This window comes from Lutra lutra, chromosome 9 (genome assembly GCF_902655055.1).
Source record: "Lutra lutra chromosome 9, mLutLut1.2, whole genome shotgun sequence".
In the NCBI taxonomy this organism is placed as follows: Eukaryota; Metazoa; Chordata; class Mammalia; order Carnivora; family Mustelidae; genus Lutra; species Lutra lutra.
In genome coordinates this window covers 117,826,388-118,397,497 of record NC_062286.1, presented here as the reverse complement: position 1 = coordinate 118,397,497, position 571,110 = coordinate 117,826,388, and the positions used below count along the sequence as shown (strand labels likewise).

The window sequence follows — 571,110 nt, the reverse complement described above, 5'->3', positions numbered from 1 at the left end:
AATCTTTTTTAAAAAACTGCCCCAATAATGTCCTTTTTAAAAAATTGTGGTTAAAGAGGCGCCTCAGTGGCTCAGTGGGTTAAAGCCTCTGCCTTTGGCTCAGGTCATGATCTCAGGGTCCTGGAATCAAGACCCGCATCGGGCTCTCTGCTCAGCAGGGAGTCTGCTTCCTCCTCTCTTGTCTGCCTGCCTCTCTGCCTACTTGTGATCTCTGTCTGTCAAATAAATAAATAAAATCTTTTAAAAAAATTGTGGTTAAAAAAAAATAAAACCCACATAACCTAACATTTACTGTCTTAACCATTTCCAAGCATAGAGTTCAGTAGTGTTAAGCATATTCACGTTGTTGTGCCAGTAATATATTCTATGGCAATTGTTTCCCTCCATCCAAGACCACACACTGCATTTAGTTATCTTGTCTTAGTTTCTTTTAATCTGGAACAATTCCCCAGCCTTCTTTTGTTGATGACTTTTATGACATAGGTATTTTGAAAAGTGTAGGCCAAGTGTAATTTTGCCTTTGTCTGTGTGCTTTTATACCAAAGGAGCTAGTATTGAAGGTATGATGAGGGTAATAATGGAAACAGGAGAATATCCATAGTATTATCCACCCCCCCCACCCCGTGTTTGGTGGGAGGAGGATCTGGAATCCATTCCTTCTGTTATAATGCCCCGGGGCAACACACCGGATCCTGGGCGGGGGGTGATGGAAACATTCTGCATCTCATCTCAATCTCAGTATATCATCTATGTCAGTATCTCGCTTTGCAAGATGAGATCTGTATATTGAGGTATCTATTATTTCTTACTACTGTACACAAATCTACAATTATCTCAAAAATAAACACTGAATTTTTTTAAATGCTTTTTGGCATTTCAGAGCATGAAGGGTCAACCTTTCTCCGGGGAAGAACCTGGCCCCTCGTGAAATTCCCAGCGGGAATCCTCGTGCTTGAGAAAGGACTTCTTAATGAGCTCCTTTCACTTGCAGGGGTGGGGGAAGGTGGGCCTCCTTTGCCCTCCACAGGGACATTTTAAAGTGAATGAAGGGAGCAAGGTCTCTCATTAAGGCTGAAATGGGAGCTGCTGGGAGTGGGGGTTCTCTAGAAAGGAGGCCTGGCCCCAGGTCTGCATTTCCTGCGACAAAGTTATCGCATTAAGAGTAATCACCGCTCCTTCCTTCATCGTAGAATGGACTGTGAAGAAAAACATTGGGAAGACCGTTTTTTTACCTATTGTTTTTGTTAACTGCTAAGTTCTTAATAAAATTGAAAAACTGTAGAGACTTCAATAGGCAACCATGGGGATGAGTTACGGGCATTATACTTTCACTCAGTAGAACAGTATGCAGGGTCTTAGAAAAATGTTTGCATAGCATTGATAGTTGAAGCCAAGAATGGTGTTTCCTGAAATTTTGAGGTTTCTTTTAGAGGACTTGGGATTGTCCTCAAGGTTGGGAGGAGAGCAGGGTTGTTCTTAAGAGCCTCATCTGGGGAAATTAACCTGCCACCAGACCCCCTCTTCAGGGTGAAATGCTAATTTCTGGTTGTTCTCTGAGAGATCAGTCATGGTCCCTACCTAGGAAGGTTGGCCATTCTATTGCAATTTATAAGCCAAATAGTCTGAACATAACATTCCTTAACCCTTCTAGGAATTTCTCATAAAGAAATAATCAGATGGGGGGGGGAATGTGTACAGGGATGCTTATTGCCATATTCTTTCTACAAGAATGAAAAATTGGAATAATAATAAGCATTTATTGAGCACTAACCATGGGCCAGTTGCTGTGTTAAGTGGTTTATGAGCATTGTCTCATTTCATCCTTTCAAGTGGGTTCTATTATTGTCTCCGTTTTTACAAATGAAAAAAGAAATGGAGGCACAAAAAGCTAAGTAATTTGCCCAAGACAACATTATTAGTAAGTGAGAGAGACAGATGTGCAAATGACAGCAATAACACAATGTGATAAACATTAAAACAGAAATAATAGAAGCGACAATAGGTGGACGGTGCCAAGTATTATCATTATACCTGTTGTCTGTTCGGAAGCTTCAGATAAAGCCTAGCACGTGGTGAGCATCTAAAAATGGTTGTTATTATACACTTCAAACTCGAATGTGCCCGGGAGTCACCTTGTTAAAAATGCAGATCCTGAATCAGCAGGTCTGGGTGGGTGGGTGGTACGCGTAGTCTACATTTCTAACTAATTCCCAGATGGTGTCCATGTCCTTCAAGGACCACACTCTATCAGAGATTAAATAGGTTGGGGAAGGAGGAAAGCCCTGAATATGCCAAAACAAATCACAGAAGCCCCAAGGACCTGTGACATGGAAGAAAACTAGAAGGCTAGATAGTCGCTGTGTTACTACCGTGTTGGACAGCAGCTTCTAGTCAATTTCTTTCTCTTACCCTCTTTTCTGTCACATGGACTAATTCAGTTCCACAAATATTTATTGTGTGCCTCAGCACCAGTCACTATGGGAGCAAAAATGAAGGGAAATCCAGTGGTTTCCTCAAGGATTTTTTTTTTTAACAGAAAAGTTGTTCTTTCTTTTCTCTCTCTCTCTCTCTCTCTCTCTCTCCTTTTTAAAGATTTTATTTATTTGACAGAGAGATCACAAGTTGGCAGGCAGAGAGAGAGGGGGAAGCAGACTCCCCGCTGAGCAGAGAGCCCCAATTTCAGGATCTTGGGATCATGATCTCAGCCAAAGGCAGAGGCTTAACCCACTGAGCCACCCAGGTGCCCCAAGAAATTTTTTTTAAAGGAGTTTTTTTTTTTTTAAGTTAAAAATAATTTAAAGGGGCGCCTGGGTGGCTCAGTGGGTTAAAGCCTCTGCCTTCGGCTTGGGTCATGATCCCAGGGTCCTGGAATTGAACACCAAGCGCGCGGGTCGGGCTCTCTGCTCAGCAGGGAGCCTGCTTCCTCCCCTCTCTCTCTGCCTGCCTCTCTGCCTACTTGTGATCTCTCTCTGTCAAATAAATAAATAAAATCTTTTAAAAAATCTTAAAATAAAGAAACACACTTAAAAGGAGTGCATCTCATTTAAGTTATACCTCAACAAAGTTAATTTAACATTTAAAGATATAGATAAAGAAACACAACACCCCAGCAGGAATCTTTCTTAAAAGGTTGAAAATATTTTAAAATAAAAATTCCTGGATGGTGTGTCAAGGGGCCTGAATTCAGTCACTGTCAGTAACTTGAAGGTTTACTCTCTTCCAGATACCTTGGACTTGGAGAAGTGTGCTGCATACATTTTCAAAGCACTTTGTACTTCTTGACATCAGTTAATAATTTCACACACACGTGTGAATTTCACAAGTCTCTTTCACACATCTGCTATCCTGACTAAACTCGGATTTCTCCGGGGCCAGGCACTGCATCAGTTGTCACTGTGGTGTCCAATGCCTGTCCTGGTATCCACTCTCTGGTAGATACTTGATATTATCTGTTGAATGAGTGCATGAATGAAAGAATCACTAAAGGGAAGGCACTTGGCCTCTAGGTGGAAGACATTTTGTTCATACCCTTCCAGATGGATTTTTAGTGAAGGATGGAGAAGAAAGCCCACACACCATGTTTCTACCCTTCCCCTCCCAACTTTCAAGGCTGAGTGCAGGGGTCAGTGAAGAAGCTCTTGGATTTGGGGGTCATGTCCTAGATTCCAGGGAGCACCTCTCAGTTTTCTCATCTGTTCATTGGGGATCAGGGTAATAGTTACCCCTGGCTGTGAAAGGTCCTTGGGAAGAGACAACATAGGGGTTCAAGTGTTTCAGGTTGAAGAGATTAACACTATTTTAGTCATCTCCCTTCGTGGACCTGAGCACCACCCTCCCTGGCACTATCAGTCCTTGCACTTCTTGGGGTCACTTTACTCCACTCCAGAGGTTCTCAAAGTGTGGTCCCTAGGATCTTGTTGGAAATGTAAATTCTCAGGCTTTACCCTATACCCTTCTGGATCAGATACTCTGGGGGTGGGGTCCAGCCATCTGCATTACAGCAAGTCCTCCAGAAGATTCTGACGCAAGCCCAAGTTTGAGTAGTTACCGCTCTGCTCTGATGTAAGCTGTCCTGGGGCGGGACACTGGGCCTGCATCGTTCACTTCTCTATCTCCTGGGCCTGGCAGAGTAGGCGTGCAACAAGTATCTGCTGAATGCATCAGAACTATGTTAATACCTGGTAGCCACTGAAGGAGGACCTCCTGTGGGTCAGGCCACACTCTAAACGTTTTGGGAGGATTACTCAGTTAAGCAGCTATCCCTGGGTTCATTTTACAGAGAGTGAAACCGAGGTTCAGGAAGGCCAAGATCTGTGTTGTGGGGTCTCGCAGAGGGAATCCCACATTTGGCAGCTCGGCTCCTCGCGGGGCGCGCGTCTGTGGCGCGGCGAGTGCATCCCGTCCCGCCCCGCCCCGCGGTCCGTGCCTGTCCCGCATCGGCGCGTGTCCGCGAGGCCGTCCCGCCCCACCGGGGCCCGCGCGTGTCCGCGGCTCCGCAAGGGCGCTCCGCGAGGGCGCCCCGCCCCGCCCGGGGGAGGAGCGCGGCGGCGGCGGTGGCCACCGTGGCGAAAGTGCGGCTGCGGAAGCGCGGCGAGGCAGGCGGCCGCGACGAGGAAGCTGAGAGGCGGCGGGCCCTGCGGGGCCGGGCGGACGCCATGGGCCGGCTGCACTGCACGCAGGACCCCGTGCCCGAGGCCGTGGGCGGCGACATGCAGCAGCTGAATCAGCTGGGCGCGCAGGTGGGTCGGGCGGCCGGGGCGCGGGCCGGCGTGGGTCCCGAGGGCTGAGGGAGGGGAGGGGTATGGGCCGAGGGCAGCCTGGGGGCGAGGAGAGTGGGACGGGCTAGGCAGGGGAGCGTCCGGTGTGCCGAGTGGCCAGAGGGAGATTCAGGGACAGGCTAAGGGGGAATCCGGGGTCTGAGGCGCGTTTGGGAGGCCGAGGAATCTCTAGAGGCCTACGGGGCAAGCTGAGGGGGCCCGGGGCAGGGGTGGGGGGGAGGCGCTCAGAGGTGGGACTTCCGGGAGTCCTGGGACCGAGGAGAATATGTGGGGTTTTAGCGGAGGAACTTAGGTGCGTCTTGATAAAGCTGAAGGGAGTTTGGGGAACTGAGGAATTTGGTGGGCCAGGAAGGGACTGAGATGTTCAGTAGGGAGGCCGGTGAGGGAGACTGAGGGGGGTCTTGGCATCCAGCGGGGGTCAGGGGAGCCTGGAGTGGAGGGGCAGTTAATCTGTGGTCACATACGGGGTTGGGTAATGGCCTGAGGCTCCGATTAGGGGGACTGTCTGGCAGTCCTCAAAGAAAAAAGCCATATTACTCTACACTGTGGAGGACCCCCCCCCCCCGCCCCCAACACACAGCCCTTGGTAATAGTGGAGCTGGAAAAGCTGTTTTTGCTTGTTGAGGCAGCAATTGCCAGCCAGCCAACTTCCTGCTCCTCTGCCCGTTGACGTGCCCTGTTCAAAGCACCAAGGCAGCCAAACTAAATAGGTTAAAATGACACTTCTCACCACCATTGCAAAGGTACATCTATTTCCCCCACTGGGTTGTAACTTCCAAGGAGGTGGGGGGTCTCTCTCCTTCATCTCAACATCCCTCACAACTTACTGTTTTCTCATAAAGTAACACAAATTACAATGCCAGACATACTCTGAAAGCCCTTTGTCCAACATAAATTGTAAGCCACATGTCTAATTTTACATTTCTGGTAGTCACACTTAAAAATTAAAAAGAGGGGCGCCTGGGTGGCTCAGTGGCTTAAAGCCTCTGCCTTCGGCTCAGGTCATGGTCCCAGGGTCCTGGGATCGAGCCCCGCATCAGGCTCTCTGCTCAGTGGGGAGCCTGCTTCCTCCTCTCTCTCTCTGCCTGCCTCTCAGCCTACTTGTGATCTCTGTCTGTCAAATAAATAAATAAAATCTAAATAAATAAATAAATAAATAAAAATTAAAATTAAAAAGAGAGTTGAAGGGCTGTGACCCTTGATTTCGGGATTGTGAGTTCAAATCCCACCTTGGGTGTAGAGATTACTTACTTGAAAATAACATCTTTAAAAAGTAAAAAAAAAAATAGGGTGCCTGGGTGGCTCAGTCAGTTAAGGATCTGCCTTCCACTCAGGTCAGGATCTCAGGGTCCTGGGATTGAGTCCTGTGTTGAGCTCCCTGGAAGGGGGAGTCTGTTTCTCTCTTTCCCTCTCCCACTCCCACCCCTGCTTGTGTGTGCTTTCTCTTTCTCAAATAGATAAAATTAAAAATAAATAAGTAAAAATGAAAAGTCAATAAATAAAGGGGGTGCTGGAGTGGCTCAGTCTGTTGAGCGTCTGATCTCAGAGTCCTGGGATTGAGTCCCCAAGTTGTCAGACTCCCTAGGGAGCTAGAATAGGGAGTCCGCTTCCCCCCTCTGCCTCTCCCCCCATTCGTGCTCTCTCTCTAATAAATAAAAATCTTTTTAAACAAAGTAGAAATGAAACAAAAATTTTTTTAGGGGCGCCTGGGTGGCTGAGTCGTTAAGCATCTGCCTTCAGCTCAGGTCCTGATCCCAGGGTCCTGGGATCGAGCCCCGCATCTGGCTTCCTGCCCAGGAGGCCTGCTTCTCCCTCTGCCACTCCCCCTGCTTGTTTCCCTCTCTCGTTGTGTCTCTCTCTGTCAAATAAATAAATCTTTTTAAAAATGTTTTTTAATCCACTATATCAAAATATTACTATTTCAACATGTAATCCATATAAAAATAGCAACGAGATACTTTACCTTTTGATACTAATTTTTTTTTAAGATTTTATTTATTTATTTGACAGAGAGGCACAGTGAGAGAGGGTACATAAGCAGCAGGAGTGTGAGAGGGAGAAGCAGGCTCCCCACCAAGCAGAGAGCCTGATGCGGGGCTTGATCCCAGGACCCTGGGATCATGACCTGAGACGAAGGCAGACGCTTAACTACTGAGCCACCCAGGTGTCCCTAATTTTTTTTTTTTTAAGATTTTATTTATTTGTTTGACAGATCACAAGTAGGCAGAGAGGCAGGCAGGCAGAGAGGGGAAAGCAGGTTCCCCGCTGAGCAGAGAGCCCGATGCAGGGTCCCAGGACCCTGTGATCAGGACCTGAGGGGAAGGCAGAGGCTTTAACCCACTGAGCCACCCAGGTGCTTTGATACTCATTTTTCTGATTCTGGTTTGCACTTTACATCTCAAATTAGACTAGCCTTTTTCAGGTATTTAATAGCTGCATGTGGCTAGTGGCCACTGTTTATCATACAGCACTTCTAAGTGCCCCCCCCTTTTAAGATTTTATTTACTTATTTGAAACAGAGAACGAATGGGGGAAGGGAAAGGGAGGAGCAGGCTCCCCGAAGAGCAGGGATCCCAGGACCCTAGAATCATGACCTGAGCTGAAGGCAGACACTTAACTGACTGAGCCACCCAGGCGCCCCTAAGTGCTTTTATGTATATTACTAAGCCATTGAGTCCTTAGAACCACCATAGGAGGTAGGTACTGTCATTATCCCCATTTTACAGATTAAGGGGACTGAATCACAGAGCAGTCAAAAAAGAGCCATCAATTTATTGAGCATGTACCATGTGGCAGGCACTGTTTTCAGTGCTTTATGTGTAGCACCCCTACAAGGTAGGTGCTGTTATTATTCTCATTTTACAGGTAAGAAAAATGGTTCCAGGAAAGAAATTTACCTGTTTAAGGTCAGGCAGCCAGGAAGTTGCAGAGCCAGGAATTCAGGACCAGATGCTTGACTTTAGATTCTGGGGAATGAAACAAACAGAACAGAGCTTTGTAGATGATCTCCCCAACTAGGTAGCTTAGCTTTCACTTGTTATGTGGCAGAATTTTCTGGAAGGTTTCCATTTGGAGAATAAAAAAGATTCTGCTGCTAAAAACCTTTTTTGAAGCTGCAGGATGGTAGGTTTCCTAAGTTTACCTCCAACTTGGTATTTATAGAAAAAACATAAACCACATTCTTTAAAATCAGAGCTTGCCCTCATATTCTAACTTTTTTTTTTTTTTTTTAGATTTTATTAATTTATTTGACAGACAGATCACAAGTAGGTAGAGAAGGTAGAGAGGCAGGCAGAGAGAGAGGGGGAAGCAGGCTCCCTGCTGAGCAGAGAGCCAGATGCAGGGCTTGATTCCAGGACCCTGAGACCATAACCTGAGCCAAGGGCAGAGGCTTAACCCACTGAGACACCCAGGCGGCCCCCATATTCTAACTTTAAAACACACTCTAGGGGTGCCTGGGTGACTCAGTAGGTTGGGTGTCTGACTCTTGATGTTAGGTCAGGTCTTGATCTCAGGGTTATGAGTTAGGGCTGTATGGGGCTCCACATTGGACACAAAACCCGTTTAAAAACAAAACCAAAAAAACCCCACTCCGGAGCCTTACCTTTTTTTTTTTTTTTTTTTTTTTTTTTAAGTTTTTTTGTGGCCGGGGGGCGGGGTGTGTGTGTGTGTGTGTGTGTGTGTGTGTGTGTGTGTGATTTGTTTGTTTTTTTGTTTTTTCTTTGTGTTTCTCCACACCCAGTGTTGGGGGCGGGGAGCTCAGACTCAAAACCCTGGTATCAGGAGTTGCATGCTCTTAAGGCTGAGCCAGCCAGCTGCCCCTTTACCTTTGTTTTTAACACACAAAGCTTTTTCCTGATGAGCGGGAGTCTTTCCCCTGCCTTTTTGGATGATCAGATTTTTCCAAGTACCCACTCTATTGGCTGAGTTTATTGTGAAGTTTGAGGCCTAGGCATCTGGGAGGAAAAGAATCATTGTATCAGTGTGGGTATCCAACATTTATTGCTCACTCAGTGGATATTTTTCAGAATGCCTACTCTACACCAGATAGCCACTGAACCCAGTGAGATTTGCAAAGGCATGATGGACACAGCCTTTTATGCTGGGGAAGTTGTGATCTGCTAGGTCAGGTCAGAAACAGAGATCCAACACAGTACTAAGTGCACCTAGATGTGTTCTCTGATGCCTGTGGCCAGTTCTACGTAATGAGCATCTTTGAGAATAGGATTAAAAAAATAATTTTTAGAATGGTTATGAGAGAGGAAATTCAGAAAAATAGGAAGAAGAAAACAAATGGTCTATGGTCTTCTCACCTAGCTGTAAATGAAAGCAACACATACAGCTAGAAAATTCAAGCAGTATTCAAAGGTATAAGATTTTTTTTAAAGATTCTATTTATTTATTTGAGATAGAGAGTGAGAGCGAGCGAGCACAAGCCTGGGGTCAGAGGGAAAGGGAGAAACAGGCTTCCCACTGAGCATGGAGGCTGAAGTGGCGCTCCATCCCAGTACTCTGGAATCATGACCTGAGCCACGCAGGCGCCCCCAAAGGTATAAGATTAAAATAGAATACCTATTTCTCTTGTCTGCAGAAAGTCATTTTAATAGTTTCTTTTGTATCTTTGTAGAAAAAAACCCTCCATCTGCCTTATATATATATGGGTATCTGTTAAAATCTTCTTTTACACAAAAGGGATTGTGTGATATTCCTTGAAATGGATCTACCATAATTTATTTTACCTGCCATATATATATATATATATATATATTTTTTTTTTTTTTTTAAAGATTTTGTTTGTTTATTTGAGAGGGAGAATGAGAGAGAGAGTATGAGAAGAGGGAGTGTCAGAGGGAGAAGCAGACTCCCTGCCAAGCAGGGAGCCTGATGCGGAACTCGATCCCGGGACTCCAGGATCATGACCTGAGCTAAAGGCAGTCGCTCAACCAACTGAGCCACCCAGGAGCCCTTACGCACCCTATATTAATAGACACTTAAGTTGCTTTCAGTTTTTTGTTTTTATAAGCAATGCTGTCAGTGAATTGCTTTGTGTAAATGTGTCTGGGTTTACTTTTTGGAACATATCTGAAGGGTATACTTCCTGCAATGGAATTACTAGGTCAAGAGATACGAGCATTTAAAAATTAGATAGGACGGGACGCCTGGGTGGCTCAGTTGGTTGGACGACTGCCTTCGGCTCAGGTCGTGATCCCGGGGTCCCGGGATCAAGTCCCACATCGGGCTTCCAGCTCCATGGGGAGTCTGCTTCTCCCTCTGACCTTCTCCTCGCTCATGCTCTCTCTCACTATCTCTCTCTCAAATGAATAAATAAAAATCTTAAAAAAAAAATTAGATAGGACTATCAAATTGCCCTCTGGAAAAGTCCCAGTTTAATCCTCTCATCGACAGTGCAAGCATGTCTGTTTCCTGTTACTTTCACCAGCACGGGTCTTATCAAACTTAATATTTTTGAAGATCTGATAAGTTAAAAGGGGGTATTTCCTTATTTTGCTGATTTGCATTTCTCATCTGGAATGATCTTGAACATCTTTCCATATATTTACTGGTAAGAATAGTTAAGATTTGATTTCATGGATGATGATGAGCAGGTGAGCATTCCAGAAGGAGACAGCTATGCAGATACAAAGGCAAAGAATGGGAAAGGTGTTTAGGGAAGATTTATTCAACAAATGCTTAACTGTGCACTCTGATAACTAAGGCTCTGTGAGCATTCTAAGGCAGGTACATAGAGCTTCTCTGCGAAGACAAGTCTGTGTTTCTTATCAAGATTTAGAATTCTAAGTGCCCTCAGGCAAGGTTCCAAGAGGGAGCCTCAGAAGTTAAGAATCTGGGTAGGTCACTTTCTTGTTGGGAGGGTGGTGGTGTCTTGACAGCAGGACACTGAAGGATAAAGGGGTTCTGGAAAAGTGGAGATAGGGATGGGGCTTGGCAGGTCCTGCAGACCAGATTAGGTTGAGGCTTCACAGGGAGGGAGATTGAGCCTGAATGCTAGGCTGAGATCTGGAAATGGAAAAGCCACTGGAAGGCTTCTCAGCTGCTCCATTTTTCTTTTTTTTAAGATTTTATTTATTTATTTGAGAGAGACAGAATGTACACAAGCAGGGGGAAGGGCAGAGGGAGAGGCAGGCTCCCCACTGAGCAGAGAGCCTGAGCAGGACTCGATCCCTGGACCCTGAGATCATGACCTGAGCCGAAGGCAGACCTTTAACGACTGAGCCACTCAGGCATCCCAACTGCTCCATTTCTTAAAAGGCCCAGGATGACACAGAAAATACAATTAGCCAAAGATTTAACAGTCAACAGATTGCAGGGGGAAATAAAGGAAAACTCATAGTCTGAAGACACAGTGTGTAACTAGTCCCTGACTTTTCTTGTTTTTACTATATAGAATCAGCAGCTATGCAAGGCTAATACCCAGTATCATAAGTACTGCAGAAAGACAACCCCTGGTTCAGCCTTGGTTAAAGTTTTTCCAGGGAATATCCATGAAGTTTTGAGGGAGTAGACACTTCTGTGCCATTGGCAGGTGTGAGTATAAATCCATGCAACTTCTTTGCAGGACAGTTTGGCAACATTTTCTCAGATTTTAAAATGCATATATCATCTCACCTAAGATACATTTTGAAAATGTATTTTAGGGCACCTGGGTGGCTCGGTTGGTTAAGCAACTGCCTTCAGCTCAGGTCACGAACCTGGAATCTTTGGGATTGAGTCCTGCATCAGCCTCTCTGCTTGAAGGGGATCCTGCTTCTGTCCCTCTGACCTCTCCCCTCTAATGCTCTCTCTCTCCCATTCTTGCGCTCTCTCTCAAATAAATTAAAAAAATCTTAAAAAAAATGTATAGACACATGTCACAAAGAAATATGTGGGAGGATATTCATTGCAGTATTTAGAATAACAACAAAGTAGGCACACACGCTAAGTATATAGTTGAACGCTGTGCAGTTGTTAAAAGAATTGGCTGGAGAGGTACCTGGTTGGCTGGGTTGGAGGAGCATGCCACTCTTAATCTCAGGGCTGTTAGTTCGAGCCCCAAGTTGGGTGTAGAAATTACTTAAAAAAAAAAAAAACCAACAACAACAAAACAAAACTGCGTAGAGGGATGCCTGGATGACTCAGTTGGTTAAGTGCCTGCCTTTGGCTTAGGTCATGATCCCAGGATCATGATACCAGGGTCCTGGGATTGAGTCCTGCATCAGGCTCCTTGCTTCGCCCACTCCTCGGGCGTGCTCTTTCTCTGACAAATAAATAAAATCTTTTTTTTTAGGATTTTATTTATTTATTTGGCAGACAGAGATCACAAGTAGGCAGAGAGAGGGGAAGGGAAGCAGCCTCCCTGCTGAGCAGAGATCCTGATGTGGGGCTGGATCCCAGTGGAAGGCAGAGGCTTTAACCCACTGAGCCACCCAGGGGCCCCAAATAAGTAAAATCTTAAAAACAACAACAACAACAACAAAAAAAAAAAAAACAAAAAAAAAAAAACTGGGTAGAATTGTATCTACTGACCAGATGAATATCTAAGATAAAATTGGATGAAAAAAGTCAAGGTGCAGGGTACAGGTTCACTATCATCATCTCATTTCTATTTAAAAGAAATTAAATTCAAATGCAATTCTGGGAAGGCCAGAGGTGTTAGCAATAACTACCTAGGGCAGTGGGACTGAGTTGGGGGGGGTGTCAGGGAGAGTAATTTTATTACTAAGAAAATGAAAACAAACTTAAAAATAATAAAATCTTAAAAGAATAAACTGTTCTAGGATAGTAAATAATAAAGTATAACTTTACTGTTTTGTCATATACATAATAAGATGTTTGTTGGGGAAGAAACCCAGAAAATATGGATAGAAGAAAATAAATCACCTAAAATCTCACTACATAGAAATAACTGCTTTAAAAGACAAGATAGAGGGGCACCTGGGTGGCTCAGTGGGTTAAGCCCCTGCCTTCAGCTCAGGTCATGATCTCAGGGTCCTGGGATCGAGCCCCACATCAGGCTCTCTGCTCAGTGGGGAGCCTGCTTCTCTCTCTCTCTCTGCCTGCCTCTCCTCTCTCTCTACTTGTGATCTCTGTGTCAAATAAAGAAATAAAGTCTTTAAAAAAAAAAAAAAAAAGGCCAGATAGAGAAAAAGCTTGTATAGTATGTTAATATTTGTGTGGGGTGGAAAAAGAAGAAATCATATTATTTGGATTGGCTTGTGTTTGAATAATAAATATGTGGAAATATAAACAAAAAGAAAAAAGCAACTGCTATTAATCTTCCAGTGATCTCTCTTTCAGGTCGTGTGTGTGTGTGTGTGTGTGTGTGTGTGTGTACACACACACGTGTACTTGGACCCTTGAGATGTATATATGCATGTGTGTGCATATACTCACAGTCTCAGTGTATATCTCCCAAGTGTTCCAATAAAATACACAAGTTTTTCAGACAGTATAGTAGCACTGATATATTGACACTGGATAGTGGGTGTCGTGAATATTCGAACTTGAAAATGATCAAACAGGTATCAATACCTATGTGTTCTCTCTTAAGGGTCTGTAGTTGGATGCGATGTGGGAACATTGACCCAGGAGTAGAATGTTACTGATGTTCTGTCATTCTCTTCACAGCAGTTCTCGGCCTTGACAGAAGTGCTTTTCCACTTCCTAACTGCACCAAAAGAGGTAAAGTACCTTATGATAGGGAGAGTTCTGAGTGTGGGTCTGTAGCCCTGAGATGCTAAGCAAGTGAAGGCCCGGTTTGTTTCCTTTCTTCAGGTGGAAAGGTTTCTGTCTCAGCTCTCTGAGTTTGCCACCACCAATCAGATCAGTCTTGGCCCTCTCAGAAGCATCGTGAAAAGCCTCCTTCTAGTTCCAAACGGTGAGTAGCCTCTCTGGCAGCTGAGGCTGGAGATGTTAACTTGAATTCTTCAGTCCACAGGGTCTGCAAGCTGCTCTGGCACTGAGCCAGCGCACTCAGTAGAGAACCAGACAGGGGCGGGACTCGAAGTCTAGGAAGGGAAGAAGCCGGGTATACAGAACTGCAGTAAACTCTAATAGAGATACAGCTCAGAGTGCAGTCTGCATCCCAGCTTCTGTCCCCAGACTGCTGTCTGGTCCTCTGCACTGTAAGTACAGAAATCAAGAGTAAGCATTTAGAAGCTTTTATAGCAATTTGGCCGAAATCTTTTGAATATACTGATTTTTTCAAATGGGGCTTTTATTTTTTTAAAAGATTTTATTTTGGGGGCACCTGGGTGGCTCAGTATTATACATCTGACTTTGGCTCAGGTCATGATTCCGGGTTGGCGGGGGGGGGGGGGGTCTTGGGATAGAGCTGCATCTGGCTTCCAGCTGAGCGGGAAGCCTACTTCTCCCTCTCCCACTTTCCCTGCTTGTGTTCCCTCTCTTGCTGTGTCTCTGTCAAATAAATAAATAAAATCTTATAAAAAAAAAAAAGATTTTATTTTTAAGTAGTCTCTACACCCAATGTGGGACTCAAACTCATAACCCTGAAATCAGGAGTCACATGTTCTACTGACTAAACCAGCCAGGCACCTCACGGGCGCGCATCTGCACGCGTGTGTTTCATGTGGTAAGATACACATAATGTAGGGGCGCCTGGGTGGCTCAGTGGGTTAAAGCCTCTGCCTTCGGCTCAGGTCATGATCCCAGGGTCCTGAGATCGAGCCCCTATTGGGCTATCTGCTCGACAGGGAGCCTGCTTCTTCCTTTCTCTCTGCCTGCCTCTCTGCCTACTTGTGATCTCTGTCTGTTAAATAAATAAATAAAAGTCTAAAAAAAAGAGAAGGATACAAAATATTTTAAAAAAAGATATGCATAATGTAAAATTGACCACTTTAACCATCTGGGACTTATATTTTATATGCATTTTTCTAAATTTTCATTGTACTTCACAAAAATATCAGTCCACGATGGATTGAAAATAAAAAAGGTCTTTCACTGCAGACGGTTTCGGAGGTAATTAGCTTAGAGCAATCAGGAAAATCTCTAGTCAGGAGGGAAGTGATCACGAAGGTTTAGCTGTAGGGATATCCATCATAGCACTGTTTTGATGATATAGAAAAATTATAAATAAATTGCCCAGAAATTAGAGATTAGTATAATGCATGGAGGTCTGTTTTTACAGGGGAACATCATGGTGGTCAAAATTCATGGTTCTGAGTTAGGTAGATGTGGTTCTGTCACTTAGGTACCCAGTCTCTCCCAGTCCTTGGCAACAACCCCTCCTAACATTTTCCTGCCAATCTGAGCATTTTCATGGTAAATGGAGGGGGTTCATTTTCAAGATTGAGATAATGTAAATTATATGCATAACATAGTACCTCAGTAAAAGGTTGCTCTTTTCAAATTCTGTAATTTAAAAAGTGCTAATGAGGAAAATGTAATGATACAGAAAATTGTTCACAATATACTGTTTAATAAAAATAATAGTTTACGGGCTCCTGGATGGCTCAGTGGGTTAAAGCCTCTGCTTTCAACTCAGGTCATGATTCCAGGGTCCTGGGATAGAGCCCCGCATAGGTCTCTCTGCTCAGCAGGGAGCCTGCTTCCTGCCTCTCTGCCTACTTGTGATCTCTGTCTATCCAATAAATAAATAAAATCTTTTAAAAAATAGTTTATAAAACTATGTACCACAGTCCTATTTTTGTAAAAAAAAAAAAAATGTTAACTGTGGTTATATCTGGGTGGAGGGACTGTGGGTGGTCTTATTTGCTTGTTTTTTACTGTTTTACTGTATATTATCTACAGAGTTGATAGATTTCACAGTTTAATCAAAAGTTAATTTTATGTAAAGAGAGAAGCGACATTTGAGGCCAGTCTCAAAGAATGAATCAATGTTGACCGGGTTGAGAGGAGGTAAAACAGCGCTTTGCACATTTTACAAATTAACAATGGACTGATCTTCCCAAGCTCGCAGCTCAGTGATGTAGTGAAAGTTGGGTGTTTATTTGTTCCTGTTGTGCTCCTTCCCATATCTTAGTGCAGGTCTTTTCCTTTTGGCTTGTCCTTTGCTCCTGAGGTTCTGTGGGTTCAAATCAGAGCATCCTGAGGTTTCCAACTCTGAAGTTTCTCATCATCTGTTCATAGGGCTTTTGTATTTGTTGCCTTTGTGGTGGGTTAAAGGCATGTGAACCAAAGGCTGGATGAGAATGTACAGTCTTTCCTAACATGGGGATACATTCTCATTGCAATACATTTTCAGTTGCAAATTGATTCAGTACATTTTCATTGCAAACCTGTAACAGCGCAGAATCAGAAGTGAAAAATCCCCTTCTACTCTCACGCAACTCTTTTTTTTTTTTTTAAGATTTTATTTATTTATTTGACAGAGAGAGATTACATGCAGGCAGAGAGGCAGAGAGAGAGGGAAAAGCAGGCTCAGAGAGCCCGACGTGGGGCTCAATCCCAGGACTCTGAGATCATGGCCTGAGCCAAAGGCAGAGGCTTAACCCACTGAGCCACCCAAGCACCCCCTCATGCTACTCTTGTCTCCAGACACCATCACAGTTTAATTTTGGTATATATCTTTTTTTTTTTTAAAGATTTTATTTATTTATTTGACAGAGATACAGCAAGACAGAGAACACAAGCTGGGGGGATTTGGGAGAGGGAGAAGCAGGCTTCCTGCTGAGCAGGGAGGCCAATGCAGGGCTCCATTTCTGGACCCTGGGATCAGGACCTGAGCCGAACGAAGGCAGGTGCTTAACCGACTGAGCCACCCAGGCGCCCCTGTATCCTTTTATATTTTCTTGTCCACTGGCGGACATGCACATATGCACACGTGTAGTCTTGTTTTTCATGAATGGTAGGAAACCATGAAAGTGCTCTTGAGCTTGTATTTTTTCCTACGTGGTATGTCGCAGAGATTTCTCCACGTCAACTTCATTCTTCTGAGGGCTGTAACGTGCCAGGCACTGGATGTCTCTTCAGCTAGTCCTCTTTCGTCCTGTTGCTGCACATCTTTGTGACCTTTCACTCTCAAACAGTGCGGCAGTGACTGCCCTCGGGACATTGAGCACGCCCCAGTGTGAGCGTTTCTGTAGGGTAGGGCCTGGGAGTGTGGTACCAGAGTAGTCTCATTCTGGCCTGTGGGGATAGGTTTGTCTGTGAGTGGAAACCTGTCTACTGGGGTACCTGGGTGGCTCAGTGGGTTAAGCCTCTTCCTTCAGCTCAGGTCATGATCTCCGGGTCCTGGAATTAAGCCCCACACCGGACTCTCTGCTCAGTGGGGAGCCTGCTTCCCCCTCTCCCTCTGCCTGCCTCTCTGCCTACTTGTGATCTCTCCCTCTCTCTCTCTCTCTCTCTGTCAAATAAATAAATAAATAAATAAATAAATAAATCTATCTTTAAAAAAGGAAAAGAAACCTCTCTACCGAACAGTTGTGTGGACACTGATTTTTTCAAAGAGATTTCTGTCTTCTGGTGTCCCTGCCTCCCTGCTTTCCCATCTTCGTTAGATCCGCTCCCCACCCCCTCAGTCCTGTCAAACTGCCTTCAGTCCTCCCCAACCTGGGAGCTTCTGCCCATGTTGCCTCAGAAAGCCTTCCTGACTTCATTCCACGGTGACCTCCCTTCCTGTCAGCTCCTGAGAGATGGTTTTTATCCACAGTTCTCATTTTGGACTGTAATTGTTCACAGCTTTCTATTGTTCATGCTGTTTTACATGTGACTATTTTGTGACTTTAACAGAGAGCTTTTCCTCTGAAGTCACAGGAGGATCTTGTACTTCTTTCCTGAGCCAAGGTTTCAAGTAAAGTGATGACATAAAGCAGATGCTTAGTACATGCTGCATGAGTTGAGCTGAACTTAGGAGATCCTGTGCCCCTCCCAGGGGATGTTGGGTGTATATTTTTCAGGCAAGATTGATTGTCATTGTTTATAGCAGGTATTTACTGTTGGTGCAGAGAACCCTGAAGAACTAGCATACCATTCAAGAGGTGGGCTTTGCAGCATGTTAGTCACATTATCTATATAGCTTTTAAACCTTGGTCAGATCAGCCTCAGTTTTTCTTTCTTTCTTTCTTTCTTTTTTTTTTTAAGATTTATTTACTTATTTATTTGACAGAGAGAGATCACAAGTAGGCAGAGGCAGGCCGGGGGTGGAGGGGGAACAGGCTCCCTGCTGAGCAGAGAGCCCTATGCGGGGCTCCATCCCAGGACCCCGATATCATGACCTGAGCCGAAGGCAGAGGTTTAACCCACTGAGCCACCCAGGCGCCCTCAGCCTCAGTTTCTTATCTGAAAAACAGTAATAAGAGCAGTATGGTTGTGGCATTAGGAATGCATGAGTTAATATATGCAAAGTACTTAATACATTTGGCTAGACTTTAGCTTTATATATATATATATATATATATCTTTTTTTTTATTTTTCTTAAAGATTTATTTATTTATTGGGATAGCTTTATATATTGATAGTTCAGTTAGTTTCAGTCCTGTGCCTTCTCGGATTATGAGAACTAAGCATCTGAGGGCGTAGCTTATAAATCATTTATTCTCTTCTTCCACCCAAAACAAGTTCTTAGTTCTTCCTGCCATATTGTGGCAGTAACATCTCCCTGTCGGCTCCCCTGGTTCCTGCCTGGCCTGGAGTACCCCCTGCAGCACATCCGGGATCTTGTTGCATCTCACAGCTGCTCACTTCGCATGGTGGGGTCCTAATCCTCAGCGTGGCATTCAAGGCTTTCCCAGTCTCATCTGAAGTGTAAGGGCTTCCAGGTCCTCATCCTCTTCCTTGTCCCTCGTCCTGGGCCTGCCTTGTAGGACGGCCTCCCCGGGGAAGTACAGCTTGTTAGTGCTGGGGGAGCCACAGCCCTCCAGATCAGTTTTCCCCAAATTAGTATTTATTTTTTTTCTTTTTTCTTTTTTTTTAAGATTTTATTTATTTTTTTGAGAGAGGGAGCAAGTAAGAGAGAGCATGAGAGGGGAGAAGATCAGAGGGAGAAGCAGACTCCCCGAGGGGTCCCCGAGGGGCTGGGAGCCTGATGTGGGACTTGATCGCCTGACCCAGGATTATGACCTGAGCCGAAGGCAGTCCAGTAACCAACTGAGCCACCCAGGCGCCCGCCCCCCCAAATTGGTATTTTCATCCAGAAAAGGCTTCTGTGGTCAGCCAGAAGCCAGAAATACTGCCCCCCACCCCCAGCCTTGGAATCTTGGAGAGACATACACATTAACATATCTCAGGCTCTGAAAAGTCCCACAGTAAAGAAACTTGCTTACCCAGTATCTGAGAAACAGTTAACCATGGAACCTGTCCTCTCTTCCCATCCCCTTTCCCCTCCCCCTCTTTCTTTTTGCAGGGAGAGGGTCAGGTAAATTTTTGTAGTGTTGCTCTAGTTTAATCTTTATCTTACAGATAAAGAGAGCCCTAGAGAAGGGAAGTGGCTTGTTTAGGATCTTACAGTGGGGAAGCTGGGGCCAGTACCTCCCATGGTTGGCATAAAGCCCAGTGGCTTTTGTTTTTGTTTTTTAATGTTATTCTTTTACTATTTAGTATGTAATTCTTAAAAACACCTGACTTCAGTGGTTACCAGCCCATAGCCAGATTGTTGTTTCATCTACACCCCACCCGCTTCCCACTGCTCTCCAAACTGGATTATTTTAAAGCGCATCTCGGAAGTCACATCTCAGGAGGTCATACCATTTTATTTCTGAATACCTAGTCATTATCTCCAAAAGATAAAGGGCTCCTTTTCCCCCTTATCAAGCTACAATGCCATTATCATATCTGAAATTAAAATATGCAGTGTTCAGATGTCCCCATTGTCTCATGCATTTTGTTTGTCTGTAGTGGGTTGCTGTCATCGGGATCCAAGGAGGGCCCCCACATTGCACTTGGTTCCTGGATGGCCCTTGTGTGCTTACTTGTCACCATGGCTACTTAACAGCTTTGAGATCTTGAGCCAAGTTACTGAACCTCTCTGAGAATCAGTGTCCTCAGAAAACAGCTTATAATAGAAGTTCTTACATCACTGTAAGAATAAAGGACGATACTCAATGTGAAATGCTTCAGGGAGTGCCAGTGCACTGCTGCTAATACTATGATTGTCTTCTAGATACAGATAACTCCTGGATTATTGATAACTCGGCTTTAGGGCTACTGTTTAAGCCTGGCTTTATTTTATTACTTAGCAAGATCTCTAGCCCTTGTGGGTAACTGTTATTTAAGAAAAGGTGATGGGGCGCCTGGGTGGCTCAGTGGGTTAAGCCGCTGCCTTCGGCTCAGGTCATGATCTCAGGGTCCTGGGATCGAGTCCCACATCGGGCTCTCTGCTCAGCGGGAAGCCTGCTTCCCTCTCTCTCTCTCTCTCTGCCTTCCTCTCCGTCTACTTGTGATCTCTCTCTGTCAAATAAATAAATAAAAATCTTAAAAAAAAAAAAAGAAAAGAAAAGAAAAGAAAAGGTGATAATGCCCCTTCTCCTCTCTGAAGGGAGTTCTTTCTGACTGGGCAAAAACAGGGTAATCAGCAATGAACAGTAGTCACAAATGGTATTTAATCAACTGTTGAGCAGAGCTCTCTAGCACTCCAACCTCACCCCACTCTGCTGCTTTTCTCTGTGGCACTTTTCAGCCATGCTCTGTATGGCTTCCTTACTTGTTACATCATTGTTGTAGTCTTTCGCTTCCCAATAGAAGGTGAGCCTCACGAGGGCAGACATTGTGTGTCCATGGATGTTTCCCAGCAGTAGCATAGTTCTGGCACTGGCAGGTCCTCAGTAAATGCTCGTGCAGTGACTGTGACTTCTGTCTTTCCACGAGCCTTTCCATGAGCCCAGAGAAGTGGATTCAGCTGGTCAGCCTTCAGCTATGTTCCTGATATTTTATCTTTACTACTGACGTTGCTAAAGAGCTCCGCAGGTATATTTGAGCGTGCTCTCAAGAGCGCATCTGGTGGGGGACTTCTTGGCAGTGTAGTTGGTGACTGTGGCTTTGCCACATTTTCTCCCCAAAAGCTTAATCTTTCTTAACCTTTGGTTTCCTGGTAAATTAAAGGTTTTGTTAGTAATCCCCACTTCAGAGTACTTTGGGATCATCAAGTAAAATACTGGATTTGAGCTAGATACACACTAAGGAGTATACATGAATTAATTGAATTGGCTAGGAAGTGGCTGTCTTGGAGGGCCTTTATGGCCAAGGTTTCCTGGTGTCTTGCCTTTTTCATTTTGCTATGGCTTCCTTGCTCAGTCTGATTTTGGCGATAAAAGATTTCCTCCCTTTGTTTACATGGTTTATTTTGCAGGGGACAAACAGCCTTTAGGATTGTTTTTCAGGAGTGAGCTGGGGGTGGGGAGTTGGGCTCAGGGTATTACGCTAGGGCCCTCCCTGGATGGTGGTGGATGTCTCCTTATTCTTTAATTAGTCAGCTTCTGGAAGACTAAGAAGTGGAAAATTTTAAGGCGGTTGCCCAATTGTGACTCTAGGCTGTAGCCCGAGGTTAAACATTGAGAAGCCCAGATTGCTGGCAACACTTTGTTTTCAGGAATTGGACCTCGCAAGCAGAACAAAGCAGCCCCCACAGGGGAGTGCTCTTAGGGCTTGTGAAGGGAAGCTTTGCCTGCCCCTCTGGAAGTGACTTGGGAATTGTAGAAACCAGCTGTTACTCCATCTTCGTTTACCTCCTGAAAGCTGATTTTCTTTGGCAGCTCTGTCCAGTAGAACTAACTAAATAGGTGGAAATGGTTTCTAGTCCACATTGCCCAGTACCATGGCCACCAGACCCGTGTGGCCATTGAGGACGTGAAACAGTGCGTCTGAGGAGCAGAATTTTAAATTTTGTTTAATTTTAATTAATTAAAATTTAAGGGGGTGGTGCTAGGAGAAAATAAAATTTAAATGACCCCCCCATCTTTAGTGGTTCTGGATGCCACAGCACAGCACTAGGCTGTTGCCCTTATTGCCCAGCCTGACATTGAGCTCCCCGGCTTGGCTCCAGGACTCTGTGGCCTTTTCCTTGCTCACATTGGGTATCCTAAGCCCCAAGCCCATAAAGTCCTTCTTGCTTTCTAAGTTCTTTCATGCTTTCGGAGGGGTAAACATTTGCCTTGTACAAGAAACAAAGCATGCTGTCCCATTCTCCAGTTGCTTCCTCTGTGCCTTTTTTTCCCAGCCGGATTGAGATTTTCCTTGAGCTAGCCCCGTCTTTTGTGTATCCCCTCTGTCCTCTCTGTCGTATCGGTTGTTCTATTAATACTTACTGCCAGTTGATTAACTGATACGTCCTTTTTAATTGATTTCTCCCATTTCCCAGGTGCGTTGAAGAAGAGTCTCACGGCGGATCAGGTCCGGGCTGATCTCATAACTCTTGGTAGGTCATTGCCAAGGTTGCTCAGGGCGACAGGCCTGGCAGCTCTTCATTTTGTTAAAGTCTCTCTCTGTTCTCTTATAGGTCTTAGTGAGGAGAAAGCCACTTACTTTTCTGAAAAGGTATCATAATTCCTCTTAATCAGAGTTAATTAAGATTGTTTGCTCTTATTTCATGAAAAGAAACAAGTGAGAAATGCCAACTAAGGAAAAGCTATCAATCAATTCTGTGTCATTTTCCCAGCTTAATGGGTTTCATGCAAATGACATACATACAGTGTTTAAACGGCGGCACTGTTCAGTGCATCTCTGATGTTTTGCCTCTGATTTGACTGACTAGCTGTCGTGCAGTTTTTGTCCCAAATTGGGACTCCATCTTGGAATGAAAGAAAACATTTATGTGGTCTTCTGCCGGTCTTTACTGCCCCTGTCTCCCAGATCTGTGCATATAGGCTGAGCCCTTGGTTCTGCATTCTTCCCCTTGTCTGTATAAATACTAAACATGGCTGTTTTGGGGTACAGAGTGAAGAGGGGGCATTTCCCCCATTGTTACGACTTCGGCTTTTTGCTTTTGTTCTAGTGGAAGCAGAGTGCCCCCACCCTTGCTCGATGGGCCATAGGACAGACTCTGATGATTAACCAGCTTGTAGATATGGAGTGGAAATTTGGAGGTAACTAGTTAGAGCTAGTTCCCGGTCATTTGGGGGGTGTAGGGTGGGATTGCAGAGGCTTTCACATAGTTTCCATGGGTTGCACGCGTCCTCCGTCCTCACAGACTGAGGGCTCACAGTTGGGGCTAGCAACTGCTTCTCTGTATTGCTGCTGGCATTTGGCAGCTGGTTTTGTATCCATGGCTCTTGGTAAGTTGACTTCCTGAAGAGCACATCTTGCTGTCCTCATGTTCGTCCCTTCATGGCTTCTGCTGGACGGCCTGTGAGATTGAGGTGTTCAGAGTATGTCTGTTGTCAACCCATCACTTAACGAATTTTCTCTTTTGTGTCACAGTGACATCTGGGAGCAGTGAACTGGAGAAAGTGGGAAGTATTTTTTTACAAGTAAGTCTTCTGATCTGTGAAAATGGGTAGATTTTTGACTTGGTTAAGAATTATTAAATTGTCATTGGATTTTTTTAAAGACCCAATTAAGTGGCTGTTCACTGAAGTGCCATGTACTTCAGAGCCGTATGGTCAGCCAAAAACGTGGTCGCTAACGTCCCGACTCTCAGATTAATAGGATCTTCATATTTTTCTTAAAAGCTTGATTGTTTTATAGTCATGAGAATTGTTAGAAGTTTTGGTGATCATGGATCCAGATTGCTTCTCTTTGATGCTCAAGTCAGAAGCTGGATGCTTTGATGTTTAAGTGAAAGGATTTCAAGAATTTCTTTGCCCTGTTTCATCATTTTAATTTAAATTTTTATTGCCTCTTTTTTTAAATCAGTTAAAGTTGGTGGTTAAGAAAGGAAATCAAACTGAAAATTTGTACATAGGTGAGTCTGAATTCCTGCTTGAGCCTTTTCACTTTTTCCATGTTCTCTGCAATCAGTGGGCTTGTAAAACACCACAAATCATTTCTTCCAGGAAAAAAGTCATACCCGAGCTGTGGAGTAGCCATTCCACTGCCTCTTCTCTCATAAATAATAAGCCATCAGCAGGTTGGAGACCCCACAGTTGAAGAGCCTCTTTGAAAAAGGGAAAGCGCAGGGAGAAGGGACAGTGAAGATTGAAGAGCAAGCAGCTCTTGCTGCAAAAGTCGTGCTGAACATCCTGAATAATGCCCTTTCATCTCTTTGTGCTGTGAAGTTATGCCATTTTTAAATTCTCCACTTTTGTAGGGAGCTGAGAACCTTTCTGTGTTCAAGGTTCTCAGTTCTTTATTGTGGTCAATTACCCATCAAGCGCTGCTTAGATGTACTAAGTCGAAAAAGAAAAAAAAAATCTCTAGGTGGAAATTCATTTTCTTGGATGATTCTGTGGAGTTGGAAACATTTACCTGAAGCTGAATTTTCTCTCCCCAGAATTAACCTTGCCTCAGTTCTACAGCTTCCTGCACGAGATGGAGCGAGTCAGAAGCAGCATGGAGTGTTTGAGCTGATTTCTGGCCCCTTCCCTCTTCTCTTCCGTGGGTGGCTGCTCTGAGAGGCACCTCACTACAGGCCTGTGGGGTGCTGATAAAGGCCCTGCTTGCTTCTTGGGAGCGCATGTGCAAAGTTTTCTGGAAAACGACAAGATTAAGTACTGAAGAGCCCTATACGATTACTCTGAATTCGCTGTTAAGGGAACAGCAACTGTCCAGCACCTCTCCAGCACCTGTCTCCCAGGACACTTTTTAGGTATTCATACAGGCTATTATTGCATCTCAAATTCAGGGGAGGAAATAAATGGTTACCTCCCCATCAGAATTCCAGAGTAAACAGATGGTGCCATCACTCAAGATGCGCGCTGGTCACCCTTTCCTCAAAAAAGCAAGGGCTTATTTATGGCTGACACATGTGGGGAGCCCCCAGCGATCTCTCTACGCACTCTGCATTTGTGGGGTGGTGGTGCATTGCTAATCAGTTTTTAATGGGGCACCTGTGTATAACTACTTGCTTGGTCTGCTCTGAAAAGAACTGAGGCCAACCTCTGTCCTCATTTTGGGTTGTGCCCTGTTGTGTTGTAATGAGGCTATTTTAGCTTGTTTTGGTTCAAGCTGACCTTCTCTGTTGGTTAGACAATGAATAAAAAAAAAGCTTCTAAAGAAAAGGTCTGAATCCAGTTGTCTCTATGAATGGATGAAAGAGTCATCTGCCTTGCAGAGCGCTAGTGCTCTAATCTTCAGCAGTTATCCTGGTTTTGGTGAAGGCCGTGCGTCTTCAGTGAAATTAGCTGTGGTCCAAAGGTAGAATTTGTAAGAGCAGTTCAGGGCAGACTCAGGTTAAAAACATCAAGAAAAGCATGAGCGCTTTGTGTTCCGATGACTTTAGGGCCCCAACTAGCATGTGATTTCTCTTCCTCAGGAATTTTTTTAAAAATTCTGAATAGATAATACATCCCCATGGTTTAGAAGGTACATTGTGAAGTAGTTCCTTCTCATCCCCGTTCCCCAGTTACCTAATTCCTTTCCCCTAGTAACCACTGTTACAGTTTATTCTGTGTTCTTCCAGACATATTTCTTGCATTTGCAAATTCATAGGCATAGAGTTTAACTTACTTCCCGCACAAGTGCTAGCATAGTGTACACACAGCATCCTGTGTCTTGCTTTTTTCTGCTTCACTTGGAAATCATTCCACTTCTGAACAGAGAAAGGGAAAAACAAAAACAACAGAGCAACCTCCTCCTTTGTAACAGATGCACCACGTTTCTCCAAATGGATGATTTTTTTTTTTTTAACTGGTTTCCTCCTGGTAGGTGTTTAGGTTGGTTCCATTCTTCTTCTCCTATAAATGATGCTGCATCTGAGTATTTTTGTATGTATGTCATTTTTGCATGAGTAGAAGTATAAATCTATGGGTGTGGAATTGCCAGGTCAAAGAATATATGCACGTAGAATATAAGAAGGAATAAAGTAAAAAGATCCTTCTCTCATTTACTCAGTTTCCTCCAAGAGATAACCTCTGCTGTTTCTTAAACGTCCTTCCTGGGGTGCCTGGGTGGCTCAGTCGGTAAGGTGTCCAACTCTTTTAAAGATTTGTTTGTTTGTTTAATTTGACAGAAACAAGTCAGAGAGGGAACACAGGGTGGGGGAGTGGGAGAGGGAGAAGCAGGCTTCCCACTGAGCAGGGAGTGGGACGTGGGGCTCCATCCCAGGACCCTAGGATCGTGACCTGAGTGGAAGGCAGGCGCATAATGACTGAGCCACCCACGTGCCCCAAGTGTCCAACTCCTGTTTTCAGCTCAGGTCATGTTCTCAGAGTCGTGAAATCTAACAGGCTCTGCAGTCAACAGGGAATCTGCTTAAGGATTCTCTCCCTCTCCTTCTGCCCCTCCCCCTGCTTGCACACATGTGCTTTCTCTTTCAAATTAATAAAATCTTTTTTTTCTCTAAAGATTTTATTTACGTATTTGACAGAGAGAGAGAGACAGTGAGAGAAGGAACACAAGTGGGGGGTGGGACTAGGAGAGGGAAAGCAGGCTTCCTGCTGAGCAGGGAGCTTGATGTGGGGCTCCATCCCAGGACACTGGGATCATGACCTGAGCCCAAGTCGCCCCAATAAATAAATTTTTTTAAAAGGATTTTATTTATTTTTTTGCCAGAGAGATCACAAGTAGGCAGAGAGAGAGGAGGAAGCACCCCTCCAATAAATAAAATATTTAAAAAAAACCAAAAACCCTAGGATGGGTGCCTGGCTGGCTTAGTCAGAAGAGCATGCAATTCTTGATCGCCAGGTCATGAGTTCAAGCCCCACAGTGGGTGTAGAGATTACTAAAAAAAAAATAATAATGGGGTGCCTGGGTGACTCAGTGGGATAAAGCCTCTGCCTTTGGCTCAGGTCGTGATCCCAGGGTCCTGGGATCCAGCCCCGCATCCGGCTCTCTGCTCAGCAGGGAGCCTGCTTCCCCCTCTGTGTCTGCTTGCCTCTCTGCCTACTTGTGATCTCTGTCTGTCAAATAAATAAAATCTTTAAAAATAATAATAATAATAAATTAATAAAATCTGCAGGGATGGCTGTCAGGCTAGAGACCCAGGAAGGAGTTGGGTCCAAAGACAGTCCACTAGAAGAATTTCTTCTTGCTGGGGGAGGTAGGGGAGTCAGTCTTTGTTAAGACCTTCAACTAATTGGATGAGGCACACCCACATTATGGAAGGGAATCTGTTCTGATATAAAGGTCCACCGTGGGGCATCTGGGTGGTCAGTGGGTTAAGCCTCTGCCTTTGGCTCAGGTCATGATCTCAGGGTCCTGGGATCGAGCCCCACATCGGGCTCTCTGCTCAGCGGGGAGCCTGCTTCCTCCTCTCTCTCTGCCTGCCTCTCTGCCTACTTGTGGTCTCTGTCTGTCAAATAAATAAATAAATCTTTAAAAAAATAATAAAGGTCCACCAGTTTAGGGGCGCCTAGGTGGTTCAGTCTGTTAAGCCTCTGCCTTGGGCTCAGGTCATGAACTCCAGGTCTTGGGATTCAGCCCCACATCAGGCTCCCTGCTCCGTGGGGAGTCTGCTGCCCTCCCTCTCACTTTGTGTGTTTGCCCATTCTCACTCTCACTCAAGCCAAGATTAAATAAATAAAATCTTAAAAAAAAACAACAACAGCAACAACATTGGCCATCGATCTGGTAATGTTAAGGACGCGTATACTTTAAAAAATAAAGATCTGCCAGTTTAAATGTTGTTTTTTTTTTTTTAAGATTTTATTTGTCAGAAAGCAAGTGGGGAGTAGGGGGGGCAGAGGAAGAGGAAGAAACAGGCTCCCCTCTGAGCAGGGAGCCCACTGCTGATGCCAGACTCTATCCCAGGACCCCAAGTCCCCAGGACCACAACCTGAGCCAAAGGCAGCCACTCAGCTGACTGAGCCACCCAGGTGTCCCCACCAATTTAAATATTAATCTTATCCCCCCAAAATACCACTTTCACAGAAACATGCAGAATAATGTTTGACCAAATATTCGGACGTAGCAGGCCAGTCAAGTTAATACACAAAATTAACTATCACAGTGCCCGACTGACTTAGAGATTATTCCAATTTATGAAGGATTACCAGATTAATTTTACAAACACCAAAGAAGAGCAAACTGATGCTTTTGGACAGTGTCCAAATGTGTGAGGTTTCTGAGGGCCTCATGTGCCTACCAGGAAATCTAAGATGAATTCACAGAATGTGAATTTTAGGAAGACACCTAAAATACAGTCTAGTTAAATCCACTCATATTTACATATAGGGAAATGGAGTCCTCAGTCCTAGAGACTGAAACTGGTCACTGGCCAGAGGTCAGTGCTACCCTGTGAGTCATGGGTATCCTGCTTTAGTTCATTCAGGAGGGATCCTGAGAGACCAGAAATGGATTCAGCCTGGCAAGCAATCCAGCCCTGGTCTTAGGATAAACCGTAAGAATTGTACCCACCTGGCCACTGGACAGATTCTGACCAAGGAGCTCTGTGCCCTGCCCAGTTCAGGCGTTCCTGTCCCACCCGGATCACAACAGTGGCTTCCTGATGGTCCCACCCGTTTCCAACCTCCTAGCTTCCACAATCTGAACTGTTCCTGTGTGAGCATTCTTAACGGGCAAGTCTCATGTCAGCAGACAGATCCCGATACTCATGACTCTGCCTGGTATCTAGGGTAAAGCCCAACCTCTTAGCATACCAAACACCCACAGTCTGGCCCTGCCTATACCTTCTACCCCTCCCTCTCCCTTGTGTCTTGGCATGTATCCTCTCCAGGAGTGTCCGGTCCTACCAGACTGATGACAGCTGCCAAGCCATGAAGCCATCTGCCTCTTCTTGGGCCTACAGTGCTTGTCCATGCTTCGAGATGCAGCATCCAGGGCACTTCTGAGGGCCTCTCCTGACATGTCCAGGCCATAATGAGAACTCTGGTCTCCAGTAATGTATCCACTACAAAAGCCAGGGGTGTAGGCTCTGGAGTCAGAATGCTTGGTTCCAGTCCTGGCTCCTCTGCTTTCCAATTGTGTGACCTCAGGCAAGCTCCCGACTTCTCAACTTGAGGTAGCTCCTTTGTCAAATGGGTGTAGTTCTTCCCTCACTGGACTATTGAGCTGGTCACAATGCCTGCTCAACTAATGGTGAGCTATTCATTATCAAGTAATTGTCATCATTTGTTTTCAGGATTCTCTTCCACACCAGCCCGTGAGTTTCTTGATAAGACTTGTTTTTCAGCTCAGTAACCCTAACATGAGTCAACTCCACACCCCCACCTGGTCACAGGTCCTGTTGTCAGTTGAAATGAAATGAGGCTGTGTGTAGATCCTCACTGGCAGGACTGTTAACAAACCTACCTAGCTTTAGGGAAGTTAGTTTGATCATTGCTTAGTTTCAACAGAGATCATAGATAGAAGGCAGCCAGTGAGGCTGGGAACCCATCTTGCAAGGGCCGTCTTCCACCAGACCCTGAGCTTCTTGCCGCGTGATTCCAAGAATGCTCTTGGAGCGCCTCCTGTGGGCCAGAGCTCCGCTGGTTCCTGTGGGAGTGGGAGGCTAAGCTGTGTGCACAGGTAACTGACAATTTTGTATTTTCAGCACCTCTTTTTCTATGCAGGAGGAGAGTATATCCTCACTCCCATTTGCTCTAGTTCAGATTTCATTATGAACTCTAGGAACCCCTCCAGTCACTTTGTTGTATTGGGGTCTTGTCACAAGTATTACCTATTGAATCAGGAGCATTGATCAGAGCCTGTAGACTGTTAGGGATTTTGCTGCAATGCTGGGGGATTTGAGCAGGGCCTTCCTTACTGTATTTCATCTTTGCATCGATTCACTCTTGTTACTATCCTGCTTAGAAATCTGCTCTCTGTTAACCTAGTTTTTGGCTGCAGGTTATTCTTATTTTGTATTTTATTTGCTATTGGAGCATAGTATTCGTTGAGATGGCAGTAGTCAAGCCCGGAGAAGATCAACCAGAAAGATCTGTATTCTTCCCTGGAGGAAAAAGAACGGTCCTGGTTGGAGTGGGCAAACATTCACTGTTTGGTTCTGACACAGAGTTTCTTTTTACTCGGGTGATATAAGAAAGAAAAAAACAAACAAAAGAAACAAGCTGGTGATGACAAGGAAAATCCCCGAACAGTCCCAAGTGGTCAGCTGCTCCACAGTGGGACCCGCTGCCTCACACACGAGCATTTGCTGGCGTGTAGAAATGGCCTTTCCAAAAGCCAGATAACCCAACCACAAATATCTTCCTGAAGATATTTGGTCTTTTCTGGGTTGCATTTTTTTTTTTTTTTTGCATTATATTTCACAAAAGTATTTCAGAATTTCTGTGAAAATTATTATAGGTAATGTCTGATGGAGGATACCTTGTATTTGGATGGCACTGTAGTTGTGTGTTTGAGTGTGTGTGTGTGTGTGTGTGTGTGTGGAGGGGAGTCAAATTTATTAAGACATAACTTACATGCAATAAAACTCTTTTGGGGGGCACCTGGGTGGCTCAGTCGCCCCACTTGTGCTCTCACTCTCACACTCTATCAAATAGATAAAATCTTTAAAAATTCACTCTTTAGGGGCACCTGGGTGGCTCAGTGGGTTAAAGCCTCTGCCCTCCGCTTAGGTCGTGATCCCAGGGTCCTGGGATCGAGTCCCACATCCATCGGGCTCTCTGCTCAGCAGGGAGCCTGCTTCCTCCTCTCTCTCTGCCTGCCTCTCTGCCTACTTGTGATTTCCATCTGCCAAATAAATAAACTCTTTAAAAAAAATTCACTCTTTATAAGTGTGCAGCTGCGTTTTGATAAATGTATGTAGTCCTGTAACCATTACCACACTCAGGGTATAGAATATTTCCATCACCTCCAAAAGATCCCCCATGTTCTTTATAGGCAGTCCTTTCCTCTTACCCCTAATTCAGGTGACCACTGACCTGATACCTGTCTTCATAGTTTCGCCTTTTCCAGAATGTAAATAGAATCATTCAGTGTGAACCTTTTGTGCCCAGCTTTTTCCACTTAGCATAATGTTTTTTCAGATTCTTCTATATTATTGACACATCAGGAGTTTTTTCCTCTTTATACCTAGCTTGTATTTCATAGTATGGGGGCCTCGATCCCAGGACCCTGAGATTATGACCTGAACCAAAGGCAGAGGCTTTAACCCACTGAGTCTGTTTTATTTTTGTCCATTTACTGCTGACCAGTGGAGTGGGTTGTTTCTTGCATTGATGATTTTAGAATCAAGAACACTAGTATAGTTTCCAGCATTCATTCCTTCACATCTATCATCTCCTCTGAAGCTCAGGACACTCTCAGAGTTGGGAGATGTTTTTACCAGTCTGGGAAAAAGGACACACCAAGGGTTACACTTGCATGGGGTCACAGGGTGATATTTGGAGCCTTGGTCATCTAACTCCCAACTAGAAAGGGCTTTTGTGGGGCGCCTGGGTGGCTCAGTGGGTTAAGCCGCTGCCTTCGGCTCAGGTCATGATCCCAGGTCCTGGGTTCAAGCCCCACATCGGGCTTTCTGCTCAGCAGGGAGCCTGCTTCCTCCTCTCTCTCTGCCTGCCTCTCTGCCTACTTGTGATTTCTCTCTGTCAAATAAATAAATAAAATCTTTTAAAAAAAAAGGGGGCTTTTGTTTGTTTAAGAGATAAACACATTCCATAAAATTCCATAAAATTGGAAAGGTTTTAACAGAATTTAAATAAACTAGGAAGTATTTATTACACAAGCTACCCCCCACTGAAACATCTCCAATAATATTTTCTTTTTTTTTTTAAGATTTTATTTATGTGAGAGAGAGTGAGCGAGAGAGAAAGAGAGAGAGCACTAGAGCATAAGCTGGGGGAAAGGGAGAGGGAGAAGCAGATTCCCTGCTGAGCAGGGAACCCAGGAACCCTAGGGGCTCCATTCTAGGACCTGAGATCATGACCTGAGCTGAAGTCAGACGCTTAACCAACTAAGCCACCCAGGCACCCCAATAATACTTTATTTCTTCTTCTGTGTTAAAGTAGGAAGAATCTTTAGACACTTCTTTTTTTTTTAAAAGATTTTATTTATTTATTTGACAGAGAGATAGAGACAGTAAGAGAGGGAACACAAGCAGAGGGAGTAGGAGAGGGAGAAGCAGGCTTTCCGCCAAGCAGGGAGCCCAATGTGGGACTCGATCCCAGGACCTTGGGATCATGGCCTGAGCCAAAGGCAGATGCTTATCCAGATGCCTCTGGATCACTGAGCCACCCAGGCACCCCTTTAGACACTTTTTTTCCCCCAAATTGGGCTTTTCTTGAACAGTGGGTGATCCTGTGATGACTAAAAGGTAATAGTCCAAAAATAAACCAAAATTCATACTAGCAACTAATTGAGAATAGTCTAGAATTAGGCAATAGGAGATCAGTTATATACGTTATGGTATGGGTATAGAATGGGATAACATGCAGCCACTGAAGCTGACACTGAAGACGACAGTATTATGAAAGGGATCATGGTCATGATGTAGAGGCAAACAAATCAGGTTACAAGACAAATCAACGTGAACCTACTCTTGGAAAAAATGTTTACATAGAATTACAGGTTTTTAATTTTTTCTTTCGCTTATTTGTAGTTTCTAAATTTTTCAATATGCACATAAATTAGTGTGCTCTATTTATAAAGATAATATGTGAAAGGTGCACAATCAAAAGTTTAAACAGAACTGAAAATGGTGAAAATTAAAAACCAGCCTCTTCCCTGCCCCCAAGATTGCAAAGAACATCTATTATTTTTGTAAAAAATGTTTGAACCAAAACAATTAACTTCCTCCACACCAACTACCTGAATTAATTCTGGATGCGTTGTCCCTAACAAGGCCCTGATGATTTCCTAGGGCTGGCCTGACCCATAACCTGGGAGTGTTCCTTTCTTCCAGCTGGTAGTCCCACTTTTCTCCCATGGACTCTCTGGAACCAGCTCCTTACCATTCCTTTTCATTGTCAGTCCCCTAGATTCAACCCTGTACTTTTTTTTTCTTTTTAAAAATTTTTATTTATTTATTTTAGAGCACAAGTCGGGGATGGGGAGGGACAAGCAGACTCTGGGCTGAGTGTGAAGCCCAGTGTAGTGCTCTATCTCATGACCCTGAGATTGTGACCTGAGCGAAAACCAAGAGTCAACATGTAACTGACTGAGCCACCCAGGTGCCCCTGACCCTGAACATCTTGACAGTACATTTGATTCAGAAAAGCTTTAGTGTAACACTACTATTATAAAATCAAGAAGGAAAGGCAGGAAGGGAAAAAAAAATGGCAGGGAGGGAGTGTAAGACAGACAGACAGAGAAGCTTTAGTCCTTTGCCTCCCAGAGCTTGCATGGCCTTTAATGCTTCCTGCTGATGGGATAGAATGAGTCTGAGCTATGGAGTCAGAGTTGGGTTCAAATCTACCTTTTTTTTTTTTTAAGATTTTATTTATTTGACAGACAGCCAGAGAAGGAACATAAGTAGGAGGAGAGGGATAAGCAGGCTCCCCACTGAACAGCGAGCCAGATGCAGGGCTCCATCCCAGGACTCTGGGATCATGACCTGAGCTGAAGGCAGATGCTTAACGACTGAGCCACCCAGGCGCCCCCCCACCTTTTTAACATTTTATTTCTTTATTTGAGAGAGAGGGAGAGAGATCACAGAGGGAGGGAAAGAGGGAGAAGCAGACTCACTGCTGAGCAGGAAGCCTGATGTGGGGCTCTATCCCAGGAGGGAGCCACCCAGGCATCAGATCTGCCTCTTGTCATCTGTGTTCATAGATACACTTGTTCTGTGAGAATATGTTGGCCACCTGCTGTGCATCTGCTCAGGTGTTAAGCTGTGTGTGACCTTGAGGTTTGCTTCACCTATGTGCACCTTTGGGTTCATCTATAAAATTGAGAGTGTCTACCTTACAGGGTAATTGTTAAGGACTGAATGAGGTGGTCTCTGTAGGTCTCTAAGCCCAGTGCCTGCTTCAGAGAGGTTGGTGTATTGTCAGCACTCTCACCCATCTTTGGGTTGTTAGTATTCAGAGAAAAAAGGAAGTAAAATCATCGGCACTGGGTAGCTACACCCCTCCCCTAAAATTTCCATCCCAGGCCTGAAGGACTGGCTAGACCAGTGGTTCTCAAAGTGTGGTCCCTAGACCAACAGCATTAGCATTACCTGGGAACTTGCTAGATGTACAATCTAGGGGCACCTGGGTGGCTCAGTTGGTTAAGCGTCTGCCTTTGGCTCAGGTCATGATCCCAGGGTCTGGGATGAAGTCCTACATCAGTTGGGCTCCCTGCTCCACGGGAGTCTGCTTCTCCCTCTGCTCCTTCCCCCACTCATTTTCCCTCTCAAATAACTAAATAGAATCTTAAAAAAAGAAAAAAAGACTGTGCTCTAGTCCTACTGAGTCAGGAACTCTGGGGTGGGACCCAGTGATCTGTGTTTTAACCAGCCTTTGGAGTGTGATTGTGATAAATGCTCCAATTTGAGAACCACAGGATTACATACACCAACCCCTCCCTTTCAGAGACCCTGAATACATCTCTAACAAACACAGAAGATTACCAGCCTAGTAGGGACCCTGCCAACAGTCTACCTCTGATAGAGATGCCTCTGGATCATCGGTTGTGGAGCCTTGAAATTTAGGGACATCCCTTAAAACAGCTTGCTTGGATTCCTCCAGGAATATCTTATGACTCAGTCACCCTTGAATTTAGTGAAGAGTTTCCTCTATTGGATTAGGGGCTTCTTCGATTTTTTTTCATCCTGCTGTATGAAACAGGGTGGATTTGAGACTTGTGGTGTGCTTTGTCTGGATGTCAGAGGGAGGGAGAGGCAGACTCTTCCCTTTATACCTTTCTATGTGTAGTTAATCAATGGTTCTTTTAGCTGCTTGCTGTGTATAGGGCAGCCCCAGTTTCAAAATTCTGCCCCCTTGTCCCTTTGGGAGCCCTTAAAGTTTGTGAGATCTTTTCCATGCGTTCTTGGTTTAGAAGTAATGGCCCTTGTAACTGTGTACAAGGGATGGCAGGGGCACAGTGAATGAGGAGACCTGGCCTCTCATCTTCGAGGAACTTGAAATCAAGTTCAAGAAACCCAGGCAACACACAGGAAATCGTAAATCCACGTGGACAGGCTATGCAAGGTGAACAAGGGGGAGCACTGGCCCCAGAGGAGAGGCGGTGGGTGGTTGGGGAGGCCTCCTTGCAGGCTGGGCCAGAGTCAGGAGCCCAAGGAGGAGGAGTCCCAGGGCCACACTTACCCTTCTCCTGGCCCGCTTGTTGAGGGAGATCAAGAAGCTGCCTCTGGCTTCTTTGGAGAGAGAGAGACCGTTTACCTACTGTTGACTAAATAAAGGCTTACAGAGGCTTATGGGATAAGGCGGCTTTCACATCAAAGGGCTCTTACAAAACAGCTTGGTGATGAGTTAAGTACAAATGAATCAGAAACAGATGGACTCAATTTCCTAGAAAATACCCCTGGGCTTCAACAAGAAGAGGAAAAGTGCTCAGCCAAAGGCATTGTGGGTTTTTGCTGATCCTAAAATACGCTCAACGATTTTGCTGGAAACAGAGCCAAGATGTTGGGACGCTGACGGGCTCCAAGTCATTGGAAAGTCTGGGCTGGGATCCTGCCTGCCCATCAGGTGATTCCCGGCAGCCCCCACCAGCTCTCACCACTCTTCCAGTGGTCTGGGTCGTGCTCTGGGTTTGGGAGGGCTGGACACAGCTCCAGTGGGACCTTCCTCCTTCCTGCCTTAGTTCCAACTATAAAATGTAGGAGTTCATTTAGATCTCTAAAGGCCTTTTCTACACGGGTGTTCCATGAGTAATAATAATAATTGCCCACATTTACTGGGTGGTTCTTTACGCCAGGCACTGCCTTAAGTGCCTTATATATGTAGGCTTCTTTTACAGCTTTTAAGCAACCCTGACTTAGAGCTATAATGATCTCCATTGGTTCAGAGAGGTTAAATAGCTTGTCCAATGGCCCACGGCTGGTACAGAGTCAAGATTTTAACCAAGTGGTAAAGTAATTGGTAATTCCTAGCCTGTCAATTTACAGATTTCCATTCTTGTGGCAACCTTCTAGTTTTGGGTTGGTACAGAGTCGTCTCTTCTCTGACTGCCTGCCTGAGGCTTTCTGTTCTCTAAGAACCTGGCCAAAGTAGCCTGAAACCGCATCTTGCCCCTGTTTACCCTCTGCTCTCCCAGGGCCCTGTGTGCCTGGGTGGGTTGCTGGGAATGCCCAGCTTTGCTTTTACAGACAGTGACCCCAGGGCTGTGTCACAGATGCTCGCCTGAGGAAGCATGTGGGGCACGCCCTAGAAGCCCCAAAGGGGCAGGTCTGACTCAGACTGGGGAGAGGCACCATCGGGGCCAGGCAGGCCAGCAAGATGGGGTGATGGTACTGCTGAGGGCAACAGTGTAGGGAGGTGAGAAGGGGCCTGACCCTTGTGGACAAATAGCCACAGTTTAAGATGACAGAGACCCAGGTTAATGTTGGGCTGGGAAGAGATCCTACCAGGCCTGCCTTAGAACTTGGTCCTGAAGGGAGTCACAGCCAGGTGTTGGCAGGAGAGTGACAGGAGCGTCTGTGCCCTGCCCTCTGGTCTGGCCCTTATCCCAGCTGTCTCCTAGCTCATGTGGGCGTGAAGGCCTCAGGGCAGGGGATGTGTCCAGCACAACCCGTAGGAAATGTTCAGTGTTACCAAAAGTGCTGGGCATAGCAGTTGGGTGACGTTGACCCTGGACATCCATCTCCCATGAGATGATCCAGGTCCTTTGACTTGGGTCAGCTGGAATAATCTAGAAAACAAGCATCTAGGCAGTGGTTCTTAACCTGGCTGCATCGCAGAATCCCCCGAGGAATGTTTGAGAACACGCATGGCAGGTCCCCAGCCCTGAAGTCAGATCTCCGGTGGCAGACGGGCTGGCAGCAGTGTTTTCAGAAGCCCCTCAGGTGGTTCCAGGGCACCGCCAGGGTTTGAAACACCGAGAGCCTCCCTCGTGCATCAGAATCCCCTTGGGCATTTGCCTCGCCCCAGCGCGGACTTGTGAAATTGGCGTGGGATGGGATGGAGAGGGATTGGGGTATCTGCATGGTTTTTTTTTTAAGATTTTATTTATTTGTTTGTTTGTTTGTTTGTTTGTTTGACAGAGAGAAACATGGCAAGAGGGAACACAAGCAGGGAGAGAGAGGGAGAAGCAGGCTTTGCGCTAAGCAGGGAGCCCAATGTAGGGCTTGATTCCAGGACCCTGGGATCAAGACCAGAGCCAAAAGCTTAATGACTTAATGACCAAGCTTAATGACTGAGCCACCCAGGTGCCCCTGCATTTTTTTAAAGAAGATTTTTTTTTTTTTTTTGAGAGAGATAGAGATCACGAGTAAAGGGGAGGGTCAGAGGGAAAAGCAGACTCCCTGCTGAGCATGGAGCTGGATGCAGGACTCCATCTGAAGATCCCGGGATCATGACCTGAGAGGAAGGCAGATGCTTAACCAACTGAGCCACCCAGGCCGCCCCCATCCCCGGGAAATCTGCATTTCTTTTAAGTTTTTTTTTTTTAAAGATTTTATTTACTTATTTTTTATTTGACAGAGAGAGATAACAAGTAGGCAGAAAGGCAGACAGGGGGAAGCAGGCTCCCCACTGAGCAGAGCCTGATGTGGGGCTCCATCCCAGGACCCTGAGATCATGACCTGAGCCAAAGGCAGAGGCTTAACCCACTTAGCCACCCAGACGCCCTGCATTTTTTTTTTAAAAGATTTAATTTATTTGACAGAGACATAGCCAGAGAGGGAACACAAGCAGGAGGAGTGGGAGAGGGAGAAGCAGGCTCCCAACTGAGAAGGGAGCCGGATGAGGGGCTTGATCCCAGGACCCTGGGATCATGATCCAAGCCGAAGGCAGACGCCTAACAACTGAGCCACCTAGGCACCCCGGCATCTGCATTTTTAACAGGCTCCCTGGGTGATTCTCCTGTACATATAATGTTCAGAACCCTTGATCCTATCATTTGAATGTATTTGCTTTGGCTTCTAACGTAGGTCTGAGTCCTGATTAGAGGTTGATCAGAAGGATGATGCAGACACAGCTCAAACCTTCTCATGAAGCTGTGGGTGTTTCATGACTCTCTGCCACTCTTGGGGCCACAGAGACTAGAATAACGGCAGTTCACAGAGTGGCTTACAGAACACACTAACATACCATCGTTCACAGGCTCTGCTGTCCAGTGCTTGCCTGAGCGGGTGGGGCAGAGCAGCCCTGGACCTGGGCTCCAAACTCCTGGCTCCTCCCCCACCCTCCAGTGCTCTTTTGAGCCTCTCTCCGGAATGTTAAATAATAACAATGGGGGTAAGGGGTGCCTGGCTCAGTTGGAAGAGTGTGTGGCTCTTTTTTTTTTTTTTTTTTAGAGATTTTATTTATGTATTTATTTATTTGACAGAGAGAGACACCAAGAGAAGGAACTCAAGCAGAGGGAGTAAGAGAGGGAGAAGCAGGCTCCCCTGAGAGCAGGGAGCCTGATTCAGGGCTCGATCCCAGAACCTGAGCCAAGGCACACACTTAACGACTGAGCCCCCGCAAGGCACCCCAGAGTGTGTGACTCTTGATCTTTGGGTTGTGAGTTGGAGCCCCATGTTGGGTATAGAGAGTACTTAAATAAATAAACTAAAAAAAAAAAAAAAAGTTTAAAAAAATAACAGTGAATGAAATGGACATATTCATTTGACTGGTCAACTTGGTGACATGGTCAGATGGATAGAGGGACTTGAGTGTCAGCCTGAGGGATTCTGACCATATACAGTAAGTCATTTAGTTGTTCATACAACAATATTTTCCAAGGGTCTGCTTTGCATCAGGCATAGGGACACCATGGTGAGCAAAACCAACCCTATAGGCTGACTCTGCATGTGGAGACAGACAGTAAATAGGTAAAGAAAATGTAATCATAAAATGGGTTAGGAACTATGTTCATGCAAGGATAGGGAATAATGTCTGTGTGTATGTTGGGGGGAGGTTTCTTATGGTGGTCAGGGAAGGTCCCTTTGAGGAGGTGACAAGGAACCTAGTACTGGAGGATGTTAGGAAGCCTGGCAAGTAACTTACGGTAGACAGAAGGGGTGGCCTGTGCAAAGGCCCTGAGGCATGGTTGGTGTCGTTTGAAAAATGAGGAGGCCAGGGTGGCTGGAGAAGGAGAGCAAGAAGGAGTGTAATGAGGGCAGAAGTTAGCAGGGACCAGGCACACGGGTCTGTGATAAGGAATTCAGTTCTTCAGAAAAGCAACCTGCGTTTTCTGTCCCAAGTAAGGGTACGTTAGGATTTGAGTGATGGGAAGTAAGAAGAACAATATGAATATCATCTCCATTTGAAAGACATGGGCCTAACGTCTGAGCACATGTGTGACCTGGGGCAAGTCCCCACTCTGGACCTCAGTTTTCCTTTGTGGGAGGATTGGCTCAGGATCTGTGCCTGTCGAGGTATCCTGACAGCCTCTAGCTATCCATACATAAACTGAAGATAAAGAAGTGTCCACCGGGGCGCCTGGGTGGCTCAGTGGGTTAAGCCTCTGCCTTCGGCTCAGGTCATGATCTCAGGGTCCTGGGATCGAGCCCCACATTGGGCTTTCTGCTCGGCGGGGAGCCTGCTTCCCCCTCTCTCTGCCTGCCTCTCTGCCTACTTGTGATCTCTCTCTCTCTCTCTCTGTCAAATAAATAAATAAAATCTTTAAAAAAAAAAAAAAAAAGAAGTGTCCACCACTGGCGTGGCTGTGACAGTGAAAATCTTTTGGAAGCCATGTCACTGATGTTTGTTCATAATTGAGTGAAGTTGTTGCTGTTCTTGACTCTGCTGTTGTTCCCAGGGCAAGCAACCGGTAAATACCGATTTACCAAGGCTGAGCTGGCCTTATTTCATGCTGGTCTCATTCGTCTTTAACCCAGGAGGAAAGTGTAAAGTGGGTGGGAGGGAGGCAGGAGGGAGGAGGCTGGAGGCAATGTCGTTGTGTAGCTGGCTCCGGGACAGAGGTTGGGGTGAGGCCAGGAGCTGGGCGCTGGGAAGGTGTCATTTTTTATGAATGATTTCCTGACAGGTAGAGAGGCTGACTCAGCGGGCAGCCTCCCGCAGGCTGGTGTGTGGGGCCTGCTTTTCCGGAGCCCAATACTAATCTGCCTGGGGCAGCTGGCTCCTGGGAAGGAAGGGCCCTCCCGCTCGGTGGGGAGGGCAACTGTGCATCTTTGGCCGTTTTTCTATCCCAGAGCTTTTCTTAGCCCGTCCACTGTGGGCCGTGGGGGAAGCAGCAGGACCCACCAGTCCTCTCTCCTCCTCCTCCTTTCTTTTTCTTTTCCTTCCCCCGCTCCTCCCCATCGTGCTCCTCCTCAGAGGCCTGCCGTCAGCAGCTTTCAGCTCCAGTGCCCGCCTCGCTCCCTTGCCGCTCTCAGCAGCCTTGTGTCTGTGGGCGGTGGGGCGGGGGTGGAAGGGGTAGGGGGTTGGGGAAAGGAGGGCTGCTCCCCGAGAGCCCCTCTGCCCAGCAGGCCTCTACAGCCAGGAGGTTCTTGGGGGTACAGGAGAGAGGGGGCTGAGCTCTCAGGAAGCCAAAGAGACAGAGTGAGGAGGGATTCTGCCTTCACATTCACGCGCCAGCCCTTGGGAGCTTTCTCCTTAGAGAATTCCCTGACAGACTCTGTCATCTCCCCGAGGTCAGAGAAACCATTCCAGAGAGAAGCCCTGTGCTCATGGCCAGCGTGGGAGGATTTTCAAGCCTGCCTCAGAGCCTGGGCAGAAGATGTGTGTCTCTGAGCTTGGGAAAATGAGGGAGAGGGGGAAGGGAATCTGTGGAATGTCTGACCACCTACTAGGCACCAGGAAGGACTGCCAGGGGCCCAGGTAGAACATTCCATCCTGTAGACATTAAGAAGCAGTTGTTATTCCCCACCCCACCCCCCCATTTTACAGATGAGGAAACAGGCTCAGAGAGGGGAATTCATTTGCCGAAAGACACACAGTAATTGAGTGGGGAAGTGAGGCTTTAAACCTGTCTGCCTAGCCCTAAAGCCATTCCTTACACCTCACTCCCTCTGGGAGGGAAGGCCTGTGAAGGTGAATTTGGAGGAAGAGCCCCTCCTGCTGGGTGCCACAGAGGATGGGATGGGGGGAATCGGGGATTTGTACCTAACTTACTGTATGATCTTGGGCAAACTACGCCTTCTTTCTGTGCCTCGTTACCCCATCTGTACCAGAAAGGGTTTAAACTAGGTGTTGTTGAGATCCCTGCTAGTGCCAGCATTTTCTTTTTGAAATTACCCGGCCAAGGCCCAGAGCTTTGCAGAGGGCCAGACACTAGCTACTAGAGTCCCTTCTCGTGGGTCTTCTGCTCTTCCTTCAAGGCTTGTTCAGCTCAGGAAGGGAAAGGCACTGCTGGTAAGTGGAAGCAGAGTTCTAACCACCCCGTTTGCCTGAAATGTCTGCATGACGTGGGCAAGTCACGAAGCCCCAGCCTCAGAGAACAGGGTCCATGACCCACATCCAGCCTCCGTCCTAAAGGCTCAGGGGAGGTAAGATGCCAAGTGCTCTGGGACCCTCTGGAAGGAGGAGCCCCCGGTTCCTCCCTCTCAGGTGTTGATTAGATCGGGCCTGCTGTAATTATCAACATTTGGAAGCAATTTGCAGCCGGCTGCAGGCAGTGGGGGTGGAGGGGAGGGGGCAGCCTCTGGAGGGCCTAGAAAATCTAGTTGCTGAGGAGCATCTGGGTCAAGGTCTTCTCCTCCCAGGCTTGTCTGCAGGCTGAGTCAGGCCTGCCCCCTCCTCCTGGTCTTGGTGGCACACCCCTGAAAAGAGGCGCCGCCTTGCCAGCTGAGAGGGGCTGGAAGTAGCAAGGGCGGCTAGTGATGCTGGAAACAAAATGGAACAAGCTCGCAAGTTTAAACACTTCAGTTTCCTGGAAGTCCTGGTCAGTGGGGCTGTGCTTGGGGGAAGCATCTCTGGAACCCGCGTGCCAGGTTCCTCCTTCCAGACCTGCCCTCACTGCCTGGGGCCCCATGGGCAAGTTGCTTCTTTCTATGTGCCTCAATTTTCCCATCTCTAAAATGGAAGCAATTCCGGGGCCCTTGGCTGGCTCAGTCAGTGGAGTACGTGACTCTTGATCTCAGGGTCACGAATTCAAGCCCCACCTTGGGCATAAAGCTTACTTAAAATAAATAAATAAATAAATAAATTTTTAAATAAATAAATAAATAGGAGCAATTCCTACTCTGGGGCTGTTGGAGACATACATGAAGCCAGGTGTGTGTGCTTGGTACCCACAGTGAGCCAGCCAGGGCTCAGCTCGCTGCTGAGGGTGGCTGTTCTTGTTGGCGTCACACCCGTCCCATTACGCTGGACTCTGTCCCTGGATAGAGGCGGCTGTCTCCTTTGCCCCCACCCGCAGCACCTTGATGGGACTTCATCTGATCAGCCGCACTGCACTCACGGCTGTAAGCGTCTGTCTCCCAGCTAGACCCTGAGTTCCTGTAATCACAGCGCCAGGCACCCCACAGCTGACACCCATTTTTGTTGGATGGATGCTTTGACAGTCTCTGCAAGGGGAGGTGGGGAGGCAGGGCTCTTCCCCCTGCTTCTGAGCCTCAGAGGGCCTCGGGAAGGAGCCAGGCTGCAGATCGTGCACTTCCTCTTCATTCACACCTGCCACATCCTGAGCTGGTGGTTTCTGTCCCTCTGTGGGAGCTGATAAACTGGGGCTGTGGGGTGCCCAGAGCCACTCCCTATCACACTCCTCCCCAGCGTCCTAGAAGGCCCCAAACCTACAAAGAGCTTGGTATGTGGTTGCTGGATCTGTGGTCACGGGTGAGGTTTTCTTGCTCAGGCATGGACTGATAAGGTAGATAGGAGAATATGTAAGTAACATCCTTCAAATTGGAAAGCCCGGGGTGGACACAGGACCCACATCAGGTGACTCAGACCTGTTTGAACAGAGGGTTGGGTGGGTTGGGTATCTAACTAGCTTCAGGTCCATGTGCAACTCACCTAGTTCTGTGCCTTGGTTTCTCTATCTGCCTGGCAATCCTGCACAATCCAGCTTCCGCTTCCGCTTCTCCTCTTGCTTCCGGTCCTGCCAGCCTCTCCATCACTCCGTCGGCTGCCCTGGTGTCCTGTGGCCACCCAGGCTACCTCCTCCTCCTTAGACAGGCCTCAGCTCTAGTGTTCCTTTCCCCCAGGAGGCCTCCGCATCTCCTCATTCCCCATGGCTCTTTATGTCACTTGACATCAGGTGCAACAATACACTTATGTGTTCCCCCTTTCGCTGTCTTTCTTCCCAGCCCAGGATTTGGTGCTGGATACAGTTTGGTGAATGAATGAATGAATGAATGAATGAGCAGGTGTGCTAGATCCCCTGGGGCCTTGCTCACTACACCAAGTACTGCACCTGGAAGATGGAAAGGCTGGAAGGATTTTTTTTTTTTTTGTCATAAGACCTTCCTGTCATGCCTCTATGAGGGGTGAGGAGAGAGGGAGGCAGAAGACCAGAATAGAGGCTGTCACTGCCTCTTTCCTCTCTGCCTCCCTCTCCTCTAGGTCTCACCCCTTCCAAAATGGAGTGTTTTCAGCTCTGAGCCCAATTCCTCATGAACTGTTATTATAAACAGCCTAGAGGTCAGGAATAAAAATGATTCTTTATTCTTTCTTCCTTCTTTTTTTTATTTTTTTAAGATTTTATTTATTTATTTGACAGACAGAGATTACAAGTAGGCAGAGAAGCAGGCGGAGAGAGAGGAGGAAGCAGGCTCCCTGCTAAGCAGAGAGCCCGATGCAGGGGGTCGATCCCAGGACCCTGGGATCATGACCTGAGCCGAAAGCAGAGGCTTTAACCCACTGAGCCACCCAGGCGCCCCTCTTTTTTCCTTCTTAAAAGGAATGTAGCATGGGGAAAATGCTGCTGAATAGAGGGCAGGAAGGAATGGAACATGCCTGAGCTAAGAGGGGCATGGGGTTCTCAAGACTGGGGGCCAAGGCCCACAGAGAGACACCACCAGAGCCCAAGAACCTTGATACCCAGTGCAGCCGAAAAAGCGAATGTAGTGGATGTCCTCTTTCCAAGCAGTCTGGCCCAAACTGGAGGGGAAGGCACTGCAGGAAGCACATGGAGCCTTTGCAGGGGGGAGAGGGAGCGGTGGGAGGAAAACCCAGAGCCTCTCTAGACACTCAGAAGGAGCATCTTGTGGGAGATTGGGTCCTCTGAGGAGGCATCCCTACTCCTGTCACTGGTGGGGATTCGGCTGATTCCCGGTGCAAGCAGCTGGCGCCACTGTCAGCTAACTCATCTCTGAGCCCAGGGCACTAGGGCTCTGTGGGGGGCGGGGTGGGCAACGGGGGTGGGGGGGTCTGCTGCAGAGGGTGCAGGGTTGGGAAGACACCTGTTATCTCGGTGCTTCTGAGGGAAGGGAGGAATCCTTGCCTCGCACTCCCTGGGGTAGAGACAGAATGATGTATGCCCTTAGGGGCTGGGTGATGGGAACTGTAGCCGGCGGGGAGGGCCCCCTCACCCGAGGCAGACAGAAAATGCACAGATGCTCTCCCCACCAGGGAGAAGGATAGAAGGCAAGTTCACACAGGACTGGAAAGAAAGATTGCACTTACAGACGTGGAAATGGGCGAAAGAGCAGGGCGCAGGGAGGCAGCAGAAGAGGTTCGAGGGTTGAGGATGCTCCTGCAGTCTGAGGTCAATGCTTTATTTAGGCTACTCTGGGCACCAGGTTCTCTTCTCCCCTCGGCCGTCGCGCAGGGCCATGGTTTCGCCACCTGTTCGTAGAAATCAGGTTTATAGCATCCGTTTGCCACAATATCCCATGAAAGACCTTGTGCAAGTCAAGTTCCAAATTCTTATGGAGCGAATTCTGACCGAGGAGTTTTTGGTTTTGTTTTGTTTCCTTTTGAAGTAAACTCTCTGCCCAGTGTGGGGCTTGAACTCACAGCCCTGAGATCAAGAGTCGTGTGTTCTACCGACTGAGCTAGCCAGTCGTCCCCTGACCAAGGAGTTTTGAGAGACAGACTTGGACAGAATTCATCCCCGCAGAACAATATACTATACGGGTAGAAGAGTAAGAATTTCTTTCTGTTTGTTTCTTTGGGGTCAGGGGCATTGTTTGTGAGGAAGGACAGAGAGGACTCGTAGATATTGTCATGTAGATACTGTCAGTAACAAAAGCTTCAGGGCTAAGATGAAGCAAGGCTGGCCTGTCTTTTGAGAAGGTCTGGGAATTGTCATGGGTGTTTATCACTGAAGTCCCGGCACTGTGGGCTAATCCGACGGAGCCCCTGACCCAAAGGTGCCTCCTGGTGGTTGGTTCTAAAAATACTCCCATGTGTTCTGCTTGCTCTTTCTTATTGTAACAACATACCAAACAAATAAAACTGAGTTTTTTTTCCTGAGTCCCAAACAAATAAACTCACTTACAACGTAGTTTCTATAGGATAAATTTCTAGAAGCACACAGTGCAGGATTGGTGGACACAAGCATTTTAGATGTAGGCAAGTTACATCTAAGCCTTTTTCCAAAAAAAGTTTGCACCAGTTTGCACTCCCTTTTTGGCTTATTTAAACTTAAATGAGACTGGGTAGATCACTTGCCTGAAGTGTCCTGTTCCTAAAATGAAAAGGCCGGATTTAAAAAAAAAGAAGTGTAAAGGAATTAGTCTTATTGGACAGCATGGCTCCTGCTCGACACTGAAGAGGTGGGTATCTTAGACCCATCTACGCTGAGCCAAGCTGGCAAATACTGGCAGGCAGTGACCCGCCCAAGGTCACACAGCTAGTGCGTCTCGGCTACCTTTGCTTCCCAGCCTGTCTGATCTCCAAACCCTTTGCTGCCTCCACACCCTCCCTCCCCCAATACTTCATTCATTCCACCAACAAACAGCCCTACGTGACTAAGGTGACCAGGCTCTCTGTTTCCTGTTGGGGGTGCCACAGTGAGCAAAAGCAGATGCACCCCTGCAAATATGAAAAATTTCACAAAGAAATGTATTCCCGCAAATGGAGCCAAATGGCCAGGGGAAGAGGCACAGATGGGAGCAGAGTGAGGAGGGGAGCCTGCAGACGGCCCAGCACGCCTCTGTCTTTATCTTATAAGCACAAGGTGACCCTGAGGGTTTTTAAGCAGGGGTGGGTGACTGAGGGAAAGAGTGAGCGGAAAGATCACAGTGTGTTTTTGAAGTAGCTGTCTGAGTCTCCCTGGCCTTCCCATGTCCCCTGGAGCCCCATCTGGGCCTCTGGGCCCTTGGGACCTTTTGTGGCCGGGGCTCCCCCGGTGTGGGGGCGCATTGCCATTGAGCCCTTCTCCGGCAGCTAGGTCTGAAGCCCAGGCCACTTCCGCCCTTTGCTCTCCCTGTGGTTGGCTGGTGGAGCTGAGGCATCTCCGGCCAGTGTTGAGGGGAGCAGGAGGGGCAACTGGACCGTCCCAGGAGGGGCTGTGGGCCTCCCACCTCCCACAGTTTGTCTGTGGTTCTGAGGGCCCACTTCAGCCTCTTCCTACCCTTTGTCCTAGCCCTGGGTCCAGTCAGGAGGATCTCTCTCCAGGGCTCCTTCCCACCTCCGCCCCACTTCCCTTCCCCACTTCCTTTCCCCACCTTCCTCCTAGGCTGTGAGGTGGGACTCTTTGCTACAGAGGGGTGTTGGGGCGACCAACTTCTTTTCTGGACACTCCCTTTCAGCCCCTTATCCCTGCTGCCTTCCACTCTTCCCCTTCTCTGATCCTTTCGTGGTCTCCCAGGGCTGACGCCAGCTTCACCTCTCAATGTCAGTTAGAATCCATTTCCCACCAACAGGATTTATGGGCTCCTCCCCGGTGCCGGTTCTGGGTAGATGAGGGGTACAGAGAGCAGGATGCACCCTCCCCTCCAGAGCTCACAGCCCAGTGAGCAGACACAGCAGAGCCAGGCCTGCGTGAGCAGAAGCAGCTTTCCGCACCTGTGTGTGCAAAGTGCTGTGGACCTGGGAGAAAAGGGGGAGGGAAAGGTAGTGGTCAGAGTCCCTGGTGTCCTCTCTGGGGTTTCCAACTAGAAGGCCTAGTGTGATGAGAAATTGTTGACAGGTCAGTTTGAGGAGAAAGAGAGAAGAGATCAAGACACACACACATAGATCCTGGTTATTTAAAAGCTATTTAATTTGAAGGACTATTTATTCTGAGACGATGACCTTCCTGTTCTTTGGGGTTTTGGTGTCCTTTCCGGGAGATACTTTGTTGTTTCTTTGTTTTTTTACTGTGGTAAAAAGCATGTAACATGAGCCCTTTCTTCTTAACACATTTTTAAGTGTGTGGTACAGTATTGCTAACTACATGCACGACGCTGTACAGCATATCTCTAATACTTACTAATCTTGTGTAACTGAAACTCTTACCCATTGACCAACAGCTCCCATTCCTCTTGTCCCCCGTCCCTGAGAATCTCCAGTAAGTGGGATGGTGCAGTATGTGTCCTTCTGTGACTGGCTAAATTCACTCAGCATTATGTCCTTGAGATTCATCTGTGTTGTAGCATGTGTTAGGATTTCCTTCTTTTTTGATGGCTGAATTATGTTCCCTTGTATGGGTGGACCCCATTTTCATTATCTGTTCATGCATTGATGGACATGTAGGCTGTTTCCGTCTCTTGGCTGTTGTGAATAATGCTGCAATGAACACGGGAGGGAAGATACCTCTTTGAGATCCTGATTACAGTTCTTTTGAATACATACCAAAAGTGGAATAGCCGGATCATATGGTAGTTCTAGTTTTAATTTTTTTCTTTTCTTTCATTCTTCTTTTTTTTTTTTTTCCCAGAGAGGGAGATGGCTTGGTGGGGAGTGCAGAAGAAGAGAGAGAGAATCAGTATAGAGCCTGATGTGGGGCTCAATCTCACAACCCTGAGATCATGACCTGAGCTGGAATCAAGAGTCAGATATTTAATGCACTGAGCCACCCAGGCGCCCCATTTTTAATTTTTTTTTGAAGATCCCCCATACTGTTTTCGCTAGCAGCTGCACCACCAACAGTGCACAAGGGTTTTTTTTCTTCACGTCCTCCAGTGTTTGTCTCTTGTCTTCTTGATTATAGCCATCTAACACGTGTGAGGTGATACCTCACTGTGGTTTGATAGCCATTTTCCTGATGATTAGAGACGTTGAACATTTTTCATGTGCCATTTTTATGTCTTCTTTGGAGAAATGTCTATCCAGATCCTTTGCCTATTTATTATTATTTTTTAAGATTATTTACTTATTTATTTGACAGAGAGAGAGAGAGAGAGATCACAAGTAGGCAGAGAGGCAGGCAGAGAGAGAGGGGGAAGCAGGCTCCCTGCTGAGCAGAGAGCCCGATGCAGGGATCAATTCCAAGACCCTGAGATCATGACCTGAGCTGAAGGCAGAAGTTCAACACACTGAGCCACCCAGGAGCCCCATTTTTTGCCCATTTTTTTTTTTAAGATTTTATTTATTTATTTGACAGAGAGAGATCACAAGTAGACGGAGAGGAAGGCAGAGAGAGAGAGAGAGAGAGAGGGAAGCAGGCCTCCCGCCGAGCAGAGAGCCCGATGCGGGACTCGATCCCAGGACCCCGAGATCATGACCTGAGCCGAAGGCAGCGGCTTAACCCACTGAGCCACCCAGGCGCCCCTGCCCATTTTTTTTTTAAGTTTTGTTAATTTTCAAAGAATCCTGCTTTAGTTTTTTTTGTTTTTTTTTTTAATAAAGATTTTAATATTTATTTGTCAGAGAGAGAGGGAGAGAGAGCGAGCACAGGCAGACAGAATGGCAGGCAGAGGCAGAGGGAGAAGCAGGCTCCCTGCTGAGCAAGGAGCCCGATGTGGGACTTGATCCCAGGACGCTGGGATCATGACCTGAGCCGAAGTCAGCTGCTTAACCAACTGAGCCACCCAGGCTTCCCTCTTTGCCCCTTTTTAAAAAAGATTTTATTTACTTATTTGGGAGAGAGAGCATGCATGCACAAGTAGAGGGAGGAGCAGAGGGAGAGGGACAAACAGAGTCTGTGCTGAGCCTGAAACATGATGTGGGACTTGATTTCATGACCCTGAGATCATGACCTGAACTGAAGTCAAGAGTCAGACCCTGGGGCGCCTGGGTGGCTCAGTGGGTTGGGCCGCTGCCTTCGGCTCAGGTCATGATCTCGGAGTCCTGGGATCGAGTCCCGCATCGGGCTCTCTGCTCAGCAGGGAGCCTGCTTCCTCCTATCTCTCTGCCTGCCTCTCTGCCTGCTTGTGATCTCTCTCTGTCAAATAAATAAATAAAATCTTTAAAAAAAAAAAAAAGAGTCAGACCCTTAACTGACCGAGTCGCTCAGGCACCCCTTTGCCCATTTTTTTAATAAAAGATTTTATTTATTTATTTGATAGAGAGCAAGAGAGCACAAGCAGGGGGAGTGGCAGAGGGAGAGAGAGAAACAGGCTCTTCACTGAGCAGGGAGCCTGAAGCAGGGCTCCATCGCAGGACCCTGGGATCATGACCTGAGCCAAAGGCAGACACTTAACCAACTGAGCCACCTAGGAGCCCCTGCATTTGCCCATTTTTTAATCAGGTTTTTTGTTTGTTTGTTTTGCTATTGAGTTGTTAGGAGTTCCTTTTGTATTTTAGATATTGATGGTTTGCAAATATTTTCTCTCATTCTGTAAGTCATCTTTAATTTTGTTGATTCTTTCTTTTTTAAAACAATTTTTAAATTTTTTTATTTATTAAAGATTTTATTTATTTATTTGACAGAGAGAGATCACAAGTAGGCAGAGAGAGAGAGAGAGAGAGGAGGAAGCAGGCTCCCTGCTGAGCAGAGAGCCCGATGCAGGACTCGATCCCAGGACCCTGAGATCATGACCTGAGCATAAGGCAGAGGCTTAACCCACTGAGCCACCCAGGTGCCCCTTAAAAAAAATTTTTTTAAAGTAAGCTTTATATCCAGCATGGGGTTTGAACTCATGACCCTGAGATCAAGAGTCATATACTTTACCAACTAAACCAGCCAGGTGCCCCCAGTTGACTGTTTCTTTTGTCTGGCAGAAACTTTTTAGTTCGATTCAGTCCCACTTGTCTATTTTTGCTTTTGTTGTCTGTACTTTTGGTGTCATATCCAGAAATCATTGCCAACACCAGTGTTATGAAGCTTTTCTCTTATGTGTTCTTCTAGGAGTTTATAGTTTCAGGGGCTACATTTAAGTCTTCAACCCATGTTGAGTTGGATTTATCTTTATTTTTATTTTAGAGAGAAAGCAGGCAGAGGGAGGGGCAGAAGGAGAGGGGGAGAGAGGATCTTAAGCGGGCTCCATGCTCAGTGGGGAGCCTGATGCAGGGTTCAGCCGCAGAACCCTGAGATCATGACCTGAGCTGAAATCAAGGGTTGGACACTACGCAGACTGAACCACTCAGGTCCCCCATGTTGAGTTGATTTTTGTGTGTAGTAACATAAGGGCCCAGTTTCATTCTTTTGTATAGGAATATCTGGTTTTCCCAGCACCATTTGTTATTCGGGTTTAGGGCCTTCCTTGGCAGAATAACAAATGTTCAATTCTTTGCAGGTTCCCAGTGTTTCTTTCTTTTTTTTTTTAAAGATTTTATTTATTTATTTGACAGAGAGAGATCACAAGTAGACAGAAAGGCAGGCAGAGAGAGAGAGAGAGAGAGGGAAGCAGGCTCCCCGCTGAGCAGAGAGCCCGATGCGGGACTCGATCCCAGGACCCTGAGATCATGATCTGAGCCGAAGGCAGCGGCTTAACCCACTGAGCCACCCAGGCGCCCCCCCAGTGTTTCTTTAGAAATGTTACTGGTCTGTGAAATCTTGTGAACCAGACTTTCATAATTTGTTATAATGTCCAATTATAGTTTACAAGTTAGGATGTGTGATCCAGTGTGCTATAGCTCTTATGAGATGAATGGGTCAGTCTAGAATATTCCAGAAAACCTGGGCTGTAGGGCCCATGTCCTTGGAGGCCACATCCCAGTCTGACTGACAGTTGTTTCTTTTCCTCACCTTGAAGTTGGTTTTACAGAGTAGGTGCTCAGTTAACATTTGTTCTCTTCTGTGCACAGCCAGGGGTGCTGAGATCAAAGAAGTAAAGCCCTCTGCTCACATCACAGAGCAAGGCGGGCAGGGCAGGGAGAGGCTCCCCCAGTTCTCAGGCCAGCACTGTTTTGACTCTGCTATAGTTGACCTGTGGCTTTGCCTATATTGAATAACGTTTTCTTCCCCCGTGGGCCAGAGTGGTTGAGAAAGAGCTTTTTCCGAATGGGAAAGACTCAATTTTGTAGAGATGAGGCTTGTACCATCTCAGTGTTCCCCCACCCCCCCGCCCCCCAAGCTGTTAGCATGGCATCTGCCATGTGGAGAGGACATGGCAAGTGTCTGAAGGAAGGGATCACCGGCGATTTCAATTGTGGGTCAGCCCGAAGAACCAGAGAGTAGAACATTTAGATTCTGCTTCCTGCCCTGCCTTAGGTTAGATGTGATGTTGAACAGGTCCCCTCCTGTCCCTGTGCCTTAGTTGTCTCATCTGTTCACGACAAGAATAATAACAGGATGACATGTAATGAGTGCTTCCTATGTGTCGGGCACTGCTCAAAGCTCTGTTGTAGGGTGTAGACCCATTATCCCCTCCCGGTCACCCCTGGGGATGGAGATATTTACACAGCCAGTGTGTGATGAGGAAACAGAAGCCGAGAGGGGTCAAGTATCTAAACCAAGGTCACACAGCTAATTGGAGGGCAGCAGGGATTCGAACCCAAGCTGGCCAGCCCCAGAGACCGCCTAATTACTGTATGATATTGAGCATCTAGGAGCTTTATCTTTTCTTGAGCAATTCTACAAGATGAAGAAAGCGGCAGCCATTGGGAGTCTGGGCGGCCGGCAGAAGGTTTCTGGTTGAGCTTCTTCAGGCTTGTGTCAAGCAGCAACCATGCATATCTCTTCCTGGAAGGAGGCAACTGTCGAGACAAGGTTACTGGGGAAGAATTTTGGCAGAGAGAAAAAAAAGCAGATGGCAAGGCCTATCTCCCTGTCTCGCGGCCTCTCCGTGGCCTCTTCTGCGCTCCCTGAAGCTCCCTGTGGCTGCCCGCACCAAGGCACAGGCCACCTGTGGCCCTGACCTGCGCATCTTTCTGGGCACCTGTCTCATCCACTCTGGAGCCTTCTACGTGGCCAGAGTCAGCCTCTAAAGGCAGCAACGGATCACATGGCACCCCTGCTTCAAGCCCTCCCGTGGCTTCTCAGAGCTCTCAGAATTAAACCCAGCGTGACCCCTGTCCACCTCTCTGACTTCATCTCCCACTTCCCCTCTACCCAGCACCCTGTAGCCCAGCTGTGCTGTCCCTGCCAGTGGCCACTGGCCACATGGGGCTGCTGAGCTCTTGAAATGTGGCCAGTCCAAATTGAGATGTTGCTTGTCCATATAAAATATGCACTGGCAGGGCGCCTGGGTGGCTCAGTCAGTTGAGCACTTGACTTCAGCTCAGGTCATGATCTCAGGGTCCTGGGATCAAGCCCCACTGTCAAGCTCTATGTCAACATCTGGCTCTGCACTGAGCCCCTCCCTCTCCCTGCCCATCCTTCTGCTTGTGCTCTCTCTCTCTCTCAAATAAGTAAATAAAATCTTTTTAAAAAATGAAATAAAATACACACTGGCTCTCAAAGCACTAGTCCAAATAATTTTATATGGATTATATGTAGAAATGATAATATTTTTTATAATTTGGAGTAACTAAAATACATTATTAACATTAATTTCACTTTTTTAAAAAAGAGCTTATTTATTTATTTGACACAGAGCGAGAGATGCAAGTAGGCAGAGGGGCAGGCGGAGAGAGAATGAAGCAGGCTCCCTGCAGAGCAGAGAGCCCCATGTGGGCTCGATCCCAGGACACTGAGACCATGCATGACCTGAGATGAAGACAGAGGCCTTAACCCTCTGAGCCATCCAGGCACCTCTCACTTCTATCTTTTCACTTTTTTATTGTGACTACTTGAAAATTGTCAATTCCATGCACGGCTTGCGTGTTATTCCTGCTGCGGCCCCCCGCCGGCCTCCAGCCCTTCCCAGCCTCAGGCAGGCAGGGCCCATGTATCCTGCTGCTCTCCGTGGCCCCCTACAACTGCAGTCTTCCTCATGTTTGCTGTCTTTCTTCCCCAGGTTCCCCAGGGCTCTTGGTCTGGCACCTGACTCTGGGCTGGCCAGGAAGAGCCTGCGGTGGGTCACATGCCTCGGGGGAGGGATGGATGGGAACTGGCCCCCCCATGTTCCTCAGCCTGGAGCCGTGGGAGGGGGCGAGCTGGAGCATGTAGCTGGAGCAGGCGTTCAGCATCCTCAGTGGCTGAGTAGAGCACACGTGGGCTGTAATAGAGGGGTTTTGGGCTTTGGGTCTTGTGTGGGGTTTTGGGAACCTGCTGTATCAGTAGGACCAGGGGCATGGAGCCTCCCCAGGCTTCATCACAAGAACTCAGTTGGCACAGGGCACCTGGGTGGCTCAGATGGTTGAGCGGCTGCCTTTGGCTCAGGTCATGATCTCTGGGTTCTTTGATGGGGCCCCACATGGGGCTCCTGGCTCAGCGGGGAGCCTACTTCTCCCTCTCCCTCTGCCTCTCCCCCTGCTCATGCTCTCTCTCTTACTCTCTCAAATGAATTAAAAAAAAAAAAACTTAAAAAAAAAAAAGAACTCATTTGGCAGCCTGGGTCAGTGGCCATGTGCCAGGCCCTCGGGAAGTGCCAGAGCAGCCGACGTGGATTTGGGCTTTGCTGGGGCACCCCAGAGTCCCTCACAGCCTGGCTGCTAACCACACGATGACCTTCGGAGGTCACGCAGTTCCCCTCTAAGTGGGGACTGGCTCCCTGCCCAGAGCCTATGAGGACCAGAGGAAGGGCTCTCTGTCCAGCATCAGCGGGGTACAGCACAGGCCATGTAGGTATTCGGGTCATCCGAAGGTCCTTATGACCAACTCTCAGTCATCTTTGCAAGACCCTGGCCACAGTGGGGATGGAAACAATGCATGGCTTCAGCTCCTGAGCCAGGGCCCCCTGCTCCGGGAGGATCACCAAGCCATCACCTCACACTGTTTTCACCCTGAGGACCCTGACTTGAGCAGCATCTGGAAGAGGAAGAGATACCACCATTTCTGTGAAAAGGGCCTGTGGGTTTTAATTGACCGCAGGCTCAGAGTGAGCCAACGGGTGACCTGATTGCTAAAATAGCCCAGGAGAAGGGTGGAAGCTTCCAGAACAGGGAGGGAGAGGCTAGGATCTCAGCTGGAAGGAAGTGAGGGCACCATTCTTGGAACTTGCCCAAATCCACAGCCCCAGTGAGCAGGGAGGCCCCTCTCTGGAAACTCTGCTTTAGTCCAGCTCCTTTGGGTGAGAATGGGGTGAGGCGGGAGGGGGCACCAGAGGAGGTAGTTCCTAGAGCACAGTCGCCCGGGAGGGTGAATGCAGGCCAGCACCCCCGGGCTTCACCCCACAGGTTAGAAGAAACCCCAAGCCTGGAGGTCAGAAGCCCAGGGAGACTCGTTGGGTCTGGTGCTCCAGTCCCACTTGGGGAAGCCGAGAGCCCACCTAAGGCCACGGTGGGAGGGTGACACAGGTCAGCGCTCCTCCAGCCTTCCTGCTGCACTCAGCAGCTCTGAAAGAAATGTAAAGAACAAAAAAGATGACTTCTCTCATGCAGCAGATAATGAATGTTCTGATTCTCAGCCCCTGAGAGCATCAAATCCCAGTGTCCCTGGCCAGGAAATTTACAGCCTGCCATTGACCCTTCTGAAGGGCCCCGGGCAGGGCAGTGTCCCCTTGCTGGTTCCTCCACAGGCAGAGATGGCCAGTGAATCCCACGACCTCTGTGCCGGCTGTCCTCAGTTCCGGTGGCCTAGCCAGGGTCCCTCAGCTCTGGTCAGTGCTGGACTGGTCAGTGAGGACAGAGCCCAGAGGCTACCCAGCTCTGTGTGGAGGGTGGGCGGAGGTGGAGAGTATGAGCCTGGGCAAGGGCAACCCCTCCCCTGCCTTTCTCTTTTATGTCTAATGATAAAAGCAATTCATACTCACGGTAAAATTTGGAAACTACAAAAAGGTGCAAAGGAGAAAATGAAAGTTATCTGTCATCTCACTGCCCAGAGATAACTGTCATTGCTATTTTGTTGTATTTCTCTCCAGTAATGTTCTTCTATGTGGGTCATACATATGCATATAAGTGTATATTTTAATTGTAATATTCTCTAGAGCCAGCTCCCCCCTCCCCCGACATTATATGGTGAATATTTTCTCACAGTGTTAACATTTCCTTTAAAGTTACTTAATGGCTTTATAATATTGTCTTAATAATTTATTTAGCTATTCTCCTATTTTTCTTTCATTCTCCTACCTAGTTTGACTTTTTTTTTTTTTTTTTTTTTTACCAAGGGGATTTGGCAGTTTTTAAAATTCCACTTAGTGGCGACTGGGTGGCTCGGTTGGTTGAGTGTCTGACTCTTGGTTTCTGCTCAGGCTGTGATCTCAGGGTCTGCACTGGGCTCCACGCTAGGTGTGGAACCTGCTTAAGATTTTCTCTCTCCCTCTGCTCCCCCTCCCCCCCATCCCACCACCCCACATGTGCACACTCTCTCATGCTTTCGCTCTCTGTCTCAGAAAACACCCCAACCATTTAAAATTCCACTTAAAAATATAAATCCAGCTTTTTGGCTGCTGAGATGGAGCAGTTCCGAGGTACCCTCTCTGCCACTCACACTGAGAGGGGCCCGTCAGTTTCACAGCTCAGGTGACAGCAAAAGTCTAGCATTTGGAAACACAAACGCAAAAACAAAACCAAGTTGGAGGTTGCTTAGGAAAGGAGCTTCCCTCTGTGGGCTGTAAACCTACCTCTCCTTATGCGTGTGAGCCTGGCGTGTGAGCTGGTGGAGAGGACCAACCATTCCTGGTTCCCATTTTGCCTGTGCGTGAGCTGGGGTGATCTTGGGCCATCCTTCCACTGCCCCATTTCTCCCTTTCCCAGGCTGCGAAATGGACCTAATGTCGGAGGCGCTGGACCCAATCGCCAAAATGCTACCTCTGAGCTGGGACCGTCGGTAGGGAGCAGAGGGACAAAGGTGTGGTGAGGCCTGGGTCTCCTTGGGCAAGTGGCCTCCACTCGGTGAGAGTTGTTGTGCCCCCACCCCTGGGAGTTGCTACACCCTGAAGGGATGGACCCTGTTGGCTTTCCAGTTGTCCAGACCTCTCCGAACAGCTCTGGCCTGCCCAGGGCCTTGATTTAGTTCGTAGGGAAGGCACTAGTTGGGTTTCCCTGCCCTTTCTGGATCCCTGCTCAGCAGCCCAGAACCAGGCCTAAGTAGGACCCTGAAGAACCCCTGGAGAAATTTCCCATTGTGTTCAGGGCTGAAGGGGGAAGCAGGCCGGGTTCCTGGAGGTCTGGGGCTGGAAACCACTAGAACCTAGGCTCCAGGAGGGCAGGAGCCTTGTGCTTCTCATTACGTGCTGCCCTCAGCTCCCAGCCCTGGGTCTGGGCCACAGTGTGCCCTTAGCAAATACGAGTACACCCCGGCAAGTGGTGGCCTATTCCTGCCTCAGCTTCCCTTTCTGTTCTGCTAGGCCAAGAGCTCTGTGAGAGCACAAATGGGCCTGGTTTGCCTGAGTCCTCAGTGCCTAGCAAGACACTGGCATGTGGAGAGGGTCCATGAATGCATAAGCAGATCATAAATGATTGATGAATAAGTTATGCCGGAAGACAGTCAGAGCTCAGGAGGCAAGCCCTCCCTTCTTTCCACCTCCTCTCCATAGTAGGTCCATACCCTCCCTCTGAAGGGTCCCAGATGACCCCTTCCTCTGTCCTTCCTTGGTTGAAGTTGGCCACCAGGAATCTCTGGCTGTGTGACTTTGGGCAAGTCACTCCACCTCTCTGAGCCCCAATGCCTCTTTGGTAAAATGAGGCAGCTGTGATGTATTGAAAGGGCTTTGTGAGGGTCGTGCCAGATTGCATAGCCTAACTGATGCCCTGGCAGGTGGTGGGTACCCAAGAAGCAGCCACTTACATTGCCAGTGGTGCGGCCCTGTATCTGTGATGAGCTCCCCGACATGGCGACCACCTGACTATTGGAGGGGCCTTGGCTAATCTTGGACTGGGGCTAACTGAGGAGACCCGGAGTGTTACAGATCCCCTGAGACCCCAGCAGCTGTCCCTGGCATTTTGCCCTTGGCTTTGTCATTCACTGTCCTTTTCCCGGCTGGGAAGATACACGCTGTAGCTGGCGGGCAGGGGGCGTGGGCGGGGGTGGGGGGCTCTGCTGGGAGGCAGGCCCGCTGCTCTCCTGACGCCCCTGGGATGGGAAGGGAAGCTGACTGTGCTGCCAGGAGAGCTTTCCCACCTGGCTGCCCTGGCCCGTGCAGGGCAGGCCCCCAGGGTCTTCTTGGCCTGCCACTCAGCTCTCTAGATCTCCAGTCTCCAGGCTTTAAAAGGGGGAGAAGACTTACAGGTTTGATGAGAGGCACAAGTGAAACGGCGCACTTTCACTGCTGCTGTGCACGCTCCCAAGGTTGCAGTCCAGTAACTACTAACTTGACTAGGAGCCAGTCCGTGGCCTTGGGGGCGGGAGAAATGTCGGGGGTGGGGCGCATGCCTGTGGCCTCTTGCAGCTGGGAGGGGCCACCAGCTCTTGCTGAGCCTCTCTGGCTCTACATCTGGCTCTGCCACATAGTCGCTGTGGGACACAGACAGGTGACTTCCCTGTCTCAGCCTCAGAGTCCTCTCCCACAGAATGCGGGCAGCCACCCTCCTGGATTCCTGGGAGAACCCCTGCGGCTACGCATGCCAAGTCTAGCCTCAGCTGCTGTGACGGCCCCAGGCACCTGGGCTTCCCAGCACCTGGAAGCAGTCACCTGGGCTCCCCGGACCTCAGTTGGCCCATCTGTGCTATGAAGATGATCACACCCATGGCTTCAGATCATTGGGATGGTTTTGTAAGCCAACCACGGAACCCATCTAGCACAAGTGGTCAGCCTACAGAAAGCACTCATTAGCTCGTTATCATGGGGTTCTATGCTGCTAGTAGCAAAGCCAGCCAAAGGGGACCCTGCTCCTTGCCCAGGGCTTTTCCCTCTGGCCTGCCATAGGGGGCTGGTGTGGATGGGAGCACAGTGACCTGCCTCAGGTTTGCCAGGTCAAAACTGCAATCCCAGTGTCTAGAGCACAGAGTGGTGGTGGTGGTGGTGCGGGGGATGGCTGAGTCTCCAGGAAGCTGTGGTGGAGGCTGGGCCTTGGGGATTCGGCTAAAACCTGGGGAGGCCAAGCAGACGATGACTCTTGGGCTTGTCCTGAACATGCCTCTGTGTCATCTCCCCGTGCCACAGGTCCACCGTCCTGCCCACACAATGGCAGAACTCCAAGGGGTTGCCCCAAAACAGACACACAGCTTTATTGTGTTTTTCTGGCTATGAAAGTATTTCTTGTTCACTGCAGAAAAAAAAATTGCAAAAATTCAGAAATATGTAAATTAAGAGCACCCCAAATCCCAAACTTCCAGAGGTTTTTGTGCATATATACATATGGATATCGATTGTTTTTACAAGAATTGAATTTTATGATGCTTGCTTTAAAACTTGAAATGAGTATACTTGATTTTTAACTATTTTGTTACAAAATATGACACAGAAAGACCATATAAAATAATCATTCAGTTGGAACCACTGCTCAGTGAAGAACTCTGCCAGCCACCCTAGCCCGCGGTATGCCCCCTTCCCCAACCTCCCCACAAAAAGTTACTGTGCTCCTGACTTTTTTCTTTTTTAAATAATCTCTTCTCCCAACATGGGGCTTGAACTCATGACCCTGAGATCAAGAGTCACATACTCTACTGACTGAGCCAGCCAGGTGCCCTCCTCCTTTTTTTTCCTTTTTTCAAGTAAGCTCTATGCCCAACATGGGGTTTGAGCTCACGACTCAGAGATCAAGACTCACAGTCCACCAACTGAGCCCAGCTAGACACCCCACTGTTATCATGATTTTTAAGGTCATCACTTATCACCCAGTGTGAAACCCTAGATACTATAATTTTGTCAAAAAAATCTGTCTTTTTAAGTCCCTTTTAATCTATAGATTTTTAAAAAATTTCATTGATTTTTTAAAAAAGATTTTTTATTTATTTGACAGAGAAAGAGAGAGCACAAGCCCGGGGGAGCAGCAGTTTGAGGGAGAGGGAAAGCAGGCTCCCTGCTGAGCAAGGACCCTGGGATCATGACCTGAGCCGAAGGCAGCCACCAGGTGCCCCTATAGATTTATTTAAAAAAAAAATTTTTTTAACTGGAAAGTATATCATAGACCTTGTTCATATTAGTAAATGTGACTCTTGTTTTTAGTCTTTTTTTTTTTAATGATTCCATGGTTCCATCCCAAGGTTGAACGTAATTGACTGGTTCCCCTACAGATGGACACTTGGGGGTTACTCTCACACTTTTGCTGTTATGAACAATACTGTGATGGAAATCTTGATACATAAGTTTTTAATGCACTTGAGTAATTCCTAGAAGAAATTTCTAGAATTAGAGTCATGGGTCCAAAGAACAGTGTTTTTTTATTTAAAATTTTTTTTATTATTTTTTAAAAGATTTTATTTATTTATTTGACAGAAATCACAAGTAGGCAGAGAGGCAGGCAAAGAGAAAAGAGGAAGCAGGCTCCCCACTGAGCAGAGAACCCCATGCAGGACTCAATCCCAGGACTCTGGGATCATGATCTGAGCCGAAGGCAGAGGCTTTAACCCACTGAGCCACCCAGGTGCCCCAAGAATAGTGTTTTTTGAAATTAATTAATTAATTAATTATTTTAGATTTTTATTTATTTATTTGACAGACAGAGATCAGAAATAGGCAGAGAGGCAGGCAGAAAGAGAGGAGGAAGCAGGCTCCCTGCTGAGCAGAGAGCCCGATGATGATGCTCCGGGGGCTCAATCCCAGGACCCTGAGATCATGACCTGAGCTGAAGGCAGAGGCTTAACCCACTGAGCCACCCAGGTGCTCCTATTTATTTACTCTTAAAGATCTTATTTATTTGAGAGAGAGAAAGAATGTGAGGAGGGGAATAGTGGGGAGTGGCAGAGGGAGAGGAGAAGCAGACTTCCCACTGAGCAGGGAGGTGGGTGGTGGTGGTCCTTAATCCTAGGAACCCTGAGATCAGGCCCTGAGCCACAGGCAGACACTTAACCAATTGAGCCCCCCAGGCACCCCATTTTTTAAAAACACAATTTTATTGAGATTTGACTCGCTTGCCATACAATTCACTCATTTAAAGCACACAATTCATTAGTTTCTAGTATAGTCAGCATTGTGCGATCATCACCACATCCAATAGCATCCTATAAAGAACTCCGCACCCCCATCTCTCCCTAGTCGCCTCCTCCTAGCTCTAGGCAGAGTCTGCTTTCTGTTTGTAGAGGTTTGCCCATTATGGACTTTTCATATCAATGAAATCATATAGTGTGTGGTCTTTTCTGAATGACTTCTCTCACTTAGGGTATATTATCCATGTCATAGATTGTATCAGTATTTAATTCTGGGTTGTTATTTTATTTTATTTTATTTTATTTTATTTTATTTTATTTTATTTTATTTATTTGAGAGAGAGAGAGATCGTGAGAGAAAGCACGAGCCCCTGTGGGGGGCGAGGGAGAAGCAGACTCTACGCTGAGCAAGGAGCCAGAGGATTTGGGACTCAATCCCAGGACCCTGAGATCATGACCTGAGCTGAAGACAGATGCTTAAATGACTGAGCCACCGAGGCACCCCAGTATTTAATTCCTTTTTGTTGCTGAATAATATTTCTGTGTGTGGATAGACCACATTTTATTTATCCATTCATCAGTTGATGGGCACTTGGGTTGTTTCTACTTTCTTAGCTATTACAAACTATGCGTCTGTGAACATTCATATAAATTTTGGGGTAAACGTATATTTTAATTTGTCTTGGATCTCTACCTCCCAGGTATGGAACTGCTGGGTCACATGGTAATTCTATTTAATCTTTTGAGAAACTCCCAGACTGTTTTTCAAGGCAGATCCAGCCTTTACCTTCCTACCAGTAGTGTGGGACGGTTCTGACTTCTCCACATCCTTGCCAACACTGTCTTTTTGAGGATAGCAAACCTAGTGTGTGCAAAGTAGCATCTCCTGGTTTTGCTACATTTCCCTGATGGCTAGTGATCTTTGGCATCTTTTCATGAGCTTATGGACCATTTGTATTATTTTCTTTGGATCAATGTTTATTCCGATTTGCCCATTTTAAGTTGGGTAATTTTCTTTAATCATTGATAGAATTTTTTTTTAAAGATTATTTATTTATTTATTTATTTAATTTATTTATTTGACAGAGAGAGAGACACAGCAAGAGAGGGAACAAAAGCAAGGGGGGTGGGAGAGGGAGGAGCAGGCTTCCCGCTGAGCAGGGAGCAGGACCCTGGGATCATGACCTGAGCTGAAGACAGATGCTTAACTGGGCCACCCAGGCACCCCGAAAGAATTATTTATGTATTTTGGTTACAGTTCCTTATCAGATACATGGTTTGCAAATATTTTCTCCCATTCTGTGTTCTTTCACTTTCTTTCTTTCTTCCTTCCTTCCTCCTTCCCTCCCTCCCTCCCTCACTTCCTTCCTTTCTTTCTTTCTTTCCTAAAAAGATCTTATTTTAAGTACTCTCTATACCCAACATGGGACTCAAACTGACAACGCTGAGATTAAGAGTCACAGGCTCTACCAACTGAGTCAGCCAGGCACACTGTCTTTTCACTTCCTTAACAACGTCCTTTGTAGCCCAGAAGTTTGTTATTTTGATGACGTCCAATTTACCTGTTTTTTTTTTCTTTTCTATGCTTTTGTGTCTTCTTATTGGCTGATCCTAGGTCATGAAGATTTAGGCCTATGCTTTGTTTTAAGGGTTTTATAGTTTTAATGCTTATATTTGAGTCAAAGATCAGTTTCGAGTTAATTTTTGTGTGGGGTGTAAGGAAGATGCCCAGACTCTTTTTTGCATGTGGGTATCTAATTACCCCAGCACCGTTTGTTGGAAAGCCTGTCTTTTCCCCACTGAATTGTCTGGGCACTCTTGTTGAAGATCAATTATCTGTAAGTGTGAAGGTTTATTTTTGGACTCTGATTCCATTCCATTAATCTATGCATCTATCTCTGTGCCAGTACCACACTGTTTTAATTACTGTAACTTTGTAGAAAACTTCCTCAGAGTCCTCCAAGAATGTTCTTCTTTTTCTCAGTATTGTTTTGGGTATTTGGGGTCACTTGAATTTCCGTAAGAATTTTAAGATCAGCTTGTCAATTTCTGCAAAGAAGCAAGTTGGAATTTTGAGGGGGATGGGGTTGAATCTGAAGATTGATTTTGGGAGTCTTGCTATCTTAACAGTTCTGGGTCTTCAGATCCATGAACGTGAGATGTTTTTTCATGTATTTAGGTCTTCTTTAATTTCTTTCAACAGTATTTTGTAATTTTTAGAGTATAAATTTTATACTTCTTTTGTTTTTTTAATGTGTTTTTTTTTTTAACATTTTATTTATTTATTTGAGAGAAGAGAGAGACAGTGAGAGAGAGCATGAGCGAGGAGAAGGTCAGAGGGAGAAGCAGACGTCCCGTGGAGCTGGGAGCCTGATGCGGGACTCGATCCCGGGACTCCAGGATCATGACCTGAGCTGAAGGCAGTCGCTTAACCAACTGAGCCACCCAGGCGCCCTACTTCTTTTGTTAAATTATTTGTAAGTGTTTTATCCTCTTTGCGGTGTAAATGAAATTAGTTTCTTAATTACATTTTTGAAGTGTTCATTGCCAAGTGCACAGAGACACAATTGACTTTTGTATATTCATCTTGTATCCTGCATCCTTGCTGAACTCATTTATTAGTTCTAACTTTTTATGTGTAGTTCTTTAGGATTTTCTATTTACAAGATCATGCCATGTGAAACTATAGTTTTGCTTCTTCCTTTGCAATCTGGATGCTTTTATTTCCCCTTGTCTGAGTGCCCTGGCTGGAACTTCCAGTACAATGTTGAATAGAAATGGCAAGAGTGGGGGCGCCTGGTGGCTCAGTCCTTGGGTATCTGCCTTCGGCTCAGGTCATGATCCCAGAGTCCTGGGATCGGGTCCCCGCATCGGGCTTCCCGCTCGGCAAGAAGCCTTCTTTCCCTCTCCTAGTCCCCCTGCTTGTGTTCCCTCTCTCGCCGTGTTAATAAATAACGTATTAAAAAAAAAAAGAAGTGGCAAGAGTGGACATCATTTTCTGGTTCCTGATCTCAGGAAAACACCCAGTCTTTCACAGTTAGTATGATACCCAATACTCACTGTAAGGCTCATTTTAGGATTTCCTGAAAAGTTGGCTGCTTATAGCTTCACTATTAGCAGTGTATGAGAGGGCCCCCCAGTCCCCATGGCCCTTGCCAGTAGCTCCAGGTTTTGGAGGTGAAGAGCCCAAAGCCAGATAGGGGAAGTGCTGTGTACCCTATCATAGGCTCAGCTGCCTACCATCCAGTTGTCCATGGTCACTGAGTAGTGAGCCTCCTGAACCCTCAGTCTTCCCTCCCCTGATGGGAAGGGGAGACCCAGCAAGAGCAGCCACTAGTGAAGCAGCCACTGGTGAAGGAGGTCTGGGTTCTGTTCTGGGCTTGGCTACTGACTTGGGCAAGTTACTCGCATGACCTTGGGCAAGTTACTCCCTCCCCCACAGCCCCCAGGCCTTGGTTTTCCTATCTGTGCAGTGGTTGAGGTGGTCCACTCTGACCTGTCCAAGTCTGACCACCCACCCTTAAACCTGAGGCTGCGTCTGCCACTGCCCCCATGTGGCCACCAGAGGGCGCAGCAGACCAGCATTTGGCCCAGCTAGGGCGCAGGGAGCCCTGGGGAGGCTGAGGCTGGTTGTGTTTTTAAGGAACTGCTAGCTTTGCTTGCTGGGGTTTCCTTGTGGCTAGACCTGCCTGGGGCCCTTTGCCCCGTTCCTCTGGCTGAGTCCTGATCTCTGAGGAGGGAAAATGGAGACATCACCCCCAAGGCCAGTGACCTTGCGCTCATTCTTGCCTGCTTTGTGTTGGCTGCCTAAGGTCCAGGTGTCCAACATCAGGGCCAATGGCCTTGAGTTTCTCAGCCTGGAAAGGTTTCTATTGTCCCTGGGCCCCTTATAGGCACTGCATCCTTTCCCTACTGCATTGCATGGCGGTAGAGAGGCCCTCTTTAGGACATGGATGGATTCTTGCTGTGGGTCCTGGACAGTGTAGTATCTGAAACCACATCATCTGGGACTCCCAGATACTTCAAGTGACAGACCCCAAACCTCAGAAGCAGGTAACATAGGCACTTCCCAGAGCTGAGTATCTATGCCTTTGTGAAGGCTTCTCCTGGGAGCACCAGAGGGGCCCTATCAGCCCTCTCCAGGCTCCCCCAATGCTGACGTTACCTTCCCAACAGAAAGCAACCTTAGCTTTCAAATGGAGCTCCCCGTCAAAGCAGCGGCTCTCAGGCCCTTGCTTGGATGCCTGCCACCTTTGCCTTGCATTCCCCTTATTGGTGTGTTTTCCCTCCTTCCAGACTGGGTCCTCTTGAAGGCAAGAGTGAGTGTCCAGTTCTCCTAGGTCCCTGTGGCTGGTTCAGGACTTGGCATCCACTAGAAGCTCAACAGATGTTGCCATGGGAACCCTGAGCCCATCTTCTCCTCCCACTCAAGGGACCAGGGCTGTCTCTGGCCCTCGCTGAGCTGTTTGACTTGGGGGGCGGGTCACTTAGCTTTCTGAGCACCCATTGTTTTTGCTTCTCGACCCTTCTACTTTCCTCAGAAGGTTATAGGGGTCAGAGAGGACATGAGAGCCCTGGTGGGAAGGGTGACATGCTCTTGCTGTGTCCGATAGAATTGTTCTGAGAGGACTCAGCTGTGCTGTCAATAAGGAGGTCACCTGGAAGAGGTGGGCACTGGGCCACACCTACCGGAGTCCCCCGAGTTTTTATATAATAACGGCTGGCATTTCGGGGCCTGTTCTGTGGACCAGACATTGTGCTAAGTGCCTCACCTGGATTCTCTCTCTTGGTCCCCTCAGCGACCCTTTGAGTAGCAGCATCGCCCATGCTCAGCTTTGCAGACAGGGAGCCCAAGGCTCCAGAGCAATTAGCTACTGTGCCCAAGGCCACACAGCTGGCAAGTGGTGGGGCTGGGACTGGGAGCTCTGGCCCCAGGGCGGGGGTACTCTTAGCCATGGATCCATGCCCTGCCCTGACCAGATGCCCGGCAGGGGCAGGCAGTCAGGGCTCTTATTGTCTACTATCTAGGAACTCTGAGGACCAGACATCCTTGCTTCCCGTCTTCCTTTTCTAGATTTGTGTGCTAAGACCAGAAAGGAACATAGTCTCTCCACCTCTGTCTTTCTCTCTCTCACACACCGGCGGGGCATGGGGGTTAGAGCAGGACCCCAGCTAACGTCAGGTGTGTTACAACAGGGAAACTGGGTGAGGCCCAGAATCTGTCATTCCAGAAGTCATCGTGGGGCCTCGTTCACACCAGCCCACCTCCCATCTTGATGGAGTTCATTCGCCCAACTCAGGGTTCTTGGGAGTGGGGAGAAAGGAAGTGAACCTCAGAGGTTCAGAAGGATGCTCTCTCACCAGCCCAGACCTTGGGCACCAGCAGGCTCCTCCTCCCCAACGCCTGGGCCCTTATCAGGAGCACAATTTGGGTTGGTGGGGAGGGGGAAGTCTGAGGCCCCAGGCTCCGCAAGGTGGGTAGGAGAGATAGGGAAGTGGGGAGGGGGCCATGGGGCCCTGCTGGGAGGGCCCGAGGATGGAAGGGATGCCCAGAGCCGGTGCTGTCCTTGCCGGCCTGGCCTCTTGACATGGTTCCAGAGCTGCTCCTGCCTTCCCCCCTTGCCAGGCAAGCCGCCCGCACCTTTAATTAGCAAGCAGCAGCCTCTCCCCGATTCATCACAGTCACTGTTTAATTAGCCGCGCACAAGGCGCCCCTACCCCCAGCTCTGGGTGGAGCAGCCTGCCTCTCTCACGGAGGCTGCCACCACCTCATGGTGTCCCCTGTCACACGCCCCCCCCCATACTTATGCTGCTCCCCAGAAGGGGGGATGGGGCGGGCACGCCTGGCTGAAACCTCAAGGAGATTCTGGGCACTGACGCTTGTATTCAAAGCATCCAGCAAACATTATTAGGGCTTCGAGTCTGCGCCAGGCTGGCGCTGGGCGGAACCCAGGCTGGATGGGGGTGGCCAGCCTTGGTCCCGTCCAAGGGCTCCAGAGCGGCTTTTCCCTTTGGGAGGTGCCCAGACCCCTCTCCGACTGGTCCCAGGGTGTTGGGAAAAGCCCAATAACCCTCCCTGTTGCTCCACTCCTCCCCACACCCCCATTCAGGCAGGGATGACCATTTCTTCCTTTCCCTCCCTGCCCCAGAGCCCAGCTAACCCCCTGAGAAGGCGGGCTCCTCTAGGATGGAGAGGGCCCGTCCTCCACCCCCGCCTCTCCAGGGGTCAGATCCTGGAGGCCGTGGCTAAGGCTATGGGCAAAGGGAGGTGATGGGGGATCTCAGTGCCCCTCTGGGAAGTCGGGGGGTGCAGGAGAGAGCCCACGAACCAGAACCAGCCGCCTGTTTACCTGCAGCAGGGTGGAGCCCGTCGATGGTGGCCCTGGGAGTGGAGCTGGGGGAGTCACAGCTCCAGGGCAGCCAGCTGGAGGCAGCAGGCTCAGGTTCCATGCCTGCCCTGTGCCCCAGTCCATCCTGGGGCTTCAGGCAAATCAGCTGCCCTGGGGCCTCAGTGTCCTGCCCACAGAAGGGCGTTGGCCCCCTGCTCTGATGCGGACTGAAGACACAGAAGGACTTGCGTTCATTCTGGCACAGAGGGTAGCCCCAGAGTCCATCCTCTCAGGTGCTAACGACCTGTGCGGCCTCGGCCTGCCACCAAACTGTGCCGTGCCTCAGTTTCCCCATAATTAGTAGCTACTTCATGGGCTTTCCTGAGGATTAAATGATTACAACGTTTAGTACACTCGGAACAGTGCGTGGCAGAGGGAGTCCTCAGTAACCATCGGCCCTCCCTTTACCGATCACTGTTTATTGCCAGGTCTGAGGGACTTGGTGGTGAGTTATGTACAGCCACCTCCCTGCTTCTCAGAGTTTTCCTTCCGGGGCGGGGGTGGCAGTTGAAAACTAGTAAATAAATAAAGGAGAAGTACAATTTCATTGGAACGAAGTCTGCAGTTTAGTTAATGGTGATGTTTTGGGTTAGTGTCTTAGTTCTGACAGCTGTACAGTGGTCAGGTTAGGTGACGTGGTGACATGAGAAAGACTGGGTGATGTGTAGACGGGAACCCTCTGTACTGTCTTTGCAATTTTTCTGTGAATCTAAAATTCCCTCTAAAAGAGTTCACTTAAAAAAACACAATTTCAGGGCCACTTGGGTGGCTCGGTCATTAAGCATCTTCCTTCGGCTCAGGTCATGATCACAGGGTCCTGGGATTGAGCCCTGCATCAGGCTCCCTGCTCAGCTGGGGAGCCTGCTTCTCCCTCTCCCTCTGCTGCTCCCCTGCTTGTGTTTTTTCTCTCTCTCTCTGTCAAATAAATAAATGAAATCTTTAAAATTTCAGGTAATGGTAAGTACCATGCAGAAAACAAACAGGGATAAGTTAGAGGGGGATGTGGGGACCACTTTAGACAGGTGGTCTAGGAGGGCATCTGTGAAGAGGCAACACTTGGGAGAAAGTGAGTGATGTGAAGGAGCCAGCCTCCCGGAGATGAGGGAGGGGTCTGCCCAGAGAGGACTGGCAAATGCCAAGGCCTAGAGGCCCATTGCCTTGGGAGGTTTGCCGTCTACCTGCAGGGGTGGGAGAGGCTCTGTGGGGAGATGAGCTCAGAGGAAGAGGTGGCTTCCCTTCAACATCATTTTGCCCTTTCAGAGGACAGGTAGTAAGGCTTTGTACCTAGCAGTCTAATACCTCATTTTTTAAAAAATATTTTTTAATTTATTTGACAGAGAGAAACCACAACCAGGCAGAGAGGCAGGCAGAGAGAGAGGAGGAAGCAGGCTCCCCCCGGAGCAGAGAGCCCGACGCGGGGCTCGATCCCAGGACCCCGGGATCATGACCCGAGCCGAAGGCAGAGGCCTTTAACCCACTGAGCCACCCAGGCGCCCCATACCTGATTTTTTTAGGTAAGCTCTATGTCCAACATGGACTTGAACTCATGACCCTGGGATCAAAAGTCCCATGCTCCAATGACTGAGCCAGCCAGGCGCCCCTCTTGTACCTCGTGTTAGTCCTACAGCTGGGGAGGCAGTGTGGGGCAGTGTGGTCACTTCACTTATAGGTGAGCCAGGGGACAGGTGGAGGGGTGGAGACTCGGCTGGCCCGGGTGACACGCCTGCGCTCGGAAGGAGACGCCTCTGGCTCTTAAGGTTGTGCTGGGGCCTTGCTGGGAGACACAGAGTGGGCTGAAAGACAGGGCCTGCACCAGGCCCAGGTGTGGCGCTGGAGGGGTGGGAAACCCAGGACCAGCAGATGGGGTCTCTGGTAGCATGAGACCATGCATCATGGCAAGGGAGCACCTTTGTATGGCTGTTATGCAACCTGCTTCGGAAATAGTAATAACACGTGTATGTAATACAAAATTCTGTAAGTATAAAACGACATGTAGGAACAAGTTAGGGCTCCCCAGCACCCACTCCTTGCCCTCTGAGACCCTTTCTTGTGTGTCCTTCCAGAGCTGGTCTGGATGATAGCGCCTTGACCATAACACCCCCAAACAATCAGCAGGCCCCGTGGCACCACCTGCCGGAAAGCTCTAGATGCACGGTTGTCTTTTCTTAATCCTCATACCAGCTCGTGCTGGATGTGTATCAAGGTCTCCGTTTTAAGTCGAGGTAAACTGAGGCACCAGCAGGTTGTTGCTCACCCAAGGCCGTGCAACTCACCCAGGGCTCAGACTACGGGATTCCCTGACAACACTGTTTAGATGAGGATACTGAGGCACAGAGAGTTTGGGTAACTAGCCCCAGGTGACCCCTGAGCAGGTGGAGGTGCCAGAACCTGAGTCCAGTGGTCTCACTCCAGAATCCACACCTTGACCACCGCACTGTACTTGGAGAAACGACCCCAGCTCTGGAGTCTGCCAGGCCCTGGAGTGATGCCCACCCCTGCCTGGCCACGTGGCCTCGGGCAAGTCCCTCTTGCAAGAGAGCAGGGGGCCTGCCTCTCAGATGGTTTGAGGAAGGGTGTGAGCAGAAGGGTAGCTCTGGTGCAGGGCAGGCTCTGGATGCTGCTCCTGCCCCTCGCCAGGGGCCCCTCCCGTGATGGGCCGAAGGAAGGCCACAGCCAGGTGGCTGTTTCGGGGCACTGGGAACTCAGGTGGGGCCTTCCTTCCCTGCAGCTGTGCAGACGGAGCAGGGGGCCTGCCCATGAGAGGTATGGCTGAGACTCTCCCCTACCTCCCAGCGCGCAGCCATGTTGCTGACCCAGGAATTCTGGGGAATCTGGAGAGGGGAGGGGAAGAGGTTTCCAAAAGGTTTGTGTGATGTCTCCCCCCGCCCCCACCACCTGGCTGAGTGCCAGCACCCTGCAAGTGAGTGGGGGGCTGGGGGAGGTTGGGAGGAGGCTATAGCCAGGAGTGGGCAACAATGACCCAAAGATAAGGGGCTTAGCCCAGGTGCCAGCTTAGGCTGGGTTCCTAGGGGTCTTCTTGAGGGCAGGGTCACCTCAGGCTGGTGGCTGGCTTTCAGCTTGGCAGGCTCGGAAAACTGATTTATCGGGGCGCCTGGGTGGCTCAGTCGTTAAGCGCGTCTGCTTTTAGCTCAGGTCATGATCTCAGGGTCCTGGGATGGAGCCCCGCCTCAGGCTCCCTGCTCAGCAGGAAGCCTGCTTCTCCCTCTCCTACTCCCCCTGCTTGTATTCCTTCTCTTGCTGTCTCTTTCTGTCAAATAAATAAATAAAATAATAAACCAACCAGCAAATAAATAAATAGGTAGATAAATAAATAAACAAAATCTTACCCCCCAAAAAGACAGAAAACTGGTTTATCAACCTACTTGCCCCCCAGCTATGATCAGATTGATGGGGGCTAAAATAACGATTCCACAATGTGGACCAGACCCTTAGAGGCCAGACTACATTAGTCTCCACTCCTGTTCCCTTCCCCACACCCCTGGCCCTGAGAACCTGGGTTAGTATCGAGAAGGGGCCCCTGGGATTGAGGCAAGGACCAAGGTCTCGGAGGGATGTTAGCCAGGGAGACATCCCAGCAGAACAGCACAGTGGAGTGGGGACTGCTAGGATTGTGGAGGCAAAACGAGGCGGGGGTTTGACTCCCAGCTCTGTTGTGTCCCTGGGTATGTTACCTCCGCACTGTGAGCTTCAGTTTCTCCATCTGTAAAATGGGGTTGTTATCAGAACTGAGATCTCATGGTACAGATAGAACGTCTGACACAACACGTGCTCTGTCATAGGTGCCTAATGAATGTCACTCTCCTCCACTGACTCGCTGAGTCATCCTGTTTTCCAAACCCTACGGGGCCTCAAGACAAATGCTGGCACTTGTCCTAGGTTCACACGGCCGTCTGGGATACGTACTTTGGTTGCCAAATGTTAGACTTGCCGGAACGTTTACAGAGAGATGGAGGGGATGATTTGCAAGCGGTGCTACCCTGCTGATCGGGCCCGGTACTCCCAGGGCCTCCTCTGCAGGTGCCAGGGGACTCCGGAGCCTGAGACACCTCTCCCTGCCCGAGGCGAGGCTTGCCCCACCCCTAGAGGCTTCCTTTCAGCAACTCCTTTTTCTAGAAGGCTCTGGAAGGTGCCATCTTCTGTCATGACAATGTCTGGGCGTTGCGTGTGGTCTGTGAGAGCCAAGGCTGCTGCGGTGGGTGGAAGGGAGCTGGGCCCATCCTTGCTGGGTGTCCCAGAGGGGCCTTCACACTCCAACCCGCCCGCCCTGAAGAGCAGGACTGAGAGCACATGGCAGGGCGCCGCTCTCCTCTGTGCCAGCGTGACCACACTAGAGAACCTGGGCTTCTCAAATGCAGGGATAGTGATCTTTAGAAAACCTTCTGTCTTTTCTATAAGGTGGAAACTGTGAGCTAAAAATGACCTTGACATCAGTGTTTTTCCAGGAAGATGCTAAATTGATATTGGGCAGAAAAGGGCATTTGTGGTCAAATAAATTTGGGAAAACACCAGCATGAGCATCCGCTGGGTTTCCTCACTGCAGGGCTTCTCAGATCCGTCCCTGTGCATGGCTGAAGGGCGGTGGCTCTGGCTACCCAGCAGCCAGGCGTGTCTGATGGAGATGTACTTTTCAGGGATCTTTTCAAAGAGCATCTCATGAGTTTAGAGGGCTCAGGAACTCACTTTGGGAAGTGCCAGTATGGCTGGAAATCTCACCCTCCTCCTGCACATAAGAAAGCTGGAGGAACCTTGGGGACCCTGGAGGACACGAGGGGAATATGCGGGCCAGACAAGTTGAAAGGATGTGGAGGATTCTCTAAACTTGATCTTATTATTTATCTATCCATCCATTTAATTTATTGTAGGCTCCATGCCCAGCATGGAGCCTAATGTGGGGCTCAACGCAGGGCTTGAACTCACGACCCTGAGACCAAGACCTGAGCTGAGGTCAAGAGTCAAACGCTTAACTGACAGGTGCCCCTCTATTTTTAAATTTAATTTTATTATTATTATTTTTAAAGATTTTATTTATTTATTTGTAAGAAAGAGAGAACCCATAAGCATGGAGAGCAGCAGGCAGAGGGAGAATCAGGGAGCTGGATGCGGAACCCAATCCCAGGACCCTGGTATCATGATCTGAGCTGAAGGCAGACGTTTAATCAACCAAGCCACCCAGGTGGCCCTCTAACTTTTATTTTAAAGCTGAGACTTTGGGGCCCCTGGCTGGCTCAGTTAGTAGGATCATCTGACTCTTGATCTTGGGGTCATGAGTTCAAGCCCCATATGGGGTGTAGAGATGACTAAAAAGAAACTAATTAAGAAAGAATAAAGCTGGGGCACCTGGGTGGCTCAGTGGGTCAAAGCCTCTGCCTTTGGCTCAGGTCATGATCCCAGGGTCCTGGGATCGAGCCCCACATAGGGCTGTCTGCTCTGCAGGGAGCCTGCTTCCTCTTCTCTCTCTCTCTGCCTGCCTCTCTGCCTACTTGTGATCTCTGTCAAATAAATAAATAAAATCTTAAAAAAAAAAAGAAAGAATAAAGCTAAAAAAAAGAAAGAATAAAGCTAAAAAAAAAGAATGAAAGAATAAATCTGAGACTTTAATCCATATTTTACTGCATCAGCCCATTTAATCTTCCCAGCCATCCTATAGAGTAAACACAGTTGTCATCTTCATTTTCTAGCAGGTAAACAGAGGCACAGAGAGGTAGGCCCTTCCCCGAAGCTCACAGCTTGTGAGTGGGATTTGAACTCAGGCTGGAGTGAGGGGCGACCCACATGACCCCGCACTGCCTACCTTCCCCGTGAGGCTGTGTCGGTGAGGCGGAGGGTCTGTCCGGGGGAAGCTTCCTGCCAGTGGCTGCTCTGCGGTGTTGGTGGGAGAGTCACCATGTCACAGGACGGCAGTCTTCCAGCTCGGAGTCCGGGGCCTGGGGGCGCCCAGCGGAAGAGCCTGCCGTCCCCAGCTTCCCCACAGCAGCCTCGCCCCACCAAAAGGTTGTGTTATGGTCTCATTTCATCCCACCCTGGTTATCTTCATTCTTCCAGGGGACACTCAGCGGGGAACTGAGACTCAGAGAAGGATAGTAATTGCCCCGGTCACCATCAAGCAGATGGTGAGGCCAGGATTCAAACCCAAGTAGGTGGATTCCAGAGCTGGGTGTGGAGGGTTCCAGTGCTCTTCGTGAGGAAGCAGTGGGTTTCTGGGGCTGGGGCTGGGGCAGGGGTCTGGCAGCAGGGCCCCACCCCACCGGGGCCCCATTCTCCTCTGACCAGCCATGGCCCCTAGGATCTGCTGCCATCCCCCCTCCAGCAGATATGCTCTCCAGTTCCCTGCTAATCTCGCTGGGCCTCCCTGTCCCAGCCTCATGCAGCTGCATAAAAGCAGGCAGATAGGTCACGGCCACCAAGAAGGAGTTGCCATGGAGGGCTTCTGGGCCACGGGGCTTATCTCCAACTTCTAGAGCAGGACTCGACCATTTCCTCCTTCTGCGGTGTGGACTTTCTGTTCTGGGGGGTTTTTCTTCCCCTTTAGTTCACCGATTCCTGGAGAGGGACTCATGTGTCCCTCTGTATCCATCCACAGACACTCACTGGACACCTGTTGTGGGCCTGGCCCCAGCTGGGCTGGCTTCTGCAGCAGCTGTGCGGGCCCTAGCTTGCCCAGAGGGTAGGCAGGACTCTGGGGGATGCTTCCAGATCTCCTGACAGGCAGGCAGGGAGGCATGACTGTGGGCGCAGGATCTATCACTTGGCAGTAGAGCAGGACCCGGGTTCAAATCCCACTTCAATAATTTAATAATAAAGGCACAAATGACCCAATTTTTAAAAAATATTTTATTTATTTGACAGAAAGAAATCACAACTAGGCAGAGAGGCAGGCAGAGAGAGAGGAGGAAGCAGGCTTCCTGTGGAGCAGAGAGCCTGATGCAGGGCTCGATCTCAGGACCCTGGGATCATGACCTGAGCCAAAGGCAGAGGCTTTAACCCACTGAGCCACCCAGGTGCCCCCAAATGACCCAATTTTTTAAATGGGCAAAGGATGTGAGTAGACATTTCTCCAAAGAAGATATGCAAAGAGCCAACAGGCACATGAATGATGTTAAACATTATTAGTCATCAGGGAAATGCAAATCAAAATCCCATGAGATATTACTTCATACCCACTAGGATGGTTTTCATCAAAAAGACAGATAATAATAAGGTTGGTGAGGATGTAGAGAAATTGTGGCCCTTGTGCCCTGTGGTGGCATGTAAAATGTTCTAGCAAACAGACTGTCAGTTCCTCAAAAGGTTAAACACAGCATTGCCATATGACCCAGCAATTCTACTCCTAGCTGTTTATCCAAGAGACTTGGAAACGCATGTCCAGGGGCGCCTGGGTGGCTCAGTCAGTTAAGCATCCGACTTTGACTCGGATCATGATCCCAGAGTCCTGGATCGAGCCCTGCCTCGGGCTGCTTGCTCAATGAGGAGTCTGCTTCTCCCTCTCCTTCTTCCCCTCCCCACCACTTGTGCTTGCGTCCTCCCTCTCTCTCTCTCTCTCTCAGATAAATAAATAAAATCTCAAAAAAAACCCCACACGTCCTTGGGGCGCCTGGGTGGCTCAGTGGGTTAAGCCGCTGCCTTCGGCTCAGGTCATGATCCCAGGTCCTGGGTTCGAGCCCCACATCGGGCTTTCTGCTCAGCAGGGAGCCTGCTTCCTCCTCTCTCTCTGCCTGCCTCTCTGCTTACTTGTGATTTCTCTCTGTCAAATAAATAAATAAAATCTTTAAAAAAACAAAACAAAACACGTCCACACACAAATATTACACAGATGTTAATAGGAGCATTATTCACAGCAGCCAAAAGGTAGAAATAACCTGAATGTCAACTGATGAATTGAGAAATACAACATGAGATGTTACTTAGCCATGAAAAGGAATGAGGTCACACCTGCTGTTACACGGAGGCACCCCAAAGACAAGCTTGGTGGGAGAAGCCAGACACAGAGAGGACCAGTGTTGTAGAAATCCACTTGTACAAAGTGTCCAGAACAGACACATCTGTAGAGACAAGAAACGGTTGCTTAGGGCTAGGAATGAGGGTTTGGGGAAATGGGGAGTGAGCACTAATGAGTGGGGTTTTGTGGGGGGAATGATGACAGTATTAGCAAGAGTGGTGAGGGTCGCCCAATTCCGTGAATATGCTAGAAACTATCGAATCAGACACTAAATGAGTGAGTTGTATGCTATGCGAATTCCATCTCCGTAAAGCGGCCATAAAAAGTTAGGCAATACAGACAAGGAAAAGAATGACAGTGGGAAGGTTCATTGTCCCATCACCTAGAGACAACCCCTGTTTCATTTTAGTGACACTCTTCCAACTTAGACTCTGTTGCCGTCCATGCTGCTTTCTCTTTAATAACACATGGTTAACATCTCTCCATGTCAGCAAACCTACCTGGACAGAAAGCCACACCCTGCTTCCACCGCTCACTGGCTGTGCCGGTCAGCCCCCTTGGCTCTCAGACCCTTGGGCTCTTCCTCTGGGAGGTGGGCTAACCCAAGGACCCACCTCCAGAGGAAGCAGTGAGGACAAAAGGAGGGAGGCGGCACCCCTAGGGCATGCAGTAGAGACACGGGCTCTGAAGGTGGAGGAGGACATTCGTGCCTGCCTCGGGCACGCCCACCAGGCTCCGCTCATTCCCGAGGTTCTGTGTGTTTCCGACACATCATGGTTGAAGATATCCACGGTTTAAAAGTAGGGAGGGAGTTCAGGGACAGACCCTGGAGAGTGTTGTGACCCTCAGTGGAAAGAAACTACCCTCCCAGGCACCGACTGTGTGTCTGGCAAAGGCTCCTATTGTCTCTTCTCAGTGATATCACCAGCCCCTATGACAGATGGGGACACTGAGGCTCAGGGAGGTGCCATCACCTCCCCTTTGCAAACAGCTGGGGGTGGGGCTAGGTGTCATCACCAGCTTTGTCTGTTTGAAAGTCAGTGTCCTTGCCACTTTTCTGCCTTCCAAGGAGGGGAAAGCTTTGAAAAGGCTTGAATCCTGTCCAAATGAGGGATTGGATTATTATCTCCCAGACCTGGAGGGCGGAAGTCAAAGGGAGAAGTCACTGCCCCTAGATTTCTTTCTTTTTTTTTTTTTAGATTTTATTTATTTATGTGAGAGAAAGAGAAACAGAATGTGGGTGGGAAGGGGGAGGAGCAGAGGGAGAGGGATAAGCAGATGCGGGCCTCGATCCCACGACCCTGAGATCATGACCTGAACCAAAATCAAGAATTGGGTGCTTAACTGACTGAGCCACCCAGACACCCCATCACTGCTCCTAGATGTCAAATAATAAGGGTGTGTTCATGTGTGCCTCCTTGCTCTGAGTCCTCTGCTGGGCTGTGGGGCAGTGGCAGGGGCTTAAATGCCCAGGCTGGCAGGGAGCCAGGGCTGTACCTCCTGGGTAGGAGTGAGGGACGCAGGCTCTGGACCCAGATAGTCAGAGTTGGAACCCCCGCTCTGCTGGTGACGTGGGCAGTTACCCCACTGTCTGAACTTGATTTCCCTGTAATAGGTGGGTGTGAGCATTGAATAAGATAGTTACATGGAGTCACTCAGCATAGCTCCTGACCTGGGCTGAGCTTTGGTATCACAGGGGTAAGTCAGGCAGGCAGCTTCATGGGGCCCAGGAGGAGTGGCCCAGGATGGGGGCCGCTGCCCACGCTGGGCTTTGCACGTTCCTCTCTGGACCCAGCTGATGGGTGGCCAGACATGGGAAGGGCTGGAGACAGTTGCCCACAGCTTCCCTACCCATTTGTTAGGAGAGAAGAGGAAGGGGACACTGCTGCCCACAAGCCTGCCCCCATCTCCCCACCCAGGCTGGGACCCCCGCCCTCGACACCCCCCCCCCCTCCCATCCCAGGTAGTTTTGTACCTTTTGAGCATGGATCCCAACCGGAGTACAGAGACTCCTCCCCTGCTTCCTGTCCATCTCCCTTTGGTCCCCTTCACCACCAACTCCAGGACAGCCACCAACTCGGACCCAGGCTGCCTTTGGAGTCCTGGGGACAGGCTGTGAAGCCCAGCCCTGCGTCTGAGCAGCAACTTGACTTCAGTCAGAGCCTCCTTCCTTCCCTATAGCACCGGAGTTAGCCGCTGGCTCCAGAGTCTGATTCTGACTCCCTCCTTACTGCCGTGTCGCCCTGACAAGGTAACTCAGCCTCCCTCACCTCTGGTTCCTCATCTGCAAAACGGGGACGAAGAACTACAGCTGGGTGATTGGAGAATTCACTGAGAAAATATACGTGAAGGGCTCAAAACAGTGGGTGGGACATAGCGAGTGTTCAAGATATGTTGGGCATGGTTAGTGCGATCCTGGCCTTTTTAGGGCTGCTACAGTGCCCAAGGTCCTGCCCATGGACCCCATCTCCCAAATGCCAGGTCCGTGGCATCATAACCAGCCTGATCTCTGTCCCCCGCTCCCCACCCCACCGCCACCAGCAGCCCATTAGACTGGGCACTCCGCTTTGCAGGCCTCCCGATCCCCCCAGCACGGACATGGTGGGCGCTGATGTCTGTTGAATGAACTAAACGAAAGACGAGATGCAGACAAAGAAAGCCAAGAGGCTCCACCTTGGGCGGGGAAATGCAGGGTCCCCTCTTTTAGTCATCGTTCATTCATTTCTTCAACTGATTACGGGCTGAGCACCTGCTGTCCCAGGCTGTGGGGACAGAGCAGGGAACACAACTGGCAAAAGCGCTGTCTTGGTAGAGCTGACCTGCTCGTGGGGGAGACAGACCCCAAAGGAAATGAAGAGTGACACGTGGAGAAGGCAGGTCTGTGAAAATCCCACAAAAACCCCAGGGAGGGTGCCAGAGATGTTGTCCTTGGAGCCCGGGCAGCCAGGGAAGGCCGATGGAGAAGGTGACATCCGAGCAAAGATTTAAAGGAGGTGAAGTTATTCGTTCATTCATTCGTTCCTTCCGTCCTTCCGTCGTTTATCCATTCCCCAGGCAGTCAGCCAGCATCAGCAAACATTTCCCTGGGCCTGTTCCGTGGCCCTGGCAGGGCAGGTTGGGGGCAGGCAGGCTTGTCCCGAGAGGCTATCAGGTAGGGGTTCTCCCAGCAGTGGGTGGGAGCACACTCACCCACCCTGGAAGAGTCCCCAGAGGCTAGGGTGACCGTCATGGGGTCATCCCAGAACGGAGGTACTCTCGAGACTCGGGACTCTCAGTGCCGAACAGGGAGGCTTGTGCAAACCAGGACGAGTGGTTCCCCTCACTGAGATCGAACTCTGTACCAGGGATCCGGGGAAAGGTCAGCAGAGGCATCCTTTTACTTCTCCGAGGATGGGACACTTGGGAGGGACAGGGAAGGGAGAGGCTGGGTGCTCTTGCCAGGCAAGTGAGGATTGCAGAAGCTCCAAAGTGCGAGTGCCGAAGCATGTGGGGGCTGAGGGTTTGGGGACAACACTGCCTTCCGGGGGTCAGTGGGTGATGGGGCGGGAAGGGATGACGGGGTCTTGGGTGTCGCTGAGGGGCCTGCGTTGGCTGTGGGTGGCAGGCCTCCAAGCAGGTGGGTAACTGGGTCTGCATTTTATTTTATTTTTAAAAATATTTTATTTATTTGTCAGATAGAAAGTGAGAGTGAGCGAGCAGAAGCAGGGGAGTGGCAGGCAGCGGGACAAGTAGGCTCCCTGCCAAGCAGGGACCCCAATGTGGGACTCGATCCCAGGATCCCGGGACCATGACCGGAGCCAAAGCAGAGGCCCCAACCCACTGAGCCACCCAGCGCCCCCCGGGTCTGCATTTTATTTTATTTTATTTTTTAAAGATTTTATTTATTTATTTGACAAAGATCACAAGTAGGCAGAAAGGCAGGCAGAGAGAGAGGAGGAAGAAGGCTCCCTGAGGAGCAGAGAGTCCGATGTGGGGCTTGATCCCAGGACCCTGGGATCATGACCTGAGCCGAAGGCAGAGGCTTTAACCCACTGAGCCACCCAGGCGCCCCCAGGTCTGCATTTTAGAAAGAGCCCTGCTTTGCAGAGAAAGGGTTTTCCCTGAGGCAGACAATAGAGAGAGGGCAATAATACCGTGTCCTCTTTCCTTCTTTCCTTTATTCTGGCAAGTGCTGAGCTCCTTCCAGACCCCCAGTCCTGGCCAAGATGTCTGTACTGGGTCAGCAAGACAGGGAGAGGATTACACAGCAAGTAGTGGAGAATCTATGGGAAGGGTATATGGGTGTTCGTTGCATGATTTTCTGTAGGTTCAGACATTTTCAAAAAATGTTGGTGAGGAATAAATAAAAAATTCTCGGCCGCATAGAAGGCGTCTGGGGAGGGCATAGATGAGGCAGTGTCCTTCCCCCAGCAGTTCAGGCCCTGGTGCGGGGTCCAGGGCCATAAACCCACCGTTCAGTGGTGTGGGAGCTCTGTGTGTGTGAGGTCCTCAGAGGAAGGACCCTGGGGCAGGCCTGGGAGGCCAGGGAAGTCGCACAGGCTGGAGGGGGAAAGGGAAGGGCACTCAGATGGAGGAACAGCAGAGAGGAAAGCCTGGAGGCTGGAGGTGCAGGGATGTTGAGGCAACAGGTCATTCTGTGTGGCTCAGAGGGTTGGAAAGAGGCTGGAAGGGGAAGTTGTGGCCTCACGGACCTTGTTTCCTTGAGTCGGTCTCTGAAAATAAAAGTGAGACTGACCCACTGTTGCAAAATCAGAGAACACAGGAAATTATTTTTAAAAAGGAAATATAACCCCTAGGTTAGCCCATCACCAGAGATAACTACTCCAAAGTATCTGATGCATTTCTTCCTAATATCTTCATGTATTTATGTATGCGTATCTCTTAACTTGGAATAATAAAATAGTTTGCGTCTTGCTGGGTTTTTTTTGTGTGTGTGTATGGGGTGGGGGCTTTAAAAGAAATGATTTTATTTATTTATTTATTCATTTGAGAGAGAGAGTGAGGGAGAGAACACAAGCAGGGAGAGCAGCAGAGGGAGAGGCAGAAGTAGGCTTCTCGCTGAGCAGGGAGCCCGATCCCAGGTTCGGTCCCAGGACTCTGGGATCATGACCCAAACTGAAGGCAGATGCTTAACCAACTGAGCCACCCAGATGCCCCTGTTTTTTTGTTTTGTTTTTTAAGATTTTATTTATTTATTTGTCAGAGAGAGAGAGCGCAACGGGGAGAGTGGCAGGCAGAGGCAGAGAGAGAAGCAGGCTCCCAGCTGGACAAGGAGCCCCATGCAGGACACGATCCCAGCACCCTGGGATCATGATCTGAGCCGAAGGCAGCAGCTTAACCGACTGAGCCACCCAGGCATCCCTTTTTGTGGTTTTTAAATGATTTTTTAAAAAAGATTATTTATTCATTTGACAGAGATCACAAGTAGGCAGAGAGGCAGGCAGAGACAGAAAGGGGGGAAGCAGGCTCCCTGCTGAGCAGAAAGCCCCATGCAGTGCTCGATTCCAGGACCCTGGGACCATGACCCAGGCTGAAGGCAGAGGTCTTAACCCACTGAGCCATCCAGGCGCCCCTAAATGATTTTATTTTTAAGTATGCTCTACACCCAGCATGGGGGTCAAACTCACAGACCTGAGATCTCCATGCTCCACTGCCTGAGCCAGCCAGGTGCCCCTACATCTTGCTGGTTTTTACTTAACACTAGGTCAGGTGCATTTTTCTAGTGCTGCGGTACAGTCTCTGCTAACCTGGTTTCTCAGCCGTTCGGACGACTCCAGCGGGTGGTGGATTCTGGGCTGTTGTGGTGATTTTTCATGGCTGGCCACTGAGGCTGTTTGCACTTGTTTGCTGAAACAAAGAACATGGTAAACAGCCTCCATCCATACGTAATTCCGTGTCCACATCGCTGATTATTTGGGGGGCTTTTTTTCTGATCAATTCCTAGACAAGAGATTCTTGGAAGCCCTGCCTGGTGCAGAGCTGTTGGGTAAGCGGGGGAGGGGGTGGGGCTTCTCAGGCCCACATGTCCCCACCTGAGGACAGCCCGGCCCCCAGCTGTAAGGAACAACTTGCACTTTCTGAACGCCTCATGCTCTCTCCTAATTCCAGGCCAGTTTGTCCGGGTGTTACCGACTTCTGCCCCCAGCTTTCTGTCTTCCTCCTTCTCTCTGTCTTGCTAACTCTTCCTCATCTTTCCAGATGCTGGCATAAGCTGTTCTCCAGGGAGCTTTCCCGGAGCCCCCACGGCTGGGAGCCCCCAGTGTCATCCCCTCTGCGGCTGTGCCCGGGGCCACCTCCATCCGAGTGCTTTCTCACTAGGTTCCAAGTCCCGTTTCTTTGTTTGGTTTTCCTTGTCCCCCGAGGACAAGGCCCAGGCAGGATTCATCTCTGAATTTCCAGTACTGGGGGGGGTGGTGTTGAGCTGGCTCATTTCAGTTTCAGTAAATGTTTGTTGAGCAAAGGAATGGAGAGTTGGACAAATGAATTGAACAAATGAAGCAAAGTCCGTGGGGGAGGCTGAAGTGAAGACATTGGACTTCAGACGAGCGTCCAGTCCAGGGGGATGTAGTGGGGTGCAGAGCAAGGCCCCTGAGCCAGGAGCAAGGAACAGGGAAGGCAGGGCTCTTGTGAAAGGGATCTGGAAGTAGGGGTCCAGGCAGTGCGGTGCAGGGTAATGCAGACAAGACCATTCCAGAAGAGGGAAAAATTTCATGGGCTCTAGAGCCCCCACTTCTGGATTCAAACCCTGACCCTGCTGCTTCAGAGCTGTGTGGCCTTGAGCCAGTGACTTAGCTTCTCTGTGCTTCAATTTTTCCATCTGCAAAATGTGGATGACAAATGTTAGTACTTCATTCATTCATTCATTCATTCATTTTCTTTCTCGCTTAACACTTGCTGAGTGTCTGTTCTGGGCCCAGGACCAGAAGCTGAGAGGGAGCTGACCAGCACAGGCAAGCCCTGCTGCTGAGAGGGAACCCAGGTTTGGTGGCTGCAGCTTCTACTCGTGGAGCCTCTCAGTTGACCTCCCAGGCTGCTGAGGGACCACAGCAGGTGCTGGCACAGAGGGAACACAGTCACTGGCCTCCTCCAGCATCATCACCGTCAGGAGTCTGTGCTGACCCACCACAAGGTCTTGGAGAACTCCCCCAGCCTCTCTGAGCCTCTGTTTCCTTTAGAGTGAGCAACCATCTTAGTTTGCCTGGGAAGAAGGGTCTTCCCAGGGTGGGGAACTCTTGATGTTAAGACTGGTTCTGTCCTAGGCAAACAGGGGTGGTTGGTCCCCTGAGTTTCCTCATCTGTAACATGGCGAACCGCCTGCCCCCTGGGGCTGCCGTGCAGAACTGAAGCATGCACACGGGAGAGTCCAAGAAGAATTCTAGATCGAGTACATGAATATTGAAGAATTCTGAGTGCCGTGAAAGTCCAGTCATGGAAAAGAAGGAGCCCGCTCGCAGGTTCTGCTATGGAAGCAGCTCTAAGATACATATTCTTAGTGGAAAAAGCAAGGTGTGTGGACTGCTTCCCCCAGAGTCACAGGAGGGGTGTAGCTAGATTCCCATGTGCTCATATGTGCTGGAACCTCTGGGGAGGGAACCTCGTGGCTGGGGAGAAGAGGCGTGGAAAAGATCTGCTGTTCACTATATATCCTTTGGCGTCATTGGAATTATTTTAACTTCTGTTGTCATTATCAGGGTGAAAAACCTTCTCAACTCCTGTGCGTCCAGAATTAAAGCAACAAAAAACTATTCTAAACCGTTAAAAGGCCAGAGATACAGAGTAGAAAACATGCCTCACTCAGGCCCAGCAGCCAAGAAGTTCACGAATGGCCTTCTCCACTCTCCTGCCCATAGCCTCGCTGACCACCGGTCTGCGTATGTGAGGGACATCAAGGTCATCAGGCTCGGGGGCAGGAGTGGCATGGGAAGACACCTGTGGGCTCCACGGGATGGCCTGCCTGCAGACCTGGGGCTCACGGGACCTCACCCACTTTGGTGGCTACATGTCCAAGGTGGCCATCTGCCACGTTCCAGGGGCCTTCTCTGCCTAGAGGGGTCAAGGCAGGCCCATCCTGCAGGCTAAATGGCTCAGGTTTCACATCCTTCCAGACTAGGCAACCTGCATCTGCTGCTGTGGCCACCAAAGCCAGCTCCCTCTGCCTCTGGCCTCCGGGAGAAAGAGCCACAGCTGGTTTAGGAAAAAGTTCCAGAGTCAGCCCTCCAGGCCTGCCCCTCACCAACCAACCTCGACTGAGAGCCCAGCCCAGCCCTGCCTTGAGCTTCCAGACACGTGGCCGGATTCTTTTCTTTTAAATTTTAGCATCATGCACGTATTTCAGGAACATGGTCTCATTGTACTCTCTCAAACATTAATAAAATGTAACGAATAAAAACCAAAGTAATTCCCCTGCGTTTCCCCAGCTGCATTCCCCTCAAACATTACTGGCTGTTAGTGGGTGTTCCTTTGAACCTTCTACTCTCATGTGTATGTGTGTATCTGTAGCTCTTCTGTCTGCACACTTCTGTCTCTATCTGTAACCACACCTTTGTCTGTATCTGGGCCAGCTGTGTACGCACAGGTGCATGCGCTCCTCACATAAATGGTAACATTCTGTGTATTTTGTTCTGCAAGGTGCCTTACTTTTCACTGAGTGCATCTTGCTTTGGGTCTGTACATATAAAACCCCCTCCTTTTTAACAGCTGAGCAGTAGTCCATCACATGAGCTGGCCCATCATTTCTTGGTCCAGTCCCTTACTGAACATCTAGATGGTTTCTATCGTTTTGCTTCCACAAACAGCCCTGGGCAGGCCTCATTGTACACTGAGCGATTTCTCCAGGACAGGCTCACCTCCTGGCACTGCTGGAGGGGCTGGGTACCACATTCGCGATACCTACTAACAGAGGGGCCGGGTGCTGGGGCTGGGTACCGCATTTGCCGTAAGTACAAAGGAAGTACAACCTGGGGAAGCCAGAACTAGCCCCGCTCCCACCCAGGACACAGACTGCCTGTTTCTGCGCACATAACCAGCGCTGAGCTGCCCAGTGTGTCACATTTTCCTATCAGACCGTCTCTCCCCAGAATAATCCTTACCTCCCAAGCCACCAATCGTTCCACTGGGATGGCTTCGAAACCTGGATTCCAGGGAACTTTCCAGCCATCTTTGTTTGTCCGACTACTGAGTGGCTTTGTGCCTGGGTGATTTCAGGGAGAAGGGGAGATCCTCCAGTCCCCATATTTCTCCCCCATCTAGAGGAAAAAGCAGTTTGGGGAAGGCCCTGCCCCCTTTGCAAGCTCTTTTCCTAAGGCTTCCTGCCACAGGGGCAGCATGGGACAAAGGAGGGCGGCTTGGAGGTGGAAAGCACAGGGGGAATCAAAAGATATAGAACCGGGGCACCTGGGTGGCTCAGTGGGTTAAAGCCTCTGCCTTCGGCTCAGGTCATGATCCCAGTGTCCTGGGATCGAGCCCCACATCGGGCTCTCTGCTCTGCAGGGAGCCTGCTTCCACCTCTCTCTCTCTGTCTATCTCTCTGCCTACTTGTGATCTCTGTCTGTCAAATAAATAAATAAAATCTTAAAAAAAAAAGATATAGAACCACAATAATGGCCTATTCCTTACAAAGTGCCTCCCGGGCCCTCAGCACCACACGAGCCTAAGACCCACCCCGCGCTGCACACTACAGTTGCCCCCACCTTGCAAGTGAAGGAGCTCAAGGCACAGAAGGAGGGGGAGCAGGATTGAACTCGGACCTGTACAGCCCCAGAGCCCAGGTCCTGTCATCAGGTGGGGGTAACACGTGTGCCAGAAGCTAGTACTGACTGACTCCCTGGGGGAGCCCAGGATAAATGAAGTCTGGAGAAGGTGTGTGTGTGTGTCTTGGTGAGGAAGGGGATCTGGAGGGTTGAGTGGGACTTGGGAGGGAAGGGAAGGGCCTTCCAGGTAGGCAGAACTGCCTGAACAAAAGCCCAGGGGGGGAGTACAGCTGGCATGTTGAGGGTAGAAAGGCCTGGGGTGGGTCGTGTTGTGAGGTGCGTGCAAGCTGCAAGACGGGGGAGCCCTGAATGCCGGGCCGGGAGTTGGCTTGCCACTATGGCCACTGTGCTTACTATCTCTGGTCAGTGCCCTCTCCAGCACTAACCCAGCTGCTGTCCCACTGGCTGTCCATGCGTGTCGTCTGACTCTTCCAACAACTCCAGGACGTGAACACCTCGATGCCCATTTTGCGGAGGAGGAAATTGACTAGGAAGCCCCAAGGGGGCTGGATCCGGGCTGCTGACTCCCTTGGGACGCCCTGCCCGCAGCATGGGAACTGCCCTTCAGGAGGAGAGGGAGGGGGGGAGGGAGGAAAGCAGACGGAGGGATGAAGGATGAGGGACATAGTCATCACCACTTTTACCATCTAGATTTCTGAAATGGCTGGTGCCGGCTCTGCTGTGCTCTCCTCAGCCCTCCTGACCCGAGCCGCTTTAACCCGCTGACCTGCAGATCCCCAGGGCTGATATTAGCTGCAAGGCTGGCCTGGAACCCTCTCTCCTGAATTTGCATCCAGGGTTCTTCCTCCCATATTCCAAGCGCAAGAGCTGCTGGACGGCTGGACCCGCAGGGCCCCGGCAATCCATGGGACTTACCCACCCAGTTCCAGCAACTCAAGGATTTGAGAAACCGTAGGCTCTTGGGGCCTGATCCTAGCCAGGACCTCAGTTTCCCCATGTGTAAGTTAGACGTGCTCACTCTCAGACTGGAAAATGGCTATGGGTGTTTCTGCTTGTCTTGGGCCCCTGCTCCTCGGGCTTCTAGTCTCAGAAAACAGCCTGGCCCTGGCCCACACCTTTGCTAAGCCTCTGTCTCAGGAGGACAGAGTAGCCCTGGACCAAGGAGTCAGCCTCGAGTTTAAGCTCTGCTCCTGATGCTTTCTCATTGTAGCCCTAGTGAGTGTGCCGCGTACCCACCACGTAGGGGCCCTTGACATCACCCCTCCTTTCCCTGCCTGGGCAGATCAGGTCGCTTCTCCAGACCTCAGGCTCTGGGGGGCTACAAGGGCTGCTCCTCCCTGCCCAGCCTCACACCAGGGCTGTTTGAAGGCAGAGTAAGATGCCGGATGGGAAAGGGCTTTGCAGATGGAAAACTTGGCCCATTGGGAAGGCTTATTGCTGTGACTGTAAGTGTGAGGTCCAAAGGCCATCAGGGCCTGACGGCCCCTACCCAGAAAGCTGTGCTGAAGCCCAGGCATCTTTCCCTCCATCAGTGATGAAGGAGCAGATGACCTTCTCCGCAGGCGCCGGACATCTGGTGTCATGCCAGCCAGGTCCGGGCTCCCTTTCAACCAATACTTTGCCTCTTATTTAGGCATGTCCATCCCCTGGGCAGGGCCCTGGTCAGTACCTCAATGACCCAGGTTTGGGGAGGAGACACAGGCAGCCGAAACCCCTGGATAAACCTGGAGAGGCAGGCCAAGCCCTCCCTCCCTCTCAGCCCCCAAGTCCTGTCCAGTCTTCCTTTCCTCCTCTAACCTGCTATCCCACGGGAGCCTTGCCCTGCCTGTGGCTCCTACCAGCTTCCCCACCTCCCTCACGTCTCCTGCATGCCTCCCCTTGCCACCAGAAACCTTTGGAAATCAAAGATTCAGGCAGATCTCTCCTGTTGGGTGTTTTCTGCCAAGTGTCCCAGCCCGTGTAGAGTCCCAAGGGGCAACAGATGACAAAGGAGAAAAGTGTCCCTGGGCTCTGTAGCCTACCAGCCCCTGACCCGGTAGAGTGTCCTGCCACTGCTCCTGGGCCCTGGGTCCTGACTGAGAGGCATCCCACCCTCACGCCCACAAGAGGCTGTCCCACGTGCTCCCTTCCCCCTACCTGGACCCCACCCTTTCCCTCACACCTGATGTCTCCTCACCTCGTCAAGCCTCACTCAGGGCCCCCTTCCCATGCTGCCTCCAGTCCGTGTCAGGGGATCCTGTGTGTGTCCCCTCAGCAGAGTGAGCTCCTTATGTCAGAGCAGCAAGTCTAAGGGGTCCATGAGCCCAGAGGCAAAGGCACAGCTGCCTCATGGCTGGGGCTCAGAGCCCAGCACCGTGCCTGGCTCCTGAAATGCTTGCCTGATCCCCAGACGGATGGACGTCTCTCGCCATCCTGCGCGTGGCCACCCCCGGCGGTTGGGAGTGTGTGTGACCTCAGGCTCAGCCAGCCTGAGCTATATTTAGACACCGAGTCCAGGGCAAGCTTCTGGGCCGGGGAAGGCGGCGGAGCCCACAGTGGGGCCCCAGGGGGACCTCCTCATCTAAGGGGACAGTCCCGTGTAAGAGGCCATCACCCAGGCCGGGCACTGTTGGCTCCCACTGCCCCCAAAAAAGGCCAAGGGAAGATTCTGTTTGAACAAAGGAGGCTCTCTGGCTGGTTTTGTGTGTGGTGTGTGTTTATAGTTAGAAAAAAGAAGTTCCGGGCTGGTTGGTCAGCTCCAAGGGTGGGCCAGAGGTAGGGGGGCAGGGGCGAAAGTTGGGGGGGTCTCCCGGCCGGCCGGCGCGGACCCCTGCTGTCCGTGCGCCTTTCCTCCCCTGCATACCTCGGGTGGCGTCATGCCAGGCCAGGGTGCGGCCACCCGGCAGGCGAGGAGGGGCTGCCCTGGCCCCACTGCCTGCTCCCCTGCTCTCCCGGGCGGGCAGGAGGCAGGATGGATGTTCGCAATAATTACCCAGCTGCAGTCTCCCCAGAGCTGCCGCCATAGCAACGGCGCCGGGCGCCCCAGCAGAGCGGCCAAGTGGCAGGAGGGGGTGTGGGCGCTCTGGGCAGGTCGGGGAGGGGGTGGCACGAGCCCCAGGCGCAGCCCCACTGGCTGCCTTTGTTGGCTCCCTCTCCTGCCTGCCCCCTCCCCAGAGGCCAGGGGGAGGGGGCTTTGTCTGGGCACAGGGAGGTTGGCACAGCCCAGGGGAGCCTCCAGCAGACGCTCCGTTCCTGCTGCCAGGACCCGTGGGGCCGAGGAAGCAGGTGTCAGGACTGGGGGTGCCCGGGGGTCCCCGTGGCTCAGCGCTAGACTGGTCGCACAGCCAGGGCCCTTGAGTGCATGCACCCCCTGTGTTGTCTCCCCTCCGCCAAGGGGAGTGAGTGGTCCCTGGGCGCAGCCTGGGTGGGGTGTTCCTGGCGCAGCCCTGTGGGGCCCTCCTGGAACCAGGCATGGAGCTGCCCTGGACAGGGCTGGCTTTGTGCGTGCGGTGGCTTTCAGGGCAGGTCCTGGGCTCAGAAGCAGTGTTTGGGGACCCCTAGAATCCTGTCCCCAGGGCACCCAGCCCCCTCCACTCAATAGTAAAGACTCTATAGGCCTCCCTCCTGAGAACGTTTGATCTGAGGAAAGGGACAGCATGTACTTCTGCTTTACAGATGGGGAAATTGAGGCCAGAGAGGTGATACAGTGTGGCTAAGGTCGCACAGCTAAAAATATGGAATCTCAACCCAGTCCAGTCTTGTCACTGCCCTGGCATTGCTGTGGCATTTGCTGTGGCTGTATGGGCCAGTGGTTAGCTAAGAGTGCAGCCTCTGTGGCCTGAGCAGGGAAGGGGAGGGGATGTGAGTCAACCTCTCCCAGCCTCAGCTTTCTCCTCTGCGCAGTGGGGATATAGTGAACCTTCCACTATGGGCTGCTCGCATGGATTAAAGGAAACAGTGCATGGACAGAGCAGCGCCTGGCACGTGGGAAGTGTTAGCTGTTGTTATTGTTGGAATTATGACTATTTTTATTATTGTTACAGCACGAGGAGGTGGACCTAGACTCTCACCTAAGCCCCTTTTGGCTCTGGCCTCCTGGGGCTCTTCAGGCAGCTTTCTGAATGCGAGGCCTCTCTGGCAGGCAGCGGAGAGGACAAGCGGGCTGGGAAGTGGGGAGTTCACAGCACAGTGAGGAGGCGGGTGCTAATCGCCTAATCCCACAAGAGTGTCTGGGGTGTGGGCTGCGAGTGTGAGGAAGGAGACAAACATGGGGCCAAGATGGGGCGTGGCGAGCAGGGCTGAGACCCCATTTACACAGAGTGAGCAGGGAGGGCCTCTCCAGGGGGTCAGGCTAGAGAGGCCAGGAAGGGGACATTCAAAGATACGGCCTTGCTTGAGGAGCTGACGTGGGGAGGACAGAGTTCTGGAGCAGAGCGGGACAGGGAGACCGAGGTGAACGAGGTCACACAGGGGTGGGTCTCCAGGGCTTCATGGGCCATGGGGGAAAGTTTCTGGATGTGATTCTGGAAGCTGTAGAAAGTTAGCAAGTGGTTTTAATCAGAGAAGGAGGTCAGTATATGTTTGTTAAATGAATGCATGATTGAATGAATGCAAGTTTTATTTTGCACTGGCCACCACAGAGACACCCCCCCCCCAACACCCATTACTTTAGCTCTTCCTTGCTGGTTCTGTTCAGTCATGTGTTGGGAGCCCAGAGTCACAAGGTGGAGGACCAACAAGTAAATGGAAACATTCCAGATCATTTGTTCCGTCAGTATGGAGGAGTATTCTAAGAAAGGAGAGCTGACCCTGGGCAGGGCACTGTCTGAGAGGGGTGCTGAAGGATCAATAGGACTTCTCTCTGTTGCCAAGACAGAGGACACAGCATCTGCACAGATTCAGAAGTAGGAAACAGCTCAGCATGGCGGGGGAGTTTGCTAGCATTTTCATAGGATCAGTGATAAATAAGGACGACTACCTTCAGGGAGCACTGCTGTATGTCCAGTCCCCGGGCCACAGGCATGAGCTCATGGGAATGACACAATGTAAACCCTGCTCCCATTGTGGCAGAGGCCCATTGCTCCTTTCAGAAAGAAGAGTCAAGGTTCAGATAGGTCTAGTCTCTTGCTCAAGGTCACACAGCCACCGCAGAGCCCATGCCTTCCAAAGCTAGGGGGTGGGGTTGGGCTGACCCTCCCAGCTGGGCCAATAAAGGCCCTGAAGGCCAAGCTAACATCGGGACCCAGTTCTGCGGCTCGTGGGGAGCCACAGGGGGGCTTGGAGATGGGGAGACAGAGGCTCAGAGCTGTGTTTGAGAGAGAAGACATTAGGGCCTCTGTGGAGGGCAGACGGAGCCTCCACGCCCAACTGAGGGGGGGGCTACTGCAGGGCTCGTGAGGGATGGTGAGGGCTCCAGCCACGGGGGCCTGGGCCAGGACAGCAGGAGGCCTTTGAGGGCGGCTGAAGGGCAGAGGTGAGGCCAGGGGAGCAGAGAGAGGCCGCAGGCATGGAGGCATGGCTCACCGCTAGAGACCAAGTCTGACGAGCCGAACCGGAAGTTGGTGCTCTTGCCTCCCCTCTGCCTGGTTCTTATTTCACTGGTAAGTGCGAGAGTCGGCATTTGCTGCCTCGTGAGATTACGGGCGGCTTTTTTCTTTTAAGGTGGCTGGGACGAGGCCTTGCTTAACCCAAAGTGTTGCTGGCTGATAGTGGCATTTCAGGCACAGCGCTCCCACTGTGGGTTTTCCCCAGAGTCTCCAAGGCCAGTGGCACAGGGCACCATTCTCCATGGTCGTGACCCTTGAGGGTGCTTATGGGAACCAGCATTTGGGAGAGGGTCTGGACAGGGGTCAGACTGCCCCCGGGTCCATTCCAGAAGTTGCTGCAGCTCTAGAAATTGGAGAAGCTTCTGGAAGCCCTGCCACGGCATTCCTGACTTCCCTCTTTGGGCTTCCTGAGGCTGGGCCAGTGAACTGAAGCCCTTGGCCCGCCTGCCCGCTGCTCTGGGGATACTGCCGCCAGTAGGCCAAGCTGGTGGCTCGAGCTGCAGGTGCTATGTCACCTGAGCCCAGGTCATGGCTGCTCCACAGGGAGGACGGAGCCTGTTCCCACACAGCTTGCTGCCTGGCGCGCTTCCTCATAACTCAGAGAAGCCATGGCCCGGGGCCTTCCCTGGCCCGGAGCCTGGGGTGAAAGCACCGCTTTGTCAACCCCCCACCCACACCCCAAGCCCCTTCCAGGTGGCTGCTGCCAGCAGGGCATTGGGACTCGGTGGAAAGTGCTGGTCTGCAATCCAGTCGTCCGAGGTTGAAATCCTGGCTTTGCTCTTAGCACTTAGGGGGCCTTGGGCAAGCCACCATCTTGTCTGAGCCTCAGTGTCCACACCTGTGTAGGGGGTTGGTGGAGGACAGAAGGAGATGATGACTGTCTAGGCCAGAGGGTCCCCGCGGGGAGCAGACAGTAAGTGTGAGCCCTCGTGTCCCCTCCCATTCCCCAGCAGTACAACCTGGAGGGGAGATGGGCCAAAACACGGGGCCACACCAATTCACTGGAAACCTGACGGAGCTCGGAATGGTCGCTCGTAAGAGGCCCCACTTGGGCCGGAAGTGCTGCAATCTTGGTGTCCAGATGGGCACCCCAGAGCAGGGCACGCCTGGCCAGCCGTGGTGCACAGATGGCAACAGTACAGGAGACCAGATTCAGGTCTCCAGAGCCAGAGCCAGGACTGGGGCGGGATGGACTGTGGAGGTGGCCGGGGCGCCATCAGCCTCCAGACCCTCTTTTCCTCCCAGCAGAGCCTCAGCTGCCCAGGTCAGTGGTGGTGGTCACGCTGCTGATCTTGGCGCTAAGTGTCACCAGCCTTCAGGGGCCCTTCTTCATCTGTAACCTTGTCCCCCTGTGACTAAGCAGACAGCTGAGTCCCCAGGAATGGTCACTGGCTTCCATCTACATGACCGGGTCCTCTCCAGCACATCCCAGAATCCTCAAAGAATGGGACAATCCCTTCTGACCTCACCGCTCTGGGATTTTCTTCTCCCAGAATCTCTTATAAGGTGGGCCGTGCTGCTGAGACCCCGTACCATCCCCATCCCATGAACAGTTCCGGAGCGGGGAGGAGGGGTTGTGGGCAGCTGCATTCATGACAAAACTCATTTAGAGCATGTCAGGTCCCCACTCAGCAACCTCCAGATTGACTCTGTTTTTCTGGAATATTCCAGCTCCCGCAAGCTCTGCATGGTGGCCCTTCCCTCTGACCTGCTCTGCTCCACGCTCCTTGCTGGGCCTCAGACACCCCAAGCGGGACCCCTCTCAGGCCTTTGCACTTAGTGTTCCCTCCGCCTCCAGGGCTCCTCCCCCAGATCCCTACACACTCTTGCATGTCCTCAAAGCCTCTGCTCCAATGCCCCCTCCTCAGAGGAGCCCTTGATGACCACCTAGGGCACTCCCCTCCCCCTTGGTACCTTCACCAGTTTTCTGTCGAGCCCTTATATTATACGGAGTTCCTTTACTCCAATCACCTGCCTCCCCATACCCTACCCCCCAAGAATGCCAGGGCCACCAAGGCGAGGGCCCGTCTTGCTCAGGGCTGAATCCCAGGGCCTAGTGCAGGGCCTGGCATGGAGAAGGCACGTGATACGATTGTCGAGTGAATGAATGAGCGAATGAACGAGAGAAGGAATTCATCCCTCAGCAAATATTTATGGGCCGGTACTTGGGGCAAGGTCTTACCATGGCTATAGGGCCTGGAAACCAAACCCCTCACACCGGGCCTTGGGAAGGACATCACAGGTCCGATGGTCCAGAAGCAGAGAACAGAAGGCAGAGAGGAATCCCAGGGAACCCAGGCATGGGTTCTCGTCTGGGGCCATCTTCCATGTCCTAGCTGTGGGCTTTGGGCTCAGCACTTGCCCCGTCTCTGCCCACAGTCCTCACTGTGAAGTGGGACAAACAGTTCTCACCAAGGGGCCCCACCTGGCCTCCTCCTCAGCTCCCAGCCGCCACCATCCGGGCACATCGAAAATCCATTATCCATGTGGCAGCCAGAGGGACCTTTCTTTCTCTTCTTCCTTTCACTTCTAAAAAGAACTTATTTATTTTTTGAATAGGTGACAAATTTGCATGGCTCAAAATTCGAAAGGTGCAAAAAAAAATGTAGAAAGAAGAAAGTGTCCCTCCCACCCAGTCCCAGCCAGCCAGAACTCCTCCCCAGAGGCAGGCACTGTTTCCTCCTATTTTCATCTATCATGCCACGGATAATTTTATGCATATACAGGCCAGTGCATACCTTGATCTCCGCTTTTGTATTTTTGGTTTTTGTTTTTTTAAGCACACATGCGCATGGTTCTGCCCCGTGCTTTTTTCACTTGACAATCAATCCGGAGAATTTTCAGGGGTCTTTTAAAAACAGTTTAACTGGTCTCTCCCCTGCAGACCAGCCCTCTGATGGATTCCCTAGCATTCTCAGAATAAAATCCAGACTGCCACAGGGTTCTCTGTGATCTGGCCCCTGCCAGCATCTCCGACCTTGCCTCTCTCTCTCTCCCACTGGCTCACACTCGCTGCCCCAGCTACTGTGGCCTCCTCACTGCTTCTCCAATACGGCAGGCACAGTCCCACCCCAGGGCCTTTGCACTTGCTGTTCTGTCTGCCCTCTGTCTCCACAAACTCTCCCAGCTCCCTGTTTTTTCAGGTCTCTACTCAGTTAGCACCTGCCCAGAGAGCTCTTTCCAATTATCCTAACGAAAGCATCCAATCTCCCCCACCCCCTGTCCCTTGATTCCCCTTTCTTCATCTTGATAGCACTGATTACCATTTGTGGTGGGATGTAATTCTTCATCATCTGACTCTTCCACCTGACTGAGCTCCGTGGAGGTGAGCACTGGGTCCGTCTTGGTCCAACCCACTCTAACCCTTGGACTTTAACAAGTGTTCCATGATGAGTGGATGAGTGGCAAAGAAACACATCCCCATTTTACAGAGGAGGAGACCACAGCAACAGAGGAGGGAAATCCCTTGTGCAAAGCCAGCAGGGAGTCACTGCAATCATTCACTCCAAACTGGGTTCTTCTCTGAGCCCCTCCTCCCTCTCCTAGCTGTGTGGTGGGGGTTGGCCTCTTGCCCTCTCTGAGCCCCAGCTCACCTTCCCTCCTGTGAGGGACTGGGAGAAAATGAGATGGGTGTCCCTGGTGCCTTCCCGGAGAGTGCCTGGGTCCCTGTCCCATGGGTTCACACACCGCAGTGGGTCCCCTGCCCTTTGTCCACCGGGAAGGCCCCCCGGGCTGGTCCACGGTGGCCGTTGACTGCGAGAAGAAGGTTCCCAGCCATTAACAGTATTTTTAAACAACGATCCCAAGGAAATATTTTTAAAATCCTGCGTCGTGCTGGGGAACAGCTCTGAATTATTAACTATCAGGCAGCCCTGCTATATTTCTTGACAGAGTTTATTCTGACATATACAATTTTCCTCCTGGTAATTTATGAAAAGTGCATTCCCTTCTTCAGGAAATCACACCCCATCTGAGCACCGCCTCCCCCCACCCCAAACTGGAATGTTTACTGGGTAAACGCAACAAACTTTTATCTTAAAGTGCGTCTGCTTTCTTGCTTGATATTGGAGGTCATTTCCCAGGGAGTCGCTGCAACTGTATCTTCCAAAATGTCCAGCCTGGGGCCTTTTTGGACTTCAATAAAGCCCTGTCAGTTAGGATGAATTAATCCTCCACCCCCAGCAAAGCCCCTTTCCTTTAGCCCCGCACTGGGATGCCTGGTGGGGAGATCACTTATGGGCTTCATAGACAGGTGGTTGTGGGTTCAAGCCTCAAGGAGTCCTGTTTCCTGGGTCTCAGCTACTTCGGCCCTCCTCTGCATTGCCTACCTTGTCCTAGGTCTCCAAGGCACACACAGAGGGAAATGAACCCAGATTTAGTGGCAGAGGCCCTGGGTGGTCTTGTCGCTGCAGACTTAGCTGAGTGACCTCAGGTAAATCACCAAACCTCTCTGATCCAGTTTATTATTTTCTTCTTGAAGCAGTTTTCTCAGCCCTAAACCAGGAGCTGGTGGTCTGAATTCTGACATCCATTCAACAAATACATAGAACACCTCATGCTGAGCACTGGGGACCCAAGCCAGCTCCCACTGTCATGGAGCTCCATCCAGGTGGCAGGTCAGACCAGCTAAGCACACGAGTGAGCTAGAGAAATGTTGAATGCTAGTGAGAGCTATGGAGAAGATAAGGCTGGGGTAGGGATGGGGAGTGCTAGACGTGTTATTTTCAGAGGGAGGTCCAGGACAGTGTGGGATGGGTGGACAAGGTAGACCCCCAACCCCAGCACAGAAGACTTTGACCCTTCTCCCCTGGAAACAGACAGGTGACAGTGTCTGGAGACTTAGGGCTGTCACCCTGGGGGTGTGGTGCTGCTGACATCCTAGGGCGCAGAGGGAAGCCCTGAAACAGAGATTGACCAGCCCTGAACATCGTCAGTGCCAAGTAGAGAAGCCCCTGGGGGCCATTGCAATGCCTTTGACTTTGACTCCAAGTGATCTGGAAGCCCCCAGCTGCTGCGTACATAGCAGCAAGAGAGGCAGACCAGGGCCAGCCCTCAGTGAGTCTATGTTCCACTCAGGGTTGCGGGGTGGGGCAGGGGGAACAAATGGACGAAGCCACTGCTCTGTTCAGAGCACAAAAGTCTCCTCCCATCTCCCTGGGACAAGCTCCAGGGTCTGCGGCTCTGTCCGGCCCCTCATCACACTTTCTGGCCCTGTGCTCCTTCTCACTCTCTCTCATGGCCTTCAGACACAGCAGGGTTGGGGGGAGTGCTGGCTTTTCTTAGGTGGGGGGTGGCAATCCTCTTCTCTCCGCTCAGATGCTCCCCCGCTTTTGTAACCCTTCCCAAACCTCACCACCTTACCAAGGCTCCCCTGGCCCCCAACCACGCTGTCTAAACAGCTGTGGCTTCATCCTTTATGTTCTGTTTCGCTCACTCTACTTCTGTCCGTCCCCCCGCCATCCTCCCATCCGTCCTTCCTTCCATCTATTTATCTGTTCATTCATTTTCATTCATTCAATGCAGGGGCCCCAGGAAGGAGTGAGACAGACAGGGCCCCACCCACGCACGTCCGCGGGGGACAGATGTTATTAGTCACAGCGGCACACACCTGCGGCTGTAAGGAGAGCTGTAAACTCAAGGTCTGGGTGCCGTGGTAGTGCACATGGGAGTGCCCGGCACTGGCTGGGGTTGAGGGGGGCTTCCTTGAGGAAGTGGCTGCTGAGCTGAGTTCTGGAAGGGAGTAGGAGGTAAGTGGGTGACGTGTGGGTGCGTTGGTTAGGGGGCTGGGTGGTGGACAGGAGCATGGTGCGTGTGGGGAAATTAGAGGCCAGTCAGTGTGGAAGAGCTTGGAGAGGTTGGGAGGTGCATGGGGGGGAGCAGGTGAGGAGGTCCAGAGGTGACTGGGGACTCTGTCCCATGAGGCCTGTGGACCAGGGTAAGGAGAGCTGGCAGGGGGGGGATTTGAGGCAGGGGTAAATGGGAGCAAATGTATATCTTGGCTCCTCTTGCTCTTGGAGAATGATCTGAAAGGAGTAGAGGGGGTGAAGGAGGCCGGAGGGAGCCCAGTGAGAAGGGTGCTAGGGTTGTCCAGGCTAGAGAGGATAGTGGCCTTAGCCAAGAGGTAGCAGGGAAGATGAAGAGAAAGTTAGAGGTCAAATGGATGGCCCTGAGGGTTGGGTGGATGGAAAGCTAAGAGCAAGGGAGGAGTCAAGCATTCATTCACCCATTGAGTTGTCCCTTCTTGGGCACTGAGGAGTCCACTTGCCCAGGGGTCCCTTTCCCCATCCATCCATCCATCCATCCATGCATCCATCCATCAGTCCACCTATCCATCCATTCATCCATCCATCCATCCATCTGCCCATCCATCCATCCATCCATCCAACTATCCATCCATCCATCCATCTGCCCACCCATCCATCCACTTGCCCATCCATCCATCCATCCATCCATCCACCCATCCATGCATCCATCATCCATCCATCTTTCTACTCTGTCCTTCTCAGCACCTACTGTGTATCAGACTGAGTGTTGAGACCCAGGGGCCAGAAAGCCCAGCATTCATCCAACTTTCACTAAGAATCCGGAAGTCTGGTTTCAGTTAGAGAATCTTAGCAAGGCTGGAAGGGGCCAGAGAGGTCAGAGGCCAGATGCCGTTGCTCCAGGGGCACTGGGGCCAGGAGAAGCTCAGGTCCCGATCCATGGTTACATGGCCAGGAAGCAGGAGGATGGGGCTTGGAACCTGAGAGCTCCCATGCCCCCAACTACAGCCCTTTTGCAGGCCTCCCAGAGGTCCTGTCTGGGACCTGTCAATCCCCAGGGAGGCCCCACTCCTGGGAGGGGAACAACCTTCCTGGGCCCACAGGCCCCTCCTTGCAGACCTCCTTGTCCCCCCCACCCCACCCCAATGGCTGCAGGAGGGGCCTGACTGGGAAAGTGCTTCTGTGGCCTGCTGGAGGGCCCCTGGGATGCTGATTCAGGGCTCACGGGAGCTGCCCGTTAAATATGCAGAGCTTGGCTATGGCCTGCGCCTGTCTCTTTAAGGAGGGCTTGGGCCTCCCTACCCAAACAGCATTCCCTGAGGACTAGGAACAGGGCAGGCCTGGTGTCTCGGGGATAGAGACCTAGTGACTCCAACCTGTTAAGGCAGCCTGGGGCAGGACCACAGGTCCCTGGGTGGGACAGGGAGGCACCCCCAGCTCAGAAGGGCTGTCCTTTTCCCAGGATCACACCCCCAGGAAGGAAGGGAGCCTGGATCCCAGATGAGGCAATGAAAATCCAAAGCTTGACTCTGGGGCACCCAGGAGATCCTGAGCCAGGGTAACTTACTGTCCGGCTGGCCTGAGGCCAAGGGGGTAAACCATGGCTAGGTGGTCTCTCTCTTACGGGCACTCCGTCAAGGCCAGAACAATCCCCAGGCTGATGGCTCTGTGGGCAACAAAATTCCTGGGTCCCAAGGGTGGCCCGAAATGGGTCAACTGTGTCCTCGGGCAGATCCTCTGATCTCCGAACTTCCACCTCCTCAGCTGTGAGGCCGTGGCCACTGCTCAGCCTCCCTCCGGCTGGGGGGAGCTTCCAGGCTGCCCAGACTGATCCTTCATTTCAAGCCGTTTCTGTGCACTGGGATCAGATGTCCTTGGGGACCTCTGGACGGGCCAGGGTGAGGAAGGGGGTCCATCGATTCACCTAGCACAGGGCTTGGCACCTAAGAGGTGCTCAGTGCCTACTGAATGAATGAACACAGGCCTGCATAAATGAATGGACAGATAGTTTAACGTCTGCCTATGCCTCCTCCGTGCCCAGAGCTGGTAACACAGGAGCACCCGACGCATCTCTTACATCATGAGGTCCTCCTCGGGGAAAGGGGAGACAGAAGAAGAGGCGGTGCTCTGAGTGGCCCCGTTTTGACCTCCTGGGTTATAGTAGTGCTGGCTAGGGGAACTTGGGAAGATGGCTTTACTGCTCTGCTCTGTGTCTCGGTGTTCCCCATCTGAACCCAGCATTCAAAGCATCCTCCTTACAAGGGTTGGAAGAAGTAATGAAGCAAATGCACGTGGAGCCCAGCACCTGCACCATGGCTGTCTTCTTACTGCAAATGTGTGTGAGGGAAGCAGAGGGGGACAGGGGAAAAGTTGCCAGGAGGAGGGGTCAGGGGCAAGGGGAGAGCCAGGAACCTACAAGGGCGACCTTGGGGAAGGCGCCTCTCCCTGGCTCCAGAGGAAGTCAGAAGCAGTAGCTCTCAGGCCTCTGGGAGCTGCGGGCCTGCGTCTATGCTGAATCTTCAGGAAGCTGAGATCCCCACCTTGGGGGCCTGGGGAGAGGGTCGGGGGGCCCTTCCTGGCAAAAGCCCTTCTGCCCTGACCACAGCTCATCAGGGTTGGGGTTAGATCCAAGGACAAATCACACAGCAGGGCCACTGCCAAGCAGCCTCCTGCCTTCCCGTGAGAACACACCGCAGGTGATGAAGCCACAACGGCTAAGGTCACCAGCTACCTGATGGGCCAGGGCAGGGCAGCCAGTTCCTGTTCCTGAGGCACCTCTGCGGCCACCCCATCCCACACGGAGCTCCTTCAGCTCTACCAGAGAGGCACTCCTCTCCTCCGTAGGCAGATGGGCAACTGAAGCTCAGGGAAGCCAGTGGGTCACCTGTGGTGCCCAGTGAACAGGGAGAGCAGAGAGGCCTCCAGCTGCTGCTTCCTGGGCTCCAGGGGACCCCTGGGGACAGGGACAGATGACAGGGCTTCTCCCCAGGACGCAGAGGCATCAGGTGGTATCCAGGCCGGCACTCACGCTAGCTGGCCCACTGCCCTCAGGCTCCCGTTCTCAAGGCTACGAGTGCCTGTGCTGTCGCAGGGCTCCTGGAAGCCCCGTGGCCTAGCCCATGCATCGTGCAAAGGCCAATGTGGCTGTAGCTGACTCCCCTCCACCTGGCCCAGGGGCTGAAACCCGGGGACAGCGCTGATGCTGAACTGGCCAGGCGAGGGGCCTGCGGCCAGCCCTGGTGCTGGGCGGGCAGGGGTCCTGAGCCACTTCTGGGCACCTGCTCCCTCACTCGGCCTCATTTGCCATAATTATCCAGCCATCCCCTTCAAATGTACGGCAACCATAGCAACAGACAGATGTTCTGTCCCAGCCACAGTCCACAGTGAGCCAGGAGGCAGCACAAAATTTAACTCCTTCCAGCTCAGGCAGGCAAGGGCAGGAGTGGACTGTGGGCCCAGAGGCCCTAGCCAGACCCTATCCTGTGGGACTCAGGGACTCCTGAGGACCCATTCATCTTAGACACTCACTTCCCCGTTGCCCCTCCTCCCAACCTTTCTACTCACTTCTGCCTTCTCCTTGGAACTGAAAGACAGTGAGGAAGGATAGAGGTCCTCTATGAAAGGCCGGGACAGGCCTGGCTGAGCCTTGGGTGGCTAGCTGTAGTGCAGGCTCAAGGGCACTGGACACAAGGTCAGGCGAGCTGAGCTGTGTTCCTGCCTTAGTTCTGCCTCTGGTTTGCTGTGTGACCTTGGGCAAGGGACTCACCTTCTCTGAACCTCAGCTGAGGTGAGGTGGAGGGTAGACTCTCATTCCGCAAACATTTATTGATCATCTGTTGTGCACCAAGCCCTATGGCAGGCCCTGAGAAGACATCAGGGAACAAGACACGTGGGGAGTTCACACCCCAGGGTCGGGACGGGGACACTGATAATAGATGGGAACAACACATAGGCTGACTCACATTTTTGTCAAGTGCCATGAAAGACAGAGAGTACGAGGTGGAGAGGGCTGACCTGCTTTAGACAGGTGGTCAGGGAAGGACTCTGCGCGGGGTGGGGGGACCCTTGAGCTGAGGCCCGAGGCTGAGCAGGATCCCTCCACACGGCACCAGGGGACGAGAATCCCTGGCAGAGGGACCAAGCCTGTGTGGGGGAGCATGGCCTCCACTGTCGGGGAGCAGCAAGGAAGACTGAGTAGCCATCAGGGCATAAGTGCAGAGGCAAGAGGGGGGAAAAGTTGAGGTCCCAGTGGGAGATGGTCCTATAACGCCTGGTGGGCCCACCTGCCCTGGGAATGTTCTGAGCTGGGAGCCACTGGCCTGACTTCTGCACAGTCTCGAGGCCCTGGCTGTGATGTCTCCTGTCCCAGCCAGTCACCCTCAACTCTAGCAAATCGGGCCTCTCAAGGGGGCAGGGGACAATGGCTCCAGCTGCACCTCCCCCCACCCTGGCTGGCCCCTTGTTCCATCACTCACTCATTGGGCTTGGCCCCAGAGGCTGCTATGCTGAGCCAACCCTTCTTGGCTCCTGACCCGACAGGGCCCCACCTGGGTTAGCTATTAATGAGCAGAGCACAGGTGAGCCCCAAGAGTGACCGGGCAAGCCCCACCTAAGGAGGGGGCCCCACATTCCAGCAGGCCTGAGTCCAGGGCCACCTCTGCCATTTCCTTGTTTTGTGGCCTTGGATAAGTCACTTAGCTTCCCTGAGTCTCTGCTGACCCTCCTGGAAAAGAGGGTAGGAAGGCTTATCCCCTGGCCCCCACCCAGCCCACTCACCCCTAGCTCACTCAGCTCTGGCCTCACTTGCTGTTTCGTGACACCCCGAGCTCAGCCCGTCTCAGGGCCTTTGCAACTGACTGCTTCCTCCACCTGGAACATTCTTCCTCGGGCTCAGTCTTCACGTCCTGAGTCTCTGCTCTCCCTGCCCCCTCAGAGAGGCCTCTGGGACCACCCAGCCGAAACAGAACACCCCATCCCTCTGTATCTCTGTGGCGCTTGGTGTTCTCCTGGTCCTTCTGGATGGAACGCCTTCATTCAACACGTATTTCCTCTGCTTGGCACTGTCCTAGGTGCTGGGGAGAGACAGGCGACAGTCCCTGCCTGCCCTTCCCAGAGGGTACGTTCTAGTGCGGGGCATAGACAAAGACAAAGAAAGTGGTGAGAGGGTGCATCGGGGGGAGGTGGTTGGGGGCCTCACAGAGACAGCAGCCGTGGAGCAGGAACACAGGGTTCACAGATCTGTGGGAAACGTGTCAAGGCGGAGGCCCTGAGGAGGGGTGTCTTCCTTATTGCTTCCCTCCCGGCGCCCCGCACACAGTAGGGGCTTCACGGGAGCCTGGCACCGTTGCTGCAGCGGGCAGCTGGGGGAACACGGGCTGCTGCAGAGCCTCTTGCTGGCGGGGGGCTGCGCACCGGTCCTCAGGGAGCATGCCCCATGGCCCAGGGTCTGCGGCCAGGATGTGGGGGAGTTGGCCTGAGAGCCCTCCCGTGGGCACAGGGAGGTGGTGAGAGCCAGCAGGGAAGGAAGAGGCAGGCTGGTGGCTGGGGCTGGTCTCCAGGGCTCTCCCGTGCCAGGCAGGGAAGGGGGATATTACCCTGAGGGCCATGGGCAACCCTCGAAGCCTCGGTTGGGGGGAGGACAGGATTAGATCCGGGCTTTGCAAAGCCCTTCTGGCACCCCCTGAAGAGAATGGAGGGTCTGAGAGGGGCCAGGGGATGGCTGGAGGCAGGGAGACAGTGGGGAGCACAGGCAGGGCTCTGGGGGAGCAGGAAGGCCTCCAGTGGGCCCGGTGCGGTTGCACAACTGGGCCGCATTTACCACCAGTGGACTCGGGCTCTCACACAGCGCTCCTCCCGCTTGACCCTTCCACAGGCTCATCAGAGCCCCTGATGGCACGGCCAGGCCCAGTCTGAGGCCTGGGGGAGGCCGCAGGAGCGCCTGAGCCCAGGACCAATCCCTGCCCTCCTGGGAGGGACTAGCTTGAAACACAGTAAGTAAAATACACGGTGGGTGAGACTGTGCTAAGTGCTAAGGGGAAGGAGAGAAAATGGGGAGGAGACAGGGAGTGTCAGGTGGCAGGTCGAAATTGTGGCTGGGGCCCCGGAAGGAGACTTCTTTCTGCCTGCATGAATGCTGCTGGGGGAAGAACGTTCCAGGAAGCAAACACCCGTGCAGCAGGAGCTGGGAGGGTGGCCCTGCGCAGGAGGAGGGAGACAGGCCGAGGGCTGCAGAGCTCCTGGGGCCTGAAGGTCTTTGTAAGGACCCGGACTTCCCTGAGAGGCCGCTACTAACGGCCTGTGAGGCTCTGTGGGACTCTCCTTGGAGTGGGGTCCCTCTGGCTGCCACAGGAAGAATAGTCTGCAGGCAGCGGGGCAGGAGGGGCCAGCAGGAGGCGGCTAGCTGGGGAGAGGGGAGATACGGATGCAGGCTGATCCAGGGGGACGTGAGGGGCTGGCCAGGGCTGCTGGAAGCGGAGATGAATCGAGAAGTTGGAGCCAGCAGGATCTGCTGGTGCTGCCCATCTGGGATCTCTCTCTCTCTCTCTCTCTCTCTCTCTCTCTCTCTCACACACACACACACACACACACACACACGCAGAGCCGGAGCCGGAGCCGGAGTCAGGGAGGAAGGGGTTCAGGATGTTAGCGGGTGTTTCGGCATGGGCCGTGGGAAGGCTGGAGTTGCCATTCACTGGGATGAAGAAGGCTGTGGGTGGAACAGGTCAATGCGCAAATATCAGGAGATCAGATGGGACCAAAATCAGCTGGGGAGGCCGGGAGGGGCTGCGGGGCTCCAGGGCGATGTCCAGGTTGGCGGTCTTAGTTGGGGGGGGGGGTTGCCAGCAGAGGAGCCGTCTTTTAAATCAGCCAGGGAGGAAGGTAGATGGAAGAAACAGTCCCGGGCCCCCCACCCTGAACAGTGGGGGTTAGATGATGGCAGAAGCTGCAGAAAAGGGCTGAGGCAGGACAGCCAAGGAAGTAGAGGCAAACAGAACATTCCGACAGCCAGCAAGGAAAGAGGCTGCTGGGGGGGTCCAGGGCAGTGAGGGCAGAGAGACGGCCCTGGCTTAGCCACGCCCAGATCCTTGGTCTCTTGGGAGAGGAGGTGAAAAGCTGAGGGTTCAAGGGAGGAGAGGGGGCCATGAGGAAAGACACACTTTCAAGGAGCTCCTGTGCAAGGTGGAAGAGAAACTGGACAGCAGGGGAGGGGATGTGGACCCCAAGAGAAAACCCAGCAGTCTGTATGCTGCTTGGGTTGAGTGGATAGAGAGGGAAATGCTGATGAGTTCTAAGCGGGGAGAGTTGCCGGAGCAATGTCTCAGGGAACACAGAGGGACCGCGTCCCTGAATCACCCCACAGACCCTGGGAGGTGAGCGATGCTACCGTTGCCACTTGACAGAGGTGGAAACTGCAGCCCAGAGAGGTTGGTTCTTCCGGCCCAGGTCACACAGCCAGGAGTGACGGCACAGCTCCACAACTCTGCCATATGTCCTTCATAGGCGGGGCTGTTGTCCTAGTTGACAGGAAGGCCCAGAGCGGTTCAGTCATCCGTCAGTTCAGAGCAGGCAAGGGGCCAGGTTAGGACGTAGATTTGACAAGATGTAGAGGGAGGGATCGAGGGAGGGGGTCAGGAGTGACTCTGGTACCCAGCGCAGGTGACTGGGGGCTTCTCCTTTGGCTGGGAACTGGGAGAGGAGCAGGTTTTCAGAAGATGTTGAGCTCAGTCCAGGATGTGCGTGAGTTTTCCCATGTAGAACATGGGGCATGGTGCTGACCTCACCAAGTCAATGAGACTCAGAGGAGTAGATGTAGGTAAAGCCCTTAGGACAGGGCCCAGCGCCCAACACATCACATGTAGTGGGTCTGTTCTCGTTATTCTGAGCTGTGTGGCTAGAGGAAAGGGGGACTTCCACCCACAAATGTACACCAGCAGCTGGATCCTGGGGGAGCCCGGCAGCATGAGATGGCTGATGGGAAACTCAGGGCTGCACAGACCCTTTGGGTCCTTCCTAGAGAAGCCTCAGCTTCCTGGATTAGAAGGCCCAGCCTCCAGGGAACCTAGAGAGCCCTTGAGAAAGACCTTTTGCTTCTAGAAGCCTGAGGTCTTTGTCCATAGGGTGAGTGGCCCGACACTTTGTGGAGATGCTGTGATTGTAAAACGTGCTGACTGAGCCCTGGGACCTGACGAAACTCCTGTGATCTTGGACAAGTAGCCGAGCCTCTCTGGGCTTCATCTGTAAGACCTGGATGGTGGGCGTGTCCCTGCAGACTGATGATTCCATCATTTCTTTATTTTTAATTGATTTATTCTTATTAACATATAATGTAGTATTTGCTTCAGGGGGACAGGTCTGTGATTTGTCAGTCTTACAAAATTCACAGCACTCACCATAGCACATGCCCTCCCCAATGTCCATCCCCCAGCTACCCTATCCTTCCTGCCCCCACCCCTCAATAACCCTCAGTTTGTTTCCTGAGATTAACAGACTTTTATGGTTTGTCTCCCTCTATGGTTTCATCTCGATTCATTTTTTCCTCTTTTCCCCTATGATCCTCTGCCTTGTTTCTTAAATTCCACAGATCAGTGAGATCATATGAAATTGTCTTTCTCTGATTGACTTATTTCACCTAGCATAATACCCTCTAGTTCCATCCATGTCATTGCAAATGGCAGGATTTCATTTTTGATGGCTGCATAATATTCCATGGTACATATATACCACATCTTCTTTTTTTTTTTTTTAAAGATTTTATTTATTTATTTATTTATTTGACAGACAGAGATCACAGGTAGGCAGAGAGGCAGGCAGAGAGAGAGGAGGAAGCAGGCTCCCTGATGAGCAGAGAGCCAGATGTGGGGCTCGATCTCAGGACTCTGGGATCGTAACCTGAGCTGAAGGCAGAGGCTTTAACCCACTGAGCCATCCAGGTGCCCCTATGCCACATCTTCTTTAGCCATTCATCCATCGATGGACATCTGGGCTCTTTGACTCCATCATTCTTTAGAGCTTAGTGATTTCAGTAGGTGGCAAGTCCCCAGCTATGCCTGGGGAGTTTTTCAGCTTTGAAGGCCAGCTTCTCATCAGAGCAGGACAGGGGCTGGAACCAGGAGAATTCAAGGCCACCTGGGTCTGAAGCATCCCACTTTGGGGCAGCCCTGCCCCAGGCACACTCTGAGGTGTCTAGGGTAGCATGTTGGTTGGCCTGTGTTTCACTGATCCAGGACAGAGGAGGTGTGGTGCCCATTTTCCAAGTGTCCCCATTTTATGGTGAGTAAACTGAGCCTCAGAGGAAACATAACCCACTTACCCTCAGAGCCCTCCTCTTGCCGCAACTCCAGGCCTCCCTGAGGTGTTGGCTCTCAGCGTGCAGATATCAGACCCTCAAGGGCCTGCATAAGCCTCCGCCCTAGTATGTCCATTCAGTCCCAGGCTGTGGTATCTCCCACATTTCGGGCCCTGTACTGGGCACTGGGGACACTGAGAGGACTAAGATTGGGTCCTAGCCTCCTCTGGTGGAAAAGACACATGTGAACAGAAACACAGAAGTTAAAGAGAAGGAGAGATTTGTTCTGATCTAAGGATCTGGGGAGGCTTCCTGGAGGAGGAGGCACTGAGATGGATCTGGAATACCAATGGTAACTATTACCGTCTTTTGAGCAACAGCTTCGGGCTTCAGGACACAGTCTTACGGTATCTTTCCAGTCCCCATTACCTTAGTCCCATTTTAGAGATGAGAAGAGTGAGGACCAGAGAGCTGATGTGACAGGTCCAGGGTCACATGCTTATGAGAGGGGCCTGATCCCATCCCCACGAACCAACGTTCCCGGACTGAAGAGGCAGGGGAAGACTCCCTACCCCGACAGCCTCAACCCAGGAGGCCCAGGTCTTCCCCTGGCCATGTCCCCAGCACCCAGTTTCACTTCCCAAAACACAGACCTATTTTGGATCCTGCTGACTTCCTTTCTCACTCATGGCTGTTCAGGCTCTGAGGACTGGGCAACCGTAGAATGGACCTGGTGCCCCTGGGCCTTTCCCAATGCCCCTCTTACACCACCGCCCTGGAGCCCTCTCCGTGCTGGGCGCTGGGGCTCCTCGGGGAGGGCTGACCACAGGGGGCTGGCCAGAGCCCTTCCCCACCCCGCCGCCTGTCTCAGCCTCTGCTCCCAGCCTGCTCCCAGGCCCAGCTGCCGGGGTCCAGGTCCCAGCCCCACAGTGTCCTGGCCCCGTGACCTCAGGCGGATCCTCACCCACGCTGAGCCTTTGCCATAGGATAAGTCAAGTAAATAGTGTCTTATAAAGTCAGGTGAAGTATGGAGAAAACGAAGCTGAGAAAAGGATGTGTGTGTGGTGGGAGAAGGGGTTGTCATTTTTAACTAGGGTGGTGCTCACAGGAGCCTGAGAAGGTGACATCGGATGACCCGGAGGAGGTGATGGGGCCAGCCTTGAAGAGCCCCGGGAAGGGTGCGGCATGTGCACATGTTGGGAGGCAAGAACACCGACTAGGCCAAGAGGAGAGCGGGGGATGCCCTAGGGGCCATGGGGCCAGTCAGGCACAGGGAGGCCGGGGCACGAAGGCCTCGAGGGCCAAGGTCAGGACTTTACTAGGAGAGAGGCAGGGAGCCGCAAGAGGCCTCAGAACAGGGGAGGGACAGTCTCCCTCCAGCTGTCTTACAGAGGGTACACTGTGTGCCAGGGTGGGGGCAGGGATAGGTGGGTACCGCCATCCTGGGGGTGGGCAGCAAGGCAGGGAGAAGGGGTCAGATTCTGGTTATATTTCGAAGGTGGAGCCGATGGGGTTTGTTGACTCATCAGGCGGCAGGGTAAGAGACAGGAGGCTTTCCAGGCTGAGCAATGGGAAGAATGGGGTTGGTGTTTGCTGAGAGAGGGAGGCAGTGGGAGGGAGCGATTGGCGAGTGAAAATAGGGAACTCAGGCTTGGAGTAGTGACGTGGAGTTGGCAGGTGGGCAAGCAGGTCTGGAGGTCCTGGGACAGGAGCAGCCTCCGTGCCTCCTCCCTGGCCTCCCTCTGCCGCTCCCGCCCTCCTGAGGGCCCGGTGCTGGATAGACCTTTCCAGTCCAATCACTTCCCATTGCTGTGGCCTATAGCCCAAACTCCTTGCCTGGCCTGACCCCAGCCCCCTTCTCCAGCTTCATCTCCCTTCAGCCTATTGGCCTTAGTTCATATTTTGTGCCACCCTCAGGGCCTTTGTACTTGCCCTGCTGGATTCTGGTCTGTGCCTTACTTGCTTGGTAGCCCTGGATGTGGCTCATCCTTTTTCTGGGCCTCAGTTTCTCCATCTGTAAAAGGGGAAGCTTGGAGTCCTCGAACCCTAATGAGGGTCCTTAAGTTTCCACATTTCTCAGCTTTGGGTGCCACCAAGAAACTACCCTTCTTTGTTCTGTTTCTGCCTGGTGAGACCCTGGACAAGATGCTTCATATTCCCCACTCCCCTCCGTCTCACCTGCCTTCCAGCGTCTGTGGCCAGTGCTGGCTGCTGGAGGAAGGACACATGGTCCCTGGGATCCCATCCTGGAGGAGAGGAACGTTTCAGAGACACCTGTGTGGCTCGGGTAAGACCTTCTGCACTCAGAGCCCCACCAGCAGAGTGGTGCACCTGATTGCTGAGAGGTCCAGTGATGGCAGAGTGCCTGGCACACTACCCATCATACAGGGGAGCCAGTCCAGCCCTCACAGAGCTTGCTCAACTGGCACTAGGTAAATGGTGTGCTTACCAAGTTGGGGACACCCAGAATCCCGGCCCAGGGGAGATGGGGGCTCTAACTGCACCTTCCCCTGACACCCACTGCCCAGGTTCATTCTCCTTAGCCTGCGAAGCCCACGGGGCCCAGGGCCTCCCTCTGGGGCTCCACCCAGGCTAGCAGCTCTAAGGATGGGTTGGAATCGATCGGGTGAATTCATGGCAAGAGGGGAAGGGTTTGGGCAAAAGCCCTGGAGTAGGAGGAAGTGACATGCCCAGGGTCACATGGCCTGTGAGAGGGGCCTGAGCCCATTCCCAAGGCCCTGGCAAATTCAAGAAAACAAAGGAAGATCCGTGTATCTGGAACTTCCAGCGATGGCTGGTGGGGAAGATGGGGGAGCAGGGGTCAGACCTTCCTGGGTCAGTCATGGGTTTCCCAGTTTCAGGAGAGAAGTGATCTTGGAAACCATCCAAAGTCCTCATGATATAGATGGGAAAAGAGATTAACCTGGGTAAGGGACATGGCCAAGGTCAAAACAAGTTGGGGTTAGACCCAGGGTTAGAATCCAGACTTTCTAACATCTGCCCATGGCTCTTTCTGCATCTGGTGAGTAGCCCAAGAGAGTGGGGAGAAAATAAATTGTTAATTCCTACTATGTCTCTCTCTCTCTCTCACACACACACACACACACACACACACACACACACACACACTTCACCTTGGGGTTCTCGCCCGTAAGTCAGGGCCATAGCCCTGGGAATCCCTTCCAAACGGAAAGGATTTGGAGGAAATGGAACCTTGGGGGTCATTTGATCCAGCCTCCTGCCACTGGCCTCAAGGCTTCATCCTACTGTCTCATCTGAAATCCTCTGCAGTGAGTAGACATTATAATCCCCATCTTATAGATGAGAAAACCAAGAGGAGAAAATGAGACACTGACCTCAGGTCCCACAGTAATCATCAGCCACAGCTGCTTGACTCCCACTTGAGTATTCTTTCCAAGGTCATACACAGCTCAGGTTTGAGCTATCTGGCAGGAGGAAGTCCTTCCTATTGTCTAACTGAAATCTCTCTTGTTTTACTGTGTCAGCTTTCCGTTGTCTGGATGCCTGAAGATGTGGAGAAGCACTACGATCCATCTCACAGTTCTTGACTATTATTGTGGAGGGCACAGAGCTGGAGGTAGGAGACTCAGAGGCACCCCACCCCCACCCCTAGGGCTGAGCCCATGAAGATGCTTTGCTTGGTGGGGTGGGGGAAGTAGCCAGGACATTTGCCATTAGGGCCTTCCCTCTACAGGGAGGTTCTGGGAAACCTCTAGAAAGAATTCCCTGGGGAAGAAGTCCTTCTGGATCACCCCAAGGACACAGACAGGCTCTCCCCAGGATGTAGCTGCCAGGGGACTAGCTCACGGCCAGCAAGTGGCGGAACCCAAGGCCTCGGATCCACCCCCGTGGCCAGAGGCGGCCTTGCGTTTCCTCCACACACATGCCGGTTCGACTTGCTTGTCAGAAACCACTCAACAAAATCCAATTTATGGAACCAATATGAAGTGGGGGAAAATGCTTCTAAACAAAAAATGTTGTTTTCAGATCAAGGAGGACAAAGGCCCAAGAGCTGGACATCTGGATGAGCAGGCCCAGTGCTAATACCCAGATTCAAACCCTGCGGAGGGCAGCCTGGGCTGGACCTGGCATCTGGTTGGCCCCTTTCTCCAGAGAGACCCACAGCTCCCCCAAGATGTCAGCGCTCAGTGTGCCCAGTACTGAGAGAGCTGAGGTCGCAGAGACGGTGGCAACGTCCTGAGGGCCTACAGTGTGCCAGCTACTGTGCTAAGTGCTTCCAGACGGACCACTTCACTGGACCCCTCCCAGCTACCCCATGAGGTAGGTGCTCCTAGGGTCAACGCTGTACCCATGAGGAAATCCAAACTCAGAGAGGCTAAGTCACTTGGCCAAGGTCATACCTAGTCAGTGAGAGGGGGTAGAACACTCAAGTGCAACAGTCTGGCTCCAGAGACCCTTAACACTGACATTTTGCTACAGAGGTGACTGGTCCCCAGCAGGGGCCTGTGGTGCCCAGGAACAGAGGTGTGGAGGGGAGAGCTCTGGTTGAGGCACCTGGAGGCTGGACCCCAGGTCCTGTTCTGCTGTCAAATGCCTAGGAGTCCTTGCCATTCTCTTGTCCCTCGTCATTCCTGAAATGGGGCAGTTGGGTGAGATGATTCGAAGTTGGGACAGAGTTTCATGGTGCCCACGAGCACATTAAAAGTTCTGAGAAGTCCTGAAGTAAAGAAAACCCAGTGAGGGGTTAACTGGAAGCGTTGACCAGCGGAAAGGGTTACCCAATGATTCACAACCTTGAGCTGAACTCGTATCAGTAAGTCAGTAAGTTGACAGTTGTTAACGGGCCGTTTGGGAGATCAATGGGCAAGACCTGATCCTGCCTTTGAGGAGCGCCTTCTCTGGAGAAAAGGTAGCCAAGTCGACGATAATGACCACCCCGTATGGTCACTGCTCTGAAGGAGACCAGCCCGGGATCTTGAGGTGCCGGGGGAAGAGGCACCTCACCCTGCCTGAGGGCCAAGGGAAGCATGGCAGAGAAGTTAACAGTCAAATAGGGTTTTAAAGAATGAGTAGGAGTTCTCCAGAAGAGAATTAGAGAGGAAGGGCAGCCCCAGTGGTGGGAACAGCATATATGAGTCAGTCATTGTTAGGGTTTGTGTTTGCAGGGGATGTTGGCAGAGTGGGGGATGGGGTGGGGGAGGGCTGGAACAGGACGGTGAAAGGCCTTGAATGCTAAGCCAAGGAGTTCAGACTGTATTGTGGGGCATACTAGAGGTCATAATTGAGAGAAGAGACCCTTTGAGTTGGGGTGGAAGGGAAAATCTATAGGCCGGGAGTCCACTGAGGGGGCTGGTACTGCTGTCTGGGCCAGACCAGAGGAGGCCCAGACTGCACTGAACAGATGGTCCATCTGACAAGGATTTTTGGTTTGCAAGAAATCCAGCACAAAGAGACCTCGATGAAAATGAAAAGGGCCTTCAAGCCTGACTGAATCCAGGGGCTCCAGTAGTGCTGTCGGAAATCTGGCCACAGTCACACCGGCCTAGGGGTTGCTGTGTCTTCCATGGCTAGTGTTCAGGTCAGTCATGCTCCAGCTACGTGCTCCGAATATGGGGAAGGGGTATTTTCTCAGAGGAACTTCAGATGACCCTGAGAAGGATGTCGCTCAGCCTGGGAAAGCGACAGCTGACCACGGTGGGTGGTGTCACTGGAGGATGGGCCCTGACTTCACCCTGGCCCTGACACCTGAGGGCCAGAGAGGGTGGGGCGGGGGCGGTCAGGGTGGGCTTCACAGAGGAAAGGAGCCCGGAAGGGAGACTGGCACAATGAGTAGGACTGTAGTGGGTCGAGTGGGCTTTCCAGGAGGAAGGATCTGTGAGAACAAAGACACGGAGGTGAGAGAGAGCAGGAGGTGTTCTGGAGCCAGTGAACACAAGGAGCCCTGAGGGCTGATGAAAGGGGGCGGGGCGGGGGGGGGTGAGGCTGGGTCTGACGTCAGAGGTGCTCCTAATGCCAGGCCCTCTGGCCCAACCGGCCAGCCTCTTTGAACACCCAGGTCAGGGGGAAGCAGCGCACCCAGGTCAGGGGGAAGCAGCGGCTTCATCGCTCGATAACCTCCCATGGCTCCCTATGTCCCTCCCATGAGGTCAAAAGGCTGGCCAGGCATTCAAGCCCCCAGCATGCCCACTGCCACCTTACAGGGAGCCTAGGCTCCCCCGGGGGCCATGCCCACCCCACTGCAAACATACCCTTCCCTTTCTACCTTCAAGCCTTTGCTTGGGGTGTTTCCCTGCCCTGAATCACACTCCCTGTTTGCTATTCCACCCATCCTCTATAAGCCAACTAGAGGCCTCTGCCTCCAGGAGGCCTTCAGGGGAATGGGCCTCCACTCACTTCTCACACTGGAACTCCCAGAGCCCTTTATTTAGTTAGTTAGTTGGGTTTTTTTACACGCGCCCTTCGCCCAGCCTGTCGGGTGGGTGCATGGTGGCCATCTCATGTGCCTGGGCCTTGGAACTGGTCAGATCTGGGTTCAAACTCTCCCTGTGCCCCTCACTATCCATGCGACCTTGAGCACATCATTTGACCTCTCCTTGAGGACAAACAGAAAATATAAATAAGGCCTCATAGGAGGCTTCAGTGTGGTTATATGGAAAAGGTTCCCGGCATGCAGGCTCTCACACAGCTCTCGCCACTCTTTTTGCGGTTGTTCAAATTAGGAATTATGTCCATCTCACCCTCTTTGAGCTCAGGCCAGGTAGGGACCACACCTGGATTTTTTTCGTAGTCCCTCAGTGCCTGGAACATAGTAGGGCATTTGTAAGGGCTGACCTATCTGTTTTCCTGGGCCATGTGGATCCATTGTCCCCATTCTGCTCTGCCAGCATGAGGCTGGGGGTAGGCCCCCCTGGCCCCACACCTGCTCCCCGAGGCTGACCCGGCGAGCTGCTAGGTGCCAGCATCCAGCATCAATAAATTACTGGCAAGTTCAAGTGACGGGACAGATCCAGTGTCAGCTTCCTCTGTGTCATGCAGGAAGGCTCAGGTCCAGGGACTCCCCTCCCAGAGCCTCTCCCACCAAGGGCACCATCAGAATAATAGAATTGCACCTACTATGGACCAGGCCCCCTCTGGGCACTTTGCATCACGTTTGACTGATGCCTCACAGTGATTTTACACGTGGGGAAGCTGAGGCTTGATGAAGGGAAGTGACTAGCAATAGACAAAATTAATAACAGAAAGACAAGCCTCCTTCCTTTCTAATTCGACATAAATGTGCTTGGATCTCATTGCATTTCTAGTTATAATACACACTTGGGGTTTCTTCATTCATTTATTCAACAGCAATGTATGAAACACCTACTATGTGCCAGGCCATTCTGGACTCGGAGATACTGCCCCTGAGAGAGAATCTCTACCCTTTTGGAACATGCATCCCACTGCACCAGATGAATAGAAACAAGGAAACGAATAAATCCATACATTGCAAGGTGCTCCTGGGTCTGTGGAGGTGAACGAAGCCCGGCAAGGGGAGAGAATCACTGGGGGGGCTACTTTGAAAAGGGCAGTCAAGGAGGGCTCCTCTGAGGAGGTGACATTTGAATGAAATTTCTTGTCTCTTTATGTGTTCATTTCTGGAGAAGATAGATGCTGGATTCAAAAGATTTGCAAACTCTGTGAGGTGGGCAGAATGCCTTCCTGGTGGACTGTGGTTCCCCGGGCACCATGGCACGGGCCATTGTAGGTGCGGAGACATCATTCTCCTTCCTCTGCCCTTTGTCCTGAGTGCCTCTGTCCTAGGAGCCCTTGGGTGGGGCTTTGCAGAGATGCTCGTCTGAGTCTCCCTGCCCTGTGTTCCCGTGGCACCATTTTGTTTTCAAATTCTCAACCCATCTGTCCTCATCTTTGAAAAGATGGCTATTCCCTGAGCTTCTGGAGGGCTGGGTCCAGGTCCGTCTCATTAGTGCTGTGTTCCCAACACTGGGCATGACGTCCGGCGCACGGGGGACACTCACAATGGAAAGTCCAAATACGTGGTAGACAGACATCGTCACCATGAGAGCTGCCGCTCGCTGGGTGCTTAGTCTCACAATAGCCCCGTGAGTTAGGGTTACTTATTACCCCCACTTCACCAGTGTTGCAAACCAAGGCTTGGAGCAGGGAACCCGTGTCAGGCCACGTGACAGAGGGCTGAGACTGGTCGGTAAGGTCGCGGCAAGGAGGACGGTGAAAAACGCCGTCGACCTCCATCTGAGCTGTGCATTTTTAGAACCAGTCCGTTTATTCTTTCATTCATTCCCTCACTTTTAAAAAATGTAATCATTTTTTCAATAATTGCTAGACCTCAGCTCGTGTGCTAGGCCCTGGTAGGTACAGATAACCAGGCAAATGTGAGGTTGCAGTGGCTCTCAGCGGTTCTCAGAGCCCAGGTGTCTGTGAGCAGCCATGGGAGCCCCTGAGCCAAACCAAGGGATCAGGAAGGCTTTCTGGGTGAGGTGGGCCTGGAGCAGCAGGGCTGGGAGGGGGGTGCGCAGGCCGGCTGCAGGGGGAGGTGCTTTGGAGTGGAAGGTGACAATGACTGCACGAGCTCTTGGCAGAAGGGGCTACACCTCCCAGTGATGGAAACCACCTCTACCTGAGGCTCCGAGGCCTTCCTGCTCCCCCCAGCTTTTGGTGGCTTGGCCAGGCTGGGGTAGGGCTACCTTGCCTCTGAAATGTAGGCATTCCCGCTCACCTGGGCCCAGAGTCAGGGCTCAGTGAAAGATGGGTGATCTGTGCCAAATTAGCTACAGGCTCTGCCTGTGGCCCTGAGTCTCTTCCCTGCTGCAGGACTCAGTTTACCCACCTGTAAAAGGCAGAATTTGTGTTGGATACTCTCTGCAGACCCTGCATGGGTAACCTCTTGTGACCCAGGACATTCCTGTCAGCATCCCAAGTGGCCACGAGCCGTGGGGGCCTGAGTTCCCTGTGCTTCAATCCCAGCCTCCCTTGGACATCTAGACTGAGGGCAAAGAAAAAATCCGAGGGATCTACTGACCTTGATTAATGGGACAGTCTACTTTGTCCTTTCAGCAGGTGGCTGGAATGGGAAGAAAGGAGGAGCAGTTGCCCCCTAGGACCACGACTACCCCCCCTCCCCAAGCTGGACATTGTGAGAAACTCACCTCCCACCCAGCATGCTCTGGGGCAGGACCCCGACTAAAGGACCACTGACAATGAATAGGCTAGAGGTCTGGGGATGTTTTGGCAGAAGTGGGTTTGGGCTGCTGTAGGCCTCTCTCATTCTGCTCGGCCACCTCCACTTTTTCCCGATACTTTTTGGGGCACGAGGCTGAGATGTGCCTAGTATAGAGTAAGCTGACATACAAGAGGAGAAAGCAAGGTCTCTGACCTCCAGGGCCCTTGACCACAGACCCCAGGCCCTCCACACCTCACTTCTCTACTACTTAGTCTCTCCCCTCTTTACGATTCACCAGTGGCTTCGCATCACACTTAGAATGCAATTCGAAGTTTTTCCTATGGTCTCCTGCATTCCAACCCCTCCTCACTCACTTCACTCTTGGCCACACTGGCCTTTCAGCTTCTGGAAAATGCCAATCTCTTTCCCACCTCAGGGCCTTTGCACGTACTGTTCCCTTTGCCAGAATGCTCTTCCCTCAGAATGTAGCATAGATGGCTCCTTGACATTGAACTCAAATATGTTCAAATATGCCGCCTCAGAGGGGTCTTCCCTGAGTCCCCTAAGAAAAGCAGTCGCTTGTGTTCATTTGCTCTCGCAGCTCCCTATTTCCAACAAGGCCCTTTCCCCAAGATGTAATTATTATTTCTTTAATGATTTCATTTTCTATTTTTTAATTATTTTATTTTAAAGATTTTATTCATTTATTTATTTGACAGAGAGAGACACACAAAAAGAGAAGGAACAGAAACAGGGGGAATGGGAGAGGGAGACGCAGGATTCCCACTGAGCAGGGAGCCCGAAGAGGGGCTCGATCCCAGGAGCCTGGGATTATGACCTGAGCCAAAGTCAGACACTTAACAACTGAGCCACCCAGACGCCCCTGATGGGTTTATTCTGATGGGGAGCAGCCAACTGGGACCGGTGGTCGTGAAGAATACCCATAGCAAATAGCGGTCAGGATTCCAGCCCAAATCTGTTTGACTCTACCGGAAGCCTATGTTCTTTTCACTGTGCTAACACCTTCTGCCACACTAGAACTCAGCCCAAGACGGGTAACCAGGTTTCTAGATTCTGAAAGGCAGGCAAAGACCCAGATCACCCGGATGGATGGCCTGGCTTAGTGTTTACTGAAGTGGGTCTCGGAACTGAAGAGAGAGACCCAGGCTCAAGTAGGTAACACAGTACCTTTGCTGAGAATGACCATTAGCGTTCCTGGGCCAGGGCACTCTTCCTCTCAGGAAGGAAGTCAGTGGGCTTACGTGTCAAGGGGTATATTGGAAAAGTCAAGGCACAGGCTTCTGAATCATGCAGGAGCCCCTGCACCTCCGGGGCTGGGTGACCTTTAGGCAGTGCCTTCCCTTCTCTGAGCCCCAGTGGTCATCTCTAAAAAATGGGCATGCCAGCCCGGAACCAAAAAGAGCTCTTGGGAAGATGAAGAGGAAAAACGACTATGGAGTTGTTGGTGTATATAAAGTAACATGGAAATGTAAATTATCTAAAAATAAATCTTCTATGTGAAATGCAGAGCGAGGTTGGGACTTGAAAGACCTCTTTGGTTCTTTCAGCATTTATTGGCACCTACTATGTGCTTGGTGCTGTGCTAGGGCCTGGGCACGTAGGGATGAGTCAGACATGGGCCCTGAGCATCTGGAACTGTCTGTCTACTGGGAGAAGTGAGGCAGGCACATCCAGTATCGGGATTCCTCCCAGGGCGATGGCAAAGGAGAGACATCCTGTGTGATGTGGTAGCAGGAGACAGACAGCCCAAGGCTGAAACCCTCCCCTCCTCCCTGCATGACCTTGAGCAGGTCAGGCTACCTCTTCAGGCCCCAGGCCTTCATCTGCAAAATGGGCCAATACCCTCTGCCTCTGAGATGCCAGGACATGGCATACTGTAGGTTTGGAGTGGGGGACCTTGGGAGGGGTAGCCACTGGTTCCTAGACAGGAAATGGCCCTGCCCTGGTCAAAATCTGGGACTGCGCTCTGAGTGGGGACTTGCCGGCAGGAGTGGCCTGGGAACATAGGGGTGGGCCTCAGGGAACACTAAGGAGAGAAGCCAAGTAATTCCTCAGGCCCAGTTAGGAAAGGAGGGCAGAAATTCCAGGGAATCGGCCTGTGCCTTTATTTATGTTCCTGATTGCATTCAGGGAGAGGGGGCCAGCTCTACCCAAGGTCAGCCCTGCCCAGAGAGGAAGGGGGTAGGGGGCCACCTCAGTTTACTCAGCAAGAGATTCTGGGGCTCGTGCACCCATGAAGGCAGGGTGTCTTGGGATGAACTTGTGGGTGTGTTGAGTGTGGCCTGAAGCCTTGGTGGGGTTGGCCTGAATGAGGCTAACGGCTAATGTTGACAACTTCCCTGGGGCCTGGGGCTGTCCCAGAGCAGTGGGTCTGGCAGAAGTAAGGCCGGTAAAACTTCGGGGAATTCGGGGTGAGGGGAGAGGGAAGGAAGTTTGGGCCCCCAAAGGGCGGCGGTTTGGGGTTTCCCAGGGGAACACTGCTCTTCTGGCGCTGGGCTCGCACCGGAGAAAGGAGGCCAGTTGCGGGAAGGAGGGAAGGGCGCCTGCCCTGTACCGCCCGCGCGGGACTAAAATCGGGCGGGGCCGCCGGGGGAGGCCGGAACGCCTGTGGCCGGGCGGGGTCTGCGCCCTACTCCCTGCGAGACCGCGGGGTCCGGGCGCAGCACGGCCTGCGAGGCTCGGGGCCAGGCCCGACCAGAGGGAACTCAGTCCCTGGGCTGGGCACTGCGCGCCTGCGACTCCTGCCCTCTCGGCGGCTGCGGGCGCGGCAGCCCCTGCGCCCCCGGGGGCCGGCTCGGGGCGGGGTCTGGGTCCCGCGGGCGGGCGCGGGAGCGGTGGGGGGGACGGCGGCGAAGGCTGCGACGCTCTAACAGGTGGGATCCCGCGGCGTGGTGGAGGCGGGCGCGGGAGGAGGAGGAGGAGGAAGAGCAGCGGCAGCGGGAGCCTGAGCAGGAGCAGGATGAGCCGCGCGAGCTGACAGCCACCGCCGCCGCCGCCCGCGCCCAGGCTCGGTCTCGCTCCCCGCGCCGGGAGCCGCTCCCCGCCTCCCGCCTCCCCCGGCCGCCCGCGGGGCGGCCCGCCCCCTCTGCACCTCCGGGCCCGGAGCTGCCTCCATCGCTCCCGCATCCCGGCCGGGGGGGAGGAGGAGGCGGAGCAGGAGGCGAGCCGGAGCCGCCGCCGCCAACGCCGCCGCTGCCGCCGCCCGAGCAGGACAGAGCGCGCCGCAGCCCCGCGCGTCCGGCCGCCGCCCGTGCCCATCAAGCAGCCGCGCCGGAGCCACACCGCGGGACAGCTCGGGCCGCGGCGCGCCCCGGCCCAGCCCAGCCCAGTCCCGGCACCGGGCGGCCCGGCGGCCGGCCCGCCCCCGAGGGCGCCGGGCGCGGCGGGAGGATGCCGAAGCCAACGCTGCTGCTGCGCGGGGGCTGGGAGCGCGAGCGCAGCCCCGGGGACTCGGAGCTGGGCCGCCAGTTCCGGGACTGGTGCCTGCGCACCTACGGCGACTCGGCCAAAACCAAGACGGTGACACGCAGCAAATACCAGCGGATCGCCGAGGTCCTGCAGGGCGGCGGCGGGACCGGCGCGGGCAGCGGCCCGGCGGCGGGCGAGAAAGGCAAGTTCCAGTTCTGGGTGCGCTCCAAGGGCTTCCGCCTGGGCAGCGGCCGGGAACCCAAGATGGGCCAAGTGGTGTATGTGCCGGTCAAGACGGGCTCGGTGAGTGCGCGCGCGGCGGCCGCGGGCCGGTCCCGCCGCGGGGCTCGGGGCGGGCGGGGGCGGGGTGTGGGGGTGTGGATGTATGTCCGAACGTGTGTCCCTGAGGTTGTCCGTGGGTCTGGCCCGCCCGAGGCGCACGCGTCTCTGCTCACCCGCCCGCCCCGGCCCGCCCAGGCAGCGCTCCGGGTTCGGGGCGTCCCTGCCCCCCTCTGCGCCGCTGCCCGGGCCGTGGCCGTGCCGAGCGGGCTGTCCCGGGTAGCTCACCCCAGCATGTTCCGTCCTCCCGTCCCCTCCCCCAGCCAGCAGGCGGCTGCTCCGAAGCCTGAGCCTCCCCCCCGCCCGCCCCGGGGCTGCCTGTCCCGGGCGCCTCGCGCTCCCGCCCCCGGGCCGGCTGGGCGGTGTGTGTGTGTGTCTGTGTGTCTTGTGTGTCTGTGTGTGTCCGTGTGTGTGTGTGTGTGTGTGTGTGTGTGTGTGGAGGGTGGTGCCGCGGGAGGGGGGGCAGGGGCCGCTACGGGACGGGGAGTCCACTCGGCTCCCCAGCGCCAGGGGAGGGGGCCCGCCCCGGCACTGTCTCCCCGACCCCACCCGGGGCTGGCCCGGGGAGGGGCGGCCCGAGCCGCAGCCTGGCGCAGGAGCAGCCTCGCGCGGGTGGGTGGGGCGCCCCCTCCGCCCCCCGGGCCCCTAGCTCCCCCCTCCCCGGGACGGGGGCGGCCTGACCTATCCATCCCCTCCCCTCCCCCGTCCCCGGGGCCTGCCCGGTCCGGGCGGGGTGGCGTGGGGGAGGGGGCGGGGAACCGCAGCCGCCGCGAGGGAGGAGGCGGGCGGCCGGGCGGGGGCGTCCCCTCCGGCCCGGGGCGCCCTGGAGAGGGCGTGCGGCGCGGGCCCCGCGGCTCCCCCGCCGGGACCTCATTGTTCTGCAGCGGGTGGGGGCTGGGGGGGGCGGCTGCTCCCGGGGCGCTGCTGAGCTTTGAACTTTCCGTCGCGGAGACCCTCCATTAGTGCGTTCAGCCCCCGGCCCGACCCGGCCCGGCCGGCCTCCCTCCCTGCCCCCCTCGCTCCCTCCCCGGCCTCGCCCGGCCCGAGCGAGCGAGCCGGGCCGCCCCGCGCCGGCCTCCCTCCCTCCCTCGCTCCCCCGCTCCCCCCTCCGTGCTCCTCCCCCGTCCGGCCCGCCCGCCCCGCGCTCAGCCCCGTCCCCGGCCGGAGCGGGCTCTTCACACACAATTGATTCGGTCGTTACGAAAAGTGCACTTGTCCCCTCCCCCTCCCCCTCCGGCGGCCGCCCGGGCCCGGGCCCGCGGGGTGAGGGGGCCGCGAGGGAGGGAGGCGGGAGCCAGGGAGCGGATCCGGAGGCGCCTCCCCCCCGCGCCTAGGGGACAGGGCTACAGGCCGCGGGGAGTGGGGCGCCGTGAGCGCGGAGGGCGGGCGGCCCATCTGCGAGGAGCGCTGATAACCGCGCCGCGGCCGCTGCGGCCGCCAGCAGCCCATCTGCGCCGCTGCCGCCTCCGGCCGGACCCGGAGCATGGGGCCGGGCCAAGGGGTGCGCCGGGGCCGGATTCCCGGAGGGCGAGGCTGGAGCAGTGGCCCACCCCGCGCGAGTCAGGGACCCCCCCCTCCCCAGCCCCAATCAGTACTCTCCCCCCAACCCGGGAAGTGTGGGTCATTGTCCCCTCCCTTGATTGAGTCAGGGACCCCTCCCCCAGCCCAAATCAGTGCCCGCTTGCCCATACGGGGACTAAGGGCCATTGCCTCTTCCCAGCTTAGGTCAGTCTTCCCCACCCTCCCAGTTCCATACCCCCTTGGGTTCCCCCCATCTTGGGCTAGTGTCCCCAGTCTAAGTGTGGGTTTTGTTTTTTGTGGGGTTTTTTTGAGGTCAGTGACCCACCAGGTGGTTGACTGGGTCCGTGCCCCCTCCCCTGGGTCAGTGCCCTCAGCCATCCAAGCCAGCTAGCACCTCCTACCCCAGCCTGGTTATCCCTCCCCAGGGAGCTGAGAGTCTTGGTTCACCTTCCCCATAGCAGGAAGCAGGATCCCCCACCGTACCCTGTACTGAAGTTGAGAGGCAGGTGACCCTCAGTTTTGTCAGCTGGCTCACCGGTTCTGTGTGGGTCCATCTGTCCCCTAGGGAGTAGGCATCATGGGCCGTCCCTTTACCCTCTTAGCAACGCTGCTGTCAAGGCAGAGCAAGCATGAGCATTCACACACACACACACACACACACACACACACACCCATCCAGGCCACATGCAGAAATTGGGTGCTAGGCCTGGGCTCCAGCTCCTCCCAGCCCAGCCAGTCCCTTCAGATCCTTCCTGAGGCTCCTCCTGACCTGCCTCACCTGTTCCTGACATCAGGGCCCCCACCAGCCTCCACCCTGGCTCCCAGACCAATAATAAGCCTTCCCCAAGGGACCACCTGCCTGGGAGGCAGAGAAAGGGGACCCAGGTCTCCCTGCCCAGGCTGCCAGGAGGACGACAAACACAACAGAGCAGATGTGCCCTCCTTTGACAGCCTGCTCCTCCGGCTCCCCATGCCTTCCTGCCTGGCCTGCTGGTCCCCAGAGAGTCCGTTAGTTACCTGCCACTCGCCCGCCCAGCCGACTGGAGCCAGCCGCAGGAGCTGCCCGGAGTCCTGCCACCCCCATCTCCGAGCACCTTCCTGGAGCTCAGTAATTATTTTTATATTTCCATTTTTCTTTCCACTGATCTAAGAGGAACAAATCCTGCTGGGAATTCTGGGCCAGCCATGGCCTCTTCCTGGGAGGGGCTGAATGGGACCATCTTTGAAAGGTGCAAAGGACATCCCCCTGCCTTCATGGGCCTGCGCTCTCGCGCACGCGCACACACACACACACACATAAAGTTGCCATTGCCTCTGGTGGCAGTTGGGAGACATCCTGTAGTTTTGTCCTGGGTGGGTTTCTGTGAAGGTCATCAGGCTGTAAATCTTTGTCCCAGGCACTTGCTCGGCCCCCATAGGCCTTGTGTTGGGTGTGGGGCACTGTGGCCGTGGGACTCTGCCTGCTCCCGGGCACCCAGCTGGTGGGGGAGGCGTGCCTAGCTAAGGATGTGATAAAGCCCTCAGAGCCCCCAAGGGAGTGCAAACAGCAAAAAAAAAAAAAAAAAAAGAAAAAAAAAAGAAAATTCAGGGAAGAGGGGCTGTGGGTGTTGGGTCATATCCAGTGGCTGAACCAAGGTCCCCGCTCGGTGTGCTGTCCCAAGGGTGGCCATGGTGTGTCATCTCTCTTCCATGTTGTTCTCTGGCTGCCCCCTCCCCGGGCCCCCTTGCCTCCTCCCACAGCCATATGCGGTGCTGTGGTTGGGCCCTTCCCTAGTCCCGGCCGGCGGCCGCGGGTCGATGATCTGACACCACTTGTCCCGTCCCATCTGGCCCTGTGCTTTTCTGGGTGTGTGTGACAAAGGCTTAATCTGTCCGGACGGGCCCAGGGCGGAGAGGAGGGCTTGGGGAATTACACTCTGCCAGGGCCTCCTGCAGCTGGGGCCTGGGCGGGGGCGGGGCGGGGGTCGAGCTGAGCCGAGCCTGGGCGTGGGGGAGAGGCAAGTTGGTCTCCAGTCTGCAGGTTGTCACAGGAAATAGAAGTGGAGGCGGAGGGCTGAGGGCTGAGGGCTGAGGGGAGGAGGGCGGAGTCCTCCACCCGCGGCATGGGGTGCTCATGGGGATAAGATCTTTTTATGACAAGAGCCAGCCGGGGCCTCCTGACTGGGCAAAGCCTGGTTAGGATTTATTATTTCTTGTGTTTGGCCTGCTCTGGCCTCCGTGCAATGCCGCGCAGGGGAAGCAAACGGCTTGGAGGCAAGACCCTCGGATTCCACTCCAGCGTCGGCCACAAAGTGAACCAACCTCTTTCCTTTTCCTCTGGTCTCTTCGAGTGGGGCTGTCCCCTCTGGGGCCTTCAAGGGCCACAGGTTATGGCTGGGGCGGGGCCCCGGGCCATCTGTCAAGTCCCAGGACCTCCTTGGAGATAGATGTTCTCGGCTCAAATCGACCATCTTCCGGGTGGGAAGACCGAGGCCTCGAGAGAGGTGCTTTCCATTGGCAGGAAGCCGGGACTGGAATACAGATTTCTGTGCTCCACTGTGGGCATCGTGGGCCCATCACAGGCTGTGAATCCCCCCATTAGAGCCCCATTCCCCGAGGGGAAACGCCAGCTTGCCAAACCCCACTGTCAACATTAGGCTTTTGCGAGCCGGACCCCAGGTGTTCCGCTGGCCAAATTGACTAATGGTGGTCTTTTCCCAGTTTGCAGACAACGTTCATTTAGCGGAGAGCATTTTCTCAGTCTTCGCTCTTTCTCCCCAGAGCTTTTGTGTAAAACCTTTGGCACCTGCGGCCACTGGTCTGGGCGGGAAATGGCCTCTGACTTAGCCCGGTGTAATGTATGCTGTGACCTTCGCTTGAATTCCTCAATGTTTCCTGCTTTTCTCCAAGTTATCACCACAGTGACAGCTTCTGAGTCACCTATCGTGTGCCTGTCCCGGTACCGAGGGACTGATACACATCGACTCGTCAGATTCTCGCCATCCCCCAGAGGTCAATGCTGCTATTCACCTGCTCTCCTCCAGATGAGTAAACTGAGGCTTAGCAAGGTGCGGTACTAAGCCTCACTGCTGACAGGGGCAGGCCGTGAGCTTGGCTACTGCTTGTACACGTCTCCGTTCTGACGCCATCTGAGGGGTCTCGTGGCCTGATCCCTTGGAAAGCATAGGTCCTTCGTGACAAGCTTTCAGTCTGTTACACCTTAGTCTGAATTAGTTTATAAGAATCCCTCTGCTCAGGATGTCTGGGATCACAGTCCGGTGCTGGAAGCAGGACTGGCTCCACATGAGGCATCTGGGGACTTAACTGGGACTCTCAAGGATGGGTAAGGGGTGAGAAGAAGGGAGACCTCCATTGTCCCCGGGGGACTTTTGAGGAGAAGCCTGACAGTGACATCTGGCAGGGGCCCCATTTGGATTTCTCCTGAGTGGCAGAAGTGGGCTCTTTTGCAATTAAGCCTCAGTGATTTGGGTGAATGCAGTCTTGGGCACTCTAGGGGCTGTGTTTCAGAGCCTGGGTGATGCTGGATGATTAGGCTCTGCCTTCCCGGGACCTCCCCTCCAGATCCTAGGTCACTCTCCGCTGGGCGTGGGGACAGCATATCTTCTTCCTTGGGTAAAACCTGGCACAGCCCCCAAGACTGCCTTCTTGTCCTGGGGTGTCTGAAAGACAGGAGGCCCATCCAGGACCCTAAAAATGCTGTGGGGAAGACTAAGGGGGGTGGTGGGCAGTTTGTGGCTGCCCACAAGGGACAAAGATCCAGAGCCTGACCCAGCCTCAGGCAAGCTTGGGCTTCTCCAACCTTAGAGATTGTGGGGTTGATGGAGTATCATGCACGAGCGCGTGTGCCCATGGGCTAGAGCATGTGTGTGCACGAGGAGGCTCTGTGTGTGTGTGTGTGCAGCAGTGTGACTGTGTGGGTGTGAGTGTGCATGTCTTGTCCATGTGCGGGCTGGGGATGCTCGTGTGCCTGGGGCGGTGCGTGTGTGCACGCGCGTGTGTACAGGTGAAAGGGAGACTACAGGCCGGTGGACGTGTGTGACTGCGGGCGTCTGCGCTGACAGATGTGCAAGCACCTGGGGCGTGGGCATTGGCAAGACCACGAGCGTGAGTGTGTGCAGGCACACATGTTCCAGATCCTCTTGAAGAAACCCCAGCAGTCTGGCAGTGCAGGGCTGTCAGGGGTGTCCTTCGTCATCACAGAGGCGGCCCAAGCTGCCACCCCAGCCCGAGCTGCCCCCCAGAGCCTCCACCACTGCAGGAAGGACATGGCAGGGAGGGAGTGGGTGTGAGAAGTGGTGATGTGTCTATCCCTGTCCCCATCCCCATTACAATGTCCGAGGCACCTCCTTGTTTCCAGCCTTCCTCCTCTTCCTCCTCCTCCACTCCCTGCCCTCTGAGGCACTTACCGAGCCCCTGAAGCCAAGCACCAAGGCGGCGGGGGGGGGGGGGGGCGGCGTGCCCTTCTGGAAGAGAGGGCTCTGAACTTGAAGTGAGGGGGTCCTGACCGACAGAGCCCAACGCCACCACTTCCTTGCCATGTGACCTCGGGCAAGTATCCTGCCTGACCTTTCGGGGTCTTACTTTCCTCATCTGGAAAATGGGCTTGAAGCGCCATCACCAGGAGGCTTGGCAAGCTGGAAGAGCTCCACTGTCACTTCCTGAATGTTTCCTGCTTTTCTCCAACTATCACCACAGTGACCGCTTCTGAGTCACCTACCGTGTGCCTGTGCCTGTAAAAAGATCTTATCCCCATGAAGTGGGGTTCTGTCTCCTGACTTGTATCAAAGCCAGGTCTGGACCCCGGGCCCCTAAACAGGACAGGGAGCAGAAGAGAGCTGGATGAGGGCCTGTCACAGTGGGCAACTTGTCAGAATGAGGACTCCTGAGTCCACTCCCTGCCCCTGGCCTGCCCTGACACACAGGGGAGGGCAAGGGCTTGGGGTCTCTAGCTGCGGGGCCCTGGGCTCAAATACCAGCTCTGCCCTTTCACCAGTTTGACCTTAGTTGGCTCATCTGTAAAATGTAGCTGATCATTCTGTCTCCCTCATAGCATTGGTGTGAAGATTAAGGCGTTAAGCAATGTAGAGCCTGAAGAACGTGCAAGTCCTAGGAAATGCTAGCTGCTCTGTGTTCTCACTGAGCCTCAGTCTCCTGATCCAGAGAATGGGGATGGCGATGAGAGCCATGGTGGATATTAAATGGGCCCATGGAAAGAAAGCATGCAGCCAAGTCCCTGTCACGTAGCTAGTGGGCAGGAACTACTGGTTCCCTAGAGATTGTGTCAGAGTCATTTGTGTGTCCCCGGTGCCATTAGGGGCTGGGTGGTGTTGCACTGAATTGCGCAGAACACCAGAAGGGGCTCAGTGAGGGCATGGGTGTGGCACGAGCCTCCAGAGCTGGGGACTCTCTGCCCTGCTTGGCTTCTGTCCTGCTCTGAGCCTCAGTTTCCCTGCTTATTACACAGGAATGCCCTTTGTGTCCCTCCTGCCTCTGAATCCCTTCCTGGTGCTGTGTCAGGTCCTGGAGGTCTGGGAGGGGCGCTAGAGGGTCGAAGCTAGGGACTCTGCCAAGGCCTGTAGGAGTCCAGCAGGTAGAAAGGTAGTAGGATGGGCATCCTGGAGGCCTTCTCCCTTCTAACCCCCCATCCCCACCCCTGCTCCAGTCTCTGGCCAGGAACTCGAGTTCTGGGCTCCAGGACCTTGGAATACAGTTAGGCCACTGTAATGACAGCCTTCCCTGGTCAGGGACCTGAGCCCGTCTCTTGTGTTTTCTAGCCCCTGCCACGCACCAGACTTTATTTCATTTAATCGCCCTGGATTCTGTGTGGTGGATGAGGACTTGGCATCAGGGAGGCCAGGAAACCCGCCCGAGTCCCACAGTGAGGAAGTGGCCAGGCTTGGGTTCCGTGGCTGGCTGACCCTCTCAGCCGCAGGGTGTGGAGGTGGGACCCATGGGTGCCTTAGCTCTCTGCACCTCCCCACCCCAGGCCTAGGGGGTCCCCTCATTTGGGACACCCCACAAAAGCTTCTCAGAGCTCAAGGCAGCCCTTTACCTGCCTAAGACTCAGCCTGGTGGGAGACAGATGCCCCAACCCCCCGCCCCCCTGCCCCCCCACCCCGTCTTTCCCCCTCACTTCACCTGCAGCTCCAGACCCCAACCCGACCTGGGCAGGCTGCAGGGGTGCGGAGACAGAGCAGCTGGGAGGTGGGGCCTGTTCTCTCCCACAAAGTCATCCACTCCCTCAGCATCCGGTCCTCTAGGCAAGCCAGGAAGGGGGGAAACTAAGGGTGAGAATGGCGGGGACTCGCTCAAGATCCCAGAGAGCACCAGAGCTGGGTGTGAACAGGCAGGTGACTCGCCCCTCATTTGCTCTCCCCCATCCCCGTCCCGGCAGCCCCGTCCTGCCCCTTCTCGGCCACACCTGGGAGTCATGTTAATGGTTCTCTTATAGCTCCTTGTCCCCAACAGTGTGCAGATACTGTTGTTTTGACCTTGAAAATACATCTCAGATTTCACCTTCTCACCACCTCCACCCCCTCCAGCCACCCCACTGTGCCCACTCTGGCTCCCCTGTAATCCCTTCCAACCCACACTCCAGAGGAAACTGCAGAAGACAAACCAGATTCTCCCCTGCCTCTGCTCAGAACCCTCCAAGACTCCTGTCTCACTCAAGGCAAGAGCTGGTCTTTTTTGAAGCCTCCACAGCCAGGCACGATCTGCCCCAGCTGCCTGCTGCCTTCACCTCACTCCACTCTCCCCTTGCCCACTTGGTCTCAGCCACACTGACCTCTTTGCTATTCTAAAAACTACCAATCACAACTCTGCCCCAGGGCCCTTGCACTGGCTGTTTCCCTAGGCTGTTTCCCTAGATCTCTACATGGCTGGTTCTTCTCCTCTTTTGGGTCTTTGCTCAAATGTCACCATCTCAGAGAAGTCCTCCTGGATCACCCAGTCAGGACCATTTTAAGTCCCTTGGACTCTTCTCACCACTCCCCTTGTATTTAATTTTTTTTCTCTAGCTCTTACTAACCCCTGACATTATGGATGGTTTTTAGTTTATAAGTTTGGTACCTGTTTCCCCATAAGATGGTGGGCTCTGCCAAGGCAAACCAGTCTGTTTTGTTCATTGCTGTGTCCACAGGACAGAGACTAGCTGCTGCCCTGAAGGGACTCCCCACTGTGGGGGGCAGCAGATGCCTCAGAGTTAGAGTCTGAGAACTGCCCATCCACTTCTGTACTCAGAGGGCTTCGGGAGTCCCAGGGTGTGGGACTGGACCATTCCTCCTGCCCAACTGTGTCCAGGGAGTCCTCAGGAAGACGACATTTGAGCTGGACCTTGAGGGCCCAGCCAAATTTTTCAGCAAGAGCAAAGCATGGGGAAGCTCATTCCAGGGGGTGCGAATGTGAGCAGGAGCTCGGAGGTGGGACAGGTTTTCACAGGTTAGCGCAGACTCTGTGTGATGGTGACTGGGGCCACTTTCTCGAGGAAGCATGTTCTGCAGAACATTTCAGATGGGGTGGGGACGGGTAAATCAGCTTGAAAACCACTGTGCAGTCCTGAGAGGATGAGCTGGTAAAATCGCTTGGGGCCAGATGGAAGAGAAGGATCTGGAAAGCCAGGCAAAGGAACTAGTGTGTCCTTATCTCCTTGTGTCATCATAAGGGAAAGCAAGGAGTCCGCAGGAGGGTTTTTAATGGAGGGAGAGAAGGTCAGATTTGGGTTCTAGAATGAACCCTAGAGTACTGGGCAAGAGAAAGACGTAGTCCATAAAGGTGAGACAAAAGGTAAAGGAATTACGAGGTGCGGAGAGATAAGGCTAGCCTGGGAGGAAGAAGATGGGCTGCTTCCCTCATAGGACAAGGGACTGGGTGTAGGTGACGGGAGGAGGGGGGAGAATGGTGTTCGAGGGTCAGGGTTGGCCCAGTTTTCTTGGGTGGAAGGAGGGGAGGTTAGGACACCAGGAACGTGGACAACTGTACAGATCTGGGGGACAGGGGCAGGGGCCTGTGGGCGGAGTCTAAGAGCTGGCCTTAAGGCCGGTAGCATGTGGCAGTAGGGGCCTGTGGTGACTCTGGGCTCCGTGGGGCCAGCTTGGGAGTCATCGTGCCCACGGGGCCCCCTCCCTAGCTTGGAACCTTCCACGCCCCGGCTGGGACCCGACTGCAGGCTCCTGGGAGGCCTATGCTTGGGTGGATGACTCATCGTTTTCTCGGCATCCCGGCATCCCCAGGCTGAGGAAATGTTCAAGGAGACATGGGGCCCTTCCTTTGGCAGGCCAGGCCCTGACTGGATGCCGGCGGGTGGAGAAAAGTGCACTCAGGCCTGATCTCCGAGTGTCCTGAGGGCGTGTCTCCACGAGCCCCTGGCTTCCATGATCCTGTGCAGCCCTCAGCCACCCTGGGAGGAGGCTGTTATGACCCCATTCTACAGGTTAGCAAACCAAGGTACAGCCTACACAAGCGCCTAGCTAAGTCAGCACTTCATGGCGCAGTTTCTTCATCTGAAAAATGGGTCTGCTGATTATTCCTCCCCAGCGGGTTTGATGGGAAAACCAAGAGAGAGAATCCTGTGAAATGCTTCAATAGTGGCTTGTCACTTTTGGTAGAGCAAAACTAGGGAAGACAGGAGAGTAACATGGCGAACAACAGGCCTGCATTTGGACCCCAGGTCTGCCACCAGCTTCTGGTTCTGGGCAAATGGCTTGCCTGCTCTGATCCCTGAACCCCTTGTGTGTCAGTGGTGGTAACCCACACCCTGTGGGGTAGCTGGGAAGATGCCCTGAAATCAAGCCTGACAGGTAGGCCTCAGAGTAGAGGCTGCTGACCCCTCTCTCCACTGCAAAGATCCCCAAACCAGATAGCCGTTGTCCTCCCAAGGGTGGCTAAGAAGCACTTTGTGGGGTGACAGGAAAGCCTGGGCCGAGGGGGAAAGAAAGGGGGTCCAGCTCAGAGAGTTCCTCCTGGGAAGCACCATGGGGGATGGGGCTTCTCTGGGAGATCTGGAGCAGGGACAGAACGGGCTGGGGACAAAAGGGTTTATGTTGAATGGGGGGTGTCAGAGGAGGAATGGGGAATGTGGAGGCAGAGGCTGAGTCCAGGCTCTGCCATTTATTGCTGTGCAGTCTTGGGCAAGTCAGTTCCCCTCTCTGAGCCTCAGTTGTCTCATCCGTAAAATGGGGGCAATGCCAGCTGTGGCTTCACGGACATCTGACTTCTAAACTACATGGTATGGTATGGTGGCAGCCGTAGCAGGGTGTGGGCTTTGCAAAGCCTTCCACGAAAGGGGGCTATAATGACAATTCTGGTTGGGATTGAACCAGTAATCCTCGAGTCTGTGATGAGGCCATGTGGAGCAGTGCCACCGGGCTGGGCTCCGGAGCACAGACCAGCCCCAGGTTCGAGCGGAGCACTGTGACTCACTAGCCCGATGACCTTAAAACAAGTCGCTTCCCCTCTTGGAGCCTCAGTTTCCTCCTCTGTAAAATGGGGCCAGTGGTATCACGCATCTCACAGGGCTGCCATGGGAAGGTGAAGAGAGGTTCCACATCAGGTGGTTGGCCCAGGAACCAGGAGCTTTTGTCTCTTGTGCCCCTAGCATGGCAAATGGCAGTTAGACCTCAGATCTGGGGCCTGGGAAGGGGCCAGGGGATGTGGAGAGGGGCAGGAGTGGCAGTGGCCAGAGCTGGAACGGGGTGAGGGCAGCAGGAGCATGTGCAGGGAAACTGGAAGGGGAGACTTCCAGCAGGAGGGGTGGTCAGCTGGCTTGCCCCCGGGGATGGGCAGACCCCCAGCCCCAGGTCTGGATGAGAGAAGACCCTGATAGAAGCTGGGGCAGAGGGAAGGCACCTCGAGCTGAAGCAGGTGGGAAGTAGAGGAGAGAAATCCCACTGCTCCAGTCAGAAGTTGGTGCTCGGCGGGGGTGGGGGCGCAGTGGGCTGCCCAGGGCCAGGCTGCCCATTTTGGGGCTAAGGGTGGGCATGCTTCCTGGGCCAGAGAGCCCTGCATTTAAATCCTGCCTGACCGTCCAGCTGTGGGATCTCGGATACCTCTCCACCTCCTCTCTGAGCCTCCACTTCCACATCTGTAAAATGGGGAGAGTCCTCTCTGCACCCTTTTAGGGTTGTGGGATAATCTGAAGTCCATAAAGTAAGCAGCGACTGCCTGCTACTGAGCAAAACCAGTGACAGTCATGACCCAGCCACTATTTGGGCGTTACTTATGAAAACCTGGACACCGCCAAGCACTTTATGTCCGTGACTCCGTGCGATGGTCCGAACTCAGCTATCTTTGCAATCCTCATCTTGCTGACAAGGATGTTGAGGCTCGGAGAGGTTGGTTAACATGCCCGAGGCCACACAGCTGATAAGAGGCAGAACAGGGACTTGGGCTTGTGCAGTGGGAAGTGTCATGTCCTTGGCTCCCTCTAGCCCCCATCCTCCCAACAGCAAATGTCAGATCCCGGGGTCCCCTGTGGTACCACGCACCCTTGGCCCATACGTTCTTCTTCCCAGCACGGAGAGACGGACATGAGTCTCTCCTGCAGAGCATGCGGACCCTGGGACGCACTACTAAGGTGCAGACGGGATCTATGGGGAGAGTTGGCTGACCCTCGGGGTCACCAAGGGATTCTTTGGTTCAGGGAGGGCCACGTGGCGGTGTGGGGCCTCCTAGCGAGCGGGGACAACCAGCATACTGCACTCCAGATGAGGCAGGGGGAGCCCCGCGCCCACCGGCACGAGGCAGGGCAGAGCTCACCGCCAAGGTCACAGCCAGCTGCTGGCCGCCAGCAGCCCCAGGAGGAAGCAGGTGGCCGGTGCCTAATCCGGGTGGCACTGAGGGGCGTCAAGACAAGGAGAGGGTACCATGAGGACTGGGGAGGACCTGACCAGGGGAGGGGGGCGGCTCTTATAAGGAAATGAGCCAAGAAGTGGGAGATGAGGGGCTGGGAGCTCCCTGGAAGGGGGAAAGGGTGGACAAAGGAGCCCAAGAGAAGTTTGTTTTTTAAGGTAATGCACACACAAGACTTCAAGCAACAGCAACAAAACAGCAGCCAGCAAGGGGGTGAACAGTGACCAGCCCACCCTGTCCCCCTCCACCTAGGGGAGGTCCAGTCCCTTAGGTGTCAGGCCGGATACCCTTGGCTCTGAGCTGGGCTGCCTGGCTTTGAATCCTGAATGCCCTGTGTACTCACAGACTTGGACAGCTTACTCCACGTCTCCGTGTCTGAGTTTCTACATCTAAACTGGGGGTGGTATTAGGGCCTGTTTCTCTGGACTGTGGCCTCGCTCCCTGCAGAAGCGAGCCTGGGGCCGAGTGCTCCACAGGCAGGGATGGTCGCTGTGAGGGTCGCCGCCATGGCTGCCGCTTTGCTGGGCTTTCTGCTGCGTGTGCATGCCCATGCACCCCGTCCATGAGATTTAAACACCCAGCGGGGTGTTTAAGTCCCTTGCGGGGCCTGAAGCTTGGTTTTCCGGGCTTCTGTCGGTTGAGGCAAGAGGCAGAAGTGAGAGTTCAGCCCAGCGGCCCTGGATCTTCAGACCAGGCCCCCGATGTGGGGGGATTTCTGATGTCAACTGGCCCTCAAGGATTAGCCACTGCCTTGTCCAGGGCTGGAGGTACGGGGACTCGATCCCCCACTCCTGTGCTGGGGACGTGAAGTGGCCACGGGGACAGGAGGGGTGAGGCGAGCTGTGGAGACAGCTCTTGTCCAGGCTGTGAAGGGGGGGCCTCGAAGCCCTCCTCTGCTACTTCTGAACCTTCTCAGCCCTGCCGTTACTGAAAAAGTTCCCTGCTCCTCGCCTTGGTTTCCTTATCAGGATGGCGGCCCAGGCGGTGGTGAGGGGCCAAGATGACACCGCAGGAGTGACAGAGCATTGGGGTTATTTGTGGGGGACCCCACGTGTGGGTCCCTGCCCTCAGGGGATCTTACAGCTAAGAGGCTGCTGCCATTTATAAGATCCCAGCTTAGGAGGTACACAGCCCTGGGTTCAAATCCTAGCTCTGCTGCTTAGTAGCTAAGTGATCTTGGGGGAAGTTAATTAACCTCCCTGGGCCTCAGTTTCCTCTTCTATAAAATGGGCATAGCAGTAGAACCTGCTGTGGGGGCTTGTAGGATGCGGCTTAAGAGGCTGAGCCGGGGGCCTGGCTCAGGGTGAAGCCGTGATCTGCAGCAGCCGCGATTATTTTAAGACCCCCAGACTAATCTGAGAATGCCCGGCAAACTACGCAGGGCTGCGGGCCATCTATGCATTCACGGACTCATTCAGCCAACGCGTTGGCACCTGCTTTGTATCAGGTCCTGTGCAGGCACACCACTGAGATTTACTAAGCACCTACTACGTGCTGGGAGCGGTGAACAGGATGGACTTGATCTTTGCCCTCCCAGAGCTGGGAACCTCAGGTAGCCGCATGGCCCCGGGGGGCTGGGGACAGCCTGGGGCCCGACGTGCCATCCAGCTGGTGGGCTCTGGTAGCCAGGCCCCTGTCCCTGTTGTACCAGGTTTACTGAGATTAACAGGGTTGCTTCTGCCTGGCGTGCCCAAGCTGGCCCTGCCGACCCCCATGTCTGGCTCCCCTGGGTCCCCCTTTCCCAGGGGAGTAAGCTCTGAGAGGTGTGGGGAGCGCTGGGCCTTTTCTACCCGCCACCCCAGTTTTCATCACCTCCTCCCCCAGGGAAAGCTAATTGTCCTTCCTCCTACTTCCTCCCTCTTTACACAGCAGCCAAACTGCTGTATTAAAAAGGCAAACCTGACCGTGTTCTCTCTCTGCCCTAAACCTCGTTGTGGGTCCCCATCAGCCTCTGAGTGAAAAGCACCAAGGCCCACAAGGCTCCCCTCTGGCCCCTGTCTCCACCTTCCAGACTCCTGCTCACTACCTTCAGCCGCACTGTCCTCCAGGCTGCTTCCTCGCCCTCACTGGGCTCTGCTACAATGTCACCTCCTCAGGGAGGCCCTTCCTGACTGCCTTTTCTTTCTTTCTTTTTCTTTTTTAAGGATTTTATTTATTTATTTGAGAGAGACAACAGAGGGAGAGTAACAGGGAAAAGCACACTCTCCGCTGAGCAGAAAGACCCATGGGGCTCAATCCCAGGACCCCAAGATCATGACCCGAGCTGAAGGCAGTTGTTTAACCAACTGAGCCACAAAGGTGCCCCTTTCTTTCTTTTTTTTTTTTAAAGATTTTATTTATTTATTTATTTGTTTGAGAGGGAGAGAGAGAAGCAGATTCCCTGCTGAGCAGGGAGTCCCACGCACGGCTCCATCCCAGGACCCCAAGATCATGGCCTGAGCCAAAGGCAGACACTTAACCAACTGAGCCACCCAGGTGCCCCCGAATGCCTTTTCAAAGTGTTTTTTTTTTTTTTTAAAGATTTTATTTATTTATTTGTCAGAGAGAGAGGGAGAGAGAGCAAGCACAGGCAGATAGAATGGCAGGCAGAGGCAGAGGGAGAAGCAGGCTCCCTGATGAGCAAGGAGCCCGATGTGGGACTCGATCCCAGGACGCTGGGATCATGACCTGAGCTGAAGGCAGCTGCTTAACCAACTGAGCCACCTAGGCGTCCCTCAAAGTGGTTTTTGACCCCGTGTTCTTAGCCCTTTCCCCTAACTTTGGAGCCTTTTAATTAATTAATTTATTTATTCACTCATTTGTTTGTTTTTTAAGCTTTTATTTATTTATTTGACGGAGAGAGCACAAGCAGGGGGAGTGGCAGGGAGAGGCAGACACCCCATGAGCAGGGAGCCTGATGCGAGACTCCATCCCGGGACCCCGGGATCATGACCTGAGCCTAAGGACCTGAGCTTAATGGACTGAGCCACCCAGGCACCCCTGGAGACTGTTTTGGTTTTTTTTTTTTTAAGATTTATTTACTTATTTATTAGAAAGAGAGTACGAGGGAGGAGGGGCAGCGGGGGAGCTAGTCCAGCAGACTCCCTGCTGAGCGTGGAGCCCAGTGCAGATGGATCTCACCACCCTGAGATCAGGACCTGAGCTGAAATGAGGAGTCAGCGCTCAACCGACTGAGCCACCCAGAGCCTTTGTTACCGTCCTACCCGTGCTGTATCTGTGTGCATGTTCCTCTTGGTCTCCACGAGGACGGGGACGGTGGCTGTCTTGCTCCCTGTTGTGTTTTTAGCACCTAGTGCCCCATCAGCACTCCGTAAATGTTCTTTAAACAAGCTCTCAAACGTTTTAATTCTCCTTCTTGTGCCTCCGTTTCCTCCTCTGCAGAATGGAAGGACAGGGCTGTTGGGGGGCTGACCTGAGGGCCGGCTCAACGGTCAGGGTCCCGTCCAGGACTGTCCCAGTCCCAGGGCCGAGGGAGCCGGAGGGTCGGCAGGTGGTCACAGAGATATTTGGGCTCACTCCTGGCCATGCTGAGAAGCCCAGGTGAGGCAGAGACACAGCTGTGGGAAGAGGGGAAGAGATGATCGTCTGTACGGAGGTCTGGGGCAGGGAGATGTAGCTCGGTGGCCAGTCCCTTAATGGGGCCCCGGAAGGCCAGATGTCAGGCAGTGGGAGCTATTGAGTATGGCAGAGCAGGGGACCATGGGGAGGGAGGTGTTTAGGGAACCGAATCTGGTCTGGTGTGTGCCGAGTGGAGACTGGGGGCTCAGGCCCAGGGGTGGACAGTAGCCCACATGGGAGCAGAAGCTGCAGAAAGAAGGCGGGGGCCCCGGAGAGGGGCTGAAGGACTGGGTCTTCTCCTCCTTCTGTGTCAGCTGCTTCGTTCTCTGCAAAAGTCAGTTCACTGTCCATGCACTCGCTCGCTCACGTATTCATTCACCAACCTGGGGAGAGCCTTCTGGGGTACAGCGGCAAGCCCCCACCGACCTGGCTTCTGTCCTGCCAGAGCTCTGGCTGCATCCTGGGGCCTGGATGCTGTAGGACCGAGGGACGATGGCAGCACTGGTCATGCTGGGGACGGTGAAGTTGTGGTGACAGTGGGGAGAATTGTGATGAGGATGAGAAGGGGACCGTGTGCTTGCAGGTGTGTTGGCGCGTCTGTATGGAGTGTCCCCAGGTGCCGGCCTGCTCCCAGGGCTTCCTGTGTGTTCGCACACTGGGCTCCTGAAACAGCCCCGTGAGGCACAGGGCTTATGCAACTCGCGTGGGGCCCACTGAGATCCAAGGGCGACGACACCCAGATGCAAGACCAGGCAGGCTGGCTGACCAGCAGGTGCCCCCAGCTGCGGCCACCTGCCACTTCCAGCAGGCAGCTCCCTCCCTTAGCCGCAGCCAGCTCCCTGGACCTGGACCCAGCCCCCAGCACCCAGCTCCTAGCACCGGGCCCAGTCCAGGTGAAGGTGCCTGAGCCTGACGTTCCTGAGTGGGGCTTAAGATTTGGCTTGGCTCCAGCAAGTTTAAGCAAATGGTGCCCTCGTTCCTCTGCCCCTAGCACCTCATCTGGGACAAGGGAGAACTGTTCCCCAGAGAGGCCACCGGAGAGGCAAGGAATCGGACCTTCACCGTAAAAGTTGAAGTTTCCAGGTGGAGACTCCATTCCACAAATCAGGAGACGAGAAGGAAACGAAGGTTCTATTCTGGGTTCTGCACCTGGGACCCGAGATGGGGAAGGGGCAGGGAGGGAGCCTGGGGCTCTTGGATGGACACACTGTACATACCCCCCTTGCTACTTCCGCTACATAAGCCCCGGGGAGGGGCCTTTCTTCTGCCACTCCGGGCCGACTCCCATGCCTCTGTACCCCAGTGCGAGCAAATCTGAGCCAATCCCATGTCAAAAGTGAGGAGACAGAAGATGAGCACTGGGAGAAGAAGGCCTGGGCACAAGTACCACTTCTGTGCTCCCTGTGTGGCCTGGGCCCAGTGCTGTCCCTCTCTGAGCCTCAGTGTTACTCTGTTGTCCAAATATCTCTGGAGCGGCCGCTCTGCCAGGCGCTGTGCTGTGCTCTGGAGACACAGATGGAAATCTCTGCTCTCAGAGAGCCTACATTGGGGTGGGGGCTGACACTACATAATAAACGAGGAGAGTGCCCCAGCTTGTCAGATGCTGCTAAGTGCTCTAGAGAAAAATCAAGCAGTTAGGGGAATCAGAGGTGCTGGGGAGGGAGGTATTGGAATTTTAATCAGGGTGTCAGAAAGGGCCTCACTGAGTAGGTGACATTTAAGCAAAGCCTTGAAGGAGGTATGGGAACAAGTTATGCAGGTATCTGGGGGAAAAGCATTCCAGGTAGAGGAAACACTAAGTGCAAAGGCCCTGAGGCAGGAGTATGCCCAGTGGGTTTAAGGAACAGCAAGGAGACCAGTGTCCCCGGCTTCCCCCACACCTTGTATTTGGGAACCAAAAGACCACAGTTTATCCCTCGGGACCTTAGGACCCAGAAAAAATTACTCTGAGCCCTCACAGCCAATCCCAGTGAGAGTTAGTGATGCCTGAAGGGGCCCTGATACCTATTTGTTCAACCTGGAGGGTGGATTTTAAGGCCCATGGGGGCTTGGAACAGAGTACACCATTGTCTTCACTCCTTACTCCATGTGGCTGACTCTCAGGTGGTCCTGGGTTCAAATCCTGGCCCCAGCACTTTCTGGTTACAGGACCTTAGGCAAGTGTCCTCATCTGCAGAATGGAGATACAATGCTTGTCTGATAGGGGTGATGGGGTGGGATTCAGGTAACATGCCAGAAAGCATTGTTTAAATGCCCAGCTCTGTGCCTGCCTGTAGGAGGAGCTCAGTAAGTGTTTAAAACCAGCACTTAACATTTATATGACTTTGAACTATTTTCACAGTTGTTGGAATCTGTCACATCACTTGAATCTTCTAAGAACTCCATGAGGAAGGGGGGGCAGAAATAATAGCCCCAACTTACAAAGGGGTAAACTGAGGCCTGGAGAGAGTGAGTGACTTGACCAGGGTCACCGTGCGGCAGAGCCACTAGAAGGCTAAGATGTGGGCCTCCTAGCTTGGGGTACCCTGGGGATCTGGGGGAGTGGAGATTGTCCAGAACCTGCCGCCCCTGCCCTCCATGAGCGCACACAGACATGTGAATGCCTATCACTGACACCGTGAAATACTAGTAACTTTGAGATTTGTGGTCCCGGAGCAGGTTTTGTAAGGCCTGGCTTGGTGGGTCAGGAGGTCTGTTGTAAGGATGTTGAAAGGCCCAAAGTGTGGGGAAGCTCAGGCCACAGGCAGGCGGAGTCTGGGGTCCTCAAGAAGAGGAAGAGGTCTGAGTTCATGTGATTGTCCACTCGGCCTGTTTGTCCATCCGGTGTCTGGCCTTGCTGGGCAGGGAGGGCTGGGTCCCCAGACTGGTGTCCCCGGAGCCCACCCTGGCGCCTTACCCGTCCCGATCAGCCTCTGAGCCTCAGGACAGCTCTGGTTGGGGCTGGGGAGCATCATGAATGAGGAAGTTGAGCCGAGGAGAGTGCATGCCCTGCTGGCACGGGAGAGCCAGGGTTGGGACCGGGTCTGCCTGACCTAGCTCCAGCCCCAGCGGTCCTCCTAGGGGAGCGGGTCACAGCCCAGCAGGGCACCGGCAGGCAGGCTCTGTGGAGGGGCCCCCTTCTTTCCCCCGCCCACCTTCCTGGCCGCAGGCTGGCCGCCTAGCCCTTGACAGCAGACCCAACCCATCAGGCTCTGGTCCTCAGTTGCTGTGGCCTCTTCCCTTGTCACCTGGGGCCCAGGACGCGGGTTCGAGCCCCACCCTGCCCCAGCGCCTAGCACACCGCGTGACCCTGGGAAGGCGCGGTCAGGGAGCCCAGCTATGGTGCGCACCTCTAAGGCCCCAGTGCCTTTCCTTAGTGCCCACACAACTCAGGGGTTTCTAGGCCCATTTTCTAGACAAAGAAACTGAGGCCTGTCCTGAGGTGATATCCTGAAGCTCACAGGCCTTGAGGGCAGAGCTGAGACTCCAAAGCCCGTACTCTTGATGTAAAATAGCCTCTAGCCCTCGGGTTCTTTGGCAAAATGTGAGATGGGGACGGGAAAGTCTCAGCCTGGAGCGCAGAGCAGTGCGGGTCCTGGCTGCCTCGGGCTCGAGCCTAGGGCATTGGTTTTCTCGCCTGGAAATGGGGCTGAGCGCAGTATCCCCTCAAGCTGCTGGAAGGCTTGGTGGGCAGCAGGGCAGGGGGCCCAGAGAGTGACAGAACCCCTACAGGGGTCACTCTTTCTGAAATCACTGAGCTCGAAAAGAGGCCAGGGGTGGGGGGGAGGCACGTACATGCTCTCTTCTGCTCTTCCTGGGGCTTGGCCCCATGACCCGGACTGGCCGGGGGCTGTCTGGATGTGTTCTGTGGACAGACGCATCCGGAGAGCCTGTCATGGTGGGTGGTGAGTGGTGGTCGGTGGGTAGCCCCAGGTCATGAATGTGAGACCAGCTCAGGCTATGCGGGGCAGCCACGGGTGCCTTTGTCCCCTTTGTCTCCTCTGGTGCAAATTAGCAATTACCTTTCCTGCTCCTGCAAGCTCGGCCTTTCCTAGGAGAATTATGCACAGCAGCCACTGAGCAAGCAGAAGCCGCCTGGCTAATTAGCGGGTGGCCACTAGGGACGGGCTTGGGGCCTGGTGGCCAGAATTGGGGCTGCAGCTGCCTGCCGCTGGTGCCGGCTCAGCTGGGAGACCCCGCCATGTCCTGGGCTCTGGGACATCATGGGCCTTTCAGTCACGAGGTTCAGAGCGTTTTTAGCTGTGTGACCTTGGGTAAGTTGCTCTGCTTCTCTGTGCCGCAGGCTCCTTGTCTTTAACTGAAGGACCTGTGGGTTTGAAGCCCAACACCTGAACGGTGTCTATTATCAGCGGGTAGTGTTACCGCTGCTCTTGTCACCACTGCCATTGCCTGGGGTACGTGCTGGCTTCAGTGGGAGAATGCAAGGAATGTCAGCCCGGTGGCGACCCCTGGGGACCTTGTAGTGCCACCTTAGTGTCCTGGACAGCAGGAGAAGCCCAGCTAGGCCTTGGGCCCTTAGTGATCAAGAAGCTTAATCTCGGGGCACCTGGGTGGCTCAGTGGGTTAAAGCCTCTGCCTTCGGCTCAGGTCATGATCCCAGGTTCCTGGGATCGAACCCCACGTCGTCGGGCTCTCTGCTCAGTGGGGAGCCTGCTTCCCTTCCTCTCTCTCTGTCTGCCTCTCTGCCTACTTGTGATCTCTGTCTATCAAATAAATAAAATCTTTAAAAAAAAAAAAAGAAGCTTAATCTCCCTGAGCCCCAAGCTTCCTTTTGCTCACCTCTAAGTGAAGGAATGAAATAATTGAGATACTGCGTGGTCCTGTGCCCAGTCTCGGGCTCGTAGGCCTGATACTAAAGGTAGAGCTCCTTCCTCTCTCTCTGCTTCCCCCTTTTCTTCCTTCCTCCCCCTGCCTCCTTTCCCTCCCTCCCTCCCTCCCGCCTCAGGAACACACAGAAGGGAGGCAAGAAAAGCCGAAGAAGGGCTGCCTGCGGTTTGGGGGAGTCAGGAAAAGGCTCCTGAGGGGCGCGGGTCTGAACTGGACCCCGTGGGATAGGGAAAGGTGGCGTGGTGGGGTGGGAGTGAGCGCGGGAGCAGAGCACCAAGGAGTCCTCTGCTCAGGGGGCAAGACCATGAGGTGTGCGGCCCAGGACAAAGGCAGTGACCAGGGAGCTGTGGCAGGTTGAGGTGGGGCAGGGCTTGGGAGATGGCACCTGCCTGTAGAATCTCGGATGCCAGGCCAGGTACAGCCCCCCAAACCTCCCCCCCCCAGGCCTGGGACTCCAGAGAGGAGATCTCCTGCGACTATGGGGTAGGGGGCGGGTTTGTTGGTGAACAGAGTGTCTCAGAGCACGGGAGAAGGTGCCCCTGGCTTGGTGTCGGAAATGCCGGGCTGGTACGGCTTTCTGGAAGAGTCAGTCTTGGAGCCAAGGCTCGGCTCATCTTGGAGCTAAGCAGAGGGTGGGCATCCCAGGCAGAGGGGTTGGGCTGGCAAAGGCACAAAGCATTGCTCAGCGCTGGGGCAAGGGGGGCTGCACTGCTGAGGCCTCTAAGACCCGGCAGAGAAGCCTGGATTCTATCTGGGCAATGGAGAGCCAAGGAAGTTTTGGGGCAGCCACTGTAGATCTGATTTTCCCAAAGTCTGGCTGCAGCCCCATTACCTGAGGCCTGGGGTGGTTGAGACAGCGGTTCTGCCTTCTGGAAACCTGACGGTGTCAGCTTGGTGTCTGACCCTCCTGGGGGTCCCCCCTGGGCAAACCCCATCCCCTCTTGGAGCCCCAGCACCTGTGTGTGTCCAGTGAGAAGGCCGTAGACCACCTGCTTCCTGGAGCACTTGGGGGACACCGAGATCGTCCCTGTGACACACTGGGGGCTGGGCACCCCAAGGCGACTCACTCAAGGTGCATGGGATCTTTCTTTGGGCACTCACTCAATGCCGGTGTTTGGTACGCATGCTTTATACATCTTATTCTCATGGCCGCCCTAGTAGGCAGCCCCCCCACCCCATGGAGGAGGACACTGAGGCACAGAGAAATGACCCGCCAAAGGGACAGGGCTGGGACTTGAGCCCTGCCTGGCCTGGCCCCACAGGACTTTCTTTTAGTCCCTCCACACCCCGTTCCCAAGCAGGGCCTTGGCTGGGTGTGGCTCGGTCCCCAGCCAGTTCCCTGGGGCCCCGTTAATCCCCTCTCAGGGCCCACCAGCATAAGGGCCAATTAGCACGAGCTCTTTGGGGGGCACTACACCTGTCCCCCTGCCCTGGCCCCCCCTCCCCCCAGAGGCCCGGCTCTGCCCAGGTCTCTTTGGGCCCCTCCCTCAGCTCCAGAAGCTGAGGTTTCCAGTACTGCGCCATAAGAAAAAGGACGAAGGCTCATTTTTTGTCAGAAAAGCTGGGAGAAATAAAGCCGGTGAGAGAAACATCCTGGCGTCAGGATTGTTCCAAGCCCCGGCTGGGCCGCCCGCGGAGCGCCATCTCCCCCGCCACGGGCTTCCCGCCGTCTCTCCCCTCCCGCATCTGCCTCCCTCTCCCCAACCTGAGGCCACGGCCACCCCCCCACCATCCCCCCACCCCGCCCGCCACGGATCCCCTGTGCCTGGGGCTGCGGGTGGCGTTGGCTGCAGCTTCTCACCTGTGTGCCTGGTCTGGCTCCAGCGAGAAAGGAGGAAGAATAAAAGGTCCTTGAGATGGTGACAAAGGTCTGAGTGTGGGCCGCCAGAGCAGCCTGTTTCCAGGCAACTGCTCTACCCTGGGCTCCCCGCGGCGGCGGGCACATCCGTCATGCAGCAGCTCGGCTCGGCGAGGGAGCTCGGCCGCCCCAGCAGCCCGGGCACAGGGCCCGCGGCCCTGAGCTCAGCCCTGCTGGGGACACGAGGCCCCTTCCACAGGGGCTGCAGGAGAAAGGCCGAGGTTGTCATGGCGACTGCAAGCCAAGCGCCTACTAGGTGCCCGGCTGTGGGCCCGGTGCACACAGAGCAGAGCTCACCTCTACGAGCCACTCTGTCCGTCCATCTGTCTGTCCATCCATTCGGGATGGAACAGTAGTTTAGTGTGCAGGCTCTGGATGGCAAGACTGAAACCCCACTCTACCATGCACTTGCTACTTGACCTTGGTCACATTACTCTACCTTGCTGGGCCTCATTTTCTTCATCTTTAAAATGGGCATAACAATAGCTCTTACCTCCTAGAGTTGTTCTGAGGATGAAATGACTTAATGTAGGTAATATCCTAGCCACAGTGCCTGGTCCATATTAGATGCTCAATGAGTGTTCACTGTTGTTTCTATTTTTGTTATCAGTTGTTTGCCAAGAGACCATAGGGGCAGTGGGAAGCGTGTGGCCTGTTGCAATCGCATTTACTGGGGTGGGGTTCATGTTTGCCCCACCTGCAACTCTATGACCTCAGGCAAGTGGCTTTGTCTCTCCGACCCTGTTTCCTCTGAGCTAAATCAGGGTGAGAAGTCATAGTTTAATACCTGCTCTCTGTGGTGGAAGTCTGAAGCCCCGTCTCTGGCTGGAAGGATGGACAATGCCCCCCCCCACGACTGTCCCCAGTACCCAGAGAGGTCATTATTTAGCAAACCACGGTTGGCACCTGCTGGGTGCCCGTGGGGAGGTGCCAGCTCCCCAGCCACCTGATTTCTGGGCTGCTTAGGCCTGCAGGCCTGCCCTGTTCCTTGCCCGTCGTTCTAACTGTTCCAGCCTCTGCCCTCAGGGCTGCCCAGTCCTGTCCCTCATCCTTCCTTCCACCTCCTTTTTGAAAACAACCTCTGCCAGTGCCCCCAGCCCGGGCCCTGGAGAGAGGAGGAGGAGGCGGCGGCAGCGGACTGAGTGCCAGGGGATTGGGCACGCTGCCGGCCTTTGTCTGGGCTGCCCGGCCGCCGGGGCTCGGTCCCCCGGGGCAGGCCACGTTGCCGGCCTGCTGGCAGCTCAGGGAAGGCCGCGTGGGCGGCGGGGCCTGGACAGGCCCGGGCTGGCAGCAGCCCCCAGAGATGGCCTGGCCCACTTGGGTGGGAGGGAGACCCAGGCCTGGGCGGAGAGCTGGATCGTGCTGCAGCGTTCAGTAGCAGTGGGTCTGGGTACGACTGTGGCCTTCTGAGTCCCGCTGCACACGTGTGTCGGCACCCGCCGCGTGCCAGGGACAGTGTAGTACTTGGCCTTCAGAACGAGACCACACAGCTCGGTCCTGGAGCCTGACAGCCCGGGTTCAAATCCCTGCTCTGCTGTCTGACAGCCTGTGCAGCCCGAGTAAATGCCCACACCCTTCTAGGCCTCCATTAGCCAATCCGCAAAATAAACATCACTGTCCTAGCCCGAGTGCTTAGGGCAGTCGTGGACTGAGAAGGCACTCAGGAAGCATTACTGCTGGTGTTGTCGACTCTGCCCTTGAGAGGAAGGGGCTAGACCTTTACTGAACTCCTACTGTGTGCTACACCTGCTGGAGAGACGATCCTTTTCAAGAATCATTTACTGAGGGGCGCCTGGCTGGCTCAGTTGGTGGAATGTCTGACTCTTGATCTCAAGGTTGTAGGTTCAAGCCTTGCCTGGGGTGTGGAGGTGACTTAAAATCTTTTTAAAAAATTATTTTTAAAAAGAAAACTCTTTACTGAGCACCCACAGTATGCCGGCATCTGGGCTGGGCATTGGGGGTACCCAGATGAAAGACCTGGCAGAGGAGGTGTAGGGGAGAGAAGGAAAAGAAAGGGAGGGGAAGTGATATATGAAGTTCTGTTGTATGCCAGCCTCTTTGCTGAGGACTGGGAATCCAGAGAGGAGGAAAGTAGCCCCTGCTCTCTTGGTTTTAGAAGGACATAGAAATCTGGAAACCAGTGATTATAACCCAGGATAATTAGTGCTGTGACATGGGATGCTCTGGAGTTGCTAACCGAGCCTTGGAAGTCAGGGAAGGCTTCCTGGAGGAGTTGACCTGGAATCTTGGCATTGTGTTCCAATTTATCAAGTCCCTGCTGTAATAGCTCTGTCATGGTGTGGCCTGGGCTCAGTATAAACATGTCCAGGGATAGGGGACTTACTCCCCAAGGAGGAATATACTTTTGCCATCCCCAATCAGCTCACCTTCCTTGGACCTGTTCACGGCTCTCCCACTTCACATCTGGTCCAGGCTGCGTCAGCTTCTGCATCAGTCTCCTGCTCCCTTCCTTGCCCCTCCAGTGCATTCTCCACCCAGCAGCCAGAACAATCTTCTGAAACATAAATCAGACAACATCAGTTCCTAGCCTAAAACCTTTCAGTGGCTCCCCAGGGGCTCTTAGGACAAAGACCAGACTCTACCGCAGCCTGCAAGGCCTGACCAGGCCTGGTGCAGCTGGCCCTCTAGCTTCCCTGGGCTGCGGAAAGGGCCGTGTCCAGGCCAGACCCTCCACTTGCCCACACAGCCTCTTGAGGGTGCAGGGGCGAATTTAGTACAGATGAGGCCCCCCAGATGCGTCTGTCTGGAGACAAGTGGTTCTGGGCTATGGGCAGGTGACATGCGTTTGGTGGTATCATTTAGGCATCATGCCTTGCCAGCTCTGTGCCTCAGTTTCCCCCTCTGTAAAGTTAGGGGGCTGCCTGGGTGATGTTCTTGAGAGTCTCATTCACAGGGCTGGACCATTGGGCTTTTAGGAGCTCACCCCCTCAGCCTGTGGCTCCCATGAGAGACTCTTTCGTGCCCCCTCCTGGAGCTGATCCCAAGAGACTAGCAAATGGGGGTTAGATGATGACATGGGTTTCAACAGCTGTCTTGATCCCGAGGAGACACTGAGGCCCATAAGGTGAAATGACAGCTCTCTGGCCCCATTGTCAGTTATCCCCAGGGAAGACAGAAGGGTCGTATCAACTTGGGATGCTGGGGGTTTTAATCCTTCCACCCAGAACCCTAGGTTCTGTTGTATTTGTAATTTTGTCTAAATACACAATGCATTCACATGATGAGAAGTTTGACAGTTTCAAAAGGCACGGTAACAATTCCCTGCCGGCCCCTTTTCTTTCCCTTCTCCAAAGTCACTGCTGCTACCAGCTTGTCTGTCTTTCCAGCAGTTTCTGATGCACACAAAGGCATCGGATGTACAGAACCTGTTTCTAGAGCTACAGAGAACTGGTCCGTGTCAAGAATGACCCCTGTCCATCATTCAGGCCTTGCCAGAGGTCCCAGTGCTTCCTGGTCGCCAGGGGAGGGGGTAAGAGCCTCCCACCATTCCTCCCACTAGTCCAAGCACTGGGCCTGCCCTAGTGGGAAGATTTGGGAAGCTGGCTGGGTTGCTCCAAAATTTCCTGCAGAAGAGGCCAAGGATCCTGGTTTCGAAGTCAGCCTCTGTAGAAGTAGTAAGTAGACACCAAGGAGATGTTGAGAATGTTCTAATTGGCTATGTTGACTCCCTTTCGCACCATCCACAAGCCAAGTGACAGAGGGTTTTGGTGCTGTGACTCAGCAGATGGGGCCACAGGGCAGCTCAGCCAGTGGGGGCGGGATATGGGGGGTGAGGGTGGACTTCGCTTTACGGCCTGGGCTGAGTGGGTGGACCCCACCTCAAGCAGTAGTAGGCTCTGTGCTAACGGCTTCACCCTAATGGCATGCACAAATGAATGTTAATCTTAACATGGATTCACTTAACCTTCATCATATCCCCCCCACCCCGGGTAGATGCCATTAACCCTATGTTACCATTGAGGGGAACATCTGGGAGCCAAGGAGTCCCTTGCCCAAGATCGCATGGCTAGATTTGAACTCGGGGCTGCCCGAGTCCTAAGATGCCCCACTCTGGCCTGCAGGAAGAGCTGGATCAGTATTCCATACTCCAGTTCGTGCAGTCTGCACGCCAGGGCAGGATGGCCGTGGGGTCCGCAGCCTGGGCTCTGGGACTCCCAGCTCTGGCCCTACTCTTCCCTGACCGGGTGGCCTTGGGCAGGCCACGTTCTCTCCGTGCACCAGGACATCTGCTGTGCCTGAGGTTGGCTCTGGCCAGTCCCTTCTCAGTCCCGGCAGACTTGCTGGGTGGGGCAAATGGAGGGGGTAGGGGAATTTCCCCGGGGCTGAGGACACTTCTGTCCCATGAGATGGAACTGGGCCCTGAGCCAAAGTTCACAGAGGTACCAGTCCCTGCCTGGCTGTGTGACTTCAGGCCACTGTCTTTCCCTTTCTGAGTCTCCAGTTTGTGTCTCCAGGTTCTCCGAGGGTGAGCTTTTTGGGGAGAGAAGTTTTGGGGTGTACCCAAGGGAACTGGCAGGATTTAGGCATGAACTGGAACTGGGGAGCAGGAAGAACAGAATTCAAGGAGACACAGGGACAGGTGGCCAAGGGTGAGGCACCTTTTGCTGACTCTGGGAATTAATTTTACATTTTTCAGCAAGGATTTGATTTAAAGCTGTGGGCAAAACCAAGCCTGGCAGAGCAGAGGGGCCCCAGGGAAGGCCCCCTGACTCCATAAATTAATATTTGCTTCAGAAAGTTCCAGAAGCCTTGGACTTGCTGTTTCATGATCAGGGAAATAGGCACAAAGAGAGGCAAGAAAATTCCCCAGGACTACGGAGCTTTGCTTGTCCTTTACTCCCTCAGCACCTGCTTCTGGAGCACCTACCGTGGGCCTTGCTAGGCTCCGGCAGAGACTATGGCTGGCCCCGTCTGTGCCCTCGCGATGGTCACCATCTACCAGGAGAGAGGGTCACTGACTGTACTGTCACACACATCAACAGTGTTGCCACTGTGAGGGGTGCCATGAAGGGGACAGTGCTCACAAGGGCCCGAGCTGAGCCTTGGCGTGGCGGGGGGTCTGGGAGGCCTTCTCTGAGGCAGTCTGGATTCATTTGCTACGGCTACCATCCAAAAGTACCGCAGCCTGGGGGCTCCCAGTTCTGGAGGCTGTAAATCCAAGGCCAAGTTGTTGGAGGCTGGTTTCTTGCAACGCTTCCTTCCTTGGCTTACAGGTGTCTGTCTTTCCTGTGTCTTCACCTGGGCCTTCCTCCTGCTGTCTCTGTGTCCTAACCTCCTCTTCTTAAAAGGACACGAGTCAGATTGGATGAGCCCCCACCCTAATAACCTCATTTAACTTAATTCCTTCTCTAAAAACCTTATTTCTGTATAGTCACACTCTGAGGTATAGGGTAGGATTTCGACATAGAAATTTGAAGTCGGGAGGAGTGGGGGTTGGGGGACACAGCTCAGCCCATAACAGGCAGTACACACTTGAGCCAAATCCTCAAAGTCCAGTAAAATTTAGCTTGGTAATAGGAGGGGAAAGAGTGTTTGAGGTAGAGGGTACAACGTGGGCCAAGGCCGGGTGGCAGGTGGGAGTATTTGGTGGGCCTGGGTAGAGTGCAGGGACGGGGTAGAGAGAGGTTCAGGATGAAGCCCAGGAGATGGAGTCCCCATGCATGCACTCCATGGCACACTGACTGCATCCTTTTCTAGTCATTGGTTTCCTCCCTGGTGAAACAGGAGTAACCAAATCAGCCTTGCAGGGCCGGGAGTCTGGAGTGAGGTCACATAGGCTTAAAAGGTCTTGTCCCATGGCAGCTCCTAGTAGGCGCTCAAGATGGCGCTTTTCTCTTCCCTGCCTAGACCACTCTTGGTCTTAGTCTTCTCCTTGTCCCCTACCCTGATTTATATGACCCAGCTTGAGATCCTGATCTACAGACCCAAGAAAGGCCTTAGCAAACATTATCATGATTCAGAAAAGCTGTTTGGGCCTCCTGGGAACCCAGGAGAAAAGGACAATTTTCTGGGGAGATGGCTGTTTGAGTGTGCCTGACTTCTGAGCTCTCTAGGGCCAGCCATGGATTCTCCATAAAATGTCTGAGCCTCCTGTGAGATTTGGAGAGAAAAAACACCCTCCCTCAATATAACGTTGCCCTTTGTTGCAAAATAAATGGATCTCCAATGCTAGGAGCCTCCTTCTCTTGGGGCCTGTTTGCTGGGTCTCTCTGCCCACAGGTCACTGGTTTTCATTGGCTGGGTGGCTGTGACAAGGCTGTGTCTGCCTGTTTGAGCCTCAGTTTGTACATTTGTGCTTTCATTTGACATATTTGAAAAATTTTATATAAACCGTTTATTTTCGAACAATTTTAGATTTATGGAAAAGATGCAAAGATAGTCCAGAGGGTTCCTGTTAGTAAAGCCCTCACCCAGTTTCCCATCTTGTTAGCATTTGACATTATTCTGACATTTGTCACAGCTGAGGAACCGATCCAGGTACATCACCAGGAACCAAGCTCATCCTTTTTTCAGATTTCACTAGTCTTTCCTTAATGTCTGTTTTCTGTTCCAGGATCCCAACCAAGATACCACATTACATTCAGTCTGCACGTGTCCTTAACCACTGATCTATGACAGTTTCTTAGGACCCAGTTTTATTTTGACAAATATTTTTGAGCACCTACAATGTGCATTGTTCTTGGTGCTGGGGAAAGAAAGAATTCTTCCTTCCATGGAGCCTACGTTTGGGGGTTGGGAGACAGGTCACAAACAAGCAAACGTAAATATTAAATATGTCAGGTACTATATAGAAAAATAGGGAAAAGGGATTGGCTAGGAGCTGCTGTTCAAGATAGTGAGGTCTGGGAAGGCCTTCTTATGAGGAGACATTAGAGCAGAGACATGTTGGAGGTGAGGGAGCCTCCACGTGGGTATCTGGTGGCAGATTATCTACACAGAGAGCAGAGCAAGTGCAAAGGCCCTGAGGCAGGTAGTGTCTGAGGAGTGTGAGCAACAGTGAGGAGGTCAGTGGGCTGGTGCCCAGGGTGTGGGGGCAAGTGGCAAGGACAGATCTGTGTGGAGGTGGAAGGGTGGAAGCTGGGAGTAGGCTGGTACCATGATCCAAGTGAGCCAGGAGAGAGGCGATGGCAGCCTGGGCCTGAATGGTGCCCATGGAGGGTGATAAGTGGGCAAATTCTAGGCTTGGTTGAAGGAGGAGCCACAGGATTTGCTGGTGGAAACAGGGCTGGTGCTGAAACCTTCTGGCAGGGCTTGTATGAGGAATAAGAGAGGTGATGTTAGCAAGGCTTGGAAAACTGTCAAGTTGGGTTTCCCTCTCCATCTCCCGTGTTCAGAGATGTCTGGCCCAGCCCATCCTCTGGCTGAGGGCCAGTAATAAACCTCTGGGTGTTTGTTTGTTTGTTTGTTGTTTTAAAATATAACATTTTGCAAAAGTAGTAGAATCTCATTCCTTAAAAAAGAAAAAAAAAAAAAAAGGGGGGCGCCTGGGTGGCTCAGTGGGTTGGGCCGCTGCCTTCGGCTCAGGTCATGATCCCAGGTCCTGGGTTCGAGCCCCGCGTCGGGCTTTCTGCTCGGCGGGGAGCCTGCTTCCTCCTCTCTCTCTGCCTGCCTCTCTGCCTACTTGTGATCTCTCTCTGTCAAATAAATAAATAAAATCTTTAAAAAAAAAAAAAAGAAAAAAGAAAAAAAAATTCATCAGGTACAAATGTATAATGAAAAACAGTCTCCTTCCTAGCTCTGTCTCCTTCTCAGCTCTCCTCCCCAGGGGCAACCATTATTATTTCTTGGGTATCCTTCCAGAGACATTTTATACATATATATATAAACATATGCACATATATTTGTGGGTTTTCTTTCTATTTTTACACAAAATATGTTGTGCAAATATGTAGGTTGCTTTTTTCTTATAATGGCTTTATTGAGATATGATTCACATACCACACAACTCACCCACTTAAAATACAATTCAGGGGCACCTGGGTGGCTCAGTTGGTTAAGCATCTGCCCTCAGCAGGCTCCTTGCTCAGTGGGGAGCCTGCTTCTCCCTCTGCCTGCCACACCCCCTGCTTGCTCTTCTCCCTCTGTCAGATACATAAATTAAATCTTAAAAAAAAATGCAATTCAATGGATTTTGGTATATTCAGGCTTGTGTAACCATCATCACCACAATAAATTTTAGAATATTTTTATCACCCCAGAAAGAAACTCCATACTCATTAGCAGTCACTCCTCACCTCTCCCTGATCCCCTTCCCCCACCCCACCCCAGTCCTGGGCAACCACTAATCTGCTTCTTCCTCTGTAGATTTGCCTTCTCTGGATGTTTCCTGAACATGGAGTCATACAATATGGGGCTTTTTGTGTCTAACTGCTCTTAGTATAGTTTTTTCGAGATTTGTCCACGTTATAGCGTGTATCTTGTTCGTTATGTTACCAAATAATATTCCATGTATTGGACATACCACATTTTATTTATCCATTCAACAGTTGATGGACATTCGGGTTGTTTCCACATTTGGGCTGTTATGAGCAACGCTGTTCCAAGTACTCAAGTTCTCGGGGATATGCTTTCAATTTTCTATCATCTAGGCGTGGAACAGCTGGGTCATATGGTAATTCTATGTTTAAACTTTTGAGGAGGTGCCAGACTGTTTCCCAGAGTGCTCACACCATTTTATAGTCCTACCCGTAGGGGACGAGGCTTCTGATTTTTCCACATCCTCGCCAACACTATCTTTTTTTTTTTTTTGTACAATCTTTTTTTTTTTTTAAGATTTTATTTATTTATTTATTTGACAGAGATCACAAGTAGGCAGAGAGGCAGGCAGAGAGAGAGGGGGAAGCAGACTCCCTGCTGAGCAGAGAGCCCGATGGACCCTGGCTCGATCCCAGGACCCTGAGATCATGACCTGAGCCAAAGTCAAAGGCTTTAACCCACTGAGCCACCCAGGTGGCCCAACACTGACTATCTTTTTGATGAAGGCCATCCTCGGCGTGTGTGAAGTGGTATCTCATTGCGGTTTGGATTTACATGTCCCTGATGATTAATGACGTTGAGCTTCTTTTTATGTGTTCATTGGCCATTTGTGTATCTTCTTCAGAGGAATATCTGTTTAAATCAATTGACCATTTTTAATCATATTATTTGTTGTTTTGTTACTGACTTATAAGTCTTCTTTATATATTGTAGATAAAAGTCCCTCATCAGATATATGATTCACAAGTATTTTCTTCCAGTCTGTGATTCTCTTTTCATTTTCTTCCTTTTTTTTTTTTTTTTTTTTTTGGAGTGAGCCTTATGCACAACGTGGGGCTTGAACTCACAAACCCCCAGATCAAGAGTCATGTGCTCCTCGGACTAAGCCAGCCAGGCGTCCCTCTTTTCATTTTCTTCATGGTGTCTTAGGCTTGGTGCAAAACTTTTTAATTTTCATGAACTCCAACTTGCCTACTTTTTCTTTTGTAGCTTGCACTTTTGGTGTCATACTTAAGAAACCATTGCTTAACCCAAGGACATGAAGATTTAGCCCTATGGTTTCTTCTCAGAGTTTCATGGTTTTAGCGCTTAATGTTCTTCAGGTGGTTTTCCCATTAAACAGAAAATCTCTGTATGTTGTGTCAGTGCGTAAGTAGGTCACAACATAAAGAACTTCCATTTTCTTTTTTACAGCTGCATAGTATTCGCTTTCATGGGTGGACCCTAGTTTATTTACCTGCCCTCTGCTAATGGACATTTAGGTTGCTTCCAATATTTTGCTCTCACGAAAATACTTCAGGGAACAGCCTTGACTATAGATGGCCATTCCTCACACATGTAGGTTTATATCAAGGAATAGAATTGCAGGTCCGAGGGCGATATGTTTTTTGGTCCGTAGCGCCCTCCACTCCTGGCAGCAATGTCTAGAATAGGACCCATTAATGAATAACGATGGTTACTGTAACTTGAGTGCTCACTATATACGGACACTGGCATCCCCTCACAGTGACCCTCACGGTCAGATTTGAAGCCCCCCTTTTCAGTGACCTAAGGTCCTATGATCTGTCCACCTCCTGCACCTCTGACTTCCCACCATCCGCTCCTCCCTGTGCCTTCAGAGTGCCTCGCACCCCTCCCAGAGGGACTCCTGGAGGAATGCAGACTCTGCATGTGGGGCCTGGCACATCTCTTTCTAAGACCACACTCACTTGTGCAGGAGGCAGAGGCTGGCCGGTCACTAGGGAGTCTTGAAGGAGCAACTAAGGTATGCTTGGCACAGTCCCCAGAGGTGAGAAGTAGCCTTTGCTCTCCGGCTGCGTCCCTCCGCATAAGCAAGGCAGCCAAGTCTCAAAGACAGACTTCAGGAGATGTGGTCTGACTCAGGGGCTCAGGGGTGTAGCTGTGGGTCAGGCAAATGTGGGTTCAGGCCTGATTCCTCCCCATGTAGCTTTGGGCAAGTTATGGCCCTTCTCAGTGCCTCTGTTTCATCATCTGTAAAATGGCATTGTGGGTAGTACCTCCTGGCGTCAGACCCCACTGACTCTATTGTCCTGGTTGATAAAGTGCTGTAGGAAATCAGAGGCAAGAAATGTGGTGAAGGATCAGGGAAGTCTTCATGGGGGAGTGGGTAGAAGGGCATTGGAATGGAACCCGAAAGAGGGATGGCTCAGAAGCCAGGTGATGGCATTTCAGGCAGAGGATACCATGGGTGACCAGGCTACCTCCTTGGAGCAGGACTCCCCAAACCTCATTTCTTCTTGAAAGCAGCCTGGAACAGTGTTTAAGAATGAGAGTTCTGGGGCTGGGCTGCCAGGGTTGGTCTCTGGTCCAGCCACTGATGAGCTGTGTGACCTTGGTCATGCCCCTTAACCTCTCTGAGCTTTAGTTTCTACAACCATGGAAAGGAGTTGTTCATATTTCCTAGGGTCACAGTAGGGAGTAAATGGGTGGATGCCTGGAAGCCTCAGTCAGTAGAGCATGTGACTCCTGATCTGGGGGTTGTAAGTTTGAGCCCCACACTGGGTGTAGAGATTACTTCAAAAATATTTAAAAAAATTTTTTTAAAAAGTAAATGAGTTATTATATGTAAAGCACCTAGACCAGTGATGGCACACAGTAAGTGCTCATTGAATGTTAATTTTTACAAGGAGGAAGGCAAGGCATTAGATTACTCTGTTTCTCAGATGGGAAAAATTAAGGCCCTCTGCAAGTGTGAATGCTCAGGGTCACTTTGGAGTGACTCAGGGGTTCATTCATTCTTTTATCCGTTCAGTAAATGTTTCCTGAGCACCTACTTTGTGCCAGGCTCTGGGAGATACTAGGGATCCAGACAGTGGTAAACAAGATAGCCTCCACCCCAGAGAATTTCTGACCTGCCCACAGGGTGCCCTTCTGAGGCCAGAAAGGATTCAGGATTTTAACATGAAGTGTCCAAAACCTGGACAAAAGGATAACAAGAGTCAAAATGACCCCCTTTACCTCACCCTTCCTACAGATGAAGCAACTGAGACCCAGAATAGGGAAGCAGGAGCCAGGCCTCGGCCCCTGAGTGCCGGTGTGGGCCTCTCCCCAGTGCCCTGCAGGCGCTGGGACAGGAGGTCAGGAGCAGGGGAGCTGGTAGAAAGCAGCTGGATTCTGCTATAGCTTAAAGGTAGAGTGAACAGGATTTGCTGGTGGGTGGGAAGGGCGTGGGGGGCACATGAGAGAAAGCAGGAATCCAGGAGGACTCTAGGGTTTGGCCTGAGCAAGTGGGGATAGAGGTGGTTTCTGCTGTGGGAGAGCTGGGGGCTGGCTGGGCAATGGAGATGGTGGGGGTGGTCCAAACACTTGTTGGGTGGGTGGTTGGATGGGTGGATGGACAGATGGACAGACGCTTTTCCCTGGCCCTCCAGAGGGGCCCTACTCACTTGCTTTCAGGCTTGTCCAGCTAGCCAAATGGAGGCAGAGGAGAGCCCAGGCTGGAGGTGTGACCTCCCTGCCGGAGGCTACAAATGGACGAGGCTCAAGGATCGGGTCCTGAGGCCGCCAACATCAGGAGGTTCCATCCAAAGTTCAGGGTTTCTCCTTCCATGAAATGTCCCAATTTTTAAGTATCGTGATAAATTTCAAATTTTAATAAATCTCTGCATACCCCCCCCAAATTTGTCCATAGGCCCCATTTGGCCTATGGCCTGGTTAGGACATCTGGTCTGTGGGTCTGGACTCCAAGTGCCAGGGTCTGAGTCTGGCTCTCCCTTCCCAGCTTGGGTGCCCTTGGGCAAGTGACTTAGCTTCTCAGAGCCTTGGCTTCTCAACTGTAAAATGGGAACAATAACAGTACTCACTGCCTGGGCTCATAGTAAGGGCTTTCTAGCTGACAGCGAGGATGAAGTGCTATTTGTGATGGATTTTATTGGCGAGCGAAGCGGACAATGCTGAAAAAGAGCACTGGGATCTGGAGTGGTATCCCGCCTCTCTTGTGACAAGCTCTGTGACATAGCACCAGGTTTTAGACCTCTTTGAGGAAGAAGTGTGTTGTTTCTGGAGTTGGGCAATGGCCAGCAGGCCTGCTGAGGCCTCTGAGTCCTCACCCACCACTCTCGATCCCTGCCTTCTTCCCTCCAGCCTCACCCACCCACCACCTCCCACCCTTCCACCCTGCAGCCAGAATGGTCTTTCAAAAGCACAAATCTCAGCATGGTCTTTCCCTGCCTGGAGAAAAATCATGTGTTGGCTCCCTGCTGCCTTTAGGAAAAAGCCCAAGAACCTCAGCCTGGCGTGAGAGGTGGGCGACCACCCTCACCTCTCTTATCTCCTTCCACCAACCCTGCTTCCATACGGGCGGCACACAGCCCCTCACCCAGCTCTGCCCGCCACGATCCACCCACCAGTTCCTGAGCGCTGCCCCTTCCTGGATCCAGCCACGTGCCTCCTGCAGTGACCGATGGCTTCTCCACGGTCTCCCCACATTCCCTCTTACCCTTTCCTTTCTGCAGCCCATTTTCCACAAGCAGCCAGAGGGATCCTGAGAAAAATGCAATTTGGATGGTGTCACCTGCCTGCTTAAGACCTCTCCCTCCATGGCTGCCCGTTTCTCTGTGAGGGAAGCCGCGAGACCTGGCCCATCTCTCCAGCCACGCTGTACGGTTTCCCCACTGTCCGCTCTCCATGGCCTCAGGCGCCCACTGTGGGCCTTTGCACATGCTGCTCCCCTTCCTAGAGGCTTTCCATGCGGCCCCTTCAGGAGGGCCTCCCTGACCACCAACCCCCACCTCCCGGCCCACATCTCGCCCACCTCAGCTCCCCCCTCAGGTGCGAATTACCTGTTCGGGAGGCAGGGCCTGGCACTGGTACCCGCCCCTTCTGTTGGCAAAAACGCCACCCACCTTTCAAGGCCCAGCCCGATGTCATCCTCCCGGGTGAAGCCTTCCTTCTTTAACACAGCCCCATGCCCCAGCCTGTTCTGGATCATTCCCTCCTGGCATCCCCGGCTGGCGGCGGAGACGGCTCCATCCTGGCTTCCTGTGAGCTTTCTTTTCTCTCTTTCTGTCTCCCACACCCAACATTATAATTATCACTGGATGGTGAGCTCCTCAAGGCCCAGGAGCCTCACGGTGAAGGGAGCTCACGGTTATCGAACCAGCGCGGGCCCTGTGCTCAGCACTCTCCTGCATTTTCTGCTTGAATCCTCATGACCCTGTGGGGTCAGAGCCCCTGAAAGCCCCACTTTGAAGAGAAGCCAGTGGAGCTTGGAAGGGGGTTAAGTCACGTGCCCACTGTCACCCAACAAGTCTGACGCCAAGCTGGAGCCTTTAAGGAGCAAGGGCAGTACCGTACGTCCAGCGTCTCCCACTGGCCAGGCGCGGCTGAGGTCTCCCCAGGTGTTTCCACCTCACAGTGCCTTTGCTCCCGACTCCACTGTGTGGCTGGGGGAACAGAAGCAAGGGGAGGGTAAGTAACTCCGTGAAGCTCCAGAGCAGGGCTTGGAGCTCCAGCTCAGTGCTGTCTGACACTGAGTTGTGGTCACAGATCTCATGCTGCACTTGCCATCAGACCCTCCTCCCTCTGACCTGCCTGGAGGCTTCTCTGTATCTTGGCACCCCGGACACCTGGAACAGCAGGCAGCCCCCAGGCGCCACTAGTTAGTGAGTGCGTAACGAAGGAGGAAGTAGGTAAGTGGTGGACACGGGACCCTGCCCCAGCCATCCCAGAGCTGTGTCTGGAAGTTCAAAGATGCGGCAGCCCCTCTCCCAGGCTCGGAGCTCCCCCCACCCAGTTGTCCAGACAGCCCCGGGGAAGGACCAGATCCATAAACATGAGGCTCCACTTGGGCACAGGAGGGGCTCTGGGCACTGTACAAGTCCTCAATATTATTGCCTTATTGTCATTTAAATGGAGCCTGCCTTAAACAGGCCACCCAGTTCTAGCCACCAGCGCTGGACAAAACCCCCATTGAAAAGCCAATTACAATCACTCCATCTAAATTGTCATGGATTTGTATAGAAAATTACATCTCCATTTAGTCCTCAAGCAACGTCCTGGGCATGGACAGAGGGGAGGCTGGCCCATTTACCCCGCCGGCTCAGCGCGGGTGCCGCAGGCAGAGAGAGAGCCCAAGCTGCCGGGGCTCGGCCGGCCTGGGGAACAAAGGCCAGTTTGTGGGGGCCTGGAGAGAAGCTGGGCCTCTCAGGGCAGCTCAGATTCCAGGCCTGGGCCGATGGACCCTGCCCCGCCAGCTGGTCTCCCCTGCTGGCGGCTGTGGCCAGACAAGCTCCTGACAGCCGGCTTGGGGCGGCCCGTCAGCCCTACCACCATCCAGGGCGGCTGGAGCTTGGCTCCTGTCCACACGGCCATGAAATGAAGAAGGTTTCACCCAGGGAGCACTGGACCGGGATCCCAAGAGCTCAGATTCATTCATTCTTTCATTCATTCACAAGTTATTAAGAGCCTGCTGGTGGTGTGAGCCGCACAGTAGCGTAGAAATGAGCACCGGCTTCGGAGTATTCTGGGTTTGATTCCAGGCTCTGCCCTCAGTAGCTGTGGGGAGAAGGCTACTTCGATGACTCCTTGAGTTCTGAAGTTGTGGGGCACCCACTATGTGCCAGAGGATGGGATAACACGGTCCTTGGTCGTGCCCTTAATGTCCAGCAAGGGTTTACTGTTTCCCAAATGATAAGTGTTCTGAGGGGCGCGAACAGGGCCGACATGGGATTTGGGGACCTGCTGTGTACATAGGCAGTTCAGAAGGAGCTGGTCCTGCCAAGACCAATGGCAAGGGCACTCCAGGCAGACGCAACAGTATGTGTGGGTAGGGGCGCAGGCGGGTCGTGGGGCAGGCTGGAGCAGTGAAGGGAGAGTGTGGCAGGGGACAAGGTCAATGGGGGCACCCTGAGGACTCTGGGGGTGCTCCCCTGAGCCTCCGTTTCCTCATCTGCAAAAACAGGAACAATGACCTTAGCTGCCAGAGCCCGCCAGGGCTCGGGCTAGGACGCAGGAGATTATGTATATGGGCTCTTAGCCTGGCGCTGGGCACAGGATGCCCCGGGCTAACTGAGATAGCCTGACTTGGATGGCGCTCCCTAAGTCTGAGGGCACAGCCCACTCCTCCTGGTCCTTTGGGGGTGACGGCTCAGGGGCTTTGCATGCATTAGCTCCCAACAGCCCTGTGAGGTGGGGCTTTCATAGATAAGGAAACTGAGGCAGCGCCACTGGTCAGCTAATTGTTTGTTACTATTTCCCTTATTCCTACTATCGGTTACCCAAGGCCTGGCACAGAGCAGATCCCCATGGAGCGTTTGTTGAATCAGTGAACACATCTGGAAAGGGGGTGCTGGGCAAGAGCAGGGAGCTCCAGGGGAGCTTCCTATCTGTGAGCATGTGTGTGAGCCTCTCCACCACTGCCTGTGGTGGTGGGATTCCGAATGTGACTCCATCGACTCTCTCCGATGACTGAGCTCGAGGGACTGTGTCTGACAGTGTCACACACTGGTCTCCTGGAGTCCTTGCCCAAATGTCCGGTGGCTGTGGGGGCTCTGTCAGAGTGACTATGTGTGTGACTGTGTCAGACTGTATGTCACTGCCTACATATGTCTGTCTGGGCCCTCAGGGACACTTGGCACCCTTTCAGGGACGGGTGGACTGGCAGGTCTGGAGGCGACTGTGGGGCGGGGCAGGACAGGCAGGTTCAGAGGTGAAGAGGGCAGAGCCCCATCCTCCCCCACCCAGCCCTGCCAGGCAGACAGGCAGATGGAAAAAACGTTCACACCCGGGGCAGGCAGGCGGGTGGCTGCCCCACCAAGGACTGCTCTGTGCACGGAAAACAAGTTCTTCTGGTATCAGCTCGAGTTTGGCAGGAAGTGGCTTTTGGGTGGCAGGAAGCTGGATTCAGCGCATATCAGCCCCGGCCGAGGGGCAGGAGAGCAGTTATCTGGGGTTAAACAGAGTCACCGAGAAGCGGGGCCCCAACGCCCTGTACCCGATAGAGCAGAGGGCACAGCCCACCCCTCCTGGTCATTTGGGATGATGGGTAGGGAGAGGGAGGCCTTGTAAAGAAGACCTGCTGCCTCTCACGTGCTACTAGGCCCTGGATCCCAGACGGAGCTCCTCCTCCACCCCTGTGACCCCCATTTAGCAGATGTGCAGACTGAGACTCCGATAGGCAGTGGCTGGCCTGAGGTCACCAAGACAAGCAGGGAGAAGGGGAGAAGGAAGACTGCAAGAAACGTGTAACTACCTAGAGACAAGAGAAAAACCAGGACAGAGGGCAAAGAGGAGAGGGGAGATGGGAACAGGACAGGGCAAGTAGTTGAAGGAATGCAGAGAATAATGAGACTAGGCCAGTAGGAAGATTTCTGGGGTGCCCACTGTGTGCCAGGCCCCCCCCAGGAACATCACAGCTGACCTTCGGATCCTGATCCTGAACCCATTTCCTCGATAAGGGCAGTGAGACCCCCAGAGCCTTGCCAGCTTAGCCATACCTGGAATCTAGGTGTGATTCCAAAGCCCATGTTCCTTCAGCCCATGCCCCTGTGCTCGACTTCCAGGGAAGGGAAGCAACTATACTAAAAGGGGTGCCCAATCTGTTTTCCTGGGTATCCTGTTGCAGAATTCACCCAGGTGGCCCATGGAGAGTCAGGGTTCAAACCTGCGCAAAGTGGCTGCAGAATCCACGTGCTTAACCATGTGATGGGGTGTGTGGAGCACTATGCCAGAGCAGGCAGAGAAAGCCAGGGTTCTGCCCTCAGGCTGGGACCCAGAAGGTCCAGTCGCTGATCTGAAGCCCCAGAGCTATACCTGGAGAGAAACCGAATCTCCCAACTCCCGGCCCTGGACACTCTCGTGCCCCTCCACTCAGCCCCCACTGGAGCCCCTAGGGAGTGGGCCACTGGTCCTTCTGTTCTCATCCCAAAAGCAGCACCCAAGCTGTTCCCTGGCTAGGATGCTGATTTGAAGCTCAGTTTGTATGTCGTTTGCACATTACTCAGTGCATGTCAGAAGGTACGAACATCTCCCTTCCCCAGAGAGAGCTGCTGGGCCCCCCTGCCCTCCTCCAGACAGCAAAAATGCCAGCCGGCTAGACAGGGAGCTGCGCCCTGGCCTCTGACAGCACCCGCCTGCTGCCGCCTCCCCCATTCCCTCCTGGAGCCAAATTTAGGCAGCTCTGCTACTGAGAAATGGGGAGAGCAGAGGCAGGAAACGGTGAGGTTGGAGGCAGCCCTGCCTTGGCCTGCACAGAGTGGGGTGGCCCCAGGGGTACCCCTGTCCCTAAAGCCCTTGGCCCAGCCTCCCCCTGTCCCTCCTCCCACAGGAATGCAGGCCAGGTTGGGGAACGCAGGGTTCTCAGCTGCAGCCCAGGGTGCTGGCTACTCTGGCCATGAGGGAGGAGGGAGAGATGGAGGGAGGGAGGAGGTCATGGCCAGGGCAGTGGGGAAGGGATCAGATAGCCTCCTCCAGCCCCAGACACCGGCTGCCACTGGGGACAGGAGCCTGTTCTGCTTCTCAGCACTTCCTGCCCCTCCTTCATGTGCCCACCCCAGATCTGATTCTGGGGTGGGGAGCAGGAGGTACAGCTGGGTCTTTGGGGACTGAAGTCTCCCCAAAGGCTCCACCAGTCTGCTTCCTCCTTGGGCTAGACTTTAACCTTGGTGGTCTTGGTTTTTCTACCTGCGAAATGGAGAGGTTGGCCTAGAATGATTTCCAAGTGGCTACCCATGCCGAGAGCAAGGGTTTCTGGGAGGCCTGATAGAAATTAGGGATGTGGCAGTGGCTTTAGGCCTAGGAGCTTAGATTTTTCAGGTAGGGCTCCTCACTGATGTGGGATGTGGGTGGGCTGAACGATGAAAGACCTGGGCTGGATTCCCACCACCAGGAACCTGGGGGTGGAGTTAATAGTGCCCAGTAGCTGGGAGCATGGATCCTGGGGTCTGACTGCCTGGGTTTGAATCCCAGCTCTACCACTCATGACTGGGCAAGTTTCCTCAGCTTTCTGTGCCTCAGTTTCCTCACCTCTGAGATGGGGGTAATAAACCTCCCAGAGCTGCTGGGAAAGTGAAATGAGGCAGTGAATGTTTGGCACACATGAAGTGCACCACGATGCCAGCTACCAGTGTGACAGTTTTGTCTCCCTGAGCGTGTTTGGGAGGCCCGCGCCCCACCACCCCCCGCCCCCAGCTATAACGGATGTGGATGCGATGGGGAGGCGCTGTAGCTTGATGGTGAAATGGGCATCAGGATGGGGTTCAATTCTGTGTGACCCTGGGCAAATGGCCACACCCCACTGCGCCTTGGGCGGGGAACAGCAGAGGCTCCTACCACACAGGGTCTGTGAGGATTACACAGATCGGTCTTGGCACAGCGCCTGGCACATAGCGGGCGCTCCCTGAAGGGGAGCTGGCCAGATCGAATGGTACCGGCCCGCACAAAGGACAGGTGGGCAGCGTCCCCGGGGGCGGGGGGGGGGATGGGGAGGAGGAGGGCGGGGGACGGGGCAGGCGCAGGGCAGGTGCGCGGGGAGTGGGGAGGCGGGGCTGGGAAAGGGGGAACGCGAGGGCGGGCGCGCCGGCGCGCAGCAGGTGCGTGAGGAGTGGGCGGGGCCCCGCGCGGGCGGGGTCTCCAGGTGAGCGGACGCGCGCCTGGGGGCTGGTGACAGGGGGAGGCGCGCCGCCCTGGCCCACCGCCGGAAAGCGTCCCTGTGTCTTTAACGCCCTCCTCCCCGCGTCCCCCCCGCCCCCTTTGTGCGCCCCCCCCAAAGCAGGGCTGCAGCCGTGGAGCCGTCCCCCCTGCACTGACAGCTGGTATCTAATTACTGTGTGAGAATGGAAAGTCAGGCTGTCCCAGCTCCGGGGAGAGGGGATTAACGTCTCCTGCAGAATACACTTCCTCTGGTGGGTTGCCATGGTTACTCTCATTACCTGCCTGCCCGCGAGGAGCCCGCGCGAGCCGCTCCAGCAGGCCCTCCGAACCCGGGCCCGGCGCGCGCGCACCTCCCCGCTCCTCCCCGCCCCTCCCCGCCGAGGCGCACGCGCGTGCGCCCTGAGGGGAGCGGGAGCAGCCTTACCCCCCGCCCTGCGCCCCGCGCCCCGCCCCCCGCCCGAGCAGCTGTCAGCGGCGCGCGCGGCCCCGCCAGCCCCTGCGCGCGCTGTCAACAGTCATTAGCGCGCGGGCCCTCCCCTCCCCCTCCAACTCCCCCTGACCCCCACCCTAGCGCTGGGTGGGGCCCGCACCTGGGGCCTCCGCTCGTTAGCGCGCCCCGCCGCCTACCGCGGCCCCGGAGGGACCCGCCCGCAGGGCCTGCTTGGCTCAGGACCTCCCCCTTCCACCTAGAAGCCACCCCTTAGCGACCCCATTCCCTGTCCTTGGCCAAGGCTCCTGAGGGAGGCGGGTCCCCAGAGTCCTGGAGCGCCGCTCCTTCAGAGTAGTAGCGCCAGAGGTCATTTAGGGGTGTCTCGCCCAGGGTGGGCGCTATGTGTGCCCCATTTGGGTTCCTGCAGCCATCCTGTCACATTGTGTCACCGCAACACAGGAGGAGACTGAGGCTCAGGCCAGCCGTTTGGCCAGGGTCAGGGCTGGATTGTCTTCAGGCCTATGACTTCACCCCTAGGGCACTTGTGCCTCGTGGATACCCCCAGGCCACAACCCCAGCCAGGGCCCCTACCCCGTCCTGCCTGACAGTGCCCTTGGCTGCTCCCTTCCTCCCTTAAACTGGGGTCATTGGTCCCTCTCTTGCCAAAAGGGGGACACTTGGGGCTGCTACACCCCTTTCTCTTCCCACCCTCCCCCCATCCTTTCCAGATATTCCAGAGCTAACCAAAAAAAAAAAGGGAAAGGAAAAAGAAAAAGAAATATTCAGAGCTGTTGGAAGGATATGGCATCCCTCAAAGGTAGCGCTGTCATTGGGGGGGCTGATCCCAGGCAACTTCCTGGGGCTTGGGGTGTGCATTTTGGTCCCCAGCGTGATTTGAAAGAAGATGGAGGTTCAGCGAAGCAGAAAGGAGGTCTTGGAATATGTGAGGCCTGTTCCAGATGGCAGGTGCGCCGCGGTGGTGGCTCGGCACTAGCAGTTGGAGATTGTGCACAGGGGTGGAGAAGAGGCAGGTGCTACACTGAGTCCTCAGCGCCTCGTTTATGTATTTATTTATTTATCGGGGGTGTGGTCTCCTCCCTCGCCCATCCCAGCCTCCAGAGCTCATGGCAGCTATGGGCCCCAACATTCTGGTGCAGATCTCTGTTTTGGAGGGTTGCTTTTTTTTATTTGCCTGGTTTTGGTTTTGGTTTCCAGTGCACAGTAGGTAGTATTTATAACTGAGAGATATTCAAATGTTGTCCTTGTTCTATTTAGGCAATGCCCTCCCCTCAGTCACCCGACTCCCCGGCTTTACAAAGATGACCAGCTTTTCTTGGGGATTCTAAGAAGGAAATTTCTGGATATTTGGGTGCGGGTCTTCCTTCTGGTTTTCTTCTTTTCGGTCCCTCAGCTCATTGTGGCTTATAAATTTCCTCTCCGCCTCTCTCCTTTCTCTCCGAGAACCATTTGCGGGAGGCTGACTCCTCTCCTTGGGTCTTCTTCCAGCCCTGCCAGGAGCTGGAAGGAGACTTTGTAAGAACCCCCCCCAAAACTGGTACCCAAAACTGGTACCTGCAAAACCTCAGCCCTGCCTGAATGTATTACAGTGTGGCTTGAGAGGCAGGAGGAACAGCCACAGTTCCAGAAACTGGAAGTTGCATGCAGCTGATATTTGCAGTAACTTTGGCCTGTGATGGCAGCCACTTAGCCGGCTGGCCCCGACAGGATGGAGAGACAGCCTCACATTTGCCTGAGCAATCAGCCCCCTGAAGTCCCGGGCTCCCACATAAGTGGTAGCCAAAGGTATGTCCTCCACTGATGGCAATCTTGTTGATTTTTATGCCTTATCAAGAGCTGGATCTGAAATGCACCAAAAAGGGCACATCCTGAGGACTTTGTGTGTGGTTTCTTCCTCTGCCGTAGGAACCCAGTTGAGAAATGTCCCTGCTATTTAGCCACATCCTCTCAATCATGGCCTTGTCGTTGCTGGAAGGCATATGCTGCTAATATTGTTGCGGGGGGTTGGGGGGACCTAACCGGCCCCCTGGTGGCCTGAACCGGTGAGCCCACCTTGATAAGTGTGTAACTTACTACCAGCAAGTGGCTTCAAAGTTCCAACGGAAATGACAGAACTGAAATCCATTAGCCATTGGACAGGGGTCTGTTTAATTGGTTTAGGGGGAAGACAGGCAAAGTAGCTCACCTGAGGGAGGCCACCCTGGCAGAGACCTGTCTCACGACCTGGCCAGGTCTGCTCATCTCCCTCGTCTAGGCCTGCAGCCCTGGGGGTCACAATCCTGCTTGTGCTGAGCGCTTAGATCATTTGAAGAAACTGAGGAAGCCAGAAAAGACCGGTCAAGGGATGACCTGCTTAAGTATTAACTTTGCCAGGGAGAACCTAAAAATCTGATGTCAGGTTGCTGAGCACTCCTGCCCTTTCTTTCCATAATCTGCATTAAGTCACTGGGCAGGTGTTTTGAATTTATAGTAATGTTGCCCAGTAAGATTCTTTTGTTCCCACCATTAGAAAAATTGGCCTTCAGCTAAGGAGAAGAAAAATATTAATATTAATATTAATATATTAGGCCTAGAAGCACAGAGCAAGCATCTATTTAATGAGCCAACTAGTTACCTATCTATGGAGACATTCTAATCAGCAGTTCTCAAAATCCGGTGCATCTTAATCATCTGGAGGAACCCTAGTAAAACCCCCAGAGAATGAGATTTGGTGGGTCTGAGGTGGGGGCCTGAGAATCTGCATTTCTATCCAGTTCCCAGGTGATGCCGACTCTGATGGTCTAAGCACCACACTCTGGGACCGCCCTTCTAAATACTGTGAAACATGAGCAGTATGTAAACAGACATTTGGTGATTTCCTCAATAACTTGCAACCTGGCCTTTAGTTTGGAATCCAGATGGGCTGGTTTCAAGGAAGATGGTGATGTCCAGGAAAGGTAGTATGAAATTTTTAAAACTCCATGAAATTTTTACAGCTCTTGTCACGCCTGGTTTTGTTGGCCTGGGTCTGGCTGGCTGTTTTGGAGTTGGCTGGTTCAAAAGGATGTAGTGTGTTGCCATGACAATATTCTTCTCCAAGCAGGAAGGCCCCCGAGGTTGGTCCTGCACAACTGACCATGTATTTCTCATGGCTTTTCCCTTGGGGAGCTTCAGGGTTCCCATCCGTCACTCCTGGTTGGCATTCCTGGGAACCTGGGGAGAGTCAGGAGGCTCTAGGCCCCCTCTTCACTCAGCCTATAGATGAAGTGAGCTTTCTTTGTCAAACCAAGGCCCAGCTTGCTTAGGGCCATGGATGAGATTAAGCTAATATGGGTACAAAGCAGAAGTGGTTGGCAGGGGCATCCCAAGGCCATGGGGAAGGTGCTTTCTGCTCCTTTAATTAGCAGCTCTTGCCTTGTAACACTGTGTGTGGATTCTCAGCTAAGGAAGCCATGCCTCTCTTGCAGCACTTAGCATGAAGGTTAGTACCTCCAAGGATGCCGGGCATGGCAGAGATGTCTGTCGCACGTGACTGCCATGGGATCCCTTTGTTCTCTGCCCAGGGTTCTCCTTGAAGGACAGGCAGATATCCTGGTGTTCTTCCCTTAGGGTGTGGCACACATGGCGTCCAGGTGGCCACAGCTCACCAGAGGACAGTTCAAGGTGTGGCTCTGCAGACCTTGTGTGGTTTGCACTGGGGTTGATACAAGCCCACTCCTTTCCTGTGTACGTCCCTGCAGCTGAGACAGACCAATTCGAGGACTCAGGTTTGAACATCAGGGGAGATCACAATAGATTTTCAAAGAGGGAGTTACTAAAAATGATCCCCAGAGAGTTTCTCTGGGATAATTTTATGGTCACATTGGACCAGGTGCAAAGCTGGTGGGTACCCATGTCTGCCTTTGAATAGAGAAGGGAGGCTGGGACAGAGGCCTGGCCCTGGGCCGTGTATTTTGCTGTTTAATCTGGGTTGGTTAGTTACACGTTGGCTCTAGGAAAATTTATGTCAAGTTTGTGTGACAGCCTTCATGTGTTACTTAGGAATTAGGCATCTTCTCTGATAGTGGGTATTACCTTGGGGGACCCGTGCTGTAACCTGAATGGATGGGAAGGACAGGAGCTAAGAGCAGATTCCTAAACCCAGAATGTCCAAATTCAGTGAGTCCAAAGGGAAGAGATGAACATTGATAAGCCAGATGCCTGACATACGCTCTTAACATAATCCTTGAAACAGCCAACTAGGACGTTTTAGGCCCATTTCCCAGGTGGAAACTTGAGATTCGAAAGGTCAAGAAGTAGGGCACCTGGCTGGCTCATTTGGTGGGGCCTGTGACTCTTGATCTCAGGGTTGTGAGTTTGAGCCCCACATTAGATGTAGAGATTATTAAAAAAAAAAAAAAGTCAAGAAGTGACCTGCCCAAGGATACCAAGCTGGTTAGGGCACACTTCCCATCTCACCTACCTAAAATTCTGTCTTCCATCAGATTTTCTTTCTCTATTCCCTCCCACCAAACTTTATCTTCCTTTTCCAGAAGTATCTGTGTTCTGGCTTGAAACAGTTTCATGAGCAGAGAGATCTATTTGCTTTTAAGCAGTTAGACCCATTATTATGCCTTTAGATTAGGATTATCAAAATGTTGTGGAACGATCCACCCCGTTATACTTTTCTAAAATATATTTTTTAAAAAGATTTTATTTATTTGTTTATTTATTTACTCACTTACCTATTTGGGAGGGGGATTGTCCATGCAAGCTGGGGGTGGGAGTGGGGAGGGAGAGGGACAAACAGACTCCGCACAAAACACAGAGCCTGACGCGGGGCTCAAACCCACCACCCAGAGACCACGACCTGAGCCTCCAGAGTCAGATGCTCAACTGCCTGAGCCTCCCAGGAGCCCCTAATATACTTTTTAAATTAAAGCTTAACAGACCTACAGAGAAGTACACAGATTGTAAAGTGTTCAGATTAATGGCTTTTTATAAAATGAACCCACCGGTAGAACCACCACCCAGATTAAGAAATAAAAACCCAGTTACATTTTCATGCTTCCGAGCCTTTTGTTAGTTTTTGCCAACAGGAACCTCTGGCTAGACGTATATTCTAACTGGGCTGTCATAATATTTGTCCCCCCCAACTCCGTCATTGCAGTATTGGAAGATCCCCTAAAATGCTGGGTAGTTACAAGTCAGCTAATGAGTCCGTTTGTCACTAGTGAGTCCTCTTTATAGATGGCCCAGGACTTCAAAGGGGACTTCAGACACCCCCCAGGAATGAGGTAACGGTAACTCCTGAGTTTAAGAGAGTTTAAGAACAGAAGAACAGCTTATTTTATAAGTGAAACTCAGGGAGGCTGAAGAATTTGCCCACAATCTCACATCAAGGAAGCAGGACCAACAGGCAGTGATTCCTACACAGTGTGCACACGCACGTGCACACACACGCACAACACCCCCCCCCATGCATGCTATCTGAGAAGTCCCCATTGAAATGGATCCTGACTAGGAAGAAAGCCATTGGCAGGAGGGTCTGTACGGAGCCGGTGAGGTCACCCCCGTGGAGGCTGCCCACTAGCTCTAGGACTTGGCTCCCTCCACTCCAGATGCCCGTCTGCTCTCAAGGGGGCCACTGGCAAAAAGATAGCCCTGTTCACCCATCATGGCATGTTGGGAAAGTTGCTGGATGAAACCAAACCTTGTCTATGGCCAGAATGTTCTGTGAGCAGGTGTCCCATTTAGCACCACCTCTCTTTTCCTTGGACTACAAAGACGGAGGTCCCAAACCCGCTCTGCTACTTATCAGCCCCTATGCCACAGGCGGGTCCTGACCCTGACAACCTCCTAGGCTTGTTGCGATATTCAGGCCTATCAGAGCTGGGGGGAAACTTTGCAAACGACAAGGCACTCTGTAATCATAATACTTACCCAGCAGGTCCTATGGGCCGGGCAGGCGGCTAAATGCTGCAGGGGTATCTCCTTTACTCCTCTCCGCAGCTTATATGGGAAAGGTGCTTCTGTTAGCCCCATTTTCCAGGTAAAGGACTTGAGGAGTAGAGAAGCAAAGTTACTGCTCGGGACCACACAGCCACTTCAGTGATGGGCCCCATGCCGACCGAGGGAGAGTTTATGTCTAAGCGACCTTGCCTGCCTGCCGCTTACAAGCAGTCAGTCATTTGGTAGCTATTTTTTGAGCCTGTTAAGTATCAGGCATTGCTCTAGGTGTTAGGGAGGCTGCCTAAGCCCACATACGAAGCCCACACCCTCCCAGAGCTGACATTATTGAGCCATGAGCAAGATCCTTTAGGAAAGAATTCTCTGGGAGGTTTGTGTTTTTGGACACTTTTAGAGAGAAGCCCGCCTCCTTTCGCCCCGGTCCTCCCCCGACACACACACACCTGCTTGCTCTTCATTGTTGAAGCCCCCCAGAGTTCTCCAATGAGGGAGATGAGGGAGATGATGGCTGAGAGCCGGGTGTCCCCGAGTCTGTGTGTCTCCGACGCCCTATGAATAAAGACCTCACCAAGCAGTCCACTCCCTGAGGGACCCCAACCGCATCCCCCAGCCTCATGCCCTGCAGTTTCCCTGCTCCCGCCCAGTGCCGCTGGTGGGAATATGGCAGGTGTCTGCCCAGCAGCAGGACCCCATCTCAGCCCCGGCGCACCTTCTCAGGGCCAGCAGACAGCACTCAGGCCAGCCTGATAAGAGGCTCGGGGGGCCCCCTTGCTCACGAGGCCCTGCCACCTCCACGTGGCCTTGTGTCTGTTATTCTCTGTATCTCCAGACACAAAGGGCCTGGGTCTGTTGCGGGAGCTCAGCTGCCAGAGCAGGGAGGGCGGGCAGGGGTGACGAGCTTTTCAGAAAGGCCAGGGTAGAGGCAGGAGTCACCCAGGTGATCCAAGCCGTTCCCCGGGGACCCCAGCCCAGGACCACAGTGGAAGGTTGCTGCTAATTGGCGAGCCCCTGATGGGCTACATCTACTTAGCACCCCCCTCCCCAGAGACTTCCAGGATGGTCTTGGCACAGCATGTGATACGAGAGCTCCCCGCCCGAGTCTGGCACAATCTGTCTGAAATTGTGAACATGGAGCCTCTTGGTTTTTTAATTTGTAGTTTCGTTGTTGTCGTTCTCTGCTCATTGTTTCTGGGAGATTGGTATCGGTCGCTACCCTGACTCTGGTGCCCCCAGCCCTGGGGCCCTCTCAGCAGGCTCCTTCCACGCCCCCGGCCCTCCAGACCTACCACCAGAGGCCTTGCGGGTCAGGAAGCAGCGCTGTCCCTGCCCCCGCCCCCCGCCCCGACCCTTTGCCAGGCCTCAGGGCCCAGCTCTCAGCCCGCCATCATCCCCGCCACTGACACAGCTTGTCCGCCCTGTCGCAGGGGGCAGATGGCCTGTCGGAGCCGGAGGGCATCTCTCTGAAGCGGGTCGCTGTGGTGGAAGATTTCTTTGACATCATCTACTCGATGCACGTGGAGAGCTCGGCGGAGCCAGGCAAAGCCCCCAAGCACGCTGGGCAGAAGAAAACCTACCGAGCGGTGAGATGTCTGTCTCTGGGCCTCTGCGGGCAGCCCCGGGCCTTGGCAGGAGGCCACGGGCTCCACACATGTTGGGCGGGGGCAGGGCAGGGAGCTGAGGCGTGATGAAACGGCCTTTGGGGACCCAGGGGGGCACAGGGCAAGGGCATGGCAGCCAGAGATGGCTCAAGGGGGGCGAGGGGGCGGGTTCTGTGGTCTGAGCACAAAGGAGAAGCAGGTTGAAGAGGGTGAGGGAGGGAAGGCGAGGGATGAGGGCAGGAGCAAAGCCCTCCTCTTCCCAGTTTCTGCTTCACTTGTTCCCTCCCCCCAGCCCCCTGCAGCCGGCTCTGGGACTGTGGGGGTAGGGGTGGCCAGATAATAAGGCTTAAAAGAGCCAATGCTTCCACGGCATTTACCGTGTGCCAGGCCTGCCCTAAATGCTTCCTGAGTGTGTGAGTTCATTCGATTCCCTACCCCCGTGTGAAGTCCGGACTGGAAGTTCCCCAGGGGATGTCTGTGGGACATGGGCCCTACCTCCAGGGAGATCACAGTTCGACTTGGGGTGGGGAGGCTGAGAGCAAAACCAAGACATGAGAACCAGAAATGTCTCCAAGACTAGCTTTGAGGGAACAAGAACCCCCAGGGCATTCCGCAAAGGCGTCTCTAGACACTGATGTTCAGTGCTAAACCAGGGGGTGCTTCATGGAGAAGATGGCATATAAGCTGGCATTCTAAGCTTGGGTAGGCAGAAGGGAGCTGAGACGGTGGGAAACGTCACACATGGGGAGGTAGAGGAGACGGGGGCCAGAGCAGGAGGGGCCTACCTGGGTTCCGTTCCCATCCCCCTGTTCACTGCCATTGCCACGACTCAGGCATAGCTCTGACCCCGGGACCCACCACTAAGTCAGTAAAGCCAAGCACTCTAACCACTAAACCAGTAAAGCCAAACATCTCTTGGGATGGAGGCACTATGGTCCCATTTTGCAGTTAAGGAAACCAAGGCCTGAAAGTTGATCTACCGGTCTAAGGTCACATAGCACTTCAGTGGCCGTCAGCTGGTGTCCTCATGTCCCCTCTGTGTTGACGCTCTCTCTCTGGCTTCTTAGAGAACTGCCCCTCTCACCGGCCTTCCCGACCCAATGTAGCTGTGAACTCCAACCCCCAAGGTCTTCCTATAAATAGCCTTGGACTGCTGTGGAGGTGGCCTGTATATTTTCCCATATGGCCTTGTTTTTTTAAAATTCCAACCATCTGGTTTGTCCTTGTCCCCAGAAGGTGGCCTTTGCCCTAAATGAGTCTTATGGATGGACCCATGTGCCCAAGAACCTCAGAAGATGAGGGGCTGGGCTGAGGGAGGCCGGAGATGATTCTACCACCCGTCCTCCCCGCTCCTGCTTCTCAGTGCATGTGTGATGAGACAGGGAATCCTGAAGGTCTGCCCCCCAGAGGGTCATAGATAAAGGGAGAGACGCCTGAGCCAGAGCCTTTGTGGCCCCTTGGTATTCACGAGACCTAGCACATCTTCTCATTGTTCAGTCTGCCGGTGCTGGGCAGCCTAGCACCTCCCGGCCACAGCCCTCTGAGCCTTCACGTGGACCAAGGGTGCATATATGAAGCCGGGGCTCCTGTGTTCTTCATTTTACAGATGAGGAGACTGAGGCTCAGAGGGACACATAATCTGCATTGAGGTCACCCTACTGTTGTTCAGAGCCAGGCTGCTGGCCCCAGAGCCCATGCCCTGGCCACCTCCCACTCCTGCCTCTCTATGAACCCCGCTGTGGTCAGCTAGTAAGCCCGATGACTTGCTGTTGTCAAGGTAAATGGGCTTGGGCCAGCCAGACCACGTGATTTCCCTGGTCTCCTTGATAACCAGCACCCAGCCTCATGCCACAGGCACTCCCAGGGTATTTATTTACTTATTTATTTTAAGATTTATTCATTGGAGAGAGAAAGAGAGAATGAGTGGGGGAGGGGAGGGACAGAGGGAGAGGATCTCAAACGACTCCCTGGTAAGTGAGGAGCCCTGAGCCTGAGCCCTGATGCCGGGCTCCATCTCACAACCCTCAGATCATGACCTGAGCCCAGAGTCAGAGGCTTAACACACTGGGCCACCGAGGCCCCCCTCCCTGGGTATTTAGGAAGGCAGGGTCTGCAGCCTCGGTGCTGTAGAGAAGGCAGGGCTGGACTGGTCCCACCAGCCTCTGTGTCCCTGGGCCAAGCGGACGTCCAGCCCTTTGCTCTGCACTTCCTGGCTTCTCGTCCATATGCCCGCCGCGTGCCCCACTTCCCGCTGCCCAGCCTGGAGCTGGCACATGACTGGCAGCGGGCCAGCTGGGCTGCGCACAGAGCTGGAATTTCAGCAGCAGGGCCAAGGCTGAGTGGAGCAGGCCAGGGCCCTCCTGCCGTGGGTGTGAAGGCCAAGGGGGCTGCTGCACCTCCCTCCTCCCCGGTGTGCCTCCTCTCCCTTCCCCCTCCTCTTCCCCATCTGTCACCCTTCTCTTGCCACCCTTTTCCTTTTTTGGGGGTGGGGGTGGTGCCTGGAGGCTTTTGTCCCCCTTCTTTTCATCTGATCCCATTTTCCTTAACCCAGGCCTAGCTCTTCAGTCCCACCCCTGCCCTCCTGGGAAAGAGCCCCCAGGGGAACTCTGTGCCGATGGCAGCAGAGAGGCTGAGCCTGGCACTGTGGGGTTTGCATCGGGCCCCCGGCTGAGGGTTTTTGGACCTTTCTCTGTGTTTTGCCAGACCTGAATCCTGGGACTGCCTTGCCATCTCTAGGCCACTGGGGGCCTTCCAGATTCTTACAGGCCTGAGGCGTCTGCAGGAAGCAGGGGGCTGGGAGGGCAGCGGGCAGACTTGTTCAAGGGCATCAGAGGAGGCACATTCTTCTGTGGGAAAAGGAAGCTCCTGGCACCCACCACTATCCAGCAGTAGATCAGAGAGAGCAGGTAATGAGCTTTCTGAAACTGAGGGTATGTGGGCCAGGGATAGATGGCCATCTACAATGGGTAATGCAGGGGATTCCCATTTGGGGCAGGAAGTCCCTGCCGTACTTTGCCTCTGATGCAGTGTGACCTGCGATCCAGAGGATCCCCAGGGGGACTCGCCCCTGCCCCCAGGGTCTGGGGAGGGTTCCAGGTGGTTCTACAAATTCCCTGATCCTACACAGAGGACAGGTCCTTTTTCAAGGGGCTTTTTTGGGAGTCTGTACCCATCTGGGTTGGAGCAAGCTCTTTGCTTCCTTCCTCTCTCCCGGGGTGCCGGTAGGCTAGGCCGAGCGTCAGAGTCTGGAGCTGGCCGCCCAGACCACATTGGAGTTGGGGCCAGATGTGGTCAGCAGCTGCTCCAGGCCCACCACGTGCTAATCCACCTCAGGGCAGCAGGAGGATCTTGTAAAGTGGTGCAAATCCCCCCAATTGGCCTCATCTGTCCTTGTCGGCCCTGGAGCTAGGGAGCGAAAATGGGGCCTTACAAGTCAACGACTCTGCAAATAGCTTCTGCTCTCCCTGCCCGTGAAATCCCCCTTCGTTTTACCACCGGGAAAAACGCGAAAGGGCTCAGTGTCCAGGCAGGAGGCCCCAAGTGCAAGGCAGCAGGCTGCTGGGGGAAGCGGGGTGGGGGCAGGGGTCCTGGGGCTTCCCTTCCTTGAACACAGCAGCTCTGTCTTTACCTGTTTCACATTTTGGCTTCACACAAGAGACTATTTCCAGAACTGTGTCTGGAGCTCCAAAACTATCCGAAAACCACCCTCCTATTGACTAGGGAGGGCATAAGCGAGGATTGTCCTCCTCCTTTCAGCTCGTCCTGGGGGCCTCTGTGTCACGGTGGAACAGGAATGGAGGTCCCATTTCCTATGTGGACAAGTCAGGAGAGTGAAGGCTGAAGGCCCCACGGGGCCCTTCCCCCATGCTGGCCTCTACAGCAGCATGGAGCTAGGCAGGCCTCTGCCCCCCCAACTGACTCCCCCCACTCACCCCCTGCAGCTGGTCACGAGGCTGCAGACCTTCCAGCCCCCCAGGGCAGGGCTTCCAAGTGCTTCTCCCCCAGCCTTCTCCAGTCCACTCCACCTGCTCCTGTGCGGCACCCAGGGCCGGAAGCATGTGGCTTCCGCCCAGCGCTCCCTGCCTCGTGGCCCACCAGCCAGCTTGGCACACTGCTGGGATCCCTGCCGAGGCCAGGAGAGCTGGGGCTGCCACTCTGGCCCCTGGGCTGGGCCCTCTCTGGGAACTGCACCTGGACCCTCCTTGGCGGGTCAGGTGGCAAGTGGGGCCTCTGCTCGTGCTGCAGGCCACCCTTTCCAGAGCAGCCAGGCCAGGAAGGCCCTCCTTGAGCACTGGAGAAATGATTTCTCTGCCCAGCAGCCGGTGAACTCCGCAGAGCAAAGTCAGGCTGTTCCTATGGTAGCAACTTCCCTCCTTTCCCAGCAGACTGTGACACTCCTCCCCCAGGTCCTCAACTCATCCTGGAGGTCTGACCTGGGGTGCCACACCTTGCAGCGCCTCGGCAGGGCTCACCTGTTTGCCCAGCTCAGCCAAGGTCCCGCTCTTTGCCTGGTGGACACCCTGCACCCTTGCCCCTTTACTCCTGCCACCATCGGCCCTTCAGCCCCGAAGGCCTGAGAGGGACATGCCACTCCTGAGACTTCCAAGCAGGTTGGGCTGGGAATGAAGATGTCTCTGTGTGTGGCAGGAAAAGCCCCATCCCGGAGCCCTTAGACCTGAGGAGGATGGGCCGCCTGCCCTCCCATCCACCAGCTCCAATCAGAGCGCAGGGCTTTGCCCTTGTCCCTGACCTCCAGAGGAAGGCAATCAGACAGGGAATTTGGAAGGGAGATAACTCATCAAGGAGCCTGCCTGCTCCACAGAGCATCAAATCAGCTGAGAAATAACAATTGTGTCACCAAAATTAACTCTGCCTTTGCAGCCGGCCACCAAGCAGGGGTGGCCCCCGAGCTCCACAGACCAGCTGAGCTGAGGGCACAGCCTGAGCTGGTCCTCTGAAGGCCTGGCCATAGCCCTGGGACCCTGCCCCGCCCCTCCGCCCCCCCCGCGCCCCCCCCCCCGCACCATCCCCCCATCCACTCCACCCTACCCTACTCCACCTCCCGACCACCACAGAGATGGCACAGGGCCCTCGTGCATCTCAAAGGAGCAGACCTTGTGCTGTCCTGGAGAGCAGTCCCCTCCCTCCGTGGGCTGACCAGAACCCTCCGCCAACTTTCCCGGCTGGGCTGCAGGGAGGATGGTGGAATGCTGGGGTGATGCTGCCCCTTAGTGGAGAGGAGCGGGACGGCCTAGGCTCTGGGAAATGGGCGAAAACCAGCAGCTGGGCAGCTACCAGTCTTAGCCAGCGAACCCGGGCCTAATAGGCCACCAAACCAGGCCGAGTACGTTTCCCGAAACCCAGAGCAAGAGGGTACGTCTGGGCTTCTGGGCCCACACCCCCTCCTCCACTCCCAGCCTGTTCTTGTATTCCCTCCTACCTAGTTCCCCTCCCTTTCCGCCTCCCCGGCTAGGTGAGGCCCCCTGGAGGCAGTCCTGGCGCGGTGTGACCTGGAGCATTGGCTTTGGTCTGCCACTGCCTCTAACAAGCTGTGTGGCCTTAGGCAAGTAGGTCTACCTCTCTGAGCCCTGTGACCTCACCTGGAACGTGGGCATCCTTAACAGCGTGTCCAGTTTGAAAATTTGTCATCAGACTCTCACAGCGCTCCCTAAAATGTTCTCGATCTGTGAGTGATTGCAGGAAGACCTTTTAGAACCTTGGGCTCCGTCCATAGGCCCAGAGCTGGTAGATTCATGGGTCTCAGTTTATCCATCCCTAAGAATGGAAATTGTTTCACCCTCCCCTAGAGGAATGTTTATATACTCATTTTTCAGGAGCAACAATTAAATGCTCTGAGAGGAGTATTACTTATTAAAATATAGGTTAGATAATGTTTCATTGTTCGTGCTTTCTCAATTTCTAACTCTTTTATTCAAACTTTTTTAAAAAGTGGTTTTCCATAAGAGTACTAAGTCATTTCCATGGCTAAGAATTGAGGACGCCTGCTCCTTACTCCTCGAATCCCTTCCCTTTCTTCAAGGGCCAAGCATCTGCCACCAGCACACAGATCTTGGTGACCTGGTGACCAGGCAGACTCCTCCGGTCCCATATAATGAGCAAAACTTTTCTGTCCCCAGATTGCAGAGACCTATGCCTTCCTCCCGCGAGAGGCCGTGACCCGGTTCCTGATGAGCTGCACCGAGTGTCAGAAGAGAATGCACTTTAACTCCAACGGCCTGGAGCCCAAAGGTAGGGGAGGAGGCGGGGGTGCTGGTGGCTCCGGGATGCTGTGCAGGGAGAGGCCCTCCCACCAGGAGGGCCCGCTCCTTGCTGGCACAGACAGAAAAGTGCATGGCCAGCGGTTATCACAATTCCCAGAGGCCAGTGTGGGTCCCTGCCCAAAGAGCCTCATTTTTTTTTTTTTTTGGTTGTTGTTTCTTAACTGTAAGAAAAATGTCAAGTTTCCTTGAAAAGCCAATGGTACGTTCCTACTGCCCATCAAGACCCTCTCTCCCACTGATGTTCCTGATGGAAACAGATCATCTCGCCCTCTTCCCTAAGCTCCTTCATTCTTGTCACCCAGACCTCGCCCTGAGCGGTGTCCTCATGGGTCTGGTCGCACTGACCTGTCTGTGAGCTCTCAGGAGACAGGAGCACGCCTCTCGCCACCTGTGCCTTTTTACCCTCGAGCCCCCACACCTACCGGTAGGGGGTCCTCCCTGAGTGTTCCTTCCTTCCCTGCAAACAACCAGGGAATTTGTGGGGATTACTTAGAATTTAAATGCCTGGAGCACTTGTGACCAGCCAAAGTAGGTCCCTTGGACAGATGTCCATGCCCTCCAGCCCTGTCCTCCCCGCTGAGATGCAATGTGGACCCCCACTTCAGTCCCATCACTACCTCAACCTGAGCATCCCCGGAGGCCCCCAGTGAGTGTGGGGTCCATCTCTTCACCAGCGGCTTTGGCACAGCAAGGTGGACTAGAGCATTCGGCTGGTACAATCATAGGTCTGCCCCGAGAGGTGGTGGCCAGGTGGGCAGTTTGTCAGGGCTTCCAGGCTGCTCCTGGACCTCAGGCTGTACAGGTGGAAGTCAGTGGGTGCTTCTTGCCTGAGGATGGGAACAGACTCAGAATGAAGGGCCAGCTGTGCGCTTGGGTGGTCCTTCAGTGGCGTCCACCGCTTCTGAGGAAGGAAATATCAACAAAGCTCAAGTAGATGACGACAAAGAAATCATAGCGTAGGTGTCAGGTGGGGTGTTTTTCTGTTTTGTTTTGTTGTGGGTTTTTTTGGTGGTCTCCAATGCCCGTGAGTGACTGACACCAGCTGACAGACCAGATCCGGAAGCCTTCCGATCTGTGGGGTCATCAGGCCACGGGCTGCTTCATTGGGTACATGGGTGGCTTCTAAAGCCTGTGGGATGGGAACAAGTGTGGCTCATACCTCATAAATGCCGGGTTCCTGGTGTAAGAGCAGAGCCCCCCAGGCCACACTTGGTGGGTTTGAATCCCAGCTCTGCCACTCAGCAGCGGTGTGTCCCGAACAAGCGATTTCAGCTCTCTGAGTCTCAGTTCCCTCATCCATGGGTAGAGTTAATCGTGGTGCCTACTTCAGGGAACCCCTGGGGTTTGAGGGTTTGTCCCCATACCTGGCACGGGGCTCACGCAGGAGGAGGGAGCTGGGGCTGTTGCAAGGCTGCCAATGCCTCGGAGCCCCCCCCCCCCCAGCCCTGGGCCAAGAGGGTATTTGGTATCTGGTGCTTGCAAATAGGCCAGGAGGGCTTTCCCTGCCGCACCCCCACCCTGTCAGGGTCTGGGTCCCCAGGCGCGTGCCCTGCTGGTGGCTGCCTGTCCCTTCCTGTTCTGGCCTAACCGTTTCCATAGCAACTGGCGGAGTCAGACACTAAAGCACTAGCCTAGAGGAACGGAGGCGAGGGCACGAGGGGCCTGCTTTGTGGGCTGCTCTGGGGTGTCCGCAGGTTCCCTCTGTTGTGCTGCTGCCGGGGTGGAGGACGACTGTCACCTCCCCCACTCCTCGGTGATGGTGGCCAGGTCTCTGGGGCGGCAGCTCCACTCCTCCTCATCCATGGGCTCTGGCCTGGCCGGGAGGCAGCCTGTCTCTTCTCTGAGCTGCCCCCGACCATTCCTGCCCCACCTAGGAGAAGGAGGAGGAGGAGGATGGGAGGGATTTGGCGGGGGGGTGGGGGGCACAGAGAGAGTGAGAGAGAGAGAGAATGTGAACACTCCCGCCAGGAGGGAGCCTCCTGGAATTTCAACCAGCTCTGTGGGCTCTGCACAGGAACCTCTCTTTCTAGGGTTTTGCTCCAGGCCGGTTAGGGCCGGAGAGCAGGCAGTGCAAAGCTTGCGGGGACCGTCCTTGCTGGCAGCAGACAGAATGCTGCTTCTCGGGCCCCAGGCGCACAGCTTCCCTCACAAGGGAGGAGGAGACACTGAGGGAGTTGGAGACAGTGTGGCCCATGGCGAAGTACGGTGGGGGGCATGCAGCGGGCCTGGCTGTGGCGCCTGGTTGCTCCTGAGTGTCCCATGGTAGGCTGGGGACCTCTCTTCATAATAGCTTCCATGATCCCATGAGGGATCTGTCCCAGCTTGTAGCTGAGGAAATGAGGCACAGACGAGTGTTACGGTGAAATCAGTTGTCCAAGCTCCTCCAGAAGGCAGGAGAACTTACTTTATCATCAGCAAAATGGGAGGAATGCCTGCCTCTCGGAGTTGAATTAAAGGAGCCCATTCTGGAGGGTGCCTGGTGCAGCAGGCACATGGGAAACACCAGCCCGTTTCCCCCTGCCCTCTGTGCCCGGTGTCCAGACACAAGAATGCCAGTGTTCAGGGGGCTCCACAGGGAGACAGATGATCAACCACCCCACCTAGGTGAACACCCTGGGTACACAACCTGGATGCTGGGCAAAAAGGAAGCGCTTGCTTTCTGGAAGCTGCTAGTGGAGAGCCTCAGAGTCTAAAAGGCTCCCCTGTCTGCTTAATGGCCACAGGCATTAGCTGCCTGGGCTACCCTCGCCAGCTGGCAGGGTGTCCCTTCCCCTACCCAAGCTGAGAGCTTGCAGATCTGATCTCCTCCCACCGTACTGGCCTCTCAGGGTGCGGCCATACTGCTTGCTCTTTCCTAGGCACCCCTGCCCATGCCAGCCGCCCCCCTCCTTTTTCTGCCCCAGGCCCCAGACCCCGGCCCGTGTTCCTGTCCCAGGAAGGGGGGGGGGGCAGGAGGGGGACAGGGAACAGGATGGAGACTTCTCGAGGGGCTGTTGGGAAAATGCCTGGCTTCCTGGCCTCGTGTTAAAAAGAAAGAGAGGAAGCAAAGCAGCCTCCCCTGCTCAGCAGTTTGTCCCCGGCGGAGCATGGGGGCCTGGATAGTCCCGTGCCCTCCCCCAGCGCCAGGAGCAGAAACAAAGGAGGCTGCTGAGGATCAGGAAGTCCAAGGATGGGAAATTCCAGGGCCTCCCGGCTCCACGCTCCTTTTCCACAGCCCTGAGTGAGTCCAGGCGTAGAGAGCACAGAGGGTGAGAACCGGGTGTGCCCTCAGACCAGCCCTAGCTCCTGGGGAAAGGGGCCTCTGCAGACACACTCCAGTTCCTCTGAGGTGACAAAATATTAATTGCGTGGCAACAAACCAGGATTAGCAGTGGGCCACCCAGTTATCTACAGCAGGGACCCTCCCTCGGAGACAGAATCGTCCACCCCAGCGGTGGTTCCTTCGCACCAGGCCCAGACTGCTCTGTCTGCTTGCAACCCCCTCTGTGCCTAGCCCTCCAGATCCTGTCCTCCCCTCAGGTGACCCCATTCCAGTTGCTTCCTTTGCCCCCGCAGTCTTTCCCATGCCAGCCAGGTTGCTGGCCTGGCCTGGCCCAGTTTTCGTACTCGCTTGCTGTACGACACGGGGAGGATACCAAATCTGTAAGATGGGGGTACTAATACTAGTACCCGCCTCCTGGAGCAGGAGGGTCTGTGTGGAACTCCTGAGGAGTGCTGAGTAGCAGCTGGCTGGGTGATTGAACACTGTTCTGATCCTTTCTCCGCAAAGCCCTCTTGAGCTATTCCAGAGCCCTCTGAGTTCTTCCTCCCCTGAGCTCTAATAGACTGGCCATCAGTTCCCCCAGCTGAGAGCATGGCTTATGCCTACAGGGTCCCCCCACCTGCCCCACCCTGAATGCACACACAGCAGTGCTCCTTCAATACTTGCTGGTCTGCTGACTCATATCCCTAGGACAGAGGCTTCCTAGTACCCCCTGAGCCAGCCCCAGGCCCCGCATCTGTTCTGTTTCCAGATCTGAACACCCCCACAGGCTGGTGGCTCTCATGGCTCCTCTGCGCCTTCCTGATGCCCACACACTTGAACAACCAGCCCCGCCTGGGAGACTGGCCACTGGCCCTGGGAGCCACGGGGGTCCTTGGACTGAGTTCTTCCATTCTGTAGGTGAAAACTCCGGAGAACTGCCCCCATGTGCTCTACCTAGAGGGGCGAGGCCCGCTGCCTCCCCTGAAACTTGCCTTGATGGGTGCATGCCATTGGAGCCCAGCAGTGGAGGTCAGCGCTTGGCTTGGCTTGGCTCCAGACGCCCCATCACTGATTATTTCCAAGGCCCATAAACCCAGGGCTAGCTCTTGGGCTGGTTTCGGTTGTCCTTGGCAAAGAGTGTTGAGACATCTCTTTGAGAGGTTCCTCTGCCTCTCCCCAGCTACTTGCTGGATCTTGGCGGCCCTGTGACCCCTGGGAACACCCACCGCCCCAGCGCGGCTCAGGCATGGCCGCTGTGTGTGTTGACCATAGAGGGGGCTGGCCTGTCTTCACAGAGCCTGGGGAAGCTGCTGCTAGCCACCTTAGCTCTTGCCCAGCCTGGCATGTGTCTGTCCTGTGAGCACAGGCCCCCTCAGGGCTCCCGCTGGCCCCTGTTCCTCACCTCCTTTCTACCAAGCAGATCCTCTTCACGGGAGCCGAACCTCCAGAACCCCGGGGCTCCCCACGGCCCCAAAACCTAGGGTTCTCACGCGGTCCCACCACCAGCTCCCAGCACCTTCCCTCACCCGGAATGCCCCCCGCCCGCCGGAACTCTCACTTCTGGAGGCGCAGGCGGGAGCATTTCACCGCACCTGGGCCTCAGTATATGTGTGTGTGTGTGTGTCTGTGTGTGTCTGCGTCTGTGTCTGTGTGTGTGTGTGCGCACTCAGGGGAGCCTGGCTCCTGGTCCTGAGCCCTCCCAGCTCGCCTCTGGGCGCCAGAGGTGGTTTCAGAGCTGTGGACATGCTGGGGTGGGAACAGGCCAAGGAAGATCCCTTTTCCGCCCTGAGAGGGCCGTACTAGCCGTTGCTTTTTTCTTCCCTAAACCAAGCTGTACCTGGCTTTTTTTTTTTTTTTTTTAAGATTTTATTTATTTATTTGACACACAGAGAGAGAGAGATCACAAGCAGGCAAAGAGGCAGGTGGGGTGGAGGGGGAGGGGAAGCAGGCTCCCTGCTGAGCCGAGAGCCTCATGCGGGGCTCAATCCCAGGACCCCAAGATCATGACCGGAGCTGAAGGCAGAGGCTTAACCCACTGAGCCACCCAGGCGCCCCTGTACCTGGCTTTATTAAAGATACTTGCTCATAAGCATGGTGGCATTTAGGCGGGCCAGGGGTGGCCGGCCTCCGTGGATGACCAGACACGGAGAGTCACCATGACACTCAATGAGTCCTTCCTTTGTGGCTCTGACCAGCCATCCTTAGGGCGAGGGTGGCCCTGCCTGCAGCATTTCAGCAGACAGCCAAGTCTCTGAGGAAATGAGACGGAAATGGCCGAATTCTCTGTCTGAAGACGCAGCATCTGAAAACAGGAACCAGGGCCCTGTTGAGTGACACCATCTCAGTGTGGTTGCTCAAATGTCTGCCTCACACATGCTTCCAGCCCCGTCACTCTCGGGCAGGAGGCAGGTCCCAGCGTGCCCCTGGGTTCCAGGAGGTCAAGTCTGGGCTGAGGGCGGGGCGGCAAGAAGAGGACCCAAGGCCACGGAAACTGATTTTAGTTCCCTCCGCGCCAGGCGTCTGGGCAAAGGTGCCAGTGGGCAGCTGGGCCAGATCCCTCTACCACAGAACCAAGAGGAAATCTCTATTAAAAAAAAAAAAAAAGTTCAGCCCATTTTAAGCCAGTTTCTGAGATATTAGTGACCTTTAGTTCTTCCTCGAAGAATAAAAATCTTCCTTCAAGAACACAAAAACTCTGAGTGTGACAACACAGATTTAAAAAGCAAAACATAGTTCTGCATTTTCTTTTTTTTTTTTTTTTTTTAAGATTTTATTTATTCATTTGACAGAGATCACAAGTAGGCAGAGAGGCGGGCAGAGAGAGAGGGGGAAGCAGGCTCCCTGCTGAGCAGAGAGCCCCATGCAGGGCTCAATCCCAGGACCCTGAGATCATGACCTGAGCCAAAGGCAGAACCCAGGCGCCCCTAGTTCTGCATTTTCATACAACTTGGTAAGAAATGTTATTCAAGCTGGATGATTCCCAGAAGTATAGCACCTCAAAAGGACACCCCTTAGTCCCCCAGATGCGGTCTACACAGACTCTATTTTCTGGGCTGTTTTATCCATATCAAGCAGGGGACTCCCTTGTCCCTTTTGCATAGCTTCATCCCCTTGTTTGAAGGGGCTTTTCTTTTTTATTGTTAAACATTTATAACACAGAACTTGTCATTTTAATAGTTTTTAAGTATACAGTCGGTGACATTATTTATATTCACACCGTTGGGCAACCATTCCCACTGTGTTTCCAAAACATTTTCACCACCCCAAACAGAAACCATGTATCCATGAGGCAATAACTTGCCATTCCCAAGCCCCAGTCGCTAATAACCTCTGTCTCACTTTCTGTCTCAGTGAGTCTGCCTAGTCTAGATAATTCCATCCAAGTGCAAGCCTATGGTACTTGCCCTTTTGCCTCTGGCTTCTTTCACACGGCATAGTGTTTTCAAGGTCACAGGGACCTTCCTGGCCTGGCCTCTGGCTCCTCCACCGGGGCCCCGGCACCCGGTTGCCCTTCAGCCCATCTCTCCAGCCCGGCGGTGATGGAGGAGGACAGGCACTGGCCAGTCCAGAAGTCACTCCTGCTTCTCCTTCTCGGACTGCTCAAATCCCGGCCCTTGAACAGAACTAGGCACCAGGGGGAGCTTTGGGCGAAAAGCCTGGAGTCTTGGAGGCAGAAAGAGGAGGCCAGAGAACAGGTAACCAAGACTCTTCCCCAGGCAGAGGATGAAGCAGGGTTAAGCGACTAATGGACCAAATGAGGCCCCGCTCAGGGTGACAGACCCCAGCAGGGTACTCCAGCGTTTTGAGATTGGTCATCTGAAGGCATCTGAAGAGGAAGCTGAAAGGGGGTGTGTGTGACAGGCTCCCTTTTAATCATGCTCCCCATCCTCCTTGATTTATTCCTGTGCCATTTTAGTCTGTCCCTGGGGGCACCTGCAGGGGCAGCTCAGGTGCAGAACACGATGGCTGGGTAGTGTCCACTGTGGCAGCCTCTGCAGAAGGCAGCTTAGCCGGCGGTTTTAAGTCATGGAACAGTCCTACTCGTTGACCCATGAATTCCATTTTTGGGATTGTCTAAAACGGATACAATCGGGGCACCTGGGTGGCTCAGTCGGTCAAGTGTCTAACTCTTGGTTTCGGCTCAGGTCATGATCTTGGGGTCATGAGACCGAGCCCCACATCAGGCTCTACACTCAGTGCAGAATCTGCTTGAGATTCTGTCTCCCTCTCCCTCTGCCCCTCCTGCCTCTTGCACGCATGCCTGTGCTATAAATAAATAAATAAATAAAATCTTTACAAAGGACACAATCAGAAATACACACCAATATTCATAGACGAAGATGTTCCCTTTAGTATTGTTTACAATAGCCCCCAACAGGAAACCTAAGCAGTCAGTTGCAAGTGAATGACTTAAAATAAATTATGATAAAATAGTACACAGCTATGAAAATGCTATCTGCAAAGAAAAACAAGATTTTTGATGGTGGGTGAAATGACTATGATGATGTTAAGAAAAAAAAATTTTTTTAAGCGGACTACATAATTTTCTGTGTGCATTTTAATATCAAGTACACAAGGAAGAGAAATCAAAGGAAAGAAAAAACAAACAGAAGCATATGCCAAACTGCCTGGTGCTATGATTGGGGTTTTTTTGTTTGTTTGTTTTTCTTTACATCTTTCCACACGTTGCACATGCTCTACAAAAGGAGCATGGCTTACTTTGATCTTCAGGACAAGAAAGCAATAAATGGGAGGACCAGGCCTCCTCTCCATGTGATTAAGGAGGGACCAGAATTTGGGAGATGGGCGCTGGAGGCCCGGGCCAGACCCATGAGCCATATGGTACCCGCCCGTGCTTTTGGGAGGGAAATGGGGTCAGGTGGTGGTGGCATGTGTGCCACAGGAAGCCGGCTCAGACTGGGGTTGGAAGCATGGATGCCTTCAAGGGCCTGGCAAAAGTATAGTACTCATGTGAAAATGGGCATAGGAAAGGAGAGCTCCTGCCCCATCTGCAAGAAGGAGCTGTGGCAGAGCTGCACTGGTGGGTGGCCCCATGGCCACATAGGCCCTGGGTGACCAGAACTTCCATTTCTCAAAGCAGCCAAATATTCTGGAATTTTAACCTGTGCACTCTTCCCAAACACCAGCACCCCACTGCAACCTCTCCTCAGTGCCTTTGGTCCCCATCCACGGGCCAGATGTGGTAGCTGAGCCACCAGCTTGTGAGCTCAGGCCTGTTCCTTCCTCTTCCTCAGGCTCTGTGCTCTCTTTGTGGGTGACAGGGTGTGGTACCTGCCAGGAGGCCTGGGCACAGACTCAAAGTGGCTTCCTTTTGTTCTTTCTACCAGAAAACGAGCCTCCCTCTCCCCTGGTCTCCGGGATCATCGATTACAACATGCCCCTTACCTCCACGTACCTGAAGCAGATGAAGTTGCGAGTGATGAACTCCCAGGAACAGGTAAGGCGCCGTGTTCCCTCACCCGGCCCGGAAGCATGCTATGTGGATGCAACCTGGATGTGGTTGGTTCTTTCCAAGGTGTGGGGCCACAGCGTGTGTAAACACACTGGGAATCAAAGAGGCCCTTATCTGGTGATCTGGGCCTTGCCATCCAGGCTGAGAGGAGAGAAAGAATGTGCTCCTGGTTAGGGGGTCGGCTGGGCTGACTGCCCTATGAGGTCTTCAGTGAAACCCGGGAAGCTCATGCTTCTCTGAACTCTCCCCAAGGGCATGGAGGAAGGGGGTGTGCCTGAGCTGTAGACCTTGGCTCTTGGGTTGTTCTCTCTCTGCTTTGCCATTTGTCTGCAATGTCGCTCACCTCTTTCCCCCAGGGAAGTGAGAGAGGGGCCCTGGCTGCTTGCCTGTGGCCTCTGGGGGCCCAGGCAGGCCAGAAGGATGGGCTTTGGAGGGTGGCCTGCATGAGATAAGGCCCTGGGGCCCCCTGGCTGTCCAAGACTCCCAGCTATAGATTGCCAAGTGCTGTCAGGCACCATGGAAACAGGCTATGAAAAGAAAACCACTCTTGCTTGCCTCCCCACACAGTCTACCTTCTAGCTCTTTGCAGAGCAAGTAGCATGACTGTCCTTTAAGGAAGGACTAGGTGAATGCCACCCCCTCCCTCCACCACCACCTAAAACCAGGGTCAGAATTTCTTATCTCCCGCTTCAGATTTTCTCATCTGTTGTGACATATGAATCTGCCGTATCTTGGAGGCCTACCTAGGGGAATGGGTCTTCCGCCCCCCTCCCCCAACTAACTGTCTGACTCCCAGCCCTGGGTGCATGCTGTCCCACATACTGCCGGTCTCCTTGACAACCCGAGCATGTGCACGTGGTGGGCGTGGACGCCACAGCCAGCTCTGAGGTGAAGTAACGGGATGCGTCCAGGTAGCATCTGGGACTGTGGCTCTCAGTTCGAGGACTGGAGCTGGCTGGCTTGAACATGCCCGGTTCCGCCCTCCGCTAAGCAAGGAGGGGTGGTGTGTCCTCCTATCCCCTCACCTCAGCTGCTAAGGGTTGAAGGAAGTAAGCTTTTGTTCGGGATGGTAGAGTCATTTGTGTCTCTGTGTCTCCTACGTCTTCTCACCTGAGGTGGTCTATTCTATGACGGTTACACCCCTAAGAGTCGTCACGTGATCAAACATAATGCGAGTGAGGAAGATGGCGTGGGGGTCTCTAACTCACGGCGGGAAGATTGTTTCTGTGCAGGAACGTCGGTAATAAGGGTGCTTTCGCTACTAGTTATAAACTCTGAACACCACTGTGCACATTCAGCCTGAGACGTCTGACTCCCGTTCCAGAGTCATTTCTTTTCCTATAACCATCCACACGGTCATGAGCACCTGGCTTCTCACACATTCTTATCACCATTCTCATCTGTCACGGGGAAGTGTGGAGCTGCTCGAACAGCTGGTCGTACAGCCTCATGGCTCTTTCTTTCCTACAAAATGGCGCTAGATCCATGTCACCCCCGGAACCAGTAGTGGTTCGTGTAGCCCATGTTGTGATCCCTCATTACTGGATCCTGTTGTAGTTTGTCTTGTTGTACAAATTCTCACTGTCTGTGGGGAATTAAAACTATGGGTTAGGTACATTGGCAAGGATTCAGTCATTCAGCAAATATTTATGGAGCCCTACTCCATGAGCCAGGCTCTAGGGATGAACAAGTCTTAGGAACTACTGTTACTGGTTCTTCTTATGATTTGGGGGAAACAGACACTAATGAAAAAAAAAAAAAAACCCCACACACCAATGCCCAGCTCAGAGCAAGTAACAACGAACAGGTAGGGGAAAGATGAGTCTGTCATCGCAGTGCAGCTGTGATGAGGGCCATGCGTTAGGACACATGGTGCTATAAGTACTCTTAGATGGGCATGAGGGATGAGTCAAAGCAGGGCTTTGCCTCAGAAAGAGACACATGAGCTGAGATGGAGGTCTGAAGGGAAGAGCTCCAGGCTAAGGAAACAGCTTGTGCAAAGGCCCTGTGGCTCAAGGAAGGATAGTACCCCTGAGAATCAGACAGGCTGATATGGCTGGTGCAGAGAGTGTGAGGTATTCTGTTGTTGAAGAAAAGGGGAGAAGACACACGTGCTGGGCAAAGAAGCACTCAATGAGTATCTGTGAATGAACCGAAGTTCATGAATCAAGATGGGTGAATTAACCCTGCTGAGGTTTGGGCTACTCACAGAGGAAAGGCAGATTGTGGGAAGGTGCTTTTCCCCAGGGGACTCTGAGAGTCCAGCCAGGGCTGGAGGTGAGAGTGGGTATCTCAGAGTCAACTGTGTCTTCCTGACCTTCATTCATAGTTTGCCTACAGACCTGCCTTGCGCACAAGCATCGCACCTTGCACATGTGGCCTTTCATCTGCCAGTCTCCGGCACTTGCCACATGGCCCTGAGCTGTCCAGGCCTTGTTCCCTCAGGCAGTCCCTGTTCTATAGCTGGGCACGTGGTGAAGCATGAGATCCCAGTGCTCATCCGATTATTTCTATACAGGAGCAGATAAGGGCCAAGGACCCAGAGGTCTCTGATTCTTCAGCTTGAGTTGGAACGAGAAATACATATATCTGAAGTGGTAGTTTCTCCCCTGCAGAGAAGTCAGAGTTGGGCTCCCCTTGGGGTCCAGGAATGGCCCTGCTGTACAGACGCAGCCAGGGGCCCGGCTCTGCCACTTTCAAACCCTGTGTGCTGACGAGGCTCTGAAAGTGGCTTCGTTTCCTGAAGCATCCCTCTGACCCCGAAATGCTGACAGAGGACACCTGTCGTGTTTGCAAACCACTCATGCAGGCCATATGGAAAATAAACCCAATTCTAAAGGAACAGAAGCTGGGATAAGTGATATTTTATTAATGCCAGACAAAGCTCTATATCTAAAGAGTCTGGGTGAGAAAAATCCCGAAAATTCATTTTTTCCAGGACGAGATAGCCTGGGGACAAATAGTAAGGCAAACAGAACTGGACAGGGGTGGGGGGAGCGTTGACACGTGAACCAGACAGAACCATGTTACTTGTCCAGTTGTGTCAAATGAATATGCGAGGAAATGGGCCCTTCTCCACAGATGACATTAGGTATTATGAAAATCAATAATATTCACACAAAGAAAAAAGATTCTTTTTGAGGGCTGATTCAATGGAGTAAATATTTATAGTATCCTCAATATGCAAGACATGGGGTCGGGGGTCAGAATCCAGCCTCCCAGCACGTCCCTGCAAGACACAGAGCCCAGGAGTTATCATCACCTTGGCCACCCTGAGCTGAACATAGGGGAGTGTAGTCCGATAAACTCTTTCTTCCCCCTTTCTTGGGAAAATTCTTAAAAGACATAAAATGGAAATCACATTTAGTTGTACCAAGGAACGTATGAGGAATACATTTTCTTGGGGGCAGGGTAGGAAGACTTGATGAGACGTGGACTGCCTTGGAGAATGCTCTGTAGCGTTCCCTGATAACATGACGTCCCAGGGAGGGGTGCCGCCCTCACAGGGCCAGAGGCAGCCGTCAGGGTCCTCTGCGGCGGCTGAACTGCCCAATCCCCCTATAGGGCTGTGGGCAAGGTGCACCAAAGAGGAGGGCGAGGGTCTCTTCTCTGCGTGGCCACTGGGTTTTTGTTTTGTTTTGTTTCTGAATAACTTGGTTTTCTTTTCTTATTTCTTTGAATTACATAGGTAACACCTGGTCTCAGTAGCCAAAAGCAAAATGGTGATAAAAATCACCATCATCTGACCACTCAGGTCACTGTGAATATTTTGGGGCCAGCCTTCCGCACTATTGAATAGATAGGGGATTATCCTCTACAAACAACCTGCTTTGCTTTTCAAGTGCTGATTTTCTGTATTATCAGAGCCTCTTTACCCTCTGGGCCTAGATGTTTCTACCTAGCAAATAAACTGGTTATATAATGTTCCTGTGATTCACTTGCTCCTGCACCCATATCCACCCACCCATCCATCCACCCATCCATCCATCCATCCATCCTTCTACCCATTGCTCACCATGGCCAGGCACGGTTGCAGGTGCTAAGGAGATAGGGATGAACGGAAGTGAGTCTGTGCCCTGCCTGCCCTCACAGTTCAATGACAGAGACAAGGAAAACCGAAATCAACACTCCTGGGTCTTAGAGGAAGAACAGAGGAAGGACAGGGAGGTCAGCTGGGTGGGTGCTGTTGTAGGCACTGGGTTATTATTAATTAGGCACCTGTTCTGGGGCACCTGGGTGACTCAGTCGGTTGCACGTCCAACTCTTAAGCCCGCTTAAGATTCTCTCTCTCACTCTCCCTCTGCTCTCCCCCCACCCTTTCCCTCTCTAAAATAAATAAGTAAATAAAATTTGGCCCCTGTTCCGGGTGGAGCGTGTCACACCCTTTACCCCTTCCCCTCGCAGCTCTGCAAAGTCCCATTGTCCTCATTTGGCGGATCCCAAAGCCAAGGCTCAGAAGGGTTCAGCACTTGCTCAAGGTCAACAACTAGCATGAATGAAACTTGGATCCCTCCCATCCCTGAACCTGTGCACCCGCAGGGCCCCAAGCCCTGTTTCTCTCCACACTCCCCAAACGAGGGTGTGCTGATGAGGATCTGGAGCAGATGGGCTGCCCATGGGGTTGGTGGAGGGAAAACGTCCTTGGCGGAGATGCTGACAGAGCACATCAAGGGTTTTGTTTGGCCTGGGAACTGGGACCTGCCATAAATATATGATGCTTAAGGAAATACCGCAAGAGGAATTTGGCGGGGGTTGGGGGTTTGGGGGGGTGAGGGGCTGGGGTTGGGAGGGGGATCACCCCTACCTTGCGAGAATGTTCAGTGATCTGCAGGGGTACACATATAATTTGATATGCATATTATGGGTGATGTTATCCTGATCTTTCCTGAGATCCGCATGTTTGAATCAAGACCCTAACATAGAAATCATATCCAGATCCGGAGAGAGAGAGACAAATCGTCTATACTCCTTCCCCTGGCACGTACTTCCATTTTATAGATACGAAGGCTGAGACCCGAGATCTGCTCTTTTTTTGTTCCTCCATCACCTCGTCGTCGTCGTCGTCGATTCCTTTGCTCTGTCCAGAGCGGGAAGGCTGTCAGCACCTTCTGCAGCCTCCTTTCTCTAGTTCCTGAAGCAGCGCTAATGTCCTGCTAATAGTTTTAATGGTCCTCCCAGCAGCGTGTGAAGTGGGGCTGCTCCATTGTTTAAGCCCCAGTGACGGACACTTTTACTTGTCTCCATTAACCTCTGCCTCCCTCTCCACTGCCTCTCTCCTGGCCCGGAGTTTTCCTTGGGTCTTGCAGGGTAGGAGAGCCGGGGAGAATTCCCCTTCTCCTCTCCCCAGCCTGGGGCCTGCAAGCTCCATCACCACCCCCCCGGCCCCTGGGGTCTCCAGAGCTCAGGCCCCCATGCTCCTTGCAGCCAGCCAGCCTGCAGCAGCACTCTCCAGGATGCCAGCCCACCCTGCTAAGCCCAGACCCTAGAGGCCCAGGGAGTACCAATTCCACTGCCTACCAGCTGTGTGACTTGGGGCAAATGACTTCACTCTCTGTGCTTTCCTACTTGGGATTGATAAAAATACCCCTAACTCATAATGTTATTCCAAGAGTGAAATGATGCAAAGCGAATCTCAGGACTTAGCAGGATGACTGGCACGTTGGAAGCACGGGGAGGAGTCTCGGGGACTTCTACTGCCCTACGCACCTGGTGTCTGATAGACTCCGTGAATGACCTTGTACAGGAGACCAGGGCCACAAAGATGAATAAGATATAATTGTTCTCAAGGAGCTTTTCTTGGTAGGTGGGACAGCAGCCATGGAACTGTGACCCAGACAGACAGACAGAGGCAAGAAGGGGCCAGAAACCTACAGGTGGTTCAGGGGACGTTTGCTTCTCTTAAAATGAGATCTGGGCGCTTAGTGTAACGAGGGAGGTTGAGAGATGACAGCTCCAGGAGGACCTGAGCTGATGAAGGCCGGAGCTAGTTTGGGGAAAGGAGGAGGAAGAAGATGACAAGGAGGAGGTGCAGAGCATGGGCCTTTCTTGCAATGAGGCTCCATGAGAGCCCTGTCCTCGGCCAGTGCTGGAGAGCTGGGCGAGGATCTGGGCAGGAAATGAACACCAGTCAAGTGTGGGGCTTTTCCAGGTTCCGATCTACACTTAGGGAGATTAGGAATTAATCCACTCCAAAAAAGCTCTCCACGTCCACTTTTTTCCTAATTGCAATAAAATATTTGCAACATAAAATTTGCCACTTAAACATTTTTTTAAAGTTTACTTATATTTTTTAGTAATCTCTGCACCCAACATGGGGCTCAAACTCACAGCCTTGAGATCAAGAGGCGCATGCTCTTCAGACGGAGCCAGACAGGTGCCCTGCCATTTTAACCATTTTTTTTTTTTAAAGATCTTATTTAGGGCACCTGGATGGCTCAGTTGGTTAAGTGTCTGCCTTTGGCTCAGTTCATGATCCTGGAGTCCTGGGATCGAGTCCCACATCAGGGTCCCAGCTCCAGTGGGGAGTCTGCTTTTCCCTCTGACCTTCTCCCCTCTCATGTTCTCTCTCTCTCTCTCAAATAAATGAATCAAATCTAAAAAAAAAAAAATCTTATTTATTTATTTGAGAGGGAGAGCATGAGTGGGGGGAGGGGCAGTGGGAGATGGAGAAGCAGGATCCTAGCTGAGCAGGGTGCCCCACATGGGGATGAATCCCAGGACCCTGGAGTCATGACCTGAGCATGATAGCAGACGCTTAACCAACTGAGCCACTCAGGTGCCCCCATTTTAACCATCTTAAAGTAGACCATCCAGTGGCATTAAGTACACTCACAATGTTGAGCAACCATCACCACTATCCCCCAAATTTTTCCATCACCCCAAACAGGAGCTCTGCAACCATTAAGCAGTAACTCCTGTTCTCTCCTTCTCCAGCCCCTGGTGGCCACTGTTTTACTCTCTGTCTCTATAAATGGGACTATCTAGGGACCAAATAAGTAGGATCACGTATCTGTCCCTCTGCGTCTGGCTCACTGACTTAGTGTGAGGTGTCCAGGGTCCACTCACGTTGTAGCAGGTGCCAGGACTCCATTCCTTCTTATGGCTCAGTACTATTCCATCCCTTGCTAAACCACATTTTATTTATCCCTTCACCCAGTGATGGACATTTGGGTCATTTCCACTTTTTGGCTAACTGCTTTCACTTTTTAATCTTTTGGACCAGGTTGCAGAACAGGGAAGGATTATAGCAGGGCTCTGCTTCTTCTCTAAGTCCTTGTCCCTCTTTGTGGCTGTCTTTTCTCATGAGCACTCTCAGCCCCAGAAGGACCCCAAGAAATGGGTAGACCCAAAGAAGAAGTGAGAGTCTGTCACTTCAACTAAACAGTGCCTGATTCCCAGGGCTCTTACCTGTGGAGAACCCATGAGCACTGACTCTGGAACCCAGATTGAGAGTTTGATAACAGTAACGATTCCCAATGCACCTGGCTGGCTCAGTCCCAATAGCGTGTTACTCTTGATTTTGGGATCATGAGTTTGAGCCCCATGTTGGGTGTAGAGATTACTTTAAAAAAAAAATAAAATCTTTAAAATAAAACAAAAAAATAATAATCTCCTCCTTACCCTTCCTCAGGCTACATGGCAGCCCAGGCAAGATGTGAACTCAAAGGAGAAATAGCAGAAAGGAGATGTTTCCATGTCCCCTTTTGTGGCTCAGTGTATATAATCTCTGACAGTCCATTAAGGAAGCAGAGGTTCTGATGTATTTCTTTAAAATTAAACCGTAATCTCCATGGAATAGAAATAGAATTTAGAACTTTTAAACCCCTGGTGGGGGGGGGACAAAGAAAACCTGATCAATGTAGCAAGAGTAATTAAATAAGGGAATAAAAGAAAAGCAACCAAAAAGAGGTATAATAAATAGAAAACATAAATAAGCTAACATGAGCAAGACCAAATACCAGTAAATTACAGTAAATGTAAATGGGTTAAATTCTGCTGCAAAGAATAAAAAAGCCTCCAATGAGAGTCTTTTAATGGCAAAATCCATTTGGTATTTACAAAACACATTTTTTTAATGACACAAAAACAAAGACAAAAAGAGAAAGAGAAGGCAGTTCTGTGACTATCAAACAAGGAAATGTTCAAGGCAAAAATGCACTAAATAGGGCAAAGTGAGATATTTTATGTTTTTTTTATATGTATCTTATCTTTTAAAAAAAAATATTTTATTTATTTATTTGACAGACAGAAATCACAAGTAGGCAGAGAGGCAGGCAGAGAGAGAGGGGGAAGCAGACTCCCTGCTGAGCAGAGAGCCCGATGCGGGGCTCGATCCCAGGACCCTGAGATCATGACCTGAGCCGAAAGGCAGAGGCTTTAACCCACTGAGCCACCCAGGCCCCCTGAGATATTTTATGTTGATCACAGGCAGTTTCCCAGTAAGATTTCAGACCTGACCTTGGAGGTCTGCCCTTCGGGGAGGTTGATGAGGTGGTTGGTGCTGTGGAACATAAGTAGCACCTTTAGGCTTTGCCATGAGAGGCAGCACCCTTCTTCCAATGCCCCATCATCAGTCTCTTCACCTTTTAAATTTGTGTTACTATAGCCACTTCTCTGGACCTGTATCTTCAAACTTTGAGCATCTCTGTTTTTGCTCTCAGCAATGAGCACAGAGTCATATATGGAGTGGACCCTGTGGAAATTTGTGAGAATGTGGGCCTGCTGCCTTGTTTACCTTGAGTTTATTCCTTCTACTCTCCCCACTGGGCTCATCCACCAACACATGCTGGGACCACTTTCTCAGTTCCCAGCTTCCTTCTTTTTTCCCAACTCCTGGCCTTCCTGGTTTCCTTCTCTTGTTTCATCTCTTGCCTCCTGCCTCTCAGACACCCTCAACAGGCCTCTAGGGTCAGCGCACTGTTACTTGTTAATGTTGTTGAATCAAGGGGGCATAGCTTACCTCCATGGGAGCCCCAAAAGGACCTGAAATGGCCTTGGTTCCATTTTCAAGACTGAGAAGCTATAGCCCAAACCTTTTTCTCTCTCAGTAAATCCCTGGCACTATGGAAGGTTTGCACTGCGGCGAGGAAAACAAAAAGGAACTAAAATACTGACCTTGACCAAGGCTGCTGTTTGGATTTTTCCAGGCAAAGAATGATCCTTGGAGAATTTCTGCTGTGAGATGGTGTGCAGGTGGGCGAGTTGCTCTCAGCTTCTCTGCCCTGTGACCCTCAGACCCTCCCCCATAACTCCAGGGTGATTCACGCTCAGAGACAGCATCTCAAATGGCCCGTTATCTTTTTTGTTTTTTTTCTTTTTTTAAAATTTGTATGCATTTTTATTTTTATTAATAGAGTATATATATATATATATATTTTTTTTTTAAGATTTTATTTATTTGTCAGAGAGAGAGAGGGAGAGAGAGCAAGCACAGGCAGACAGAATGGCAGGCAGAGGCAGAGGGAGTAGCAGGCTCCCTGATGAGCAAGGAGCCCGACGTGGGATTCGATCCCAAGACGCTGGGATCATGACCTGAGCCGAAGGCAGCTGCCTAACCAACTGAGCCACCCAGGCGTCCCTAGAGTATATATTTTTTAAAATCATATAGAAAAACAACAAACCCTGCCCTGGCCTCCCCACTTTAATTTCTTTTTTTCCGGAGATAGCCTCTTTTCTTATATTTTAGCTCTCTCCTTCTGGTTTTGTCTTTTATTTCTAAATAACATATGCTTATGCTGTTCTTAATTTTTAATTTGGGCTTTTTTTTTATTTTATTTATTTATTTGTCAGAGAGAGAGAGAGAGCGAGCACAGGCAGACAGGGTGGCAGGCAGAGGCAGAGGGAGAAGCAGGCTCCCCACAGAACAAGGAGCCCTATGTGGGACTCGATCCCAGGACGCTGGGATCATGACCTGAGCCGAAGGCAGCGGCTTAACCAACTGAGCCACCCAGGCGTCCTAATTTGGGCTGTTTTGTTGATGTTGTTTAATTTCTTGCTGTAGGAGATAAGTATTTATACTATTAAAGCCTTAAATAAGTGCATGTATTATTTCCTCTTTCTCCATCCCTCAATATTATCCATACCTCTCTATTTGGATAAATCACTTCAATATCTTTATTATTATGACTGTGCATGTATTATTCATAGCTGAGCCAATTAGCATACTGTGATTACATTTCCTTTCTTTTGATTCTCCAAAGTTAGCCATTGCCTCTTTTTCCCCTGAACTTAGCCCTTTATCTTTTGGTCTTGCTTATGATATGTGTTTTGTCATATTTATTTTTATGGATGCGGATTTCTTTTTTTTCTTTAATGGCTTCTGTGCTTGAGTCCTTAAAAAACTAAATGATTCCACTCTGCCTCCCATGTTCTTCTCTCTTAGTACTTTCATTTTTAAAAAAAGATATATTGGGGCACCTGGGTGCCCTGGTGGGTTAAGCCTCTGCCTCCGGGTCAGGTCATGATCCCAGAGTCCTGAGATTGAGCCCCGCATCGGGCTTTCTGCTCCTTGGGGAGCCTGCTTCCTCCTCTCTCTCTCTGCCTGCCTCTCTGCCTACTTGTGATCTCTATCAAATAAATAAATAAAATCTTTTTTAAAAAGAAGATATATTTATTTGAGAGTGCGCGTGTGAGAGTGAGTGGCGGGGAGGGGAAGAGGGAGAGGGAGAAAGAGAATCTTAAGCAGGCTCCCCACTGAGCATGGAGCCTGATGCAGGCCTCGATCTCATGACCCTAAGATCATGACCTGAGCTGAAATCAAGCGTCAGATGCTTAACCAACTGAGACACCCAGGCACCCCAATGTTTTCATTTTTTAATAGACTACTTTTTAGAAAAGTTTTAGATTTATAGAAAATCAAGAAGATTTCCCAGAATTCCCACATGACCCACCTGCCCACACACACAGTTTCCCATATTATTAATATCTTATGTGGTTGTGATCCATCTGTTATAATTAATGAACTAATATTGACACATGATTGTTAACTAAAGTCCATAGTTTTATTTAGACTTCCTTAGCTTTTACCTAATTTCCTCTTTTCTGTTTCACAATCCTTTTGGGAATACAACACTACATATTAGTTGTTATGTTTCCTCAGGCTCCTCTCATCTGTGACAGTTCCTCGGCTTTTACTTGTTTTTGATGACCTTGACAGTTTTGAAACATACTGGTCAGGTATTTTGTAGAAATCTGGAATTTGTCTGGAATTTTTCTTTTTTATTTTATTTTATTTAATTAATTAACATATAATGTATTATTTGCTTCAGGGATACAGGTCTGTGATTCAGCAGTCTCACACAATTCACAGCACTCACCATAGCACATGCCCTCCCCAATGTCCATCACCCAACCACCCATCCCTCACCCCCCACCCTGCAATAACCCTCAGATTGTTTCCTGAGATTAAGAGTCTCTTATAGTTTTTCTCTCTCTCTGGTTTCATTTTGTTTCATTTCCCCCTCCCTTCTCCTATGTGTTGTTTCTCAAATTCCTCTGTGTTGTTTCTCAAATTCCTCATACGAGTGAGATCATATAATAATTATCTTTCTCTGATTGACTTATTTCGCTCAGCATAATACCCTCTAGTTCCATGCACATTGCTGCAAATGGCAAGATTTCATTTTTCCGATGGCTGCTTAATATTCCATTATATACGTGTATATACCACATCTTCTTTATCCATTCATCTGTTGATGGACATCTGGGCTTTTTCCATAGTTTGGCTATTGTGGACATTGCTCCTGTAAACATTCAAGTGCATGTGCCCCTTTGAATCCCTACATTTGTATCTTTAGGGTAAATATCTGGTAGTGCAATTGCTGGGTCGTAGGGTAGCTCTATTTTCAACTTTTTGAGGAACCTCCATGCTGTTTTGAGAGTGGCTGCGCCAGCTTGCATTACCACCAACAGTGTAGGAGGGTTCCCCTTCCTCCACATCCTCGCCAACACCTGTCATTTCCTGACTTGTTAATTTTAGCCATTCTGACTGGTGTGAGGTGTTATCTCGCTGTGGTTTTGATTTTTTTTCCCTGATGCCAAGTGATGTGGAGCATTTTTTCATGTGTCTGTTGGCCATTTGGATGTCTTCTTTGCAGAAATGTCTGTTCATGTCTTCTGCCCATTTCTTGATTGGATCATTTGTTCTTTAGGTGTTGAGTTTGATAAGTTCTTTATAGATTTTGGATACTAGCCCTTTATCTGATATGCCATTTGCAAATATCTTCTCCCATTCTTATTTTATTTTTTTTAAAGATTTTATTTATTTATTATGAGAAAGAGCACAAGTGGGGGGATGGGCAGAGAGAGAGAGAGAGAGATAGAAGCAGACTCCCCGCTGAGCAGGGAGCCTGATGACAGTGTTGCAGGGCTTGATCCCAGGACCCTGGGATCATGACCTGAGCAGAAGGCAGACACTTAACTGACTGAACCGCCCAGGCGCCCCTTTTCTTCCTTCCTTCCTTCCTTCCTTCCTTTCTTTTTCTTTCTTTTTCTCTTTCTTTCTTTCTTTTTTTCAATGATTGATTTGAATTTCACTCATTTTTCTTTTCCTTTTCAAGATTTATTTATTTTTGTTTTATTTTTGTTTGTTTTTTTGTTTTATTTTTAGAGATTTTGTTTATTTGTCAGAGAGAACAGAAGCACAGAGAGCTGCAGGCAGAACAGGCAGCAGGGGCAGAGGAAGAAGCAGGCTCTCCACTGAGCAAAAGGCCTGATGTGGGACTCGATCCCAGGCCCCTGTGATCATGACCTGAGCCAAAGGCAGATGCTTAACCAGCTGAGCCACCCAGGCATCCTATTTATTTTTATTTAAGAGAGATAGAGAGAGAGAGCATGGGCACGGGGTGGGGAGGGGCAGAGGGAGAGAGAATCCTCAGCAGACTCTGCACTGAGCTCGGAGCCCGAGGTGAGGCGTGATCTTACGACCTGAGCCCAAACCAAGAATCAGCACTTAACCCACTGCGCCACCCAGGGGCCCCTTGTCTGATATTTTTCTCTTATAAAACTGGAGTTAGGGGTTATTCAGAGGAAGACCCCAGACATAGAGTGCCATCCCTGCTCTGGCCACCCCTGCTTGATACATCGAACCAAGGTTACGTACTATCAGTACAATTCATGACCACTGGCATTGACCTGGGTCACACCTGGCTGAGATCACGTTTGTCAGGTTTCAGAACTGTAAAGCTACTCTTTCCCCCGCTCCCCATGCTGTACACTTTGGCAGGAAGTTGCTCTGTGCAGTCCACTCTTAGGAGTGGGGGTTATAATTTCCTTACTTGAGGACAAGGTTTCTATATATATTATTTGGAATTCTTTTGCATTTGCCTCTCTCCTCATCTATAAATTTATTTAATCATCCAATAACTTATTTATATGGCTATTTATTTTATACTTTGAGTTATAATCCAATACTACTTTATTTTTAGCACATTTTAAAAAAGATTTTATTTTTATTTGACAGTAAAATAAATAAATAAATAATAAAATAATAATAATAATAAATAAATCAAATAAAAATTTTATTTTTATTTGATTTATTTTATTTATTTGACACAGAGAGAGAGAGATCACAAATAGGCAGAGAGGCAGGTGGCAAGGGGAGGGGGAAGCAGTCTCTCCACTGAGCAGAGAGCCCAATGCGGGGCTCGATCCCAGGACTCCGAGATCACAACCCAGGCCGAAGGCAGAGGCCAAACCACTGAGCCACCCAGGTGCCCCGCCCCCCCTTCAAATACTACTTTATTTCTTTTGATGCTGAAACTATCCCAGCTTGGGCCACTGGGAGCTCTTTCAGTTGGCTCCTGTGGTCTTTTGACATGCCGCGGTTGGGGGGTTTTGGGGTCTGTTTTTGTAGCATTTCACTTTGTATGTTTTGTTTTAGTGTTTCTTTACTTCCTGGCACTGTAAAATGCTCTGGGCTTATCTTGTATAGTTCCTGCCCTAATGCTAGAATCAACCACATCTCAAAGGAGCTCTGATTCCTTTTACTGAAGGAATTAAAAACCACGATGTGGGTGGCAGGCATGCTTATTGCAACTGAGGTGTCTTTCCTTTTAGACCCTTTGGGCTAAAAAAGCCAAAAATAAGCACATTTCTATTTTTCAATTAATCTCTGATCCATTTGGAGCTTATCCTGATGTACTGTGAGACGTTGGATCCTGCTTTACCCTCTGTGTCAGCATCATTTATTAAAGAATCTGTCTTCTCCCCCATTGATTTTAGATGCCACCTTTATAATCCACTAAATTTCCGTCTGAAACAGAATCTACTTCAGTCCATTGGCCTCTTTGTCTATTCATGTACCAGCCCTAAACTGTTTAAAGCGTGAAGACTAATATGTCTTAGTATCTAGTAAAAATGGTTCCCTTCCTTGTCCTTTTCAGAGTTATCTGAGCTTGTAAAGAAAGTTATTCGAAAAAAATTGTTTAATGCCTAAAAATTTTGGCCTCTCCTTGTTGGTGGGGTAAAGATAACACAGAAGCACTGTTGATCTGACCATGCAAATATGAAGTCAAGACGCTTTTACTGCAGGCCTTTCTGTTCACCAAAAAACAAGGGTGGACTGTGAGCCAGGAGCATCACGATCCCAGGGGTAAAATCTGAGGGCGCTAAATAATGAACAGGGTTCCCAGCCTCCTAGGGATGGTATTAAGCAAAGTAAGGCATTTCTACATTTTAGAGGGACAGTTTTCTTGGAAACCTCTCTTTGAGAGGACAAAGTAGGGAGTGAAAAAACCATGGTCAAGCATCTTCTTAAATTTTATTTTGTTTTGTTTTAAGTAAGCTCTACACCCAATGTGGGACTCGAACTCCCAGCTCCAAGATTATGAGTTGCATGCTGTACCGGCCGAGCCAGCCAGGCGCCCCTAAGTATCGCTGTTACAGGGCATTATTTTAGGGACCAATACACATTATTGAGAAGACGCAGGTACTTTCTGGAAACTTTGCTGCAGTTTCCAGATACTCAAAGGAAATGAGCATAATGGCTGTTTTGCTAGGACAGCATGGATTCAGAGAGACCTGCGTCTCCTTTCTTCCTGCTTCCCCGAAGCTACGTTGGGAAAAAAGCAGAAAACAACCAGCATCGGGTCTCAAAAGCCAGTTGCCTGATGGAGCCCGTAGCTACTCCGAATCTGAACAGCTCATTGTCCCCCTCAGTCCTGAAAGGTTCAGTCCCCTTCCAGGCTGCTGACATCGCCCCCCATACACACGAACGAGGAGGCCGACCCACCCTTTCAACCTCATTATCCAGGAAAGAAATGCACACAGTGCCCATAATTTACTGGTGCAGGCAGGAGAGCCTTCTGGCACCACGAGCAGATTCCTGCGCGCACCAGGAGCCCCGCGGATGCTTTATCTGTGTCGGGGGAAACGGCGGGGGCAAGGTCAGGAGCCGCTTACCTGCGGTTCCATAAACGGGAGGCCGCAGCTGCCTTTTAAGGACTAGAGAGATCTGGCAGGAAAGGAGGTGTCTCTCCTGGGCTGGGCCAGGAAGGAGCAACTCAAAACATCCAGATGGTCCCTGAACCGACAGCTGACCTTGTGACCCTCCCCCCCACCCCCGCCCCAGCCCGACTGAGACCCACGGGGGCCCTGCCTTGTGACTCGGTCCTGTTGGATTGTTGTCGTTGCTGTTTTTAACACCTAACCTCCTAACGCCAGTTCTCAAGAGTATCTCTTTCATCTAGAGCAATTGGGGTGTATGAGGCAGGGTACTTTATCCAGCTCTTCCTGTCTTTTGCCACATTTTTTGGAGGCCAGGACCCCTCGGTGGCTCTGTCGAGCCTTCCACCAAAGACCCAGAAGTACAGGTCTCTGGGCCCCCCCGAGGCTGAGCATCTGTGGCCGGTGGCTTCGCCACAGATTCTTGACCCACCCAACTCTTGCCACCCCTCTGGCTCCTTCTCACGCGGGGTGCAGCTGGCTCCCAGCACCCCAGCCAAGAGCTGCTGGAGGATATCTGACCCCAGGCGGCGGGCCGGCCGGGCTGGTGGGGGAGCCGGGCCTCTGTCACCAGACCTGGGGGTGCAGGAGGGCTTCAGACGTTTCAGCAGCTGATGTCTGGAGATCAATTAGAGATAATGGCTTTGGGTGGACGCAGAGAAGCATGGCCAAGATTTTCCTGGTTATGATCGTGTTTACCTCATTAGCAGCCTTTTTTTTTTTTTTTTTTTTTTTTTTTTGAGGGTGGGATGGCACACTGTTGCACTGCGAATTTGTGCCGGCTGCTTTGTCTCGCTGCCGGTGACCAGGCATGGACCCCAGGCAGCCAGTAGCTTCCCCCAGCTCCACTCGGATGGAGGAGATGGAGGCTCACAGCTTCTGCTCACAGCCCACCAGATCCTTGCCCTTCCTGCGACCCCGTGTTTGTATAGTTTTAAAATTTTTTCTTTCTTTGTCACTAAAAAAAAAAAATCATTGAGGTTCCTACTATGTTCTGGACCCTGTTCTGAGCACAGAAGATACAGCAGTGAATGAGACAAGGAGCCTATTCTCTGGGAACTCACAGGCTGTAGCAACGATAAACAAGTCAATAAGAAAAAATATGCGAAAGTGAGAAGTTTGGGACAGAGAATTAAAATAGGGGCAGTTGAGGGGCGCCTGGGTGGCTCAGTGGGTTAAAGCCTCTGCCTTTGGCTCAGGCCATGATCTCAGGGTCCTGGGATCGAGCCCCATGTCAGGCTCTCTGCTCCGTGAAGAGCCTGCTTCCCCCCTCTCTCTGCTTGCCTCCCTGCCTGCTTGTGATCTTTCTCTCTGTCAAATAAATAAATAAAATCTTTATAAATAAATAAATAAATAAATAAAATAGGGGCAGTTGCTAGACTGCACCTCTGGGTGAGGAGGCCTCTCTGCAGAGGTGGCAATCCAAGCCCAGACCTGAATGAAAGAAGGAGCCAGACCTGGGGCAATGAAGGAGAAAAGGCCTTGCAGGTAGAGGAAACAGCAAGTACAAAGGCCCTGGGGAGGCACAACAAGGGGGCCAGGACAGAGGGAGTAAGGCAAAGACATGCTTATGATAGGCTTGAGCAGTCTGTAGAAGACAGCTCTCTCGGGGCCTGTCAGCTGGATTCAAAGTCTGTCTTGTGCAGTGTGAAACCTCAGGCTGCATTTTCCTCCACCAGAGGAGAGCAGGAGCTTAACTGGGGTGACAGTGAACAGAGACAAGCACCCCAGGGAGAGTCCAGAGACTCTGGTTCTAGGTGTGGCCCTGCCGCTGAACAGCTATCTAACTTTCACTTCTCCATGCTGTAGCTTCCCTATTACTGAAACAGCAGGTTTTGGTCAGACTTCAGTGGTGTCCAAAGTTTGCTCTTTGACAGAGGAACCCCTTTTTTCAAGGAAATTCTTCCAAGGGGGAAGCCCAGCATCTCAGGGGTCAGCAGTAGGCAGGCATGTGGCTGACAAAGCTGGCAAAGGGACCAGAGCTCTGCCCACCTTCCCCTCCTATGCCCAGGCAGTACCCCCTCCACCCTTCCATAGGACCCCAATAACAGGGCCTGGGTAGCCCTGAGCTTGGGGCTGGAGCGCTAAAACAGGGAAAAGGGCTCAGCCCACCATGACCACAAGCAGCCTGGCCTCAGGCCAACCCTTCTCTCTTTCCTGTAGTTTCCTCCTCAGTAGAAATGAGTAACAGAGCCCATGCCTTGCTATCCCTATGGTTGTTTCAAGGAGTGCATCTTTGGAATGGCTCTAAGTGCCTCAAGAGAAAAATAGCATAGAAGCAAAAGATACTTTTTCACTGGTGCACTGCTGTGGCTGGGGAAGTGTCCAGGCACAACTGTGCAAAGCCCTGGCGCCTTTCCCTCCTGTGGAGTTTGTAGGGAAGGGACACAAGTGCTTGTCTTCTCCCAGGCACCGTGCGAGGACGCAGCCCCCTTCCTTAGTCTTTTTAAGGAGTTGACATTCTAGAGAAAAGGCCACGGAGGAGTGAGGTCCTTGCCGTCCAATCCATCCGCATCCTCACTCAGGAATCCCATGAGTCTGTCAGGGATGCTTTTGAGTACAAGAACAAAAACTCAGCTGGCTGTATAGCGAAACATGAAGTTTTATTACTCCTGAAACAAGAGGGATAGAGGAGCTGTTGTTGGTGTTAATGTTGTTGATGCCTCTGTGATGTTGCTGACCTTTTCCTCATGTTTGCAAGTTGGCCGCTGTTGCTCCAACCATCTTGTCCACATTCAAAGTGAGAGGAAGATGGGAAGGGGTGGTATAAGCTCAGTCCAGCAAAGTAAAATCTTACCCAGAAAATTACCAGTAGACTTTTGTTGACATAGCACTGGCCAGTGTCACGTGGCCACTCCCAGCTGTAAGGGAAGCTAAGAAAGAAAGAATTTTCCCCTCTCTCTAGTTGAGAAAGGGAAGGAAGAAATGTTGAGTTTGGGTAGCAGATAAATTAGTCCAAAGTATCTCCCATGGCCTGGGTGCCGTCAACTGAGCTTGCCTTTGGGTATTAAGATGCCAAAGGACTGGGTCGGAGAAAAGAGTAATAGGGAAAGAAGCAGAGGAGAAGCAGGGAAGAAGGAAGAGAGAAGGAACAGTTGTTGAAGGCCTTCTGTGTGCCAGGTGCCCCACATGTCTGGGGAAACTGAGGCTCGGTCTCAGAGAGCTAGGCAACTCATCCAAAGTTATAGAACTAGTGTGAGAGAGCTCCATTCCCTGTCACATGAATGCTATCATTTCCCAAGGGAAGGCGAGGGAGGAGAGAAAGGAAAAAGAAGGTGATAGTGAGGGTAGGCACAGGCCAAGGTCCCCAGCGGCCCCAGCACCATCGGCTTCATGGGGAGGCCCGGGTCAGCTTAGCTCAACACCACAGTCCTGGCGCTAGGGGTGGGACCCAGCACACAGTAGGCGCTCAGTAGAGGTTTGTTGGCTGATGTCATTGTTACAACTACTTTCACACTGTCATCGGCATTATGATTACTCAGGTTCGTGCGAGTGTTCTGCGCTAGGCCCTAGCCACGCCCCCTGCAGGCGGCTGGGGCAAGTGTTCTGAGCTGAGGGCCAGCGACGCCCCCTGTAGACGGCTCTGTATTTAAGCGTCAAAGAAGCCTTCAGAGAGAGTTCCTGTTGTTCCCCAACTTAGAAATAAGAAAACCAAGGCCCAGAGAGTGCCTGAGGTTACACTGAGGAAAGGTCTGAATGCAAACAGAACACAGCCCAGTCACGTGCTCTCCCGCCCTGGAGCTGCCCACCAGGCACAAGACTCCAGCCATCAGAAAGGCCTCCTTGGGGCGCCTGGGTGGCTCCGTGGGTTAAGCCTCTGCCTTCGGCTGGGGTCATGATCTCAGGGTCCTGGGATTGAGCCCCGCATCCGGCTCTCTGCTCAGCGGGGAGCCTGCTTCCCCCTCTCTCTCTGCCTTGCCTCTCTGCCTACTTGTGATCTCAGTCTGTCAAATAAATAAATAATATCTTAAAAAAAAAAAAAAAGAAAGAAAGAAAGAAAAGAAAGGCCTCCTTGCACTAACTCTGCCCCCTGCACACTTGGCTGTTACCCACAAACATCCCCAACTGCGGGCTCCGTCATGAAGAGGTTTAGGGTGAAATTGGGAAGTGCTGCCCACCCCCTTCTCTTGACAGCCTGTCCCTACATCCCAGCATGTCTTCCCTGGAGCAGCACCATGTGGCTGCAGTGTCTTACGGATTGCAAGGGGGTCCTCAGCCCTCCTCCAGGCTCCCGCTGAAGAGCCAGCAAGACTTCCATCCCTGAAGACTCCCCAAGCCCAGCTCCCCTTAGGGGTTGCATGGAGAAGCCTTGTCTAGCCTTTCTTGGGGGCTAGACTTGGGGTCTCACTAGAGGCTGACTGGCTCAGAGCAGTCCCAGCCCTTTGCCAGTTCCCAGCCTGAGGGAAACCTCTGGCTGCACAGAGGGTCCATCCCTGCTCTGGTGGGTTTGTATCTGCTCTGCCGGAGATCGGGGAAGTGTGACTGCACATGGTCTGGCTTAGGCGTCCCCCCTTAGCAGGGCCCACCACTCAGTCTGGGGACCAACACACCCTGGTTCAAAACCCAGCACCACCCGTAGCTTCTAGCTCTATGACTGTGGGCATGTCCCCTGGTCTCTGAATGCCAGTCTCCTCACTCTTGGGTGACTGGATGAGTCATTTAATCTTCCTCCCAGAGCCCCTACTCTTCCTGGGCAAAACAGCAATTAATATCAACCTCATTATTTGGCTGATCCAATACCACCCCGCCGGGTGGCTGGCCCTGAGCGGGTCACAGTGACTGACTGCACCAAGCTCCAGGCTGTTCGGCCACGGTAACTGGCTTCGGCTTTTTCTTCCTTTTTCACACTTTTATTAAAGTATGACACACGAACAGAAAAGAGTACATATCATTAAGTGGACAGCTCAGTAAATTTTTCCAAACTGAATCCACCAATTCTCAGGTCAAGAAACAGAACACTGTCAGCACCCCCAAAGACCCGCTGTGCCCCCTCCCAGTCACTCTCCCCAGCCAGGGTGACTCCTGTCCTGCCCTCTAATAGCATTGACTGGTTTTGCCTGTTCTAGAACTTTCTGTAAGTAGAATCATACGGCATGTGCTTTTTTGCTCACAAGCCTAAGTTTGTGAGCATCATGTGTATCATGGCACACACCTCTGGCTCCTTCTTTTCTTTTTTCTTTCTTTCTTTCTTACTTTTTTTTTTTAAGATTTCATTTATTTATTTGACAGAGAGATCACAAGTAGGCAGAGAGGCAGGTGGGGCAGGGGGAGAAGCAGGCTCTCCGCCGAGCAGAGAGCCCAATGCGGGGCTCGATCCCAGGACCCTGAGATCACGACCCAAGCCGAAGGCAGAGGCTTAACCCACTGAGGCACCCAGGCTCCCTGATTCCTTCTTTTCTGTGGCTGAGTGGTATTCTGCAGCCCGGGTGTGCAGGTGTGCCACTGCAAGCCATCCTCTGCTGGCGGACGCTGGGCTAGTTTCTGGGTGGGGGCTACCGTGAACAGTGCTAGTACGTGTGTGCTTTAGGACTCCCCTGTACTTGTTTGGTGATGTGCATACCTGGGAGTGCAAGTGTGAGGTTGTGGACTGGCCTTGGCTTTTTAGCTGAGCCTCTCCAAAGACACTAGGAAAACAGGAAAAGAGAAGAGGTGAGGTGCGTGCTCTGTGGGAATGGCAAAGTGTGGCCTGTGTCACCCACGGTGTGCTTAATCCAGAGCTCCATTGCAGAACTCAACGCTGTGCTGGGCAAAGGGCAGGATTGGGCCCCGAGTGATGGCAGTGATGAGTTCTTACCGTATGCGCAACGCTGCCAGGGACTCTGCCGCCGCAGAGCCTGTCTCAGCCCCGAGAGTCCACACTTGTGTCGGGGAAATGAGCTAGAACACAGGAAATGGGAAGTACACAAGCCAAGGAGGGAACAGAGTAGCCGCGACCTGCCACAGGAGCCAGCCAGGTGGTCTGAGAGATTGGCGCTCCGGGTTCAGAGGGGTCCAGATTTGGCAGGGGTGGAGGGTGCCTTTGTTGATGGCTGAAAGCATCTTTCTACTGAGCAAACACCCACGCCTTCTGCAATGCCCACCTTGAATGTCACCTCTTCCATGCAGCTCTCTGGGATCCACCATGTCCCTCTCAGATGCTAGGCCCTTTCTTCCCAGCAGGTCCCACAACTGTCAAGTACAAACTGAACGTACATCCTGTGACCAGAAACCATGTGATCATTTATTTAATCTCTCTGTTAATTTTTCTCTCTCTCTCTCCTGCTGGCATGCAGGCTCTGAGTGGGCAGACCTATATCCGTATTGTTCATTTCTGGGTCACTCATGTTTACCATGGCATCTGGCATGGGGTAAAGGATCTAGACATATTTGTGGAAAGAACATGTGCCCCAAAGCATGCATGGTCAAAGGAATGGAGGGGGTCGCACATGGGTGATTGGAGCACCAAAGAGAGTGAGTCTGTCTGAAGCAGAGGTCACGGTTTGGAACAGAAGGATATCAGGCCAGCAGGGCTGTGAAAGGCCTCGAACACCAGGCCAAAGAGCTCCAACTCAATTTTGCCAGCAGCTGGGAGCCACTGAAGGCTTTGGAGTAGGAGAGTGAAATGAACAGAGACAAACTGATGACACTTTGAAGCAACACATCACTGAAAAGGAGATTGATGAAATTGTAATTTTTACCTATTGTGGTTGTTAGGAAAGTGCATTTCAACAAGTCAGGCTCTTTTAGTCATATCTGTAATGGGAAATTTATCTAAATAGAGAAGGAATGAGGAGGCAGTCTCAGTTTCTCCTAGATCTCAGCAAAGGTGTCACACTGACAATGAGATTGCCACCAGCTGTGTAAATATCAGCAAACACGAGGAATAAATAAATGGTTAAGGCAGGTACTACCTGACCCACAGATTAAGTATTTTGAATTCAGGCATGTGTGAAGCCCTTGGTGCTTCCATCACACTCCTCTTTCCTGCTGAGAGGCCCTCCCTACTTGCCACCTGTCACATTTCTCCTGCCTTCGTTGGTTCAGAGTAGATGTCACCTCTTCCAGGAACCCCCTACACTAAGCCCTTTCTCCGCAACTGTCTGCACCTAGAGCAACTCTCTGCTATGGCCTGGCTATAATTGGACAGTTCATGGAGGGTAGAGGTGAGTGCTAGCTCTACCAAGTATTAAAATATATTCCAGAGCTATAATATTAGGATGGGAATAGATCAATAAAATAGAATAGATGATTCCAAAAATAATGGGCAATCAGCATAATTTGACATTTCTAATCTGTGGATAAAGATGAATTATTTAAAAGATGGTATGGAGGGGTCACTTAGGTGGCTCAGTCAGTCGAGTGTTGGACTCTTGGTTTCCCCTCAGGTTGTGATCTTGGGGTTGTGGGATTGAGGCCTTGTGGGGCTCCACACCTAGTGGGGAGTCTGCTTGAAAGAGTGTCTCCCTCTGCCCCTGCCCCCACTCACTTGTGCTCTCTCTCTAATAAATAGATAAGGGGCGCCTGGTGGCTTAGTCGGTTAAGCCTCTGCCTTCGGCTCAGGATCGAGCTCCACATTGGACTTCCTGCTCAGCGGGGAGCCGGCTTCCCTCTCTGTCCCTGCAGCTCCCATTGTTTGTGCTCACTCTCTCTCCCTGTCAAATAAATAAATAAAATCTTTTTAAAACATTAAATAAATAAATCATTACAAAGAAAAAGAAAAGAAAAGATGGTACTAGGACAATTCGGATAAACATTAAAAAAAATACAAACTAGGGCACCTGGGTGGCTCAGTCAGTTAAGCATCTGCTCTTGGGTCAGGTCATGATCCCAGGGTCCTGGGATCGAGTCCCATGTCAGGCTTCCTGCTTGGCAGGGATTCTGCTTCTCCCTCTGCCCCTCCTCCCACTTGTTCTCTCAATCACTCTCTCTTTCTCAAGTAAATAAATAAAATCTTAAAAATAAATAAAATAAATACAAACTCGATCTTTACCTCACCACTTATACGGAAATAAATGGGCAGAGAGCTTACTTTAAAAAAAAAGATTTAAGTATAATGAAGCTATAAATGCTCTACAAGAAAATATGAATTACTTTTATAATCTACGAGTGGAATAAAATCTTTGTTTTGACCTGAAATGCTTTAGCCCTAACAGAAAAAAAGTTGAGGGTCTAAAAATGTAAAACTTCCATATGGAAAAAAAAAAAAAAATCCCATCATAAATAAAATAAAAAGGCAACAAAAGGACAACATATTTGCAAAATATATGACAAAAGATTAAATTTCCTTCATAAAAAAAAGTCCATCAACTCAAATAGAGAAATGGGCAAAGAATATGAACAGGTTGTTCGAACAAATGCAAGTGACCGATATACACATGGTATACATAATTTTAACACTCACACTCCCATATGAAGAGAGGCAAAGAAAAATAAGAGATACCATTTTTCACCGATTAGATTGGCAAAGACAAAAGAGCTTGCTAATACTAAGCACTGACAAGCCTGTCATGAAATGGGAACTGCCGCACATCGCTGGAGGCTGAGAGAACTAGGGCAGGATTTGTGGAGGGGGTGGTCCACCGCTGTGAAAATCCAGAATCCTGATAATGACGATAAAAGCTGCCATTTACCAGGTACTCCCCCTCGGGAGGAGATCAAGCTGCATTTTATGACCTGACCTCAGAAGTCATATATTCTCATTTCCACAGTATCTCATGGCTTCCACAGCCCTATTCATTGTGACAGGGGATGGGGCTGTGATGCCGGGAGGTGGGGATCACAGGGAGCTACCTTAGAGGCTGGCCATCGCAGTGTCTAGCTTCAAAGGGGAACCTTTTAACATTTTTGAGATTGAAAGAGAGAGAGAGAGCTCCCATGCATGCAAGCAAAGGGGTGGGGGGGAGTGCAGGGGCAGAGGGAGAGAGGGAATTTCAAGCCAACTCCCTGCTCAGCACAGAGCCCGACTTGGGGCTTGATCTCATAGTCCGAGATCATGACCTGAACTGGAATTAAGGGTTGGATGCTCAACCCACTGAGCCACCCAGGTTTCCCTCAAAGGGGAACTTTTAGTATCAAATACTACATTAAGCGCACTATCTTATTCTCCATTTTACAGATCAGGAAACAGAAACTCCGAGAGATTTAAGGGTAGTCATTTGTCTAGTGTCAGAGTCAGAATTTGAACCGGTCCCATGTGGCTGGAACCTAACCGACCTCCTCACTGCTGTCCCTGCTGCCATTCTCGCTTCCTTGTAATCTCATCTCCTCTGGTCTAAAAACACAATTCGGATTGCATTGTTTCCTCACCCTTAGAATAAAATCCACACACCTTACAGTCATGTACATGGCCCTGCGTGCTTGGTCGTGAATACTGTCTCACACTCCCCCCCCCCACCCACACTGAAGAGCCTCTCACCTCCCACCCCCAAATACCCTCTCACCCCCTGCCCCAACCCCGGCCCATCTCACCCTGGCCACACTGGTCACCTTTCTGTTCCTCAAACATGCCAAGTCCCTTCCCACCTCAGGGCCTTGGCACCAGCTCTTCCCTCTGCCTGGAAGCCTGCACCCCACCCCACGTCTTCATGCAGTTGTCAACTTCAGCCACACACTCACACTTACTCCTGAGAGGGAACTTCCCTGGCCACTCAGCCCAGAACCCACTCTTGTCTCCACCCTCAACCCCTGTCTCCACTCCACCTCCCTCTTCCTGGGCCTCTCCACCCCATCCCCACTGCATCCCTTGTTTCCAGGATCCAACCAAGATTCGAACTTTGCATCTAGTTGGTATTTCTCTTTAGTCTCATGATTTAGAACAGCTGAGTTAATAACAGTGAATCTTTTGAAGTCAGGACTGTTGTGTTGTGGAGAGTCTCTTTTTCTGGATTTCTTGTCTGGTTGTCTCTTCATGATCAGATTCAGGTTGAGCATTTGCAGGGAGAACACAATGTGGGAGGTGACTGCATCTCATCGGGAGGTGAGCGCATTATGTCAGGTGACCCTACTTTGGGGGCAACTGAATTTGATCACATGGTTGGAGGGTGTCTGCGGGTCTCCCCATCGTGCAGGTACATGTTCCCTTCTGTCATTAGTAATTAATTTATAGGGGTCAATGGGTTTCTTTTTTTTTTTTTTAAGATTTTATTTATTTATTTGACAGAGAGAGAGATCACAAGTAGGCAGAGAGGTAGGGAGAGAGAAAGGGAAGCAGTCTCCCTGATGAGCAGAGAGCCCGACGTGGGGCTCGATCCCAGGACCCTGGGATCATGACCTGAGCCGAAGGCAGAGGCTTTAACCCACTGAGCCACCCAGGCACCCCATCAATGGGTTTTTAAAGCTTTGAGATGCTTGAACAGTATCCTCTGATCAGACTAAGATTCTGCTATTCCTAATAACAACAAGCCCCTGGTTCCCTCGGCCAGATCTCCGCTCGTGGAGACTCCTATATTTCACATAGGAGTCTGCTTGGAGAGCTTGGCTGCCTACAGAGCTCTACAGAGCAAATACCCTGCCAATTGTCCATTTACAAAAACACCCACTGTTTGCAGAGCCTGACATGAAGGGGACACGAGGGCGGTACTGCCCTCTTAAGCAGATGGGAGCAGCCTTCTCTGCCCTCGTCTCCCGCCAGAAAGGAGGGACCCATCATTGGGAGAATTAGTGGCCAAGAAACTAGGTCATGCTTTTCCTTGTTGGGACCCGTGCTGTGGCCACTTTAAGGATCGAGGGAGTTGTCCAAAGGCACAAGGACACTGAAAGCAACTGGCAGCTCCTGCAGGACTAAGGGGCCGGGAGCTTTCTGCAGGCTTCAGCACGCAGGAAAACTCACCTGATTTTCAGTGCTGCTAAACAGCCAAGTTTCTCTAGGGCCCCCAACTGCTTTCTGTGGGCTGAGTGGGGCTGAGGCTGTTTTATCTCAGGGATGGTAAATGAGTTCACATTTCATGCCTAGAGAAAATCACTGCTCTGCTCTCCCAGGCGGTACTGGCTTTCTCTTATTAGTCAGAGAAGAGGTGGGTTATCTGGGTTCAATTCCACCTTTGAACTTAGTTGGATTTGGCTTTATATTTCAAACCCAGATGTCCACCACGGCTGTGAGATAGTGACTCAGGCCAGGAGAAGTCAAAAGGTCTTGAGAAATGTGGTGGGAAGAGATGGGAAATCCAGGGGGGCCTGAATGATTTCATTTTCAGAGTGAGGAAGGGCATTTCCCATGTTGGAAACGCCCACCTCTCCCTGGATGAACTGAAGAGTCACGGCCACTAATTAAAATCCTAAAAATTATTATTGGGCACCAACATGTATGGATATAGACATGTGCAAAGCCTCCAAACCGTCCCCCACCACAGAGGATGAGAAGTAAAGATCTCTTAGAGAAAACTGGGAAGGGTGCCTTGGTTTGAAAACACATTAAATTTCATAGATAAAAGGTGCTAATGAATAACGTGCTTAGACCCCCTTTTAAAAAGGGAGTGTAAGTTCTATATTGACAGAAAAACCTTTAGCATGTGTGGAAGGAAGTCTGTTCTGCGTGCCTTTAATTTGATGTGTTGCCATCTTTTTCTTTTTCTAATGGGCAACACTGAGCTCTGAACCTGTGGTGGTGTACTGCCAACTACCACCTGTAGAGGGAGCCTTGTTTACCTCGGATTGTTCACAATGCAAAGCTTTCAGTGAAAGAAAGAAAAAGGCTTTTAGAGAAAAAAAGTTGGAGGGCTAAAGGCAGTCTGTTTCAAAATTGCAAACAATCGCGATGGCTCTCTTGTTTTTTCTTCTTTGCTGGTTCCACTGTGGATGAGTTGTAGCGTAAAGTCAGGAGAAATTGCCCTTCTTTTTCGGGTGCGACTAGAGGTACCAGGAGGTGGGATCGTTGTTGGTGTTTTTGTTTTGTTTTGGGTTTTGACCATTTCCTCACAGAATTCCACGAGGGCAGCTCCTCATCCCTTTTAAAGCACAGGCTTTTTCGGAAGGCTGATCTGTTACTTGTAACAGAGGTTGTGAATCTGAGGAGGGGGACATCTGCCCTTGACCCATCTTCTCTGCTGGGGTCTAATTGTGCTATTTGGGGATGAGCGAGTTATGTTGTAGCCTGAGTCTGAGGTTGCTTGCAGGTTCAGGGTCCCCCACCCCCCCACCCCACCCCGCGGCGCCCCACGCGGTCTTCCCCTGCACCCCAGGCGGACGAGGTATGTCTGCGTGCAGGAGAAGGGCGATTCGGATCCGCATGGGTTTTCCCTCTCCTGCGATGCGGTGTCTCCGCGGACAGTAAGCGCCCAGGTCTGGGATGGAGCAGCATTCTTGATGTTATCCTATTACTTTACAACTGGAGCTAGCGCGCCGTAGGGAGCCGGTACCCGGTGGTCTGGAGGAGCACAATGACCGGCTGGAGGAGTGGGGGGTGTGTGGTGGGGAGGGAGCAGAGAGAGTCCGCGGCGAACGCTCGAGATCGCTGAAATGTTTGGGTCGGACAGGTGAACGCATCCCGGAGACTCAGGCGCCCGCCGGGGAGGAAGAAGGGGAGCTCGGGAGGGTGTAAACTAAGTGGTGGGAAAGAGACAAAGGAAGAGTGAAGAGGCGAGATGGCACGGTATATAGGGAGGGGGAGGGGAGAGGAGGGGGCAGAGGGTGAGCAGCGCGCCGAGGGGACCGAGCTAGAACTTGATCAAGAAAAGGGGGGCCCTGAGATGGGGGTGGGGGGCCGGCAGAGAGCCGGCCACGTGCCTGGCTTTTCCAGACCAGGGTCTCGCGGAGACCGCCCGGGGACCCAGCAGCCCCGCCCAGCGAGGACCCGCGTCCCCGGGGAACCAGGAGACGCGAGGGGGTCCAGGGCTGCCCGAAGGCCCCAGGGCGCAGAGAGTTCCTAATGGTGCCCGAGTCACTTTCTTTGGGCCAAGTCTCCTCTCCTGGCCTGAACGCGGAGAGCTGGCGGGCCGGGTGCCCCCCCAACCCCCACCCTCCGACCCGTAGACTGCGGCCTCCCTGGAGCGAGGGGCGGGCACAGACCCCACCGCCTGCTTTCCAGGGCTCAGCCCCGGGCAAGAAGCTTCCTCGAAGCGCTTCCCCCTTAAGAGCGCTCTCCCCCCCCGGAGCGCCCTGCAGCGCGTCCAGTGAGCCCTCATCCCTCCCCCACTACCTGGCCCAGCACCCCCTCCTTCCACCTCCTCTCCCCTCTCCCCGCCTCCCGGCCTCTCCCTCCTTTCTCCTCTCTCAGGGTGCCTCCTTTTCCTCTCTCTCCCCCTCCCCCCTGTGCCCACTCCTCCTTCTCGTCAGCCCCTCCACCTCCTCCTCCTGCTGCTCCTCCTACTCCCCCAGCGTGCGCCCTCCCTGCGCTCCCCTCCCCCCGGCCCCCGCCCCGTGCCCGGTCCCTCCCCCCCTCCCCCGCCTCCCCGTGCCCGGTGCCCCCCCTCCCCCTTCCTCCCTCCCGGCCGCGGCGCCGCCGCCGCTGCCGCCGCCGCTTGCCTGGGCCCTCCCCCTGGCCACCCCCGCCCCCGGGCCGGGCAGTGACGCGCCGCGGCGGTGCCAGCCCCTCTCCCCGGGCGGCCGCGGCGGCAGCAGCAGCAGCAGCAGCTGGAGCTGTGGGGCTGTCACTGCCGCCCGCCCCGCTCACTCGCCGAACCCGACCGCCGGTCTCCGCCTCGCCTCCCGCCCAGGTACGGAGTCCGGCCCGGATCCCCGCGATCGGGCCGTTTCCGGGCCCCCGGCCGCCGCCCCCCTCCTGCCGCCGGCCGTTGAGCTGCGGTTAGGGGGTGGGGGGGCTGGGGGGTTCTGGGGAGGGGGACTGGGGGGGAAGCTTCCTGCGCTGGGTCTGAGGAGGGGGGCGCAGGGAAGCGGCTGCGCCCTGGGCGGAGTGGGCTGGGGCGGGGGGCGGGTGAGTGTGACCGAGCGGTGGCGGCGGCGGCTGCGTGGGGGCGGGGGGGGAACCGGCAGAGGAGGTGCACTCTGGGGGCCGTGGGGTGCCCGAGAGGTGTGCCTGGCCGCGAGTGCCGGGGGGCAGCTGGGCGCACCCCACTCCCCGGCCGTGCGCGCCGCCGGTCCTGGGGGGCGGTGATTGTGTGCGCCGCGCCGCGGTATTGTGCGGCGGCCACACCGTTTGCAGCGGGCTGGGCACCGCGTCCCGGGGAGGAAGGCGTTCGCCCGCGGCGGGGTGGGGGCCGGGCTCGGGTTGCCGCCACCGCGGCCGCCTCGAGAAGGGAAGTGGACTGTGTTTGGGGATCTGAGGACGGGAAGCGTTGAGTGGCTGGGAGGGGCTCCCTGCCTCGGCGCGGAGAGTTGAGACGGGGTTTGCAGAGTTGAGCCCACTTCGGCAGGCCCCTGTCCCTCCCCGGAGGGGACCGGTCGCCCTTCTTAGGTGTAGCAACGGAGCAGAAGCCGGGGGCGGCGGCGGCCCCTGGCGAGGGGGCATTCCTTAATGAAGGGGACGCGTGGGGCGGGGGCAGCTGTCCGGAGTGAGGGCGCGCGTCCGGGTTAAGTTGGATTTACACCTCCGCCGGCCGCTCTCTGCTCTCCACCTAGCCCTCCCGGGCCGGACACTTTCTCGTGGGGCAGGGTGGGGGTGTGCAGTCCACATTTTTTATTCCAGCTGCTAGAGTTCAGAAGTGACCCCCCACCCACACACACACCTGGAGCGGCGTTCGCCGGAGTCCGGCCGCCCCTACTGGGCCAAGCTTCCTGGGGGAAGTTCTCATTAAGCCTGGCTAATTAGCATTATTCCTGGAGAAAGGTTAAGGTTAGACCGTCCTTTTCCTTACCGGGAGGCCCACCCCCCTCCTCCCTATTCCCTTCTCCCTTCCCCCTCCCCAAGAGCACAAAAGCACAAAAAGAAAGTGTGAAGAGGCGCAGATCAATGGAGAAACCACAAACCCATTAATTCAAATGGAACCTTTTTTCCCCCCTCTAAAACATTGATTTTTCTTTCTGTCTGCTCTGAGGGGAGATTAATAACCTCCTGATTTCACCTGAAATGGTGTTTGGACTCTGTGATTTCCTCCTCTTTCTGAGAAGGATTGTGGCTTGAAATAGATTCTCCCTTGAGATAAAGCCCTACTTATCCCAGAATCAGCTGGAAACCCCAGCCTGGGGCCCCCAGCCTACCAGGTAGGGGTTGTGGGGAGAGGTGTGTGGGGCTCTCACAGCTCCTCTGGGGAGAAGCGACTGTGTGATGGGACTGGGGTGCCATCTTGCCCCCTGCTTCTGGGCTGTAGTTTGGTCTGTGGGAAAAACCCATGGATGGCCCAGGCCCCAGTGGCAGTTTAGTCCTTACGTAGTAAATTACCCCTTCATTGGAAAACCATTAGGGCCTAAATGTGTCTTTAAATAATATCAAGCTCTTGTCTAATCCCAGCTCAAGCTGGCCTTGTTTTATAGAGTAGGTTTTAAGACAGCACCTCCTCCCACACCCACTGGACCCTGACTGGGTGACACGACCCTGTTCAGCACTTTCCTGCAGAACAGCAGGAGCAGAGCATCCCCAGAGCTTTCCTCCCAGCTAGGGAGGTGGATCTGGGGGAACTTCTGTGGCCTCAGCCACCCTTGGCCCCTGTGGAGCCTGGCTACCCCGAGTTGCTCAAGAACTTTTTTGTCTTGTCTGGGTCCTTTTCTTGGAAGGAAACTCCTGCAGGGGATTAACTCAGAGTGGTTCCTCTCCAGCCCTCCTTTTGGCTGGGAGAACCCCGTCTGCTGTAGCTCATCTCTCCAGCCACCCTCTTAAAGAGACCCCTGTTAATGCCAGGGCCTGGGGTGTCAGTGAGGCCCTCGTGGTGCGGAGTGCTGGGAAAACAGCCAGTTGCCTTTGCCTAGGAAACAAAAGCCCATTTTACACTCGATACACTAGTAGGAAGGTGTTGAAAACGCTCACTCCCAGCATTCATGCGTTCCTGACAGCAAGGACAACAGAGCATCCCCTCAGATACGTGTGTTTCTGACAGACCCTATGTGTGTGATTGAGAACACCTAGAAGGTGGTAGGTGATTGGCTGTCTCAGCTCTCCCCTCTCCGCATTTCCCAGAAGGGCCTGTATGACTTAGGACTGGTGAGCAGAGGAGGTCTGTTAGCAGGAAGGAGTGGAATTGTGCAGGGAGTGTCCCTGGGAGGCTGAACGCCGCCTCTGGTGGCCAGGTGGGCTTGGAGTGTAGCAAGAAACTGCCGCCTCGGGACGACCCCACAGCTCCCGGAAGCTACGGCTCAGACCACCCTAAGATTTCATTTGTGCAATCCCTTCACTACAGGGATTTGAGCCCTTGTTGCTTTCAATCCTGGGGTGGGGGGGTTCGTCTTCCATTAATAAGCCATCTGATGAACCGAAGTGGTTAAGTTGGGGTCAAATGCGGTTCAGTACCTTCTTGGCACGCTCAGGCTGTGTGTGTGTAATGCTTGCTGACATGGAGACAGGGGGAGGAATTGCCTCGTACTGAAGAATTTCCAGGGCCTGGAAGGAGCCTGCAGGTGTTCCAGAAGGAGGTGCTCACTTTTTACATCTTGGTACCCGCCTACTTGAGGTAGAGCTAGTGCCGGGGCAACTGTCCCAGCCTGGTGATCTTTCTGGCAAGAGCTTCAGCCGTCTCATCAAACAGACCTCAGGGGTGAGACAGAGGGGTCTGTCTCCTGCCTGGCCCAGAAACACCTCCGCCACATCCCTGCCCTCCCTCCCACCCTTTCCCTGAAACACACACCCAGGGCTCCTGGTCAGGGCTTAGGGCTTAGAATTGCACTAAATTCTCAGCAAATCCTCCTCCTCTCCACCCCCCCCCACACACAAAGCAAGTGGTAGAGATAGAGTTACAGCTCAGAGGAAGGGCCTGGAAAATGTTGTGTGAGGCACGCCCCGGGATCCCTGTTCTGGAGGATGCAAACGGCTCAGCTTCAGAGGCACCAGGAACCTAGTTCCCAAGAAATTGACCCCAGTTGTAAAATAATCAGGTTACTGATAGCACCTGCTCCTAGTTACCCGCCATGGATACAGGCGCGTTTCTACCAATTCCCCTCTGCTCTCCCATTTTCTCCTCCTCCTAGGCTGGGCAGTGGTTGGTGCTGGTTTGCCTGCAGAGGAGGAAGGGCCGCAGAACCTGGGTGGAGAGAAACTGAACCTGCCCGTGAATTTTGGACCGCAGATAAGAGCAGGGAGGGTTCGGTCGGTTCCTCTCCTTCTGCCCAGAGTCAGGGCTCCCAGACTGGGGTGTGTCTCAGCAGCTGGCTGGGTGCTGCCCGCCTGCTCCCCACACATTCTGGAGTTCCCGTTTCAGGAAGCCCGTTGTTGCTGTCACCTTGAGACCCGCAATGGCTCAGGCCCTTTGGGGGACGAATGAGGGACTTTTATCAACAGGTGGCAAGGCTGTAGGCTTCAAGGTGTCTGAGGGCAGAGGTAAGAGGAGCGACTGCCTGGTCACTGGGGAGAGAGGGCCCAGAAGTACGGGATCAGATATACTCTTATTTTCTAATGAAAATGTCACTGAAGTTTGCGAATGAAAGGCAGAAATGAGTAGACCAAGTTCCCTTGAGAGTCCAGGAGGCCAAAGCAAGAGGTGCCTGACTCGTGACCTCTGGCTGAGCAAGGAGAGCACCCTAGGTCAGGGCCTGAGACCCCACCACTCCCAAGCCCGTGCTGGCTGCCTCCCGCAGCTCCCCCCACCCCCGGCCCCAACTCTAGCATCTCCCCCGACCCGTGCTGCGCAGCCACTGATGGGCTCGCCGCCGTGTGTGCTGGCGATTGCCTGTGTAATTAGCCCGTTCCCCAAGCCCTGGCTCTGTGGGAGTGGGTGAGGTTTCAGTCTGCCCTCCGCAGCTGTGGGCTGTGCTGTCGCAGGCCGGTGGCAGAGGGGTCTGGGCATGCTTCTCTTCCAAGACCGCCCCAAAAGTCCAGTTGTGTCCGCTGTGTAAGTTCGACCAGGACGTAAATTTACTCTTTTTCTGCTTGTAAGTCGGGTTGACCACACTTGATTTCTCGGAAAAAATGGCCATAGCAGTAGTGTCAAAATGTGGACTAGAACCTCTGCCTTCCAAGCCAGGGTTCATGGAGCAGAGTCCCGGGGGGAGGGCACTCTCTGGGGCCTGCTTGAGAGTCCGTGGGTAACTGGGGAGGGCGTGCACAGCCCCATCTCTTGGCCCTTACCAGCAGGTCACAGGTTTTCGCTGGTGTCTCTCTCTAGGTAACAAGGTCCTAGAGGGAAGGAACCTCAGTCACCTGTCCCCAGCACAACACGAGCACATAGTAGATGCTCACTAAATGTGTGCAACCTCATTGATGGAGAGTGTGCAAATACAGCTTCGTCTCCCTTGAGTGTGCTTTGGTTCTCACCCTGAGACACTGTATTGCTCAGGAGCCTAGCTCTCTGGGTCGGAGGGCGGAGGTGCGGCCGCACTGTGGGGTGGGCTCTGGGTGCAGAACGCCTGCCTCCGGAGCCCTGCTCTTCCACTCGCCGTGGGGCCCTTGGGCGGCTGGGGCAGGTCTCCAAGGGGCAGGCCTGACATGGGTGCCCGCCGTTTGGTTCTGTTTAGTTTAGTTTAGTTTTTGGTTGGTTTGTTTGTTACGGAGCAGTTGTGAGGAATTCTCCTAAAACTCCTTGTGTGTGGGCCCTGGTGTTCTTCATTATCGGGTGATTGGGAAGTCAATGGGAAATGCAGCTCACCTCTTCCCAATTAGACTTGTCCGGGCAGGGAAGGGTGGAGGGGGTCATCTTGGTGGCTGGTCACAGGAGGAGAAACCCCAGGTTCTGCAGGGTGGCAGCGGTACAGGGATGGAGACAGGCACAGCAGGGAGACCCTGCCTGGCTGTTCCTCGATGCCACCCGTCTGCTCGAATGCAGGGCTCATCTGGTCTCCGTTCAGGAGCTGTGTGCCGTGGGACCGGGTCGCCACTTGTCAAACTCGGGCCACATCCTCCTTCCACACCAGCACCATGCCAGGTGTCTCCGCCACTTCACTGCGTCTCACAGGCTGCATGGGGGGTCTGGGAAACCTCCAGCCTCATCCCCACCCCTGGAAGGACTTGAGATCATCCAGGGACAGACAGGGCAGAGCCCCACTGTGGGTTGACACGGCGCAGCTGTGGGGAGGGCTCGGGTGCCTCCATGCAGGGACTGCGGGTGCCGGCGGATGGATGCTGTGAGAACGAAGGCTGAGGCCCGAGCCGGAGCTGGTGGGTGAGACAGGTGTGTGTTTAGAACTTGGGTTGTGGAGTGCCACAGGAGGGCGGGTGCTCCAGCTGAGGGGGACAGCAGGGCAGAGACTGGGCGGCAGGAAGGAGGGTGTCTGGGCCTTCAGGATTGAACACCTCTGGTTCCGCAGTTTGTAAGCTTGTGACCTTGGGCAAGCGCCTTAACCCCTCAGAGCCTCAGTTTCTCACCCGTACAATGGGGCTGATAAGTAGACCTACCTGGTGGGCCTGCAGGGAGGATGAAATGAGAGGGCTAAAGGGAGCACTTGGCACCTGGTGAACTTGGCATCTGTGAATGTTTTCAACTGGGCAGAGCGTGGGCACCCAGAGTGCTGCACCCAGCGGTTCTGCCTCCTTCCTGCTCCTCCGTGAGGACACCGTGTTTGGTGGAACTGTCCACAAGCCTTTCTCTGGGCTGCAGACAGCCCTGCCCCGGGTGATGGGCTGGGGACCCTGCTATGAGGCTCCCCTGCCCCCAGCCTAGCCCCTGGCCACAGTGGCCTCCAGGCTGCTCCTCAGACCCCCCACCCCCGCACTGGCACGTGCTGGTGCCCAGAAGTCTCCCTGTATAGAACCCTCCCCCGCCAGGGCAACCTTCCTCACTTCCCGTGGGCTTCCGCTCAGGTGTTTCCTAAGCAGCGAGGCCCTCCCCAGCCACAGGCCCCTCTCCCGGTGCCTCTGCTTTGTCTTGCTCTGGTCCCTCCTCCCCAAGGGGCTGATGTGTTTTTCTGCTGATTGTCATCCCCTCTCCTGCTGGGCAGTGAGGGCCAGGATTCTGTCCTACCCAGCACCTAGCAAGTGCTGGGCTCATAGTAAGTGCTCAGTAAATACCTGTGGACTGAAGGCAGGAAGTGCCTTGACTCGGTGGGGCTTCCGGTGCTAATGGATTCAGTCTTTTAGATCCTGAGTGCTTCAGCAACACCCCAGAGCCAGGAGAGGGCCTCCCTCCCTCAGGGCTGACCCTGAGCGCGGTGTGCCCTGGGCAGCCAGGAAGGAGCAAGGTGCCCAAGCAAGGATGCCCTGTTCCTGGCTCCCGCGGAGCCTGGGTGGCCTCTGTATATCCCAGGGCGTTCTCTCCTGCCAGCCTCCCCCTCACTCTTAGGGTCCATCCTGGGAGTACAGGGGAAAGTTTTGTTGTCCCTTTGTGCAGAACACGTGTGTCCTTCCGGGTGTAGAACAGGGTCTGAGTGAACACGAGTGAGCGTGTTTTCACCCCAGGAAGATTGGGCGGCTGTGCTTATGTGTAGGGAGCAGGGCAGCCTGGGGGAGGCAGGCCAAGTGTAAGTGTGGGGGTGGGCAGGAGGGGGAGAGGGCACAAGAGGACACATGGCCTCTGTCCCCTGAGGCTCCAGGTAGGCCTCATGGGGACCCCCAAGTTGGGCAGAGCCAGCGTGGTGGCCCGGCTCACGTGCTCCAGGTCCAGCCTCGAGGACCAGGTCCAGCCGCGGAGGGCACACTGGCTGCTGCACAGAAGCTATAAATTCCAGGAAACTCCCTGCCAGCCCAGCGTGGCGGGGGAGGGGCGGAGGCTAATCCACGCTGGTTCCCTCGCACTTGGAGAACAGATGTGTCTGCCTCCGGGACAGCCTCCGAAGAAAAGTTCCAACCAAAGTGTGTTTGCTCGTTATAAAAGAGTTGTCTGTGAGGGGGCCCTGGAGGGAGGCTTTTTTTGGAGGAGGAACTAGGGGGGCTCTGCCAGAGGTCCTTGCTGGGGGCCCACAGATGCCATTGTATCTTGCTAGAGGGGAGGGGGGTGGCGAAGCCAGCTCGGGGTGTGGGAGCTGCTGGGTCATCTTTCTTGCGATTTACAGCCAACTCCCAAACACAGTTGCTCGCAGCTCCTGAAAGAGGCTGGGCCAAGTAGGAGGTGGGGTCCCTTCCCACTGGAGGGCTGGATTGCTGGATCACAGGGGCCCCGCCCTGGGGGTTCCCAGATGACTGGCCAGGGGCTCACTGAAGCCAGCCAGGGGAGAGGAGGCAGGCGTGGTCCTCTCCAGCAGGCCCTCCGGCTGTTTGGAAGGCCCTGGCGGCCCCCCAGGTCCTTGAGCCAAACCCCCTTTGCGGTCTGATTCGAACCCTCCTCGCCTGCCCCACCCCCTTCCTTCTCTGTACTTCTGGGCCTGGCCTTTTCAGCCCTGGAAGCTGCCCAAGAGCATATCTTTGAAGCACAGCAAAGGTTAGGAAGGAGGAAGACAGAAATGTCCTCTGGGTTGGGGGAGTGGGAGAAAGGAATTCCATGCACGCTCCCCGGGAACCAGAGTCCTAGTGGGGGCGATCGGCCTGGCCTCGGCAGTGCGAGCCGGTCCTGCCTCCCCTTCTGGCGGCCGGGCCCTGCGCACAGTGAGCTCTCTTCTCCGGGCTGTGGGCCGCCAGTGGGGAGCGGTGGCCCTTGTTTACAGTGCTTGTCTCAACCTTGGCTCACGAGGGTAAGAGCCAGGCCCTGCTATCCGCCCTCACAGGATGCAAGACCTCATAATTGTCTTCAATTACAGGCAGCACCGGCCCTCAGCCCTGGCTTCCAACAGGAACCAGAGCCCGAACCACTTCCATGGGGGGCAAGGGGAGCCACCCAGCCCCTACGGCAAGGTTTGGGGGCTCCCTGTGGCTTTTGGGCACTTCCAAAGCCCACAGCCCACGGGGCTCAGCCAGACTGCTGCTCTGGGGCTGTATCAGGCCTGGGCCTGTTGAACATCCACCTTCTTTGTCCCCGATCAGGATGAAACTTCTGTGAGCAGTGAAGATTTTGATATGAACGACTCCACATGGATGTCAGCTGACCCACACCTGGCCTCCAGCCTGAGTCCCAGCCAGGACGAGAGGATGCGGAGCCCTCAGAACCTCCACAGCCAAGAGGATGGTGAGTGTCCCTTGGTGGCTGGCGGGGAAGGGGCCGCACCTGGGACCCGGAGGCCTAGGAATCTGGGGTGGTGGAATCTGGGCTGGGGGCTCTAGGGGTGGCTTCCAGCTGCCCCTGGTATCCTGGGTATCTCCGCCAGTGCCCCAGCCCCTGGTGCCAGGGGAGCAAGTCCTCCTGAAGGGAACAGGATAGAGCTCTTGGGGGCCGGCAGCCCGGCAGGTGTCCTGTCTGTGTACCCTGATGCTCACAGGCTGGTGGAATACGGATGTCGGATGTGGAAGTTACCCCAGTTCAGGTCTGGGAAGGTCATTAGCCAAGGACCCGGAAGAGTCCAGCCGCCCAGCAGTGAAAGCACGAGTTGGACATCTGTAGCTTGACGTGAGGCTGTAGGACAGGGTCCCTGCCTGTCACCTGTAAGCCAGCAGGCAGTGCACTTGTCCACTGTGTGTCCCCAGCCTCTTAGGATGGGAAGTGACCCGGCTGAGGAGCTTCCCCAAGCTCTGGCCCCCCCGCCCTCCAGAACTGGCCAGGCAAAGTCCTCTGGCCTCCCTCAGAACAGACGCTTTCTCCTTGGGATGGGAGAGTTGGGCTCAGAACTCAGATCCCAGGGGTCCACTCTGGAGGGTCTCTGCAGAGCCCCCAGGGGGCCGGGGCTCTGGGAGGACCAGCGCCTCTGTCAGCTACAGGCAGTCGTGGGTGTGGGGTGGCACCCATGGTCAGCGTCTCTGGTGGGGCTCCGTCTGGTTTCCAGGGAGGTGATGGGGGTGGGGGATGAGCCCAGGGCTGAGCCTCAGAGATGTGGGGTGTAGAGCCTGCAATTAGGAGGGGTCAAAGGTTGGGGCCTGGAATGCCGGAGGAAAGTGCAGTATTAAAAAGGGGTGTAATGTTAACTCTGGGAAACGGGTTAGCCTTAAAAAGTAAATAAGGGGTAGGAGCCTTGCAGTTTGGGTCAAAGTTCGTCTCCATGGCAGAACCCGCGCCTGCCTCCCTCCTGCCCTCGCAGGCCTGAATCCGGCTTTGTCTGGGAGGAGACCAAGCCTGGAGGCAGCTGGGGAAGCTGGGCCAGGGGCTGGGGAGCCCAGAGGGTGGTTTTGCCAGGACTGGGGTACAAGGCTGCTGGGAAAGAAAAGACTTTTGTGCCCTGACACCTCGTGAGGTCAGCACGACCCCCTCGTGCTGTGAGCCTCCCCACCAGAGCCTCCCAGACCAATACCACCTCCCAGTATTCCCACGGGTGGAGGCAGCCACATGCTGCTGGGGGCTCAGGGCTGGGAAGTGCCCAGCAGCTGACCTCCCTCCTCATCTGAGCTGAGCGAAGGCCACACCAAGAGCCAAGCCTGCAGAACTCAGCCAAGGGCGTAGGGTTATACCTTCCCAAGAAGGATCCAGAACATTTTTTTAAAAACCCGAGTAGTAGGACTGAATGGGGGCCATATTTCTTCAACTCATTCTTTTAAAAAATTCTTACATTACCGTTGCTCAAAACCACCTTTTGGGAGTCTGATCTCTGTTGGATACACTTCCCAGGGAGATTCGGCGCTTTGGGTAGTGGTGGGGGGTGGTCTGGTCCACCAGGATCAGGTAGCAGAAGGGAGTGTTTCTGTGGGGGTCACAGCTTCCTCAGCATCAGTTTCCCAGCTGCCTGGGGCTTGGTTGATCAGGAAGATGAAGTGGAGAGAAGCAGCAAGACTGCGGGGAGGGGGTGGCGGGCAGCGAGACCTGTGGCCGGTTCCATGGGAGCTCCAGACCGGGGCCTGCCTGGGCGTGGTCCTGCATGTCCCCCTCCTGGTCCCAGGGCTGAGGCAGGCTGGCCTGCGGACAGGACCAGGGTGTTTATCAGGGCGGGCCAGAGCTGGAGACAGGGAGGTTGGTGTTGACTGTGATACCATCAATTTAATTATTTAATCAGAGGCTGTGTCTGGAGGCTGTGGACTGATGGGCAGGCCAGAGGTGGACCTAAACCCGGCACAGGGGGTCACGGGGCTTGAAAAGGCCCAGCTCTCCAGCCCGGTCTCTGCTGCCCCTTCTGGTTCTAGAGCTGTAGGTGACTGTGGTGTTTCTCCAGATCAGTGGGTTCCCGCAGGGTTTTGGCTGGGTCCAGAGCTGGCCCAGAGTCTTTGTCTTGCCCTCCAGGCCCCACGGTGGCATGTAATCAGCTCCCCAGTCTGACGGTGCTCACAGTGTGGACACAGGCCGAGATCTGGTTCCCATCAGTGAGTCGACGGGAGACCGCCAGACTGCAGAGTGTTTTCATGTCCCCCTGTTGTTAACGACAGGCTGGGGTGGGGACAGGCCGGGCAGGGGCTCAGGTTGACTGTGTACTCCGATCCCAACCGGCAGCGCTCTATGGTGGCTTGCTGTGTGGTCTCTGGCCATTAGTCCTCCACGGAACTGGCAAATTGGAAAGATGAGGTCTGAAGCTCCCATTGTGAGTTCTGCAAGGCACAGCCCATGTCAGTCTTGCTCTCCGCTCCATCCGCAGTGACTTCAGCTGCTTGCTTGGCACGCTACAGGGGTCCGCTGACCATTGTTGCCTGAATGGAGAAAGAAACATTTATCCAGACCTGCCCCTCAGTGCACCATCCGGAGGGGACATAGGTCCACCCTTTGTTGGGGACAAGTTGGGTTCTTTGCTCCTGAGGACATCCCCAGTCTGAGTACCTGGGTCTCTTTTCCCTTAGCCAGAAAGTGTGGGGGCCCCCAAGGCTGTGCCAGGGAGTTACCCCCTCCGGCCCAGAAGCATCTCAGGAAGGCAGGTGGTTTGTACATGACTCACACCTGTTGGCAGATGTGTTGGAGGCCTCCTCTTTCTCCATCCTTCTTCTCGCTCTCCTCCTCTTCCTCCTCCCCGTTGTCCCTCCCCCACCTCCCACTTTTCAAACTGTAACAAATGCAGATGAAGTCTGGCAGGCAGGGCAGGTCCCAAGGCTGAGACCAGAAATGAATTGGTGCCCCCGCTCCTCCCCGCCGCCCCCCACCCCGGGGCTTGTCTCTGGCTCCCCCAGAGTGGGAATGTCCTGCCCTGAGCCCCACGCAGCTGTGCCTCCTCCCCCAGGTCCAGCAAGCCTCCACGCCATGGGTCTCTCATGAGGGTGCCATTCGCGGCCCCCCCGGAATCATAGCAGCAGGCCTGGGGCTGGGGGGAACCACGTGCACGAGGCTTCCTCTCTGGGGGCTGTAGCTGCCGCGGGGGGTGCACATCTCTATTGTCCTCCAAGATGTGGGAGATGAAGCGAATGGGGGTGATCGGACCAAACTCAGGAGGTGGTGCCGGGGCGGCCTTCCTCTTTCTGCCTTGGCAGGTGTCGGCCATGTGTGAAGTCCCCCAGCGACAGGCAGGGGACCCTGGGAGCCACAGGGGTCTCCCTCATCCACTCAGAGCACTGGTTTCTTGGGGCCAGAGTGATCCAGGCTTTTCTTGCTGCCTCTTGCCCATGTGTGGCCAGGCATTTTCCAGACCTGCTGCTCAGCCCTACCTATCTGAGGCTTTGGGCTTTGAGTCCAAGTGGAACTCTGTGCACATTGTCGGTGCCTAGAAAAACACTTGGCCCCGTGGCTGCCTTCTGGGGGCAGAGAGAGGATGCCTGGGAGAAGCCAACTGTTGGGACTTTATCCAGAGACACTGTAGTCTAGCATTGACTTGGGACCAGATGGTAGGTCTGTGATTATACCCGGTCGTTGGGATTATCTGTGTGATGTCCGCCTCTGTCCCCGAGAGCACAGCTCCCTGGAAGCTAGGACCCCAGTGCCCAGCACAGAGCCTGGCACAGAGCAGGTGGGGGGAAGTGTCTGTTAAATGAATGAGTGAATAGAAAAGCGCCCGTGCATGTGCACAGGCCAGGTGAGCCAGCAGGCGTCCTGGACTTCACCTGCGGGGCTAGGCCTGGCTCTGGGGCTGCCGCTGGCAGAGCCAGCCGAGGGCCCACTCCTTGATTTCCCCTTGATGTGCTCCACTGGCCTCTTGTTCTGCCCCTTCCTGAACGGAAAATGTGAGGCCTGGCCTCCAGAAGGGATGCGAGGGGGTGGGGAGCGGACATTACTCACCTCCCCGACAGACAGGAAGCCAGCGCCAGGGGAGAGCAGAGGGTCCCGCTTCCCTCTTCCTGCACTGTCGTCTTCCTGCAGGGCCGTGGGGGTGGGGCTGGCTGGGCCGGATCCCTGGGCTGTCCTGGGGCCTTCCTTTCATAGCCTCTGGTTTGTGCCTCTGAGATGAGACCACCCCCCACGTTGGGACCACCCCCCACTTTCCCCCTTCCCTCCCTCCAGTGCCCCATGCCAGCCCTGCTTGCCTCCCCTCCGGTGCCCATTACCAAGCAGTGAGGGGCCTTTGGTTCTGTTGGGGCTCTTAATCGGTTTTGTCATGCGAAGGCTGATAAACCCTCTTCTGCCTTTGGGACAGAGAGGGACAGGGGCAAGGACCCAGGATCCCGGTGGGCTTGAAAGCTGCCTGAGGGCAGGCGTGCCTTTGGAGAAATGTATTTTCTGTTTCCCCTGGTTTCACAAGTATTAGATTTAGTGTAGAAAATTTAGAAAAAAATGGAGCAAAAAAAATCAAAATGACCAGTATTTGGGGCATCTTTTTCTCAGTCTTTTCTGTGGACATAATAAAAGTCTTGTTTTCTTAAAAAAAAAACAAAAAAAAAAAAAAAAAAAAAAAAAAACAAAGGCAGGGAGATCGTGTCGTGTTGCAACCCCTTTTTTCCTCCTAATGTCATTTGCCTCTCCTGTCGGTGATGTGGCGCTTTTTAAAGATGCCCAGTCATCCCAGTGACTGGAATCCCCATCCCCAAGCCAGCCGAGTGCTTGGAGCTCTGACCGAGCCTTTCCTACGGGGAAGGACATGTCCTCTCCTAAGGGGAAGTGACTCGCCCAGACTGCAAGCGACCACAAGGGTCTCTCTGACCCTGCAGCTGGCGTTAGGGTCATTCGTGGGAAGGACATGCAAGTCCCTCTTTTTCATTACCGCAAACGGAGCCACAGGGAGCCTCCAGGGGCCGAGGCCCTGCACCGGCCCAAGTGTCCTCTCCTGGGCTCTCTCCCCAGTGGAGTAGGTGCTCCACAGATGGCCTTTGAGTGGCCAGGGGCAGAGCTGGGGGGCCAGCGGAGCCCCCTGGGCAGGCTGTGTTTGTTGTGATGTTGAAGGCAGGCAGAGTGGGCCCAAGGCGTGCCCGGGAAGCTCAGGGAGCGGGTCCGGTGCAGGCTGGGCAGGGAAGAAGACGCTGAATGTCCAGGCTGGGGATTGCCTGCGTCCCTCATCTCTAGAAGCTCCTTTTGACTCCCAGCTCCAAACAGGAGAGCTGGAGCAGAGAGGGCCGCAGCCAGCAGGATGGAGTGAGGTGGGGTCACCTCTGTGGGCCAGGTCCCGGCTGGACACGGCTCCCTGCCTGCAGGCCCGGGGCATGCGAGCTGGTTCTGGCCTGCCCTGCCTGGGCCCTGCGAGGTGGTCTTCAGCGAGCTGTTCGCTTCGATTCCCGCCTCTGCTGACAGTAGCCTGGTGACTGTGACCATTGAGCCTGGGGTCCTTGGGAGTTCTTTGTGTTCTAGAAGCCCAAGGCTTCCTGCTGGCTGGCTCTTGTGGCCTTGGGTAGGGCCCTCCGCTGGCCAAAAAGGCAGCCTGGGCCTCACCAGCCTGGGCCTCTCCCCAGGCACCTCCCCCTGTCCCTGCAGGGCCATGTGCCGGGGAAGTGGGCCGGCATGGCCACGCTGCCCTGGCCCCAGGCTCTGTCCTGCCTCAGCCTGCCCCTGCTGTGGGGCCCAGGGCGGATCGCTCCCCCTGCCACACGGCCGGTTCAGCACACGCCTGTGACCGGGAGGTGCCATGTGTGGTCGTGGGGCCGTTTCCTCGTCAGTGGCCGGCCTGGTGCCGGGAGTGGTACTGGGCAACCGGGGCCCGCTCCCTGCTCTCGGCTGGCATGCGCAGGCTGGGGGGCTTTCCTCCTCGCTGCTCCCTGTTCCCCAACCCTTCCTGAGCCCCACTCAGTCCAGTCCTATGTCTTTCTCTGTTCGGGTCCCTCTAGATCCTCTCTGCCCTGGGACCCCTGGGTGGTCCTTACATCACACCAGTATCCCCAGAGAACAGAAGAACAGCTCCTGTTCTCCCCCTCCCCCCGGCCCGGCCTGAGTCTTGCTTCTTGGGTGAGGGCTGGAACGGGAGGGCAGGTACTCACCGCGGGTCCTGGCCTTTTGTGAGTTTCTGTCCCACACCCCACCCACGTGCGCCAGGAACCCACTTCTGGATCCGGCCGCCTGCAGCCCAGGCCTCCACACAGGCAGGCCACTGAGCAGGCCACTGTGAGTTCGTTCTGCTGTCCAGGGAAAAGGCTTCTGGGCAGCCGCTTGCCGCCTGTGTCCCAGCTGCTGTGTGGGCCGCCGAGGATGCCACAGGCGTGTTCTTAGAGGGCGGGGAGCGGGATGCTGCTCATGCGAGGGGGGCTGGGGGTGCAGAGGAGCCGGGACCAGTCCACGCGGGCTCGGTCACCGGCACTACCCCTGAGCCCTGGATCCTTAGTGTTCTCTGTAGGTGGTGCCCGCCCTCCCACAGGCCCATGGCTGGGGTTAGAGCTCCAGGGCCAGCAGCTAACTCCCCGTGGACCCCACATTCAAGGTCGGGTACCCACCCTGCTCACCATCCTGTCTGGGGGGAGGATTATGGCCCCTTAACCATGGCCTCCCAGGGATGGCTTCTAAGGGACCTTCCCAGCAGTGAGCTTTTATACTGAGCTTTTTGTCTTCCACACTGTTGATCTTGACCCTGCCCCTCCTCCCGCCCCCGACCCTACCTAAGGTGAGGCTGGAAGGTGGGTCTGGGCCTCGGTTTCTGGCTACAGGTCATACCCCCTTCCTCCAGAGCAAGAGCTATTTGTTCCTATTCAAGGCTCCAGACATCTTCACCGAATGCTCCCTGTGCCTGCCCTCCCCCAAGGCATAGAACTGGGCCTCAAGTCCTTCCGGTTATTGGCCATGGGCCACCCTGGTAGTCCCGGGTCACAGGAAAGTGTCCATCATCAGCTGGGCTGCAGTCTGCGCGGACAATGCTAGGCTGTCCTGGCCTCTGGCCACTGAGGGGTAAGAGAGGCTGGGAGACAGCACCGAGAGATCCCTTTATCCCTGGCTCAGGCCGGGCCTTGTGCAGGCTGCTAGGGTCTTAGGCCCCCAGATGCTGGGGGAGGACATTAGAGTAAGACAGGCTCCAGAGCCTGAGGTGAGGCTCACCTGCTAAGAAGGGAAGAGTGAGACCCTCCCCCAACACATCCACCTGGAAGATGTGCCTGGGTCTGCTGGGCGAGGAAGTGGGAGTCCTCCCACTGCTCCTGCCCTTCAGTCTAGCAGGCATTAGACCCCAGCTTCCTGTTGACCCTCTGCCGACACAACCCCCACTGTGCTGGAGAGAAGGCCCAGGGCTGTTGGCAGGGGGGACATGCAGGAGAGACACTGCCACCCCTGGCCTGTCCAAGGACAACCTTCCCAGGAACCAGGAAGTGACTGGAGCCACGCTGGCGTCATCATTCTGACCTAAGGACTGGGATGCACCAGTCCTGGGGCCGGCTTTCAGGAGGGCTGGAGTAGGACCTGCCGGGACCCACAGACGGCACATGGGCACACATGGGCTCTGGGTCCCAGGCCCTGCCCTGTGAATCATTCACACATGGTCGCCTGGAGTGGCTCTGTTTGCTCTCAGAACACATGATTTGTTTTGGGGGGGAGGGGAGGGGAGGGGAGGGTGCAGGGAGCATCTTGGCTAGAGCTTTGTTCATTGAATTAACATTGATTTCTCGCTGCCTGAGCTTGACTTAGAGGGTGGGGCCAGGGAGATGTAGGGCCTGGGAAGACACAGACCCAGCCTGTCCAGAGTGGGAGCATTTCTTCCCAGGGGCGGGGGGAGTGTTGGACCAGTGTGTGTTGGGGGAGAAGCAGTCAGAAACAGGCAGTGGCAGAGGTGGGGCCAGCCCATAGCATAGAATGGGCAAATGGAGGCCGAGAGAAGAAAGAGGGTGGGTGTTTGGGGGGGCACCTGGGTGGCTCAGTGGTTAAGCCTCTGCCTTCAGCTCAGGTCATGATCTCAGGGTCCTGGGATCGAGTCCCACATCGGGCCCTCTGCTCTGCGGGGAGCCTGCTTCCTCCTCTTATTAAAAAAAAAAAAAAAAAAAAAAGAGGGTGGGTGCTTTGGGGAATGAGGAGCCCATCCAGGCTCTGCCACTCACTCTGTGTGACAGCAGTGACTTCCCTCAGGGAACCTCTGGTTCCCCCAGAGTCAGGGACAATGCGTGTGCCCAGCCTCCGACACTCAGTATCCATCCTGCTGCGGGGGGTGCTGGCCACCGGCTCCCAGCACCCAGACTCATCTTTGGGTTGGATCCCAGGGTTCCTGCCCTGAGAGTAATGGTTTCAGTTTTAGGGGAGAATCCGGAAAGCCTAGGTCTGCACTGTGGTGCTGTGGCCGCGGACAGCCGGTGCTGAGGCTCTGGGATGGGAGTGTGCTGCGTGTCGGGGGTGCGCTGGGTGTCAGAGACTTCCTAGGAAGAAGAAGGTCAAATAGCTCCATTTGAGCACAGTATCGATCACTTGTTGAAATAAGATTTTGAATATATTGGGTTAAATAAAATAGATTATTAAAATTCTTCCTGTTTCTTTTTACTTTTTAACTGTGGCCACTAGGAAGTAGGAAATCCGTGCATGACTTGCGGTCCGCTGCTCGTGGCTCTGAGTGCCCGGGGGTCTGGGTGTCCATGCTGCTCAGGGGGCCACCAGCCTTTGGTAGGGCAGGAAGGTGGGGGCTGTGGCATAGAGGTGCTGGCGTCCCTTGGCCGGTGGCCCCAGGAGCCTGGTGAGGAGTAGGGGCCAGCCCGCCACAGGAAGCACGAGGGCGGAGGGCAATGCCTAGGAGGGCTCGCAGGGTGGGCAGCCGGGGCCTGAATGCCAAACGATGGGCCGGGCACCCAGTGTGGCCCCATCGTGCGGGGACGGTGGGATCCTGGGGGTACTGCTGCCTCCAGCTCCTCCATGTCCCCCGTTTGACCCCGAGACCCTCCCCCTTCCTTCCGGGAGGAAGAACAGGGTAGCCTGCCAGGAGCCTGGTGCTCCTGGGAACTATGCATCATGTAAACAGGGCCCGAGCCGCTGGCCTTTGTCAGAGGAGGCGAGCCCCGGCCCCAGTGCGGTACGGTGCGGTGCGCCCCCCGACTGCAGCCCGGAGCCCCCCGCAGCCCAGAAGCAGGAAGAGCTGCTCTTCAGACGTTTGTCTCCTGGGCCTGGTGTCTCCACTTCCTGGCCCACAGCAGGGGCCCTGGGGCCCCTGGCTCCAGCACTTCGCCCTCCCTCCTCCGTCCCCAAGTCCAGCCTGTCGGGCTCTCATGTGTGAATTACTGATGCCCCCTCCCCAGCCAGGCAGGGCTGCCGCGCCGAGGGCAGCCCCCAGAGCAGGAGGTGCGGCACCTCTGGCCCCAGGAGGCGGCCTGCCCTGGGCCGTGTGCCCGGCCTGCGGGCCCCCGGCACGGCGTGTCTTCCCACCTTGGCCCAGGCCGCGGTGGGAGCTGGTATGGGTCACCCACAGGGAGAGGGCGCCGCTGGCCAGGGGGCCCCAGAGCCCGGTGTGGCGATTGGCGGCTCGCACAGAGCCGGGCTTGTGCGGGCTGCGGGGCACTGGCGCCCACATAAGGGCATTGTTTGCCGAGGTAAAAGGGGTTTTTGTCTCCTTCTGGAGACGGGACAGAGGGAGGAACAATTTCCCCCATTCATCACTAATTCCCCCATTTGAATAGCAGCACATTGCCCCACGGTAAATAGACGGCACCGCAGTCCTTCCCTGCCCTGGGCATTCTGGGCACAGGTGGTGGGCTCTGTGTCCTGCCCAGATCTGGGCGTTGTCCTCCGCCAGAGCTGGGGAGGCCTGGCTGGGCGGAAGTGTTCAGAAGGGGTGCATTCCCCAGCTGCTTCCCCGTGGCCGCCCAGTGTACCCTTTTCTCCGTCGCTCATACAGTCCCAGGTCGGGGGCAGTCTTGTCCCCGCCGGCATTGTTCTAGGCTCCAACAGCTTGGCCTCGGGCGGGTTGCCCGTCCCCACGGGACCTCCTGGCACGGCAGCCCCGATGAGGCCGGGGCAGAGATGAGAGGGTCCCTTCCAGCTGGGTGTGGGGTGGGTTCAACCGGCACACGGCCCTGCCCAGAGAGTCGCATGGCTGGAGGCCTGTGCCCTGGGAAGGCCCAACTCCTGCACCCTGCGGGTCGGGCCCCGCTGCCCGTGAGGCCAGCTGGGTGCTTTCACAGGGTCATAAAGTGTCAGAGCCCAAGAGGGCGTCAGCGGCAACTCCCTGGACTGCAGATAAGAGGAGCCAAGGAGACGGGCTGTGCCCAAGGTCGGGAGACAGTGAGGCCCCGCACCTGCTCCCCCCACCCCCCTGCTGCTCTCACTGGGGTTTGAGTACCACCCTCTATAGCTCCTTTAAGTCACACTTTTTTTTTTTAAACATTTTATTTATTTATTTGAGAGAGAGATAGTGAGAGAGAGCATGAGCGAGGAGAAGGTCAGAGGGAGAAGCAGACTCCCCATGGAGCTGGGAGCCTGATGCGGGACTCGATCCCGGGACTCCAGGATCATGACCTGAGCCGAAGGCAGTCGCTTAACCAACTGAGCCACCCAGGCGCCCCTAAGCCACACTTTTTTGGAAGGAGTGGGGAGGAGGGAAGGATTCAGAGAGGACCAGAGCCTCAGCCTGGGGTGCTGACCCTGCTTGCTGTTCCTTCTTTCCCTGAAAGGTGCCACGCGCTGCCACCAGCCCTTCCTGGGGGTGTCAGTCACCTTGGGACAGAGCCAGGGAAGCAGACCTGGGGCCTGTGGTGGGCCTGGCTCCTGGCTCGGGCAGCAGTCCCTCCACTCCTCCCAGAGGGAAGATTATGGATCACTCAGAGACCAAACCAGACACAAGTGATGCAAACCTGCTTCCACTAAGGAAACCGTTGGCTCCCATAACCAGAAAGTCTAGGTCTCCCTTGGCTTCGGGCACAGATGGACGTGGGGGTGGGGCTGGTGGGATTTGTCCGAGCCAGCTATCAGCTCTGCCCCGAGGACTGGGCGGCCTGGGGGGTGCGGAGGAGCACTGCTCTCCAGACATTGCAGCCAGAGCCCAGGACTGACTTCCGTGTGTCCCACTTGGTCAGATGCCTGCTGATCACTGGGATGAGCTGGGTTGACTGGCCAGGTGTGGGGCATGTGGTCACCCTGGAAGATGCAGGGTGCCCTCACCGGAGGGAGGGGTATGGTTTCTGGAGAGACAGGAATGACCTGCTGCACCCCCAATACAGCCCTGCTCAGTCTGGGTCTGCAGGGGGGAGAGGGGGCAGCTTACAGCATGGGGGCGGGGGCAGGGCACAGGCCATAGACACAGTATGTGAGAAGGTGATTAAAATGGCTCTGCAAAAAAGTAGGTAAAGGGGTCAGCATGTCAGAGTGGGGGCGGGGAGGTCTAACTGAGAAGGTGACCTTGAAGCAAATCCCTGGAGGGGAGGGGATGCCCCAGAAAGAGGGGGACAGTGTCCTCGAGGGAAGAGCAGGTGGAAAGATATACAGCTGGAGTGGGGTGACAGCAAGGGGGCTGCCTCTGGAGGGAGTCTGGTGCCCACTTAGGGTTTGAACTCAGTCCCTGCAGCTGGGCCTTGGGGGCTGAAGGACAGATCCACTTCCCCCACCTCGCCCTCCCCAGCAGCACCTTTGCCCCCACGGGGTCTTCTCAGCTTCCTCCTGTGAGGCTTCCTCCATGGGCTATTGCCAAAAAGCCTTCCCTCCTTTCCTCCCTTCTTCCCTCATGGTGTCCCGCCCTCCTCAGGGTGAGCTCTGGAGTTGGGCCCTGCCACGGGGCTGGGGGCTAAGGAGCAGGGATCAAAGGCCGGAAAGCTCACAACTCTCCTTTTGGAGCCATCTCTTCCAGAACCCTTATGTTTGGTTTTTTACTTGCTGGAGTATGAGCCCCCAGGACAGCGACCACCCCTCTCTTCACTGTTGTGTCCCCGTGTCCTGCATGGGCTGGGAGAGGCCGGCGATCTTCCAGGTGCTTCCCGCTCCCTCCTCCCCCTCACTGTGCCCACCCCAGATCTCACGTCTTCCCGCAGGGCGGGGCTCTGGGGGGCCCAGAGTGTGTGTGTGTGTGTGTGTGTGTGTGTGTGTGTGTGTGTTGATGCGTGATGAAGTGAGAGAGTGTGAGGTATAGAGAACTAACTTTTTTTTTCCTAGCACCTACTCTCTATACCAGGTATTTATACCTTATAAATCCTATTTTACTGGCATGACACCCCTTTGGAAGGGAAACTGAGGCTCAGGGATATAAAGTGGCATCTGCAAGTTCACACAGCCCCTGTCCGTCCCACTCCCCATCCCCTCTGCATTCTGCCTAAAATCCGCGGCCTCTCTGGTTGGCAGAAAGTGGACCCAAGTTGTTGGCAGCGCCGTGAGCAGCCGGCGCCCGGGCAGGCAGTGTAGACACGTGGTGGGCATGCTAGGCTGAGGTGGCCTGAGCAGAATGACTGGGGGCACAGGCACTGTGACTCTTCTGTCCCTCCGGTGAGCGCTGCGTGTGGCTGGCTTTCCCCGGCCCAGCTGTGGTGTGGAGGCAGGAGAGTGGTGGCCTGCTCAAGGTCTTGGGTGGTTTTTTTGTTTGGGGGGATTTTTGTGGTAAATAAGTATAATGTTAAAATTGCCATTTTTTTTTTCCGTATACAATTCAGCAGCATTAAGTACCTTGACGGTGTTATGCGAGCAGCCCCATTATTTCCAAAATGCGGTTTTCATCACCCCAAACTTGACATCCACAAGGTAGCAGCTCCCCGTCCCCACTCCTCCCTGCCCCTGTCTCGGGAAGGTGCCTATTCTAGACACTGCGTGGAAGCAGACCGTCTGTGTCCGTCCTGTTGTACCTCTTTCACTCGGCGTGATGTTTTCCAAGTTTCTCCACGGTGTAGCAGGTGTCAGCACTTCATTCCTTTTTATGTCTGAGTGACATTTCAGTGCACGGATAAGACCCCATTTTGTTTTATCCATTTATTTGGTGAGGTTTTTCAGAATGTAAACAATGTAAGTCAGTCATTAATCGTTTACAATCTGGATATTTACAGAATGGTGCAGATTTCCGGTTTCTTCTAAACATTGGGAATGCATGATCTGGTTTCCTGGTAGCTCACGGTCCCACCTGCCCGGCCACTTCCCTGGCTAGCCGAGGGCAACATCTGAGCAGAGGGAAGCAGGGTGCTCCGAGCAGAGCTCATACCTGGGGCTGGCCGGCTGAGCAGCACAGGTGCACAGTCCCAGGGCGAGGGGGTCGGCAGCTCCAAGACTGCCGACCACCCTGGGCTCCTGAGCTGCAAGAGGCTGGGGAGTAGGCCTCCCTCCTCTGTCCCCTGCCCCCTCCCGGAGAGGTTTAGGGCAAGGGAGTTCCCTCCTCCCAGGAGGTAAGCTGGTCAGGGAGGCAAGGCGGTTGGGAGGCCACGTCTGAGCCTGTACAGGGGTGGGGCACTATGGGAGGCTGTGGGCCCGATGCCCATGCTGAGCGCTGGGACATTGGCTCACTGTGTGCCAGGCCTGGTGCCCTCCTAGTAAGCCCTCCTCTTGGAGGAGGACAAAGCCCTCCAAGGTCAAACAGCCGGCCTATTGGAGATGGTGCCGGGCGTGAAGTCTCAGCTCCAAGGTGGGCTAAGAATGGGCTCCTGCTAGAGCAAACAGGAGCTCCCGTGATTAGCCAGTCTGGGTGTCCGTCCTGGCCTTCCAGCTCCTCAGCTCCAGAAGGCTTCTCCAGCACCAGGTCCTGCCCTGGTGGGAGGTGGGCAGCTGTCAGGACTCAGCCCAGGCCAGGCTAAAGAGGCCTGAAGCATCCCCAGGAGGGAGGGACACCAGATTCCTCAGGGCTGTGACTGCTTCCTTCCTAGGGACAGTGGAGGAAGCCTGCCCTGAGGAGGCAGCATTGAGCCAGGCCTTGAAGGCAGACTCAAATGTTCTGAGCTGGAAGCAACAAGGCAGGCAGACAGCAGAGCCCAAGCAGAGGCCTGGAGACGTGAGGCCCTGCAGTGACCAGCAGAGGGGGACAGGGCTACAGAAGTCCTGGGACTAAGAACTCAGTGGGCCTGGAGTCTGGCCTATGTTGTTGTGTATTACTCAGCGGGCTGTGGAGAACAGGAAGGTTATGAGGAGATGAAAAAGGTGGGGTGGAGACTGGGGTGGGGCTGAGGGGAGGGAGGGCAGCCGCTGACTCCCCTGTGGTTCAGTAACCTGCCTTGCTCCCTCCAGGAGGGCTGGCACCTGGGTTGTCATCATGACTCTGTTTCCCAGCCTGGGCCTGGGACTGGGCCAGCCTGCAGTAGGTGCTCAATAAATGCTGCTGGGTAATTTGTTCATTCCACAGCCATCTAGCTCGGTCGCTGGAGATACTGCGGGAGGAGAACCTGGCACTTAAGTGATGGAGGAGAAGGGGGAGGCGGATGGGTGGTGAGGGCCCAGACGTTGCAGGGCTGGCGTAGGGTGGGGACGGACTCTGGGGTGAAGCGGGGCCAGCAGGGAAGCTGTGGGGCGGTGAGCCTGAAACTGACCTGCAGGAAGATGCGGGGAGCAGTGGCTGCCCGGAGGAGGAGGGGCAGCCTGGCCCAGGGGACCTTCGGCTGCTGAGGGGGGAGGGGTGCCACTTCACCGCGGCCTTTCCCATCCCCCTCTGCCCGGGGCTCGGCGGCTTGATGGGCAGCTCGGCCCCGCCCCTGTGCGGCCGGGAGCCCAGCGATTGGTTGGGGCGCTAGAGCCGCTCGGTCGCCATGGGGACACTCCGGCGGTGCGCGTGCCCAATGCCCAACCCCGGGGACTAAATCTTCATAATCTGCTGCCTAGGAGAGTGGGGGTGGGGTCTTGAGCGACCCTGGCCTGGGGGAAGGGGCGGCCTGGGAGGCGGTCAGGTCTCGCTGTGGCAGCTCCTCCCCCAGCCGCTCTGGGTGCTGGTGCCGAGTAGCCCAGGCACCTGGGCGCCACCGGTAACCACGCGGTACTCACCTGACAGTGACCCCGGAGCTCGAGGAGCTTTGGCCTCTGCCTCTGCCGTCTCAGCTGATCAAGCAGGAGGCTGGGCCTGGACTCCCGGAGAGGGGCCTGGAATTTTATCGGAAAATGTCTAGCCCCTTCGTTCAAGTTTGTCTCCCCGGATTCCCCAGGCTGTGCTGTGCTCTCCGCAGCAGGGGGCGCCCGCAGCAGAGCTTTGTTGGGCTGTCACCTCTGGAAGGCAGTGGTGGCCCATTGAGATGCAGGGAATGCAGACCCCAGACACTGCAGCCCTGGCTAGGGCTGTCCAAGGCCACATGGCCTGGCACCAGAGGCGGCTGTGGGGGACAGGCTGCGTGTGGGTAGGCCGGTAGGACTACTGGGCCTGCTTGCAGCATGGAGTGGGTAACTGAGGGGTGGGGGGCACAGTGGGGCATTAACCCTTTCTCCTTAGCAAACCTGCTTGGGGGAGAGGGTGTGAAGGGGCAAGGCAGTGGTGAGTTAAAGGAAGCGGTGGTGCTGGTCCGGCCCCAAGCGACCTCTGGGGTGTCCAAGGACCTCTGGCAACAGCAGGCTTGTCGGACTTGAGGCTGTAGCCACTCATGGCCAGACCCTGGAAGCTGGGCCTCCCTGGAGCCTGGGTGTAGTGGCATGGGGGTGGAGTGTGGGAGACCAGCATGGCCTGCACCCCCCATGGCTGCTTCTGCCCTGACGGCCTGGGCAGGGGGACCCTGCATCAGGTGGGGGCAGGGCTAGCTTCTCGGAGCCCCTAAAGGGGACCGCTGTGCTCACCTCCTACCCAGAGATGCTGGTGAAGACAAGATGGGGCCAGTATTCCCTGTGGCTGCCACGGCCATGACGCCCCCGGGGGCTTTAGGGGACAGTAGATGCTGCGCTGGAGCCTTACACCCAGGCCTCTCGTTCCAGATGACTCCTCCTCTGAGAGTGGCAGTGGCAATGGCTCCTCCACCCTGAACCCATCCACCTCCAGCAGCACGCAGGGCGACCCCGCCTTCCCAGAGATGAATGGCAACGGCGCTGTGGCCCCCATGGACTTCACCACCACCTCCGAAGATCAGCCCATCAACCTGTGTGACAAGCTCCCGCCGGGCACAGCGCTCGGCACGCCCTCCTACCCCTCCGACGGCTGCGGCACCGATGGACTGCGGAGCCGTGTCAAGTATGGGGTGAAGACCACCCCTGAGGTGTGTGGGGCTGTGGGCCCCCCCCGGAACCATGAGCCTCCTCCTTCCTGTGCAGGGCGGAGTGGTGGAGGCTGACATGAAATCATCTGTGTCCAGAGCTGTGATGTCGAGGCTGCTATGCCCTGTGTTCTGTGGAGGCTCTGGAATGAGATCACACAGGGTGTGACCTTCTTTAAGCCTATGTCACCAGCTGTGAAGAAGCCTTAGTGGAGGTGGTGGGTGATGTGTGGCCTGTCCCCTCTATCCCAGAACAAAGTCGGCTGCAAATTCAGCAGCATGGGGCCGCACTGAGCACGGAGGCCCTGCCTTTTGTGGCTACTTTGCATGTTTGTCCCCATTTTGCAGATGGTGCAGAGAAAGAACAAGGCCTCTGAAGCCCCAGGGATGTGGCTGTTTGAAATTAGGTAGATCAGGCTGATGGGTGCACATGGGGGAAGGGTGGCCAATGCCGGTGCTCCCACCACCAAGCACTCCCCCCTGCCTTCGCCCCCCCCCCCACCACTTCTGCAAGCTGCCTCTGGGCCACTAAGGTTTCCTGCAGTGGTACGCTGAAGCACTGGGCACGGGAACTCTCTCAGCAGAGTTTTCTCCTGCCAGGGCTGCAGGGCCAGAGGTGACTTTGGGAGCCCTGCACCCCTGGGCGCCAGCCATGTACCCCCAGACAGTTTCCTCCCCTTCCCTGGGCCACCTGCTGCTGCAGAGAGCATGAGGTGGGGGCCAGGCCTTGCCTCTGATGGCCTGTCTCATGGGAGAATTCTTTACAGATGAGGGCGTGTTCAGTTGTCACTGTGTGTCTGAGCTCAGGCCACGGAACAGGGGCAGACCTAGCCGCTCCCTGCACTGAGCAGAAGGCCGCAGAGGGGTTGTCTGCTGCCATGACCTCAGGCCACGTGTGGGCCACGAAGTGAGATGGGGCATCGGTGCCACCCGCAGCGTGTGTCTTGTGGTTCTGTCTCCTCTGGCCCCAGCAGAGGACTTGGCTAGGGAATGGCTTGGGAATGTGACTTGCCCAAGGCCCGGGAGGTCTCCTGACTCTCCACAGCAAGTCTGGCATGACCCAGCAAGAGGCCAGAGGACCTGGTGTGTGGATCAAGAGCCAAGCACCAGGTCCGGGGCCCGGGGAAGGCTGACCCCTTGTGGACGGTCACAAGAAGCCTGATGGTGGCAGCTACTGTGGGACTGGGCGCCTGTCCATGTCCATCTTCATCTGTTTGCTCTACAGCAAGAGCGGTGTTTCCCAGAAGAGGCTTATTCTGGGAGGAGTTCCTGCGGTGGGAAAAGACAGCGGGGTTCCTTTGCTGGTGGGCCAGGCCTGGTTCCCACTCCCCCTTCCCACACACACACTCTGTGTGGGGGCTCACAGGGCTCCCTGGGGGGTGGCAACAGACAGGAGAACCCCAGCCTGGGAGCTTCGGGAATGTACTCTGCCTAATGGACCTGTCGCCTTGGCTGGTTCCTTCTCCCAGCCCATCTGCTCCTCCTCCCTGACAGCATGCTTGCCGCCTGCGTGACAGCTCGGTTGCCAGCTCAGGGTTGCCGCCCCTTGGGATCAGGGAGGAAAACCCTAAAGCCAGAACCAGTCTTGGCAGAACCAGAAGAGGCTGGCTGGTGGTGGGACCCCTTCCTGCGTCTGCCTATTCCCTGCACGATGTGGCGGGTCCTGGTGTGGGCAAGCTGCCCAGTACGGCGCTGACACCCCTGCTTGGCGCCTCCGGGGCCCCTGGCCTCTGCTGGCGCTGCTGTGGGCAGGCAGTCCTGCCTCTGGCCACCCGGGGAGGGGAGGCGACACAGGCCCTCGAAACTGTGGCTTGTGCAGCAGCCGGGTGTGCTCACCATCCCAGTCCCTTAGCTCACCATGGCTGTCAGACCGAAAGCGGGCCCAGTCTGACCCTCTGGCCCTTGCCTCTCTCAGTCGCCCCCTTACAGCTCCGGGAGCTATGATTCCATCAAGACTGAGGTCAGTGGCTGCCCTGAGGACCTGACGGTGGGCCGGGCCCCCACAGCAGATGACGACGATGACGACCACGATGACCACGAGGACAATGACAAGATGAACGACTCCGAGGGCATGGACCCCGAGCGCCTCAAGGCCTTCAATGTGAGCACCGGCAAGGGATGGGCAGGGTGGGGGCCACAGCCACGGCCAGCCCTTCCCACAGCCCATGTCTCCCACAGATGTTCGTGCGGCTCTTTGTGGATGAGAACTTGGACCGCATGGTGCCCATCTCCAAGCAGCCCAAGGAGAAGATCCAGGCCATCATCGAGTCCTGTAGCCGGCAGTTTCCCGAGTTCCAGGAGCGGGCCCGCAAGCGCATCCGCACGTACCTCAAGTCCTGCCGGCGCATGAAGAAGAACGGCATGGAGATGGTGAGCCCCGTCTCCCTTCCCGCGGGCCTCCAGCCAAGCCCTAGGGCCCCTGGGTGGCCCGCGGGCCAGACACCTGCCCTCCATCCAGCGACCCCGGACACACAGAGGGAGCTGAGGCCCAGAACAGCTACTCCGCTGCAGAGATCACGGGCCCAGAGCCCAGCCCTGTGTCAGCACCCGTTAGGGCAGGGGTCTGGGTCAGCCCTGATGCAGGCTCTGTCCCTGTTCTGCCTGCAGACTAGACCCACGCCTCCCCACCTGACCTCGGCCATGGCAGAAAACATCCTGGCAGCTGCCTGTGAGAGCGAGACGAGAAAAGCAGCCAAAAGGATGCGCCTGGAGATCTACCAGTCCTCCCAGGTACCTGCTCTCCAGCAGGGTGAGCGCGCGGCTGGCAGTCATGCCGCAGACCCCCAGCCAGGCCAGCCGGGTGCAGGGGAGTGGGGGGGTACGGCAGACAGAACTATGGTGGGGTGAATGCGCCCGGCACACAGGCCCTGCACTCCTCCGAAGTGTGGCCTCCGGGTGTTTTTAGCTGGGTGGGAACAGATCAACTCTGGCCCCCAACCACACAGGAGCAGAGTTCCACAGGGCATGGCGCAGGGTCCCAGCAACAAGGGTCAGGACCTGCCACCCCTCTGATTCATTCGCGCTTTCTGCCCCCTCTGCAGGACGAGCCCATCGCCCTGGACAAGCAGCACTCCCGGGACTCCGCAGCCATCACCCACTCCACCTACTCACTGCCAGCCTCCTCCTACTCCCAGGACCCCGTGTACGTCAACGGCGGCCTCAACTACAGTTACCGCGGGTACGGGGCCTTGGGCAGCAACCTGCAGCCCCCTGCCTCCCTCCAAACAGGAAATCACAGTAACGGTGAGTGTTGGGGGACCCAGGCTATCTGGGTACACAGCGCAGCCTCAGGGAAGGGGGCCGGGCAGGCAGGGAAGCGGAGGCCAGATGGGAAGGTGAGGAAAACTTCAAGCCGTTAAAACACAAAAAGCCTGCCTTTCCTTTCTCGTCTCCGAGGCGGCTAGCTCCAGTGCTGGAGTGGATGCCCTGCCGGGCTTCTCCCTGCCTCAGCTCCTCGAGGGCCACCATGAGCTCCGAGTTGCAGCCAAAGCCCTGCTCTACCTGAGCTGCATCCTCTCCACACCCCTGCTTTACCCACGATGACCAAGGCTTAGTGAGGTGGTCACTGGGAATTGGTGGCAGAACCAGCATCTAGCCCAGGTGCAGCCCAGTTCTGCTGTGGCCTGGCGGGGGTGGGGGGGGGTGTGCACCCGAGTGGCTCTGGGCAGGTCACTGCCTTCTCCAGGCCTCAGCTCATGTGCCTGCACTATGGAGCCCTCTCTGGGTCCCCTGGGGCCTCAGTAAACCATCCGTTCTCCCTGCTCCACCCCCTGAAGCTGGTGATACCCTGGGTGCTCCCCATGGTACTTCCCAGGTGTCACTGATGCAGATGGGACGCAGACCTCCCTGTGGTGTCAGGTGCTGCCCTGAGTGGGAACTAGAGTGGGCCCCTCTGGAATTTGGGGTGGGTGGGGATGAACTCAGGGCCTCTTGGGCTGAGCACTTGGATTCTGTTGTGTGTGTGATGGGAGCCGCTGATAGGTTTTAAGCAAAGGAGGGCTGTGAACTGCACTCTGCCTGCCCCTGTGATGAGTCTGGAATTGGAAGGACAGGAGACAGAAGTTATATGCATGGAGGGTCATTCAAAGACGAAGGGGGGTGAGGAGGAGAGCTGAGGGTGACCCCAAGTTGCTTGAGTAGGTTGGAAGAAGGTGCCACCCACAGGCCAGGAAACATTGGTTTGAGGTCTTAGCTGAACATGCCTGAGAGTTCCTTTTAAGCCCTTGTCATTGGCTGCAGGAGACCCCTCACTATTCCTGCGCATCAAGGGAGGGGCTGGCCCCCTACCCACGGCAGAAAGCCCAAAGCCCCCTCTGCTCGCCTTGCCCCCTACCAGCAGGAAGTGTGTGCAGGTCCCTGGAAGGCTCCTGCCTGGGCTTAACTTCTCATCCCTTCCTAATGCGTCTTCACCTAAACTAAGAGGCTGCCTGGCCTTAATCCCCGAAGCTGAAGCCAGAGCGGCCGGCCGAGGCAAGGGGGGCGGCGGCTGTCCCAGAAGGGCTGCTTTTCTTCCAGGAGTAAGAGCCATCTGACAGCCCTGCCGAAAGGGGACCCTGTTATGAGTATCCGAAGACGGGTCACAGAGCAGGGGGGATAGGACCCCTAGACAGACATGGCGAGCCTGAGGCTCCACACTTCCCAGGCCACAAGCGATGGGGACCACCACCCCCCGCCCCACCCGGTGCCCCACAGCACGGCCTGTCTCAGGGCTGCAGCCACCAGGGAAGATAGTGGGCCTGCTGCCCTCTGGGCCCTATTCACACCGCCAGAGAGGCTCCAGCAGTGCCCAGCTCTCCCTTTTTAGGGAGGCAGCTGGCTCTGCCCTGTGCTTCCCAAGGCCTCTGCTCCCTTCTGTAAGCACCCTGCTTCCTTAGAGGTGGGCGGGGAGGTCATTGAGGCAGGGATCTGCTCATTCACCTGGGGCAGCCCCTGTCCTGGGAGCACTGGCTCAGAGCCCAGCAGCTGGAGGAAGACCGCCGGTGGCTGTCCCAGTCCTGCTGCCCTCCCCAGCGGCCATCAGCCATCCTTCAGTCACACTGGCGCCTTGACAGGGCCACCCTGCTAGTGGCCCAGAGCACTTCACTGTGCTCATCGGCAGGTGTCAGTGGGAGATCCAACTGAGCTTCCACAGAATCCGTTTGGCCTGCCTTTCCTGGGGGTGCTGGGCGACTTGCTCCCCCTCCCGCTCCTCTAGCAACCACCCCTGAATGTCAGCACCCGAGCCTGCAGGAGGATGGCTCCAGAGCAGATGAACTGCGGGAGATAGGGACAGTCTCCTGCCCAGGCCCTAGCTACCGTCCAAGAGAGACAGAAGGACAGCTCTGAGCACAGGGCGGAAGAGAACAAGGCTTGGGGATCAGGGAGAGAGGAACCCCAGTATCGGTTCACACCATCTATGGCAGGTGGCTTCTGCCCTCCTCTGCTGTCTGGAGGACCCACCCCGGGGCCAGCCCTGCAGCATCCAACAATCGGCAGAGGCACCCCTGCTCCCAGCCTGTCCCTGTGGCCCTTTGGCCACCCAAAGAGGAATTTACCACCTGCTTGGCTGCTGTTTCCAGCCAAGTCACAGCCCTGCTCCTTCCACTTGCGTTTCATTTTAACAGACTTAGCTGCTCCCTTGACGCTCAATTCCAAGGACATCCCTTACTTAGCAAGCCGTTTCCAAGGCTTCCTCCTTGATGTCCATGTGCTCTGGCCAGAGAGGAAACAGCCGCGGTGACGGATGGGCCTGCCGCAGACTCCAGCCTCCTTCCCCACAAGGGGCTGCACCAGCTCTTTTCAGTGACAGTTTTTTCCACAGTCTCTCCCAGCGTGAGGCTTCCAGCCTAGCGGCCTCCAGTGACCAGAGCTCGTCCATCTCTCTCTGTAGCGGCGTAGAGGGCCCCCGTAGTGCCCCTGTAGATGCAAGAGTGAGTGGCGCTGGCTGCCCGAACCTAAGGGGTCGTGGGGAGACGGCTAGGGAGCATGGGCAGGCGTGGGCAGACGGTCTCCCCGAGGATGCTCCAGCTCCCACACCCCCAGACACGCTCTTCTTTGGCTGTGTCCTGGCTCAACACCTCTAAAGAATGTGTTTCAAATTCTAGGAGCCTCCGTGACTCCTGGGCACCCATTCAGAAAGCCCTAAAACCTGTCTGGAAGCCTGTTCCCTGTGGGCTGGCAGCTCCCAGCCGTGCTGAGTTTCACGGGCCTGGCTCAGCCCCCAGCAGCCTCGAGTTCTGAGGCTCAGGGATGTCGAACAGGTGCCTGCAGCGCGCCAGAGCACGCCTTGAGTTCAGGCGCCCGATTCCAAAGCCTGCCATGCACCTATGGAGCGGCCTGGGAGGGTCCAAGGGGAGACGACCTGCTGGTCCCCTGCCACACACACCCCTAGGAGGTTTCAGAAGACTTCAGGCTCCTTTGCTGCCGCCATCGTTCAGAGGCCAGAGGGGACTTCTCCAGATCGCGCCCCTGGGTCCTGTCCTGACCACCCCCGCCCTCACACACCTGCCCCGCCGCACCCGCCTTCCCCTCACTCAGCCACGGAGACCCCCTCAGAGGAGGGTGGGGGGAGACTTCAGGGTGCCACGGTTCACCAGAAACAGGCTTAACACCCACGGCTCCTTCCTCCAACTTGGCACTTCCAGCCACTCCCCTGCAGAATGTGGTCACTCTCCAGCTGGCCTAGCCCCAACGTCTCCCCAGCCAAGCAGGGCACCTGGCATTTCTTCTCCCCTCCCTTTTCTGAGCACACACACTGCTATTTCTTTTCCCAGTCTTCTGTGGTTCCACTCTGGCTTCTAGGGCTTTCCACATACTCGTGCCTCTTGGGGTGAGGTGCCTGCTTACCTGCAGGTGTCCTGAATACCCTCTCCCTGGAAAGCCACCCCGTCAGGGGACCAACAGCACGTGGCCATCTGCACGGCACAGGCCACCACCAAGGGCCCTTCTCACGGGGTCGGGCCCACACTTTCCCTCAGCTGCCGCCAGCTCCCAGGGGAAGCTCTGCTTTACCCCAGGGAGGGGAGTCTGGGGAGCACCGTCCACCTACGGTCCTCAGAAAGCTCCACAGTTGTGAGCAGAGGTGTGAGCAGGGCCAGGGAGCTAGAGTCAGAGCCCCTGGCCACGGGCCACCCTGCTCATGTGACCCAGGGCAAACCTCCCACCACCAGGCTTCCCCAACTTCCACCTATCGACCATAAGGTCCCCTTCCCCGCCGGACTGCCCTGAGGGTTCGCAGAGAACCCCACGTCTCATCTGCTGGTACCGGGCCCCATTCTAGGCACTAGGGTTCAGCTGTTGAGGTCGGAGCGCCTGAGCCACAGCAGGCCCCCAAGATGACGCACAGAGGGATGTCCCCTCCCGAATGCCACGTGAGGGTTCAGCTCCCCTCCTCACCTACGCTCTCCTCTCCACAGGGCCCACCGACCTCAGCATGAAAGGCGGGGCCACCACGGCCTCCAGCACACCCACACCCACGCCCTCCAGCAACAGCACCAGCAGGACCATGCCCGCTGCCCAGCTCAGCCCCACAGAGATCAGCGCCGTGCGGCAGCTCATCGCCGGCTACCGAGAGTCTGCCGCCTTCCTGCTGCGCTCCGCGGACGAACTGGAAAACCTCATTTTACAGCAGAACTGACCCCGCGGCACCTGGAGTGCACTACCCTGGGGAAGGAGGCTGTCCCGGCCCAGCTTCTAGCCTCACCACTTGGTACATTTTGTTTTTTTGAAAGAGGTGGGATCCAAAAGAGCTGTTTCTAGCCACACACCAAGCACCTGCGACTTTGGGCACAAGGACACTTTTTTTTGGAATCTCACCACACGGGTGCTCTGACCTGCTTGGAAGAGGCCAATGGGGCAGCTTTGGAAGGGCTGGGGCTCCCCTGACAAGGCGCTGGGGACGCAGCTCTATTTAGAATCATCTTCGTGGACCCTGATGTTAGAATCCCACCCCCAGATAATTACCTTTCAAGTCTTAGGTGAGCAGAATTGCATATTTATTGAGAAAAACAAAGTGGACCCTTTTTTCCTCTCCCCTTAGTAATTTATTTTTCTGAAAATGGATTCTTTTGTGTTTGTACAGATTGCCAGTCTATGTCTGTCTGATCAGAAGGATGTATCCCTGTGCCCTAACATTCCGTATCACTACACTGGCATGGGCTGGGGGCCAGCAGGGCGGGGAGCGGGGAGGTGGGCGCCGGGCTGGCTGTCCTCCCGAGCGCCCAGCACCGCCAAGCCGGAGGACCTCACCCACACCCAATGCGAAGCAAAGACAAAAATGGCTCCCCTACCCCCATTCCACAGATGCCCCAGTCACATGGTCTCCTGTATTCTACCTCACACTCCAGCGTGGGCTTTTTCCAGGATGTGCCCTGAGCCCGTTCTGAATGGCTATCTATCTCCTGACTCCCCCACACAAGGTGTCTGCCTGGGAGGTAAGTCCAGAGGGGTGGCCAGGACCTGGAGCCCAGAGAGGGCTGCGACCCTCACAAGCAGTAGCTTGCAGCCCCTTGGCCCCAACCCTCCTGGCTGCTCAGTGGGACAGAGTGCTGGGGGGAGCAGCTGCTCCGCAGGGCCCTTGCTCTCACCTGCCCCCAGGGAGCCAGGTCTGAACACTTCTCCACACAGGCCCAGGGCCCTCAGACACCTGCCAGAAAGGGCCTGTTTCTTCAGGGTGGGCCCCCAGCTGTCATGCAGCTACCGAATAGGAAAAGCAGCTGTAAGCTCCTGGTCGGACTGTAGCTCCTGTCCTCTGCCCCTGGAGCTGGAGTAAAGGGACCATCGATAGAAGTAGAGAAGCCACTTGGGTTCTCCGAGGACCTGCCCTTCTGGAGGGGCCAGTCCTGGAAGAAACCCACAATCCCTGGAGTGTGAAAAAGGGCAGAAAGAAAAGGCTGGCCTGGTCTCCTTCCTCCCCAGTAGGCACTTCCTCTTGCTCAGTGCAATACCTACCAGTGCTGCTAAAACCAGGGACTCACCCGGACCTCAGAAGGCCCCTGGGGCCTCTCCATGCAACACTCCGTAGCCATGACAGCAGCTCTCTGCTGCCCGCCCCTGCCCAGAGCCGGCAGAAGCCCTCTGTTGCCTTTCCTCCCTCAGAGCAAAGAGGCCCCAGGGGAGCCAGGGCTGCGTGGACCTTAGGACGGCCACAGCCACTAGACCCCAGAGCAGGTTCCCCTTCCCAAACCAGCTTCCTGCAGCTACCTGCTCCCCAGCACTATGGCAGACCACCCTCAGGAGGGCCAGGGAGGGGCTCCTGCATGGATGCCCCACCCCGCCTCAGACCCATGCCCGAGCGGTGGGCCTTGGAGCCACTGAAAGGTAGGGTGCCCCTCCCCGTGCTTGCTTCCAGCCCCCAGTAGTTGGGGGCAGTCTTTCTCAAGTGGCCTCCAACGCCCCACCCAGCCACACCACCTCTGCCTTCCATCTGACCAATCTCCAGGCCTCTCTGGTCAGGACCAGGACACCCGAGTCTCCCCCCTTAGCACAGCACAAGCTCCAGTGCCCAAGGCCTGTCCCCCACCCCAACCATCCACACATCCAGCCCCACCTGCTCACTGCTACTCCCGGACGTTTCAATTTGTGTAAATATTTGTGTGTGTGAACAATACTACAAAGTAATCAGTAGGTCTTTTGCAAAATGTTACCCCAGGCAATTTGTGAGAATCTTAATGTTAAAAACTGGCAGAGACAATCGCCACCTTAGAATTCTTGATACCAACTGCTTAACTTGTCATTCCCCTTCCCGGAGACAGGTTCCCTAGCCAGGCAAGGATGCAGTGCTTTCCTCACAGACTGGAGCGAGAAGGGCTGGGAGGGGCTGCTGCCACCACCCCACAGAAGGGATTAGATCTAAAGATCATCCTAAATGTCGGTGTGAGAGTCCCGCTTTCCTGAGCAGGCCACCTCAGCCTGCGCAGGCGCACTGGTGTGAGAGGAAGGCCTTGCGGGCCGGGGCTCCCCACGGCCCCTCTGGGACAATGGATTCTGCCACAGTGCCCTCACCACCTCTGTGGGCTCCTTCCCTGTGACAGCAGAATCAGGAGCAAGTCACTGTGTGGAAACAGCACTCTGTTAGCTCTTTCAGTCAGGGAACTTGTTCTGTTTTGCTTTAGTTTTCAAAGATGCAGCTTCAACCCCTCCCCCCTGCTCCTGACTTGGAGAACACCCAAGAGCTGGGTCTGCAGGACCTAGCTCACTGCTGTCCCACCCCCATCCCTGTCCTCACCCTCACCCCAGGGACTGCCTTCTCCCAAAGGGAGCTTCCAACGCCCTGCCCCACAGCCATTTAAAATTCTCACAGAGGGCCTCAGGGCACAAATTCTCCATTGGGGATCCTAAGCTAAAAGGTAACTCAAGAGTAGAAGACACCAATTCAGAGTCTTTGCAGGGGGCTAAATCCAGCAGAAGGGTAGAATCAGGAGAAATGGGAATTTGGTCTTCATGGTAGACATCTATAGACCAGTAATGGTGTGACCCATCTGAAATTCATTTTACCGTCACTTCCAGTACAGTCTGTACCCCAGGACCGTGTTGGGGGGAGGGGGACAGGAGGGGGCTAGCAGGGTTTTCAAGGATTTCAAACAGGTGGAACCCGACCATCCCTATTCCTAAGGGCCACTTAACGACTCCAGGGGTGGTTACAGGATTAACTACCAGTTCATTTTCAAAATGCTGCTTTGAACTCAGAGGGTTGATACTTTTAATTTGTAATTTTTTGTAAAACTTTTTACAAGATAGTAAAGTATTTCACCAGAATACCAGTTTCAATCCGTCCATGGTCTGATTTTTATATAATTTAGTGGTGCTTTAGAAACTTTGTTTTTGTTGTTTCTGAGCTAAACAGCTCAATCCTTTTTCGCCTGTATCTACCTAAGACCAATGTGAACCTTTGTATTTTTGCTCCTAATTTTGGACTCAGTGAAAGTGTACTGTTTACATGTACAGACGCCCCAGTCCCTGTGTGTTCTGCAAGACTCGCTCTTGAGGAGGAAGGTGCACCTCACTAAGCTCATCTGCTTAGCAAAGCCACAAAGCAAAAACCTCTCTTTTTACCTGTGTTTCCACCTAAAAACAAAAACGAAAACCCTACACCACATAGAACTCAAGATTTGCTGAAAAATACTTTCTCTAAGCTCAGAAAAATCTCCGTGCGGCAGATGGCCCATACACCTCTGTGGTGTGGTCCGTTAGGAGCAGGAGGCAGCGCCAAGATGTCCCAGCAGCTGCGGGGGGCGGGGGGACCTGTGTGGACTCCAGGAGCAGGCAAGCAGGACTTCACGGCAGAGCTGTGGGGCAGTGGAGGTCTCCCAGCAGTTTGGCGGGGGGGGGGGGGGGGGGGGGTAGGGGGGTGGTTCAAGGTGACTCGTGGGACCTTCAGGGTCAAGCCACCTAGGATTTAGGGACAACCCAAGAGGCTGTCAATCCTCCAGTATAAATTAGACATGTTTTGGGAGAGCGTGGATTTCTTATCGGAGATGAGGCTTTAGGACTTCCCAGTGCAGATGGTACAAGCATTCCTTCAGGGATCCCCCCTGGAGGCAGCTTGCTCTGGAGGCATGACCTCTGAGGAGGGGCAGGGGGCTCCAGACGGTAAGCATATGGCACTTAAGACAAACCACGGATGGCACCAACTTTTAAAGGTGACTCTTTATTACTTAATCAATGGCTACACCTCTAAATTATATTTTTACAGATATGCACCTATGCAACTTAACGTGGCTCTTCTAAGCAGGTGATGACTTCCTCCTCGATGCTCTATAAAAATTGTGTTCTATATAGTGAGTTTTTTCCAGTAAATGTGGCTTAATATTTTAATTCTTAGAATGTGTCTTCTCTATGTGATGCAACTAAATTCTGTTTGTTTGTGGAATGACTAGCACAGGCCAAGTCCCTCTCCCTCACTTAACAAAAGACCAATGAGCTGTTAATCGAGCTGTTATCTCCATGGTATTACTTGCTAAATGCACTGATTTCATAAGTATGTGGAATCCTTTTTCTTTTGAATCTGTATATCATATATAAGACTGAATCTACTTAATAAACACTGAATAACAAACCGGATGCTTCATTCCCACCGTGTCCTCTCAACAGCCCCGCCAGCCAGCGCTCTTCCTTGCACACCTGTGGAGGGCGGCACCGACCCGCCCTTCTGCTAGTAAGTAGACCACCTTTCCCAGCTGGCACGCTAGCCCACCATGGAAGGCCCTCGGTAAACTTTCCTCAAACAAGTAAGCCTGTCATTTCTTTTCACACCTAGCCCGCTGGAAAGAGAAGGAAACGAAACTTTACTAACACTCGTCGGATGGCAGGAGCAGGTGGCCCATTCCCGGGGAACAGTCCCCCTGCAGACGAGCGCTCCCCCTGCTCCTCCGGCCCCACTAAAACCAGGCTCACGCGCACCGGCCCCTCAGTGCTGGCTTGGAAGACTGAGGGCCGTTAACCTGCAACACTTGATGTTCCGTTTGACCCCAAACTCCTGAGCCCTCCTTAAGGGAAAAGGGCTGTTTACTTGTGCACAGACTTTTTTTCATCCTGCATATATCATTTAGGCTACCCCTTGAGGAAAACTTCCAGAAATATGGCTGGGGGCAAACCTGTCATGGGTTTGAAAAAACAATTCTGCAAGTTACAAGCATAAAGGTTAGTTTTAAAATTGTGTGTTCAGATACACAGACACACATTACATTGCAGTTTTTATGATGTTTGTTTTTTGTAGTGGCAGAATCTTTAAAACTGAAACTCTATACAATACCCTAATATATGAAATAGATAAAAAGAAAGGGGCGGTGGCTTGAAGCCACCACAGCCAGGGAACACAGTGTGGGGCCAAGGTTCTTAAGATTAGCAGGGACCGTAAAGCCAAAGACAGCAGCTATGTGCCTCTCTTCATACAACGTAGGGACCAAGGGCAGCAATACCTCAGTGATATCATGAAACGACTGTCCTAACCCAAACTATCCCCGCTGAGAATCACCAAGGAACCATGAAAGCCCCAGGACCTGGGCCAGCATATCGGAAGCCCAGCCCCACTGCCCGCAGAGCTCACCAGCGCCAGGAAAGCACTTACCTCCAGATGAAGGACTGGCAGCTCCACCAGACAGGACGGGACGGGATGGGACAGAAGCTCCAGGATCGAAGACGAGGAGGAGACATCGCTCAAGGACGGAGAAGCGTTGCTTGATCCCTGGCTTCTTTACATGGGGCCCCAGGACCACTGCTGTCAGCAGTGGACAGGACATCATCAAACAGGAATGCCCCCACAGGAATGGTGAACTAAAATTTATTCGGTGACAAAACAGGCAAACCTCCCTGTACTCAGGGAGGGGAAGGGGAGAACATGCACCTAAGTGCAATTTTAAAGTAATGATGAAAAGGGTATTATTAAGCTAAGCGAAATAAATCCAAGAAAGACAATTATCCCACTCATGTGGAATTTAAGAAGCAAAACGGAGGAGCATAAGGAAAGAGAGGGAAAAATAAAATTAGATGAAATCAGACAAAGCTTGAGAGACATTGAACTCAACAAACAGGGCTGCTGGAGGGGAAGGGGTAGGGGGATGGTGTAGCTGGGCGATGGGCATTAAGGACGGCACGTGATGGAATGAGCACTGGTGTTCCGTGCCACTGATGAATCACTGAAATTTACCTCTGAAACTAATATACATTAACTGAACTTAAATTTAAAAAAAATAAAATGATCATGCACTACGGAAGCCCAGTTTACCAGAAACCTAAGAATCCTTTACAAAGTCCTCACTCCCCTCCTGGATCTCTTGTATAAACCCAGATTTTATGAGGTTTATTACCAGTCAGGGGGCTCTTAAATGCAGGGTCCCAGCTGCCTCAGGAGTCGATGAGCCTTCCGAAATAGTTTGCCCAACTTCACATGGATGTGCCTTGCTGGGGGAGAGGGTCTGGAGAACCTGTCGGGCTCTCTAAGGAGTCTGTGTTCCCAGAAAGGTTAAGGGCCACTGCACAGACAGCTGTCTCTTTTTCACTCTTACTTTCCTTGTAGGGCTTTCATCTACATCTTTTGGTAGTTAGTACAGGCTTTCAAACTGATGCACGGAGACAAGAGGAAGGCATGGGGCACTGTCAACATTTGGTTTCAAGTCCTCGTCTCCAAGGTCACAAACTCACTTCCCCCATCAGTTTAGTCGGTGCCCACACAGAAGCACAACACAGCCTGTGCCACCTCCTCTTGGGAGGAAAGCAGGCAAAGGCTCTGTCCCCCGAGGCCCCGATCATCAGCGGCTACTCTATTAGCGCACACACACACCCAACTCATACATCGCTCTCAAGTAGGATCTGACTTAAGAGCAGGATGGACGGAACAGTCACGATGCTCACCAGGCCAGTAGAATAATACTCTTTCCATATTCTGAAACATTATTAGGGTTTCCTCATCCTTCAGATCATGAGTTAGAAGTCTCCCCTGTAAGGAACTCAGTCTCTAAACTTAGGACCGTGTATCCAACAACCAAAGCGTGAGGTCAAAAGCCAGATGTCCGTTGAGAGGCCACACCACCCCTCAGTGCACGAGGCCCACCTCCCCTCTGGGCCAAGGGGCAGGCAGGTGGCAGGAGCCATGCAGACTTCTACTCCAAGTTCGGGCAGCTACTGACCAGGTGCAAGTGAACAGTCTGGGGTACTTTCTATGTGCAAGGCGCTAACGACGAAGGAATTACTGTCCCCATTCAAAGAGGCTGCCCCGCCCGGGGCCACAGAGCTGGTGGGAAGTAAGGCCTGCATGCGACTACCCCGTATTCTGCTGCCTCCTTGACAAGTAACCAGCCCTGGCTCCGAACATAAAGCTCCCGAGGACCAGCAAACGGGCCGCACCACAATGGCAAAAGTACACACGCAGCATCGCCACCAGCAGCAAACAGCTCCCCAGAAGCTCAGGCACCACGGAGAGCCTGCTTTTACCAGTTCACAGGCCACAAGCTAACGGGAACGTATTTTCATTCACCAGTACTTCCAGCGTGTTTTTTCAACGCGTTATTTCTATGCTAAGGTAGTTTCTGCTAAGCCCAGAATCGTGCACATAAGTACTCCAGTAACTCTGGGACTGCAGCCTGTCACCCTCAGGCCCCCTCCACGGGTATCCTCCGATGCCAGCACCCCCCTCCCAGCTGCCTGCTGTGCAGGGAGACAAGGCACTTATACTGACAGGTTTTTCAAAGTTGGAACAGGTCACCACCCCGACCGATCACCAGCCATCAGCAATCTCTTGGGGACTGTGCAGCTGGGATGAGTGCCCTCACCACTCTCATGCGATTTCTGCTCCCAGTCCATGCCGCCACACCCAGCGTCTAAAGACCACACAAAGTGGCAAGTTGGGGGGCGCCTGGGTGGCTCAGCGGGTTAAGCCGCTGCCTTCGGCTCAGGTCATGATCTCAGGGTCCTGGGATCGAGCCCCGCATCGGGCTCTCTGCTCAGAAGCCTGCTTCTTCCTCTCTCTCTGCCTGTCTCTCTGCCTACTTGTGATCTCTGTCAAATGAATAAATAAAAAAAATCTTTAAAAAAAAAAAAAAGTGGCAAGTTGGGCCTTCAGCACTAACCTCACAATAGAGCTTCCAGGCCGAGGACACGGGCTCCGGCAGCAAGGTGAAGCAAGCTGGCTTCTGTGCTCCTGGCCTTCCTTCCCAGCCCAGCGGGGCGGCCACACAAGACGATGGAGACCACAAGTGCGGGCTGTACAGGCTTATTTTTCCAAAACCACAAGAGACATACAAGAACAGTGCTTTCCCTGGGCAGCCCGATGGACCAGAACTGTAGCCTAAAGGCCGCCGAAGGTCCCACCAGAAGGAAGAAGAGGATCGAACACACCTGAGCCTCAACTCCCTGTCTTTGGTAAACAGACTCTGAAAGCTGACAACTCAGACGGGGCCAATACTGCAGTGACACCCACGTGACTGCCAACCTTCTCACCCATGCTTCCGATGACAAAAATGCCACAGCAGATGAAATGGGGGTGGGGGAGGTCTTTCAGGTGAAACGAGACTTGCTGAGGTCACACCGATTTTCTACTTCACACTGAAGCACTCACACAGGGAAACCAAAGTCAAAAAGGAGAGCTCTCAACTCTGAAACGAGTCAAGGTGTAAGAAATCAGGCAGGAAGCAAGGCCAGGGCAGACAACTACGGAGATGTCTATGTGCTGGAGGTGTGTGGAGAGAGAGGAAGGCAACAGGTGTGACTGCTTCTTCCCCAACCTGCTGTCAGAAGTGCATGAGATGGTCCCAGATATTGCTGAAGGCGGGAACCCCGGAGCCAGATCTGGCCAGGCCTGCCTAGGGCCACCCACGGCACTCACCCTTGACTCCAGAGCCCTTAACACTGGTGGCGGTGATTTGTCACGTATGGCAGCGAGCGGCCAGTGGAAGGTCAGAAGAGTAGAGACGTGAGGGGCGAGACACGTCTGCTTGGTAGAGTGCGGGAGGGCTGGCCGCACCTCTGCAGGCCATGGCGGGTCCACTGGGCGACCAGGACAGGGCACGGGGCTGCGCTGGCAGATCACACGTCAGTTGCTCCGCCCTCCTGTCGGGCAGCACCGGCGGAAAGAAACGCGCCACTTTAATGCGATGACGCCGGAGACGGTTAATAAGGGAGAGACACCTGTGTTCTCTGTACAATACATCCATTTACAGAATCGGCCAGTACTGTGTACAACATATAAATACATGATAAAACATTAGAGGTGCATAGAGCATACTTACAGAAGCCAAAAAGTTCACTTTATACATCCAAGGATAAAGAGTTAAAAATATAAAAATAAGAAACACACACTGCTTTGAAATGTAAAATGACTTTCACATACACAGGTGCGTGGAGATGCCCACTCCCAGCGAGTCCAGTGACAGGGAGTATGTTAAGCAGAGGAATTCACCTGCCAAACATCTGGACATCTGCCTCACAAGGTCTACAGGTGGCATTTTAAGAGCAAAGACAACCCTATGCCCAACCCCATTGTCCGAGCAAGTCTATTCAAGGTTCCAAAAGCTCCTGCAGGCCAGTGAATTGTACTGAGACAGGAAGGTCTCAAATTTGCTTCGGCAACAGAACCAAAGGTCAGACTGGCTCCTGTCAACTGGCCAATGACTGAACTGTGACCCTGAGGTCAGCAGGTGCTTGGGCCCCCTAGTGGGCACTGCTGGGAGTTACTTTAACCCTGTGTTGGCTTCCCCAGGTACCGGCTCCCCGAGAGGGAGCAGCAGAAGGGAAGATGGCAGGGAGGGGGCAGTGGAAGACTGACATGCCTACTCAGTTCGGGCAGGTTAGTTCCCTTGATGGAGAACACAACCTTCTTTCTTCAGTTTCAAGTCCCTCTGGGTGTCAAGGCTGGCTCCCCACACCACACCAGGCTCTGTCTGCACAAGAGCTCAAGCTGGCCAGACGGCCTTGGGCAGCCCAATGCCTTGCCCCGCAGGAAACCCTTCCAGCAGACCCAGAAGAGTTGGTAAGTGACAGAGGGGCTTTAGCACTACAAATTTTAGGGAGGGGCAAGAGTGGTCTTGCCTGGAGAAACAGAGTCTATTATATCAATGATATCCTGTATACAGATGTAAGATCAATCATTATCAAAATACGCACACTAAATATACAACTTTTCCCATGGCCATAATTTATTATCTCACCACAAGGCACAATACACAGAGTTTTGAGGGTCCAATACAGTCGTCATGACAGAACGCACCACAGCCCTGACACATGATCATGGCTTTCAGGCTGCACGCACACTGGAGCGAGATGCTTTCCACCGTGCTGCTGTCGGCAAACATCTGCAAGGAAAGGGATGCGCTGTGGCTCGCACTGAAGTTTGCTTTGTGGCTCAGCTGCACCACACTTCCAGCAAGGCCTTTGGGAAAGGTGGGGGAGCTGGAGGAGTAATTAAAGCTGGTGGAACTTAGCTGGAGTTTGGAAAGCTTCCCATAAAATGCCTGTTTGATATTGAGTTGGGAGGGGATGGAGGAAGGCTCCAGAGGCTGCCCAGGCCCTTTACCAGGCTCTCGGGGTAATTTCCAGAAGGGCAGGTCAAGGACAAAGGGCATCCCTTGCAACTGATCCACTAGCTCCCGAGGACCAGGCCCAGTGGCATTTCTGTTCTCGGCATTTGCTTTGAGAGGACTCCCCCCAAAAGTCTTCTCGCTCTTAATGCCACCAACAGAGACAGTTGGTGGCTTTGGAGCCCAGTCTTCTCTGGCTGTCTGTACCCCACCAGACACAGAGTTTTTGCTTGGCCCCAACTTCTGACTGGGAAAACCAGGAGGGGCATCAGCGGGCAGTGGCATTGGCTCCACAGGTCTGGGGTGCTGAAGGGCTGCAGCCTCATTCCTGGGGCCGAAGAGCTTCTTCCCTTGGCCTCCAGCACTGCTCTGACTACCCAGGGCCCGACCTGTCTGATCGGGATCCAGGGAGGCTGTGTTTGGAGATGAGAAACAAGGGGCTCTCGAGGTAGTGAGATTTCCGGGGCTTCTGGCTGGGGTAGCATTCAAATTACTGCACTGGGACACGTCACCGGCTTCCTTATCTTCCAAACTAGCAGGAGAAAACTGCTCTTTGGAATCCACTTCTGCTTTCCCAGAGGCAGCCGTCAGCTCTGTCCCTGCATAGAGGGAGTCCAGACCCGGGACTGTCTTGGAAATCTTCTGGGGTGCTCCAGGAGCCTGGCTGGGCTCCAGCCTGGCAAGACCAGGGCTTGTTTCACGGCTCTCAGACAGAAGAGGTTCCTTTGAAGCTCTTACAGAACGGGAGCTGCTCTTGCCAACCACACAACTGTTTTCTGCCGAATCCTGCAAAGATCGCACTCCCAGGGAGCCGCCAAGGCTCTGCTCTTTCATAAGCGGGAGTCGTGGGGATTCTGGTCTGCCGGTGCCTTGGGCTGGAGGAAGAACCTTTTCTAGGGGCAAGTTACCCTGCAGCAACTGCATCACGAGTGGGTTAGTGGCCTCCACTGAGGACCCAGGCCTGCCCAGAGACATGAGCCTTGGCTGGTACTCGGTGCTAGCCAGCAGCAGGGAATCTGAAATCTTTTGGGGGGCTGCACATACACGAGACACCCAGCTCTGAGGAGTAGCCATGCTGTCTGTCCTTGTAACCAGACTCCGGTTGCCATTCACCTGGGAGAGTGAGGCAGAGTGGTTCCAAGAGTGTTTCTCATTTGTGTCCACTGCCAAGGCTCTCTTCACAACAGTGGCCTCGCTGGAGTCAGCTTCGCTGCTGTCCTCAGACAGGTGGCCTTCAAAGTCAGAAGCTGTATCTGTGGACTCGCCATGAGGACTCAGTGCCTCAGAGTCTCCATTGATTCTCAACTTTTCACCTTCCACTGGGTTGAGGTCGCTGCCAGCGCCGTCATCAGCACACCCCTGAGAGGGCACTGTCCAGAGCAAAGGAGAGTGGTTAGGGGGGTCTAGCCCCTCCCGAGCTGTCAACTCCCCAGGTAACGCAGAAATGAGGGGCGCAGCTTTCTCCCACTCTTCTACAGCCTGGGGCTCAACAGATGGGACACATTCCGAGTCTGGGCCAGGCTGTCCCACTGCCTCATCCTTTGACAGGCCAAGCACCCAAGGAGCAGCACCATCAGAGACGAGGGCCTCAGTTGTCAAGTCTTCTTGTCTAGTAGCACTTTCCCTCGTGGGTGGGCATGAATCACCAAGTCCCAATTCCTCATCACACCGTCTATCCTGTGGGCAACTAGCCAATGGCAATACAGTGGTGGAACTGGGAGTCACATTCACAGGATCCTTCATGGTGGGGTGATCGTCTCGGTCTAGAGCCTGGCCAGGTCCTCCTTCCAATACAACATCCCCCAGTAGAAACTGCACAGGACCACTGTCTGGGGGAAGAGAGGGTCCACGATCCTCATCATCGCTTTCCCAGGAAGTGGTACCAGGCTCATGTTCAGTTCTAACATACAGATGCAAAGCAGGCTGCTCAACTAATCTCTCTGGGGCTGGGGTTTGGGAGGACAGTGGGGGCAAAGCCTGGCAGGGCTGGTCCCCAGTGGGAGCAATGCGGAGTTGGGAAGCATCTTCTAGCCCACTTGTGAGGACATCTGGAACCCTCTGCCGTGGGCAGCTCTCCTCCTTTCTAAGAGCAACCAGGTCCTCTCTCCTGGCTCTGGACACGGCAGTCCCAGCCTGGATATGCTCCCCATTCAGAGGATGAGGCGGCAGTAGTTGTGTTCGCTGTAGATCTGACGCACACTCTCCAGGGGTGCCCGGGGTTCCACTGGGCTCAGGGTGGGCACAGGCCTCACCACCATCACTACTGCCGCCGCCTCTGCCACCTCCCTCATCGGTGGCCCCGCCGCCACCTCCACCCGGGCCACCCCCCCCTCCGATGGCAGTGGTGGCCGCCTCTCGATGACAGTGGTGGCCTCTCGCCCCTCGGATTTGCAGAGCACGGGCTTTAATGTCTGCGAGGGTCCTGGCACCAGTCCAGCCCCGGCAGGAGGACTCCGTGATGGGGACGATGCGGGGGCATATCTGGTAAGTGGGCTGACCTTTAACCACCCAGGGTGGTTTGATACGTGAAAGTTGAATCTGTAAGAGAGGAATGGGAAAACAGTTTTAGTTGACTGGGTGATCTGACTTAGGAACTATAGAACTAAACCAAAGTTCTAGTAGCTTAGGGGGCATGGCCTTAAGAATCAAATAATTTCCTTTAAAAATGAAATACTGGCAGTAAAATGGCTGTCCGTGACAGCACACCATTCTTAGACGACTCCGCTCAAGGGCCGTCATGTGCCACGCTTCTATCTAAATTTAATTTCTGGTGGGACTATGTGAGTCACTGCACAAAGAATCTACCACCACCTAATAAAAGATTTAAAAACCCCAAAGGATTCTGACCTCTAGAGAGAACTTCAACAGAGTGAACAAAGCAACGAGGAAGAAAAGAACCTTATCCCCCTGGCCATCAAGTCAGGTTCATGAATGGCTCTCTTGTACAGGGCTCTATACTCTCACGTAATGAACACACGTGCCTGGAGACTTCTGTCTCTGCAAAAGGGCCCTGCACATATCCTGACCCTTGAAGGGAACCCGGCCCCAGCACAGCCAGGAGTCAGACAGCTGCCTACCCGGATGGGCGGGACTTTGGGCTCCTCTTTGGTGGGCTGTGGCTTTTCGGCGTGAACACTTTCAATTGTGTTACGAAAGGACTGACGATCTTCAAGCCGCGGCTTCTTTTCGGGAAAGGATGCGGAGGCCACCTGCTCAAAGGACTTCCTTTTCTGATCCTTGGGTTCCTGATCCGCGGTCTCCTGAGGCAAGCTGGGAATCCTGTCTGGAGACACGGAGGCGCGTGCCAGGTCGCCTGGATCGGTCTGTGTCCGGGAAGCCACCGGTTGGGTCAGGAAATCAGGACTCTCTGGGTCAGGTGCTACAGAGGCCGTGCCAGGCAGATGAGGGCTGCCCGCCTCTGCTGAGTCACTCTCAGCCTCCCCATCCTTATAGACAGGAATGTCTGGGGCCACAGACTGTGTGTCTTTAGTGACCCCTGCTTGTTCTGGCTCCTGCTTTTTGTACAGATTCCTTCTGGCTCTGGTTCGGAGATCTGGACGAGAGCGCTTCTTGAAATGCCCATCTCGCTGCCGGGTGGCTGGACCACGTTGTGGCCGTGCTGATTCTCCTGGGACACGCAAGTCACTCTTGATGTCAGCCTCCTCACGGCCCACGTTCTGATGCAATGACTCTTCTTTGGTCAAACCCAATCTGCAAACCAAACTCACACCATCAGTTACAGGGCAGAGAGAGGAGCATGCCTATTTTAGTGTAGCTGTTAGATATATCAGAACAAAATAAATCTGCGTGCTACACAAGCATTAACCACAGAAAAATGTATGTTAGCTTTCCTATGAATGGCGTTAAGCTTAACAAGCCGGGTAAACCACGGTGGCCAACCTGTTCTCGCCCCACATGTTGGCATGTGCAACTAAGACAGCATCTGCCTCTCTGCCCCCCAAAGCCCAGACCAGGAGTCGCAGCACCCAGGGCCTTACTTCTGTCCATAGTAGTCTTCAAAGAACTTTTCCTTCCACTGTTCCACCTTCTTTTCCTTTTCCATTTCCTGTCGGATCCTGACTTGCATCTCATGAGTGAATTCGCCTAAAGAGAAATAAAGTTTCTGGAGTGTGTGCATTCAGGGTGCTAAGGTCTGTCTTACAGAAAGCCAAAGCTTACAATTCCACCACATCAGGACTTTTCAAAATACACAGGACTTTGGTGGGTGTGGAGCTCTTTTTCCTTTTAATGCTGTCTTCTTCACATTTATTCCTGTCTTCTCCAGAGCCACATCATGTTCACGGTCATGACAGAACACTTCCATGATGAGGGAAATTGACTTTTCCCTCGGATAATCAGTCTTCAACAAGTAACACATCGATCGATCAGAAAAGCATAACAGAAACAAGTGAAGAAAAGAACCATTCTTACTCCCTGTGCAGAACCAGGTTCACAGAGCAGGCCTGATGGCTTATTCTTGGAAAGGCCTGCTTACAAGGTTGGCCCTTGGCTGACATCTGGGAGCTTGGATTTCAGGAGGGTTCCTAGCCCCTTAACTGACATGAATGGCTCACTGTGCCTAAACTGTTTATGCAAACAAGATGGTTTACGGCAAGCACCTGCTTTCCTTCGGGGAATCTGGAATGTGGTTATGTGCCAGGCAGAGGCCTCCCGCACAATCAGCTCTGAGTAAAAAAAAAAAAAAAAACCTGGGTACCGAGTCTCTAATGAGCTTCCCCTACAGATTACATTTCACACGTGCTGTCACAACTCACTGCTGGGAGAACTGGGCACATCCTGTGTGACTCCTCTAAGAGAGGACATTGGAAGCTTGCGCCTGGTTTCTCTGGACCTCACCCCAAGCATCTTTACCCTTTGCTGATTTTGCTCTGTATTCCTTCACTGTGATAAGTCATAGCCATGAGTACAACTGCAGGAGCAGTCCTGTGAGGCCTCCCAGTGAATCATCAAACCTAGAAGTTGTCTTAGGGACCTCCCAGCACACTCCCCACATAGCTTCCCCATAAAATTAAATTAAGAGCAGCTGACTATCACTCCACTCCAAGTGGCAATGTCTAAAAAGACAGAGCACCTGGTAGAACTCAACGTGTAAGTCCGTGCCACGGCGCCCTCTCCTCCACCCACCTAGACAGCGCCAGCATTACTGGGAAGACCTCGAGTCTGGAGCTCTAATGGTGATGAGGTGATGCAGGTGGATACATAAACTCAAAACAGCAAAAGCCCAAACACTCTGTACCTTCTTTAAAGCTACAGACACAGTAACACCCACCACGTTCATCGGTATAGTGAGGAAAGCCTGCCTTATACTAAATAACCCTGGGCGTGGGGGGAGAGATTGGTGCAAAATGAATGTGTGGGTTCTAAATACCCAGGACAAGTGATGCCACGCATGGCAGGTGCCTCTCAAGCCATCTGAGAACATCCACTCACCATCAGCCAGGCGCTCCCGCCAGCTCTGAGCCGCGTGAGTGAAAAACTCATTATTCAGTGCGCTGCTGCTGAGACGCAAGAGGCCATCCGTCCCCACCTAGAAGGATCAAGGCGAAAAGCACAATAAAGAAACTCAGAAAGAGAACAGAAGCCCACCCAGAGAGAGGCAAAGAGGTGGCTACCCATCTGCACCTGTCTGTCCACTTCAGGCAGGAGGAAGAGGAGCTGCTGCTGGAAGTGGGCTGGCAGGGCATGGAAGGTCCGAGAGTTTATCAGGGCCCGGAGGTTGGTGTTGACAAGAATGGACCCAGGCGTCTCAAAATCTATCTCTTCCCCTCTGTTGCGCTTCATCTGACCTGTGATTTTGAAGCAGCAAGAAGCAAGGTATAGATTTTCAGCTTTTCAAAGCAAAAGAGCAAATGCCAACTGAGGAAAAAATTTTAGTGGCAGCACCCAAACTACAGAACTTATCTGCACACACATCCAGTCCACCCTAACCTACATGTCACAATTATTCTGTCCAGGTTACTACTGTTTCCATCCAACCCAAGAGAACACTTGGGCCTGCATCCTCTCAGAGAAGACTGTACCAAGCTATGACACAGGCTGAAGAGGACACTCTTCCCAAAGAAAAGCAGATGGGGGGGCAGGCTGTGAATGTCCCTCCAAAGCAGAAGAACAGGCTCCACAAAGCCAACTGGAGAAACAATGGAAGTTGTCTAAAAGCGAATCTAGTTAGTATACTACAGAACACTCTGCAGAAGCCTTCCCTGACCGGGATGGAGAGCTATGATCTCCACACAGAAAGGTACTAGGCTGTTTAAAGCCACTGAGATGTCAATATAACTCTCTCACAGAAACCTCAGTAGATGTTACTTTTATTTGAAAAAAATCACTAAGAACGGAGACCTAAAGGTTAAGCATTGCTGATGAGTTGGAAAAGCAGTAAGACGGAAAACCCTGTTCCCACTCGGGCAATGGTTAATTCTAACTTTCAGAAGCCAAGGCCAGTCTTCTTAATGATTTCATGTGGCCCATCCACAAATAACCAGCCTGTGGGTTTTGAGAAATAAATCTTGAACTAGCAGGCAGCATTCTGGCCTTGCAAATAGCCCTACTGAGAACGGGGAGGAGCATGCCACGGAATTTGCTTGCAACCTCAAATTCAACAAAGGCTTCCTTCCACTCAACGTTATGTCAAGGCTAAAGAAAAGGGTGCCTGACCAAAACTTTGGATGTTAAGAACAAATGTGACAGGATGCTACCAAAGAAAGAAAATGGATGCTGGAATTCTTCACTGAGAAGCTCAAAAGCAATTTTCACTCACCCCAAACACTTACTAAGCAGTACCAAGACAGGCACAGGCCACGCTTTGCAGGGATATACAAGGAACCATGTGGCACCATCTCTGCCCACAAGTTCCCTCACAGTCTAGTAGAGAAGATCTAACATGTGAAATAACCAAAATACAAGGTAAGAAACAAACAAACAAACAAACAAAAAAAATAGAGGGCCACCCAAGAAGTCAAAATAAACTGGTAAAGGAAGTGGAACAGAAGATTGTTTTCTTCTCACTAAGCCTGCAGGGGCCCCCCTTACAGGCAGAGAAATGAGTGCCAAGCCACTCACCTGTGGCCGGCTTCCGGAAGCCTCTCAGGAGCGGGGCAGGGTCCCGGGCGACCTCGGCCTGGCCACGAGTAGCAGCGCTGCCCAGGGCCAGAGAGCCGCTGCTGCTGCTGGACGGGCTGCCGCTCTCGCCATCGGCGTGGCGGCCCGAGAACCCTGAAGGCACAGCATTCCACTGGTCAAAAGCATCACCCGCCGCGCCCAGGGCTCTCAGACAAGCTTACTTCTCCCAGCTCTCCCTGAGACACTGCTAGCAATAGCCGGTGCTTCCGTGGCCCAAGCTTGGGCTGTCAGAGACCACCACCTCACGGTCTGGCTTTACATTATCCCGTGAGAACGCCAAACCGCCATCTTCGTTTGCACAGCACTGCACCTTTACCAAGCTCCTGCACACTCCTCCATCGCACCCTCACGCCGCCCTGCGAGGCCAAGGGCAATGTGCACGGCAGAGCCCGGCACGGAACCTAGCTCAGGCCTCACCACCACAGCGTGCTGCCCACCAGGAGGGCCTCCTGGCTTGACGGGCACTGCACCACCTAGGCCACACGCTGCTGCCAGATGGGGGCAGGCCCCAAGACCTGAGGAAGGAGCCTCACATCACAAGTTTGCACGTACCTGACGCCGATTCCACGTGGGCCCCGTTTACCTTCAGAGGAGTCAGGACAACTCGTGGCAGCATCACCCCAGTCTTTTTCTTTTGCTTGTTTGCCTAGATGCCCGAGGGATTACAAAAGGAGCCTGAATGCCCTGCGGGGCTGCACGAGCAGTCCCTCTCCACCATGTCCCCAGCCACTGTTTGCTACAACAGAGTTCATACTCAACCCGCTCAGGAAGGTACCGCCGAGAGCAGCACGGACTCATGTAACTGAGCCAGGCGCTGGCCCCTGTGCCGACCACCACCCCAAGAAGAATGGAACATACCATCACCCTGTTTTACAGATAAGGAATTTGCCCAAGCTAGCGAGCACCAGGGCCATCATTCCAAGTGCTGATTCCAAAGCTTGCAGGCCCCCTACTCTGCACTGTGCTATCCGCGTTCCGTGTTTGTCGGAAGTAGGAGCAAAACTATCCATCTGTGGTAATGAGGAAAAACCAATCACTCTGCTCTCAGATCCACTGCCCACTTTAACTGTACTAACAGGTGGAGACCACACTGATTTGCTCCACACCCCCCCAACATGCTCACAGTCAGAGGCACAGGCAGAGTCCTGTCTCATACCCGGCCTTACCTACCCCAGCCTAGCCACCAACTCTCCTCCCTACCTGTGAAGAAGCCCTGTGGCTGTCCCTGGGACTGGAAAGAGGCCGAGTCTGAGATTCTGCAGAACAGGATGCATTCGAAGACGTTTCATCAAGAGAAACTGGCAGAGAGGGAAATAAAGGTTAGTCTCCAACAGACACCTGTGGCTCTCGGCCCATCCTGTGAGAGGTACTTACCGTCGTTTTCACCGCTCACAGTGCTGGCTTCGTTAGACCCACAGCTCTCCACGTCGGCTGTGTCCTCTGGCTCCTCTCCTTCCACTGCAGCCGGACTGCGAGACCACTGCAGGGCATCCTTCTGTGACAGCAAGGTACAACTCAGGTGAGCAAAACCTGGCAGATCCTACAGGCACAGCAGTCACTCCTAAACGCACGCTGGTTTAGAAGAGGTTTGGAATACTGGTAAGTTCCTATCCCTCTTCTAACTGACCTCTTTCTCCGCAAAATCTTTTCACATGTACATCACAAAAGTTAGACATAATTGCCCATTCAGTCCACTCAGTAAATGTTTATGGAGTGCCTCCTATAAGCTACATCATGCTAGTTCCTGGCTGGGAGACAGAGGTGGAAATCGGAGCCCTGCCCTCAAGGTGTTCAACTGAGTAAGAAAGAAAACCAAATCTATGACAATACAAAGCACAGCAACAGAGTTAGAGAGAGAGCTGCAGCAGTCCGGAAGGAGAACAGCTAACTCAGTGGGCTGGAGGAAAGAGGGCATGGGGCTAAGGCCTGCAGAGAGATGTGCTGCTTAAACTGAGTTTTATTTATTTATTTTTTAAAAGATTTTATTTATTTATTTGACAGACAGAGATCACAAGTAGGCAGAGAGGCAGGTAGAGAGAGGGGCGGGGCGGGGGAAGCAGGCTCCCCTCGGAGCAGAGAGCCCGATACAGGGCTCGATCCCAGGACCCTGAGATCATGACCTGAGCAGAAGGCAGAGGCTTTAACCCACTGAGCCACCCAGGTGCCCCTTAAACTGAGTTTTAAAAGAAGTTAGCTAGCAGGGGGATAGCTTGGCAGGAGCAGACAGGAGGGAGTTCTAGGTAAAGGGATGAGCAAATGTGGAAGAACATTCCAAATGCAAGGAAACTGCAGATTTCATCAGGGACCCTAGGCGCGTGAGGGTCAAGAGCGAACAGCGGGGTAGATGGTGAGACACTGTGCTGGGGCCTAAGATCTGTGAGGCCCGGGAAAGTGCCAGCAACCTTTTTAAAATGGAAGACAGAGGAAAGCAGGTGAGGGTGCAGGAAAGCACCACTCCAGATTTCATCTCCTAAAAGAGACTCCTTCCAATGGGGTCTGTGGCAGTCTGAGTTCAACTCCACCCATTCCCAGGGAAAACCAAGGGGCCACCTCCCACCTTGCAATTAGAAAGGACTCTGAATATTAAGGGGTGGGGAGAGGAGAAGCAGAGATAAGTCAGGGTAAGAATGTCTTCTTTAATAAAGGGTGTGAAGAAGAGTAGATAAAGTCATGATTCTACCTCTTACAAACACACTAGGAATTTATAAAGGAAATCTACAAAATTCTAACTCATCAATTTCATGGGTCCCATGATCCACTATATTAAGTCTTCATTAATTTACTGAAATTAATTTAAACCCAAATCATGCTGACTTAAATTAAGAAAAAGAAAACAGCTTTTTAGATCTTTATCTCTTCTCCTACTAAATGTTCCTCAGAATCAAAAGTTAAAGAATGTTTTTAGTATTAACCTTGAAACTAGGCTTAGTGGCTGCCATGTGCACAGAATGATGCAACAAACTCGTTCTTTGAGGCTCAGTAGCAAACTAAGATACAATACTCATTAATGAACAGACAAAGCACTCCAGTTCTGGGGAGAAAGTGGGGGAGTCACGCCCACACTGTCAGGGAGAGTGAAAATGGTAACAAAAGGTTCACGCACTGCCAGTGGCAGAGTACAGTACATTTTAAGTGAAAATCTAAAAACCTCTTAAGCCAACACTTCCATTTCTAAGACTCACACAGGACATGGAAAGCATTAATCCCTAAAAGGAGAAAGTCAATCAATGGAACTACATTAAAATTAAGATCCTCTGTTCTGTACAAGACACCATTAATGGAGTAAAAAGGGCAAGCTACCTACAATGTTGGAGAAGGTATCTGCAACTCCTGTAACTGATAAAGATCATGTATCTAAACTACATAAATCAATAAGAAAAAGGAAACCCAGGAAAAGAAGAGGCAAAAGACCATGAATTAAGTACCGCGCCAAACAGGATATCCAAATGGCTGACATTCACACATAAACCTATTTAACGTCTCGAACAATAAGGAGAACACACTGTAAGGCAAATGAAGCCACAAGGAGATATGACCACATCCGTAAGAACGGCTAAAATTAAAGTTTAACAATACCAAGCAGTGGGTGGCTGGGTGGCTCAATCGTTGAGCATCTGTTTTTGGCTCAGGACATGATCCCAGCGTCCTGGGAACAAGCCCCACATCGGGCTCCCTGCTCCGAGGGAAGTCTGCCTCTCCCTCTCCCGCTTCCCCTGCTTGTATTCCCTCTCTGTCTCTCTCTGTCAAATAAATTAAATAAATAAAATTTTTTTAAAAGAAAGTTTAAAAACAATACCAAGTAGCGCTAGTGAGGATGAGAAACAGGTACACAGAAAATGGATCCAACCGTTTGAGAATAGTTTGGCATCATCTGGCACAGCTGAAGGCAGAAACAGCCTAAAACCCAGCAATGTCAATCCTACAGTTGGATTCCCTAGAGAAATACGTGCATGCATGCGCGTGCACACACACATACACACACCTCAAAGCACAGCCAGTGTTCATGGCAGCGATATCTGTAAAACCTGCACCATATACAACCAAAGTGCCCACCATCAGCAGAATCAAAACATGGTAGCACACAATAAAAAATGAACTACAGCGGGTGCCTGGGTGGCTCAGTGGGTTAAGCCTCTGCCTTCACCTTAGGTCATGATCTCAGGGTCCTGGGATCGAGTCCTGTATTGGGCTCCCTGATCAGCAGGGGGCCTGCCTCTCTGCCTACTCGTGATATCTGTCAAATAAATAAATAAAATCTCAAAAAAAAAAGAACAACAGCAATATAAATGAATGTGGAAAACAAAATGCTGCCGGAAAGAAGCCAGACACAAAAGAATGCGTACTGTAATGACTCCATTTGTAAGAAGTTCAAAAACAGGCAAAACTAAACTACACTGCTGGGGATGCAAACACAGCTGGGAAGCAATCAAGAAAAGCCAAGAACAGAACTTCGAAACAGAATGGTAGCCAACCTTTAAGGGAAGAAGGGCGCTGTGAGTGGGAAAGTGTACCACGGGCTGCTGGATGCCAGCCACACTCCAAGTCGTGAGTGGCAGGCATGAGGGTGTTTTACTTTATGACATTCATTAAGCTGAACATTTATGCTGCATGTATTTTACTCTTACATTTTTAGGATAAAAAAGTTTTTTTTGTTTTTTGTTTTTTTAAAGATTTTATTTATTTGTCAGAGAGAGAGGGAGAGAGAGCGAGCACAGGCAGACAGAATGGCAGGCAGAGGCAGAGGGAGAACCAGGCTCCCTGCCGAGCAAGGAGCCCGATGCGGGACTCGATCCCAGGACGCTGGGATCATGACCTGAGCTGAAGGCAGCTGTTCAACCAACTGATCCACCCAGGCGTCCCAAGATAAAAAAGTTTTTAAACAAAAAATATTTTTAACACTATTTTATTTTATATTTTTTATATTTTATATATGTAATATTTAAATTATTTAATATTTAATAATTAATATTAAATTATTTAAATATTAAATAATATTTAATATAATATTTTAACACTACTGTGGACAGTCATTTGAAGTAAAACTGTAGACTATTTAATGAGAAATGCTGATGATGCACCAAGCAGCTAAATTCATACATTATGATTGCATCATCTATTTAAAAAACAAAATTGTGTGAGCATGTGTGCAGACAAAAGACAAGAGGGATACTCCTCACGTGTGTTAGCCACTGCACCTCTAGGTGGCAGAGCTGTGAGGACTTTCTTTTTGTTTGGGGTATTTTTTACTATTAATGTATATTCTTTTGTGATCAAAAAATAACATTTAAACAATTATAATACTAACTGCTTCTTTGACAGCTAAGTCACTAAAAGCAAAAGCAAACTTCCTTTCTTTAGGTCCCACAGAGTCTAGGGGAACCTAGTGTTGACTACAAATCTCATTATTGAACAGAAATACTGCCCACTTGTTTGCAATTCAAGCTACCCCAAATTTCCAAAGCCATGTATTTTCAGTAAAAAGCAAACAGAACAAAACGTTTAAGAAAATGAAAGCAAGATCTGCAATTCTAATTCTGCCTTTTTAAAGATCCTTAATCTTTCCATATAAACTTCAGACATCTGATATCATAAATTTCCAAACATTAACCATAGACATCTGAAACAAATGAAATGGGCTACTGAGAACTGTAGGAATCACGTCATATGCTCTCAAACTCAAGACGTCAATTTTTTTGCAAGGATATTTTCTATCAAGAAACTTTTTTTAAAAAAGTTAATAGGTAATGAGTGATCCTTTGTTGAAACCTGATTTAAAATGTTATGAAAGACAATACTGGGGAATTTAAATGTAACTGCATAGTAGATATAGAAGGGTTGCAATTAATGCTAAATTTCCTGAGTGTGATAATTATATTGCACTTATATAGGGGAATGCTCTTGGATCAATGTATACCCCTTGTGTCCTTTTTCTTACTTTTAAAAATAAGGTATAATTTTAAAAAGTAAAATGCACAGATCTTAAATACACTATCTGATGAGTCTGACAAGTGCTTATCAAGATACAGAACATGTCCAACATCCCTAAAAGTTCCGCTGTGCCCCTTTCTAGTCAACCCCGACTCTACACTGCCCTACCACACCACTCAGACAACTGTTCTTATTTCTATCACAAAAAATTCATTTTGCCTATTTATGGCCTTTATGGAATCATACAGTATATTCTTTTGTGTCAGTCTAATGTTGATGACATTCAACATTCAACAAATCTTAATAAAATAAAATAAACAAGAAAAAAACGTCCAGACGTTTCCAAAGATTTCCACTCCCAGCAGCACAGTATGGAGTTCCAGATGCTCCAAATCCTCATCATATGTAGCCATGCCGGGAGATCCACTGGTACCTCACGGGGGTTTTATTTTTCATTTTTCTGATAACTAAAGATACCGAGCACTTTTTCATATGCTTACTGGCCATTCTCTTATCTTTCTTTTTGAAGTATCTGTTCAAGTCTTCTGCACATCTTTAAATTGAGTCACTTGTCTTTTTATTTTAAGACTTTATTTATTTGACAGAGATCACAAGTAGGCAGAGAGGCAGGCAGAGAGAGAGGGAGAAGCAAGCTCCCCACTGAGCAGAGAGCCCCCGATGTGGGACTCAATCCTAGGACCCTGAGATCATGACCTAAGCCGAAGGCAAAGGCTTAACCCACTGAGCCACCCCGGCGCCCCTAGTTGCAGGAGTTCTTTGTCCTGGATCCTTTTAAATACTGATCATGGGCATGTGTTACTTTTACAAACAAATACATTTTAAACACTGTCTTTGGAAATAATTTCATATTTACAGAAAAGCTGGAAGAGTAAAAGCAGCACAAAGAATACTTGCCTATACGTTTTACCCATATTCACCTCCTAACACAAGTGTTCTTAAAATATACAAAGTATACTAGTTTGGCAAGGCAACTGGAAAAGAAGCTACTGATGAAAATACTACTACTACTAAATAAATAAACCTGAATATTTTCCCCTAAGTCAGATTTTTTTTCAAGATTTTATTTTTAAGTAATCTTTACACCCAACATAGGGCTCAAACTTACAATCCCAAGATCAAGAGTCGCATGCTCTACCAACTGAGCCAGCCAGGCATCCCCAGTCAGATTTTTGAATTTTTTTAAAAGATCGTTTTTTGAAAGATTTTATTTGACAGAGAGAGAGAGAGAGCACAAACGGGGGAGCAGCAGGGAGAGGGAAAAACATGAGCAGAGAGCCCAACACAGGGCTAGATACCAGGACCCCAGGATCATGACCTGAGCCTAACACAGAATGCAGATGCTTAACTGAGCCACCCACTTGGTGGCCCCCCAAGTCAGATATTTTTAAAAAACAATAATAAAAGGCACTGTGAACGTAACAAGTCCCAAACATGAATAAATAGAACACTAAAATTTCAATGGATAAAATTTCAATTGCCCAAGATTAGGTTCTGAACTGGAAAAACAGATAAATAAATCTCAGCTATGCCTTTTCTTTCTTTGTCGAGCTGATAAAACACATTCAGAGCAAGAAATGAATACGGCTTCTTAGGGAAGGCTGATCTGAGAGCTACTGAGTATTAATTATTAAAAACTAACAGCATGCCAACCATTCAACAGTATACCAGAATTCCTAACAATACTTATTTTAAAAAAGAGATTAAAAGAGAAAGTGTTCTCCTTCTAGACAGTATAATTATCTACACTGAAGAGCCAAGAGATTCAGACCTAGTAAGAAATTCAGCAACGTTGTGAGATTCAAGAGCACATTAAAAACTCAGCAATAACATCACCAATTAGAAAATGTAATATATAAGAAGAATATAAGATACTCAAGGACAAATTTCACAAAAGAAATACAATCATCTTATGAAGAAAATAAAACTTTATAAAGAAAGGTTTAAATTTTATTTGACTTTATTTTTTTTTTAAAGATTTTATTTATTTATTTGACAGAGAGAGATCACAAGTAGATGGAGAGGCAGGCAGAGAGAGAGAGAGAGAGAGGGAAGCAGGCTCTCTGCCGAGCAGAGAACCCGATGCGGGACTCGATCCCAGGACCCTGAGATCATGACCTGAGCCGAAGGCAGTGGCTTAACCCACTGAGCCACCCAGGCGCCCCAAAAGGTTTAAATTTTAAAGAGAGCCACACCATCTTCTATATTACAAAAACTCAACATTGTAAAGATGTCAATTCTCCCCAAAATGACTTGTAAATTCAATAAAATCTCAATGAAACATTTTTTGTTTTTTAAATACAACCTGACTCTGCAAAGGGCCACAAAGAACCAAGACACTCCTGAAAAAAAAAGGAAAAAGGGAGGACCCGCTTTTTTAAAAAGTTCTAGTAATTGAGCAACAAGAGAACAGGATAAAAGAGGAACAGAAAATAACCACTAAAGGATATGGGGTTTCTTTTGGGAGTGATGAAAATGTTCTGGGATCAGATTATAGCGATGGCTGCATGACTTCTGAATACACTAAGAGCCACTGAACTGTACACTTTCTGTGAGTTCCATCCTAATAAAGCTGGGTTAAAAATGTCTTACCGAATTTGACAGTTCTGAACACATAATGAATTTAATCAGAATTTGTAAAAACCACATAAAAACTATTAATGTGGGGAGCCTGGGTGGCTCAGTGGGTTAAGCCTCTGCCTTTGGCTCTGCATGATCTCAGGGTCCTGGGATCGAGTCCTGCATGGGGCTCTCTGCTCAGCAGGGAGCCTGCTCCCCCACCCGTCTCTCTCTGCCTGTTTCTGCCTACTTGTGATCTCTGTCTGTCAAATAAATAAATAAAATCTTTTTTTAAAAAAACTATTAATGTGTACAAAAAGTTTACAGATCCAAGGGTAAACTTCAACTTTAGACAGTGAAGAATATGGTCCATTAGTGATGCTTTGATTTTATTTTATGAATCCTGAAGAGGAATTAAAACTAGCAAAACAACCTCTGTGTATGGTTTAGAAAAGACTTCATTTTTAAAAATACTTAATGTTAAAAAAGTTCTACTGAATTTGAACTTCACTTGCATTATCACAAGCAGTTTCAATATTATAGCTGTCAAAGAAAGAAAAGAGCTGTTATTTTAAAAATGAACACACTCTTGGAATGCAGTTTAAAGAGAAAAAAAAAACTGAGTTTTTTGTCTTCTTAAAGACAAAGAAGAAGCTTCCATCAACCAGAAATAAAACAAATTCTCATCTATGATTTGTCACCCATCACTGCAAAGTTTCTAGTCAATGGTGATGTGACCACAGGTCTATGAGCCCTCCCCTGAAACCCCTGGATCTAGATGTGCTTTAGAATTCAGGATTTCTTGAATTTGGGGAGTGAATACAGTGCATATAGTTTTCATATATCATATATTAAAGACACTTTAACATTTTTTTGAAATAACATGTATGCATATATCAACTAAAATAAATAGCCTTGTCAGTCTGGATCAGAGTTCTGCCACCAAATGAGTTTAGTACAAGACAGGTTTTACTGCCAAATGAGTTAGGAAAAAATTTTTTCAGTTCTCAAAATATTTTAGATTTTAGGGGTGCCTGGGTAGCTCAGCTGGTTGGGCCTCTGACTCTTGGTTTCAGCTCAGGCTGTGATCTCAGGATCATGGGATAGAGCCCCGAGTTGGGCTCTGTGCTCAGCAGGGAGTCTGCTTCTTCCTCTCTCCCTCTCCAGCTCCTCTCCCAGTGTGTATGAGCACTCTCTCTAAGAAATAAATCCTTAAAAAATATATTTTAGATTTCCGAATTGTTAAGACATTACGGACTATAGGGAAAACATGTCTCTCAGTAAAATTTTTGAAAAGATCTGGAAGTTTTATAATTCTACTTTTCTCATCACAGGTACAAAATAAAACGTAAAAAAAATATTAATGACCTAGGAAACAAACTGAGGGTTGCTGGAGGGGAGAGGGTGTGATAAGGTAACTGGGTGATGGACATTAAGGAGGGCACATAATGTAATGAGCACTGGGTATTCTATAAGACTGATGAATCACTGAACTCTGCCTCTGAAGCTAATAATACACTATATGTTAATTACTTAAATTTAAATTAAAATAAAACCCAAAAAACATAACTAAAGGATAAAGAACAATAAAAACCCACCTTAGTAAGTACAACATTACCAATCCCATCGATCCTTCTGGTTGCCACTTTTGATTCTGTCCTCTTTTCTCCCCAGGTAACGAGTTTTCTGAATTTTGTGTTTGACTTTTATTTTTCATAATGGTTCAACTAGATATATATAGATCCTTAAAGAACATATTTTAAAATCTTACACGCTTTTGAATTAGCTTTGTATCAACAGCATACTGTACATACTCTTCTGAGACTTGCTGTTTATCCGATTCTATGTCCCTGGCCTCCCTACATATTGATACGCGCAAGTGCAGCTCTTTCCATTTCTGTTATTGATTCTCTAGACGCACCACAACTTATTTACCATTCTTTTGTCCGATGGATATTAGTTGCTTACATTATATTGTTTATTATGTTTTGCTATTAGAAACAACGGGATTATGAACTTCCTTGTATATGCAAGAATTTCTTTAGGTTATATACCCAAGAGTAGAATTACTGAATGTGAGGGGAGGCACATCTTCAACTTTATAGGGTAAAATCAAATTGTGGTCAAAAATGATGGTTGCTGAGGCACCTGGGTGGTTCAGGCAGTTAAGCATCTGACTCTAGGTTTCGGCTCTGGTCATGATCTCAGGGTTATGGGATGGAGACTCTCACTGGGCTCTAAGCTCAGCACTGAGTCTGCTTGAGATTCCTTTCCCCACCCTCTTCCTCTTCTTTTCTTCCCCCCACTCCTGCTTATGTGTGCTTTCTCTCAAATACATAAATAAATAAATCCTTTTTTTTTTTAATCAATGAAATGTTTTCATCAAGCCTCAATGAAAGCCTCCAAATCATCTCCATTTTACCCATTAAAACATTAGGGAAACGGCTCTCCGGAAAAACTCTTACTCATCTGCAAATGCTGACTACAAAAGTAAACGGAGATTATTGTAGTAGTATTTGTAATAGTAAAAAAAAACAAAAACAAAAACAAAAAAACCTAAACATCCATAATAGGGGACTGGATAAGTAACATCAGGTATATTGGTATGATACACTACTGAAAACAGTTGAAAGAAATTAAAATATGCCTAATAAACAGACTACACATTTTTAACGGATATACATGAATAGGAAGGATACACATTAATAACCGTGGTTGCTACTGGGTGGCAGGTGAAGAAATAGGGGTAGGGTAGGTTCTGGTGTGGAGGTGTGGAACTCGAAGTCATTACTCGTTTTCTTTGTACAAAGGCCTGAACTTCCATTTAAACATTAGTGAAATGGACTCAATTCTTTGCACCCTGCTGAAGCCTCTTTAGAATGACTCTAAGGGAATAATAAAGGTATAGATGGACAAAGGGAAAGGGGGAGGAAAAGGCAGGTGAGATACATCAACAGAATTTTGGAAGACGGAGAGCAGGAAATCAGGTAGTAACTGACTCAGCAGGGAAAAGCTGAAGTCTGAGGCTACAGAGGGAAAAGCGAAAAATCTGGCCAGTGAGTACTGCAAAACGCTCAGAAATCACTGCACACAGGGGCAAGGCACGGGAATGAAAATAGGAGAACTTGTTGGAAGTGTGAGCCAGAAGTTAAGACCCCTCAGGTCTCCTCTCTGTTCCCAAACAATCAGGCAATATCCACCTCTAGCCTCAGAAAAAAATAGAGGAGATTTAATTCTGGTTGTACTGAACCAGAGAGGGTCCAGAATAGAAGATACCAGCTCAAGGAACGAGGGAGGATGTGAGATGCCTTGCTCTAAAAAGGACCAGTAAGTCAAAGATGACATAAAAAAGAGTGACACCATCGGCTCCCTTTTCCAATCTGGCTCCCAAAGCTCTCTGCATGCTGGCAGCCCTGCAACCTCACCAGGAGCCTGCTCTCAGCTTGCTAGCAAGAGAGGAAAGGATTTCTCTTCCCAGAAAAAGTGACCAGCCTAAGAGGAAACACCTTCTGGCAGAGAATTGGGGATTCAAAAAAGAAAACAAAAAAAAGGGATCTGGGTCTCCCTTCTCCATCACATCCAACAACAGTGCCTGCAAGCACAGAATCTGCCAGGTCTCTCACCCTGAACGACCTATCCAGGGCCACCAGATAGCACAACTGTCAGATTAAACAGCAACCAAAACCAAAAGATGTGAAAGGAAACAGAGATAATGAAGATTTCACAGTAAATGTTCTCAAAGCGATAGCCCCAAAACAAAAAGTACAGAAGATTATTTTAAAAAATAATAAATAAAGGAACATCAGTGAATGTGAGCAATCCGCTAGAAACACAAAATGATACAAAACAAAACTCCCAGAAACAACAACAAATAGGTAATATTCCAAAGAACTGACTCAGAAGAAAAAGAAAATAGGTTGCGTTAAGAAAGTCCCACAACATGAGACGCCTGGATGGCTCAGTCGGTTAAGCTGCTGCCTTCGGCTCAAGTCATGATCCCAGGGTCCTGGGATCAAGTCCTGCATCTGGCTCCTTGCTCATCGGGGAGCCTGCTTCTCTCTCTGCCTCTGCCTGCCACTCTGCCTGCGTTTGTGCTCTCTCTCTCTGACAAATACATAAAATCTTTAAAAAAAAAGTCTCACAACAAACAGAAGTTCTAAGAAAACAGAAAAGGCCAAAATACAAGATGTTTTCCCAAAATGAAAAGACTTGAGTTTCCAGATTCAATAAGGCAAAATGCCCTCACAATGAATGAAAAAGACCCATTCCACAGCACTGCACCATGAAATTTCAGAAAGAGAATTGAAAAAGAGATGCTAAAATCTTCCATTCAGAGAGAACATTTCACAAAGGAATCAGAATGGCATCACGCTTCTCAAGAACAGTTTCGGAGAATGTAGTTTTTTGTTTTTTAATTTATTTATTTTAGAGAGAGAGTATGTGCCAGTGGGGATGGGGAGGAGCAGGAGGAGGGAGGGAGAGTTTCAAGCAGACTCCTCAATGGGCACAGAGTCCAAGGTGGGGCTCGATCTCATGACCCTGAGATCATGACCTGAGCCAAAAGCAAGAGTCAGATGTTTAACTGACTGTACTACCCTGGCACCCCAGAATGTGTTAATTTCTAAAATTCTTTTTTTTTTTTTTAAGGTTTATTTAAGTAATCTCTACACCCAACATGATGCTCAAGCCCATGCCCCCAAGACTGAGTCACACACTCTTCTGACTGGACAAGCCAGGCACCCTTCTTCTAAAATTCTTAAGTCAAACCAATAATCCAGTATGGAACACAGGATAAAGACATGTAACATTTCAAATAATTTACCTCCGAGAAGTAACTGGAGAATCTGTTCCACAAATAGTAACAACAATAAACAACAAACCAAACTAAACTAAAACAAAAATTAAATCGACACAAGATCTGGAAGAGAAACCTCATCACAGAAGATAGTTGAAAAGAACTCCCAAGGTGGTGATGAAGGGAAAGCCCATGAAAACTGACAGATGTATGTCAAATAGGGTAACCAACTCACCCCACTTTGTCTGGGACTTTGCCAGTTTTAGCACTAAAAGTTCTGTGCCCCAGGAAATTTCTCAGGACAGTTGCCCCCCTCCCCCACAAACAGACCAGGAGAAAGAACAGAAGAAAGGATGGCTCCCACATCAACCTTCAGAAGGAGGACTGAAACTGATGTGTCTGATCATATAAGCATTTTATCACGGTTAACAGCATTAGCTTCATCTTTTCTGTTTGTAAACCATTTTGGTTTTTACTCATCTTTTTTGTTTTACTTAATTTTTAGGTGTGAAACACAGCATGGTTATAAAAGCCCAAACTACACAGAAGGTTATGTTCAGAGAACTGACACTGCCCTCATCCCTTCTCTTCCCACCTTACCCCCAACTGTGCACTCCACTCTTACCCACCTGCTGCTGGGTAACCAGTTTCATTAGTTTCTGGTTTCTTTTTGGGGTTCTTTTTGCACAGATGATTATATACACATCTATTTTATTTCTCCTTTGACAAACTGAATGCCATACACACTATTTTGCACTTGCTTTTTTCATATAACCATATATCCTTCAAATCACTCAATCATTTCAAAGACAGTCTTCACTCATTCTCAGCTGCATAAAATTCCATGATGCAGATAGCATATTTACACACCCATTCACCCATGGACTGGCATTTAGGTGGCTTTTAACATTTCACAAATAAAAATACTGTTGGTTTGGTTTTTTTTTAAGATTTTATTTATTGGGGCGTCTGGGTTGCTCAGTCGTGAAGCTTCTGCCTGCGGCTTAGGTCCTGATCCCAGGGTCCTGGGATGGAGCCCCGCGTCAGGCTCCCTGGTCTACGGGAAGCCTGCTTCTCCCTCTCCCTGATGACCTGAGCAGAAGACAGATGCTTGATGACTGAGCCACCCAGGTGCCCCAGAAATACTGTCTTGAATAACCTCATGAATCTGTACTTTTGTATTGTTAAAGGTCCATCTTCAGGGTAAGTTCCTGCAGTAGAAAGGTGAAAGGCGTCAAAGGTGAAATGCAAATGTTAATATTGTTAACAATGCCAAATCCCCCTCAAAAAATGCTGCATGGATTTATATCCCTAACAGCAATATATTAGGAGTACCTGTTTTCCCAGACCCTTGAGAAGAGAAAGTACTGTGACACTAGCAGAAAACTTTAAAGTATTTCAAATGACTAACATAAGCATACTGAAGGAGGGAAGGGGTGGACCTAGCCCAAAGTAACTTGTGAACACACTATTTTAACAATGTACACTGGGCTCAAGAACTAAATAAACCATAAACAGTGAGCCCTCCTTTTAATAGATTTGTTTTTCACAGTGGAATGGGCCTGCAATTATGAAACCATTAAATGTTTATTCTGAACTGAGCAAATGATAAGATATAAAGTAGACAATGAGAGCCAGGATTTTCACCAGTTGGAGCAGCAAGTCATAAATCTGGAAAGGGGTAAAGCTCGGATGAACCCTGCAGTTAAGAGACTGGAAATGAAGGTATTACTCTGAACCAATGTGTAAAGACAGACAACTACAAAAACAGACATAGATGTATACAGGTCCACTATTCTGAACGAAGAGGATCCTGAGTTCCCTGGCAATACGGCTGATTCCAAAGCTGGGGCTGGAAAATGTAAGCTAATAAGCCCAGACATCTCACTGGGCCAGAAAACAAAAAAGTAAAAAAAAAAAATGTGTGGAATGAGGGGGACCTGTCAGGACACAAAAGCCACGGTGAAGGGAGTCCTACTGGCCACCTCTGCACAATTCATGCATTAAAGCTACTAACAGTAACAACTCAATAGTAAAGTCAGAATACACAAATCCATAATGAATAAACAAATGACGGAGAAAAGGCGGCTTTTCCTTAATGCAGAATGCCAATTAATAAATATCAAATGAGGGGCGCCTGGGTGGCTCAGTGGGTTAAGCCGCTGCCTTCGGCTCAGGTCATGATCTCAGGGTCCTGGGATCGAGCCCCGCATCGGGCTCTCTGCTCAGCAGGGAGCCTGCTTCCTCCTCTCTCTCTGCCTGCCTCTCTGCCTGCTTGTGCTCTCTCTCTGTCAAATTTAAAAAAAAAAACAAACAAACAAAAAAAAAAACAAACCTTTAAAAAAAAAAAATAAATAAATATCAAATGAATTTTTATATATGTATTTTAACACTTTATGTATTTATTTGACAGAGAGAGAGATCACAACTAGGCAGAGAGGAAGGTGGGGGGCGGGCAGGCTCCCTGCTCAGCAGAGCGCCGCCCAATGCAGGGCTCAATCTCAGGACCCTGAGATCATGACCTAAGCTGAAGGCAGAGGCTTAACTCACTAAGCCACCCAGGTGCCCCAATGTCAAATGAATTTTAAAAATCACCACTTGACAACCATAAGAATAGAGATTGTTTCAGGCAGGACTCACACTCATCAGGGAATGCTAAAACTAGTGGATGAAAGTTTGATGAGACTAATTATATAAAACTCAATGTACCTCTTCACAAGATACTTATTTACGGTGTACAAAATGGCAGACACCACCTCAATCAAGTGACTGAATTATGAGAAATCAGACAAAAAGAAGTCATTTGTCTTCTAATGCACTCGGACATCAATTCTGAAATATTCCTGTCAAAAACTTATTACTTGAATCTAATAATGAAAAAACATCAGACAAACCCAGACTGGGGAGCTTTCTAGAAAGTAAATGGCCCTTCTTCTGCCACTCCTGGTGCTGCTTGGGTGCTCGCTCAGGGAAGACCTGGGACACCTCTTTGGTCAAGTGACACCTGAGACTCCGGCACTCACCATGACCACTGAAAAACCCAAGGAATGGAGTCTAGACTGAGAACAACAATCCTATTAACTTCAAGGTGACAAGGCAGGATAGTTCTGTTGCGCAGTTTAAAAGGCACACATCACCACTCAGTAAACTCGTGAAAGCCCATTGTCAACGACAGGGTTTGCCTATGCAGCAGATCAGGTTCCGATTTGATGGGCAGCCAATCAATGAGACAGACACACCTGCACAGTCGGAAATGGAGGATGAAGATACAACTGATGTATTCCAGTAGCAGACAGGTGCCTACTAAGAAGGGAATGTGCTACTTTACTCTAAAACTCTGTTCCTGGGCACCTAGATGGCTCAGATGGTTGGGCATGTGCCTTCAACTCGGGTCATGATCCCCAGGTTCTGGGATTGAGGCGCACATGGGGCCCCGGGCTTAGCGAGGAGCCTGCTTCTCCCTCTCCCTCTTGTCTGTTTGTGCTATGTCTCTCTCCCTCTCAAATGAATATGAAAAATCTTCAAAAAACAACAACAAAAAACTCTTCCTACAGACCAAGAAGACATTCTCAATGAGAAAGCCACAATTTGGGTCCACCATATCCTGACTACTCCAGTACAGTTTTCTTGATTCTTTCACTGTCCCCTTCCCCATTCCTTATTATACATACAGTAACCATGTATGTGCACAAGCACATTATTGTTGTTGTTGCTTTTAACTAAATGGCTAATGGTTTATTTTGATCAACATAAAGTACAGATGGGGTAGAGGAAAATACTGCTTCTGTGAGAATACCCCCTTCTCCATTAGTAGCATGCTCATTCAGCTCTTATCTTTATATTCCAGTAAGTTATTTTGCTCTGTTAAAACAACAAAAAAAAGAACATAAAAATCCTTGCACTCCTTGTTCAATTGTAGAATTTTAAATGTTTTTCACTTATCATTGTAAAACCAAGAGCAATTTTATAACATTTCTGTACATAGCTGTTATATATGGCAATCTGTCTTTAAGCAGGGATAAATTACTCTAAAAGAAATGATTCCTAGATCATTTTCCCTTCAAGTCAAGCATTTTGTTGTTTAAATAAACTTCCTGTTTAAGAAAAAAAAAAGAAAGTAGTCTGTACTAAAAAAATACAAAGGTCACCAAAGGCAAAATTTGTGGGAACTTTTCCAGATTAAAGGAAATGAAAGAGACTTGACAAAAAAATTGTACCATGTGATCCAGGACTGGATGTGCCCTCAAACAGAATTTATAATTAGCATTAGTAAAACAATAGGCAAAATTTGAATTAAGTATGCAGATTAGCCAACAAGCAGTACTTTATCAATGTTAATTGATTCTGATAACTGCAATGTAGTTATAGTAGATATTTAGTAGGTATATTAGTAGGTTTTTAGTAGGTATTTTGAGATAAAGGAACATTATGTCTGCAGCTTACTCTGGTACAGAACAAAAATAATATGCAAAGAATGACAAAGCAAATATGATAATGTAAGAACTTATGCAGTTTTTTTAAAGGATCAACTGAATACATTAAAGAAAAAAACAAAATATTTGAAAATCATTTCCACTTGCAATAGCAAAATTCAAAATTTAAAGAAACTTAAAAAATTTCAGAAGACAGGCAAGACATGAATGGAAACTATAAAACACTGCTAAAAAGGAAAAAAAAAACAAAGAAGACCTAAATCAATGGAAAGACATACCATGTTCATGGATTGGGGGGAAAAAAAATCAATGTTAAAATGTTAATTTTCTGAAACTGATTACTATAGAGTCAATGCAACCCCAATAGGCACTGTTTTGGTAAAAACTGACAAGATGATTTTAAAGTTTATATGAAAACTTAAAGGACCAGGAACAGTTAAAACAATCTTGAAAAAGTTAGCAGACTCATGCTACTAACAACACCACATGATTTTGTGACTTATTAAAATCAAGAGGGTATGATATTGGTATAAAGATAAACAGAGCAGTGGAACAAGTACAAAAACATATCTACATATACACAGTCAATTTTGGACAAAGGCACCAACAATATTCAATGGAGAAGGCAAGTCATTATATGAAGCTGAAACAACTAGATAAACAGAAACACAAACTTGAACCACTATCTCCAATTGTACTCGACAATTAATTTGGATCACAAACCTCAATGTAAGAGCCAAAAATATAAAATTTCTAGAAGGAAATATAATACAGTATTTCTCTGTTGGGGCACCGGAGTGGCTCAGTTAGTCAAGTGTCTAACTCTTGATCTCAGCTCAGGTCTTGATCTCAGGGTTCCTGCATTGGGCTACATGATGGGCATGAAGCCTATTTTAACTAATTAATTAATCAGTGTTACTGGACAGTTTTCTAAAAACACTAACTATGTATTTCTTAATGTGATAAAATTTTTCAAAACTCAAAACTTCTAGGGTTGCCTGGGTTGCTCAGTGGGTTGAGGCCTCTGCCTTCGGCTCAGGTCATAATCCTGGGGTCAAAATTGAGCCCCATGTTGGGCTCTCTGCTCGGCGGGGAGCCTGTTTCCCACCACCCCCAGCTCTCTGCCTGCCTCTCTGCTTGCATGTGATCTCTGTCTGTTGAATAAATAAATGAAATCTTTAAAAAAAAGAAAAAAAGAAAACTTCTAATCACAGATACCTTAATAAAAATAAAAAGGCAGGGGCACCTGGGTGGCTCAGTGGTTTAAGCCTCTGCCTTCAGCTTAGGTCATGGTCTCAGGGTTCTGGGATCGAGCCCTGCATCGGGCTCTCTGCTCAACCGAGAGCCTGCTTCCCCCCCCACCCCACCGCCTACCTGTGATCTATGTCAAATAAATAAATAAATAAAATCTTTAAGAAATAAATAAATAAAAATGAAAAGGCAGCCAACAAACTGGAAAAAATATTTGCAATACATATATCTGACAAAGGACTTGCATCAAAAGTTTATTTTTTTAAAAAATTCTATAAATAAAAAGACAAACTTTTAAAAAGATTGTATTTATTTTATTTATTTGGGAAAGAGAAAGAGTGAGTGGGAGAGAGAGAGAGAGATAATCTGAAGCAGACTCTGAACTGAGCTCAGAACCAGATGCAGGGCTCCATCCCATGACTGTGAGATCAAGATCTGAGCTGAAACCAAGAGCTAAACACCTTAAGGACTGAGCCATCCAGATGCCTAGGGCAAACTCTTCTTTTTTAAAAGGGGGAAGCTGCCATATTCTTCCCCAAACTAATCTTTCCTTACACCAGAGGGAGAAGAGGAGCCCTGGTGACTGACAGTAGGGTATCAGACCCCGAGTGGAGCACAAAAGGTCTGCATGCACAAGGGTGGCATGGTGTTGAGTCGGAGCTCAAGGGTAAAATGCCCCAACAAGGAATGACAAGGGGCAGGGTACCAAAGCCAAGCTGGGTGAGGAGGGCATTTATATGAGGGCACTGGTGCAGGCAATCAGAGCCTGAAGCAGGTGAGGCAATCAACCCTAGGGAACCAGTCCAATACAGGGTGTTGAGAGTCCAAGAGGGATAAAGAGGACATCTTAGTCAGGGAAAGGCAGCAGTAGTGATGGGGGAGGAGATTAATTATATAAGAGGATGGGAGGATTAAACAAGTAAATATATTAAATAAAAGGAAAAACAGGAGCTAGATCTCTTACTGTTGGAGAAGGTAGTTACAAATATGGAAAAGGAGAAAACTTTAGAAAAGAACCCTCTGGGCTTGCATTAGAATCTGTGGTACTGGTATAAACTCATGGCTTTTAACATGCTCAGATAAAGCTAAACATAAATATAGATGTAAGTGCATATACATATATGTAGTAAATACACCCAAATTTTCCTTAGACTCTTGTCACTGGGAAGAACTGTTGTCAGAACACCCTAATAGCAGCAAGCACATCTAGCACCCAAATCATGGCTTCTGAATACTATATACTCAAAGAACCAGGGCTCCATGGAGGAATAACTAATACGAAGGACTGGGACAAGGAAAGTACACAGTGAACCTACATCACCTTTCTGGCAATAGCACTCCAAGAATAATGGGAATATGTCAAAGGGACACAGAAGCCAGATTGACAAAATCCCTAGCAGCCAAATTAGGAACAATCTGAACAGCTAAATAAATAATAGATTATAACACACTGAATAAAATAAAAAGCCACGATTTCATATAGATCTAAATAAAATGAAATTTAGAAGAAGGATGGGATATTAGAGTTCCCATTGGGAACAGAGTTTCACGGTGATTAAGCCTAGCAGATGATACCTTTCCCACTTTGGAAAAAAAGTCTGGCAGTTTCTCACAGAGCTAAACATGGATATCAACCAGCAATTCCACTCATAGGTATTTATCCTAGAGATAAAAAACATTTTCACACTGAAACCTGTATATGAATTTTCAGTGTCTTTATAAATAGCCCCAAACTAATAACAACTCAAATGTTCCTCAATGGAAGAATGGATATACAACCTGTGGTATACTCGTAAAATGGAATACCAGTTCAATAATAAAGGAAATGGTACTCATAAACACAACAACTTGGATGGATCCCAAGTACTATGATGAGTGAAAAACACCAGTCTCAAAAGGGAACACATTATATGACTCTATTGCATTCTGAAAAGTATAAAATTGTAATATAAGGCTATCCTAAACTATCCAGCAGATTAATTTTATATTGTCATGTAACAAATTACCATGAAGTTAGTGGTTTAAAACAACACACATTTATTACTATCTCAAGTTTCCAGAGGTGAGGGATCTGAGCATGGTTTAGCTGGGTCATGTGCTCAGGGGCTCATTAAGTTTCAAATCAAAGTGTTAACCAAGCTGCTTTTCTTTTCTACAGCTCAGGGTTCTTTTCCAAGCTCACCGAGCTATCGGCAGGAAACAATCTCTTACGGTTGTAGAACTAAGGTCAATTTCTTACTGACTGTCAGCTGGGGCCTGAAGTCACCTCCTAAGGCTCCCCATAGTTCTTGTGATATGGCCCTCTCACAATATGGCACCTTGCTTCTTCACAGTAAGCGAGAATTGCTCAATTATTCCATCTCAGACCTCCAGGTCCTCTTTTAAAGGGCTTGCCTGACTGGGTCAGGCCAACTCAAGATAATCCTTCTCTGAGTTAACTTAAAGTCATCTGACCAGGGACTTTAATTATACCTGTAAAATCTCTTTACTTTTGCCATATTCTATTGTGAGAAGCAAATGGAAGTTCTCACCCCCATGACAGATAAAGACATAAAAGGAACAGGTTATCAGGGATCATCTTAGAATTCTGCTTAACATATCTAGCCTCCAGCCATCCCTCCAGCTGACCAGATACAGGAGAGCCCAGCCTAGATCACCTTAGATAATCTGACCCAGGCCAGACCAAAAAAACAGCCCATCCAACCAATTCTCACAAGGAACTGTGAATTAAGTATATAATTGTTTTAAGGCACCAAGTTCTGGGATGATCTGTTATACAGTAAAAGCTAATGGATACAACACGGATGAAATACTTAGCCATACGGAATAATCAGGAGGGATTATTCAGGCAGGAATGAATCCACTGATGGGGCCAGTAATGCCACAAAGAAATGTGTGTGTACACACACACACACACACACACACACACACACACACGCATTTTTAATTTTTTTTTTTGGACAGAGAGAGATCACAAGTAGACGGAGAGGCAGGCAGAGAGAGAGAGAGAGGGAAGCAGGCTTCTTGCTGAGTAGAGAGCCCGATGTGGGACTCGATCCCAGGACCCTGAGATCATGACCTGAGCTGAAGGCAGCGGCTTAACCCACTGAGCCACCCAGGCGCCCCTAATTTTTTTTTTTTTTTTTAAGATTTTATTCACTTGAGAGGGAGAGAAAGAGCACAAGCAGGGGGAGTACCAAGCAGAGGGAGAAGCAAACTCCCCGCTGAGCTGGGAGCCAAACACGGGGCTTGAGCCCAGGACCCCGAGACCATGACCCGAGCCAAAGGCAGACGCCCGACCATCTGAGCCACCCACAGACCCCCACACACGTACTTTTAATCTAAAACTAAATTAAACTTCCCCTATTTGGTATATGGATTGAGAGTGCTGCCCTTTCTCAATTCATAGGTCAGTCCTACTTCACGTTCAGTATTCTGAAATTTACTTACTTGTTCTCAACATGTTTCATATGCCTTGTTAGATAAACAACTTTCTTATCTAATTTTAATCAGGCTTAAAAACATTACCATAAAGAAATGGTGGATGTGAGATAACACGAAAAATATGAGTGATGATGATGATACGAATACAAAGGACACCAAGAAAACAGCAGGGCTTCTGTTTTTAAACCAAATATATAAACTCTTCATCAGGTATGTTACAAAGTAAAATCAATGAGTATATAAGATCTGAAAAGAAATTAGACCAAACTATTCAAAAGTAGGTAAGACTAACTGAAACATAATATATCCTCTATCATTAATACACTTTTGTTAACAAATTATTTTTAAAATAAACTATAATTTTTAAATATTTTTAAATTTCTGTTTTAGAGTATATTTCTCAATGAACAAATTATAGAAGACTATATGCTGACTTATATCTAGTTATAATGTATAAACAAGTGTAAAACTCAAAATATTTTTATTGCCATTAGGGGGATAATTTTTTTAAAGATTGTATTTATTTATTTGAGAGAAGAGTGCACGTGCACATGCACGAGTAAAGAGAGGGACAGAGGGAGAAGAGAAGAGAATCCCAAGCATATTCTGCACTGAGTGCGGAGTCAAGCATGGGGCTCAATCCCACGACCCTAAGATCACCACCAGAGCCAAAACCAAGAGTCAGATGCCCAACCAACCGAGATACCCAGATGCCCCAGGGGAATAATTCGTAAAATGTGAATCCCACTGCCGCTGGCATTGAAAAGCACTGCAGTGACATTATCAGAGTTGTGCTTTAGCATCATTCTAACAGCAGTCTGAACACTGCATCAGAGATGCAGAGAATGTGAAAACCAGACAAACATTAAGAGACTAATGCTGTAGTCAGGCCAGAAGTAATTACTGCCTGAGTAAGAATGTCAGAACTGTAAGGAAAAAGACTGTGATGAGCATTTAAGAAAGAATGAATGAAAAGAACACATAAAAGCTATTTTTGTAAGAGAAAGAAAAGGAAATTAAAAAACATAGATATCTGTATAGCTTTATAGACACAGGAAGGATAAACACCATCTAACAGTCTTAAAACGCAAGACTCAAAAGGATATAGTTCCAAGTAATTTTATCTGCATTCCAGAACAAAGCTCAAAAATAGTGACGTAAGTACAAAAATATATAGAATCCAAAGTAAAATACAAATGTCTCTCATTCAATCAAAAATTAGGAATGCAAAGAACCAAAAAATTTAACCCATATTGACAAGAAAAATAAATAGAAACAGAATGACAAAAAGAAAATCTTAAAAGTTGGCGGGAAGGAGGAGGGAAAAAACCCTGTTACTCACTGAGGAACATAAAATAACAGCAGATATCTCATCAGAAATAATGCAAGCTAGACACAGTGGAGCAACTCCTTAAGCACAGAAGAAAGAACAGTCAACCCAGATTTCTGTATCAAGGAAATATCTTTTTAAAGAGAGGAAAAAGAGAAAATTTTTCAGATATACAAACACTTTAAAATACTATCACCAGTAGGGGGCACCTGGGTGGCACAGTCAGGTGACCAACTCTTGGTTTCAGTTCAGGTCGTGATCTCAGGCTTCTAAGATCCCAAGTCCGGCTCTGAGCTCAGTGCAGAGTCTGCTTGAGACTCTCTCCCTCTGCCCCTCCTGCTCATGTGTTCTCTAGAATCAATCAATCAAATACTATCAGCAGGACACAGCATGACAGGAAATATTAGAGAAAAGTCCTTCTACCAGAATGAAAATGATACCATATGGGAATCGGGATATAACCCAAAGGCAATGAAGAGCACCAAAAATGGAAAATATACAGGTACAAATAAAACTTTTTTTCTTATTTCTTAAATATCTTGAGAAGACAATGGACTGTTTAAATGAAAAATAATAATGTATTGCGGGGTTTAAAACATGTGGAAGTGAGGTGTATGACTACAGCACAAAGACTGAGGATGGATGTAGAAGTGTACTGCTGGTTAAGGTTCTTATTACAGGTAAAGTGATAGGATATTATCTGAAGGCAGATTCTGATAAATACCTTGCCTTAGTAAACACTAAAGCAAGCACTAAAACAACAAGAGACAAACAGGGAACTGAAAATATTTTTTAAAAATCCTTAATCCGGGCGCCTGGGTGGCTCAGTGGGTTAAGCCGCTGCCTTCGGCTCGGGTCATGATCTCAGGGTCCTGGGATCGAGCCCCGCATCGGGCTCTCTGCTCAGCGGGGAGCCTGCTTCCTCCTCTCTCTCTGCCTGCCTCTCTGCCTGCTTGTGATCTCTCTCTGTCAAATAAATAAATAAAATCTTTAAAAATCCTTAACCCAAAAGAAGGCAGAAAAATAAAACAAAAAACAAAACAAAACAAAAAAAAACAGATGGGACAAAAAGAAAACAAGTAACATGATGGTAGATTTAAACTCTACAACATCAGTAATCACTTAAAAAATTTTTTTATTATTAACATATATTATTTTTTCAGGGTACAGGTCTATGATTCATCAGTCTTATACAACACACAGCACTTACCACAACACATACCATCCCCAGTGTCCATGGTAATCACTTTAAATGTAAATGGTCTATATACCCCAATAAAAAGGCAGAGATTATCAAATTGGGTAAAAGCAAGATCCAACTATATGATGCCTGCAAACAAAGTCCACTTGAAATATAAAAGGATGGAACTATATATCACGCAAATATGAACTGAATGAGAGCAGGAGGGGCTGTGTTATTATAAGAGAAAGTAGATTTCTGATCAAAGAATATTACCAGGGTTAAAGAAAGTCATTGCAAAATGCCAAAGGAGTCCGTTTATGAGGAGGAAGACAATCGTAAATGTTTATGTACCTTTTAAGTTAACTGCAAGATAAATACATGAAGTAAAACTGGGTAAAACTAAAACAAGAATTAAATCCACAATTAGTCAATTTTCTCTGTAACTGAAAAAGTAGTTTAAAAAATCAATAAAAATAAAGAAGACTGGGAGCGCCTGGGTAGCTCAGTTGGTTAAGCAGCTGCCTTTGGTTCAGGTCATGATCCCAGGGTCCTGGGATCAAATCCCATATCAGGCTCCCTGCTCAGCAGAGAGCCTGCTTCTCCCTCTCCCTCTGCCTGCCACTCTGCCTACTTGTACTATCTCTCTGTGAAATAATTAAATAAAATCTTTTTAAAAAAATACATAAGATTGGAACAATGCTATCAACCAACAAACTAATCAACACCATTTGACAACAGAATACAAATTCTTTTCAAGTACACATGGAAAATTTTTCAAGACAGACCTTATTCTGAGCCATAAAACAAGCTTCAGAAAATTCTAAAAGATTCAAATCATACAAGGTATATTATCTCACCACAATGGATTTACATTAGAAATCAACAGCAGAAAAGTTCTCTTTCCCAAATATAGGGAAGCTAAATGTCATACTTTTAAATAGCCAATAAAGAAGAAATCAGGGGCACCTAGGTGGCTCAGTTGGTTAAGCACCTGACTTCAGCTCAGGTCATGATCCTGGGGTCCTGGGATGGAGCCCCATGTCAGGCTCTCCACTCAGCAGAGAGTCTGCTTGTCCCCCTCCCTTTTACCTTCCTCCAATTCATGTGCATGTGCACACACACACTCTCTCTCTCCCTCTCAAATAAAATCTTTAAAAAAAAAGAAGAAATCAAAAGAAAAATTAGAAAGGTATTTTGAATCGAATGAAAATAAAAACACAACATATCAAATTTTGTTGTATGTGTTAAATGCTTATCTTGGAAAAATGAAAAGGGTTCTATCATGAGAAACTGGAAAAGAGAAAGGAGCAAATTAAACCCAAGTCAAGCATAAATAGAGAAAATAATAAAAACAAAAACAGAGATCAATAAAATAGACAACAAGAGATATCACTGAAATCCACAGCTGATTTTTGAGGTGATCACTAAAATGAATGGACCACTAGCCAGAGTAACAGGTAAAGACAGAAGGCACAAATCACTGATAAAAGGAAGAAAGCACAGACATTATTACAGACTCCATGAATATCCTTATACTTGTGACAATTTAGATGAAGTGGAAACTGAAACTCACCCCAAAATAAACAGATAACCTAAACACCTCTATATCTGTAGAATAAACTGAATCTGAAATTAAAAATTTCCAGGCTCAGATGGCTTCACTGGTGAATTTAATTAAGCATTAAAGGAAGAAGTAATTAAATTTAATAAAGACACTTTCAGAAAATATTTCAGAAGAAATATTTCCCAAATGCTATGGTCTGAACGTATCCCCCCCAAATTCACAGGTCCTTAGGCTTGATGCAATGGTGTTAGAAAGTGGGGCCTTTGGGGGTGATTAGATCATGAGGGTGGATTAGTGCTCTTAGAAAAAAAATCCGACAGAGTTTACAACTAAGGTGAGTTAACAAAAGAAGTCTACAACTGACCATGCTGCACCTTAACCCTGGAATTCCAGCTTCCAGATTGAGGAAAAAATTTCTATTGTTGTAAGCTACCCAGTTTGTGGTATTTTGTTATAGCAACCCAAACAGACTAAGACACCAACTCATTCAACAAGGACAGCATTACTTTTACGTTCATGAAAATCAGATGACTATATTACAAGAGAACTATACTGTAATACACGTCATGAATATAGATATAAAAATTGTTATTAAGTTTAACAAATCAAATCCAGTAATATTTCATAAAAAGGACAATGTATCATAATCAAATGAGTTTTATCCCAGAGGTTACTTTAACATTCAGACTAGAAGTGAAAAAACATATATTCACCTCAGTAGATAGAGAATGCATTTCAAAAAAAACAACATCCATGATAACCAATGTTAAGTGTTAACAATTTTTGAATCTGGGTAAATGGAGTAAGAGTGTTTTACACTACTTTGTTTTATCTTTGCATCTTTTCTGTGAATTGAGAATTATTTCCAAATAAAGAGTTTTAAAAAACTGACAATACATGAAAAGCTATTAGCCCAGTTCCTGGAACAAATTAAAAGCTCAATAAATGCTAACTATAATAATCACTTAATCCAACCCCTCATATTATAGATGATGAAACTGAGGCTCAGGGAATATCATTAATTTACCCAAGTTACTCTGTTAGTTAATGACTAAAACTCAAGTCTCTAGGATCAGCCTTTCCCCCACCCCAACCACCACACGCACAACTTCATAACAGCTCACTAACTTGTTTAAAACAGGACAAAAACAGGTAATAAATTTCTGGTTCTTTTTCTAGTTATGTCCTAATATTCCTAAAGAAAAAAATATCCCCACCACACAAACAGCCACAAACAAGACATTTTGTGGAATTTCACCAAAAGTTTAGGATGAGAAAGGAGGATAAGAAGGTAGGATCTTGGTCTGAGCTAAGTAGATATATGGTAGACAGAAAGACTGATCAGAGAGGGACATTAGGAGAGAGAATGAGATTTTAATCTGGAATATGTCACCCTGATGCTGTCATGGAAAGAGAAAGGCTAGGACTTCTACGTAAAGTATTAATATGATTCAGCAGCTGACTGCACACCAAAGGGGAAAAAAGCAGTCTAGAGTAAGTCAGGTTTTGCATCTGAGTTACTGAGGAGACAGGGACAAAACAGACAGAAACATGAAATCTAAGAGGAAAGGCTGACTTGTGATATCAATAAGAAGACAGCAGATGGGGGCACCTGGATGGCTCAGTGGTTAAGCATCTCCCTTCACCTTGGGTGGTGATCTCAGGGTCCTGGGATTGAGCCCCACATCAGGTTCCCTGTTCAGCAGGGAATCTGCTTCTCCCTCTCCGAGCTCCGTCCCTCCCCACTGCTGGTACAGCGCTTGCTCTCTCAAATAAATAAAATCTTTAAAAAGAAGAAGAAGGCGGCGATGACGACAACAATAAATGAAGGAAGAGGTGAATTTCTGATACCAGTGGAATCTTTGAGTGGAAATGTCCTACTGGATATGCATATCTGGAGTACTGGAATTAGAGACAGAGATTTAGCCATCTGCCTAACTCAGGAAGGATACCTAAAGATTAGAACATTACAGGAAAAGATGAGGAATCTTTTCTCTATCCCCAGGTATACCTAAACTCCTCAGAAAAACAAGATGGTGGAGCACCTGGGTGGCTCAGTCAGTTAAGCCTCTGCCTTCAGCTCAGGTCATGATCTCAGAGTCCTGGGATCAAGCCCCACATCGGGCTCTCTGCTTGGCGGGGAGCCTACTTCCCCCTCTCTGCCTGCTTCCTTGCCTACTTGTAATTTCTCTGTGTCAAATAAATAAATAAAATCTTTAAAAAAAGAAAAGAAAAGAAAACAAGATGGCTACTGCAGCAACTCTTTCCCATAAGAACTGGTGATGAGAAAGAGTTGTGCCTTAGGCACTATGATCTATCAAGCTGCAAAGGACCCATTTGTGATGTCACCTGATAAATCCTTACAGCCTCACACAATGCTTTATGGGCAAGGGGAAACAATCTTAGGGACATCACAGCCACACCACCAGCAGCACATGAGTTATGACAAAACTCAGGCACTTTTTTTTTTTTTTTTTTTTAAGATTTTATTTTTTGAGAGAGACAAAGAAAGAGACAGAGAGAGCATAAGCAGGGTGAGAGGCAGAGTTGGAGAAGCAGGCTCTCCACTGAGCAGGGCTCCCGATGCAGAGCTCAATCCCAGGACTCCAGGATCAGGACCTGAGCTGAAGGCAGATGCTTAACCAACTGAGACACCCAGGTGCCCCCAAACTCATGAACTTTAAGGTTCTAGGGAGTTACACCTGTTTTACAGGATGTACCTGCAAGTAAGCAAATGTATCATAGATCTCACAGGGAATATGACAGACAACTAGTTAGATACAGAAGCACTCAACTCCCAGTACAAATGCATAGAAAAGGTAGGCAAATATAACCCACACAAATAGGCAAGCCCAAAAGCAAGAAAGGGAAATTTCCTGATGCTAGAAACACTTAAGCTGCTCAAGTCCAGGTAACTCTCAGGGCTACCTAAACCAGATGCAGGTCTTAGGCTTAAGACAGGTGTTTTTTCTTAATGCCTGCAAGAAACTAAGAGACCAAAAATTAAAAATGACTTAGATGCATTAAAATATCAAAAAGCCATAAAGAACTACACAGGAATAACATGAACTCCAATTTCCAGCCCACAAAAAAAGTTTTACCTCTGAAAAAGTGAAACTCCATTATCACAGATATGGCTTCCAAAATCACTCTACCCAAGTGGTTCATAAACCCCAAGCCAAGAAATTAGCCTAAGAACAGGTAGGTATGTCACTAAGGAAACCTCTCAGGTTCAGCACAAACTTTAAAATCTCCCCAGAGGGATACCTCCACAACCTGACTCACATAAAAAATAAATCCTACAGATGATAAGCTTAATGTAAGCCTAAATTTACAAGTATACAAAGGAGAGGAGCAAGATGGAGGAGGAGTAGGAGACCGAAATGTCATCAGGTCCCAAGAGATCAGCTAGATAGTTATCAAACCATTCTGAAGACCTACAAACTCAATAGGAGATTGAAGAAGAGCAGCAATTCTAAAAACAGAAAAACGACCACTTTCTGGAAGGGAGGATGTGTGGAGAAGTGAATCCAATGCAATACATGGGAAGATAGACCGCAGGGGTAGGGGCCAGCTCCTGGCAAGGAGCAGAGCACAAAATTGGGACTTTTAGAAGTTTGCTCCACTGAGGGACATCATTCCAGAGGCTAGGCAGGGGATGGAGCCCTCCTGGGGAGTGTGTAGTCTCAGGACCCACCTAGGAATAAACCTAACAAAAGAGGCAAAGAATCTGTACTCAGAAAACTATAAAGTACTCATGAAAGAAATTGAGGAAGACACAAAGAAATGGAAAAACGTTCCATGCTCATGGATTGGAAGAACAAATATTGTGAAAATGTCCATGCTACCTAAAGCAATCCATATATTTAATGTGATCCTTATTAAAATACCATCAATTTTCTTCAAAGAAATGGAACAAATAATCCTAAAATGTATATGGAACCAGAAAAGGCCCCGAATAGCCAGAGGAATGTTGAAAAAGAAAACCAAAGGTGGCAGCATCACAATTCCAGACTTCAAGCTCTATTACAAAGCTGTAACCATCAAGACAGTACGGTACTGGCACAGAAACAGACACATAGATCAATGGAACAGAACGGAGAGCCCAGAAACGGACCCTCAACTCTATGATCAAATAATCTTCAACAAAGCAGGAAAGAATGTCCAATGGAAAAAAGACAGTCTCTTCAACAAATGGTGTTGGGAAAACTGGACAGCCACATGTAGAAGAATGAAACTGGACAGTTTCCTTACATCACACATAAAAATAAACTCAAAATCCTTGAGAACACAGGCAGCAACCCCTTCTACCTCAGCTGCAGCAACTTCTTCCTAGAAAGATTGCCAAAGGCAAGGAAAGCAAGGACAAAAATGAACTACTGGGACTTCATCAAGATAAAAAGCTTTTGCAGAGCAAAGGAAACAGTCAACAAAACCAAAAGACAACTGACATAATGGGAGAAGATATTTGCAAATGACATTATCAGATAAAGGGCTAATATCCAAAATCTATAAAGAACTTATCAAACTCGACACCCACAGAATAATCCAATCAAGAAATGGTAAGAAGACAAGAACAGACATTTCTGCAAAGACGACATTCCAATGGCCAACAGACACAGTTGAAAAAGTGCTCCACATAACTTAGCATCAGGGAAATCCAAATCAAACCCACAGTGAGATACCACCTCAAACCAGTCAGAATGGCTAAAATTAACAAGTAAAGAAACGACAGATGTTGGCGAGGATACAGACAAAGGGGAACCGTCCTACGCCGTTGGTGGTAATGCAAGCTGGTGCAGCCACTCTGGAAAACAGTATGGATGTTCCTCAAAAAGTTGAAAACAGAGCTACCCTACAACCCAGCAATCACACTACCGGGTATTTACCCTAAAGATACAAATGTAGGGATCCAAAGGGGCACGTGCACCCGAATGTTTACAGGAGCAATGTCCACAATAGTGAAACTATGGAAAGAACCTAGATGTCCAACAACAGATGAATGGATAAAGAAGATGTGGTATATACATGTATACAATGGAATATTAAGCAGCCATCAAAAAAATGAAATCTTGCCATTTGCAGCAATGTGCATGGAACTAGAGGCTATTATGCTGAGCGAAATAAGTCAATCAGAGACAGATGATTATCATATGATCTCTCTGATATGAGGAATTTTGAGAGGCAGGGTGGGGAGTCTGGGGGGGTAGGGAGGGAAAATATGAAACAAGATGGTACTGGGGAGGGAGAAAAACCATAAGAGACTCTTAATCTCAGGAAACAAACTGAGGGCTGCTGGGGGGTTGGGGGGTATGGAGAGGGTGGTTGGGTTATGGACATTGGGGAGGGTATGTGCTATGGTGAGTGCTGTGAAGTGTGTAAGCCTGATGATTCACAGACCTGTACCCCTAGGGCAAATAATACATTATATGTTAATAAAAAAAATATATGATGAATGGAACTATTGAAAGAGGAGGGGGTTTTTAACAGATACAACCCAGGCAAACTCAGACCTCAAAACACAGATACAGCAGAATAATAAAGAGGCTTTAAAATAATCATGTTTAAAATGTACGGCATGGAACTCTTGAGTTCAGTCAGGGCTCGTTCAGTCAGTACAGCATGGAACTCTTGAACTCAGTCAGGGCTGTGAATCTGATCCCCAAGTTGGACTTTAAAAAAATAAAATAAATAAAATAAACTTTTTTAATGCAGAAATGAAGTTAGAAATAAAAACCACAAGCAAAAATGAACTATTGAGACTCCATCAAAAACACAACGTCTGGGGGCACCAGAGTGGCACAGCCGGTTGAGTGTCCAACTCTTGGTTTCAGCTCAGGTCCTGATCTTGGGGGTTGTGGGATCAAGCCCCACATGAGGCTCCACACTCCGTGTGAAATCTGCTCTCCCTCTCTCCCTCTCCCTCTGCCCCTCCCTCCCATGTTCTCTCTCTAAGATAAATAAATCTTAAAAAAAAAAAATAGGAGCTTCTGCACAGCAAAGGAAACAATCAACAAAACTAAAAGGCAACCTGTGGAATGGGAGAAGACATCTGAAAATGACATACAGGATAAAGGGCTAATATCCAAAGTCTTAAAAAATAACTTAACAAACTCAAGACCCAAAACATAAACCAGTTAAAAAATGGGCAGAAGACACGAACAGACCTTTCTCCAAAGAATACATACAAATGACCAACAGACACATGAAGAGATGCTCAACATCACTCATCATCAGGGAAATAAAAATCAAAACCACAATGAGACACCACCTCACACTTGTCAGAATGGCTAAAATTAACTTGGGAAACTACAGATGTTGGCAAGGATGCTAGAAAGGAGAATACTCTTATACCATTGGCGGGAATGCAAACTGGTATAGTTACTCTGGAAAACATTACAGAAGTTCCTCAAACAGTTAAAAATGGAACTATCCTACAACCTAGCAATTGCACTATTAGGCATTTATCCAAAGGATAAAAAACACAGATTCAAAGGGGCTCATGCACCCCAATGTTTCCAGGAGCACAATCAACAACAGCCATATTATGAAGAGCCAAAATGTCCATCAACTGAAGAATGGATGAAGATGTGACACACACAATGGAATATTACTCAGCCAACAAAAACAATGAAATCATGCCATCTGCAACAACATGGATGGAATTAGAATGTATCATGCTAAGCAAAATAAGCCAGAGAAAGGCAAAAACCATATGATTTTACACAAATGTGGAATTTTTTTTTTTTAAGATTTTATTTATTTGACAGAGAGAAATCACAAGTAGGCAGAGAGGCAAGCAGAGAGAGAGGAGGAAGCAGGTTCCTTGCCAAGCAGAGAGCCCGATAGGGGGCTCGATCCCAGGACCCTGGGATCATGACCCAAGCCGAAGGCAGAGGCTTTAATCCACTGAGCCACCCAGGTGCCCCACAAATGTGGAATTTAAGAAACTAACCAGATGAACACAGGGGAGGAGAAGGAAAAATAAAACAAGATAAAAACAGGGACGCAAACCATAAGAGACTCTTTCTATGAAGAACAAACTGAGGGTTGATGGATGGGCTAACTGGGTGATGGGCATTAAGGAAGGTACCTGTGGTGAGTAGTAGATGTTAATATATAAGTGATGAATCACTAAATTCTACTCCTGAAACCAATACTACACTATATGTTTACTTGAATTTAAATAAAAACTTGGAAGAAAAAAAAAAAAGGCAACACAAGACAGGCTGGCTCAGTCCAAACAGTGTGCGACTCTTGATCTCAGGGTTGTGGGTTCAAGCCCCCACAGAGGGAATAGAGTTTACTTAAGTAAAATAAATAAAAGATACAAATAATATATAATAAAATGAAATAAAACTTAAAAAAAAAAGCCCAAAGCACAAGAAAAGGCAAGAAGAGAGAAAGAGAAAAGAATAGACAAATTTTAAAAACAATCAAGTAGAAAATCTAGAATTAAAAATATGTGATTAAAGAGCAGAACATTGGGGTGCCTGGGTGGCTCAGTGGGTTAAGTGTCTGCCTTTGGCTCAGGTCCCTCAGTCCTGAGGTGGAGTCCTGAGTCGGCTCCATGCTCAGCGGGGAGTCTTTTTCTCCCTCTCCCCCATCCCACTCACATATGTGTACGCAGGCTCACTCTCTCTCACTCTGCCTCAAATAAAAAAAAATCTTTAAAAAAAATTTTTTTAAAAGCAGAGCATTTAGTCAAAGCTAGATTATTAGTGAACTGTATTCTTGTTCTGAAATAATCTCACAGAATTTAGCACAAAAAGATAAACAGCTGGAAAATATGAAAGAGAAGTATGGAACACACCAGGAGAAGCTTGTAACACAGTGAAATACCAGTATCAGAAGAGGAAGCAGGAAAAGTAACATTCAAAGACATATTGGCAGAGGCCGCTTGGGTGGCTCAGGCAGTTAAGTACCTGACTCTCGATTTTGGTTCAGGTCATGATCTCAGGGTTGTGAGACTGAGCCCCATGTCAGGCTCTGGACTGAGCATGGACCCAGCTTAAGATTCTCTCTCTGCCCCTCCCTCCCCACCTCCCTTTGCTCTCTCTCAAAATTTTTAAAAAATAGTAATAATAATAAAGTAATTTTAAAAAGACATATTAGCCAAAATTGAAGACATTAGTCTTCAAACTGCCAGAGTAAAACTGCAGAATAGAGACATACAAAAAAATAGTAAGAGCAACCGAAAAGGGAAAGAATGATTACCAAGTACGAATAATTAGACCTCAGACTTGTCAAATGGAACAACAGATGCCAGAAAACAAGGAGCAACCTCTTCTAGGAGGGAAAAGAACAGTCAACTACACATCATTACAAAGCTAAAATGCCACTTAAGAGGAAGGGTAACACAGAGGCCTGAAGATACACATAGAGAAGTAGTTTATAATTTACAGATCCATACAGAAAGATTTTGATAAATGATGTGTATCAGTACAAAAGAAAACAGAATGAAGGAGTGGGATGCAAGAATGGTAAACCAAGAAATTTATCTACATAAATATATATATCTTTTTAAAAAGATTTTATTTATTTATTTGACAGAGATCACAAGTAGACAGAGAGGCCTGCAGAGAGAGAGGAAGGGAAGCAGGCTCCCTGCCGAGCCAAGAGCCCTATGCGGGGCTCGATCTCAGGGGCGCCTGGGTGGCTCGGGGGGTTATAAGCCTCTGCCTTTGGCTCAGGTCATGATCCCAGGGTCCTGGGATCGAGCCCCGCATCGGGCCATCATCATAAATATTAACTTCCTTTTTTTTTTTTTTGAAGATTTTATTTATTTATTTGACAGAGAGAGATCACAAGTAGGCAGAGAGGCAGGCAGAGAGAGAGGAAGGGAAGCAAAGCAGGCTCCCTGCTGAGCAGAGAGCCCAATGTGGTACTCGATCCCAGGACCCCGAGATCATGACCTGAGCCAAAGGCAGCGGCTTAACCCACTGAGCCACCCAGGCGCCCCATAAATATTAACTTCTAAACACTTTTATTAATGCCCAACTTTTACAGATTTAAAAGGGAGAACTTCAAAACTAGAGAAGGGTATAGAAGATGTGAAATATTCAGAATTAAAACACTTTAAAAATGCAATTATTGTTCATGAGGAGAGACAGACATTCAGTTTAGATTGTAATTATTCAACTGAAAAATGTAAAGGTAACCAGTGTGACAGAAATACAATAAATAACTTCCAAGCCATCAGAGTCTTTATTAAGAAAGGGAAATTTATAAAATGACTCCATGGTACAACATGGATGAACCTTAATGGCATTACGGTAGTGAAATAAGCCTGTCACAAAGAATAAATACTGTATGATTCCACTTCCATGAAATGAAGTACCTAGAGTGGTCAAATTTGTGAACACAAAGTAAAATGGTGGTTGCCTGGGACTTGGGGGAGGAGGGAATGAGGAGTTAGTGTTTAATGGGTAGAGTTTCAGCTGGGAACGGTTCTGGAGATAGATGGTGGTGATTGTGGCACATCAATGTGAGCATACTTACTGATGCCACAAAAATGAACACTTAAACATGGTTAGAATGGACCCTGATACAAAAACAAGCTAAAAATACTACAAAGAAAAAAGAACTCCAGCCCAGTATCTCCAATGAACATAGATACAAAAATCCTCAACAAAATATCAGTAAACTGAATCCACCCATTAGAAAAACCATTCACTTCAAATCAAGTGGGATTTATTCCCGAGATGCAAGCGTGGTTCAATATTCACCAGTCAATATGGCATATCATATCAATAAGAGAAAGGAGAAAAACCATACAACCATTTCAATAAATGCAGTTAAAGCATTTGACAAAGTATAACATCCATTCATGATTAAAACCCACAACAAAGCAGATTTAGGGGGAACAATTCTCATCATAATAAAGACCATATGTGAAAGCCCACAGTTAACACCATACTCAATGGTTAAAAAACAAAACAAACAAACAAACAAACAAAAAAACTGAGGTTTCCCCCCTAAAGTCAAGAACAAGACAGGGATGTCTATTCTTATCACTTGTATTCAACATGGTACTGGAAGTCCTGGCCACAGCAATCAGACAAGGAAGAGGAATGAAAGGATCCAAGTTGGTAAGGAGGAAGTAGAACTTACACTATTTGCAGATGACATGACACTACATACAGAAAGCCCTAGCAGAGCCTGGCTGGCTCAGTCAGAGAAGCACACAATTTGATCCTAGGGGTTGCAGGTTTGAGCCCCACACTGGGTGTAGAGATTACTAAAAAAATAAACTCAAAAAACATTCTAGAAGATTAATTTTTAAAAAGCCCTAAAGACTCCACCAAAAAACTGTTAGAACTGATAAATGAATCAGTAAAGTCACAAGACACAAAATCAATGTACAGAAATCTGTTTCATTTCTGTATACTAGCAGGAGAAAGAGAAATTAAGAAAACAAACAAGATATTTAGGAATAAACTTAACCAAGGGGGTGAAGACCTGCATTCTGAAAACTATAAAACCTGAGGAAAGAACCTGGACACAACACAATAAGAAAGATATAACAGGGGCGCCTGGGTGGCTCAGTGGGTTAAGCTGCTGCCTTCAGCTCAGGTCATGATCTCAGGGTCCTGGGATCGAGTCCCGCATCGGGTTCTCTGCTCGGCAGAGATCCTGCTTCCCTCTCTCTCTCTCTGCCTGCCTCTCCATCTACTTGTGATCTCTCTCTGTCAAATAAATAAATAAAATCTTTTTAAAAAAATAAATTAAAAATAAATTAAAAAAAAAAAAAAAGATATAACAGGGGTTCCTGGGTGGCTCAGCTGGTTAAGTGACCAACTCTTGATCTCAGGTCAGGTCTCAATCTCACAGTCATGAATTCAAGTCCTGCACTGAGCTCCAATCTGAGAATGGAGCCTACTTTAAAAAAAAAAAGAAAGAAAGAAAAAGGGAAAAATATCCTATATTTATGGTTGGAAAAACAAATATTGTTAAAATGGTCCCGCTACCCAAAGCAATCTACAGATTTAATGCAATCCCTAGCAAAATACCGAGAGCATTTTTCATAGAACTAGAATAAACAATCCTAAAATTTGTGTGCAACCACCAAAGACCCCGAAGAGCCAAAGCAATCTAGAAAAAGAAAAAAAGCTGGAGGTATCACATTTCCAGACTTCAAGTTATGCTACAAAGCTGCAATAATCAAAACAGTATGGTACTGGCACAAAAACAGACACACAGATCAATGGAATAGAACAGAAAAGCCCAGAAATAGATCCACAACCATATAGTCCATTTATCTTTGACAAAGAAGGTAAGAATACACAGGGGGGAAATGGTGGTGGGAAAACTGGACAGCGACATGCAAAAGAATGAAACTGGACCACTTTCTTAAACCATACAAAAATAAACTCAAAATTGATTAAGGACATAAATGTGAAGCCTAAAACCATAAAAATCCTAGAAAGAGCCGAGGCAGTAATTTCTCTAACATCAGCTGTACCAACACTTCTCTAAATATGTCTCCTGAGGCACAAGAAACAAAATAAAAAAAATGACTGGAACTACATCAAGATTAAAAGGTTCTGCACAGCACAAGAAATTATCAACAAAACTAAAGGACAAGCTACTGAATGGGACAAGATATCTGCAGATGACATATATGATAAAGAATGAGTATTTCAAAATATATAAAGAACTTACAGAAGTCAACACCAAAACCCAAATAATCCGATTAAAATGGGCACAAGATACGGACATTTCTCCAGAGATAACATGCAGATGGCCAATCGAGATATTAAATGATGCTCAATTCACTCATCAGGGAAATGCAAATCAAAACCACAAGGAGATTATCACCCTACACCTGCGAGATTGGCTAAAATCAATATCACCAAGAAACTTATGTTGGCGAGGATGTGGAGAGAAAGGAACCCTCACGCACTGTTGGTGGGAATGTAAACTGGTACAGCCACACTGGAAAACAGTATGGAGGTTCCTCAAAAAATTACACTCACACTACTATTTATCCAAAGAATACAAAAACACTAATTTGAAAGGATATATGCACAGCTATGTTCACTGCAGCATTATTTGTATTAGCCAAATTATGGAGTCAGCCCAAATGTCTGATTTATGAATGGACACACACACACACACACACACACACACAGGAATATTATTCAGACATAAAAAAAGAATGAAATCGTGCCATTTGCTACAACATGAAGAGAACTAAAGAGTATACTTCTAAGTGAAAAGAGTCAGAGAAAGACAAATATCATATGATTTTACTCATATGTGGAATCTAAGGCACAAAACAAAGGGGAAAAAAAAAGACAAACCAAAAGAAAGATTCTTAACTATAGAGAACAAACTGATGGTTACCAGAAGAGAGGTGGGTGGGAGGACTGGTGAAATTCTTAACTATAGAGAACAAACTGATGGTTACCAGAAGAGAGGTGGGTGGGAGGACTGGTGAAATATTTAAAGGGGATTAAGACTACACTTATCGGGGTGTCTGGGTGGCTCAGTCAGTTAAGCGTCCAACTCTTGGTTTCGGCTCAGGTCATGATCTCAGGGTTGGATCCAGCCCCATTATCAAGCTCAGTGTGGAGTCTGCTTGAGATTCTCTCCCATGCCCTCTCCCTCTGCTCATCACCCCACTCATGCTAACTTGCTCTCTCTCAAATAAACAAACAAAATCTTAAAAAAAAAAAAAATACCTGATCTTTTAAGTTTTTAAGTAATCTTTTACACTCAATGTGGGGCTTGAACTTGTGACCCTGAAATCAAGTCACATGCTCTTCCAAATGAGCCAGCCAGACTCCCAGAGAGTACACTTATTTAAAAAAAAAAAAAAAAAAAAAGTAACCCTCACCCAAAAAAAAGTTAAAATTGTAAATTTTATGTTATGTATAAAAGAGAACTTTTTCAAAAAGATTTTGTTTACTTATTTGAGAGAAAAAGACTGAATGAGCACAAGCTGGAGCACAAGAAGGAGAAGCAGACTCCCCGCTGAGCAGGGAGCCCAATGGGAGGCTCAATCCCAGGACCCTGGGACCATGACCTGAGACAAAGGCAGATGCTTCAGCGACTGAGCCACCCAGACACCCCAACAATAACTTTTTTTTAAGAAAGAGCAACCATGGGGGCGCCTGGGTGGCTCAGTGGGTTAAGCCTCTGCCTTTGGCTCAGGTCATACATGGTCTCAGGGTCCTGGGATGAAGCCCTGAATCGGGCTCTCTGCTCAGTGGGGAGCCTGCTTCCGCTCTCTCTGCCTGCCTCTCTGCCTACTTGTGATCTCCCTTCAAATAAATAAATAAAATCTTTAAAAATAATTATTGTGGATAAAGAGGGGAATTTTTTAGCAACACACAAAGCAATCCAAAAGCTGTAACAATCATCGGAATGCACACTCTGGTAGCTGGTCTCCAAAAATGGCCCCAATGAATGAAGTCACCTGGTATTTCTGTCCTTGGACAGTCCCCTCCTGTTCAATCTGAGTCTGATCCCTTGATAATGCTTTGCACAACAGAATGTGGTGGTGGAAGTAGCCCTATGCCAGTCCTGGCCTGAGTCTTACGAATGCCTACCAACTCCTACTTTTGTACTTTTGAGAGCCCTGAGCTACCATGGAAAAAAGTTGGCTACCCCAGCTGAGGAAACAGCATAGGAAGGACTGGGGGAAAGGGAAAAGCCCTAACCCACATGGAAAGAAAGTTCAGTCATCCAAGCTAAGCCCTGCCTTCCATCAAACACTGCCAAGCTGCCAAACATGATAGCGGTTTTGGACATTTCAGCCTAATACACCCACATGTCTGCAACACCAGCCTGACATCACATAGAGCCAAAGAACCACTCTACTGAGACCAGTCAATCCACAGATTCATGAGACATGATCAAAATGGTTATTGTCTTAAGACACTGAGCTTTGGTGTGGTTTACTATACCATAATACATAACCAAAACAAATCACATGGTCTCAAAATATATAAAGGAAGAACTATCTGATCTCAAGGAGAAAATGGCAAATCCATAATTAAAGGGGGCTATCTCTCAAACTGATACATAAAGCCGATTAAAAATTAAAGACAGAAATCTAAAAACTTAAAAACTGACTGATAATACATATATAAAATACTGTGATACAGAAAGAAGTGCAAACTACAAATACCATTAAAGCATATCTTAAACACTTAAAAACCCAACCATATATATATAAATTTTTTTTTTTGAGATTTCATTAATTTATTTGACAGAGATCACAAGTAGGCAGAGGCAGGCAGGGGGAGGGGGATAAGCAGGCTCCCTGCTGAGCAGAGAGCCCAGATGAAGGGCTCCATCCCAGGATCCTGACTGAGATCATGACTTGAGCTGAAGACAGAGGCTTTAAACCACTGAGCCATCCAGGCGCCCCAAAACCCAACCATGTATTAAGCCAGAAAAGAAGTTTCAACAGAATCCAAAACACATACACACACACACACACACACACACACACACACACCATTTCTTTGACAATGATTTCATAAAATGGGTAAAATGGGAGAGTGACACAATATACCTATAAAAATTTAAAAAAAAAAAAACTTCAATTCAGGAATTAAATGAGATTTCATAATAGAAATCCCAAAATACTTAGAACTGGAAAAATATACAAGCTTACATGTCAGAACTGGTGGGGCATGTCCACCAACAGGGTACACAGAGTAAATATACTCCTCCTCAGTCTCTCTGGGTTAAATCATCAGTCTGGGGTTTCTCCCGACCCATCAAAGATCAGCATGTGGTCATACTGGCACTTGACCAGTACACGTGACTCACTGTGCAAGCTTGAAAATTCCCCAAGCTGATCTACACCCTGTTCTAGAGGAGAGGTAAGTCCACCAATCATGCTCGTATGTTATAGCAATGTCAAACTGTAATAAAAGTTTCTAAATACTCCCAATTTCTGTACTTAACACAGACAGGAATTAAAGTTTACAAACTGACACTGGTCTATGGATCACACTTTGATTAGCACTGACAAAGGTAAATCCACAAAATATAGTACAATACCATTGCACTGAGGAATGAAGACTCTATACCGCCATGTGGTAATCTGGACATACCACTAAGTGAAAAAAGTAAAGTGGGGAAAAATATGTTGTCGCCAACGGGCAGGTGACCAGGATGTGCCTGGCATGTGGACCACTCTGACTAAAGTTACTTGAGAAATGGCTGGTGCAAAAAGGACACACTAATCCACCATCCACCTCTGTATCCCTGAAAGCAGGAAATAAATTCCCCAAGTGAAGGTTACCTTTCTGGCATCTGGAGGGTAGAAGGTATCCTTATCACCAGAGATAGGAAATTCAGGGCCCAGAGGCTGTATAAACAAACGGTATTACTTCTTCATTAATTTGCTACCCTAGGTCCAAATTTCTTTGTGTTGTCAATTCTTCACAAACACATTGCTTCTTTGTCTAAAAAGTATCAAAAGCTGCCATCCTTTGGTCACTTTTGACCAAAAGCTAAATTAAATTAGCTTTCCTCCTATTAATCTCTCTTTTATTACAGAGAGTGTCTCAGCTAAGAACGTAGAAGGAGAGAGGGAAATTTATTTTTTCTCCCACAGTACCATTCCAAGAAAAGAAAAAGATACAAATACAATGTGTTATTTGTTTAGATTTCTAAAAAGGAAAGAAACTTAAAAAAAAAAAAAACCAATAAAATAATAAAATGCTTAATCATAGAAGAAAGAAGGAACATGTGCAAGGGATAGGATAAGAGCTAGACTTCACTGGATAAAGACTATGAAGTGTATCTAACCACACATAAATATTTTACATCATAATAAAGCAAAATTAAAATGTTTTTAAAAGATTTATTTATTTTAGAGGAAGAAAGTGCACACACACAAAAGGGGATGGGGTAGATAGAGAGGCTCTTGAGCAGACTCCTTGCTGAGTGCAGAGCCTGATGATGCTGGGCTCAATGCCACGGCCCTGAGATCATGATCTGAGCCAAACTCAAGAGTCAGGTGCTTAACCAGCTGAGCCACGCAGGTGCCCCAAAATTAAAATTTATAAAAGCAATCCCTCCCACCCTACAAAACAAACAAAAAGCAGATAGAAATAATATACCAGGGCGCCTGGGTGGCTCAGTTGGTTAAGCAACTGCCTTCCACTCAGGTCATGATCCTGGAGTCCCGGGGATGGAGTTCCGCGTCAGGCTCCCTGCTCGGCAGGGAGTCTGCTTCTCCCTCTGACCCGCTCCCCTCTCAAGCTCTCTCTCTCGCTCTCTCAAATAAATAAACATCTTTAAAAAAAAAAAAAACAATATAGCAAACTGAGTATCAAGTTGATGGCATAACCACAAAGGAATTATTTCGATTTTAAACTGTAGTCTCGGGTGCCTGGGTGGCTCAGTGGTTAAAGCCTCTGCCTTTGGCTCAGGTCATGATCTCAGGGTCCTGGGATCGAGTCCCGAATCGGGCTCTCTGCTCGACAGGGAGCCTGCTTCCCCCTCTCTCTCTCTGCCTGCCTCTCTGCCTACTTGTGATCTGTCTGTCAAATAAATTTAAAAAAAAAAAATCTTTAAAAAAATAATAATAAAAATAAACTGTAGTCTCATGAGATATACCCTAAGGCCAACAAGAACAACAAAACCACTTTAGAGAATCATATTGCTGATGTTGGTGCTGCTGATATTGTTGTTCTGAAACTGCTGGAAGAAGCAAATGAGGGAGTATGTGGTTTCACCACGAACCAGAACTTCCACATGAGAAAAAGGAGGTACGTATGTGAGACTGAAAAAGTTCAAGCAAAAACCTACAGTCTTGAATTTCAATCGGGATTATCAGTAAGAACTCATTAAATATTTTGCATTAAAATATATATATATATATATATACATATACACACACATACAGACATTTGTACATGTTTAAGTAAGGAAGCAAATGTTTGCTCTGGGCCACACTAGACTAAGAGTTGCCAAACTTACACTCTCACCATAAACAACTAAAAAAGTGGACAGAGCACATCAAATAGCCGTTTTCAACATTAGAAAACAGGCACTGAAGACTGATTCTTAAGAGAAGAAAAACAAACTGAGTCCTACCATTGCTCTGACTTTCTGCCTGCAGGTACAACGCAGACAACAGAGAGAATGGAGATTCCATGCAAAGCAGAACAGTTTTCCAGAGCTGAGATAGGGACCAGAGTTCGGTAAGGCTGAGGTGGCTGAAAGTTGCACAGCAGAATTACAGACGGCAGGAAGCAAAGCAGGAAAAGACCTCCAGAAATCTGCATTATGTATAGGCTGAAACAGGCAGGCCAATGAATAATTCCCAGAGCAGAAAGCCCAGGGACAAAGTTAAAACCAGCCAGAGGGGAGGGCCATTATTAAACATCTGAGGCATTTATAGGAGAGACCCCAGAAGGGAAATCCCTTAGTAATAGAGTTAAACTATCCTTAAAGGCTAAGCCTGCACAGACAAAGCTTAAAAACAAGCTTCCAAGACTGTAACCTAACCACCCCCCAAAATAAAACCCAACACTCTTAAAAGGAAGATACAGTATAGCCCCCAAAATGTAAATTTCACATTGTTCACACCCAAACAAAACCACTTAGATATGCCAGGAAGCAGGAAAATGTGACTAATAAGCAGGAGAACAGTCAGTCAACACCAACAGACCGAGAAATAACAGAGGAAATGGAATTAAGAGACAAAGACTTAAAACAGCTACTACAACGCATGCAGTATGATTGAGGACTAAAGGAGACAACATGAGAGAATGGAAGATACAGAAAGAGAAACAAATGGAATTTCTAAAGATAAAAAATACCGTATCTAATGAAAATTTCACTGGCTGAGATGAACAGCAATTTAGATACTGCAGAAGAAAAGGCCAGTAGCAACAGAAAGTATCCAAAATGAAGCCCAGAGAAAAATAAGGCTGGAAAAATTAAAAGACCCTCAGAGATCTGTGGGACAATAAAAAACGGTCAAACATACATATATCCCAGAAGAAACAGGAAAACAGGGAAAAAAATGAAGAAATAATGGTTAAAATATTTTCAGATTTGAGGTACCTACGTGGCTCAGATGGTTAAGCCTCTGCCTTTGGCTCAGGTTATGATCTCCAGGTCCTGAGATCAAGCCCCAGGTCAGGCTCCCAGCTTGGCGGGGAGTCTGCTTTTCCCTCTCCTATTGCCTCTCTCCCTGCTTGAGTTCTCTCTCTCTCTCAAATGAATAAATAAAATCTTTTTAAAAAATTTTTCAGGGGCGCCTGGGTGGCTCAGTGGGTTAAGCCGCTGCCTTCGGCTCAGGTCATGATCTCGGGGTCCTGGGATCGAGTCCCGCATCGGGCTCTCTGCTCAGCAAGAGGCCTGCTTCCCTCTCTCTCTCTGCCTGCCTCTCTGTCTACTTGTGATCTCTCTCTGTCAAATAAATAAATAAAATCTTTAAAAAAAAAAATTTTTTTTTTCAAATTTTCAGATTTGACTCAAATTGAGTTCACCATGGTACATGATAACCATCAAACTGTCAAAACCTACGATACAGAGAAGAATCTTAAAGACTTCAACAGAAACAACAGGAAAAAAACGTAAGAATTGCCACAAACTTGTCAGGACTATGCAAACCAGAAGACAAAGGATAGATAGATATCTATAGGGGGTTGCTTTTTACACCTAGAAATTGGTGTTTCGCTAAAACAGCCTTCAAGGCAAATATAAAGACTCTGTCAAATGAAGTAAAACTAAGAGAACTGGTCACAGCAGATCTGCACAAGTGTTCAAGTGTTAAAGAGGGTTCTTCCAAAGGAAGTAAAAGTAGTAAGATATGGAAACCTGGAAGACGAAGGAATAAAGAACTCCAGAAATGGTAAACACGGGTAAAAATAAGGTTTTCCTTTCATTTAAAAATTTAAGAGAACAGCTTAAAATAAAGATATTAATAATGTTTTTCAAAATGTAGAAAGTAAAATGTATGAAAAGCATAGCACAAAGGCAAGAAGGGGGCAAGCAGAAGAACAGCATCCTAAGAATCTTGTATCCCATGTGAAATGCTGTAATCCTATTTTTTTATTAACATATGACGTATAATTTGTTTCAGGGGCTGTAATTCTATTTAATCCTATTTAAGTTAAAGATGCATTTTTTAAAAGATAAAGCAACCTCTGAAAACAATTAAAGAAATATATCTAATAAGCTAACAGTGGTAATAAAAGGGAATATTAAAAAATTAACCAAGAGGAGATAGGAAAAGAAGGAAAAAGAAAAGAACATACAGGACAAAAAAGAAACAAATAGCTAGCTAGACAGGAGACTTAATCTAACCATATCAGTCATTACATTAAACATACATAGTCCAAACATCCCAATTAGAAGGTAGAAATTGGGGCACCTGGGTGCCTTGTTAAGCATCTGCCTTTGGCTCAGGTCATGATCCCAGGATCCTGGGATCGAGCCCCAAATCAGGCTCCCTGCTTAGCAGGAAGCCTGCTTCTCCCTCTCCCACTCCCCTTGGCTTGTGTTCCCTCCTTCGCTATGTCTGTCAAATGATTGATTGATTGATTGATTGATTGATAAATAAATAAATGGCAGAACTTATTATTCTGGAAAAAATAATAACCAAGATCCAACTAGAAATATAAAGAAACCTTAAACACAAAGACACAAGTTAACAGCAAAAGGATGGGGAAAAATGTAACACACAGAAACTAATTTTGAAATAGTTGGATCACCTTTGTCAATAGCAAAATCAAGTTCAGAAAGAAAGAAAAAAAAGAACTGCTAAAGGAAAAAAGAAGAAACTTTAATAAAGAATTAAAAAAAAAAAAACTTAAATGAGCAGAAATTAGAGGGGCACCTGGGTGGCTCAGTCAGTTAACATCTGCCTTCAGCTCAGGTCATGATCCTAGCGCCCTGGGATTGAGTCCCTACATTGTGCTCCCTGCTCGGTAGGGAGCCTGCTTCTCCCTCTCCCTCTGCGGCTCCCCCTCTGCTTGTGTCAGCTCTGTTTAATGAATAAATAAAATCTTAAAAAAAAAAAAATTACAACACAACCCAGCAATTCTACTCCAAGGTATCTACCGAAGAAAAATGAAAATGTCCACAGAAAGACTTGTACGCAAATGTTCATAGCATTACTTTTTTTTTTCTTCCTTTCAAAGATTTTATTCATTTGAGAGAGAGTAAGCATGAGAGGGGAGGGGTCAGAGGGAGGAGCAGACCCCCGGCCAAGCAAGGAGCCCCATGTGGGACTGGATCTGGGGACTCCAGGATCTTGACCCTAGCCGAAGGCAGTCACCTAACCAACTGAGCCACGCAGGCGCCCCAGCATTACTCTTAATAACCACAAGGAGGAAACAATCCAAATGTCCATCAACTGAGAAATGGATAAGCGAAATGTGGTAGATCCACACAGTGGGACTTCAGGCAGCAATAAAGAAGGAACCACCTGTTGATACATCTTACAAGATGGCTAAATCTCAAATACCTCCTACAAAGTAAAGGAAGCCAGACTCAAAAGGCTACATAATGTATGCTTCCGTTTATATGACATTCTGGAAAAGGCAAAACTGCAAGGATAGAAAACAAATCAATGGCTGCCCAGAGCGGGGGTGGAGAGGAACTGACCATAAAAGGACGGGGCAGGGGGGCAGTTTCTTGGGGGGGCGGGGGGTACTGTTCTAAATGCCAATTATGATACAATTTTGTCAAAACTCAAAGGACTATAACCTAAAAAGGGTGAATTTTTCTGTATGTGAATGTGAAGATGAATTTTTAGGGGAGGGAGAAAGAAGCATGTTAACACCCAACATTTCCTGGAGCAACTGCATTCAAGCCACTATAGCACACTTTAAATAACCCAATAAAATCTCAAAACAAGGGGCGCCTGGGTGGCTCAGTGGGTTAAGCCGCTGCCTTCGGCTCAGGTCATGATCCCAGGTCCTGGGTTCGAGCCCCACATCGGGCTTTCTGCTCAGCAGGGAGCCTGCTTCCTCCTCTCTCTCTGCCTGCCTCTCTGCTTACTTGTGATTTCTCTCTGTCAAATAAATAAATAAAATTTAAAAAAAAAAAAAATCTCAAAACAAATGTGAACTAAAAAAATCAAATGAGGGGTGCCTGGGTGGCTCAGTGGGTTAAAGCCTCTGCTTTCAGCTCGGGTCATGATCCCAGGGTCCTGGGATCGAGCCCTGCATCGGGTTCCCTGCTCGGTGGGGAGCCTGCTTCCCCCTCTCTCTCTCTGCCTGCCTCTCTGCCTACTTGTGATCTCTGTCAAATAAATAAATAAAATCTTTTAAAAGAATTTTTTTAATAAAACATCAAATGAAATTTTAAAAAACCTCACAGAGATATATATTAGAACATCAAAACAGGTAAATTCTACTGTATGTAAATTACACCACAATTTAAAAACGGGGAAAAAAGCACAAAATACTATTTTACATTCACAATACTTGGGCTGTGAAGCAACAGAAATTCTCTTACACTATAAAAGGAGTACACATTCATATGATCACTTTAAAAAAAAGCTGCCCCTGGGGATAAAAATATATGTTTATAAAAAATTAAAAAATTAAAAATTAAAAATAAAATAAAAAACAGCTGTACCTCCTAGTAATGATGATCAGGTGCAAAATCTACCACAGTTGGTCCCATTCCCAGCAACATACACACCGAAGAAAAGCTACTCCACACACACACCAGGAGACATGTAGAGAGTGCTCAATGCAGCACTGTTTGTTACAGAGATAACTAGAAACAACCAAATATGCACCAAGAGAAAAATGGACAAATAAATCATGGCATATTCACACCAGAAGACAGCACATACCAGAAAATATGATGTATGTCAATTAAATGCACCAGCACATTTCAAGCTCAGAAATGATATGTAAAAGCAGCAACTCAGGGAAAAATCCATGATTCCATTCACATAAAGATTATTTTTAAAAGGCAAGTACAGGGCACCTGGGTGGCTCAGTGGGTTAAAGCCTCTTCCTTCAGCTCAGGTCATGATTCCAGGGTTCTGGGATCGAGCCCTGCATCGGGCTCTCTGCTCAGGAGGAACCTGCTTCCCCCTCTCTCTCTGCCTGCCTCTCTGACTACTTGTGATCTCTGTCTCTCAAATAAATAAATAAAATCTTTAAAATAAAATAAAAGGCCAAGTACAGCAATACAGACCTATGGGCAAACCCAGAAACAAATGCAAGGGAATGGTTACCATTGAAATCAGAATATTGGTTATCTTCAGCAGAGACAGAAAAGGATATGCTCAGAGGCCTCAAAGAATGTAAAAGGTATTCTGTTCCTGAGCTGGCTGGTGAGTATGGGAGTGCGCGGTTTATTTTTCAGCTATTCTTTACCACAAACTACATACTTTCTTTTGGGTAAATTATAGACTTCACAATAAAAAAAAAAAAGTAAAAGCAATATATTCTCAACATGCCCAGTAGGTCTTGTATGTGTGTTCTAACAGAACAAATCTCTATCTTAGACTAATACAGCGTATTAAGAGCAGGAAACCAGCACAGCTTGTTTTGATACCAAAACGGAGTAAGGTTTGAAATCCAAATATGACAGATCACTTATGAATACAGATGTAAAAATTCTAAATAAATGATTCATACTAAATCCAATGCATGTTTAAAAAGAAAACCATGCAGAAATGACATTTATCCTAGGAATACAAGGATATTTGAACACTGGAAAAATAATCTATTAATATAATTCACTATATTACCAAATTCAAAGAAATAAACTATGATACCTTTGCTCACACAAATTATTTACTGAGAGACAATAGTAACTAAAATTAACCCCCCCCCCCCGCCGGGAGTTTATGTCCTAGTCAAAGGAGACAGACAATAGCAAGTATATAGCAAATGATACACAGATTATCAGACATAAGAAGAAAAAGATAGGGCAGGGAAGAGGGGAGTGCTGAGGGGTACAGAGGGGTTAGGGTGCGATCTGAGCAAGACCTGAAGGTGGTGGGGGAGCAAGGCATGTTGTGGGGGGAAAGCATGGCAGACAGCTGAAACAGCAAGGACATAAGCCCTGAGAGAGTACAGTGGCAGCGTGTTCAAGGACCACCAAGGAGGCCACTGTGTTTATCCAGCAGAGTGAACCAGGGGAAGAAAGTAGGAGGAGAGGGAGGGTGGGGGCAAATCTCATCAGGGTCCTGCAAGCAACTTGAAGGATTTCAGCCTACCTAAGGGGGTGAGGGGTGAACACTAGATGGTTTTGAGCAGAGGAATGAGATATGACCTGACATTTAAAAAAAAAATCTTCCTGGGGAACTTGAGTGGCTCGGTTGGTTAAGCGTCCAAATCTTGATCTTGGCCCAGATCTTGATCTTAAGGCTGTTGAGTTCAAGCCCATAATGGGCTCCACTCCTAGTGGGGGGAAAAAAAAAAATCTTCCTGGCTCCAGGGCTGAGGAGAGTGACAAGAGTGGAAAGCAAGGAGACCAGTTCAGAAGAAGTTACTATAAAAATCTAGGAGAAAGGAGAAAGACGATTGGTGGTTTAAACCACAAAAATGGCCCGGGGTAGCAGGTAAAATGGACATATTCTGAAAGTTAAGCCAACAGGGTTTACTGATGATTACATGTGCCACGAGAACAAAAGAAAGGAGTTGAAGACAACTCAAAGGTTTCTAACCTAAGCAACTTAGAACATGGAATTCCCCCTAAGTGATATAGATAAGACAAGGGTGAAAGGTTTGGGGTGGGAAAATCAAAATCGGTTTTGTGTATGTTAGTTCTAAGATGCCATCAGTATCCAAACAGAGATACTGAACAGACACCTGGACAGATACAAGTTTGATGTCCAGGGAAAAATATCCAGGGTGGAGATACACTTTGGAAGTTGTCAGCCACAAAGAAACAGAGAGGCAAAGGAAACAAGTTACCAAAACAAAGGAAGATGAAATCTAAGTGTTACAGAGAGAGGTACTGAAAAGAACCAAGTGGATTTATCCCCTAAATTCCAGAGAGGCTCAGAATTTAAACATGGCAAAGATGAGGTATGGGATTGAGAATATAGGGATTATTAAAAGCATACATCAGGAGGACACAGACATCCTTACTCACTCCAGCACCACACAATCAAGCAACAGCCACTCTCACTGCTGCAGGAGACAAGTGAAGCCACAAAACCCACGATGTGTGGAATTTCCCACTAGTGTTTAAGAGCCTGACTCTTAATTAAGTAAAGAACAGTCCCTCAACCAAGATCATCAGACATTTGAGTAAGGCCCATAGGGTGAAAAATGACCTACACTAAAGGATATACTCATGGAAAAGATTCTGAAAACTCTCAGAGACAGGAGATAGAAAATAGGGGGAGGGGCAAGGGCAGGGAGGGCACTAATCAAATTGGCAATGAATTTCAAAAACAACACTGGGGCGGGGGTGGCTCAGAGGGTTAAACCTCTGCCTTTGGCTCAGGGGGATCAAACCCCGCATCAGGCTCTCTGCTTAAGCAGGGAACATCCTCCCCCCCCCCCCCCGCCCCACCCCTCTGTGCCTGCCTCTCTGCCTACTTGTGATCTCTGTCTGTCAAATAAATAAATAAAATCTTTAAGAAAAAAAAAAAAAAAACAACACTGGACCTTACTTTTTTCTTTTGAGAAAATAAAGCTTGTATTTCGAAGATTTTCAACTACTTCATTTTACAGAAAAGAGATGCTGGTGAACATTCCATACTACTATATATTTCAACTTTGATACTAAAAATTACTGTCCTAAACCAATTCAACTGTTTGTCAAAGAGAACTGCTACCAGTTACCAGGAGTAACGTTCTCCTTCTATGAGTTTTTCCACTGCATTTTTTTTTTTAAGATTTTATTTATTTGACAGAGATCACAAGTAGGCAGAGAGGCAGAGAATGAGAGGAAGAAGCAGGCTCCCCACTGAGCAGAGAGCCTGATGCCTGATTCGGGGCTTGATCCAGAACTCTGGGATCATGATCCAAGCCAAAGGCAGAGGCTTTAACCCACTGAGCCACCCAGGCGCCCCTCCAATGCATTTGTCCAACAGTTATTAAGCACCTCTTACGATAGACGCTGAGGACACAGCCAAAGACAAAATAATACTGATTCTCTACCCCAAGGTCTAGTCGGAAGAGACCTGTCAAACAATTACCTAAATAATTAGGCAATCATTAACTCGTAAGTGACCAGAAGTAAAATTTGGGGCACAACACGAAAATCCAATTTAGAGATAAAGTTTCTGAGGTACTGACATTTAACTTGAGACCTGTAACCAGCAAAAAGGAGAAGACAGTTCCAAATGGGAAACACTAAAACTCTAAAGAGCTTAAGGAATTCAAAGAACAGAAAGATGGGCAGTGTGGCTGGGCAAGGTTTGAATTTTTTTGGTAAATGCCATAGGAAGCCATTAAGAGACACTAAACAGAAATGTATCATGGTCAAATCATGTTTAAAAAAAAAAAAAAAAAATCCCGCTGGCTACTGTGTGAATTACCAAGGAGCAATGTGGGCAAACGTGATGCTGAGGGGGCAAACGTGAAAGCAAGGGGCCCAGGCAAGAGTTGTTTTGGTATCCAGCCTATGAGTGTAACTTAAGAGTAAGGTGGTTGCAATGGGAATGGAGACCAAAAAAAGTACAAGAAGTCAGAAGTCAAAGGAGTATTGTCCAGAGTTAACGGACCCAAGAAAAACTGGCACGCAGAGTCAAAGAGACTAAAACAGAAAGGATTAGCTGACACATAAAGGCACACATGTAAAAGCCCATCTAGTACATGTGAATCAAAAACATTTCCCAGAACAGAAGACAGACATCTTTTTTGCTCCCCATCCCTTCCCTACCTTGTGATGCACACAGAATTTAAAAATGCCTCCCAAACATTTGAGAACCAACTCATATAGTCAAAACTTCAAATCTCCTAAGCCTGTCTTCCATGTGTTGAATACAAATCTCTCAAACAACCAAAAAAATATGACTTGGTCCCATTTACTTAAACTCTCTCAGGTTGCTTCCTCATTATTACAGGAGTAGGAGACATATTTATGTTTCAGAAAGACCAATGTGACAAGTATGATGACTGTCTTGGATACAGTTAGCACTCAAACATCAGTTTCCAGCTTTCCTTCCAGATTTAGCTAAGCTAGAAGAAGCAAACTTTCTTAGACTAAACAAGCTCCTCAAATAACTCTCCCAAAAAGTCTGATCTGAAGGACTGAGAAGAGATCATACTGTTTTCATACTGGGTGATCCAAAGAAAAGTGTTTTTTCAAACACAATCCCAAGGAAGCCTGGAACAATTTCATATTCCTAGAACCCTGGTGCCTTAAAATCACACTTTAAAAGTATAACCTTTTTGTTTTAAAAATACACATCACTTTAGCGCCCCTGAAATTATCATCCTGCCCACCCCCCTGAACAACCACAAAATCATTCCAGTGGCAGTGCTTTCGAAACCTCTGGTACCTGACCTTTACCACACTTCCATTATTACAGGGCTTTGAACTTCAGGAAGTAGAAGAGGACAAAAGGCAGCTCATCTCTTAGACATGAAACCAGAGTCTGACTAGGGCTCTAAGAACAATCAAGTTCTCTCTTCTCCCTGAGCTGGCTGGAAATCCTGTCAAACAACAGAATACCCCCCTTTTCCATAAGCGGATCCAGACATCCCTTGAGAATTATTCAAACAAATAAGGAAGCTTTTACCAACAGAGAGGTCAAAGCCTCCATCAAAACCAAACTGCTACTCTTAACCAGAGCAAATGGTACTGCTCTACTAACTGGGCCTTCTGTGCAGACCTCCTACAGTTCAGAGTGGAACAGGGCTCACAAGAAAACTGTCTGCTTCCAGGAAATACCAAATGCATCACAAAAGAACAAAAAAGAAAAATATCCCGTGCTGACTCTTCATACAACATAGTCTAGATGCTAGAATGGGAGCACAGGAAGGATTTTTACTGCATTTTTACTCTAGAAGGTTTTCAACAGAGTTCCAGGGTCTGGGAAAGATCCTCGACTGCTTGAGGCAGGGGTGGGGACAGCAAAATTTCACAAAAGATGGAGCAGGTGGTCCCTCACAGCTTGCTTCAACCAGAGCAGTTTCACAGCCTCTATTCGTATTTTGGAGCTCCATTTCATGACATAAAAGGATTTTACACCTCAAGTATTTAAATGACCAATCTATTTCAACTTCTGAGAGTTAGAGACAAAGAAGTATAAATGGAGATATTTAGTAAGACATGAGGTGCTATACTGGAACCCAGACCTTGACTCCTACCTAGTCCAATGCTCTTACTACCACAACACACCACTTATTCTAACACAGAAAAGAACACCTATGACCCGAAATGCCAATATAATTAATGCAGAGTGCAGAAATTCAACCAGTCATAACTAAAGAGTCACATCTAAGGACATGAAAACCTACTTGGCTTAACAATCATAAGGATTTTTCACTAAAGAGAGTAAAACTGACATTTCAAGACATTATCAAAAAACTCACAAGATGCCTCAAAAAGATCAAATGACCAAAGGTCATAAAACCTATAGGAAAACTCTTTATTCTAAATTAGCATAATGAAAAGAAATTAAACTCCAAAGGTGGGGGCCCTGGATTCTAGTCCCAACTTGGCTATATGCATCTGTGACACAGATGTATAATCACAGATACATCATTTAACCTGTTAGAAGCTCAGTTATCTAACTGCAAAAGGAAAATGAACTGGATGATTTGAGAGCCCCTCCCACACTAAAATTCTAAGATTCTAAGCATTTTAAAAGATCATATATTTGTTAAGGCTAACAGACTATCAAAGACATTGTCTTAGGGGCGCCTGGGTGGCTCAGTGGGTTAAGCCTCTGCCTTCGGCTCAGGTCATGATCCCAGGGTCCTGGGATCAAGCCCCGCATCGGGCTCTCTGCTCAGCAGGAAGCCTGCTTCCCCTCCTCTCTTTCTCTCTCTGCCTGCCTCTCTGCCTACTTGTGATCTCTCTCTCTGTTGAATAAATAAATAAAAATATTTTTAAAAAAATTTAAAAAAAAAAGACATTGTCTTAAAATGTCACTACCGTTTAGAGATTCTATTTTCTAACAAGATGATCAAAGTTCAAAACTCTAAAAGGAATAATAACATTTTATCTAAAACATACCTAAAATGTTTAAACTGTATCTAATGGCTCAGTTTCTGCCTGTAGCAATTAAGAGGAACCAGATTATCGCCACAGTCACAGACAGATTTACTTCTAGTGTCAGCAGATTCCTGCACAGATTTATGTAGAACTGCTCTAAAGAGGGCAAGGGGGAAAAAGGATTCTTAGACGTCGACTTGCTGAGCAGAAAAAAAAAACCCAAAATATGCATATTCTATAATAAAACTGATATAAAAGAAAGGTGAATTATAAGGAGAATCGACTAGCTAAGATTTTGATGAAACCTAATCAACTACTTCTCATCCAGCCAACACTTCTAAGTACCTACTGTGTGCCAGACACAGGGGATACAGTTAAAATAAAGTCCCTGCACTCCTACACTAGTGCAAAGAGGCTAACAACTACGAAGTAATTTCTGATATGGATAGGGCCATGAAACAAACAAAAACCCTCCTAATGTTGTAGAATTAGATGGGTAGAGATAATGTTCATTGAAAAGATACTTTTGGATTAAGAACCAAACGACAAGAAGTGACCGCAGAGCTTTCTAGACAGAGGGACTAGCAAGTGCAAGGGCCCTATGGTGGACACAAAGTGGAGGTGTCTGAGAAACAAAGTGAAGACCAGGGTGGCTTTAGTAGAATGACCAAGGGGAAAGTGCTAGAACAGATTACAGAAGTAGGCAAGGGCCACACATGATAGTGACATGATGTGATTTGCATTTTTAAAAGACCACCCTAGGGGCGCCTGGGTGGCTCAGTGGGTTAAAGCCTCTGCCTTCAGCTCAGGTCATGATCTCAGGGTCCTGGGATGGAGCCCCGCATCTGGCTCTCTGCTCAGGAGGGAGCGTGCTTCCCCCTCTCTCTCTGCCTGCCTCTGCCTACCCGTAATCTCTCTCTCTCTGTCAAATAAATAAATAAATAAAATCTTTTTGAAAATAGATAAATAAAAGACCACCCTGGGACGCCTGGGTGGCTCAGTCAGTTGAGCATCTGCCTTCAGCTCAGGTCATGATGCCAGGGTCCTGGGATCGAGTACCATGTTGGCTCCTTGCTCATCAGGGAGCTTGCTTTTCCCCCTGCCTACTGCTCCCCACGCCTGTGTGCACTCGTTCTGACAAATAAATAAAATCATGGGGAAAAAAAAAAAAAACCACCCTACTTGCTGTGCACAAACCAAAAGTCAAAATGTCGGGGCACCAAGGTGGCTCAGTCAGTTAAGCATCTGCTTTCAGCTCAGGTCGTGATCCTGGGGTCCTGGGATCCTGCCCCACATCAGGCTTCCTGCTTAGGGGGGAGTCAGCTTCCCCCTCTCCCTGTGTGCTCTCTCTCAAATAAATAAATGAAGTCTTTAAAAAAAAAAATCAGAATCTTCTCTGATACTGCCTTTCAAATGATAGACTCCATGATTTTATTGTGTCTAAGTCTAGGCTTATTTCCTTTGTTCTTCTCAGTATTTAACAGTAACATAAATAGCTTTGAAATTGCTGTAAGTGTGGAGTTGTACGTGAATATTTTAATTATAGTTATAAAAATAACATTGTGGGACTGCAATAATTACCTCCCTCTCTTCCTCCATTTGCTTTTTCCTTTCTTTTATCTGCCGACTGGATTTTAATGTACGGATACTTCAAATACAGTTGTCTATTTCTTCTACCAAAAAGAGGTTTTTCACACTTTTATAAAAATATTCTATATATTTTAAAAAATCCAATGTGGCTTGTTAAATTGGGTTAAAAGATGTTGAAGGCTGAGCCCTGTATCATACATGAGATACAATAAAGTGGAAAGAGCCATAAGTAACGTTAAGTGACATATCCATGTGAGAATCATTCCATAATGAAAATGCACGACTTTCACAGGACTGCAGTTATACCTGGCAGTAAGCACTGCAAAGACCAATACAGGCTAAACTCACCAGTGACACAACCACTAAGTCGAAAAAGCATAGTAGTTCAGCATCAAAGTCCTAAAAATGTAGAACACTACAAAGAAACTCAGAGTGGCTTTGTAAGAATGGGAAATCCCAAGTGTAAAGAACGATATGAATCCTACCTCTAACCAGACAATGATGGACACTGACAGATGACTTCAAGAAAGGCCTAAGGAAAGCAATTCAAATCAAGAATTCAAAGCATGGTTAGATTTCACCTATCCCGTCCATCCTTGAGAACTAGCTCTGGGGACTGATGCAAGCATCTATATATAAAGTGTCAAATGTACCGTCACATTCCCCAAAACAGCTTTTTATCAGAGAAGGAACCCTGTGGCATGCCCCAAAAGACGCCAGCTTATCTGTAAACCTTTAGTAATCATAGATAAAGCCACACAAATGTATCCAGAACTGAAAAAAAAACCCTGTTGTCAACTAAGTAGCAAAATCACATGGATCAACAGAATTCTGACCTTGATGGTCCACTAGAAGAGATTTCCAAGCAGGGGGCAGAAAAACTACAAGGCATTCTGCACATGCTTTTTCTTAACACATGAGAGATAAGGTAGGCAAAGAAAATGCCACAGGATTTCAGAGGTGCATTTTCCAGAGAAATTAAATTAAATAACTTGTGCCTTCCTGGCCCTTATTACAGGCAAGACCCAGACCAAACTACCACTATACCATACATCGCATCAGTTCCATCCTTCATTGCTGAGTGGCTCTATGCTACAGCCTGGAGGAGTGGACATGATCTAGCAGTGCAAATAGAAAGAAGTCTGGAAATAACTAAGATTTCTACACTTTTATTAGTCCTTTAAAAATGTATTTAATCCCACAAAACAACTGCCCTGAACTATTCAAAAATATCAATGCCATAAAAGACAAAACAAGGCATGGGAACTATTGTACATTAACAAAGATTAAAGAGACATGACAACCAAATGAAATGCAGCATTCTTTCTTTTTATTTTTTATTTAAATTCAATTAATTAACATATAGCGTATTAGTTTCAGAGGTAGAGTTTAGTGATTCACCAGTTGCATATAACACCCAGTGCTCATTACAACAAGCGCCCTCCTTATTGTCCATCACCCAGTTACCCCATTCCCCAACCCACCTCCCCTCCAGGAACCCTCCGTTTGTTTCCTAGAGTTCAGACTCTTTTAGGGTTTGCCCCCTTCTCTGTTTTTATCTTATTTTATTTTTGAAATACATGATTCTTGATTGGATGCTGGACTGAAAAAATTAGCTATAAAGATTATTTGTGGAACCAGAGACAATTTGACCGTGGACTATATATTATATACTACTGTATCAATGTTAATTTTCTTGAATATGAAAATAAGATTATGGTTATGCAGAATAATGTACTTGTTCTTAAAACATTCATTCTAAAGTATGGAAGAGAGGTATAAAGCAAATTGCGGCAAAGTCATAAAGACAAATGAAACTCAGTTCCTACTCTCAATGTGTTCACAGAAAAATGTATTTCTCCTCCCCCTTAAAATAGAAATAGGTCGTCAACATGCCTATTTGTAATATACATAATATAAACAATTATAATCATATGTAACTATGTACCATTATGTTATATACAACAATGTGTAAATGCAATGGGAAAATGTCATTAGCAAGCAATTGACAATAAAGAACCTAAAGGAATACCAAAAAGGCTACCATTTATTAAGGACCGACTCTGTGTTAGAAATGCATATACCACCACAAAGAAAGCTTAAACCTGTCCCACGTTATAAAGGTAGGTTTGGAACTCAGGGCTCTATTTCTCCCCAAGGTTTGGTTCCTGACACTACATTATGCAGCCTCTTAACAAAAGAAGTCCAAAATACTAGAAATAGATACAATATAGAAAATAGCAAAGACATCTGAATATAAGATACATTTGAAGTATACATAACATCAAGTTTTATGACTACAGGTTATGGACATTGTGGTATTTGCTCAAGTGCTTAATTCTCAATTAAAGAAAATAAGTCTATCAAGAAAATAAAAGGGAAAAGTTGTGTACAGACTACTGAAATTTATAACCACATTATGGATGAATAGAAGGGTCAGCATCAAATTCTCAGTTTCCTCATCATCATCCTGTCTACCTCAGGTCAGCAAACCACAGTCCCAAACCAAATCTGGCCCTCTCACTGTCTTTGGAAATAAAGTTTTATTGGAACACAACCTTGCCCATTCATTTATGATTTGTCTATGCCTGCCTTCCTGCTACAATGGCAGAGATAAATAATTATAATAGAGACAGCAGGGTCCACAAAACCTAAAATATTTATTACTGACCTTTTACAGAAAGTTTGCCAACCCCTGGTTTAAATGATAACCATTTATATCACAAATAGTAAAAAAATAGTCTATTCATTTCAGCTCTATTTAAGCTTTACTGTGACCTCTGATTTAAGTTCTCTTCCCTCTGTAATTAGTGCCACTTAGAAAAAGCTAATGAGTTTTTGAATTTCCACAAGGATGTTCACATGTCAGTTATATTCCATAGAGTAGGTCTTATTTTAGCTGCCCAGTAATTTATCTTTCACGGTACTATTACAAACAAAATCCTAATTAAAGCACATTTGCTGTTACCCCCACACATCCTTATCCCAATACTGCCTACAATCTGCAAAGATATAAACAAAGAAAAGATGAATAGCTGATATGACTTTCTGAAAATACGAAATAGCTGATATGACTAAAGAACTCCTAATACCCTGTTCACCCTAGAATATCTCAAAGTAGTGTTTAGGACCAACATCATCATCATCACTGGCCTGCTTATTAGAAATGCAAATTCAGGGGCGCCTGGGTGGCTCAGTGGGTTAAAGCCTCTGCCTCCAGCTCGGGTCATGATAGAGCCCCGCATCCAGCCCCCCCCCCCCCCATCGGGCTCTCTGCTCAGCAGGGAGCCTGCTTCCTCCTCTCTCTGCCTACTTGTGATCTCTGTCAAATAAATAAATAAATATCCTCTTCTCTCTCTGCCTGCCTCTCTGCCTACTTGTGATCTCTGTCTGTCAAATAAATAAATAAAATCTTTAAAAATAAATAAATAAATAAATAAATCTTTTAAAAAAAAAAAAAAAAGAAAGAAAGAAATGCAAATTCAGGGGTCTCATCCCAGACCTATACCAGGTAACTCTCACACTAAAAGTTTAAGAACAGAGTTGATATTACTTACCTTGAGTGTGAACAGGCTGATTCGGCCTGGCAGTTTATAAAACAGCCCCTCTCCTCCTCTTGAATTGGAATGTAGCATGGCATTGAGACACGCAAGAGGGGATGTCCCGCTGTAAAAACATACAAGGATAGATGAGTGTTATAGAAATCTATATGCCTGCTTACTCAAAGATCCAATACCCTCCAACTCATTCTTAAATCAAGAAGCAGCAGAGCAAGAAATACAGCAGAAAAGAGCCCATGATGACAAGTCCACTTTGAAAGTAATACAGGGCAATGAATGAAATCCCCATCAATCACACCCAGGTAGGACATGGTATGTGATTCCCTTGTTCCACACCCGGCACTTCCTTAGTGCCTTGTGACAATATCAACCAAGTTCTCAAAGAGATTTAGAAAAAGTACACAATGTTCAAATTCAGGGAGTTTTAAAAATGCATATTACGCAATATTTTTATTAAATTTTAAAAATTAAATTTTAATATTAATTAAAAAACAAAACTGTGTTTCCTAGCCTCTGTATTTTGACCTATATATATAATGCTCAGAAACTGCCACAAAACATTATCAACACAAAGACCACAGAATCAATGGTGCTGTCCCAAGAAAACAAGCACACCTTTTCATCCCCAGTTAAATATTTGCTAATAAGCACACAAAAAAGAATATTTCATTTGCTTTTTCTCTGTTGGGAAAGGAAGAGAATAGGTTTTATTCTACATCTAGCCAGGAACAATCACTTAAATTTCAACTTAAAAAAAAAAAATTCAGTCAAGTGGATCTGGTACCCAATAATGAAAAAAAGATGGCTCATTAGGATAGTTCACACTCCCTGCTGCAGCAGTTGGTTGCAAAACAGTAACTCAGTGAATTAAAGGCCATCTACTGAAACTTAAAATAGAACAGCTGTCCAAAACACAGACAAACGTCCATTATTAATATTAATGAAGACTGGCACTAGCATGTTAGTGCTAGGAGTCACCTGTGCACCTTCTCGTCCCTCTCCCCAGTACGTTAAAAATATATAAATATCTTAAGTAAAGCCTCTTAAGATCTTTCAGAACCAGAAGCCTTAATTTATGCAGTGTTAAAAATAAATTCTGAGTCTAAAAAAGCCATTAAAAAAAAAAAAACCTATTACTTATTCTGCTTTGGAACACACTGGATGCTAAAAAAAATTTTCACCAAGAACCAATCTCTACAGAATCTTTGTGCAGAATCTGGAGTATCAAGTGGGTGTGCTAACATCTCTGCTACAAGGGGGGACAGCATGCTGGCAGAGTCCTTCAGCAGAACAGTGTGACTCCTACACACTATACCTCTGTCTACAAATTACAGAACTGCTCGCTCACTCATCATGAGCCATCATGACTGCTTCATTAATTCCTATAAGAGCAAGAAGCAGAAACAAGTTAAAATTCTCAATTTCATCTGTCCCAAAGGGACTAATTTACCTTCTATAGGTATAGTGGTCCAACAGCAGTGTAGACAGCAGCATGATGGGAAATAGCCCATAAAAACAAAAATAAAGCACAATTATAACACTACACAGTGCATAGGTACTATTTAAATGAGTGTGATCTACACAATCCTGATCTTCCCTCCCCACGAACCGTCAGCTTAAGACTGCCTGAACTGATAACTGGAAAGTGAGGATCTTTTGACCCTAAAAGGCCAATTTCAAGCAGCTAAAGCTTAACCAGCAAAAGCATGTGCTATTTGTTCTGAGTCCCAAGAAGGAGACTGCATTGTGCTCTCCTCTTTCATTTACATTAAAGAAGAGGAAAGCTGGGATGAGAGTGAAGAGAGAAGAATCAAACACAACCACTGATTTTCATGCCTGCTATTCCTTTTGTCTCTAACTTGTTGCTTCTCTAGGAAAACTACATCATAGGAGAATAAAATCAAGGTCACGTTAAACTTTGTATATTCCTATGATGAACGGCTAGAATCAGCAGGGAGGAAAAAAAGCTAGTGGTGTTATGGTGATGAAACCACCCTTCTCTTGATCCTAAAACAAAGAACTTCAGGGATATAGAAAGAAGGGAAGTTTTAAACAAGACAGAGTCTATCAGAGTCTGCCCCTTCTCTCCTAAAATGTGCAAGAGAGTACAAAAGAAAACGCATGGATTCTGTACACAGAGAACACACTCCATGTCAAGATTTAAGGCAGAGCAAGAATAGGGCAAGCCACTGCATCTCTAATGAAAACAAAGGGATGTTCACCCACTCCCACCTGCCACTCAGAGGACACACAACCTGGGAGAAGAGTTCTGTACCACACCAAACCCGGGACAGGCGGGGGAGTGCGGGGGGGGGGGGGGGGTGGAGAGACGAAGAGACACAGAGAGAGAAAGCATATTACACACTTAATCATGTCACTAAGCATCTACAGATAGGCCTATGCCCTATGAAACCCTTTTGAACAATGAGAACAATACAAACCTCATTTCCTTTAGTCCTTCTGCCTCTATGACCTGCAGAATCTGTTTTGGTGTCATTGGGGCATCCGAGTAGTTTTCTAGTACCTGAAGAAATATAAATGTTCCGATTTTAGTGCACAATTTCCATTTATACCCATCAGTCCATATCCTGAGCTAGTTCTGCTGTGAGGCACCACGGCTGTCAATTTCGTTTTTCCAGAGTTAACACTGCTTCAGAAACCAAATTACGTATCTATCTAAGATGCTGCTAAAAGTGACTGAAATTAGCGTAAATACTCTAACTCTTAATTCTAAAAACACCCATCCTCTCAGCACATGTGCTATGATATGGTGGTCGGGCCTTAGCAACACTGGTTACTGCTTAACTTCATATTGTTCACATGACTAAGGCACAGAATACACAGAGCTACAAAATAATGACAAGACAGAAATGCACTCCGACTTAGAAGTCTGATTAGTACCCATATTTTTAAGTGATGGTTTCGCCACTGTGTTGTGAAATTTTGGTGTTAACTGTCACAGTACATTTTTCCATTTGGCAACATGAGGCTCTGATTCTGTATGACTGGTGCATGCAAAGCAACGAGAAACAGAACGTCCCACTTGTGTTAGCATCATCTCCAACAAAGTCATGGCAGCAGCTTCCCAGCGAGCAACTGCAGCTCTCTCACGGGACGGAGCGGAGATGTTTTAGAAATGCTATCCTTCTCAGGAAGGAGGAAAGCTGTCAGTATCTCTGCACCGTCTCTACATCAGCTGCTGAGGCTACTCCACACAACATCTTGCAGTCCCTTATCTGTAACAACTAACTGAAGCACTGCTTTGTCACAAAGAAAATGTGAAGCAAGTCTGACAAGGACTGCTGCTAAAGGGTTTCCCGGCGGAAGAACACGAGCCCTCAGCACTAAAGGAAGTCAAGCTTTGGAGAAGCAGGTGCTGAAATCAAGCCCCTATTTACCATGGTCCCATTGTTAGCCTCTCTCAATTCTACATTCTCTTCAAGTAGTATTATCATCGCTCAACTTCAACTATAGCTTCAACTACTACCTATAGTCTGCTAATTCCCAAATATCCACCTCTAGCCTCCCCAGCTTCTGACTCAAATATTCACTTCTGGACCCACATCCCCCCCCCATCATCTGTTGTAATTCTTCTAACCAGCAACTCCAATACTTTGCCCCTCTTCCTCCAGCACCTAATGCAGAAACCTAGGCAGCACCCCTCACTCTCTCACCTGTCCCCCAGTTCCTCCCCTCACCCACACACAGCCTCTTGGCTAATATCCCTGCAACCAGCTCGGCTTTCTTCAAACCAATCCTTTCTCCACCACCATCCTTCACTCCGCAAATACATGAAATACTTCCCCGTGCCAGGAACAATGCTAGAATTCAACGGTAAACAAGACCAAATCCCTGCTCTTGCAGAACTTACCTGCTTTAGCCTGAGGTCAACCCAACAAAATAAATCTGCCCTCGTCACTTTCCCCACTTTAAAATTCTTCAACAGCAATCTAATCACATACAGCAAAGGCCAAAGCTTCCGAAGAAGAACTCACCAGCTCACTGGAAAAGCACAGGCTTTAGAACCAGACAGACCTGGATTTAAATGCTAGCCCTCCGAACTTGGCCGAGTTACCTACCCAACCTGAGCGTCAGTGGCCTGACTTATGATGGAAGGCTATTGCTGTCTTCTCGTAAGAGTTGTTTTACGAATTACCGGCCATGGAAGTGCGTGCCTCTGGTGCCCAGAATAAATATGTGCTCACGGGCCTGGCACACAAGGCCCTTGGAATCTGGTCTCTGCCTGTCTCTCTACCTGAATGCCAAACTGATACCCCACAACTTCACATTCCAATAACTATGGGTAGTTCTTCTACCCAATTCCCACACTCTCCACCCTGCCTGTGCACAAGCGTGCACACACAAACACACACACACCACCGGCTCCTTCTCGCCAGCTCCTAACATCCTCCGTGAGGGGCCTAACTTCTACTCACCCTTCAAGAATCAGTTTAAAAGGCACCTTCCTCCAGGAAGCCTTCTCTGTCCTCTCGCAGGCAGAGTTAAATGTCTCTTTTCAGTGTCCTCGTAGTCCACAACACATGTAATTTACCTTCCGAAGTAGGACACTTGTGAGTGCAAGGAGGAACCAGTCATAATGATGCCTGGACAATAAGCCTGAACCAGGATGTCTGTTTCTCATACATACATCTATGATGGCACTTATCATGCATGTAGTAAAATTCTATTCATGGGTCTAGACCTTCCATTCCCAGAAGACCATAAGTTCCTCAAGAGCAAGCCTTATCCATCTTTGTATTCTAAGAACCTGAGTGCCGAGTTAAACAGTGTTGACTTGAACAAACCCACAACAAACCGTTAGAAGCTACTAATATTCACTGCCACAGACAGCACTTCTCTCTAAATGAGAGCTGAGCTAGCGAATTTTTGTAAGGTAATTTTTTTAAGCAGCAGCATGACTCTGAAAAATTAGTTACCAATTATTTAAACAGCAGTCGGGAAGAGCCTGAGAATCTAAGAGAATCTACAGCCTGAGAATCTAACTTCTCTAAAAGGAAGTTACATCAAAAGATACAAAGTATTCACTTTTATTATAATTGTATATGCCTCCAGCTTTTAGTGTAAGAACAATTCAGCAGTGTTCTATTTCTAGTCCTTGTCTTTCTAGCACACTTTAAAAAAAAAAAGTATCTCTTCTCCTACTTCAAAGAGAAAAAAAAATGTTTGATGTAAGAATGGTCAGTCCTCAATCAAAGTGAAAGATAAAGCGGACAATGAAGAATTTCTCAAAGCCAGGGAGAATCCATTTAAGGACATTCAATTTACCGGGAAATCCCCTTGGCAATTTCTCCCAAACAAATCGTTCCTAACAAGGAGTAGGATTTATACCATCCAACCCTCTAAAGTCTACCTCTTATATCTAGGAAAGACAATACTACAAAATGTTTGAGAGAAGAGTATCTACTCCTCGACAACATAATTAACATCTGCAAAAGCCAATCTCCTGGGATATACTACATGACTGAAATTCTCCAGAAGTCTCCCCTTTCCTACCAAAATAGTTTTTTAGAATTCCCAGTATCACTCTAGCCACCAATCTAAGCAAGGTCAGGAGCAATATGAAACCACCCCAAAGCAAGTGCATCTGATTGCCAGGGCAAGCACTCCAAATTCACCTGTCTGAAGAGTCGATTTAATCGCCCGCCCTCCCCTTCCGGCTTTCTCTAGTCCGGCTGCTCTGTCCAGCATAAGCTCTCTCAAGCTCCCCAGCGCTTGGGTGTTGCAGCAGTTTTCTCTAAACGGGGAGAGGACTCTAAAAAGTTGCCTCTCACCCACAACATGGTCTTGTCCAAAGGGACAGAAAATTCTAATAAAAAACAATAAAAGATATGCACAATTACAAGCCACGTTTCCACAAGGTGTCTACAAAGTCATTCCTGTTCCTATTATTTTTTAATGAAGAGCCATAAAAGAAAGAGAGAAATAACTTACTCAGATAATCTGGCATGAAGTTCAGCCAGTGACAAAACAAAACTAACAACCTAGATACTGGAGTTCAGATCACAGTAAGTTCAAGAAGCTAAAGAGGCTGAACAGAACAGTGGACACTGAATTCCCAAAGTCTTTCAACTTGTAAGAGCCAACAGAGCTTTGAGACAAACTTCAGAATTCTGTTAGAACATAAATAACACGGGATTTAAAGGCACTTTCACCTACCTCTAACAAGTAAAACTCTAGCACGTAATTTTCCTTTTGGTGCCCAGAGTCATAAACATCTGCATACCAGGAGTTTAGAGAATTTCAATGAACACCCAAGACTCAGCTTGAGGAGAAGGAAAACAAGCACATTCTTTGGCTCTCCCCTCCTCTCCTTCAGGCCTAAATTTGTTTCCAGGTGTGGCAACACTGGAGAAATCCTAAAATTTCCAAGAGATCTCAAAGTTAGCCAAAGCTTCCAATTTTGATTGAGTCAAAAAATATTTAGAACTTCAAAATCTTCAAATTTCATATGCCAAACTAAAACAAGTGAACTGAAGCATGAAACTTGAGCACACACTTGCTGTTTCTGTTCATTGGGCAACAAATGCCTGGGGAAGACAATCAGGAACACCAGGGAACACTCTCTAGTAAACCAAACAGTTCTTGTAAGTCAATAACTGAATTCTACATGCTCCAAGAAAGAAAAGGTGTACCATGGAGCTGTAAAGACCCCCAACACTACAGTCATCTCTTTGCGCAACACTTGTGAGGAAGGAACCTCACTTCCCAATAAAGTAAAAGATCAGAAAGTAAAGCTTCATTCATCATTAAAAGTGAATTACAGCAATTACATATAAACTACAAGGTGTCAAGAGACAAGTATGCTATCCGCACTATAACCCAACCCTGTACATAGCTCTTGAGAAAGTGACATCTCTGGGAGAAGTTACTATTGTCATCTGCCAAGATTTTATAAGAACATGTCTCCCAGTGTCTTAGCTTTGTGGGTGCAAATCCAAAAGGAAGGTATTTCCCTTACAAGTCCTCTGACGCTATGAAAGCAAAACACACAACCCTCCTCCTAACGCAGCTTCAACACTCAAATTACTCCCTCATTTGCTAAGTCCTCAGTGAGCAGAATCTTCACAGATACTTGGTCTTTGTCCAACACTTCATGTAAAACACGCACCAGGACACTAAGGAGAGGAGGACACACACATACATCCTTTGCAAAGTAGAGTCAGTTCTCTGCAGAGTGCCTATCTCCAGTATAGCTTATGAAGTAAAACGCTCTAGTCAGCGTTTCTCAAAAGTGTAGTCCCGGGCCACCTGCATTACACTCAACATGGCAAGCTGGTTAAAATGAAGACACTGAGGCTCCCTACTCAAGTATGAATTTCAGACTCAGAACATCTTAACTAGGACTTTAGGACTAGCATTCTTAAGAACCTCCCAGGTGTCCCCAACAATACACTAAAGTTTGAGAACCACTGCTCAGGGTTCCACCTGGGAGCAAGCACTTGCTTCCCTCCACACACCTGGTTTAGACTGGCAAAGCTCAAAATGTCACTCGCGTCCTTAAAATCGGGGGTGTTTTCCGACCCCTGGAGTCAAACACACACCCCATGGCCCACCAGGAAGCGAGGGAGGAGCTTCCGACCCTTCCCGGAAACCTAACTCCCCCGAGTGCATAAACGAAGCTTCCCCAGACCCCCAGACGCTGCCAAATAGTGGGGGAGGGGAGGCTGGGGCCCCGCCGCCCAGAGCGGGAGGAGCCGGCCTGCCAGCTCGCCCCTCCGCAGGAATTTAGGGGGTGGGGGAGCTGCAGAAAAAGGCGCCACATCCGACCCGCGGGGGACCTCTCCCCCACCCAACGCCTGGGGGGTGGGGGAAGCTGCCCCATTCCTAGAGAAATGGTGGCCCCGCCCCCTCCTGCAGTGGGCAGGGCCTCGCCCCTCCCCCTACCCGCGGAGGGGGCTCTGCTAGCCCACCCCCCCGCGTCCCCCACTGAGCCCCCTCGGCGGCCCGCCTCACCAGGCGCGCGGCCTCGGCCCACGTGCGCTCCTTCTTCCTCTTCTGTTTGTCCTTCATCCTCCTCCTCCCCGGCGGCGGCGGCGGCTCCACGCGGGACCTCCGGGCGGGGCGGGTGGCAGCGGCGCGGGGCTGGGGCAGCGGTGGCGGCGGCGGCGGCGGGGGGCGCGTGGCGGCGGCAGCGGCGACGCGCGAGGACTCGGGTGCGGCCGGGGAGAGGGGGCGGGCGCCCGGGGACCGGCTGGCGCTAGACCCGGCGCGAGGGCGGCGGTGGGGGAGGGGTGGCGGCGGCTCCACGCGCCCGCGCTGCGTCAGTCGCCCACGGCGGCGGCGGCAGCGGCGGCAGCCCCGCGATCGCTAAGGAATGCGGCGGCTCCGCATAACCACGGGGTCAGAGGTCACGGCTCCAGCCTCCGCTTTCCCGCTTTGCTGAGGGACCGAGACAGGCCTGGCGGTGGGGCAGGAAGGCGAGACGCGGCTTTCCCTTCGGCGCCCGGGTGTGTGCGTGTCCGCCGTGGGTGTGTGTGTGTGAGTGTGTGTGAAGAGTGAGGAGGGGGAGTGTGGGTTTTTTTTTTTTGAACAAAAACAAACCGAAAGGGCGTCTGGGAATGGTAGTCCCGGCTGCTTCTCTGGCCTCCCCCGCTCCGGAAGAATATGGCTGCATGAAACGCTTGGACCACACTTCCCGGCGTACCTCGCGGCTCTTTTCCGCCCTCCCCTACTTTCCTCCCCCTCACACAGAGCTCGGTAAAGAAGACCTACGGGCAGTAGTTCGGGGAAGAGACTGGGCGGAGTCTCGCGATGTGCGGGAACTGGCTGGGAGCCTGAGGCATTCTGGGAGGCGATGCTGGGAAGGGGCGGTGGCTGGACTCCCCAGCCATACTTAACCCTTTCGGAGCTTCTCGCATCCCGGCAGCTGGGCGGTTAAGGGTGGAGATAGAGAACTGAGGGTAGTTCGACTCCCAGTGCTCGCTTTGTGCCTTTCCCCGCCTAAACGGTTCTCACCGACACTTCATAGAGATGACAAGGGACAGGACTTTCCCTTTTGGTCCTGCCCTAAATGACTCACCGCTGAATAATAATGAGACAATGAGACACTCATACCAGTAAAACGGTTATTCCGCGTTTGATGGACCTAAACAGTTCCCCATTTCCTCCTGTGCTTTCATGCTGCTAATACCACTATATGTTTGCAGAAGTTGCTCCCGCAGCCTAGAGCATTCTTAACCATTTGGCAAACTTCGTGATAATGAGGCGCAAAGAACTTGGACTTTCGGACCATACTGACCAGAATGCAACTGAGGCCTTTTTAGAGGTGGTACCCTGAAGAAAACACAGGCCCTGGAGTCAAGTAGACCTATGCTGGAATCCTGGCTCAGTCACCCCCTGGGTACCTAAAACTAGGGGCTCAACTTCTCTGAGCCTCAATTTTTTTTTTAAGATTGTTTATTTATTTGACAGAGATCACAAGTAGGCAGAGAGGCTGGCAGAGAGAGAGGAAGGGAAGCAGGCTCCCTGCTGAGCAGAGATTTCCCCATGTGGAGCTCCATCCCAGGATCCTGGGATCATGACCTGAGCAGAAGGCAGAGGCCTTAACCCACTGAGCCACCCAGGTGCCCTGAGCCTCAATTTTTTAAATCTACATTAGTCTAATACTTCACAGCACTATTAGGATTAAAATTAACATAAAACACTTGGGAGACTGGAAGAGGGTGTGAAGTGGGACCTTGACATTAGGTCCATATAATGTGGCTCCTGGTATAGAACAAGTGTTTAATAATTAGTATAAGCTGAGAAACAATGGTCGCAGAGTATGAAACCTTGAGCCCCTCTGAGCCTTGGTTGCAGAGTATAAAATGAAATGAGGTTCAGAGTACTGAACACATAGGTTCTCTGTACTTATTTGTCCAGAAACATCCTTAAAATCAGTTTTAAGCTGGATTATTAAGCAGCTCTTCGAAATTAGAAAGACAGAATCAAAGGCCACGTTTGAAAGGTTTCCCTGGTGAGGAAAGAACCTTCTCCCTGATGTTAGCACGTGGAAGAGCCAGGGTTAGAGAAGACCCCTACTGTGCTGCCTAGTCCTAACACCATGGAAGCCAGTGCTCCTGCTTTGATGCTCATCACACAGATGTCCACGCCCAGTAAATAAAATATTGCAAAGTGAATAGACTGTAGAAAGTTAAAAAAATAAAATCTTTCTCCCTTTCTTCACCCCAAGAAGGAGGAAAGGAATAATAACCCCCTACCATCACCACCACAAAATTGTTTCACCTGATTTTTTTTGTTTTGCAAAAGTTGTTTTTTTAATCTACAGCTGACACAGTTACCTTTGACAAGTCATTTGACTTGTTTCAACTGTTTTCTTCTTGAGTAGTTTCACCCTTCTCTGACCTCCAAGGAGTAATTAGAAAAGATTCACTCTGTACATGTTTATGGGTGCCTGGGTGGCTCAGTGGGTTAAGCTTCTGCTTTTGGCTCAGGTCATGATCTCAGGGTCCTGGGATCGAGTCCCACATTGGGCTCTCTGCTTGGTGGGGAACCTGCTTCCCCCTCTCTCTTCCTGCCTCTCTGTCTACTTGTGATCTCTGTCAAATAATTTTTTTTTTAATTTCATGTCTAGTACAGGCCCTGAGGGCAAAATAATGTCCTCTCCAACACACACCACCCAAACCATCTATGCCCTGGTCCCTGAAACCTGTGACTATGTTACATTCCATTGGGAAATTGACTTTGAAGCTAGAATCAAAGTCTATAAAACAGCATGATTATCCTGGATGATGTAGGTGAGCCCTGTATAATCACATGGGCCCTTAAAAGCAGAAGAAGAACACAGACGAGATGCTTTGGACAGATGCAGAAGAATCAGAGTGGAAGCTTGAGAGGACCTCAACCCAGTGTTGCTGGCTTTGCAGGGGGCCAGTAGCCAGGCAATGTAGGCAGCCTCTCGAAGCCAGTAACTCAAAGCCCTGCCAGTCAGTAACATGACCTCAGTTCTAGAATTTCATGAAACAGGACTCTCTCAACCTGAATGAGCTTGCAAGCAGGGTAGTCCCCCCGCCCCAAACTCCTGCCAAGTCTGCAGAAGAATGCAATCCTGCCAACACCTTGATTTTAGTCTTATCAGAAAACCAACTGAACCATACTATATATAGACTTCTGGCCCACAGAAAGTGTAAGATATAAATGGATTTTGTTTTAAGCCACTAAATCTGTGGTAACTTCTTACAGTGGCAAAAAAGATAAAATAAAATTTAAAAAAGCTAATACACTGGAATTCTTTCAGACAATAGTGACTGGCTCTCTCACAGTTGGGTCAAACCGTGGGGGAATCCAGATGTGATTGTTTCAAGGTCCCTGCCCTTACAGAATCAAACAGAAACTACTGACATCATAGGTAAAGTGTGAAAAGAGTATGTTCGGAGGACTGTACAAAATATGTTGAAAAATTGATTTTAGTCATTAAGCCTTAAAGAGCTGTGACTTTATTTTTTTATACAAATAACATTTTATTACATAGGAATGTTCCTGAGAGAACAAAGATCACGGGAAGCCCCAAAATGAACTATTTTCATTATGTGATTTTTTTTTTTAAGTGAATGAGACTCAAATTTATTCTGTTGTCAGAAGCACCAAAACATAAACCTATACTTTTGTGTGTGTGTGTGTGTGTTGTTTTTAATCACAGTGCTTTGATTACAAATTATCTTTGAAATCAACACAGGTGCCGCAGGACCGTCTAAGATAAACAGGTCTGTATTCAACCCTGCTCTGTTTGGGGATGAGTCACTGTTTTCAAACTGAACAGTTATGAGCAGCACACACATTCAGGAATTTGAATAACATACCGCTAGCAGACCCAGGAATTCCCAAAAGGGCAAAAACACCTCTTGAACCTCACTGTGAGCTAATGGATTGCCACGGGCTTTTGACCACAGCAGTCCTGAGTCTGAATCTTCTTGCTGTTCATTCTCCAGCTAACTGGCCTTGGTCAAGTTCTGAAACCTCTCTGACTCAATGCCATCATTTGGACAACATGATACATAAACTCAAAGTGTAGAACTGGGATTAAGTAGGATCTTTGTAAAGTGCCTAGCACACAGTAGACTCACTAAATGCCAGCTCTCTTTGCCTCTGAGAAGGTTCAGTCTGAAGCAGAAAAAGTGCCTCATTTTTATACTTCACCGAACTAAGTTCTGGAATAGAGTTATTAGATAGATCTGAGCTTATTAGATAGATCTCAGATTAATAGAACTCTAATGAAGGTTCTCTTCCAATAATTCTGTCTCCATTTTCAAGTGAAGTTGAGGTTCAGAGGCAAATTTCCTCCTCCGGGTTCCAGATGATTACATGAGATCACATTTACTAAACTTCCAGAACAGCAGATGATCGAAAGATGTGTATCTTTCCTGTCCCTCCCACATTTCATTTCCTTGTATGATTTTTGGTGTAATGTCTGTGCTCATGTTAGCATCTTGGGTTCATCATCACACACACTCCCAACATCTGGCACAGTCTTGGCACACGGCAGGCACTCACTCTGTTGAATGAATGAACTTACTCAATAATTACTTTATTGGACAAAATCCCTGAGGATTTATTTCCCACTGAAGAGCCTCAAATAGTTATTTGGAACATGCCCAAGCAGAATTGGGAAAGACTGAGGCAAGATTTCACCCAAACATATCTAGGCAAATTGTAAAGATGCTCAGGAATAAAGACTTCCTGACCTCCCTGTTGTCTTTGGGCACAGAATTGGTCCCCATGATGGGGAGCCCTAACTCAGCTTACCTGCCATTCTCCATCATTTAAGTCCACTCCTTTTTTTCAGTCTCCCATGAGACTAAAAAAGGTGTTTAAATTTCATTTACCCCACCAAAATGTTAATAATGATTACGTCTGGGCTGTAAGACTGAGGTCAGTTTTTGTTTTTTCTTTTTTTCCTACAAAGTATTACATATTTTTTAATTGAAAAAATATATTTTTCATTTAACCACAAAACAGAGCATTTAGATTATGGTGGCAGATGTACTGTTTTTCACTTCTTTATACCTGTCTGTATTTTCCAGATCTTCTAGAATGAGTGTGTGCTATTCATATGAGTATGTTGAAAAATTAAAATTTTAATGCTCAACAGTGTGAGACCATCTTTAATAATAATTCTTCCTTTCATTTTACTTAAGAAGATTTGTGGGACCCCCTAAAAATGGCCTCAAAGGATGACCTGACCTAGTTTTTACCAAAATTGTGGAAAATATCATCCCCCTGCAGATGGAGATTTCAAGACCTCACCGAGGAGCCCATCCCCATTTTTAATCTCTCTTAATGCCAGAGAGCTGTACTCCTTCCTACCATAAATCTTTCTGGTCTCAATTTAAGCCATTTCACCTTGCTCTGCAAAGAAGGAAAAGAAACCTTAAAGGGCATTTTAACATCAAAATTCTAAAAGTGGTAGTGCTAATGTGATGACTGATAGACTGATATTATTTCTTCCTTTTCAGTGTTTTATAATGAAAACAGCTTATACCCTGCCACCAATTGGCTTTTCTTCCTCCCCTTCTTTAAGGATCACCAGTGTCTGAGTGTGAAGTTAAAGGCTCAGATAAATGGCTTTCACAGACTTAGCTGTATCACAACTGCCATGTGAGGAAGAGTAAGTAAAATGGCAGGGCCAGTAGAACAAAGGAGCTTTCCCAAGATCCCACAGTTAGTTGTGCTGCCGTCAAGACTTAGACTCAAATTCCTCGTTCCAACCTCCTAAGGCACTGGTAGCCAGTCCCCAAAATGGCCCCCGGTGATTCCCAATCCTGATTATTCACATTCTTTTTAGCTCCCCTTGGAAGACGGCTGAACTGTGGACCCAAAAGAATATTTTGGAAATAACTGTGGGGGGCTTCCGGTGCTAGGTCATAAAAGACATGGCAGCTTCGGCTTTGTTCTCTGGAGGAAGCTAGCCACTGTGTCATGAGGACACGTAAGCAGCCCCAGGGACAAGGCAGTAGCCCCAGACAAGCTTTTTTTTTTTTACTTCAGCCCTTGCCAACATCCTTACAGTAACTTCATGAGAGATCCAGAGTCCAAATCACCCAAATACAGTACTTCTGGACTGACCCACAGAAACTATATGAAGTAATAAATATTTACTATCTTAAGGCACGACATTTTGAGGTAATCTGTTACACAGCAGTAGGTAACTACCACAGACATAGTACCTTCGGAGTGGCTCTTACATTTTGTGAAGTTTACTAAAAAGCATAGGACCCCTTTTCCAGATAAATTTTACCCAGACCCAACAACACAGGGCCTGACACAGAGTAGGGGGCTCTTAGATCGCCGAATGGATTTAGTCAAACGGGACTGGGTGCTAAGGCAGGTCCACAGTGGAGGAGGAGTAAGAGAGCAGTGCAGAGTCATCCTGGATGCCTCCCTGACTAGTTCTTCAGCAAGGCTTTCCATGCTGCCCTATACTCCTTGAGTCTTTCAAGGTCCCACAGTACCCAATGCTGCCTTCAAACTATCATGAGGGAAAATAGAATTCACTCTTAACGTTGATGATGATGTCTTCAGTGTCTGCTTCTGAATTAGACTGCCAGCCAGATGAGGTCAGGTACCGTAGGCCTGTTTATTGCGCTGTGCTGTGTCCCAGAAGAGAGGCTCCTCTAACCCAGAAAACAGTAAATACAGCATGGAGCACCTTCTTTCAATGCCGCTGATAAGCTTCTACAGGGATGTAAACTCTGTGCTGAGCCCTGGAGACTAACAGCACCGTTCTGCATTACATAGCTTGGATTACAAGCGATGGCAAAACAATGCAGTAGGAGCCCTGGTGATAGGAGCCAGGGGTGGGGCAGAATAGGGGTGCTCCTTGGAGCTGAAGGAAGAGGATGCCCCCAAAGCAGACACTGTGTAGGGGAGAAATTGTTTCCTAACTCAACATTTACAGTTACTTAGGGTGCAAAATAAACATTGAGAAATGAATAACTAGATACAGAGAACAATTGGTGGCTGCCAGAGGCAGGGTTGAGAGGTAGACATAATGGGTAAAGGTGACAAACTTCCAGTTATAGAGACATGGGGACGCAGTGTACAGCACGGCGACTACATTTAACAATACTCTGCTGTATATTTGAAAGTTGCTAAGTTAAAAAGTTTAAAAATTCTCATCCCAAGAACAAAACAGATATGTACCTGTGTGGTAATGGAGGCCGACTAGACTCATTGTCATTGTCTCTCAATGTGTACAAATACCAAGTCATTGTGTTGCATTCTTGAAACGAATACAATGTTATGTGTCAGTTCTATCTCAATTTTGAAAAATGAATAACTTTCTTATGGACCAATAATTAATTCCATTTGAACAGAACAGTGGATAAAAGATCCCATTCACAAGAACAGTAACAACAACAAAAAAACTTCAACCATTTGGAAATAAAGTTAACAGAAATTGTGCACATCTCATATGGAGAAAGCTACAAACTTTACAAAGGAGCATGAAGTCTGAACTGGGAAAGATCACAGCTGGCCTTAGACTGGAAGACCCTGTAACATGTGGATATCAATTATCCCCAAATTAACCTATCAAGTAAATGTCACCCCAGTCAAGATCCTAGTGGTCCTAAAATTCAACAGGAAAGACAGATGCATTATTTTCATAACAAAAGGACCTAACATTTACTGACCGCTTATCACGTCCCAGACCCTATCCCATGAACTTGCTACGCCTCATTTCAGCTCATCTTCACAAAAATACCATAAGGTAGGTACCATTACTATCAACATTATACAGATGAGGAAGGAGAGGTTCAGAGGGAAGGAAATAACTTGCCCAAGATCACACAGCTAGTGAGCAGCTGACCTGGAATTAAAGCTCAGGGCTGGCTGAATGAACCCAAGCTCCATGAGTTTAACCACTCCGCCCTACTGACCCCCAAAAGTTTGAAGATTAGTGAGTTGGGACTTGTTCTACCAGATATTAAAATGTATTAGGTAGCTATGCCAACTGAAACAGTTCAATTTTGACAAAAGAAAAAAAGCACACCAATTAAATGGAACAGGGTACGGAAATAGAACCAAGTGTATAAGGAACTGTAGCGTATGATAAAGGTAACATTTCAAATTGATGGAGAGAAGCTGGATGGCAATAAGTAGCATAGGACCACTGGGTAGCCATTTGGAGAAAAAAATCCACCTCGATCAAAGATTTATATGTCGTGAAAGAAACAAAGCATTGGAAGGGGAAAAAAAGTCAATATTTTTATAATCCTGGAACTGGAGGTATTTCTAAACATGCTATACAAATTAAAAGAAGATCCATCAAGTGAAATCGATATATTTGACTAAATACAATTAAAAGTGCATCCGTAACAAGGATAAAGGCAAACACACAAGGTTAAAGGTTAAAGGGAAACAATGAAGTAGGGGAAATATTTTTCACATATACAGCAAAGAGTTAAGATTCCTAATAAGCAGAATTCTTAAAAGTCAATAGAAGCACCTCAATAGGAAAATAGTCAAATAACAATGGCCTAAGTAGGCAATTAACAAAAGAAGAAAGATGAATGAAGTAAATACTTGAAAAGATTGTCAATCTCATTAGTAATCTTGGAATCACAGGACTGTAACACCATTTTTCTTTTTTTTTTTTTTAAGATATATTTATTTACCTTAGAGAAAGAGAGTAGGGGGAGGGGCAGAGGGCAAGGGAGAGAGAGAATCTCAAGCAGACACCCCGCTGAGTGTGGATCCTGCCTCGGGGCTCAATCCCATGACCCCGAGGTCATGACCTGAGCGGAAACCAAGAGTCAGACGCTCAACAGACTGAGCCACCCAGGGGCCCCAGGATACCATTTTTCAATAGACCAGAATGACAAAGTTAAAAAGCCTGGCAGAATCTAGTGTTAGCAAGGAAGGGTATGGGAAGACAAGAACGATTTCTGCACTGTTGGTGGGAGTGCAAATTCACACATTTTACAAGGCAGTTTAGCAGTGTGTGAACAGATTATAATGGGAAAAGCCTTTGATCTAGTAATCTCACTTACGGAGATTTATCCCAGAGAGGAAATTCAACAGGTGAATCTATCCATAAGCACAATGATCTACGTACAAGTTTGCTTAATATGACATTGTATAAAATAGTAAAAATCTGGAAGTGCCTTCAGTGACTATCAATGATGTTAAGTAAATTCTGGTATTCCGTAAAATAGATTACCAGGCAGCCATTAAAAATGGTATGTCTATATTTATGAACTGGACATATGTCCAGAACATGTTACAGAGTAAAAACCGGACAGGTCTGAACTATGAACCCATGTATATTATGAAAATCAAACTAGAAGTTTGTATAAGGAGTTATCTAAAAGATTGGCCATCAGCTAGCTACGGTTAATGGAATTTCTAGTGATTTGTCATTACTCCTTTAAATGTTTCTATACTATTTAAATTTGTTGTCATCAGAATATATGATTCTTGTGGTGCCTGGGTGGCTCAGTGGGTTAAGCCTCTGCCTTTGGCTCAGATCATGATCTCAGGGTCCTGGGATTGAGCCCTGCGTCAGACTCTCTGCTCAGTAGGGAGCCTGCTTCCCCCCCAGCCTGCACTCCACCCTTTGACTCTCTGCCTACTTGTGATCTCTGCCTGTCAAATAAATAAATAAAATCTTTTTTAAAAAAAAGAATATGTGATTCTTATAATCAGACTAGACTATTCAATAAAACTCACTGCATTTTGATTTAAAAATAGCACTTAAGTGAACAACGAGCATAGAGCCTAGAAACGTTTCATTGTCACATTTATTCCTTACCTCAACCTGACCAGGAAGGTATTATTCATTAATTTTACAGGAAAGAAGACAACTCAGGGCTCAGAAAGGTTAAGCACACTGTGCCGGACATTATCAGGATGTGAATTCAGTTCTGGTTGACCAGAGCGCTCTCAGGAATGCCTGCCCGGTTACTGACAACTAACATTGCTATCGAATAGTATGGGCCTCTTATTATCTGCCTAGAGAGTGCCAGGCATTCGATGGACTCCCAAAGCAACAGGGCTGGTAGTAACCCTCTCACCAAGGTGCAGTAGCTTGCCGCGGGTAGTAAGCGCTAACCCAGGGTTATCCAGCTCCAAAATCTCCCTGCTCCGTTTTGCCACATTTCTCGCTGATGGAGTAGCATATGGTTTTCACCTTGAGACATTATTTGCACTGAGGTCTCTGCTCCTCCATATGTCTTTCTCTCTCCATCTTGTAGATCTTCGATTTGATTGTCCTTAAATACAGATTATTACTCCTTTGACCATAATGCAAAGGTTTACTTTTGCCACGTAGTATTTAAGCAAGAATGCTGTGACGTTTCCACTGGCGGAGTAAAATCAAGGCTGCCTTGCTCCTCCCCAGTCTGGCTCTCCTCTGCTTGGCCTCTGGGCTCCTTCCATCTGCCCTCCTGACCACTCCCCGACTACCTGACAGCCAAAAGTGGCGGTCACTAAATGCTGGCTGAAAAGAAGAAAGGAGAAAGCTCCGTACCCTAAGAGACAAGGATTTCAAGCAGGCAGTTGGAGGGGGGCCTTAGGGGCTGAATGAAATGTGACTGAGCAGAGAGGGGGTAAAGCTTCAATGAAGGCAATGTGTTCACATCTGCCACCTGTACCCGTACCTCTGTGCTGCGCTGCCTGGCTCTACAAAGCACTGTCACATCGTGACTGTCATCGCCACCATTTACGGAGTGCTTGCCAGGGGCCGGGCACCAGGCGGTTTATGGAGACTCTAACTTCTCTGTGTAGATTTCATTTATTTTGATGATTATATCCTTATGATTATTCTTTGCCTTCGGTCTCTCTCCAACTAGTTCCATAAAGCTCTAGGAGGGCAAGGTTTTCTCTCTTGTTGTGTTCACAGCAGTGCCTGGCATATTGGTGGCTCGGGAGGTCACGGAGTCCTCCCCAGAGCCCTGTGAAGTAGGGAGCGCGGGCGGCTTGGTCGGCTGGGCGGCCCGACTCTTGGTTTCTTGGTGTTCAGCTCAGGTCACAATCTCAGGGTCCTGAGATTGAGCCCATGCGCAGCAGGAAGTCTGCTTCTTCTCCCTCTGCCCCTCTCCCTGCTTGTGCGCATGTGTGCTCTCTCTCTCTTTCAAATAAATCTTTTTAAAACATGCCTTTTACCTTCACTTTACAGATGAGCAACGTGAGGCTTAGATGCAACAAGTGACTTTTGCAAAGGTACAGATCCAACAACAGGACGACACTAAAAATAGATCCACGGCCTCTCTCTCCATTTGGAAACTAGTTGCTATGACTCCTTTCTGACAGTGGAGGAGTCTGAGGCCCTTAGGGAGGTTAAAAAAAACATCGCCATAATCACAAAGCTAGTAAATGGTGAGTTCTGGATTCACAATTCAGCAGTGTGGGTCCAGTGCCTATGCTGTTCTCCACTGCCCGCGCTGCCTCGGTAAGGTGATGGACCAAGAGCCAGCAGCGGAGAGGGCCGACATCTCCAAAGCACTCACCAAGGTCAAGGCCGGGCTGCTTGGCCCATCAGGCATGCCCTCGTGTATCCCTCTTCATCTTCTCTTTTAAACCTCGCCATTGCCCTGTGAAGCTGTAGATGAGCAAACCGGGGTTCTGAGACCCAACAAAAGCCAGACCTGGACAGAGAATCGATCAGTGGCAGCCTGACCCTCTGCAGTTGGGAGCGAAGGTGCCGTGGCTGCATTTGGTGCACCAGGGGGACAGAGATGTTTTCAAAATTAATGGTGGTGATGGTTGTACAGTTCCCTGTGAATACACTCCAGACCCGTGACTGATACACTTTCAGTCGGTGTGGGAAGTGAGTTATATCTTAATCAAGCCTTTTATTTTGAAAGTGGGGAGGACACGGAGGAGGAAGTAGCAGTGGTGGAATTTCCACTGGCTTCAGATCAAACACCCGGGAACCACTGGTACCACCGCGGCCTTTTCTATGTCTCTCGCTTCGTGCTTCCACTTACCAGAAATCAACACACACCCGGAGGCGCCTACTTCTCCTCTCCTCTCCCAGCACCTGGGGCAGGTCATGGCCCCTCACCCCAATTATTGCACCCCTTCAAGCACCCCTCGTCTTGTCCCCTTGCTCGCTACCTCTCTTCTCCACAAAGCTGCCAGAGAGATCTGCTTAAAGCATTCCTGTCAGATTTCCCTCTTTTGCTTAAAAGCCTCCAATGGTCTAAAGATAAAATTGACTTACAATTCAGAGCTGGCCCCTGGCCACCTTTCCAAACTCACTGCCCACCAGCCACTCTTGCCTCCTTGCTTTCCCCAAACATACTCCCATCTCTGGGCCTCTGCACCATGGTCTTTTCCCTGGAATACTCTTCCTCCAGGTACCAGATCCCCACATGCTTGCTCCCTAATTTCACTCAGGGCTCTGCTCAAATGTTGCATATCACCGTTGCAGAGAAGCCTTCCCTAACTTCCTGATCTAACCCAGCTCCCACCTCCCCCTGCTTGGCAGTCTCGTTAGACCTGCCTTGTTTTCCTTCAGAGCATTTCTGATCACGCAACATAACACATAACTTCTTTTTTGTTTGTTTGAAGTAAACTCTACCCCCAATATGGGGCTCAAACTCACCACCCTGAAACGAAGACATCCTCTACTGACTAAGCCAGCCAGGTGCCCCAACACACACTTCGTTAACCATCTGTCCCCACCCCTAGAATGTGACATTCCTGGGCACAGGAGTTCATCCTGGAACCCTAGGACTAGAACAATTGGGTAGAACATAGTAGATAATCAGAAAATGAATACATTAATCGAATTCCAAAGCTCTGGCTTCTCTCGCTGCCCCTCAGATAATCCAGCAAAGAGACTGATTGCTGCGTTTAACATGCTCCTTACACAAATCTGTGACCCCCTCTGCATCCCATCAGAGGTATCACTGACAACCTGGACTTGGACTTATTTGTGAATGGCCAAGTCATTCCCTACCAGACTGGGAGCAAGTTCCCAAGCTGTAGCCCATGACACCTAGTGCAGACTTGAACAGCATACTTAAATCCTCTGTTGGCTGGATAAAGAAGGGTAATTTCAAAACCAGGAGCAATTTAATTTTTCTCTTCCCAAAGGCAGCAAAGGGACCACCTTCCAGACCACTGCACTGAAAAATGCCTCAGCCCCATTCTCAGGAAACTAAGACCTTGAAGTCAAGTTCAAGTGCTTCTTGGAATTCCTTGGGTAGCGAGCTGTGCCGGGGAAAGCTCCCTGCAGAATGGAATTTGCCAGCCGAGCCCAGAAAAACCTGCATGAAACAGCAGGCAAACTTAAAGCAGCACTTAGTGAAATTGCTTTCTGTTATCTCAGAGGAAATAATAGCATATGAGGCTGGCTTAAGGAGAAAATGCTCAAGTGTAAATAGGGCCATGTTTTTCACACACACACACACACACACACACACACACACACACACACACACCTTCAAGGACTCTCTATCTTCAGGCTGTGCCACAAAGTCAAGACCCTTCCCAAGCCCAGTCATTCTCACTCCCATCACTCTCCAGTTCCCCAACCACCAGAACTCCCCAGGAGCTCCTTCATGTTGCCCTTTGTCCCGCATGCTCCTCCCTCCTTCCCAGATGGGTAAAACCCTTACCCATTTTCACAGAGCACAGCTCAAATGCTGTCTCCTTGGCAAAGCCTTGCTTCACCTCTCCTTCCTGGAGTGGTACATCACTCCTTCCTCTGCTAGAAAACACTGTTCTCAACTGTAGGTGTCTGTACACCTCCAACTCATATAAGTGTCAAACTTGGAGAAAACTATAGGACATGCCCTCAGGGAATTTACTGTCTGGTAGGGGAGAGGAAAGCAAAAAACAAACTAACAAAAAACAAACAAAAAGAAAAAAAACATAACCTATCATCATAAGTTGGGAAAGGGGCTAAGAGGGAAACAAGATGAGAGGTACCATACAGTCAGGTGGAGATGGGGAGAAACCAGGATGGATGCTTGGGGAAGGCTTCGAAGAGGTGACATTAAACTGGTACCTGATGGATGAGTAGGAGGTAGCCCACCAAAGAGTGCAGAGAAGTTTCCAGAAAGAGGACAAAGGACATGTGAAGGTGCCAAGGCATGAAAGTAGTTGGCACAACCAAGGAACCAAAAGGAGAGCTGTGTGGCTCCAGCCTCGAAGGGCTGGGAGAGCATATGAGGGGAAGAAGCAGGCATTCTCGCAGGTCCTAATTGCTCTGGACTGTGTCCTCGAAGGGCCTGAGAACATTCTACTCCTCCCCATCTTCACTGCAGAGCAAGACACCTGGTGCAAAATAGGATTCAACAAGTTCCTGAGGGCTATATTGCCCTCAGAGATGCCTCTCTCTTTGCCCATTCCCCCACTCCAAAAAAGCAAGTCCCCAGTTGGCTCACCCAACTGAAGCACCCGGCGATGGTTAACCACAATTCTGGTGATGGAAACAGAGGTCAAAACAGGAGCAGCTGCAAGAGCTACAGTTACGTCCTTGACGAATGCTACTGATGACCCAGGTGACAGATGTAACTACCACATGATCCTTGGAGACCAGATTCTCAGGGTAAACTTCAATCAGATGGCAAGTCTAGTGCGATAGGGCTTGCCAAAATCACATGCCCCAAGACTTAAGCCATTAGCGTGAAGTTCAAAATACAGTTTCCAAGGTCAACTGTTGTTATTCACAACACCCTGACAACCAAATATTTTTTTTCCTTCCATGCAACAACCAAATCTTTGATTCTCCAGACACCAAGAATTCTGACCCTACCTGGAGTCAGCACAGATTCCACAAGTTAAGGGCTGAGCCCCACAAGATTTCCCCACTTCCGATGCCAGCTCAAAGTTCAAGGCTGACACTTGTATTTCCAGCCAACTATAAACTAGCTGTACCTCAGGGGTTCCTATGACCCATGCCCCAAGTTTGATCATTGCTAGAACAGCTCACAGAACTCAGGAGAGTGTTAGTTACTATTACAAATTTATTATAAAGGATGCAACTCAGGAACAGTCAAATGGAAGAGATGCACAGTGCAAGGATGGGGGGAGGGGTGTGGAGCTCCATGCTGCCTTCCGATGTAACACCCACCCCAGCATCTCGCTGTGTTCACCAACCTGGAAGCTCTTGGAACCCCGTCATTTAGGGGCTTTTATGGAGGCTTTGCTACCCAGGCACAATGGATTAAATTATTGCCTATTGGTGATTAACCCAATCCAGCTCTTCCCCGCTCCCAGGGTGTCAGCAGCTAGGGCTGAAAGTTCCAACCCTCTAGTCACAAGACTGGTTCCTCCAGCAACCAGCTCCTATCCGGAAGCTATCTAGGGACTCACCTCGAGTCACTTTATTATCATAGATTCAGGCAGGGTTGAGAGGGGTTTGTTAGGAATACCAAAAAATCCTCCTATCTCCTCTGTCACTCAAGAAATTCCAAGGGCTATAGAAGCTCTTTAGGGACAAAGACCAAATATATATATATTTCTTGCTGAATCACACAAGGCTTGTATGGTCTTTAAATTTTTATTTATTTATTTTTAGAAGAACCACCCAGCAGATGAAGAAGACAACTTAGTGAGTCACAGGAATTTCCAGGTTGCCCAGCTGCTCTGTCCTATACCTTCCTTATGAATGAGCCCCTGTCCCATACAGAATTCTGTCACTTTCAAGAACACACTCATAATTCTTCAAATCACATTTTGAACTCTTGCTTTCTGGCTAATGGATTTTGAATTATCCTAAATTAATAATTACTTAGGCTAAGCCAAGCTATGCTTTTTAACTTTTTTTTTTTTGGAAGGAAAGGGGGTTATGGGAACATTACACATACTTTGAGGGCATCCTACGAAGAAACACAATGAAAACTCCTTTGCCTAAGTCACATAGGATGCTATCCTTTCTATGCTCTTTAAATTTGTTGTTTTGGTTTGTTTTAAGTCCTATGCTGTAATTTTTTCCCTAATATTTCTCCATGCCTCCCTGTAGTGAGGGTAAAAAGGACTGGAGATGCCTTCCTATGAAATTCTGCGTCAAGACCTTCACAGACTCCCTCCCCTTCTCTACCCAGCTAACCTCTCATACTTGTTTATTTATTTATTTTTAAAAGATTTTACTTATTTATTTGAGAGAGAGCGCAAGCACAAGAGCGGGGTGAGAGGCAGGGGGAGGTGCAGACTCCCCACTGAGCAGGGAGCCCAACAGGGGGCTCAATGTGGGGACAGGATCTCCCTGTCTCTTTGTGTCAAATAAATAAATAAAGTCTTTAAAAAATATATTTTATTTGCAAGAGAGAGAGAGAGGTCTGAGCAAGGAGAGGGGCAGAGGGAGCAGCAGACCGCCACTGAGCAGGGAGCCATCTCAGGACCCCAGGATCACAATCTGAGCCAAAGGCAGACACTTAACCAACCAAACCACCCAGATGCCCCCCTTTTTCTTGTTTTTTTTTTTTTGTCTTTTTTAAAGTGTGCTCTACATCCAGAATGCTGCTTGAACTCACAACCCTGAGATCAAGAGTCACATGCTCTACCCACTAAGACAGCCAGCGCCCCCAAACCTCTCATTCTTTAGGTCTCACTGTAAATGCCATTTCTTCAGAAAGCCCTTCCTTAACTTACCCACCCAATCCCGATTAGGACCCTCTTAGTCTCCTATAATATGCTGTAATAACATTTCATGGGATCTGTCATAATTTGTAATGGTACACTTGTGTGCACTCTGTTAACATTTATCCTGCCTCCCTCCTCATTTAAGGACAAGCTGTGTGGACAGAGACCAAGACAGAGTGGCTCACATCTGTGTACCCTGTGCCCGGAACAATGTGGCACATAGTAGGTACTTCACATACACTTGTTAAGCAGTTAGCAGCTTTTCTGGAAAGGCCTAGAATTTTCTAAACATGGTGTGACCAGTCATAGCTTCTAGTTTCTTGGGATACAAATTATTTCTAGTGTCTTCTGAACACAGAGCCAGGTCACAGCAATAACCACATTTTTAAATGGCTGCTATGGTCCACACACTTGTGTGCTGTTGGTTTAACTACATTATTAATCTTCACAATGGCCCTGTGAGGTGGGGATTACTGTCCCATTTTATAGACAAGGACACCAAGCTTCAGAGAGGTAAAATGAATTCCTCATAGTCACATAATAGAAAGCAAACAGAATCAGAACTCAAACCCAGCTCAGAGTCCAGGGTCTGTGCCCCTTCTTTTCAAGCCCCCGGGGGGACAGTCCAAAAGCCCTGGGCCTATAGGAGACCACGAGAGCAGCATGCGGCCCATTTCTGGTTATTTCCTTTTTTACCTGATGGTAAGTAACATCATATATTTTTGTGTTAAAAAAGGGACACATTTTAAAGTATAATGTGAAATGAACTTAAAAGAAATTTTGAACCCAAAACAACAGAAGTTCAAAGAAATGCCACACCTGATGCCCAGGCCTACCTGTGGAAAACCTCTGTGGAAAAACTTGAGAAGCACTTATTTGTCGCTCTTTCTTCCTTTTATGTCCCTTTACCTTGTTGCTATCTTTTTTTTTTTTAATGCCAGCCTTCCAACTCAGTCTTCATTTTCTATTCCCACCCTCCTTTCCCTGGAAGTTTAAATGTTTAAAGAGAGTGGCAGTGTGTCGGCCATGAGCATGTCATTTTCAAAAGCATTAGTCATTTATAAGGACACCTTTTTGTAGGTACAATAAATCTGATTGATTTTTATTACACATCTTAGTTTAGAATCACTTTTACATTCCTAGACAAAGAGATGATACAAATAAATATCAACTGTAAAACTTAGAGCCCCAAGTATTGGCATATTCTTTGTCTAAAGGTAGCCAAAGAGAAGGTCAAGATCAACAGTAACTCCAAAGAGCTATAAAGCCCGCTGCCCCTTGCCTGCCCCAGGATCACTCCCTTCATAAACAACCTCAAAAGCATTTCATTCAAGAAAACAAGGGCGGGGAGAGAGGGGGCAGATTGCCAAATAGTACTGGACAAAACCATGTGCAGTAGACAACAGCCAGGCCCACTGTCCTTATCCAGTTCCCTCTGAGCATTTTGATTATGGCTTTTAGGGCTTATTAATAGCCCCATTTTCATCCACTGATGGTGCTGAGATGGCCCAATGTGTTGTTTGCGATGAGCCTGGACCATACGGAAATGTGAGGCAGAACCGATATCCCATGTTAGCGGGGAGTCGACGCTTCTCAAGAACTTGGCAACAATTCTACATTCAGTAAGGGAGGACTTACAACAGTCAGACAGGAAAAGCAGGGAGTGGCCTGGGCCTGAACTGCAGAACTCTCTGATGCCCTTGGTCATGGAGGTGCGGGTGGTACAATTCAAGCAGCATGCAGGCATTTGACGGGGAACAATCCAATATTAGGTCAGAGTCTTAAGAAAGTGCTTCATGCCTATGATTTGTGTCCTTGGGTTCTGAATCCAGGGATCTGGGAGACATGTGACTTTCAAATAGGAAGCCAGATACATTCTTACTGATCAGAGCAAAAACGGGCTTGATGAGGGTTGCACACAGTCTCAAACTCCTTCTCCCAGATGATCTTCTTAGATCCTGTTCAGACTTGCTTCCAGACTTCACTAGCTGCTCTTGCATGAAGACCCTCAGACGGCTTGGAACATTCTAGCATGACTATAGACATGAAAACCAGGTCGGTCCTCCATGTGTTTGGCTCAATTCAGAGCCCAAAGCAGCAGCTTTCTGGTAGCAGTGAGACATGTTCCTGTATGCTCTACTCAAATATTTATCGGATCCATTTTGAGAGAAGAAAAGCACCAGAGACTGCTCGGGGAGGGACAGCTCCACCTCCTCACAGCTGTTCTACCTGGGCTCACAGACTGCCAGATGAACACAGCTGTGCGTAAGGCAAGCTTGTTTTAATAATTCTGCCTGCCCACTTGGCTTTCTTCCTTCGCCCTCTTAGAAAAGTTCCACGGTCACTCAACCACCCTTGCTCAGAACAGCCACCTCGAGACATTGGTATTAAGGTACAGTGTTATCTGCAGTGTTCAGTTCTCAGATGTGCTAGGTGAATATTTTCAGCCTATGGGATTCGGACTAACTTTGAGGGAATGTGGTGCAAGAGACAGGTGTAGCTGGCAGATAAGCATCTCAGACTACCCACCTCATCATTTGGTTCCCACTCAAACAGGTAAATTCTTAATAAATAAGAAGCAGGGTCTGATCCCAAGGAAGATGAGGAAAGGCTCCATTATGCTCTGGGAATTGCTGCAAAGGGCCCCAGTTTCAGAAAGAACAGTAACTAAAAAGGAGATAAGGGGCCAGATGCCAGATCTCCATTTGTAGAATGCTAAGACATTGCACTTGGTACCTCCTCTTTCCCACGGGTTCTGATCCAGAAATGTGCCCTGGGAACTCAGCAGCTGAGTTAAAATATAACTCAAGGCCCACCTGAGTCGCCATCTTCCTGGGGCACCGTGCCAGCAAGGTGCACCAGGGTGGCAGACCTGGGGACTCCTATTGTGCCCTCAGGCTTGGCTCGTGGACTCAGACACTCACATGGGAGCACTTCCCGCCTGGATTCGTCATTCAGTGGGCCTTCAATACAGACAAAGGCAATAACTGCACATTAGTGTATTTCTAAAACTGGGCAAGTCCTTGGTCTCTCTCTTACAGACACACATGGACACACTCGAAGAACACAGGCACCACTGTGCTTGCACACGCACGCACACTTCTGAGCTTCTCTTGGGGGGAAAATGAGTAATATTCACCTAAGGACCAACATAAAATGAAGCTTTGAATTTCAATAATACGAAGAACTAAAACTTAAAAACCAAACTAGTCTATGTCAACGGGAATTTCTAACTCTCTCCTCTGAGCCTACTCAGTTGCACGGCCACTCGGGGCCACCACCTTCGGCTCTGCCGGCAGCGAGCCGCTCTTCTGGCCTCAGGTGAGGGTCCTGCGGAAGGCTGGCAGGACGCCTTCGTTCCCATCCATTCTATCGTCCTCTCCCACAGCCCGGAGTCCCACATCTCTGTGTCTGCACTGTCTCATCACCCTTTTGCAGACAGGGAACAAAATGGGGAATTCAAAAGTGCCACTGTACGTCTCATTCTCCCAACTCTTGTCTGGTCAGGGAAAGCAGACCCAACCTTCCTCTTCCCGTAAAACAGGCCCATGGCTGAGCAGCTGTGCAGGCAGAGGATGGGCTGAGGCAGGGATGCTCAGAGGATGTGTGCAAGGGGAAAGATGGTGACAAATGAAGAGTAAAGTGACACAGTGTATGGACATGGCATCGGCTTACAGATTTACGTCTTAGACAAGGATGGTCATAGTTTTAAGGTTTTAAAGAAGCTGTTTCCCTAAAACTCTCCAAGGAGGCAAAGGGAATGTTGTTTCTATTGCTTCCAACATGCTTGGGAAACATTTCCTTATTCAGCAGATCCCAAAGGCCCATCAAGCCTATCGGGGGCTTGGATCCAAATGAGAATTCTCATTCTACCTACAGGAACAAACACCTATTCAAGTTCTAGGGCTTTTACTTTTCAATCTCACTGTCATTTTATCCTGAGGCTCCAAAGACTTGGTCCTGCTCAGGTGACTCCTGATTCTGCCCTGTTGTTCAACAAGAAAGGAGCCCAACACAAAGAACAGGCTAGAAAAGGAGAGGGGAGTGGGAGGGAGGGCGGGGGAAGGGAGAGGAGAAGGCAAGGGAGAAGGGAAGCAAGGTCACTGGTCATTCCCTTGCTTTCCACTTCGACTATCACGCTTTACCTTACCCATGCATTTCTGAGATGCTAATTAAAGGATATCTCCCAGAGTCTCTGCGTGCCAGGTGAGTGCCGGCACGTTTCAACCAGATTACGATGGTTAATCTGCAAAGAGGCCATCGCTTCTCCCCAGGGGCACAGTTCTGAGTTTGGGCTTCAAGTCCTCTCTGCAGGTTTTTGCTCGTCTCTTCTCTCAGAAGGCAAATGCTATTTACACCCTGGGAGAGGAGGAACTGGCTTTACTTGGGAACCAGTCCTCGAGACTGTGGATAAAGCTGAGATGCAGGGGTTCCTGAGGAAGAGGAGGAGGATCCCGACTTCCTTCCGCTTTTAGGCCTGCAAAAGTCAAGCACATGTTTACATGTCATGTCCCGTCTCTGTCCCTGACACAGATCAGACTCCTTTCTCACCAAGTAGCCTTAGCCTTTCCTCAATGGCCTGAACGCCAGTACACTTTCCACCGTAAAACCACCAGACCGGCACAGCCTGACCCTCTGTGCATGGCCAACGTGACCGGCCAACCGAGGCATGACACCTCGGGGAAGGGACCTGCTTCTTGGCAACTGTTCTTCCATTTACATCAGATCTTGATTGTCTTTTCCGGTAAAAAATACTGTTTGCAGCTAGAATTTCTTCCGTTTTTGGTTTTCACCCATTTGTTGTCCTTAAGCCTCTAGTCCAAAATTTAATAAGACAGAACTTCTAATTTAGCACCAAATTAAGTACTTGGTTATTTCACGGGTCATTTAAATGAGGTAAATTCAGCAGTGAGGCTCAGAGTCTGGGCTGTGGATTCAGACACACCTAGGTCTGAACCCTGGCTCTGTACTTACTTCCTTGAACTTGGCTACTTTCTCAAATTCTCTAAGACTCAATCTTCTCATTTTATAGATTTTATAAAGGGGATTAATGATAACATTCATCTCGTAAGTTTTTGCAGAAAACAGTAAGATCATTCTGTCAAAGGACTGACAACCGCCTAGTACCTGGCGGGGACCAAAGACCTGTCCCCTAGTTCACGGGAACACACGTTCCTTAGCCATTCTGGTGTTCATGACACTTGACTGAGCCATAAATATTTGTGGAGTAAATGAACAAACCCAGGAGTAATATGGCAGCATTTTCTGGTGTGTTCTGTAAAGCATTCCATGATAAACCTCTACCTTTGTTTGTCCTTGTTCGAGCATGTTCTGTTTAACCACAGGTCAGCAAAAGCCACTCACCTGGCCTTGGACTTCTTATTTGTCGTGCTTTCAAAGGACGATGCATCCACCTGTATCTCATCTTCGTCCTGCAGGGCTGCATCCAGTGCAGCCTGGACTTTGGGAGCAATGGCGGGGCCCTCGTAGTCTCTGGTGGTTCGGCTGGGCATGTCCAGCTCTAATAGCACGATGTTCTCTGCCTGCAGAAGCACAGCCATAACCAGTGAGGCCAGCCTCCGATCAGACACAGAGCCTACAAGCAATCCTGGCCCCCCCTCCAAAAGACAGAACTGCACATGTTTTGCTACTGGGAGCCTACCAAGAGCCTGTAATGACACAGATTTATAACTTTTTCCTGGTGAGGACACAGATGTTTTTATCTTCTTCTCTGGGCTTTCCTCTATTTCCTTAAAAAAATGTTTTTTTAAACAATGAACATATATTATAACCTAAGGGGAATAAACAGGGAAAAATAATAAGTAGAACCCATTTACTGCAGATAATGTGAAAATACAAAAAGGTATAAAGGAGAAGAGGGTTATCACTGATAACCTCACCACCCACAGCAGCTCTGATGAACCTTTTGGTTGCTATGGGAAGGAGGCAGGCAGGGAATACGTTTATGAAAGGTGTGTGGCAGTGTGTGTCTTGTAACTACATTTTATCTTTTATTATACCCTGCCCTGCCTCATAACTGGCCTTGTAGCTGGATTCCTTCACCTGACAGCCTGTAGCGGGTCTTTCCCTGGGTCCTACATGCTGAAATGAGTGTGTAGAGTGAAGAACACCCACGGTACACATCTCGTCCTTCAGCTCCTCCTACCCAGTAGAGTTCAAGTCCCAGAACTCCAGAGGGGGCAGAAGGGCCACTGCGGGGAGAAGGTGGGGAGATGGAGTGGCTCCATCAATCAATTTTATATACTGAGACATTGCTTAAATTTTCTCTTAATGGTGAGTGTCCGTTGCTAAAAACATCTGAAAGCCGCTGCTTTAAATTCTACCTTTGTATCAGGTTAGCCCCTTGGAAGCCCACACGTTCTGATTTGAAGGCTTTGAAATCATGTTCTAGTTTTGAGACCTGAAATAATGGGCAAGAGATGCACCCTCTGAAACTGCTAGGAAAATGCTTCTGAGGACACAGATACATTATTCACCTTCCACTACAGAAAACCCCACCTAATGTAGCTTTTTTGCTTTTGTTCCCTTTATTTTAAATAACTCAGCAACAGGAAGAACAGCACCTGAGCAACTAATTAATCCCAATCTGTTTTGCTCTGGTGGCCAAGGGAGACTCAAAAACAATTTAAAGTTTTCAAGATACAGGCTTGTATCTTGATATCAATGATACAGGCTCCCTGCTGATATAAAATACAGATAAGCAAAAAGAAGGCAAATTAAATTGAGTACACTTCCATGAACCAGAGATAACCAGTCCATGTATTTAATTCATACATAAACTTTCAGTACCAGTTGTTTTATAACTTAACAATACATTGTGTCTCCTGGTCCATCCACTTACCAGCTACCTATTAAGCCATGGGACCTGCAGCAGAGAGGAGGTGGGAGCGTTCAATTAGAGAAAGCCATCAAGCGCTGAGTACATGCCCGGCATACAGCGAGTGCTTATGCGTAGCAGTTCGTACAGTGGGATTATTGCAAAATGTGTTTGGGTCATTTAAACAGTCCTCAATTATGTCACATGAAATAACTACCTGACTGACCCACATCCCGTTAAACGGAAGTACTGAAGGTTCTATAACCCATCTCCATCTCCCGTCATTGCACATCTGCATTCCCTCCAGCCTTTGCACGGAGCCATTTTCAGGCTTCGCGGTGATGATGTTTCTTGGCCATTACTGACAGTATGTTTGTACTCTCCTCCTTCTGTAGGTTAATTTTCTAAATCTCATTCTACTTTGCCTTCTTATTCATAATTATTTGTTCTTTTTATTTTTTCTTTACTTAGTATGTTTATTATCAATTATAATTATTATGTTAATATAAATGTCCTCAGGAACCTCTGGAATCAGGACACATACTCTGTGACTTTGCAGAATGGTGCCTGAGGCTTTACATATACCTAAACTCCTTGAAAAGAGATAGGAGAGAAACACAAGGACAATCTTCTCACCCGATATCGGGCCTCTGGACGAATCATCATGGACATTCTTGCGTGTTGGCTCAACGGTCTCTTATACCCCACAGCTGAGACTGGCCGCTTCATCATCTGCTGATTCCTAGAAATGGACTGCAGTGGTTAAAGCTCTGGCTGGAGTGTGTTCCGCAGTCCCAGGACAGTCCTGTGGAACCAGCTCTCAGAAGACACTGAGCCTATTGAAATAGACCTGAACCTAGTAACTCCCGGGACTAAGGGCTACCATGTGAATGGGGCAGGAACTGCTTATATTTTCTGAGTCACATTCTGATTCAAATGCGGACATCATGCATCTCTTAAGCTGGAAGGGATTGGTGTAATCACCCCGTTCTTAGATGGCAGGCACAAGACATAGCTGTCAGTGCTCCCCACCCCCACATCCTTGGCAGACCGTTTTCCACTATTCTAGCAAGACCCAGAAGTAGACTGGAAGTCAACGCTGCATCAGACGGCCATACAATATGACGCCTACCCAGGTACTGCCCCTTTTGGCCTAGCATGCTTCCCATGACAACTGAGGAAGCGCAAATGCAGGAACTTGGGAAAGGACATGAATTCACTGTGATAGTCCCCCAATTCCTAACAGCACCATCCTACCATACCCCTTGGGCCAAGTCCAGCTTATCCATATTTTCTCCCTCTTCCCCACCTTAAAATGAATAGTGACTTACTCCAGTCTGGTTATAGGATGTAATTTCCAATGATCTTCCTCTTCATCGAAGAAGGATCTATTCATAATTTTACTTTTTTCTTCCAGAGGGATGAAGTTTTCTATAATAAGATGCCTGTAAGAGCACACAATCATGAATGAACACAGGTGGACAAAGAAGACAGCTAGAGTACTGGCTATCCTACATGTGGGAGTCATTGGATAAGAGTCAAGCCACTCTATAAGTACTTCCTGGGCAGGCCCTGCAGGCCGGCCATTGGGCAGAGAGCTGGGGTACAGACAGGAATGACACTTCATCCCTGCCTGAGACAGAGAGGTAATGGTGTGGCCCTCTTAGATATGACAGGTGCTGACAGTGGGCTGCCCCAAGACTCGAGAGAAGTCACTTCTGCCCAAGGAGGAGCAGCTTGAGGAGGAGAATGGAAGAAAAGTGGCCATGCCTGGCCTATCCCAGAGTGCACACGCACTAACTGAAGTGTCTCTTAGGGGGCCATTGGTACCCCCCAACCTAGCGCGTTAATTTCCAAAATGCTGAAAAGAGATTAGAAGTGAAATGGTCTTCTTCCAATCCCATGGATTGTTGGCCAAGCTAGAAAATTTCCCACGCTAGTCGCCAGGACAAAAGACAAGACTGAGTGGATTTCATCCCCTTAGACCACTGAGAATAAAGGGCCATTCCCAAGAAGAGTCTCAGCCTGAGAAGTGCTGGGGAACACAGCGAACAATGAAACTGGAACCCACTGGATTGTGTCTCTCCATGGTGGCAGCTGTCCCACACCTCTGCATTCACGCTTTCAAAACCTCAGGACAGAACAATGCCAAAGGGGTGTTAAAGTGGGAAAGACACACAACAGACACCAGTGACGTGTAGGGTACCTACTGTGAGAAAGAGGCTGACTCACTGTTCATTCAAAAAATATAAATAAGAGCTAAAGCCATGAAAATGGCTTCCCTAGGGGAAAAATATTTCAGAGAGATGAAATTTTCTACTTATTTTATTTGAAACATTTAAGAAATTATTTTTATGACATATATTTGCTTTTTTCTGATTTTAAAAGTCCTATTTATACAGTAGAAAACGTGAAAAATACAACTACATACAGTTTCACTCTCCAAAGATAGCTATTATTAATATTTTGGCATATTTTGTTCTGTTTTTTTTCCTAGGTGTACATACCTAGAAAGAGGATACATTTAATTATAAAAGCTCCTTCCAAATTTAAAACTTGGTCATTAAGAGAATCCCTCTGAAGAGTTCTTTGAAGAAAAATTCTAGCTAGAGGTATCTGGCTGGCTCAGTCTGCAGAGTATGTGACTCTTGATCTCAGGGTTATGAGTTCAAGCCCCACATTGGGTGTAGAAATTACTTTTTTTTTTTTAAAGATTTTATTTATTTATTTGACAGAGAGAGATCACAAGTAGACGGAGAGGAAGGCAGAGAGAGAGAGAGAGGGAAGCAGGCTTCTCGCTGAGCAGAGAGCCCGATGCGGGACTCGATCCCAGGACCCTGAGATCATGACCCGAGCCAAAGGCAGCGGCTTAACCCACTGAGCCACCCAGGCGCCCCTAGAAATTACTTTTAAAAAAAGAAAAGAAAAGAAGGGGCGCATGGGTGGCTCAGTTGTTAAATCCTCTGCCTTCAGCTCAGGTCATGATCCCAGGGTCCTGGGATCGAGCCAGCATCGGGCTCCCTGCTCAGCAGGAAGCCTGCTTCTCCCTCTCCCACTTGCCCTGCTTGTGTTCCTTCTCTCACTGTGTATCTGTCTCTGTCAAATAAATAAAATCTTTTAAAAAAAAAAAAAAAAAGCAAAATTTCAGCAAATATTGTGGAAGGACTGATAGAGAAAAACAGTATTATGTAACCCCTAATGAAATAATAATTTCAGACAAATTATTGTTGGTTGAAACTGTTAACTCAGTGGTTCTTAAGCCAGGCTGCACATTAATACCACTTACAGAGTTCTGAAAAATAGCTTGCCCAGACCTCATGAGAACCTCATGATTCTCAAAGTGTGTTCACAGAACCAACAGGAGCAACTGGAATCTTCTAGAAATGCAAATTCTCAGGCTCCATGCCTGATGAACTGAATCAGACTCTCTGGGTTTGGGACCCAGTAATCTACACTTAACAAACCCTTCAGATGATCTGGTGCCTGCTAAAGTTGAAGGACCAATTAAGTCAAAATCTTTGGGGTGGGGCCTTTTTAAAACTCCTCCTATGATTTCAGTGAGCAGCCAAGGTTGAGAACCAGTGCTTTGGAACTAGCTTTCAATTAAACCTTTCAGTTAAATCCAGACTGTAAGACACTTCAAGTGGCTGACCTCGCTTTTCAATAAGTCAACTGCAAAAAAAGTTTTTAAAAGGAAAAGGGACTGCTCCAGATTAAAATAAGCTGAAGAGAAATAATAACTAAATGCAATATGTGGCCTTCATATAGATACTAATATGAACAAACCCATAAAATCCGAATATGAGCAAGGTATGAGATAATAGTAAGAAACAACACTAATTTTATTAGGTGGAAAGATATCGTTGTGTATACAAAAATCAATGTGATTCTATACACTAGCAATAAATATTCTGAAAATAAAACTAAGAAAAATAATTCCATATACAATTGCAAAAAACCACTTAGGTATATATTTAACAAAAGAAGTGCAAAGACTTGTCTATTGAAAACTACAAAACATTCTTGACAAAAATTAGAGAAGATCTAAAAAAATAAAGAGACATCCCATCCCATGTTCATGGATCAAAACACTTAACTGTTGAGATGACAGTACTCTCCAATTGGATCTATAGATTCAACACAGTCCCCAACAAAATCCCAGCTGGCTTTTTTACAGAAATTGACAAGCTGACCTTAAAATGTATATGGAAATGCAAGAAACCCCAAATAGCCAAAAACTATCTTGAAAAAGAACAAAATTGGAGGACTCATACTTCCTCATTTCAAAACTTATTACACAGCTATAGTAGTCAAGACAGCGTGGTATTGGCATAAAGACAAACAGATCAATGGAACAATATTGAGAGTTCAGAAATAAGCCCTTCCATTTATAATTGACAAGGGTACAAAGACAATGAGAGAAGACCCTTTCAACAATTGGTGCTGGGACAACTGGATATCCACATGCAAGAGAATGCACTTGGAACTATGCTTCAGACTATATACAAAAGTTAACTCAAAATGGATCACAGACCTAAATGTAAGACCTCAAACTTTATGACTCTAAGATAGCCTAAGAGAACTGAAAACAGAAGTCCAGAATAAAACTTGAACACAGGAGCGCCTGAGTGGCTCAGTTGTTAAGTGTCTGCCTTTGGCTCAGGTCATGATCCCAGGGTCCTGGGATTGAGCCCCTGGGATTGAGCCCCTGGGTTGCCTACTCAGTGCGAAGCCTACTTCTCCCTTTCCCACTCTCCCTGCTTATGTTTCCTCTCTTGCTGTGTCTCTCTCCGTCAAACAAACAAATACAATTTTAAAAAATAAAATAAAATAAAACTTGTACACAAATGTTCATAGCAGTATTATTCATAATAGCTAAGAGAAATAACCCAAAGGTCCATCAACCAATGAATGGATACATAAAATGTGGTATAGTCATACAACACAGTATTATTCAACCACAAAAAAAGAATGAAATATTGGGGCACCTGGGTGGCTCAGTGGGTTAAGCCTCTGCCTTCAGCTCAGGTCATGATCCCAGGGTCCTGGGATCGGGCCTTGCATCTGGCTCTCTGCTCAGCGGGGAGCCTGCTTCCCCATCTCTCTCTGCCTGCCTACTTGTAATCTCTCTCTGTCAAATAAAAAAAAAATATTTAAAAAAAAAAGAATGAAATATTGATATGTGCTACAACATGTATGACCCTTGAAAACACTATATTATACTAAGTGAAAAAAGTCAGCCACCAGTGGCCACATTATTCCATTATAAATTGATACGCAATATCCAGACCAGGAAAATTTAGATACAATACCAAAAATTTAAGCAACAAAAAAAACTATAGATAAATTGGACTACTTCAGAATTAAAATCTTTTGTGCTGCAAACAAAATACCATAAAGAAAGTGAAAAGACAACCCACAGAATTTGAGAAAATATCTGCAAATCATGAGTCTGATAAGAGACTTGTCTCCAGAATATACAAAGAACTCTTACAACTCAATAATAAAAAGACCCAATAAATTACCCAATTTTTAAATGGGAAGAGGATTTGAACAGACATTTCTCCAAAGGAGATATGCAAATGGTCAAAGAGCACATGAAAAGACATTCCATCATGAGTCATTAGAGAAATGCAAAGCAAAACCACAATGAGATATTACTTCACACCCATTAAGAAGGCTATAATAAAAGGACAGATAGTTACAAGTGTCAACAGGGCGTGGAAAAATTGGTGGTGGAAATGTAAAATGATCCAGCCATTCTGGAAAACAGTTTGGCAATTCCTCCAAAACTTAAATACTGAGTTACCATATGACCTAAGCAATTCCACTCCTAGGTATATATATCCCAGAGAAATGAAAACACATCCATTTAAAAACTTGTACATGAAGGTTCACAGCAACATTATTGATAATAGCCAAAGACTGGAAACAACCTAAATGTCCATCAAATGATAAATGAATTAAATATATGGTATACCTGTAAAACCCAGTATCATTCAGCCATAAAAAAGAATGAAGTCCTTACATGTTATAACATGGAGAATCCTTGGAAGCGTCATGTTAATCGAAAGAAACCAGTCACAGAAGGCCACATGTTATACGATTCCATTTATATGAAATGTCCAGAATAGACAAATTTATAGAGACAGAAAGTAGATTAGTAGGTACTTAGGGCTGAAAGAGGGGTCAGGTAATATGGAATGACTGCTAACTGGTACAGGGTTTCTTTGAGGGGGGCGGGGAGACACAAAAAATGTTCTAAAATCAGATTGTGGTAGAGGTGCCTGGGTGGCTCATTGGTTAAGTGTCTACCTTCAGCTCAGGTCATGATGCCAGGGTCCTGAGATCAAGTCCTGCACTGAGCTCCTTGTTAAGAAGGGAGCCTGCTTCTCCCTCCCTCTGCCTGCCACTCCCCCCTGCTTGTGCCCTTGTGTTCTCTCTTTGTCAAATAAATAAATAAAATCTTTAAAAAATAAAAAAATAAAAATAAAAATAAAAAAATCAGATTTTGGTGATGGCTTTACAACTTTATAAATGTTTTCTTTGTTTGTTTTTTAAAGATTTTATTTATTTATTTGACAGACAGAGATCACAAGTAGGCAGAGAGGCAGGCAGAGAGAGAGGAGGAAACAGGCTCCCTGCTGAGCAGTGAGCCCTATGCTGGCCTCCATCCCAGGACCCTGGGATCATGACCTGAGCTGAAGGCAAAGGCTTAACCCACTGAGCCACCCAGACACCCCTAAATACATGTTTTTAAAACTGACTTGTATATTTATTTGTTTACCTATTTATTTAATTTATGGGGCAGGGAGGGGCAAAGGAAGAAAGAATCTTAAGCAGTCTCTGTGCCCAGTGGGGAGCCTGACATGGGACACAAGTTCACAACCCAAAGATCATGACCTGAGCTAAAAGCAGGAGCTGGATGCTTAACCAACTGAGCCACCCAGGTGCCCAGGTGACTTGTATACTAATTTAAATAGGTGAATTGTATGGTCTGTAAATTACATCTCAGTAAAGCATTTTTTATTTACTTTTTTTTTTTTTTAAGATTTTATTTATTTGTCAGAGAGAGAGAGGAGAGCGAGCAAGCACAGGCAGACAGAATGGCAGGCAGAGGCAGAGGGAGAAGCAGGCTCCCCGCCAAGCAAGGAGCCCGATGTGGGACTCGATCCCAGGACACTGGGATCATGACCTGAGCCGAAGGCAGCTGCTTAACCAACTGAGCCACCCAGGCGTCCCTTATTTACTTTTTCTTAAAGATTTTTTGTTTGTTTATTTGACAGAAAGAAAGCGCACAAGAGAGGGAACACAAGCAGGGGTAGTGGGAGAGGGAGAAGCAGGCTTCCCACAGAGCAGGGAGCCGATGAAGGGCTTGAACCCAGGTCCTTGGGATCATGACCTGAGCTGAAAGCAGACACTTAATGACTGAGCCACCCAGGTGCCCCAGTAAAGCATTTTTGAAACAGCATTATAATCATGTATGTAAGTCTGTAGGAATAAGATAACATGAGCTTAACATTACATGAGATTTTAGAATATTTCTATGAAAGATAAATGACAAAAGGTAGTTTATCAATGAATCTGGGTTGAGGGGCATTTGGATGTTCATTATACCCCTCACAAAATTGTAGTTAAGAAAGATTCCCTTTTATCGGGGTGCCTGGGTGGCTCAGTGGGTAAAGCCTCTGCCTTCGGCTCAGGTCATGATCTCAGGGTCCTGGGATCAAGCCCCGCATCAGGCTCTCTGCTCAGCAGGGAGCCTGCTTCCCCCCTCTCTCTCTGCCTATCTCTCTGCCTACTTGTGATCTTTGTCAAATAAATAAATAAAATCTTTAAAAAAAAAAAAAAAAAAAAAAAGATTCCCTTTTATCAATAGAGGCTGGAGCCTTTAAAAACTTCCAGCAGGTACGGTGGAAGGAAATTCAGAGATCTGGTGAAGTCATTTGCGTAACAGATGGGATCCAGAGACAGAAAGTGATTTTCTCAGAATAAACAAAAAACAGACAAGGTGGGGAGAAGTAGGCAGGGGCCCTGCCTTTAGATTCACGTTTCTTACTCAACAAACTACCTGGCAAGTGGCTGAGGGTGCCATGAAAGGTCCAGAACTTACTTGAGTTTCAGCTCCCTTGTGAGCTCGTTCTGAGTCTGTTCCAGCTCCTGACGCTCCTTGATGTGCTCTTCTTGGAGGTCATGGATCTCCGCCTTCACCGCCTGAAGCTTGGAGAAGAGCTGGAACCGAGGGGAAAGGCAGGTGAGGAGGGGAGCCCTCCAGACAACAGAGCTCTTCCCTTCCTCCAAGTCTCAAGACACTTCTGCCTGGCCTCGTTCCTTTATACCTTCTTGAGTTTTTTGGTCTTGATGTCCACCTCTTGCTGCAATGAGCTGTACGTCTCTTTCAGTTCCAAGGTCTCCTCATCTCTGCTTTCCATCTGTTGCTGGATTTCTCTTTCTCGACGTTTCTGGGCAACATCACAAAATTCATCAGCTTGCCTACAGACTATGTCTAAACAAGAATACAGGGCTGGGTGCTCCAGATCGGAGTCTCCCACTGGGAAGGGGCTGAACACCCCATTTTCATTCCCTCTGAAGAATCTAATAAAAGAGATATTTACTCTGTAGCATTGGTGCGCCTTGTCCCACGCCCTTCTCCTCAAAAGGGAATGAAAAGTTACCTGCTCTGCAATTTCTTGCCGTTTCTGCTCCAGGATTTTCTGTTGTTCATTTGTATGATCTACTATATTTTTTCCTCCAACAAGCAGCTTACTCTCCATGGCCTGAGTGAGAAAAGGTAGAATCCATCTCGTGAATGATCTCCCTCAGAACATATCTCCTCAGAGGGAAGCCTGTAAAACATCATGAGCTCAGGACTGAGCCAAACGGGTGAACTTTGGGGGAAGACAGATTGTGCACAGCAGTGTCCTTACCATCACCGAGGTAGGGCTGAGGTGGTTCCACTGGGGCTTTACCTCAGAAACACTAAAGATACAGCTCCCCCAGGACTATTGGAATTTCAGCTTTCTTAAAAAAATTTTGGGGAGTTTTGTATGTACAAAGTGTTGACCCTATTTAAAACATATTGAGTCCCTCCTATATGCTGGGTACTAGAGAGGCAACAGAATATGAATCACAAGGCTGAAGACTCCACTGAGGGCCACGGATAAGCAAGCAGGCTCTCGTGCTATGCAGGCAGACACGAGCATGAGGAAAGACAGAGCAGGGGCCCCTGGGTGGCTCAGTCATTAAGCGTCTGCCTTCGACTCAGGTCATGGCCCCAGGGTCCTGGGATCAAGCCGCACGTTGGGCTCCCTGCTCAGTGGGGAGTCTGCTTCTCCCTCTCCCAGTCTCCCTGCTTGAGTTCCCTCTCGCTGCGTCTCTGTCAAATAAGTAAAATCTTCAAAAAAGCAAAGAAAAGACAGAGAGATAATAGGAGAGGCATACAGGAGGGAGAGAACTCGGGCTTTTGGAGGGAATCAAGGAAAGCTTCCTGTTGAGAGTGCTGAAGTAAAAATAGGAATTAGCTAAGGAAAAAAAAATTGATGTAGCGGTGCTTGGCTGGCTCAATCGGTTAAGCATTCAACTCATGATGTCGGCTCAGGTCATGATCTCAGGGTCGTGAGACTGAGCCCTGCATCGGGCTCAGTGCTGAGCGTGGAATCTACTTGAGATTCTCTCTCTCTCCTTCCTCTCTGCTCCTCCCCTTGCTTGCACAAGCCCCCCCCCCCCCCATAAATAAATAAATAAATAAAATCTTCAGGAAAGAAAAAAAAAACATGGTGTGTGAGAGGGTAGGGTAGGAAGTGATGATACACAAAGTTGGTAAAGCAATCAGGGCTCAGTTCAAAAACATCAAAGCCCTGTTATGGGAAACTAAAGTTGATTTGAGACCCGCAGGAATCACACTGACCATTCGTTGAGCATAAGGGTACACAGATTTGTGTTTTACACGGTCAGTTTTGGTTTTTAGAAACATTCTTCCCCCACCACAGGAAGGATGACTGGAAAAGGACAGGCCAGGTGGAGGGAGACCAGTCAGGAGGCTGTTTTGAGGATCCAGGCCTGGGCTAGAGCAGTAATGGTGGGAGAGAGCAAAGTGGATGGGTCCAAGAGAGCCAATCCGATGATGCAGGATTCAGAGGCCTGGGGACTGACTGGGCTATGAGGGAGAGGGAAGGACAGCTCGCAGGGATAACTCCTAGGGGTCTGGCTTGACTGAGGAAAGGCAGGCAGAAACAGGTTCTGGGTGGCCATGGCCATCTCTGGAAATTTCCAGTGGGCAGAGACTACCAGGATCGAAAATTAGGAGACAGCTCTGGGCTCGCTATGCAGACGGGTCACCTTGAGCAAATATTTAGATGGTGGGTAAAGCCATGGGAACAGTTTGTACCCAAAAAGCAGAGAAACCAAAACCTCCATGACCTTGTCTTTTTTAAAAAAATTATTTATTTATTTGTCAGATGGAGATCACAAGTAGGCAGACAGGAAGGCAGAGAGAGAGAGGAGGAAGCAGGCTCCCTGCTGAGCAGAGAGCCTGATGCGGGACTCGATCCCAGGACCCTGGGATCATGACCTGAGCCGAAGGCAGAGGCCTTAACCCACTGAGCTACCCAGGCGCCCCGATGACCTTGTTTTTAAGGAACTTACGAACATCTTTCAGGGAACCCCTAGGCCCATTTCTTCTTCTCTCAAGATGAAGTGGTTGTACTGGATTACTAACCCCCCACACACACACATTCCTTCTAGCCCTATAATACTTTTATTTTTTTTTAAGATTTTATTTATTTTTTTGACAGAGATCACAAGTAGACAGAGAGGCAGGCAGAGAGAGAGAGAGAGAGAGGCAAAAGCAGGCTCCCTGCTGAGAAGGCCTGATGCGGGGCTCAATCCCAGGACCCTGGGATCATGACCTGAGCCGAAGGCAGAGGCTTTAACCCACTGAGCCAGCCAGGCCCCTAGCTCTACAATACTTTTGTCCTATGATTTTATAGCATCCCGAGATTTAGAGAGACAGAAGTAATATCATTCGCCAATTAAAAAAAGTCTAAGAGATTCAGTAACTATGAGGTAATATTGAGTCTTGCCACACCTGGCCTCTGAGAGTTGCCCAAATAACCCAGGTTGTTTAGAGAGTCTAGGTGTTCCTGGGCTTGAATAACAGATGTGATCCTAAAAACCAGCATGCACATCAAACATGGACACTCCCCGTTACATGTCAAGTGCAGGAATGAGGATGGATGAAGTGGCGTCTGACGTTGAATCCCAGACTAAGCCCCTCCCTGGAACAAAGTGACCCCCTAACTGTGTTGTATTGGACTCCATTTTCACATCAGGTCTTGAAAGCTCTGGAAAGGACCCCTGCCTCTGAAGTAAAAGAGAAGGCAGCTCTGTGAAAGGGCCACAGATGAAGCCACAGATAAAGCCACAGCTTCATACAGTGGGGGCAGGGGAGGTGAGAAAAAAGAGATCACTGGTCATTTTAAAATTAATAAACAAGGATATATCTGAGAGGCGAAGTCAGAGTTTTCATAAATTCATTAAGAAAGAACCTGACACCTCAGAGCCGTTCTGGCTTATGGGCAGGCAGCGGTCATCCTCAGATTTCCAGGGCTGGCTCTGTCCTCTCCTCTGCCAGTAAAGGTCAGTGGGAGCCCAGAGTCTGGGCACCTGATGGAATGGTACACTGGCACCAGAAAGAAAAGACACAGGAGTCTCCACGCTCTAGAATGCTAGTCAGCCACTAACTCACAGGGCTTGGAGTCAGTTGAGGGAAGGGGCTGACTACAAGGGAGCATTTGGGGGGCGAGGGAACTGTTCTGTATCTTCTATGGTTGGAGGCACTGCATATTAAAACCACAAAGAGGGGCACCCATGTGGCGCAGTCAAGTAAGCTCAAGACCTGAGCTTACCTGACTGATCTCAGCTCAGGTCTTGATCTCAGGGCTGTGAGTTCAAGCCCCAAGTTGGGCTAAACCAACAAACAAAAAACCCCACAATGAGATACCATTTTATAGAGAATTAAAGCAGATAGTCATACATGGATAGAACTAGAGGGTATTATGCTAAGCAAAATAAACCAGTCAGAGAAAGACAATTATCATACAATCTCTCTAATATGAGGAATTTGAGAGGCAGGGCAGAGGAGGTAGGGAGGGAAAAAATGAAATAAGATGGGATCAGGAGGAAGATAAACCATAAGAGACTCTTAATCTGACGAAACAAACTGAGGGTTTTTGAGGGGTGGGAGAGGAGGGATAGGGTGGCTGGGTGATGGACACTAAGGAGGGTATGTGTTATGGTGACTGCTATGAAGTGTGTAAGCCTTATGATTCACAGACCTGTATCCCTGGGGCAAATAATACATTATATGTCAATAAGGAAAAAAATGCAGATAGTCATAAACGCTGGTAAGGACGAGGAGCAACCAGAGTTCATACTGTGTTGGTAGAAGCTTCGCTTCACGTGGCCATCACTGAGACAACTTGTGATTATCTAGCAAAATTACAGCTGTACAAACCCGAGGACCTAATGGTGCCAGGTAAGAAATTCTTGCTCATATGTGTTCTCCTGGAACCAAGTACAAAAACATTCATAGCAAAAAATGGAAACAACCCACTATCAGGAGAATGGAATACCACATGCTTCTCAGAGCAGTAATAATGAATGAATCACAGCTACAAGTGTCAATCTGGACAAATCTCATTACGTAGGTTGGGCAAGTAAAAGCAAACTGCAGGAGTGGGATTTCATTTATATAAAGGTACAAAATTGTGTGGAACTCTCTTTTTTTTAGAGACATATACCTATATGAGAAAACCATAAAGAAAAGTCAGGAAACACCAAATTCGAAACAAGGGCTAGCTCTGGGGGAGAGGGACACAAAGCTTGTGAAGATAGGGATTCAGTTCTGTCACACGGGCTGTGGGGCCCCTGGGTGTCAGTTTTATTGCTGCTTTTTATACCTTGCACATATGTAATAATTATTCTTCCTATGAGTTCGACATAAACTTGAAGAAATGGTTTTTACTTCCCTTCAACAAATGTTTACTAGACACTGGATCCCACCGAGCTGTTAGGAATGTAAAACTGAAAGGGATGTCATCTGTCATACCATTTTTTGGATAAAATGGAAAGCCCTGAGAGAAGAGAGGGGCTAAGGAAGGCTGTGGTACCTTGATTTTGGCGCCCAGCATCTCGGCCGCGTCCTTCTCCCGCCGCAGGTCCTCCATCTTCTTCTCCTTCTCCTTCAGCAACCTCATCTTCTCCTCTGCAACCAAGCTGTGGTCCTCTACAATGGCCCGCTTCTCAATCTCCAGTTTTTCTTGCTGTTCCCGCCAGTAATCATCCTTATCATCCCCTTCCTCCTCACCCTCTTCTCCCTCCTCCTCCTCCTCCTCCCCGCCCCCACCACTGCCACCACCTTCCCTCCGCTTCTCCCGCCTCTTCCTCCTGCCAATGGACCGTTTTTCCAGCTGGGCCTTGAGCCGAGCAATTTCTTCCTGGAATTCTCGAAGGAGGGCATCTTTAGGGTCCTCGTTGACCCTTGGCTTGTTCTTAATGTTTTTGGCACGGTTGGCATATCTGAGAGTGGTCAGAGTTTCTTCTACATTGTACGAGGCAGGTCCCACATTGGCTACCATCACAGTTTTAGCATTGCCACCGAGAGAATCTTGGAGGAGCCTGGTCAGCTTTGAGTCCCGATATGGAATGTGAGTGCTTTTGCCGTCCACTAGGGCAGAGATGACGTTACCTAAGGCTGAAAGGGACAGGTTGATCTTGGTGGCCTCCTTCAGTCTTTCTCCTTGTGCGCCGGTCTTGGCTTGCCGTTCGCTGCCAGCAAGATCCACAAGGTTCAGTTTTCCTACGCGGATATGGTTTTCTCCATCAAGGCCCACCTCACTGCACTCAATGGTGATTACAAAAATCGCATGAGAGCGTGAGCTGTGCTCGTTCATGTTGGTAGCGCCGACAGAGCGGTTCTGGTTCCCCACATTCATCACGTGCTCGATTTCCTTCACGCTCTTGGTGACAAAGGAAGACAGGTCTTTCACGTACACGCCAGTGTCAGGCCTCTCTTTGAGCTCGAGCCTTTTGGTCTGATCCTTTGAGAGCAGATCTCGGATCTCCTCCTGGTAGATCTCCAAGTAAGAAGCCCTGACCAGGTACTGTTGATTCTGGGATCGAGAGATATGGGTGAAGATGTGGTCAAATGAGTTAGGGATGACCCCTCTTTTCTCAGGGTCACCACGGACTCCTTCCATAGTGTAGGTTTTCCCAGTCCCAGTTTGTCCATAGGCAAAAATCGTCCCATTGAAACCCTGCAAGACAGAGTCCACGAGCGGTCGGAATGTCTCATCGTAGAGTTCAAACTGCTTGGCATTCCAGTCATAGACTGCATCAAAGGTGAAGGTCTTGGGCATTTCATGGGCCACGCCTTTGGGGTTCTTCACTGACACCTGCCCCAGCTTCACGTCCACATCCACCACCTTATCATATGAGGCGGCCTTTTCCTTGCCGTTCATGGGCCGACAGCGAACCACCACCCTGACGGACTCCGAGCTTTTTAACTTGGACATGATGGTCTCTGACCGGGTCAACCTTGAGGGCTATGAATCCAAAACGTCTCAGGATGCTAAGGTCCTAGAAAAAAAGCAAAATTAAGTGAGGACAGAATAGTTGTCACTGAGGGCTGGTCAACAGCACCCAGCCCATCCACGTCACCTTCCTCTGGCTACCTTTCTGATGGCTACAGAAAGGACTACAATGCACGCTGCATTTCTTCACGGGTTCTTAACAAGCTTCAGTAGGAAAAGTACACACTTTAGTCCACCAGCTGTGTGAATGGGCCTGTCTTTCCCTTGACTGATACTTTATCTTATACTCCAGGTTGCAGCAGCTAGAAACCTTTTAGAAGCCTGGATAATCTTCTGTCCTGTTGAACTACGAAAACCTCTGCGGAGAGCAATTTGAAACTATCTATCAACTATCTATCGATACCTTTTGATGTAGCTGTTGTATTTCTAAGAATTTATCCCACAGATACAAGGATATTCGTTGTGGTAGCAACAGACTGTGGGCCACCCCAGCTCCCATCAAGAGTGGGCTGCCTGAATACATACATACGTAATAACATATATATATAGTGGAATCCTGTGCAGTAACTGAAAAGAATGTGCTAATCTAAATGTAACCCTAACCTGAGACGCACTGCTAAGTGGAAATAGTAGATGAGGAGCCGTGTGCACAGTACAGTTAACACGGGGTATAAGCAGGTGGATACATGCATGCACGTTTATGTGTGATATGCAAAACAATATTCTTAGAAGCATGCATATCAAAGTGGGAGCAGCGGCAGCCTCAGTAAGGGAACTGTGGGCCTAGAAGACTCTCAGGTGGAGAGAGAGAGAAAAAAAAACTTCACTTTATGCTCTGTTTGTACTGTTTGAATTTCCTACCTTGTGCCAATAATACTCTTCCATTCTAAAATCATAAACTATGGCTTATGCAAAATGTACGCAAATAAATGAGGATGTGGTGTAATACATTATAGAAAGCACTTATTCAACCAAAAAATTGAAGACAACTTGAATGCAAATTAAAAAATAGGTGTTAAAAACTTTTTTTTTTTAAGTAGGGGCGCCTGAGTGGCGGGTTGGTTAAGCGCCTGACTCTTGGTTTCTACTCAGGTCGTGACCTCAGGGTCATGAGATCAAGCCTTGAGTGGGGCTCTGTGCTCAGCGGCGGAGTCTGCTTGAGTCTCTCCTCTCCCTCTGCCCCTCCCTGCCTCTCAAATAAACAAATAATTCTTTTTTTTTTTAAGTTTTTTTATTTATTTGTTTGACAGATAGAGATCACAAGCGGGCAGAGAGGCAGGCAGAGAGAGAGAGGAAGCAGGCTCCCTGCTGAGCAGAGAGCCCAATGCAGGGCTTGATCCCAGGACCCTGGGATCATGACCAGAGCCAAAGGCAGAAGCTTTAACCCACTGAGCCACACAGGCGTCCCAACAAATAAATCTTTAAAAAAAATTTTAAGTAGGTGCGCCTGGGTGGCTCAGATGGTTAAGCCTCTGCTTTCGGCTCAGGTCATGATCTCGGGATCCTGGGATCGAGTCCCACATCGGACTCCTTGCTCAGCGGGGAACCGGCTTCTCCCTCTCCCTCTGCTGCTCCCCCTGCTTGTGCGCTCTCTCTCTCTCTGTCACATAAATAAAAAAAATCTTTAAACCAAAGTAAAAAAAAAGTAAAAAGTAAAACCAAAAACGAGAACTTCATTTAGTGCCAGAAAACTCAGGGAACGGAAGAAAGGATGACTAAATGGGTCCTTTGGGAAAGGGTAGGAAGCAAGCAGATCAGAGTGGAGAGGTACGTACGAGGATCCCAAATTCCTAAAAACCTCAGTGTGGGGTGTCTTTTGGTTTTTGTTTTAAGTAGGTGATTCTCCTGCTTCTTGATTCAGTGACCTCTTTAATGACAGTCCTTTTTCCTTACATGTTCTCTAGCCACCCAGGTCCCTGCCCACAAGGCAAGTATTATTAGATTTTTTTTTAAAAAGATTTTATTTATTTATTTGACAGACAGAGATCTACAAGTAGGCAGAGAGGCAGGGAGAAAGAGAGAGGAGGAAGCAGGCTCCCCGCTGAGCAGAGAGCCTGATGCGGGGCTCGATCCCAGGACTCTGGGATCATGACCCAGGCCGAAGGCAGAGGCTTTAACCCACTGAGCCACCTAGGCGCCCCTATTATTAGATTTTTAATCTTCCTGAGCTAGTCTATGCATAGCAAGCAAATACGTATTAGTACATACCTACCCCCTCCTTCTTAACACAAGTGTAGAATGATATACACAGTAATAAGAGTATCCTGCACCTTGCTTTTCCTCACTAAACCATGTTCCCTCAATAAATATACAGCTAATTTATTCTTTGTAGCAGCAGCAAAATATCCCACTGCCTGGAAGCATCAATTTACTTAACCACAATCCTAGCACTTAAGCTGTTTCTGATATTTTACTGTGAAAAAAACTAGGCCCACATCCTTTCACATGTGGGAAAGTGTATCTGTAAGATAAATTTCTAACAGCATAACTGCTGGCTCACAGGATATATGCATTTGTGATTTCAACAGACACTTAGGACAGCGCGAACAATTTCTTTTTAGTTGTGAGGGTGACCTATTCCCTGCTAACAAAGGAGTGTGAGAATGTGAGGCAGTGATGGGCCAGTCTGTGGCTTATGTGCTGTACATTAATAAATATAGAGTTAATATGTTCTCCCCTTAAGCTTTTATCAAAAATTGGCTGCTGCTAAGCACATGGAAACATGAAAAGTTATTTTTTGCACTTTCTAGTCATTACATGTAATCAAATAATGTCTAGAATGTCTAGATGTCTAGACTGAAGAGCTAGAAGACCTCTAATCCTCTTGGAACCCATTTTCTATAAAATTGGTAAGACAGGGATAATTCTCCTTCTTTATGGATGATTTTAAGGCTAAGGGGTACTTACAAAGGTGGAAGTACGTTATGAACTAACATAAAGCTGGATTAAAATAAACTGATACAGATTCATCCAAAACCCTCATCAAAGGGTCATTCCAGAGATTACTGGTGAGCCCTAACTTTTAATCTCTTGTTCAGTTTGTAGTCGTCACCCTAAAAAAAAAAAATCAGATTAAACTGAGATCCAGACACCTAATCAATATTCCATTAGTAGTGACGCTCACGGGGTAACTGGGTGGCTTAGTCAGTGAAGCATCCACCTTCGGCTCAGGTCATGATCCCAGTGTCCTGGGATCGAGCCTCGCATCAGGGTCCCTGCTCAGCCTGCTTCTGCCTCTACTGCTCCCCCTACTTGTGCTTGCTCATTCTTGCTCTCTCTCAAATACATAAATAAAATCTTAAAAAAAAAAAAAAAAGTGAAGCTCAAGCCATTTAAGGAAAACCATGTAAAAATCCCTCATTCCTCACCTGTTATGTGCTATTACCATTTTGAGAAGAAAGAACTGGATGTTAGAATGGCCAGTCTGCTTACTACATCTCCCTTTCTCTTCCAGGGCAATGGCCCCCAAGCTACCACTGCAGCTGTGACCCGAGCCTGCCTCTACCTCCATGTCAGCAAAAGCTGTGCAGGTGCCAAGTTCAAACCCCAGCCCCCGGAGCCTTCACTGGGGAGGCCTTTGCTGCAGCACATGGGATGGTTTACACAAGGTCCTAGACTCAGAGTAAGAAATGGCAGGGGTGGGGGTGAGGAGGTGACGGGCTGGCTCAGCCGGTGGAGCCTGCAACTCTCTTGATCTCTGGGTTGTGAGTTCGAGTCCCACATTGGGTGATTACTTAAATAAATAAAACTTAAAAAAAAAAAAAGGTGGGGGGGGGTGGTAAGTGGCAAATGCATCAGTGGAGAGATCAATTTTTCTGCATTGCATACTCCTAAAGAGGCAGAGTTGCCCAGTTCTTACCTACCAGAACAATGTGGCTCCAAGTCTGTTTAAAAAAAAAAAAAAAAAAAGCCTGCAGCAGGGTGACCTTCATGTTCAGCTGCTTGTGTTAGAGCACGGTCTATTTTTTGAGCTCTCCGAAATGATAAAAACAAAGGTATGATAATGACCTATAATCACGTTTAAAATGTTTTAAAAAGAAGAATTCCCAAAGCCTGCATCCCCTTAATTAAAATCTCAACTCAGAACACAGAACACCATTTCTTTTCAGAACCCACTGAGCTCGACTGAACTAGTCATGTATTATTGACGTAGAACTTTGGGAAGATGGGCTAATTTAATTTCCTGCCACCAGGGCTTAAAAACTTGCTGTGGGTCCTCCTCAAAGGAGAGGGTTTTCTTGGAAGGATGCCCTGACACTCTTTCTTTACTTTATTACCTTCCTTATTCTCCTTCTAGCCGGTCTAATTACAATGATAAATCTTTAAAGGAACTCACGGCATTGCCAGGAAAGAAGCAACCACAGGTCAGCAGCTCGTCACCTTCATCCTGAAGACATTTTCTGTTAGAACTTGTTATTCCAACAGGAACAACCACAGTCTGAATGAAACCCCATGAAAAACGGCGTCTCTCCCCAACTTCACCTCTTTTGCCCACTGAGGAAGTCAGTTTCACATTGCTCATGGCAATGACCTCTTCCAGATGGCTCTTGCCCTTACAGTTAGATTAACCACCCTCACCTTTGCTAGTTGTCACAGAGTCTTACCTCAAATTCTAGAACTAGGTGTGGGTTAGAATCTCACTATTGGCTTCCTATAGAAATTCTAGGACAGAGGTCACAAACCGGTCACATTGTACCTGAAGCATTTTACTCGGACCATTTTATTTGTTAAAAAAGAAAAAAAAAAAAGCCTCAGCAACTCCACTACTATGTATGTGTATGTCCTAGTGAAAAACCTTTTGCACATGTACACAAGGAAACTGGACAAGGATGCTTCCTGCGCATGTTAAAATAGAAAAATGGGAAACAGCCTGGATATCTATTTTCAGGGGAACTGAAAAATAACATGTGGTGTAATCATATCATAGACACTATACTATTCAGTAGGTAAAAGGAATGCATTAGAGTAGGGGTCAGCAAACTATAGCCCATGGGCCAAACTGAGCCGACAACCTGTCTTTTGTAAATAAAATCTTATTGGAACACAGCTATAACCCTTTGTTTACATATTATCTATGGCTGCATTAGCTATAAAATGGCAGGGCTATGTAGCTGTAACAGAGACAGGCTGGCTCACAAAACCTAAAATATTTACTGCCTGATCTTTTCCAGAAAGAGTCTGCCAACCCCAAATTAGACTTAAATAAATTTACATGGAAAAATAAACAGGCTGAGTGAAAAAACAAGTGCAGAGCGATAATTATGATTAAAAATTTACAGAACAATATGGTGTTCATGGAATTGCATTTATGTATATGTAAGTAGTAAAAAAATGCTGTACCCCTGAAGCAAATAATACATTATATGTTAATTAAAAAAAAAAGATATACAATAATTTATGATAGCAGCTGCCCAAATTGGGCAGGGTGAGAAGTGGAGAATGGGATTAAAAATGGGAAGGATAGGGGGCACCTGGGTGGCTCAGTGGGTTAAAGCCTCTGCCTTCGGCTCAGGTCATGATCCCAGGGTCCTGGGATCGAGCCCCATATCGGGCTCTCTGCTCAGCAGGGAGCCTGCTTTCTCCTCTCTCTCTCTCTGACTGCCTCTCTGCCTACTTGTAATCTCTGTCTGTCAAATAAATAAATAAAATCTTAAAAAAAAAATGGGAAGGATATTTCAATTTTATCTATAATAGTTTATCATTTCTCTTAAAAAAAAAAAGTACAGGGAGGGACCCTGGACTGGCTCAGTTGGTGGAGTGAGTGACTCTTGATTTCAAGGGTTATGAATTAAAGCCCTGTGTTGGAAGTTAAGTATACTTAAAACAAAACAAATGGGAAACGAGGCTTGAAGAAAATAAGAGAAAATGTTAACAGCTGTGAATCCTGATTGTTTCTCATTATTCTCTGAATGTTTAAAATTTTCTCAAAAATGTTTTCTCAAAAAAACACAAAAAACAAAAAAAAAAACAAACCCTACCAATTTCATATTTAAAAAAAAAACAGGTCTTCTGCTTCTCTTGAAGAATGGGAATATCTGACAGCCCCTGGCCCATGCGCTAACTGCAGCAATGGGAGCTGAGAAACAGCTGCCTCTTTGGAGGACCTGAGCTCTCCAATCCTCCCCAATCCTGTTCCCGATGTCTCACTCCCAGCATGCTTTGCTCATTTGTACTTCCTGCCTGGCTCCTATAGGCATCTCTGTCTATAACCAAATTCATGTTCACATGATCTGACTAGAAAGGCCTGCCATGCTAGCCCATCTTTTTATTTTTTATTTTTTAAAATTATTTTTAAAGATTTTATTTATTTATTTGACAGAGAGAGAGAGAGAGATCACAAGCAAGCAGAGAGGCAGGCAGAGAGAAAGGGGAAAGCAGGCTTCCCACTGAGCAGAGAGCCCCATGCAGGGCTTGACCCCAGGACCCCGAGACCACTACTCAAGCCAAAGGCAGAGGCCCAACCCTCTGAGCCACCCAGGCGCCCCAGCCTATCTTTTTAAATGACACTTACCAAGGTCCTGTAATGACATGGAAAATGTTTATCATAAATGAAGAAGCAGTTTACAAAACTGAATGCATGCAATCACAATTCTATAAAAATAAGACACATCACAAGATCAACAGTGGTCCACTTTAGGTGATGGGACTAGAGGTGATTTTCCCTGCTTCTTCAACATTCCTGTGTTTTCCAAATGTTCTTTAATGAGTATGCGGTATCTTCAAATGGGAAAAAAATAAAGGCCCAGCAATTTACTGGAAACAGGCCTGCAAGTGCACACTAATGCATCTTTAATCAATGCATTCCAATGCAGTGTCCTTTAAGAACAGACCAGGCAACCACCTGCCAACTGCCTTGCCAGGAGTTCAAGGACTCAGAGTATCTGGAAGGCAGCTGAAGTCATGTGGGCCATCCAAAAAATCACTGCAACTCTCAGGCAAGAAGATAAAGCAACTCCGTATTAAGCAGCCCAAAACAACTCCCTGTGCAAGTTTCTCCCAGGGGAAGTGGCTGCTTCTACTCTGTATCCACCTCATCACCATCAACACCACTCTCTCACAGCTGCTGCTAAGTGTTTTGAAGTACCAGGGCTCCTTGTTTGCAATCCCTGAACCACCCCAAGAGAGCAAGTCCAATTCTGGGCCCCTGGCTCCCGTAATGGCCAGTGATCACTATAGGAGTTACACAATTTTCAAAGCAGGATTATTCAGCGCCTGTTGAAAAAGAACTTCACTGCCCTGCAGAACTTTTACAAGCACACTGGATTTGTGTTGAGGGAACACTTCTATATCTGCTTATATATGCATAAAATATATTTGAAGGGACATTCATGAGCCAGAAAACAACACTGGTTGCCTGTAGGGAAAAAGCTGTATGGTGAGGGCCAAGAGTAGGAGAGAGACTTTGTATGTCTACCCTTTCCATCTCTTGAGTTTGGTTTCTTTTTTAAGATTTTATTTATTTATTTGACAGAGAGAGAGCACAAGTAGGCAGAGAGGCAGGCAGAAAGAGAGAGGGAAACAGGCTCCCCACTGAGCAGAGAGCCCGATATAGGGCTCGATCCCAGGACCCTGAGATCATGACCTGAGCCGAAAGCAGAGGCTTGAGCCACTGAGCCACCCAGGTGCCCCAGATCTCTTGAGTTTTAAATTGTAGGAGTATATTGTGTGGTCAGAAAAATAAAATCATGGGAAAAAGAAGATGTATAAAGTTGGGGAAGTTAATTAGTAAACTAATATCCAGGTCTTAAAACTCATTCTTTTCTTCTTTTCACTGGCAACCATGGACATGAGGTAATAAAATGTTTTGGGACGCCTGGCTGGCTCAGTCGGTGGAGCGTGCGACTCTTGATCTGAGTCGTGAGTCTGAGTTCCACGCTGGGTGTGGAGATTACTTATAAAAATAAATAAATATTTTTTTTTTTTTTAAAGAAAAAAAATGTTTCAATTGATGAACAAAGGGCCCTAGGAGTAAAAGTACTTATCTCAACTTTCTGGAGAAGGGTCATAAAGCCCTTCCATGGGGTCTACAGCAATGGCAACTTCGATATTCTAATATCATTACAGTCTGTCATGTAGCCTCAGTCCTAAAGGCATTTAGAGCAAAGATGGCAAAATACCAGACTAATAAAATATAGTCTGTTGTTATTACAGGCAATGTTTATAGCCAGATAGTTGTGCAAACTGTCTAAAAACTTTTAAAACCGTCCCTTATAGTACATATGAGAGCCACAGCTTCTCAAACTGGCAAAGACTATTTGAGAAGAGTTGGAGTAATCAATACCTTCAGTCAATCAATCAATTGATTGAAATGTAATACTCAGAATGTTATAATCCCTTGAAACAGCAACTCCATTTCTTGGAAGTATTTTAAGGACATCATTTGAGGACATTAGTAGTGGAATATATGTGCAAGATGTACATACGTGTTTATAATTATTACAGTACCTTCTCTGACCACCTAAATATTCATTAGTAAAGGACTGGCTATGACACACCTCTACAATGGGAAGTTATGCAGTCATCAAATTGGCAATACACCTCTAGGTATTTAGTTATAGGAAGACGTTCATGACATTTTGTTGATGCAGGCTACCGAACAGAAGAGGTATTATGATGTGATTTATGTTTACATGTGTACATGCACATGTTCAGAGAAAGATCTCAGGGAAATGGTATAAAGTCATGGTTAAAAGCATGAGCTTTTGTGTTCAACAAGACAGAGTTTGAATTTCTGCACTGCCACATAGCTACAAAATCTTGAGAGTTACAGAAGTCATAGTTTCTTACATAAAATGCAGTTAATAACACCTACCTTAAAGAAATGTTCTATGGATTACATAAACTAATAAATGCTCAATGCTTAGCCTAGTGCAAGATGTGTAATGAACGCTCAGGGAATGCAAGCAACACTGATCTCAGGGGTAAGCTTGCAAGCAATTTTTTTTCTTGCTTTCTTTGGCCTTTTTGATAGGTACATATATTTCGTTTCTTATAATCAAGTGGGAAAACTGCAATAAAGATATTTTTTTCTTTGGGGGAAAAAAGTTTAGCACCTTGATTTCTGGTTAAGTGTCTTAGGAAGACAGGCCACTTATCTGGAAAAAAAATACCTACAAAGTTCACATAAAAGAAACATGAACAAATAAATTCTTGTCCTAAGTTCAAATTGGCGCCAGGCATGCCCTATCATTTGATAACCCAAACAGGCAAACAAAGAAAGCATTTATCTAGGGGGGAAAAGAGGGAAAGAAATCCCCCCCTTTTTTTATCCAGTTGTGAAACACTCACAAAATACATTAAAAATATATTCAAATCTAGGGGTGCCTGGGTGCCTCAGTGGGTTAAGCCTCTGCCTTCGGCTCAGGTCATAGTCTCAGGGTCCTGGGATCGAGCCCCACATCGGGCTCTCTGCTCGGCGGGGAGCCTGCTTCCCCCCTCTCTCTGCCTGCCTCTCTGCCTACTTGTGATCTCTCTGTGTCAAATAAATAAACAAAATCTTTAAATATATATATATATATATATATATATATATATATATATATAGATTTGAATATATATATTCAAATCTAGAGGATACTCCTCATTAGAATCAATGTGGGTCTGGGGTTTTGTTATATTCAATAGTCACAACTCATAGTTTGTCAAGAGTTTAATGTAGGGACACTTGGGTGGTTCAGTTGGTTAAGCATTTACCTTCAGCTTAGATCATGATCCTAGGGTCCTGGGATCAAGTCCCACATCTGTCTCCTTGCTCAGAAGGGAGTGCTTCTCCCTCTATCTGCTGTTCCCCCTTCTTGAGTGCTCTCTCTCTTTGACAAATAAATAAATAAAATCTTAAAAAAAAAAAGATTAAAAAAAGAGTTTAATGTATATTCCTCTTCTAATCCTCAAAATCACCTTAGAAGGCATAGAGGTATTAGCCTTGTTTTAAAAAAAAGGATGGGAGATTCAGAGAAATTAATCTGCTCAAGGCAATTAAGTGGAACGGTCAAAATTCAAAACTAGGCTTATTTTATTAAAGACCTACATATGAACTTGCTCTGAACACATACACATATGTATATGTACATTTGTGTATCAATATATGCATAGATTACAACAATTCAAGTCATATAGGTAAGTATACAGTAAACAAGTAATCTACCCCCTACCCCTTGGAGAGATACTCAATGCATATGCAAAGGATTAATATATCTATATTGCTCTCCCACCTTTCTTTCTTTTTTTTTTATCTCAATCATATGTATACTATTTATATTCTCCATTTTACTTTATAGATCAATGAAGTAATTTCTGCACCACCTCCCCCTTTAAACAGCTGCCCAGATGTCATGGTGTGGTTGCTTTATAACATTTTTGATGGGGCACCTGACTGGCTGAGCCAGTAGAGCAACTCTTGATCTCAGGGTCATGAGTTCCAGCCCCACAGTGGGTGTAGAGTTTACTCCAAAAAATAAAATAAAATAAATTTATAATATATTTGATTATTCAACTCCTGAGGGATCTTTTCATGGTTTCTGGTCTTTTGCTATTGCACACAATGCTGCAGGAATATCCTGAGCATACACCTTTAACTACAGGTAGGAGTAAGGAGCAGGATCCTTTCCCAGAGGTGGAAAAGCTACACACGTTCCTCTCTTGACAGAGGGTGCCATCTTACCCCAGTAACAATCCCCCTGCTGTCTCACTAATTCCCCTACTACCAGTGCACCCTGTTGCCCACACCAGCCCAACATACAGAACTTACACTCTCAACCACCACGAGACTATAAAGCCAGATGAGCCCTCCTGCCAGGAACTTATTGGATGTACTAATCCAGGAAAGAAATAAAGTTGTTTCCCTGCTAAAAATGTACACTCTGTTGATGTAAGACACTTATATCAACCAAATATAACATCTGGCTCTTGACTGGGGCCCTTTTTGGATTTTGATTCATACAAGTCAACTGTTACAAAATGTATGAGACCATCAGGGATATCTGAACTGGATATTAGATGATGTTAAAGAATTATTATGGGGCACCTGGGTGGCTCAGTGGGTTAAAGCCTCTGTCTTCAGCTCAGGTCATGATCCCAGGGTCCTGGGATTGAGCCCCACGTCGGGCTCTCTGCTCATCGGGGAGCCTGCTTCCTCCTCTCTCTCTGCCTGCTTCTCTGCCTACTTGTGATCTCCGTCTCTCAAATAAATAAATAAAATCTTTAAAAAAAAAAAAGATTATTACCTTTTTTTAGGTGTGAAAATGTGTTCTTTAAAGAAAGTTCTTCCTTTTAGGCATACACACAAAAGTGTTTTCAGATAAAGTTATGTGTTGTCTGGGATCACAATAAACCAGGGTAGGGCGGGGTGGATGGGAGGTTATCAGTAGAACAGAAGTGCCATGTGCTGATAACTGCTGGAGGTGGGTAATGGGTTCATGTCTCATTATACTATTTTATTTTTATGTATGCTTAGAATTTTCCAAAATGAAAAAAAAAATGCCTTCTGACCAATGCTTTTCTTTTCTTTTTTTCTACTTTTAAGAAATTTGTAACTGTGGGGGTACCTGCCTGGCTCAGTCAGTTAAGCATCTACCTTCAGCTCAGGTCATGATCCCAGGGTCCTGAGATGGACCCTGGATCAGAGTCCCCACTCAGTGGGAGGTCTGCTTCTTCCTCTCTCTCTGCCTGCTGCTCCTCCTGCTTGTATGTTCTCTGTCAAATAAACAAATAAAATCTTTAGGGGAGCTTGTGTGGCTCAGTGGGTTAAGCTTCTGCCTTTGGCTCAGGTCATAGTCTCGGGGTCCTGGGATTGAGCCCTGCATGGGGCTCTCTGCTCAGCAGAGAGCCAGCTTCCCTCTCTCCCTCTGCCTGCCTCTCTACCTACTTGTGATCTCTCTGTGTCAAATAAATCTTTATAAATAAATAAAATCTTTAAAAAAAGAAATTTTTAATTGTAGTAAAAAAAACCCACACTTACATAAAATGTACCCTCTTAACCATTTTTAAATGTACAGTTCAGTAGGTGTCAATTACATCCACATTGTTTTGTAACAGATCTCTAGAACTTTTTCATCTTGCCAAACTGAAACTCTATACCTATTAAACAAAAACTCCCTGTTTCCCCCTCTCCCCAGCCCCTGGAAACTACCACTGCACCTCCATGTTGTATCATGTGACAAGATCACCTTGTTTTTGGAAGGCTAAATGATATCCTATTGTACATATATGCCACATTTTTTTAATCCACTAATCTGTCCATGGCCATCTGGACTACTTCCACCTCCTGGGTATTCTGAATAATGCTGTAGTGAACATGGGTGTGCTCAATGACTTTTCATTTTTTTTTAAATGTTTTTATTTGAGAGAGAGAGAGTGCAGTGCACAAGCAGGGGGAAGGGCAAAAGGAGAGGGAGAGAGCAAATCTCAAGCAGACCAGGACCCTGAGATCATGACCTCAGCTGAAATCAAGAGTCGGATGCTTAACTGATGGAACCACCCAGAAGCCCCTCAATGACGTCTCATTTTAATCAGACTGCCTTCCAGCTGGGCAGAGAGACACAGCAAAATCTACACTTAGAAGAGGGAAGTGGCCTGGAATACGGAGGGAGAGATCCTGGCACATCAGATTGAAACCCAGGCCCACTGTCCCAGCTCTGGGGCTCCGCATGAGTTCCCTCAGCCCTCCCAGCCTATCTGCTGTCTGTAAAATGGGAAGACCACCAACACCAGGGGGGCTGTGTGAGGATCCGAGGAGATAAGCATTACAGGGCCTGACCTGCAGGAGGGGCTTCCGCCCCGACCCAATTTAGAGCAGAAAAGTCCTGAGATGGGGAGTGGGAAGTAACCTGGCACACCAAGTTAATAAGTGGCAAAATACCCAGAAACCAGGTCTACCTGGCTCCAAAGTTCATGGCCTTTTTTCCATACCAGCCCGAGATATCAGTCATCAGGTTGTCTCTTCACATTTTTTTTTTAACCATTTCCAGGCACCACCTGTATTATTATTTACTCAAGGTTTTTCTTTAAATCTACTTTCTTTTTTTTTTAAATCTACTTTCTTTTAACCCAAATTTATTCTTAAAAGAAACTTTGTATCATTAACATGCTAGAAAATCAGTATCACATGCTGTAAGTAGAAGGTAACTGTGAAAATAAATACAAGGACACATAACAATGTTACTCAGTTCTAGCCAGCACTTTAGCTTCCTTAAGGACTGAGGTCTGATCTCTCTGGGTTGGAAAGCCAGTTTAGCAAGTGTTAAGAAACAGACAGGAGCCAAACAAATACTCTTCTAGACACAGGAGAATAACCAAATGAGCTTAAAATGGAATAATGCTCGGTGCACCTGGGTGGGTGCCGTTGGTTAGGCTCTGACTCTTGGTTCCGCCTCAGGTCATGATCTCGGGGTCCTGACACTGCGCCCTGCTTGGGCTTCATGCTTTATGCTGAGTGTGGAGTCTGCTTAGAGTCTCTCTCTCTCCCTTTCCCCCTGGCCCTCCCTCTCCCCAAATAAATAAACCTCTCTTTTTAATTTTTTTTTATTTTTTTTAAAGATTTTTATTTATTTATTTGACAGACAGAGATCACAAGTAGGCAGAGAGACAGGTAGAAGCAGGCTCCCTGCTGAGCAGAAAGCCCGATGTGGGGCTCGATCCCAGGACCCTGGGATCATGACCTGAACTGAAGGCAGAGGCTTTAACCCACTGAGCCACCCAGCTGCCCCAAATCTCTCTTTTTTTAAAGATTTTATTTATTTATTTGAGAGACAGAAAGTGAGTGACAGAGAGAGAGTACAAGCTGGAGGAGGCACATAGGGAGAGGGAGAAGCAGGCTCCCCCCTGAGCAGAGAGCCCAATGTGGGACTCAATCCCAGGACACCGGGACCATGACCCAACTGAAGGCAGACACAACCAACTGAGCCACCCATGCATCCCTCAAATAAATAAATCTTAAAAAAAAAAAAAAAAAGGAATAATACTCATCAGGCCATTCAATGTAATTCAGGATGCTGTATTTGAGTGCCACCAAAAATCTTCTCTTGTCCCACTCTGGTTTAACTCTACAGAATCTAACCCCCTCTAGATTCCCAAAATCAGAATCCCATTTTATCAAAATTTCTGGTGATCTGTGTGTACATTAATGTTGGAGAAGCTCTGCCTACATGTGCCACCTCTAGAGTAAACAGTTCCCAAAGTCGATGAAACAGAATATCCTATAAATTGCAGGATTTATTTCAGTAATGTGACGATGGAAATCCTTTTTTTTAAAACCCTCTCCAAAAATCCACCAGTACTGTCATGGCTCACTGCCCAGGTCCACAACAATATGCGTGCTCTCCCAGCTCACACAGTGCCCACACCTGACAATGTATGTACAGCATTTCTGGTTAGTCACCAACCAACCAACAGCCTGTTCAGGGAATGGAGGGTTGAAATAGAACCACCTTCTGGGTCTTACACACTGGAAATTTTGTATCAAAAAGAAAAGTAATTAAGGACAAACAGCAAAGAAGACTAAGAAAAATTATTAAAAGATCCTTATGAGGGACGCCTGGGTGGCTCAGTTGGTTAAGCGGCTGCCTTCGGCTCAGGTCATGATCCCAGCGTCCTGGGATCGAGTCCCACATCGGGCTCCTTGCTGGGCAGGGAACCTGCTTCTCCCTCTGCCTCTGCCTGCCTCTCTGTCTGCCTGTGCTCGCTCGCTCTCACTCCCTCTGTCCCTGACAAATAAATAAATAAAATCTTTAAAAAAAAAAAAAAAGTTAAAAAAAAAAAAAAAGATCCTTATGGAATGTGAATTACATTTCAATAAAGCTGGGGTTTTTAAAAATTATTTTAGAAGCACCTAATAAGATTTTAAGAAGGAAAATGAACACTTCTCCTTTAGAACTTTTTCAAATTCTAACTTTCCTCAAAGTATTTATTTAGAATTGTTCTCTTATGCGGCTAAGAGAGAAGCAGAGATGTCCATTAAAGCACTATATGTGATTATAAAAAGTTGGAAACAAACGCCCAATGCTAGAGAGAGTTTACAATAAACATGGAAACATGTTAAATGAACATTTCCAAGTGGAAAATGAAAGGTCCGCTTTGAGTACATTTATCTCAAAGTGTATTTGTAAGTAGACAAGTGTGCTGAAATTGACATAGGATACCATTTTCATTGGTAATCCCTCCCCACCGAATTGTAATAATGTCTGCTTTTGCAACTTTATTTAGACACTGCCTTATTCAAAACATTATTGAAGGAGGCTACCTTTATAATTAAAAATTAACAATTAAATCAGCTAGTTTAAGGAAATTGTCAGAAATGCAGACAAAGGTATATGCAAAGATAATCATCAAGATGTTCTCTGTAGCATTATTTATAATATTCAATATTGAAAATAGCCTAAAAGACAATAATAGGGGAAACAAGTAACAACGGTGCATCCCAGAGAAAAAAATATATTTAGGATATATTTGCCTTTGGATAGTAAAATGTTACAGTGATTAGTTCTGGGTGGTAGGATTTAAAGTGAATCTTTGAAAGCCTTTTTTTTTTTTTTTAAGATTTTATTTTTACATGATCTCCCTACCCAACATGGGGCTCAAACTCACAACCCTGAGATTAAGAGTTGCATGCTCCACCGCCTGAGCCAGCCAAGGGGCCCCCAAAGTGAATCTTATTTAATCTTTTCAGGACTTTCCTCATTTTTCCTCAGCACAAATTCATTATTTTTATAATGAGGAAGAAAAATTATATTTTAAAAATGCTGGAAATAATTAATTAATTAAAAATGCTGGCAAGGGTGCCTGGGTGGCTCAGTTGGTTGAGCGACTGCCTTAGGCTCGGGTTATGATCCTGGAGTCCAGGGGGTGGAATCTGCGTCAGGATCCCTACTCAGCAGGGAGTCTGCTTTTTTTTTTTTTTTTTTAAAGATTTTATTTATTTATTTGTCAGAGAGAGTGAGCACAGGCAGACAGAGTGGCAGGCAGAGGCAGAGGGAGAAGCAGACTCCCTGCTGAGCAGAGAGCCCAATGTGGGACTCGATCCCAGGACGCTGGGGTCATGACCTGAGCCAAAGGCAGCCGTTTAACCAACTGAGCCACCCAGGCGTCCCAGGAGTCTGCTTTTCCCGCTGACCTCTCTCCTCTCATGTTTTCTCTCTCTCTCTCTCTCTCTCTCTCTCTCTAATAAATAAATAATAAAAATTAAAAAATAAATAAAATAAAATGCTGGCAACTGACGAAATAAGGAAGGAAAAACATGATGTATTTCTTAGGCTAGAATCTGATTTGTTACTGCAGATCTTGCAAAACCAGTAACTAAGCGCTATCTTCTTGCAGTTATTGTAAGTAACCCGAACTGATACTTCATCTCACCTGAATGGAATCTTTCGTGATTTACTAGCTAGGTTTTTTTGCTTAGGTTATTGAAATGTGTTACAAAGTAATGACTACTGCAATCCACTCTACTGCTGGAGACTGTGCTGGAAGCTTTTAGTTTCTATTTACTTTATTCCCACACGGAAGCCCCAAAGAAAGCAGTTCCTAGAACCACTGCTGAAGGTGATCTGAAGGACCCCGGAGTAGGTAAGAGCAGGTCGTGTCTCTACTCCCAATAATCACTACAGTTTCTAGTTCCCTTGGACCGGCTTCCATTTATACACTGTGTTCAGAGATGACAAAATGCAAATGCTGCAAATACCCTGCCAAAAACTTTAAAAATAAAACCACACCCACCACAATTATCACTGGGTGCTCTCTAATGCAAACTCTGATTTAAATAAATCAGCATACTAAAGATAGATCTGCCTTGTGAAGAACTCAATGCCTGCCGTGTGACAAAGTGTGGAGACACAATGTGTCACCATGACTAACTGAGCCTTAAACATGAGCATCCCGAGCTGCAGTGCAGATGTGTGACGCTAATAAGATGAGCTGATTGCAATCAATGATCTCTGGCTGCCAAGAAATCTGGTCTAAAAGCCCCACCCTGGAAGGTCTGGGTGAAAGCCCAGCATGAAGTCACCAAGGAAGAAGAAAATACCACTCAGCTCCTTGCTCAGTCTTTCAGGCAGGGCTGGAAGAGCCTTAGAAGGCTGTCCCAGGTCCTTATTTTGTGTATACAGAACCTGAAGGCCAGAGAGGTTGAGTTACTTGCCCCAGGTCACACAGCAAGTGGCAGAATCGCTACTAAAATTCTTGCCCCAACTCCTCAAATCCTACCTCCTTTTCACACCAGAATTTCCCATGATGGCATACCTTGACCAAGAAATCTTTCTAAGACTCTGGGGAGATCAGGAGATATTGAAAGGAAAATAATGAGCCCATGGGGCAGAGAGGGAAAACTGAGGCACCACAAAATTGAAGCCTTCACAGTCAGTCAGCGGGTGGTACAGGACTTGGGCTGCCCTCTTCTCACCCATACAGATGTTATCACCGCTATCAAGGAACAGTGTAGGGCCAAATGACTCAGTACAAGCAGTACAAGCTCACAGTTCCCACCTGCGTCAGCTGTTTTGGCCTTGAGGGTTGGACTGCTAAGAAGTGTCAGAGGTGGCTTATCTTATAAATTGGAAATCTGTTTACTATCGGTCAAGTGATTGACATCCAAGTTCAGTTAATATAGCTCAAGAGTTTTTCCCCTGATTTCCTCGAACACTCTTTGAAGTCACTTTTTTTTTTTTTTAAATGAATAGGGTATTTCTCTTTTTTTAAGATTTTATTTATTTGTTTGACAGAGACACAGCGAGAGAGGGAACAGAAGCAGGGGCAGAGGGAGAGGGAGAAGCAGGCTTCCCACTGAGCCAGGAGCCCCACGTGGGGCTCAATCCCAGGGCCCTGGGATCATGACCCGAGCCAAAGGCAGACGCCTAACGACTGAGCCACCCAGGTGCCCCTGAAGTCACTTTTTCATCAGCATTTGACATTGGTTACCCACGAAGAGAAGGGCTCCAGACAAGACAGTAAGGATATACTGTCCCCCTGAAAGATGAATGAACTCAGTGGTAGAAAAACGGACTTGGACTCAGAAGATCTGGGGAAGTTATTTCACTTTTGTATGCCTCTACTTTCCTCTTCTGGAAAGTGAGATTCATATCAGTACCCATGTTCAGGGCTGCCTTGAGGACTAAAAGAGAAAACCTGTGTCAAGCACTTATGACAGTGATTGGCTGGATAAGTGCTGGCTAGTCCTATTACTTTTATTATCGTTATCATGGGCAAGACCTAGTTTTGCCACTTATTACCAAAAGAGTGCACCTGAAACTCTTAACTCATGCAGGACACACTGGGGGTCTTGGTAAAATATAGCCTGGTGAATTATCTAGGTCCAGATTTCTAACAAGCTTCCAGGGGACATGGGTACTTCCGTCACGCAAAACACACTCTGAGCAGCAAGGATCTACCTAACCCAGCACCTAACAGGTGCCTAACACTGACAAAAACAAATGACCTCTTAGCATCTCAGTGCCTTGTCTATAAACTGAGGGTAGATCATATTCCACGTGATCTCCACTGACGGGCATTAGTAAGTAAGAATGCACAGGAAAGAGCATTCTGAACTGCTCTACAAGTGGAGGTGATGGAATTATCAGTCTTACTATTCCCAGCGTGGAACTTAGAACATTGTAAAGCCTAAATTTACAAGAGCAATTATTAACATGTATGAAAAAAAAAAAGGCTTGAATTCTCTTGCTCAGAAGAGATCCTCCATTCAAGGATCCTCTAGGAATTCTGGCAGGACACAATAGCTTTTCAAGGGATCCCCAAATCAAAAGCTCTGAAACTTTAGAAATGTCATTTGATGGCCAAGGAAAGAACCACTTTGGCAGGGAAACTGTGGCCATGTGAGGCACCGACGGTGAGCTTCTCCAGCGATTCCATTCTCTCTCCCTGAGCTGGCCGGCCTCCTTCCAGCCTTCATCAGCCAAGATCTCGAGTCAGGACAGCAATGGCAACAGCATGAGACAGATGGGCACTGCCCTGGCAAAGCCCACGCCTGCCACTCCACAAACTGGCCAAGAGCCAGCGCGCAAGAAGAGCAGGGCTTGCGGGTGTCCAAAGTGGGGGCTCCCGTGAGGCGCATCTGGCTGTCCTCCTGCAGCATGAGCTGGGCTCTCCTCCCCTAGGACTAGAAGGTATGATGTTTATGCCTTCTGCCCCTCCAGCAGGTTCAGCGCAAGCCATCGCTCATTCTTCCTCACAGGGCACCTTACCAAAAGTTCTTTCATCATTTTACAGGCAGATGGCACCACCAACATCTACCTAACTGCTCAGGCCAAAAACCCAGCGGTCATCCCGGATTCCTTCGGCTCTTCTCGCAACCACCATCCTGCTGCTCCTGCCCCCAAAACAGCTCCCCGATTCACGCTTCTGTACCCATCTCCAGTGCTACCCCTCTAGCAGGCCACCATCACCTCTCTACTGGCCTCCTAACTACCCTTCTGGCTGCCATGCTTATCCCCCTTAAAATTCATTGGCCACAAAGAGGTCAAAGTGATTTAAAAACAGGGGCGACTGGGTGGCTTAGTCAATTAAGTGTCTACCGTAGGCTAAGGTCATGATCCCAGGGTCCTAGGATAGAGTCACATAGGGCTCCCTGCTTAACAGGGAGTCTGCTTCTCTCTTTGCCCCTCCCTCCTGCTCGTGTTCTCTTTCAAATAAATAAAAACCTTAAAAAAAATAGACTATTGGGGCGCCTGGGTGGCTCAGTGGGTTAAAGCCTCTGCCTTCGGCTCAGGTCATGATCCCAGGGTCCTGGGATCGAGCCCCACATTGAGCTCTCTGCTCAGCGGGGAGCCTGCTTCCCTTCCTCTCTCTGCTTGCCTCTCTGCCTACTTGTGATCTCTGTCAAATAAATAAGATCTTTAAAAAAAAAAAAATAGACTATTGTCACTCCCCTTCTTAAAGCCTTCAATGGCTTCCCATGCTTTTAAAATCAAATCACAATCACTTACTCTAGCCTATAAGCCCTGTAAGACCTGAGGCCTCTCCTCGGCCCACCTCTCCACTCTCCTCCTCTCACCTCCAGCTCACCTGCTGCAGCCGCTCTGAGCCTTTTTTCAGTTCCCAGAACTTACCAAACTTGTTCTCTCAGAGCCTTTACCCAACTAGCTGTTCCTTCTACCACATTTCCAAATGGCTGGTCCCCTTCTGGCAGCAAATCTCAGCAAAAGTGTCACCACCTTAGGGGCACCCAGGTGGCTCAGTCACTTAAGCATCCGACTCTTGATTTGGGCTCAGGTCATGATCTTGCATTCTGGGATCAAGGCTCACATCAGACTCCCTGCTCAGTGGGGAGTCGGCTTGGGAATTCTCTCTCCCTCTGCCGCTCCCCACTATACGTGAGTGTGCAGGTACGCTCTCTCTCACTAAATTAAATAAATAAACTAAAAAATTTGATTAAAAAAAAGTCACCACCTTACAGAGAGGCCTTCTCTGACCATCTAATTAAAGTAGCAGTGTCAAGGGGTCCCTGGGTGGCTCCGTCGTTAAGTGTCTGCCTTCAGCTCTGGTCATGATCCCAGGGTCCTCGGATCAAGCCCCGCACTGGGCTCCCTGCTCAGCTGCAAGCCCACTTCTCCCTCTCCCACTCGCCCTGCTTGTGTTCCCTCCCTTGCTATTTCTGTCAAGTAAATAAATAAAATCTTTTAAAAATAAATAAAGTAGCAGCGTCCCATAAGAAGCTACTATTTCTGACATCACTGTTTTAGTGTTTTCACAGTTCTTATTTCTATCCAAATTACCTTGTTCATTTATTGGTTTATTTCTCCATTGCTGCCACTGGAATGGAAACTGCATGGAAGCAAAGACCTCATCTACCTCTGAACCATCATATCTCCAGGCTGCAACAGGGGCCAGACACATATGAGGTGATCAGCAAATGCGGCGTGAGTAAAACTGAGGCAGCATAGGGCAAGAGCACTGAACTTGGAGCTGGAAGACCCAATTCCCAGGTGAAACGGGCCACTTACTACCAGCATGGTTTCTCTCATCTTACGTCCCTTGACTGCAAAATGGGGATCTTACATCTTCACCTTACCTTCCTTGTAGGGCTACTAATAATACCAAATGAGTGAAGGCACACTTAAACACTTTTGTAAACCAGTAGGCACCATACAGAGAGCATTGTATTATCAACCAGCGCAAGAGAAGGTTCTTTCTCAGGGACCCAGGCACCCAACAGAAGCCTAGGGACACAAAAGAAGACATGTGGACCAGCAGCTTTACTCTGCAGTAGCAGCAAACGCAAGATAGGAATTCATTTAAAGAAGCCAGATCATAGGGCGCCCGGGTAGCTCAGTCATTAAGCATCTGCCTTTGGCTCAGATCATGATCCCAGAGTCCTGCGATAGCCCTGCATCTGGCTCCCTGCTCAGCGGGAAGCCTGCTTCTCCCTTTCCCTCTCCTGCTCCCTCTGCTGTGTTCCCTCATTTGCTCTCTTTGTCAAATAAATAAATAAAATCTTAAAAAGAAAAAAAAAAAGAAGTCAGATTATTTCCAAAGCCAGTGATATGCAAACTAAGTTCTGGGGCCCTTGAAGTATAGGGCATTGGGACCGATTTCCACATCCTCTGTTGTGCTCGGCACCGAGAGGTTTAGTACACATTTACTGAACTGGGAGCTGGGCTACCACCTGACATCCTACCATCAGCTTTCATCTTTCTTCTCAACCCATTCTGGCATGGGGTGCAGGTTCCTGGAGCCACCTTGTAATAACACTAACATTTACGTTATACTGTGACAGCCACTGTTTCAAGCTTGCAGTGATCTTCTGAGGTTGACAAACCTGGTGCTGTGAGCACATACTTTATTCACTCACCAACCGTAAATAGAATATAGAGTATAGGTGCTATGTTAAGCCCAAATAATAATGGCTAACGTACATCAAACATGCCAGGCACTTTACGTGTATTAAGCTTAAATGAATCCTCACAACAGCCATACATGGTGGATGCTATTATTATCCCCATTTTACAGATGAGGAAGGCGCAGCACGGAGATGAAGGCTGTTGATCAGTGGCACGCAGCCTGGAGGCGGCAGAGGCAAGCTTTGAACCCAGACACCAGATTCCATGTTGTTAAACTTCCGGCTTGTCATCAGAATTGCACAACAGAGGGCCCTTCAGATGTCATCTAGCCCTCCTCTTTCATTTTAAAGAGGAGGGGACTGAGGGATAGAGAAGCCCCCTTTTAAACATGCCAGCTCTTTTTTGAGGTCCACACTTTGGATGGTATCTATTTAAATGAAGCTTTATATAAGATCTTATTTCCTTGCCATGGGGGGGAAAAGGCTCTAGCCATAGCAGTTAGAAGAAACAGAGAATACCTGGTGGCTTTGTAACAGCTGTTGTTGAGAAAGCAGAGACATCAGGATACAGGGGAGAAAATACGGGATTTACCTGGAAATGCGTCCAGCTCCACCACTTTATAAAGATAAGATTCTTAGGCAAGTCATTCACTTTTCTGAGCCTCAGTCTCCTTGTCTGTGAAATGGGGATAACATCACACCTACCTGGCCAAGTCTACGTGAAGATTAAATGAGATAATGTACCTGAGAAGTGCTTCTTAATTATACACTTACAAATAGCGATTAAACTTTAAGCACCTTCCAAGAGACATTAAAAAAAAAAAAAAAAAAGACACACCCTTTTGCTCCGGAAGGGTCAACAAAGCCCAAGTATTTGAAAATGAGACCATAAGCTCAGTCATCTACAAGAACTTGAACCCTCGGTCTCCACCACCAGGGCTACTTGCGCAGGGCCACTTCACCTCCCCTGCTCCGACCAGCATGGAGAAGGAAAACTGGGGGCAGTGGGGTGTCAAAAGCGGAGGAATACACATAGAAGCCGGTGCTCTGCACACCTAAATCCCACCCGTCTCAAAATCATCTCCAGGAGGCCTCGCCCAAACCTCCCCACATGCCTCCTAATAAGCTTGCAGGACCCTTAACTATGCGCCAAACTACCTAACATACCCTGTTTCACGGGCTTCCCTCCGTGGTTCATTAACTCATTTTACAGATACAGAAAAGGCGGCTCAGAGATTAACTTGCCCAAGACAAGGCCACACAATTACTAAATGGAGATGCAGTCTCCTACTCAGACACTCTCTACTTGAAACCGGACTCTTGGTCCTCATGTCGGGGTGCCCTAAGAATTCTCCCTCTCCCCATTCAGGACATTTTCAACGTACACAACTCATCACCTTAAACACTCTGAGCAGCAAGTGTTCGGAGATCCCTGAACGGTTGACCGAAGCCTGACAGGGGAAGGGACTTGCCCAAGGTCACACAGTGAGCCGGGGCAGCGGCGAGGTTCAGACCCCAGGCTCTCGCTTCCCCGCCTCTCTCCAGAGCTGGGTCCCTGACCACCGCCGCAGACCCCGCCGGGTGGACCCCGACCTCTCGCGGCCGGGTCTGAGGGTCGAGCCGCACCTCCGCCCGAAGGAGGAGGGGCGAGGCCGCCCAGACCGCCGGAGGATGCCCGGGAGGCAGGGCAAAGGATGCTCCCGCTCGCGAAGCAGCAGAGCCAGGCGGCGGCTGCGGCGCGAGCCCCCGGGCAGAAGGAGGGCGGCGGGCAGGATGGGCCTGCCCCGCGGCAGCCCGGGACCCTCCCGGACTCACCTGGGGCTCGAGCCGACAGCTGGCGGCGGCGGCGGCGGCGGCGGCGGCGGCGGGGGCGGCGGCAAACCCCGGGCTCAGCCATTCCCCGCTGCCCCGGATGGGGAGAGAAGGCAGCCGCTCACTTCCTTAGCAACCCGGCTCAGCGACCCACTTCCTTAGCAACCGGTGTCAATTTCAATAACTTTATTGGAACACGAGAGGCGAACGAGGAAACCCGCGGAGCGGAGCCTAGCCGGGCACGGTACTGGCGCTTAGCAGGTTCCCAACGCGCCTGGGTCCTTTCACGCACCCAAGAGGTGTGAGGCGAGCGCGTCGTGGGATGCCTCCATCTGCCGGACTATCGTGCCTCAGTTTCCCCATCTGTAAAATGGAACTCACTGCTTTGGTCGCGCCACAGGATTTCAGCCGCCATTTGACCTTTCCGAAAGCGCTTTCACATTCATTTTCTGACTTAAGTCCTGAACTGCTACTGAGACTGCTCTCATTTAGAGTCATTCAGTCACTCAAGCCGAAAACATTTAGGGATTATTCCTGCCTTTTCCCTCTCCTTCACCCTCTCATCCACTCAGCCACCATATCTCTTAATCTATCTCTCAGATATCTCTCCCGTCGGTCCACCTTTCTCCATCTTCAGTGCCACCGTACCAGGCCAGGCCGCTCTCCCCTCACCTCTAGATTGGCTGAAATAATCTTCTGTTCATGTCCAGCCCTGCCTTGCCAAGCCATTTTACCCTAAGGCCGCCAGAGGGATCATTTCAAAAGGTAAAAGAAAGCATGTCACGGTCCTGGCTTAACATCCTTTGACGGAACCTCACTGCTCCTAGAATCAAATCCAAAACCCCTATTGCTTCCTACAAAATTGCTATAAATCTGTTCCAGCCACGTTGGTCTGAAAGGCCAGTCTAACCACCACCCCCTCAAGAAGAATCCATATGCTGGGGGGCCCCGGGTGGCTCCCAGGGTTAAACCTCTCACAGTTGATCTCAGCTCAAGTCTTGATCTCAGGCTCATGAGTTCAAGCCCGGTGTTCAGCTCCATGCTGGGTTTGAAGCCTACTTATAAAAAATAAAATCCATATGCCATTCCCCACCAAACAGAAAGCTCCATAGGAGCAGAGTCTGTTTACTACTATAGCTGCCATGCCTAAAACCTTGCCTAGTCGATAGTAGGTGCTCAATAAATACGTGTTAAGTATTACATAAATGAATACCTGAGATGCTCTTCCTTACCCCACACCCTACTTCTGCTTACTCTAGCAGATATTGCTACTTGCTCCCCAGAGCTTTTTTCCTTACTCCTGAACGCACAAGTAGATGACATTTCTCAACCTTCCTTGCAGTTAAGACCAATTTCTGGCCAATTGAGTATCATATGCACATTCTCAGACTTGTGATCTCTGTCAAATAAATAAATAAAATCTTTAAAAAAAATAAATAATGCGAAGAACTCCATTGAACACCTGAAACTAACATAACATTGCACATTAACTAACTGGAATTAAAATAAAAAACTTAAAAAAAAAAAAAGGGAAGGACTCCAAGGCCTTAGGAGATCAATGAGACATCCCTTAAAGGACAGCTGGCCAGAAGCCTGCCAACCCCTACCATTTAAGATGGACAAGAAAATAATTTTTTTAAAGATTTTATTTATTTATTTGACAGAGAAATCACAAGTAGGCAGAGAGGTGGGCAGAGAGAGAAGGGGAAGCAGGCTCCCTGCTGAGCAGAGAGCCCGATGCGGGGCTCGGTATCAGGACTCTGAGATCATGACCTGAGCCAAAGGCAGAGCCTTAACCCACTGAGCCACCCAGGCACCCCGAAAATAAATTTTTGTTGGATTCAGTGATTGAGATGTGGATGCTTTTTGTCACAGCAGTTAGCTGATCCCAAGTAAGATAGTTAGCTGGTCCCAAATAACTCTGAATCATCCTTTGGGTTCCAGTTTATTTCCCTTATCCTGTTAACCTACCATACTATCCTATCCGCTATTATTCAATATTAATTAAGCCAGTAAATCATGTTTACCGCATACTGACTACAAATACTATTTTCTAGGGTGCCTGGGTAGCTCAGATGGTTAAGCTTCTGCCTTCTGCTCAGGTAATGATCTCTGAGTCCTGCTCAGCAGGGAGTCTGCTTCTCCCCTTCTTTCTGCCTCTCCCCTAACTCGTGCTCTCTCTCTCTCTAAGAAATAAATAAAATCTTTTTTTTTTCAAAGATTTTATTTATTTATTTGACAGACAGAGATCAGAAGTAGGCAGAGAGGCAGGCAGAGAGAGAGGAAGGGAGAAGGCTCCCTGCCGAGCAGAGAGCCTGATGCGGGGCTCGATTCCAGGACCCTGGGATCATAACCTGAGCTAAAGGCAGAGGCTTTAACCCACTGAGCCACCCAGGCACCCGAAATAAATAAAATCTTAAACAACAAAAAGAACATACTGTTTTCTACTGAATCAAATAATATGTTTATGTTTATGTTTCCTTTCTTCCACATCTTTTGGTATTTTCTGAGGTTAGTAATTGCCTTTTTTTTTTCTTTTTCATTACTTTTCTTTGTAGCTATTGTTAGTTTAGTTGTTTGTTTGTTTGTTGTTGTTGTTGTTGTTGTTGTTTTGTATAGTGTCAATAAATCAGGCAAATACTTAGCAGTGGATTTTCCAGATGCTTAGACACAACAAATTGTCCATGAGTTTTGTTTTTTCTCTTGAAGACCTTGGCTCCAATCTGGACTGGTGCTCACCAAACCTAATGCACAACTGTCATACTTGCTCTTTCCTGTGTCTGTCTCCTGGATTGGATTTCCTGTTCCTTGGACCCAGCGTCTTCCAGTTTTTGGATTTATTCTTCATTTCTGTGTAGCGCATTTTTCAGTAGATTCCTGAGAAAAGGTTCATGGAAGCAAATATGTTTAGTCTCACACATGATTAACAGTTTAGCAGGGTATAGAAATCTAGGTTGAAAATTATTTTCTCTTGGAATGTTCAAGGTATTGCCCTATTTTCTTTTTGGTATCTATATTTAAGACCTCTAACCCTGTTCTGAATCCTGTTCCTTTGTATAAGACTAATTATTTTTTTTAGTCTTTGGAAGTTTTTAGGCTCTTCTCTTTATCTATAATGTTATGATATGTGATGATGATTCTCCTTAGTGAGTTTTTTCCCTCGTTGTGTTAGCTGAGTCCTTTCAATCTGGAGATTTGTATCTCTTTGTTCTGGGAAATTTTCTTATATTATTTCTTTGATGATTTTCTCCTCTCTATTTTTTCCCCCTCTGTTCTCTCTTTCTGGAACTTCTCTTGGTCAGTTGTATCTCATGGAATGAGCTCTTAATTTTCTCATTGTTTTTCTCTTATTTTCCCTCTTTTTGGCTTTTTTTTCTCCTACTGTCTGGGAGATTTCCTCTACTTTAGCATTCAACCTCTCAGTGGAAGGATTCTGGACTCACCTTTCAGTCATCAATATTTCTTCTGCAGACTCTAGGTCCTAACTTCCTCCCTCTGTAAAGTCAGTTACTTCTTGCCCTCTGTCTCTATCTGCTAAAAGCTTTCTGAAATTTCTGGACCACTAATGTCTCCCTCCTGTACCATTAGCATCGTAAGGTGATACATTTTTTAAAAATTCCTTATTGTCATATAAGTGGAGTTCATGTAAATGTCATCAATCCACTGTATTTAACAGGGTGCCTGTTTTGCTTCATAATTTAAAAAAAAAAAAGGTGGATGAAAGGGGATGAATAGGTATTTCCTAGAAAAAGAACAGAAAACATGGCTTTTAAACATATGAAAACATGCTTCTGCTCACTCATATTAAAGCAAATGAAAATTTAAACAACCATACGATTTTCCCTCCCACTTAATCAGAAAGAAAAAGAACCTTTGATAACACACTCTTGATGTGTTGATGAGGGTCTGGTATTACAACCAATACTTGTCCTCAGCAAGTTGTATGACTCTGTTTGAAGGAACAGGATTCATAGTAGTAATAGTAGTACTAAAATGTAGAGTGGCTAACTCATCCTGGTTTGCACAGGACTTCCCTTGTTTTAGCACCAAAAGTCTCATGTTCCAAGAAATCCCTCAGTCTGGGCATACTGGGGTGGTTAGTTATCTACTGCAGTGATATCATTTTTTTTTTTTTTAGATATTACTATTATGTTTCTTTTCCTTTTCAGATTGTGACCCCCTTTCCATTCAACCTGGACTGGAAGGCATTTATTGCTCAGGGAAGAGTTGTTTTAGAAGAAAAATAGGGAAAGAACGTTCTGAGTCCCCAGATTCCTGGAGGGAGACTCAGAATGAAAGAAATCTTGACAAGTCAGAGCAGAGATTTGCTAAGTTTGAGGGAAGCAGGGGGACCTGGGTGGTTCAGTTGGTTAAGCATCTGCCTTTGGCTCAGAAAATAATCTTATGGTCCTGGGATGGAGCTCCACTGAACAGCGAGCCTTCTCCCTCTCCTGCTGTCTGCCACTCCCCCTGCTTGTTCTCTCTCTCTCTGTGTCAAACAAATAAGTAAAATCTTAATGTTAAGAATGCAACAAGGAGGGGCGCCTGGGTGTCTAACTGGGTTAAGCCTCTGCCTTCAGCTCAGGTCGTGATCTCAGGGTCCTGGGATGGAGCCCCCGCATCGGGCTCTCTGCTCAGCGGGGAGCCTGCTTCCCCCCTCCCCCCGCCGCCTGTTGCTCTGCCTACTTGTGATCTCTCTCACTCTGTCAAATAAATAAATAAAATCTTAAAAAAAAAAAAAAAGAATGCAACAAGGAGAATGAGGCCAATGGGATGAGGACAAAGGGTCCTGATACAGAAAGATCATGTGGACCAGAAAAGAGACCCCTCCCTGCCAGACGGAGCGAACTCCAGCCTGGAAATGATCTGATCTAATTCCAGTGAGCACTATTCATCATAAGCAATAGAAACCAATTCTGACTGAAGGCTGCAGAAATGGGATTCATTAAAAGGATAATGGGAAGTTCAAAATCAGGAATTTTCTAGAAGCAGCCAGGAATGAGAGAGGCCATTGGCCAGACTGGTGAGGACACTGGATGCCCAGCTGTCACCCCAGATATCTGGCCATGGGCACTGTCTCAATACCACTCTTGCTCACCCTCCCCATAAGGATTCTCCACAGTCTCAGCTTCTTTGTAACCCAAGCTCTGATAGGTTGAGCTTTGATCATGTATCTATCTCCAAACTGCAGTAGAAGCTGTAAAAGCAAACATTTGGGGCTTCTTCTATGGTGGCAGGAAGACTCTACCTTCATTTACAAAGTGAGAATTCCCAAACACTGGGAAGAGTTCTGTTGCTAGGCAGGAGCAAGGTAGCTCATTACAACCAGACATCCCCTTGTCAAGGAGCTCCATCAGTCCTCCCCCTCACTGTCACTCAGTGAGGACAACTCACCCCAGTGGCAGGCTTGACACCCAGAGACCACCCAGCCAGAACAAACCTCACCACGCCATGAGATCTTGCTCAGTCCTCATCTGTCTTATCCTGTGAGGACATCCCATTTTCATGGCTGGAGGCATCTCAAATGCTCTGTGACAGTGGAGGGCACTGGACAGTTAGGGACTTGGGGGCAGGAGGAGAGTGAAGAAAGGGATCTGCTGGTACCTAGCCTGGGTCGGACTGAATGGAGCCAGCTTGCAGTCTCCTACCAGACCAGGAGAAAGGCAAGTTCTAGCCTAGACACCCATGAACAGTTTTATTATGACCTCACCTAGAGAAAATAACTTCTGATGGGCTCCTCACAGGGTTGACAAATGACAGATGGTCTGGCTCCTCTCGCAAGGGGAAAATCATCCAATTTGCTCTCTTCTCTCTGACATTCGAGAGCAGCACTGTCTAAAAGATCTTTCCACAGTGACAGAAATGATCTATGTCTGCAGTGTCTAATATGGTAGCCACCAGCCATGTGTGGCTATCGACCACTTGTAATGTGGCTAGTGCTCCTGAGCAACTGAACTGTAATTTACTCAATTTGAATTAATTTAAATTTAAATGGACAGTGCAGCTCTGGGCTATGGAAAATGACAAGCCTGGACTGTGGGGTCTGGATGGTCTTAGGTTTGAATCCCAGCTCCTCCTCTCACCAGATAGCTGAGTGACCCAGTGCAAGTCATGTGAACTTTCTGGGATTCAGCTTCCCATCTGCTATTAATGGTACCTCTTGCGCTTGTTGTGAGGATTGACTGAGATATGGTGTAGGACCGTGCCTGGCACTTAGTACGTGCTCCGTAAATGGTGGATCTTTTTCCTTCCTTGATTGGGTGAAGGGCCATACTATCCTCCAGGGAAATGATCATTGCAAATGTAAGGAGTCCTGCTGGCGAAGAGAGCTTGATCTTTTTAGAAATTTAATACCATTTGGGGAAGAGGGTTGAAAGGGGATCCTGTAAAAAGACTACAAAGGTGAGTGAAGTAAGTCAGACTGAAAAAGATAAATGCCCTATGATCTCAATTATATGTGGAAACCAAAAATCAAAATCAAAAACAAACAACGACAAAAATCTGAGCTCATGGATACAGGGCACAGATTAGTAATTGCATTAGGTGGGGAGTAGAGGGTGGGCCACATGGGGGAAGGGGGCCAAGAGGTACAAACTTCCAGTTATACAATGACTAAGTCCTGGGTAGGTAATGTACAGCACAGTGACTATAGTTAATGCTTTCTATAAAAGAGAAAGAGGTGATCTTAAAAGTTCTCATTATAAGAAAGTTTTTAAATTGTGTGTGGTGATGGATGCTAACTGGATTTATTGTGGTGATCACTTTGCAACATATATAAATATCAAATTATTACGTTGTATGCCTGTAACTAATATAATGTCAGTTATATCTCAAATTTAAAAAAAAAAAAAAAAAAGAAAGAAAGACCGTAAAGGCAATGATTTATTAGAACACAAGAAGGTGGCATCCCAGAGCCCCCTTTCAGGAAGAAACAAGATGCCAGGCTTGGACCGAGGCCAAGCACCTGAGACAACCTGGATGGTTCTCGCTTGGCTGAGTGCCCAGGTTCAGTGTGGATGAGGCTCTGGGACCTGAGGGAGGCTCTACTGGCTGAGAATCAAGCTAATGCCTTCTAAATTCACTAAGCTAATGCCTTCTAAATTCAGCTCTTTGATGTTTTCTGAAGAAAACCAGATGGGAGTTGGCTGCTAATTGCTTCCTCCTCAGGCACTTAACTGTCTCTATGACCTTGAGCAAGTTAGTTCACCTTTCTGGATCTCATTCCCCTATTTGCCCCCTGGAGGGCTGCTGTGAGAACTTAACCCAGAGAATGGGTGGGACATTGCTCTCGCAGCTATCAGGCACCATAAATCATGGGGGATGAAGAAATAACAATAACTAAGATCTCAGAGCCCAAAGGAGGTCATAGATGCCTGTGGCTGAACTAGGACCAGAATCAAGGTCCCAGGACTGGGTTTTGTCTTACTTACTTGTATCCTCTGGGCATAGCACAGTGCCTGGCACATAGCAACACACAGCAGACTATTAAAAAAAATATATTGGGGCATCTGGGTTGCTCAGTGGGTTAAGCCTCTGCCTTCTGCTCAGGTCATGATCCCAGGGTCCTAGGATCGAGCCCCGCATCAGGCTCTCTGCTCAGTGGGGAGCCTGTTTCCTCCTCTCTCTCTGCCTGCCTCTCTGCCTACTTGTGATCTCTGTCTGTCAAATAAATAAATAAATAAAATCTTAAAAAAAAATGGGCAAAGGACTTGAACAGACATTTCTCCAAAGAAGATCTACAAATGGTGAATAAACACATGAAAAGAAGCTCAACACTACTAATCATTAGGGGAAATGCAGATCCAACAATGAGATCCTATCTCACCCATTAGGGTGGCTATTTCCAGAAAACAGAAAATGACAAGAGTTGGTCAGAATGCACAGAAAGTGGAACCCTCATGCACTGTTTGTGGGAATGTAAAACGGTGCAATCACTGCGCAAAACAGTATGGTGTTTCCTCAAAATACTAAAAATAGTTACCATATGATCCAGAAATTCGAATCCTGGATATATGCCCCAAAGGACTGAAAGCAGGGTCCCAAAGAGATATTTGTATACCCATGTTCATAGCAGCATTATTCACAATAGCAAAAAGGTGGAATCAACCCAAGTGTCCATTGGATGGATAAACAAAATGTGATATAGACATGCAATGGAATATTACACAGCTTTAAAAAGGAAGGAAATTGGGGTGCCTGGGTGCTGAGTCAGTTAAGCATCTGCCTTTGGCTCAGGTCACAATCCCAGGTCCTGGGATCGAACCCTGTGCTGGGCTCACTTGCTCTGTCTGTCAAATAAATAAGTAAGATCTTAAGAAAAAAATAAATAAATAAATATTAAAAGGAAGATGATAGGGGTATGAGCCTGGCTCAGTCAGTAAATCATGCAACCCTTGATCTCAGGGTTGTGAGTTCAAGCCCCAGTGTGGGCATAAAGCTTTAAAATAAGTAATAAAATAAAATAAAATAGAAGGAAATTCTGACAGAAGGAAATTCATGCTATCACATGAATGAATCTCAAGGACATGATGTTAAGTGAGGTAAGCCAGACATAAAAAGGTAACTACTGGTAACCCAAGTATAGGAGGTTCTTAAAGTAGTTAAAATACAGAGACAGACTGCTGAGCAGTGGTTGCCAAGGGCTGTGGGGAGGAGGTTATGGGGAGGGGGTTATGGGGAGTTGTTGTTCACTGGGTAGATAAACTGTGGCACATCCAGATAATGGAATATTACTCAGCACTTAAAAACAAATGAGCTACGAAGCCATGAAAAAACACAAAGGAAACTTATTAGTAAGTGAAGAAAGCAAACTGTACTATATGATTCCAACTCTGACATTCTGGAAAAGGCAAAACCACAGAGATGGTGAAACATCAGTGGTTGGTTAGGCGTCTGCCTTTGGCTCGGGTCATGATCCCAGGGTCCTGGGATTGAGGCAGCATCAGGCTCCCTGTTCAGCAGGAGGCCTCCTTTGCCCTCTCCTACTCCCCCTTGCTTGTGATCCCTCTCTCACTGTGTCTCTTTCTGTCAAATAAATAAATAAAATCTGAACAAACTAACAAACAAAAAGTTCAGCGGTTACCAGGAGTTGGGTACAGGAAGAGAGGAATAGGCAGAACGCAGAGGATTTTCAGGGCAGTGAAACATTTTGGTATGATACCATAATGATGGATACACGTCATTACACATGTGTCCAAATCCATAGAATGTACAATACCAGGAGTCGACCTGACTGTAACTTGGATAGTCTCTGGGTGATAAGATGTGTCAATGGAGGTTCATCAATTACAATAAAGGTACAGCTCTGGGGATGTTGATAACAAGGAAGGCCACACATATGGGGACAGACAAGGAGTGTGTGTGTGCAATCTCTCTCTGTACCTTCCCCTCAGTTTTGTTGTGAACCTAAAACTGCTCTAAAAGAATAAAGTCTCGGGTGCCTGGGTGGCTCAGTGGTTTAAGCCTCTGCCTTCGGCTCAGGTCATGATCGCAGGGTCCTGGGATCGAGTCCCGCATCGGGCTCTCTGCTCAGTGGGGAGCCTGCTTCTCCCCCCCTCTCTCTGTCGTCTCTCTGCCTACTTGTGATCTCTCTCTGTCAAATAAATAAATAAAATCTTTTAAAAAATTAAAAATGAAAGAATAAAGTCTCTAAAAAAAAAGAACCTAAGTAGGTATTGTGATCATAATGCAATCTGTCATTAGCGAACCCACCATCCTGGTGCTGGTGATTACAGTTCCTGGGATGGCCAGCACCTGGAAGGTCCTGAAGATCCATCGGGATGCTATTATTTCCCTTTCCTTCCCCTGAGCAGCAGGGCCATCTCCGGCGCGACTCACAACCAGACCCAGTCTCTGCATAAAGCCGGCATCTGATACAGGGTAGCTGACCACCCATCGGGAAATATTTACTTAAACAACCGTGGGGTGGGCACGAGTAATTGTAGGAATTACAAGGCACCCGAAGGTGGCTAAGATGCAGAGTTTGCATGAGCTAGGGCTCTGGAAGCACAGGGAGTCCTGGATGTACCAGTTCTGTGTGGTCTTGGGCAAGTCGCTTTCCCTCTCTGAGCTTCGGTTTCTTCCTCCATGACCCGGACGTGACACCTGCCAGATGACCTCACAGAATTCCTACAGGAGAGTGGATAGTGAAGTGCTGTAGTAAAATGCTTCATTACTTAATGGCCAGATGGGAGGAGCATGGTGGTTATTCTAAAGGGCAATTAAAGATTCCGTATGAGAACTGGGGGACGCAGCATAAGAGAGAATCACCAGGTGTGGAGCCAGGCGGATCTGGGTTTGGATCTTAGCTCCGTCATTGATGCTGTGGGGTCTTGGGCAAGACACTGAATGTCTCAATGTCTCACAGCCAGTGAGTATCAGCCCCAAGGAGCACAGTGTGGCATCAAAGTTTATGAGCTGCTCTAGACCGATCTCTGCCATTTATTAGCTGTATGTGATCTTTTGGCTTCTCCCAAAGAGCATCACAAGGAAAGAAATTCAAAGGCACATTTTTGATCAGTAGGAAAGTGGGATCAGGGATGAAATGAGAAAGAGCAGATGGGATGGGGGGACAGATAATCCACAGATACAAGGTGGTGGCCTATGGCAAGGAGACAAAGGGGAAGGGCACTGGGAGAGCTGAAAGTTCCAGAAAGGATATTTATGGAGCACTTACAATGAATCAAGTACGTCAGTCCTCACAATTCCCGAGTATGAAGGCACTATTACATCCCCATCCTACAGATGGGCAAACTGATCTCGGAGCCCACCTCTCCCCTCTGCACACAGCCAGGTGTTCCAGTGCAGGCCTTTCACTCTCTCATGTCCTCTGCAGATAATGGGTGTGTCTCTAGGGCGCACACACACACAAAAACACTCTATTCCCCCCTTCCCCAGAGGCTCCCAGACTTGTGGACAGGAGACACAAACCCTACTCTGATTTGAGGTAAGGCCCGTTGAAGCACATTCAGTGACTGGCAATCCATGACAATTCTCAGTTATCCCTGTCCCACCCCTGCAGACCTGCCCCGCCCACACCTCTCCCAGGACTCCTCACCTCCAGGAGGGACAGGCCCGAGCTCCTCCTGCTGTTGTGGACCCACCTCGCTGTTGGCTGTGTTTCTCTTTTCTCTCTGGCCTGGCTCCACGAGCTCACAGAGTTCTCTGTGCCTTTGCTCTGGGGGTTTTCCCTGCCTGGAATGCCCTCTCCCCCAGATCCCCTCATACACGCACACGCACACACACGCACACACACAGGCACGGCACATCTCTGTCCCTATCCATTCATCACCTCCACCTGGATATAGGAATATGCTGCATGTTCCAACACCTAAGAGGAAAATGTGAACAATTAAACAATTAAAATAATTAAATCAGGGGCGCCTGGGTGGCTCAGTGGGTTAAAGCCTCTGCCTTCGGCTCAGGTCATGATCCCAGAGTCCTAAGATCGAGCCTCTCTCTCTGCCTGCCTCTCTGCCTACTTTTGATCTCTGTCTGCCAAATAAATAAATAAATAATCTTTAAAAAATAAAATAAAATAATCAAATCACAATTAAATTAAATTTAAACAGTTATATTAAAATTAAAACAAAGTCCCCTAAACTTTGGAATGTACCTCAGAAACCCTTATCGAAAATCACCTTCATAGGCAGACTTGGGATCAGTGGATGGGAACCCAGACAGTCCCTCACAGTGTGTTTATTTCTTGCATTATTTAGCACTATGTATTTATTTATAAATATTTTCCTTTGCTTTGCTTTGCTTTGCTTTCCTTTCCTTTCCTGTCCTGTCCTGTCCTGCCCTGACCTTTCCTTCCCTTCCCTTTCCCTTCTTCTCCTTTTCTTTCCTTTCCCTTTTCTTTTTCCTTCCTTCATTCCTTCCTCCCTCCATCCCTCCCTTCCTCCCTCCCTTCCTTCCTGTTTGCTCACAGCACTGCCTTTATTGGGCGCTTCCTATCTGCCAGACGCTGCGGTAAGGACTTTACAATCTTTCTTATCATGTATCTATCTCCTTAAGAGGCAGGACCTATTATTATCCCCATTTTACAGATGACAACTGAGGCTGAAGTGATTACCAAATGAGTAAGGGACAGAGCCACAGTCAAGGTCTGTTCTAACTCAACTTCAGAGCCCACAACTTTGGCCTTTTCTGGACTCACCAAATGGTGGACCATAGGTAGCATCTGCCTGCAGTTGTGTTTCATTTGGCCTACTGCTTTATAAAGAATTAATTACCAATATTTAAAAACCATATTTTCCATATACATTGGGATATCCAACTTCTCTTGAAATACCCGAGGACTTGGCCATACTGGACCTGGATTTCCACGTGGCAGTCGTTAGCTGGAGGGAGTTACAGTTGCCCCAGATACAACCAATGTGTGTATTCCACTTGGTCATATGCTCCCCTGCCCCCCATAGACCCACCTTATTTATTTTTATTGCCTGTCTGGCTCCTGGAAGCATTTCAGTTTATGTATAACTCCTGGGTTCACACCTTCTAATAGCTGGGTTTGCCTTGAGAATATCATGAGCTCCCCATCACCAGAGGTGTGCAAACTGAGAGTAGCTGGCTAGTCGGTAGGTGTGTTGAAAAGGGATTTCAAGGTCCAGTTGGGGAACTGGGTCACATAACATACAGTCCCTTCTATCCCTGCAGTGCCAAATATTTACCTAAGACTTTGCAGCATATATTGTTAAAAACCAACTTCCCCTCTGGTCTCAACTTACTGTTTCAACTTTCCCTTCACCTTGGTTTCTGATCTATTTCTATATTTTGATCATATGATTATGCTGTATGAATTCTCACAAGCTTCCTCAAATCCTTTTTGGAACAAGGCATGGGGAACAGATAAATCTATAATAAATATTTACATAAAGGGCTTGGTTCCACAAACAGAAAAGAAACAACAACAAAAAGAATTGTAAGTTGTATAACCTGTACAGCTTGTAAGTTGTAGGAGTCCTATCTGTCAAGTTATCTCAGTTTCTCTGAAATTCTTGAGCTCAAGGACTTAAAGAACAGAAGGACCTAAAAGTCTGGATGTTATAGTTACTAGTTTGTGCTTAGGTCCTCCCAGGAAAGGCAGCCTCCTAAAGTTTTATTTCACACTCTTTACCTGAAGTAGATTTTAAAATTATAAACCTTGGCGAGGGGTTTCTGGGGGGCTCAGGTGGTTAAGTGTCCAATTCTTGATATTGGCTCAGGACATAATCTCAGGATTGTAGAACCAAGCCCCACATCAGGCTCTCCACTCAGTGGGGAGTCTGCCTGGGATTCTCTCTCTCTGCCCCTCTCCTTGCTCCCATGTGTGGGCTCTCTCTCTCTCAAATAAGTAAACACATCTTTAAAATTATAAAACTAACCGTGGGACCGTCTGGGTGGCTCAGTCGGTTGAGTGTCTGCCTTCCACTCAGCTCATGATCTCAGGGTCCTGGGATCGAGCCCCACATGGGGCTCCCTGCTCAGTGAGGAACCTTCTTCTCCCTTTGACTCTCCCCCTGCTTATGCTCTCTCTTTCTCAAGTAAATAAAATCTTTAAAAAAATTTTTTTAAACCTTAAAAAAATAACAAAACTAACTACAGCAGGGTTTTTTTTTTCTCACTGCATATTTATTGACAATCCTCCTTCTGAGAGAGGGAATCTATGTCCTCTTTCCTCAAATATGAGTGGGCTTGTGGCTGATTTAACCAGTAGAGTATGGCAGAAGTTATGCTATGTGACTTCTGAGACTGGGGCATAAAAGACACATAGCTTAGTCTGGTTCTCTTGGAATATCTTTTCTCCAGATGCTTCCTTTCTCTTTCTTTCTCTTAGGAGCACAGTTTCCATTCTGTGAGGAATCTGTGCCACACTGAGAGCATCTGTGGGTATTCTGAACGGTGGCCCTACCTGAGCTCAGGTGCCACAAATGACGTCACTCACCTCCCACTGTCATAGTCTCCCACCTTTGGAGCAGAAACAAACCAGTTCTGCTGTGCCTTATCTAGATTTCCAACTCATAGGATCTGTGAGCAGAATACAAGGATTGTTGTTTTATAGCACTAGGTTTGGGGTGGTTTGCTCTCCTGCAACAGAAAACTGGAACAGTCACCCAATTATCCAAACCATAAAGAAAAATATGTATAAAAGTGGTAAGTTCCATTTTGTGACGTTTCATTTCATGTCACTCCCCAGAGGTAACACTGTTAGATCCTCCCAGATCTTTTTCTATACATTTATATATATATGTATAGTAGAAATATATAGGTTTTGTGTTTCTTTTTTCTTTAAGTAAGATTATATAAAAAGACAATTTGCTTTTTTTCTCAATAACGATCTCTCAGTGATCTCTTTAAATTTACAAAAGAACTTGAATGGGTAGTGATCCATTCACATGCTGCAGTAGTCAGCTTCCAAGGTCACCCTCAATGACCTCCCCCACCCCACTATATGCAAATCCTTGTATAGTCCCACTATATGCAAATTCTTGTATTGTCTTCTCCCATACTGAACTGCAACGTCTTGCATGACCAGTAGAACACGGCAGAAATGTTGGTGTGCTCTTCTAAGATTAGGTTCTAAAAGGCACTGCAGCTTTGTCCCAGTCTCTTGCTCTCTCTTTTTTGTTCTGGGGAAAACAGCTGCTGTATCATGAGCAGGTCTGTGGAGAGGCCCACACGGGGAATAACTGAACCTTCTTGTCAACAGCCATGTGCATGAGCCATCCCAGCCCCAGGCAAGCCTTCCGATGAGTGCAACCCCAGCCGAAAACTTGGTTCAACTTCATGGAAGACCCTGAGCCAGAACCACCCAGCAAAGCTGATTCCAGATTCCTGACTCTCAGAAACTACATGAAGTAATAAATGTTCATCGTTTTAAGCTACGGAATTTAGTCAGTTACTGAGTAAATTGCAACAGTATAGTAATTGCAATAATATATATGTGGTTCAAGTTTCCAAAAAAAAATTTTTTTTAAGATTTTATTTATTTATTTGACAGACAGAGATCACAAGTAGGCAGAGAGGCAGGCAGAGAGAGAGAGAGAAGGAAGCAGGCTCCCCGCTGAGCAGAGAGCCGGATGCGGGGCTCAATCCCAGGACCCTGGGATCAGGGCTGGAGCTGAAGGCAGAGGCTTTAACCCACTGAGCCATCCGTGTGCCCTGAGTTTCCAAAAAATATTTAAAAAGATGTAGTAAATCTCTTTGTCACTCTGACCTCTAAACTCTCACCTGGTCCACCATCCTCTCCCCCACCCCTATTTAACTTGGAGTAAGGCCTTGGGAAATGTTAGATTTATTATCTTGGGTATGGAAGAGGGCATACCTTTGGTCCCTCTCACAGATCGTCTGACCCAAGAAAGCCTGTAGTCGTGTGGTGTTCCCTTTCAGCCGCTATAAAATTGTGCCCTTCTTTCTCCACAGGAACTGAGCCATTGGCCTTTGCAGCCTAGATGCCATTTTTCCCTGCCAAGGCCTGACACCCACGTGTATCCCCACATCCTGTCTCAGGTCTGGGGGTGGGGGCTTCCTTTCTGTGCACACTAGTGGAAAACATTACTTGGCCTTTTTCTTCAGCACATAGAAATCAGAAACCAACCACTCACCTCCCAACCTGTAGTCCCAAACTGTTCTCCAGACTTCTCTCACATGGTACTCCCCCTTCGCCCTGCCTCAGTCCTAAAGCTTTCACCCCAGACTTCCGATCTGCTCTGAAACTCCCTTAAGACATCGCTTATGCTGATCCCTCTGTCTTGCATGCTCCACCGCATCCCCCCGCCCTTCTGAAAACAACCACCAATCTTTAAGACTCAAACCAGGAGTCATCTCTATGAATCTTCCCCTATCAATCCCACAGGTCTCCCTGCTTTCAACCTAGCCCTGTCGGTCCACTATGTGCTTGACAGTCAGAGGGACTGATGTGATGAAACCCTATAGGTTTCATCATATCAGTCTGGGATGTGATGAAACTGGGATCATGCTCCCAGTTCCAGTAAGATGGATGAACAGTCTCCGTCCTACCTCTGCTGCTGAAGGTAGCTCCAAATTCTGGACAGAAGGCATGGAGCAGTTAAGTCAGGCCTCGGAAAGTCAACAGTAGCAGGCAGACCAGGGAAGAAGTACCACCAATCTGGAAGTAAGTTTACACTTGTTGTTTCCTCTGTTATTCCCTGGGCTGTGTCAGTGCAGCCTTGAACCTAGGACTGGGCATGGGCGCATGGGCAGAGAGTGTCAGGAGATACTCTCTAGTTCTGGCTCCAGAAACAGGAATGAAGAATGAGGTTTCCTAACCTTCAGAGAGAGTGAAGAAGATCCCCATTTCTTTTCCTCATTTTCTTTTATCCTAGTCCCCAGGCCTCCCAGGTGGTGGAGGTAGTGGCAGGTGCCGACAGGAACCTGAAACTATGAGGAAGAAGAACCTTCCGCTCTAACTGAATGGTTAGATGGTCCCAAGATGGTGGGATGAGCCCATACTGATTTGGCTCCAGATGTGGGTGTAGCTGTGGGAAATATGCATCAGAGTCTGGTAGATGAAGCCTCAGGGAACCACCAAGTCACAGGGAGTTGGCAAGGAGAGAGGAATTTGGGAAAGTGACCCCACAAAGTTATTTATGGATTTCTGGGCTCACCCCCAAGGTGCATAGAGTGGATCTAGCCTAAACAGCTCACCACAGACTCTGAGAGACTGAATCACAAACTAGGCCATTGCCTGAGTTGTGGCCAATGAGTGGCACTCCCAAGGGGCAGATGCAAGTGGCATCACACAGGGTTTGAAAAGAGGACTGACACTGAAACCACAACCCAGAGAAGGCAGGCAGAGATTGCGGCTTCAACCCACTTTGCCAATTACCTGCAAAGACAAAAATATCAATATTCTTTACAGGATTTAAATGTGACCCAGAGCTCATAACATAATATTTAAAATGTCCAGGGCAAATTACTTCCAGTATAAAGAAGTAGGAAAATTTCAGCTTGCTCAAGAAAAGACAGTGAAGAGATGCAAACAACAAGATGCTGGAATGATCTGAAAAAGCCCTTAAAGGAACCGCTGCAAAAATCCTTTGGGGAGAGGATGGGGATGGAGTTTCAATTTGGAAAGAAGAAAAAAGGCTGGAGGTGTATGGTGGTGATGGTATGCAACAGCGTGAATGCATTTATGGTCATTGGACTGTATACTTAAAATAACGAAAATGGTAAATTTTAAGGGGGGCCTGGCTGGTTCAGTCAGTAGAGCATGTGACTCTTGATCTCAGGGTCATGAGTTCAAGCCCTAAGTTGGGCCTGGAGACTACTTAAAACAAAACAAAAACAAAGCTCCAAGAAATAAGATGAAGACTCTGAGCTTTCTTCAGTTTTTTAGTAAATAGAAGATATATATTAAAATTTCCATGGGGGGGACGCCTGGGTGGCTCAGTCGGTTGGGCGGCTGCCTTCGGCTCAGGTCACGATCTCAGGGTCCTGGGATGAGCCCTGCATCGGGCTCCCTGCTTGGCAGGGAGCCTGCTTCTCCCTCTCCCTCTGCTTGTCACTCTATCTCTCTGTCAAATAAATGAATAAAATCTTTTTAAAAAATTTCCATTTGGTATCTGTATATATACCAGCTATATATTTGAAATACAATAACCAAAATTTAAAAGCTCACTGGAAGGACTAAACAGCAGAATGGAGATGTCACAAGAAAGAATCTATGAACTCCAAGCTAGGTCAAGTAGAAACTGCCGAATCGGAACAACGAGGGAAAAAAGGTTGGGAAAAAAATAAATAAATAAACAGGGTCTACGGGATCTGTGGCACAAAATCCAAAGGTCTATCACACCTATCATCAGAGTAGCAGAAGGACAGGAGAAAGGGGCCAGCGCACGAATGCTTTGAACAGCTCTGTTCACCCTCTCTCTCAGTGTGGAAATGACCCCTCCAGTGAGTAAATCAATAAACAGAGTGTGGTACATCCATCCAATGGAACACAGTTCAGCAATAAAAAGGAATGAACTGTTGACACTCTACAATTGAAATGAGTCTCAATGGCATCAATCAGAGTAAAGGAAGACGTTTCAAAAGGTGACATACTATATGATTCCATCTAGGTGACCTTCTCCAAAGGACAAAACTATAGCAACAGATCAGCGGTTAACGCAGGTTAGGGGTGGGCAGAGTGTGTCACTACAATGGGAAACACAAGGGTTTTTTGAGCGGTGATGGAACTGTTCTGTTTCCTGTTTGTGGTGGTGGTTATGCAAATGTACATGTGTTAACATTCGTAGACCTAAGTACCAAAAAAAAAAAAAAAAAAAAAAAAAAAAAAGGAGTGAATTTTTACTCTACGTTAAATGAAATAACAAAAAACTTGTGGTAGAGATGCCTGGGTGGCTCAGTTGGTTAAGTGTCTACCTTCAGCTCAGGTCATGGTCCCAGGGTCCTGGGATGGAGCCCCACATCGGGCTCCCTGCTCAGCTGAGAGTCTGTTTCTCCCTCTTGCTCTGCCCTCCCTCTGCTCATGCTCTCTTTCTCTCTCTCAAATAATAAAATATTAAAAAACCAAACCTGTGGTAGTCAGACTCCAAGATGGCCCACAGTGATCCTCACCTCCTCATATGTCTGCCGTTGTGTGGACCCCCATCATATGGAAGAGGACTGGCCTGTGTGACCAATAAACGCGACAGAAGTGACAGGTATGACTGAAGAGGCCAGATCATAAAAGCCACCGCAGCTTCTGTCTTGGTCTCTTGAATCACTCACTCTGGGGGAAGCCAGCCCATGTTGTGAGGACACCCAGACCATCCTGTGAAGACAAGCTAAGGCACCTTACCAACAAATTTCACTGCCAGGAACATATCCCGCTGGTGTATTTGCCCATGTGGGAAATGGTGCCTGTTGACGACAGTTTTGTTCCTGATGGCCAAAACATCAAACTTAAATATCTCAGAATAGGCTAACTGCATTATGGTCCATCATTCATGTTGTGGAATATTAGGAAGAGGATAAAAAGAATGAAAAAGAGCTGCATATCTGATATTGAAAAAACTCGTAAGTGTGTCATATGAGAAAAGCAAAAACCAGAGAGTATGATTTTGTGGGTTCTTTTTTTTTTTTTAAAGGATATACATATGGATATATTTCTAGAGATAGCATGAAAAATTTCTGGAAGGCATTCAGCGTTTGCCTCTGGGGAACGTTCTGGGCTAGAGCAGGCACTTATTTTTCATTCTACAGGTATATTCTTTTTTTTTTTTTTTTTTAAAGATGTTATTTATTTATTTGACAGAGAGATCACAAGCAGGCAGAGAGGCAGGCAGAGAGAGAGGAGGAAGCAGACTCCCTGCTGAGCAGAGAGCCCGATGCGGGGCTCGATCTCAGGACTCCGAGATCATGACCTGAGCCGAAGGCAGCGGCTTAACCCACTGAGCCACCCAGGCGCCCCTCTACAGGTATATTCTTTTGTACTTTTTCACTTTTGAATAGCCTATACAGCCAGAGCTCTGCCTTTCGGCCTTGTCCTCAAAGGGCACCGTGGGGACCCCTTCAGTGAGCCCTGAAAAGCCCCTCCTTCCACCAGCACCTATTGACTTGCCTTTGACCCAGAGACAAGCCCTGATTAAAATCTATCAAACACTAGGCTTCAGAGCTTCCTCTGTCTCCCCAAGAGAAAACCCACACCTCCCAGTTTGTCATTTTAGGCCCTTCACACACGGCTCAAACCTTCCCGTGCTTCTTCATCTCCCGTCTCCGCTTCCCTGGATCCCCGCACGGCACTGTTCATGCTCCCCACAAATTCAGCTCTCTTTCTGGTTTTCACTTTATTGCCTTTCCTCTAGGTTATTTTAAACCCAACATCAACCACCCCAATGCCCAGCTCTGCTGGTGCCACTCCCCTTGCATCACCAGGTCCCTGACGCTCCCAGCAGTACAAGCTCTTCACTCTGGCCTTTGAGCACCACCTGCCATGTTCCAACCTCAAGAATTCTCCACACTCTACCCCCAGTCCAACTAAACTAGACAAATTGTGAGCTCCTCTTTGTACCTTTGCTCATATGGTTTCCTCCATCCAGAATCCCCTTTCCTCTTTCGCATGTGCACCTGTTGGTAACACATCCATCATGCAGCTCAACTCTAACCTTCTCGTGAATCTTGCACCAGGTCAAAAGTCATCCCACCTTCTCAGACCACTTTCTCTGCATTTCCTTCATTCAACCCATACACAATGAGCACTCTTCAAAGCTGCATACCAGGTCAGATGCTGGTGTGGGAGCTATATCAAGCATGGTCCCTGCTCTTGGGGAAGCTCCAGTCTAGCTGGGGAAACCAAGAAGCAAATGTCCTCACATAAGTAACCTCAGATAAGGCAGCACAGCTCAGGGGTTAAGGACCCCAGCTCTTATCTCCTACTTCCAAGGTTCAAGTCCTAACTCTGCCACTCATAAACTGGGTGACCTTGAGCTAGTTGCTTCACCTCTCTGTGCCTCAGTGCCCTTATCTGTCCAATGGAGATAATAGGAGGACCAGCTTCACAGGGTTATTTGGTGAACTATATGGTTTAGCTTATATAAAGTGCTTAAACACAGGCTGGCAAGTGGTAAATGACACATATTGGTTATGACCACAATTTCCAGGTATTATGGCAGCTCAGGAGAGGAAAATTTCTTAGAGTAAGATCTCGAAACACTAATGAGTATGATATAAGCAGAGAGAAAGCCTCGGCAACAGTGTGGAGATGCGAAGGGCAGGTGGGGTATGAACACACAGTAGTTTCTCTCTTACAGTAATTTCAGTACCTGCTTCTCCCGCCTTGACAGCCCGTGGGGCTTGTTCTGAGGGCCTAGCAGAGAAACGAGGCTGAGTGAGGTCTCCCAGATTTCATCTTCTCAATCCCCGCCACATCCTTTACTTAATGTATTTCTCTAAAGTGACTTGCTTTTTGTAAACTAAATACATTTCTTAGAAGGAAACCGTAAACCACATCTGTAAATGAAAAAAATTTAAAAACGCAAATACAAAAGCATCTCCAGCATCAATATAATGAAAGCAAAACAGTGTCACTATATTCAAGCTAACTAATGTCTTACTCTGAGGTCTGCTCTCTGTTACCATTAGCAAATGGTGGAGAAATTAATGACATGCCGGCGACGAACTGAGACTTTCTCTTTGGCATTGTTAGCAGGGCTGAGAAAACAAAAAGATAATTCTCTCTTTTTGCTAGTGCCCTGTACCTCTGAAAACACCGCACACATTGTTAAAAAGGGAAATATCCCCTCCTCCCAAGACAATCCATGTGAAATTTTTTAGAGGCAGATTTTCAGAGAGGGATGGGCCTCTTCCCAGGCTCCTCCTCTGCCCCCTCCCCTGGCCCCCTCTGCCCCCCCGGACCCCCCCACGATGGGCATTGTTCCCCACTTCTGCTGAGTCACTGTACTTGGGGAAGGAGGCAGTTTCTAGGGAATGCCTTTTGTTCCTGTCCATACTGCTATTTATACCTGGTTGGGCTTGGTGTCCTGAGCTGATGATCAATAAAGGATTAGACTTAAAAACAAACCAAACCTGCTTGTCCTTAAATAATGTTATTTCAAGGTAAACATCTCAACCCTGAAATAAACCAGGTTTCAAGTTATAATTTGAATTAATTCTGACAACATAATCCAGAGTGCAGGATTTGCCTTCAGGCTATGTCCCCCCCCCGTCGTCCCCCCCCCCCCCCCCCCCCCCCCCCCCCGTCAACTCCACTAATGAAACAGAGAAAATTGAGGAGGAAGAGGGATCTTTATTTCAGGCCAGGGAAATCTTATTATTCTCTAAGCTTTTATGAAGTGATCAGAACACAGAAATGAGAGCTCACCTCTTCTGTCCTCCATCTCTTCTCTCCTTTCTTCCTTTTTCTTTCCTCCCTTCTTCTCCCCTCCGTTGGGTGTTTCTTTTTTTTTAAGATTTTATTTATTTATTTGACAGAAAGAGAGAGATCGCAAGTAGGCAGAGGTAGGCAGAGAGAGAGGGGGGAAGCAGGCCCCCCCCCCGAGCAGAGAGCCCAATGTGGGGCTCCATCCCAGGACCCTGAGATCATGACCTGAGCGGAAGGCAGAGGCTTTAACCCACTGAGCCACCCAGGCGCCCCGGTTGCGTGGTTTCTGAAGGATCTATGATTTATCAGGATAGCGTTTCCCAGCTTTGGTTCCATTGAATACCAGCTTCTCCAATTCTGCCTAATATATAACCTACCTCTACTGGTAGTTACTTCATTTTTTAAAAACGTAATTCCCATTGTTTTACTTATATAAAATCGGTCCCATCCTAAAACAGTGAAACTCGTTAAACCAAATTCTGTCTAGTTCTACATTTCCCCCAACACACAATTAAGAGGGAAAAAAATGTTACAAACCAAACTGAACACTACCAGGTACCTAAAGCTCCCTTCTAACTAGAGTTGGTAGAAACTTCAAGGCTTGCCCAGGAGGGGCCTGCAGAGAAGGCCCTCCAAGAATGCTTGCTGGCTGATCACAGTGCCTAATCCCACATCCTTCCAGGTGTTGCTCCAACTTTAGCTCCTGGAGAGATTGTTAAAATATTCCCAGGGTCTCTGACTCACCAGGTCTGGGGTGGGGCCCGGGAGTCTGCCTTTCTAATAAGCTGTCCCAGGTGACGTTGATGCTGCTGGTATGAGTAGGTCTACTCCTACTCCTCCAAGATAAGTAGGTCTTGGGCCACTGGGCATCAAAATCACTTATAGGTGCTTCTTAAGATGCAGATACCTGGGGGGTACCTTGGGGGCTCAGCTGGTTAAGGGCCTGACTTTTGATTTCCACTCAGGTGATGATCTCAGGGTCGTGAGATTGAACCCCACGTCAGGCTCTGGGGTTCCCATGGAGTCTGCTTGTCCCTCCCTCTTCTCCTCCTGCTTGCATTCTCTCTCTCTCAAATAAATAAAATCTTAAAAAAAAAAAAAAAGATGCAGATACCTGGGCACTACCCACAAAACATTCTGATTCTTCAGGAGGCAGTTCTCTGGAATCTGCCTTGTCAACCAGCTCTCCAAGGAACCTCTGGAGACCACCTCTGAGAAAACTTGGAGGGAGGTGGCCCACCTTCAAAGTCTACAAATCAAGGACAACTCCATCCCTTTGCTTGGGCCCCAAACCTTAGCACACTCTAGACTTCCCTGTTTCCCTCCTAGCCTCCACTCAGTGGGTCAGCAAATTCTACTGGCTCATCTTTCAAAACATATCCAGATTTTCTTTAAAAGACTCTAGCACATGGACTTGGGGATGGAATGGTAAATGAAACAAGATTGGTAAAGTGTTGAGGATCGTTCAACCCGGGAATTCATTTCATTACTCACAATTTTTATGTAGATTTGAGTTCTTCCATAATAATATTTTATCTGTAAGTCTTTGATGATCTAAAATCCATTTCTAGGAATTTATCTTAATGAACATTTTAGATACAGAAAAAAGAAGTGCAAATAGAAGTATTACTCAAATAATAATAGAGGAAAAATTGGGAACATACTAAGTTCTCCTAATAGGACAATAAACTGTGGGACACTCATCATTGGAATCTTGTCATTAAAAACATTTATTCAGGCCATGTACCAACATAGAAAATGTGATATACTATTAAGTAAAAAACATTAAATTGTTTATGCTGCATGATTAAAACTATACAAAGACTCCTACATTTAAAAAAGATTGTAATTTAATAGGGTGCCTGGCTGGCTCAGTCAGAACATCTGACTCTTGATCTTGGGGCTGTAAGTTTGAGCCCCACGTTGGGTGTAGAGATTACTTAAAAATAAAATCTTAAAAAAATAAAAAAGTTTGAACTTTAAAAATAATTTTATATATCCAGAATCAGCCCACTTTCTACTATCTTCAACGCAATGACCTTCATGTGAGCCTCATGATCTGGCCTGCATCCTTGCTTCTACCCCTCTCATCTTTTTACCATGTGGCAGCTGAGGGGGGGGGTGTCCTTCAAACTATAAGAAGATCATGACCCTTTTCCATTCAGAATCTTGCAAAGGCTTCCCATTTCTCCAAATACATCTTGACTTTATCACTGCCCTCCAAGATATAGGACCTTGCCTGCTCTGTTCCCTGCCTTGCTCTGACTACTCCAACCACATTGGCTTCCTTGCCATGCTTGACTCACTCACTCACTCACTCACTCAAGCTTCAGGACCTTTGCACCTGCTGTTTTCTCTGCCTGGAATGTGCTGCCTCCAGGTACCTGAATGAGTGATCCCCTCCTTCCTCGGGCTGGCTCTTCAGAGAGGCCTAACGTGAACTCCTCATCCAAACCAGCACTGCTCCCTCTCTCAACTCCCTCATACTCTTTATTTTTCTCCATAGCAGTTACTTGGTACTCTCCCTGATACTTTTGTTCATTGTGTCCTATACTTAATACAATGCAAATCCCTTGAGAACAAAGGCGTTCTGATTCTCTGCTGAATCCTTGTACCTAGCACAGTGCCTGGCACATAGCAGGTCATTTGAATGAAAGAATGGTGGACTAAATAACTACTCAGAACTGTGAGCTTCATGTGGGCTCTCTTTCCTGGGGGTATCTCTCCTTCCCCAAAACCTCCTGGCAGTGACAAACCCAAAGACAGCAGGAGCCCACTGAGAACTAAAGTGGCTGACGGTTCTCCCACCAGAGGCCTACACACACACACACACACACACACACCTGTGTAAAGTGCATCCTGTGACGTGGTGGCCATAGGGTGTGTAGCTAACGGTTATGGCTTTGGAAGGGCTGATGCCGGCATAACACCACCAGCTATGTAGCCTTGAGAAAATGATGAGAATTTTCTGAGTGTTAGTTTTTCCTTGTGCAGAAGGAGAAGGATAGTAACAGCTTCTAATCCCAAGGGCTGGAGTCGGGACTCAATTTCCATAAAGCATTTAACAAGCACAGTGCCTGGCACAGAGTAGGTGTGCGACAAGAGACCCTCAAATTAATCACCAGTCATATATGTGCCTTTGGCTCTTTCCAGTTTATAAAGTGCTCTTATGCCTGCTTTATCTGATGGGAGCCTTTCAACAACTCTGTCAGTTTTATCACCATTTTTATAGGTGAGGCACCTGTATCAAAGTGCTCGCCTATGGACACAACTGAATCTGACTACACCCCCGGACTCTCTTGTCCAGAAATACACCTGTTATCACTGCCAGTGCTAACCAAAGTGGTCTGGACAGCCCACTAGAGCCCCCAGACTCTAAACTGTGTGCCCAGTGTGAGCCTGTGATGGGCAAATAAATTCAGCAAACAAAATCAGCCAGTGAGCCAGACCTTCCCAACAACCCCACGGAGGCGGGGGTGCATAGGCTGCCGCACCTCTAAATAAAGCCTGCAAACAAGTCTGGACAGACAAGCCATCTCTCAGAGTCCACCCAGGATTTAGAACACAAAAACACAAAAGCCCTTTCTCTAGTTTCTCCGTTTCCAGTTGGGCAGAAGCTCTGAGCAGCAAATGCCACCTTTAGTGTTTGAGATCCTTGTTGCTCTGCCACCTCTAGCCTACTCTGCCTTGACAGAGACGGTGTTTCTTCCCAAAGGGAACCCGAGGGGGAGGCCCTGCATGGACCTCTGGGCCTGGCTCACATCAGTTTCCTCCACCTTTCTAGGACTGAAGGCCAAGGGAAGTCACGTGGTGGGGAAGAGACCAGCAGGTGTTAGGCGTGAATTTTAGAACCACAAGGCCAAAACACCACACAGTCTTGGGAGTCATAGATTATCACAGCTCCAGCACCTGAGAAACAGAGAAACTTACAACTTAATACCTTAAGCCTCATGGGGTTGGCAGAGATTCCCCTGGACAGGAAGGGGCAGACTGGGAATCTGATGGCTTCTGGGTCAGGGGCATTTCCCGCCTGGTCAGAGGCTTAGCCAACAGGCCCTGGTGAGAATACAGCCCGAGGGCTCCAGCCCCAGGAGGGAGGCTCAATGGACAGGTCTTGGATAGCAACTTAATGGCAAAATTCTACAACCAGGCCCTGTGGGAGACAGATGAAAGGGGAGAGGCAGGCTTCAGAAGGATGCTGCCAGGCCATCCAGCCAGGCCAAACAGCCCTGGCCCCTGGGTGCGCCAAGATCTCGATGGAGCCAGGTTTGTGGCAGGCACCAATCGCTAGGAGACTCTGACAGCAACACCATGATGGTCTGGCTCGATGGCACTTGCTCCTTGCTTGGAACATGGTGTGTGAGCAGCACTGTGTCAGCACAGCACTGTACTGCAGCCTGATCGATAACTTCCATTTGCATAGTGTTCACAATGGAGATGCGCGCTCATGCCCCAAACCCTGGAAATGGCCTCGGAAGATGGGTTGACAATGGCTCTGGCCAAGCAGTAGGGGTGGCTCTGGCCTGGTCTAAGGGCTACTTTGGGTCATCTAGAAAAAGGATCAATACAACCACTCCACCCCTGGCTTCATCCTCATTCAAGGTCACTTTAGGTATCTACGTTAATGAACTTCACTGATTTTTAAAAATGAGGGAGAGTTCTTGGGTAATCATGATCTCATATTAAAACTATAAGAATCTCTGTTGCTCTCTCTATAAAAAAATCACTGAAGAGATTAGCCCCCCAGGCTGCTCAGAGCAGGGCAGACCAAAAGACAGAGGTTGGACTGCTTTGCCAGTGTGCGAAATTCCCAGGAGAAACAGCAGGAGGCACACGGGGAGTAGAGATGCTCTGGCTCCAGAAGCCTGAAAGCTCTGTGCCCTGGGAGATGGAGTCCTCCTCCAGAAGTCCCGGGTGCTTTTCTGTCTCTGGCAGGAGAGCAGAAGAGCTTGTACTCTTGGGAATCAGTGCTGGGAGCACTGCTGGCTGTGAGGCCTGGCAAGCAGGACCAGCTCAGACTGGTTATGTGCTCCAGCCAGGATCAGAACTCATCCCGCAGCTGAGGGGGCTTGTCCATGCCGAAGAAAGAAGATGGCTTCCCCTGGAGGTCCCGTTCCCGCTTCACGAAGGCAGTGAAGGAGGAGACACAGTTGCCAATAAAGTGGTCAGCTTGGCCAAGGATGTACAGGTCAATCTGGGCCACTTCAGGCTTCAGGCTCACCACTTTTACCTGCAGGAGGAAGGGCAGAAGGTTTTCACCAGGGAGCTGACCAGTTCGGCCAAGGCCTGCAGCCATACCCTCCCTCAGCTTTCTTCCCCTGAGTGGAAAGGACACACACAAAAAGTGGGGCAGAGAGGATTAAGACCTGGGGTCGGGCATTCTGGCAGCAGTATTGTCCAGCAGCTGGGGAGAGGCAGAGGGAGAGGGAGAAGCACATGGGGCTCGCTGAGTCAAAGAAAGACATGAACTCGGGCGCCTGGGTGGTTCAGTGGGTTAAGCCGCTGCCTTCGGCTCAGGTCATGATCTCAGGGTCCTGGGATCGAGCCCCGCATCGGGCTCTCTGCTCAGCAAGGAGCCTGCTTCCTCCTCTCTCTCTGCCTGCCTCTTTGCCTGCTTGTGATCTCTGTCTGTCAAATAAATAAATAAAATTTAAAAAAAAAAAAAAAAAAAAAGAAAGTCATGAATTCATGACCTGAGCCAAAGGCAGATGCTCAAACCACTGAGCCATCCAGGAGGCCTCTTAAATGGTGCCCTACTGCTCTTCACATGAAGATGACAAATCTTGAATGGGGCCTACAAAGCCCTGTTCAAGTCACCTCTCCACCTCTTATTCTCACCACTAGCCACCAGGCTCCCTCCTGCCTCAGGACCTTTGCATGTACTCTCCCTCTGTTTGGAGTGCTCATCTTTTTGTCTGGTTAATTCTTACTTAACCCTCACTCTGCAGCCCCAGTCTCACCTCTGTGGACCTTGATCTAGGGCAGAGTTCTATGCTCTACATTCTCCCAGAACCACTTTCCTTTACTTTGGAGCATACATCTCAGTTTGTAGTTTCTACTCTGATTAAGATCGGTCTCCTGCATCTGATGGGGTTAGGGGTGTGGCAGTCTTCTGGTCACTGCTGGCTGGGACCAGCCTGAATAAACATCCACTGACTGGACAAGTGAAAGAGTGAGCCCCTGCCCCTACGTGAGCTCCTGGACCTCTCATGCAGCATATATTAGAGTTCTGCGCAAAGTCTCTTTTCCTGAGTCTAGACTGGGAGCTGTACAGGGCAAGACCACATCTTGCTTATCAGTATCTCCAGCTCGGCAGGGCCCCAGCTTAAATGAGGAGCAACGATAGGCTCTGAGCCCATGGAGAAAGGGGCTGAGGAGTGGGGAAAGGCAAGAACGTGGCACAAGAAAAGGAAAGAGAAAATGATAAGAGGCTCAAGGTGTAACAAATATATCAACTCTAAAAACTCACAAAAAAAAACTCCCTGGGACTCTCCAAATGCTTCAACTTAGTACAGAGGTGGGGGTGTGGGCAGAGCTGGGGCTGAAAGTGCTTTGCTGTCACACAGAGATTTCTGATGTAACAAAAATCATCATCTTGCTATGTGGATAGTAGCAAAGAAGTAATACTAGTTTAATCACGGCCAAAATCCCCGAGCAATTCCACCTACTCTCTGAAACTTACCCGCTCTGTGTCATGCCCACTATAATTAGCTCTGAGACCTCTTGGGTAAATTCTGTCCCTTCTCGGGAGTTTGGTTTCCTCAACTAGATTATGCAGGGGTTGGGTTGGAGGAGCCCCGAGGGCTCCCGGCTCTGAGGGTCTTCTACAGAGTGGGTGGGAGGGAGGCCGGCCGGGATGCTCGGCGTCAGCACCTTCTCTCCAAGTCAGGGCTTCCAGCCTGTGTCTGGGGTAAAGGGAGAACAGGGCCCCTCACATAAAGCCATGGGTTCTCACTGCTAGAAAACAAACCCTTTTTTTTTTTTTTTTAAAACAAACCTTTTAAGGTCTGTGCAAGCATTTAGGGCTTTCATTCACCCATGAAATCTTACTGAATGCTTACCATTAATTCAGTCATTTCATTGACACATACTTATTACCTACCCTCCACTGATACGGTACCAAACACATCCACTCATTATTCACACTGAATATATACTATTCGCCACTTCCTTGAGCACTTACTAAGCACAAAGAGCCTTCCCTTTATTCGTCAGTCACTGACTCCTACTATCAGTGACCGCTAACATTACTGAGGACTTGTTTTGTCCTGAAACTGTTTTAGTTTCTTCATATCTGATCTTCACAACCGCCCAGTGAGATAGGACTGCTCTCAGTCCCACTTTACAGAAGAGGAAACAGAAGCACAGAGAGGTAAAGTAACTTGCACAAGACAGCACAGTGAGTAGCGCCCACGTTCTCTGGCTCCCGAGTTCAGGCCGTTAATCTCTCTGCTACGCCAGATTTCTCCCAAGGGCCCACTCTTTACATGCTTATTGGAGTTGTTGAGCGTCTACCATGGTAGGCACTGTCCTAGACATTGGTGTAGGCAAGGCCCCCAGGTGCTGAGGAACAGAACAGTGAGTCAGCCTTGAACTCTGCCTTTAAGGAGCCACAGCTCTTGGGAAGAAGGCCATGTTTCTGGCCTCACACAGACTCGACAGTACCTCCAGAGCAGATGTGATAAAATCCTGTGATGGTTCCAGAAGGGACATATTGGCTACAAGAGGGCAGGGAAATCTGGAGAGAAGGTGCCAAGATGTTTGGGCCGGGGTTTGAAGGAAGGGTAGGAACCAGAGCAGAGGTGGACATCTAAGTTGGGAGGACATGAAGCATGTAGAGGGAGTGGTGGGACCACCCTGGAGCTTTCTTCAATTCCCTTCCCCTTCCACCCCTGTTGGGACCATACACACCTTCTCTTTAAAGAGCTCTTGGATCTCGGGCATGTAACTCTCGGAATCCGTGGCGATGTAGACTGACTGGGCATTCAGCGTGTCCACCCAGAGCTTCACAGCCCGTCTGATTTCCTTCAGGTCAGGGAGGCACATGGTCACGGTGAGAGGGGCAGCCGTGCTGCGGCTGTAGCCCACGCACTGTGGGGAGGCCATGAAATGTGAGCCCGCAGTCCCATCCTTCAGCATGGCGCAGGCATTCTTCTGCAGAGTTGCAGGGGGACAGGGTTAAAGACGGCAGCGGGGCCGGGACCCCAGAAGCAAGAGCCACTGAGTGGCTATACAGAAGATCAGAAGGCTATACAGAAGATCAACTATGTTTTTAAAAAAAGTATTGAGGGAAGAGGGAAATACATCAAGACAGTAACAGTGGCTGTCTCTGTGTAGTGGCATACCGGCTTTCTACAAAATATTTTTTTCTTCGTCTTACTGTATTATCTGCGACCTCCAGTAGAGTTCTGAACCGCGGTGGTGATAATAGGCAGCCTTATCTGATTTCTGACTTCAGTGGGAACACTTCTGATAGCTCCCATGAAGCATGTTTGCTGTGGGTTTTGGAGAGATAGGCTTTATCAAGTTAAGGTGGGTCCTTTCCATTCCCAGTTGGTTAAGAGGTTGCCTTTTTTTTTTTTTTAAAATCATGAATGAGTGTTTATCAAATGCTTTCTTGGCCTCTACTGAGATGATTATACGATTTTTCCTCTTTGGGTGCTAGTATAGTGAATTTTGTTGCATTCCAGGTATGAAGTTTACTTGTATCATATGCTCTTTAATATGTTACCGGAATTTACTTGCATCTGTGCATCTATGTTTGTGAGAAAGAGCTCTACTCTTCTGAACTGACCTTATCCAAGTTTGGTTTAGTGTTCTGCTAGCTTTATTAAAAATAGCACCTTATATCTTTTTATGTTTTTAGCATGTATACATGGAAAACTGTTTCTTAAAGGTTTAGCTGAGACCACTCATAAGATATTCTGGGCCCAGATATACTGAGCCTTGCTCCTTTTCTTTATGGAAGGAGGGCAGGGAGGGAGTCAAGTGCATAAACATGTGACTACAGTTCACCCTTGAACAACACAGGGCCTAGGGGCTGCCATCCCCTACCCCGTGCAGTCAAAACCCTGTGTATAATTTTTGACTTCCCCCAAACTTAGCTACTAACAGCCTACTGTAGACCAAAAGCCTTAATGATAACATAAAGAGTTGATAAACACATATTTTATATGTTACATGTATCACATACTGTATTCTTACAATAAAGAAATCTAGAAACAAGAGAAAGTTACTAAGAAAGTCATAAGGAAAAGAAAACCCACGTACAGCACCTCCTGTAAAACCTCATCGGCACGTTCAGGGGCCCACGCCATCTAAACCCATGTTGTTCAAGGGTCAACCATACCTCCTTGATTGACTCTGAGTGGATTTTGACCTAATTTCTATCCTTTGCAGTATTTTGCAAGTCTTCAACGATGAGCATTTCTGACATACACACATACATACATCTTCTTATGTAAGTTAAGGAGACTATCTACAGTTCTCCTGTTATTTTTACACAAAAGATAATCTGATGAGGTTTCTGCACATTTAAGCAGCCTCCAAATTTGGAGGATGACATCTTCAGTTCCTGGGGGCCCCACCCAATCTCCAGAGCCTGTTTTTCAACAAAGAGTCTACTGGCTAAACACTGAGCTGGACCACAGGACTCCTGGGCTGTGGGTCTCTCTCTGGCTGGCTGCCTGACTTGGAGTCTAGCCTGATGTTTATTTATCCATCTGCAAAATAAGGACGAAAATGGCAATTGTTAAAATGAGGGCTGGCAAGCAAGCACTCTGGAGCCGCATTTCTGATGTGTCTAAGGCGGGATCGTGGAACATAGCCCTGTGGACTTGGCTGAGTGAGACCTCTCTGCCCTGGCTGGGACTCGGTGCAGTGGGTTCAGGGTTCAACACCCACAGGCATGGGCCCTAATCAGGGACACGTCCAAGCCAGCCCTGAGAGGAAGGGAGAAATTACCCAGTCAGAGCCAATGCGCAGATGAATGCCCACGTAAGGTCGGACGAGGTAGGTGCGGATGTGGGCCTCTCCCGTCCTCACCATCTCATCTGACCACACCATGTATTTCTGGAGTGGCCTGTGCTCCTCCAGGACAGGGAACTGGGCCGGGGCCCCTGGCAGGGCCAGCACTGGATGTTCCTTTGCAGAAAATCTAGGCATGAGACAGAATGAGGGGAAGTCAGACAGAGGACAGACAGACAGCCTGGCCGCCGCCCCCACAGGACAAAGGATGGTGTTGCGCCATGCCCCACAGACCCTGCAGAGGGGCCCCTCTAACGTGCAAGAAGCACGAGAAGCTGAGAAACCCCAACAGGCTGATAAGGAACCATGGCAGCGACAACAGGCACCATATACAATACTGTCCCGCCGCACGGAATTTACAACCCTCTTTGCTTGCTTAACAATTAAAAATTTACAGTAGAGCATTCCAACCTTTTGTATGTCATGCTGGTTTCCAGTCTGTGGTGTGGTAATTCACTCCGGGGTGGGGTGTCTGGACCACGCCTCTGCCCTTTTACCCACATGGCGGGACCGGGACATGCCACAGCTTCCAGAGGGCCGTGGACAGATCAGGCTCACAGGGAATATGTACGCACTGGGTGAGGCCATTCACTCAACATTTAACATATATTGGTTGACTGCCTACTGTGTGCTGGGGCCCAGGTGAGAACAAGACAGGCATGGTCGCTGCCCTCATGAAAAGCATCTGCCATCTGCGGACGCCCTTGTCGTACCCTCCCGAAGGCTCTCCTTCCCCCTTGCACACTATGCACTTTGCAATTATCTTCCCCTGTCTTTTCTGTAGGACACAGTCCTTTGAAGGCAGAGCCTCTATGAGCCTAGGACAGTGTCTGGCACATGTCAGAGCTCAGTGAATATTTGCTGAGCGAATGAGTGAGGAGAGAGCCCGTGCTCCCTCTTCAGCTAAATCCAGAGTCTGTCCTAGCAACACGAAACATCCTGATGGTTCCATCAACTCGAACGCACTTTCAAGCTCCAGATCTCTGTATGCTTCTTGCCTTGACCTGGACTGCCTTCCCTCTGTCTGGGAAATTGTGAAATCAGGGGTGCCTGGGTGGCTCAGTGGGTTAAGCCACTGCCTTCAGCTCGGGTCATGATCTCAGGGTCCTGGGATTGAGTCCCGTGTCGGGCTCTCTGCTCAGCGGGGAGCCTGCTTCCCTCTCTCTCTCTCTCTCTCTCTGCCTGCCTCTCTGTCTCCTTGTGATCTCCCTTTGTCAAATAAATAAATAAAATCTTTTAAAAAAAATTGTGAAATCAGCACAGCCACTCTGGAAAACGGTTTGGCAGTTTCTTGTAAAACCAGAACGCATTTACCATATGCCCCGGCAATTGTCCTCTTGGGCATTTATCCCAAACCAATGAAAACCCATATTCACACATGAACCAGGAGACGAACGTTCGTTCATAGCAGCTTTGCTCATGATAGCCCCAAAATGGAAACAGCTCTAACGTCCAAGAAGTGACTAGCTAACCAAACCATGGCGCATCCCCGCATGGAATGTGACACGGCAGTAGCAAGGAACAAACCACTGAGACAGGTGACAATGTGGGATGGCCCTCAAGGGAGCTATGCAGAGAGAGAGAGAGAGGCCAACCCCTCAATCTTACATACTGTGTGATTGCGTTTATGTAACATTTCTGAAATGACATAATGGAGAAGAGGACAGAAGTGGAGAAGAGGTTAGTGGTTATCAGGGGGGTGTGTGCCTGTGGTGTGTGCACGCGCATGGTTAAGGACATGGGTGTAGTCACATCTTGGTCACAGAGAATCCTCGTGAAATTAGAACTGTTTGGGTATTTTGACTGTCGTGGTTACATAAGCCTACATGTGCATAAAATTGAACAGAACTACACACACACACGCACGCGCACATGCAGAAGTGAGTACAAGTAAAACTAGGACAATCTGAATACGATGGGTGGATTGTATCAGTGTCAACATTCTGGTTGTGATGCTGTACTACAGTTTTGCAAAATGTCAGCACTGGGCAAAACTGGGTAAAGGGTATCTGGGAATCTCTTTGTTTCCTTTCTTTCCTTCTTTCTTTTTTCCTTCCTTTCTTCCTTCTTTCCTTCCTTCCTTTTCTTTCTTTTTTTTTTTTGTCTTTGTATTATTTCTTACAACATGTGAATCTACAATTACCTCAATAGAAATTTCAGTGAAAAGCTGTTAAATATCTCAAAGCACACAGAAAAATACAATAACTTTACAACCCACATACCTATGACACAAATTAGCAGATATTAATACTTTGCTGGGTCTCAGACTTTTTAAAAAAGAGACACTGAAATAAAAGGTCTATCTTGTCATCTTTCCCTCCTTTACTTCCTCCTCCCAGAAGATACGGTGGCTTTATGCATGACTACACTTTTACTATTTATACAAAAAGGTATTATTCTGTGTGCTCTTCACACACTGTAATGGCACAGGCCCAGGCTACCGAGCCAGACAGCCTTGTGCACATGTTGACTATGGCACCTGCTAACTTGGACAGGTGACGTATCCATTCTGTGTGGCAGTTCCCTTATCTGTATAACAGAGCTAATAATAGCTCCTGACTCGCAGGACTCTTGAGAAGATTATACGGATTAATCAGGCAAAGACTTTAGAACAGTACTCGGCACATAGAAAGCTCTTAAGAAATTCTGACTATCACTATCACCATCATTGTCCTACTGCACGAAACCCACTCCAAGTCTTTAGAAATTCAACTTCATGCTTTACAGACTTGGACACGTTGACCATGTTAGCTTCTAAGTTTTCCATTTTGCACGAGTAAGCACAGCAGTGCTGCAGTGGGCACGCCCCTTTCTTCACACCCAGCCCAAACACCTCGTTCTACAGACACCTCCCAACCCTCCAAGACCAGCTGCCTGCCACTCCCAAGCCCCGGCTCCTATGGGAGGGCTCCCTGTCCCACTTCTCCTTTGCTGCCTTCTGCCCACCGATGCGCTCCACAGCCATCTCCCCTGCTCCACCATCAGCCCACAAGGGTAGGGGCCTGGGCCGTCCCACTCACCACAGTTCACACACACACTGGTCCAGGGCTTGTGTCAAGGAAGCAACAAGCAAGTGCTCGCTGACATCCTGGCTCTGCACGACACTCGTTTCATTACAATAATCTTACACGTACACGTATGGGAATCAAGTATCGAGCCTTATTACGTGACCGGCAACGTTCTGCTTGCTTTACGTGTGTGAATGCATTTGGTTCTCACAGGAGCCCAGTGAGGTAAGCACTATTGTTATTCTCCTTTCACAGATGAGGAAATGGAGGCACAGAAAGGTCATGCAACCAGGAATTGGTGGAGCTGAGATTTGAAACCAGGCAGTATGCTCTGGAACCTAGTGTTCTTAACTATGTCCCTCACTCCCAACTCCCCCACCGCCATCGGTGAGGCCCTCAAAAGCAGAGTCTGCACCCTCTGTTTCTGATCTGTAGCCCCTAGCACAGGCCTCAGCACACAGTGGGTACAATCAATACTTTTAGAATGAATGGTTGAGGGAAGGAGAAGCATTCATGGGTCTTACCAGAAACACCAGGCCAGGTTGTCAGGGGTCAGCAGAAGAAGCAGCGCATATGAGCTGAACACCTACCACCGGGCCCTCAGCCAAACTCCTTTCTGATGTCACCTCAGAAGATTTTGAAAGGAGAAAGCCAGAGTTTGTGCTCTCCCGGGTGGTGCAACCACTAGGACAAATCGGGAACTGTGCGCTCTCTGACCTCTTGGAGAGAACCTGCAGTTAACCCGTGGTGAATTCTAGATTTGGAATGTCCATCCCCTCTCCCTATATCTGGATCAGTACGTGGCTGCCCCACTGGGACATCAGCTCAGACCTGATGAGCATCAGGAGTCCCAGACCGATGTGTTCATTTACTCCCAATGAGAGAGGAGAGGGCTGACTGTTTGGAAAGAAAGGGAGTGCTAAGGGTGTTGTTTGGAAAGAAAGCCTCAGCAGTTCCATCTGCCCCTGAGCGCCCTAGGTCAGGCCCTTAGCCTGGTCAATGTCCAGCTGAAAAAGGCATATGCCCTTGCTGCTGGGTGCAGTGAACCTCTGGGGTTCCTCCCCTCCACCCCTCAACTACTGAGATGCCTCTGCCCAGCTGAGGTTTCTCTACGCACAGCATCTGCTCATGCGCCCAGAGCACACATGTGGGGCAGTGCATGAACACCACACTGAGTGCGAAGGATGCAGGGACATGAAGGAGGCAGGCCCTTGTCTCAATGTCCCTGTCAGGAAGGACTACCTTTCTCTCCCACTCTTTGCAGAAATGGCTCCTCAAACTTTGGGTCTCAGTCTGGCCCCAGCCCTGCCAATTACATGTCACTTGTTTATGGCCTCTGAGGAAGGCTGCAGCCTGGGAGCTCCGTAATGATAAGGGCTGGCAGTGGAGCAGGGGAGATGGCTGTGGAGCGCATCAGTGGGCAAAAGGCAGCAAAGGAGAAGTGGGACAGGGAGCCCTCCCATAGGAGCTGGGGCCTGAGAGTGGCAGCTGGCCTTGGAGGGTTGAGAAGTGTCTGTAGAACGAGGTGTTAGGGCTGGGTGTGAAGAAAGGGGCGTGCCCGCTGCAGCGCTGCTGTGCTTACTCATGCAAAATGGAGAACCTTGAGAGAAGTGAACACGGTCAACGTGTCCAAGTCTGTAAAGCATGAAGTTGAATTTCTAAAGACTTGCAGTGGGTTTCATGCAGTAGGACAATGACGATGGCGATAGTCAGGATTTCCTAAGAGCTCCAAATACCAGCTAACTTCATGCCACGAGAATGGTTCAGCATGAGGACCCATGGCCTTTCAACATTTGATGTGTGATCACTATCTACTGAATTAAACCTCCGCCAGGGTATTCACAGACTCAGAAGCAGCAGAGCTAGAAGTATTCTTAGAAGTCACCTAAGTGGGGAAGAAATGCCTCTTTATTCCCTTCTCCTGGAATTAGCTAGACACATGGCAGCCCCCAAAGAAAGAGATTTCTATGTACCTCTTGCAGTTAAGGTATGGCGACCATGTGTCTAGGAACTAGCCAACGAGATGCAAGAGGGTTATATGGGACTTCTAGAAAGGTTCCTTAAAAAGGGGAGGCTGTGCCCCCCTTCTGCCCTTTTTTCCTTCTAGCTGCCTGGGGCAAGGTTGTAATGGCTAAAGTTTCATCAGTCCTGTGAGAGGACACTGAAGATAAAAGCTGGTACTGGGATGGCTGGGCGGGGCAGGGAGCCTGAGCCCTGACCACACAACGGAGCTGCCATCCAGGAGCGGGTTGCAGACCCAGTACTTCTCCTCCTTAAGAAAACAATACATTTCTATCTTCTTAATCTGCTACTATTTGGGGTTTTCTGTAACATGTAGCTTAAAGTAAGCTGGTATACCTAGACCTGTGGCCATCCAAACATTTTGTTGACATATAAGAGGATTACTGGTTAAAGGTGGTGGGAAGGAACCTGAGTCCCTCCAAGCTGGCCCTGCGTTGCCAGCCTCATGGCACTAGAGGCCCTTCTCAAGAACTGAGGAACAGTACAGAAACCACAGACCTTGGTCACCCTCTTCATTTTAGAGATGGAACGCTGGCCAGAGAAGGGAAGCAATATACCTCATCCCACAGTGAGCCAGGGAGGAGCCTGGCCCTTTCCAATGCCACTCTCCCTACGCCCATACCCCTGTCCCCAGAGGACACCTTTCTACAACAAGCGAGTGTCCACTGTTTTAGAAAATGTTTAGAATATATACGATCTCCAGCTCCCTCCTACAAAGCACTCAGGCTGCTTATCAGGGCCTACAGGGCCTACAGAGCCCCGTGTGGTCTGACCCCTGCCACTTCTCCAAGCTCCGCACCTGTGTAAAAGATTAATTCTTCAAATCACCCCTCGTTAGATGGGCTCTATGTTCCCTCCCAACTGTATGAAGCAGAAGTGACTCTGTCCCAGTCACCAGGCCCAGGTTCTAGGGGCCAGCAGTGTCTACTTCCCATCTCTGGAAACATTCACTCCCTGGTTGTACCCTCTCAGAACTTGGCTGATATGCTGTCAGAAGTCCAAGCCACATGGAGAGGTCAAATGTATTCACATCAACCAACTGCCCCAGCTGAGCTCCCCGAGGACAGCCAGCATTCCCAGCTAGCCATGAGCGAGCTCTCTTGGACATGCAGCCCAGCTGGGCTTCCGGACTCCAGCCTCCGCTGACCGCTGACTGCGACCACATCAGACCAAAAGCAAGAAGTGCCCAGCTAACCCAAGTGTCCATCAACAGATGAATAGCTAAACAAAATGTGGTCTGTGCACATAATCAACTATTCAGCCTCAGAAGGACTAAAATTTTGATACACAGCACAATGCAGATAAGACCGGAAGACAGTATGCTAAGTGAAATGAGCCAGACACAAAAAGACGAATATCACATCCCTCCACTTATATGAGACCTAGAATAGGCAGAGACAGAAATCAGAGACAGAAAAGTTGAGAGGGATGGGGCGGGGGTGTGGGAGAACGAGGAGAAGCTGTTTAATGGGTACAAACCTTCTGTCTGGAGTGATGAAAACGTTCTGGAGATGGAAGGTGGTGACTGCTGGACACAACATGGCACAGTCCTTAATGGGACCGAATGTACGCTTAAAACAGTGGTCACAAAAATAACAAAATCACATACACACACCCCGGTAACCACTTTTTGAAATCTTGTGTTTATGTTTAGAACTGATCCTGCCGCCAGCAGTATTTTCTAATCTGGTAAATATTGGTATTAATTCCTCCTCAGAAGACACAGTTAAGTAATACTTGATCACAAACCAAACCCAGTAGTTTCACATTAAGCTAATCTGTACAGGTGTGTATAAAAGTACGTGGAGGATCGAAGTACATACACCAAGCTGCTAAGAGTGTTTTTTGAAGGGGGGGGAATGGATTACGAGTAAATGTGATCCTTTTTCTTTTTTTTTTGAAGATTTATTTATTTGAGAGAGAGTGAGAGAGAGCATGAGAGAGGAGAGGTCAAAGGGAGAAGCAGACTTCCCATGGAGCCGGGAGCCCCGTTGCGGGACTCCATCCCAGGACCCTGGGACCATAACCTGAGCCGAAGGCAGTCACCCAACCAACTGAGCCACCCAAGAGCCCCTGTAATTCTCTTCTTTATTAAAAATTTAAAAATCTTGGGGCGCCTGGGTGGCTCAGTGGGTTAAGCCGCTGCCTTCGGCTCAGGTCATGATCTCAGAGTCCTGGGATAGAGCCCCGCATTGGGCTCTCTGCTCGGCAGGGAGCCTGCTTCCTCCTCTCTCTCTGCCTGCCTCTCTGTCTGCTTGTGATCTCTCTGTCAAATGAATAAATAAAATCTTTAAAAAAAAAATTTTAAAATCTCCCACCAAATCTGTGGTGGGTTCTAAAGGAAATTTATACCAAGAAATGAGATGCTTAACATGGATGGAAACTGCACAGTTGGGATTCCGGAAAGAAGAGGGAGAACCAAAAACCGGAAGGACTGCCTCACTGAGCACCACCAACCTAGGCAACTCGGAAATAACTGCCCGCTGCTGGGGAACTGCTCCCAAACTGGCTTATTATGCAGTAACAGACAATGGAACAGTCCCCACTCTCCTCCTCGCTCACTCTACACCAGCCACACTAGCCTTCTGTCGGCCCCTCCACCACACCAAGCCTGTTCCAGAGCCTCTGTGCTCCATGTCCCCGCCAGGGAGAACTACCCTTCCCTCCAGTTTTTCCCACAGATAGCTCCTTCTCTTCAGGTCTCCCATGGACTGAATGTTTGTGTCCCACCCCCCGCCCCACCCCTCCGATTCATAGTTGAGGTCCCAATCCCCAAAGTGATGATATTAGGAGGTAGGGCATTTGGGAGGCAATAAAGTTTAGTTGAAGTCATAAGGGTAGAGCCCCCATGATGAGATTAGTGCTTTGTAAGTGAGCCTCCTCTCTCTCCAACATGTGAGGGCACAGCATAAAGGCAGCAAGCAAAAACCACCAGAATCCAACCATGGTGGCACCCTGATCTCGGACTTCCCAGCCTCCAGATGCACAAGAAATAAACGTGTTGTTTGAGCCTTCAGGCTGTGCTATTTTGTTACAGCAGCCTGAGCTGACCGAAACAAGGTCTCAATCCTCCAGTCACACATCACCTGTTTACGTCCTTCATGGCAGGCACCACAGCTTCTGAAAACAAGGAGGTGATCAAACGGAAATGCCCATCTGAGATTAGCCACGAGGGACGAGTAGAACCTGCCTTGACTGAGTATCCTCAGTAGCTCCCGAATTAGCTCAGGAATCCCAAAGGGGAATTGGCAGCTGTTACTGGCACAGCTACTGTCCAAGGTAATTAAGAATGGGTGCTCCTGGGGCGCCCTGGTGGCTCAGTGGGTTAAAGCCTCTGCCTTCGGCTCAGGTCATGATCCCAGGTCCTGGGATCGAGCCCAGCATCGGGCTCTCTGCTCAGCAAGGAGCCTGTTTCCCTTCCTCTCTCTCTGCCTGCCTCTCTGCCCACTTGTGATCTCTGTCAATAAATAAATAAATAAATAAATAAAATAAAATCTTCAAAAAAAAAACAATGGGTGCTCCAGAATCAGACTGCCTGGGTTCAAATCCTAGCTTTGCCACTTCAAGCTGTGTGACCTTGGGCAAGAGACTTCACTCCTCTTTGTTCAATTTCCCTACGTGTAAAGCACAGACAATAGTAACTCCTGTCTCACAGACTGGTGGAAGGATCCAGTGAGTTATCACCTTAGAAGACTTACGTAGTAAAATGAAAGCTTAGAACGGTGTTTGGTACACAGTAGGCACTAAATAAACAGCAGCTTTATTACACACTAAAGAGTTACATTTGGCCTGCAGACGCGCTCTCAGCAGCTGGATGGCCCTGGGCGGGTTATCTTACCTCACTGAACTGTTTCCTCAGCTGCCAAATGGAAATCAGTCATAAGACCCACTTCATGGAGTTTCTCAAAGTTCCTCTTCATATGAAATAAAGCATGTGAATAATCATATTAATAGCTAATATTCGTTGGCCCCCTACTATGAACCATGCGCTCTATGCCCTAGGAGGCAGATGCCACAGGGCTCCTTCCAGTCAACCATGAGGAGATTCAGGCCAGACAGCTGGAGAGGCTGTTCAGGGTCTCCTGAGAGAGAGGGACAGGGCTGAGTCCGAGCCCAGGTCTGTCTGATCCTAAGCACAGACTCCTTTCTCTACCTCAGTCTACCCTTGGTCTATAGAATGCCAAGCCTGTGACCACGTATGAATTCCTACGTTCCTCACAGCCCTGAACCCAAGTCTGACTTTCAAGCCCACGTTCGTTCTTGCCAGGCTATAGCATCAAGGCGAAAGCACTCTGTTCGTTAGCATCATTATAACTAGCCTGTGGCTCCCTGAAGGCTGAAGCTGGATCTTCCTCATTTTTATGTATCACTTCTGGCCTTTGAGCACTATGTCTCATATGTGACAGACGCCCTATAAATATTTCACAGCCTGTGCCTGTGCCCTGCTAACCTATTTTTTTTAATAGGGCTTACTGGAGTGCAATTAATAAAGCACATCCAATTATTATCAGGATGACATCACTTCTCAGTCTGTACCCGAAGTGGCTTTTCTCAAGAAGCTGCTTCCAATTTTCACCTTGTGAAGAGGAAGGTAACAGGGGAGTGATTCTCACGCCTAGAGGAGGAAATCGACACCCATGTGACTGCACCATATTCTTTTTATGACATCCTTTATCGGCCGATAAACTCTTGCTCAACCTTGTGGCAGGTCAACGTCTAACCGTGTCAGGTGTTGAGATGGGAAAAGATCACATAGGATCCCAAGTTCAACAGACAGAATGGCTGTACCTTTGTTCTCAAACATCAGGGTGTGGCGCAGGGGAAGAGCGGTGCAGGGAGAGGGCCAGGAAGGTGCTGCCTTCTTAGGGGCCCCGTGCCCCTCCCCTAAACCCAGCAACATTGTCCCCTCCAAGTACCTCTGGATCCACTGGTCTTTGTAGGAGGCACTGAAGGAAATGCCAGAAAAAAGCTCAGACTTGTTGAAACTCACATGAAACTGATCCCAAAATGGGCCAAAGGGATTTCCTTCCTGCAGAAAGAGAGAGATCAAAGACTTACTGAGAAGGAGGGAAAGCCTTCTGGGGATAGGGCCAAGGAATTGTGGGTGGGGGAACCCTGGTCGACTAGACTTCGGTTGAAACACCTCATAGGATGGCCTAATAGGAATGTCACTTTATAAATCCTGAGCTGGGGACTGAGGAGAGCAGTTCAGCCTCCAGTCTGGTTTCCTTCAAATGTTCCTCGCAGTGCCTAAAGGAGTCTCTTCCACTGACATGCCACATCCCACTGACCCTGCAGCACTGGTCGGGGTAGAGGAAGGAAGTGGATCTTGAATTTGGGCTTTAGATCTTGGACTAGACCTTTAGAGACTTTCAGGAGCAGCTAACACAATGCCCTTATTTTCAAAATGGAAACCAGGCCCCAGACAGGCTAAGACCCTTGTCCAAGGTCACACAGCAAGTGAGGACAGTGTTGTGGCTACAAGCCAAGCCTCCGTTCTCAAATTTCATGGCTCTTTCAACTATCCTCCCTAGACTTCAGTGTAAGCACTGAAAGACACACTGGGGATTGTCTTATTCCCAAAGTGGCAGAAAATTACAAATTTCTCCTGATAAAACATGACTGTTTCTTATTTACCTGCTGAAAGGTGGGAAAGTATACAAGTTAAGAGGGTGGATAATGGATCCAAATTACCTAGGGTTGAATCCAAGCTTATTTGCCATGTGACCTTGGGCAAAATATTGAAACTCTATGTTGCACTCAGTGTCCTCTCTATAAAATGGGGATATTAATGGTACTTCCCTCATGGAGCAGTTTGAAGATTAAGTGGGTTAATATGTGTAAAGCTCTTAGCATAGCACCCGGCATGTAGTAAGTCCCATAGAAGTATTAGTTATCATTTGGGACGCCTGGGTGTCTCAGTCGGTTAAGCGTGCGACTCTTGATTTTGGCTCAGGTCATGATCTCATGATCTCATGATTTTGAGACTGAGCCCCAAGTTGGGCTCTGTGCTAGGCATGGAGGCTGCTTAAGATTCCCTCTCCCTTCCCTCTCCCTCTGGCCCTCCCCCCACTTTCTCTCCCAGTCTGGGGAAAAAAAAAAGTATTAGTTATTATTACTCTTGTGGCATTTTACAGTTTATAAGCACTTTTGTAGCTGGCCCTCATGACATTTATGAATGAGATGGAGCAGGGATTGTTGTCTTTATTTCCTACGTAGAAATAAAGGCTCAGTGGAATCAAGATCCTCTGCGCCAACTGACACTGATGACGAATGTCAGAAATGGGACTTAAATCTCTGTCTTTCTACTCCAAGCCCTTCTAGTGCCCTTCCCCATATAGTGCTGCCACAGTGTTTCAGGGGCCTAGAGGGCATAGGACAGGCAGAGAAGGTCCCCCAGACCTACCTTCATGGGGCATGTCTTCTTATCCGGGCTTCGCTGGGCTGCCACCTCAAAGCAATATGCCACCCGCCTCTCAGGGGGCCAGTGAGTGGGTGCCAGCTTCTCCATGAAGTCCTCCAGGCTGATAATGCGATGGTAAGCCTGGAGGGGCTCCAGCTTGAAGTACTTCTGGTAGGACACATGGAGCTACAAGAAAAGGTGCAAAAGGAGAGGCATCTCCTCAGTATCCTAGTGACTCTTTTAAAGACATTCGTTAAAACCATACACTCCAAGACCCAGAGAGCTCAGACTATAAGCCAATGGAAAAACTTCTGGAAAAGGACACCAAAGCTAGAAGAGAAAAAAAGCCTGGGAGAAATGATCTGCAAACTAACAAAGCAATAGTTGACATCTTTTATGTTCAAAAATGCTTGCTGATCTAGATGAAAAAAAGACAAACAATGTAAGGGAAAACCTGAGCAAAGGACAGAAGTGAACAACTCACAGCAAAGAAAACCCATATAGCCAATACATTAAAAAGATGTACAAACTCACTAGTAATTAGAAAAATGCAAGTCACCGTTAAAAGAACACTTCTCACTTATTAGACCAGCAAAGATTTAAAAGCTTAACTTTAATTGTTAGAAAGGAAGTGGGGAAACAGCTGCTACATATGGCTGGTAGTTGAAATGAACATTCTGGAACAATCACTTTGGAATGTGATCTTGCAGCATCTACCAAGAATTTAAAATGTTCCTTCTACCTCTGTGTATTTTCCCTGCAGAAGCTCTTCCACTTTGCACAGGGAGATGGGTACAGGTACGCTCAATGCCACAGCAGAAGTACAAGAAAGACCTCAAAAGAAGTCACACTGAAGACATTAAGTTCACAACAAGGGCTGCCTCTGGGGCTGGGAGGAGGGGGTGGGACTAGCCTTGGGAGCCACGTGAGACTTTAGCTTTTCACAACTTCATCTATAATATTTTATTTCTTTTATTTAAAAAAAAAGAAAGATGAAGCAAAGAAGAAAAAATGTTAAATGATGTCACATCTAGTGGTGGGTACATGGATGGTGATTGTATTAATCCCTACAGTTTTCTGGATTTAAAAAAAAATTCTTAGGGCACCATGGAATAGGGACACCTGGCTGGCTCAGTGGGTTAAGTGGTTGCCTTTGGCTCAGGTCATGATCCCAGGGTCCTGGGATCAAGTCCCACATTGGGCTCCTTGCTCAGCAGGAAGGTGGCTTCTCTCTTTGCCTCTGCCTGCCTCTCTCCTGCTTGTGCTCTCTCTCTCTCCCTCTCTAACAAATAAATAAATAAAATCTTAAATAAATAAATACCATGGAATAAAAATTCAGACTTTATCTTATAGGTCAGGGTTCCCAAGCATATTCCACTAGTTCATGTGGATAAAGAGTTCTGCAATGCAAAGGTTCTGGAGTTAAACAGACCTGGGAAATGCTGTGTTATGCTGACTTTTTTTTTTCTTTTTACGCTGATTTCTTTACTACAGGACTACTCCATATGCTAATGTGTATTCTGAATCACCAATTTTGGAGGATGGGAAATTGAGACTATAATTTCCCAAACTGATTTAACCATTGCCCCCCTCCTTCACGAGCCATTGGCATTTCAAAAAACAGAATTTGGGAAATTTAACTATTAGCAACAAGGTCTTGCTGAGGGATTTTATTAATTTTTTAAAGATTTTATTTATTTATTTGACAGAGAGAGAGATCACAAGTAGGCAGAGGCAGGCAGAGAGAGAGGGGGAAGCAGGCTCCCCACCAAGCAGAGAGCCCGACGCGGGGCTCCATCCCAGGACCCGGAGACCATGACCTGAGCTGAAGGCAGAGGCGCCATGCAGGCGCCCCTATTAATTTTTTTAAAGATTTATTTATTTACTTTTTAGGAAGAGAAAGAGAGAACACAAGCAGAAGAGGCAGAGGGAGAGGGAGGACCTCAAGCAGACTCCAAGTTGAGCACAGACTCAATCTCATGACTTTGAGATCACAACCTGAGCTGAAAGCAAGAGTCAGATGCTTAACCAACTGCACCCCCAAGTACCTCTTGCTGAAGGATTTTAAACAGAAATAAGAGATCTGACTTTTAGAAAGATCACTCCGGTGGAAGAGGAGAGAACAAATGGATGGTAAGCTTAGGGGAGGAAGAGGACTAAGGAGGCTACTGCAATGGTCCTTTTATTTGTTCAAGTACTCACTCAACATGTATTTTTGAGCATTAAGTCCAAGACGGAGGGCATGGACAGCTTAGGAGAGGTAAAGGAACGTGGAGTAGAGAGTAAAAGGATTACTTCTTTCAATTAGGATGACTTCTAGGTTCCTGGCTTGGTATCCAGGTGAATGGAGGTAACATAAACTAAGGCTGGAAATATAGGCAGTGACACAGGTTTGAGAGGGAAAGATGCCAAGTTCAGTTCTGTCTTTGTGAATCTGAGGTATCTCTGGGACATCCAAGTAGACTCAAGGGCTTAGGAATTAGAAACACAGGCTTATGATCAGAGGAGAGTCTGGGCCACAGATAAGATTGGGAGGTATGCAGAGAACAGTGAAAGCCACAAGACTCAACAGAAATTTACAGCAAAGCAAATAATAGTAATAATAGCAACTAATATTTATTGAGTGCTGACTTAGTGCCAGGTGCTATACTCATCACATTTCATGGACTTGCTCATCTAATTCTAAGAGGTGGGACTATAAACCATCTCCAGTTTACTGACGAAGAAACCCAGGAAGACAGACTCTAGACAACTCATCTGAGGTCACATAGCTAATAAGCAAATGGAACGAGGAGACACACAAACATTTATTTTTTATTTTTATTTATTTATTTATTTTTGAGAGAGAGAGAGAAAGAGAGAGAGAGAGCGCTCAAGTGAGTGTGTATATGCCTACTTGTAATCTCTGTCAAATAAATAAATAAATAAAATTTTTAAAGATTTTATTTATTTATTTCACAGACAGAGATCACAAGTAGGCAGAGAGGCAGGCGGCGGGGGGGGAGCAGGCTCCTTGCCGAGCAGAGAGCCCGATGAGGGGCTGGATCCCAGGACCCTGGGATCATGACCTGAGTGGAAGGAGAGGCTTTAACCCACTGAGCCACCCAGGCGCCCCTAAATAAATAAAATCTTAAAAAAAAAAAATCAGCACATCAATGGCTCCCAGTTACAGAGGATATCCTATATCCTAAGCACTCTGCATTGATTAACTATTGGTTCTAAGAGACAGGCATACAATGTTCAAGGCATGCTACAATCACTAACCTATTATGGGAGGTAGCCACCATTACTAGAAGCCTTTTCTACAGATGAGAAAACTGAGGGACGAAGAGATCAAGTACTCTGTCCAGGCTACATGGCTAGTTAAGTTGCAAAGACAAACTACAATCTCAGGTTCTCTGACTTTTCACCTCTAAATGATAAAAACCTCTCTAAATATAGGCATGCATAATAATAATGAAATACAGTTTTGTACATAAAAACGTAGTTTTTGGGGCACCTGGGTGGCTCAGTGGGTTAAAGCCTCTGCCTTCGGCTCAGTTCATGATCCCAGGGTCCTGGGATCCAGCCCCACATCGGACTCTCTCCTCTGCAGGGAGCCTGCTTCCTCCTCTCTCTCTCTCTCTCTGCCTGCCTCTCTGCCTACTTGTGATCTCTGTCTGTCAAATAAATAAATAAAATCTTAAAAAAAAAAAAGTAGTTTTTTAAAGTTTATTAAAAATTTTAAAGTCAGCGCATTAGATTAGTTTAGTTCCTACTGCCAGGCCCCTGGGGATACAGTGTGAACAAAGACAGCCATGGGATCACAGAGGGTCAGTGGAAGATACAAAGAAAAAGCAAAAAATAAGAGGATGTTGAGTATCACCATGATGGTGGATACTCCAGAGCGAAACAGCTCTGGAGCCAGACTGCCTGGGTTTGTGGCCTTGAACACAGTATTAACTAAACTATGCCTCAGTTTCTCCTCCAAACTGACAATAGTACCCATCACCCTTTGACTAACCGGATGAGCAGAGGGTGGGCCCAACCAGGGGTGGAAATAGAGCTTTAGGTTCAGATCACAGGTTCTGGAGTCAGACAGACATGGGCTTGAGTTCCAGCTCTACTATTCACAAGCTGTGTGACTTTGAGCAAGTTACCTAACCTCTTGAAACCCATTTCCTCATAGGAATGTGATGATGGAGAAAAGAGCTAGTTCTCCTGCGGTGCTCATAACAGTGCCTGGCACACAGAAGGCATTGGGTAAGTTAGCCAGTTAGCCAGGGAAGAGAGTTCGGGGTGACTGGGGAAGGTTCAGAGGAGCAGGAGGTAAAGGCCAGAGAAGGACTTGGAGTCAAGAGGAAGCAGGATTGGGGTAGGATGGATAAGGGCTAAGGCCAAGGAGGTACTCACATTGGTGAAGGGAGGCCTGTGATGCTGGTACTCAATCCAAGGGGGTACAGCCAAGGTGCGGTTCAACAGCTTTGCAAAAGCCAGGGAGCCCAAGAAGTGATCAGCCTGGTTCCCGAAGCGCCCTGGATGGTATATGGTGGTTGAGGTAAGGCCTAGGGCATCGAGGGCATGGGGCATGCAGTATTTGGAAAGGTTGCAGGGCTGGTGGGGGGGCAGGGGCAAGACACCAAGGAGAACCAGGAGAGCTGGCAGGATAGGATCAAGTCTGGACTGATCCTACTGCGTCTGACACTCAAGGCCCCTACCCTACTGCCTCAGCCGCTCCAGGTTCCTTGCCATTTCCCACCTCCCATCCTGACCCCGTGCCTTTGCTCCTGTTGTTCTCTCATCCAGGGGTGCCCTTCCACCTCTATCTCCACTCATCTGCGCATGAAGGGGCAACTCCAATGCCTCATTCACCAGAATCACTTCGCCAACCCCCTGCTATACTCAATCCCCTTCTCTGCCTCCCACCTTGGATTGGAGCTATTTATAGTTCACTTTTTCTCAAATGTCCTTTTCCACTTCCTGGCCTTTGTACTGGCTCTTACTTCAGCCTGTGAATACCTCAGGAGCAAGAACCCTGTCTGATTATTTTTGTTATCCCCAGCATGACATCCATTCACTCATTCGACAAATACTGAGAAGCCACAATGTGCCAGGGTCTCTGCTTGGTGCTGGAATATAGGATTCAGCAAGAAGGATAAGGTCTCTCCCTTAGAGGCACTCACAGTCCAGCTAGAGAGACAAGTATATAGTGGTAAACAAGTATATAATGGTAAATTCTGGTAATTTCAAGGAAGAAATGGAAAAAGGTCGGTGATAGAGAACGGTAAGGTGGAGATTGGTGTTGAGGTCAGCAAAGCCCTTTCTGGTGACATTTAAGCTGAGACCTGAGAATGAGAAGGAGTTGACCTGGCAGGAGTGAAGAGGAAGAAAGTGTTTCAGTCAGAGGGAATAGCAGGTTTCAGGGCCTGAGAATGTATGAGGAATGGAGAGGGAATGAGAGTGGCTGCTGCTGGGGGATCTGGGGAGGAGGGAGTGGTGGTAATGACGGGCAGAGGGCCAAATCAGCAGGGTCTGGAGTCTGGAGGGTTTTAAGAAGGAATGACTTTTACAATGACGATCCACCATCCCATCTGAATTGCAGCTTTTAGATTCTCCCTTACTCTTTTCTATTTTATTTTCCCATAGTGTTCATCCTCTTCTAAGGCATTATGTATAATTACTTATGTTTTATCTTTTATTGTCTGTATCTTTTGCCCATTGTATCTTCCATTGTCTGTCTTTCCCAGCTAAAATGAAGGTTCTACAAGGGCATGGTATTTTCTGTCTTACCACTGCCCTATCCCCAGAAAAGAAAACAGGGCTGGGCACAGAGCAGGGGGTCCTATAAATATTTGTTGAACGATGAAAGAATCGTCCAGAGCCAAGGCTGAGTCAGTGACATTAAGTCCTGTCCCACTAACTCCATTTACTGAACTGTGGGCTGGCTTAGACCTTGCACAAGACACATAACCTCTCCTGGCCTCAGTTTCCTCATCTGCCAATGGAAGGTTGGACACAGAGGCCCCTCAGGGCCGTTGCAACTGAGGCAGAGAGGCAAGGAGCAGGCCATGCCCCGCTCTGCGGTTCTCTCTTGGACATGTCAAGATATCTGCGGGTGCCTCAGAAGAGGGCGTTCTCCTCTCTGGGCCTCAGTTTCCCCATTTGAGAAGAGAGCTCGGGAGGCCTTACCCATGCATGGGCAGTAGAGCAGGTAACCGGCCGGGTCCCAGGAGCCTGCGGGCAGCCCCGGGAGCGGCAGAATCAGCAGCAGGAGAGACACACGCACCAGCAGGGGCGACGATGCCCACGCGGCGGCGCCCATGACGGCTCCAGAGCCCGAGCGCGCCGCGATGCGGAGGCGGGGAGAGAAGGAGGGGCGCGAGCGTCCGCCCCGCTCCCGGCGGTCCCCACGCGCCGCCCGCGCGCCGCCCCGGCCGCTCTAGCCGGCAGGCGGGCGGGACCATAGAGAGCCCGCGGCACCGCCCCCTCCACGGCCCGAGCGCCCGCTCGCGCGGCTCCCACAATGCACCGCACAATGGCCCGACCGCCGCCACTACCGGGGCCTGAACGGGCCTGGCGGAGCCCGAGCGCGGCCCGGCCCGCAGCGCGGGGCCCCGAGCGCGGTGAGTGCCGGCGAGGGCCCCGGGGGACGGCGGGGAGCGGGGCGGGAGGCCGTCTCGCTGTGCCCGCGCGCCCGGCACCCGGAGCGGCGGCGCCTCTCATCTCGGGCCCCACGGCGCGGTCGCCCACACCCCCGACCGGGGGCCCCCTTCACGCCAGTTCGGGCCCCGATAGGCCCCATGGTGACGAAATCTCTCCGCGGATCCGATACCTGGGTCGGGGGACCGGAAGAAACCCCACTGGTCCCCTTCCTACCGAGACCTGGAGACTCAGCCCTGAGGGTCCCCTACTCTTGACTCCCAGGTTCCCTGGAGACCCAGATAACGCGCTGCTGACCTTACGAGGGACCCGGGTCTGGGGGACGCAGATAAGCTGCACCTGCTCCCTCCCCTCGGACACGCCTACCCGGACCCACATAACCCCCTTTCCTGCTCCAAATACTCCGCTTTTTACTCTCTATTTCGTTTTCCAGAACCACACAACCCATTTTGAGGCTTCCGTCAAATACCCGGTTCTGGAGAACCCCAGTAAGCTCCATCTATAATTCCCTCCTCAGTGACCATACCCCCAAACCTTACATATCTATCTGGTTACCCTTTTGAGACTTTGGAAGCTCAGAGAATTCACTTCTGTTTTCAACTCCTGGAATCCTCCAGCCCTTACAGTCCCCCATCTCTTTTGGGGGTGGGGGGAGGTGGTCCCTTAGAGACTAAGTTAACTTGCTAATGATTCTTTATCATACTTTCCCTTCCTTCCCATCCCTGAGGCCTCCTCTAGACTTCTCCCTGAATTTCTGTCCCTTCTCTGGCAGGCATCCACTCCTGTCTCTCCCAGCTCCAGGGGAGTTGAACCTCTTCCCCCACACAGTGGAGTGATCTAAGAAGCTGCCCAAGGAGCCTGGTTATTCCCTATAAATCCAGTCCCAGGCTCTGGCCCCAGCTGGTGGGGGAAAGGCACCTGTAGCGTGGAAGATAAGGGGACAACTGGTGTGGGGGAGTTGTTGGTGCTTTCACCTCCAAGAGTAGCCTGTCTTCTGGCTTGTGTGTTTTTCCACCTGTTAGTTTGGGACTGTGATAGAGACTGGCCTTGGATTTCTAACCCTGCCCCTCACGGTGAGGCCACCCCATTGTCGGGGGAGTCCTTGGGGGTGTCCCGCCAGGTTTCCTGGTAATGAAAATGGGGCTATAGTGAGTTGCAGCCATTTGCTCAAGGCCTCCTCAGGAGTGAGAGGCAGCGGGAAGGGAGGAAAGAGTGAATCAAAGGGACTGCAAAGAGGGCCCATCTATAGTGACAGAAGAACTAGCAGCCCGAGAGTAAATCCAACCCCTGTTAATCCTGTTTGATGTCTCTTGGAATGATGCAAGTCATTGAGACTCTCCGGCCTCCCTGTAATTTAATTCTCCCACCACTTTGGAGTGTGTGTGAGGGAGGGAGGGAGAGGGGCGGCTCTTCCCATTCCTCCCTTTCCTTCTCACTGTTTTCCAGCCAGTCCGTGTGTCATTTGGATTGGTTTCTGGTGCTCAGGTCAAGACCTGGTTTTTTTGTGTGTGTGGTTTTTTTTCTCTCAGTCTATTTATAATTTCCCAGTTGCTATTTTGGGTTCTGCTCAAGGGAAGATTCTGTCCACCCTAAGGAACGTTCCAGGGTGTGTTCCCGGGTGTGTTTCCTCCTCGGCGGGTGTTGAATTGAGTTCTTCAGATCCCCAAGTAGCTCTTGGGCTGGAGGGATAAAAGCTATTTTAGGGTAGTCACTGAAGTGGAGCTGTTAATCCTCTATAGGTCTCTCTAGTTAAGAACACTTAGAGGTTAACCCTTCTCTTGCTGCGGGGGTGGGGGAGGCTTCTCCACGGTTTTGAGAGGGTTGTGAGAATTTCCTGCGGCAGCAGAAGGTGGGATAGGAACGTGCAACTCAATACAAAGGCAAAGATAATAGTTGCCTTTTGTTGGGTACTTACAGCACGCCAAGCACTACGCTGTGCCCTTTGCATACCTGACTAAAATATCCTCACAACAAGCCTGTGAGGTAAGTATTTTTAGCTTTACAGATGAGGAAACAGGCTAATAATGGAGAAAGAACGCAGTTTCTATAGAGATGATGTAACACCATAAAAACTATCGTTTCGTCAGAGGGCAGCAGGCATCATGGCACACAGCAGGACAGACAGACTAGGGAGCAGTTTGTCTCCTTGCAGCTTCCAGAGAAGGCCTGCGAGTTTTCGGAAGGCATTTGTGTTTGGGGTACAGAGACTTAGTAATAGAAGAGATTCCTGAGGTGAGAAAACTGCGGCCCAGGATGTGGTGGTGGAGGAGGGGAGCGCTGCGGGGGCTGGTTAGAGGGGATGTGCTGTGGGTTGACTGTGAGGGAAAAGGGGAAGGCTGCATTCTGGGGAGATGTTGTGAAGGGAAGGAAACTCACTCAGAGGCCTGAGAAGTGACATTAAAAGGGGAAAAAAAGAAGTACTACTCGGGCCCTGTGCGGAAAAGGGGCAGACACAGTGTAGACCTCAGAGACAGCAGTGCATGTACTCACATACTTTAGATCAGACACTTCATCCTCCATGAGACTACTACTATAGGTAAGGAGAATAAATCTTCAGTTTAGAAATTGAGGAAACGGAGATTCAGAGAAACAAAGTAACCTGCCCATGGTTTCACAGCCAGTGAGTGGCAGCTCTCCTGATAGCAAGTCCAAGGTTCTTTCCATGCTGCCTCCCTCTTCAGATCAGGCGCCAGAAGGAATCTTTGGATGAAAATATACTGAGTTATACCAGTAACTGGGAGGGATTGATTGTGTTTGTTTTATGGGAACAGGTTCCGTCAGCTTCTCTACAGTTGTTAAGGTTAGAGTGTGAGACCAGAAGAGCAGCTTTGAAAGAAGCAGAATTCTTTCACTTTTGCCGAGGAAGAAGTCTGAAGGAGAGGGGCCCAGAAACTTTCCTGGAGGAGAGGAGTTTGCAGACAAAGGACAGAGGGAGAGAGACTAGATTCCCAAAAGGGTTCCTAAGGTAACAGCGGCAGCTTTGGTTATCCGGTAGGCTTGTTGGTGACTATAGGTAAGGACTTCCAGTGTACCTTTTTTTTTTTTTTTTTTTTTAAGATTTTATTTATTTGTTTGACAGAGAGATCACAAGTAGGCAGAGAGGCAGGCAGAGAGAGAGGAGGAAGCAGGCTCCCCACCGAGCAGAGAGCCTGATGCAGGGCTAGATCCCAGGACCCTGGGATCATGACCTGAGCCGAAGGCAGAGGCTTTAACTCACTGAGCCACTCAGGCGCCCCTCCAGTGTGCCTTTTTAAAAGGGTAGGGGGAATAGGATCAGGGTGTTGGCTGTTTCCTTTTAAAGTCATAGCCCCATTAAACCCAGATCAAGGCAAGCACATGGCTGCTTCCCTCCTTTGGTTCTGTCAGTACAACCTCGTGAGCTGTCTTTAGCCACCACCACCTCTTTCCTAGAAGCCCATTACTCACGCTTTCAGAAGCAGCGTACTAAACTGCTGTGTCTTGTTTGTGCTTGTTCAGGAGAACAGAAGAGGTGGACGTGTGGGAGGTGGGGGACGTCCTGTTCTCTTTCTGAGGTTGTGTGGAATTTCCAGGGCTAGGCTCCCCTCTCACACTGGCCAAAGTGATGCGACTTGCTTCCCTCTGGCTGCCATTCCCAACTTTCCAGGGGCTGAGGTGCATGATTTTGGGTAAGAAGGGGGAGCAGAATTTGACTTTGAGGGTAGGGGAAATTCCCCTCCAAACTAGATGTTTAAACTTGTGCTTGTTTTCTACCCAATTCCAAGGTGCGTAGTAATCACTGGTATTATAAACAGGTAATTCCACCCTTGAGAAGGAGGAAGGACTTAAACCACGAAAGGCAGACGTCAGAGGCCTTTGAGATTTATAGTGAAGCAGGCACATACACCACGATGACTTGAAGGCTCAAGTGGGACTAGTTTTTAGTACTGCCTACCCCTCCCCAGCACATGACTCATGCAAAATGCAGCCACCTTTGTGCCGATCTTTCTAGGCAAATCTCCACTCATGATGGGGAAGCGTTTATCATATTATATTGCAGTGTTTCTTCAACAAGAGGAATGGTTCCTGAACAGGACGTAGCTCATGTTAATGATGAGCAAAGCTCTCTGGGGCATGAACCCGCTGATCCCATCATCTCGTTCACGGCCAGTCTGTTGGATGAATGGTCACTGTAAGCAGCAGGTGCTAATGAGCTGAGCAAGCATTCTGTGGCCCACAGCTGTTTGTGTGGTTGGAGCCTTCCCCAGATTCTCATGGACAATCCCCAGATACCCCCTTTGCTCCCTTTACATGGAAAAGCCTCATGACCAGATTTTTGGCATGACCTCTTCAAAAGGAATCCCCCTGTTGTAGCAAGTTGCTTTGCAGTTGGTAATCTGTGATGAGTTTGTGAGTGAATATGGGTCTGTTGTCCCCCTTTTGACAGTCCGTACAGTAACTCCCATCCTCTCTTCCTTTGAGTTCATGTCAGGAAAAAAGCTCTGTCATCTTTGCTCCAGTTTTCCCCCTTCCCACACGCTTCCCCTCCCCCTGCCTCAGCAAGAGGAAGGATCAGACTTCACGATATTGGCTCCCCACTTTGGAAGGGCTGCGACCCCAATTTAAACCTGAACTTTCTGAGCATAAGTTAGCCTTGCATCAACTTGCATTCAGTGACTCATTCACCCACCTAAAAGTTGGGAGTCCTTTTCTAGATGCTAAGTGTGTGGAAATGAAAGAACTGTGATCTGACCCTTCAAACAAGCAGTTTGGTGAGGAGTTGTAATGCAAGCATGCTACCTGCTCATAATGGAGAAATGCATGTGTGCTACGAGAGTCTGCCAGCAAGGGGGTGGGGGAGGTGGGGTGGGGGTGGCACTCAGCACCTGGGGTCTTGGACAGGCTTTGCTAAAGAAGCATGGCTTGGGACACCCAGAGGGGTGGTGGTGGGTAGGATGGGACCAGTACTAGTTTAGGGGAAATGTGGAGTTTGCTGTTCCCTCCTTCAGCAGAACCTCTCATTGATGCTCCGCTGAGAAACACATCTGGCTCCGGAGCTGACTTTCCAGGGTGTAAATTCCTAAGCAAAGCCTTCTTCCTTCCATGTTGCCTTTTGGGCATTTTATTGCTCTTTAGCACCTCCATGAGGGGGAGAATATGTGGAAAGTAGTGGGTGAGGGGGAGGTAGGGTAAAGAGGAGGAGGAGCTACTTATCTCTAAATTTAGTGGAAAGGATATAAAAGTGAAGTTGAAAGAGAATAGTTGGAGGTTAGGGCTTTTCTTGCCTCAGATTATCTTGCTTACTATTCGCCTAGATAGTACTACTAATAATAGTTATCATTAAGCACTTACTGGGTGCCCAGACTTCTCTTGAATGCTCTCTCTTCATTATTTCACTTAATCCTCAGACCATTCTTAGGATTTAGGAGATCCTTAAGCCCATTTTGTAAATGAGGAGATAGCACAGGGAAGTAAGTAGGTGGCTGAAATTCACATGGCTCTGAGGTGGAGGGGCTGGGATTGGAACGGGATCTGACTCCCTCCAGAGCCCATGTTTTCATGGTATTGGGCTCCCTAACACCAGGTGTTCTGATGTTTCAGGTGAAGAGATTGTTTTCTGAAGGCTGCGTTGGAGGCTGTGACAGAGCAGAGAGCCCATGTGGAGCTGATGGGGAGGCTTTCTGAATAACATGGCCCTTCGCCATTAGTCTTGCCATGACCACATTTTTCACCAGCGTCCCCCCCTGGATTCAAGATGCAAAGCAGGAGGAGGAAGTGGGCTGGAAACTAGTTCCCAGGCCTCGGGGCCGGGAGGCGGAGAGTCAAGTGAAGTGCCAATGTGAAATCTCGGGGACGCCCTTCACGAATGGGGAGAAGCTGAGGCCTCACAGCCTCCCCCATCCAGAGCAGAGACCGTATAGCTGCCCTCAGCTGCACTGTGGCAAGGCTTTTGCCTCCAAGTACAAGCTATATAGGTAGGTGACACTCCGTACCTATTCCTTCTGTGGGGTTCCCAGAGGACAAAGCCAGAAAGACTCCACTGAGTATGAGGCTTTATCTGTGACAGAAGAGTAGAGGTTAATTGGCCCACAAGTGTACCCTGAACGCCAGCCACTTGAAGTCACTCACTAAAAGCTAATACTGGTATTTGCAGGCAGACACTAGACTCTGATGGGGAAATACCAGCCAGTCATGAACACACCAGATTGAACAGTTTTGGCAATACTACTTTCCCCACCTTTGTCATTTAGCGGTGAGAATCTTAGCCAGAAATTATGACTCAGTCTTACAACTTTAGAAGGAAAAGGAGACCCTCTGGTCCAATCTGTAAATTTTAAAGTGGAGGCTCAGAGTGGGGAAGTAATTTACCCAGGGTCACATAGCTTCTTTGGTCCTGCAGTGCCTCTTCTGAGCCAGTCTGCTGCTCACATGATTCCTTCTGTCTCTGTAGACTCCATGGTGTCCTCTGGGTCAGCAGCTGATCTGAAACTTGTAAGCCCAAGAGCCATATATAAAGTGACACGGAATGTGACAGTGCTGGTATAAAGCAGATACAGGAGAGCAGCCTGGCGGGGCGGGGGGGGTGAGGCTGCTCAGATTTTATCCTTGCCTTTCCATCAGAAGAATAGGAAGATGTCCTTTACAAATGAGGCATACTACCTGATGCACACCCCTTTGTCCGTTCATCTAGCCAGCTATGATTTATTGAGCTCCTGCTATATGCCAGCCACAGCATTCAGTGCTGGGGACCGAGTAGTGAGCCAGACAGATGAGGGTGCTGGCCCTCGAGTTCACTATCTTAATAGTGGGGACAGACAGCAAACAAGTAAATTCATGAACAAGATCACCACAGAAAGCCTTAGTTCTTTGTCTGGAAAACAGTTGATAGGAAGGAACTAAAACAAGTAACGGGGTAGTGGGTGACCAGGATTGTCCTCATGACAGTTCTGTGGTCCTCAGGACAGAATCATGCTTTGATTCTGGGTGTTCCTATGTCTTAGGCGGACTCCAGTTGGGTTGTCCTCTTAGTACCATCTGGGTGTCCATGGGAGGCTGCAGGAAAGGTCCTGGTCTGGGGGGCAGGAGCCCAGACTCCAACTGTAGTCACTGTGTGAGCTTAGGTGAGTTACTAAACTTCTTAGGGCCTCAGTTTCCTCACTTGTAAAATGAAGGAAATGGACTGTGGATCACCCATCACCTCCCTCTCATACATTATCATGTCGGTTATGTCCCAGGAGGTTCACAGTAACTCTCAGGCATGGGACTCACATGTAGCATGAGTGTAATGGCTGTTTGATACCTTCCAGGTAGGATCGATCACTGGGTGCTATAGTGGAGGCAGCAGTGGTGTACCTAAGTGAACTCAGGTTGCAAGAAGGACTGTGTTCAAATTCAGCCTCTGCTGCTTACTGACTGGTGGGTGGGGCTGTCCTATGCTTTGGCCTTTTGTGGAGAACGAGGTAAATGACAGTTCAGACAGGGCCTGGTAAATGTGGGTCCTTGAAGTCTTGGTGAGTTGATTCTGAATGTCCTGTGGAGCTCTGGATTATAACTCCTGGACTCTGAGCTGCTGTCCCTCCAGATGGGGGCAGGTAAACCAAGGGGGGCACTGAGGTGCTATACCATGGGAACACTTTTTAAAGTGTTGCTGGTTTATGTGGCAAACACTTTAAATGGTACAAATGGGCATTCAGTGAAAAATGAATTGTCCTCATGCTGGAAGCTACCATTTTCCTCCCCAGAGGTGTCCAGTGGGGTCTGTTTCTTGTGTATCCTTGCTGAGACATTGAAACATGTACTCCTTCCCTTTTTATTTTCACAAGGGATTGTATTACACACACAGTACTGAACTTCCTTTTTTGACTTAGCCCCTTATATTTTGGGATTGTTCTAGATCAAGAAGTTTAGATATATTTCTTTTTTTTTTTATTGTGCCATTTAAAATTTTTAAAATATATATATATATATATATTTTTTTTTTAAGATTTTATTTATTTGACAGAGAGAGATCACAAGTGGGCAGAGAGGCAAGCAGAGAGAGAGAGAGAGAGAGAGAGAGAGAAGGAAGCAGGCTCCCTGCAGAGCAGAGAGCCCGATGTGGGACTCGATCCCAGGACCCTGAGATCATGACCTGAGCTGAAGGCAGAGGCTTAACCACTGAGCCACCCAGGTGCCCCTAAATATAATTTTTTGAAAAGAAAATATATCCACATAAAACAAATTCACAAGGTACCAAAAGGCATACAATAGAAATTCTCCATCATACGCATAAGCTTCTTATCTCTTCTCTGCATAGGCAGCCAGCATTGTTAATTTCTTGTATATCCTTCCAGAAATATTTTTGAGTGTGTACAAACATTTGTCTATTTTCTGTTTCTTTCCTACGCATAGTACCATTCTGCATGCACCGTTCTGTCCCATTGCTTTTTACCACTTCATGTATCCGAAGAGCTTGTTCCCTGAGGGCATATAAAGCTACCTTTGTTTTGTTTTTAAATTGAGTCATTTTATGAACTTACCATAATTTATTCGCCAGTTCCCTATTGATGGACATTTAGGTCGTTCCTGACTTTTTACTACTACTAACAGTGCTGCAAAAACTAGCAGTACATATGAGATTTTGCAGGTGGGCGAGGACAGCTACAGAATTGAGGTACTGACCGGCACAGGACCCCACTGCATTCCATCACGTGGCTCGACCATAATTTTAGTATCTAGTTCCGTCAGTGGACATCTCGGTTGTCTGGCCAGCCCTTGTGATCTCCCTTCTTTTTCTCCTCTGTCCTCCATCCCTACCCCCAGGCACATGGCCACCCACTCAGCACAGAAACCCCACCAGTGCATGTACTGTGATAAGATGTTTCACCGCAAGGACCATCTGCGGAACCACCTGCAGACCCATGACCCCAACAAAGAGGCCCTTCACTGTTCTGAGTGCGGTAAGAATTACAATACAAAGCTAGGCTACCGGCGCCACCTGGCTATGCATGCCGCCAGCAGCGGTGACCTCAGCTGTAAGGTGTGCCTGCAGACCTTTGAGAGTACCCAGGCCCTGCTGGAGCACCTGAAGGCCCACTCACGCCGAGTAGCAGGCGGTGCCAAGGAGAAGAAGCACCCCTGTGACCACTGTGACCGGCGGTTCTACACTCGCAAGGATGTGCGGCGGCACCTGGTGGTGCACACGGGCCGGAAGGACTTCCTGTGCCAGTACTGTGCCCAGCGCTTCGGCCGCAAGGACCACCTGACACGTCATGTCAAGAAGAGCCACTCACAGGAGCTGCTCAAAATCAAGACAGAGCCAGTGGACATGTTAGGCCTACTTAGCTGCAGCTCCACGGTCAGTGTGAAGGAGGAGCTGAGCCCTGTGCTGTGCATGGCCTCTCGGGACGTGATGGGGGCCAAGGCCTTCCCTGGCGTGTTGCCCGTGGGCATGTATGGCGCCCACATCCCCACCATGCCCAGCCCAGGCGTGCCCCACTCCCTGGTGCACGGCACGCTGCCCGTGGGTATGAGCTACCCGCTGGAATCCTCGCCCATCTCTTCCCCAGCTCAGCTTCCTCCAAAATACCAGCTTGGATCTACCTCATACTTGCCTGACAAATTGCCCAAAGTGGAGGTGGATAGTTTTCTGGCGGAGCTTCCTGGAAGCCTCTCTCTCCCGTCCGCTGAGCCCCAGCCCGCCTCACCTCAGCCGGCGGCGGCAGCAGCGGCCCTCCTAGATGAGGCTCTGCTCGCCAGGAGCCCCGCCAGCCTCTCTGAGGCCCTCTGCGCCGCCAACGTGGACTTCTCCCACCTGCTGGGCTTTCTCCCCCTCAACCTCCCCCCGTGCAACCCGCCGGGGCCCGCAGGAGGCCTGGTCATGGGCTACTCCCAGGCCGAGGCGCAGCCCTTGCTCACCAGTTTGCAAGCACAGCCTCAAGACTCCCCCGGAGCTGGGGGGCCGCTGAACTTTGGACCTCTGCACTCCTTGCCTCCGGTCTTCACATCTGGCCTGAGCACCACCACCCTGCCTCGTTTCCACCAGGCGTTCCAGTAGCCCCCAGGGAGGCCCTTGGTCCAGGCTTGGGCTCCGTCAGGGAGCCTCTGTGCCCACCCTGTCTGCCTCCCCCACGAAGGCAGCTGAGCTTTCAGAGCTGGGTTCAAAAAGAAAAAATTCCAGTATCTATATGGAGCACTTGGTTTGGGGGTTCAAGGCTCCAGGATCAGTTCCAGGAGGAGCCCTGAGCCCCAGCCCCATGAAAAGATCTCATACCATAGAACTTCAGGTATTTTTACTTTTACTTTTTTGATCTGAATCGGGAGCCACACTCAGCCCTCTCCCCCTCCAAAACGTCAGAAGCGCTTTCTCTTCGGAGAAGGAGGCAGTCTCTTGGAGACAGAGGGTTTCACTTTGGATGACCTCGAGAAAAATAGCCCAAGAAGCCCGTCTCCTGGTCCCAACTTGCAGACCCCACAGCAGTTGGTCGGGCCCTGCTGCAGAGAAAGGGTCACTTGGCTCCATCACCTGCTTCCAGCCAGTGGGCAGGAGAGAGGGCCTCTTCCTCCCACCGCCCCCGTCCCTCCTGTACCGACACCTCCACTTCCAGTCAGTGTTGTCCAGCAACGGCACCGTTTACACAGTCGTCTCAGACACACCATTCACCTCCCTTGCCAAGCTGTTAGCCTTAGAGTGATTGCAGTGAACATTGTTTACACGCCGTGAGTCCATTCCCACCAGTCCATTCCAGTTGGCACCAGCCGGAACCACTTGGTACCTGGTGTTAACTGGAGCCCTGTTTACAAGGCGGAGTCGGGTCTCGCTGACTTCTCTTCACTTGAGGTCATGTTTTTCCCCTGTGGGGAAATAAACTGACTTTGGACTGCTTCAGTCTCTGCCATCTTCCATGACTGTGTCTGTTCCTGCCTTCCTCGGCAGTGTCCGTGAGACAGGCAAGAAGACTGGAGCCGTTTTCTCACAGGTCTTCAGTTCTGTTTTTCTCCAAGTACATCATGACCCCACCCCCTCCCCGTGAGCTGGAGAGGGGGGACCTGAAAGGCAGGCCCGCTGCTTTTGCTCTCACTCCCCGACCCTACCCCAGACATCATGAACTGTTATCCTTAGTCTCGGAAGGAGGGACTCAGGTTCTAAGCTGGTGTGCATAGCAAAGGAGAGGGTGTAAAGCCCTGATTTTGTCTCCTATTTATCCCTTTTCCAGGAAGTTGTGGAATTGTTGGAAGAAGAGTTTTCAGGAAGTTAGGGCTGGGCAGATAGTTGAGTCCTAACCTGTGGGTATGTCATTGGCTCCCATACTAACCTTTTCTCCACAGTGTCCCCCCCCCCCCCACTCCTTTGCAGTTACCGTGGACTCGGGGTCACTGTGCATAGGCCTCTCTGCTCTCCATCAAAGAAATTCCACCTTCTGCTTGTACCCCCACCACCACCACCTAGCCCCGATACTTAGCAGGGTTTCTTGCAACAGATGATCTGGCTTGTGGGGCTCCCTGCCACAGACAGTGCAGCCCTTGCCCAGCCGAACCCCATCCCTGCTTCATTTCTCGGTTTTGGATGGGCTTCGCTCTTCCCACTCACGGGAGGGAGGCAGCTCAGGGACCACTGATGTGGGACCCTCATGAGACACCTCCACTCTGATTCAGAAACACACTTCTACCTCTTTACTGTTAACTCCTACAAGTGCAGCCAGTAGTTTCTGGGCACCTCTCAGCCGTGCCTCATGCTGGCTTCTCCACGAGGGTTTCAGGACAAACTACCAAGGAACTGCCTCAGCCTCCTCCCAGTCCTCCTACTCTCCCTTCTAGAAATCACTTTGCTTTATCATCAGGAACTGAGCAGGTCCAAGACCCAGGCTTCTGCTTCAGCCCAGGCCAGTACTCTTTGAGTTGAAAACCTTAAAATGTAGCTCCCTGGTCCTTAATTGGAAGCAATGTGGTGTGAATAAGCACGTTTTGATTTAGGCAGGGTAGCTTGGGATACCTTTTAAAAAAAACAACAAACCAGATACAAAAATGTCTGGCAAGGTTAGAATCAGACTAGATGATTTGCTTCTAAAAATTAGTTTCAGTGAGTCCCAGGGACTAATTAAGGTTTATTTTTAAAAGCGTCCCCCTTGGTACGCAGCCACCTCCTGCATGCTGTGCATGTTACTGGGACTCGTATTACAGGAAATGGCAGGTGAGGGTCCAAGCAGGACTCGGTGCTGCCATTCTTCTTATTGTCTCTGGTCCTCATCACTAGACCCAGCAGCCCTTTACCTGCTCCTGGCCACCTTCCCTGCATCCCACGTTCATAGAGGCAGGTGGGCCTCTGGCCACAGAATAGACAGTCTCAGGCTTAGAGGAGTCCACTCTTCTTGCCTGTCCTTTCCTGTCTCTTCCTTGAATTCTCTGGCCCATTAGTGATGCTGGGAAACTCCTAGAACAGGCAGAGCGACTATTTAAAGCCTTGTAACTGGGGCCTTGCCCCGTCCCCCCTTTCCATCCTGCCCCTCTTTTCCTTCAGTGCCCTCACCACACACAAGGAATTTCTCTATCACTGTGAACTTTGCTGGTACAGAGGAACATCTGCCTTCACCTTTTTTTGGACCATAGTCACCCAGCCGTTTCTTAAACTTCCCTTCCCCAAATTTAAGGAGGAAAAAAAAAAAAAGGGCCTTATTGGCCTGGTTGTTCGAAGGATAAGAATAGCCTTATCCTGCACTCAGTACCAAACCCACTTCAGTACCTTTACTGAGGCCATGAGAGCCTAAGGGGTGTCTGCCCAGGACAGGAGCCATGGCATGTGGCAGAGACCAAACAGGGACCAGGTAAAAGGGGTAATGTCCCCTTTCCCTACCACCTCCTCCAACTTCTGTCAGCAATGAGTTGCCCTGAATGGGGCAGGCACCTCCCATTCTGTACATAGCTGGTCCAGGTTGAGTACATTTCTGGGGGCCAGGGATGACCTGCCCAGCTGTGTCAGCTCAAAGGTTCTGTGCACATCTTAAAAGGGGAGAGGTGGGAAAAGGAGCACCAATGAGATCCCCCCCACCTTTTACAAATGGCATTTAATGGAAATCCGGGAAGCAGGTGTGATTACTTTTTTGCTCGTAGATATTGTCCTAAGTTGAAATTCTTCCACTGCCCTAAACTTCCCCTAGTAGTCCGAATCCCTGCCCCCCCCTTTCTTTTTGGTAGCTGTTTTACCCATTCCCTCTTCTTCCCCTCTTATCTAGGAGCTGTTTTTAAGCACGATTTTTTTTTAACAGTTTATATTGTACAGGATCAATATTTTGCTTTTTAACAAGGATATTTATGTAATAAGAAACTTTGCCTTAGGCAGGTGTTGGCCAGAAAAGTCCAGATTCCTCTGGGACCCCACCCTGGCCTCTCCTGGAGCTCTGAACCTGCTGTGGAAGGAATTGGCTATGACCTTCACCACTGGAGAGAAGGGTCTGCGGCAAGGGAAGGGGTGTTCTGGTTCTAACAGGAGAGAGATTCACCGTGATAATCTAGTGCCTCTGTGGAGGGGTTTGGAAGAAGTATTCCAGCCCAGTTTCTTCAGATGCAAGCTCACTCACGGGGCTGCCCCTCCACCTCTGCCTGCTTGGCACTAGAACTGCTGAGACGCCCCTCCCGTTCGCCTCCCTCCCTCCCTCCCAGTGATCAAGGCTTTGGGGCCACTCTTTCGTAACGCCAGATTATTTAAAGAGAGAAAAATACAAGACAAAAACCTTCTAGCACTTTGTAAACACAGTGAATAACCTCTTGGAGTATTTTTGGCTTTATATAAAACAAGGTTTTTAATTGTAAAATATAAGTGCCATTAGAAAATGCACAGGGCGTATCTTTGTTAAAGTAGATTTTTCAATGTTTTACAGAATTACATTTTCCAAAAAAAAGTTTTTATAATGAAGTTGTTTATTAAAAACTTCTGAATGATGTGTTTGGAAGTTGTGAACCTGTCTGATTGGGAAAGGGCTGGAGAGAGCCTGGGGAACTAGAAACTCCAAACATCTCTAGCCCCCAAGGGGATGGTGAGTGTAGGGCAGATGGAACCGGCCTTCACGTTAGCACCTATAGACTTTGAAATGAAAGATCGTAATGGGATGTCTTTGAGGTAAGTGGCATCACATTATCATTTAAACTTGGATGCAAGGGTCAGAAAAATCAGAGTGGCTTAATGAAATTTCATGTAATGAAAAATGCCAGATGTAGCAGTTTTTAGAATTGGTTCAGCCACTCAAACGTGGCTGGCTTTAGCATTCCTGTCTCTCTCGACCCTATCTTCTGTAGAAATGACTTCGTCCTCAGGCTCTACAAGGTGGCTTCCTTTGTGTAGGAGTAGAACGCTGCCATGATTCCATCCCTGTCACTCTCACAGTGCTGACCAGGAAGAGCAAGAAATTACATTTCTTTCGTATGTTCACAAAAGCACCACTAGGCATCTCCTGTCTCACTGGCTTTGATAGGGCTCTGTGCCCTCCCCAAAACCAGCCGGCGATGACAAGGCTGAGTGAGACAGGAGGAGTGAACAGTTTCTCAAAAGGAAATTGGGGTTACAGTTAGGATGGGGAATGAATGCTGGTTGTCCCAAGAAAGACATGCCATCCACTGCCCAAAGTGCACAGCTGGCAAGTGACAGAGCTAGGACCTGACCTTGCTCACACCTGGGCCTGCCCATTGGGTGTAGACAAACTTGAGACAGTGACGTGGCTTCTGACTTTGATTCTTGGCCAGTCTCTTAACAAAGGTAGTCCTCCCACCCCGGGCCCTGTAACTCGTACTGCGATCCTCCTATCCAGGGATAAAATTGAGCTTGCTTTTCCGTGGTCTGGGGCCAGTGTCCAGAGCCACACAGTGTAAGTCACCTCTGAGTCCAGCCCAAGAGTCCATGGGACAATAACAAGTGTTAACGTCTGTAACAGGCACTTTGTGTACAAAGGCACTGGGCTGGCCCTTCATCTCTTTGGCCTTGCATTTATTTCATAAACATTCACTGTCGACCACAATGCCTTCAGATCCCTAGCTGGGGCCCCAAGGGAACGCACCTTGCTCTCTAGGGAGTGTATACCCCATGGTGGGCCCAGGGGCTCAGAGCTATCTTATTCATTGGGCAGGAGGAGGCTGAAGGCTCTCTGGAGGAGGTGGCAGTGACTTACACGAAGAGGGGCCATTAGATGTGCTGACCTGCATAGACCCTGGGTTTGGGAGGCAAGACCACGGGAGTGCAGATGCATTTGCAGGCTCAGGACTGCATGGCTGGTTCATCCAGGCTCATCCTGGCTCATCCCATCCAAGCACATTCCCTGCAATTTAGACTGGAGTTCACATAGGTGAAATGTCTGGTATAGAGCAAGCAGCAGCCAGGGTTGGGGCGCCTGGGTGGCTTGGTGGGTTAAGCCTCTGCCTTCAGCTCAGGTTATGATCTCAGGGTCCTGGGATGGAGCCCTGCATTGGGGGGGGGGGTGTCTTTGCTCAGCAGGGAGCCTGCTTCCCCCCCCCCCCCCCCGCCTGCCTCTCTGCCTACTTGTGATCTCTTTCTGTCAAATATAAACAAAATCTTAAAAAAGAAAAAAGAAGAAGCCTGGGCCTAGGACAAGTAGAAACATCCACCTTGTGGTCCACAAGCCCAGGAGGCTACAGTTCCTACAAACAGGTGTCAGTTTACTCCAGGTTCACAGCGCTTGAGACATTCCCATTGCCCAAGATCCTTGTACTCTAAGTTTCTTCCTTTCTCCATATACACATTTCCAGTACCTCCATGTGCCAATCAGTTACCATCATTTGCAGCCTGTTTGAGGCTGGTTCACCTCTTCTGCATATGCTTGAGTAGTTTGTCCTGTGCAAAACTGCTAGTTTCCTACAGCTGCCCCCAAACCGCAGTTGAATGTGGGCTCTGCCCGGTGCCCACTGCCCACCGCAGCCGGGTTGGGAAGGGGGGGCAGCTTGGAGGGAGAGTAATCACTTGGTGTGGTGGTTGTGATGGAAAGTTCTATCTGTCCCGCGACCAGAGTTATGCCTGATTCTCAGTGCTCACTCTGAGCTGCTCCTGGCTTGGTACACCTCTGCATTTCACCCCTCTGGCACCTCCAGCGCCCTCCTAATCTGGGGCCAGTTCCGTCTCGCGCTCGCGATTGCATCCCCACCAGGCAGCCCCCTGCCACTCCGCCAGGCTGGGGCACCCCTGCGAGTCACGCCCCAAAGTGGGGCGCGAGGGGCGGAGCGCGCCAGGAGGGGAGAGACCGCGCGTCTCCACCTCGCGCCCCCTGCCCCTCTGGAGGGACCCACAGTGTCGCCTATGCACCCTGACCCCCGCCAGGACAGAGGCTCCCGCAGGAGATCACAGCTGAGGGGACCGGGGCCCTGGAGCCGCCACGCGCCAGTCGCCCGACCTCGCCGGTGGGGCCCGCAAAGCCGCGGCACACGGGCGCCCCCCCTCCCACCCCGGGACCGCCTCGCCTGCTCCGGGGCCTGGGGCAGCCGCCTGGCCTGGGCCGGGGCTCCAGAGACCTGCGGAGCCCAGGGGCGTGGGTCGCGGGAGGGAAGCGGCGGGAAGGCCGAGGAAGTGACGACTGGGCAAGGCGCCATCTTCATGGAAGAGGCGGAGGGGTGGAGAAGCTGCAGCTCGCGGAGGAGGGGGAGGACTGGGGGAGCTGGGGATGTGGGGGCGGGGGAGGAAGAGCTAGAGGTGGGAGCCGCGGCGCAGCAGAGCCCGGGGCCCCTAAACCTGGATGACCCAGCCGTGCACCCACCGGAGGCCATCGAGTGGGAGCTGAGGTGCCCAGGCCGACAGGGCCTACCTGTGGCTGCAGCGCAGGTCTGGGCACATCCACCGTCTGCACCTGGCCCACAGGAGTTTCGTCATCCAGAATATTCCTGGCTCCTGGGTCACCGCCCTTCTGAACCACTTGCAGCTGACAGCCATGATCATGAGTGGTGATGAAGACATGCTCTGCTACCTGATGCGTTTGGAGCTGAGGGAGCTCAGGCACGCCAGGACCCAATGCTAGTTCAAGTTTCGCTTTTGGAACAACCCCTACTTCTGGAACAAGATGCTCATGGAGTATGAGCGCAGATCCTCAGGACTGTGGTATCAGTTCTGGTTTGCCAGGACACGCAGCAGTGTCTTCACCTGATTCTGGCAGCACAGCCTCCCAGAAGCTGACAAGGTTGCCCAGATTATTGAAAAGGACCTGTGGCCCCAGCCCCTGCAGTACCACCTGTTGGGCGATAGGCCGCCCAGAGCCAGGAGAAGCCTGGCAAGGTGGCCCACAGAGGCCCCTCCTAGGCTCCACAGGTTCCGGTCTGGCTAAGTCCCTTGCTAGGACCTGGCCCCTACCTAAGACTCCCTTCTACCTGTGTTTAGGCCAGTGACATAACCCTGCTATCTGCTTGAGCTTTCAGGCTCCCTGGCCCCTCTGAACGTTCAGTGGACTCTGCTCCAAGGCTGTGGCCTCCATGCCCAAGCTCTTGTTTCCAAGTGGCCTTCATGCATCACATAGCTGTTACATGCTACAGTGTCTACCAAGGACCCAGTGCTAAGGATGAGCACTACCATCATCTTCGTGGTCCAGGTCTACCTCTGATGGTGGCCTTCCTTCCCACCCACCCCCCCTTTTTTTTTTAAGTAAGCCGTCTTCCTTCCTGAGTTCCGCCAGGGCTGCCACCAACATTGTTCCCTGCTCCCAGGTCTGTAAGGGCCCCAACGACCACCTGGCAAGGCACAAGAAAGCCCCCAGCTCCCTAGCAGCTCTGGCACGCTGGCATATCTGGGCATGTGCTCCAGCCAGAGGCCATGATGGGGGTCCCTTCCAGAAGCCTATCTTCCTGAGCCCAGTCATGGGGATCACACAGAATCCAGGCCCCAACCGGCACCCTCAGTCTCTGCCTGTTTTTAGGCTGCTGGGCTGCAGGTACTGGAGGGGAGTTTCCAGTTGTGGGACCTGTCTACACCTGCCCAGATATCACATCTTTTTCGTTTTCTTTAAAATGACAGCTCAGAACAAACAACTGAAGAAGCAAAGTTCTTAAAAACAGCTAAGCAGGCCGTCTTTTTTACTGAATCTTCCTCTTTTGGCTCTAGAGAAGGAGGGTTGCTCTGCACACTGCGGGAGGGCTCCCCCCACCCATCTCTGCCACCTCTTTCACATGCCCCGCCCCCTTTAGCAAGGGCACTCCCCCAGGGGCGGGGCTAGTTCTTTGTTCTGTTCTGTGCTCTTTTTAAAAAAAAATTTTTTTTTAAGATTTTATTTATTTGAGAGAGAATGAGTGAGAGAGAGCATGAGAGAGGAGAAGGTCAGAGGGAGAAGCAGACTCCCCAAGGAGCTGGGAGCCCCATGCGGGACTCGATCCTGGAAGTCCGGCATCATGACCTGAGCCAAAGGCGACTGAGCCACCCAGGCGCCCCTGTGCTGTGTTCTTTTAGACCAACTCCTTTCTTCTCCTTCCACCAGGTCCAACCCCCACTGTGGGACTGTGTAGGTGGAGGGGTTCAGTTGCCTCCCCCAGTCCTCCTTTGGTAGGAAGGCCTTGTCTTTTGCTTCCCAGGATCTGGGGAGGCCTTGCCACGAAACATGGTGGCTGGTGCTCTCTGCAGCGGAATGCAATGGAAGCAGAGGCAGCTGGGAAGTTTCCAGTGGCTGAGAGACTGTGGCGTGTAGGGAGCAGAGTCCCCTGGTTCTTCTGAAATTTCCTGATTCATCAAAATGTTTTTTAAATGAGAAGAATTACTAACCGGCCACTGAAACTTGAGAGGTTCTCTTGGTCCTGGTGTGAAAGTGGAAAGTGAATGCTGTTTTTAATTTCACGGCTTTTAAGTAAGACCCTATGCACCTCCTCCCCCGTTTCTGCCCGGTGGAGACATTGAGCTGTCCAGGCCTGCTTACTGCTTTTAGTTGAGAACATTTACAAGAAGGTCCATGTAATTTCTCCCTGCCGTGCCATTCGGAGACTTCAGTGGCCATTTGTGGTGGTGATCAGGTGGTTGTGGCCTGTTAATACAGCCCTGTGTGGTTCTATAGGACTTAAAACTAGGAGCTGTTAGCATGTTCTGTGAGGATAACCTCCAGAAAGAAATCTGCTAAGGTCTGGATGACTCTGTGCCCTGGCCGCCACGATGTAGCGGGCATTGCTGGATCTCTGCTTCTAAACAGAGAAATATCCATGGGATGGCTTTGTCCAATCAGAAGAAGATTCATGGCACTACTGTCTCCTATCTGCATGGTTAAAAAAATAAAAACCTTTCAGTCTGGGGAAAAAAAGAAGTCGGATGATATTATTTCCTCATCCAGAATGCTCCGTTGGCAGAAAAAAAAAAAAAAAAAAGTCCTAATTCTTTAACATGGCTGCCAAAGCCCAGCCCTGTCTGGTTCCTGCTGAACCCTCCCACTGATCTCCTCCTCACTCACCCCCGGTCACCTCTCTCCTCCTAATGCAGCACATTTTGGCCTCAGGGGTTTTGCACTTTCTTTCTCTAGAATTTTCTTCCTACAGATACTCTCCTCTCTGGCCCCCTCCCCTCTTTCAGGCCTTAGTCAAATGCCACTTCTCCAGAGGCCATCCCCACCTTGCCCGTCTAAAGTCCTTCTTTATCCCGTTCTGTCTCTTCTCCCCACCCCTTCAAGATTTTCTCCATATCACTGTAACTCTCTGAAATGGTCCTGTTTTCCTCTCTTCTCCTTCCTCCTCTGACGAGTCAGGAGAACAGCGACATATCCGTTGGCTACTTGGCCATGTTATGCCTCAGAAATTACTTGTGCGAGTGAATGACTCTCCAGATGTGTCCATAATCTCCAGAGCATTATCCCAGGCCCCGACAGAACAAAGAACAAGGCATAGTTCCCACTGGAGACCTTCAGCTGGGCAGTGATGGGTCTCCGTGTGATTTGTTGCACAGCTGGAGCACATCTGGGAGTGAAAGGGACACTGCTAACAATGACACCGGGACAAGAAGCCTAACTGGTACAGAACCATCACCCCAAAGAGATGGGACCCAACTAAGTTCAGCTTGGCATACAGCTCACCCCAAATGTGTGTGATGGGGGATCGGAGGGTGGAGACTCCCCTGATGTTGGGATACGGGAGCTGGGCCTTGAGGAAAAGGCAGCCGTTTAGGTAAAATGCCCTTAGGGAATTCCTGAGGGAGAAAACGGCAGGACCAAAGGCACTGGGATAAAAGATGCCTGATGTGTTCAGGGCACAGCATGGACCCTGGATATGGCTGCTTGGAAGAGGCGATGCTGGACAGGGAGGGTAAGGCCATTTTCTGGATATTCAAGCCAAGGCATTAGCCCATGGATAGTGGGGAGGGATATCAGATGTGGTTCAAAGGTAGGAGAAAGCTCACAGGGCATCTGGCCGCAAGGGGAGTGGAGTGTCTGCAACTCCAGCTCTCTAGTAGACAGTTTGACCCCAGGCTGCAGCTCTTCCAGGAAGCCCTTCATGATTGCCCTTCCTTGTAACAATCTCTGCCACCTCCGAAGTACAGCCTAGAACCCAAATTTTGGATACTTCTGCCTGGCCGGGCTACCTCCTCTGGGTTTCTCTTTTGTGTTAATCATCTGTTTGTGATGCTCCCAAGGGAATCAGAGTGAGCCTCTAAACATCTTGGGGACCCTAGAAACTGGTGCCCCAAGTCATTTGCCTGCCCTGCACCTGGTGGTCGGCAGGTGCACTTAGGCTCCTGCAGGCCAGATTTGGGCCCTGTCACAGCCTGCACGTTCTTAGGCCCTGGACGATGGTGCTTACCAAAATGGGTACTGACTGGATCTTTCTGCTGCCTGGCCAGGGCCACGTTTCTTTCACTCTGTGACTTATCTCAGCAAGGGGCCATGGCAGCCATGGGTCCCGGCCATCCATCTAGGGCAGGAGTCTCATCCTCAGAGCTCACTCCTGCTTGCTCTCATGTCCTGAGTCACTCATTTGTTTACCCACATATTTTAGCAACCACTCCAGAATGGGAACTGGGGATACAAAATGACTGTTTTGATCTCTGCCCTCAGTAACCTCAAGAGCCCAATGATGAGGCGGAAAGCAGCGATACTAACCACTGACGTTTAGTGAGCACCTACTATATGCCAGGGGCTTACATGGACACAGCAGCCAGAGTGGCTCTCTAGACCTGAGTCGGGTCATGTCCTTAGTTCTAAACCCTCCAAAGGCTCCATCACGCAGAAGAGGAAAAACTAACCCACTCCTCACAACCTGAAAAAGCTTCATGATCTGGTCTCTTGTCACGTCTCTAACTTCACCTTTTCTGGCTCCCCTTCTCCAGATCACTTTTCAGCGACACCGCCTCCTGCTGGTCTTCAATGCTGGCTCAGAACCTTGCCTGCTCTGTCCTCTGCCTGGAACCTTCTCCTTCAGATACAAGTATGCATTCCTTACAGTTTCTCAGCTCATCTGTTACAATTTCACCTCTTCAGGAAGCCTTCCCTGATTACCCCTTCTCAAAACTACCCTGTTGGGGTGCTGGGGTCACTCAGTCGGTTAAGTGTCTGACTCGTGATTTCGGCTCAGGTTTGTGATCTCAGGATCATGAGCTCCAGCCGCGCGTCAGGCTCCTTGCTCACAGCCGGCAGTCTGTGGGACATTCTTTCTCTCCTGTTGCCTCTGCCCCTCCCCTCACATTCACTCTCTCTCTCTCTCTCTCAAATAAATAAATTGCCCTGTTGCTCTTCCTCCCTTTCTGTGGTATGAATTTTGTTACAGCACTTACAACCATCTGACATTACATTCTTACGTACCTGCCTTTTTCCCTACCCTTGTGGGGACTTTGTTCTAGTCACTGCTGAGTACCTCTCACCTAGCTAGCACTGGGCATGCCTGGGGCTTCCGAAACTCATTGTGGAATCAGTGAGTACTTTATATGCTCCTGGTTTAGGACGCTCTTCCAGGTGGGCCAGGGGAAGATTATCTATGGGGATAGGAACCCTGTGTGGCCAGCGTAGCCCTTCTCCAGGCAGTGTTGTGCCCATTTCTGGTCCCTCCTCCAGAGGGATGGCTGCCTGGCTTACACCTGCTCGAGGGTGGAGGAAGGAGGTCAGAGCGAGGAGGGGCTTCCTGCTCCGGGGTGGAGAGCAACATGAGCCTCTGACCCCAGGGTGCTGCTCGCCTCAGCTCTCAGGACTCTGCCCTGTTCTGTTGGCCAGGGGAGGAACTTTGGACAAGTTTTTACAATCAGAAAAATCTGTCCCGAAACTAGAGCAATTAGCTGTTACCTGTAACCACCCTGATTAGAGTTTGGGGGACTTTGATTTTTTCCTCCAAGGACATGATTTCAGCACAGAAATTCAAGGAAGTCTTTGGTATCTGCTTGCCCTTGCTCAGCAGAACTGAGCATTGACTTGGGCCGGTGAACTCTGAGGCCCCTGTCCCCCTGGCATCCCCCTTCACTGCTGACTCAGGATCTCAAGGGCACGGGGCTGTGGTGGAGCAGGCACCCTCTGGAAGGCTGGAAGGCCTGCGTGCTCTTGATTCCCCACTTCGTGGCCTTGGGCACAGCTTCCTGCATTTCTCAGCCTGTTTCTCATCTAAAGGAGTAGTTAGAATTCCTTAGCAGGGGGCCAAATTCCCTGCAAGGTGCCCTTCCTGCATTTACACCTCTAGCCCACCAGGTGGCTGGCTCAGCAACAATGCTTCCAGTTGCATCTAAGAGAAATTCTAACTTTAATTGACTTAAACTCTCGTTTTTTTCCTTACGTGAACATCCAGAGGTGAGAGGGGCTTGGGGGCAGTTTGATTTAGCAGCTCAATGATGTCTTCCAGGACTTAGACCTTCTTCTCTGATCTGCCATCCTTCCTGTTGTTCCATCCTCAGCTTGGTGCCAAGATGGTGGCACTAGCCCCAAGAGTCAGTTTAGGAAGTGGCAACTCCAGAGAAGGCCGATTCTGACTTCCCATGGCTCCTTTAAAATGGAGGAAACCTTTCACAGGAACTAGACTTTCCAGATCGCGTATCTAGTTGGCCAGAACTAAGTAACATGTCCACTCTTGAATGAGTTGTAGGCAGGGGCGGAGCACAAAGCCATGACTTGCTTGGAACAAGCATCATGGATGAAATGGATATCTGCCCACAATGTCCAGTAACATAACTGGCACAGAACAAAGTTCAAGAGTATTTGCAGGATTACAAAAATATCCAGTACCTATCAAGGTAAAAATCACAATGCCTGGCATCCAGTCAAAGATTGACAAACGTATGAAGTGGCAGGCAACATGATCCAAATAGAGGAAAACAAGCCATCAAAACCAACCCACAACAGAAACAGATGTCAAAATGAACAGATTAAGGACATTAAAAGTTATAGTTATATTTTATGCCTTAAAAAAGTTAAATATACTCTCATACACACAGTCAAATGACCCTGAGATCAGGACCTGAGCCCAGATCAAGAGTTGGACACTTAACCAATGGAGCTGCCCAAGGGCTCCTAGGGTTAAATGATTTTTGATAGAGCTGACCATTCAGCTGGGACAATCTTTTCAACAAATGGTGTTGGGGAAACTGGGTATCTACATACAAAAGAATAAAGTTGGACCCTGACCTTATACCATATGCAGAAGGTTGTATGGGGCCAAGTTTGTATGTGGAAGACAGTATGGAGGTTCTTCAGCCTCAATTGATATTCCAATGTCAATAATGATCAAAATAGATCACAGACTCAACTGTGAGACCTGAAACTATGGAGCTCTTAGAAGGAAACATAGGGGAAAAGCTTCATGACATTGGATTTGGAAATGATTTCTCAGATGTCACACCAAAAGCAGAGGCGACAAAACAAATAGATAAAATGGACTTAATTAAAATTGAATTTTGTGCATCAAAGAACATTATCAACAGTAGGGACAGAGAACTCGGAGTATATGGGAGAAAATATTTTGAAAATCATGTATCTGATAAGGGATTAATATCCAGAATATATAAAGGACTTTTAAAACTAAACTAAAAGAATGGGCAAAGGACATGAATAGACATTTCTTTGAAGAAGACATACAAATGCCAATAAGCACATGAAAAGGTGTGCAATATCACTTACATTAGATAAATATAAATAAAAAACATGAGATATCACTTCACACCCACAAGGCTGGGTATCATTAAAAAAACAGAAAAGTAAGTGTTGGCGGGTATGTGGAGAAATTGTAATTTTCATAATGAGAATGTAAAATGGTGTGGCTGCTTGGAAAACAGTATGGTGGTTCCTCAAAAAAATTTAACATAGAATTACTGCATGATCCAGCAATTCTGCTCCCAGTTATCCACCCCCAAAGAACTGGAAAGCAGGGACTTGAACAGATACTTATATACCAGTGTTCATAGCACCATTATCCACAACAGCCAAAGATGGAAGCAACCCAAGTGTCCACTGGTGGATAAATTGATTAAGTGTGGTATGTACATAAAATGGATTATTACTAAGCCTTAAAATGGAGTGAAATTCTGATACGTGCTACAATGTAGATGAACCCTGAAAAGAAATAAGCCTGACACAAAGGGAGAGATATTGTATGATTCCACTAAAGTAGTCAAATTCAGAGACAGAAATTAGAACAGTGGTTACCAGGGGCTACCGTGGGAAGAGAATGAAGAGTCAGTGTTTAATGAGTACAGAGTTTCAGTTTGGGGAGATAAGAAAGTTCTGGAGATGGCTACTGGTGATGGTTGCACAACATTATGAATATATTTAATGCCATTGAACTGTACATTTTAAAAAGGTTAAAATGGTAAATTATTGTATGTTATGCATATTTTACACAAAAAGTTAAATAGATATGAAAAAAACACTTAAATCAAGTTTCTGAGATTAAAAAGGCAATGTATGAGATGAAGACCATACTGGACGGGAGTAATAGCAGAGCAGACATGACAGATTAGTGAATTTAAAGACAAAGCAAAAGAAATTATCTAAAATGAAACAGAAAAAAGAATGAAAAAAACAAAAGAAGAGAAAATAAAAGAGGCTTAATGGCTGGGCATCAGTGGTGAGACAACTTCAAGCAGCCTAACATATGGGCAATTAAAATTGCTGAAGGAAAGGAGAGGGGGGACAGAAAAAAATATTCAAAGATACAAAAAGCCTAAAACTTTCTGAACTTACTGAAAATAAACATACAGTTTTGAGAAGCTCAATGTACCTGTAAGCATAAGAAATATGAAGACTAGGGGTGCCTGGGTGGCTCAGTGGATTAAGCCGCTGCCTTGGGCTCAGGTCATGATCTCAGGGTCCTGGGATCGAGCCCCACATCGGGTTCTCTGCTCAGCGGGGAGCCTCTCTCTCTCTCTCTCTCCCCCTCTCTCTCCCCTTCTCTCTCTGCCTGCTTGTGATCTCTCTCTCTGTCAAATAAATAAATAAAAATCTTAAAAAAAATTATGAAGACTAGACTAAGGCAATTGAACAGCTCAAAATCACTGACATCGAAAAAGCTGTCAGAGAAAAGAGACTTGTTGCATACAGAGGGGACAAAGGTAAGGACATCAGATCTGTTGTCGGAAGTGATATGAGCAATAAAGGACAGTGGAGTAGCATCTGTAAAGTACTAGGGAATTGGGGGGAAACTTGTCAACCTAGAATTCTATGTCCCGCAAAAATACCTTTCAATAACAAAGGTCAAATTGAGATGTTTTAGACATACGAAAGCTAAAAGAATTAATCATCAGCAAATCGTCACTATGAGCAATGTTGAAGGATGTCTTTCAGGCAGATGGAAAATTATACCAGACGGAAATCTGGATCTATACAACAGAATGAAGGCCACTGGAAATGGTACCTACCTGGGTACTTACCTAAGATTTTTAAAATTATTTTTCAAATTCTTTAAAGACAACTATTTAAATAAAAATAGCAACAGTATACTGTGGGATTTATAAAGTAAAAAGGAATGACAACCAGGGCTCATGGGTGGCTCAGTGGTTAGGTGTCTGCCTTCAGCTCAGGTCATGATTCTTCCGTCCTAGGATGGAGACCCACATTGGGTTCCCTGCTCAGTGGGAGCCTGTTTCTTCCTCTGCCTGCTGCTCCCCCTACTTGTGCTCTCTCTCTGCCAAGTAAATAAATAAAATCTTAAAATAACAAATAAGTAAATGACAGACAACCATAACATGCAGGCTGGGAAGGGAGATATGGAATTATACTATCTTAAGGTTCTTATATGGTATGTAAAGTGGTATAATATCACTTGGAGGTAGACTGTGATAAATTAAGGATATATTTACATATCCTAAAGTAATCATTAAAATATCAAAATAAGAAGGTATAGCCAATAAGCCAACGAAAATTAAATTATAGTAGTCCTGGGGTGCCTGCTGGCTCAGTTGGTAGAACATGTGACCCTTGATCTTGGGGTTGTGAGTTCAAGGCCCACACTGGGCATAAAGCTTACTTAAAAAAAAAATACAATAATCCCCCCTTATCTGCAGGGGATATATTCCAAGACCCCCACTGGATATCTGAAACCACAGAGAATACTGAACCCTATATATACTATGTTTTTTCCTACATATACATATCCATGATAAAATTTAATTTAAAATTAGGCACAGTAAGAGATTTAATAATAAAAACTAATATACAGTAATAAAGTTATATCATTGCAGCCTCTCTTCCTCTCAAAAATATCTTATTGTAGGGGTGCCTAGGTGGCTCAGTGGGTTAAGCCTCTGCCTTCAGCTCAGGTCATGATCTCAGTGTCCTGGGATCGAGCCCCACATCTGGGCTCTCTGCTCAGCAGGGAGCCTGCTTCCCTCTCTCTCTTTGCCTCCCTCTCTGCCTACTTGTGCTCTCTCTCTCTGTGTGTCAAATAAATAAATAAAATCTTAAAAAAAAATCTTATTGTATCATACTCACCTTTTTGTGATAATGTTAAATGATAAAATGCCTACATGTCAAGATGAAGTGAGGTGAACAATGTAGGCATTGTGATGTAGCATTAGGCTACCATTGACCTTCTGATGATATGTCAGAAGGAGGATCATCTGCTTCCAGACCATGGTTGACTGCAGGTAACTGAAGCTGTGGAAAGCAGAGCCACAAATAAGGGGGTACTACTATAATTGATTTGTCCAAAGGAAGGCAGAAAAAGAAGACAAAGGAAACAACAAATGGGACAAATAGGAAACAACTGGCAAGACTATAGACTTAAACCAAGCCAAATCAACAATCACATGAAACGTAAATAATCTAAATACTCTATTTAAAAAGCAAAGATTACAAGGCTGGACAGAAAAGCAAGACCAAACTACATGCTGCCTATAAAAACCACTTTAGATATAAAACGCAAATGGGTTCAAAATAAAAGGATGGACCAACATACACATGAAAAGATGCTCAACATCATTCATCACCAGGGAGATGCAAAAGAAAACCACAATGAGTACCTTATACCTGTTGGGATGGCTAAAAGAAAAAACGCAAGAAACAACAAGTGTGGGAGAGGATGTGGAAAAGTAGGAAGCCTGTGCACTGTTGTTAGGAATGCAAACTGGTGCAGCTGCTGTGGAAGACAGTATGGAGGTTCTTAAAAAAACTAAGAATAGAACCACTCTGTGGTCCAGTAATCCCACTACTGGGTGTTTACCTAAGGAATATGAAAATGCCAATTCAAAGGGATATATGCACACCTATATTTACTGCAACATTATTTCCAATAGCCAGATTATGGAAGCAACCTCAAAGTCCATCAATGGATGAATGGATAAAGATGTGGTATGTATATAATTATTATTATTCAGCCATAAAAAAGAATGAAATCTTAACATTTACAACAACATGGATAGATCTACAGAGTATAATGCTAAGCGAAATAAGCCAGTCAGAGAAAGACAAATATCATATGATTTCACTTATAGGTGGAATTTAAGAAACAAAGCAAATGAACAAAGGGAAAAGAGAGAGAGAGAAAGAAACCAGAAAACATACTTTTGTCTACAAAGAACAAATAGATGGTTACCAGAGGGGAAGTGGGTGAAGGGATGGGTGAAATAGGTGAAGGGGATTAAGAGTATATTTATCTTTTGTTTTGTTTTGTTTTGTTTTTTTATTAATTCAGGCTCCCCGCAGAGCAGAGAGCCTGATGTAGGGCTCGATCCCAGGACCCTGGGATCATGACCTGCGCCAAAGGCAGGGGCTTTAACCCACTGAGCCACCAGGCGCCCCAAGAGTATATTTATCTTGATGAGCATGCAGTAATATACAGAATTGTTATATGAATATAACACAATATTCCAACTGCATTGGAATATTTTTTATTTATATTTATATTTTTTATTTTTTTAAAGATTTTATTTATTTATTTGACAGACAGAGATCACAAGCAGGCAGAGAGGCAGGCAGAAAGAGAGGAAGGGAAGCAGGCTCCCTGATGAGCAGAGAGCCTGATGCAGGGCTTGAGAGCATGATCTGAGCCAAATTCAGAGGCTTTAACCCACTGAGCCACCCAGGTGTCCCTTGAATATTTTTAAAAAAGTTGTTTAAAAATAAAGTAAAAAGGATGGAAATAGATATACCGTGCTAACATAAGTCAAAAGAACTTTATACTAGTACTAAATACTAAAAGCTATATTACTTATTACTAAATTGTATTACTTAATACAGTATTATTTAATACTAAAAGCTATACTAATATCAAAGTAGACTTCAGAGTTAAGGCTTTTAGGAATAAATTCATCCAGAGGACAACATGCACCTAACAGAGTTTCAAAATACATACAGCAAGAACAGAACTGCAAGGAGAAATTTGCAAATCTAAATCATAGTAAAAAATTTCAATACCCCTCTCACAATCATTGATAAAACAAGCATGGAGAAAATCAACAAGGGTACCATAGACTTGAACAACACTACCAACCAACTTGCCCTGATTGACATTTTAGGACACTCCACCCAAGAACAGCAGAATACACATCCTTTTCAAATGCACATAGACCAAAGAGACCATATTTTGGGGTATGAAACAAGTCTCAATAAATTCAAAATGTCCAAATCATACAGTCTTTGCCCATTTTGGTTTCTGCCCACAACAGCATTAAGTTAGAAATCAGTAACAGAAAGATCCTTGAAAAAAAAAAACAAAAACAAAAAACCAATATTTACAAACTAAATAACACACTTTTATTTTATTTTATTTTTTTTTAAAGATTTTATTTATTTATTTGACAGAGATCACAAGTAGGCAGAGAGGCAGGCAGAGAGAGAGGAAGGGAAGCAGGCTCCCCGCTGAGCAGAGAGCCCGATGTGGGACTCGATCCCAGGACCCTGAGATCATGACCTGAGCCGAAGGCAGCGGCTTAACCCACTGAGCCACCCAGGCGCCCCAATAACACACTTTTAAATAATGAATAAAAAAGGAATGAACAGAAATTTAAAAGTATCTTGAACTGAATGACAATGAAAGCATAACATATCAGAATTTCTGCAGTGTTACTAAAGCAGTACTTAGGAAGAGATTTGTATCACTGAACACTTGTATTAGAGAAAGAATTTTAAAAGGCCTTAAATAAATGACCTCAGCTTCCACCTTAAGAAACTAGAATACAGGGGCACCTGGGTGGCTCAGTTGGTTGGGTGACTGCCTTTGGCTCAGGTCATGATCTTGGAGTCCTGGGAGTTCCGCATCAGGCTCTCTGCTCAGCAGGAAGTCTGCTTCTCCCTCTGACCCTCCCCTTCTTGTGCTCTCTCTCTCTCATTCTCTTCTCTCAAATAAATAAATAAATAAATAAATAAATAAATAAACTAGAATAGAGCAACTTAAAGAGAGATGTCCACTCTCACCATTCAGCTCTGTATCAGAAGTTGTAGCCAGTGCAATAAAGCAAGAAAAAGAAACAGAAGGCATTCAGATAAAAAGGAAGAAGTAAAACTGTCTTTATTCACAGAAAACATGATAATTTATGTAGAAATCTGATGGAATCTAAAAAAAAAAAAAAAAAGCTACCAGAACTAGCAAGTGAATTTATTAGCAAGGTTGTCAGGCTATAAAATATATATATATATATAAACCTTGATTGTATTCAGTTGTACAATGAAAAATCAGAAACAAAAAATATGATTTATGAAGGCATCAAAAATATGAAGTACTTAGGAAAAAATCCAACAAAAAGATGTGAAAGACTAAAGCACTGAAGACTACAAAATACAGCCGAGAGAAAATTAAAGGTAAATCAATGGAGAGGTATATCTTGTTCATGGATCAATTCTTCCCAAATTGATCTATAGATTTAACAGAATCCTGACTGAAATCCCAGCAGGTGTTTTTGTAGAAATGGACAAGATAATTTGAAAATTCATATGGAAATCAAAGGGCCTAGAAACACTGAGAAAGAACAAAATTGGAGGGGTAAAAACACCTGATCCTAAAAATTATAAAGCTACAATAACAAAAAGTGTGGTACTGGAATAAAAATAGACAGATCAATGGAACAGAATGAAAATACCAGAAATAAATCCACAAATATATGGGCAACTGATTTGTGTTAAAGGCACAAAAAAAGAGAAAAGGTAACTGTTTCAATAAATGTAAGAAAAATGAACTTGAATTGATACTTTGCATCATATACAAAAATTACCTAGTAATGGGCCACAGAATTGAACATAAAACCTTATTCATAAAACTGAAATTCTTAAAAAAAAAAAAAAAAGAGAGAAAATCATTGTGACCTCGGATTAGACAAAGATGTCTTAGATATGACACCAAAAACCAAATCCATAAAAGAACAAATTGATAAATTAAGCTTATTCAAAATCAAAATTTTCTGTTCTTCAAAAGACACTGTTAGGGGCGCCTGGGTGGCTCAGTGGGTTAAGCTGCTGCCTTCAGCTCAGGTCATGATCCCAGGGTCCTGGGATCGAGCCCTGCATTGGGCTCTCTTCTCTGCAGGGAGCCTGCCTCCACCTCTCTCTCTGCCTGCCTCTCTGCCTACTTGTGATCTCTGTCAAATAAATAAATAAAATCTTAAAAAAAAAGAATGAAAACACAATCCACAAACCGGGACAAAAACTTTGCAAAGCATATAGTGATAAAGGACTTGTACGTAAAATATATAAAGAACTCTCAAAACTTAATTAAAAAACCCCCAAAACCCAAGCAACTCAATTAAAAAGAAAGGCCAAAGATTTGTACACTTCACCAAAAAAAATACAGGAATAACAGATAAGAACAGGAAAAGATTCAGCATAATGTGTCACTAGGGATATGTAAATATGTAAATTAAAATCACAACCTGATAGGGGGCGCCTGGCTGGCTCCGTCAGAAGAGCATGCGGCCCTTGCTTTTAGGGTCATGAGTTCTAGCACCACATTGGGTGTAAAGATGACTTATAATATATTTATATTTATGTACCTGATAGAACGGCCAAAATTAAGATTACCCACAGCAAGTGTTAGGACACGGAGCAACTGATCTCTCATCTACTGGGATGGGAATGTAAAGGGCTACAATCATCTTGGAGAAGGGCTTGGCGCTTTAGTTTACACACCCTACCATATGATCTTGCCATGTCACTGCTTCACTTAATCACAGCAACCTTGTTTGTAATAGCCCCAAGCTAGAAATAACCCAAATGTCCATCAGTAGAAGAGCAGATCAACAGATTATGGCATAACCATACCATAGAATGACACCTGGAAATAAAGAGGAATTACTGATGTACATAACACCATTGATGAATCTGAAAACGCTTAAGCTGAATGGAAAAAGATGGGGGGGTAAGCATACGGTATTTATGCAAAGCCCTAGGAAATCCAAACTAATCTACAGTGATAGAAGGTAGATGGGGAGTTTCTTGGGGATGGTTAGAGACTGGAGGGCGGAATTACAAAGGACGTGAGGAGTCTTGGGCTGATGGGTACAATCTCTATCCTGATTGTGGTATTTCATGGCATATGTACCATGGTTCCACTTTAAGTATATACACAGATGTATAGTTCTTTTTTTTTTTTAAGATTTTTTTATTATTCATTTGACAGACAGAGATCACAAGTAGGCAGAGAGGCAGGCAGAGAGAGAGGAAAGGAGGCAGGCTCTCTGCTGAGCAGTGAAGCCCCATCCCAGGACCCTGAGATCATGACCTGAGCCAAAGGCAGACGCTTTAAGCTACTGAGCCACCCAGGTGCCCCGATGTATAGTTCTTTTGAAAGGCAGGTGTGGTAGCAGTTGTTAGAACACATTTGGGAGTTTCAGCTGAATGATACTTTAGCACACCCCTGCCATGGGTCCTGCAGCAGGCTACCTCAAGCATGGACACCTCGGTTACATCCTCTGTAAAAGGGGGGACTCAGAACAAGCCTTAGAGGATCATATTCGGGAGTAAATGGGCCAACACGTGGAAAGTGGAACAGACTGGAAGAGCACTGGAAGAATTCCATGAACGGCACCCTGAACCCTTCTCACTGCGGTTGAACAGAGGCGTGGAGTCGGAGGGGGTGGGGTTACAATAGGTAACTGCTGTTTTTGTTTGCTTGGCATCCCTTACTGTGGGAAATTGTTCTTGCCACACATTCCAAGGGATTTGGGTGGGGCTAAAACTCACCGTATCCAATATCCTTGGAGTATGTAGCCTGTAAACAGAACTGTCCTGGATATAGTGACTGGTCCAAGATGTGCAAACAGTAATCCAAGCTGGGCCCATCAGAAACCTCTGGGATTTACCTCTATTAAACACACTGAAGTAGGGAAGGAGAGACCTTTTTCCTCTAGGCTTTCCAAGCTGGCTAGTGTGTAAGCCTAGAGTGATCTGTGACATGCCCTCACCACCTCCTCACAGGGAAGATTTTTGGCAATGGAGCAGAACGGGCCAGAGAAAAGCAGAGTGGAGGAAGGGAGACTCCTAAGGCTACTCCTTAAGCCTCCAGATCTATCCAGATCTGAAACCAAACCACTTCTTTCCTTGATGACTTATGAACCAATCAAGTTCCCTTAGCACATAAGCCAGTGTGACCTGTTTCTATTTGAAGGACTCTTAGATGACAGAGAGCTGAAGTGAGTTGGCAGTAAAATATTGGAGCTGAGAATCTAAAACCAGGTCTCACTGCTACCAAAGCTCACACATGACGGCCTTTCCCACTTGTGGGAGCGGGGCAGATGCTTGTGATTCAGGAGAGAGGGACTGGGCAGATGGGAGAAGTTCTGGATGTGTACCACACAGGGTAACAACAGTGGCGGAGCCCTAGAAAGCCTGATCGGAGAATGAGTTTTGAGGGAACCCCCTCGGCTCAACCTGTTTGGGGAAGTTGTCTCACCTCAGGCTCCTAACCCTTGCAAGAGATTCTGGAGACATGACAACAGGACAATGGCATATTTATTTACAATTGGACCAAAAAAAGGCATACAGGCATCTTTTAATTAAAAATAATAATGACGATGATTAAAAAAGTCAGAAAAGTTGATGATGTTTGAACCCTTGGTGAGGAGTCCATTTCCCTATTCCCCCCCAAAAGAAATCTCTGAGGGAAAAAATCCGAGATTTGAGTGAACAAAAGCCTGCGATATCGTTCTCTGTTTGGGTTCCCTTTTCTCCAACCCGATTCTTGGTGGACACCGCCTGGCAATACGGAGTCACTGACAGCAAGGTTGAGAAGTTCACTGGTTTGACTGGTGGAGGGGGCGGGGGCTGCTGGGGGGAATCTGGAGTTGGGGTGCAGGGTGTTAAGGGGGTGGGGTGTGTTCCTAGCTTAGCCAGCATCCTGAGCTTTGTCTTGTGGCGGGAGTATCGAAGGGGCCGAAGCAAGGATAATCCCAGGGTGGGTTTGATCTTTGCAACTTCAGAACAAATGTCTGGGACATGCACAGGGTGGGCATGGGGATGGGCGCCGACCAGAGGAGTCAGGCTTGCCACTTTAGCTCCCTTTCTAACTCGGCTCCTTGCCTATTCCTGGGAATTGGGGACAGAGCGACAGAACGGACCTTCCATCTCCCTTCCCATGAGCGGTTTTCTGGATGTCTCCCAAAGGAGGCAAGAATCCGATGGGATGTGGAGGGGACGGGATTGGCTAGAGCTGGGTGTGAGCACTGAGGCTAGGGCATGTCAGGGAGAGAACGCCTCTCCCCAGCCACCTAAAGGACACGTGGGGTCTCCCAGCCTTGCTCTGCCCTGGAAGAGGGAGAGGAGAGGGCCCGCCACCAGCAAACTTGAGAAGAGCAGCAACCCCCCCAAGGAAAGTACTGGGGAGCAATCCTGAGGGGTGAGGACCTCATTCCAGACAGACACGTGGATGCTTGGCTTGACTCTGTGAATACTTGGCCCTGGACCCAGGGTTTCTTGGCACGAATAGTTCACTGCAAGTCTCTTCTCTGGTCCAGCCAACTCCCACTGCTCTGAGCAGGGGTGAGTCCTGCTGTCCTGGGACATGTGGCCCCGAGCACTTCCAAGGGATTTTCCTTGGAGCAACCAAGATTTGGTCGACCTGGAGGCCTGGCTGGAAGCCCTGCCTTGGGCCACCCAGGGAAGGGGCTGGGGGAGAGAGAAGAGTGAGGGGCAGGGCTGGTAGAGGCTGGTTGGCACTGAGGATGCGTGTCCGGGCCAGAGCTGTGCTTTGTTGCGGCATCAATGGTGAGCACGGGCCGTGAGAGGCTCAGGAACCTCACCGAAGCCCCAGAAGGCCAGGCATTTCCTCTTCCAGTTAATCGTGGGGTGGCCAACAGCCTGAGGAACTGAGGTGGAGATAGTGACCAAAACCCAGTGTCTTGGTGATTTATCCATCCTGGATCCATGTGTTAAAAAAAACTAAGGAGAAAACCCCCAACCAAAAAAATAAACCTGAATACACAGGTCTGAGAGTTCCTGCTGGAGGGAACTTTCTTAGCACTGAAGAAAAAAACCACCCACAAAAAACTCATCCCCCACAGAACTGGCATAAAATGATGAAGGAAAGTCCAAGATTTATCTACAGGCCCTCCCACGCCCACGCAGCCCCGGGATCCAGGAACACCGTGCCAGGAGTTATATTCCAAACGAGCACGAGTTATTTTATTGGTGTGCCTGCAGTTCCCCACGCAGAGAGTGGCTTCCTGTCCATGGACGGAGGGGGCCTGGCCATGTCCACCCCATCAGTCTATCTTCACAGCAGCGTAGATCTTGCGGACAAACATGTAGGCTGCGTAGAAGCCGATGGTGCCCGTGAGAAGCCAGAAGGACAGGACCATGAGGGCCGTGTAGCCAAAGTACAGGAGAGAGGGGATGAACTCAACGATGTCCAGCTGGGGCACGAGTGGAGAGAGAAAGAGGTGGGGGGGGGTACACTTAGTGCCAGCCTACCGTGGCCACCAGGGGTGCCCCCGCCCCGACCTTCTCACTGATCTTTTGGCAAAGCTAAAGCCTGGGAAGGGGAAGGGGCTCACTCCCAGTGGGCAGTGAGGGACTGCCAGAGCTCACGGCCACGGCAAGCCTTTGTCAGCACCCGGGCCCGCGCATCGCTTCCAGTGCTCGTGACCCCCATGGCTGATGGGGCACAGCGGGGTCCAACCACACCCACAGTTACCCAACTAGGAAGCAGAAGGACATGGGATTTCAAACTGGGGCTGGAGGGCCGGTTAAGGTCCAGGACCCAATTCTACTGACTCGGTCCATTTCTGCCCTGTTGGGGGGAGGAGGGTGCAGGACTCTTCCTGGAGATGGGCCTGGGAGCTCACTGGGAAATGGGGCAGGGCGGGGGGGGGGGGGGGACTCCAGGGGTCGGGGCCAGAAGGCCTTAGGCAGGAAGGGCCACAGCTGTGTCACTTCTTCACCCTCCACAATCCCCAGAACAGCACAGCGACATTCCTGGAAGGCTAGAGCGGCAGCCAGGGAGGGGAGGGAGGAGAGAGGAGAGAGGCATCCAAGGCTCCCTGCTTAAGGAGCAGAGAGCCACCGTAAGGCAGCCTACAGTCCTCGCCTCCTGAGAACACTTCCATCACTTTTGTTAATAACTCCCAGGAGTTTCATCTGGGAGCACATGGGACTGCTCTGTCAAGGGTAGCGGCCTGGCAGGGACACCAGGACCTGCGCTGTGCTGGTGTTTGCTGGGCTAACTGGAGCGACGCTGGAACCGTGGTGTCAAGATGTGCTTGGCACACCAGGGCCCGAGTGGGGACTATGCCAGGGCTCGTGGACAGACACATGGTCACAAATGTCAGGAGCTCAGAGGAAATCAATAAAGACCTTCTCCCCAAGGTCAAATATCCTCAAGCCAGGAGATGAAGGCCATGTTTTCAGGCTCAACCCTCCCATTTCACAAGCTTTCTCAGGGCTGGAGAAGGGGTGAGGGAGGCAGGGAACAGGGCAGTGGTAAATCCAGTGGTGAAACTGGGAAAGGGACAAGGCAAACAGGCACGGCCAGAAAGGCCCTTAGAATTCCACAGGCCAAGGTTGTCATTTTACAGACAGGCTCTGGGACACGGGGTGGAGGTTTTTAGAACAGAGAGGAAAGACTGGGCACAGGGAGGAAGGACAGGAGGACCGTCTCACTGGGTCCTGATAGGACCCAGGGGGGTAATACCGGAGGCCATGTAGCTAGGCTTTCTTTGCTCAACACTATCTCCCGTCTTCCATCTTCCTGAGGTTTTGGGGTACCTACTCCCTGCTCTGCGGTCCTGTTGGGGCTGTCAGCTTTAATACAACACCTATGCTGGGTAGCTGATTAGAGTAGACCATCCCGTTGGACCTGAGTAACAGTGCGGGATGGCATGTAACCTGGTCTGAGCAGCTTCCCTGGGACTGATCACCTGACAGTAGAGGAAAGATGTTCTTTTAGCTCTAGGGCTGTGAGGTTGGAAAAAGACGACTCTAGGGCTGCCCCGGCATCTTTCCATTCTGAGGCAAGGTCCTGCATGCAGATTAAAGCCAAGAAAACACACATCCAACATCCTCTGAAATGCCTAAAGCTAGAACTCTGGCTTCTTCAACTTTCCAGGTATACCAGTCAATACATTCTCTTTTTGCTTAAGCCAGCTGACATTCAGTTTTAGTCGCTTTTTACTCAAGAGTTCTGATGAATATGGGCTATAGAGGAGGGAAATTAGATTTGTTCTGGATGATTCTAGGACTAAGACTATGGCCTAAAGATAGAAGTGACAGTGGGGTGGGTTTCCGTGTGAATCAAGGAAGACCTCTATAATGACAGGAGCTAGCCAAAGAGCAGGAGCACGCCAGGAGGGGAATGTCACTGGATGTGCCAGAGCAGGCGTCAGAGAACTTCTTCTCAAAGGGCCAGATTATACAGAGTTCAGGTTTTGTCGGCCATGTGCCCTCTGTCACAACCATGCTACGCTGCCACTAACGTGTGAGAGCAGCCGCAGACAGTATGTAAATAAATGAGCATGGCTGCGTTCCAGCCACACCTCATTTACAGAAACAGGCCCACCGGCACTCGGGCTCGAGTTTGCTGACTGCTGAGCTCCGCGATCCCTTGCTGGGACGGCTGGAGAACAGGGGCACAGTCAGCAAACCGGAAGCAGGTTTGGAGCACCACCTCGGGATGACCCACACCGTCCTTTCTAACCTGACCGTTTTGCGAGAGGGCATCCCAAGCTCCCACCAACTAGCCCGTGACTCTGGTTTGGGAACACAGCCTGGCCGCAAACAGAGGACCTCCTCTCTTTGGGTTCTGGAGACCCGAAGCACAGCGGGGGAGACCATCTTCAGTGGCACCCCTGGGAGGGAGGCGTCCACCACAGGGAGCCTATACTCCTCTCAGGGGCTCACGTGGCTTACGTGTCATGCGTGAACCTACCACAACGAGCGTGGCGAGCAGGGAGTGCTGTACTCTTACTCACTCGGCTCTTGGGGACAGCGAGCTCTGTGGGTATACCTGAGTTCCTACAGGTGCTAAAAGTGCTTTCAGTGCTTTTTGCTTCTATCTTTATGAACTCCTTCTCATCTACTTTCTTTGTTCTTTCATGTTATTGCTCTTTTTCCTAACCCGGGGTGAGTACGACATTTTCAGTCTCTCTCATTTCTTATGAGTAGCAAGCACTGCAAGGTGAGAGATCTCCTTTAAGTTCTGCTTTGGCTGTATCTCATAGGTTTTGCTGCAGTATTCTCACTGTCCTTTATCCTAAGGCTTCTGTCCCTCAAATCACACAGAACACGGATCCTCTCTGTCCTAAAAAGATGCATGCTCTAGAACAAAATGGCTTTGGTTCTCCCCATTCTTGGCACGAGAGACTCAGACACCTGGGTTTTTCCCCAGCATCCTCCTCACCCCCAGCCTGCCCTGAGAGGGCTCGGGGCCTCCTCACACAGGGTAGTACCTTGTTAACAAAATAAAAGATGGCATAGACAAGGACGTAGAACGCAGATCCCCCGGAGACTAGGAAATTCCTCCACCACCAGCGGTAATCCTGAAGAGGAAAAAAAGCAGAGTCATTTTCTCCAGGTGAAATCTCTTCCCGAAGGTTCATGGTCGCTTGAGGAGCTAAAGACCTTAGGCGAGAACAGTAATATTTGGGGTGATGGGAATGTTTTATATCTGGACTGCGGTCGTGGTTACACAACTGTATGCATTTCTAAAAACTCACTAGAAAAGGATGAACTCTACTGTTCATAGATGAGATCTCGATTAAAAAAAAAAAAAAGATCACTGAGGGCCACAGCAAAAGAACAACAACTAACATTTCCTGAGCAAATGCTCACCATGTGCCAGGCACCATTCTAAGTGCTCTACGTGAATCAGCTCATTCACTCCTTGTAGTAGGCCCATTTCAGGCCCTATTGCTGCCCCGTCACATGATGAGGGATGGGAGGCACAGAGAGGTTATGCAACTGCCCAACCACAGCTACTAACGGAGAAGCCAGGGCTTCAGCCCCAGCTGTCTGTCCCAGAGCCCGTATCAAGGGGCCCTGCCAAGAGCTAGTGCCCAGAGGGAGGGAAGGCCACCCAAAGTGCATCAGCTACTGGAGAAGCCACTACTGGAGTGGACTTTGTACTGACAATCTACCGTCCTTCTCTCATGTTGCTGTGACTACTGCATGTGACTATGCTGTGAGGTAGGGATCAACTCCAGTCTACAGCTGAATAAAGCGAGGCTTAGCGAAGTGAAGTGATGTACTTGCCCAAGAGCTCATAGCCAGAGGAGGGAGGCCCGCATGGGAAACCCAGGCAGCTTCAATGACCCATTCAATGCTAGCCCCAGCTCTCCTCACCCCCAACTCCTGGTCCCATTCCCCTCACCTCTGCACAGAGCTGGAAGTACACCATGACGATGCTGATTTGTGAACACGACACCACCAGGATGATGAAGACAAGGAACAGGAAGCCAAAAAGGTAATAGAACTGATTCTCCCAGATGGCCTGTGGATACATCACAGCTGGCCTTCAGCTTGGCCTGCCTTCATGCAGCATACACTGCCTGCTCTCAGAAAACCACCCCACAGTTATGACTACCATACCAGCTGCCACCAGGGCAGGGCACCATCATGATATCACTGGGGTCTCTTAGCCTGGCATGTGGCTCTGACGGGCCCTTCCTCTGGGTGAGCCAGGCTGTTTTTAGGGAGCGGCTGGGGCATGGGTGACCCTGCAATGGGTGGGCCCCAGCCTGAACTCAATAGCTTGTGGAAAACAATGAATCCCACTCCAATCAAAATCACATAGCGGCCACCACCAGGGCAGCCTCCTGCATGCTAGGTGAGGCGCTACATGCTTTACGTGCATCTCCAAATGTAAGCTTATGAAAGTGTGGCCATTTATGGGTGAGGAAGCCAAGGCTCAGAGAGGCTGGTGATTCCTTTGCTCAGCGTCGCACAGAGTAAGGTGGCCTCCTGGGGTCGGGGGGCAGGCAGCCAACCCGTCCTCTGACCCTTTCTTAGGCAGGGCTGGGTGGGGCAGGGCACTGAGCCAGGTCAGCAGGCATAGATGTCTTTGCAAAGCCCTTCTGCCACCTTCCACCTTGGCACGGCTGGGCAGGGGTCAGCATCATCACGACAGCCACTATTTAACAAGTACTGCCTGAATGCCAAGCATGTGCCTCTTCTGGAAATTCCCACTCCAGCCCCATGGTGATCTAGAGAATTAGGAATCATTCCCCCCCACTTTCCTGAGAGTTCTGAGTAGCAGACCAAGATGTGTGGGGACCTGGAACTCAAAGCAGAGGCCGCAGGATGAACAATGGTGGAGTCTGGCTGCAAGGCTACTGAAGCAGCTCCTACTTCCTACACCAGACCCCACACATGTGGCCTATCTCATGTTTCCTTCCAAGCCATCCTGAGGGGCGGGACTGTTAGTCCCATTTTGGGGTGATGAGTGGGGACCCTGAGAGGCGAAAGGGCCCATCTGAAATCTCACTGAATCTCACGGGTGGTAAGAGGCAGAGCACATGAGCAGAGGGACAGGGATTAGGCTAATGCACAGGGAAGGGGAGGCTGTGTGTGCAGGGGCAGGGGAGCGTCCCCACCAACCCTGTGGGCTGACCCAGCCCTGGGGAGAAGCGGTACTCACGCTGAAGATGAAGAAAAGCTCGATGAACATGGCACCAAAGGGCAGGATCCCGGCCATGAGAATGCTGCAGCACAAGGGGAGGGTTAACGCCGCCAGGAGACCCAGGCCACTGGCGGACCCGGGCTCCTCCCAGGCGGCCTGGAGGATGGTGCGCACACAGCTGTGGTTGTTCTAGCTCCCTGGCATGCTTTTGTACCATACAGCCTCCTGAGAGGGTGGCAAGGTAGGCACCATTCTCCCATTTTATTGATGGGGAAACTGAGGTACAGAGAGGTAGGTTAAGTTGCCTAGATCTGAGTGATGGTCTTAACCTGCCTCACCTGTATTTTTCCACCCCTTCCTTCCCTGTCCCGGTTCCTACGCCAACACCAAGTTTGGCTATAACTTGGTCCTCTTGAACCTGGAGTGAAGTTAAACTTTCATAAAGTCTACTAGAGCCTTCTGGAGCTGCTGAACATCAGTCACAACACCCCCGGGGGAGGGGACCCATTCCATGTCCACCCAAGGAAATGGCTGAGGGCAGCATCGGCCTTGCCCCTGCTGGAGACTCACCCGACAAACCGGTTCATGTACCATCGCTGTTCAGGGATCTGCCGGGGAATCTGGTTGGTGCGCACGGGGTTGTCATACGGCTGCTTGCGGAAGCCGAAGTAGTAGCCCAGGTAGACAAGGGGCAGGGAGATCCCAAACCACATGCACAGCAGGGCCACCATGGTGGGGAAGGGCACCTGTGGACACAGTGCCATGAGCCACCCCCCATAAAGCCCCGGCGTTGTGCAGGGGTGAGAGGGACCCACTGGGTCCCAAAGAAGGAGGGCCACCATGGTGGGGAAGGTCCTGCAGACACCCCCCCCCCTTCAAGGCTCCTGGCCGGAACCTCCTGGGACTGAGTCAGCCCCAGGGAAAAGCGGAGGGCAGATGGAGGACCATTTGGGCTATGAAGTGGAGAAGGAACCACGGCATCCCAGAGGAGCTTGTCAGCCAGGGAGGAAGTGGAGAAAGAACAAAGAAGGACGAGAACATGATGGGGAGATGAGGCCAGAATGAAGGAGAATTAGGTGGTATGTGAACTGGAGACAAAAGGGCAAAAACACAAGTGTACAAATTGTATGTTCCCAGTTTTGTTAAAATGATACATCATAAATATACTATGAAGTGAAAAAAAAGCAGGTTACAAAACTGTATGTATAAGACTCCATTTTAAGGGGCGCCTGGGTGACTCAGTGGGTTAAGCTTCTGCCTTCAGCTCGGGTCATGATCTCGGTCCTAGATCGAGCCCTGCATCGGGCTCTCTGCTCCGCAGGGAGCCTGCTTCTCCGTCTCTCTCTGCCTGCCTCTCTGCCTACTTGTGATCTCTCTCTGTTAAATAAATAAATAAAATCTTAAAAAAAAAAAAGACTCCATTTTAAGAGAACCATCCTAATATTTATATGTTTATGTGTCTACAGAGGGCTGTGGCCAGAAGTTAACAATACTTCCTCAGCGGGGAGGTAGAGGTTAGAACTGACTTTTCATTTGCTTCTTTTCCTGTTCATTTCAGTATTGTTTTTACAAGAATCCTGCAAACTGGAGGAAGCGAATTAATATGGGCAAAGTGTTTAGAACAGTACTTATTCAATGCAAGCACAATATAAATGTTTGCTATTTCATTATAAATTTAAAATTTCATCATTCTGTTTTAAATATAGCTTAAAAGATTGCAAAAATATACTAATGATGTGGACACATCGTTAAGATTACAGATTACATCAACTTCTCTGTACTTTCCAAAATTCTTCCGATGAGTATTTATCATGAGTGGTTGGTAACTGGGAAGAAAATGTTGAGAGAGAGAAGGAACAACAGGTAGAAAAGAGGAAGTGAGAGGAAGGGCATGACTGTCTTTTCTGAGGGCGACTTCCCAGACTGCTGCAAAGAAGCCTGTCCTCCTGCACCCAGAAGACCTCTAACAAATGGGCACCTGCAGTGAGGGGAGTGGCTCTAGCCGCTAAGGCTCCAGGGCAAAGGCCTGCCCCACCTCCCCTGCAGCCCTGCCAGGGATTGAGGGAGCGGATGGAAAACCCATCTCCCCACCCCCCACCGAGCTCACAGTCATACTCAGTGAGTCTTGGGCAGCTGCAGGCAATGACTGGGGCGGGCAGGATCCCTGCACTGAGGGCAGGACAACTTGTGGGGACTGGATCCAAGGGGCAGGGACAGGAGGAGGAGAGCCCTGTTTGGGATACTGACCTAATAAACTCACACCAGGCAGCTTTCCCTTGGCTCAGGCCAAGGGAGATTCCCCAGCTGGCCCCTGGACTGTGGAAATCTCCCTTTAGAGAAGTGAGCTTTGGCCAGCTCTCTGCAAAAGCCCACAAGAAGGCCAGGGCCGGGGCATGGGCAGCTGGATGGGCAGGGCGGGGGAAACCCCGGGGAGCCCTCAGGCCCTGGGGCTGGGAACAGAACTCCGGGGACTCAAAAAAGGGAAGAGAACAGCAGGAAGTGACCTCCCAGAGTGGGACCCAGAACAGCTGGTCCCCCCTTACTTACTGCTCCTGATGAGTGCTTTCCCCAGATGAAGCAATTCAAAACGAAGCAGATGCCAAAAACCACGCCGGGGTAGAGTGTTGCTGTCTGGAAGCGAGGGAGACCAGGCTGGGGTGCTGCCACCTGGTCCAGTGGGGCTCCCAGACTAGAGGCTCTCAACCCTCCTTGTCTTTCAGGATCCAGCTCCAGGGTAATTCCTTCCAGAAAGCATCCCCTGAACTGCCCATTCCTTACCCTCATCCCATTCTGATTACGTACTATTACCCGGCCAATGCCTGCTACCCCCAGAGACCGTGAGCTCCTTGGGAGGAGAGTGTTGTCGTCCCTACCCCCTTCCCATCCGCTGATGTACGCCCAGCATTTAGAACACAGTAGCTGCTCAATAAACATTTGTTGAATGGGAATGAATAAATAAAACTTTTACAAAACACGTATATGTGGATCCCAACACGAACTGGCTTAGAGTGGTGGGTAAGCCTGAACTGTCTTAGGGGTGGCGGGCGCTGGCCTCCACACACGTCAGCTCACCTAATCCTCACTATGGGCCAGATGGAAAGGATTATCAATATTTGCTTTCATTTATTTATTAAAAATTTTTTTTTAAAAGATTTTATTTATTTGACAAGGATAGACACAGTGAGAGAGGGAACATAAGCAGGGGGAGTAGGAGAAGGAGAAGCAGGCTCCCCATTGAGCAGGGAGCCTGATGCAGGGCCTGATCCCGGGATACCGGGATCATGACCTGAGCCGAAGGCAGATGCTTAACAAATGAGCCAGTCAGAGGCCCCTCATTATTCCCTTTTAAAGAAGAGGACACTGGGGCCCCTGGGTGGCTCAGGCAGTTTAACGTCTGCCTTTGGCTCAGGTCATGATCCCAGGGTCCTGGGATGGAGCCTCACATCGGGCTCCTTGCTCAGTGGGGAGTCTGCTTCTCTGTCTCCCTTTGTGCTCTCGCTCTCTCTCAAGTAAATAAATAAAATCTTAAAAAAAAAAAAAAAAAAGAAGAGGACACTGAGGTCCAGCAGTGTTAAATACACGCTCCAACTTCACAGTTAAGGAAGAATCAGGGGCTCAAACACAAGCAGTCTGAGCCCAGAGGCCAAGCCCCGACCCACTGAGCTATACTCCGTCCAATCTCTTCGGCTGTGGCCCAGGCACACAGAACCGAAGCCCCAGACCTACAGGAGCTTCCTTCACTGCTGGGGCTGCCTGAGCATCCAAGAGGGCCACTGACCACGATGCCTGAGGCGCCCTGCAAGCTGGCACTCGGCCTCCAATGCCAACTTCACCTTTCGCCCACAGCTCTCCCACACCCAGTAACTGGCTGCGGCTCCTGCATGTCGCTGCCCCTGGGCTGGTGCAGGCAGAGTGAGCACGTCTCAGGCTATCTGCCGCCGGAGTGCTAATGCTGTGTCTAGGGCCTTCTGTGCAGTCTCCTTCCATCCACAAAAACCCTGAAAGGTAGGTGTGACCATCCCCCACTGGAGAGATGGGGAAACTGAAAAAGGACAGAGCCAGGACTGGGATCTAGGAGATTCCAGAACCCCAGGCTGCCCTGCTGGCTGCTTTGGTCCATCTGAAACCCTCCTCTTCAAGGCCCAGCTCAAATGTCATTTCCTCCCTGCCTGCACGGTCCTGCTTTACTCCGCTGTGTCTAGCAGGGGGTCCGTCGGCCCTCCTAGCAGGAGTTCATAGACTGGACATTGTGCTGTCCACACAGCACAATGAGTGAGAACAGGAGAAGAGTTCCAGTGAGGCAGAGAGAACCACAGAGGGAGACCCACCTCCATGGCACTACTTGTAGGCACGAGGCTCTGCCTAGGCTCCTCTGGAGTGCCAAGGAGGACACAGAAGTCAGAATGGGGGGAGGAGGGGAGGCGGCTTCTAGAGGGTGACACTAAGACGTAAAGGATGAGGTAAGGGGAGTGAGGGAGCGGTGTGTCCACCTGGGCAAGAGTTCGAGAGCCAGAGCTGCAGCGGGGAGGAAATTCATGGACCATTTGGCAGGCAAACCCTCAACACCTATCGTCTGAGAGGCGGCGGGCAGAAGGGAGTAGGAGGCAAGGAAGCAACCCAGCGGTCTGGCCTGGGGGTCCCGGTGAACGCTGCCACCATCAGAAGCAAGGAGCAGGTGTGGGGCAGAGAGGCGGGGTGTGGCATGGCGCCTGCGGAGGGAGGTCCTGGGGTACCTGTGGGAGGCCTCCCAGGGAAGAGCTGTATAGGGTATTGCCTGGGTTCCACACCTCTGTAGATCCCCGGCTCTCGTGTGCCTGAAGATGCCCGAAGCATCAACAATTCAGGGCCTTTCTTTGCTTCTTCCAGAAAAGCCACCTTCGCAGCTCTTCTACAGTGAGGGCTTTGTGCCAGGGGTATGGCAGCCGGAGCTGAGACAGCCTGGGCTCCCCTGGGGCTTTCAACAGAGTGAGAATGGTTTCAGGACCATTCCTAAAGGGTCTTCCAGTCTTCTTCCAGTCTGACACAAGGGTTTCCCGGGGCTTTAGGGGCCTCCTTGTCTGGGACAGGGTCAGGGTCACGGCTCCCAGAGAGGTAGGGTCAAGTCCCAGGCTTCTGCCAGTTTCTGTGGTCTTTTCTGCTGCCAGAAACTCTCCCGACCACCAGGAGGACAGAGAAGGGCAGAAGCTGTCCTCCCTGAAGAGGAAATGGAGGCATCAAAGTCTGAAGACAGGATGAAAGCAACCTGGGCCTGGCTTCTTCTGCCTTGGGCAGGTAGTTCTCTCTACTCCACTGGGCAGGGTGTCCTCCCAGCAGCCCTGCTGATCAGTTTCTGGCTTTAAACTCTGACACCAAGGCTTGGTGTCAAATCCTGTTATTCTGAATCTCCTATTTCTTCTATTTTAGCCATCAAACAATGTAGGCTAAAAATCACCAAAATTCAATCCCCTCTTCTTATGGATGCGGCAGCAAGGGCCCTCAGACGTCGCAAGGTGCTTGTGGTGGGAATGCAGCATTCCCTCCCTTTGGGTGTGTATCTCCCCGCCCCCCATTCTCTGGTCCTCTATACCTCTGATCCTAAACCCCACCACAGACCACCCACACTGCTGAGAAGCCCAGGAAGAAGCTTCTCAGCTCCACACCAACACTGGGAGGAGGTTAGGATGCTTACACAGAAGGCTCCTTTCTTCCACCGATGGCCTTTCAGAGTACGGTACAGCCGGCCAGCAGCAAATCCACCGAACACCCTGTGGGGGAATGGCAGGAAGCCACACCAGGGAGATTTGTTAGTTCGGGCAGGCTGCCTGGGCGAGCCCCGGAGCTCACTCAGACACACCTACCCCATGAACATGAAGAGGAAGCAGGCCGTGGTCATGAGAGCTCCCCGGCTGGAGGGCGACAGCATCCCAAGCATGGCCACGACTGTGGAGGGAGGGGGAGAAGAGAGACAGGGCGGCTGATGGCCAGGGTCCCAGGGCCCCGGCCCCCATCCCAGGCTGGTACTCAGGGCCCAGGGCAGATGAGGCTTGATGAGGTTCCCTCTTCCCTTGGCCTTTCTGACAGCATACTCCCTCGCTCTCTACAGGAGAAGATCGGTCTTAGCCGGGGTTCACAGGAGAGTAGCAGCTGCCAGGTGCTGGCTGGCCACATGTTCCCTGCAGCTTCCAGTCCACAGAGCACTTGCAACTGGCCAGCACAGAGCTCAGACCATCACGGATGCCTGCTCACTGCATCTGCCTGCTCGGCCCTGCGGTGGGTGGGGGGTGCTGCTTATCCACTTCTCAAATGAGAAAACAGGTTCGCAGAGGTCAAGGGAGGTGTCCAAAGTCACAAAGCCCAGCGGCATGAGCCTGAGGTACAAACTTAGGCAGATGCACTGCTAAGAGATTAGATCTTAAATGTTCTCATCGCAGGAAAAAAAAGCATGTAACTATGTGCGGTAATGAATGTTAACTAAACTTACTGCTGTGATCATTTCACCATATATACACACAGCAAACTGTTGTACCGTACACCTTACATAGTGTTATGTGTCAATTAAAAAATAGTTTAAATGGTAAAAAAAATTTTTTTAGGCAGACTGACTTCAGAACTGTCTATAATTACTATATATTAGGGTTTGGGGGGTTGTTTTCTGAGAAAAGACCTGGTGCTGACTTGTGTAAGTCACTTAAAGCCTGACTGCCGAGGGAGGCCAACCTCACAGCACTGGCGTGTGGCTTTGCTGAGAGTGGACGTGGTAGGCGACCCACAGTGCTGGAGCGCTCTGAGGCGCAGCCAACCACCAGAGCCTGGTGCTGAGAGGACCTGGCCCTCCTGCTGGCATAGACGACTCCGTCTGGCCCAGTGGTGCAGACCTGCGCCGTTCTCCAGGGGCGGGAGGCCACCTCTCTCTCAGACTCAGGCCTGTGCTCTCTGGTGACAGGACCCCACTGCTAGCCCCAGCAGGCCCACTCACAGATGACGATGAGGATCATACAGAAGAGCTGAATGCCTGAGCCCAGGAGGGAGCTGAGGATCATGGGATACTGGGGGGGCCTGAAGACGTCTCCGTGTACCAGCTTCCACCCAGACTCTTCCATGGTGTCTTCCTGCAGCAAAGGGCCAGAAGTGAGGCTGCTTCTTGGGGCCCAGAGGACGCATCTCCTGCAGGGACCCACACCCCTGGACTAGGGCTGAGGGTCCTTTGGGTGTCAGACAGCCTCCACTCTCACCTGAGAGTACACGACATGACAAAGTACTCCCCAGAGAAAATGTCACACGGAAAAGGAGGGCACAAGCATGAGGCTTGCAGCTACATAAAAGGCGAAACTCCTCTCCAAATTCCACAAGCCTTGCGCATGGAAAAAGAGCGTAAACATCAGCACACTGAAATGTTAACTGTGAGAGTTTTTTTGAGTGGTGAAATTTAAAAGCAATATTTTTTTAACTGATTATAAAAGTAATATGGGCTCTTATGCAATAAAAAAGTAAAAATAAATTTTTTTGGCACATGGTATGCTACAAATGAATAAAAAATAATAAATGTTTACAGTAGCGGCGCCTGGGTGGCTCAGTCGTTAAGCATCTGCCTTTGGCTCAGGTCATGATCCCAGGGCTCGTAAGTAAACTCAAAATTAAAAAAAAAAAAAAAAAAACAGGAAAACATAGAAAAATACAATTTATACTCCCAGCACTTAATGATATCATTGTTTTGACACATTTCTTTTAGCTCTTTATGTATGTGTGTGTATATATATATGCATATGTATATATAATTTTTAAACACAAAACTGGAACCAGACCCTATTTATTGCATACTTAGTTATTTTCAGGTGATGTTTGATCATAAGCATTTCCTCATTCCCAATAAGTACTCTACAATTAGTATTTTAATGTCGGTACAACTTTCTATTGTATAACTGCATCATAACATAGCCAATCCATTTTTATGGAATATCAGGCTACATCTAGTTTATTTAAATTATAAATAGAGCTATAAATAAATATACCTAGACCAAGTCTTTGTGGTTCTGATAGTTTCCTTTGGAAAATTCTAAAAGAATGACTGAGTCAAAGCAAGTTAACTATTGTATAGTTCGTGCTATGTATAGCCAATACGTAACTTTTCAGGAAACTACAAATTTATACTTGCATGGGTGGCTTGGAAAAGTGCTTAGCTCACATCCACCTTGCTGCCAATGACTACTATATGAAAACACACTTGGACTGATCTGAAGGTCCAAAACTGTCTTCTCATATTGTTTGAATCTGTTTTGGGGTGGGGGGTGGATAACCATCCCTGAGGTAAAAATGTTTTTTCATATGTTTACTTGCCATTTCCTAGTCAGTAAATTTTTTTTCATTCTTACATTAGAGATTTTGGGACTTTTTAAAACCAGTTCTTTTAACTATTGCCTATTTTTCAAGTTTGTCGCACTTTCCTGTCTTATCTATATATTCTGACATGTGGAACAGTTTTTAGATTTTTTTTTAAGTAGGCCCAACACCCAACATAGGGCTTGAACTCACGACCCTGAGATTAAGACCTATGTGTTGGGGTGCCTGGGTGGCTCAGTGGGTTAAAGCCTCTGCCTTTGGCTCAGGTCATGATCCCAGAGCCCTGGGATCCAGCCCCGCATCGGGCTCTCTGCTCGGTAGGGAGCCTGCTTCCTCCTCTCTCTGCCTGCCTCTCTGCCTACTTGTGATCTGTCTGTGAAATAAATAAATAAAATCTTTAAAAAAAAAAAAAAAAAAGACCTATGTGTTGTACCAACTGAGCCAGCCAGGCGTCCCCAGTTTCAGATTTTTAATGTTATATTCATTAAGTTTTCTTTCTGTGACTTCTCCCATTGCTTTTATGCTTAGAAATCAGAATGCTTATCCCTATCATTTTGGGTCATTAAACATTTTTTCCTTTTCACACTACTCTATGAAAAAAAAACACACACACACACACCACCACCACCACCACCCCCACCCCTCGACCCTTGGTCTGCTAGGCCCAGAACACAATTGCTAGTCTGCCCTCCCTCTCCGAGTCCATCCCTCCCCAGCCAAGACCTCGTACAATGTCATCCTCCTTGTTATAGTTGGCGATGTCCTTCCGGAGAGTCCGAATGATGATCATGCTCAGGATGCCTGAAACGAACAGGATTGGGAGGAAGAGGCCTGAGCACTGCCAACGGAGCCTCCTGGGCCTGGTGTTTCGCTGAGTGACGCTGGCACACCTGGCTTCCTCCAGTGGGCAGTGGGTAGGCAGCTGCCTCAGGCTGTCTGCTGAGCAGAGCTCCACCCCAGCTATCCAGACAAGGGTACATAGAGGGTCATTCCCCTGGCAGGGGAAGGAAAGAGCCACTGGGATGGGTTTGGGCAGTCAGGGGACACTGCTTTTTATTCCAGGGAGAACAACACTTTAGCTGCTCCACGTCTTGGTCCTCCTGACCTCTGCAGCCTCACTGCCTCCTGGGCAGACCTCCCATGCCGCCCCTGCGTGCTTGCTACCTCTGTCATCAGTTCACAGCCTCCATGGCCCTACTGGGACTGCCTCCTGTTCCCTTTGCCCGGGGTGCCCCACTCTGTCCTGCGCCCACTCCCACTTCAACTTACCCCAGGCATCTTCACCTTTCAACACCCCAAAAAGGTTTAGAGGCCCCCCACTTGTACCTCCACAGCACCCTGTTTCCTCTCCAGGTTAAGACAATGGGCTGTATGACCTCAAGCTAATTTGACCTTTTAGTCTTGGCTCATGGAACTTGAAGGACTGACAGGTTTGGAAAGGACTTAATAACACAGCAGCTGCCCCTCAGGAAATGTTTAATAAAGAGCAGCTAAAATCATCTTTGCTTCCCATATGACACTGAAATGTGGGTGTCACTCCACCTCTGCCTACTACCCTCCCCCTGGCTCACCGGCCAGCTTCTCACCAAGCCTGTCCCCCTGCACAGCCATGGCCTTTGCTGGACCCATCTTTCCCTGGGTCTCTGAATGCTGGCTCCTCTCAGTCCAGAGAGGTTTTCTCTCAAGCAGCCTTCACCCTTTCTCAAGAGCTGTGTATCTGGTCACCTTGTTTATCTGCCCCAAAGCACTTACCATTATCTGGACTCAACCACTTCTCTGCTCTTTTGTCTCTCCCAGCACCAGAACAGACTGTGAGGGGCCAGGCTTGCTCAATACCATATACCCAGCATGGGCCACAGTCCTTGCACAGAGCGGGCAAAAACGAAATCTCGTCCAATGACTCAATGAAGGTTGCATGGAGTGGTGTATCTCTCTTCCCCGAGGGAACTCTCCAGAAAGGAGACTAAATCTTGTTCCCCTCTGCATACCTGATGCCTAGCACAGAGCACTGATGTTTGTTTTTGACCTACATTTGGCCCCGAGAACACCCTAGAAGTCCCCCTTTAGTCATGTGATGCACCTCAGGCCTTTATCCCTCACCCTCTTGTCCTCTCTACCTCCCATCTGCAGATCTCTCACCTGACAGGAAGAAGACCACCACGACAGAGTTAATGATAGAAAACCAGTGGATCTGCACGTCACTCATGGTCAGGTAAGTATCCCAGCGAGAGGCCCATTTGATGTCGCTTTCCTGGAGGGGAGGGAGATAGAGTGGAAAAGCAGTGCTTTGAGTCAGACCTCTTGCTAGACACCTCCTGCCCAGACCAGAACCCTCCTCCCCTGCCACGGGCTCCAGCCCCTTCTCACCTCCCAGTGTACAGAGTAGGTGAAGTACAGCTGATTCTCCTTGCTGGGGTCGATTTCTTGGGGCGAGGAGCTGGTACCCTCAGGCAGGGTGCATGAACTCTTCTCATCTGCCTTGATGTCTGCAAGAGACAGAGACTCAGTCTGTTCCTGCGGGGACCAGGGCCACTGCCTGGGGCTGTTCTGGGGGGTGCTCTCAGAGGCTGCCTGCTGCTGGGACCCAGGGTCTGAGGGGAGGCAACAGAGCTGTAAACTTCCTCCCCAGAGCCCTGACCTTCCTAAGAGCCTCTCGGGCTGCTGGGTATGGAAAAGGGGGTCTGAGTCCCTCACGTGATCTCTCTTTACTCAATTCAAGTGTTCATGTATTCACTCAATCAGCCCCATGGAACAGGAAAAACACCACTGACTCCTGCTATCCCATTTACTCATTCACCGGGTCCCCAGAGTCCCAGCACACCAGTAATTCAATCACTCAGATGCTTCTGTCTTCATTTACTCCTCCGTTCATCCCATTATCTGTCCATTCACTCAACCAACCACCATGTAATAAGCACCTCTCTGCCCAGCACTCTGCTGGGGAGAAAATGGTGAGAAAAGGAGACAGAGCCTCTAAACTTGAGGAAATGGCTGAAGGAAGAGATGATGTCAAGAATATCACGCAATAAACATAAAGCTGTGCTCACGGCGCTCACCAGAAGCAGGACAGCACTCTTAAAGCACAGGATCTATGGCTTACATGAGATTGTTGGAGATGATTTTGTTTGAAAACTAGGTTCCATAGCTTAAAAAAAAAAAGCCAGAAACCTACCACCACTACCACAGCCCGGGGGTGAGCCAGGGCTGAGAGGTGAGAAGCCGGACCAGTCCCTATTGGGTTCATGGGGCTGGGCTCTCAGACTCCTGCACAACTCTTGACCCTGGGCCAATTCTCGTCTCTGCAATCACTTACAGAGAGGAAGAGTAACACAGAAACCAGCTGTCTGACTGCTCTGTCTGCATCACTGCCCCTTGCTCTTCAACCTAAGGGAAGCTAGCTGGCTCTTCCAAGAGGCCCAGCCAAGTCCTAGTCGCTATTTGTTCTCGGCCAAGTCACCAACCTCTCTGAGTCTCCGGTTCCCATCTATAACCACCACACACTTCCAGGGGTAGCGAGAGGGGGTAAACAGGGAAGGTGCCAGGCCAGGACACACAGGTGTCAGCTCTCTCCCATGCTCCGCCTTCTCTCATGGGAATGTAGTGACCCTACCTTGGCTGGGCCCATATGCCACACTGTGGCCTATCAGCCCTCTGAGAATCAAGTGTGAGAAGACCCTGGGTATGGAAGCCCAGGCCCATCCAGCCCGGCCCCTCTGGTCATACCTCCCCACTCACCCTCCAGCCTGATGCTCTGGGGAATCACCTCGAAGCGGACGACGCGGTACGTGTGCTCCTGATCCTCTTCGAGGTCCTCCCGGTGGTAGTAAAGGATGAACGAGAGATGATTGTGCAGGTAAATCTAAAACAGCAGTGGAGAGAAGAAAATACCTAGTGGTCCAGAAACAACCAGAGAATCATTCCAATATCAGGTCCCTCCCCTGGGTCCAGCAGGCCCAGCTGTTTCAACCTGCCAAAAACACTGCTCTCACAGCACTCCCCACTCAGAAACCATCCAGGGGTCCCTGGGGCTAACTAGATAAGAGTCTGGATCCCTTAGGCCGGGCATTCACATCCTTCTATCATGTTTTCAGACATCTAGCTCACCTGGTCTCCCTCAGCCCTTTCCTGCCCCGTGAACAGTTCCCACACTGCAGCTCCGTTCCCGGCATTCACTCCGGCTAGAATGCCAACCGACTCCACTCAAATCAAGCCTCCCTATTTTTTAAGACCCACCGCCTCCGTGACAACCCGAATGTGCAACGAGCTCTTCTGAGCTCTGCTGGCATTGATCATCACGGCACTAGCACCATCAGTAATGGGACTTAAGATGCAGGGTCCCACATGGTCAGTTCTCTTCTGAATTGGGATCGGAAGCCCGCTGAGGTCAGGAGCTATGCCTCAAAAGAAATGGTTTTGTCCTTTACTCCCTTCATAGAAGGTTGAAGTTCAGTTTAGAAAATTAGACAAGAGAATCACTGTTATTATCATTGCCATTATTAGCATATTTCTCAGAGGCTGTGCCATAAAATAGTAGACACACCAATCATCTCCTTTACTCTGCGTAACTAGCCCAAGGGGCAGCTATGGACACTGGATGCTTTTTACAGATGAGGAATCAAAGGCTCAGAGAGGAAATAGGTAGGCTCAAGGTCTCTCAACAACTAGTAAGCGATGGAGGTGGGATCCAACAGCCAAGGAGCCAGCACGCTCTTGACCACTATCCTACCCAGCTCTCCTACATACTGTTCCAATTCCATCTGTTTTTTGTTTTAATCTTACAAATATGGAATCTGACCTTTTGAGGAGCTGTGCCTTCCATTTCCTGTGTAGCATCTGCCAGAGCCTTGTCCAAAGCACGGACTCTCATAGCCCATGCCCAGGGGCACCAGGAGAAACCTGCCTTGGCCATTCTACCTTTTGTTATAAACCTAGAGCTAAATATGTCCCCCTTCCCTGTGGCCCCAAGGGCTCGTGACTTACCAGGTAAAACACCCCCAGCCCTTCATGCTGAGACACTCTACCTTATTGACGTCTGTGAAGCCGAGTCGGTAGCCGTGTTCAAACTGCACATCTTTTTCCTTCTTCTTGTCATCACCATCGCGGTTGGAGTAGAGCTCCAGCCGGGTGGCCACAGGCAGGTTGTCGGCGATGCTGGAAACCCAAGGCCCCGCTCAGTCCCCCTGGACTGCCTCTCCCATCCGTGCCCATCCCACCCCAAGTCAGGGCCGGCAGGGAGCGCAGGACAACTTACAGGTGGACATAGTAGTCTTCCGTGATCCGCTCGGCCACAAGCCGGCTCTGCTCCACGGTCAGGGTCACTGGCTTGCTGGACTGGCTGCACAGAACCTCACACTTCTTTTCGCTGTTCATTAGCACCTGGAAAGGGGTGTTGACAATCCGGTCCCCTCTCAGCACCTCTCCTGCCGTAAGAGAGACACATGGATCTCAGAGCTTCAGCCCTGAGCTTGCTGAGGTCACCAGGGCCAAGGAGACACTGCTGACTCGCAGGGCCTTTGGCAGTTCCCCAGCCTGGCACTCGGTGTTCTACCCTACCTGGAGAGAGCCGGCCCCTCCACCTCCCACCTGGCCTCCCCACCCCCACTCTGATACCGCCACCAGACTCTCCAGGGCATGTCAAATACACCTCTTGCGCCTCAGGTGCCCCTTCTTGCCCATGTTCCTGGGAAGCTCCTCCTCACCCTTCAAGCCCCACTTCTGTTCCCTCCTCCAGGAAGCCCTTCCTGACCTCTTTGGGGCCGAGCTTGTCCCTCTCTCCCCTCATTTCCCTCTGTGTAGAGGCAGCGTCATACAACACTGAGGACTGGACCGGCTACCGAGCCCTGGCACTGACACTTACTGTCTTGGTCTTGATTAAGTTATATAACCTCAATGAGCCTCAATTCCCTTATCTGTAAAACGGGGATAATAACAGTAATCATCTCACAGGGTTCCAGTGAGAAAGCAAGTTTGAGGCACACAGCAGGCTGGCAACAAATGCCATCTTTATTGTCAGCGTCACTCCTGCACCTTTTCACACACTGCCGATGTGACTTTGCACCGGGCGCTGCCATATTAACCATCTGCTACCTCTGACTGGGAGCTCTTTTAAGGGCAGACAGTATTTCCCACTCATTTCTGTGTCTTCAGATCCCAGTTCGGCCAGGGAGGGAGGTGGGGTACTGCACACCCACTGCGAGCCTACTGCCTCAGAGCGGGGGCCAGGCACCAGGTGCAGAGCAGCTCAGGGCTGCCCACGGCCAATGGCACTTCCATTCTGAGCTGTTCCAACGGTTGTACTGAGATGATGTGAAACTGGGGAAAGCTGAAGACGGACCGCCGCCAACAGGCAGGACGAGCGCCTGCACATACACGGAGTCCAACACGGGTTTAAGCAGCAGGGACCTGCCTGGATACGGCCCTATCTGCCCGGTCAGTCATTTTTTCATTCATTTAGTCATTCATTCACTCATCCCCAGCATCTACCTGGTACTGCTTATGGGCTTGGCCCCGAAGATGCGATGTTAAACACATATACTCACGGAGCTTACGGTGTAGTGGGAAGACAGACTTGGTAAAATCATGACGTAACAAGAGGAACTTGCTCTAGACATTTCCCTGAGGAAATGATGTTTGAAGTGAGCTCTAAAGGAAGAGGGGCACTGATTAAGTAAAGAGACAGAAGAACATTCTAGACAGAAGGAACAGTACGTGCAAAAGCTCCTGGGGGGTGGGAGGCATGTGCTGAGCCGGAGAGGTCTGTGTGGTCACAGCGCAAAAAGCAAAGGGGGCAGGTGACTTAAGGTGAGCCTAAGAGACGAGCTGGAGTCAGACCTCAGGGCCTGTGGGCAGTGCTGGAAGTTTGATCTTTACCCAAAAGACCCTGAGGGCTTTCTAACAGAGATGGAGGAAGACATGACCTTATTCAGATGACAGAAAAATCACTTTGGCTGTTTTAAGAAGAAAACACAGAAGATGCAAGGGACTGGCTGGGACGATGCCAGTCAGTCATGCATGTGAGTGAGGACGGGGGCCGGACGGGGCGGTGCTGAGTGTGGAAGCAAGCACGCAGATTCAGGAGCTACTGAGTGGGGGAACTGAGGGGGCCAGGTGCTGACGGATACAAAGGACAAGTGAGAAGCGGAGGGAGACTGAGGTTTCTACAACGGGGTGCTAGCTGGGAAAACAGAAAGAGGAGCAAATTTAGACGAAGGCCTTTCTTTGGTTTGGACATGTCAAGCGGGCAATTAGATACCCAAATTTCAGGCTCCCATGACAGGTCAGGACTGTGGATGAAAGCTGTGAGTCGCTGGCGTACGAACAGTAGTGGGAGGGCGTAAGCTGCACCCCTGTGCATGGTAGCTGCCCTGGTGAGTGTGGACAAGGCACTCAGGAGAGGCACAGGGAGAGGAGGGGCTCCCCTTCCCCCATTACAGAAGCTGAGCCTAGAGAACCCAGGAACGGACTGGCCAGTGGAGAGCAAGGACGCCAGTAAGAATTATCTGCATAGTCTGCTGGGGAAACGATTCGGGTCACCGTCTTCATTTCACAGAAGACGACCCTAGAAGCAGACAGGGACGGAGACTTGCCCGTGATCAGACGAGGAGACTGTTGTAGCACTACGCTCTTGGACTCCTTCCTCCACATCATGCCCTACTGCCCATTTCTTTTTAGTCTACACGGAGCTCACTTGAGGAAAGGAAGAAAATACACAGAGAGGAACAAGGCTGGAGACCATGTAAGCAGGTATCACATCTTGATATTTAGAAATTAAATTAACATCAAGAGAGAAGACAGGCTAGTCTGGAACAGCTCATCTCTAATATGCAAATGTTCCTTTTAACTTTTTACAGCTGGAGCAGATCACTGGCCAGGCTAAAGGAGCATCAAGGTAGGAACATGGACCCTCTAAGTGAGTTGGAGGCTGTGGCCCAGTACATCTGCCCCCAGACACTCCCACACACACCCCAGCACGGATCTCCATCAGCGCGATCACCACAAGCACAGCCCTCACACAGCCCAAATGAACCTTTCTGGAGAAGGCAGTCTGGACAACAGAAAGAATTCTGTCTTTAGAGTTAAAAAACACCTGGGTAATATGTTAATATGTCAATTTCTCCCCTTACTGGCCATGTGATCTGTGGAGCAAGACTTTTAAACCCTCATTGCTGCCCCTCCCTCTACTATGAAACGGGAGCAATCATACTGGTGAGTGACTGGGGCGAGGAACTGTACCTCTTTTCGTCTCACTTCCCTTACCTGTGTTAAGGGGATAGTAAGAGGAGCTATTTCATAGAGCTGTTGTGAGTATTAATGAAGTTAAAGCGCAGAAGTGCCTAGAACAGCGCCCAGCTCATCAGAGCCCTGTAAGTATTAATGGTGGTGATGATGAGAACAGAGAGTACAAGGTTTGCCATCTAACAGGTATGTAACCAAGGAATTTTCTCCTCCATTTGGGCAGGACACTAACATTGACTGAATCCTACTGTGTCAGACACTGGGCTAGAAGTGGGAGAGAGAGAGGAATATAAAGCATGATCTCTTGACTCCTAAGAACCCACAGGCCATGAAGGCAGGCACTCCACAAAGACAGACAGAGATGTAATGTAGCAGAATAACTTTTGTACATAAAAGTTTCCATTTCTGTGAGGCAGAACATTCCCCAGCTTCATGGAGGATGCAGCAGAGGCTCAGAGGGGTTAAGGTCACCCAGTGTCACACGGAGGGGTGCCCAACTGCTGAGCACAGGCTGGCAACGAGTCCACACCAGCTCATGGGCATGGGAGGAACTGTTCTGAGGGTCCTTTGACCAAGAGGACAAAGCAAGTCAAGTTTCTCAGGCAGAGACAAGGTGGCCAGAGCACAATATGGTGTGGAAAGGGAAAAGGAGGGTAAGTGACAGGTTGGGGGCACAGCCCAGACAATCAGTGGAAGTCAGTCCAGGCCCCAAGACAACAGTAGGAAGCAAGATGAAGGGATGGGAGGTGCTGCCTGCTTTTGGCTAAGCTGACTACAAGGCCTGCCTCCAGCTGGTCTGGGACACCCAATACCTGATCATAGATACACTTATCAGCTAGAGACTCTGGAAACATCTGAGCCAGGGGTAGCTCAGACAGTGAAGGCAAACCTTTCAGAGTCCTGCTCAAGAACCAATTCTCTCCTTTCTCCTTCCTAAGCTGTAAGAGGAAAGTCTCCTAAGCTTCTTGAGGTCAGGGACAGCATCTACCCACATTTTTATCTCTAGGACCCAACACCGACACGGGTAAGTACTAAGAATCTGTCGGGAAGAGAGGCTTCCAAATGTCTTTTGCTCTAAGCCTGCAATTCTAGCAAATGGAGAATTATTTGAATTGGAATAAGAGGACTATTTATGGAACATACATCCCAGACACTGCGCTGGGTGCCTCGCACATTTTTTGAAGCAAGTCTTGCACACTTAGCAAGAACTACAGTGATGCCTCTGCTTCTTTTAGGGCCAGAGGTAACCACTCACTCTTTTAATTAAAAGCAGAGTAGGTTGCAGAAGCCACGAAAGAGAAGGGAATATCTAGCAATCAAGGGAGGGCTGGTCTGAGCAGCAGCCAAGGACTGAAACTCTGAAGTCTGACTACGTAGTCTCTAAGCCCGGCTTGGCTGTAAATTAAAAATATAACCAGAGGCAAGTCCCTGACCTGTAGAATGGGCATAAACACAGCATCTGCCACCCCAGGCCTGTTCTGAGGCTTGAATAAACTGCTCTGTATGTAAACAACGTAGAACGGCATGCGGCACACAGGAATGTCAGGGTTAACCGCTACCGTTGCCACATAAGGACGTGGCTTCCCGTTTGGGACACGGTCAGAGGAGAACTTACCCAGATTCTCTGCCTTGTAGGTGATTTTTTTGGGTTGGCAGAAGGGCAGCGAGTAGTACTCATAAGGTAGCTGCGTTCGAGAGCTGGTGAGCTTCACAGCCTAGTGGGAGAAGAGAGGCTGTTGTTCATCAACCCGGAAACCCAGATGGCTGTTTCAATAATCCTCCCTGGTACCCACAAATCGTTGGTACACTTTGTAATATTATTAGCAAACTGACAGCAGCAGATCACAGCTGTAGTACACTAGATACTAAATGGTCTACGATTCTGAATTATTTCATGTTTCATTTAGTTTTAGACTACATTATAGTTTTGTTTGAAATCAGAACCAAATTCAATACATTCTGAAAGTCTGATATCCTTTGACCCTATAATTTCACTTCTGGGCTTCTTTCCTAGGAAATAACTCCAAATGAGGGTAAACTTTAGGAACAAAGAGGTTCACTCCTTACTCATAACCACAGTGCTCTCCTGCCTGCGGTTTCTCAAGCCCGTCCAGCTCTTTCCTGGCTCAGGCTCTGTGCCCACTGCTCCTTCCTGCCTAACTCCAGGCCCGTCTGGCTCCTTCATACATTCCGGTCCCGGCTTAGGGTCCCTCACCTGGAAGCCCTCCCTAACTAGCTCATCTACCATTTGCTCTATTGCAACATGCACAGTTTCCTAGGTAACATGTCTGATAAAACATAATTATTTTGTTTACCTGTTGCTTTAAAAAAAAAACAACAGTCTCTTCCACGACAATTTAACAGTTAGGCTTTGTGAGGATAAGGACCTACAGAACCAGGCACACAGCAGTGTTCATTAAATGTTTGCTGAATGACTGAAGTGAGGAAAAATGGGAAAACAAGTATAAGCTCTCACGATCCGGAGACTGGGCAATAAACCGTAATGGGCTCATTCAATGAATATTACACATCATTAAAAACAAGGTTTAAGGGCGCCTGGGTGGCTCATTGGGTTAAGCCTCTGCCTCCGGCTCAGGTCATGGTCTCAGGGTCCTGAGATTGAGGCCCACATCGGGCTCTCTGCTCAGCAGGGAGCCTGCTTCCCCCTCTTTCTCTGCCTGCCTCTCTCCCTACTTGTGATTTCTTTCTCTGTCAAATAAATAAATAAATAAATCTTTAAAAAACAAGGTTTAAGAAGACCACGAAGGAGAATGTTTAGGAAGTGAGGCATGCACAGAGAATATAGCTCTGGAAATGGTGACACTCACGGGCAACGCCAAACCATAGATAAACAGAACTAATCAAAATGTTACAAAAAGTGGGGCGCCTGGGTGGCTCAGTGGGTTAGGCCGCTGCCTTCGGCTCAGGTCATGATCCCAGGTCCTGGGTTCAAGCCCCACATCGGGCTTTCTGCTCAGCAGGGAGCCTGCTTCCTCCTCTCTCTCTGCCTGCCTCTCTGCCTACTTGTGATTTCTCTCTGTCAAATAAATAAATAAAATCTTAAAAAAAAAAAGTTACAAAAAGTAAATTCTGATCCACATGCAAATAAAATTATCTTTGCTATTTAGAAACTACCAACCATTCCTATGCACCATCTAAAAAAGTGTAAATACTTTTTAGAATCCAGGTCCACAATCCTTATTTAAAACTCTTACTTTGGAAATTAGGAATTTTTTTGGTTTTTAGTAAAAGGCAGTATGGACAACACCCCCCAGCTGGGTCTGGGACAGTACCCCATATTTAATAACCGTGCAAAGAAATGCAAAAATATTCATTATAAGTGGGATAAATAAAGCCAAACACTTCAGGCCAAGTCTTGTCAATGAAAGCTTAGAAAACTGGGTTTCAGAGGTTTTAAGATGTTGGACGAAGGGACTGAGGACTACTATTAAGCATTTCATAAACTGCTTGAGCCAAAATGGCCAAAAAGTTAGTGTCTATTGTAGCAGCCTGTTATTTTGTTTCTTACATTCTCTCGTTCTGGATAATAAAAAAAAAAAAAAAATCCACATTACAGAGAGACCGAGTCCCAACTTTATGTTCCCTCACCCTTCCCATCCCTCGACCCAAAGTGTCCCCTCTCAGACCCCCAGCCTGGCAGGCCCGGAAGCCAGTGCCACCCTCTCCTCCCTGTGCCACAAGCTTTGCTCTGGAGGGGGCTTTTGGCAGAAGCACTGTGAGGAAGGGTACTGCAGTAGGTCAGAGCTGGAGCAGTTAAAGACTAAGCCTCACCACATCACCTCGGACAAGGTGGTTTACTTCCCTGGGCCTTGATTTCCATTATCTGTAAAATATACGGTAACTCTGTAAAATATACAGTATCTGCTTCAGAGGGTTCTTGGGGGCATCTGAGTTAAGTCACGCATAATGTCTGGCATGTAAATAACCCTCAATAAATGTTACTTTAATTACTTTTCCTGAAGGTTACAAGTCTGATTTGGGAGGAAGAGATGTGCTCACAATAATGAAACACATGTAATGTTGCATTTACTCGTTAATTACTGCTTAGCTCTAAATGAACTTTTTAAAAAAGATTTTTAAAAAAGATTTTATTTATTTATTTTATGTATGTATGTATGTATGTATGTATTTAGAATGAGCAGGGGGAGGGGCAGAGGGAGAAAGAATCTGAGGCAGACTCCACGCTGAGTGCAGAGCCTGACACAGGGCTCGATCCCACAACCCCGAGATCATTATCTCAGCCGAACTCAAGAGTTGGATACTCAACCATCAGAGCCACCCAGGCACCCCTAAATGCAGATGTTTTTTAATGGCCACTCCTCAGACATACTTATCCACCCTGCCAGGCTGCATACTAGGAGCTGGTAACACAGCAATGATTGGGACAGAGAAGATCCCAGCTCTTCTAGAACTTGATTCCTAGCAGTTTTCATTTTTTCTTTTTTTTTTTTTTTTGTTTTTTTTGTTTTTTTTTTCATTTTTTTTTCATTTTTTCTTTTAAGCAAATATATTATTTACATATTTTTCCTCTTCACTGGTTAATTCCCCCCAGATAATCACAAGTTGCTTGTATGTGATGCCCCAAATAAGCATGACATGTAGCAATTTTGTCATTTTGCTAATACCTAAAATGTGGCAGCAAACACAGGGGCATGTATGTGATGGCACATCCTCTGGCTGGTCCTTTGTGACCATCTTCTGCTTCTCCTTTTGAACACTGTGATGCCCAGGGGAAGATAAACTCGATGTTCACACAATCTTATTGCTTTGTTTTTGCACAGACCAGTAAAGACGTGATTCAACACAGTAATGAGGCAAGAAATGTATGTTTATTTTAGGAGCAGAGTTTATTTTCATAACCTTGTAAGTTCTGTTAGCCGTTTTTTCATAATCCCTAAGGGTCCGAAGGACTACTTAAAAATTTCAACTACAGGGGCGCCTGGGTGGCTCAGTGGGTTAAAGCCTCTGCCTTCGGCTTGGGTCGTGATCCCAGGGTCCTGGGATCGAGCCCCGCATCGGGCTCTCTCCTCAGCGGGAAGCCTGCTTCTCCCTCTCTCTCTCTGCCTGCCTCTCTGCCTACTTGTGATTTCTGTCTGTCAAATAAATAAATAAAAAAAATCTTAAAAAAAAAAAATTTCAACTACACATTACTTTGTGAAGGGGGGAACAGTGTGGTAGTCAAGTAGTTGGGGATTTAGAGAGGTGAGAGGATGCCAAGTGTCCTCCCCTAAAAACACTGCACGGGGGCGGGGGACGACACAGAAAAATACTGAAGTATTAAAAGTGGTTATACTTGGGTGATGACAGAGGAGCGTCCCTTTGGCTGAGAGCCCTTGTATAAGTTTATGCCCCATCCCTTGTGGTAGTCTATATCCAGTGACTGGTTCATGGAGGGATCCAGAGAACCAGTCCTCTTGTTTTAATTTGGAACAACTCCAAAGGGCCGGCCATTCCAGTTTCAGAGCTTTCCACAGGTATCTGTTGTACCACGGCTCTGTGTCTCCCTCTGCTCAGTCCTGCTTCCCTCCCACCCTCCCAAGTGGCGACCCTCAGAGCCTACCCAGCCAAACTGCACCGGATCCCCACTTTAGAGTTTGCACCCTCGGAAACCAGATCCAAGAAAATCCACCACCAACCCCTATCCCTGCTTGGGGCTCTGAGAAGGCCACCAACACACTGTTAGAGAGCCATTAATCAAGGTGCCAGCCTGTCTACTGCCCCGATCAACCATTTTTTAAGTGACTCCTTCCCCATCTTTGCCCGTTGATTGACCCACAGTGGGCATCTAGCTTGAGAAGCAAAGGCGCCTGGTTGAATGGTTTCTCTCTAGACTTGTTCACGCACCAATGTGCCACATCTACTTACCATTGATTCTACTATGTATTTGGCTCTGACTCATTTTTAGGGAAATACATTTATTTAAGGAGCTAATACTGTATCACCATTAAAAATGGAAAACCAACAGCAGCCATAAAATCACGAGCTGAAGTAGCAGCTATTTTTCTTAATACACATTAAAAGAAAATAGGTATTAAAATAAAATGAATTTGTCATCTCATCTCTTAAAATCATCTCATATACCACCACTTAGTGAGGGAGGACGCAGTTGGGAAAACCCAAACTAGAGAGCCCAGCTGGTGGCAGAAACTGCAAGTGAAAACACAGAGGCCCTAATAGGCTGTGTATGCGCAGACAATCTGAGTCATGTGGAGAGAAGCTGGGAACAGAGAGGAGGATGGAGCTGAGGAAACAGGGAGGCAGGCTGAGAGAGACAGACAGACAGACAGACACACACACCTAGAAACAGACACATGTGAGGGTGAGAGTGAAAAACACAGACATGGAAAGAACCAGAACCAGAGCCAGAGCTGAAGAGAAAGAGAGGGACACAGAGCAAGAACACACTCAATCAGGCAAAGTCGCAGAGGAGAAGAGAGAGATGAAGGGGCAGACCTCCTGAACTGTGGGCTCCCGCGGGCACTCCCCATGCAGCCACGAACCAGGCAGCAAACCCGCATTTTGCCATGGTGGCTGGCCCTGGCTTTTGTTCTCTGCAAGCATGGAAAGGACAGGACCATCTCACCAGGGTCCTCCAGCCACGATGCCCAGCACGGAGGCTCCAATAGTCTGGCGCGGCACCTACCTTGATTTCTACAGGGTCGTTCTGGTGGAAGTTGATTGGAGCAACCCCAGGGACGTAGAAGGCACGTGTATCACACGTGAGAGAGAAAAGTAGCAGGGACCACGGCAACCAGTCCTGCTTGGAAGAAAAGAGTTCATAGTTGGAATGGGGGAAAGTAAACATCTTTCTGGGGCAGATCAAGTCATAGGACCTTCACACCTGCTTTAACTGACCCAGTCTCAACCCCGCTCTGTAAGTGCTGTCTTCCAAACGCCCCCAAGAGTCCCGCAAGGCACTGATTCTGCACTTCCAGAAACGAGTCACAAAATGAGTGAAGTAATTAACATGGGGACAAAAGGGAAGACTGCAATACAGGGTAGTCACAGCTCCCCACTTCCAGATCAATGTTCTTTTCACCTTTTCACATTGGGTCACTTTTACACTGGCTCACTCTCCAGTATAGTTAGTAGGAAACAAAGCTCCATAATGTTCCACCAATTCCCTTTTCTCTATATAGCAAGACGTTAGGAAGCTCCTATGTGACCAATATATTTTCCTATAAGCCTTCTCCAGATTGTACTGACCTCATCATCTGCCACTCTCCTCCTCACTCAGCCCCAGCTACACTGACCTTCTTGTTGTCTCTTGTCAGCAAGTCCTTCTCAACCCCTCTGAGCCATCACCTTTACTGTTCCCTCTGCCAGAATGCCTTTCCCACAGATCCCTGCATGGCTAACCTCATTCCTTATTTCATTCAGGTCTCTCTGAAATATCAGGTCCTCAGGGAAGCCTTTACTGCCAATCCGACCTAAAATAACGTCCTCGGGGCTCCCATTCTCCATTCTTCTACTTTATTTCTTTTCATGGGCTTCTCTACACACATGCACAACGTGCATGTACATCATCTTATCATGTACAATATGCATTTGTTTACTTGTGCAGTCTGTCGCCCCCGACTCAAGTGTGATCTCTGTGGGAGCACGGACTGTGTGTCCCCTGGGCTTGGCACCCAGCAGGCACTCAATAAATGGCTTGCATGCAGCATAGTCACCTGGGAATTAAAGGCAAGACCAGACCAATTACTGGCCTCAAGAAATGCACTCCATCAAAACCTCTCTTTCCCTTCATTAGCAACATGCTTCGCCCCCTCAAGGAACCAGAAGAGCTTCCCGATTCTCTCTCCCTACCTGGTGTGAACAAGGAACTCTTATCCAGACACCCAGATCCCAGACTCACTAGTGCTCCTGCATCTCCACTCTCTCTTCACCCCTGGAATGCTATAGCATTTCAGACCCTTGTTTCTGCCCACCAGACACTGGTCACAGCTTTCCAACGACCTCGCCTTCACAGCCCCTCCATCCTTCAAGTTACCGCCACACACACACACACACACACACACACTCACTCTCTCTCTCTCTCTCTCCCCGATGATTCTTTCTGGAACTCAGTGTTACATGGAAACAGAATCACTCAGGGGGCTTGCCAAAAATGTAGACTCATCTGCATTTTTACCAGAAGCACAAGTTGGCTTTAATAGTATAAGGTTCTGAGTTTGGTGCACTTTTTGTAGATACATAGCTTAGTCAAAGTCTTTTTTTTTTTTTTTAAGATTTTATTTATTTTTGAGAGAGAGAACAAGCACAAGCAGGGGAGAGGCAGAGGGAGAAGCAGGCTCCTGCTGAGCACGGAGCCCCATGCAGGCCTCAATCCCAGGACGCTGGGATCATGAGCCCAAGGCAGACCCTTAACTGACTGAACTAGCCAGGAGCCCCCCGCCAAAAAACTTTTAATTTTAAAATTAATTTAGGGGCGCCTGGGTGGCTCAGTGGGTTAAGCTGCTGCCTTCGGCTCGGGTCATGATCTCAAGGGTCCTGGGATCGAGTCCCGTATCAGGATCTCTGCTTGGCAGGGAGCCTGCTTCCCCCCACCCCCCTGCCTGCCTCTCTGCCTACTTGTGGTCTCTCTCTGTCAAATAAATAAATAAAATCTAAAATTAATTTAGATTTACAGAAGAGTTGCAAAAATATTGTGAGAATTCCTATAGACTCTCCACCCAGTTTCCTCTAACGTTAACACCTTACATAACTACAAGCAGGCAAGGCTTTAAAAAAAAATAACTAGCTTAAAAACGTTCTGGAAAAGTAGCACATACACAGTAAATAATTCAAACACAGTACAAATGGGTATACCATGAAAAAGAAATCTTCCTCCCACTTGGGCTCCCCATAGACAATTGCTATCACCAGTTCCCTTAAAATCCCTCCAGAGGCATTTTACATATTCACAAAGGGAAGGGCTTAGTAGTAGTATGGGTTTGCCCTGAATACAACAACAACAAACAGAATTTATTCTTTCTTTCTGAGATGGAAAGCCTGCTGACTATGGGCTGGCTGCAGCATCTGATTTCCTCTCGATCAGATAATTTCCTCCAACTGACCTGTTGTCAGAAGATTCTGGCCCTCCCTCCTTGGAACCCTGCGCTAGGCCTCCCTGGTCAGTCTTCAGAAATATGAATATGACTGCTTGGAGTGAGAGAAATAAGCCTTGTCCTCTTTGTACATAAATTCCGGTTAACTAAAACGCAAGTAAAACAAATCCCGCAGTACCGGCATTAACTGTCATACAACGTTTTTTAAAAAACGAAAACACAACAACAATGCAACTCTGAATTTTTGAAAAATGATGCAGAAAACAGATAATCCTCACAGAAAGATGTGATCAACAAACCAGAGATCAACTGATCTAAGAGGAAGAATCAACAGATGAAAAATGGCAAAGGTGGGGCACCTGGGTGACTCAGTGGGTTAAGCCTCTGCCTTCGGCTCAGGTCATGATCTCAGGGTCCTGGGATGGAGCCCCGCATGGGGCTCTCTGCTCAGCAGGGAGCCTGCTTCCCCCCCGCCCCCCGCCTCTCTGCCTACTTGTGATCTCTCTCTCTCTCTCTCTGTCAAATAAATAAATAAAATATTTTTAAAAAATGGCAAAGGTTATCTCCTTAATGTGCTACAATCTTTGAATAATGGAAGTTGGCAACCAAAAGCAATTCAGAAATTCAGTTTAGAATTAATGATTGTATCACAACGACACTGTCAGATTTAGATATTAAAATGTCATGGTTTTGATATTCCTGTATGGCTAGAGGGGTAATTAGAACACTTTTGGGGGAGGAATTTGCACTCTATCAAAATCCCCCTCTTTTATATAAATATTAAAAAGAAACATATACATATAAATTTATATTTACAAAAATATAAATTTTCATATTTTAAAAAAATATAAAACCAGACACTCACATAAGATTGATTGCTATGGCTTGTTTGTTTACTAAGCTCTACGCCTAATGTGGGACTGGAATTCATGACCCTGAGATCAAGAGTCACATGTTACACTGACTAAGCCAGCCAGGAGCCCCTAAATACTTTGGTTCTTAATCTTTGCTGTATCTCCTTGAGAATGATCTTTTTTTAATCCTCAGATTTAAGGAGTTCTTGATACCTCCCACCTTTCCACCTCCGAGGACCTAGTTTGAGACTCCTTGAGAATATTTATTATCCCTATACCTTACCTGTACATCTAGGATCATGGTTCTCAACCTGATGCATATTAGAATAACCTGGGAAATAAGTGGATTAAATTCCCAATCTAAACGCATACAGTGGGTGAATGGATAAAAAAATAAGATCCAGTGATATGCTGTCTACAAGAAACTCACTTCAGATCTAAAGACACACATGGGCTGAAGATGAAGGGATAGAAAAAGATATTCCATGTGAGTGGAAAGCAGGGGGTAGCTAAACTTGTATCAGACAAAACAGACTTTCAGTTAAAAATTGTGTCTAGGGGACATCTGGGTGGTTCAGTTCATTTGGGTGTCTGTCCAGAGTCCTGGGATCAAGTCCCGAATCAGGCTCCTTCTTCTTCTACCTCCTGCACCCTCTGCTTGTGCACAAACACTCTCTGATAAATAAAATCTTAAAACAAAAACACCTGTGTCTAGAAACAGAAAAGGTCATTATATAATGACAAAAGGACCAATTCAACAGAAGACGAGAGTTATAAATATATACATACCCAACGTCAGAGCACCTAGAGGTATAAAACCAATATTGACATATCTGAAGGGAGAAATTGACAACAACACAGTAACAGTAGGGGACTTCAAAATCCCCCTTAAAATAATTGCTAGAACGTCCAGACAGAAAAATCCATGAACAGCTGACTCAAAAAAACTACAGACCAAATGGACTTAACATATGGAAGCTTCCACCCGATAGCAGAAGAATACACATTCTTCTCAGTTGCACACAGAACATTCTCCAGGACAGATCACATGGTAGGTTCACAAAATAAGTCTTAACAAATTTAAAAAGACCAAAATCATTCCATGTATCTTTTCTGATCACACTGGAATAAAACTAGAAATCAGTAACAAAAATGGGAAATAGGCAAGTATGCGAAAATTAAACGACACACTCTTGAACAACCATTGGGTCAAAAAGGAAATCAAACGAGAATTTAAAAGTACCTGCGACAAAAGAAAATAAAAATATAACATACCAAAACTTACGGAATGCAACAAAAGCAGTACTAGGAGTAAAGAACTACATTAAAAAAAAAAATCCCCCAAAATATAACTTCATACCTCAAGGCTCCAGAAAAATAACAAATGAAGCCCAAAGTTTGCAGAAGAAAGGAAATAATAAATATTAGGCAAAAATAGATAAAAAAAAATAGATAAAAAGGAGAATTTTAAAAATAGGGGAAAAAAAACCCCTCTATAACGAAGTGAATTGTTTTTTTTTTAAAGATAAAAATCAACAAATGAGACAAAATGAAAAAAAAATTAGTAGCACCAATGAGAGGAAAAAAGAGGGAAAGCTCAAATCAGAAATGAAAGAGGAGACATTGTAACAGGTGTCTCAGAAATAAAAAGGATTATAAACAATTATACAGCAACAAATTGGGTAACTTAGAAGAAAAGGGTAAATTCCTAGAAACACATATAACCTCCCAAAATGGAATCAAGAAGAAACAGAAAACAAAAAACAGACCAATAAAAAAGGGGGTTTGAATCAGTAATCTAAGACCTCCCTTCACAGGTGGATTCTCCCAAATGTTCAATAAAGAATATTAATTCTTCTTAAACTCTTCCAAAAATAAAAGAAGGAATACTTCTGAACTCAATTTATGAGGTGAGCATCACCCTGATACCAAAACCAGACAAAGGTACCATGAGAAAACTAGAGGCCTGTATCCTTGATGAACACAGATGCAAAAATTCTCAGTAAAATACTAGCAAGCTGAATTTAACAGCACATTAAAAGAAGGATACACCAAAATCACATGGGATTTATCCCTGGGATGCAAGGATGGTTCAACATAAGCAAATCAATCAATGTGATATACCACAGTGATAAAATGAAAGAAAAAAAACACATGATCATCTCTATAGACACAATAAAAGAATATGACAAAGTTCAACATCCATGCATGATTTAAATTCTCAACATAAAAGGTATAAAAGGAACTTACCTCAATACAATAAAGGCCATATATGAAAAGCCCACAGTTGACATCATTATTTCTTGCTAATCAAAAAATTTTCCCTTCCAGAAAGCCAGACACCAGACCTTTTTGCCTTACTGAATATGTGATTTGAAGCCAGGGCAGAGGATTACAATCTCCTGTAATCATCAGGCCAATTCAATCTAAGAACTTACTCCAGTTCTACCTTCTTGTGAAACAGAATCCTTCAATCTTAGCAGAGAGATGCTGCTCTGGCAGCTGAAGGCCTTGCTCCCTGACAGCTCAGGTTGCAGAGAGACAAAAAGCAAATCCTGAAAGATCCCAACAGGCTTCTGTTCCAAAGTCTCAAACCAATAGCACGAGTACACACACAAAAACCAAAAGAAACAAAAAGACAAAGCAACGAGGATAATACTCACCCTGGTGGGAAACAACACAAAAAAGCAACAAGAAGCCATAGAGTCACTGAGCACTGGCCAAGTAAGAACAAGGTCCTGTGGCACACAGTCCTTTCCACTGACGAGTCCCTACTTTGTGCCAAGTTACAAATGCTGACTTGCACCATTTCCACAGCTACAACTGCCTGGGACTGCTGTCACCATTTCATGGATGACTGCTAATTAACCCGAAACCCCGAGATTAAATAACTTGCCCAAGGTCAGAAGGCAGAGGAACAGGCATGCTCTTTTCAGACAGGTGAGCTGCATCAAAAGATGATGAGCAGGTACCGAGGATCCTGATAATGATGGCATTTAACACTGATTGATGATTATGTTCTACTAAATGTTAAAATACAGAGCTATCCAAACTGCTACTGGAGAAGACAGAAAAGAGTTAAACATACAAACTGAAACATAATTGTTAGAAGCAAATACAGATATATTTTTAAATAATTTATTTTATTTATTTTTTAAAGAAGGTGGGGAGAGAGAGGAAGAGAGAGAAAATCTCAAGCAGGCCCCACACCCAGTGCAGAGCCTGACACAGGGCTCGATCTCACAACCCTGAGATCTGGACCTGAGCCACAATCAAGAGTGAGATGTTCAACTGACTGAGCAACCCAGGCACCCCAAACCAGATAAACTTTTAAATGATCTTGAGGTTTGTCTCCCTCTCTGGTTTTGTCTTGTTAATCTCAGGAAACAAACCAAGGGTTGCTGGAGGGGAGGGAAGTGAGGGGATAGGGAGCTGGGTGATGGACACTAGGGAGCAGATGTGTTGTGGTGAGTGCTGTGTGTTGTATAAGACTGATGAATTACAGACCTGTACCCCTGAAACAAATAATACATTATATGTTAGTAATAATAAAAAAATAAACAATCTTGACATGGAAAATTTCCTAAGAATGAAACAAACTCCAGAAACTATAAAGAAAAAGGATACATAGGGAGAAGGAAGAAAATTTAAAAAATATATACATCACAGAAAAAGAAAAACACAATCTGGATAAAAATATTTACCACACATCTGACAAAGGCCTATTCCTTTACCAAGGGCTCTTATAAGGAAAATAAGCCAAAAGAATATGAATAGGCAGTTTAAAAAAAAAAAGTCCACAAGGTCAAACACAAAAAGATGGTCAACATCAGTCATGATTTAAAAAATGAAAATCAAAACAATAGCATCTGATTTTTTTACTTATTAGAGTTACAAGGCCTTAAAAAATCTGAATATACAAGATATAGATAACCTGGCAGAGTTTCGGGAGAGCAATTTAGCTCTCTATACTACCTGGAAGGTAGAACTATTTTCAAAACACTGCCAACGTAAGTTATAAAGAATATGATAAATAAGATGCAAGCAATGTGTATAGTATAATCTCATTTATCTAAAAAAATTTTTTTTAGATCTATACCAAAGCCAGACAAAGACATCACAAGGAAACTTACAAATAGTCCTCATGAACACAGATGGAAAAAATCCCTAACAAAATATCAGCAAATCATATCCAGCAATATATAAAAAGGTTCATACATCATGACCAAGTGGGGTTTACCCCAGAAATGCAAGGTTGGCTCAATATCTGAAACTCAAGGTAATACACCATATAATGAACAAAATCACACAATCTTCACAAAGAAAAAGCACTTGACAAAATCCAAACATATTCATGATAAAACCTCTGGACAGGGATGCCTGGGTGGCTCAGTCGGTTAAGTGGCTGCCTTCGGCTCAGGTCATGATCTCAGGGTCCTGGGATCGAATCCCGCATTGGGCTCCTTTCTCAGCGGGGAAGCTGCTTCTCTCTCTGCCTCTGTCTGCCACTCTGCCTGTATGCTCTCTCTCTCTCTCTGATAAATAAATAAAATTTTTTAAAAAACCAAACAAACCAAAAAAACCAAAAAACCAAAAAAACAAAAAAAAAACCTCCGGAAAAATTAATAGAAAGGAACTTCCTCAATCAGATAAAGAGCAGCTATAAAAAACCCACAGCCAACATCATATTTAATGGCCAAAGACTAAATGTTTCGCCCTAAGATGATTGACAAAGCAAAGATGTCCACTCTTACCATTTCTATTCAACATTGTGCTATATAAATGCAAATAATGTGCACTGAAGCAAATAATTCATTAATTAAAGGCACCCATACTGAAAAAAAGTAAGAAGCTTTTATTTGTAGATCACATATCTTATATTTAGAAAATCCTAAGGAACCTCCAGAACAACTACCAGAACTAATAAAGTGAGTAAGGTCAGAAACTACAAGATCAACATATAAAAATTAATTGTATTTCCACATACTAGCAACAAACAACCCCAAAATTAAATTAAGAAAATAACTCCGGGGCATGTGGGTGACTCAGTTGGTTAAGCTGCTGCCTTCAGCTCAGGTCATGATTTCAGGGTCCTGGGATCAAGCCCTCCATCGGGCTCCCTGCTCAGCAGAGAGCCTGCTTCTCTCTCTCCCTTTGCCTGCCACTCTGCTTACTTGTGCTATTTCTCTGTCAAATAAATAAATAAATAAATAAAATCTTTAAAAAACGAAAATAAAAAAAGAAAATAGCTCCATTTATAATAACTTCAAAAAGAATAAGATATTTAGGAATAAATTTTTTTTTTTTAGGAATACATTTTTTTTAAAGATTTTATTTATTTATTTGACAGAGAGAGAGAGAGAGAGAGAGAGAGACATTGAGAGAGCGAATACAAGCAGGAGAAGCAGGCTTCCAACCAAGTAGGGAGCCCAATGTGGGGCTGGATCCCAGGATGCTGGGATCATGACCCGAGCCAAAGGCAGACATTTAACGACTGAGCCACCCAGGTGTCCCTAGGAATAAATTTTTTAAAAAGACCTGTATACCAAAAATTACAAAACATTCTATGTAACTGGAGAGACATTCCATTTTCATGGATTGGAAGATTCAATATGGATAGGATGGCAATTCTTCCCAAACTGATTCAAGGCAATCCCTATCGAAAGCTCCGCAGGCTTTTTTATAGAAACTGACAAGTTAACCCTAAAATTATTTGGAAACACAAAGGGCCCATAACATCCAAAACAACTTTTAAAAATAACAAATTCTAAGCTTATTGTATTTCTAAGCTTATTATAAAGCTATAGTAATCAAGACAGTGTGGTAAGGATATGCATAAAGATCAAGGGGACAGAATGAAAAGTCCAGAAATAAATCTGTATGTTTATAGTAAATCGATTTTCAACAAGTTGCCAGGGCAATTCAATAGGGAACGGGCAGCCTTTTCAACAAACGGTTCTTGGACATTTGGGTAGCAGCATGCTAAAGGAACCTCGCACCACACACAAAAATTAACCAAAATGTATCTTAGACCTAAACAGACAAGCAAAAACTATAAAACTTCTATAACAGTTACGAGAAAATCTTTGTGACCTTGAGTTAGGCAAAGATGTTTTAGATATAACACCAATAGCACAATCTATATTTAAAAAACTGATAAAACGGATTTCATCAAAATTTAAAACTTTTACCCTTCAAAACATATCATTAAGAAAATGAAAGACAGGGACCAAGAGGATATTATGCTAAGTGAAATAAGTCAAACAATGACAAATATCATATGATTGCACTTATACATAGAATCTAAACAACAGGGATGCCTGGGTGGTTCACTCGTTTAAGCAGCTGCCTTCAGCTCAGGTCATGATCCCAGCGTCCCGGGATCGAGTCCCGAACCTGGCTCCTTGCTCATTGGGGAGCCTGCTTCTCTCCGCCTCTGCCTGCCCCTCTGCCTGGCTTGTACATACTCTCTCTCTCTCTAACAAATAAATAAATAAAATCTTAAAAAAAAAAAGAATCTAAACAACAAAACAAATGAATAAACAAAATAGAAACAGACTCAAATACAGAGAACAAACCAACGGTTGCCAGAGGAGGTGGGCTGGGGGGATGGGCAAAGTAGGTGAAGGGGATTAAGAGGTACAAACTTCTATCTATAACATAAGTCTAGGAGTGCCTGGGTGGCTCAGTTGGTTAAGCGTCTGCCTTCAGCTCAGGTCATGAGTCCAGGGTCCTGGGATCAAGCCCCACTTCAGGTGCTCTACTCAGTGGGGAGCCTATTTCTCCCTCTCCCTCTGCCTGCCGTCCCCCCTGCTTGTGCTCTCCCTCTATCTATAATCAATAAATAAAATCTTAAAAAATTACATAAGTAAAGTCATGAGAATGTAAAGTATGGCATAAGAAATATAATTAAAAATACTGTAATATTATAATATCTTTATATGATGACAGGATAACTACACTTACATTTCTATGCATTTTCCAACATGTATTATGTGTGCATTTTCTAACATATATAAAATATCATATCACCATGTTATACAACTGAAACTAATATATTGTATATCAGTTATACTTCAATTTTTTAAAATTAAAAAAAAAAAAAGAAAATGAAAGGCCACAGACTAGAAGAAAACTCTTTGTAAATCATATATCTGACAGAGGACTTGTATCCAGAATTCATAAAAAATTCTTACAGGGGCACCTAGGTGGCTCAGTGAGTTAAGTGTCTGCCTTTGACTCAGGTCATGATCCCAGGTTCCTGGGATCGAGCCCTGCGCTGGGCTCCCTGCTCAGTGGGAAGTGTGCTTCTCCCCTTCCCTCTGCTGCTTATTCTACTTGTGCTCTGTCTCTCTCTCTCTCTCTCTCTCAAATAAAAAAATAAAATAAGACCTAAAAAAAAAAAAATTCTACAACTTGACGATAAAACAAACAACCCAATTTAAAAAACAGGCAAGGGGAGCCTGGGTGGCTCAGTGGGTTAAAGCCTCTGCCTTCAGCTCAGGTCACGATCCCAGGGTCCTGGGATCGAGCCCCACATAGGGCTCTCTGCTCCACAGAGAGCCTGCTTCCTCCTGACTCTCTGCCTAGTTGTGATTTCTCTCTGTCAAATAAATTATTAAAAAAAAAAAAAAAACAGGCAAAAGATCTGTATACACATTTCACCAAAGAAGGTATACAACTGGGTAATAAACACATGAGATGGTGTTCAGTATCATTCGTCATTAGGGAAATGCAAACCAAAACCACAATGAGGCACGGCACACATCTATGAGAATGGCTAACCTCAAAAACACACATAGTAACAAGTGTGGACAAAGATAGAGAAACTAGAACCCTCACATACTGATGGGAATATAAAGTGGTACAGCTGGGAAAGTCTGGCAGTATCTTTAAAAAGTTCAACATAGGGGCACCTGGGTGGCTCAGTGGGTTAAAGCCTCTGCCTTCGGCTCAGGTCATGATCCCAGGGTCCTGGGATGGAGCCCCACATTGGGCTCTCTGCTCAGCGGGGAGTCTGCTTCCCTGTCTCTCTCTGCCTGCCTCTCTGCCTACTTGTGATCTCTGTCTGTCAAATAAATAAATAAAATCTTAAAAAAAAAAAGTTAAACATAAACATGCTACCTAGCAATTCCAATCCTAGGCATTTACCCAAGAGAAGAGGAAATAGTTGTCCATACAAAGCCTTGTACATGAATATTCCTAATTGCTTTGATCAAAAAGTCCAAAGCTGGAAACAATCCAAATACCTATCAACTGGTGAAGGGAGAAACAAAATGCAGTACGGTCATCCAATGGAATAGTATTCAGCAATAAAAAGAAGTTAACTACCAATTCCTCTTACAGCACTGATGAACCCCATAAAATGTATGCCAAGTTAATGAAGCCAGATGCAAAAGTCTATATGGTGTATGATTCCACTTATGTGAAATGCCCAAGAAAGGCAAATCTAGAGACAGAAAGATCAGTGGTTGGCTGGTGTGGGAGCAGGGAATGACTCCAAGTATCAACCCCTTGGCTGTAAGGGAACCTGTTGGGGGGACAGAAATGCTCTAAACTTTGTGTTATTGAGATGATGATTGCACAAGTCTATACATTCACTAAAATTGAATGAAGCATATTCATTGAACTAATTTAACTGAATTAAATTAAGAAAATAGCTCCATTTATAATAACTTCAAAAAGAATAAGATATTTAGGAATAATTTTTTTAAAGATTTTATTTATTTGACAGAGGGAGAGAGACACTTAAAATCAGTCATTTGGGGGTGGCTGAGTGGCTCAGGTGAGTACTGGGTGGCTCAGTGGCTGGGTGGCTCTGCCTTCAGCTCAGGTCATGATCCCAGGGCCCTGGGATCGAGCCCCACATCAGGCTTTCTGCCCCATGGGAAGCCTTCTTCCTCCTCTCTCTCTGCCTGCCTCCCTGCCTACTTGGGATCTCTGTCTGTCAAATAAATAAATAAAATCTTAAAAAAAAAAAATCAGTCATTTGAATGACAAATTAATGAACTATAGTCATTGAACTATACACTTAATATATGTGCTGCCGAAGCGAGCACTGAACTATACACTTAAAATCAGTCATTTTATGGTGTTAAATGACACCTTTATAAACCTGAAAAAAAAAAAAAAACAAACCAGCTCAAACTTCCTGTGACTCCTTCACTTCTTTATCTCTGCAGCCCAGACAGCCTGATAGAAGGATGTTTGACCCATAGTTCGTTTCTGTAAGGAAGTTGTGTTGTAGCAAAATACCTGCTTCTTGGGAAATTCCTTTGTATCTTCCTTTAATTTTCAACTGATCATCATAAGAACTTTCATGCGAAGTTCAGTCTGAAAAGCCAATTAATTATTTAGCAAATGCCTGTTCAGAGCCAAGAAAGGAGTGGGAGTCCTAAAATGCGAACCAGCCCATTCAACATTATTTTGCTTCACTTGGTTTTCAAGTCACGAGACAGCAAAGGCTGCAGGTCAAGAAGCAAGGTGATAGCAATCTAGAAGCCCTTCATGCTGTAATCTAACACCCCATCAATGGCAAAGATATGGGTGACCTGGAAAGTTACAAAGCTCAAGAGACCCAAGAATCAAGGTCTTGCCCTCCCTATCTAGTTTATTCTCGGGAGGCTGAGCATGCAGAAAAAACTCTCCCAACAGCCTAGCAATGAACTGCTAGGACTAAAAAGCATGCCTCACCTCCTAAAATTTGCTCCATCCGGTTTAAAAGGTGTGAACAATGAAACTTCTTTAAAAAAAAAAAAAAAAAGAAAGAAAGAAAGAAAAAAAAGCTTCCTCCTGTGAACTAAAAATTTGTTCATTCACTCACATTTCTCTGTGGGCAGAAGTTAACCTTCTTTTCTCTTCCGGAGTCCCCTGCCTTGCAGTCTTCTTTCCCATATATAGCATCACTTAGCAATTGAGTCTGGCCTGTCTGGACCAGCCTTTCTGGTTCCTGGTTCCTATCCACACATTTCCCGCTGCAAAAGCAGCAGCTTTCTCAACAGTAAGCTAGATTCTTCTATTTCTTTCTCAGAGGCACAGTCACCATTTTAAGACCATGTAGTAACTGGTCCCCAGATTAAGAAAAAAAGAAAAAAGAAAGAAAAAGGCTGTGGGGCACAGTTTGCCAACAGTTAACTGAAATCAATTGCCCAATCAGTTAGAGCTCCCCTAGACTTCAACCACACATGCAAGAAGACTAATGACAGCTCAGGACCACTTACAAACAGCCTCCATGGAGCTAAAGAAGTCACAGAGGAAAAAAGAAAAAGGTGGGGGAGAGAACCAAATTAGACACAGGAGACTGAAAATGTAGCCTTTATTTCAGAGCCCAGAGATACAGAGTTGCCGTTGAGCAGAGATACATAGACTCCAAGCTGTTCTTTGGGAGCAGGGAAAACTAGCAGCCAGCTGCCGAAGTCCAAGTGAAAGTTATAACTACGGTCACCAAGCAACAGACAACCGGACCTAAGCCCTGAGGCCAGAAAGGGCAGAAATAAAACACAAGAACTGCACTGACCTTCCCTCTCCCCTTTGCGCATTTGCAAAAGAACGCTCTGTTAATTGAAGCAACTGACTCTGGAATACTTCAAACCTCGGAATAGAAAAACTACAGAGAGCTCTCTTTGTGCCAGGTGCTCTCATCTCATATTTTATTAATAATCACACCAATTCTTTGAGGACAGTGTCACCCCTCGTTTCAAAAGTAAGGAAACTGATTTGGTATGGGAAAGTAAGTTCTGAAAATGGATGGTGGTGAGGGTTGGACGACAGCGTGAACGCAATGAAAGCCACCGGACTGTACATTTCAAAAACTTAAAGTGATACCTTTTGTTATATGTGTATTTTACCACACACTCACAAAGATTTTTAAAATGGTTAACTGCGGCAATCACAGTATTGGATGCTAGCTCAGGTCCTTAGACCAAGCCTCAGTTTCTTCACCTGCAAAATGGGCTTTCATAGGCATCACATGGAATATTGGATGGGCATATGGTTTAGCAACTGAAATGCATTGTTTGAGCAGAAATTTTCCCCTTGAAGTTAGGTAGGTCACGTGGGAGATTACCACACACCCTTACCAGCTTTTGAATCAGCACATCAGGGTAGGAAACACTTTATAAGGAGACTATCTTATACAGGGGTTGCAAATTCAAACACTTACCAGGACCTTCCCTGCAAGTGACCTAAATGGTGAGACTGCTCCAGAGTGAAACAGGAGGGCCCCGAGGAGGAAGCGATGAGCTGGGCCCTGCGTGGGGAATGCCCCTGACAGGGTATCTGGGCCCAAAATCTCAACAGAAAATGAAAACCCAGAAGCTTTTAAATGTGAAATCTCCCAATTAAATGCTGGCAACCAACTCAAAAACTTTTAGGTCCGGTGCCAGTCAAAACCAAACCAAACCAAATCAAACCAACCTACCCCAAATCAAGTCCACGTAAGATGTGGCCCACGGACTGCCGAACTTACAGCATCTAATGTACTATGAGTAGCAACTGAGGCCCAGAGATAGTAAGTGACTTGCCAGGGCACCCAAACTCACTTCTAAATTGTCTTAAGAATTCAGTTCCAACTTGTGCTTTGATTTTGTTTTTTAAGAACTGCTAAGAGCACTTAGCATATCCTCTGAATACAAAACCTGGGGACTTCAGACACTGGGAGGCCTGTCAGTTTAATGCTCAGGCATAGGTGAGAAATCACGTTAGGAAGGTAGAGAAGGAAGCAATGAAGAGGACTGAGATGGAACTGAGAAGTCCTGGATGTCCCCCAATAGTTCCCTATTTGGGAAACACTAGTGTCAGCAAATGGTTCAGGGATCAAAGCAGATTGGGCGGTGGTAGGTGGCTATCACTCGTCTGTGGCCAGATGGCCCTGCTCATCCTGGGTCCTTCCCACCTTCCTGCCAGTGCCCAGAGATCAAAACTCGACCTTCTCCGACATTCTGCGACTTGTTTCTTTAATGCCAAGATCAAAAGGGAACTTTTGTCCAAGTTGTAAAAGAGAAACCAAGAGGCAACTTAATGTTGTCTCAGTCTCCTCTGTACTTCCTGAGAGGATGAAGGCCCTCCTTTAAAGGGAATGCTCAGAGAAACACATCTGAACCAGGGCCTGGTGTTGGCACCTTAGCTCCAAGGACACAGTGGCTCCTGTAGAATTCATGCCAGTAGGGCAACTGGAGAGATCAAAGAAGACAGCACAACCAACAGACAGCAGCCTGGAAAGACTACAGAAACTATGACCACGGAAAACAAACTTAAATTCGAGTGTTCAAAACTACAGAATTTTCAATCTGAAATTTTGAAACCATCAAGTCTAAACCTTCATTTCATATATGACATATGTGGCTACAGACCAAAAAGCCAAAGTGATTTGCCCCAGGCCACATGGTGATCAGTGTCAGTGCTGGGACTAAGCTCTATACTGCTGACTCCCAATCCAAAACGTGAGGCCCAGACAAGATGACAACTGCCCACACATGGGACTGGTGGCAGAGTGCAGGCCTCCTGCCTCCTGTTCCAGTCCTCTACCGTCCAGACCTTGCCATGAAAAAAAGTTCCTAGGCTTCTGACTGGGGCTTTGGGGGGTGCCTAGCCCTGCCTCCATCTGCTCAAATGAGTCTTTTGGTCATTCAGTCCATTTCCCTAGCCCTGGACTGGATCAAACCCAAATAATCTCAGAATACTGTCAACTGACCTGGCAATTCTACTCCTAGGTATATGCCCAAGAGAACTGAAAATATGTGTTCCCAAAGAAACACATACGTGCACATAAATATTCACAATAACATTCACAACCGCCAAAAAGTAGGGGGGAAAAAAAAAGTCCCAATGTCCACCAACAGATGAAAGGCTAAACAAAATGTGGTGTATTTGCACAATGGAATATTATTCAGCCATAAAAAGGAATGAAGTACTGACTCATGCTATAACATGAACTTTGAGAACATTATGCGGTCCTAAAAAAAGAAATTTAAAAGGCCAGATACAAAACACCACATATTCTATGATTCCAGTTATATAAAATGTCCAGAATAGGCAAATCTTATACAGACAGAAAGGAAATCAGTAGTTGCCAGGGACTGAGGAGAGTGAGGAGTGGGAAGTGACTGCTAAAGGATCTCTTTTTGGGTGGTGAAATGTTCTAGAAGTAAATGGTGGTGAAGGTTGCACAACTTTGTGACTAAATGAAAAACCACTACACTGTCTACTTCAAAAAGGTAAATTTTGGGGTATATGAATTATATCCAACAAAGAAAGGAAAAAGATAAAACCCGGACAGAATGGACAAAAATAGATCTGAGAGAAGCACACAGTTTTAGCCTCCAAATGGAGGTTTCTGGACTCCTGTGATGCCTACAAATTGTATTCAGAGGACACTTCCCATGTTCCACCAAAATAATATTCCCCAAAGCATATGCCATCTGCTCAGTATTTCCATAAAGAATGAGGTATGTGGGGTGTCTGGGTGGCTCAGTGGGTTAAAGCCTCTGCCTTTGGCTCAGGTCATGATCTCAGGGTCCTGGGATCGAGCCCCACATCGGGCTCTCTGCTCAGCAAGGAGCCTGCTTCCTCCTCTCTCTCTGCCTGCCTCTCTGCCTACTCGTGATCTCTATCCAATAAATAAATAAAATCTTAAAAAAAAAAAAAAAAGAATGAGATATGAGCCTGCTTCTCACCTAAGACCCAGGTGTCTCAACTCAGTGTCCTGTAACTTTATAAAGTCACCTAAATCCACGGTAGGAGGAAAGCAGGAAAACTGCAGAGAACTTCTGTTGACACCAATTAAATCCCGCAGGAAAACTGGAGAGAACTTCTGCTGACACCAGCTAAATCCCCCACTACGTTGGGAGAAGTCCCGTCCTGCAGGTTTAGGAAACACCCACTGTGCTAACACACCTGACAGGTGGCAGACAGCCCAAGCCCCGAGGAAGAAGGGCCATTGACTAAGAAAAGCGAGGGAGGGAAAAGCCCATAAACTATCTCTAGAAACTTGAAGCCATGACCCTAACTTTCTTCTTTTTTAAAGATTTTATTTATTGGAGAGACAGAGAGCACGAGCCAGGGAAGTGGCAGCCAGAGGGTGACCAGTAGGCTTCCCTCTGAGTGGGATCATGACCTGAGCCGAAGGTAGCAAAGCTACCCAGGCGCCCCCTAACTTTTAAAACATAAAGGGCAATACAAAAACCCAGCTTGTTCCCACGGTCACTGAATCCACTACCATAGTTCCTCTCTGGCTGTATGAATTGCCACAGAAACTCATATACCCAAAGCAGATCCACCCCACCCCCCACCCCCACTGCTTGTGAAAGAGTTACTGTATACGAGGATGTGGGGACGGTTCTGACTTCCATGTAATAAAGTGCTTGACACAGGTCAAACTCAAGTCTATCTGTGATCCCACTTTGCCTGTTACACAAATCCTTCGGTAATAAATTCACTACTGCAATGTACATATTATATCCTCAGTTTCTTAAAATCCGTTACTATACCCACCACGAAAGCACAGGGCAATACTCGGGTTTCACAACATACACTGGATCACCGCGCTTTCCACTGAGCTTACAATAAAATCCCAACTCCTTGTCATGGTCTTCCACAGGCTGAAAGCAAGTTGGCTCCCCAACGTAATGTTCTGGAGGTGTGGGAAGGGGAAGCGCCCTAATGGAACAGTCTATTTCAAAAGGCAACCCAGAGACTTGGAACTGTAGAGGATGATCCACTGCAATTAAAGGCGTGCTTTTAGTAACACAGCTGCTCTTGCCTCTCTCCAGTTTCATCCTGCATCAATCCCACCCCTCACCGTGCTTCAGCCCCTCGAGCCTTCTGTGTTCCTCAAATACACCAAGCTCTTTCCCATACTGGTCCTTTTACACTTGTGATTTCCTTTGCGAGGAACACTCTTACTCTTTGCTTGGCTGGTTCCTTCTTGTCAGTCAGGTCTCAACTCACGTCACCTCTGAAAAGACTTCTCTGACCATTTAATCCAAAGTAGTTCTGTCACGCCATTGCCCCCAATCGCAAGCACTTCGCCTTGCTGTCTTCACAGCATTCACCGCCAGCTGACGTTATCTCGTCCATCTACTTGTTTACTTGTTCACCACCTGTCTCCACAGACTAGAAAAAGCTCTACAACGCTGGGCATCTTAACCCTCTACTTCGCAACTACACTCCTGGTCTTGGCACCGAGCAGGCACTTGTATATTTGTTGATTACATCAAATTGTGCCAGAAATATGTTTTGCCCCCTTACTACCTCTTAAAAACCTCGGGGGACGCCTGGGTGGCTCAGTTGGTTGAGCCGCTGCCTTCAGCTCAGGTCATGATCCCGGCGTCCTGGGATCGAGTCCCACATAGGGCTCCTTGCTCAGCGGGAGCCTGCTTCTCCATCTGCCTCTGCCTGCCACTCTGTCTGCCTGTGCTTACTCTGACAAATAAATAAATAAAATCTTTAAAAAAACAAAACAAAACAAAAAACCTCGGAACTGGGCAGGAATTACCCAGTGCAATGCTATAAATGCCACTTTATTGAACTTTTTCCCTATGGCAAGGCGGGGTGTGACTTTTCCTGCTTCATTCATTTTTTTTTTTTTTTTTTTTAAAGAAAGGGAGAGATCACAAGTAAGCAGAGAGGCAGGCAGAGAGAAGGGGAAGGAGGCTTCCCGCTGAGCAGAGTGCCCGATTCGGGGCTCGATCCAAGGATGCCAAGATCATGACCTGAGCCAAAGGCTGAGGCCCAACCCACGGAGCCACCCAGGTGCCCCTTTCCTGCTTCATTCTTATACCATTCTTGTTCTCAATGTGGTCCAGAAAAAAATTTGGTTTCAACATATCACTCATGGTTTAAACTGAAGTCTGAGACCACAGAAATCAGGCAAGGCTGGGAAATCTTTCACCCGACCTCAGGTTCTAAATGAAGAATCCCTCATTAAACAAAAAGGATGTTATCTGTTGGTTAACAGAAGAAGGGAAATTCATTGTCGCCAAGAATCTACCCTTCTTTGAAGAAAGCCAACACCAAAGAATTTAAATAAGAATATGCCTTTGCTAAAGTCAATTGTCAGCCTCCTTTTCCCCTGTGTTTTCCTTTGCATTCATTTCTGGGATGAAATTATCTGCTGAGGAAGCAACATATAGGAAGATGTAGAAAAATCACTCTGGACAAAGTGACTTCAATTCTGGTTCTGGTCTCTTGACAAGCAGAATGTGAGCTGAGCTTCTGCAAGAAAGGCCACTCCTTCATAGGTCTGCTTCCAGGGTTCTGTATAGGAGCCAGTAAGTTCTGACCCACTTTCCAGACACAGCTCTTTCACCTGCATCCTTACCCACGCAGAGCCTCCATCCTAACAAGCTCCATTCTAATGAACCTTTTTCCTAAAGAGCTGTGTGGCCCTGCAGGGGCACCCAAGGGAGAGGCAGCCAGACAAGGTGATTTTCAAAACGTAGTTCACAGATCACCTGCATCATAATCACTGGAGGGCTTATAAAAGTGCAGATTCCTGGTCATCACTTAAACCTACAGAATTAGAACTTTGGGAGTGGGGCTCAGGAAACCGCATTTTTAACAGGCTCCCCACACACACCCCGAGAGTCTTATGCACAGTGAAGTTTGAGAACCAATGGGATAAAAGCTCCCCAGGAGAGAGGCAGATTTAGAGAAGACTGCATAAATGTTTAGAAAGGGTCTGGAGATAGAAAATGGAGGAGAGGGGTGTAAGGGCATGTTCCAGGGTAGCGGCAGTCAAGGTCTGTGCGCGGTGGGAACAGTTGTTGAAGGTGGACATGAGAACAGGGATCTGGAAAGGATCTGAGACGGGGCTTGGGCTGGGACGCTGGTCAGAGGTGAGGTCGCATCCGCGGACTGGTCAGGATGGAAAGGCGGAAGGCAAAGAGCAAAGTCTGGACGTAAGGAGGAGGAGCGAAGGTGGGAATAATAGGGGGCTCTTCGGAGGGATCGGGGCTGGGAAATGAGAATTAGAAAAAGGGGGTGACAAGAGGCGGAGACCAAAGCAGTAATAGGAACCGGCGGAAACAGTAACCGAGACCTTTCCTCAGACCCAGTGCCTCCCCCAAAACTCCGGGCCTTGACAAGCCTGAGTGTGGGGCCAGGGTCGGGGAGGGGGAGCTTGGGAGAGACAAGCCCAGTCAGGGACGTCCCTCATGCCTGAGCTAGGGGTCCCGGAGGTGGCTCGGGCCAGGCATGGGGCGCTGGAAGGTCCTGGGATGCCCCGGAGGGCCCCGCTCCAGCTCTGGCTCCCAGAGTCTCCTTCACTCACCATCGCTGCCGCCATCTTGGATCCACGTGTCGCCGTAATGACGTCAGCGGAAGTGGTGTTTCCCTGGTTACGAAGTTTAACTCCGTTGGGTGCTGTCTGGCTTCAAACTCTCCTGTAGTCGTGGTCAGTGGAGGGGCGAGAAGACTTCGCTCCTGATGGGCAGCCTAGTCTGGGCAGTGAGGTCGCTGATTAGGTGACGAGCTGATGGTGTAGCTATGGGAGCCATATTAACTCCTGGCAGAAACTCCGCCTTTTCCTCCTCCCCGCCCCTCCCCCCGCATTGTGGCTATCGAGGGTGTGCGTAAGTGCACCGGTTCTCTGGGCGCCATCTTTACTATTGGCAGAAGGACCCGTTGCCAGGGTTACCTGAGGCCTTGATTTGATGAGTGGGATTGGTACCAGGGTTCCAATAGAAGTCCAACTCCGGGAATAATTTGTAACTAAATATATAATTTGCCTGACTACTTTATATCCTCTCTAACAGATTGTAACCCCTGTAAGGGTAGGATCCTGTCTTTTATTTAACCCTATTCTCATTGGCAAAATGGGTAGGGGATTATAATAAGTTTATGATGAGGATTCAATGACATAATGTTACATAGTATGTGTTCAATAAATAATTGTCATTATACATATATGTATACTTCTTCGGATAGATGGCAAGAGCCCAATACAATGCACTACTTTTTTTTTTTTTAAGATTTTATTTATTTATTTGACAGAGAGAGAGTACAAGTAGGCAGAGCAGCACGGAGAGGGAGAAGCAGGCTCTCCCCAGAACAGGAGATGTTCTGTGGGGCTCTATCCCAACACCCTGGGATCATGACCTGAGCAGAAGGCAGCCGCTTAACCGACTGAGCCACCCAGGCACCCCAATACACTAATTATTAAAGAAACGAATGAAAAACTGTGTATTTAGTAGAGGAAGACATCCTGGAATGTGAACCTCACCATGGTCTGGTTAGCTAAGAGTGTGACCGGGGTAAGTCACTCAGTCTTCCTAAGCCTTGAAAATTTCCAATATCTGGAAAGGGGACTCAAAGAGTCACCATGTTAAAATTGGTAGAAACCAGAAAGTTCATTTATTCCACGTATCACTGTAAAGTGGATAAAGTACCAGTGCTATCAGTGGCTGTTTGAAAAGTTGTTAAAAAATAATAATGATTAAAATAATCAGCACTTACTGAGCATTTGCTGTGTGCTGCAGCCCTTAGCATTATGCTAAAACCATTCATAAGACTCTTATCTAATTGTACCTCTTGGCAGGGGGCAATTGAACTCTAGTCCTCCCCTATGAGTCCCATTCTAGTGGATTGTCCACAAAGATGGCTGCCAAGAAGTTCTCCTGTCTTTACATGAGCGTGCTGTTTCTCCCATCAGGAGGAGACTCTAGTTCTCTTCCCTTTGAATCTGGCTGGTCAGATTTATTATTTCTCTTGACTCTGTGGGTTGGCATTCTGGGCCCTTCTGTTTGTCTTACCTTGGATCTCTCCTGCAATTTCAGCGGTTGGCTCAGCTGGGGCTGTAGGGTGCATGGAGGCCTGTTATGTCTGGGTGTTTGGTTCTGGCTGTCAGCAAGGCTTCTCTCTCCATGGGGGCACTCATCCCCAAGGAGGGTAGCAAAGGCTCCTTCACATTATGGTCTCAGGTCCACGGTGGTGAGTGAAAGCTGCAAGGCCTCCTAAGGCCTAAGCTTCACAACTCCCACAGCATCAGTTCTGCCCCACTCTGTTGGTCGAAACAAGTCACAAGGTCAGCCCAGAATCAGAGTAGGAGGAGACCACACAAGGGCATAAATTCGGTAGGGGGCATGATTTGTTGAGGGTTATTTTGTAGCAATCCACTGTGCTATCCTTGCTTCACACCCCACCCTGTGTCCCTGAGGTGGCAGCCTTCTACCTGGCCTCCTTCTGCTTGCTGCTCCTGTCCTCTCTAATCTTGATTCTCCATTTACAGCCACTGTGATAACAAAAATCTCAAGTCCTCACCATGGCCTGCAAGGCCCTGCAAGATCAGGCTTGTCTCCTACTATTCTTACCCTCACTCCCTGGGCCCCATCCACACAGATATGCCTGAAACTGGCCCTGCTCATGGGCACCTCAAGACCTTTGCGCTTGCAGTTCCTTCTTTCTGGAATACTCTTCTCTTAGCATTTTGTGTGGTTAGCTCCTTCCCATGTTTGGGTCTCAGCTCAACTGTCACCTCCTTAGAGAGGTATTCCCTGGCCACATATAGATACAGATATAATCTGGTCATTTGTTATTCTTTTTTTTTTTTTTTTTAGATTTTATTTATTTATTTGACAGAGATCACAAGCAGGCAGAGAGGCAGGCAGAGAGAGAGGAGGAAGCAGGCTCCCTGCTGAGCAGAGAGCCCGATGCGGGGCTCGATTCCAGGACTCTGAGATCATGACCTGAGCTGAAGGCAGCGGCTTAACCCACTGAGCCACCCAGGCGCCCCATTTGTTATTCTTTATCTCCCATGAAGACCTGAACTGGATTTATGTTGTTACCATCTGTGTCCCTATTAAGTATGTCCTCAAAATATTTTTTGAATGTTTACATTATGAATGATCTCAAGCCTCTTTCAGCTGGGAAAGAGCCAACTGTAAGGAAGAACCCCCCCGCCCCCCGCAACACACACACCAAAATAACAATGACTTAACAAGTCAGAAGCTTACTTTCCTCTGTCTTACCTTGGTTTCCCCCAGAAGCCAACTCTGAGACAAGGATTCAAGCCAGAGTAGTTTATTTGGGAGATGAAGGGACACCAGAAGGAAATGGCATGCAGGAGCTGGCTTATCCAGCTTGCAAGAGCCAATAGTTAAGTTTTTAGGAATTTTGTGAACCAACCGTTGGCCATAGGGATTATTGAAAATTAACTTATGTACAACATATCAGATAAAGGGCTAGTATACAAAATCTATAAAGAGCTTAGCAAACTCAACACCCAAAGAACAAATAATCCAATCAAGAAATGGGCAGAAGACATGAACAGACATTTCTGCAAAGAAGACATCCAGATGGCCAACAGACACATGAGAAAATGCTCCACATCACTTGGCATCAGGGAAATACAAATCAAAACCACAATGAGATATCAACTCACACCAGTCAGAATGGCTAAAATTAACAAGTCAGGAAATGACAGATGCTGGCAAGGATGCAGAGAAAGGGGAACCTTCCTACACTGTTGGTGGGAATGCAAGCTGGAGCAACCACTTTGGAAAACAGCATGGGGGTTCCTCACAAAGTTGAAAATAGAGCTACCCTATGACCCAGCAATTGCACTACTGGGTATTTACCCTAAAGATACAAATGTAGTGACCCGAAGGGGCATGTGCACTCTAATGTTTATAATGTTTATAACAGCAAGTCCACAATAGCCAAACTATGGAAAGAACCTAGATGTCCATCAACAGATGTATAGATAAAGAAGATGTGATATATATATATATATATATATATATATATATATATATATATGTGCGCTCCCCACGTTTTCCTTCTGATTTTAAAAGAAATTAATTTCAGGGGCGCCTGTGTGGTTCAGTGGGTTAAAGCCTCTGCCTTCGGCTCAGGTCATGATTCCAGGGTCCTGGGATCAAGCCCCGCATTGGGCTCTCTGCTCAGCAGGGAGTCTGCTTCCTCCTCTCTCTCTGCCTGCCTCTCTGCCTACTTGTGATCTCTCTCTGCCAAAAAAATTTTTTAAAATTTTTTAAAAAAGAAGGAAAACATGAATTTGGGGGTCAAAGGGAAAGTTTTCATAGGTCCTATTGGTATATTCATCTTTCTATCAATTCAGTTATCAACTATATATTTAATATTTAAATAAGTATTTCTATTTATCATATCCATAGGCATTTAAATAAAATATTCATGTTTATATTTATATTTATAAATATAAAATATAATATATACTGTATGGAGGAAGGGTCCTATGAAGGCAAAAGTGCTTAAGGCCGGTGAAAGCCATAACAGAGTTCTGGTCAGTAGCTTGAAATTGGCAATGGTGGGAATATTTATACCCCCCCCTTAAATCAGCAAATGCTACAAATCAAGGCTTGAAATTTTGTTTTGCTAGCAAACATTTTCTGTAAAGGACCAGATAGTCAAAATGTTAGGCTTTGTAGACTGTGCGACTGTGTCATAATTCTCAACCCTTTTTTGCAGTACGAAAGCCACTACAGACAACAAATAACGGGCATCACTGTATTCCAATAAAACATGGTCTGCCCTAGTTTGCCAGTCCCTGGTCTAGACTTCACGTGCTAAAGAAAAAGGCAATTGCACAGATTAAGACTTACATGTCCTGTACCTGTATCTGTTACATTGTAATCAGCACAAAAATGTGAGGGTATATTGGAAGCTCTTGCTTGAGTTACAAAGAAGTTGCTCATGTCATTGACTAATGAGTGAAGTTCCCATGCACATCTTCATTATTTCATTTTCATTTTATTCATGAATATAAATGAAACTATCAACCCACAGTCATGTCAGAGCTATACTTGGAGAAGGTATGTTGTCAAGCAACTTACCTCTGTGAGTAACTGAAGCATATCCTATGGGGAAACTCTGGGAAACAACCCAAAACACACACCTCACAGTTACCGTACCAGGGGAGCAAGGGAGCAAGGGTATTTATACACCAACTCCCAGAAGTCATTAGTTGAGGATTTATCCCAGAGTGGATGAATTCCTCAGCACTTTGGCCTTCTGGGAACACTGGCAGCTGAGGCTTTCTGCAGCTTTAGGAAAAGAGCCCTCAGGCATACCATGATGCAGATAATGGCAGCTAAAAGTCTAGCCCAGTTCAAGGGATACTGACAGTGCATGCCACACCCTCTGAGGTGAAAGTCTGGAGGACCCTTCTAGTTGCTATGGTGGCTGTGCTTAAAATATTTTAAGAGATCTAAGCCCCATCCAGCTTTGCCATCCTTTGAGTTAATTCACGGTCCTCAAGGTTCAAAATGGTCGCCAGAGCTCCAGCCTTCACATGCACATTCTAGGCAGCAAGATAGAGGAAGAGATGAAAAATAAGGGGCAAAGAGTCCACATCAGTTGTCTTTTAAGAAAGAATACCAAAAGGTGCTATAGCACACTTCCACTTACAACCCATTGATCAGAACTTAATCACCTGGCCACACTTAGCTGCAAGAGGGAGTGGGAAGTGCAGCCTTCGTTCTGGGAAGTCATGTGCCTCCTGATAAAAATGTTGTTTCTCTGGAAGCAGGGGGGACATGGTTATGGTGACAACTAGCAGTCATTGCCAACTTCCAAAAGGGAAGAGATGCAAATGGAATGCAAATTGATATAGCATTATTCAGAATATATGGTGATGAGGACAGACACATGACAAAACTGAGGGCCCAGGTCAGGGAATAAGGAGGCAGTTTTATTTTAACTCACAAGAGAGAAATGAAACAATTACTTTCCCTGTGTTTAACCTCAAAGCCACATCTAGATACTAGATTAAAGCAAGTCATTGTCATCTTAGAATGGGACACCTTATCTATGCCTTCCTTTGACGCCTTCCAGAGGAGGAGTGCATGCAGCTTTCCCAAAGAATTGGTGGCACTCAAATTTATCTCCATGTTTTTGTTTGCTTTTTTATTGAACAGACTTTATTTTTCAGAGCAGTTTTAGGTTTACAGAAAAATGAGTAGAAAGCACAAAATTCCCATATACCCTCTCATCCAGCCCCCAGTTTCCTCTATTAATTTTTAAAAATATTTTATTTGTTTACTTGACAGGAAGAGAGAGAGAGAGAGGGAACACAAGCAGGGGAAGTGGGAGAGGGAGAAGCAGACTCCCCACTGGGCAGGATCCCAATGCAGGGCTCAATCCCAGGACCCTGGGACAATGACCTGAGCCGAAGGCAGATGCTTAATGACTGAGCCACCCAGATGTCCTCATTTTCTTAACAGTGTCTTTCTCAGGGCAGAGTTTTTAATTTTTTTTTTTAAGATTTTATTTATTTATTTGACAGTGAGAGATCACAAGTAGACGGAGAGGCAGGCAGAGGGAGAGAGAGAGGGAAACAGGCTTCCTGCTGAGCAGAGAGCCCGATGTGGGACTCGATCCCAGGACCCTGAGATCATGACCTGAGCCGAAGGCAGCGGCTTAACCCACTGAACCACCCAGGCGCCCAGAGTTTTTAATTTTAATGGAGTCTAATTTAGCAATATTTTCTTCCATGGACTGTGCTTTGGTGTTGTATTGGTCCTCATGTTTTACTGCGTCTTTGCTGTGACCAGAGGGATAAATCACAGTATAGGCAGTGTAAACCAAAAGAGCAGGACGATGGGAACTGACCCATGGTCTTGTCTGTGTAGCAACAGTTTCCCTCCTATGGATTACTGAAGAGCTATACCACAAATCGTGAGTGCAAATTCCTACCAAAGGAGCCTAAGCTCTGCTTTCAGATACCCAAAGATATATCCCAAATGAGAAAGCAGGATAGAAATTCAGTTACCCATTAGGTAAACTGAAACACTGCTATTTTCCACCGCTTATTCCCAGCTCCTCTGTGCTACTCTGGGGTGCAGAACAAGTTCAATATAGGGTCCCAGGGGACCCTGGCAGGTGCTGTGATGTAAATCTTCAGGAGATGCAATAATATAGAAAGATGTCATTGGTTCCCCCATCTCACTGTCCACCTCTTCCCACCATTTCCCTTACAATGAAAGCTAATGCTTTCGATTAAAACAACATGCAGGAAAGGCCCACTGCTTCCTTGTCTTCTCTGAATCCTTCCCACATCTCCCTCCCCTCCACTGAGAGCTTCTCATGCAGGCTACCAAATACCTCTCAGCAACCACATCTCCAGGCCCTGGTATTCCTACAATGGTGGATACCATCTTAACAACCATGATGGCTGCTTGGCCATGGGCAATGCCCAGCCTGTGGACAGCCCAGCAGCCCTCGGGGAGACCCAGACTAACCAGCTTGTGTATCAGTGTGGGTCATCAGGAAAGTCAGGGCCCCAATTTGAAAAGTCATTCTTTTTTTTTTAATTGTATTTTTTTAAAAGATTGTTTAAAAAAGATTTTATTTATTTATTTGACACACAGAGGGAGATCACAAGTAAGCAGAGAGGCAGGCAGAGGGGCGGAGGGGGGACACAGGCTCCTGGCTGAGCAGAGCGCCCAATGCTGGACTCCATCCCAGAACCCTGGGATCATGACCTGAGTCGAAGGCAGAGGCTTAACCCACTGAGTCACCCAGGCACCCGAAAAGTCATTCTTATCATCTTGTCAGATTCAGCTCTTTGCAGACAAAAAGCCATCCAGCATCCCAGTGCCAGTGTGATAGGCAGAATAAAGCCCTTTTCCCACACCCAAGATGTCACTGTCCTAATCCCTGGAACCTGTGAATATGGGGCTTTGCAGATGTGAATAAGGACCTTGAAATGGAAAAGTTAGTCTGGATTATCCAGGCGGGCCCAATGTACCAACAGGTGTCCCTACAAGAGGAAGAGGGAGGCAGGAGACAGAGTCAGAGAAGGAGCTGTCATGACAAGCAGTTTGAAGGGATGGGTATCAAAGAAGCAAGAGTCCGGGGACATGTCAGTCTCCAGAAGCTAGAAAAGGCAAGGAAATGAATTCTCCCCTAGAGGCTCCGAAAGGCACACAGGCTTGCTAAATCCATTTCAGACATCTGCCTCTGGAACTGTAAGATAATGAATTTGTGTTTTTAAGCCACCAAGTTTGTGGTCATTTGTTACAGAAGCCATAGGAAACTAATACAGCCAGTGACTAATTGGCGGGGGCGGGGGTGGGCAGTTAGAAACCTCGGAAGCCTTGGACCCCACTTCTCTTCATACTCCTGGTCTTTGGAAGGGTCCTTCCTCTTCTCTGATGTGTCATCCAGCAAAAAGGCAAATAGATGATAGTCACGAACTGGCAGGACAAGACAAGCCAATCTGTCAGTAAAGACTTTAGCCTTTGTGTCTTTTATTTAAATATTTATTCCATCATTTTTAAAGTTTCCCATCGCAACCACAGAGGTAACTGGAATCCAGCTGTCCCAGGCAATAGACATATCAACTTGGGGTCTCCTGAGGACGGCAGATTTGTAGACTGCTGGAGTCAAAAAGAGACTGTCCAGTTCAAACCACTTGACAGATGCGGAACTGTGGCTGGACCGAGGAGGGGCGGGCCGGTGTCTGTGGGGAACCGTGAGCAGGACCTGGCAGGCTGCGCTAGAGCCAACCCTTAGGCATCAGCTGGGTACCTAGCCCCGCCAGGATTCGCCCATCACGGCTGCTGTTGGTACTGGCTCTCGGTGGCCGTGTAGAAGTCGTCCAGCACGCTCTGGATATATTCGAAGGTGGGCCGCTCCTCAGGGCGGTTCTTCCAGCAGCGTGTCATGATGCTGTAGAGCTCCTCAGGGCAGTGCTCTGGTCGAGGCATGCGGTACCCGCGCTCCAGCGCCCGGATCACCTCTGGGTTTGTCATCCCTGAGAAGGAGCCATGGAATTAAGAAGGGAGGGATTGGGACAGGGAAACCCGGGGTGACAGACACAATGACCTCCCCCACAGCCATCACTTCCCACCTCCCTTAGAAGCTGAGCCCCTCCTACTGTGAAAGCCAGTCTCCCTAACAGCTACCAGGAAAGGTGTTCCTCCCTTGAAAGATACACCCTTCCTCTTTCGATGACATTGAGGAACAACGTGATCCTTGGAGGACCGCACAGGGAAGACAATCACAGAGAAGCTAACCACAGTCCTGAGTGCTGTTGAGCACGTGAACTAGCCAGTCACCAATGCCAGACTCCTCCTCATGGAGACTGATAACTTGCCTATAGTTTCCGCCACTCTTGGTTATTTTGTTCCTTACAGCCTAATGTGTCCTCTTGGATATAGGTTCCATAACCCATTGCCTGGCTCTTACTGGTGTATCCTCAAGACAAAACAGGTGGCCTGTCTCAGTGTCACTCTGTGAGTGGGACCATTTCCTTGTTCAATTGAAGTTTATCTGAGATATCCTGAAAAACAATCTTCTACACGCCTGTGATGCCCAATCTTATACTACGAGTCTAGAGCCCCAAACTCATAGACCCGAGTGCTTCCTCCAACATCTTTCCTTGGATGTTACACGTCGACCCGATTTTAACAGGACTAAACCAGAACTCTTGAATTTCTAGCCCCAGCCCATCACCTACCCAGCTGCAAAATTAAAACCAAGAGGATCAACCGTGATACTTCTCTCTCTCTCCTTCCTCATCAGCAAGTCACATTTTTTCCTTCTTTTGAAACATAGCTTCAACCCACCAACTTACCTCTGTCTCCACCACTTGCCCTCATCCCACTGCTGTGACTGCTACCTTCTCCTCAACTCCCAATCTACTCTCCATGCTGAACCGAAACATCACTTAAAGATGGAGATCAGATGATGCCACTTCCCTGCCCCAGGCCCTCCAATGGCTTCCATACACTTAGACTAATATCCACAGTCCACACTCTCTAACATGGCCACGGGCCCTCCCTGATCTGGCCCCTGCCAACCCCATCGTTCACCATCTGCTCTCATTCCTTGTCTCCAGCTACCAGGCTTCTCTTTCTTCAAACCCACCTCAGGGCCTAAGAGCTAGCGGTGTTTTCTAACTGGACTCTTTCCCCTAGTTCATCACTGAGCTGTCTTTCAACTCCGATAGGACCCACTCTGACAGGAGCTGGGGAACACCACAGGCAGCCCATGTCACTCCCTCTCACTTGTCCTGCTTCATTTTCTGCTCAGCAGTCCTCTCCAGCTGGGAGTGTGTGTGTCTGATGTGTGTGTGTCCCTCCACGCTAGAACATGCTGGTCTCACCGTATCCTCAGTGCCTAACACACAGGAGGGATTTGATCAATACCAATGAATGAACCAACTGTCTACATCTTTTTATTTCTAATCTTCACAACCACTTCTGCAAGGTAGATATCATTACCTGTATTTTTTTAAAGGTAAAGACACCAAGGTAGGAGAAGTGAAGTGAATTTCTCAAAGTGTAATTGTTGTTGGGGTGAGATTCAAATTCAGGATGGTTTATATACAAAGTCAGGGAATCTCTGTATCTGCCTTTCTCCTTCTCCCCAGTGTTCTGGCTACAGATAACCCAGGAGACATCCCAACCAGAAAGGAACAGAGAGTAACATTATTTATAGAGTATCAGGCAATCTGCATGTTGGGTATATCTTTGTAACTACATGGTCTACTCAGCGTAGGGTGCTGCCCATAGGCATGGGGATAAATTAATTCATTCAGCAAGTGGTTATTAATCACCCACCATGTGCCAAGCACACAGGTCGGCACATACACTAGTGAGGAGTACAGACATGATTTCTGGCTTCATGGAGCTCAGTGTCTGGTAGGGAAAATATTAAACGAATATACGGTTATCAATTGCAATGAATACTCTGAATGAGACCATATGGGATATTATGAATGAGAAGTGTTGGGCATGTATGATACTTTAGATGACAGGATGGTGGATACAGACTGAGATGAAGCTGGAGAAGGAGGCAGGCACCGGATCATGTGGGACCTGCAGGCTATAATTAGAAGTTTGAGATTTTGTCCCAACTACAATGAGAGACCATTAAAGAGTTAGAGGTGGAAAAGGGACAAGATCTGTTTCACAATTCTAGAAAGATCCCTCTGGCCTCAGTGGAGAATGGTCTATGGGGGAGAGGGACAAATGCAGGGAGACTGTGTAGGAGGCCACCGTGCCATCAAGGTAGAATATGATGTTGGCCTGGATATAGGTGGAGGCAGAGGAGTTAGACATGAGCATGTGTTTTGGAGACAAGTGGCCAAAACCTTGGGACTGCTTGGATGTAGGAAGAGATGAGAGAAAAGGGAGGGCCAAGGAAGCCTCCAGATTTTCAGCTTAAGAAACTGGATGGATGGAGGTACCTTTGACTGAGATGGGGCAGGTGAGGGGAGGTTGGGGGCAAGGACCAAGAACCGTCTGAATGGACACACTAACGAGAGAAGACACCCGGACTGGGCCATGGAAGCAGCCACAAGCTATGTCCCCTTCACTACCTGGGTAAGGGATCCGGCCATAGGTGACGATCTCCATCAGCAGAATACCAAAGGACCAGACATCTGACTTGATGGTGAAAGAGCCAAAGTTGATGGCTTCAGGAGCTGTCCACTTGATGGGGAACTTGGCCCCTGTGGGGTTGGACAGAGCAGTCAGGGAGAGTCTGGGAGCAGTCATGGCTGGGTGTATGCCAGGGTGGGGAGCAGGACAGGGGCATGGCTGCTGACACCTGTCCCTCTGTCTGGCCTCCACGGTAGCAAGGGCCATCAATCCTAAGGGCAGTTGTCTAGAGGGGAGAGGAGAGGGCAGAGGGCTCTGGGGTGTGCCAGGGGAGCTGACACTCTGGGCCACCTCATTGATTCAGCTCATACCCCAGGAAACTACAGCTCCTGAAGAGGAGAGTCCTCAAGGACTGGTATAAATGGAGTCATACAATATGCAGTCTTTGTCACTTAACACAATGTTCTGGAAGTTTATCCACGGTTAGCATCCATCAGTCCGTCCCTTCTTTATTGTGGCCAAATAATGTGCTTTTGTTGCTTCCACTTTTTGGCTGTCACGAATTGTGTTGCTCTTCATACACAAGTTTGCCTGTTTCTGAATTTTATATAAATGGTGGCATCTACGTTTTGGGGGGGGGGGTCTGATTTCTTTCATTTCAATATTACGTCTGTGAGAATGAACCATTTTGTTGCATGGAGCATTGGTTTGTAATTTTTCATTGCTGCATAATATTATAATACATAAATGTACCACAATTTATATATCCATTCCACTATTCATGGATAGTTGGATTCTTCCTAGTTTTTGTCTATTATGCATAAAATTGCTCTCACCCTTAATTTCAACATGCACTTGGCTAGCTCACACTAAAATTGATCTGAGTCACTGGGTATGAGAGTCTATGGGTCAGAATACTCTATCTGGAAGGACTCCAGCAAGCTTACTAACATCAAGCTAATACAGAGACACATCTCAGCTCTCAGTGCTCATAACCCATCCAAGAGGGCCCCATGGATACTTTGGCAGTGCTCCCTACCTTCCCGAGCTGTGTACTCATTGTCCTCGATGACACGTGCCAGGCCAAAGTCGGCGATCTTACACACCAGGGATGCAGAGACCAGGATATTGGCAGCTCGGAGATCTCGGTGAATGTAATTCCTCTGCTCGATGAAGGCCATGCCTTCTGCAATCTCCACCCAAAACAGAGACATCCTCATCCTCACATCTGGCCCAGCCCAAAATAGGTCCCAGCCAAAAACATAAGAGGAGTGAAAATGCATGTGCTTCCCCTTTCTTGTGGAAGGGTCCTGAGCTCAGTTTGGAATTTCTCTATCTCCCCATCTAGGCTGGGGAGATATGTCAGGACCTGGGTCTCTTTGGGGGCTTTTCTTGGATTCCAAGACTTCCAGAGACTACTTTGAGGAAAGAGCATTATTTCCCCAGGACCTATATACACATAACAGAATACTATGAGATCCTCTCATCCCCAACCTTCTTTCTGGGGGACAACCTAAGCTAATGTCATATTCTGCTGTATCTCTTGTACCTTCTTCATCTTTAAGCCTGGGTAGGGAAAATTCATGTATTCATTCAACAAATATCTACTGAGTGTCTCATGGGTGCCAGGCATATTATTTGAACAGCTGGTGAGCCAGGCAAGGCCCCTGTGGGTAGTAGTAAGTGTCATAAAGGATAAAGCAGGATAGCAGGACATGAGTGTAGAGAGCTGTTTTGGATTGAGTAGTCAGGGAAGCCTGCCTTGAGGAGGTCAAATTTTAGCAGAGATCTCAGTGGTGATAATAAGTATGTCAAATAAGAGCATTTCTGGCAGAGAGCGAGAACATCATGTGCAAAGGCCCGGAGGTAGGAATGAATTTGGGTGTTCATGGAACAGGTACGGAAGTTGTCATGGTGCGGGGGCGGGGGCAGGATGGTGGGAGTTGAGGTTGAGAGGGAGGCTGCTGACTGTGAAGAACCTTCTAGGTTTGGAGAACAGGTTGGATTGTATTCTGAGCATGATGGGAAAGTGGTAGAAGTCCTCGAGCAGGAGTGTGACATGATCTGATGTATATTTTAATGCTATCATGGCTGCTGAACGAATAAAAGACTATAGAGAATTCTCATTCACAACGGGTCCCTAAAATCCCGATTTTTCCTTAAGGATCTTTCTCAAGGGCGTGTGCATTAACCCTCATAAAGAAGCTTATAATTAACACCCAGACACCCAGAAAACAGCACTTGTGGCTTACAAACTGGCCTTTGAGCTCCTCGAGGCAGGTGTTACTATAATCTCTGTTTTATAGAGTTGGAGGACACTTTTTCCAGATCACCCCACCAGGAAAATTCTCAATGTCAGACTCATACCAGTCTGCAGATTTCCAGTCCCTGTGCCCCATGTTGCCTCTAATTACTGCAGAACTCCCGTGCTTGGAGGACTGCAGCTGGGTGCAATCTGGTGAGATTTTGGGGGTGGAGTGGGGGAGCCTGCCAAGACAGACCAAACCAAGACACAAGCTTGCTCAAGGTCAGAGACAAGAGGGTGGCGCACTTGCAGAAAGTGGCCAGCAGGGGGCACCCGATGGCTACCGGAACCGAGGTGTGAGGCTTCAGACTTTCTAGCAAAAATTTGAGACTGATTTTGCTTGGAGTTACAAGCCTGCGGTGAGATGAGACAAGGTCTTGCAGGAGGCAGAGGTGGAGGGGAGCGGGATTAATGAGGAGTCCTCAGACAACAGAACAGTTAACAAGAGCTATTATGCTAATGACAGGCATTGTAGCTCATTCATTTGTTACAAGATGATATTTGAGCTTAAATAGCATTTGCTCTGTGCTTGGGGTGGTACGGCTGCTATCAGCCATATGGCAAGAAAGCTGAATTCTAGAGAAATAAGTAACTGGTCCAAGTGGAGAGCAGGAATGGACCTCCAGCATCCCTGCTCAGGGTCTGTGCACTGATGCATCACTCTACCTGGGTTTTGGCCTTGGATTTGGCACTAATGCTGCTAGGTACATTTTTTCAGTACTCACAGGCAGACATGTAACTTATTGATTTTCACATGCACTCGGTGGAGCAGATGGGATTAACCCAATTTAGGAGACTAGAGGATACTGCCTAAGGAACTCTGGGCTTAATCTGATGTTGGACCAACTCAGCCTGAGCCCCACAGCTCTGGGACCTCCAGCAAGCTACTTCCCTCTTCTGTGCTTTACTTTTCTTCTCTGTAGAATGAGGACAACAACAGAACCTGCTTCTGGGGGGTTATGTTAGGATGAATCCTCTCAGCCTACACAAGGGTGTGAACAGGGTCTGGCTCGTAGGTATTCACTTCAATCGGGGCTATTCATGCTCCCTGGTGAGGAAGGTGGCATATTCAGAGAGGTTAAGCAACTGGCTCAAAGCAACACAGGCAGAGCTGGGATCAAAACCAAAACTCTATGTGACTACTAAGCCCAGAGGCTTACACAGTGTTGCTTCTCAAGGGTTGAAGGAATAACAGAGAGGTTCGCTGGGTTCAGGGTTGGTCTAAGAAGGAGGGGGTGATGAAGTGGTGATATTTCATGACCACCAAGAAGGCTGCCATTATGTTGGGCATTAAAATTTGGATTTGAAAAACAACAACAATTTGGGTTTCCTTCTGAGAGTATCAGGGAGCCACAAAATCAGAGCTGGAAGGGCCTAATTTGGGCTCCTCCAACAGAATCCTAGTAATTCCTTGGGTTTGCTGGTCGGGGTTGGGGCGGACAAAGCAAAGGGCACCCTCTTCAATCTGAGCAACTCTGTTTTGATCTATTTTAAAATACTCAGCAACTGCACAAGGGTTCACTCGACCAACAAAGTTAGGGCTTTAAAAAAGACTTTTGGGGGTGCCTGGGTGGCTCAGTGGGTTAAAGCCTCTGCCTTTGGCTCGGGTCATGATTCCAGGGTCCTGGAATTGAGCCCCGCATCGGGCTCTCTGCTCAGTGGGAGCCTGCTTCCCCATCTCTCTCTCTGCCTGCCTCTCTGCCTACTTGTGATCTCTGTCTGTCAAATAAATAAATAAAATCTTAAAAAAAAAAAAAAGACTTTTGAACTTAGAAAGCATAGACGTGGTTTAATTCCCTCATTTGACAGATGAAGACACCGAGGCATGTCGCAGGTCTGAGGCCCATATAGCCAGTGCTCAGGTGAGGCATGTTCTATACCATCTGCCTTTCTAGGACTGGAAGTGAAGACCTGATCCCAGGTTGCCTCCTTCCTCTCCCTGGGCCCTCTACTCCTGGACATACAAAGGTCAGGATCTTCTTTCCCTCCCTTGGTTTCTGTTTTCCCATCTGTGAAGCAGGGAGAATGGCATTTGTTCAGGCTGACTCTCCCCCAGTAAGATTTCTGCCAGTTTGATGGTTATAAGTTAGTTATAGGCCAGACTATTATTTCCCTAGGGACAGGGCCCATTAAAGTGAAAATACCAGGCCTTGATTTCCATATGCCTCTGGCATTCCAGGCTCCAAAATTTAAAGCCTTTTTTTTTTTTTTTTTTTTTAATAATCTCTGGGCATTCCTCCCTCTCCTGAGATTTGCATACTCAAATGAGTTCTGCCTTAGGGATCTCCAGAAGGCACAGCCTTGGGTCCTAGGCAGGTTTCCCTTAACACTTTCCAGGCTGCAAACCATACCCCTCTCATCTTTGCCAGTCCCAGGTACTAGCTTACGAGGCCCTGCTCTTTTGCTTTTCCCCATGGGCTTTGGCACAGCTTGTTTCTTCCATCTAGAATACCCTCCTCTCTCCAGTTCAGCTGCCTAACTTCCTCTCATCCTTCAGGGTTCAGCCCAGAAGCCACTTCCTCTGGGAAGCCTTCTTGCGTTGCTCCTGAACCAGGCTAAATGCTCCAGTATGTCCTCGCACAGCATCCCTTCCTCCCCTGTTTTCCCACAGAGAGGAGAGAATGAGAGAGACAGAAGTGAAAAACACTCAAGCTGGGGGTAAGAAGAGCTGTAGAGAGTGAAGGGAAGATGAGAGAGATAAAGTTCATCTGTAGTCAACTGCTTCTCCAGGCCTAACTTTCCTGTTCTGTAAAATGGGATGACCTATCTGTGGCCAGCCTGTTACACCGGTGGCCCTCCGTGGACTGTGCCTCCTGGGACTCATGCCCTTGTGCAGCCCCCTCCTACCCTGAGCCTTGGCTGGGTCGTGGGCCATACTTTGGCCAGTGAAAGTTAGCAGGAATGATGGGAGCAGAGGATTCACAAGGGCTTGCACATTAGGGCTCGACCCTTTGGAACACTCCCTCTTGGAACCTAGCCACCATGCTGTAAAGAAGCTCTGGCTGGACTACTGAGTGATGAGGAGACACGGGAGAGTGGCCCCAGAGGATGGGCCCCCATGACAAACATTCTAGAACATTCTAGCCCCAGGCAAGTTCTCAGCAGAATCCATCCACATGACTGACCTCAGTCTCACCACAGGGAGCAGAAGAGCCACCCAGCCAATCCCAGTCAACGAGCAGCATCACAAGAAATAATAAGCTGTGGTTTCGAGCCAATAAGCTTTGGAGGAGTCTGTTACATAAGAATAGATAATAAAGGGGCGCCTGGGGATCTCAGTCCATTAAGCAACTGCCTTCAGCTCAGGTCTGGTCCTGAGGTCCAAGTTCAAGTCCCTGGTGGCTGGCTCCATGCTCAGTGGGGAGTTTGTTTCTCCCTCGCCCTCTGCCCCTCTCCTGTGCCCTGTGTTCTCTCTCTCTCTCAAATAAATAAATAAAATCATAAAAAAAAAAAGATAAGAAAAATCCTGCTCTCTAACGTTGATGTGAGGACCAAACGAGTTAGTACCGGCAAGACACATACAGAAAGTATACAGTTGACTCTTGAACAACACGAGGGTCAGGACCCCTGCACAGCCAGAACCCCACATACAACTTCTGTCTCCCCCCAAACTGAACTACTAATAACCTACTGCTGACCGGAAGCCTCACCAGTAACGTAAACAATGGATTAATACCGTTGTTATATTATGTGCATTATACCCTGTACTCTTACAATAGAGTCAGCTAGAGTTAAGAAATTGCTATTTACTATTTACTACTATTTACACTATGATAGCATGTGTCCAATAAACACGTTAAAGAGATCACGGAATTTCTGTCCCCCTGCCCTGGGCCGCCAAGGCCCCCTTAGACTCTCACCTGGGCTGAGAAGTCAATGAGCTTGGGCAATGTCTGCTTGCTCCCTTCTGTACTTTTCAGGAAGTCCAGCAGGCTTCCTGTGGGGGGAGGGGAAGCAATACATGCCAGTCAGTTCTCACACTTCTTTGGTGCACGGTTAAAACTGCTCATAGTCATGGATTTAAATAAAAATATTTATTTACCACTCCTGGTGTTTATGAACTAGAGTTTGAGTGTTTTAAAAAATGATTTGTGATTACTAGATGGGGGCAATCACAGTTTCTTCGACTGAGGGAGTTTTCTGAGCCCCGATGACCAGAGAGGGCTGTGCTTTCCCCGCGCTGGCATAATTGTGTATTTAGAAAATGAAAAGCATTTTGAGACTTTAAAATCACACCCAATGACGTTGCCTGAGATGTTTCTGTTTATCGAAAAATGGGCAAGGATTGAAGATGGTGGTGAAGTGGTGGCCAAAAAAACAAAAAACAAACAAACAAAAAAACCCTGGGAAATCTTGGATCATGGGCAGGCGGGGTGGGGGCAGCCTGGAGGGAAGGCTTCGCCAGCTCTCTTTCCCAGAGCATTGGTCCGGACGGAGAAGACTGCGGGTGAGGCAGGGAGCTGCCCCCAGCCTCAAAGGCTTATTGTGAACCCATAAGCCTCTTCTACCATCACCCAGAGGGGTGTGCTGGCCCCACTCCCCTCTCCTGTAGCCCCGTGAGCTCCCCTTCACCTGGCATCCCCTCGAATGGTTTCAGCCCATTAAGGAGGAGGGCTGGGCCGTTGCCTGTCAAGGCCCAAGTAGTCAATTTCAAACAGTAATTGTCAGAAGAGCTCCTGGCCAGACTGGGGCATCTGGAGGGTAGGGTCACATTTGAGTCTGCAGTTGACCAGTGTGAGCCACCGCCTGCATCCCCAGTGCCCCGAGCGCAGCACCTTTGGCCATGAACTCCGTGATGATGTAGATGGGTTCCTCTGTGACCACCGCGTGCAGCTTCACTAGCTTGTCGTGCTGCAGGGTCTTCATCAGGTTGGCCTCTGCCAGGAAGGACTCCACCGACATGCTCCCTGGCTTCATCGTCTTCACGGCCACCTTGGTGTGCTTGTTGTAGGTGGCTGGAGCAGGGGAGGGAACAGGAAAGATGGTCAGAACCCACTGCTCCTTCCCGCATGGCCCTGGGAGGCCCCACAGCAGGTCTGTTTTCCTCCAGAAGGCCTTCCCTGCTCATCTCAGCCCTCAGAGAGGGAAAGGGAGGCACAGGCTTTGGCCTCAGAAAGATGTGGGTTAGAAGGCTGGTTCACTACTTCCTAGCTGCGTGCCCTTGGGCAAGTCACTTAACCTCTCTGAACTGTGGTTTCCTCATCTGCAAGGTGGAAATGATCAGCATTGCCTTTCAAGGGCTGTGGTAGGGATTCAAGAATAACCTCAAAACCTCACTCAGACTGTTACTTGCATATGCTTGCGTGTGTGTGCACACACACACACACGCACACACCATCTTTGCTTAAAATGCTTTAATTGTAACACTGCTCTCAATTAAATGACCTATCTCATCATGGTCCACAAAGCCCTGCAGGATTTGGCCTCACCAAACTCTGCCCCCCTCCTTTTGTACACCAATCAGCCTGCATATCAATCAGTCTCCTCCTCCCACCCCAGAGACTAAAGCCACCCCATCCCTGCCTCCTCTTGTTGATCATGTAAATCTCATAATTACTTGTGTTTCCATTTTTTGCCTTGGCTGCCAGGAAGCTCAAATCTAGATTTGCAGTCTTCCTGTAGTGAGAGTCTAAGGCCTTCATATATAAAATTTTTATATATTTATCACTTATCACTTATCACCTTATCACTCAGCCACATTCTCTTATTCAATGCCTGGCACACAGCAGGGTCTCAGTAAATGGAGTTGAAATGTGTGGGTTTTAAGCTTATTTTTTTTTCTTGCTGAATTGTTTGCATCTCTGTAAGTTGTCTTCACTCCCACATGGAGCATGGTGGAGTGCACCGGGCACTGGGCCAGGCATTGCATCTACCCCGCATTCTGCAAAGCAGGCATCGCTGTTCTTATTAGGGGCAGGATTACAGGGATGGTGCATGCCTTTTCAGCACCCCACAATGCTCTAGCATGGTGCTGGGCACATGATGGGGGCTCAGAGCAGCTTGCTTATCAGTTGCCAACACTGAACATACCTGAAAAATCTCAAACTACATTTTCCCACTTAGTTTCCATCCTCCTAAGAGGACTTTGATGATCTCAACCCCAAACTAGGGGAGCGTTCCAGCTCCATACTGGGGAGGAGGAGTAGATTCCTCACCTGGAACTCCTCCTTCCCAGAAGGGAGATTTGGACCCCAACAAGGCTGACCTCAAAAGCAAATCAGTGTTTGCATAGCAAGACAATGTGGTTGTATCAGTTGAATTGCTCTTTTATGATTCTTATTCAAATATCCACACCCAGGCAGGGTGGCATCCCCACTTTGCCTCTGACTCTTCCTGGAAGCAATGACCTCCTTCATTCCGCCCTCCCTCCACCCTCTGGCCCTGGGTCCTTACCCATCCAGACTTCCCCAAACTGCCCGGCTCCGAGTTTCTTCTCCAGCTTGAGGGATTCCCGGGGGATCTCCCAGGCATCTTTCTCCCATGGCTTCTGGGGCTTGGAGGACACGCAGGGCACTGTCAGCTTCTGGCAGAGTCCATCACTCCCCTCTGGAACATAGCCCCTGGTCAGTCGAAGGCAGCTAGCCTGAGGCTTCCCCTGGAAGGCCTCCCTGCCTGGTCCACTGCCTGTGGCCAGGGTTCCAGTGGGTTACCACCAGCGGGGACACAAGCACCCGGCATGATGAGATGTATCTCGACCCTACTGCTCAACAGCAGGCCTAAGACTTCTGGAGACTCCAAGCAGCTATGTGTCTGGGGAAGGTCAGGAAGAGCTCAGCAGGCCTCAGAGGCTACAGCGCACCCCTCCCTAGGATTCCGGGGAGATGGGTCCACCCTGGTTGGGATGCGGCCCTGGGGAGGACTCACTCTTGTAGTGGGCCACCAGCTCCTGCAGGGTATTGAAGGTGCTCCGTGGGGAGATGTAGAAGCCCCCACTGTCCAGGGTCCGGATCTTGTAATGCTTCACCGTGTCCCTGTGCTGGGGGTCGTAGTCTCGCACAGAGAGAGAATAGCTTCCTGCAAGGGCCAGCGAAAAACCCGTCAGGAGCGGGACCTCAGGGCCCTGCCACCTCATGTTAGTGATGTGGGAAACAGAGGCAGAAGAAAAATTATTAAATTTCCTTACTCACTGGCAAGCCCTTGAAAAAGGCAGAGTGACATTCCTCTAGGGACTCAATTACCTCCACCTGGAGGCTTTGCTAAGGGCAAAGGGCAATTCTAGCCTGACTGACCCTTACCCCCAACCAGGATCCTGTAGTCTACTTTAACAATTGCTTTCGAAACTTCATCTCTAAACCCTCCAAGAGAGTGTTGACAATCATTCCCAAGCATATGGTCCACTGATATACATCTAAAGGGTCTCAGACAAAAGTTTTATTATTGGTAATGACTAATCTTTTCCCAACAATAGCTAGCCCTTCAAGGTCCTGGAAACCTTGCTTCCAAAATTCCTTAGAGATTTGCGCCATCCCAGACCCCCTCCCAACTTGCAAGCATGTAACGGACCACTCCTCACAACCCCGGACAGCAGCTCTTTCTGCCCAGGGATCCTGTCCCCGTGCTTTAATAAACCACCATTCTGCACCAAAGATGTCTGAAGAATTCTTTCTTGGTCGTCGGCTCCAGACCTCACCCCACCGAACCTCACTTATATTCTAAGACTTCATCATTAGCACCCTGACACCCGCTCCCGGCACCCCTATAAGGCCACCGCCCCCACTGGGTGGGCACTGGGGCTGCGGAGTACAGGGGAAGAGTGGGCTGTGGGGTCCGGCCATCTGGGTGCTCGTCCAGCCTCCTCCATGTCCAGCTGTAAGACCCTGAACAAGTGATGCTGTCACCGCTCTGTGCCTCAGCCTCCTCATCTGTAAAATGAGGTTGGTCCTCATACCTCCGAACCTCATCGCATTGCCTGATGATTAAAAGAAGTAATGCTGGAAAACACTCAAGATGTGAACCCTCAGCATATGTCGGCTCTCATCAGCATCTTCATTATCTCGATCTATCATCTACTGTCTGTCACAATAGCCAAGACATCACATCACACTGGTAAAGAGGTGACTCAGAAGCCAACAAAGAAAAAGATCCACAACAACAACACAATGCAGTCTGATTCTTGAAATGTAAACGTCAAAATATAAATGTCAACATTGGATGTCGTGGCAGGCTGAACATCTGCTCCCCCGCCCCGAAGATGTCTGTGTCCTAATAGCTGGCACCTGACTTTGTTAGCTCACGTGTTTAAAGGGACTTGGGGGGTGTGATCCCATGAAGGATCTGGACATGGGCAGATTATTGTGGCCAGGTGGCCCCGATGGAATCACAGGGTCCTTATAAGAGGAAGGTCAAAGTCAATCGTAGGATAGGTGAAGACAGAAACACAAGGTTGGACGGATGTGAAAAAGGGGCTATGAGCCAAGGAATACTGGTGGATTCTAGAAGCTGACAAAGGCAAGGAATCAGATTATTTCCTGAAGCCTCCAGAAGAAACCAGCCCTTCAGACACCTTGACTTGAGCCTGGTGAGACTGACTTCAGACATCTGACCTCCAGAACTGTAGGATAACAAATTTACCTCGTCTAAGCTATGAAGTTTGTGGTCACTTGTGACAGGAGCATTAGGAACCTAATGCATGTGACATCACACAGACCGGAAACACGCAAGTCTTTCAGTCCCTGACCATGCTTCTGCGTTTGCAAGCTGGGCATCCTTGGGCATGCTGTTAGCCTCTCTGTCTCTTGGTCTGCTCTACGTGCACCGGAGCACTATGACATAGGATTTTGAGGAGGCTTGAATTGTTGCACAAAAAAACCAGGTGACCAGATATCCCAGCCACTGTTCTAAGAATTTCATCCAAATCAACTGCGAGTGAATATGAATAATCATCCCCAAATGGATTGGAATTATATGAATATAAGGCATTATGTTATTCATTATAGTGAATGAATAACCCCGTGAGGTCGGGGTTCTAGATCGCCATCATTTTACAGGCAAGCAGACTGAGGTCCAGGCAGGTGAACTAACTCACTTGCAGGCATGCAGCTGGGAAGTGGCGGAGTCTGGAGTCAAACCCGGGTGGCTGGCTCCGGGCCCCACTCTTTGTCACTCTGCCCAGCCAAGGTGAGGCTGGCTTGACTGGTACTAGATGGGGGTAGGGTAGAATCCAAGAAGCAGCAGGATAGGGTTCAGGGGACTCACGGGGTCAGTTTTATTAAGCTGGTTAAATTGGCCCCTAGGGTCCTCCAGTGGGGGGAGGGGCCTGTGCAAGGGACCAGGCTCACCTTCCCGCCCTGCAGGACTGGGGTGGTTTCTTGATTCTCCTGCCTCTATCTGCAGGATGGTCCAGCTCAATCAATCCCCCAGCTGTCCTGGGAGCAGCTGGATAGGAGAAGCCAGGAACTGTATACCTTTATCTTTTTTGGTCCTATTTCCCTTGCCCTGAGGCTTGAAGGGGGGTTGTTGGGTGGGAGGAAATAAAGTGTAAACACGCACTGGCCTGAAACAGTGATGGTGAGTGGCGTTATCCTGCCACATTCGGGCTTGACCAATTTGGACATCTAGGGGGAGAGCAAAAGGCCAGGCAGATGTCTTTGATGGATGTCCCCAAAACTGTTTGCTCAGGGTCCTGTGAGGTTACACTTTATATAATTTGCTTGCTGAGTCTGCACCAAGCAGCTTTGAGACTAAACATATTAGTAAAGGTGTGCTCCACATGTGAAGCTGGAAATCACGAGCCTCCTTACTGACATCCATTCCTTTGGAAAAATTAGCCTCAACGGATGCCAGTTTGTTTTTGGGTACTGTTCTTCCTTCCTGGGTGACCGCCCAGCAGAAAGCCCCCCTCACAGCACAGGAATTTCAGGAAGTTGTTCACCAACATCACAACTTCCAAAAAACAGCACAAATGCCAGTTTAAGCAGAGTCTCAGAGGAGGCTGGTGTGGGGTTCTTCTTACTGCCTGGTCTACTCCTTCCTTATGGAAGGAGTGGGGTATCAGGCTTGTGGACAAGATATATTATGATGGGTATTTTAAGTAATACAAGTTAGTGAAGGTCAAGCTTCAACAGAATATTGTTTTTTGGGGTCCACAACCACTTGGGGACCCAACCAGAAACTACAGGGGCTGAGAAGACCTAAACAAGGCTTGAGCAAAGGGCAGGAGAAAACTTGGCAGTCTGGTGGGCTGAGTGAGTCATTCAGCCCCCCTGGAGCATTGCAGTGATGCAGTCATGCCTGGGGTACCCCTGAAGGGTGGGGTAGGGTGGGGAGGGCTGGCGTCACCTTTGGTGGTCTCGCTGTCCCGGATCATGAAGGAGCCCAGTACATTGCCGGGGGCCAGGAGCTGGCGCTCTGCATCCTTCCGGCTGATGTCCTTGAAGAACCACCTGGTGGAAAGGGGCAGAAGCATTGTGTGAACTCGGGATAGGGGGTCCTGTCCTGCTCACACCGGGCACCAAGAGACCGAGCACCTGGCTTCCTGTAGCATCGATTTCCCCCACAAGATTCTTTTGGGGGAAACATAACCATTCTTTTGATATAAAAACAGACATTTTACCAGGAGTGAATCCAGTTTGCTGAGATGGAAACTTACAGTTTGGAGGCTTTCTTTAAGAAAAATAATACCAAAAGAAAGATTTCCCCCCAAAAATGTAAAAAAAAAAAAAAAACCACCCAACTTTTTTTAAAGATAAAGAATACAGCATTATTAATACAAAATGCCCATTGGTCATTCCAATGCCACCCAAGATGAAGGATATGGTGAGGGATAGAAAAACTGACTGGTAAGATACAGAAGTCTTAACCAACTGTGGTTAAAATCTTGCTTTTGCCAATTTCACAAGCACACATGAGTGTCCTCCCAGGGTCTCAGAGGGTTCATATGAGTGGGGGCCCGAGATTTGTAAACTTTACAATGTATCCTCTTCTGTGTGTGCAAAGTCTAATATAAAGTCGACATGAATTTTTAAGCTAAAATGTGAGATTTCAATAATTTTATACTTGGACCTTTTCATTTTTCTCCCTGGCTGGTTGGGATATTGAGTAAAAAAGCCCAAGACACAGCAGCAGCGAAATCCATTCCTACCCTCAGCAGGGTGAGGAGTGGTTCGTGTGCTGTAATGGAAAATGTCCAAGACCCAAGATCAGCTGGCCTTGCACCCGCCACAAATCTGCTGTGTGACTTTGAGCAAGTCACTCTCCCCCTCTGGGCCTCTGTTTCCTCTGTATCAACTGGGGGAGAAAAGACAGCTAACATTCATCAAGTTCTTGTTATCCACCCAACAATTATATGGAATCAGGGCCCTTATTATCCCCATTTTATAGAAGAGAAAACTGAGGAATGGAGAGAGCAAGTTACTTGACTGGTGTCATACAGCTGGGAAGTGGTAGAGGCAGGATTCAAGTCCAGGCCATTTAACTCTGGAACCCATGCTCTTTGTCACCATGGGACACCGCCCACCTGCCTTTTCTGCTTTCATCTGTGAACTGATCCGTGCCATGGTGAAATAGTTGAGCAATGTAACAGGGTACACAGTGAGAGCTGTCTCCCTGGCAATCCCACTCCTGGGAAGTTATCCCAGGGATCTTGCACAAGGAAGAAATGACAGACACACAAGGAGACTCACTATAGCCCAGGAATGGAAACGATTTCAAGGACCACGAAGAGGGGATGGTAGCATGTCTACAGGATGGACACTGCACCTGTACAAGGAAGATGCAGGACGGCGTGGGTAGTATCTGCCACTGGTGTAAAACAAAGGGAGATATATGTATTTTCATACACAAGTATTAAGCATTGGAAGATTCATAAGAAACTGGCTTCTGGGGAGGGGAAAGTGGCTGGTTGGCGATGGGGTGGAAGGAAGACTTTTCACCCTTTATTCTATGTCCTTTTGCACCATTTGCATTTTGAAACATTCAAAGTATTGTCTCTTTCCAGGAGGGGGAAGAAGTAAGATTCTCCCCCCCCCCATACTTCCCAGTACACTGACCGCCCTCCCCAAAGGCACCCTCCACTGGTAGTTTCTTAATACAGATGCAAGAACGTGTGAGTGCACTCGGCAAGCCCAATGTGTCTGTTTCGGTCAGTGGTTCTCAAGGTGAGTCCTGGGACCAGCAGCATCAGCCTCACCAGAGAACTTGTTAGAAATGCAAATTCTGAATCTGATGGTTGAGGAGCAGAGCCCAGAAACCAGCATTTTAACCAGCCTTCCAGATGAGGCTGATGCACTGAAGACTGAGATCCACCAATGAGGTCATCCCTTTTGTTCCCAAATGATACGTGTTTTCTGCATCCTGTCTTTTCCACATAGCAATTGTGTTGCCCTTGAGGATTCCCACCAGCCCGTGCCTCCTCTAAGGCTGCCGGGGGAGGTGGGGTGCAGGCAATCTGTGAGTGTTCAGATCCTGGAGTCTGGGAACAGAGCCCTGGATGCCCCAAGAGAAAGCCTAGAAGGATTAAGAAGGAACCAAGCCCTGCCTGCAGCATGTAAGGGGTGTACTGGGGGTGGGGTGGTCCAGGACAGTAGGCTCCGTGGTAGGAGAGGGGCGACTTCACACAGTTTCATGTGCACCAAGAAGGGCATAACTGAGGATGGGGAAAGCCCAAACATTTGAATTTCTAATAGGTCAGCATTTCAAACCGTCAATACCATCGAGCCAGAGGGAGGAGGCAGAAAAGAGAAAAACCACAATGACTTTTAACTTCTTGAATGGCTGGTTGTGAATGGGATCCGTCATTGCCCCGTGGCATGGCCATCGTTTCACTCACCCATCTCTCTCACCATGCTGGGAACATCACCAGGGAGGAGCCCTGAGTCACCTAGTGTGCCTGAAACAGGGCTGCTGGGTGTTTGGCAAATGTCTGTTGGATGTTGGGAAGGCTGCGTGAATGCTGTGTAACCGTTTATGTTTTCAGGGTCAAGCTAGATACAGAGAAGGACCTGCAGCCTAGCCCTCTGGGCTACAGGAAGATCTCTGAGGGCAGGGGTGTGCCTTATTGGTTCTTAAAGTCCCTGGTCTGGCACAGGGCTTGGTGATGTGCAGGCACACACTTACTGAATGAACCAAATGAGGGATGTCTGGCTAGGCGTGGGCTGGCTCACCTCCCAGAAGACCCTCTTTGGCATGACCATATACTTCAGTCAACAAATATGCATTGAGCGCCTACTGCATGCCCGCCTGTGCTGAAGGTACCCTGGCAGACAGACAAGGTCCCTGTCCTCAAATGGTCCCATCTGGCGGGGGAGGGGGGGGAGAGGCAGGCAGGAAACGTGTGAGCAACCACAGAAACAAGATTGTTCTTGCTAGCGAGAAGTGTTCAGGTCTCCATGAGTGACACAGTCCCAGAGGGGATCCGCCTTAGACAGGGTGGTGGAGAAAGGCCTCGTTGAGACCTGAAGGGTGAGAAGGAGACGGGCAAGGGCAGACCCCTAGGAAGACTGGGTCATGCGGGGGACACAGTGAGTGCACAAGGCCTGAGGCAGGAACAAACTGATTTTGCTCGTACTTCCTTCTGCAAGGCAGGAAAAATGGAATACTTACTCCTCCGTCTCCAGAGAGTCAACGCGGGCAACATAGTTGCTTGGGATGTAGCCTTCCTTCCGGGTGACCAGGGATCGAGCCTTCCACCACTCCCCAGACCTGAGGACAGGAGGGAGCAAAGGAGTCAGGAAGCAGAGGAATCCCCCGGTCTTGGGCTCCCCAGCCTTGGCCGAAAATAGCCCCACCCCAGGAAGCAGATAGGGTAAGGGGCAGGGTCACCATGGTCCCAGCCCCCAGCATGCACTCCATCACCAGGGTTGGGAGCTTCGCAACAGTCCCCACTGTGCATCCAAGGGTCTAGAATCAAGCCCAGTCCTTGCATTCACAGCCCACAGCCCTAAGTCTCTGGCCCCACTCTTCCCCTGGACTTGGAGCCGTCCATACTTAGGGTATGGGGCCCTGGGCCCATGGGAGACTCATTGTATGCCAAGAGCCACAGGGAGTGGTCTGACCAAGCATAACCACTCTCATTCTTGAGCCCTAGCACACAGGGACTCACTGACAGTGAAGACTCTAGGGGACTGGAGGTAGCAAACTCAAGAGACCAGAGATTTCTGAATGCAAAGGCACCTCAGCAGTGTCTGGTCTTGATTACAGGAACCTGAGGAAGGCAGCCCTGAGAAAGCACTTTCACCTGTTGTTGCCTGGATGTGGACTGCTAGCGAGTACACAAGCTCCTTTGTTGCGGCTCTCACCCAGGTTCACAGCAAACCCTCCCTCCTCTATTAGGATTCTTATCAGCCATTTACCCCCTAGTATAAGATAGTCTATCGGGTCCTTTATTGAAACACAAAAGAGAGCATGATTGAGTATTGAAGGTAGCTGTGTCTTAGGAGTGGGACAGAGACTCACTCTTCCAGGACCACCATCTGATCTCCCTTCTGGAAACTGAGGTCTTCATGGTGAATGGCCTCGTAATCATATAGCGCGATCACAATGATGTCATCGGGACCTACTGGGAGAGGGACACGCAGGATGGTAAGGCTTTATCTGAGCACCACCACAGCCCTGGGTGTTTCCCATCCCAACAATTGGCACCCAGCCCTGGAACCAGTGACATATCTGTCTCATGGTATAAATAAGGATCATGCCACGTGGGGTGTGGTTCTAGAGTTTAAAGCTAAAGGTGTTTTGTTTGCATTCGTATACAGGGTAATAGAACAAAACAGCCTGTACAAAGTACTTTGGGAGCAATTTAAAGGATTTGCAAGGGTGGATGTGACTGTGTGGGATTTTCGCCTTAAGCTCTGACTGAGCACCTAACCTAACCCGTTACATGACAGAAGATGCCACCTCATACATTTGTCAAATACTTACCATCCGCAGACCCTGGTGGGATGTTGTTGCTGTTGTCAGAACGCTGCGAGGAGGAAATGGGAGAAGGGGATGAATCTGATAGCCACAGAAGGTCTGTGTCAAAAAGGATACCCGAGAGTATCTCATCCCAGCCCTGTTTGTCATGGGAGGAGGACCTGAGAGGGCTGGGGACATAGGTGAGGTCACACAGCACGTAAGGGGCACCACAAAGATCCAGGTCTCTTGGGTTGTGGCCATGGCCTTGGCCTTGGGCCTACTGCGGGACAATGGCTTATTCACTCCCTTGACATACGGTGAGGGGTTGGTCCAGATCGGTGTTTTCTGAGATATGTTTGAAGAAGCTGTAGGTCTACCAAGATGTCCCAGTATAAAGGCTCCATTCTGTATATGAAGGACCCTAAGTGTTCACCCAGAGGTGGACTGACATCTACACCCTGGCACCCTACACAGTCCTCGGGGAGGTGGACTTTTATTTCCAGCACAACTAGGCCTTAAAGATACACTGGTGAGTGAACAAAGCTAGTTCTTCAGAAGGAGAACCATGATTCATGTATAGAGAACACATACACATACGTCCTCAATACATTCTGTGGACACAAACTGTATGTATGTGGGTGTAAATACTTGGAAAAAGGTTTGCAAGGGTCCACACCAAACTGACAACAGTTGATGCCTCTGAAGAGGAGTGGGATATCTCTGGGGAGGGAAACATTGGTCAGGGCAACTGTAGCTTTCACTGTAATCTGTGACTTTTCTTTATAAGGGGAATGTGTTTGTATGTCGCACACTTAAGTAAACTTGGAGAAACAGGTGTGGGGAACAATGAGAAGTATCTTTTTGGGGGGAGATCCACAAAGCCCATCAAGATTCATAAAACTTTGAGGACTCCCACAGAGAAGGAGTCTGTTTTGGCCAGCGTTTTGTAAACTGGTTTGGCCTGGGAACCCTTTCTCTGAGGAACAATTACTAACTCATCACTGAATTAATGCCCTGCAGGAGAAGGACAAATGGCTGATAATAACATCCCTTAAATCTGATGCTCAGGAGACAACCAAAAACCAGTGGGAGAAGACTCTTTGCTCCCCGTTGGTGCCAAGCCAGAGGGCCTCAGAGAACCTGGAGCCCTAGCCACAGAAAGGGCCCAGGGCCACAAAGATTAGGAGAGAGAACAGATGTAGGAGTGACTTAGGGTTTAAGATGTCAGTTCAGAACATCACTGGTGTGAAAAGCTCATATAATCTCAGGATCAGGATGTATTAATAGAGGTTAAGTGCAGAGGGAGGGAGGTGACTATTCCACTAACACGCCCCCTCCCCACCCCGCCCCTTTCCCCAAATTAGCCCTGTTTGAGACATCATGCCTGGAGAAGGGCAAGCAGAATGGAGAGATGCCAGGAACCCATGTTGTGTGAAAGATGATTCGGAAGGAATGGGTGGGTTGGGATAATATGTTTGCTTTATTCTCTACTGGTTGTCATGGGGCAAAGGGAGAGGATGTATTTGGTGTGGGGCTGATGGGCAGATTTGGGAACAAGGAGTCAGGGTATGAGACAACAGGCTTCCCTTCAATATGAGGCAGAATTTTCTAAGAGCCTGTTCTAGGAAGGAGAGTGCAACCCCGTCTCTGGAGGCAGCAAGCAGAGACCGTGCTTCCGTAGATGACCTCAGATAACAGCACGGACTCCAGGGTTCCAGGGTAGAGAGCACCCAGCCTCGGGGTTAGAAAGACCTGGCTCTGCTGTCCCCAGCTGTGTGGCCCCTGGGAGGCATTTCACCTCTTTGAGTCTTTGTCACAGTGGCTTTAAAGTGGCACAACTCCTGCCTCACAACTTTTGGTGGGGACTAATATTGTAGAAGCCCCTCACCCCAGAGCCTAGAACACAGCAGGTGTTCCAAGAATGGGAAGATTATTACAGCTGTTCCTGCTGCTATAGTATCATCACCACCGCTCCCGGTTCTGGTACTGTTACGGTTAACAGCACAGTTACTGCTATAGCCACTCTTCTATCACTCCACCCCCCCATTTTTTTTTTTTTATTATGTTATGTTAGTCACCATACAGTACATCATTAGTTTTCGGTGTAGTGTTCCACGATTCATTGTTTGCATCTAAGACCCAGTGCTCCATGCAATCTGTGCCCTCCTTAATGCTCATCACTGGGCTCACCCATCCCCCAACCCCCCCTCCCTTCTAAAACCCTTTGTTTGTTTCCCCGAGTCTTCTACCCCTCTCATGACTACAGGACTAGGGACCCTACTGCCAGGGCACCTACGGCTCCCATTCTCACCACCAGTATTGCCCTGACTATAGTTCCTCATGAGCATTTGGCTTCCACCTCTGTTTCTCCTGCTTCAAACACTGGCACTTGGGAGATGGCCCAGATTCGAATCCTGCCTCTACCCCTTGCTACCTGTACAGCCTTCAGCACATTATTAAGCTCTGTGTCTCACCCATGTAACAAAAATGGAGACCTAGGATTACTGTGAGGCTTTAAGGTGCTGATAACCGTACAGCATTTAGGACAGTGCATGGTTGGTCGTGGGCTCTGTATAGGCAGAGGAGAAGTAAGCGAATACCTCTACTAGTATGACCGCTTCTCTTACTTACTGCGTTGTCTGCGCTTGCCATCATACTCCTGCTGCTCTTGCTGCTATAATTGCTATTACGGTTGTCGCTACAGCACTAATACTGTCATTACTGTCACCACTTCAACTGCTGTTGTTACTCGTCAGGTCACTGACTATTCTCAGCGCTGCTCATGCTACTGCCCGGGCTTGGGGTCTCTGCCATGCCCACCAGGACCTGGTCCCTGGAGCCCGGGCAGAGGGGCCAAGGTGTGGGCAGCTAGATAAGGAGGAGTGACGTCACTGCCCCAGGTCCTTGGTGCAGATGTATTCCAGAGAGTCAAGGGACTGCTGGTGATGGGTCAGCTCCATGTCACCCCTGCTGACCGTTGGGAATACGGGAGGCTGTTAGGGCAATTTGGGACAGCATGGGGCAGTCCCTTAGGCTGCCGAACCCCCCTTTCTTCCCCCACTCACCCGCTTGCTTGTAGATGTGGGATCTGGCACATACACAGGGCTGTGTGGGTTGGTGCTGGGCTCGGTTTTTGAGACCTTGCCTCTGTCCTGGAGAAATTTGGACTTCATGCACCCCATCCTGCATCAGAGAGAAGGGAAGTGAGCCTGGCTTGCCCCCAGCCCTACATAGGAGAGTCTTGGATGCTGGGTTCCAGGCCCCCTACCCCAGGCGAGCTCCCTCTCCCTTATCCTGTCCCCGCACCCCTGCCAAGCCCACTCACTCTACCCTTGCCACCTCTGGGCTTCCCCATGTCCATGTCTACCACATACCCACACAGAATTGACAAGTTGTCATAGCCATGCTACCAAGGACGCTTGCAATGGGGAGTTTATTCAGAGAATAAATCATGAGGATCATCAAAATTCAACAGGCAGAGCCTTGGAGCAGAGTGGGTGGTAGACACCACGGGTTCTGGGATCAGAAAACCTTGAGATCAGAAAACCTGGGATCAGAAAGTCTTGAGCTGACGCTTGGCCCCTCCACCCCACCAACACCTCACTCATCACTCACCCTGCTCCCCAGTCTCAGTTCCTCATCAGCAAAATGGGGATAATAATAATACAACATACTTGCAGGGTGCTGGAAGGATGAGAAAACATGTAGGCGGGGGAATACTTAGCACAGCGCGGGACTCAGAGCAAACAGTAAAGTGAAACTATACTATTACGATCTAATAAATTATCATTTTATATTAAACCACCAAGATGAGGTCACATAATATGGATCAAACAATCTAGCTAAATGGTAGCCAAGGCATCATCTTCCTTGTATCATTTTATAACTGCCTTATAATAGTTTCCTCCCTCCCTCCCCCTCTCTCTGTTCCCTTTTTCCTTCTTTCTCTCATGAGTTTATTTGGTCATTCATTCCTTTGTTTACTCAGCAAACACTTACTGAGCACTCTTCTACACCATGAATAAGATAAGCGAGTTCTTGCCGTTTTGAAGCTCACCCTGGGGATGAATGGGAGACACAGACAATAAACAGGTAAACAAATACATAACGTGATAAATTTAGTGAAAAGTGTTGAGGACAACCATAAAGGATGTGACAGGAAACAATGGTGCAGGGCTTTTTTTTAGACAGGGTGATTAGGAAAGGCTTCTCTGAGGAGATGACGTCAGACCTGGGACCCAAATGGCACAAAGGAGCCAGTCACGAAACACAGTGAGGAACAGTGTTCCAGGCAGAGGGAACAGCAAGTGCAAAGGCCCTGAGGCTGGAATGTGCTTGGAGAGAATGTGGTACTGAAAGGAGGCCAGTGTGGCCGGAGGTCCCAGGCAGGCAAGAGGGGTGTGATCTGGGACAAGGCTGCCACATCTTTTATAGCCAAGGGAGAATCTGGCTTTGATTCTGAAAGATGATGAGAAACCACTGAAAGTTTTAAGCAGAAGAATGATGGGATTCATTTACATTTCAAATAATGGCTGCTGGGTGGAGTAGGGACTCTAGGAGGCAAGGCAGGGAACCTGTCCACAGCAGAAGTCCTAGCATGAGATGATGGTGGCCTGGCCTGGACTTGAGGATTTGAGGGGATATTTTGGAGGTAAAGCTGATAGACATTGCCAATGGATTTACGAAATTTTAAGATATTTAAAGAAAACGTGTTTTTCAGATCAGAGTCAAAACTTAATTGCAAAATGGCAGAAATGTTTTATTTCTTCTCTCAAAATGCTCACGTGTATTTGCTGAGACGAGCCCTAAGCAGCCACATGAGAGAGTAATTGTTTTTCTCAGCTCTGCACAACTGTAATTCTCCTCTAAAGCTTTTAGAACTCAGTTATACTTATCTTGTTAAAATAAACACATGTTTGTGGTCTAAGAAAAAAAAATTCATATTCCTAAGCTTAGGGGAGTTACTTTTTAAAAAAAGACTCTTTTTATTCACAAGGATGTTTTTGTCTGTCCTTGTGGGAATTGGTAACAATTTACCACTTGAAGACTTAAGCGGTTTCTGCTTCATTTGCCTGTTGTGAATAAAATAAGGAACTTCTTCAGGCTCCCAGGGTGCTGGATCATTAATTTGAAAAATTATCACAATTAATCACTGCTTTATAATGTACTTAGATGCCTTTAAAACACCTCTCTTTGACTTGTGATAAATGGGTATTATGGTTCTGGAAATAAGAGAGCATATTGTATGGTTCTATATGGCATACAATCATATCACATTTCATATTTTTTTGATTATGTAAGAGTGTTCTGGGAAGAACACTGCTGTGTGATACAGGGCAGCTCCTTCTGCTTCTCTGAGCCCCTACGGAGTATCATTTATCCCAGCAATTTACATATTCGAGATGGCCACAAGGTCCTAAGCAACGGGACTCTGCAGTCTTCGTGTTGATGCATGAGTCAAGGCCACATCTGAGAAAGGATGGTGGACTTCTACCCCCCAGGGTGGTGGTGAGCATGGAATGAGTTGATAAATGTCAAGTTCCTGGCACACAGCACATACTACAGAAATGTTAACGGTAACCAATTCTGTTTACTAGCAAACATGGACCTGCCCTGGAGGATAAAGCAAATGCAGATTGCCATTCCTCTGACCCACTGAGCTTAGAGATACAGCAACAGCAAAATATTTTTCTTTTCTTTTCTTTTATTTATTTTAAGTAGGGCTGGAGCTCAGTGCAGGGCTTGAACTCCCAACCCTGGGAGTAAGACTTGAGCTGAGATCAAGAGTCTGATGCTTAACTGACTGAGCCATCCAGGTGCCCCAAGAAATTGAATTTTGAAAATAGGGAGTTCCCATTAGTTCAACTTCTGCCCAATAAAATATATTGGTTAAAAAGTTAAATACTGGCAGGATTCAAATTTGTATGAAATGTGACTATCCCCCTAAACCAGGAGAACTATCCCACTGCTTGACATGACATGACCTCAGACATGCTCATTTTTGTGACCACCAGACCCGGAAATGTAATGGGAGCCATGCATATAATTTAAAAATTCCTAGAGTCATATTTTTCCAGGTTAAAGGAAACAAGGGAATTAATTTAAAGATAACATTTATCTTCCCTAACATGTCAAAAATTATTAACATGTGATTGATATAAAAACTATCAATGAGGGGTGCCCAGCTGGCTCAGTCAATAGAGTGTGCAACTCTTGATCTTAGTTAGGGTCATGAGTTCAAATCCCACACTGGGCCGAGAGCCTACTTAAAAATAAAAATTAAATAAATAAATACATAACAATTTTTTTAAAGTTAAAAAAAATTATCAATAAGATACTTTATTTTTTTAAAGATTTTATTTATTTATTTGACAAAGAGAGAGAGAGCACAAGTAGGCAGAGAGTCAGGCAGAGAAAGAGGGGAAGCAGGCTCCCTGCAGAGCAGAGAGCCCGATGCGGGGCTCAATCCCAGGACCCTGAGATCATGATCTGAGCCTATGGCAGAGGCTTAACCCACTGAGCCACCCAGGCACCCCTCAATGAGATACTTTATACTTGTATTTCGTACACTAAGTCTTTCAATCCCAGCGTGTATGTTACACGCTAACACATCTCCATTAGGACTTGCCATGTTTCAGGTGCTCAAGAACCACCTGTCAGAGCAGATACAGAACATTTCTATCATTAAGATTACAGCAGAGGCTGGTCCTGCTCATGTCTGTGTCCCTCAGTGCTTGGCTTAGCGGCTCCCTGGCACATAGTAGGAGCATAAATCACAATTAGTGAATACATGCATGCCCAGAGCCTGTAATCAGTCCAAAGTGAAAGCATCAGTACATGCTTCCTGCTCCAGGGACTGGAGCTCTTGATCTTAGGGTCATGAGTTCAAGTCCCACATTGGGCCGAGAGCCTACTTAAAAATAAAAATTAAATAAATAAATACATAACAATTTTTTGGGGCCAAGAGCCTACTTAAAAATAAAAATTCATACATGTCTTCAGGAATCACTGAATAAAACACTGAAACAGAAAGACTGAACGTACAGAATTATGTTCCAAAGCCAGATACTAAGAAGCTGTTACACATTGGCAAAGACAGTCAAAGCCACACAAAGACCGGCAAGATACTTCTTGAGTTAAAAAAAAAAAAAAAAGCAAACTTCAAAAGATATATAATATCAAGCCATTTTTGTAAAACGAATACATCTGGGCTCTGCCACTAACACGTATATTAATATGTTCACAGAGGAAGAAAACTGTTCACAATACTCGAGCAGCAGGATAACAAGTTGGGTTTTGAAGAATGGGGAGGATTTCAATCAAGATTTGGGCAAAGTCAAGAATGTTCCAAAGGGGCGCCTGGGTGGCTCAGTCAGTTAAGCATGCGACTCTTGGTTTCAGCCCAGGTCACGATCTCAGGGTTGTGACATCAAGCGCGGCATGTGGGTCACGCTCAGCAAGGACTCTGCTTAAGATTCTTTCCCCCTTCCCTTTCCTTCCCTCTCTGCTCCTTCTCCACGCCCCCCAATAAATAAATAAATAAAATCTTGGCGGGGGGGGGGGGGAACCAAAACAACAAGAATGTTCCAAAGAAGCACTAACTTCCACAAAGAATTTGAAGGAGTTTATAATATTAGACCATATCCAGAGGGCTCCAAGACTCAAAAAGGGTTATGCTACCATCGAGAAAGGAAAGAGTATTGAACCAGAAGCCTAGGGTGCCGCCACTACTACCTACTAGGTTTATCTCTGGGCTTCTTACTGGCCAAGATAAAAATGGGAATTTGTACATTGTCACCCCAAAATTCCAGGAAGCACAGCAATTTGTCGACAGAAACAAGTATTTTGTGAACACTAAATTCAAACAAGAGTTTATTACGGGGCTCCTCATGTAAAGGTTACTGAAGATCACAAAGGATGGTTTCTCCAGCTGTGACTAAGGCAGTTGAGTCTGCAATTTGTTGACAAATTATGTTCCCAAATAAATGGTGCTACTGTTTGGGTGGGTTTTGGGGGTCATGGGATGGATGGGGGCGACGAGAGGATGAGCGAAGAGTGACATAGCCTAAGCCCTCTCTGCACTATGGGACCGTAGAGGCTCTGTGATACAGTGGCTTGAAGTGAGCTTAGAAACGTAACAGAACGCCTGGCTACTGTGTGTGACAGTGTGAGGACCAGCGGCAGCATCACATAGGAGCGGTTAGAAATTCTGAGTCAGCGCACCTGGGTGGCTCAGTCGGTTAAGTGTCTGCCTTCAGCTCAGATCATGGTCTTAGGGTCCTGAGATGGAGCCCCACATCGGGGCTCTCCTCTGCCCCTCCCCTCCTTGTGTGCACCCCTGCTCCCTCTAAGAAATGCAGAATCACAGCTCGCCTACTATCAGAATGTGCATTTCACTGAGGCCCAGATGATTTGTGTGATCATTCTGGTAGCAAAGCAGTGAACACCTTTTGCTCTTGCTTCCTTGGCATCCGTCCCTCTTCTGATAACAGCACCTAGATTTTCCTGGAGAAACCATCCTTCTCCCGCCCAAGGCAAGGAGCTTCAGGAGGCCAACCCCTCCCCTGCCTTCAGGGATTGACAACTTGATACAGATCTGGCCAGTCAGAGAATTCCACGTCCCCCCTCACGACCAAGAGTGGTTGATTCAGTTATAGGTATGTATGTGATCCTAACTGAGGCAATCAGAATTGGCCCTGGGATTTTGCTGGGAAAATTAGGAAAATGGCACTCTATTTCTATAGGGATTGCTGATGTAGGTGTAGGTGTAGGGGACTGCAGCTCTTGGGAGTCATTCTGACATCATGAAGGGAGGGACTGTCTTAGTGTGAAGTCATCAGAGGCCAGCAGAGTTGAGCGATGGAGACAGAGTGATGCCTGAAGACATGTATGAACATCTGGATCCAGCAATGCCTGAAACCTGTCAACCTCAGGATTTTTCTAGTTCATGAGCAAATAAGTTCTCAAATTTGTCTGAAACCGTTTGAATCGGATTTTTACTGCTTATATCCAAATAGTCCTTACTGCTCCGTGCATCTCCCTGAGTTACAATCTGGACTGAATGAACCAGAGTCTCTGGGGATGAGGGCCTGGAATCTGCATTTCTCACAATTCTTCAGGAGCTTCTTATACACGGTAAATGCGAGACCCACCAATGTAGTGGAGTGAGGGCTGAACTTGGGGTCAGAAGACGTGGGTTTGGATCCCAGTTCTGCCACTGACTAGCTATGTGACCTTCGGTAGGTCACTTTCCCTGAGCTGCTTTCTCTGACCTATAAAGTAGGAGGCCCTTGCTTCTCAGGCTCGGCTTGAAGTCCTGGGTGACAGGGATGTGAAAAGCTTTTTGAAACCTCTGAACACATGATTCTTGTCTAATGTGACTCAAAACCAGGCTCTGAGAGCAGAAGTTGCTTGCCTGGTCCCAGACTAGCTAGAAGTGCTGACCCCTGGCAAAGACGCTTCCTCGGGTCACTGTGAAGCTCCTAGAAACTGAAACTCACCCCTTCCCCCCTCAGCTTCTGCAGGCATGACACGGAAGGGAAATGAAAAATGTCAGCTTACTTGCCCTGGGTGTTCCCACGGTCACCATGCAGGCTTGGGAGCCTCAGGGACTCCTGCATGTTGGGAGTAAAGCCCAAGGGGGAGAGGCCAGGGCACTGCCTGGGCATCTTGTGGAGTGGGCAGGGGAGATGGTTTTTAAGGAGATTTTAGGCTCAAGCAGAGGCCTGTGGGGGCTGAGGCCAAGGAGCCCTAGATTCTGGTTTCACCTCTGCCACAAGCTCACTATGTGAGCTCAGACAACTCCCAACCACTCTCTGGGCCTCCATTTCTCCAAATATGAAGCGAGATATTGGATGATCGTTCTTTCCTGCATAGTCTCTGCTCACCTTTCTTCTGAGCACAGCTCCCCAGTCTTCCTTTGGGAACCACCTCTCCCTCACCCTTATTTCATGGATTGGGGTAGAGCTGACTTCAACCTCCGTAGGTGTTTGTGTGTGTGTGTGGCAGGGGTGTCTGTGATCAAGTCTTGCCAAGCAGAGTTGTAGTAACAGAAGCAGAGGTGGACATATGACTCCATCCTGGACACTGAGAGTCATCCATTGGCCTGTGGCTGGAAAAGAGTTGTAAACAGCCAAGAAGTGGAGAAACACAGATTCCCAAGCCCTTGAATGCAGCCCTTCCTGAAACAGATGTGTTCATGGACTTCCCAATAATCAATCTCTCCTGCCTGGGCCAGTTTGAGCAGGACTTCTGCCCCCGCTTAAACTTCAAAGAGTGCTGCCCAGGGCAGAGGAAACTCTTAACCAGGGATGCAACTCATACTTAAGTGTAAATGACTTATAGCAAAGATATCATAGATAGTAGGTTCTGATGGATGAGACGAGGGTACTGATCCATTAGAATAGTAAGGATGTATGGAATATGGACCCCAAGAAGGTGATGGCACTGACGCCATGCCTAGAAAGTGCCTGGCATGTATTAGGCCCTGCATATACATTTGTGGACTAAATATATTGTGTTCAACCCTCTACAGGCCTGACCATACTTGGCTGAAGTCAGCAGGACAAGACTTAAGAGCCCATTTACAGACGGAGAAATGGAAATCCACAGCAGAGAGGTTCCCCGGGTGGTCCGTGGCAAGAAGAATGAGAACCCAACTCTCTTGCCTCTCATCCTCTGCTGGGGGTCAGCCCCAGAGGCTGCAGTGGGGAACTGCAAGATGAGGATGAGGAACTCAAATAGGAAGTTCAGGAAGGCAGTCCTCAAGGGGCCCAGGGCTCAAGACTGTCCAACTAGAGGAACTTGCCCTTCTCAGTTCAGCTCAGCCATGGAGCTGAACCATGGCTACCATGGAGGTGGAGAAAAAGACTTCCCCCATCAGGGACAATTTCCAGAAGAGTTTCCAGGGATGCAGAGCCCTAGAGATCCCCCCACTTCTGGTTCCCTTACTATTTTCTCAATGAACCACCTAAACCCCCAAGTGACTGTTATCCCTAATGGACATTTGGGGCTCACACCTGACTCCTCATCTCTCTCCTTTCCTGACCCTCAGCTTCTTTCTGATCAAAGAGCTCAAAGCTTGGACTCTGCAGACAGGAAGAGGTTGGAGAGACTTTCGTTCTGCAGCTGGAGCGGCAGCCCCAGAGAGGGTGAGTGTTGTGTCCTGGTTTACACAATAGCAAGTGACAGAGCCACATGCTGAAGAGGAACTGAAGGCCTCTGGTCATTCGCCTGACTCAGCCAGAGGGCTGGCTCTGACATGCGTGTGTGTCACCTACTTGTTCTAAACATGCAGGAAATTCCTAGCCTGTTCATTGTTACCTCCAGGTCACCTGTTCAAGTCCAGAATTCAGGGGGGCCATTGGGAACCTCCTTAGAATAACTTTATCTCTAAGGTAGGCAGGGGGCAGGAAAGTTTGGAAACTACAGGATGAGATTTGATGTCACATTGAGCTGGGTTTGAATTCCCATTCTGCCTCTTACAGACCAGCAAGCCTTTTAAAATATAAATCAGATCATGTACCTCCTCTGCTCAACAACTCCTGGGGCTCCCATGTCACTTGGAATAAAAGCCCAAATCCCCTTCTGTGGCTGACAAGGCTCCATGATCTGGGTTCCCCCCAACCCTGCAGTCCTGTCATCCTCCCTGATGTTTCCTTTCCAGTCACAGAAGCCTCTTGCTATTCCTCAATTCCCCAACCATGCTTCCACCTCAGGGCCATCACATACTACCGTCTGGAATGTTCTTCACCTGAAAAGCCTCTTTCACGTCACCCAAGTCTCTTTGCAGATCTCACTTGCTCTGAGAGGTCTTCTCTCATCACCCTGGTTAAGAATAGGAACATCTACCCCCCAATTTCCATCACTTTCTAGCCCTTCCCAGCTGTATTCTTCATGGCTTTACCCAGCAGTTGATGTGGCAGCCATGAAGATGGGCAGCCAGAAGATGGGCAGCCATGAAGATCTCTGACTGCAGACAGTGGAACTGACCAACGGCCCCGGCTGCCGTCCACCATCACTATAGCCATGGGCTGTTTCCAGCCAATGAGGGAGTATGGCAGGGATACTGAAGCAGGCCATGCCAAGGGGACCTCTGACAGGAGGCTTTGGTTAAGGGCTCCCTGATAGCCTTGCCAAGCTTTCCTTGGAACTACACTGGCGTCTAAGGAATTTCCACCTATCCTTCCCTTCCTCCTTCCTGCCCTCCTTCCCTCATTCCCTTTCTTCTTCATTTGGAATCCAACATACATTGCCATCCGCTCACTCTCCTAGCCTCTCCTACTTGCTCCCACATGCATTCCCACTAATACATTTCTTCCATATTTAATCTTTTTGAGATGAGAGTCTGCTTCTCAAAGGACCTGGACTAACACACTAATACATGACCTAGGGTTCTGTTTATCATCTATCATCCTTGGAATGTAAGACCCGTGATTGTTTTATGCACTGCGGTATCTCAGTGTGTAAAACGAGGACACAGTAGGTGCTCAATAAATTCTTGAATAATTGAAAGAAGTCTCCTTCAAATTCCTGGGTGCCCTGGTTTTCCGGTTGAAACCAGTTATAAACGTGTGTCTAAACTGAAAAGAGGTATCGGTGCTGGCTTATCTCCGCTTAGAGAGGAACAAAACCTCTCCTCGACTGGAACTATGTGGAGGTTGCCCCTTTCAGACAGGACACAGGGGACAGTTTGCCCCCAAGGGGGGCAACTTTTAACTCTAATTTCCCATCATGCTCCAAGGTCAGCTACCCCCAAATCTGTCCCCCACAAATAGAAACCTCAAAGCCACAACAATGCACGCGATGACCCTTTCACAGCTGCTTCTTTATAGCTGACAGAGTCTCAGTTTCTTTTCTGTTTTGGAGGGTATGTATTTTGTTTTTAAAATGACCTTTCATCACTTGGTTAAACAGTACATCGTCCTTATTAAAAAGGAAAACCTTACCGATAAATCTAAGGTGCCTTTGGCTTACTCCCTGGACAGGCTCTCCCCGGCCACCCCTTGCCCCTAGGTCTGCGCCCGCGTTGACGCACAGACGTGAGGACGGACAGACGCACAGGGATCTGGCGGTGCGCCACCCCGCCCCCCACCTTGCCTTTCACCGTTTCAGAGCTCTCCTGCTGTCAGCACCTGTATTTCTTCGCCTGAGAGAGTTCTCTGTGGCCATTGGCACCTGCTCTGCCCGTGAGCTTGGCAAGAGAAATACCATCCCCCAGGAGCAGCCTTCAACCAGTGAGACAGGCGCATGCTCACTGGCTCCCACGGCCCCCAGCCGAAGTGAGCTCCCGGTGCCTCCCCCCCCCCCCCCCCCCCCCCCCCCCCCCCCCCGGGCAGTGAGTGACTGCCTGCTCTTTTGGCTCAAGTCCCGCTCTCCTCCAGGAGTTTCTGGAATCCCCTCCCAAGGAGACTAGATAGTAAATGCGCATGGCACATTTTCTAGGGTCTGCTTCTAAGGAAACTCAAGTGAAGACATAGATGACCACAGAAAATACGGAGTTTTTTGTTTGTTTTTTGGTATATTGACATCAAAAGACTTGTAGTGAGTTGGGAGGTAGTATTCTTATCCTCATTTTTCAGACGAGGAGACTCTTCTGAGACTCAGAGAGTGAGGAGTTTTGCAGAATGCATCACAGCTTCTATGAGGCAACATGGGCGCTCAGACTCAGGTATCCCGTGCTCTAACTATAGTTGTTTCTCTGGCAGAGACAAGGAAAGGTCCCCTATTCACTGGGCTGCACCTAAGTCTCCAAGGCCAAGAGATTTTAGGGTGGTGGTGAGAGCCTGGGTGGGTGTCTTAGGGCAGGATCAGGAATGCAGGCCATGGTGCAGTGCCATCGGGAGGGTGCCGCACAGGCAGAGGGTGTGGCATGTGTGGCCACAGGTATCGGCCAAGAACGAGGGTGCATTTTACAGTCGAGCAAGGGTTTCTTCTACATCATTACCCAGGCCCCTGGAAGTACACTAAAACTCCCAGCCCTGCAGTGGAGGAAACTGGAGAAACCACTGTGGGGGCGAAGAGAGCTTGTACAGCTAACATGCTGTGTGACTTTGGGAAAGCTACTTACCCTCTCTGGACCTGAGAATTCCTTTTCTATAAAAGAGGAGGCCTTGTTGTGATTGGGGGGTAGGACTTAAGAACTCAGATGGCTGTAGGGGCCCACAGGGACACCCACATGAGGAAAGAGATCCAAGAAAGGGGCCGACAGCTCAGGGGGTAGTCCACAGGACAGCCCTGCCCAGTTTCACCTGCCGTGAGTGAATAGCAGAGGGGCGCAGGAGACGGAGTCGCTAGTCCCACCACTGCCAACTTCCCTGGTTTCTCAAAGGACAGAAATCCAAATTTGTGTGAGTCCTCTTGATGTTAAAACTTGGCAGCTAATTGAGAAGAATCACTGTGTGGGGCCAATGAAATACATCTATGTGCTGAAATGTCTCAGAGGAGGAGAGAGGCTGTTCAACATGCTGACATTCAAGGTTTCTGAGGCCCCACTCTGTGCCAGGCACCTACTATGTGCCAGTGATACAGTGGTTTAGGAGACTGGCCCATCTTTGCCTTTACTTTCCAGGAAGAGTTTAAAGGGCAAGACCTCGATGGTCCCTTGAATGCAGTTTTCTCCTCACCCTCAGGGGTCAGGGCCCCCAGCGAACAGCCTGATTTGGGTGAGATTAAGATCCATGCTTCTCACAGCCACTAGGATGGCTATAATAATAATAATTTTTAAAAAAAGGAAAACAGCAAGTGTTGGCAAGGAGGTGGAGAAATTGGAACCCTTCTGCACGGGTGATGGGAATGTAAACTGGTGCAAAACAATCTGGCAATTCCTCAAAAAGTTAAACATGGAATTACCATATGACTCAGCGATTCCACTCCTAGGTATAAACCCAAGAAATTGAAAACAGGTGCTCAAACAAATCCCTGTAGGCGCGTGCTCACAGTGGCACTATTCACAACAGTCAGAAGGTGGAAACAACCCAGATTTCCTTCTGCAGATGAATGCATAGCAAATTGTGGTTATATACACACAATGAAATATTATTCAGCCATAAAAAGAACCGAAATACCGAGACATGCTACAACTTGTGTGAACCTTGCAAACATTATCTTATGCGGAAGAAGTCAGAATAAATTAATCCAAAGATACAAAAGCAGGCTGGGGGTTGCTGAGGGCTGTGGGGAGGGAGGAATGGGAGGGACTGCTTTAATGGGTTCACTGTTTCCTTTTGGGGAGATGAAAATATTTGGGGACCATATAGAAGTGGTGGGTGCACAAATGCCACCAAATTGTTGGATTTAAAATGGTTAAGTTTGGGGCGCCTGGGTGGCTCGGTGGGTTAAAGCCTCTGCCTTCAGCTCAGGTCATGATCCCGGGGTCCTGGGATCGAGCCCCACATCGGCCTCCCTGCTCAGCGGGGAGCCTGCTTCTTCCTCTCTCTCTCTGCCTGTCTCTCTGCCTACTTGTGATCTCTCTGTCAAATAAATAAATTAAAAAAAATGGTTAAGTTTATAATGCTATGTGAATTTTGACTCAAAAGAATTTACATGTTGCAAACTACATGGAAGTGCTTTCCTAGGATGGTTAAACAAATTATAGTGCGTCCAAGCAGTGGAATAATATGTGGCCAGTAAAAAATCCGAGGGGGCTGCTTGGGTGGTTCCATCAGTTAAACGTCTGCCTTTGGCTGGGGTCATGATCCCAGGATCCTGGGATCCAGCGCCACCCCACATTTGGCTCCCTGCTCAGCGGGGAGCCTGCTTGTCCTTCTCCCTCTGTGTGCTTGCTTGCCCTCTTTCTCAAATAAATAAATCTTTAAAAAATAAGAATAAAATAAAAAATTAAAGGATATTTTGGGGCACCTGGCTGGCTCAATTGGAGGAGCATGCCGCTTTTGATCTTGGGGTCATGAGTTCGATCTCCATATTGGGTGTAAAGATTATTTAAATAAATAAATGAACTTAAAAAATAAAATGACAATTTTTAAAAATCCTAGGATATTTTAATGACATGGGTAAATGTTTGCAATGTAGTGCTAAGCAAAGAAGTAGGATAAAAATAGTATACCCAGCAGTTTATTGATTGTTAAATAAAAAGTGCACAGAAAAGAAGACTACACAAAAATAAAATATTTGTAATCCAAAAAACTTTTTTTTTTCAAAGGAGTCATGCTTCCATTGTTTGTGCTTCTACCAAGTGTCACACAGTTGAAGATCTTTGCTCTCCTGCAATGGAGAACTGGAGACTGGGGACAGTGATCCTGGGAGTTCAGCAGACCCAGACATTCTGTCCTCTCTGACCGAGACTCCCTGGGCGAATTTTCCAGGCCTCAGTCCTCCTCCCACACAAGAGAGGGCCACAGATGCCCCCTCTGGAGACCCATCCAGCCTCTTGGGGTTTTCCCAAGAAACACCTGCACCCTCCCACCCCCACCAAGGTAATACATCCAGGATCGTCCCAGCAGAATGATCTGTTGTAGTAAACACACTTGTAGTTCCACACCCGAATGTCCAGTAACAGGGGATGAGAAGTAAGATAGGATGGTCACCTGCTGGGACACTCCACTGAGAAGGAATGAACTATGTATGCCTCTGTGTCTCATCCTGGCTAGACCCTGACAACTTAATGATAAGGCAAGGAAAAGAAAAATGATATTGCAGAAGAATCTCACAGCTGGATAGCATTTTTGGAGATCTTTAAAACACAGAAAAACAATTCTATGTATTATTTATGCATCCATATCTATGGAATAAATTCTTAAAGGCACAGACTGGAAAGGACTCTATTTCATGACAATGGTTGCCTTTGGGGAGGGAGAAAAACAGGACTGAGAGAGAGACAAGGTGGAGAGGCTTCGATTTTACCTGTCACTTTTAATAATTTTATTTTTTAAAAAATAAGAAGCAAACATAACAAAATGCTGACATTTAATTCTGGGTGATGGTTTCCTGGGATCTTCAGTATATTATCCCTTCCACTTTTCTTTACTTTAACACCCCCTCCCCCAACCAAAAAAGAAGAAGAAGGAGGAGGAGGAAGAGGAGAAGAAGAAAAGGGTGGCGAAGAGAAAGCCATTGGATAAAGGAACCAATATCTATTGAAGCCTTTCTCTGTGCCGGCCAAAGGTTACAGCAGTGGTTCTGAAAGCATGGGACCTGGACTGACAGCGACAGCATCACCTGGGAATGTAAATTCTCAGTCCTGGGCTGTACCTATTGGATCAGAAACTCTGGGGTCAGGGTCCAGAAATCTGTGTTTTAACAAGCCTTCCAGGTGATTCTGGTATCCTGGAGAAGCACTGGGCTGGACCCTAATAGCTATGACAATAGTTCACATGTATTAAGCATGTATACCTGTCACATCCCGCTCCAAGAGCTTTCCATCAGTAACAATCTAACCTTCCAAACGGCCCTGTGAGGGAGTCGTTATTATTCCTACCCCATCCTGCAGGTGTAATGGAGGCACAAGAAGCCCAAATCTCTTGCTCAAGGTCAACAGACGGGTTGCTCCCGGAATACCCCTTTCCCTTGCATGACCCCCAGAGACTCTAGCTCACTGTAGCCTTGGAGAAGGAATAATAGCCCGTCCAACAGAGGAGGAAACTGGAATTTGGAGAAAGAGAGCGCGACTTGGCCCAAGGTCTGACGAAGTGGAAAGTGACGGGGCAGACACTGTGGTCCAGGAGGTTTTGAGGTTTGACCCAGACCTGCTGGGGATTAGCGCCCAGCGCGGGGGCGGGAGGAGGGAGCGCAGCGAGCTGGCCCAGCTGCAGCCCCGCCCGGGTGTGGTTCGCACGTCACGCCTACGGCCAGCTGTCCCCTTCCCCACGACCGCTTCCAACCCGCTGCCAAACCGCCGTGACCCACCCCCACCAGGAACCGTAGGAGGGCCTTCCCCTCCGGGTCTCTGTGAAGCCCCATCCCTTCCTTCTCTTTTTTTTTTTTTTTTTTTCTTTTGCAGAAAGGGAACCTGGACGGCTCCGAGAAGGGGAGGCTGGATGGAAGTCACTCGGTGGCCAGAGCTCCCCTCCCTAGAGCTTTCCCAGGTTCGCGCCAGGGCCATCTCCTCCCCCGGCCCCTCATCCCATGGCCCCTCCGCAGCTCCCGGCACCCCCGACGGCCCCTTCGCGCCGCGCCCCAACCGGCCCTGCCCACCACCCCGTGCTCCCCCTGCAGCAAAGACCCTCGGGCGGCGCTCGGCGGCCGCTGCCGCGCCACTCACCTGGGCGCCCGCTCCTCGTCCGGCGGGCAGCCCGGATCCTCGCAGCTCGAACGCCCCCCCAGCTCAGCAGCCCCCGGGGTCCCGGGGCGCCCGTGCCCGAAGGGAGACGGGCTGACTTTCCAGAAGAGGCAAGGGACGTGCTCTGAGGGGCTTGAGAGCCGCGCGGCTTTTCCGGCTGCCCTGGCGCGGATCTGCCCGCGTCTCCACCCGCGGGCGTCTAGGCCTCTGTGGTGAGCCCCGGCTAGGACCAGGGACGCGGTGGCACCCACAGGCCATCTGGGTTCCTTAGCCGCGCCCTGAGCGATGCTAACCCCACCCCCATGTATCCTAACTCCGCCCCTGAAGACTTTACTGCTGGGACTCTAATCCCACACCCCACCTCCCAGCACCCTAATCCCACCGCCGAAGGATTCTTTAAAAAGATTTTATTTATTTGAGAGGGAGCGAGAGCGAGAGAGAACAAGAGCAGGAGCAGAGGCAGAGGGAGAGGCAGATTCTCTGTTGAGCAGGGAGCC

At 48.9% G+C, this 571,110-nt stretch overlaps 10 protein-coding genes, 1 long non-coding RNA gene and 1 pseudogene across 30 annotated transcripts; 6 read left to right on the top strand and 6 right to left on the bottom strand.

Annotated features, from left to right (window-relative positions):
- Nucleotides 1-2,026: 2,026 nt before the first annotated feature.
- LOC125109346 (uncharacterized) lies at nt 2,027-21,014 on the bottom strand. The gene is made up of 3 exons (XR_007130198.1): nt 20,881-21,014; nt 15,432-15,435; nt 2,027-2,038 (listed from the first exon to the last, which is right to left on the bottom strand). It is a non-coding gene; the product is annotated as an uncharacterized LOC125109346 (long non-coding RNA).
- On the top strand, nt 4,541-24,845 carry COMMD7 (COMM domain containing 7). Of its 3 annotated transcripts, none has more exons than XM_047746199.1 (9): nt 4,541-4,739; nt 13,404-13,457; nt 13,551-13,653; nt 22,049-22,105; nt 22,187-22,224; nt 22,682-22,772; nt 23,107-23,156; nt 23,542-23,590; nt 23,682-24,112. In XM_047746199.1, the coding sequence occupies exons 1-9, from the start codon at nt 4,656-4,658 to the stop codon at nt 23,735-23,737; spliced, it is 582 nt and encodes a 193-aa protein (XP_047602155.1). In that variant the 5' UTR covers nt 4,541-4,655; the 3' UTR covers nt 23,738-24,112. The 3 variants fall into 3 exon arrangements, with proteins under 3 accessions (XP_047602155.1, XP_047602154.1, XP_047602153.1); XM_047746198.1 differs by lacking the exon at nt 23,682-24,112 and adding an exon at nt 24,119-24,845 and having other exon boundaries at nt 4,542-4,739; nt 13,407-13,457; XM_047746197.1 differs by lacking the exon at nt 23,682-24,112 and adding an exon at nt 24,119-24,845 and having other exon boundaries at nt 4,546-4,739.
- Nucleotides 24,846-55,365: 30,520 nt separating this feature from the next.
- On the top strand, nt 55,366-66,802 carry LOC125109888 (uncharacterized protein C20orf203). Its single transcript, XM_053447882.1, is given in 5 exon segments — nt 55,366-55,381; nt 55,668-55,740; nt 65,305-65,365; nt 65,367-65,519; nt 65,521-66,802. Coding segments are annotated over 5 exon segments (420 nt in total). The 3' UTR covers nt 65,638-66,802.
- A 50,158-nt stretch (nt 66,803-116,960) lies between these two features.
- NOL4L (nucleolar protein 4 like) lies at nt 116,961-247,845 on the top strand. 4 transcript variants are annotated; one of them, XM_047745193.1, is made up of 11 exons: nt 116,961-117,461; nt 167,017-167,172; nt 173,328-173,439; nt 182,064-182,173; nt 219,471-219,612; nt 235,537-235,814; nt 237,727-237,912; nt 237,990-238,181; nt 238,419-238,541; nt 238,853-239,054; nt 243,206-247,845. In XM_047745193.1, exons 1-11 carry the CDS (start codon nt 117,141-117,143, stop codon nt 243,424-243,426), a joined length of 2,043 nt encoding a protein of 680 aa, XP_047601149.1. In that variant the 5' UTR covers nt 116,961-117,140; the 3' UTR covers nt 243,427-247,845. The 4 variants fall into 4 exon arrangements, with proteins under 4 accessions (XP_047601149.1, XP_047601151.1, XP_047601152.1 ...); XM_047745195.1 differs by lacking the exons at nt 116,961-117,461; nt 167,017-167,172; nt 173,328-173,439; nt 182,064-182,173 and adding an exon at nt 211,091-211,257; XM_047745196.1 differs by lacking the exons at nt 116,961-117,461; nt 167,017-167,172; nt 173,328-173,439; nt 182,064-182,173 and adding an exon at nt 216,657-216,750.
- Nucleotides 247,846-252,396: 4,551 nt separating this feature from the next.
- On the bottom strand, nt 252,397-329,202 carry ASXL1 (ASXL transcriptional regulator 1). 4 transcript variants are annotated; one of them, XM_047744747.1, is made up of 13 exons: nt 328,645-329,202; nt 323,112-323,194; nt 322,121-322,123; nt 320,668-320,776; nt 262,313-262,433; nt 262,139-262,236; nt 261,491-261,584; nt 260,879-261,031; nt 259,442-259,605; nt 259,250-259,346; nt 257,797-257,902; nt 256,876-257,509; nt 252,397-256,336 (listed from the first exon to the last, which is right to left on the bottom strand). In XM_047744747.1, the coding sequence occupies exons 1-13, from the start codon at nt 328,699-328,701 to the stop codon at nt 253,421-253,423; spliced, it is 4,635 nt and encodes a 1,544-aa protein (XP_047600703.1). In that variant the 5' UTR covers nt 328,702-329,202; the 3' UTR covers nt 252,397-253,420. The 4 variants fall into 4 exon arrangements, with proteins under 4 accessions (XP_047600703.1, XP_047600705.1, XP_047600706.1 ...); XM_047744749.1 differs by lacking the exon at nt 328,645-329,202 and adding an exon at nt 328,149-328,500; XM_047744750.1 differs by lacking the exon at nt 260,879-261,031.
- Nucleotides 272,352-277,545, top strand: LOC125108824 (small ubiquitin-related modifier 2-like; annotated as a pseudogene).
- Nucleotides 329,203-346,133: 16,931 nt separating the features above from the next.
- KIF3B (kinesin family member 3B) lies at nt 346,134-390,369 on the bottom strand. 3 transcript variants are annotated; one of them, XM_047745763.1, is made up of 9 exons: nt 370,991-371,041; nt 365,233-366,700; nt 360,739-360,840; nt 360,403-360,525; nt 360,177-360,295; nt 353,395-353,508; nt 352,700-352,805; nt 350,590-350,768; nt 346,134-349,702 (listed from the first exon to the last, which is right to left on the bottom strand). In XM_047745763.1, exons 2-9 carry the CDS (start codon nt 366,634-366,636, stop codon nt 349,606-349,608), a joined length of 2,244 nt encoding a protein of 747 aa, XP_047601719.1. In that variant the 5' UTR covers nt 366,637-366,700; nt 370,991-371,041; the 3' UTR covers nt 346,134-349,605. The 3 variants fall into 3 exon arrangements, with proteins under 3 accessions (XP_047601719.1, XP_047601720.1, XP_047601718.1); XM_047745764.1 differs by lacking the exon at nt 370,991-371,041 and adding an exon at nt 369,562-369,707; XM_047745762.1 differs by lacking the exon at nt 370,991-371,041 and adding an exon at nt 390,245-390,369 and having other exon boundaries at nt 346,135-349,702.
- A 23,389-nt stretch (nt 390,370-413,758) lies between these two features.
- Nucleotides 413,759-439,911, bottom strand: POFUT1 (protein O-fucosyltransferase 1). The gene is made up of 7 exons (XM_047744641.1): nt 439,674-439,911; nt 437,898-438,019; nt 433,509-433,691; nt 432,019-432,131; nt 422,010-422,202; nt 419,958-420,200; nt 413,759-417,276 (listed from the first exon to the last, which is right to left on the bottom strand). Exons 1-7 carry the CDS (start codon nt 439,804-439,806, stop codon nt 417,088-417,090), a joined length of 1,176 nt encoding a protein of 391 aa, XP_047600597.1. The 5' UTR covers nt 439,807-439,911; the 3' UTR covers nt 413,759-417,087.
- Nucleotides 439,912-439,959: 48 nt separating this feature from the next.
- PLAGL2 (PLAG1 like zinc finger 2) lies at nt 439,960-452,774 on the top strand. 2 transcript variants are annotated; one of them, XM_047744640.1, is made up of 4 exons: nt 440,001-440,107; nt 440,578-440,632; nt 445,704-446,077; nt 448,905-452,774. In XM_047744640.1, the coding sequence occupies exons 3-4, from the start codon at nt 445,818-445,820 to the stop codon at nt 450,136-450,138; spliced, it is 1,494 nt and encodes a 497-aa protein (XP_047600596.1). In that variant the 5' UTR covers nt 440,001-440,107; nt 440,578-440,632; nt 445,704-445,817; the 3' UTR covers nt 450,139-452,774. The 2 variants fall into 2 exon arrangements, with proteins under 2 accessions (XP_047600595.1, XP_047600596.1); XM_047744639.1 differs by lacking the exon at nt 440,578-440,632 and having other exon boundaries at nt 439,960-440,107.
- A 1,352-nt stretch (nt 452,775-454,126) lies between these two features.
- On the top strand, nt 454,127-457,390 carry LOC125109887 (putative testis-specific Y-encoded-like protein 3). Its single transcript, XM_047746977.1, is given in 4 exon segments — nt 454,127-454,194; nt 456,171-456,280; nt 456,397-456,653; nt 456,863-457,390. Coding segments are annotated over 4 exon segments (963 nt in total).
- Nucleotides 457,391-473,350: 15,960 nt separating this feature from the next.
- TM9SF4 (transmembrane 9 superfamily member 4) lies at nt 473,351-524,417 on the bottom strand. Of its 5 annotated transcripts, none has more exons than XM_047745189.1 (18): nt 524,210-524,417; nt 503,680-503,793; nt 498,631-498,730; nt 494,032-494,200; nt 493,802-493,931; nt 492,516-492,639; nt 491,148-491,266; nt 490,920-491,031; nt 489,511-489,581; nt 487,420-487,552; nt 486,302-486,383; nt 486,133-486,208; nt 483,012-483,095; nt 481,035-481,210; nt 480,483-480,546; nt 479,217-479,336; nt 478,297-478,386; nt 473,351-475,266 (listed from the first exon to the last, which is right to left on the bottom strand). In XM_047745189.1, the coding sequence occupies exons 1-18, from the start codon at nt 524,222-524,224 to the stop codon at nt 475,117-475,119; spliced, it is 1,929 nt and encodes a 642-aa protein (XP_047601145.1). In that variant the 5' UTR covers nt 524,225-524,417; the 3' UTR covers nt 473,351-475,116. The 5 variants fall into 5 exon arrangements, with proteins under 5 accessions (XP_047601145.1, XP_047601147.1, XP_047601146.1 ...); XM_047745191.1 differs by having other exon boundaries at nt 494,032-494,156; XM_047745190.1 differs by lacking the exon at nt 524,210-524,417 and adding an exon at nt 523,247-523,364.
- A 5,946-nt stretch (nt 524,418-530,363) lies between these two features.
- Nucleotides 530,364-570,867, bottom strand: HCK (HCK proto-oncogene, Src family tyrosine kinase). Of its 5 annotated transcripts, none has more exons than XM_047745767.1 (14): nt 570,596-570,709; nt 556,378-556,436; nt 555,444-555,561; nt 552,403-552,445; nt 551,938-552,040; nt 551,086-551,184; nt 547,825-547,928; nt 544,411-544,560; nt 543,940-544,092; nt 542,322-542,501; nt 541,407-541,483; nt 536,281-536,434; nt 535,241-535,372; nt 530,364-532,669 (listed from the first exon to the last, which is right to left on the bottom strand). In XM_047745767.1, exons 3-14 carry the CDS (start codon nt 555,558-555,560, stop codon nt 532,467-532,469), a joined length of 1,515 nt encoding a protein of 504 aa, XP_047601723.1. In that variant the 5' UTR covers nt 555,561; nt 556,378-556,436; nt 570,596-570,709; the 3' UTR covers nt 530,364-532,466. The 5 variants fall into 5 exon arrangements, with proteins under 5 accessions (XP_047601723.1, XP_047601724.1, XP_047601726.1 ...); XM_047745768.1 differs by having other exon boundaries at nt 551,938-552,037; XM_047745769.1 differs by having other exon boundaries at nt 532,538-532,669; nt 536,281-536,427.
- Nucleotides 570,868-571,110: the final 243 nt, after the last annotated feature.

Excerpts from the sequence above, each read along its gene's own strand:
- NOL4L (XM_047745193.1), top strand. The coding sequence starts at position 117,141 with ATGCCGAAGCCAACGCTGCTGCTGCGCGGGGGCTGGGAGCGCGAGCGC. Across the intron at positions 167,173-173,327 it reads AGAAGAAAACCTACCGAGCG|ATTGCAGAGACCTATGCCTT; the intron begins GTGAGATGTCTG and ends TTCTGTCCCCAG. Across the intron at positions 173,440-182,063 it reads CAACGGCCTGGAGCCCAAAG|AAAACGAGCCTCCCTCTCCC; the intron begins GTAGGGGAGGAG and ends TCTTTCTACCAG.
- HCK (XM_047745770.1), bottom strand. The coding sequence starts at position 555,560 with ATGGGGTGCATGAAGTCCAAATTTCTCCAGGACAGAGGCAAGGTCTCA. Across the intron at positions 552,446-555,443 it reads CCACATCTACAAGCAAGCGG|CGTTCTGACAACAGCAACAA; the intron begins GTGAGTGGGGGA and ends TCCTCCTCGCAG. Across the intron at positions 536,435-541,406 it reads TCATTGACTTCTCAGCCCAG|ATTGCAGAAGGCATGGCCTT; the intron begins GTGAGAGTCTAA and ends TTTTGGGTGGAG.
- TM9SF4 (XM_047745189.1), bottom strand. Across the intron at positions 494,201-498,630 it reads CTACAAGGCAGAGAATCTGG|GAGAGGTGCTGAGAGGGGAC; the intron begins GTAAGTTCTCCT and ends CTCTTACGGCAG. Across the intron at positions 480,547-481,034 it reads TACATGAACCGGTTTGTCGG|CATTCTCATGGCCGGGATCC; the intron begins GTGAGTCTCCAG and ends CTTGTGCTGCAG.
- ASXL1 (XM_047744747.1), bottom strand. The coding sequence starts at position 328,701 with ATGAAGGACAAACAGAAGAGGAAGAAGGAGCGCACGTGGGCCGAGGCC. Across the intron at positions 261,585-262,138 it reads GCCACAGGGCTTCTTCACAG|GCAAACAAGCAAAAGAAAAA; the intron begins GTAGGGAGGAGA and ends TCGGGCATCTAG. Across the intron at positions 256,337-256,875 it reads CCAAAGTCCCGCCCATCCGG|ATTCAACTTTCACGTATCAA; the intron begins GTAGGCAGCTGT and ends CCTCTCTTACAG.
- POFUT1 (XM_047744641.1), bottom strand. The coding sequence starts at position 439,806 with ATGGGCGCCGCCGCGTGGGCATCGTCGCCCCTGCTGGTGCGTGTGTCT. Across the intron at positions 438,020-439,673 it reads GCTCTACTGCCCATGCATGG|GGCGCTTCGGGAACCAGGCT; the intron begins GTAAGGCCTCCC and ends TATACCATCCAG. Across the intron at positions 420,201-422,009 it reads TGCGCATTGGCTCTGACTGG|AAGAATGCCTGCGCCATGCT; the intron begins GTAATTTCTCCC and ends GCAACTCTGCAG.
- KIF3B (XM_047745762.1), bottom strand. The coding sequence starts at position 366,636 with ATGTCCAAGTTAAAAAGCTCGGAGTCCGTCAGGGTGGTGGTTCGCTGT. Across the intron at positions 360,296-360,402 it reads AGACCAAAAAACTCAAGAAG|CTCTTCTCCAAGCTTCAGGC; the intron begins GTATAAAGGAAC and ends CCTCGGTTCCAG. Across the intron at positions 353,509-360,176 it reads ACAAGGGAGCTGAAACTCAA|GCATCTTATTATAGAAAACT; the intron begins GTAAGTTCTGGA and ends GTGCTCTTACAG.
- PLAGL2 (XM_047744639.1), top strand. The coding sequence starts at position 445,818 with ATGACCACATTTTTCACCAGCGTCCCCCCCTGGATTCAAGATGCAAAG. Across the intron at positions 446,078-448,904 it reads TCCAAGTACAAGCTATATAG|GCACATGGCCACCCACTCAG; the intron begins GTAGGTGACACT and ends CCCTACCCCCAG.
- COMMD7 (XM_047746197.1), top strand. The coding sequence starts at position 4,656 with ATGGGCCGGCTGCACTGCACGCAGGACCCCGTGCCCGAGGCCGTGGGC. Across the intron at positions 4,740-13,403 it reads TGAATCAGCTGGGCGCGCAG|CAGTTCTCGGCCTTGACAGA; the intron begins GTGGGTCGGGCG and ends TTCTCTTCACAG. Across the intron at positions 23,591-24,118 it reads AACTGAAAATTTGTACATAG|AATTAACCTTGCCTCAGTTC; the intron begins GTGAGTCTGAAT and ends TTCTCTCCCCAG.